Raw genomic sequence first — 566,648 nt, 5'->3', positions numbered from 1 at the left:
ATGGGGAGGAAAGTTACGATTTGCTGGAAAGGGGGCGGGGTCCCTTTTGAGAGCCTGAGCGGGCGACCTTACTGCCCTCCACTTCCCTCCCCTGCCCACCCCGGCCACCCCCTAACAAAAGTTATCTAGGCCAATATCTTGCCCTTTGAGGGATCACTCACTTCCTTTCGAGGCAGCTCTGGGTTCTTTCCATCCTAAAACCAGTCCCATAATCCATTGGAACCTCCCCACCCTCCCGCCCGCCTGCCCTGTTTGGCTTCTCATACGGGTGTCTGTCCCATTACAACTCTGTTTCTGCATCTTGTGCCGCATTCCTATCATTCAGAAAGAGAGAAAATGAGAGGGAGCAGGAATCTTGGATATCTAATTCAGGTCTCTGTAAACCGCGTCCCAGGGTGGAAAGATGGCCCCCACGTTCACGTACCTAATTAATGCAGAGCAGAGAGACAAACCCAGGTGTCAGTCCAGCTTCCCTTTTCACTGCCTCTCACTACTTCTTATGCCTTAGACTATCGGGTTGTACTTCCAACTCTCTTCTTCATACTAAGCACTGGACACTACTTACCTACCTGAAAAAAATCTAATCATGAGGGCTAGTCAACATCACCCGGGGCCAAGAAACTAAATGCTAAGAGGCCCAAGGACTAGATGCCCACTCTAATCTTCACTCTTCTACCTCCAGCTGCCTCTCCCCTTGCAAGAGATGATAGAGGTTGCCGGGATATTTAGAATTACCTAGAAGTGAGAGTGTGTAGGAAGAAGACAAGGGGATGAGTTTTCTCCTTGCTGATTGAATGGTGTAATTCTCAGACTGTCTGCTGGAACAGAGCCCAGGTGTCCCAGCAGACTTGAAGAGACTACTGAGGCAGTGGGAAAAGATACCAACTTTCTCCCCATTTATGGGTGACCCAAATCCAGAGAAACTCCATACCTAACCCCATAGGAATGTGGGAATGCTCTAGATTCCTCTAATTTGAAGACACCACAAGATTGAACATCAGACCTGAGAACTCCTCAACAGCTTCCTGCACCTGCAGACCAGGCTTCTGAACTCTGGGTCCAACTTGAGGATCTTGCCTCTTTCACCCAAAGAGAGTTAGAGGAAGAAGACAGAACCACCGTATCACCTCTTTCCACAGTACCTGAGCCATTTCCACTTTCATTTGAAACCTGGGATTCGGTCTTCTGGGCCTGTCTCAGGTTGAGAGGTCCTGGAGAGCCAACTGGAAAATCCTAAGTACACCAAAACTCCCTACTCTCCTCATCTCTGCTCCCATATACTTCCAACAAGTAATCAACCTAAATGCATGAATGGGAGTGTGTTAGAAATGAGGGGGGGGGGGGGGGGGGAAGATGACAATATCCATCATCTTACCAGGCAGAATATCTCCCTCTTAGATTTCAGTATTGAGTTCTACATAATGCCTAGGAATAGAAATATGAGGAAGATATGGTACTTGACCTCCTAAAGCTTAGCATCATAGAGGACTTCACATAAGCTGATCTCTTCAGTATGGTGGGTGGAGTAATAGAGAGTGTGTGTAACAGGGTTGTGGGAGCATGAAGCTAGACATCTAGCTATACAATGGGTATTTAAGGAACCCATTTTCTCTGAGAAAATCAGACCTGATTGGAGCTTAGGAAGATGAGTAGGAGTTGGCAAGATGAAGGCTGGGAATATGTTACTGTCCAAAGAAAGGCCAGAGGTGTGCAGGAAACCACTAGGAGATTGGAGATTTAGACAAGGTCAGGTCCAGGCAGCTCTTCCTGCCCATGGGTCCTGTCCCCATGCTTTAATAAAAACACCCTTTTGCACTGGGGTGGGGTGGGAGGGGGAGGCAGGGTCAGGTCCTGAAAGTCTTGTATGCCAAACTAGGGAGCTTAGCCTTTGTCTTAACAATCAGGAGCTATTGCAGAGTTTTAGAGACATGACTGGTCAGATTTATTTTAGGATCATACTGTATGATAAGGCCTAGGGCCCTCAGGGGCACCCAAGCAACCCAGCCTCACTCCACATGTTCTTTGGCACATCAGTCCTGTCCCTTGCAACTCCCTATCTAGCAAGCATCAAGGCCACATCTTGCCCACAGGATGAACCTGATATCACCCTGGGAGAAGCTAGCCCTCTCAAGCCTATGAGAACATAGCCTGGGCAAGCCAAGGGTGTAGACTAACAGGTGAACCACCCAGACCCTGACTTACAGTGAGAGCCTCCTTTAATTCTGAGGGGTAGACGGGAGTAGGCGGGTAGTAGATAAGTTTCTTGCCCAAGGACACTCGGTGGTGGTGGCAGGGTTAGAATGACACCTTGGTTTGCCTCATTCCAAACCCTGCTTTCTTAACGAAGCCACCTTACTTGGAGAAGAGGAGAGGTGGGGGGACAGGACAGGAGATAGCTGAGAAGAGGAAGAAAAGAAAGATGTAAAGAAAAATAGCACAGAGAAAGATAAATTAGTCTTTCAAAGGGGCAGAGGAGGGAGGAGAGGGACAAACAGCAAGAGCAAAGCAGCGGAGGAGAAAGGAGAGGAAAGAAAGGCAAGACATGGGAGTACTGGAGCAGAGACAAAAGCGCGGAGACAGACAGCGACAAGTGGAGAAAATCAGCGAAACTTGAGCGACAACCAAGCGCTGAAACCCGGTGGCCTCTCCCGGCCCGTGCGCCCTCCCACCTGGCGCCCCGGCTGCACTGTACAATTCCCCGGCACCACTGTACATTGCTCAGAGTAGCGGCCTGGCCCCACTTCGCCGCCGGCGGGCCCCGACTCCGCGGGGCCACCGGCCCCACTTTACTCTCGCCCGCTTGGCTCTGCCAAAATGTTCTGGCTCAGCGAGGTTTCAGCCACGTGGGGAAGGGCGTGGCCCAGATGCTGAGGAGTGCCTCCGATTGGCCAGGGGGCGGGCTTCTTGGCGGTGCGCCGGCCCGATCCCTCCCCCGAAGGCGGGGCCTGAAAATTCACAGCTGGAAAGGGTGGAGCCCGGGAGGCGCAGCTGGAAGGGGGCGGGGCCCGAAGCGCGAGGCTAGCAGCCGCGGGCTGGGGGCGCCCTGGGCTGCCATAAAGTGAATGGGAGCCGGCGGGGGGTGGCAGTCAGCCGCGAGGCTCACTCTCTCCCTCAGCGAGTCCGGGAGCGCCGGAGCCGAGCGGCGGTCCGGGCACAGGGGGGTGGCCCCCGCCCCGGCCGGGTGCCCGGCCCCTGGCCCCTGCCTGCCCTCCAGACTGCCGCCGCCGCCGCCGCCGCCGCCGCCGCCGCCGGGAGTCTGCCTGCTGCGGGACTCACTGTGAGTGCTTGACCATGCGGGGAGAGGGGCTCATGAGGCCGAGGGGCCACGGCCGAACTTCAGGATCCCTAGAACAGGACCTGGGTGGCTGAACTGGGGAACGGTGCCTGGGGAACGGGTCTAGACTGGGAGCGCGTACTGTAGACTCGGGGCCAGGACTTAGGAAAAGGGAAACTCAGCGTCAGGACTCGGGGGACAGAGAAGAGGGAGACTCGGGATCCGGAGGGAAGCCGGAGACAAGAAGCCCGGACCGGAGCTCCGCGAAGCAGGGAGTCGGGAAATCATTACCAGAAAGAGCCCTGGAATTCGGGGGCGCGGGGCAGGCGGTCAGGGAGCAAACAGGGTTGCCGAGGCCCTGGCCAGCGGGGGGAGCTGGAGGCGGCCGCGCAGCGTGGGGGCAGCTGACGGCTCCGGACGCCCCTCTCCCAGGGATCAGACTTGAGGGGCTGGGAGCAGGAGTGAGTCTGGTCGTACACGCTTCTCTTCCCAGCCACTTCGCAGTCGGGATAGGAGCCGTGTTGTGAGAGCCTGGCTGCGACTGGGTCAGATGGCCGCTGTGCGGGTGGCAGGGCCGAAGCTGGGCAGCCCGAACGACTAGCCGGCGGGTCTGGCGTGTCGGGCTTGGGGTGTCACGGCCCGGATGGGCTACGGCCCGGAGCCACATGGAATTGGACGGAATGTCCGCCGCGCGCGCGGCTCGGAACGGACAGAATGTCCGGGGAGGCGAGGTGGGTCTCTCCGGAGCAGGCACTGTGTCCGGCAGGGGCGGACAGAATGTCCCTGGCCGAGTGGCATGTCCATCTACCCGGCCGCGCCTTGCTCAGCTGCTGCATGTGCAGTGGGGTTCGCTGTGGTGGGTCGCCTCAAATCCCAGCTCACACTTCGCAAACTAGTTTCTGCCCCTAGGGGCTGCGGAGGCGGGGAGAGGGACAGGGAGCAGGGAGTGAGAGCAAAGTCCTGGCCTTGGAGTGGAGTGGCGTTGGGGGACCTTCCCTCTCCAACCCAGACTAGATCTGAGCATCATCCCCGCGCACTTCTAGAATCCAAATTTGAGGAGAGAAAGACAATGGTGGGATTGCTAGACCAGGAAAGGAAAAAATGAACCACAAAGGGCAATAGGAGGGTGAGGAGGAGTCGGCACAAGCCCCTCTGACAGCTTCAGTTCCCTCACAAACTCAGAGTCAACTCCTAATTCCAATACAGCTGACCAGACAGCCCCAGCTTCCTACCTGGGTGTCAGCAGGCTAAAGACTCCTTCCCTGCAAGGGGCAGAAGCCCAGGCCTGAAGAGAAAACTGCAGCCCTTTAGCAAAGCAAACTCTGTGGTTTTGTCTCCCTTTTGGCTCTCTCAGCCCCACCAATCCCAACAGCACCCTGGTGGCTGAGAGGAAGAAGGAAGGAATGCAGACTCTGGGGTCAACATGGGGCCTATATGGCCCTCCGAGTCTGGTGGGGAAGGATGTCTCAGGCCCACCCAACTGTCGCTTTTGTTTTATCTGCAGTTGGGGAAGGGCCTTAATTCCTTTGGACCCATACAGTGATCACCCACCCTGACCCCAACTCTTTAACCAGAGCCTAATTAAGCTAAAGGGAACAGAGAAGAGAGAACTTTCCCTGTCTGTGTAAGTCAGCAGAGCAAGCCATCTAGGGACTGAGTTTTCATGGGATAGGTGCAAAGCGATGTGTTTAGCAATGAGTAGCCTAAACAAGTGGGCCTCAACCTCTCTCACCCACCACCCATGAATGACATATAATATATACGCCCCACACTATCACCTTCATTCCTCAATTTTAAAGTTTGCTTATCACTGGCTAGACCATTGTTTCTCAACCTTTTTTTTTATCCCTTGCCCGCTTTTGATAAATATAAAGAAACACCCCAATTACTCCCACCATATTCTGATACCTTTTTCAGGGGCTTGTGCTCCCATCACCTGTGAAAAATCACTGAAAATATGGGTGAAATGAAAGGCATTTCATTTTCAAAGTCAGGAAAGGAATAGGGAAGGCATTAGAGATGGTTCCCTGAAGACCTTAGCCTAAAGTTCTGCATTTGCCAAAAAGGCCAAAAAGCAATACCATTATAATGAAGACGAGTGGAAACAAAAAAATAGAACTTTCTCCCATCCTTTCATAAAACCATGTAGTTGAGTGCATGCCTGGTCACTGGCTCTTATGGAGAATGTCATGGACCTAGAGAAGGATCAGAGAATGATTCACAGAATGGGGAGCAAGGGGCTGCTAGAGAGAGCAAACTTCAAAGTTTAGGCCTCTGGAAGGTGAAATAGGATGGAAATCCACAAATAATGAAAGGCCTAGATAAGCAGAAGATTTGTTTGCTCCCCAAATCCTGAAATGGGAGATGAGGGGGCCTCATAGAACCGGAGTGATGCAAGCTCAGGATGAATAGGAAAATGTTCCTTGGCACACAGTGGGCAGCAAACTTCCAAAGCTCATTTCCAGAAAGGAGGTAGAGGCAGGAAGTAGAAACGGAATCCTTCAGGGCTTGGGAGGATCAGTGCATGTCAGAGCCACAAATGGTTGCTGGAGCGGAGGGGGCAAGGCGTGGAAAGAACTCAGACTCTGGTTTTAGGAGAACTGGATTCAAATCTCTTCAATCTGTGTAACCTCGTACAAATTCATCTTAGAGGTGAAATGAGAATGCACATTCCTGACACTCAAGGTGGTTTCAAGAGTTCTATGAAATCATGTATTTGAAAGCCCTTTGCAAATGGAGAAGCACCACAGAAATAAGAAGCATTATTGCTATTATTATGCCCAAACTGTAGGTCCCCTGTAACCACAGAATCTTTGTTTGGAAGGATGGGGTCTCAAGTCCTAGAGCAGCCTGGTAGCATCTGATCCAGTCACAGGAAGATTCTCAATGACAGATGGAACACCCTATCCCAAGCTTCTGATGCCTGCCATTTACCCCTGCTCCTCTCCAAGAAGAGTCCTAGGGAGCTCCACAAATGCTTAACTCTTCCACTAATCTGATCCGATCCCTGCCTGCCTCCTCTTCAAGGCTGTGAATATGAGCCCAGGATCCAGATCCAGGAGGGCAGAGGGGAACAGGCTGGAACTGAGCTGGGGATAGGCATGAGAAAGGGACAGAGCCACCCAAATCTTTTTTTCTCCATTCATTCTAAATGATGAGTCCTAGAGGGTGGGGAGGAAGAAGGAAGCTAACCTGAAAGATCCATTAGGTCCTGAGCTTTGGGATCATCTGGAGTGTCTAGTCCATGGTCATGGACCAGGGACCCATGAGGAGAGTGATAGGGACAGAAAGGCAGTGGGGTAAGTGAGAGCTGCTTTCAAAACTCTCTCCACTCCTTTTCCATTGTCCTCCCTGGGGCCTTCTTTACACTTTAGTTAAGTGCCCCCCTTTCCCACCTTTCCCCTGCTCAATCCATTCTGTTCACCACAGCCAAATAAAGGTCTCAGAGATACTGCTCTTATGTCTCTCCCCTGCCTGCAAGCTTCCAGTGACTCCCATTGCTTGGAGCACTGCTTCTCAAAAGGGGGATGGGGGGAGAGGGCAGGACAGGAGTGGAAGGGGCATGACGCTGCAAGATAAACATGGCCCATCTTCCTGGTGTGTGATGTCACTTGAAGATGTCACGTGGAGATTTGGAGAGAAAACATTATTTTATATTAAGACAAATATAATTTAAGTATGGAACAGAATGCAAAATTTGCTTCAATTTTTACCATAAGGTTGGAGATCTCAAAGAAGTTCCATATTGGTGGCAGATGTTTGAGGTTGTGCTCCCAGTTTCCCAGAGTCATGTTCTCTGTTACTGGTCTTAGGGGTTTTTGATGGAAAAGCTGGAGATGCTCTAGCCTAGACTCTATCAAACCTGAAGCACCATCCCTTGTCCTTCATTGGAGTCCCCCCGACCTGTTTTTCTCTGATGATCTCCCGTGGCCCACACTGAGACCCTGGCCACATTAGGCTGCCTGTTGCCCTATGAACCTGCCAGCTCATTCCCAATCCTGCTGTGTTATTTAGAAGCCTCTGCTCCTTTACCTCCCCAGTTCCCAGCTCTGCCATGTGCTACCTTCTCTGAGCCCCAAAACCTGATACCTTACATGGGATTCCATCTCTTTGATCCCCCACAATGTGAATATTAGTCCCATTCAGCCTATCGTCGTCCATCCTGTTTGCTTCCCCAGACTGTACAGGCTCCTAGAAGTTAGGCTCTGTGCCTTACCATTCTTAGGGATTTGTCTTAGCACCTAACATTTGCTGAAGGAAAGAAGAAAGGGGAAGAGTGGGTGTGGGGGCCCATTTCTCTGATCCTTAACTTACCCCTTGATAAATTAACCACATCAAATCATTGCTGCCTCCACTTGAGTCTTAGGGTTTCTTCGTGGGGCTGTGAGACTCGTCTACAGCTGTCTTCGTTTGCTCCCATTTGCTCACCGCAGTTCGGCAAACCAGACGGTTTGGGCGTTCAGCATCCCTGATGAAGTTAAGGGCCTCACTTCAGATCCAGGTTTCTAGGTGGGCTCCATGCTAGTTAAGGGCCCTGGTTTATACTCTATTGCCAACCTGCTATTTGCTGAGCAGAGCCACAGCACCCCAACTCTATCCCCTCCATCTTCCTCTTCATTCAGTGGTTTTCTCCCATCTCAGTTCTAGGGTATACCTTCTGCTTAGGCATTATTATTTCAACTACTTGGGAGCTCTCTGGCTGTAGTCCTAGTTTCTCCCGTTGGCGTCAGGACAAAAGTGGGCACACATGGCATTTGCCTTCTTGCCATGAGCTTGGGTCTCTTGGAAGCCATGGCCTCCCTACTGTGAACTCTCTGGCCTGTGATGACCTCTGCTCTCCACCTTAATATACCTTGAATATTTTGGTCTTGCTGCAGTCCATGATAGGCTTCCTGTAATCCCATGTAGGCAGCCTGTACCTCAGAATCAGAGTGCGCCTGCAGGCCCTTTCTTCTTCCCTGGGCTAGGATTGTCACCCTGACCCCATGGAGCCTTGCCCGTGCATCCCCAGCAGGGTGTGTCAGGAAGGCTGGATGGGGGACAGGCAGCCCCTCCCAGAACTGGACTCAGCACCACCGTTAAATCCTGACTCTCTTTGGCCCTGCCTGGTATTTCCTACCAGCGTCAACCAATCCTGCAGCTTCCAGACTTACTGCTTGTCCCTGTCCACTGAGTGAGGCGAAGCCCCTGGCCTCAGTCCCAACTCCCCAGCTTCCTGACCTCCAACAGTTTGGGGGAGCTTAATCCTCAGCCAGCCTGTCTCCAGCTCAGACAACAGCTTGGCGCCCCCCGCCTCTGCCTGGCTAGCCCACCCAGCCACGAGTCAGCTACAGGCCTGTGCCCCCACCCTTTATCTCTCTGTTGCCTGCTTGACTGTGGTGTTCTTGCCTTTTCAGTTTCACAGGCAAGGCCCTTCTCAGCCTCATCACGCCCTTCCCACTGTTACTACCCCAGTCAAGAGCCTGAAAGCTTCCTTCTTTCTTTTACCAGTCCCTGATCCCCAAAGTACCTCTTAGCTTGGGTTAGTCTGTCCATTTTGTTGTTACCTTATTGACTGGGCCCTCCCTTATGTGTAGGGTAGGGTATTCACAATACACCTTTGCATTCCACTCTCAAATGCTGCATACTTACCTTTATTCAATAGAGAAATTCTTCACTGGGAGATTCAGGGTCTAGGAAGGTGAACTCAAGCAAGGGCAGATGTGAGGATGAGATCTTACCACTCTAGCCTCAGTGCCTTACTCAGTGCCCAGCTCATAGAGGTGCCAAATAAACATCTGTTCAATGAGTAAGGAGGGAGGGGAAAGCAACTGGGATAGAGTTTTACCCCCACTTATTTTTACATCAAGTTTTATTTTAACCCTATAACAATACTAGAGGTAGGTAGGGAAGGAATTATGTTTTCCCTTTTAGAGATGGAAAAAATATGTCCAGAGAGGTAAAGAACACATAGCTAGGAAGTTGGGGAGCCAGGACATGAACCCAGATCTTTGTCTCCAAACCTAATTTCTTCCGGCTATATCAAATCACTTTCCTAGGTGGGAGCTGGACAATTTCTGCCCCCTTCCCCCAAGCCATCCTCTTATTCAGACTTCTCCCCACCCAGCCAAACAGGCTCTCCCCCAGCAACCACTGAGTATAGAGCACTCCCCTGGCCCCTTTGGCCTCCTCCTCCCCCATAGAATCCTTAGTTCCTGGGACTGAGAGCTGAGGTTCAGAGGGGCCAGGAAGGGGGGAGGGTAACGGCTAGCTCCAAAACAGCCAAGGCAGCTGTCCCTGTCACAGAGAGAGGAGACTGTGTGACGGTGTGGGTCTGTCTGCCTGAATGTGGGAGCACATGTGTGGGAGAGTATGTGTTTGTATGCCTCTAGCTCCAAGTCCAAGTGCTTATTTTGTCTGAGTGGAGGCCCATGTGTGTCTGCATGTGTGTCTGTCTGTCTCTGGGAACACACAGCCTGAAGTCCACTTTCTCGGCCTCGTCTTTTACTTTGGCCCTTGTCTCTCCTCACCGTGCCTCCCTCTGCTGCAATAGAGGGTGAAACCAAGACACAGGTATGGAATGCTGGGGGAAGGGGAGTTTGGAATAGTGGAAGTCTGGAGCCAAAGCAGACTGGAAGGACAAATGGCACCGTGGGATTTAGCTTTCCCTTCAGGCGAACCCAGTTATCCCTCTTTTCCCAGTGGTGTTGCTCCCATGGCCTCCGGAGAAGTCAGGGGCATGGTTTGCATTTCGAGAGCATCTTGGATATGAAGTAAAAGGAGACTTCAGAACACCCCCTTTTCCAGCTCCCAGTTCTAAGCCTTTTGAGCTATTTGGGAAGAACTACCAGTCAAGGCTGCCAGAGGCCCCACCCAAGGGCATTTCCCTTCTATCAGACCATCACTGGGGCAGCCCCAAGCCTGATTCCTGACTGCAGATCTGGAAGGGGAGGTAAGCTGAGCACACCCACCCCGAACCTGACGTCTCTCCTTCCCCGGGTTCCCCTTTAGTCCTACCTCTCCAATCCTACGAAAAGGTCCAAGGTCTAGACCCCTCTGCCTGCGGACAGAATGGGGACTGCTTCTCAACCTCCTTCCTTGACCTCTGTCCCATGCCCAATCTCGCTTGAGAGGTGGGGGGGGGGCAGCTGTCATCTCTCAGCTGGTTGATGGGGGCATTACCATGTGCAAATAAAGGCTGCTGCCCATCTGTGCCTCCCTGAGAAAGGCTCCTAATAAATTCAGAGCAGCCAAGTGACACACATCTCAATCTAGGCTAATCCGCCACATTAATGCCACCTTGCACAGCCTGCATTAAGTCCTTGTTAATGGGGAGGCAGATGGACCCCTCCTACCCAGCTAGCTCTTCATCCTGCTCCTCTGTCCCTAGCCTTCTTCGGTTCTCCTCTGACTAAGAGGCATCCAGAGTTCTTGAACCTCACTAGTGCTCCTTTCTCCTCATCCCACCAGAGGGGACTTGGAAGAGCCAGCAGGAAAGAGGACCTTGCAGGGGAGACTTGGAGAGGAACCCAGGCAGTCTCCCGGGCAAAGTCAGGCGAGGTTTGGGATAGGCAGTAAGGGTGGGAATATGACCTTAAGAAGCCCACATCTACTGCTGAGGTGGGGAGTGCTGGTAGAGACTGGCATGAGTAGAACTGGTAAGGGTGTGATAGGTGTCCAGGTAGGCACAGAAGCAGACAAGGCAAGAATGCCCAGGGATTTTCAAACTTATTTCTGATCCTGGAACCCTTTCTTCAAATGCTATCTCTCTAGAAAGGATAAACAAAACAGGCAAAAGCAAGACTGCCCTAGTTGAAGCAGATTCAAGCCAGGCCAGGCTAGAGCTCTATCCCTGAGGCTAGTCCCAAGTTCCAGTCCCTGAGGGGGTTTGTAACACAATTTGAAAAAGCAAATGAAGAAAAAGCATTAGCTGAGGAGTTTCCCAGATCTGGTTCAGATCCCAGTTCCACCACGTATGAGCTCTGTGACCTTAGTGGTGGCTTCAAGTCTCAGTTTCCTCACTGGAACAAGGGTGATAATACTTAATATCGATGCATTCTTGTGAGAAGAGAGATAATGAAGTAAAGGCACATAGTAAGTACTCATAAATAATAGCAGTGATTTTCCTTGTGTGAGACATATTGGGCCTCATTCAGAATCAAACCTGTCCCACTGAAGAGTGAATAACAGAGGTTCAGGTAGTGCCTCATGTTAGCTGAGGGGCATGTATGAGTTTGTGGGGATACTGGACATACATGCGAAAGGGAACTGAAGTTTTTGAGGTTGTGGTATACAGTATGTGGTGTGCAATAGTGTAGTTTCCATTAACTTGATAAGTATCTATTGAACAGCAACTGTGCACCAGGCAGAGTTTTCGGTGCCCATCAGTGAACAAAACAGTTTGGTGTGCATATCTGTGCATGAAACTTCTGGGTATACACCTTCTCCCCCTTAGGCTAGTGTTTCCCCATTCTATCCTAGGGTACGCACACAAGAGTAGCTTATATCGGTGGCTGAGAAAGGGGACAGTGAACTTGAGGGGAAACACTACTGGGAACGGGATAACTGTGAGATGTTAGCCCCATCAACCTGGTCTGTGTCTTCTCTCCTTTCCAGAGTCCTCCCTCCATGGAGTTCGGCCTGCTCAGCGAGGCGGAGGCCCGGAGCCCGGCCCTCTCGCTGTCAGATGCGGGCACTCCCCACCCGCCACTCCCAGAACACGGCTGCAAGGGCCAAGAGCACAGCGGTGAGCGCACCCCCTACTGGGAGTAGGGGAGATAGCAGCTCAATCCCTCTTGCGGAGGCGAGGGGACCTGGGAGTGGAAGGCAGGGTGGGAGTGAAGGCTCGGTGGAGGAGGTCTGGGAGCCGCAGAGTTCGCGCAGGCCTGGGCGTCCAGTGACCTGCCCCCATCTCGGCCCCCAGACTCGGAGAAGGCCTCGGCTTCGCTGCCCGGAGGCTCCCCGGAAGACGGCTCCCTGAAGAAGAAGCAGCGGCGGCAGCGCACCCACTTCACCAGCCAGCAGCTACAGGAACTGGAGGCGACCTTCCAGAGGAACCGCTACCCCGACATGAGTACGCGCGAAGAGATCGCCGTGTGGACCAACCTCACTGAGGCCCGCGTGCGGGTAAGGTCCTCTCAGACCTGCAACCTTCCCGGCACCGCCCCCTCCCCCCCGCCCAGTCCCCGGCCCGGGCCTCCCTCTAGCCTGACGCTCAGCGAGTAGCCCTGGAGCCAGCAGCCTGTGCCTCTGCCCTGACTGCCCACCCTCGGCCCAATACCCAACGTGCGGAGACCTCCGCCTGCTGCCCCGCACCGCCTCCTTAGAACCAGCCTCTGGCCTCTGCTCTGACTCCACCCTGTCGCTCCAGGCCGCGCGTTTCTTCTCCTCCGGCACTGTCTCTCGTTCTCTTCTTCACCCCTCCTTGACCCCATCCTACAGGACCCTCCAGACCATGCCCCCCCTTACCCAATCTTGCCGGCCACAACTGTTCTCAGCCCCTTTACGCGGTGCGCTGCCCCTGCCCCCGGCCTGGCTGCCCAATCCCGTCTCTAACCACTTCCGTCTCATTTATCCTCCGCCTTGTCCTTGCCCGAACCCGGGTCTCGGGGACCTAGCCGCCAGCCGCGCTGACCCCGGGCCTCCGCCCGGCTGCTGCTCTGACAGTCTTTCTCGCATTCCCGCAGGTGTGGTTCAAGAACCGGCGCGCCAAGTGGCGGAAGCGCGAGCGCAGCCAGCAGGCGGAGCTATGCAAGGGCGGCTTCGCCGCGCCGCTCGGGGGGCTGGTGCCGCCCTACGAGGAGGTGTACCCCGGCTACTCGTACGGCAATTGGCCACCAAAGGCTCTCGGCCCGCCGCTCGCTGCCAAGACCTTCCCGTTCGCCTTCAACTCGGTCAATGTGGGGCCTCTGGCATCGCAGCCCGTCTTCTCGCCACCCAGCTCCATCGCCGCCTCCATGGTGCCCTCGGCCGCGGCCGCCCCGGGCACCGTGCCAGGGCCCGGGGCCCTGCAGGGCCTGGGCGGGGGGCCCCCCGGGCTGGCTCCGGCCGCAGTGTCCTCCGGGGCAGTATCCTGCCCTTACGCCTCGGCCGCCGCAGCCGCTGCTGCAGCCGCCTCCTCCCCCTACGTATATCGGGACCCGTGTAACTCGAGTCTGGCCAGCCTGAGGCTCAAGGCCAAACAACACGCCTCTTTCAGCTACCCCGCCGTGCCCGGGCCGCCCCCGGCCGCCAACCTCAGTCCGTGCCAGTACGCCGTGGAACGGCCCGTATGAATGGCCCGGTCCGTCGACCATCCCCGAAGGCGGGGTCGATAATTCACAGCCTCCCCGGACTGGGGTCGTCTAGACTGGCTTGCCCCTGCCCCGGGGTCTGAGAGGGGTGCTGGGGCAGCTGAGGGGTGGGGGGGAGGCGGCCGGCTCAGGAGACAGACTTCCCCCACCGCCGACCCTGAGGGGTGGACTGGACCCTACACACAGTCCGCGCCCCTGGGACTAAGGCCAGGAAAAGGGACCAGTTCCCCAGGGGCCAACTGACCCTTGGCCCACCCCGCCTTCTTCAGACTCCTCTCCTCATTTTCAAAGATTAATGAAATAAACGTGCGCGGACTGCCAAAGGCCTGATGATTCAGAGTTGCGATTCAGCCCCCTCCCCTCAAGCTCTCCCATTTCTAAAGGAGAGCTGGGTGTGCAGGAAAGAAGGGCCGGGGCTTCTAGGGCTTCAGTACCCCCTCAGCTCCCAACACCAGGATGGAAAAGCTGGGGGATTCCTGGACCCACGGAGCGCACCTGCATGCGCGTTTGTTGAGTGTGGCTTAGGGGCCAGCAACTTGGCTGGCGTTGGCCAAAGTTGGTGCTGCGGCGCCACCCGGTGGTCTCATGGCGGATAACTGGGAGGTCTGGTCTCCAACGCTTACTTGGCAGGAATCAATTCTGCAACTTAGGAAGCCTATGATCTTAGATAAGTTACTCCGCCTTTCTGCACCTGTTTCTCACTGTTCCTATGAGGAGCTTGGGCCTCTAATAGCAATAAAATTCTGCTCTGTGACAGATATTTATTAAGTGCCTACCAGGCCTAGGGTTCTTGAGTGTCTGTGTGTGAGCCTCTCATCCTTCCACACACCTTCTTAATCTCCTCACCCAGTGATCATCCTGCTTGCCAGCAGCCCTCTCCCATCACAGCAGTCCTCCTCTTCCCCCAAATCCCAAAGCCCCCAAAATCGTGTTGAAATCTTTAATTAAAAATAGAGCAAGAAGAAGATTTCTGGATAGAAATATAAATAACTCAGTTCTGGGGATCCTCTTCAGTCCTACCCCCAACCCAGGACCTGCTTGGCCTTCACATTAAAAATGGAAACATCAAAGTACTAGATTGCACCCCATCCCAGGGCTGACACTTCTTGTCTGACATAACTTCCTGCCACCTTGGGGCACACATCCCATGGGGAAAACCATGCAGGAAAGGCATCCTAATCATTCTCCCAAACCTAAGCTCAGCCCCTCAGTGCCTTGGTGGGGAGAGAGACGGGGGCTCCTTTTTCTCCAGCCCTTCACTGACTCTTGGTCTTGGCTTTGGACTTGGGCGTTATGTAGGTGTGGTGGAAGTAATGGGCAAAGAGAATGAAATAGGTCGTGTACAAAACGAGGGACCAGAAGAAGTGTTCCGTTGTAGTGTGGCATCCCTGTTCTTGTCTCCAGATGTAAGTTAGGATGCCGACAATGGTTCCCATAAACATCTGCAGGATCTGCAGGCTGGTGATGAGCTTGGGTAACCACGTGGGAGACTTCACTTTGGCAGCCCTCAGAGTGTAGTAGATGTACATGATGGCATGCACACCGTAGTTCATGGTCATGAACCAGCCGCCTGCAGCCACCTTGTTCTTGTATCCAAAGCTCGTGTACACTAGCACTGTGCTGTGGTGATACCAGTGTACAAAGATGAGTGGCCGCTTACGCAGGATGATGAAGGCCGTGTCTCCTGGGAGATGGGGAGTCATAGCTGGCATACCACCCAGTGCTGGAACCACCCTCCACACTGGCTGTAGGGGAATGGAGGGAATTCTCAGGGCATGGGGAGGGGTCTTTGTGGAAAATAATCTAAAGAGGGGCTTTGGTAAGAGGTGTTGTTAGGACCCAGGGGTGGGGGGAGGCACTCTCCATGTGATGGGGTGGGGGGCACTGAGGAGGGATGCAGTTGACCGGGCACCAGAGAGACAAAGCCTTGACACTCACCAAGTTCAATGACCTTGCTGAGAAGAAAGAGGCAGGACCAGAATTTGATTACGGAATTTTGGATGAAGACGGAGAAGCAAACAGTGTGCTTTAGGCTGCCCCTAAGTAGCACGGTCCCCATATAGCCCCACGTTCTCACTGCCCCCAGGATACTGAAATAGGAGAGAGGGAAAAGGTGTAAGGGTCATCCCCAGACACCAATTCACCCTTCCTCCTTGGCCTGGCAGATCACTGTCCCAAGCTCCACCACTTCTCCCCCACTTCCAATGAAATGGATCACAACTTCTGAGATCTGGGGCCAGGATCCAACCAGTAATCTAGAGGAGATGAGGGCTAGGGGAAGGACCAGGGAATGCTGGAGGACTGGACTGAAAGATGAGTTAGGGAATAGGGTTCTTGGGATGGGTAGGGATGGGTGACAGGATGGAGGAGATGGAAGGAGTTTCGGGGATGAAATATGGGAAGGAGGGGCTAGAGAAGTTATTGGAAGGTCTTGGGAGAGGGTGTTAGATGCTGAGAGTATTAGGAGCTGGGCAAATTCGTTAAAAGTACACAGACTCCATGAGCACAAGGGTTCTCATGAGATAGAACAGAAGCTATCAGTATGGGGCCTGGGGAAGAAGGAAAACAGGGTATAGGCACCTGGGCGGCTCAATCGGTTAAACATCTGACTTCTGCTCAGGTCATGATCTCACCGTTCGTGAGTTCAAGCCCTGCTTCAGGGTCTCCACTGACCATGCAGAAGATCCTCTCTCTCTGTCCCTCCCCTGCTGTCTCGCTGTCTCTCAAAAATAAATAAACATTTTAAAATGGAGAGAGAGAGGGAGAAGGAAAACAGGGTAATACGAGTGGGTGGGTGGGTGGAAGCCAGGGAGGGGGCTGGAGCTGAGAGAATGGGTTAGGGAGAGGGTTGGAGGGCAACTTAGGGAGTTGACTCAGTTGGGGTTTCTAGAAAGCTTTTAAGGATAAAATGAGGGTCTAGGGTCTACAGGATAGGCAGGGAGTGGAGGTGGGGGGGGGGGTGTCTTACCTGAAGATTGCAAGGCAGAAGGACCAAAGGATCAGAGGCCCCTGTAGGTTGAAGCCCTTCCGTGCCTTCATGTAGTTCTGCCCCACAAAGATGAGCAGCAGGTAGACCAGAGCTATGGGGAATGAGGTTGCCCTGGCAGGCAGAAGGCAGAGGGGATGGGCTTACAGGTGGGTGCTCGTTAGAGGAGTACCCACCCATCTCTTAAGGTGAGTGCTCTGGGTTGGAGTCACATCTCTGTCATTTATTGGCTGTGTGACATAGGAAAAACTATTTAGTTCTCTGAGCCTCAGTTTCCTTATTATAAAGGAGAAATAACACTCCTCTCCGGGCAGTGCTAAGGTATATAAAGTACCCAGCACAGGGCAAGGGCTGTGGCCAAGGTTTCTGTAGTTATCACTCTTTCGGTGGAATTGTGAATGGGTGATGGCTGCTGGCCCATGCCTAGAACAAACCCAGGACTCTGGTGCAAGAAGAATGTGGCAATAGTGTCTGCCTGGTTGGGTCATGGAAAATTAGCTGGAGCTCAAAATTAGCCCAAAAACACTTCTGAGGAGCTTCAGGGCAAAGCCAAAGAGCCTGGGGAAATCTTGCAAAAGCTCCCTGGCTGTGTCTCCTTCTCCACAGCAGGGACGATGTAGCATTGGGGGAACAACATGATAATTTGAAGGGCGGACTGCCTCTGGGCACCAGCACTATGCCTGCACGTGTGCACACATGGCCACAAAGGACAGAGGAGAGCCGTCTATAAGGTGGGTGGGAGTAGGAGTAGGAGTTCTGATTAACCCCCTTCCTCAGAGATCATTTCTCACTATACTCTGTCCCCTCAGTTTCTGCCTCCTACGTTTCTCACCCCATCCTCTTTCTTCCATTCTCCCTCCCGCCCTCCCTTTCTGTCTCTCTCTCCCTCTTTCTTTCTTCCAGATCTAATCTCTTTGAGGTACTAACCCTGCACTTGGACAACAGATATGAGCCATTACAGGGGAGTCCGATACCTTTGCTCTTTAAGAAAATCATTGCAGGCATTCAAGTGTCTCTTCCCTCACCCCCAACCCACCCCAAATAGCAGTCATCAAGGTAAGGACCTTGGCACGGCCCTTCTCCTTCTCCAGGTCTTACCAGTATTCCTCCAAAAAGGGCCTCATGTCCTGGAACAGCTCGAAGTTGTAAGGCTGGAACAGCTGGTCTATTTCGTCCGAGACATTCATAGCTGTGACCATTTCGTTCAGCAGACGTCCAAGTCCGGAGCTTCGGAAGCTAGGTGAGAGGCTAGGGGACAGAGGATGGAGCGATCTTGGGGCAGGACAAAATGCACGCCGGACTCAAGGAACTCCGCGGCAAGCGAGGAGCGTCAGATTCAGGGACGTGCGCCGCAATCAGCCAGCTTCCACTACAGCCACCACTGCAGTATATGAAGCGGATTGCAAAGCGGCGGGCGCAGGCGGCGCGAGGCCCCTCCCAGCGCCAGGCCGGTATCCAATCTTGACCAAGATATTCCCCCGGTCCCGCCCCTGGGCCGCAACCCGCTCCTGATTGGTTATCCTCAAGGGAGCCTCCCCTCCAGGTGTTCTCACGCCCCACCCCATATATGCCTGTCAAGGGCTCCCGCCACGCCCACTTTCCCACCCTTTTGTCCCACACCTCCATCCTCACCTGCTTGGTTTAGCCCCTGCGGCCTGGCCAGTATCTGGGCAGGCTAATCTCCCCCTGGCACTGCCAACCATAACTTTTGCCTCAGTTCTCTTCAATCCTGACCTACCTGGCAGTGAGGAGAGTGGAGGTGTCCTCAGCCTCTGGTGCATGCATTCAGGCATAAGGGTGTCAGTTTTCCACCTCCCTGAGACCATGGGAAACCCAAACCCCGAATGAGGATCAGTCCCCAATAGTCCCATCTACCCGCCTTCAGGTCTGTGGTTGTGGGCGGGAAGGAGACGGATGTTAGTTTTATTGTTGAGGTTGTTGATGTTGGTGTTTGGGGAGATGGTTGTTGAGGCTGTTGTGGTTTCTTTACAGTTTCCTGAATTCCCTAACTGCTCCAGCTTGAAACCCTGTAATAACCTTGAGAGGAAATGGGGTCACTCTCTGGGCTTCTGGGATTATTGTCTTCAGGCTTCCTGGAAGCCTTCTAGGGTTTATAGGAAGAAGACATGCAGTGCATCTCCCCACTGTCTTACTATTCTCTCCCAGAGTTTGTGTTTGTCTAATCAAATCTATTTTTTCCTTTACCTAGCACCAAATAAATAAATATTTTAAAAAATTTTTAACGTGGGGCGCCTGAGTGGCTCAGTTGGTTAAATGTCCAACTTCAGCTCAGGTCATGATCTTGCCATTCGTGAGTTCAATCCCGGTGTCAGGCTCTGTACTGACAGCTCGGAGCCTGGAGCCTGCTTTGGCTTCTGTGTGTCTCTCTCTATTGCTACCCCACTTGCACTCTCTCTCTCTCCCTCTCTCCCTCTCAAAAATAAATAAAGATTAACAAAAATCGTTTTAACGTTTATTTATTTAAATAGAGCATGAGCTGGGGAAGAACAGAGAGGGAGACAGAATCTGAAGCAGGCTTCAGGCTCTGAGCTTTCAGCACAGAGCCTGATGTAGGGCTCGAACCCACCAACCATGAGATCATGACCTGAGCTGAAGTTGGATGCTTAACTGACTGAGCCACCCAGGTGTCCCAAGAAATAAATATTTTAAAGCTTTTAGAGCCTTGCTTGTCTGTCCCTTATTTCTCTCTTAGGCTTTATGAAACTGAAGGAGAAATACAAGGCTTGAAGGCAGCTTGAGATAAGATGGTTATTTGCAAAACAAGAGCCAAGCGACATAAATATAAATATTTTACGTGGGGATATGGTTATAAATGGCTATGTGCAATAAAGCCCAAAGACACTAGAGCCTGAAGACCCAGGTAGGAATCCCAGCTCCACTTCTCTGAACCTCATCCACTCATCCAGGAAACCTGAAGACAATAATCCCAGAAGCCCAGAGGGTGACCCCATTTCCTCTCAAAGGTTATTACAGGGTTTCAAGCTGGAGCAGGAAAGAGTAGAGTGGGAAATCCTGCCAATGCTGTCTAAATGACCCTCAAATGCCTCCCTTTGTCTCTGTACTTCATCACCTCTCACCTGGTTGTCTTGCTCTACAGCCACTACCTTAGTCATGTTAACTGGTTGCACCACCTCCTTCTCTAATACAGTGATTCTTTCTCTGTATTGCATTAGATTTGGAAAAGAATTCCAAACCTGGCTGATCAGGAGATTACTAAATCCCAATCTCAGAGATTTAGACCCCGTGAGTGATCCCAGACCATACTTTGGTATATGTGCTGCCGAAGCGAGCACTCAGACCATACTTTGGAAACCATGCTGCGTTCCTGCTTCAAATCCTTCAGTGGCTCTTGACTGCTCCATATGTAGCCTGACACTCAGTGACTGGTACATGTTTGATGGATAAATGAATAAATGAAAGAATGAATATTATAAGAATAATACCATCTAGGTGGTACAAGACCTGAATTCAAATCTCAGCTCTACCATAAACTAGTCATGTGTTTTTAGACAAGTTATCTAACCTCTTTGAGACTCACATTCCTCATCCATAAAATACAGACAGTCATACTTGCCTGCCTACCTCACAAGGATGGGGGCAGTATACAAATCATATAATGTCAAGGAAAGGACATTGTGGATTAGACACATGGAAATGTCAGGGTGAATCATTTCAGAAGTTTACAAATTCATATAGCATATGTATACTCAGTTCTGAGTTTCTCTCAGATGAAGATATTTTGCATTGTCTTTCCCTGTGAAATTTAAAGATTTTATTTTTAAGTGATCTCTGCACCCAATGTGGGTTTCAGTTTACAACCCCGAGATTAAGAGTTGCACGCTCTACCGACTGAGCCAGCTAGGCAGCCCCTCCCTGTGAAGTTTAATGATGAAGCTTGGGGGAGAGATGTGCAGGAGAGGGGAAGAAGAAGTAAAACCTCCAGAAATTATTTGGTAGGGGAAACATTCCCTGACCCTTCGACTTGGTCTGGTACCACTACTATATATAAATTGTTCTCATAGCATGGTATTTCTTTCCTTCGAAGAGAGTTTATAATTACTTCATTATCTTTATGATTTCTTTTTTTAAAGATTTTTATTTTGGGGGCGCCTGGGTGGCGCAGTCGGTTAAGCGTCCGACTTCAGCCAGGTCACGATCTCGCGGTCCGTGGGTTCGAGTCCCGCGTCAGGCTCTGGGCTGATGGCTCGGAGCCTGGAGCCTGTTTCCGATTCTGTGTCTCCCTCTCTCTCTGGCCCTCCCCTGTTCATGCTCTGTCTCTCTCTGTCCCAAAAATAAATTTAAAAAACGTTGAAAAAAAATAAAAAATAAATAAAAAATAAAAAGATTTTTATTTTTAACTAATCTCTACACCCAGCGTGGGGCTCAAACTCACAACCGAGATCAAGAGTCGCATGATCCACTGACCGAGCCAATCAGGCGCCCCTCATGATGTCTTGGTGAATGCCTGTTGCCTGTTTCCCCTGCCAGTCCTTGAGCCCCATAAATACAAGGAATACATCTATTTTGCTTGACATTATTCTCCTAACACTGGGTACATACTAGATACTCTTATAATATTTGCTGCATGACTGACTGGATGGTGAAATCCTCAGCCTATAAAGCTGGGTGACACTCTTTGTTTCTCCAGGATAAACACACCAAGCTTATCCAATCTTTTACCTCTAGACCTCAGCTCTCTCATCTGTAAAATGAAGATAATGTCTACCTCAGAAGGATGTTTATGAGGATCAAATGAGATCACATGTGTTAAAGTACATTATACAAAGTTAAGTAAACATCAGTAATCATTATTTAAAAAGTAAATTTGTACAATTTTCTATTTCTTTTTAATAAAACTCAGCTAAACTTAAAAGGAAAGTCATGATCTGGTGATTGGTTGCACAACAATGTGAAATGTACTTAACACTACTGAATTGAACATTTAAAAATGGTTAAGACGGTAAATTTTATGTTACCTATATTTTACCACAATATTATAATTTTTTTATTTGAGAGAGAGACTATGAGCAGGGGAGAGGGGCAGAGGAGGAGAGAGAGAGAGAGAGAGAGAGAGAGAGAGAGAGAGAGAGAGAGAATCTCAAGCAGGCTTGAAGCTCAGCGTGGAGCCCGATGCAGGGCTCGATCCTATGACCCTGGGATCATGACTTGAGCCGAAACCAAGAGTCAGATGCTCAACTGACTGAGCCACCCAGGTGCTCCTATTTTTACCACAATTTTAGAACAATTTTAAAGAAAAACTACAAAATGGGAATCATTTTAAGAAGGCCAAATAAAGAGTTAATGTGCATACTACATAATAACTTATCTTTAATCCTATTTCTGGCCCTTGGTAAGTGGCTAAAGATATAGATAGGCTCATATTATGGACTCCACTGTCTCCAAATCCACCTCTCATTAGCTTCCAAAAAGATATTCCTAAAACACACGTTAGCTCCTGTCATTCCTCTTTAAGAACAAAAAAATCCTCAAGGCAGAGGTCAGAATCCTGAAGTTAGCCCTGACCCTTCCTTACCAGCCAGTGTCCCATCATCACTCAGCCTCAGAATTCCTCATTTCAGCTATTAGGGAAAAGTCACCACTCCATAACACAAGTACTATATTTTTATGTTTTTCAACCCCTTTACCTCTCTCCATATTGTTTCATCTCTCCAGACATCTTTTTCTCACCTGGACAGATCTTACTCTTTGTTGGCCTTAGCTCTAATGTCACTTGCCCTACAAAAGCCTAACCTATTTCAAACAGGGTCAACCCTTTGCTTCTTTGTTTTCCACCTACAGGACTTTGCCCAGACTGTCTGCCGGTATTGTGCTTCTAGCAATGGCATAAAGTTAGTTATGTATTTTCTATACTACCTGGCTTCCCCACCCTATCCCAAATGGTCATTTTTGTTAGATCGGGGAGCACACAGCACTTGGCACACAGACAGCACTCAAAATATGTCTGTTGCTTTGAATTGAATAGGCACATAAGAGGAAATACAAACAATAAACATTATATATATTATATATATTTAAACATTATTTATATATTTAGACATATATTTAAACATTATATATATATTTAAAGACTCAACTTCCTTAGTAATTATGGAAATGAAAATTAAAGACTGTATGTATAGTATGGTCCCAATTAACAGCCATTAAACTGAGTAAAAATTAAATACCTAACGCCAGTCAAAGCCTTGAGAAACAGATATATTCATACCTGGCTAGTGACCAGGTAAATTAACTTAATCCTCCTAGAAGCACACTTAGGTAACACTTAGCAAGAGTCAGCTGGGATGCTTTGACCCAGTCCTTCACCTAGAAATTTAAAACCCAGTGAAATAGGCCAAAAGAAAAAATCTATATGTACTAAAATACTTATGTCATTACGACTTAATAGAGAACTGGAACCCACTCATGGAAGATTAAATTATTAAACACTAACAATACAAAACAGTGCACCTACCAGAACATGGAGAAACACGAAACCGTGTTTGTAAAATAATGTAAAAGAAAACAATATTTAAAACTGTATCTATCCTATTACCTCAGTTATCTAAAAGTGATGTTCCTCAGGATTGAAGTTGAAAAGAAACACTAAAATGTGAAATCATTTTATGGGGCGGGTGAGATTACAGAAAAAAATTAGGAGTATTTTAAATTGTCTTTTATAATATTCTTTTAAAGCTTTTTTAAAATTTAGTTTGAGGGGCGCCTGGGTGGCGCAGTCGGTTAAGCGTCCGACTTCAGCCAGGTCATGATCTCGCGGTCCGGGAGTTCGAGCCCCGCGTCAGGCTCTGGGCTGATGGCTCAGAGCCTGGAGCCTGTTTCCAATTCTGTGTCTCCCTCTCTCTCTGCCCCTCCCCCGTTCATGCTCTGTCTCTCTCTGTCCCAAAAATAAATAAAAACATTGAAAAAAAATTAAAAAAAATACTTAAAAAAAAATAAAATAAAATTTAGTTTGAGAGAGAGAGAGAGAGAGAGAGAGAGAGAGCGAGCACAAGTAGGGTAGGGGCAGAGAGAGAAGGGAGAGAGAATTCCAAGCAGGCTCTACACTGTCAGCACGGAGCCCGATGTGGGGCTTAAACCCACAAACTGCAAGATTATGACCCGGGCCAAAACCAAGAGTCGGACGCTTAACCAGCTGAACCGCCCAGGTATTCCTGTCTTTCAAAATATTTTGAAATTGATGATCCAAGATTTTGGAATGCTACGTATCCAAGAAAAAGTTTTTAATGATGTAGGAAGCACTCTGGATAGGATGTAAAAATAATTTTAAATGTAAGAAATGAGACTAGGTATAGTATGATCTCAGATTTGTGGAGTGAAAACGTGGAAGAATGTAGATAGAATATTTGCAAACTTTCTCTAGAGAAAAAAATACAGAAGAAAACTATGCTGAGAACAAACATTGGAAGGAAATGCACCAAAATGCTAATAGTTTGTCTGGATGGTGGGATATGGATACTATCAACATTATTTTTATAATCAGTAAATGTTCAAAACTAATAATAAATGTATTGAAACTTCTCAGATTGAAGACTTTCTTTTCCATGTGTTCTATCACTACATTGGCTCTTCTGCTTCCACCTTCCCTCTCTCAGATCCTGCACATCCCTGTCAGGTTCATCTCCTTTCCCCCATATTTTTACTGCCTTGGTTTTGCTTCTATATTTCTTCCTGTGCCTTTGCTGGTTCTTCTTCCCATACTTCTCACCTCTTTCATGCTACTGTTTTCTGAAAGCCCTGTCCCTCTTCCTTGTTCCTTCTCACTGTGCACTCCCTTTCCTGGCTATCTAATTCTCTTTCATGACTTTACCTTTTACTTCCTTTTGGAAAAGTGCAAATTACTTATCTTTTATTGGGACCTCTCTTCTCTATTCTTGCTCACATTTCCAACTTCTCACTGAACTTCTCCCCCTGGCTGATCTGAGTTACAGACAGCTTACATTCAGGTGTAGAAACCCAGCTCACCTTCCTCCCAGACCTGTTCTTTTTGCTGACTTCCCTATTTCTATGAAAGTCACTACCACCAGGCTTCCAAGCTCCTCGGCAGGACAGGCTACATAATTTGCGGGGCCCAGTGCCAAATAAAAAACGTAAGGTGCCTTGTTCAAAAATTATGAAGACCTTCAATATGGTCACAGCACAACATGAAACCAAGTAAGTGTAGGGCACGTCTAAGCGTGGGACCCTGTGTGGTCGCACAGATTGCGCATCCATGAAGCCAGCCCTGTGCTCAGGCTTAACTCTGGGGGTCCATCTTTGACTCCCCTCTCTCCGTCATCTTGGTTTGGCTGACATGGTATATAGTGCATCCACTCACAGATATGAGAAATAATGGAAGAGAAATAAATTTTAATGGTGGGATGGGATGAGACAGAGATGAGTTCGGTTTGGGCCCTATGAATGCAAGGTGCCAGTGGAACATCTCAGGCTATCAATCTGCCTTCAACACTCAGGGTAGAGGACACTGAACTCCTCCTGGCTGTTGATGAAATTGGCCAGGGAGAGGTCAAGCAGGGCCTTTTAAATTGGGGTCCGTAGACCATTTACACTATAATCTCCAGCTTGTTAAAAATGAAGTCTCCTTGGCCTCACCCCAGCCTTCGGAATCTGAATATATTTGGAAGTAGGTAGGGCTTGGAAATTATAGTTTGAACAAGCTTCACAGGTGATTCTCTTCCTCATTAGAATTTGGGAACAATTAATGTGAGTCAGAAGATTGAAGAAGCTACAACCCCCCGTGGGGGAATATTAGTGTATAAGGTAGTGGCTTGCATAATTTTTTGACTGAGACACAAAAGGAGAAATATATGTTATGTTGTGACCCCGTACATACACATGTATTTGAAACATCTTTCGACACGTACATATCCTTACATGTACATGTGTGTCTGATATTTTTATCCCATTGTATTTCATTACTTAAAAATGCCCATCATGACCCAATAATAGTCTGCATCCTGTAATTTGAAAAACACTGGTTAAGGAGTTAACAGAGGGAGAGGGTGTTGCTAGGGTCCAGAAAAAACTCTCCACAGGTTCTTCAGAGTCTAAACTACATTTCAAAGTTTTTGAGAGCAAGCCTGCATCTGAGTGGTCTTTGAAGAACCCTCAGTTCTTCACTTGTGAACTGTTACTGGACAAATGAAGTCATGGAAGCCACGGCTGTGCCAAGAGCACACAAGAGTGACCCCTGCTGTCCATGCCACCAGACCAGGTTGTGAGGAAGCTCTGAGAGATGGGGCAGCAATAACCAGATGTTAGGTGAGTGATGGAAGTGGCTACAGAGAAGCTGCCCTGGCTTTGGCTGTGCTATCTGCTCACCAGTCCTGCTAAGGATTGTCTCTGTCTTCTGGGTAGCACCCGCCTTTCTTCTCAAGGCCTCCCCAATCCCAGCCTGTCCCATATCCAGCTGCTATCAACATCATCATCCTCTCTGACCAGGAGCCCAAGGAACTAGTCTCAGCCTAACAAAGAAAAAAAGAGCCCCTGACATCTAGGAGTCAGGCTGACATTTCCAGCTAGGCCTCAGTGTCGTTAGAAGTTGACCTGGTGCTCACACCTGGGCCACGTGATTCTGCTAAACATAAACAATCTCAGACTATGAACAGCCAAATCACTTTGAAACCATGATAGAGAGTAAACAAAGGTACTTCATAATTGTGCCTAAGCACAAAGTCAGGGTCACTGCAACCCACAAAACTCTGAACATCCCCCTCTCCCAGCTTATATGGGTGGCAGCTGCTTCTTAAACAATTACAGGTTGTTGTTTTTTTTAAGTTTATTTATTTTTGGGAGACAGAGACAGAGCACAAGCAGGGGAGGGGCAGAGAGAGAGGGAGACACAGAATCCAAAGCAGGCTCCAGGCTCCAAGCTATCAGCACAGAGCCGGAAGTGGGGCTCGAATCCATGAACTGTGAGATCATGACCTGAGCCGAAGTCAGCACTTAACCAACGGAGCCACCCAGGCGCCCCAACCAATTAGTTTTATTCTCACTCTGGTCTACCCTTCCTATCAATAAGATTCATAGAAGTGTCCTTGGTTTCAATCTACAACGAACCTCCATTCTTTGCCCCCACCCCTCCAAATCACCCAACAAATCCCAAGTTTTTTTCTTTTTTAATTTTTTAATGTTTATTTATTTTTGAGAGAGAGAGAGCGTGCGTGTGTGCAAGCAGGAGAGGAGTAGAGAAAGAGGGAGAGAGAGAGAGAGAGAATGAGAGAATCCCAAGCAGGCTCCAAGCCATCAGCGCAAAGCCCAATGCAAAGTTCAAACCCACGAACGGTGAGATCGTGACTTAAGCCAAAGTCGGACGCTCAACCAAATGAGCCACCCAGGTGCCCCTCATTTCTTTTTAGTGCAGAGTAGTATTACATGATAAAGAAATTGTTTATTCAATTGCCAGTTGATAGACATTTAGTTTGTTACAGTTTGTGGTTTTCATGAACAATGCTATTTTCATATCAGTCTTTGTGCAGGCAGCAAGGGAAAAAAAGTCCTTAACCTACAAGAGAGGACAGATCAGGTTTTCAACAGACCTATCCACAGAAACTTGGCAAGCCAGAAAGGAGTAGCAGGATATATTCAATGTGTTGAATCAGAAAAATATGCAGCCAATAATTCTCTATCCAGCAAGGCTGTCATTCAAAATAGAAGGAGAGATTAAAAGTTTCCCAGACAAAAATTAAAGGGGTTTGTGACCACTAAACCATCCCTGCAAGAAATTTTAAGGGGGACTCTCTGAGGGGAGAAAAGATGATAAATACGTACCTACATACATACATACATACATATATACATACATACCAAAAGCAACATAGCCTAGAAAAGACCAGAGAACACCACCAGAAACTCCAATCTACCGGCAACATAATAGCAATAAATTTGTATCTTTCACCACTCACTCTAAATGTCAATGGACTAAATGCTCCAATCAAAAGACATAAGGTAACAGAATGGATAAGAAAACAAGATCCATCTACATGCTGTTTACAAGAGACCCACTTTAGACCTAAAGACACCTTCAGATTGAAAGCAAGGGGTTGGAGGGGCGCCTGGGTGGCTCACTTGGTTGAGCGTCCGACTTCGGCTCAGGTCATGATCTCACGGTTCGGTTCATGAGTGCAAGTCCCCCCCCCCCCCCCCCCCCGCCACCACCCTGTCGGTCTCTATGCTAACAGCTCAGAGCCTGGAGCCTGCTTCGAATTCTGTGTCTCCCTCTCTTTCTGCCCCTTCCCCACTCATGCTCTCTCTCTCTTTCTCTCTTTCAAAAATAAATAAACATTAAAAAATATTTTTAAAAAAGAAAGAAAGTAAGGGGATGGAGGACCATCTATCATGCTAATGGTCAACAAAAGAAAGCCAGAGTAGCCAAACATATCAGACAATCTAGACTTTAAAATAAAGACTGTGGGGCGCCTGGGTGGCTTGGTCGGTTAAGCGTCCGACTTCGGCTCAGGTCACGATCTCACCGTCCGTGAGTTCGAGCCCTGCGTCGGGCTCTGTGCTGACAGCTCAGAGCCTGGAGCCTGTTTCAGATTCTGTGACTCCCTCTCTCTCTGCCCCTCCCCTGTTCATGCTCTGTCTCTCTCTGTCTCAAAAATAAATAAACGTTAAAAAAATAAAATAAAATAAAATAAAGACTGTAACAAGAGATGAAGAAGGGCATTATATCATAATTAAGGGGTCTATCCACCAAGAAGACCTAACAACTGTAAACATTTATGATCCAATGTGGAAGCACCCAAATATATAAATCAATTAATCACAAGCACAAAGAAACTCATTGGTAATAATACCATAAGAGTAGGGGACTTCAACACCTCACTTACAGCAATGGACAGATCATCTAATCAGAAAATCAACAAGGAAATAATGGCTTTGAATGACACACTGGACCAGATGGACTTAACAGATATATTCAGAACATTTCATCCTAAAGCAGAGGAATATACACTCTTCTCCAGTACACATGGAATGTTCTCCAGAATAGACCACATACTGGGACACAAATCAGCCCTCAACAAGTACAAAAAATCAAGATCATACCGTGCATATTTTCAGACCACAACACTATGAAACTCGAAATCATCCACAAGAAAAAAATTTGGAAAGGTAACAGATACTTGGAGACTAAAGAACATCCTACTAAAGAATGAATGGGCTAACCAAGAAGTTAAAGAGGAAATTAAAAAATACATGGAAGCCAATGAAAATGATAACACCACAGCTCAAAACCTCTGGGACGCAGCAAAGGCGGTCATAGGAGGAAAGTATATAGCAATCCAGGCCTTCCTAAAGAAGGAAGAAAGGTCTCAGATACACAACCTAACCTTACACCTTAAAGAGCTGGAAAAAGAACAGCAACTAAAACCCAAAACCAGCAGAAGACAGGAAATAATAAAGATTGAGCAGAAATTAATGCTATCGAAACCAAAAAGAAAAAAAAAAAAAAACCAGAACAGATCAATGAAACCAGAAGCTGGTTCTTTGAAAGAATTAACAAAATTGATAAACCAATAGCCAGTTTGATCAAAAAGAAAATGGAAAGTCTTTGCGCAGGCATATTTCCACACTTGTTCTTGGGTAAATACCTAAGAGTAGGATTGCCAGGTTATAAGATAAGTATATATTTAACTTTATAAGACACTGCCAAGCTTTCCCAAGTGTTCATACCATGTCACAATCTCACCTACAATGTATTAAAGTTCTAGTTTGCTTTATTCTTTTTATAATTTTTTAAAGCTTATTTATTTTGAGAGAGAGAGAGCACAAGCAGAGGAGGGGCAGAGAGAGAAGAGGGCTTTATTCTTTTTAACAGCCAAAATGTAATTGCTGGAGAAAAAGCAATAAAGCAAATGTAGAAAAATGTTAACAATTGGCAAATTTGGATAAAGAGTATATAGATGTTCATTTTACTATTCTTTCCATTTTTCTTTATTTTTTATTTTTCATTTTTAGAGAGAGAGTGCATGAGCAGGAGAGAGGGGCAGAGGGAGAGAGAATCTCAAACAGGCTCCACGCTCAGTGCAGAGCCTGACTTGGGGCTCAATCCCACAGCCCAGAGATCATGACCTGAGCTGAAAGCAAGAGGCAGATGCTCAAACTAGTCAGTCAGAGAAAGACAAATACCATATGACTTCACTCATATGAGGACTTTAAGATACAAAACAGATGAATGTAAGGGAAGGGAAGCAAAAATAATATAAAAACCGTGAGGGGGACAAAAACATAAAAGACTCTTAAATGTAGAGAACAAACAGAGGGTTACTGGAGGGGTTGTGGGAGGGGGGATGGGCTAAATGGGTAAGGGGCATTAAGGAATCTCCTCCTGAAATCATTGTTGCACTATATGCTAACTAACTTGGATGTAAATTTACAAAATACGTTAAATAAAAATTGTTTAAAAATGTAAAAGCGTACCTTCTTCATTAAGGCTGGCAGAGCTGGAGTCCCAGCTTTCCCATGAATTAGCTGTGTTATTTTGTGTCAGTTACACAATAATCTCTGGGCTTCAGTTTCCCCATTGATAAAACCAAGTTAGTAATGTACTTAATCCATAGGATTATAATGAGGATTAAATAAAATAATCCTTTAAAACAGAAAAAAAAAGTCAGATGCTCAATCAACTGACCCACCCAGGAACTCCCCCATTTTTCTTTAAATAAAGATTTTTTTTTTCAAAATAAAAAGCTGGGAGAAAGACTAAATTGGATATTATATGGAGCTGGATTGATTCTTAAATGTATCTGTCAGGGTAAATTTGTAAGGAGAGCAAGACAATTTTGAAAAAGAACACTAAAGGGGAATAGGTCCTACCAAATATCAAAACTACCTCTAAAGCTATGGTAATTTGAACATATTTTATTGTCATGCATAAAAACTTTTCAGATAAACTATACAGACAGTCTAGAAAAAGGTTCATGTGTCTGTGGATATCTAGTTTACAATAAAAGTGGCATTTTAAAATCAGAATGGGTTTGGGGCACCTGGGTGGCTCAGTCAGTTAAGTGACTGACTTTGGCTCAGGTCATGATCTCACATCTTTTGGGTTCGAGCCCTGCATTGGGCTCTGTGCTGACAGCTCAGAGCCTGGAGCATGCTACAGATTCTGTGTCTCCCTCTCTCTGCCCCTTCCCCACTTGCACTCTCTCTCTCTCTCAAAAATAAATAGACATTAAAAAAATTTTTTAAATCAAAATGGGTTAATATATGATGATGGGACTTGACTTTTTATTTAAAAAGTTGAGTCCTATTCCATCCCATTTACAAGTGTGAATTCAGGAAATACTAGAAGTAAATATATTAGAAAAATTATATGTGATTTTATTTTTTTTTTGAAGTTCATTTATTTTCAGAGAGAGAGAGAGAGACAGAGAGGGAGAGACTATCCCAAGCAGGCTCCACTCTGTCAGCACAGAGCCCAACTCGGGGCTTGATCCCACCAACCATGAGATCATGACCTGAGCTGAAGCCAAGAGTGGGTCATTTAACTGACTGAGTCACCCAGGCACTCCTGAGTCATATGTGATTTTATAAATAAATCCAGGGGTGGGGGACACCTGGGTGGCTCAGTTGGTTAAGTGTCCAACTTCAGCTCAGGTCATGATCTCACAGTTCATGGGTTCGAGCCCCTTGATGGACTCTGTGCTGACAGCTCAGAGCCTGGAGCCTGCTTCGGATTCTGTGTCTCTCCTTCTCTCTGCCCCTCCCCCAGTTGTGCTCTGTCTCTCTCTCTCAAAACTAAACATTTTCAAAAAATTGACTAATATATTAAAATCATAATCAGTTAATCAAATCAATCAATCTGGGGTAGGCATGACATTCCTAAGCAAGAAGTAAATCCAAAAGCAATAAAGAAAAGTATTGATGTATTTTGCTACATAAAATTTTTTTTTAATTATTTTTTTAAATTTTTTATTTTAGAAAGAGAGAGAGAGGGAGAGCAGGTACACTAGTGGGAAAGAGGGGCAGAGGGACAGAGAGAGAAAACCTTAAGAAGGCTCCACGCTCAGTGCAGAGCCAGATGTGAGGCTCGATCCCACCACTCTGGGACCTTGACCTGAGCTGAAATTAAGAGTTGGACATTCAACTGACTGAGCCACCCAGGTGTCCCCCCAAATTTAAAAATTCTTTAGAGTTAAAAATAACATAAGGGCAACGGGGTGGCTCAGTTGGTTGAGGCTCTGACTCTTGATTTCAGCTCAGGTCATGACCTCATGGTGGGTGGGATAGAGCCCCACATAAGCATCTCAGCATCTGACCACATGGAGCCTGCTTGGGATTCTCTCTCCCTCTCTCTGCTCCTCTGCCACCTGCACCCTCTCTCTCACTCTCTCTCCCAAAATAAACACACACACACACACACACACACACACACACACACACACACACACACATTTTTAAGTTTAAAAACAACATAAACAGTATATCTGTCCATGTGGGTACTCAGTAATTTGTCTTGCATAGTTTCCCATAGTATAGATTTTACAGATTGCATCCCCATAGTATCATTTAATATGATTTTCTTTACCTTGCATTTGCTTTATTATTTTTTAGAAGTTTATTTATTTTTGAGAGAGGGAGCAAGCACAAGTAGGGGAGGGACAGAGAGAGAGGGAGACACAGAATCTGAAGCAGGCTCCAGGCTCTGAGCTGTCAGCACAGAGCCCGACGCCAGGCTCAGACCCATGAACTGTGGGATCATGACCTGAACTGAAGCTGGATGCTCAACCGACTGAGCCACCCAGGCGCCCCTATCTTGCATTTGCTTTACATTGATAGTTACATCTAAAGCCTTGACCAGATTCAGATTTGATTTTTTTTAAAGCCAGACTACCAATGATGTTGCATACTTCTATCACAAGGAACATTATCTTCTTGTCTCTTTTTTTTTAAGTTTATATATTTATTTTGAGAGAGAGAGAATGAGTAGGGGTGGGGTAGAGAGAGAGGGGGACAGAGGATCCGAAGTGGGCTCTGTGCTGAGAGCATGATGTGGGGCTCTAACTCACAAACTGTGAGACCATGACCTGAGCTGAAGTCGGCCGCTCAACCAACTGAGCCACCAGATGCCTCTTGTCTCTCCCCCACTCTCTCTCTGTTTTTGCAGTGTTATCAGTTCTTTTTTTTTTTAATTTTTTTTTATTAAAAAAAATTTTTTTTAGGGATGCCCGGGTGACTCAGTCAGTTAAGCTCCAAATTTGGCTCAGGTCATGATCTCACAGTTTATGAGTTTGAGCCCCACATGGGGCTCTGTGCTGACAGCTCAGAACCTGGAGACAACTTCAGATTCTGTGTCTCCCTCTCTCTCTGCCCCTCCCCTGCTTACGCTCTCTTTCTCTCTCAAAAATAAATAAACATTAAAAAATATTTATTTTGGGGGCGCCTGGGTGGCTCAGTCGGTTAAGCAGCCGACTTCAGCTCAGGTCATGATCTCTCAGTCCGTGGGTTCGAGCCCCGCGTCGGGCTCTGTGCTGACAGCTCAGAGCCTGGAGCCTGTTTCGGATTCTGTGTCTCCCTCTCTCTGACCCTCCCCTGTTCATGTTCTGTCTCTCCCTGTCTCAAAAATAAATAAAACGTTAAAAAAATTTTATTTTTGATGGGGCACCTGGGGGGCTCAGTCGGTTAAGTGTCTGACTTCGGCTCAGGTCATGATCTCACAGTTTGTGAGTTCGAGCCCCATATCAGGCTCTGTGCTGACAGCTCAGAGCCTGGAGTCTGCTTCAGATTCTGTGTCTCCCTTTCTCTCTAACCCTCCCCCGCTGGCGCTCTCTCTCCAAAATAAATAAACATGAAAAAAAAATTTTTTAAGTATTATTTTTGAGACAGGGAGAGGGGCGCCTGGGTGGCGCAGTCGGTTAAGCGTCCGACTTCAGCCAGGTCACGATCTCGCGGTCCGGGAGATCGAGCCCCGCGTCAGGCTCTGGGCTGATGGCTCAGAGCCTGGAGCCTGTTTCCCATTCTGTGTCTCCCTCTCTCTCTGCCCTCCCCCGTTCATGCTCTGTCTCGCTCTGTCCCAAAAATAAATAAACGTTGAGAAAGGGAGAAAGAGAGTGAGTGGGGGAGGAGCAGAAAGAGAAGGAGACACAGAATCAAGACCAGGCTCCAGGCTGACAGCACAGAGCCCACACAGGGCTTGAACCCACAAACTCTGAAATCATGACCCGAGCCTAAGTCACTTAACCAACTGAACCACCCAGGTGCCCCTGCAATGTTATCAGTTCTTGATGGTCTTTTCTTAGATCCATTAATTCATTAGGGGTTACCAGCTGGTGATGTTTAATTTCTACTGTTTTAGTTTCTAGAAATTATTTCTACTCTGTTTATTACTTCTATTAGGAGAAACTTCTTTTTATCACCTATTCAGTTCACTGAGATTTTCAATTTATATAGGAAAAGCATAGCAAATGTTTTTTTTTCTTTTACCAGTTTTCAAAATAATGAGCTGATTTCCTACCAGTCTTCAAAGGTCACCAATAAAATGGGTTTTTTAGTATCATTATGAATAATGTATCTAATCCTATTTGATATTTCAATTCATTTGAGCTATTACTCTTAATGACGTTCAAATGGCACAACTTTTGGCCAGTGTGAGTTTATGTTGGCTTCTGAGTCCTATTGACACACAGTTGTCTTTGTTGACTTCTTTGCTCCCTGATATGACAAGATATTTTAAGCTCATCTTCTACAATTCCTGCCCAAAACTGGAATCAGCCGTCACCGAAGAGTCCAGTATATTTTTAACAAGAAATAATAATTAAAAACAATAATCTGGGTGCTTGTTGGTCCTGGATTTTTTCATGGGACTTAGGTCTTTTCAGGTGACAGAGCTAGAAAATATAATTTAAAAAAAAGATAAGAGATGCCTGGGTGGGTCATTGGTTAAGCGTCTGACTCTTGATCTCTTGACATCATCAATCTTACATAAGTATCTCCTTATTTTTATTTGAGAGAGAGAGAGAGAGAGAGAGAGAGAGAGACAGCATGGACTTGGGATAGAGGCAGAGGGAGAGAGAATCTCCCCTTTTTTCAGTAAAAGTTTTGAAAAAAGAAAACTTGGTCTTTTTACTTAATGCTTCATGAAACAGAGTTTTTAATTTTTTTTATTTTTATTTTATTTATTTCCACATTTATTTATAATTTAACTCCAAGTTAGTTAACATACAGTGTAATAATGTTTTCAGGACTGAAATTTAGTGATTAATCACTTACATATAACACCCAGTGCTCATCCCAGCAAGTGTCCTCGTTAATGCCCATCACCTATTTAGCCCATCCCCCCACCAAACATCCCTCCAGCAACACTCACTTTATTCTCTGTATTTAAGAGCCTCTTATGGTTTATCTTCCTCTTTGTTTTTATATTATTTTTGCTCCCCTTCCCTTATGTTCATCTGTTTTGGATCTTAAAAAAAATTTTTTTAACATTTATTTATTTTTGAGAGACAGAGAGAGACAGAGCATAAGCAGGGGAGGGGCAGAGAAAGGAGACACAGAATCCGAAGCAGGCTCCAGGCTCTGAGTAAACTGTCAGCACAGAGCCCAATGGGGGGCTCGAACCCCTGAACCGTGAGATCATGACCTGAGCCAAAGTCAGATGCTCAACCGACTGAGCCACCCAGGTGCCCTGTTTTGTATCTTAAAATCCACATGAGTGAAGTCATATGACATTTGTCTTTCTCTAACTGATTTATTTCACTAAGCATAATACACTCTAGTTCCATCCATGTTGTTGCAAATGGCAAGATTTCATTCTTTTTGAGCACTGAGTAATATTCCAGTGTGTGTGTGTGTGTGTGTGTGTGTGTGTGTGTGTGTGTGTGTGTGTGTTTGTGTACACACATCTTCTTATCCATTCATCAGTCAGTGGACATTTGGGCTCTTTCCATAATTTGGCTATTGTCGATAGTGCTGCTATAAACATTGGGGTGCATGTGCCCCTTTGAGTCAGCAATCCTGTATCCTTTGATCCAAAGTACTGAAATTGCTGAATTGTAGGGTAATTCTGTTTTTTTTTTTTTTAATTTTTAAATATTTACTCATTTTTGAGAGACAGACTGTGAGTGGGGCAGGGGCAGAGAGAGAGGGAGACACAGAATCTGAAGCAGGCTCCAGGCTCTGAGCTGTCAGCACAGAACCTGATTCAGGGCTTGAACCCATGAACCATGAGATCATGACCTGAGCTGAAGTCAGATGCTTAACTGACTCAGCCACCCAGGCGCCCCTCTATTTTTAATTTTTTGAGGAACCTCCATACTGTTTTCCAGAGTGGTTGGACTCTGATATGTGCTACAATATGAATAAACCTTGAAGACAGTGTTCTAAGTGAAATAAGCCAGTCACAAAAAGACAAATATTGTATGATTCCACCTATATGAGGTACCTAGAGTAGTGAAAATAATAGAGACAGAAGTTAGAATGGAGGTTGCCAGAGACTGGGGGTGAGGGTAGGGATGAGAAGTTACTGCTTAATGGGTATACAGTTTCAGTTTTATGAGATAAAGAGTTCTGGAGAACTCTTTATGAATGGAATTATGAATGGTAGTGATGGTTGCACAATATGAATGTCCTTAGTACCGCTGAACTGTACACTTAAAAATGGTTAAGATGGGGGCGCTTGGGTGGCTAGGTCAGTTAAGCGGCCAACTTCGGCTCAGGTCATGATCTCGCGGTCCGTGAGTTCGAGCCCCACGTTAGGCTCTGTGCTGACAGCTCAGAGTCTGGAGCCTGTTTCAGATTCTGTGTCTCCCTCTCTCTGATCCTCCCCCGTTCATGCTCTGTCTCTCTCTGTCTCAAAAATAAATAAACGTTAAAAAAATTTTTTTTTAAATGGTTAAGATGGTAAATCTCATCGTGTGTATTTTACAAGAAAAATTGGAAAAAAATATAGAGCAATACATAGAATAGTTATTAACATTTTATTAACATTTTGAAACACAAACACATTAGATCTTTTATAATAGGAAAAAATGAAAATTATTAATGAAAAAATGGAGAAATTAAGGCATTCCCAGATAAACAAAAGCTGAAGTTCTACAAGTAGAACTTCTTATCTACAAGTAGACAAAGAAATGCCTTATAAGAAATTTCAAACTGAAGGCCACCTGGGTGGCTCATTTGGTTAAGTGACCGGCTCTTGATTTTGGCTCAGGTCATGATCTCGTGGTTTGTGAGTTCAAGCCCCACATTGGCCTCTGTGCTGACAGTGCAGAGCCTGCTTGGAATTCTCTCTCTCCCACCCCTCTCTGCCCCTCCTGTGTGTGCCCCCTCTCTCTCTCAAAATAAGTAAAACAAACTTAAAAAAAAAAAAAAGAAATTTCAGACTGAAATAAAAGTACACTAGAAATCATACAGAGAAATAAAGAACAATAGTAATTGTAACTACATATAGGTAAATATAAAATTCAGTATTGTCTTTTTGATTTGTAACTTTTTTTTCCTAGACAATTTAAAAGACAAATGCATAAGACAATAATTATAAATCTATGTTAATGGGCACACAATGCATACCAATGTCAGCACAAAGCCTGCTTTGGATCCTCTCTCTCCCCCTCCCTCTGCCCATTCCCCTCTCGCTCTCTCTCTCTCTCTCTCTCAAAAAATAAATAAAAACAGTAAAATAATAACAATAATAATAAAGGCTTTAAAAAAAGAAAAACATTATGCTAAGTGAAAGAAGTAAAAAACAAAAGACTACATTAAATTTATATGAAATTCTATTTATTTGAGTCCTTTCTCTTTTTTCTTGATAAGTCTGGCTAGACGTTTATCAATTTTATTTATTTATTTATTTTTTTCAGAGAACCAGCTCCTGGCTTTACTGACCTGTTCTATTATGTTTTTAGCTTCTGTATCATTTCTTTCTGCCCTAATTTTATATGAAATTCTAAAACACACACACACACACAAAATCAGTGAAGAAAGTAGGTCAGTGGTTGCACAGAGCTAAGTGTTAGGTAAGGGGATTGATTACAGTGGGGTAAAGGTAACTTTTCATGGTGATGGAGCTATTTTATATCTTAGTTGTGGTGATAGTCAAATGACTATATACAATTGCCAAAACTTATTAAATTGCACAGTTAAAATGGATGAATCTTATTTTACAAAAATTATGCCAAATTTACAAATAAATGTGGGGAGAATCTAAAGACAAACCAAAAACCAGAAAAACAAACAAACAAAAAAAAACACAAAAAAGGTAAGAGTTAGGCAACTTAGTAAGAACTGAATAGCTCTCCAAGATCCAATACTAGTATTTGGTATGCTAGTATTTGTACAAGGGGGGAATGTCTGTCTGTGTCTGTAATTGCATTGAATACCTCTTGAAGTCTAAGGAAAGAATTATCAAGAGGGCTGTCTATGGGAAGGTGAACTGAGTGGTTAGCAGAAGTGGTGGGCCTTTTTACTTTTTTGGAATTTTTCCTGGGTGTATATATTACCTGGTGGAGAAATAAATAGCTAAAATAGAGGCACCTGGCTGGCTTACTAGGTAGAGCCTGTGACTCTTGATCTCAGAGTCATGAGCCCTGTGTTGAGTGTAGAGCTTACTTAAAAAACAAACAAACAGGGGCACTTGGGCGAATCAGTCAGTTAAGCGGCCGACTTCCAATCAGGTCATGATCTCACGGTTTGTGGGTTCGAGCCCCCTCTTGGGCTCTGTGCTGACAGCTCAGAGCCTGGAGCCTGCTTGGGATTCTGTGTCTCCCTCTCTCTCTGACCCTCCCCCACTCACACTCTGTCTCTGTCTCTCAAAAATAATAAATAAATGTTAAAAAAATTAAACAAACAAAAACAGGTATAAAAATAAACTGAATTTAGACTCAGAATTTTTTAGAGAGAAATATGACTATTTTTTTTAATGTTTATTTTGAGAGACAGAGACAGAAAGCGGGAAACACAGAATCTGAAGCAGGCTCTAGGCTCTAAATTGTCAGCACAGAGCCTGACACGGGGCTCAAACTCATGAGCTGTGAGATCATGACCTGAGCTGAAGTCGGATGCTCATCCGACTGAGCCACCTAGGCGCCCCAAAATATGACTATGTTTTAAAAACATAATTTATTGTCAAATTAGCTCACATACAGTGTATACAGTGTGCTCTTGGTTTTTGGAGTAGATTCCTGTGATTCATCACTTACATACAACACCCAGTGCTCATCCCAACAAGTGCGCTCCCCAAAGCCCATCACCCATTTCCCCTCCCCTGCCATCAACCCTCATCTGAAGTGGGTCATACCAGTTAAATGAGCATATTGATATTTTAAAAATACAATTGTAACAATAACAACAACTAACATTTACTGAGTCTTGCTTTGTGCCAGGCATTGGCTGAGAATTTAATGACAACTTGGAGCGCTTGGGTGGCTCCGTTGGTTAAGTGTCTGACTTCGGCTCAGGTCACAATCTCGAGGTTTGTGAGTTCAAGCCCAGTGTTGAGCTCTGTGCTGACTGCTCAGAGCCTGGAGCCTGCTTTGGATTCTGTGTCTCCCTCTCCCTCTGCCCCTTCCCCCGCTCATGCCCAGTCTCTCTCTCTCTTAAAAATACATAGACATTAAACAAATTTTTAAAAAAGAACTTAATGACAACTTGAGGCATACAGAGCTAAGTAATGTGTCTGAGATAATACAGCCAATAAGAAGCTTTGAATGTCTGAAGGATACCTGGATCCTTACACCATGGAAGAGAATAAGATGCAGTAAGTACGTGCTTCTTGTGGGAGCAAAGCAGGTATGACAAGAAAGAAAGTTTACTATACTGGTCCACAAAGGGCCTTGGTCTGAAAGGCTGAGCTGAAACAACTAGCATCCCTCAGAGGATGGGTCCAGTGGCTCAAGATCTAAGGGTCATGTTGTGGAAGTTACATCTCAATCATAATTCTCCATGTTGAATCAAAGATAAATAAGCCAGGCAGGCAGGACATTAAGGGTTTTCAGTATGAGCCAGGAAAATCTGAAGTGTGGGGGCAACACCTTGATCTCATATGCTTGACCACCTACCAGGGATATAGATCTCATGTGTGCCTTTCAGCATCTGGAAGAGCCAGGATGGATGAGAGGCATTCAGGGAAAAGAGGAAAGTGGGGAAATAGTTGGGGGGGGGGTATAAGTAGTGTAGGTTCTGTGACAGAGAAATCTCCCCCATGTCGTCCTATACATGGCTTCAGGGACAAAATGGACACAAGAGGACAACTACTGAAAGTAACAGGGTGTTGCTTGATTAACCTTGAGGTCTGGCTATCTCCAGATTGTTTGATTGGGAGCTTAAGCCATTGCAAGCCAGGGTCTGCCTCCTGACACTTCACCTAATTGATTGGACCTTTTCCTGGGATCATTTCCAAACCTGTATTTCCACTGCTTCTTTGAGACCTCACTTTTTTTATTCCTCTGTGGAAATCAACCAACACCCTCCAATTTCTCCCCTGCATATCCGAGAGGCTGGAAAAATGTCAGTTCTGTCCCCAAGACAGGGATACAGTACATTAGTACTATCTGGATTAGTGCATTGAGTAGCTACTTTCAAACACCTTAGAACTTGAGTCGATAGCTTGACTATTAGTTGGTATGAGCCTGAGTCTTGGGTGTTTTTTTCTAGACTGTGTCATCCTGCCTCCCCCAACTTATTAGAACTTTTCTGAGAGCCAGCACCATGTCTGTCCCACCATCCAAACTATCAAAACCTCAAGGTTCTACCTCCAAATATATTCATTTCTCTGTCTACTACATCCAACCTGATCTAAGGCAGGAAACTGATAACACACTCAAATCGGGCAATTCTAGGAAAGTTTAATAAAGGAACTATTAAACTAATAAACTGGTGTACAGAAATACAAGTGGTAGCCACTTTTTCCCTAAAAGAAATGGGAGAAGAAAGCCATTACTAGAATACAGAGACACACAGAGCTCTGTGGAGAGGGCTGACAGGAGCTGTGACCTGTCATCAATGGCTACTGGTGCCCACAGCAACATGCAGATGGGAATGCTCCCACCCTCTGATCTCTCGACAAGTTCAACCAGAAGCCAGAGAGCCTAGTAACCAGTTAATCAGTCAACATAGGTCCACTTCCTGGATTACAGAGTAGGATAGAGAAGAATAGAGTGAATCTGGAAGGGTAAACAGAACATCATCTTTTAACCTGGACTCCTGCAGTAATCCTAACCTGTAGCCTGATTTCTTCACAGGTGTCAAAGCAGTCTTTTTTTTTTTTTTTTAACGTGATGAAATATATGTAAGATTAAAACTGCCATTTTAACTTTTAAAGTTTAGTTCAGTGGCATTAGTTACATTAACAATGTTCTGTAACCATCACCATTACCTATTTCCAAAACTTTTTTATAACCGCAAACAGAAACTACACCCATTAAGCAATAATTTCCCATTCCTCTCACCCCTAAGCCCCTCATAACTTCGAATGTAATTTCCATCTCTGGGAATTCGCCGATGTCAGATATTTCATGTAAGTGGAATCATACAATATTTATCCTTTTATGTCTGGCTTCTTTCAATTAGCATAATGTTTATAGGTTTATCCATAGTATATCATGCATCAGAGCTTCGTTCTTTTCTATGGTTGATTAATATTATATTCCATTGTATGCATATACCACATTTTGTTTCTCCATTCATCTGTTGATGGGCACTTTAGCTGTTTCAACCTTCTGACTATTGTGGATAATGCTACAATGAACATTGGCATACATGTATTTGCTTAAGTCCCTATTTCCAATTATTCTGGGTATATATGTAAGAGTGAAATTTCTGAATCATATAGTAATTCTATGTTTAACTTTTTGAGGAACCCCAATGCAGACTTAAAAATATAGATTGATACCATCTCCCTCCTTAAAACCCTGTAATGCTTCTCCGTTTAAACTTATTATAAAGTGACAATAGGGGTACCTGTATGGCTCAGTCGGTTGAGCGTCCAACTTTGGCTCAGGTCATGATTTCCTGGTTTGTGGGTTCGAGCCCCAATCAAGTTCACTGCATCAGCACAGAGCCTGCTTCAAATCCTCTGACTCTCCCTTTCTCTGCCCCTCCCCTGCTCATGCTCTTTATCTCTCCCTCTCTCAAATATAAATAAACATTAAAAACATTATTAAAAAAATAAAGTTACAATAATCAAGGCAGTGTGGTACTGGCCTAAGGACAGACATAGAATAAATCGAGAGCCAGACATAAACCCATACATTCATGGGCAAGAGGAGGCATACTTCTGTCTGCCAGCTCTTTTCACTGACCTTTACTCCCCTAAGATTACCATTGATGAGGCCAGAGATGTCCTCTTCTGAATCTGAGAGTGTGACAGGGCACAGCAGCTGGCGGGGAGAAGAGAGAGGAGCTACTGATAAATAAAACCTGAACAATTTTGCTTAAAAAAATAGAAAAATATGAATCAATAAAAACAGATCCAAAAGTAACAATGGTGACGGAACCAAAGAAGGACATAAAAGCTGTGATTATAAAAACGCTAAGTTCAAAAAGGTAGGGGAAAACATGGCCACAATGATTTTAAAAAAGAAAGATATATCTGAAAGGGAAAATACACTGGATGGAATAAATGCAGATGCTGAAGAAAAGATTAGTAATCTGAAGAAACACAATAGAAATTAACCAAGATAAAGTACAAAGACAAAAAAGAATGAAAAGGTGAACAGAGCACCACTTTTGTATGGAATATTACACAGACTGGTATAGGTATAATATCCCATAAGGATCCCATAAGGAAAGAAGATGGGCGAGGAGAAGTTTAGAAAAAATATTTGAAGACAAAATGGCCAGAGAATCCAAATTTGCTGAAAGTTACAAACCTACAGATTCAAGAAACTCAATGAATCCTAAGTTTAATAAACCTAAGGAAAACCACACCAAGTCACTTTGTAATGAAAATCCTAAAACCAGTGATAAAGAGAAAATATTAAAAGCAGCCAGAAAAAAAAGACATATTACTTACAGGAAAAAACAACAACAGAATAACAATAAACTTCTTATCAGAAACTATGAAAACCAAAAGACAGAAGAAAAATATCTTTAGAGTACTGAAAGACAAAAATCTGTTACCTAAAATCTTCACCCAGCAAAATTATTATTTGAAGGTGAAGGCACAATTCCTTAAAATGTTAAATATAGAATAACCATATGACTCAGCAATTCCCTCTTTGGTATAAACTCCAAAGAACTGAAAACAGATTCAAATAGGTACTTCTAGGCACATAGCCTTTTGGCAATAGCCAAAAGGCCAAAACAACCCAAATATCCATCAACAGATGAATAGTAAACAAAATGTGCTATAAACATATAATGAGATATTATTCAGCCATACAAAGGAATAAAGTTCTTTCTCTTTTTTTTTGTAGTTTTTAAATTTTTTTTGTTTTTTTTTTTCTTTTTTAAGGAATGAGGTTCTGATACCTGCTACAACAGGGATGAACCTCGTAAACATTATGCTAAGTGGAAGAAGCCAGACACAAAAGGATAAATATTGTATGATTCCACTTACATGAAATACCTAAAATTGGCAAATTCATTGAGATACAAAGTTGATTAGAGGTTACTAAGGACCAAGAGCAGAGGGTAATGGAGAGTTATTGCTTAATAGGTAGAATTTCTGTTTGGGGTCATGAACAAGCTTTGGAGATAGTGGTGATGGTTGTAAAACCACTGTGAATATGATTCATGCCACTGAATTGTACACTTAAAACCGTTAAAATGGAATACTTTGTGTTATGTATATTTTACCACAGTAACAAAATGAAGGCAAAAGGAACTGTTTTTTTAGATAAACAAAAGATGAGAAAATTCATCACTCAATCTTGATGAAAGAGAAAATTCATGCTCTACAAGAAATGTTAAAGGAAGTTCTCCAGGGAGAAGGAAACGATACCATGTGGAAATTTGGACCTACACAACAGAATGTAGAGTGCCAGAAGTAGTAGATATACTGGTAAATGTAAAAGACATTTCTTTAATCTTTAATCTTTTCAAAAGACAATTGGCTCTAGAAAGCAAAACTGACAACAATGGGGTTTAGAGCACATGCAAAAGCAAAATGATGACCACAATAGGACAAAGGATGAGAGGGAAAAAATGAATATACGTGTCCGTACTGTTCTTCTACTACATATGTAGTGATGTCTATTAGTTGAAGGTAGAAGATAATTCCAGAGCAATAACTAAAGAAATAACGGTATAACTAATACACCAATAATGGAGACAAAATGGAATTATGAAAAATAGTCAATCCAAAGGAAAGCAGGGAGACAAGAACAAAGCAACAGAGGATATGGGACAATATGAATTTTTTTTTTTTTTTTTTTTTTTTTTTTTTTTTTTTTTTTTTAGAAAGAGAGAGAGTGCAAACAGGGAGAGGGGCAGAGGTCGGGGGGAGAGAGAGAGAGAGAGAGAGAGAGAAGAAGGGAGGGAGGGAGAGAATCTTAAGCAGGCCCCACGCTCAGCACGGATCACAATTTGGGGCTTGATCCCATGACCCTGGGATCATGACCTGAGCCGAAATCAAGAGTTCAACGCTCAACCTACTGAGCCACCTAGGCACTCCGTTTGGCTTTTTAGTTGTGCTTTCTTTTATTATACTTCTAGTGATTACTGCAGAGATTATAATATGCATCACTCACTACACAAGCTTATCTCTATTTCCCCTACTTTGATATTCAATCATAGCAGTTTGATGTATATCCTGCTACATCTTTTTTCCTTACTGTATTCATTTTAACAGCTGGGTCATATTCCATTGTATGTATATTATCTTAAGATTGTATTTTTAAGTAATCTCTGCACTCAACAAGAGGTTTGAACTTGAAACTCTGAAATCAAGAGTCACATGTTCAGGGTGCCTGGGAGGCTCAGTCAGTTAAGCATCTGACTCTTGATTTTTGGATCAGGTCATGATCTCACAGTTCATGAATTCGAGCCCTGCATCAGGCTCTGTGCTGGCAGGGCAGAGCCTGCTTGGGATTCTTTCTCTCTCTCCCTCTCTGTCTCTCCCTCCCCTGCTTGCGCTCTCTTTCTCTCTCTCAAAATAAATAAATAAACATCTAGAAAATTTTTAAAGAAAAAAAAAAGTCACATGTTCTACCGAGTGAGCCAGCCAGGAGCCCCTGCAATATTGCTGAAATAAACCACAATTCAAAAATTTTTGAAACATGACTTTTGGCATTTACTAAGACATCTGCATACAGAAAGAAGTGAGAGGAGCTTCTACCAGTTAGAATCCGGGTAGTATTTCACCTCAGTTCTTAACACATCGGTTTTATGGGTTCTCTTATACAGGAGTCAACTCAAGACCTGCTGCCTTCCCAATTTTTGCAGAAACCATTTTGGAATCTACAGGCAAAGAAGGCCCTTGTCCACACAAGTAAACAAATTTCAAAATATTGAAAAGGTTGTATCTACTTTGAAAATGGCAGGGGGTACTAATACTAATCAAGATAAAATATATGTTTGAAAAATGCTCCAAATACACATTTTGAAAACAAGTGGAGTCACAGTAAGCAAGGCAAAGTATACATCTGAAAGGAGATTCAAATATTTATTTGAAAACAAAGGGAGTAGTAGTCGTACCGTACTCAGAGTGTTTAACCTTTTGGATATGTGACTTAGAGTTCCTTTGATTAAGGAACTGGTAGATTTCCCTCACCAGAGACTGATATAGCCATAGGTTCCCCACCATCCACTTATGAGTCACATTTAGAACAACACTCAAATCTCCAAGCTTTGATTCCAGGATCTCCCTCTATTGTTATTTCTCTAAGGGTCCTAAGAGGTGGGGGTGGAGATATTTATTATTTTTTTTTAATTTTTTTTTCAACGTTTTTATTTATTTTGGGGACAGAGAGAGACAGAGCATGAACGGGGGAGGGGCAGAGAGAGAGGGAGACACAGAATCGGAAACAGGCTCCAGGCTCCGAGCCATCAGCCCAGAGCCTGATGCGGGGCTCGAACTCACAGACCGCGAGATCGTGACCTGGCTGAAGTTGGACGCCCAACCGACTGCGCCACCCAGGCGCCCCTGGAGATATTTATTATTGAGACCATCAGAACAGCTGCCAACAGCTCTGCAAGCCATCAGCTTTCATTTCTACTGTTATTGAGGTCTGCTGGCTATTGCTCTGCTGGCTGCTGTCACCCTGTTGCCCACATTGCTGCCAATTAATCATGATGGAGCTTAGGCTGCTGCTGACCTTTTCTTTTCTTCAGTGTCATGGCTGCCTGCCTGGCCACTACCTCAGCAGCTGCAGTTGCAGCCAACCATTAGTGCTCAAAGTTCTCTGGACAAAAGGATCGTTCCTCTTTCACAACCAGAGGGGATTCTCACAGCAGAGATGTCGAGCTCCTAAGACTCAGGTCATTCCTTGACACTATAGATCCCTCCTTCACTGAACAGACTTTCTGAGAGACTATCAGAAAGTGGTCAGGATTCCTGACCATCAGAGGCCCATAAAGTTTAAAAACACCAGTAAAGAGACATATCATCAAGGACATCTTGAATCATAAAATAAAAATACTATTATCTAGGGGCACCTGGGTGACTCAGTCAGTTGCATGTCCAACTCTTTTTTTTTTTTTTTTTTTTTAGCTTATTTATTTTAGAGAGACACAGAAATCAGGGGAGGGGCAGAGAGAGAAGGAACCCCAAACAGGCTCCACACTGCCAACACGGAATCTGACACAAGGCTCAAACTCACGAATCATGGGATCATGACCTGAGCCAAAATCAAGAGTTGGATGTTTAACCGACGGAATCACCAGGCACCCGTGAGTGTCCGACTCTCGATCTTGGCTCAGGTCATGATCCCAGGGTCATGGGATCAAGCCCCATGTCAGGCTTCACACTGAGCACGGAACCTGCTTGATTCTCTCTCTCCTTTTGCCCCTCTCCCCCACCTGCACTCTCTCTCTCTCTCTCTCTCTCTCTCTCTCTCTCAAAAAAAAAACAAAACTATTATCTATGTTTCCAGACTTTGTGGATATTCTGTATACAGACTAGAACAACTGCTCTCAACAAAATCCAGGTATGCTGTTTGGTCCAGCCCACTCCAGCAGATTCTAGCTAATGGTCTATCTTTCAAGGTTTCCAATGATTCTGACATTTTCAGAAACCCTTAGGCCATATAGTAGCACACATTTTTAATTCTATTTAAAAAAAAAATTTTTTTTAACGTTTATTTATTTTTGAGACAGAGAGAGACAGAGCATGAACAGGGGAGGGTCAGAGAGAGGGAGACACAATCCGAAACAGGCTCCAGGCTCTGAGCTGTCAGCACAGAGCCCGACACAGGGCTCGAACTCATGGACTGCGAGATCATGACCCCAGCCGAAGTCGGCCGCTCAACCTACTGAGCCACCCAGGCATCCCACACATTTTGAATTCTAAATATGGGCCAAGTTGCAGTTTTTGCCTCACATGGACTCCCAGGCCTCCTCCATACCTGTTTCAGTATCTGTCAATACATGACCCTTTAAAGTGCTATAGTATTGGGGTGCCTGGGTGGCTCAGTCGGTTAAGCGTCCAACTTCGGCTCAGGTCATGATCTTACAGTTGCTGAGTTCAGCCCCGCATAGGACTCTGCACTGACAGCTAGGAGCCTGGAGCCTGCTTCGGATTCTGTGTCTGCTTCTCTCTCTAACCCTCTCCCACTCGTGCTCTGTCTCTCTCTCTCAAAACTAAATAATAAACATTAAAAATTTTTAAAAAATTAAAAAATTAAAAAAATGAAGCGCTATAGTATTGTTGAGAGCTGGTCTGCAGTAAGCACACTCTAGGGGGCAGTGTTGTATCGCTACACTCCGGCCTCATAGTGTCTCCTCTTTAACCCAGCCAAAATATTATTGTATTATTATTATACACATAAGTAAACTAATACTAATTAACAATAAACATTGTTTTAAAGATTGGCTTGAAAACCCTTCAGAAGCATTAAACACTGGAAATGTTACAATGTGCCTTCCTATCCCTGTATAAAAAATAAAAATAAAAATAATACCAATGCTAAATTAAGTGTAAGAAATTCCAGCAAAGTTGATTTTTCTCGACGATTTACTCAATGCCATTTTAGAATACCAACTCTCAAGGGGTGTCCAACTGGCTCACTCAGCAGAGCATGCGGCTCTCGATCTCAGGGTTGTGGGTTCAAGCCCCATATTGGGTGTAGAGATTATTTAAAACAAAATCTTTTAAAAATGGAATACCAAATATCAAATTATTTCAAGAAATATTTTTTTTATTTTTCTACTCTTACTCTGTTGGTATGCTAAGTAAGTACTTAGTGTCCCCTCTGTCAGTGTTGACTCTTGTAAATGTATAATTTTCCACTTGTGTAATTCTCTAGAATACCTCTCCCTAAAAATAGAATTATTCAAAGGGCATAACATTTAAAATTTCAAAAAATATTGCCAAATTGTCCTCCTTGAGAAGTGCACCAATTTGGGGGCGCCTGGGTGGCTCAGTCAGTTAAGTGACCGACTTTGGCTCAGGTCATAATCTCACGGTTTGTGGGTTTGAGCCCCACGTCAGGCTCTATGCTGACAGCTCAGAGCTTGGAGCCTGCTTCAGACTCTGTGTCTCCCTCTCTCTCTGCCCCTCCCCTGCTTGTGCTGTCTCTCTCTCTCAAAACTAAATATTAAAAAAAAAAAAAAAAAGTGCACCAATTTGTACATTTACCAACGATACGTAAAAATGCCTATTTCCTCACTCCCTTACTGGATTTCATTAATCTTCTATGTCTTTGCCAAATATTAAACATGACCTCTGTCATATGTGTCAATTTATATTATTTAAGCATTAGTGTAGTTGACCTTCTTTCTATATTGGCTACTTTAACCTCATTTTCTGCAATCTATTCATGTCTTTTACCCAATTTTTTATAGGGTTATTTTCTTTTTAAGATGTCTTTGTGTAAAAGGGAAATTGCTCTTTGTCATATTTTGCACATATTCTTCTCATAGGTCTTCTTCTCTCTTTTGAGTTTTTCCCCCTAGAAAGATGTGCTACATTTTTCTGTAGTAAAATCTTTTTCCTTCTCATGGCTTATGGGTTCGCTTAGAAAGGTTTTTTGCCATTCTAATATTATGAAAAGTATTTCATGTTTTATATCTAAACCTTAGCTTCATCTGAGGTGGTTTTGAGGGGTGTTTTGGGGGGTAATCCTTTTTTTTTCTTTTTTGGGTGAAAGTGAGGTGGTCCTTCGTACTTCACTGGTAGTTCTGTAAGATGGTGCAGCCACTTTGAAAAACAGTCTGGCAGTTCCTCAGTATGTTAAACAGAGAGTTACGATATGACCCAGCAATCTCACTCCTAAGTATATTACCATGATGAACGAAAACTTAACAATCTGATATGATCCAGCTACAGCACATCACTGCATAAATTATGAGGAATTACAAGAAAAAGAAAATATTCATTATCTTAATTGTGGTAATGGTTTCACAGGTGTAAACATTTGTCAAACCTCATAAAATTTACACCTAAAATACATGCAGTTCAAGGTGCCTGGGTGGTTCAGTCAGTTGGGCATCCAACTTCGGCTCAGGTCATGATCTCATGGTTCATGAGTTTGAGCCCCACATCAGGCTCTATGCTGACAGCCAGGAGCCTGGAGCTTGCTTCTGACTCTTTTGTCTCCCTCTCCTTCTCTGCCCCTCCCCCACTTGTGCTCTGTCTCTGTCTCTCAAAAACAAATAAGCATTAAAAAATTTTTTTAAATATGTGCAGTTCATTTTATGTCAATTATACCTTAATAAAACTGTGGGGAAAAGATAACTATTTATTTTTTTTTAATTTTTTTTAACGTTTATTTATTTTTGAGACAGAGAGAGACAGAGCATGAACAGAGGAGGGTCAGAGAGAGAGGGAGACACAGAATCTGAAACGGGCTCCAGGCTCTGAGCTGTCAGCACAGAGCCCGACGTGGGGCTCGAACTCACGGACCGTGAGATCATGACCTGAACCGAAGTCGGACGTTTAACCGACTGAGCCACCCAGGCGCCCCAAAAGATAACTATTTAAAGCAAAGTGATAAGAATGTATTTTTGGTTTTATAATGTGTTGAAGTAAAATGTATGACAACAATAACAAAGAATGGAGTGTGAAAAATGGAAGGCTTTTATGTTACACATAAAGTGTTATACTGTTTAAGGTAGACAGTGATCAGTTAAAGATGCATACTATATTGCTAGAACAAACATAAAAGTACAATGCAGAGCTATAACAAATAAGCCAATAGTGGAAGATAAAATGGAATAACAAAAAGAAGAAAAACAGATGCAGAAAACAGAAAATACAGTCAAATAATAGATTTTAACCTAATAATTCCATTAAATACAAATGGTCTAAACACTTCAGTTAAAAGGCAGATATTATCAGACTAGATTTTAAAAAACAAGGCTATGCTGCTTTTGAGAAATCTACTTTAAATATAAAGACAGAAGTGAAAAGTAAAAGGATGGAAAGAGGTAATACTATTCAAATGCTAGTAAGAAAAAAGTTAGAATGGCTATACTGATATCAGAAAAAGCAGACTTCAGAACAAGCAATATTATCAAAGATAATGAGGCCTATTTCACAAACCATCTTAAATGTGTAGGTACCCAAGTAGTGAGCTTCAAAATACATGAAGAAAAAGCTAAGGGAACAGAAAAAAAAAAAAAAATAGACAAACCTATCATCACAGTTATTTTTTTTAAGTTTATTTATTTCTTTTGAGAGAGACAGAGTACAAGCAGGGGAAGGGCAGAGACAGAAGGACAGAGGATCTGAAGCAGGCTCTGTGCTAACAGCAGAGATCCCGATGTGGGGCTCAAATCATGAACTGCGAGATCATGACTTGTGCCAAAGTCAGATGATTAACTGATTGAACCACCCAGGTGCCCCTCAATAGTTATTTCAATATGCCTCTCTTGGTAATTTAACAAGTAGACAGTAAATCAGCAAAGATGTAGAAGACTTAAACAATCCTATCAACCAACTTTCCCTAGTTGACATTTATAGAACATTCCACTAACAACATCAAAATACACATTCTTTTCAAATGCACATGCAACAGTCACCAAGACAGACCATATGCTGGGCCATAACACAATCTCTATAAATATAGAAGGACTGAAAAATCAAAATCAGGTAAACTATACACCTAAACAAGGAAAACAAATAATAAAGCTCTTAGAAGATAATATAGAATATCTTTATTACCTCAGAATAAAGAAATTTTCTTGAACAAACAAAAAGCACTAATTTTAAAAGAAAATATTAATAAATGTATCAGTTAGAAGTCCAACAAGAACTGATGACACATTCATATTAAAATGGTCTGAGGAGGGGCGCCTGGGTGGCGCAGTCAGTTAGGCGTCCGACTTCAGCCAGGTCACCATCTCGCGGTCCGGGAGTTCGAGCCCCGCGTCAGGCTCTGGGCTGAAGGCTCAGAGCCTGGAGCCTGCTTCCGATTCTGTGTCTCCCTCTCTCTCTGCCCCTCCCCCGTTCATGCTCTGTCTCTCTCTGTCCCAAAAATAAATACACGTTGAAAAAAAAATTAAAAAAATAAAATGGTCTGAGGGGCACCTGGGTGGCTCAGTTAGTTGAGCGACCAACTCTTGATTTTGACTGGGGTCATGATCTCACAATTCATGAGACAAAGCCATGTGTTGGGCTCTGTACTGGCATCATGGAGCCTGCTTGGGATTCTCTCTCCCCTAGTTCTCTGCTCTCCCCCCACCTCAAAATAAATAAACACTTAAAAATAAAATAAAAAATAAAATAAAATAAAATAAATAAAATAAAATAAAAATAAAACAAAATGGTCTCAGAAAAGGTCCTTTATATTTAAAAAGATTACTTAAAGTAGTGTGGGTATAGGAGAATTTAAGACAGTGCTTTGACTGGGAGCTACAGGCAGCAGGATGTTACCACACTTGGGCAAAAGCAGTGAGCGTAAGGAGCAGATTCATGTTCCCTGAGGAAAAAGTATGCAGAAGAGACTGCCTAAAGGAAAGCAGTGATTTTTCATTTAGGACAAAGGAAGTTGGGGGTAGGAGAAATAAATACCTATTCTCATTTTCCACCTTCTTATGATATCCTGCTGGAACACTCCATTGGACCAAACTGAAACAGAAGCCAAAGGGCACAGAGCCCAATGATGTCGTTCCTAAAGGTCAACCTCCCCAGGCAGAGAGCCAGTGGAGAAAGGTGGAAAGTGTATATGGAGGGGCAGATGGAAGATTTTGATGAGTAAGAAAAAAAAGTAAGCTTTCTGTTAGACAAAAAATACAATAAAGAAAGTACAGCAAGACACAGAACTGGACAGGATAGCTACGCAGTATAAAAACAACAAAGGAATTGTATCCAAAATACACAAAGAACCTCTACAAATCAGAAAGAGACAGACAATGCAATTTTTTTTTTTTTTAAATACATGGAGTCTTTTTTTTTTTTTTTAATTTTTTTTCAACGTTTATTTATTTTTGGGACAGAGAGAGACAGAGCATGAACGGAGGAGGGGCAGAGAGAGAGGGAGACACAGAATCGGAAACAGGCTCCAGGCTCTGAGCCATCAGCCCAGAGCCTGACGCGGGGCTCGAACTCACGGACTGCAAGATCATGACCTGGCTGAAGTCGGACACTTAACCGACTGCGCCACCCAGGCGCCCCACAATGCAATTTTTAAAAATGGGCAAAAGACTTAAGCAGACACCTTCAGAAGAGGAAATCCAAACACTCAGGTGAATTCGAAAAGGTGTTCAACTTCATTAGTGGTCAGGAAAATCCAAATTAAAATTACAATAAGATAACATTCTATCCAGAAGCTGGGGCTGGGGCTTGATTTAATAACTTACCTAGAGGGGAGAACGTGGAACAAGAACACTCCTGAGCTGCTGGCAGTAGTGTAAATTAGTAAATATCTTTGGAAAACTGGCATTATCTAGAAGATTGAAGATGCACTTTACAACAGCACTTTCCCTTCTGGTTTTAAACTCAAGAGAACTCTCACACATGTACACCAGTAGACATTTATAAGACTGTTCAGAGCAGCACTGCATTGGATTGACAGGCAGCCTGAATGCCTGTCAATAAGTGAATAAACAAGTGAATTAATAAAGAAATGTAAGTATCCAGGGCACTATTATATACACATCAGTGAAATAAGCAAGTCACAGGAGAATAGAGTATGGTACATTTACATAGAAGTTTTAAGTGTGTAAAAAAGACTATATATTCTTTAGAGATTGATATATATCAATATATACCTCTGTGTCAGGCGTTAACCCTTTATTTGTTGGATTATGGGACAGTCTGGGAGAGGTAGTGTGTGTGTGTGTCCCTAGATAAGGATATATCGAGAGCTCTAGAGAGGTAGTGAGTTGCCCAAAGTGACCTGTGAGTCCAAGACAGGGAGGAGCTAGAATCTAGGACTCCACGGTCCTGCTCCAATGCCCTTCTTACCACATTGCTGTCTCAAAACTATTCATTGATGAGCTTCAATTTTGTATCCTCAGCCCTGACCTCTCCACCAAGCTCTAGTAGCATAAATTTTCACTGACTTCTCAACGTTTTTGCTTAGATGTGTCAAAAAAAAAAAAAAAAAAAAAAAAAAAAAAAAAAAAAAACACTTCAAATTAACATATCCCCAAATAAACTTTTCCATTTTTTCCTATCCCAATGAATAGTGCCACCATTCATCCAGTTCTTGGGAAAAAAATGTCTAAAGAGTCACTCTTAATACCTTGCTCTTCCTCACTGCTCCCCTACCCCCACCCCACCAACCAAGTTTTAATTTTTTTTTTTTAATTTATTTTTTAAATCATTCTCAAATCCACCTACCTCTATCCATATTCTTTCTACCACTTCAATTCAGGTGACCAAAATGATCTCTCACCTGGCCTACTGTAGTAGCCTAACTGATCTCAAAATATCCACTCCAGACCCCTTCAGTCTATTCTCACAGCAGGCAGATAAAGCTTTGCAGCATGCAAATCTGATCATGTCACCAGCCTATAACAACATTCAGTGATACAGACAGGATATTTAGTATCAACTGATTACTATACTGATAATTCTTTTAGATCCAGTAACAGAAATGCTTTTTTTGTTTGCTTTCTTTAAGGCTTTAAGCTTTGAGATACATATGTAAATTATTAATGGATGCAATTAAGGTCTTTTTTTTTTTTACTTCAAAACAATCTAATGGGAAGTGGTAAGGAAAGGTATGGGTTTGGGTATTAGAGATTCAAAAAGACCATGGATTGATAAGAGCTGAATGGGAAGATGGAGGTTTATTATACTATTCTCTCCACTTTGGTATTTGAAATTTTCCCTAATAAAAAGTTTTTATTTTCTTTTATTTTTATTTTCTGTAATATTTACTTATTTTTGAGAAAGAGAGAGTGTGCGCATGGGAGTGGGAGAGAAGCAGAGAGAGGAAGACAGGATCTGCAGTGGGCTCCACACTGACAGCAGAGAGCTGTGGGGCTTGAACTCATGAACGGTGAGATCGCGACCTGAGCTGAAGTCGAACGCTTAACCAACTGAGCCACCCAGGCTCCCCTCCCTAGTAAAAAAAAAAAAAAATTTAACACATACATATATACAACTGCTCCATAACTGAATATGTCCCCCTAAAATTCATATGTTGAAGTCCGATAGTATGAGGAGGCAGGGCCTTTGGGAAGTATGAGGAGGCAGGGCCTTTAGAGGAGGTCGTTGAGAGTGGAGCCTCCAAGATGGGATTAGTGTTCTTATAAGAAGACCAGAGAGCTTGTTCTCTCCCTCCCCACCATGAGAGGACACAGCAAAAAGCCATCTGCAAGCCAGGGAGAGAGCTCTCACGAGGAATCAAATACATCTTGATTTTGGTCTTCCCAGCCCAGAGAACTGTGAGAGACAAGTTTGTTGCTTAAGCAACCCAGTCTATGGTATTTTGTTACAGCAGCCAAGCTAAGACACATACTCTTCAATAGCTTCCTATTGTCTTCAGAATACAGACCAAAACCTTAAGTATGCCTTACAAAGGCTCTGCATGCTCTGATCCCCATGTACTTCTCTAGTCTCATCATCCACTCCTCTCCTCCTCATTCTGCATAGACCTTTCAGATTGGGGTCTCCATCATGCTCCCTCTCACCAAAAGGCCTTTACATATGCTATTCCCTTTATTGGAAAAAATATTCAGCCTTACTCATGCTACACTTCCACCTTCACCTAATTAATTCTCACCATCAAACCTTGACTGAAACATCACTTCCTCAGTAAAGATTTCTATTACTGTGTTGATACAGTTTATACCTCCTTATGTCAATCTAATTAATTGTTCTCCCTTTTACTCTCAAAAGCATCCCAGTTTAAATGATAAAGTACATGGTCACCCTACCTGTGAGGAAGTCCCACCACCGCATGGGTCAGCTGTCCGTTGCATGGTCTCATAGCTCTTTGCACACTGCCTTCATTTAGGTTTATATTTATACATTTACTTGTGATGATTAATATCTTTGCCCCTCATGAGCCTGGGTAACCTTTGGTCACTGGGACTGTGTCTTGTTTTTTTGTTCATTCGTGATCGTGTCCTCATCATCTCTCACACAGAATAATATATTATGTGCTTGGCACGTAGTAAGCACTCATAATTGCTGAATGGATGAATTTCTATGTCTGCAAGGTTAATTTATTGAAATATTCTGTACTCTACCCACCTTTCAACCCACTCACAAGGTGAAAGCCTGGCATTTGTTCTCCTCAATTCTGAGCTCCATAAGAGGATTGTGCTAGGAGAGAAGGAGAGACAGGGGAGACAGAAGAAGAGTGCCAGGGCATCTGAGTTCTCAGGCCTAGGAAGGACATAGGTCTGCAGTTTCCATAAGCAGTGGGGACCTGTAGCTAGCATCCCTTTTGAAAACCTGAGGGGAAGGCTGAGGGCTTCACAGTGGACATCAGAGTTCCTTTATAAGCCATGTTGCCTGCTGCTAGCTTTAAGGTTAACAGGTAATCTCTCATAGATAACCAGAACGGACTAGAGACCAGAGAGCCTCCCCTCCCCACTCTCCAGAACCAAAGGTCTTCAAATGAGGGCCTGTCTCATTAATTTCTGTATCCAAAGGTTGACAGCAGGTCCTGAGTCTGTTGAATATAACTGGAATAAGGATACCAAGCTTCAGCTAATCTAGTCCAGCAGCCAACAGTAGGCAAGAGCCCCATCTACTGGCCTCTTTAGTAGCTGCAGACAGTTTAAGCAGACTCTGCAGGGAGCAGGGGACGAGAGCTCAGGGATCTGTCGGAACTTGGCTTTCCTGGCAGTTGTGCTAGCGCCAGGAGCATTGCACTGAACTGTACCCATTCCCTAACATACATGGGTGGACCAAATAAAGTACTAACTCCTGATCTGGGTACAAAAAACCATTGCTGTTGAACCCTCCATCAGACTTAGCACTATCTACCCCCTACCTCCCACATACCCTACACTTGCTCCATCCTAAAGTCCCTCTTCTCCCACTAGAAAGATTTCTTCTTAGGACGCCTGGGTGGCTCAGTCAGCTTAGCGTCCAACTCTTGATTTCAACTCAGGTCATGATCTTGAGGTTCGTGGGATCAAGCCCCACATCGGGCTCCATGCGGACAGTGCAGAGTCTGCTTGGGGCTCTCTCTCTCTCTCTCTCCCTCTCCCCTGCTCACACTCTTTCTCTTTCAAGAATAAACCATAAAAAAAAATTCTTCTTTCTTACATGGCATGTGCCTTCCTTGCATCTGGCAAACTGCTACTCTCCTCAGAATCCTGGGCCAATGCCAGCAAAATCTTTCCTTGCTTGTCCCCTTTGGGGTGCTACTCTGGCCCTTGGTGACAGGACTCAGCATGGTGTGCAGAACTGTTCCTACATCCAACTTCCCCCATTAGACACTGAGCTCTAAAAGTATTCTATGGCTAGTAAAACATAGATACTCAAACAATGCTGAATACAGGTAGATATTCAGAAACACAGAGATCTGGATTCTTAATGTGCCACAAGTTGCAGTTTTATCAACCCTAAGCAAATCACCTGATACTCAGCTGTTTCCTAGTGGTTCTCAACTAGGGGAAATTTTGTTTCCCAGGGGACATCTGGCAATATCAGGACCATTTTTGGTTGTCCAAAGTGGGAGATGCTACTGACATTTAGTGGGTAGAAGCCAGGGATGTAGCTACACATACTACAAAGCACAGGATATTCCTTCACAACAAAGAATTATCTGGTCCAAAATGGTAAAGGTGCTGAAGCTGAAAAACCTTGATCTAACAAGGTTGGGTTGCAGTAAGGGTATAACCTGTAAAGCACAAACCTACAAGTTGTTGGAAAGTCTCCTACCTTTTGGCTATATGAAGTAAGTACACTGTAGAGGGGTGTAAACCATCATGTGTGTGATTCACTGAATTTATGGATTTCAGCAACAGCGACAGAACACATTAGCATTGGGTGGGAATTCTAGATCCCTCACAAAACTAAGGTTTCTAAGAAATAGGACCAATTCTGCATATCAATATTTGGCATCATGAATGAAGATACTAAACAGACAAACATCAAAGAACAAAAAAACATTGCCTGGATATAACCAATAACCTAAGAAATGATCCAAGACTTTGTTCAAATGGTATGTTGCACATCACAAAGACACCAAAGAATATCATTCCCCAAATATCCTTTTATTGTGCAAGTGGCAGTCACAGAGTCCTTACAATGTGCCAGGGACTGTGCTAGGTGCTTTAGTTAAATCCTCAGTCCTTACAACAGTCCTCTAGGGTCATCAGATGTTATAGATGAGATGAGAAAATACTCTCATTTTAAATATGAGAAAGTAGGGGCGCCTGGGTGGCTCAGTCAGTTGAGCGTCCGACTTCGGCCCAGGTCACGATCTCACAGTTTGTGGGTTCAAGCCCCACGTCGGGCTCTGTGCTGACAGCTTAGAGCCTGCAGCCTGCTTCGGATTCTGTGTCTCCCTCTCTCTCTGCCCCTCCCCAGCTCATGCTCGCACTCTGTCTCTGTCAAAAATAAACTTAAAAAAAAAAAAATTAAATATGAGAAAGTAGACTCAGAGAGGTTAAGCAGTCTTTCTTGTAAATGCTGTGTTAGACAATTTGCTAAACTGCCTCATTTGTGTAACACGTTAGCTGTACACACATACACACACACATCAGGTTGAGATTTGCACGGCCCTAAGGGGAAAGGAGGTCTACTAAGTTAAAAGAGCAAACAAGGCTAGGAAGGGTTGTATTTACAAAACGCAAAATAAATAAACCACAAATTTAAACAGTAAACAATAAGCTGGGGCACATGGCTGGCTCAGTCAGAAGAGCATGCAACTCCTGATCTCAGGGTCATGAGTTCAAGCCCCATGCTAGTATAGAAAATACTTAAATCAATAAAAACTTAAAAAAAAACCAATATACTTATAAATTATTCATCTATTTTAAGGAGAAAAATTAATGGATACATATTATATTATAAGATGAAAATACTTGAAAAAAATGTTTAATCTTTGATTAAGGGCCACTATCTTTAATATATCAAGGGCACTTACAAATCATTAAGAAAAAGATAAATAATCCAATTAAATCAGGAAACAGGGTTGGTCACACTTCATAGAAAAAAAATACAAATGACTGAATGTGTAAGACGAATGCAAAGTAAGTAATGGAACAAATAAATAAAATGTGGCATATACATATAATGAAATATCATGCAGCTTTGAAAAAAATCCTGTCATATGCTACAACATGGATAAACCTGGAGCACATTATACTAAGTGAAATAAGCCAGTCACAAAAAGAAAAATACTGAGGCACCTGGGTGGCTCAGTCGGTTGAATATCTAACTTCAGCTCAGGTCATGATCTCATGGTTCGTGAGTTCGAGCCCCAGGTCAGGCTCTGTGCTGACAGCTTAGAGCCTAGAACCTGCTTTAGATTCTGTGTTTTTGTTTCTCTCTGCCCGTCCCCTGCTCATGATCTGTTTCTCTCTCTCTCTCAAAGGTAAACACTTTTAAAATTTTTTTTAAAAAAAGAAAAAAAATACTGTATGATCCCACCCCTATGAATTATCTAAAGTAGTCAAAATCATAGAAGGTAGAAAAATGGTTACCAAAGGTTGCAAGAAATTAGTGTTTAATGGCTATAATTTCAGTTTTGCAAGATGAGTAAGTTCTAGACATCTGTTGCACAACAATATCAATATACTGAACACTACTAACTATTCACTTAAAAATGGTTAAGAGTGGAGGCACCTGGGTGGCTCAGTCAATGCGCATCCAACTTCAGCTCAGGTCACAGTCTCACAGCTTATGAGTTCGAGCCCCATGTCGGGCTCTGTGCTGATAGCTCAGAGCCTGGAGCCTGCTTCAGATTCCGTGTCTCCCTCTCCCTCTGCCCTTTCCCCACTTGTGCATTCTCTCTCCCTCCCTCTCTCTCAAGAATGAATAAACACTTAAAAAAGGTTAAGACTGGAGGCTAGCATTACCCTGATATCAAAACCAGACAAACACTACCAAAAAAAGGAAATTACAGGCTAATACCCCTGATGAACATAGATGTAAAAATCTTCAACAACATATCAGCAAACTGAATTCAGGAATACATTAAAAGGATCATATACCACGATCAATTGGGATTATTCCAGGATTGCAAAAATCATTCAATATCTGCAAAGCAATGAACATGATACAAATTAAAGAAATGAAGAATAAAAATCATACGATCATCTCCATAGATTCACAAAAATCATTTGAAAAAATTCAACATCAATTTATGATAAAAATTCTCCCCAAAGTGGGTAAAGTGGGAATATACCTAAAATAATAAAGGTCATATATGACAAATCAACAGCTAACATCATACTCAACGGTGAAAGGCTGAAAGTTTTTTCTCTAAGATCAGGAACTAGACAGTAATGTCCAGTCTTGCCACTTTTATTCAACATAGTACTGGAAGCCCAAGCTACAGCGATCAGAAAAGAAAACGATATAAAAGGCAACTATCATTAAGAAAAAATGGGGCGCGTGGGTGGCGCAGTCGGTTAAGCGTCCGACTTCAGCCAGGTCACGATCTCACGGTCCGTGAGTTCGAGCCCCGCGTCGGGCTCTGGGCTGATGGCTCGGAGCCTGGAGCCTGTTTCCGATTCTGTGTCTCCCTCTCTCTCTGCCCCTCCCCCGTTCATGCTCTGTCTCTCTCTGTCCCAAAAATAAATAAACGTTGAAAAAAAAATTAAAAAAAAAAAAAAAGTAAAACTGTCACTATTTGCAGATGATATGATATTATATATAGAAAATCCTGAAGCTATCCAAGAAACTATTGGAACTAATAACTGAATTCAGTAAGTTGTAGAATACAAAATTAATACACAGAAATCTGTTGTATGTCTATACACTAATAACCAACACCCAGACAGAGAATTAGAAAACAATCCCATTTACTACCAAAAAGAATAAACTACCCAGGAATAAATTTAATTGAGGAGGTGAAAGGTATGTACTCTGAAAACTGTAAGACATTGATGAAAGAAACTGAAGATAACACAAATAAATGGAAAGATATACCATCTCATGGACTGGAAGAATACTTAAAATGTCCACACTACACAAAGCAATCTACAGATTCCAAAGCAATCCCAAAACACCAACAACAGGTTGTAGAGATTATTTCTTAAAAAGTCTTTTAAAAAAACACATCGGCAGTTGGGTGGATCAGTCAGTTAAGCGTCCTACTTCAGCTCAGGTCATGCTCTCATGGTTCATGAGTTCAAGCCTGACATTCGAGCTCCGAGCTGACAGTGTGGAGCTTGCTTGGGATTCTCTCTCTATCCCTCTCTCTCTGGCCCCTCACTCACTCGCACCCACCCTCTCAAAAACGAAACACACACACACACACACACACACACCAATATTTTTCACAGAAATAGAACAAATAATAAATAATCCTGAGGCGCTTGGGTGGCTCAGTCGGTTAAGCATCTAACTTCGTCATGATTCAGGTCATGCTCTCATGGTTCGTGAGTTCAAGTCCCATGTCAGGTTCTGTGCTGACAGCTCAGAGCCTGGAGCCTACTTCAGATTCTTTGTCTTCCCTCTCTCTGCCCCTCCCCTGCTCATGCTCTTTCTCTGTCTCTCAAAAATGAATAAACGTTAGAAAAAAAAATTTTTTTTAAAGAACAATCCTAAAATTTGTATGAAACCACAAAAGACCCTGAGCAGCCAAAGCAATCTTGAAAAAGAAAAACAAAGTTTGGAAGTAACACACTCCCAGATTCCAAAGCTACAATAATCAAAATAGTACAGCACTGGCACGAAAACAAATACATAGATCAATGGAAGAGAACAGAGATCCCAGAAATAAACCCACATTTCTTTTTTTTTTTTTTTCAACGTTTATTTATTTTTGGGACAGAGAGAGACAGAGCATGAACGGGGGAGGGGCAGAGAGAGAGAGGGAGACACAGAATCGGAAACAGGCTCCAGGCTCTGAGCCATCAGCCCAGAGCCCGACGCGGGGCTCGAACTCACGGACCGTGAGATCGTGACCTGGCTGAAGTCGGACGCTTAACCGACTGCGCCACCCAGGCGCCCCTAAACCCACATTTCTATGACCAATTAGCCTATGACAAAGGAGATGAGAATAGAAAATGAGGAAGAGACAGTCTCTTCAATAAATGGTGCTGGGAAAACTGAACAGCTACAAGCAAAAGAATGAAACTGGGCCACTTTCTTATGCTATATACAAAAATAAACTCTTAGTGGATTAAAAACCTAAATGTAGGGGCACATGGGTGGTCAGTCGGTTAAGCATCTGACTTTGGCTCAGGTCATAATCTCATGGTTCGTGGGTTTGAGCCCCACATTGGGCTCTGTGCTGACAGCTCAGAGCCTGGAGCCTGCTTCAGATTCTGTGTCTCCCTCTCTCTCTGCCCCTCCCCTGCTTGCGCGCTCTCTCTCTCTCTCTCAAAAAAAAAAAAACATAAAAAACATTAAAAAAAAAAACCCACAAAACTAAATGTAAAACCTGAGACTATATAACTCCTGAAAGAAAACACAGGCAATAAATTCTTGGACTTTGGTTTTAACAATATAGATTTTTAAAAATGTTTTACATTTATTTATTTATTTTTGAGAGACAGAGCACAAGTGAGGGAGGGGCAGAGAGAGAGAGACAGACAGACAGACAGACAGACAGAATCCGAAGCAGGCTCCAGGCTCTGAGCTGTGAGCACAGAGCCCAACGCAGGGCTTGAACTCACAAACCGTGAGATCATGACCTGAGCCGAAGTTGGACGCTTAACCGATGGAGCCACCCAGGCGCCCCTGGTCTTAACAATATTTTTATGGGGGCCTGGTCTCCTCAGGCAAGGGCAACAAAAAGAAGGAAGGAAGGAAGAAGGAAGGAAGGAAGGAAGGAAGGAAGGAAGGAAGGAAGGAAGGAAGGAAGGAAAGAAAGGGGAGGGAGGGAAGGAAGGGAGAAAGAAAGAAAAGAAAGAAAGAGGGAAAGAGAGAGAAGGAGTGAGAGAGGGAGAAAGAAAGAGTGAGAGAGGGAGAAAGGAAGGAAGGAAGGGAGGGAGTGAGAGAGGGAGAAAGAAAGAAAGAAAGAAAGAAAGAAAGAAAGAAAGAAAGAAAGAAAGAAAGAAAGAAAGAAAAAGAAAGAAGACCTAAAAAACTTTTGCACAGCAAAGAAAACCATCAACAAAACAAAAAGGCAATCTACTGAATGGGAGAAGATATTTGCAAATGATAAGCTCAATAAGGCGTTAATATCTATTACATATAAAGAACTCATACAGCTCAACACCAAAAAAATCAAACAAATGGGCAGAGGACCTGAACAGATATTCTTTCAAAAAAGACATACAAAGGGCCAACAGACACATGAAGATGCTCAACACCACTCATCAGGGAAATGCAAATCAAAACCACAATGAGGGATCACTCCACACTTGTCCAAATGGCTAGTATCAAAAATAACAACTGTTGAGGCGCCTGGGTGGCTCAGTCAGTTAAGTGTGACTCTTGATTTAGGCTCAGATCATGATTTCATGGTTTGTGGGTTCCAGCCCCATGTTGGAGCTGTATGGAGCCTGCCTGAAATTCTGTCTCCCTCTCTCTCCCCTTCCCCTGTTCTATTACTCTCTCTCAAAAATAAATAAACATTAAAAAAAAAAAACAAAACTGTTGGCGAGGATATGGAGAAGAGGGCACCCTCATGTACTGTTGATGGGAAGGTAATTAATTGGTGTAGCCACTATGGAAAACAGCATGGAGGTTCCTCAAAATATTCAAAACAGAAATTCCAGGGGCACCTGGCTGGCTGTCAGAAGAGCATGCGGCTCTTGATCTCAGGGTCAGGAGTTTGAGTTCCACATTGGGTGGAAAGAAAGATCACTCAGAAATAAAAAAAAAAAATTTAAGTGGCACCTGAGTGTCTCAGTCAGTTAAATACCCAACTCTTGATCTTGGCTCAGGTCACAATCTCACGGTTTGTGAGTTTGAGCCCTGCATCAAGCTCTGAGCCAACAGCACGGAGCCTGCTTGGAATTTTCTCCCCCCTCTCTGCTCTTACCCCACTTGTGCATGCTCTCTCTCTCTCTCAAGGCAAATAGATAAACTTCAAAAAAAAAATTTTTTTTTTCATAAATCTGGGGCGCCTGGGTGGCTCAGTCAGTTAAGTGTCTGACTCTTGGTTTCGGCTCAGGTCATGATCTCACAGGTCTCACGGGTTCAAGCCCTGCATCGGGTTCTGTGCTAGCAGCACAGAGCCTGCTTGGGATTCTCTGTCTCCCTCTCTCTCTATCCCTTCTCCACTTGCTCTGTCTCTCTCAAAATAAAATAAGCTTAAAAAAAATAAATCCTAAAAAATAAAATCTAATATAGAAATTCCATTATGATCCAGCAATTCCACTTCTGGTATTTATGAAAAATAAACAAGAACACTAATTCAAAAGGATACATGCACCCCATGTTTACTGCAAAAGTTACAATAGCCAAGATAGGAAACAACCTAAGTGTTCGCTGACTAATGGATAAAGATGTAGCGTGTGTGTATATACACAATACATGTATATACACTCAGTTGTAAGAAAAGAATATGATCTTGCTATTTGCAACAACATGGATTGACCTAGAGGATATTATGCTAAGTGAAATAAGTCACAGAGAGAAAGACAAACACTGTATGATTTCACTCACATGTAGAATCTAAAAAACAAGCCACAAAACAGGAAGACTCAAAAATACAGGGAACACTGGTGGCTGCCAGTATGAAGAGGAGTGGGGAGATGGGTGAAATAGGAAGGGGATTAAGTGGTACAAGCTTCCAGTTACAAGAATGTGAAGTATAGCATAAGGAATATAGCCAATAATACTATAATAAATGTATGGTGACAAATGGTAACTAGAGTTGTGATCATTTCATAATGTATACAAATATAATGCATATAAACATCGAATCTCTATGTTGTACACCTGAAACTAATATTGTATGTTAACTATACTTCAATTAAAAAAAACAATTAAGGGGCACCCAAATGGCTCAGTTGGTTAAGCGTCTGGCTCTTGATTTCAGCTTGTCACGGTCTCGCAGTTTGTGGCATTGAGCCCTGTGCCCAGCTCAGCTCTGGAGTGAGCAGCCTGCTTGGGATTCTCTCTTCTGCCCCTCCTGTGTGTGCACATGCTCTCTCATAATAAATAAAAGCTTAAAATATATGTGTATATGTATATACATAAAATGTGTGTATACACACACACACACACACACACACACACACACACACACACACACACACACGTTATTCGTGTAGAGCAGCAGGTGCCATGGCTGGCCACAAATGTGGCAAGAAATCCCTGAAGCAGAAGAAGGTGCAGGAGATGGGAGGAAGATAAGGTTTGGAAGCAAAAACACAAAGAGAAGAAAACTTGAGCTAAAAATGCAAACTGTGGGGAAAGGCCTCCTGGCCATAGGTGGAATTAAGAAATGTGGCAAGAAGTAAGCTCTTCCTTGTGCCTGAGGCAATGGTGATCCTTAATTCCATTTCTGTCTTTCCTGTCATAGCATCTGTTGCTATCTATAGTTAGAATGAAGAGTTGTCTTAGATCCTGTTATACATTTAAGAATAAACTCTTGTAGGGGTGCCTGGGTGGCTCAGTCAATTGAGCCTTTGACTCTTGATTTCAACTCAGGTCACGATCCCAGGGTTGTGGGATCAAGCCCTGCAACCCTGTATCCAGCTCCACAATTAGCGTGGAGCTTGCTTAAGATTCTCTCTCCCACCCTCTCCCCTCTCCCTGGCTTGTGCACACTCTCTAAAATAGAATAAAATAGGGGCGCCTGGGGGGCTCAGTCGGTTAAATGTCCAAATTTGGCTCAGGTCATTATCTCATAGCTCGTGGGTTCAAGCCCCACATTGGGCTCTGTGCTGACAGCTGAAGAGCCTGGAGTATGCTTTGGGTTGTGTCTCCCTCTCTCTCTGCCCTCACTCTGCTCGGGCTCTTTCTCTTAAAAATAAAATAAACATTAAAAAAAATTTCTTTTTAATAGAATAAAATAAACTCTTGTAATATCCACTGTGTAGGGTCTCTGGCTGGCTCAGTCCATTGAGCATGTGGCTGTTGATCTTGGGGTCATGAATTCAAGTCCCACTTTGTGGATAGTTTACTTAAAAAAAAAAAAAAAAAAAAAAGGCACCTGGTGGCTCAGATGGTTAAGCATCTGACATTGGCTCAGATCATGATCTCCTCATGGTTCATGAGTTCAAGTCCCGCACTGGGTGAGCATGAACCCTCACTTCAGGTGAACACAGCCCTGCTTTGGGTAAACAAGAGCCCTACTTCGGTTGAGCCCTTCTCTCTCCCTCAAACAAACAAACAAAAACTACTGCGGGTCTATCTGTAACAAAAACTACTGCGGGTCGATCTGTAATAGCAAATTACTGAAAAAATCTAAACATCTACCAGTAAGTTACCGGTTTGAATAGCATTCTATTTCCATACAATGGAGTACCATGCAGTCATTAAAAATGAGCTGTTATGAAATGAACTCCAAAGTTATGAAACACTGCATATAGCAAGCTACCCCATTTGTGTAAGGGAAAAAATGAGTGGATGCACATAACAGTACATTCAGAGAAACTATGGAGAAGACACAGAATCAAGTCCCAAGAACTAGGGCTAAGAGGGAAATTTAAACTTCACTTTATGCTATTAGATATAACAAGCATATTTGAAAATGGATGCATGAGAGGAATGAAAAAATACCAATTCTTTTAAACAGCTTAGAGTAGTGGTTTTCAATCTCAGCCGCTCATTAGCATCACCTATGAGTTTTAAGGAATATTCTAACACCCAGGCCCCACCAGAAAGCACCAGGATCTCACTCAGCTAGCCTGGGATAAGCCCTTGAGTATCACTGTTAAAAGTCCCCAGATGATTCCAATTTTCAGCCACTGTTATGAAATCACGGATTTAGACCAGGAGTTAGCAAACTTTGTCCAGAGGACCAAATAGTAAATATCATAGGTTTTGTGGGCCATATAGTCACCCTCATATTCTTTCAAGCACTTATAAAATGTAAAAATCATTCTTAGCACCTAAACATTACCAAAAAAGGCCATGGGCTGAACTCACCCATAGGCCATTTTGCCAACCCCCTACTAGACTATGCATAGCCTGGGCTATTTTGCCTGGAAAAGGCACCATGACACAAGGTATGGACAAAAGTGAACAATAAAAGTCACTGCCAAGAAGGTTCTACAATGAAGTCACAAGTCTTCATTCCAGCCCTCTAACTGGCCCCCAAATTCTGGTTTGAGTAGGTGGGAGGGCTCTGGACTCAATAAAAAACTCCCAAGACACATTATAAACCAGCCAGTTTATTATTTTGTAGTAAGATGTATAACTTTTACCATGCAGACTGATGTACCTATGTCAGCATGAACAGTGTATGTTCTTCCTAGAGGCAGTTACAGGGAAAACCAAGTAATTATCAAGTTACTTGGCAAGTGTGGAATCCAAACAAGGGGAGGCTAAACTTAAAACCTACACCTCCCTCATCCACGAAGCTAGAGCACACTTTCCCACCAAAGGAACAGCTCAGACTCGTTTGCTGTTGTCTCTTTCCTCCCCATCCTGCTCTGGCTAATAAGCACGGTCATCTCCAACAGCTTTAGATAAGCTAGCTTGGCCTCGGGAGTCTTCTTTCTGCTCACTGGTTTTTATCATTCTCTCCACTGTTACTGACAGTTAAGGTTCCGAAAGGGGCACATCAATTGCTCCCATGTTCCAACTACAAGACACCATAATCTTGTTAGGATGCGTACCAACCAACCCCACCCCACGTAAGTCTTACCACCTAATATGCTTTATAAAGGTTCATCCTAGTTCCATTAGCACATACACAGGTTACCTATAAATTCACCTGACTAATGTAACCTAATTCCTACTGAAGACTGAGAATTTTAATTATAGCTTTTATTCTTTCGTTTCGATCAGATTTCCAACCATGTAGGAGTTAATGAAATCAATTTTGTGTCACCACTGTTACCAAGACAGAAATACCAACTGATGTGTACTTTTCAGATTAAATTAATGCCATTTTGTTCCGTAAAATGTAAAAACCAAGACGCACTCCTCAACTTAGTACTATTAAGGGTCATCAAAAAAAGCCTTTGAACAATAGAAAAGTTTTATGTTTTCAAATTGAAAAACTAAACATGTATTGCAAACATTAGGTAATGTTAAAATTACAGAAAACAAAATATTCAGACTAACCCCACAGCATTCACACTACAACAGAACGGTGTCTGCCAACAAAAGTGAATTTTACCCCAGAAAGTAGTTAAGTCCATGCTCGCTGAAAACATCAGTCCTAGACCCCATGAATGGGGATGAACTACACACTGCATGCTTACCAAACATATACACATTAATCATTCTTAACTGCCTCTTCCCAGAGCACTGAGGGGTAGGACGGATGAAATGTGGACCCGTGTACTCACACAGGCAGAATTCTTCAATTATAAAAACTCGTACATGTGACCCTCACTATGTTTTAGGCAATAGCTAAGATTTTATCTGTGGGAACCCACCTCTGAAAATCACAACAAAAATCTATAGGAAATGATTTAATATAAAATATACAAATTTCTCAGTATGAGGACTTCCACAGAACAGGGAGAAGGGAATGACAACAAAAAAAAAATTTTTTTTTTCTTAAAAAAAAAAACACTCCTCTTATGTTGTCCTTACTACTCAACACTCAAAAACAAATCTGTACAAAACTACGGACACAGAAAAGGACCAGAGAAGTTGTGACAATGCAAAGTCTTCGGACCTATTCTAAACTGCTGTCCTCACCAAGACCCTTCCTTAAGAGAGCTGATGGTTCCCAGGTCCACTGGGGAAAGCAAGTGGTCTCCAATCATCACCCTACTTCGCCACAAATGGCCCCAGGTCATTCGCTGTCAAACTTAATGGAATTGACCTGGACAGAGATGGAGCCTCCCCGGTAGCTGCCACGCTTCTTCTTGGTTTTTTCATGCCGAAACGATTTGCCTTTGGTGAACTTCAGAACCTGATTGGCTCGCTCCCCCCAGTCTCCAGCTGCACCCCGCTGGTAAGCAGAGAGAAGTGGTTAATACACAGAAGGACAATAACAAGGCCCTGTTACTTTCTTCTCTTTGCTCAAGGCAACCTGAACCCAGAGAGCTTCCCACCAACCTAAACCAAAATGCTGTCCTCTCTTCCACCCATTCCCCTCAAGAATAGCCAACACCTGCACCCCCCTCACCTTGGCATCAAAGGAGTTGTCTGCCACTCGAGCATCTACCTCGATTTCCTCCTCCCTGATCCTTCGGAATGGTGATGATGCCCTTTTTTCTCCCTGGAGAAAAAATGAAGTAAGAAACTAAACATGTTCTGTCATGTAACAGAAAAGCCCTCCTCAGCTACACATAGGAGCATTTAGGGCAGGCCAGGCAGAGAGTTGTGAAGATGATCCCAGATTTTTCTTTCTACTCTTTAAAAGCGGACTCCTGAGAAAGAAATAAGATAACTTACTTTCTTCCTTTTTGGAAACGTGTTGGGGGTCTGGGGCTTTATCTTCTTGGCTTGAGGAGTCTCTGCCTCCTTGGCAGCCTCATTCTGCTTCCGCTTCTTTCCTGAACCTACAAAACAGCCAGACTCAGGAGACCAGTTTCCTATTCCTCCTCCCAAGTTCCCACGCACTTAATGCATACAACTGGAAGCCTAATCGTAGGCCTCCTCTCCCTGTCCCATCCCCCAAAAGTATATCCCACCCAATTCTTTGGATATGGACCTGGCTTAGAAACTGCGGTTGTCTTTTTCTTTTCTTCTTCCTCATTGCTGTCCTTGTCTGCTTTTCCATTCTGGGTAGTCAGTGCAGAGGTCCCATTGGTCTTCAGCGCTTGTGGTCTTATATTGCCTTTGCCCTTAGGCTTCTCCTCTTCCTCCTCCTCCTCCTCACTGGAATCATCAGAGGAAGAGCTGCTACTCTCAGCCTTTGCTTTCTTTGTGGCGGCTGGCTTGGAAAAGACTACCACTCCCGCTGTCTTCTGTGGCTTCTTTTTAACTGGGGATTTTGATACCTTCTCTTCCTTCTCTTCCTCACTGCTAGAGCTGTCTGAATCAGAGCTGCTGTCCCTACCACCCTGAGAGGACTGTTTGGCAGCCGGAGATGGAGCTGCTTTGGCCATTGCCTTTGACTTGGGGGTGGCCACAGTCTTCTTCGTCTTCTCCTCTTCACTAGAACTGCTCTCCTCCTCACTGGAGCTGCTATCAGCCTTTCTGGTCAGAGGCTTCTGGACATTGCCTGCAGCTTGCTTGGGAGCTGTGGCTGATTTAGCTGCAGGTTGCTTGGGAGTGGCAGCTGGCTTACTTGGGAGATTCTTGGTGGTACCAGTTGACTTGGCAGAAGCTTCATTCTCAGAACTGTCAGAGTCTAGACAGAGAAGACAGAATAAAGTCAAATCGAAGGGAGCCCCTGGAGTCCCCACTGCCCTGATGGCCTCCATATGCTTCACCTGAGCTGTCTGAAGAGCTCTCTGATGCCTTCTTTGCTGGAGCTGGTTTAATGGTTGCTTTAGAGATGACTGTCTTAGCTGGGGGTTTCTTTTCTTCTTCAGAACTCGAATCTGGAGAGAACCTATGGCATTAGGCTGGGACCGGAGTCCCGACCCAATCAAAGGCAATAAAAAGAAGGATGCAAAGACCCACACAGCCCTGTTTGTCCTGCTTCAGCGAAAAGCAAAAGAGACAGAGGTATTTTTGTCTTCCATATTCCTCATGCAGCTTCCCAGACCCAGTCTCCACAGGTGGGGACTCACCAGACTCATCACTGCTGTCCTCACTGCTCTCTACAGGCTCTTTCTTCTCTGCAGCTTTCTTGGGAGCCTGGGTTCCCAGGGACTTCTTGGATAGGGCAGCAGAAGGTGGGGGGACTGAACTATAGGGACCTGTTTAAGAAAAACAGTGTCATGGTTTTAATGTACATATGATAATTCTTTGATTCTGCTCCCTTCTAGAAGTGGAGCTTAATTCCTCTTCCCTTGAGTGTGGGCTAAAATTAGTGAGTCATTTCTAACCAAAAGAATATGGCAGAGATGATGGCATATCGTTTCTGCATCTGGGTTGTAAAAAGCAATGCAGATTTCTCTGGGAGAAGAGAGCTGTCATGTCAAGCAGTTCTAAAGAGAGGTCCATGTGGTGACTGCAGAGATCCTCCTGCAGTTGGATCTGGTCACAGTCATGCAGCTTGAATCCCCATGTCCAGTTACCTGGTTTTTTCTTTATGGGTTTTTTCTGCTCCTCCTCCTCTTCACTTGAGGAGTCCTCGCTACTGGAACTCTTTTGGGTAGGGGTGGCTGTCACTGGAGCCTTGACCACAACTTGCTTTTTAGGTACAGTCTGCATTATACAGAGAAAGTCCGTTACCACAGGAAAATGCTGGTCCAACCAATCCTGCCAGGAAATGGAGAAACCCCCACCCCCGTGCCCAGTCCTCTGGTAGAAGTTATGGCCCAAACCTTCTTAGGTATGGCTGCTGCCTCCTCCTCCTCTGAGTCATCACTACTGCTGCTGCTGCTGCTGCTGCTCTTACTGCTGGCTGCTTTGCCATTGGCTATTTTAGGTGCCACCCGAGCTGGTGTACCTAAGAAGGGAAAAAAAAGCGTTAAGAAGTATCAAGCCTGGGGGCGCCTGGGTGGCTCAGTCGGTTGGGTGTCAGACTTCAGCTCAGGTCATGATCTCACAGTCCGTGAGTTCGAGCCCCACGTCAGGCTCTGTGCTGACAGCTCAGAGTCTGGAACCTGCTTCGGATTCTGTGTCTCCCTCTCTCTGCCCCTTCCCTCCTCATGCTATCTCAAAAATAAATAAAACCATTAAAAAAAAAGAAGAAGTATCAAGCCTGTAAGGGACCATAGAAACCTGTAGCTCAGAACTTAGGAGTCTACCAGTCCTCTTGCCTTTAGAGCAGGCATGAGGGGGACTGCTGTGGCTAACTATCAAAGGATGACTTTCCTGACTAATTTCAAGAATAAAACTATCTTTAAGATGATATAATGTAAATAATTCAAATATGCTCTATGAGATCTTTCATTCCAACTTCCATTCAGAGAAGCTCCTATAAATCATAACCTGTCACCATGAGAGAACTACAGAAGTTTAAACTCTCACATGCCCCATGGAGTGAATGCACAGGAGAAATAACGGTAGTGAAAAGGACAAAGGATAGAGATAGAAATGGTCATTACAGAATGGGATCTATGAGAACATAAATTGTCTATGAAATCGACAAGAATGGCAAATGGATACCATTCTTAAAAAGTTTTCCTTACTGTAAGCTATCTCTAATACCTAACTCCTAATTACGTAATCTTCACTTATTAATAAAAAGCTTCTTAAAAAAAAGACACTAATTTTATACCTAATTGTAAACTTTGTCAGAAATCTTGTTTTGTACTTGTTAAGCTGAACATAATTTTTGGATAATGTTTAAACATTACTTTTCATACTTGAAATAAACATTTATTTAAAAAAAAAAAAAAAAGACACTAATCAATACCTCTAGTTCAACAACCACTACCATTTCACTCCTGTGCTGAATGAACAATTTTGAAAACATGCTTATTTTTTTTTAAATGTTTTTTTTACGCTTATTTATTTTTGAGAATGACAGGGAGCGCAAGCGGGGAAGGGGAAGAGAGAGAGGAGGAACAGAAGATCTGAGGCTCATGCTGACAGCAGTGAGCCCAATGTGGGGCTCGAACTCATGAACCATGAGGTCATGACCTGAGCTGAAGTCGGACACTTAACCAACTGAGCCACTCAGGTGCCCCCTGAATAAGCAATTTTAATACCAGTCCCCACAGCAACCCCAGACTGGGCTTTTGGGAACAGTAATAGTACCTGATTTGGCTGAGGCTTTAGCTTGAGCCTTAGCTGCCACAGGTGTTGTCTTTGGCTTCTGGTTCTTTGGTGCCTCATCTTCTGAGCTTGAGTCTGAATCAGAATCAGAGCTCTTGGCCTTCTTAGGAGGAGCTTTGACTGCCTTGGGTTGGGGCTTAACTCCCTTCTGTGAGAAAACACACAATAAGGGGGAGAATCAGCAAACTTCTGGTACCCAAAGTACATCCTAAGGTAGAAACCATCCTAGACTATTTTTTAGGGGCTAACTAACAGAACAATAAAAGCAAGGGGAAGTTAAACAAGAAAGCATCTGGGAGTGGCTGGCTGGTTTAGTTGGTAGAGCATGCAACTCTTGATCTGAGGATCATGGGTTCGAGCACCATGTGTGGTACAGAGTTTACTTAGAGAAAGACAGAAACAGAAAAAAAAGACAGAAAGCAAGCAAGCATCTGAAAAGAGCACCAAACTCTTCATAAGAAACAAAAATATCAGCCCTGTCCCTGCCATTCCCTGCTGAGAGCTCCCAACACCTACCTACAAAACAGACTCTTACTCTTGGGAGTCTTAGTATCCCAGAGAAACCTAGTATCGCCTGGGAAGACAAAACGGGTTCCTCTAGATTAAGAGTACAATTTCAACCTCGCATATCCTTTCCAAACTTCATACTTCCCTCATCTCTCTCAAAGTCCTCAGATTTTCTTCTCCATGGTCATTTGTTACATACCACTGCCATCCCTTGGTTCCAAACTATAAGCCAGGATTTCAGGTTTTTTCTAATTCCTTAAGCAACCTCTTTCCTCCCCCAAGTTGCAAACCTGAACAGGCTTTTTCTTCTTGTCCTCCTCCTCCTCATCACTGGATTCTTCACTGCTGCTGCTCTCTGTTGCTTCAGCTGAAGCCTTTCCACCATGCTGAGGCAGACTGGCCCGCTTGGCAGGTACAACTGAACAAAAGCACAGACCCCAGTGAAAATCAGCCATGGGTACTGGCAGGCTACAAATCCCTTTCTGGGAACCACTAACCCCAACTACCTGCCCACCCTTACCAGCTTTCTTAGCTGGAGGCCCTTGGGTTTCTTCCTCCTCACTGCTGTCCTCACTGCTGTCACTGGATGAAGTCTTCTTCTTAGCCTTCTTAGTCACTGGTCCGTTTACCTGTAACTTCCGCTTTGGGGCCTTGGTGGACCTGCTGAAGTAGATGAGGCTAACCTTTGAGGGCTCAGGACCTTCTCACACCAAGGAACACAGCCCAACCCCTTGGGGGGAAAAATAGCCACAGTGGTACAGGGAAGACTTACTTGAGCCAGAAGCTGTAGATGTCCAAGAGGGAAGAGGCGTTGGCGTCCTGTTGGGTCTAGAGAAGAAAAAAGAAAGGTCAATAAGAAAATTTTATCCTGGTTGTTCTAGGGGAAATTAGATCTTATTTTATTCTCTCATTAAAAGTGGCCAGTTTTATATCTGCTACATTTGCTGTAAATGTTACACCTTTGGAAGACTTCTCCGACTTGCTTAAATTAAGAGAACAACAGCCTGTTTATGTACTCCCCCAATTTTTGACATCAAAAGCTTGGGTTACTCCTGTATATAGTTTTTGGCACCATCTATATCCAGTCAGTCCTATTTATCACAGTTTTTAAGAAAATGTGCATTCCCTTTATTTTAGCAATGCATTGCCTAGAAATGTATCCTTACCCATGAAACAAGAACACAAACATTAATACGAGAGAGTGTTTGCTGCAATGTGGTTTATAATACCAAATCACTGGAACCCAGCTTCCAAAACTGGTTAAAAAGCTAAGCTATATACTCAATACAAAATTCCATTCAGCTATTAATTACACTGATATAGATTATTAGTTGATGCAATAAAAAAAAACATAATGGCAGGACATTACAGTATCAGTAAGAGTATAGGCTCAGAATCAGACGAGTACAGGTATGAAACTCACCTCTATCTGTTACTACTGTGTGACTCTGAGCAGATTATTTAATCTTTCTGAGACTGTTTTCTTCACTATAACATGAAGATAATACTATACATCTTATTAAGTGGTTTAGAGAATTAGAGATAGCATAGGTAAAGGACTTAGTATCTGGAAACACCATGTAGCATTTAGTAAGCCATCCAACAAGGATTAGTTTTTGTCACATAAAAGAATCCTGATTCTCAAAGGCCCAACTCCACCCAGCCCCTTGTGGAAACACTTTCTGCAGCCTCCCTAACAGTCAATTCAAAAACTGTTCCAATATGAGGGGTGCCTGGGTGGCTCAGTCGGTTAAGCATCGGACTTCAGCTCAGGTCATGATCTCACAGTCTGTGAGTCCAAGCCCTGCATCGGGCTCTGTGCTGACAGCTCAAAGCCTGGAGCCTGCTTCAGATTCTTTGTCTTCCTCTCTCTCTGCCCCTCCCACACGCTCTCACACTCTCCCAAAAATAAACACTAAAAAAATAAAATAAAATAAAGTTTTTAAAAGTTCCAATATGAAAGCAGTTGTAGGAGATCACATGGCAGGCTGTCCCAGCTTAAAGAAGTCATTTCTAAAGCTGATTTGGTTCTGTTCTTGTGCAGCCTGATTCTGCCACAAAGAAACCTATCTTCTTAGTCAAAGGCTAAGAACACTATCAAAGACTACTACACTCTACTCTCATGTTTGCTCTTCTTGAAAGGGAGATTCCAAACCTTTCACCTCCCTAGCCACCTTCTCTTTACATGTGTTTAAAACATCCTTAATTAATATAACTATCATAACAGCTTTCACTCATTGATGCTTCCTGAGCATCAGGCACCTAGACTGTCACTTCATATTTATCATGTTACTAAAATTCACAAAAATCCTATAAAGTGGATGATGACATTCCCCATAGGAATAGAAACAGAATCAGAGAGACTGGGCAAGCTGCTCAGGTTATACATCCTAAAAAGTGACAGAGCCTGGTCCCAAATCTAAATGTGCCTGATTCCACAAGTCGAAGATCCAAGACCACTGCTTGCTAGGGCTTTGATGCTCAGTTCTGCTTCAATATACCTTAAAGCAGAACCATGCCTCTACTCTCATTTTGTTCTTTACTAACGAAAAATCCCATCCTTCATTTATATATAAAAGCAATTTTATCAGTGAGTCCCGGGTAAATTCTGAGAGTTATGGTCAAGTCACGCTTTGCATCAGCCAGCGTAAAACCCAAAGGAGAAACCAAGAGCCCCCAATGCCTCCGGTAGGACACCACGCTCCCTCCTCGCCGCACTCCGCCAGCCACGTGACCTGGGCCACGAGGATCCCACGCTGCTGTCGTTGCACCGCTCACCAGAAAAAAGCAACAAGACTCTGCGCTATCTACTGAGACCTCGTGGGAGACCAGGTGCGGAGACTCTAGGCTCTCGGCTCACCGCCAGGAGCTCAGCACAAAGGGTCCGCAGATACTGCACTGGCAGACCCCACAGACCTCCGTACCCGGAAACCTGAACCTGTCAGGGCCCGAAGCCCTGTGGTCATCCCACCCCAGCCTTTGCCCCAAGCCCGCACTCACAGCGCCTGTTGCCTTGGCGAATTTATTGGCCACCTCCGACAGCTGGTTATCGCGCAAAAAGCCGAGCACGAGCGGATACAGGTCGCTGGGAACCACGCGGCGCAAGCCGGCGTCCGCCATCCTCCGGGCAATACGCGTCACTACCGTTGCTGACGCGCACAACGCAGGAACTCGGGAACCCGGCGGAACGACGGCTGATCCGTTGTGACGTCATCGCGCGGCGCGGCGGCACAGCGGAAGGGGCGGGCACTCCCCACAGGGCAGTTCCGCCTCCACTTTGGAGGCAGGATCGAGGCGAAATCTGTAAGGTCTTTCCGGTGCCACAAGTGTCGCCATCTTGGTAAGGGCGGAGCCCTTCGTCCGCCACCTTGTGAAGGCGGAGCCCTGACGTCACGTGTCCCGCCCTCGGTAGTGGCGGGAAATCTCCAGCCTTCCCGCGCTCTGCTAGAGCCACTTTTTTTCAGAGCTGCGGTTTCCGGAGCCGCAGCTGGGATTCGCATTCCAGAGTGAGCCGGGAGGCTTGAGCGGTCCTTGGACTCTCTAGACTAGGGTCACAGGATCTCCCAATCACTACCGTTCGCACGGCCGGAGAATTCCCACCCTTCATCTTCCCTGTCTCCACTAAGCAGAAGAGGCCGTTAGATACCACCCCAGCCCCTGTGCTCCCACCTCAAATACAGAGGATCCTTCATTTTATCCATGGTAATAGAGGGACGATTCCCCAAAAATGCCCCTACCTCATGATTTGCCCATGAGACAACCCCTTCCTCTCTTACATATTCATTCAGCATTAGGTCAGCTCCATGAAATGTAAAGCCATTGCACCAACCCTGAGCAATACAGCAGCAGCAATCTCTTCAAATCTATAATCCTGGAAATAATCCTCCTACCTCCCGAGTCACAGTTCACACCTGAACTCTCCCTGTGGGAGAACTAGAAAACCCTCCCAAGTGTCTGTCATGATATTCAAAAATCAATGCCCAGGCCTGCCAAGTTAATTCCAAGTTTTATCACATTTCAGTTCACATTAGCAGACATCAATCCCTTTACCCACTACCCTCTGACTACTTCCCATTAATAAACCTTCTGAAGGGTAAGGACCCACTTTCTCAGGGGACCCATGTCTCCTTTGCTTTTCTCAAAATAGGCACTCTGCTAACAGATATAACTCCTACAACTCCCTCTTTCCCAGAGGTCTGTCCACATGCATGTGTTCTTCTGAGTACCTCTTGTGTACCAAGCGTGCTCAAGCTAAAATCGTACATGTACACAGAAGTTTCTGTTTAGAGATCCTTCATTTGAAACAACTGCAAACTTCCTCCAGGTTCTTGATGGTGAAATCCCTTCCTTGAGACTGCAGCATCAGCATCCCTTTGTTTGAAATGCAGAATCTCAGGCTCTACCCCAGAAGTCAGAATCTACATTCTGAAGAGATCCCTTTTAAAGTTTGAGAAACACTGCCCTAGAAGACTGATTTCACAGACAACACAACCTGAGGAGACAAGTATCAAGTCCAATAGGATTTTGCATCAAACCAAAGAGGGGTCCTAATGGAGGTAAGCACGTCCCTGATTGTATTCAGATTGGAAAAGTGAGTATGTCTGGCACTAGCACCATTGAAAGAAGCACAACAGCACTTGGAAATTGTTTGTAGTTCGTGTTTATTGGTCTGCATAGTGCCTTAGAACTTCCAAACACAGGGGAACCCCTCAGCCCCATCTTAACATAGGAATGAGTTAACTTGTTTCAATGCCTGTTATAAAAAAACAAATAACCCTTCAAAAATCTGATTTAACACATTTTTTATTTCACTTTTTTCCATTTCTTTATAAAACAGTCATCTCACTAGCAGCTCTCTCCCCTAAATTGGGGGAGGGGAGGGTGGAGGAGGTTGGACACCTCCAAAGAAAGAGGGAAGGGGGAGAAGGGCCCAGGGTTACCTCCTGAGGTTCTTCTGGGCCTGTTTCAACAATGTGTCAAAGTCAAGAGAATCAAATTTGCTCTTTACAGGAGCAGGGTCAAAGTCTTCCCGGTTGGAGTCTATAAAAATAGAGACAGACATCAAGGTCTCTGACAATACTTCCCAATCACAGGGTCCTCAAATGGCCAGCCTCCTCCCACCCCAATAATGGATGGAATAACATCAATCACCCTGGTTTTAAGTAAATAAGACTAAAGAGCCCCCATTTCTCCTCTCATCCCACTCCCTTTGTGTTCTTTGTGTGTCACATAGAGACAAGTCTACCTAGCTCCACTCTCAAAAGGTTGGAAACCCTTCTGGGGACAATATGAAGTACACCAAAGCCTCGGGGTCTCCTCCACTCACCAAGATCAGAATAGCTTCTCTTGCAGAACTGCCTGCGGCCCCCAAAGCAGAGATCAAAGGGCTGCTCATCTGCCTGCCTTAGCTTGTGGCCACTCTCGATGGCTGCAAATGCCTCTTCAGCATAGCGGTAAGTGACGAAGCCGTAGTTGTCACTGGTGAGGAAGGTGAGGCAGAGGCTGGGATGGCTATTTAGGCACTTGCCAAGGAGAAGAGATACTTCCCAGGGTAGAGAGAGACTCGGGTAGTTCTTCTTCCCCAAATGGCCAACCCTCTGACTAGGAGTGAAGGTGTCATCCTACATTGCCTAACACACCAGAGGAAGGAAGGGGGAAAGACAAAGCAGCATCAAGGTAGACAAATGGGGTGGAAAGGACATTCTGACCTATAGGTCCAACCTTACCCTTGGACACGGAAGTGGATAGTGCACTCCTCAATCTCTCCAAAAACAGAGAACCTCTGTTTCAATTCTGACCGAGTCATGCGGCCAGGTATCTTCCCAATGAAGACCACTCTTCTCTCCTCCTATTTTGAGACAAGGAAAATTGACACACCATGAGCCAAGGCCACTGCTGCAGAAGGCTCTCAAGCTCATGGCTCAGGGGCAAGCCCCATCCTCCCAGGACCTATTCCTCTACTCACTATTGCACGCTCCTTCTGCAACACTCTCTGCCTTTGGTAATGGTCATGTGAACGATAAGAGCTGTACCTGACATGAAAAGAAGGTGCCATCAGCCCTCCAGACATTAGACAACTCAGGTCTCAGAACTCTCAAATTTGGGATTTGCATCCCAGATACACAGACTCCCTGATCACACACTCACCTCCGCCTCCTGTCACTTCTCCGGCGGGGGGATGGGGAGCGGGACCGGCTTCGGGAACTGGATGACGAAGATGAGGAAGATGAGGAAGATGAGGAAGATGAGGAGGAGGACGAGGAAGAGCATCTTCGGGAACGTCCAGAAGAACTGCAACTGGATCTAGAGAATAAAGAGGCACGCAGGAATGCTGGGAGTGGTGCAGATATATTCTGCTTACCTCACCTTGGCCCCAACCTTGCCTCCCTGTCCGGAAGCTCAGGACCAAAGGCAAAGCAGGGGAAAAGAGATCTAGAAGAACTCCACAGATGACCAAACTGAGCCCTCATGAATTTTAGGCATTTTTGGAATGTTTTAGAGTGTTCTCACATAGATCATAGTTATTTTCAACTATGCAATTAACAACAAAAACGTTTAACAAGTCAAAGAAAAATAAATGGAGACTTGGGAATAAAGGGCTGGGCCCTAGGTCTAGCTGGGGATGCCAGGCCTGGGTCTCTGGGTTCCTGCTCCCCTAACATGTCTCATAGCAGTACTGTGACCAGGATGTAAAAAGGAGGTGACTTGCTAGACATGGAGTAGAGGTCATTTCTTAAGAGGTCATTCTGGCTCAGGGGCACCTGGGTGGCTCAGACGGTTAAGCGTCCCACTTCAGCCAGGTCATGATCTCACGGTTAGTGAGGCTGAGCGCCACATTGGGCTCTGTGCTGACAGCTCAGAGCCTGGAACCTGCTTTGGATTCTGTGTCTCCCTCTCTCTGCCCCTCCCCCACTCATGCTCTGTCTTGGCTCTCAGAAAATGAATAAACATTATAAAAATTTTTTTAAAGAAGAGATTATTCTGGTTTAAAAACAAAAAATTAGGGGCGCCTGGGTGGCGCAGTCGGTTAAGCGTCCGACTTCAGCCAGGTCACTATCTCGCGGTCCGTGAGTTCGAGCCCCGCGTCAGGCTCTGGGCTGATGGCTCGGAGCCTGGAGCCTGTTTCGGATTCTGTGTCTCCCTCTCTCTCTGCCCCTCCCCCGTTCATGCTCTGTCTCTCTCTGTCCCAAAAATAAATAAAAACATGGAAAAAAATTAAAAAAAAAAAAACAAAAATTATTCATGGATTAAGTAGGAAAATCTTGGTCTTTAACTGAGAAAAAGGTATTGCCAGAAAACATATGACGCCACAGTGACAACCAAAGGAACTGCCCAGACTCTTTCCTGGACAGATGATTAGAAGAGCTGCCATTAACAAGCTACTTATCCCACCTTCCAACATCTCACAAGAAAAGAGCAGAAGTGAGGACAGATAAAAGTATGTAAAGGATCAAACACGGGCGAGATGCAAGCCTAATGGTCTCCCCAAGGCAGGGGTCAAGGAAGCAGCAGACCTCGGTGATCCCCAAACTCAAACAGGGTATAGAAGCTAAATTCTCACAGCTTGCCTCCTTCAATAATCCAGGAAAGGGGGAGAAGACAAAAGCCAAGGACAGAAGTAGAAGACTTAATGCCTGAAAGCATCAAGCTCAATGTGCAAAAGCTTTCTAAGTAAACCAGAGGAGAGCCCATGGACTTCCTAAATGAAGAGGACCTAACAGGCCATCAGAGCTCACCTTCGCCACCTCTTGTGTGGGGGGGAGAGGGACCGGGACCGGGACCGGGATGAGGAAGACGACGATGAGGATGAGGAGGAAGATGCTTCGCTGGTCCGGTTGGACCCAGAGCTGATAGAACGGCTGCTGCGGCCACGGCAGCCCTGCCAGCCCCGGCTTGGGGGGCTGGCCGACCTGCAGGCTTTTCGGTAACAGCGCACCGACCGCTGCTTGGCTGAGGGCTCAGGGGGAGTCCTAGTGTTCATGTCATTCCGGCAAGGTGAGGCCTCAGGGGAGAGCAAGGCGGATGGGGCAAGGCAAGTTGCTGGGGCATCTGCCTGCTCACTGCTAGTCCTGTGATCAAGTGGCTCCTGGGAGGCAGCTGTGCGTGGGGGCAGGGGGGCGGCCAGGCCCAGGGACAAGACGGGTTTGATGGTGATGTCCTGATGGCGTTTGACGTTCCATCGGGAGCCCACCTCTGGAATGACTAAGGCAGGCGTCTTTTTGGGGGGAGTCCTGCTCCGGACACAATAGTCATGGTCCCCAGAGCCCACATGGACTGGACTAGGGCCATGGACCCCTTCTTGGAGGCAGGCTGCAGCTGGATGTTTGGCCTCTGTAACTCCTTCAGGCTTCAGGGTTCCCTCCTGGGCGGTGGACTTAGGAGATTTGGCTTTGGCCAGCAGTGAAACAGCAGCCAGGGGCTTCCATAATTGGTGGGGAGGGGTGGCTGGTGGGGTGAGCCCTGTGAGGGGAGGGAGGATGGAGATAGCAGGATGAGATCCGATTCTACACTTCCAGGGGCTCCAGAGACCCCCACCTCATGTCACAAAGTACACCAAAGGTCAACAGCCCAACTTATCCCACTATTGCAACTATTCCTTCCCCCAAGTTCCCCATCTTGGGGATCAAGCAATATAAACCCAGACAGCTAGCATCCTTCTGAACCCCTCAGCCTCTCACTGCCCAAACCTAGTTAGTGACCAGCTCCTATATGGTCTACCTCTCCATTCTTAGACCCAGCCCTCCCCCTACACTGCCTGGGCTGCATCTGCCTGGACTCCTGTAATCACCTTCCAATGATCTCCTGCCTGGGGCTTCATGCCCATCCACCTGTTTTCTACATTCCTGCTACAGGGAACACCCCATAACCAATTGCTTCTTCAATGCAAAGATAAAGTCCAAATAGCTTAACACGGCATTCAAAGTTCCCTTCATCTGACTTCCTACTTAACACTTCAGCTTTATCTCTTTATCTCTTTATCTCTTGCTTTAGTTCTGCCCACCACCCTCATCAGCCACTACACTCCAGTCAAACCAAACAACTCATAATTCCCCAAAACATACCAGGCTGGTTTCATTTCTTCAGTGCTCCAGCAGCTCCATCTCCCTAGAATGCCCCATCCCCTAAATCTAATTGGTATTAGTGATCTTCTCAAACCTCTGCCTCAGGGATAACACCAACTGTACATGACCCTCCCCTGACTGACCCATTTCAGATCCCACTATAAACCACAAAGGCTCCTTTAACATATGATCTCTGATACTCAACATGCTCGTTTATACATCTGCTCCCTGGACTGTGAGAACCTCAAGGATGAGGATCATATCTCTGTATTCCCAACAACTACACACACCCAGTGCAGGGCAGACTCTACAAACATTCGCTGCATAAACTAATCAAAGGCAGAATTCCCCACCCTGAACCCACCTGCCACGTTGGCCAGTTCTGGGGCTTGTAACCGGTCTAGGGGCCTCTTCTCCTGGGGAGTGTCAACGTTGCTGGCGGGGGAAAAGGGAAAGCCTGGTTCATTGCCTCCTCAACATCTTGTATATGTTTTCCTCATAAAGCAACGGGAGAGGGGTGTGTGCAGGGAAGAACAGGATACACAAACTGCCCCTATCGTTCTCCTCCAGCACAAATGCGATCTTACTGACTGAATGTAGTTTGGGTCTCAGCTCAGCTCTGTCCAATTCTAGGAGGCAGGCTGGCTATGACCTTAAATACCCCCCACCTCCTTTAAGCCAGGAGACTTGCCTGCCTAGCTCAAACCAACCCAAAATCAACATGGATGGGAATATGCTTGGCAGAACAGGATAGGGTACTATGAACATGAAAAATGAAAAAAGACCTCTCAGTGCTGGAAGACTGAGGAACAAGGAGGTCCAGGGTACTTCGTCCAAGGAGTCAGGAGAGCCCTAGCCACCACATCTTACCCCACTTGATCTTTTATCATCACTAGTGTTCAGCAAGCTTAACACTTGATAAAAGGAAGGAAAGAAATCCCCAAAGGCACAATTTGCCAGAAGACAAAAGGCAACTCCAGGACATTTGGAATCCCAGACTGGAATCAGCCAGAGGATGGTACACACCCTCCTACCTACCACCCAAGACAGTGCCCAGTAGTGATGAGCTGAGGAGGCGAGGGGGAAACAGGGAAAGACTCTAAAGCTGACTAAAAGCCCTGTAACAGAGGCATCCAGTTGACGGTCCTGAAGCACCGGCCGGCTGCTGACCAACAGCTGTAGGGTAACTCGCTCACATGTCTCCATACTCACCCTGAGTTTCCTACAGCCAAGCTGTCAGCAGGAGCCGGGGGAGGGCACTCCTTTTTGGCTGCAAAGAAACCAAATTAGTTAAAAGGCCAACCAGATGTTCCAGATTGAGGAGGCACAGAAGGGCTGGCTTTGAGACCCAAAGAAGAAAAATCCACTTTGTGTACATATTTCACTGGACTCTCCCCAGAGAGATCCATTCTCTTCTAGTAGGTACCCAGGTACTATTTTTAATCATGTTTCTGCTCAGAAATATCTGTTAACTTCCCAGTGAATCTGAGATAGAGTCCAAACTTCTAAGACTAGCGTTCAAGGTTCTATATGACCTAACTTCCCAGTCTTGGTCTATTCTGGTTCTACACTTATACCATATTACATTTTTCCTTGTATTGTAGATAACTTGTTACTAACTCAGGGGACATTTATGTAATTTTCCTCCCCTATTAGACCATAAGCTCCTTACGAACAGGACATAGTATCCTCCAGAGCACCTAGATCCTTGCTTTGTACTGAGTAAGCTCAGCTATCCACTGTCTTCGAAACATACAATCCTTATACTTCTGCCTTTATTCACTACACACGCATCCTGTATTTCAGAGCCCAGCCTAAGAGCCAGTTTTCTAGAAAAATGTCCCCAACCAACCCAACCCACCGGGACCTCCATATCCAACTACTCTTTATAATACTTGTCATGCTTACTGCCACCTGTCCCTGGTTTAGACTGTATTGTCCATGAACCTGGTCTTCCCCTTGCAATCAGATTGAAACTACTTCTCTGGGACTGAGACCGCCCCTCCACCATTCCCTTCCTTCCACCTAAGCAACTACAGGGCTGGGCCCAAATAAAGCATCAATAAAAAGGGGTTACAGCATAGCTACCTAGGTGCCCTCACCTTCAGATTTCTCAAACTGCTCCAGCAGACTGGACAGGTCCGATGCCTCAATTCCTGTGGAAGTACACAACACAGGATTGGAATCCAGCCCCTATCGACTGAGTGCCCAGGTCCTGGAATTCCCAAGTCATCTCCCAAGTCAATTCCCTTGATGCTGTCCCTAACCACTGTACTAAGCAAACCCAAGGCAGCAACACAAAGCAGAAATCAAACAAACCCAGAGCTCTGTCTCTCAAGAACCCTCCAAAAAAACAAAGAACCCTCCAAACAAATCTGACAAAGACCAGTCCCTATGAGAGTGGTTTATCGTGTTCTATGGAGGACACTCCCCATCCAACCCCCATGCCTTTCACATCAACTAAACCATGTGGCACTTACCAATCTCACTGATGAAAGCCTGTACCACGTCCTCAGGGCCTTGAGTCCGTGGGGTAGGCAGGAAGGAGAGTTTCCTTAGACGGGCTGGGTGGACAGCAGGCACCTTAGTTACAGTGCTCTGCTTTGGTGTGGGTGTAGGAACAACCTTGGTAACAGGAGAGGGGGGCTTCTCCCTGGGCCTTGTCTCCTGGATCTCAGGCTTTAGCCTCTCTGATGCAGGCTCCTCAACATCCACACTCTCAGCAGACAAACACGGTGGAGCCTTAATCTGGGGGCTTTGCATTGGGGAGGACACCTTAGGTTTCAGATAAGGAGACACAGGCACTGACTTGACTTCCACCTTGGTGGGCTCCACCTTGGTGGGCTCTATCTGCAAAGCTCCCTGGCCAGTTGACCCAAGACTGAGAGGAGGAGCCATTGGCACAGAAAGTACACTTTCAGGAGGGCCAGCTGGGATGCCACTGGGCTCCACCTTGGGTGGGGGAGCAGCTCTCCCAACAGATGCCAGAGGCAAAGGAGGTGGTGGCATAGAAGGCCAGAATGGAGGGTGTTGCAGCCCTGGGCCCCATCCCAAGGGCCCATAGGCACAGCTGGAGCTGTAAGGTGGGACTGGGGCTGGAGGGGGTACCCAAGGCACATTGCAAGTGGGGGGCACAGCATAGGTGCCAGGAGTACCAGATACTAGGGGCACTGTTGGTGGCGGGGGGAGGCATGGATAGCCAGAAGGGGACACAGGGGGATAACAAGGCCAGGGTGGCACAGGAGCATAATGAGTATAGGGATCAGGTGGCACTGGTCCCATAGACATTGGAAGACTGGGAGGCTGCAAGGGAGGTGGGGGCAGACTGGGGATCCCTTGCCCACCTGTAGGAAGGGGCATCATGGGAGTCATGCCTAGCCCACCTGGGGGAAAAGGCAAAGCAGTGGGCATTGTGGAGGGCATGGACTGCACAGTAGGAGGTGGAGGTCTTGCTGGTAGTGGCATCTCTTGGGATGGCACCTGTTCAGTGGGAGTTGAGGCCACAGGTTTGCTTGCAGGTGGCTCAGGACTAGGAGAAGCAGGGCTGGGACCCATAGGCACAAAGCAAGCCTCAGGAGGAACCTCAGGGCTTCTCTGCAGAGTTGTCTTCTTGGCTGGGGCTGGTGGGATAACAAGACAAGGGATGTCTGCCAGCCCCGTGGGGGTCTCTGGGAGACTAGGCCACTTCCCAGCTGGGGGCTGGGGACTCCTCTCTTCTGCATCTGCTTGGCGCTGCTGCCTTCGTCGCCGGTACTCTGATAGGCTAAGAGGCCGAGGTCTGGCTTCCTGGGTTGTGGCACTGGTACTACTTTCTACCTTCAAAGGACCCACAACCTCCCGGACTTCAGGGATGATGGCCTTTAGGGGGTCCAAGGACTCTGACTCCAGAAGTAACTGGGGAGCTGGACTCCCCTGGACTGAAGACACTGCACCACGTCTGGGATCAGATGGCCTAGATTTAACTAGCACAGGATCAACTGGAGCCAGGTCACTGGGAACAGAGTCAACTGGTGCTGAGTCGGCTGGGACAGGGTCACCTGGTGGCAAGTCATCTGAGATGGGAACAACCACTGTAGGGTCAATTTCTGCTGAGTCAGCCAGGACTGGGTCAGCTGGGAGAGGGTCAACCAGCTCTGAGTTGGCTGAAGCAAAGTCAACCAATGCAGGATCAACAGGTACAGGGTCAGCTTGAACAGGGTTAACTGCAGTGGGATCAGTTTCAACAGAGTCAAGTGGCATGGGGTCAGCTGGAGCAGAATCAACCAGTGAGAGAGGAGTTGGAACAGGGTTAGCGTGGATGCTGTCTACCAGGTTGGAATAAAGGTCTAGAGGATCTTCTTTAGCAGCACTAGCTTGTCCAGCACTACTCTCCAAGTTCCCAGAGCTAGGTTTCTCCAAGGCAGCTGCCCAGGCCCGAGCCCAAGCCCGGGGCTTCCCTCTACTACGGGGAGGTGCGACCTCTCTTTTAAGTTCCTCCTGAGGCAAATTTCCTGCCTGTGAAGTTATCTCTGTGGCCACAGTAGATTGCCCACGAGAAGATGACCTCAGCCTCCTGGCATAGCCTTCTGCACAGGCTGCTGGCTGCTCTTTGCTCTTCTTCCTCCTGCCCTTTCGAGCTCTCTGGGAACTCAGCATTGTGTTGGCTGGTGGGTTCTGAGACTCCTTGGGCATCATTGGTTCCATGACCTCCTTGGGCTCTAACAAGCAGACTGACTCCAGCTTTTCCTCTGACAACCCCTCTTTCTGAGGGCAGAGGTTTTCCTTGGGCACAGCAGCCTCTGTCTCTGACTCTAGTGTAGGCATGAGTAGCTTCAAAGCTGGACTGGCCTCTAGTGAGTCATCCAGAAGCACAGGCTGGGGTCCAGTAGGAATCTTCCGTACCACAACTGGGATCTCCAGGTCATTGCCAGCTGTGGCTGCCTGGCCCACAATCTCTAGCACCACACAATCCTCAGGCAGTGTCAAATCATCCGGCTGCTCCTGAAGCTCATCCTCGAGTGATGTCAGGTGGGTGAGGTTGGGCAAGCAGTATGGATGCATGGCCCGCACCAGCTCACTCAAGGAGGAGATGCTCTCGTCGCCAGCTGCCTGCACTGCCATCTCTGCTGCTGCTGTTTTATCTTCCTCCTCCGGGCAGGCCAGGTGCATAGGGAAGTCTGGAATACTGCTCACGGAGTTGTCGAGCTCCCCAGCAAGCATCTGGCCACTAAAGCTGGCCACCTCCTCCTCTTCTTCCCCATCGCTACGCTGCTGGGGAGGAGGGGATTGGCCCCAGCGGGCTCTTGATCTTGAGGGTCTCCAGCTAGGAAGCTTAGGGAAGGAAGTCTCTAAGAAGGAGGGTGGGGAGAAGTCCCAAGGGGGATCTGAGAGGGACATCTCAACCTGCAGAAGAGAAAAGAAGCTACAGATGTTTTCGCCAAGGATATATTTTTCCAGGCCTGTCCCCACATACTTCTCCCTCCTGGGAGTCTCCGAGGCTCCCTAGGTCAGGCTTACCCCACTCACTCTATTACTGCCTGTGCTGGGCCCCAGTGGGTCAACTGGGGTGATGAGGTCACGTTCTGGAGGTGTCCGGGAGAGGGTGAGCAGCTTGTGCAGCTGACAGGGAGAAAAAGACCTGAGATGAGTTTGTGCTTCACAACTATATAAGTAGGCCCATAGTCATGGTTCTAACATTTGCACCAACCACACTTCCCCTGGTCCCACACTCACAGAGGAGCCCTCCCGAGGTGACACAAGCAGTTCTGAGTCAGGAATGCTGTCAAACGGAGACAGGTTCTCGGAATCTGCATTGTCCAAGATCTCTGTCAGAGCTGTGAGCAGTGACACTTCATTCTGGTCCTCCAGAGATAACCTGCTCTGCTCCAGAAAGACAAAAGGAAGTTCCTACCATTATTCCTAATGGTCTACTGGCCACTCAGAATGACTGCAAGCCAAGAGAATCAGCCTCTCAGGCTCAGTTCAGCTCAATTTGCTAGAGTGCCAAGAGGCATGGGCTCTAATCTCATTCATTACCATCTCCCACCCCTCTAATGCCAACAGAGGCCTGTCAGAATTGATACTTAGGCTTATGTTTCACATACTCCTTCCACCCCTAGATGTGGGATGCTCAGCAGACAACCCTTGGCTAGGCTGGAATTGAACTCAAAACACAGATGGGAACCCCCCTGGACATGTAAGTTGGGGGCCCATGCAGGACTACAGTCCAAGCCTGCCAGGGCATGTTCACATGGGATATAATCTGGCAGCTTGTAGCCCAATTCTCCTGGAGAAATGAGAAACACACTTCAAGGACTCAGTTTGGGTAGCCAGGAGCCAAGATCCTGGGAAAGCAGAGCCACCGGGCCATAGCCTCCAATGCAAAGCTCCCACCTGAAGACCTCCAAACCCAGTCCCAGCTCACCTCCCCAAGGCTCCCAAAATCTTCAATGAGTGAGATGAGGGAGGCATCCATGTAGCTCTGCATGGTCCCCAGCAGTGTCTCATCCTGCAGTATCAGCTCCTCCATCTCCAGGTCCTTGTCCCTCAGACAGGGGCCAAGCCGAGACAGACTGACAAAACCAGAATCGTCCCCTTCCTCATGCAGCAGCACCTGAGGCAAACAGGACAGTCAGAAGGGTGTAAAGTCTGCAGAGCACGGGGCACCTAGGGCAGCTGAATGATATGCTCTGTAAACCAGGTGCCCAAGCTTCCACCAATGGCCCCAGACTCAGCAGGAGCCCCAACAAAGCCAAACCTCTGGACTTGCTGGGCAGAGAGAAGTACAACCCACGAAACAAAGCCCCAGTCAGGATGGCAGTGTTCATGGATCTTCTGGGAAAAAAAAAAAAAAAAAAAAAGTCTGGACTCCATCCAGAAACAGTTGGAGCCACTGAAGATCACTAAACCAGGGAGTAAAAACATCAGAAAGAACAAGATTTTTCAGAAGAGTCAAACAGTCTGAGGGGTACACCAAAAGAGTGGTGGTCAGCAAACAGGCAATTTCAGCTCCAACCACCTTCCCTTCTCCCTCTTCCCTCTCCTGCCTAGGCCTCTCTTCTCTGCTTAGCTCAAACCCTACCTTCTTCAAGATAACTCAGGCTTCCCCAATCCATGCTGATCTCTCCTCACACCCCTGAATTCATTCAGGTTTCTGTACCAGTGGCAATCACATCTTGTCCCCTCTCCACCCCATGATAGTCCTAGCATCATTAATAAAACTAAATTCTAAGTTCCTTTGGGGCAAAATAACCCTTTGTACGATACTAGCCTATATCCTTCTTTGATCTTGGAAGGGTTTAAACTGTTCTTATACTTCCTAATTATTCGTGATGCCTAGCACCATGTCTTATACACAGCTGTGATTCACACTTAATTCACACTTTTATTTTGAAGGCCCTACAGTGTGCCACTGAACCTCTCAATGGTAGTCCCAAAGGAAAAGTCTCCTCCCTACTCCTACCATGTGAGAGCATAAGAAGAGAAAGCTTGATTCCTTGAGTCAGTACATGGAAACGCCGCACCCCACTACTTGCCTGGGAACCAGCAACATCTTCAGCCTTGTCAGGCAGGGAGCCACCCGCCCAGGCCTGTCAAGAGTGTGGGTGTGGGCAGAGCCAGAAGTAGCTGGAATGGGACTGGCAAGGCCAGAGGCCAAAGCCAGGGGTATCTCCACTATAGGAAACAGATGATGGAAAGACTGAATAGAAACAAATACAAGCCTCCCTCCCCCACTCAGCAAAGGGAAACTCTGCACCTCTTTCAAGAGAAAACAAAAAACAAAAACACAGGTGTGACTATACCCTCTAAACCCACCCCCCTAACCAAGCTGAAGAGTTCAAATGCCCAGAGAGGAAAGGCTAGATACACTTTAGGAGACCAAGTCCAGAGAGGAAGTGAAAGGTGGCAGGTTTTAGGCACTAACTCCTCCCAGACCTTCACAATCCTATAATTACAACCAGCAGCTGAATAGCACCTGGCTCAGCAAACACTCCTCCTGGGTGAGCAAGGAGACTGCATCTCAACTTGCCCTGCCACCTACCTGACCCAGCCACCAGGCCAGAATCTTTAAGACAATGCCCAGCTCTGGGAACCACTCACCACCTCCATCAGGCAGGTACTGGAGCCCTAGTCAGAGACACCCCTCTCTTCACCTGACAGCACCTATCCCTCAATCCTCACACAGCACAGCTCCCAGATACCAAGATCATCTAGCAGAGAAACCCATCTGGCTCTCTCACATCCAGTCTTGTCCCTACAGGGTTCAAAAACAACTACAAGTTATTAAGAATACACATCTGATTACTTTGAGACTCTTCCTAAACCCTTCCAATAGCAGCTTACTGCTCTTAGCATTAGGTTTAGACTCCTTAATATGTCTTACAGGGGTCCTGATCTTCCCTACTAGGCTCTTCTCCAGTATGTCCTCTCTTACTACTGTGCCTCTCTCTCTATGCATCAGCCATACAGGTTTCTGTTTCTTTAATAAGCCATATTGAAGCCTCCCACTTCAAGGCCTTTCCATACTATTTCCTCTGATGAAAACTTCCCTCCCTCACCTCAACTTAAAATATCCCTTCCCAGACTTCACAATATAGATTACTACTGCTGGTTATATAATCCCAAATATGCTGCACTTTTCCTTTTGTGCCACTTATCATTTATTTATTGCCTATCACGATAAAACTGGACGATACTGGAGAACACGGACCATGTGTGGTTTTACCACAGCATCCCTTGTGTCTGAATACAGTATCTCAATAAATAGTTGGTTGACTAGCTTTCACATGCCCATCTTTTGGGGGGAGGACGTAAGGGAAGAGATATACATAATCTCTCCATGAGACCATCTCCAACCACCAATAACCATCTAATTTGGACTACAGCTGGATCGTGGATCCTTCCTGCCTCTCCTCCAAAAGGTGGGCAGCTCCCAAGCTACGTCCCCAGAATCATGGGCCCGAACTGGTCGGCTGGAACTGACATTACCTGGTAGCCTGCGGCCCAATTCCCACCTAAAACCAAAACAAAAAAACCCAAAAGCTTTCAAGGACTCAGCTTAATTGCTTAAGAGAGATAACCTTTCAGACTGAGTCCAGCCCACTGGCAACTTTTAAGAAGCCCTCTGCAGAGGAGTGTGATAACACTTTCTCAGTATGGAGAACTGAAGGCCAAGCCAATAGAATCTGACAGAAAGAAACCACCCTTGTCCAATAAATGTTCAACTAGTGGTGAATAGTTCTCAAATGGCCTCTAACTTTTCCCCATCCCCAGCAAAATTCCAAAGAGCCTTAAATACAGACCACCTCAATTTTTTGTGTGTCAATAAAAGAAACAGGCCTTAGCCGCCGCCTCAAAAGAGACGCTGGAGGAAAAGTGGGGGAAGGAGAAAGGATTCTCTTTACCTTACTTAGGCTTATCCCATGTATATGTTGACACTCCCCATGCCCCTTGTATCAGGAATGAAGCAGGTCCGAAAGCAACCAAAACGCCAGTGTCCATGACTCACAACCCACCACAAGCCGGTCAGACAGAAGCCGCCACAAGCTTACTTCACAGCCCTTCAACCTCAGCCTTCTACACTGCCCAACACACTCTAACATCCACAGGGAACTGACTCCCCGCACATCTGGAGAGTCCTTCACCAAAACTCCTCCAAGGCTCTGAGCAAAGTTTACTCTAGCAGCCCCTACCTTCCTTCCCAGCCAGGGGCCCCCCCAGCCCCGCCGGAGATGGCGGGACGGGCTGAGACACACCCAGTTCCCAGCAGTGCGGCTCCAACGCCGATACGAGATGCCGGGCAGCCTGGAGCGGGAGCCACGTGGACATCCCCTCCCCGCCCCCACGTGGACCCGAGGGCCACCCCCCCACCAGAAGCCCAACCCACGTGGGTGCCAGGGCCGCCTAGAGGGGGAGGGGAAGCCGACAAGTTCTCCCGGGAAAATTGCTCCCCCCCCCCAATCCCACGTGGCTCCGAAAAGGCATTGCGGCGCGGTGCTAGGGGCACCCCCACTCGGCATCCTTAGAGGAAGGTCTTAGTCCACGATTCCAAGTCCGAATCCCTGACCCCCACCACGGGCCGTTTCCAACACCCGACTATGCTCCTCCAGCATTCCGGAGGAATGGCCATGGGGACCCCGCCTCTGCCTGCATCCCTCCAGCAAACAGCCCAGGTCCATTCAGCCCAACCTGTCTTCCGCAGCCACCCGCATAGCCTCCCGAGCGCTTCCTCCCTTTCCTGTGGCGTCCACGTGTCATCGCCCGGCACACGCTGCTTTGCTGCCAGCCGCGGGCCGCCAGCCAGCCTCTCACCTGCTCCCCACCACTCACAGCGCCCACAGTCCCATACGGCGCTTGGCTTCGACTGCCCCAACTGCTGCCGCGCACTCCACCCCCGGGGTCTGGTCCGGGGCCCCCACTTGGTGACGGCGCGACTCCGTCTCTCCGTCCCCGGCGCGCCGCCATCTTGGCCCCTGAACACTCAGCGCAGCTCTGGTCGCCGGCACCGCCTCGCCCAGCAGATTGTGGGAAAGGAACTACAATTCCCGGAAGACACTGCAAGACTGCGGATCCCAAAAGGCCTTGCGGCAAGACCCACTCGCACCTGGGAAGAGGGCCCTGGCCTCGCAAGGGAGCCTGGGAGTAGTAGTTGCTTTAAGGGGAGCCCAGCGGCACGTGCTACAGGCATACTGTCATGCTTAATTTTGTGTTCCGCTGGGGGGAACCTAGTTGGGGAGCGCGAGGTAATAAGAGGAGAGTTACCATTTGCGCATCTCTTTATTGTCCTAATTTGTCCAACTGTCGGAACGCCCTCTTTATCTGACGTTCTATAATGCGGTACTTTCCTTTCCCCTTAGACCAAGTGGGCCTGTGTTTTGAAACAGCACCCTCTAGTGGGCACCCGCACTCCCGGAACTAACCACCTAATCTGCGCCACTCCTGCTAGTTTAATCTTTTTTTTTTTTTTTAATTTCTGGTTTCATTAGGAAATGAAATAATTAACACACATCACTGTATAACTTTAAGGCATATGCTATATGATTGTTTGATTTACATGTACTGTGATTACCACCATACGTTCAGCTAACCCATCTTCGTATATAGATAAAATAAAAAAAATTTCCCCTTGTGATGAGATTTCCTTTTTAACAACTTTCCTATATACCATACAGCAGTGTTAGTTATGTAATGTTGCATATTACATACCTACTACTAATAACTGGAAGTTTGTAGAGTTTAATCTTAAAACACCGCGTTCGAGGGATCTCTTTAGGGCTTCTCAGAAACCCACACTGGCACCTCATTGCCAAATGTATTTCCCGCTGCGGCACTTTGTCTTGCTGTCCTCCAAAGACAACTGGTGTTCTCCTACCTTTGTTTTTCTGTTTGGAATATTCGAACTTGGAAATATCTTTCATGCCCTCTTTTATCTAGGAAAGCTTTTTTGATCATTGCAATCAACCATGGTCCCTCTGTATATTTTCTACAGTCCACCACTATCACTGCTATTCATTCGTCATTTCAAAGATTTTTCTTATTGTTTTCTTTTTTAAAAAAAGTTTTCTACTCAAGTTGAAAAATAATTTCAAATAGTGCAAAACTATATATAAAATTATATTAAAAATTACACTTGGCAAATTCCAGTTCTGCTCCCCAGATTTGACCCTTGTTGCTTTTGGTGTGTATTCATCCACACTTTTTCTATGCATGTAAAAATATATATGGACACACACTGATCTTTTTTTGTTGTTGTTCAAAAATGTGACCCTTATGGGGCACTAGGGTGGATCCGTCGGTTGTGTCTGACTTTGGCTCAGGTCATGATCTCAGGATTCCTGAGTTTGAGCCCCATGTCAGCCTCTGTGCTGACAGCTCAGAGCCTGGAGCCTGCTTCGGATTCTGTGTCTCCCTTTCTCTCTGCCCCTCTGCCGCTTGCACTCTTCTCTCTCTCCCTCTCAAAAATAAATAAACATTAAAAAAAAAAAAGTGACATTTCTGGGAGCACCTGGGTAGCTTAGTCATTAAGCATCTGACTTCGACTCAGGTCATGATCTCACGGTTCCTGAGTTCAAGCCCCATATGGGCCTCCCTGGGGACAGTGCAGAGCCTGCTGGAGATTCCCTCTCTTTCCCTCTCCCTCCCTGCCCTGCCCCTGCTCATTCTCTCTCTCTCTCAAAAATAAATAAAAATAAACATTAAAATGGGAATGCAAGCTGGTGCAACCACTCTGGAAAACAGTACGGAGTTTCCTCAAAAAACTAAAAATAGAACTACCCTAGGACCCAGCAATTGCACTACTAGGCATTTATCCACGGGATACAGGTGTGCTGTTTTGAAGGGACACATGCACCCCCATGTTTATAGCAGCACTATCAACAATAGCCAAAGTATGGAAAGACAGAGAAAGACAAAAATCATATTACTTCACTCATGTGAGGACTTTAAGAGACAAAACAGATGAACATAAGGGAAGGGAAACAAAAATAATACAAAAACAGGGAGGAGGACAAAACAGAAGAGACTCATAAATATGGGGAACAAACGGGGTTACTGGAGGGGTTGTGGGAGGGGGGATGGGCTAAATGGGTAAGGGGCATTAAGGAATCTCCTCCTGAAATCATTGTTGCACTATATGCTAACTAACTTGGATGTAAATTTTTAAAAATAAAAAATAAAATTAAAAAAATAATAAACATTAAAAAAAAAAAGTGACCATTCCAGGGGCACCTGGCTGGCTCAGTCAGTAGAGCATATGACCCTTGGTCTCAGGGTTGAAAGTTTGAGCCCCACACTGGGTGTAGAGATTACTTAAAAATTAAAGAAAAAATCTCGGGGCACCTGGGTGGCCCAGTTGGTTAAACCTCTAACTTTGACACAGGTCATGATCTCAGGGTTCGTGGGTTCAAGCTCTGTGTAAGGCTCTGTGCTGACAGCTCAAAGCCTGGAGCCTGCTTTAGATTCTGTGTCTCCCTCTCTCTCTCCCCCTCCCCTGTTCACACTCTCTCTCACTCTCTCTCTCTCTCTCTGTCTCTCAAAAGTAAATAAACATTAAAAACAATTTTTTTAATTAAAGAATAAATCTTTACAAAAAATGTGACCATTCCATACATATGGTTCTACAACTTGCTTTTTTTCATATAACACTATAATAGTCTTTACTGAGATCTTACTTACTGATACTTTAGTAAGTATCCATTCTATTATATGACTATACTAATATTTAAGTTATTTCCAATTTTTTACTATTAAAAATTAATTTTTTTAAATTTAAATCTTAGTTAATGTACAGTGCAATATTGGTTTCAGGAGTAGAATTCAGTGATTCATCATTTACATACAACACCCAGAGCTCGTTACAAGTGCCCTCCTTTGTACCCATCACCCATGTAGCCCATCTCCCACCCACCTCCCTCCATCAACCCATAGTTTGTCCTCTATCATTAAGAGTCTCTTGTGGTTTAGGGCACTGGGGTGGTTCAGTTGGTTAAGCATCCAACTCTTGGTTTGGGCTCAGGTCATGATCTCACAGTTCATGGGATCGGGCCCTGAGATGGGCTCTGCACTGACAAGGGTGGAACCTGCTTAGGATTCTCTCTCTCTCTCTCTCTCTCTCTCTCTCTCTCTCTCTCTCTCTGCCTCTCCCCACTCGCACTCTCTCTTTCCCTCTCAAAATAAATAAACATTAAAAAAATCATTAAAAAAGAGTCTCTGGTGGTTTATTTCCCTCTCTTCCCTCACTTCCCAATGTTCATCTGTTTTGTTTCTTAAATGCCACATACGAGTGAAGTCATATGGTATTTGCCTTTCTCTGACTGACTTATTTCGCTTAGTATAATACATTCTAGCTTCATCCATGTCATTGCAAATGGCAACATTTGATTATTTTTAATGACTAATAATTATATATACATGTCTGTGTATATATATATGTGTGTGTGTGTGTGTGTGTGTCACATCTTCTTTATCCGTTCATCAGTCAATGGACTTTTGGAAAAACTGAATTACAGTGAACAGGTGTACCTGGGTGGCTCAGTCAGTTAAGCATCCGACTTCAGCTCAGGTCACGATCTCAAAGTTTGTGAGTTCAAGCCCCGCATTGGGCTCTCCACTGTCAGTGTGGAGCCCACTTCAGATCCTCTGTCCCACTGTCTCTCTGCCCCTCCCCTGCTTGCATGTGCTCTCTCTCTCTCTCACACACAAAAATAAATAATAAAACATTTTTTAAAAAGTTATAGTGAACATTCTGGTACATGTGCACATGTATCTTTGCACTTTTTTACACTCTTCCTATGGGATAGTTTCCTTGAAATAAGATTGCTGAATTAAAGGAGGTATACATTTGCAATTTCAGTGGATAATGCCAAACTGCCTTTTAGGAAGGCTGCATCAATATACATTCACACACACACACACACACACACACACACACACACACACACACAGTTCATGAGAGGGGAGGCTTCTGTTATAGGCTTTATTTTTTTTTAAGTTTATTTATTTATTTTGAGAGAGACAGAGAGAGAGAGGGAGAGAGAGAGAGAGAGATTGAGCATGAGTGGGGAGGGGCAGAGAGAGAGAGAGAGGGAGAGAAAGAGAATCCTAAGCAGGTTCTGAGCTGTCAACACAGAGCCCATTGTGGGGCTTGAACTCATGAACCGTGAGATCATGGCCTGGGCCCAAACCAAGAGTCAGACACTTAACCCACTGAGCCACCCAAGTGCCCTTCCCATATAGGCTTTAAAAGCCATAAATTCATGGGGTGCTGATTTTGGCTCAGGTCATGATCTCATGGTTTGTGAGTTTGAGCCCTACATGGGCTGTCTGCTGTAGGCACAGAGCTTACTTTGGATCCTCTGTCCCTCTTTTGCTCTGTCCCTCCCCCACAATCTCTCCCTCTCCCTCTCTCTCTCTCCCCCTTCCCTCCCTCAAAAATAAACATTTTTAAAAAGCCATAAACTCATAAACTGAATCTTTTCACATTTTTTTCATAAAATAGTCAAATGAGGGCAACAATAAATTTTATTTGCAATAAATCTGGGAATAACTTGCCTATAAGAAATTATTAACAACCAATACAGGATGGTACAATTCTTCCCCTATGGAAGAAACATATTCTAAGAGATGCCCTGCACATACTGGCCATTTGGGCTCTAATTATGGTTATTACTTTGGTGATTGGGCTTTGGGAAGAAGATTAATGTTAAAGCAGAAAGTTGTGCCATTTTTGCTTTCTTACCATCTAATGAAACAATCTATTCACATAAGTATGATGTCTGCATGGAATCTACTAAAAAAATAAGTATGTCTTTGGATCTCCAATGACACCTAGACAGACGTGTCATGGTTGATTCCTTGGCAGGTACATTTCTAAGAGCCATAAAAAACCTCAGGGGCACCTGGCTGGCTCTGTTGATAGGGCATACATAGGACCCTTGATCTTGGGGTTGTGTGCTCAACGAGCCCCATGCTGGAGGTATAGACAGTACTTCAAAAATTTTTGTTTATAAATTAAAAAAAAAAAAAAGGAAAACCTCAGAAACATAAGCCATCAAACTCTGGGCACCTCCAATCATGTATCCTTGCCTGACTCCATGCTCACCAAAGACTCACCTGGTAATAGTAACTGACTTCCCATATCATTTTCTACGTTGAGAAAGCGTGTGGATCAAGTGAGACAAAATGTCCAGTTTGCATGACGTATTTTTCAGTGAGAATTAACAAATCAGCACTCCGGTTTATTTATTATTGAGTGCCTACTATGTGCCAGGCACTGTTTTAGGCACTGGAGATACAGCAAGACAAAACAGACCAAATAAACAAAAACAAAAACCCTCCCTAGTGGTGCTCAAATTCTACTGGGGAGATAATCTGCAAGTAAATAAAGAATCAAAATAATATCGGCCATAAATGCTATCAGAAAATAAACAAGTTGAAGAGTGTAAACGGTAGTCGGAAACAATTTCATATGGTGTGAACAGGTAAGGCCTCCGAGGAGACGTTTGAAGTAAGACCAGAAGCACAGGGAGGACCTAGCAATTCAAAGAGTATATGTTGGGGCAGCTGGGTGGCTCAGTTAAGTGTCTAACTCTTAATTTTGGCTCAGATCATGATCTCACAGTTCTTGAGATCTAGCCCCACAATGGGCTCTGCGTTGAGCAAGGAGCCTACATGGGATTCTCTTCCCCGCCCCGCTGCCCCTCCCCTGCTTGCACTCTCTCTGTCTGTCTCAAAATAAATAAATAAACTTAGAAAAATAAATAAAAGCAAAGAGCAGCAAAAAGAACAGTCAATGCATAGGTTCTGAAGTGGAAATCCATTTGTTGTGTTCAAAAGGAAGACTAGTTTAACTAAAGTATTCCAGAGAAGAATGAGAGTAGTACCTAGAAAGTGTTTCATATGTATTTAATTTGTATGATTCAGTCTCCTGAAACTGATGTATCCTGATTCACTGCCTAAATTGGATCTCTAGGTCTGCAACATTGAAGACCAGACCTCGTATGATCAGAAACCCTCACATGGCTCCCAATAATCTCTACCTCTTATTATTCGCACTCTTATTAGCCCCACCCCCAAATCGTAGCAGGCAGGGTTTATCTATGTGACCAATAACACAAAGCAGACATGATGATATATCACCTCTGAGATTAGGTTACAAAAAGACTGAGGCTTTCAAGCCAGAGGCTCTTGTCTGTCTCCCTCTCTTTCTCTTTCTCTCATCTCTTACTCCAGTAAAACTAATGTGCCATGTTGTGCCTATGGAGAGCCCACATGGCAAAAAATTAAAGCTTCTGTCCAACAGCCGTCGAAGAACTGAGGCCTGCCAACAACCATCGCAGTGAACTTGGAAGCAGATTCTCCAGCCCCAGTCAAACCTTGCAGACTTGGACAACAGCTTAACTTATCTTGTGAGAACCCCTAAGTTGAAACACCAACTAAGCCACTTCTGTGTTCCTGACCCTCAGACACTGAGTGAAATAATAAAAGTCTATTGCCTTAAAATGTTAAACTTGAGGGTAACTTGTTACACAGCATTAGATAATTAATATACCTGGATTGCAGATATTCTGCTAGGGAGCCGCAACCCTTCAGGCACTATCTCTTTTAGCACTTAATTTTTAGTCCCCCAAACCCAGTTTTGAGGAATGGTTTACACTCTTTAGCTTGCTGTCACATATCACCTATCATCGAATCCTTGCAATATCCCCAGAAGAATTAGAAAAGCAAAGATTAGGGGCACTGAGGTGGCTCAGTTGGTTGAGCGTTGGACTTCAGCTCAGGTCACGATCTCACAGTTTGTGAGTTTGAGCCCCGCATCAGGCTCTGTGCTGACAGCTCAGAGCCTGGAGTCTGCATCAGATTCTGTGTGTGTGTGTCTCTCCCTGCCCCTTTCCTGCTTGTGCTCTCTCTCTCAAAAATAAATAAACATTGGGGCGCCTGGGTGGCTCAACCGGTTAGGCGGCCGACTTCGGCTCAGGTCATGATCTCACGGTCCGTGAGTTCAAGCCCCGCATTGGGCTCTGTGCTGACAGCTCTGAGCCTGGAGCCTGTTTCAGATTCTGTGTCTCCCTCTCTCTGACCCTCCCCCATTCATGCTCTGTCACTCTCTGTCTCAAAAATAAACAAACGTAAATAAATAAATAAACATTAAACAAAAAAATTAAGAAAAGCAAAGATTATTATCCCCCTTTCTACTGAGGAAGGAATTGAGGCTAAGGAAGCGTTGATTCATTTTCATAGAGACACACAGTGAGCAAATTATTGTTTTCTTTGGCTCATTGGTTCCATCACTGTACTAAGCAGTAGCTTATGGAAAGAGAAATGAATGAATAAGTTTCATCCACTTGGTGGGAATGCTCTGAAGGCCAGGGGCCCTTTTAGGGAAAAAAAAAAAAAATTATTCCCAAATACTGGCATGCATAAGAATCACCAGAGAAACTTCTTTAAAATGCAGGCTCTCGTAGGGGCACCTGGGTGGTTAAGCACAGAGCCTGATGTAGGGCCCCAACTCAAGAACCTCAAGATCATGACCTGAGCCAAAATTGAGAGTTGGGTGCTTAACTGACTGAACCACCAAAGTGCCTTAAGATTTTACTTTTAAGTAGTCTCTCTACACCCAAATTGACCTTATAATCCCCAAATCAAGAGTTGTATACTCTAATGACTGGGGCAGCTAGGCGCCCCTTCCTGAGAGTTTTTTGCACACTTTAAGAAACTCCTTTGGCAGAGAAAGAAGTGGTGGTTGTACATGGTGAGGGTGATAATGATGGTAAATGGAGAACAGGGAAAGGAGTCATGTGTTGGGGCAGGGAAAGGTAAATCCTGTCAAAATTCTTAAAGTTATAGGACACATAGTAGGTTCTAGGCACTCTGTTTTAGATGCTAGGGCTATAGTCATCAATAAGATATATATCATCTACCATCTCAGTGGAAAAAGAAAATTCATCCTTGAAATAGAGTGATGCCAATAATATTTGTGGATGTTTCAGGGGTAAAGAAATGTGGGAGAAAATAGAGTAGGCCGAGGTCTGTTAGAAATAAGCCCGTTGACCCAATCAAAGAAGGGACGCAGAGACTCAGAACACAGTGAAGGGGGGCTTTAATCAACATTCTTGCACGAGTGGGTGTCTGATGGACAGGCACATTCAGGGCAATTACAGCAGACAATTTATCTCCTAGCATGCAAGTCCTTTCCCTGGTTCCTCATTGGCTGAGTACTACAGAGGTTACAGCCTTACCCAGACGTCACCTATGCCCATGTAAGGCAAAAAGTAGTCTGACTGGAACAAATGTGCATTCCCTGAGGTCACACAGAGACTTTCAGTCCCTCCTCCTTTTGGCGCATGCTCATTGCAAAGCCCATGAGAATAAGCCAGGGAAATGGAGAGGGGAAGAAAAACTAGGCAGTGAAGTGTTTAAGGGTTTGGGACTCCATCGTGGGGGAGGGTGGTGGGGGGTTTCGTACGTATTTCCAACAGGTGGTAAACCTATTAATTAGACAGCACAGTTTTTATTTGGTTATTTCTGAAAATGAATCATCTCCTTTACTTCTCACCGGTCAAGGTCAGGAGAGGGACTTGCGTGGGACAGGTTCTAGGAGCCAGAAGCAGCAGAAGCCCACCTCTCTCTGGGAACAAGCTTACCCAGTTGCTTCTGCTGCTTGTCTCTCTGTGGGGCTCCTCTCCCCCTTTCCTCACCTCACCTCTCTCCTCAGTACCTCCTACTTCACTTCATCCCCTGTGTCTATAGTTCATCTTGCACTAATAACTGGTATTAAAAAAACACTGGAATGCTACTGAATTGTTCACTTTAAAATGATTAATTTGTATCATGTAATTTCACCTCAAAAAAAAAAAAAAAAAAAAAAAGCTAGGTGCTCGTATTCATCCATCCAAATCAGCTAAGCCTGCCATCCTCCAGGACATGTCATTAAATTAAAGACCTTCCACAGCTATAACTTCTCTTCCTATTTTTGCCTTCACCACAGTTCCCAAAGCTGCTCCAAAGATGTTCTCTCCTTCCCCAGGTCTGGTCCATACTAGAAGACAGGAGGAAGAGCACTAGGTTGAGTACTTGTTGACTGTGTGACCTTGCACAAGATACTTAACCTACCTAAGCTTGGTTCCTCAAGGACTTAAACCATTTACTTTAATCACTCATTCAAAAGCACTGAGATGATATTTCCTTAAAGAAAACAGGGCCACTAGATCAGCTGGGATGGGAGTGGGAGGGGTTCTTTCCCAGGGGAGGTGAAGCTAGAAACTGAGGTTTAAAGGAGGCATTAATTAATTAGTAGGCAAAGAAGAGGGAGAAGAGTGTTTTACAGACAAGTTCAAATTTATAAATCTGAATTTCAGTTTTCTTGCTCGTTCAATGGAGGTAATAACATCTTCCTCCAAAGGTCGTTATGAAAAGTAAATGAGATCTCAGGTTTGTGAAAAACTTAGCACGGTGCCTGTTACACTGTATGCTCAACAAATGCTGTTTTTGCTTCTTCCTTGACTTCCAACTTGCATTGTGTAATCTAGAAGGGAACCTCAGATTCAGAGGAGGCAAAGTCCCCTATAGGGTGGGTTGCAAGCCCCTTTGTCCACCCAAGTGATTGGTGATCACCTTGGAATCTGGTTAAGCTAGTTGTTTGGAATGAGTGGCCTCAGGGGTAAGTGGTCACAGGATTGGGGGAAGGCAACTTCATGGACAGTGGAGAATGAAAGGGGTCAAAGCAGACAGCCCCTCTTCTCCACACTAGCTCTAATCCTTCAGCCAATCCGGACCACTATTGACACTCTTGAAATAACAGATAACCTCATAGAAAGTAGGAAGGGGCTAACATATATTGAGAACTGACTACACGGCTGGCATGAGGCTAGGTGACTGGGCATACATGTCTAGTGATTCTCACCAAGCTGCAGGTACCAATTACAGAGGTTAAAGCCAGAGCTCAGAGTAGGGAAGTCAGTTGTCTCAGGTCATTTGCTCTGTAATTCAAATCTAGGTATCCCAAATTCCAGGCATGGGTTCTGTTGCTTTTGGTTCTCCTTAATCCTTCTAGTGCTGACCTCTGCCTGGGGGAATGTGAGGAGGAAGTGGACAGAGGCAGGGGATGCTGCCAAACAAAATACCTGTATAAGTATGGATGGCTTCAGTCAGGTCCCCCTGCAGCCCCTGAGGTAAGGGAATACACAGCGTGGATGAGAATGCTGGAGTTAAGAGTGTGGCTGTGCTCCCAGCTCCCTTGCCCCATCTTCTCCTAAGCATATGGAGGGGGTCCAAGCATCTCTGGGTAGGCTGTCTTTTCAATCCCCAGACTATGCATCTGTCCATTTCGTGCTCCCTCAGCAAAAGCAAAGATAGAGAGAAGGGGTCTCACACTTAAACCTTAAACCTTCACATCTTGACAGCTGGTCAAGCCAGCTGTGCAAACTTTGGGCAGGAGTGGGGGCCATCAAGCCCCCCCCCCCGCCCCCGCCAAGTAATGAAGAGGAGGGGGACCCCCTACCCAGTCTGGGCCAGATGCCCTAGAGAGGGGACACCAGCCCAGGTCCAGAGTGTCTGCTCCTTGGAGCCAACCTTGAAACTTAAGCTGGCAGCTGGGGACCCCCCAGAAGGGAGAGGGGCCAGCTCCTTCTTCCCGACAGCTCCCTTCCCCTCCCTCTTCCCTGCTAATAGGTATTTCCTGTTTATGAGGCAGCTAAGGCTGGGCTTTTGGGAAGGGATGGTGATGGAGGCTCTCCCCGCCCCCCTCTCCTTCCTAGGGCTGGGCTGGGGAGTCCTTGAGGAGTGCCTGAAGGTTGGGAGGCTCCTCCCTGGGGAAGGAGTGTTCCTTACATTGACCATCCAGATCATCTTTCCTCCTACCCCCTACCAACCCCGCAGCCCCTACGGGTAGGGGGCACTGGAGGGGTCTGCTTCCTGTTGTCTCCAGTCTCGAGGCCCTCAAAGGAGAGAAGCTTGCATGCGAGGGGGAGTTGGGGGAGGCCGAGACTGGATGGAAAAAGGGGGAAGGGAGGAGAGCGTTTTGACTGATGAGTCAGAGCCCGCAAGGGGGAAGGATGGCCTGCAGATTACCCCCTCCCCAGACCAACCTGACGGTCATTCCACTGCCCTCCTCCCCCCAGCAAAACGCAGATCTCAGCCCTAGGGCAGGGGAGGGCGGGGACCATACTTAATTAACCCTTTTGGTTCTAGTTCTAACTGGTTTAGCAGGCAAGGGAGGGGTGGTTAATTTAGGGAGGAGGTGAGTTGGGTTGCTACAGGAATTAGGATAGTGCTTTTCCCCGCCCAGGTTGGGGTGGGGGGCACATGATAAAGGCCCTCCGGAATAAGACGGTAATCTCAGCAGAGAGCTTGGGCGGGGGTCGGCAGTCCCTTTTCCCTCCCAGAGCGTGGCCGGGGTGGAGGGAGAGCTACACCTCAGGCCCACCCTGGCTCCGCCTCCCCCAGTCCCCAGCTCCCGCTCCCGCTCCGGCTCAGCTACGCTCCCAACTCGGAGGCACCCGGAGGACGGACACCGAGTGTGAGGCTTCGTCTCTCATTCCTCCCACCGCCCTCCCCCTCTGGGGTCTCTGCCTCCGTCTCCTTTTTTAAAAGCTGCGTCACATGCATGCCGTTCCCCGAACGCTCCCGGCCCCTTGCCGCCCGCCCGCCGCGCGGCGCACGCACGTCGTCGCTCGCTGCGCGCTCGCCCGGGTCACTTTGACACGGCTCTCCCCTCCCACTAGCAGGCAATTAGCATATTAATAAAGCCCAGCCCAGCCCGGCTGGGGCTGGAGAGCGGGCGCCTACGAGAGCTAGTGCGCGAGCGAACGCGGGAGGGAGAGGGGGGCGAGCGGCGGCGGCGTTGGCGGCGGGGAGGGCGGCGGGAGCGCACAGACACGCACACGCACACGCGCACACACGGACACACACTCCGGGGACGCACACCCGCGCGCGCACACGCAGAGGCAGCTCGCCTTCCTGCCTGGCTTCCTTCCTGTCTGCTCCGCGCCTGACAGGGCCCTCGCTGCAGCCAGGGGCCGCCCGCACCGGGCCGAGGCCGGGCCGGGCCGGCGGCGAGGGCAGCGGGGCCGCGGGCGGCGGCGGCGGCTCATGCCCGGCCTGTCCCCGAGCGGGGCGGGCACCGTGACTCGGCTGGGCCCCCAGCGGCGGGCGATGTGAAGATGTCAGTGGGCTGTGCCTGTCCTGGTGAGTGGGGCGCGCGGTCGCCCGGCCCCTCCCTCCCTAGCCCTCTCGGCAGATCCCTCACCCCTTGTTTGGCATGAACTTGTGTGGGGGGCGTCGGTGGCACGGCGGAGGTCGGGGGCTCTGAGGGGTATAGCGGGCCTTAGTCCGGGGGAGGGTTCTCCCCAACTGCAAATGCGCAGCAGCATAGAGGCAGGGGAGGGGGTGCTAGTGGAGGGGGGGAGAGAAAGAGAGCGAGAGAGTGTGAGTGTGTGTGTGTGTGTGTGTGTGTGTGTGTGTGTGTGTGTTTTGGTGGGGGAGGCTAATTGAGGAGGGGTTTGGGGGGCTGAAATTCCCAGAATTCCAGGGTGTTAGCCAATCAGAAGTGAGTTTGGACTTTTGACCCCCCCCCCTTAGGTCACCATAGAGTTTTGATTGGCTGGTTTGGGTTGCCCCCCCCTTCTTGCTGCCTATTCGCTTTTACATATCCTGTGATACCCCCCTCAGGGCTCTTTCTGAGGACTGTTTTTGGGAGGAGGGATTGGTTGGGGCCCATCTTGCTCCCCTCCAAATTTTCCTGCCTGTTGCCAGGGAAGGTTAGCCCTCCTGAGGGACGTGAGGTACTCTGGGGAGGGCGGGGGGGCTCAGATAATTGGGCCCTCAGGTCTGGCGTCTCCACCGTAGTGGGAGGGGGAAATGTGGCAGCTCCAGCAAGTTAGGAAATAAAGTGGTTTGTGGGAATTGAGTTGAGGGGAGCAGTACTTGACCTCAAAGTGAGAACTTGGGACAGGACTTAGGCCCAGATCCCCATCTCCCCAAAACGTTTACCAGCTCTTGCTAGTGACAGCCTGGGTCTGAGTTCTTTCCTGGGGAAGGAGAAGGTTGTACCTCACTGCCAGGAGAAAAGAGGGAGGCTATGTGACTGGAGAGGTGGTCTTCAGAGGGCCCCCAAACACTGTCTATCCCCATTCTCAGGACTCTGGGTTCTTGCATTATGTTCAGGACCCCCTCTTGTCCCAGGCTGGAGTTAGCTTTATTCTGAAAGTCAGGTGTTCCAGGATCTAGCCTGGTTTGGATCCTTTGCTTCTCCACATGCCTTTTCTCTGGGAGCCCCATACTCCACAACTGAACCCTTGCCACACACACACACACACACACATGCACGCGCGCACGCACACACACACGCACCCTGTCCCCAAGGGAAGCTGCCAGTGCGGAAGCTTCCTTGAAAATCATGTGACACAGGCCAAGCTGGGCTGGGCACACATTTAAAGTGCCTGCTGAGGCTGATGTTTAAGGGGCATGGGGCCCAGAGGTAGGGCTAGTAGAGTCTGAGGATCCTGGAGTATCTGGGTGTGGGAACCCCTGACTCCTGCTTGTAGAGGGTGGGGAGGGGAGGAAAGGGAAGAGCTTGCCAAGCTGGAATCCTGCCTGGCACCATCATTCCTTCTCATACCAGCTTGGTGTAGATGTTTGTATGTGTATTTTCTTTATAATTGCCCTATGCTGGGTACCCCTTCAGATCCTTCCATGCTCGGAGTCCTCCTCATGGCCTTCATCCTCCATCACCACACATAAACATAGCAGAAACTAAGGCTGTGAACAAGCTAGAGGCCTGAGTCTTAAATTTTGATTCTTAGTTCCTACAAATGGTGGGTAGGAGATGGGTATGGAAGGGTTGTCAGGTTGGAGGTACATAAGAGGTTGTTCCTGAAGTTGGGGCAGGGTGCCTGGGTCCAGTAGGAGAAAGGATAAAGTTTCTCCCTCATTTTCTTTGGGAGCAGCATGGGGACAGGAAGAGGACCCATGCACAGAGATGTGCGTGAGGAGGGACAGCTTCAATCAGTGCCTCAAAACACATGTTCCTTTTGTGTGTCTGGGTGGCGTGGCTAGAGGAGAGGGGGCAAAAGATGGTTAAGAGTGGGGTCTTTTTTCCTTAATATGAAGAAGTCTTATGGGTTAATGCCACTGAGAATGGATGGAGGTTAGACTTCAAGGAGAACCAAATGGGGAGGGGACTGAGAGTGGCCTGGGGGTGGGGAATGTTAGGAGTTGGAGTGAGGGAGGGGACCAGACTGGATGGATGGGTGGGAGCACATGGTTGAATACAAGGGCATCCTGGCAGCATGTACAGTACAGGCCCAAAGATCCACCCCCCAACTTGAGCAGGCCTGGGGTGGGGGCCGAGGCGCCCTGGCAGGCCGCCTGCCTGCTGCCTGCCTGCCTGTCTGAGTCTCTCCTTTGTGCTCTGCTGTCTCCCGGCTCCTCCTCCTCCCCCAGCCCAGCAGAGACAGCACATGCCCCACACATGTGACTGAAGGAAGCCAGAGCATACGCAGACCCACACACATGCACACACGGAAGGAAACACCACAAGATACACACACACACACACAGACACACACACACAGACACACACACATATATACCCCCAGCTCCCATAGTGCTCCTGGGGTAGGTAATAGCTCCTGAAGCTTTGGTCAGGAGCAGGGAGAACCTCTGCTAAGGGGCATCACCCAGGCACGGCAGGTTGCTGAGGGGACCAGGGCCTGTCTGGGGCAGCATGTGGCTCAGAAGGGTTAAGGCAGGGAGGAGTAGGGGGAGGGGAGGAGGCAGCAGTGGTGGCGGCTGGGAGCCAGGAGAGGAGGATGGCAGAGCGCCAGGCCAACGGGAGGCCGGGCACAGACAAAGGAAGGGGGGCAGGCACACTGGAGGCCTGGGTCAGGGAGCCCCAGGGGCCCGGGCAGGGGGCAGTGCTGGTACCTTATCCTGTGGGTTGGGGCAGGCTGCTGCCCTTCAGAGTTCCCACCTCCAGGAGGGGTACTCTTCCTCTTCGCTCTTTCATCACCTTTGTTATTCTTTGCTGCTCTGCTTTCTCCCCACTGCCCCCCCCATCCCCTCCCCTCCCTGCTCCACCAATTTTAGGGCCATCTAACTCAGACTTGCTTTCTTTAGTTGTACCTCTTCTGCTCCTGTGCAAATGGGGGAATTAAGTCAGAAATGAGAGAGGAGCAGCCTTGCTAGAAAAGGGGAACCAGAAGAAGGGCCCCGTTTTGAATGACGTGCCAGAGTCTTGATACATCTTGGTATTTAGGGGCCCTTCCTTCTGAAATTTGAGGAGACAAACTGGGGGTTCTGAGCTCTAGACTGGGGGCAGAAGCCCGAGCACACGCCCATCCCTCTTTCCCGTGTAGACAGTCATTTGGGGCCTGGAGTGGCCATTCCTTGGAGGGGGAAGGGAGTAGGAATGGTTGCAGTGCCCCAGGGCTGGGCTTGTATGAGTGGGGTTAGAAGTCCAGGGTTCCAGCTCAGGCCCTCCTGTCTCACTATAATCTGTTCGAGTGAGCATAATATTTGGCCCTGTATTCAGTAAGAATCTCTTGAGGTATGGCTTACGAATGAACTTTGGAAAGTTTAAAGGCCTGAAACAAACGACAGGAATTGTCCCGTAAGTGGAGGATAAGTGTAGTCATCCTAGAGTTGTGCTGTTAATTTGGGACTCAGTGGAATATTTCAGTTCCTGGTGGTTTCAATTCTGGGCAGAATGTTGCAGGGTCTGGCTGAATGTTATAGATTTCAGTATGTTTATGAAAGCTGGAGCATATCATATGGCTAGACTGTGATGGAGAATGGTGTGCAGGTTTCAGGGAGGGTGGTTTATGGGGTTAGTCTCTGGGTAACAAATGGCCAGGGTGTGCACATAATAGTCTGTCACAGGTTCTGGAGGTATAATGCAGTTTGGGTGTGTGTATTGGGGTCCAAGGGCATGTGTCACAGGTCCCAGTGTGTAAAGAAGTCAAAGTATGTCATAGGCTATGTGTGTGTCCTGGGTTTGGGTTTATCTTGCATTTGAGGTATGTCGCAGGTTGAAGTGTGTATTAGGGACTGATTTATGTAAAAGTAAAATGAGTTTTTTACGTGAGGAGAATGTCCACAGAGCCAGATGCAATATTATTGCACAACCAGTGTGTCTATCATGAGAAACCTTGTCATGGGCTGTGTGAATGTGGTTGGCGCGGCAAGGTGGGGCATAGGGAACAGAGACTCAAATTGCAAAGAAGTAGGAAGGCTGTATGGCTGCACCCCCTCGTGTGTTGTGTGCTGTGGTGTGTGTGTGTTTTCTTCTTCCTATGTGTCCGGGTAGTAGACCTGGACCACTACCCAGGTTTTGGAAACACCTCCTCTCTTGGGAATTCCCCCCCCCCCCCTTGCATTGGAGAACATGCTTTACTTCAGTAACCACATACCTTTTTTTTTCCCTGGGATGGTGGGAGGATTCAGCAGCAGACGAGGCCCTTTCTGGGGACCCTTGGATGGGCAAATTTGCCTTCCCCAGTTCTGACAGTGCCTCTTTCCCCTGCACCCACCCGACTCTTATGGTGGGGGTTAGGGAAGGGGGCTAGGAACTTAGCTGGGTTGAGGGCAGGGAGCCTGGAGTGCCCCCCTCCCTGCAATCACTGTTTACAGGTTGAAGCAGAGTGTGGCTCTGTCAAAAATAACCCCTTGGAGGTTTCCCCCAGCTGCTCTGGGATTTCACCAGGGGCTGAAGCCCAGGGTGGCAGCTCAGGCCAACCTTCAACCCCAGAGATCACAGGGGAGAGGAAGAGAGATTTGGGGGACATTGGGGAAGCAGTTTGAAGATACTGGGAGTCTCCAGGGAAGAGAGCACTCCTCTCCATCCCTGTCAGTGGCTCCAGCCCTCCTGCTCACCCCTGAGCACCAAGCTTGGGGCTGGGATGGGGGCATTTCAATTCCTGGCCCCACACACCTCCCCTCCATCCAGGTCTCTCCCCAGGCCCAATCTGTTCTGTCTCCATCTCTCCCTCCCATCTCTCTCGGTCTCTGTCTCTCTTTTGTTTTTCTCAGCAGTCCTGCCTGCCTGCCTCCGTCTCTCCCTCCCTCCCTCTCTCTCTCCCTCTTCCTCTTTCCTCGCAGGGAGGGGGCGGGGCCAGTGGGGGCAGCTCCACCCTCCGCCCGCCCTGGGGCCTCATTCTGAGAGAGGCTCGGAGAGCGGAGAGCGAGCGGGGAGGGAGGGCTAGAAAGGGAGAAAAGGCAGGGAGCCGGCGGGCGCTGCGTGTGTCTGTGCGTGTGCAAGTGTGAGTGAGTGTGAGTGCTGGGCCCTGTCTCTCCTGGTGCCCTGGCGGAGGGGCCTGGTGGCCTGGGGAGGGCGGGCGGGCTGCTTGGAGGCAGAGGCAGCGAGAGGCGGCGGCGGGGAGAGCCGAAGAGGAGGAGGAGGAGAGAGGAAAGAGCGGAGCAGCCATTGTTGAGGGAAACCTTGCAAACAAAGAAGGCTCCGGACTCCCCGCGGCCCCCCGCCCCCCAGGCCGGCCCCCTGGCCCCTAGCCCCCGGCCCAGTGGCCATTGTAACTTTCCCCCGGGGCTGTGGCCGCCGCGGGGCGGGCCGAGGCTGTGTGTGCGAGTCTTTGTGCGGCCCGCGGAGTGGAGCTCTCAGCCAGGCCTGCCTGTCCCACTTGGGACATGAGCGGCTGAAGTTGGCCCCCTCAGCCCTCACCCCTGCCAGGGCTCCGCTGGGCTTCCAGCCGCTCCCCGCACCTCTCTTGGCCCCCTCAGTTCTCCCAGGTAAGTCTGGGCACCGTGCAAGCCTGTTGGGGGTGGGCGGAAGATCCTGGGTCTGGCCCAGGCCTGGTATGCTAGCTGGGGCAGAGGTGCCCCAGCTCAGAGAGGCCAGGGCTCTCAGGCTTGCTGACCTGTGGTCAGCCCCCAAAGGAAGGGGGCCTGCCCTCAGGTCAGGCTGGTTACCATGGAAATGCTCAGCTGGAGGTGCCCCCCTCAGCCCCAGGATGCAGCTTCCATCCTGAGAAACTTTACTAGTTCTGTGCTCTTCCTCTCTTCTCCCTCCTCCTAAGGGCTCCCAGATTGCTTGGGGATGGGGGGGTGTATGTGTGACTCCGAGGCTGATGACACATCCCCTTCACCCCCACCCCCACCTTGCTCTCTCTACCCCTGTTGCTGGGGACAGGCAGTAACAGGGACAGATGGTCTGGGTGATGTTCCCTCCCCTTCTCTTCTCACTCCCAAGCCCTTGTGCTGGGGCTACTGGGAGTTGCTATGGCTCTGGAGAGATGCTGAGTTTGTGTCCATTCACTGGAGGTATAAATAGAGGCCTCAGAGCTTCAGGCTTTAGCTCTTCAGAGCTGTTCCCCAGCCCCAGGCAATGTTTGTCAGGTCTCTGGTGAGAGAAATTGAAGCTCTGAAACTTTTTTCAGAATCAGAGAGGAACCCAGGTGTGCTTCCTCCCTTCTGAGGGTCCTGAGCTGACACATTTCTTCAGATAGCCCTGAGACTGTGGGGGCAGGGCCAGTGATGCCTTTAGGGAAAGGATGGCTTCCTTAGGGGGCAAGGGCAAGGTCTGGTAATCTAGACTCTTGGGTTCATTGACTAGACCCAGCCTCTGGTAGACTTTGGGAGTTTGGGCTTCCTATGTGGCCTTAGTATACCTGTCTGTGGAGTGGGGAGACTTGGAGCTGGGTGGCACTGTCTCTTTCCTAAGGATACAGGCTCCTCATTCAGTCCAAACTGGCATGTGAAGGTTGTGTGTGCTGTGCTGGGAGCATGTGGATGTGGCCTGCGAGAGAGCATGAACGGGGCAAGGGCCTGTTGCAGCCACCCTGATCCTGCCTGGGGCTGCTGGGTTCCAGCTCTTGGTAGGCATGTTGGAACGAGCTGAGGGTGGAAGCCTGCTAGGCAGGATGAGGCACACGCGTGTGCAGGCACACACAAGCTTTGAGTCTTGGCACCTTCAGGAACTGTGTAGTGTAAGCCCCTCTGGGACCCTCCGTTTGCCCATATTGTGAGGAGGGGGCCCTGGAGAGATAATTAAATGATGTGTGTTGGCACAGGGTCTTCCTTTGTCTCTTTCCCCTAAGGAACAAAATAGATTTTGTATTTAATTTGGGGAGGGGGCTTAGATACGGCCAATATGGCTGCCCTTCCAAATGCAAACAAGTTTTGGGGTGGCTAGGAAGCACCTATGACTGGGTTTAGAACCTTTGGTGCTGTGTCTCAGTTTCCCTTCCTATCTGGTTGGGAGGGGGAAAATAGAATTGTAGGGGTGCCTGGCTCGTACCCAACTATGAATGTAATACTTCTAGTCAGGAAATAGTATACCAGGAACAGTGTGCTGCTCATCGAGGTGGAGAGGTGACACGTGCACATACACAGAGACACGTGAGCAGAGACCCCTGTCTAGTTACCACTTGCCTCCTAGACTAAGCCCCCTGGAGCCTAGATTTCCTCCTTCCGAGACCTAGGTTTGTAAGTAGAGTGGAATCCATTGGAGGCCTGTCTATCTCCCTCCCCCACTGCAAGTCTCAGAAGTGAGAGGAGGTTGAGGCTTTGGGTTTCTGGTTTGGAGACAATACTAGACCCATGGTAGCTGTGGGGGAGGGGGCTGGGCTGATAAGGGAGTGGCCGTTGGTGGGGGAGGCAGAAGGCCCAACTGGTTATCTGGTGGGAGGCACCCAGCAGGCACCCACTCCCCTTTATCTTTCTATCCCCTGCCCTCCTGAGACCCTGGGGGTGGAGGAGGGGCAGGGAGTTGGCAAAATCCCGGTTCCGGTTCCGTTCCCCAAGCTTGGTCTCCAGAGGGCATTAGAGGGGTGGAAATACTATAGGATATGGGAATCAGATCTGGGCTCAAGTCCTAGCTCTGCCAATTGCTACCTCTGTGATCTTGGCAAGTCCCCTCGAGCTTTCCGTTGCCTCATCTGTAAAATGGGGATTTTATAGTTGACCTTGCTACCTCACAAGGTTGTTGTGATGAGTGAACAATACTAGGTGGATGTAAAGGGAATTTATCAAAATTAAATTGTAATGTTTGGATATTCATTTATTCTATGGTGTTGACATTTCTTTGCTGCTTCAATTCTATCATCCAGGGCTCAGCACATGAAGAAATGGGGTCTTGGGTATTAGGGCTGAGTACTTCTAGTTTCATAATAAAATAAAATTGGAGGCAGATTTAGAAGCAGAGGTAGGTGTTCCATAGGGTAGTCCCCCTCCCCTAGTCCACCCACTCTGGGTGCTCTGGAACACCAGTCCCTTTCCACACAATCTAGTAGACTTCCAGGAAAGCTCCCTGGGACTCAGGGCACCACTTCTCTTTTTCCCTTCTAGGTTGTTCCTCAAAGTCATTCAAGCTGTACTCGCCGAAGGAGCCCCCGAACGGCAACGCCTTCCCTCCTTTCCATCCCGGCACCATGCTAGATCGGGATGTGGGGTGAGTCTTATCTACTTGCCATCCCTTCTCCAGATGGGATCCTGCCTGAAAGGGGGAGGGAGTGACACCCCCAATAATTCCTGTCTTCCACTCCCATTCTCATAGCCTCTTCCCTTACACAGCCCAACTCCCATGTACCCGCCTACATATCTGGAGCCCGGGATTGGGTAAGTGGAGTCCAGTGAGGAGGGAGGTGCTTTCCATTACATGGGGGAAGGCAGAAGTGGGGGTGGGGTGGAGTGGGGAGACCCTCTTTCTATTGACCTCCCTTCTTCACTTTTCCCAGGAGGCACACACCATATGGCAACCAAACTGACTACAGAATATTCGAGCTTAACAAACGGCTTCAAAACTGGACAGAGGTATGGCTAGGGGAAAGCGGCTGGGAAGGGGGAGGGCCATCTGGGAACCCCTGGGATGTCTTCTGACATACACACACAAACACCTTTCCCTGTGCTCCTTAGGAGTGTGACAATCTCTGGTGGGATGCTTTCACGACTGAGTTCTTTGAGGATGATGCCATGTTAACCATCACTTTCTGCCTGGAGGATGGACCAAAGAGATATAGTGAGTGGCCTTTGGGGGTCCTGCTGGTTCTGCTATGAGAGCATATACTACCTATGTCCTTCTAAGGACTGGGAGTAGGTATTTGTCTCCGGGGATCTGTCTTGGCAGTTATGGCATCTGCCTGACCCTCTTACAAGTCCTTCTGTTCTAATGAGTTTGTCCCATCTCTACAGCCATTGGCCGGACCTTGATCCCACGCTATTTCCGCAGCATCTTTGAAGGGGGTGCTACGGAACTGTACTATGTGCTTAAGCACCCCAAGGAGGCATTCCACAGCAACTTTGTGTCCCTTGACTGTGACCAAGGCAGCATGGTGACGCAGCATGGCAAACCCATGTTCACCCAGGTCAGCAACCCAGCTGGATGTGGAATACTGAAGCACCTGGGTTTGATTCCCCTCCTTTCTCCCAAAATGTACTCAGCTGTTCCCTAGGGAGGCAAAAGGGGAAGTGGCAAGACCAGAAGGGAGGGGCAGGCATGGTGCAACATCCATCAGATGCTTACTAAGTTTGTACATGACAGTTTTCTGGGCTGCAGGGGCACACCAGTGAATGAGAGCCTGCCCTCATAGAGTTTATAGCAGATGAGTGTATCACTAGCTACTTGGGAAGAGGACAAGGGTCTGTTAAGCATTTCCACTTTGTGTGTGTATGTGTGTAAGGGCCAGGGGTGTGACAGGTAGATGAGGGAATGGTCTTTATCAGTTATGCACCCAGATTTATGTGCAAGTGGCAGAAGTGTGTTCAGTGGGAGAGTTGTGAGCAAACGGGAGAGCAGGTATATTTTCAGGCACGTGGGGAGAGGGCAGAGATGTGACAAGCTTGTCTCCAGGTGTGTGTGGAGGGCCGGTTGTACCTAGAGTTCATGTTTGACGACATGATGCGGATAAAGACGTGGCACTTCAGCATCCGGCAGCACCGAGAGCTCATCCCCCGCAGCATCCTTGCCATGCATGTGAGTTGTGGGCAGGACCCAAAATGCAAGGGTGAGGGCAGGCAGTGGGAAGAATGGATGGAATAAGGTCTGCCATTTCCTGACAGTGACCTCAGACAGAGGGTTAGAGTATCTCCATCTGAAAAATGGGTTTCATAACAGCCCCTCTTCTCTCTCTGGAGTGTCATGAGGCTCAGTGATAGGGCAGGTGAGCAGATGCAACCCAGGTTCTAGTCTTTTTCTCCCCATCTAGGCCCAGGACCCCCAGATGTTGGATCAGCTCTCCAAAAATATCACCCGGTGTGGGTTGTCCAATTCCACTCTCAACTACCTCCGAGTGAGTCCTTGATCACCCAGTTTCTGCCCCATCCCATTTGGAGTCAGCTCCATGTCTCTCTCCTGACAAGCCACCTCCTCATCTCCCCCCAGCTCTGTGTGATACTCGAGCCCATGCAGGAGCTCATGTCCCGCCACAAGACCTACAGCCTCAGCCCCCGTGACTGCCTCAAGACCTGCCTTTTCCAGAAGTGGCAGCGCATGGTAGCACCCCCCGGTGAGTGCCTTGCACCTGCACCTGCTCTAACCAGGATCTGATGAAGCTCCCCAATGCTCTCTCTCTGTCTCCTCATGAAGCCCCTTTCTCACTCCTGGGTCTGCAAGATTGGGATCAGGGTAGGCTCAGGCTCCTTAGGAGCCAGAATGGGGAACAAGGGACCCAGGGCCTTGCCCTTCCTGAGTCTCCTTTTCCTTGGCACAGCGGAGCCCGCGCGGCAGCAGCCCAGCAAACGGCGGAAACGAAAGATGTCAGGGGGCAGCACCATGAGCTCGGGGGGTGGCAACACCAACAACAGCAACAGCAAGAAGAAAAGCCCAGCCAGCACCTTCGCCCTCTCCAGCCAGGTACCTGTAAGCATCTCGGCTTTCTTCTCTCTTCTGGGCTGCCCTACTGCTGACCCCTGACCCTTGACCCTGTCCCAGCCTGAGCTCACTAGCAGGCATAGAAGCAAAAACAGTTTTTCCTGGTGTAATGTGCCAGCATGAGCTGGCTCCTGTCACTGATGAGAGTCCTTGTCAGTCAAATGCCATGGTTGTGATCACAGACTCAGACAGAACATAGGACATAAAGGGACATAGACAGCCATGAGAACATTTGGGTGTTCAGGATAGACAGCTTAGGGGCACACATACCATCAGAGACCCACACACTCACACTGACAGAGGGACACATAAATTTGAATGTGTGCGAATCTAGAATACACATATGTACATGCACACGCTTTCCCCATTGGTGTTTTTCTTTTTTTTTTCTTTTAATCTGCTCCCTCCCTATTATATGTGGACAGAAGTTTAGGAGCCCCCTGAAGTTTGGGGGAGATGAACTAGGGAGCTAGGGGAGTAGATTGACTTCTAGAATCTAGTATGTGTGGGTCAAAGCCTGTGATGCTCTGCAGTCCTTCAGTGGGAAGGATTCCAGGGGCTGAGGGTGTCAGAGGATTTGGGGTTTTAAACTTGGGTATGAGAAGGGGTTGGGGGTGTTGAGTTTCCTGGGTGGGTATTGGGGCTCTGGGGGTATCTGCTGCCCTGGGCCGGGCGAGCCCCTGCCCCGATTATGTTTGGGGACCTCCGCCACTCTCAGGATGTGATGGTGGTGGGGGAGCCCACCCTGATGGGCGGGGAGTTCGGGGACGAGGACGAGAGGCTCATCACCCGGCTGGAGAACACCCAGTTTGACGCGGCCAACGGCATTGACGACGAGGACAGCTTTAACAACTCCCCCGCCCTGGGCGCCAACAGCCCCTGGAACAGCAAGCCTCCATCCAGCCAAGAAAGCAAATCGGAGAACCCCACGTCACAGGCCTCCCAGTAAAGGCCTTTCCATGGCCACCCAGCGCTCTGCCTGCCTGCCCCACCCCTCGCAGCCCCAGGGAGCAGAAGACAGAATGAAGAGACTGAGCATCTAAAATGGGCAGCCTCCATCCACCCACTTCAGGGAGGAACTGGACTCGCTGGGGGCAGGTGCCAAGATTTGCCCCCCAGTGGCCCTGGGCTGGGCCTGGCCTCTGCAGAGCCTTTTTGGGGGAAGGGGGTACTCATGTGGATGCCTACATGGACCCTGGGCCTCTGAGAAATGTCCTGATCACCCCCCAGGGCATTTGCATCCATCCTCACCCCAGGTTCTGGGTTCCCAATCCTCCTGACTTCACCCCCTTCAAGCCTGGGGTTGTTTATTCCACAGCCCTTAGGGACTTAAAATTATGGGGCTTGGTTGAGTGCCCCTTTCCTAAACCTTCCCCTAGGTGGCTGGTAGTAGAGGGGTGAACCTCTGGCTCCTCCCTGCAGCCACCTATCCCAGCTCCCAAGTTTTTTAAAAAATAATATTATTAAAAATGTAAGTTTAAAAAAAAAAGTCACACATGTACCCCCTCTTCCCCTTATTAAAAGTCCAGCTACCTCCCTACTCCAGGCAAATCCGGGGCTTAGGGCCCACGTGGAGGTGAGTGTGGGGTGTGGGGGGGTATGCATTAACATTTTATACAGTTTGAGAGCTTCAGACCAAGGAGATACTTTGCCATCTCTCTTCCCTTTTCCTCTGGGTGACTGGAGTTGGGGAAGGCATGCCTTGGGGTAGGGGGCCGTTGATGGCCTCACCTTTGTGACAACCCCCTGCTGTTGTCTCTGTCTTCCCATCTTCCAGGACTCTGGCCTGCCCTCCTAGTGCTTGTGACTCCCTCCCAGCCCCAACCCCCTCCCCCATGGTGTGTATATTCTTTACAAGTCCTCCACTAGAGCAGCTGTCTTGGATGGGGGGAAGGGAGGCTCCCTCCCTTAGGAAGTGTGGAGGGAAGGGAGCAACCTTGTTTGTTGCTGTTTTTTTGTTTTGTCTCAGTTGGGCAGGCATGGGATGGAGGGGGAGGGGCTCATCCACTCTCTCCAGCACTCTCTTTCCCCAACTCCTCAAACTGTGTATCTGGTCCTCCCCTGTCCTCCACAGAGGGGAAGGAGCCACTGAGGATGGCCCAGCTCTAAGCCCACCTGGGAGCAATAGACCTGTGTCCCCCAGCTGAAGTAAAGGTCTTCATCTCCAATATCCCTTCCATCCCTTTCCTCATAGAAGGGAGTGGGGAAGCAGCCAGGATCCTCAGCTCTATTTCACAGTTGGACACACGGATGCTCTGGGCCCAGGGTGAGGCCAGGAGCAGGGTCCCGTGGGTCTGGGCCCAGCTCTGTGGCTTCGCTGCCTTTTCCTGTGGCCAGTTCCAGAAGTGTTAGCACCACCTCTCTCTCCCCACTCTTCCTTCTGGATTCTCGGGTCCCCCACACCCAGTTTCCTTAACTCCAGCTGCCACTGTTGGAAGGGTATTGTGTCAGGAGCTGAGGGGTGGGGTGGGGAAGATGGATGTCCCACCCCAAATGTAATGCCTTTTTTTTTTTTTTTTTTTTTTTTTTTTTTTTTTTTTTTTTGGGCCATTTGAGTCATGTATGGTACCGATCAATAAAGAGACTTTTTGGTTTGAGAGTGTCTTGGTTGGTCATTGCTGCCTAATAAGCACTAAGTTCCAGGCAGTCTTTTCTCCCTCCTTCATGCAGTCCCTTAGGGACCATGACTGGTCCCTAAGACCAGTCATTGGAAAGGAGGTAGGAATTAAGCTTGTGGATCCCCCTTCAGTCTCATCTCACAATGCCCCTAACTCTTCCACCGTTGGTCCTCCTGTCCCAGGCTGGCCCTGTCTCCCTCAAAAGTTGGCTTTTCCACCCTCTGGGGCTGTTGTTCCTTGCCCCTAACTGTCCTGGCTGCCAGACAGGTGGCCCTGAGGCAGGGTTCCTGGGATAGAAGGCCTTGGATCAGGCTTTTGGAGGGGGAAGGGATCCTTGCAGAGGAGGGCGCTTGGGTTTGAGAAGATTTGGGTGGTTAGAATGACTGGGAGACTTGGTCCTATTTTTGATAGATTCCTGCCCCTATCCAGCCTCCAGCCTCCTGCTCCTATCGGGCCCAGCCCAGCTGAGCTGTCTGAACTAGGATTCCCTGGTGTTAGGTCTTGGGTGGGGAAGTAAGAGTAGCTTGATTGATTGTACCCTTGCTGACTTTGGGTGGGGACACAGGAGGATGCCTGAAAACGGTTGCTAGGAGGCAGCCGGAAGTTCCTTAGGTGGAAGGAAGAATAGGGTGCTTTCCAGATTCCTTTTCAGGTGTTTACTCCCCCCGCCCCAAGTCCCCTCCTCTCCCACCATTAAAGAAGATTGGCAAGATAGGGAAACCCTGCTGTGGATTGGGGACGGGATCTTAGAACCTACCAAATCCCCCTATCCAGACTCCTATTTTCATCCCAGGGAGGGGAATCGGGCCTTTCAGACTATTCCCCCACTAAATTCTCTGGATTTGAAGCAAGTCCTCATAGATGTGTACCTCTACCCTCACCTCCCCAGCTGGCAGGAAGAAACCAGAGGAAAGGACTATATGGCCCATTCCACCCCTCTCCAATCCATATGGTTACCTTGGCCCTGCCCTGCTGCCAGCCCAGCTCCTCATTGCCCATTGCCTTAGGACCCCAAAGGCTTGCATTTGTGCACATGCCCACTTCACTCCTCTGCAGGCCTGACCTGATGGAAGGACATTGACCAGCCAGCTGCTACCACCAACTTACCCTGGGAGTGCTAGGTAACACCTACCTGTGGTGTGTCTGCTTTTGTAACTAGGTGTACATCTGGCTTTCTTGCCTGAGTGTGTGCCAGGGTATGTATGTGACTAGGCTGGGAGAGGGCTTGGATATGGGTGTGTAAGGAAGCGTTGCATGTGTGAATATGTATGTCGGCTTGTCTATGCATTTGTTTGTGGGATGTGTCTTGGTGGATTCATTAATTCAGCTAATATTCATTGAGCCCTCTCTAGGTGCAAGGCCAAACTTTAGGTACTAGAGAGATGGTGCTGAACAAAGCAGAAAGGCGTGACTACTGGGTGTGAATGAGAGGCTACAAGGACATAAATAAGAATATGTTGTTGAATGTGTGGCTTGGCGGTATTGTGTTGGGTTATGGGGTTGCTGGGCCAGGAATTGTGTGACAAGGTTCATATCCTGTATGTGTGGCGTGTGTGGGTGTTTGTGTTTTGGAAGAGGCAGTGTTCTAGCGAAAAGGTAGATTGTCAGGCCTGACTCTGCCCTGCTTGGGGGAAGGGAGTGAGTCAGAGAGACAGGGGAACCCACTTTTTAAACTCAGGAAGCATAGTGGCCAGCGACTTCCTCTGGAGCCCCAGATCTGGCTCCTCCCTGTTTGCCTCAGCAGCCCCTCTGGGGAAGACCTTGGTCTGGAGGAATTGCTAGGGTTGGGGAAGGAAAAGGCCCTTTAAGGCCCAGGCTCAGGTCCCAGCATGATCCTGAAAAATTTGTTTCAGCCCAACTGTGTACTCCAGCCAGCCCCAATGCAGACACAGGCCCTCAACCCTGAGACCCCCTAGCTCAGCCTGAGCCCAGCTTCCTCCCCATGTTTCCTATTCTAACTCAATCCAACCTGACCTCCAGCCCCTTTGTTAGGAGTTCCAGCACAATCTCCAGTACCTCTTTTATACTCTTAGCCCAGTCCAGCCTGACCTCTAACCCCTTCCCCAAAGGTAAGATTCCAGCCCAGCCAGCCCTGTCTGGTTCCATCTAACCCCAGATCCCTTCCCATAAAGTGAAAAGCTCTTAAACTGTTCCCCTAGGGCCTTCCCTAACCTTTATTTCACAAAATAGGGCCTTATCTTAGGGACTGTAGAAGTTAAGGTGAGGGTACAGGATTGGAACTACAGCCTGGATGAAGAAGGGATGAGCAGGGAAAGCAGGCAAAGGAATTACAAAAAGTGCTGAGAATGGCCCAGGAGTGTTCTGGGCCAGGCTGAAAGGAAAGGGATATGTAAGAAGTTTTGATTCAGCAGCCCCCTAGTTCCAAGCTGAACTTCAGAGATGCTGGGTTTGACCACTGATGGTCCCAGCTCCCCAGTATCCAGAATATTTACAACTCTCTACTGTGTGGCCACAGCCTCATCTCTCAGGACTCAATTCTGAGGCTCCTCCCCACCTCCCAAGCCCACCCTGAGGTCTTTGACAAAGCAGAACAGGAAATGAGTGGAAGCCTACTCACCTGCAGTTCTTAGACTGGGGAGTGGGGGAAGCTGGATAGGAATGGAAGCTGCCCCACATCTCTAGGTTCCTGCTCCAGCCTTGGGAATGGTCCATTTTCCCACCAATTCCGGGACCCTTTTCCTGAAGTAGCCAAACCCTGGATTACTCCCCTCCCTGCTGCCCCACTGGCTCACTTCTGCAGGAGGAGAACCTAGAGACTGTCTCTGGAGAAAAGACCCCACAGAGAGGATTGAGGTAGAAGAATCTTTTCCCCATTGCTCCCAAACAAGTAAGTCTGTCTGGAGAAGGTAAGCATAATTTCTCCCCTTTCCCTTTAAAGATGTCAGATGCACAGAGTTAGATTAATCATGACTTTGGTTCATGACACATTCTTTTCATTTCTTCATGCACAAGACACATTTATTTATTTAGAACACTGTCCTCAAAACTCATCACACGAAAGTGAAGACCTTGGCAATAACTGAAATCTGTGGTCCATCTCCATCCCACTCCCCTCCCCTCCCTCCCATCATTCTGTCATTCTTTTATCCTTTTTATATATTTATCTTCACTATACGTACAGATTTCCCCACTATCTGAAAGTAGAGCATTCCTATGAAGCCTGTAACATGAAATGGTGTAAAGCAAAGAAGCAATTATCATTAATTTATATGGAAAACATTTTGAGCATTCCCAGACTCAGAAAATAAGACTCACACTCAAGCTTTTCTGATACCCCAGGACACATCTTGCTAAGGGACGCACAAAATAGAGATAAAGCACAAATGCTCAGACACAGTTCAAACCTGTGGAGGTTTGGTGCAGAGATGCTGAGTGTCGTTCCCAGGAACCGAGCTTCTTGGTGGGGCCACTCTTGTTGCTCTGGGTGTGTGTTGCCTCTGTAATGGCTTACTGCAAAACAAACGCTGAACTCTCTTTTTTCCTTTTTTCATAAAAGTGAAAATCTTCAGATTTTTTTCTGTTATTGAAAATAGGTCCTAATGTAGGTCTTTCATAAAAGCGAAGTGGTATAACATGAACTTTTTTTTTTAACATGAACTTTTGAAAATCGGGCAATACTTGTATTCCTAAAACTTTTTTTTTTAATGTTAGGTTTTTTTTTTAACTTATTATAAAGAAATACTGCTATATATAATTTTTGGCAGCTTATTATTTTTACATAGTATTATATTGTAAGGTTCCTATTATGTATTGCTGTGGTTCGTCTTGAGGTCTGTATAATATTCTATGGTAGGACTATACCACAGATCTTCATTCTTCTGTCACTGGACATTTGGGTTGTTTCTAGGATTTTACTATCATGAAGTAATACTATCATGAAGTATCATAGAAGTATTCATACTTCTATGAATGTTTTTGTTCCTATTTTCTTTTTTTTTTTTTAATTTTTTCTAATATTTATTCATTTTTCAGAGAGAGAGAGAGCACAAGCAGGGGAGGGGCAGAGAGAGAGGGAGACACAGAGTCTGAAACAGACTCCAGGCTCTGGGCTGTCAGCACAGAGCCCGACATGGGGCCTGAACCCACGAACCATGAGATTATGACCTGAGCTGAAGTCCAGATGCCCAACCAACTGAGCCACCCAGGTGCCCCTATTTTCTACTGTACATGTGAAGAGTTTTTCCTGGTTATATATTTAGATATGATCTCTGCAAACTCCTGTTTGCAACTCTGAAGCCCATGTCTGAGTGCTTTCACTATGGCAGAGGGTCTAAGGTTAACTTGGATTAAAGTTCAAGTATGTGTTGAGTACCTGCTATATAAACCACTTTGTCTATTTCTTCATTCAGCAGCCAAGATGCTGTTGAGCATCTACAACATGCCGGGAACTAGAGATAGAACAGTGAACAAGACAACTTAGCACACACAGTTGAGCGAGGAAACATTTTTTAAAAATTTTTTAGTATTTATTTTTTATTTTATTTTATTTTTTAATGTTTATTTATTTTTGAGACAGAGAGAGACAGAGCATGCATGGGGGAGGGGCAGAGAGAGAGGGAGACACAGAATCGAAGCAGGCTCCAGGCTCTGAGCCATCAGCCCAGAGCCTGACGTGGGGCTCGAACTCACAAACCATGAGATCGTGACCTGAGCTGAAGTCGGACGCTCAACCGACTGAGCCACCCTGGCGCCCCATTATTTATTTATTTTTGAGAGAGAGATTGACAGAGCATGAGCAGGGGAGAGGCAAAGAGAGAGAGGGAGACATAGAATCCGAAGCAGGCTCCAGGCTCTGAGCTGCCAGCGCAGAGGCTGACACGGGCCTCGAACTCACAAATCGCGAGATCATGACCTGAGCGAAGTCGGATGCTTAACCAACTGAACCACCCAAGCACCCCGAGTGAGGAAACATATTAAACAAAAGTTCACATATATATGCAGTTACAATTTATGATATAACTGAATAGAGCAGGATAAATACATAATAGGGAGGCCCGATTTAAACTGGTGTGTTAGGGAAGTCTTCTCCAAATTCTATCAGCTAATACACGAAGGACGAGGAAGACTTCACCAGGTGAAGAGCGTAGGGAAGAGGATTTCAGATAGAGGAAACAGGTTCTGATGCTGAAGGTGTTTGGCAGGTTGGAAGAATAGAACACCAGTGGGTTCTGAGTCTAGTTAGCAAGGGTAAATGGTCACAAGAGAGAGGCTAAGGCCATATGGGACAATACCGTGGTGTCCACGACAATGATGATGACGACAACGACGACGACGATGATAGCAGTTAACGTCCATTCTGTACCAGGTATTGTGAGAAATCCCTTCTATCAGTGATCTCATTAAAAGCTAACCACAATTCTGTGTTTAGGCACTGTTGTTATCTTCCATTAACAGGAGAACTCTAAGAGCCAGAAACTAAGGGGGAAAACTAAGGGCCAGGAGAAGCCAATGAACTTGCCCAAGATCATAGAGTCAGCAAGGATTTTGAATTTCATCTAAATGTAATGGGAAGTGAATGTAAATGTCAGTGAAGGTCAGTAAAGCAGGTCATAATTAAGACCTGGTCCCTGCCCTCCAGAAACTCCCAGAGCAGGGGAAAGTTAGACCTTGCCATAATATGAGTAAAAAGCCCACATCAGGGAGCAGCATTACAAACCTACAAAGTGCTATAAAGACCTATAAGGAGAGAAATTTGTTTTGACCTAAGAGATCTGGAAAGGCTTCTTGCTAAAGGCGAAATTGGTTGTGATTGTTGAAGGGAGGTGGACCCGTGGCAGGTGATTTTGGTGAGGACCTACAGACATTCTAAATTGAGGGAAGATACTGAAGCAGGAGGGTCTAGGGAGAAGACAACTAAGCAAGTTAAGAAGGTCTGTAGCAGCAAAGGAGGCACTGTGGCCGTTTCCAGTGTCAAGAAAGGGAATAGTGTGTACTTTGAGGGATGACAGAGAAGGCATCAGCAAGACTGCCCTCCAAGTCTTCTTAAATTGTAGAGAGTTTTGAATGACAGGCTGAGAAGTTTGACTTAATTTTATTGGAGTGGGAAGCCACCAACAGTTTTTGAGCAGAGAAGTGACCTAGTTAGATCTATTTTTTAAAAAGATTAGTTTTGGCATGGTGTATAGGACTAGAGAAGGGGAACCACTTAGGAGGCAATGAAGTCCATACAACTTAGAAACTTAGCTAGCAACTTAGAAAACCAAAACAAAAAGATCCCAACTTATCATAAAATTAAAGATTAAATAATTAAATGCAAGCAAATAAAATTAGAAGAAAATAGATGAAATGGTATTCATTAGCCTTCTAAGAGTATGTGTGGGGAGGATAAACTTGCAAGTTTAAATACCACAGAAATCAGAAAGGAAAAGAGTGAATTTCACTTCAATATAAAAAAGAAAAAACAAATGGACTCAAGAGTAATCAATTACAAATTTTTTAATTTATTAAAAAAAATTTTTTAATGTTTATTTTTGAGAGACACAGACAGAGCACAAGCGGGGGAGGGGCAGAGAGAGAAGGAGATGCAAAATCCCAAGCAGGCTCCAGGCTCTGAGCTGTCAGCACAGAGCCTGACATGGAGCTCAAACTCACAAGCTGTGAGATCATGACCTGAGCCAAAGTCGTACACTTAACTGACTGAGCCACCCAGGCGCCCCTGATTTATTTTTTTAAATAAACTCTACCACCAATATGGGGCTTGAACTCATGACCCCGAGACCAAGAGTCCAATGCTCCACTGACTGAGCCAGTCTGGCGTCCCAAGAGTGATCAATTTGACTACATACAGACTAAATTTACAACTTTGGTATGTGTGTGTATAAATAAAAAGCAAACTAGATTCCTTTCTCCCCCTCCTCCATGCAAAAAAAGCAGATACTCTGGAAAATCTATATTTATGCACTATTATACAAATTATACATATTTATGCATATTATGCAAACATGATGAGTTATAACTTTTTGTATAACTAATTAATGCAAAATAAGTTAAAGAAAAAGAGGCTTCTCAATAGATAAGTAGGTAAAGGACAATTTCAGAGGAGGAAGTATGAAGACTAAACCTCGTAGAAATATAGTAGAGACAGGATGCCTGGCTGAGTGGCTCGGTTGGTTGAGCATCCATTCTTGATTTTGGCTCAGGTCATGATCTCAGGGTCTTGGGATCCAGCCCTGTGTCAGTCTCCACACTGAGTATGGAGCCCGCTTAAGATTCTCTCTCTCTCTCTCTCTCTCTCTCTCTCTCTCTCTCTCTTTGGGACGCCTGGGTGGTTCAGTTAAGTGTCTAACTCTGGATTTTGGCTCAGGTCACAATCTCATGGTTTATAAGTTCGGGCTCTGCTCTGACAGTATGGAGTCTGCTTGGGATGCTCTCTCCCCCTCTCTCTCTGCCCTTCCCTCCCTCTCTCTCTCTCAAAATAAATAAATAAGCTTAAAAATAAATATAGTACGGGCACCTGGCTGGCCTAGTCAGAAGAGCATGTGACTCTTGATCTCCGGGTCATGAATTCAAGCGCCACATAGAGTGTAGAGATTACTTAAATAAGTAAAATTAAAAAAAAGAAGAAGAAATATAGCAATCAAATAACTGTGTATTAAAATAATATGGCTCTTTTTTGTCTATTAAACTAATGACGGTGTTTTTCCTGGTACATTAAAACAAAGTATATCTGTACCTGTATAGATATATATGTATATAACAGCTTTATTGAGACATAATTTAAAAATTTTTTTTCAATTTTTTTTTTACATTTATTTATTTTTGAGAGACAGAGAGACAGCACAAGTGGGGGAGGGGCAGAGAGAGAGAAGGAGACACAGAATCCGAAGCAGGCTCCAGGCTCTGAGCTGTCAGCACAGAGCCCAATGTGGGACTGGAACTCACAAATCATGAGATCATGACTTGAGCTGAAGTCGGACGCCTAACCAACTGAGCTGTCCAGGTGCCCCTAAAAATATTTTTAATGTTTATTTATTTTTGAGACAGCATGAGCGAGGGAGAAGCAGAGAGAGAGGGAGACACAGAATCTGAAGCAGGTTCCAGGCTCTGAGCTGTCAGCACAGAGCCAGACGCAGGGCTCGAACTCATCAACTGCAAGATCATGACCTGAGCTGAAGTCAGACACTTAACCAACTGAGCCACCCAGGCACCCTATTTTTTGTTTTTTAAATGTTTATTTATTTTTGAGAGAGAGAGAATATGCACAAGTGGGGGAGGTGCAGAGAGAGGGGGGCAGAGGATTTGAAGCAGGCTCCTCACTGACAGCAGAGAGCCCAACATGGGGTTCGAATTCACAAACTGTGAGATCATGACCTGAGCCGAAGTTGGACACTCAGCCAAATGAGCCACCCAGGCACCCCACAATTCACTGATTTAAAGTGTGTAATTCAGGGGCGCCTGGGTGGCTCAGTTGATTAAGTGTCCAACTCTTGATTTTGACTCAGGTCGTGATCTCATGGGTTCATGAGGTTGAGCCCCGCATTGGGCTCTGTGCTAACAGCCTGGAGCCTGCTTGCCATTCTCTCTCTCTCCCTCTCTCTCTGCCCCTCTCCTGCTCATGCTCTCTCGCTTTCAAAATAAATAAATAAACTTTAAAGTGTATAATTCAATGGATTTTAGTATATTCATAGTGTTGTACAACCAGCACCACAGCGATATTTTAAAACATCTTCATCACTCCAAAAAGAAAACCATACCCATTAGTAGTCACTCAACATATCCTGCCCACTATTCCAGCTGCAGGCAACTACTGATCTACTTTATGTCTTTATAAATTTGTCTATTCTGGACGTGTCGTATAAGTGAAATTATATAATATATAGTCTTTTGTGACTAGCCTTCATCACTTAGCATATTTTCAAGATTCACCCATATTGTAGCATGTACCAGAATTCCATTTCTTATTATTGCTGAGTAATATTCCATTGTATGGATATACTACATTTTATTTATCCATTTATCAGCTGATGGACATTTGGGTTGTTTTTACTTTTTGGCTACTATGAATAATGTTGCTGTGAACATCCGTGTACACATATTTGTGTAGACACATATTTTGATTTCTCTTGAGCGTATACCTAGGAGTGGAATTGCTGGGTCGTATGGTAAGTCTATGTTTAACCTTTGAGTACCTGCCAGATTGCTTTCCGAAGTGGCTGTGCCATTTTACATTCCCATCAGCAATGTATGAAAGCTCAAATTTCTCTATATTCTCCTCAACACTTGTTAATTTTGTCTTTTTAATTATAGCCATCCTGGAGTGTGCTCAGTGGTATCTTACTGTACTTTTGATTTGCATTTCCCTGGGTGACTGATGATGCATCTATCTATCTTGTCATTCTTGCTAGCCATAGGTACATCTTCTTTGGAGCAATATCTATTCATACCTTTTGCCCATTTTTAATTGAGTTGTTTTTCTATTATTGAGTTTTAAGAGTTCTTTATATAGTCTGGACACAAGTCTTTTTCAAGATATATGATTTACAAATATTTTCTCCCATTCTGGGGGTTGTCTTTTCACTTTTTTTTCTCAATATTTTTCTTTATTTTTGGGAGAGCACAAGCGTGGGGGACGGCAGACAGAGGGGGACAGAGGATCAGAAGCAGGCTCTGCGCTGACAGGCTGACAGCAGACAGCCAGACACGGGGCTCAAACTCATGAACTGCAAGATCATGATCTGAGCTGAAGTCAGATGCTCAACAGGCTGAGCCACCCAGGTGCCCCTCGCTTTTTTGAGGGTGTCTTTTGAAGCACAAGTTGTATACCTTGATGAAATCCAAAGGATCGTTTTTTGTTTACTGTTGCTTGTGTTTTTGGTGTGCTTGGTAAACTTTGTATTGAAGTATAACATACAGAAAAGTACACGTATCATACATGTACAATTTGACAATCTTCTCAAACTGTGCACACTCTGTAACCAGCGCTGAGAGCGAGAAGTAGAACATTACCAACACCCCAGAAGTCTTCCTCATGACCCTTCTCTTCCAAGGGTAACCACTGTACTGATTGTTAACCCCGTGACTGGTTTTGCCTGTTTTTAAAGTACATAAATGGGATCATACGAAAGAAGCAAAGATGTTCAACAGTCTTAATGCTGGGAAAGATGTGAAGAGACTAGAATATCATACACTTTGAGTGAGCTAATCTCCCAGAAAAGCAACTTGTGTTAATGTGCACATCATTTGACCCATTAATTCCATTTCTGGGAACCACAGCATCACTTGTAATACAGAAAATTGGGAAACTTCAGACAGTGATGGGTAGGAGAATGGCTTGGTTAACTCAGACATCCTAATAGTGGAATGCAACACAGCCATCAGAATTATGTTTACCAAGAGGTTAAAAGAATGTGAAAAAAAAAAAACCCACTTATGATAAATGTTAACTGAAAAAGTAGGATAAAAACTAGTGGCTATAATTATGTAAAAAGGCCTATGCCTTGGAAAAACTCATGGGAAGAATGTACAATGGTCGTAATAAGATGATTGGATTCTTTATTTAAAAAAATATTTTTTAATGTTTATTTATTTTGAGAGAGAGAGATAATCCCAAGCAGGTTCCGTGTTGTCAGCCACCCAGGCACCCCACATGAACCAGGAGATCATGACCTAAGCCAAAATCAAGAGTTAGATACTTAACTGACTGAGATACCCAGGCACCCCAAGATGATTGGATTCTAACTGAATTTTTCTTCTCTTTGCTATTTTCAAATTTCCTTTCATGTACTCATGCTACCTTTCTAACAACACTAACCACAAAAGAGACAGACTCCTGGTGGGAAGTAACAAAGACCTGATTAGAGCTGAATTAGGGCACCTGTGGTAGGACTGGGGCAAGAAGGAGGAGAATAGATACAGCGTGGCTGCTCACTAAATATGGGGAGTGATGAGTGGGAAGGATGGAAGGCAACTGTTGAGGTTTGGAGGAACTGAGAGGACACAGGTGTCAGGAAGTAAAACAGGGATCCTTGGAGTAAACACACCACAGTGGTTCAGAGCATGGGCTTTTGCTATAGATGCCGCTGTTTTGGATCCTTGCCCATCCACTTATAGGTAACCGAACTGAACAAGTTATTTAACCTCTTGGAGCCTGTTTCCTCATGTCTAAAATGGGCATCATAACAGCACCTCTTAGAGGATTGTTAGGGGGATGAATTGACAGAGAGTTTAGAAAATGCCTGGTACACAGTAAGCTTTCAATAAAGATGAGCCATTTGATATGCCCAGAAGTCTGGGAGATTGGGGGTGGGGATGGGTGGGTAGTGGCTAGGACTTCTCTGTCCCCATCACCCGTCAGATCAGACATAGTCCCTCCACTTTCCCTCTCCCAGCTAGCTCATTGCCAGGAGGTTGCCCTAGAGGATGCTTCGAGGCCCACAGAAGTGGGAATGGATGGGACCCTGAAATGGGACACGTGGGAGGACTGGAGTAGAGGATAGTAGAGTTGGGAACTAGGAAATTGTGAATTACATTGGATAGTCTAGCAACAAAGCAGCAGGGTTCTGGAGCACCCACTATCCCATGTCAGGGCATTAGGATGCTTTCTGGATGGTGTAAGGAAGGAGCACGGGGCAGACTGTCCCCTCTTTCCTCAACAGGTGCTGGCTAATTGGGTCCATTCTGCCTCATCACTCTGCCTCCTCCCCCACCTAGACCTAAACTTGCTGACAGCATAAAAAACAAGGACAGCCAGTGGGACATCTACAGGAAGATAAAGGGAGCTCTGGCCTCCAGAGGCCTCCCCTGCCACCGCCCTTCCCTGCCCTGCACACACAGGACGTAGGACTATGAGGAGCTACCCAGATGTCTGGCTGAAGGCTCAGACCACATTCCCTCCTATCTTTCTCCCAGGTCTTGAAATCTGAGGCTGGCTACATAACTGGGCCTGGCATTTGCCTTCCATCTCCAGTCTGCTGCTCTTCCTATCTGATTTCAGCTTGTCTGGCTGCTCTGTGAGTTCTGCAGGGCTGTTTGTTCTATCAGTCCAGTTCCCAGCACCACCTGCCTGCCTGCTTCCTGGTGGCCATGACCATACTCCTTTTGCTTGTTGCCCTTCCCTTACCCAGTGTCCACCTCTCCTATTCAAAAGCTGGTCCCTGAGGCCAGAAGCCACCTCTGGTCTCCTCAGAGAGATCCCATCCTAACCCGGGACTCTGCCATACCTTGTGCAATTTGCTCCTCGCTTTGACTATCTGGGCCTCATTCCTCCAAGAACCACCCACTTTCATTACCCAGAGCTCCCCAAACCCAACTCCTGCTCATACCCTGGTTCTTCTCATTTGCCCGTGACCCTTTTCCATTTTCCTTCATCCCTGACTCCCCATCTCCACCCTTCCCCTCCTAACTCCCTCACCTCCACCTATCTTCTACCCCATTCTCCTCTCCTGATTCTCTGAACCTCTCTGCATTATGACCTGGCCTTGAGTTTTTTTCCCCTTGTCCTCCTGCCTTATCTCCCCAGGGGCTAGAACATCTGCAGCTTCATAAGCAATAGGCAGCTGCATGAGGTCATTTCCTACGGTGGCTACTCCTTCAGAAATAACATGTAAAACCTTCCCTCCTCCCCAAGTCCATCCTCCAGACTCAACTCTCCCTCTCCCTCCACCCCTGGGAGTTTCCCTTGGTGTCCCAGACTCAGATCCCATCCCCATTCCAGAATCCCAGCCTCCTGGAGAGCCTCATCACACTCAGATTCCAGGCATCACAGTCACAGATGTAAGACCCCAGCCCATCCAATCTCATTTCTCTGTCCCTTTTCCCTAGGGATCATTTTTGGTTGGGGAAATGCTTTCCCTCAAACTTCTCCTTATTCTTGGTATCCTCATCTTACTCCTTTTACCTCCTAGGACATGGATATAAACACTTTCTATGGATGGGATCTCATCAGAAAAGTCCAATCCAACCTCCTAGGCAAAGTGGAGGCAGCCTGCAGTGGAACTAGGGGGGTTGAGGAGTTCTAGTAGTGTACTATCATCCTGTCGCCCCAAGACTTCAGGTCCTTGCTGGGGGATCAACATTAGATTGCCCTCCATGGTCATCTTCATTAAGTGTTTTTTTGTTTTATTTTGTTTTGTTTTGTTTTGTTTTGTTTTTCAACCCCACCAAGCAATTCTATGACACCAGCTGGGTGTCCTACAGTTCAACTCAATTCCGATGCCATCTCACTGAAGATAGTATCAGATCCCACAGATTAAGGGTTTGGTCCCACAAGACTGCCCCCCACTTCAGACACCAGGAAAAAGTCTAGGTGGTTAACCTGTGCTTCTGATGGACTGGCTATACTTAATGTATTTTATTTTATCTTAAAATAAGCTCTTCACCCAGCATGGGACTTGAACTCATAACCCTGAGATCAAGAGTTGTATGCTCTGTGGACTGAGCCAGCCAGGCCCTCCCATCCTTTTTTTTTTTTTTTTTTTTTAATACCTAGAAGACTAAATATAAATTGGATATTCCCATGATCCTCTCTCCAGTTTGACTAATTTGCTAGAGTGGCACACAGGAAACCAGTTTACTTACTAGATTACCAGTTTATTGCAAAGGATATTAAAGGATATGAATGAACAGCCAGATAAAGAGATACATAGGACAAAGTCCAGAATAGTCTGGAACACAAGAACTCTGTCCCTGTGGAGTTTGGAGTACATCACCTTCCTGGCACAAAGATGCATTCCAGTTCACCAAACTAAAAGTAATGGAGGCTTCATTACTGAAGTGTGATTGATTAAATCATTGGCTATTGGTGACTAATTCAACCTCCAGTTCCTCATCCTCCCCTAGTGGTGGTGGTGGTGGGGGGGAGGTGGGGGGGGAGACCGAAAGTGCCAACCTCCAGTCACTTGGCTGGTTCCCCTGGCAACCAGCCCTCAGCCTTAGGTACTTTCCAGAAGTCACCGCATTAACATAAACTCAGGTGTAGTTGAAAGAGGTTTGTTATGAATCTCAAGACACATTTACTGCTCTTTATCACTTAGGAAATTCCAAGAGTTTTAGGAGCTCTGTGCCAGAAATGGGGACAAAGACCAACTATATATTTCTTTTTATATATTAGATTATCAGAGCATCAAAAGCTGGTGCCGGAATCCTTGTTTGAGCTGATTGAAAATGAGAGGGATGGGTCTGGGAAGTGGCTGTGAGTGGGTGAGCGACCCAAAGCAGACTCAGGAAAAAGAGGGCCCACACTGGTGACAGTCAGGACACCCTAGCTGGAAGAACAAATGCTTGGGAGGGAGGCATAGCTATTAGGTTTGAATCTTGCTTTAACCACAATGGAGCTGCACCATGGGCTTTAACTGAGGGCCAGTACAGCTATGCGCCCTGAGCAGAGAGCCATTCCATTTTATTTTAAATTAATTAATTAAAAATGTTTTCATTTATTTTTGAAAGCACGCTTGAGTGGGGAAGGGGCAGAGAGACAGGGGGACAGAGGATCCAAAGTGGGTGCTGCCCTCACAGCAGTGAGCCCAATGAGGGGCTCACACTCACGAACTCATGAACTGTGAGATCATGACCTGAACTGAAGTTGGATGCTCAACCAACTGAGCCACCCAGGCACCCCGTGAGCCATTCCATTTTAAATAACTGGCAGGGCGAGAAGGAAGATGGCATCATACTAAGTGTGAGTTCATTGATTCAAGCATTTTCCACACAATATGGACCCTAAAAGCAAGCCAAATTCCAAATCTGGTGCTTAAGCTTTGAAGCAGCAATCGGTTCCAAACTAGCTGAGGGGGACTTACTGAGAGGTTGGCTTTATTTTACGGATGATTTAAGACATTTTCATGTTTTAACTATATTCAATTTTTGACCAATACATTGACTTTAGAAACTAACCCCTTTGTATGATACAATTCTGCTGTACTTTGTGAACTTTTCTCAGTCACTTAACCTCCAAGCCTCAGTTTCCTTCTGTGTAAAACAGAGTTAGAGAAACTGACCTTAGAGATCCCTGAGTTTCCTAACTATGAGTACCCTCCAAGTGCTATGTATAGAATTTACAATTTACAGTAGTTTTTGCCACATTCATTCTCTCTTTTAATCCTCAAAACTATCCTATAAGGCAGATACCATTACTTTTCCTATTTTGTGACTGAGGAAGTTGAGGCTCAGAGAGGTTATAAAAGTTATTTAGGGTTACACACACAGGCAATAGGTGGTGAAGGCAGGATTAAATCCCTGTGAGTCTCCACAAGGAGACTCCAGGGAATCTCCAGGTACACTTCAAACAGTTCAGAGTGCATGAAAGGGTAGAGGGATGCCACAAATCTGAGTGGGCAGGCAGGCTCTCTTGAAGGTCAGGTCTAATTAAAATGGAGGGATGTAATTTTACATGTACCTGTTTTGGTTTACATATCTCAATGCTCTTAGTCTTTTGTTCATACACCTTAGGGACTTCTTCCCCAAGTCCAAAGTTAAAATTCTGCTGCTAGGGCATTCCACTCATGGCTGGGGGATCCTATCCTGGAGCTGAATGGGGTTACCCACATCCCTGGGGGAAGAGGAAGGGCACTGGCCTAAAGCCTGCAGACCTGTCTCCTTTATAGTCCTGGGTCTTGCTTATTATCCAGGGATCCAGCTTGCCAGTTTGCAGCTTAGTTTTCTCATCTGTAATGTGGGCACCATAACCCCTGTCCTGTGGGCTTTAGATGTTAGGAACATGAGATGAAGTGACTGATAGGGAGGTCCTTTGACATGTGAAATGCTCTCCCATTGTGTGTGTGTGTGTGTGTGTGTGTGTGTGTGTGTGTGCGCGCACTGGGAAGGGTGGAAGTTATCCAAGGAGTCCCCAGGATTGTGGCCTCAGCTTGGCCTGGCAGAGCAGTGCCTTCCTGGGCGGAGGTCAAAGCCAGGTCCTTTTCCCACGGTCAACACCAAGGCCTGGTTCCTCTTTGTTGTTCCTGGCTCCTCTCCTAGCAACCAAAGTTTCAAAGAAGGTTCTGCAGAGCAATGGGGACCTTGTCTCTTAGCTTCCTAAGAAGAGGGACCGGTTGGACTAAGAGTTCAGATCCTGGGCAGCAGCATTAGACCACCTTGGGCAAGTGCAGGGAGCAGCTCTGCCAGCAAGTCAAGTTCATGGCCTAAGGCTTGACCTCAGCCTTAGCCTGGTGGGAGTCTCCTGCAATTATCTCCCTTTCTTGCTGTCATGACTCTGACACAAAAAGGATAGCCTCCACCCAAATTATACACCTCATCCTTAGGGAGACCTGATCTCATCCTTTGGATGTATATTAACTTTCTAGAGTTGCTGTAACAAATTAACTGTAAACTTTGTTTCTTAAAACAACAGGAATTTATTCTCTCACAGTTCTAGAGGCCAGAAGTTCAAAATCAAGGTGTCCACAGGGTTGGTTTGTTCTGGAGGCTCTAAGGGAGAATCTGTCCCATGCCTCTTTCCTAGCTTCTGGTGGCTGGGAACAATCCTTGGTGTCCTTTGGCTTGTAGACCTATTACTCTGATTTCCGCATTTGTCTTCACATAGGCTTCTCCTTCTCTATCTCTGTGGTTTCTCCTTTTCTGTCTTAGGAGCCTACTTCCTCTTGGATTTAGGGCCTATCCTGGCCTAGGATGACCTCTTTTTGAGATCCTTACCTTAATTACATCTGCAAGGACACTTATTCCAAATAAGATCACAGTCTGAGGTTCTCAATAGATGTATCTTTTGGGGACCAGGGTTCGACACAATGCAAGTGCCTCCAATTTAATTTCTCTGAAAGGAGAAATCTGTCTCTACTTTAAGAAGCTCCTTTATGATGGTAAATACCTTTAATTCCCAGCCTGGTCCCCACAGAGCCTTTAAATTGAAACAGGTGTACAAATGCTGGTGGGCAGGGAAGGGTCAGCATCAGCGGAATCCAGACCGCTGTTCTCTATAGAACAGAATGAAGGCATTGTGTCCAGTTCATGTCAGGATTTGGAGCGGGGAAGGCAGAGGAGTCTCGGCCTCAAAGGCTAGTGAGGCAAGCAGGGTGCCTGGTTCCAGTTTTGCCTACTCCCGTTTGTCTTCTGCTAGCTCCCAGATGTTAATGAATAACATTGTTAAACACTTTTTTGAAAATGAACCCCCATATGATCATAAAGTGGGACTGAGAGGTGTTTCACTATGCTAGGGAAGCCATCAGGGTGAAGCCCCCAGAAGGGTCCTTTTTTGAATCCTAAGCTAGCTCTCTAAGCTCTGTATTCTCTTTTCTTGCAAGGGCCTAACAATTCAGATTCATTCTCTCTCTCTCTCTCTCTCTCTCTCTCTCTCTCTCTCTCTCTCTCTCTCTCTCTCTCCTCTCTCTCAGGATTCTCTTCCTGAACCAGGAGCCATGCAAGGCTTGTTCATCCTTCATGCCCACTTTCTTCCCTCCTACAGGCTGGAAGAGCCTCAGCCTGCCAACTGTCTACCCATTCTCCAGGCTTATCACGCCTCTAGAGCGGACGCTGAGTGGGGCACCACACTCATTGCTTCCCCTGTTAACATCTCTCTAAAGACAATTGCACGGCATCTTCCTTCTAAATGTTGTATGGTTGATCCTGTGGGGAAAGAGACCCAATGCTACCAAGTTACCAGTCTGGGGAAGGTTTGAAACTTTCAGAAACCTGGAGAACTTCTCTAGCCCCGGTCCACAGAATGAAAGGGCAGCCAGCAGCCTGGCTCTGTCTCCTCTCCTCTTAGGTCGGCTTGAAGATATCGACCAGGGTAACCACTCAGTTTTCTCCTTACCTCTGAGATGGCTGAAACTGAGCATCTCCCAATTGTTATTCTCACCTCTGTTTCCTCAGTCTCATGCAGGAACAGCCCCCTTAGGGAAAGATTTTTAAAAGAGCCACTAAGCACAAGGGATCTCATTCTGAGGAGGTCCTAGTAGGGTCAACTCCTAATTCCCCCTTTCCTAGGATTAGTCACGTGGATTTGGAATCAGAGAAACTTGGAATACCGTTAGGGGGGCCACAGTTTCTCTGTAGCATCCCAGAAATAGTGGACAAGGAGGCACAGACATTGTGGCAGATGTGGAATGGGCTACCCCCACCCCACCCCCCCCACCCCCGGCTCCAGATCCTACTGTTGTAACACTACCCCATTTGTGAATACCCAGCTGGAGGATATTGGGACATCAACAGAGTTTATTATACAGAGGATTTACTGCATTCAATTTTGAAGAATTTCAGGGCGCTGGTGGAATCAGTGGGTTTGACCATCAGTATACACAAGCTTAAAATCCATGACTTTCAGAGACTGAGGAATGATGTGAGTGAGATATGTGAGGAACGGAAAGGGGTGGCCAGGGCTTGACAGGGTGGTGATGGAGAATAGAAGCTGGGGGACAGAGCTGGGAAGGACAGACTTAGGACTGAGAGTTGCTCTCCTTTTGCTATCTTGATGGCTCCTTGGCTGTCCCCACCCACATGACCCCTTGAGCTCTGCTTCCAAAATACTGTTCACAGGAGAAGAAATGGATTGACCACAGATTCTCTTCCTGGCTTTCGCTCACGCCGAGCACAGGAACCCTGTTTGAGTTAAGGGTCTGACTGCTGATAATTAAGCGGATGATGGACAAGACTAACAGGAACAACAAATATGGAATCAAGAGCCTACTCCTACCTTCAGTTAAACTTGTCATTAAAACAAAACATACAACCCCTCAAGGTCTCAGAAATATCTAGGGTCACCTGAGAAGGTGCTGCATTCTGCAAGGAAAAACTTTTATTGGAGAAACCACAAAATTCTAGGAAATCCAACCCATGTTTGCCACGCTGTCTGAGTGTCCTCTAGTTTGATCCCTTTTGGCCATATACTTCCAAACTTTCTACTTTGGAGCCATTCCATCTCCTCTTCTGAAGCAGCCCTTCCCTTATACCCTGTAAAGGCCACCTTATGTCCTTCCCTTTCCCAACATTTACATGGGAGACCTACTTGCTGGGGAACTCTCTAGGGCCTGATCAGTATAATAGATGGGGAAAGTGGGTCACTGATGTATCCTTTCTCCCTCTGCTAAGCTCCTCATAAATTTTGTATCTCACACTAACCCTCCACTATCCCTAAAGGGGTCATGAGAACAGTGAGCCAATCTAGGTAGTGATGAGTGGTCACTTGATTTGGACAATGGTCCCCTTTGGACAATGATTTCAGTTACATCCAGGTCAGTGTCCTGGGCCAAGGCCAGCACACTGACCTGGCTCTGGATCCTGTCTGCCCCTCTAACTCCTCTCAGCCTTTCATTCCTTTCCCCCACTGTAGCCTTCCAATCCCAGCATCAAGGCTCTGTCCACCTCTGCTGGGGAAACCCTGTCCTTTCATTTCAAGGCTCCAGGCTGCTCCTGGAGCCAGCATAGGGCTGTTTCTGGAGGCAACGTCCACTTCTCCCCATTTTTCCTCACTACAAACCAAAGATAATAGAGACTTTGGGATCACTTCATGTCACTTTGGAATCAGGTTGCTGAAGCCTGAAGACCTGAGACTTACGAAAGACCTGGGCAGTCTGCTCCTCCAGAACCTTCAGCTGGTGGGGGGGGGGGGGGGGCAGGATGAGGTGGGCCATCCTCATTGGAGAAGGTCACCCTCTCATTCCCCTTCCCTGGCTCATCCCAGCTCCTCCCTTTTTCCTTTATTTACCAGATAATGGAAAACTCAGAGATCAGACCTAGACCAGCTGTCTTGCTGGCTCTACACTTTGGTTATAATTCTGGCAAGAGGCTCCAAGAGACGCCCCTAACTGCCCCTTCCTCAATCCTCACACCATTCACACTGAGAGCTTCCTCTGCTCCCCGGAGTAAGTGCATTTCCCTGCCTCTCCCAGGCCTCTTTCCCCATTCACATCTGTCTGTCTCCTGGTCCAATCCCATCCTCCAGTCCCACCCTCTTGCTCATCTCTCTGACTGTCTCTCCTTATCTTTGTTCTTGCTCCAAAGCAGAGACTTCAGAGCCAGACCCAGGCCTTCCCTCTGGCAATTAGAGGAAAGCTGTTCCAAGACTTCTACCTACAACTGGTGAGTGACTCTGGCCGCTCAGCCATGATCTCACGGCCTGATTCAGCCACCTTCCCCGCCTGAATTTTGGTTACTGACAGAAATGGGGACCCATGGGGGTAACAATGTAAGTAAGCACAGTATGCAATTCACACCATCTATTAGCTATGCAATTGTGATTCTTGAAAAAGTTTTTATTTGGGGAGATTCACCTCCATTTCACATTTTGTGCATAAAGTAAAACTATCGATTCTGAATAAGGCCTGACATCTTATTCCTATATTTCAAATTCATATAAAATATAACCTTACTGTGCTTTCCCAGGAAACTCTGCTGTGTCTTCAACTTTCTCCCCAGTTGGACTAAATTATCCAGGTCAGGCTGGCAGTGTTCCAATCCTAGAGAGGAAGCATTCTGGCAACTCAGGACCTCTTCTGAATGATACTATCCTATTACAAGTCCAAGGTAGTCCTTTCTCCTTCCATGATTTTGCTCCCTGAATTCTACCCTGATCTTCTCGTCCTTCTCCTTCTTAATTTACCACCTCCAGAGGCTTCCTTAGTCCTTAGTCAATAAATGGGCAAGCGTGTGCATGTTTGAAGGTAATGAGGAGGAGATGGCGATGATAAGAGTAACCACCAGGGGGAGCCTGTGCCTAAGAAGACACTTGACTAGAGGCATAAGGGGGCCACTCAGGACTTTTCTTCCCTTTTTTCCAGAGCAGTAAAGCTGCCAGGCATTCCAGCTTGAGGGGCGGGGGATGGGGGGTGGGGGGGCTCCCTATGGACCTGGGGGTCCAGAGCTGCCCCCTTCTCACTCTCTGACTCCCTCTCTTTCCCTGACCACGCAGAGAATTGTGAACCAAATTCTGGTACATCTGCACATTTCCTAAGGACAAGTTCCCTGATGGCCATGTTCAATGTGGGAATTAATCCTCAGTTGTTTTTGTTTTGTTTTTTTTTACCTCACCCTACAACCCCCACTAGTCCCTGCCACCCATCCCTCCCTGAAAACCTCACTGACCCAGGCTTTCCCACTACCTTCCTTTCTTGGTTTAGGGATCAGGGGGCCCTGGGTAATACAGTGACATCCATTCCTTCCACCTTCACCCCAACTCCCAAGATAGGCCTGGTTCAGTGACTCCCCCCACCCCCACCTCACCCCGCCCTATTGCCCCAGGTAGTCTTATTCTTCCTTCAGATCCAGCTGACCTATTTCCATCAATTTCAGGTCTGGGTCAACCAAACAGTGAGTCTGGCCTAAGGGAAGAAGGGAAGAAAGTCAGAGAATCCCTAAAGCCTATAAACTAATCCCTTCTCACCCTAGGCCATAGGGACCAGTCAGTTCCTGCATCTATAATCAAAGTTACTATGCCCCTGGTACTGTGATGCATGCTGATGATACAAAAATACAAATAATTATGGTCTTGGCCTTCTAGGAACTTATATACTAATCAGGGAGACAAACAAATAACTAGGAAATCACAAGATAGTTTGATAAATGCTGTTTTAGAAGTATGTACCAAGAACTGTGGGGGAACAGGAGAAGGTGCAACTAAATCTATCAGGGGTAAGTAGAGAAGTCTTAGGAGATGGGGTGACATTCGAAGCATATGTTAAAGGGTTTAGGTGAGGCAGAGAAGAGAGTGAAAAACTTGGTAAGCACGAGACAGAGTGAAGGGGAATTTGGTGAGTTCAAGGAACTACAAATAGTTCAAAGCATAATATATTCTTCAGAGAGTGGGAGGAGGAAATGACTGGAGAGAAGGCTGGAAGGAGAGGCAGGGCCAGTTGTGAAGAAAGAGTTGTGTTTGGCCTTTACATTGAATATTGAGCTTGATTAGATTTGCTTGTTATAGTACTCTGGACAAGCAAGGTTAGATTTGAGGAGACAGGGACACCACCTTGAAACCCACTGTGTTTTTTTTTTTTTTTAATTTTAAGTTTATTTATTTATTTTGAGAGAGAGAGAGAGAGAGGTGGAGAGAGAGGGAAAGGTAGAATCCCAAGCAAGCTCCACGCTGTCAGTGCAGAGCCCAAAAACTCAGGGCTCGAACTCACCAATAGTAAGATTGTGACCTAAGCTGAAACCAAGAGTTGGACGCCTAACCAAGTGAGCCACCCAAGTGCCCCTGGAACCCACTGTTAACAGTCTCAGTGACAGGTGGCCAGGACCAGGCCTAGGGCTAGACTAGTATATGGGAGGAAAGCTGGAGTGGTTTGGACACTGGCTCACCCTAGACATGAGGTCCAATTTCCTACAGGTCACATGGAGAAGGAGGGGTGGGGCTCTGGTTTCTGGCTTTTGTTGGCTGGAGAAGACGATGGTCGCTCTAGTCCTGTGGTCCGTCATTGGTGGCATAGAACCTGTAGTCTGTGTTCAAACAGTGGATCCCCTGGTGAGGGAGGGGAGGTATGGGGCTGGGGCTGGGAATATGGGTAGGCAGTAGGGAGATGAACAAGGGATTGGTCCCCATACATAAACAGATAGAGGAGCCTGAGACTTTGCTTTCTTTCCTTTGCCCAGACTGCATTCTGGTCTTGCCTACCTTTACCTTCACCTTCAATCTTTCTAGGGGCTACTGCCAAGTGAATGTCAGAGATCTCCAAAGGTGAGGCATCCCTGTGGAAATGCTCCTACCCTTGGTTTAGGGTCCTATTCCTCACCTACCCAGGGACCTCAGGCCCTCCTGCCTCCTCCTGTCTAGGGGCTATGGACCTGGGACCTTGTCCACTGCTCAAAACCTTTAGCCCTAGAACTACCCTCTTTACCTAGATGCCCAAGATCAAAGACTTCACTCTTAGATCTCCCATTTCCCCAGGTCCCAACATCCTGTTCAGGGATCTTCTCTATCTCTGGCCCTAGAACACTCCCTACCCACCAAAGACCTCAGACTTGGGATCTCCATGTACCTATTCAGAGTCCTCTTACTCAGGAAGACCACACTGGGTCGTCTCTCTGATGACCTTCTCACACACTCCACCAGAACCCACACGATGATATCTACATCCCTAAGCTATTCTCCAAAGTCCTGACACATGGTTTGGGATCACTTGCCCCTCCTACACTGGAGGTAGGGCATAAACAAAGACAACAGCAAATAAGTGCCCAGTCTGTAAGAGCAGGTGAAATTTTCCATCTAAGCCTACTTTTCCCCTAGGAGTTTCCAGGCTGGGTAGTTCCCTACCTGAAGGCTCTTCTTGTGGGTGGCCCTGAGGAACTTCCTTGAGTCATACAACTCCAATGAAAAATCTGGTCCCCTTTTTCTGTCCATACCCCCAGGGGCCTACTAAGTATAATTCCTTCTCCTCTGAGCATGGATACCCAAGCCAAATCTTAAGCTGAGAAGAAACAACCATGAGTCAGCAGGATTGTGAATACAAAACAGATTCCCACTTTTGTCCATTTCCAGCTTCTCTCTGGGGATCCAGAATGGGTCCAGCTTCAAAACGTAGAAGAGGAGGAGGAGCCCCTCCCAAGCAGGAAGGGGCTGAAGTAGAGGCCAAGGATGACCAGTCCCCAGTTCTGGGCCTCTGGGAAGAGCAGTGGCTTAAGGGCCAGTAGCTTGAGTCCTGATGTTGGTAGACAACCTTGCTTGAGGGTTAGGACAAAGGCCATCCAAGTCCTTGGATGAGGCAAAGGTTTTATTCCTAGGCTTTAATGAGGCTGAGGAGCCATCTCAGGACTTGGCCATGCAGATGCGTCACCTCAGGACTTCCATGAAGCTGAAGAGTATCCGTAGCCCTGGATAAGCCTGAGGGGCTGACCCCTTCCCAGAGAGACTGGGGAACCGTCCTTAATCCCATATGAGCCTAAGAGCAGAATCTAAGCTGTAGGTCTCAGCTGAGGACAAAGCTGATGGCAGTCCTTACCTTGGTCCCAAGCCTTGGACAAGGGATGGCTGGGGGCCCAGGAATGATGGTGAGTAAGCACCCAGCACCCAGGGGCCTACCCTAAGCCCAGAACCAGGCTGAGGGGTCACTTGGGTTCAAGTGGGATTGGGGCAAAGACCTCTAGGGAGGTGGTTTTACTGACTAAATCCAGATAACAGATATCTGTGCTGGAGATGCTCTTGTTTCTCTGCTTAGGGAGTCAGCAGCAATGTGGGGCCCTCCAAGCAACCCCCCTTCAATGCCTCTTGTTACTAGGCCAAAGGGCTCTGCAGGTAACTCTTGTTGTCTGTGGCAAATCTTCCTCCCAACCAGGGGCTGCTCCAGGAATCCTGGGGGAGACAGGCATGGGCCCAGAGCCCATCACAGTTCCTACTTGGTTTCAGAAATCTTGGGGAAAGAAAGGGCACAGTTCTGCAGATCCCCGTCCTCACAACAGGTGAGAGAGCTAGCATTGAGCCAAAAATGAGAAGTGCATTCAAGCCCAAGCAGGTAGCAGCTACTGGATTGTATGGTGAGGTGATTCAAGTCTTAGAGTTGCTACTTTCTAGTTGACTGACCTTGGTCAAGTAATCTTTCTAAACCTTTATTTCTTCACTTGTAAAATGGGGTTACTATTGGTACTTTTCTGATGAGGTTATTAGAAGCATTAAATGAGGGACTTTTAAAATGTTTATTTATGTTGAGAGAGAGAGTGAAAGAGGGAGAAAGAAAGTGAGCAGGGGAGGGGCAGAGAGAGGGAGAGAGAGAATCCCAAGCAGGCTTCATGCTGTCAGTGCAGAGCCTGACCTGGGGCTCGATATCAGGAATTGTGAGACTATGACCTGGACTAAAATCAAGAGTCAGATGCTCAACTGACTGAGCCACCCAGATGCCCCAAATGAGGGACTTTTTAAAGACCAATAGAGTGCCTGGCATATATTAAGTACTCATAAATGTTAATTACTTCCATTAATGGAAGTGACCAGTTTAGCCAACAAATTCAAATTCAACCACTCCCTCCATTACCCACAGCCCTCAGCTATTCAAAAACATACAAACTGTGTGTATACTTCTAGAGTGTTTTCCAACACCAACAACAAATTCTCTGTGGACTCCAATTGGGTGTCCTACATGTCAATTCAATTCTGACACTAACTACCTGGAGTTAGCACAGAACCCACAGATTAAGGGCTTAGTCCCATAAGACTGCCCCCACTTCAAATGCCAGTTGCAAGTCACTGGTACTTTCCATGCTATAAATTGGTTTGACAATTTGCTAGAATGGCTCACAGAATTCAGGGCAATACTTTAATTATGTTTACTAGTTTATTACAAAGGATACAACTCAGGGGTGCCTGGATGGCTGAGTTGGTTAAGCATCTGACTTTGGCTCAGGTCACGATCTCACGTTTCATGGGTTCAAGCCCCATGTCCGGCTCTGTGCTAACAGCTCAGAGCCTGGAGCCTGCTTTGGATTCTGTGTCTCCCTTTGTCTCTGCCCCTCCCCCACTCATGCTCTGTCTCTGCCTCTCAAAAATAAATAAACATAAAAAAAAAAAAAAGAATAAAACCCCCCAAAACGCAAAGGATATAACTTAGGAATAGCCAGATGGAAGAGATGCATAGGGCAAAGTACAGGGTGGGAGTATGTGTGTGTGCAGCTCCCAAGCCCTCTCTGAGTAAGTCACCCTCCCAGCACCTTAATGTGCTTTACCAAATTTCCTCATTCAGGATTTTTATGGATTTCAATCTCTAGCCCCACTCCCCTCCCAGGATGTTGGGGATGGGGCTAAAAGTGCCAACCCTCTCATCACTTGGGTCTTTCAGGTGACCAGTCCCATCCTTAGGCTGGGTGTCCGTCCCCACCCTAAATTACCTCATTAGCATATATGCAGGTGTGATCTAAAAAGGCTCCTTATGAATAACAAAAGACTCCTATCACTTAGGAAATTCCAAGGGTCTTAGACGCTTAGACAATATTTAATACATATATATATTATGTATGTATTTTTTAATTGTTCCAGAAGAGAAGAGTATTATTGCACGCAGAACTCCCACCCTGGTCCCCGCCAACTCCTAGGCACCTTCCCGACTGCTGTGTCCTAGAAATAATTTTTAGCCTGTGTCAGTCACACAGAGGCCCTGTCCAGATGGTGCCCAGGCCTCCAAGACTGGGTGGTCTGATGTCTGGAGGGTAGTCATGGGTCCCCGAGGTGGGGTGGGGGGTGGAGTGCCCGGGTCGCATAGGATGTCCTCATAGAGGCTTAGAACCGGGCCCAAGGGCCGTCCTTGAGCCCCAGTCTGCTCCAGCAGGGCTCTGAGCAACCCCACAGTGAGAGGGGGCTCTGTCCCAGGCTTAGGGAATGGGGTGGGGGGCTCCAACTCATCTGGGAGGTGTGTCCGTATTAGAAGCAGGAGCTCTGCTGGAGTTAGGTCTGGTGGGCATAGGCGGCGAAGGTGGGGGAGATAAGCATCAAGTCGGCGGTGCCGGGCAAATTCGGCCAACAGCAGTTTGAAGATCTCGCTTCGAAGCAGGGGGCTGGAGGGGCCAAGGGCCAGGCCTGCCTCCAGGGCCCGCTGCCACTGCTCCTTTTGCACCAGCTGGCCCACAGCTTGGAGCACAGCTTTGGGCCGCCCACTGCCCAAGAGCAGCTCCAGCTCCAGGGCCTCAGACCTGGTCTCCTCCTCACCCAGTACTGCCAGGGCTCGGCGATACAGGGGCAACCCTGGGCCCCCTGCTCCCCAGCCCGGCCCACCCTGCTGCTGTGCCAACTCCACAAAGGGTGGCAGCCATCGAGGCTCCAGCCGGCAGAGGCACTGGCACAGGAGTTCAAAGACGGGCAGTATCCCATTGGGGGGTTCCTTTCCAGCTGAAGTACCCCCCAGTACCTTCTTCCACACATCAGGGGGAGCATGGGACCTCAGCCTGCCATTCCCATCTGGCTGGAGCTGCAGGGCCCTGAGGACTGCACCCCAGGCTGCTGTAGGAAGGGCTTGGAAAACAGTGTTGAGCTGGACCAGCTGGTCTCCCATCAACTCGGTCCTCAGCAAACGTGCCACTTCGTGCTCTGCCAGCTCAGTCCAGCCAGCCTCCTCATCATCCCCAGCCACCAGGTGGGCTTTGAGCTGATCTAAGGCCCGGTAATCTCGAAGCTCAGCCCTCAGTGTGGTCACTAGTGTAGATGGGGACACATGTCCCTGGAGAATGGAGGCCAGGGCCTGAGGCGCCCGGAATGTGCTGTTGTGTTTCAGTTCCTCTGGGGTAAGCTGGGCACCCCGTAGGCTCCGCCGCTGGTAGTACTCGCAGGCCTCCTCAAACACCAGGTCTTCAGCTGAAGGCACTTCAAGGCCCTGTGGGGCTTCCCAGCCTACTCGAAACAAACCCAAGGCTGAAAGCAAACGAAGACCCCCTCGGGTCTCCAACTCTTCCTCATCCTCCATGCCAGGGGCTGGGGGTGCCAGTAAATGTACTCGGTCTGTACTTAGGACCTTTCTCTCCAGCAGCTGCCCGCTGCCCATGTCCAGCAGTTCCAACGTGGAGCCCAGCACACAGGCCAGAGTACCATGAAATGTTCCCAGTGCTGCAGACCCTGCCAGGCCTACAGGTGCCTCCTGCAGCGTGCCTACAGTCCGGGTACCACCATGGGTCTGCACCAGGCTCACAGTGCCCCTGAAGTCAAGCAACAGCAGGCCCTGGGGAGTTGGGGCCCAGGTATGTACAGTCAATGGCTTCATGGGGGACAGCAGCCCAGGAAGGCCTCGGAGCAGTGTCCGGAAGTCCCATGTGTCCCCTCGTACGGGATTCAGGCTCTTACAGTGGGAGAGGCCAAGACATGGGGCAACCACCATCACCTTGCCCTTGCCTGGGCTCCAAGTGAGCAGAATATGACCCACACCAGGCCAGGTGGTGGCAGTGGGCACCAGGAAGAGGTCCTTGCGGGAGGCCAGCAGCCCAAAAGAGGGGCAGTGGTGCAGCAAGACATGTGTGCGGCCCAGGTTGGTGCCGCCCTCTCCGTTGGGCTCCAGGGTTCGGAAGCACACGCAATGGCTGAAAGCGGCAGGCGGTCCCAGCTGGCCCTCCGCGCCAGCCTGACGCTCCTCGCACCACACCAGGCGGCCTCGGAGCACCGCCACGGCCACCACACAGGCTCCACCGGCTGGACACAGCTCGGTACTCCTCAGCAGCCGCCAGCCAGGCCCCACCCCGGCGCCCCACACCTCGGCTAGGCCACTCTCCCACACCAGGACCAGCGCCGGTCGCGCCGGCCACGAAAGGAAGAAGGCGTCTAGCGGTGAGGGGTGGCCAGCGGGCCAGGCACGCTCCAGCTCCGCGTCGGAGCCACGCACCGCCACCAGCAGCTGTGGGCACGGCGCCCCCGGGGATCGGAGGAGCAGCAGGTGGCGGCCGTCTGGGCTGCAGCGGACTTTTACGGCTGGGTCCGCGGCCAGCAACTCCCGGAGCCGGGCCGCGCCGCTAAAGTGGCTGAGATCCGAAAGCTGGCGCAGAGTCCCCATACGCTTCATGGTGCCGCCGGTGCCGGAGCACGCCCGGGCCTGGCCGCCCCGTGGGGCGAGGCTCGGCGCTCGGTCCGGGTTCCCGGGGGAGACAGAGCCGGGCTGAGACTTCCGTCCCCCGTCGATGAGGTGGGCCGACGCCAGGCCTGAGAGGCGGCTCCACACCGCCCCACCAGGCTAACTCATGGCTCCGCCCCGTTCACGCCCCGGCGGCGCGACCCCGCCTGCCAGGGGAGGAGCCACGGGAGTCTCGCGGGAGGGGGGGGGAGGAAATGAGGCTCCCGAGCACCCAAGGGTCTCAGTGCGTCCGTCCTTGTCAGCCCTACGCAAGCTCGTTGAGTCGGGATGTAGGCCCAATGCCCCAGGCCCCAAGAAGCCAAGAGCCTTACTCAAGAATCTCCCAGTCTGAGCCCTGAAGTGAACATGTCATACTCCCAAGGCTTTTCTTCCCCCCCCCCCCGCCCAAGCCTCTCTCTCACCCCAACTCCTTAATTCAGTTAGTCATGAAATTTTTATTGAGCACCTACTAAGTGCCCAGCTGACTAGATAGCCTTGAACCAAACAAAACGCCAACCTCACGGAATTGACAATCTAGTGGAAAATAATAACAGTTTAATACTTCTATGGCACTTGCTGTGTAACTCCCCCACCAACCCCCACCCAGCAACAAGCCCCTAGCACAGAGAGGGAAAATGAAGCACAGACAGATTAAGGAAACTGACCAAGCTCTCACAGCTATTCACTGGGTGGAGGTAAAGGTGGGATTTCAACCACAAGCAATCTGAAACCTGAGTCCTTGCACCATACCTCTTTACTATATCAACAATTTATCACCCAAACTAAGAATTTGCTAAAAATCAAAATTAAAATGTACTTAAAAATTTTTTTTAATGTTTAATTTTGAGAGAGAGACCGAGCATGAGCGGGGGAGGGGCAGAGAGAGACACACACACACAGAATCCCAAGCAGGCTCCAGGCTCTGAGCTGTCAGCACAGAGTCGTAGGCGGGGCTCCACCTCACAAACCAGGTCATGAGATCATGACCTGAACTGAAGTTGGTCGCTTAATTGACCAAGCCACCCAGACGCCCCAAAACATACTTTAGAGGCACCGAGTGTATGTAATTTCTCTAGCAACACCTACACATTGATATGCAGGGGTCCTTTCCACCCCTGACTGCCTTCTCAGATGATGTGGTATTCCCCCTCCCTCCAAGTCCAGTCCCTCCTCATGAGTCTGCTTCTCCCTCCTTCCCCCAACAACTTCAGTGAGAATTTGCATCAGCCTCATTCTGTCCTCTTGCTCTCAGCATAGAAACACTCTCCAGTCTGCCCTGTCTTAGAACTCACTCTTTCATCCTCGTCTCCCCACTACCACTACCACAGTGGCTTCCTCTCCTTTCCCCTTCAATCAAGTTTCTTGCAAAGATCCTCTAGCATTTGCTGCCTCCACTCTCTCTCCTTCTATTCATTCCTCAAACCACTACTTATCTGAAGTAGATTTTCCTGATGTCTTCAAGGATATTTTTATTTCCTTTTCTAAGAAGCTTGACAACCTCTTTGATAGTCCCTCCTGTGATTTCCATGGCATCTTTCTCCTGTTATTTTCCTCTTTTTTAGATAGTACTTCATCAATAAATGTTGGTATTTAAACTTTATTATGGGCCTGATCTCTCTCTCTCTCTTTTTTCTCTCTCATTCTTTCTTTTTGTTGTCCTCTTCTTAGCCCATTCCTTTCTCATGGTTTGAACAATTACTACTAAGTTAATGGCTCAAAAACATTTATCTACCGTAGATATGTCTGCTGAGCTCCAGTAAAGGGTACCCACATGTCTACTAAATATCTCTGGTTGAATGTCTCACGGCATTTCAATCTCAACATGTCCTAAACATCACCTTCCTCCCCAATTTGTCCTCCTCCATTTGTTTCCAGTTGTCACAGGATTTATTTCATCTTTGTATCCTCACTTTTAGACATGAGCCTGGCACAGAGAAAGACTTCAATAGATGTTTGGTGAAGGAATGAATAAGCTTGAGTGGCCACATGTCTGTGTGTGTGATATCACTGAGGAAACTTTTGGCTAAGAGTTACAGAATAGTTACAGAAATAGGCCCTCTTAAGAAAAGTGAAATTTATTCGAACATAAGGGAGGAGAAGGCTTGGAAAATGACCAGGAAGCAAGATACTCTTTGAAGGCCGAGAAATAGGAAGCACGACTGTTTTTCAGCAGGAATCATCTGGCCAGGGTATACTTGTTATGAATAAATTTTGACCATCCCTTCATTTTTGCATCTTTTGGCCAAGAGTCAAAACCTTGGAGGCTGCACCTAGTGGTCAAAGTCAGGTCATATGAACTCACTTACTTTGGCTGCTCAAGGTCTGGTTTTCTACCAAGAATATACCCAAAGGAAGAGGCCCTCAGAATATGAGAGGAAGGGTTCAAGGCTGGATAATCAAAACAATATGACATAGGCCTTTTACTATCCCTGTTTTTCAGATAGGAAACAAAGGTTTATTTATTTATTTAACTATATTTATTTTTAGTAATTGCTACACTCAATGTAGGGTTTGAACTCACCACCCAAGATCAAGAGTCTCATGCTCTTCCGACTGAGCCAGCCAGGCACCCTGTAACTAAGGTTTAAAGAGCTCAAGTAATTGTCCAAAGACATACAGCAAATAGGTAGCAGTTTTAGGATTCATTCTCACAGTATTCCAGAGGTTGTGCTCTTACCTACTCAGTGTATGGCCTTCTAAACTTAACCCTTGTCTGAATCTGTATTTAATTAACTTCTTTGATATAGGCATGGACAGTGTGTTATGTTGCTTCACCTTTATACCCTCTCCTCTAAGACTTGGCCCCATCTTCACCTTCCCCAGGAAGCCTCCAGAGATTGACATGGAATTTTCCCTTCTCTGAATTTTCAGGGCATTTACAACTTGAGCCTTCCTAAGCCTGCCCTTGATAACTCACTGTCTGATTATTTTTTATTTATTTATTTATTTATTTATTTATTTATTTATTTATTTAAAATGCTTATTTTTGAGAGAGCACAAGCAGGAGAGGGGCAGAGAAAGAGGGAGAGAGAGAGAATCCCAAGCAGGTTCTGTGTTATCAGCAGGCAGCCCAAAGCAAGGCTTGATCCTGGGAACCTTGAGATCATGACATGAGCTGAAAGGAAGAGTCAGATGCTTAACCCACTGAGCCACCCAGGTGCCCCAGCAGCCTATCTTTTTTTTAAATTTTCCATTTTGTACAGAGAAAATTGAGACTCAGAGGAGTTACTTGCCCAGTTAACCCATGTTACTTTGAACACACTAGGCACAAAATACTGTTTGTTGAATGGATTTGTTTCCAATTTTTCATTTACAAACTTGCCATAAACATCTTGGAACATATATCTTTATTCCTATAAATGGAATTGCCGAGTTCAGAGTCCGCTGTATTTAGAAAGTGTGTATGTATATTTCTCCCATATTTGAAAATCTGCTATTGCAGCTTGTATCCAGTAGACTCTCAATAGATGTTTCTTTGGCTAATTTATTTCTCGCGGTGCATTTCGGGAGTTGTAGTCTTTGCGAAGATTGCTGGGAACCATGGTCTGAGCCAGGCTCAGGAAACGGGCGTGGACGTACCTATCACACAGCGGGCTTTAGGACCCGGCGGGGCACCGTGGGCCGGGGGAAGGGTCGGGGGAGGTCGGGAGCGCGTCCGTGAGCCGAGAGTAACAGCGGCGTCGGTGGCGTCGGGAGCGAGCGGGTCCGGGAGCGGCGCGGGTGGTGGAGGAGGAGCCCGGGGCTCGGTAAGCGGCGCCGGCCCGGGCCGGTCCCCGAACCTGACCAACCCCTGCAGCTCCTGTCGGACTAGGCCTTGGCCCCGAGGCGGCTCTGGGGGCGGGGCCTGCGCTCGCCTTGGGGACGAAGGTGGTGGCGGGTGGGAGGGGGAGGGCAGCTGCTGAGGCGGGCCGAGTTGGCGTGCGGCTAGGAGGCTGGGCCCGGGCGGCGGAGGGGGCTGGAAGCGGCTCGCTCCTCCAGCGGCTGGTCCCTCGGACCTTCCGGTGCCGGTCACGGCCCTCCCACTCCCTGCTGGGTCCTCCTAGCTGCCGAGATGCTGACCTTTGACCCGAGCGTGGGGCTGATCCTGCCGCCTCAAGCTGCCTCCAGAGCCTCTCCCACTCAGCTTGTCCCCACTCGAGGGAGGCCTTCTGCCCAGCCCAGCCTGGCCCTGGGATGAGGGCCCTTGGACAGGACCTCTGAGAAGGGTTAGAGGCAGGCCCGGTTGTCCTGGAAGGCCCCTCATCCTGCCCCTTTTTTCAGTGTCTGACGGGCTGCAGTCCACCTTACACCCAGAATCAATGAAGCGACCGTGTTTTCTCAGGGTTACTTGGTGCAAGCCTGGGAGATGAACCTGTTCCCAGGCAGGCGTGGGGAAGAAGTAAATAGAGGAAAAGAAGCAGGTTCTCTGAGGAAGGAGAGCTATCAGAAGCCAGGGAATGCTGCCTTTGGAGACTGGGGAAGTGCGAACTTGGGCCAGACTGAAAAGTGTTTCTGGATCATCAGACCTTCCCCGTTTCTTTCTCTCCAGAAAAAGTTTTGAGCTTAGTGAGGACGGTTTCTTTGCTATTCTGAGTTCCCAGTGACTTTGTAAACCAGGACAAGTATGGTTTGTGTTCCTGTCTTAAGCACAAGTTAATGGAATTATTTTGGGTGTGTCTTCAGCTGGATTTGTGTGCACAGTACTTTCCTAGGGGAAAGTTTTTGGGATATCAAGTCGATCAGTCTAGGGAAAGGTGGATCCTTCTTGTTAGGATTGTAAAGGGGGGGATTCCCACTCTTCTTAGTCAATTGGGAAGCGTTTATGACTTTTTTTTTTTTAAAGTAGGCTCCAGGCCCAGCTCAAAGCCAAAGCTGGGGCTTGAACTCAGGACCCTGAGATTGAGACCTGAGCTGAAATCAAGAGTCTGACCCTTAACTATCTGAGCCACCCAGGTGCCCCAAGACTATTTCATTGGATGTTTAGGCATTATAATTCACTCATTCGTTCAACATTTGTGTTAATAGAATTTTTAAAAACCCTTGAAAACTCAAAGCAGTTGTGACAGTTGGAATCTCACATAGAGTCAAGTTCAGAAATCATAAAACTTGGGGAAAACAGCCAATCACAAATTGGTCCAGGATATATGAAGGTGAACTGTTTATTCAACACACATTTATTGAGTAGATACTATGTAACTGGCCCTGTGGTTAGAAATAGGAGTATCTTTTCTCAAGGACATCAGAGAAACATTCATATGAAAATTATAGTGCACTGTTACATATCCATATGAAGAAATTTATACAGTGTGAGGGGAATATTGCCATTGTGTGGGAGAGTCAAGGATATTTTTGCAAGGAGGAGTTACTTTAGTTGGGTTTTGAAGGATGAGTAGGAGCTTGTACAAATAAGGTGTTCCAGTTCAAGAGCACAGCATGCACAAAGGCATGGTGAAAGTGTGAGGACAAGAAATAACATGATGTTTAAGTATTAGAAATTTGTCCTGGGGCGCCTGGGTGGCGCAGTCGGTTAAGCGTCCGACTTCAGCCAGGTCACGATCTCGCGGTCCGTGAGTTCGAGCCCCGCGTCGGGCTCTGGGCTGATGGCTCAGAGCCTGGAGCCTGTTTCCGATTCTGTGTCTCCCCCTCTCTCTGCCCGTCCCCCGTTCATGCTCTGTCTCTCTCTGTCCCAAAAATAAATAAACGTTGAAAAAAAAAATTTAAAGAAATTTGTCCTAAGCAGGATGTTTGGTGGGGAACTTGCCATGAGGTAAGACTGAAAGGAGAGTAGGGAGCCATTGGAGTTATTTATGTTAGGGAGTGACAGATGTATGAATTAAAGTAATGAGAAATGTGTCAGTGAACTAGTTACCTAGAGTCTGAATAAAGTGTGGCATTGGGAACGAAGAGGAGAGGTATGGATTTTACAAATATTTCTGAGATATGCAACATAACTTAGTGACTAGGGAGAGAGTAGGCTAAGGTTTGTAATTTGAGAGATTGGGTGAATGGGCATTTCACTGACCAGGATGTGGATTAGAAAAAGTAGAGCAAATTTTTAAGGGTTGGGGTGACTATGGAAACAGGTGTAGGGGGGATATCTGGTTTGTTGAGATCAAGTTGTTTGTGGGGTGTGCACACGGAAGTGTTAGGAGACAGCTGGAAGTAAGGAGGCCTGGCGAGCTTAATATCTTGGCCATAGCTCTCTGTAGGTGAGGCCATATATGAAAAAATCCTGGGGAAAATGATGTCTGTTTTGTTTGTTGATAAGGAAGAATTGGAATCTGCACTTCTTCCATTCAGCAGTGAGCTTCTCAAGGCAGGTACCATAACTTAGTAATTTTGGGTCCCCTTTTTGTCTCATACTTTACCTGTGCCATTATAAGGTCTTGATAAATGTTAGTTATTAAGCCAGCAAGAAATCCGTTTACTTAGCAAGGTTGCAGTTACCTGTTGGGTTTTTTTTTTAAATTTTTTTTTCAACGTTTATTTATTTTTGGGACAGAGAGAGACAGAGCATGAACGGGGGAGGGGCAGAGAGAGAGGGAGACACAGAATCGGAAACAGGCTCCAGGCTCTGAGCCATCAGCCCAGAGCCCGACGCGGGGCTCGAACTCCCAGACCGCGAGATCGTGACCTGGCTGAAGTCGGACGCTTAACCGACTGCGCCACCCAGGCGCCCCTACCTGTTGGGTTTTAAGAAGATTATGAGAGTCTGTCTTAGAATTTTCGTTTTATACTTAGGTGGTATTCATGAGGCTTGTATGGTTGAACAGGAAAGGAAATGAAGAAGATATGAGTGACGTGCTGCTTGAGGAGGTTCAGGGCTTGAACAGGAGATGGACAGTATTAATTTACAGGAGGCTCCAGCTCATTGAGAAGAGGTTCTTACAATGAATTCTCATTCTGGGAAATGTCAGAAAAATGTGATTTTCAGTCAAAGTTTCCCGAAAGCCTGTCAGTTTGGAGTTGGGTCCTCCTTATGAAGGTGCAAGCATGTTCCTTCTTGTATAAAATAATTTGAAAGGGAACCTGAGGTAGTCATGTTTATTTAAACCTCTTCATCTGTATTATTAGTTTGTGCAAGTAGGCAGACTCAGTAAATTCATTTGGGACCAGACTGAATTCTCTTCTGTGAAGCTACTTCACCTCTAGTGGATGCAGACAGTGGCTGATACCTAGAGTAAGGATTGGGAAATTCCTGTTTTTGCCATGTGCTGCTTAGTCTTAGGAAAGTCCCTGAATTACTTCCACTTTCCTTTTTCCTTTTCTATTCTTTTAAACATTTTTTAAAATGTTCACTTATTTTTGAGGGAGAGACAGGGTGCAAGTGGGTGAGGGGCAGAGAGAGAGGGAAACACAGAATCTGAAGCAGGCTCCAGGCTCTGAGCTGTCAGCACAGAGCCCGATGTGGGGCTCGAACTCCCAAACTGCAAGATCATGACCTGAGCCGAAGTCAGATGCTCAACTGACTGAGCCACCCAGGCGCCCCCACCCCTTTATGTATGTATGTATGTATGTATGTATGTATGTATGTATGTATGTATGTATTTATTTTTGAGAGAGAGAGAGAGAGCGCGCGCTTGAGAGAGCACGCATGAGCAGGGGAGGGGCAGGAGAGAGGGAGACACAATTTGAAGTAGGCTTCAGGCTCCGAACTGTCAGCATCGAGCCCAGTGCGGGGCTTGAACTCACCAACGGTGAGATCATGACCTGAGCCGAAGTTGGTCGCTTAACTGACTGAGCCACCCGGGCGCCCCTATTTCTACTTTCAAGTGTAAGCTAAACACCCATTCTGAGGTGAGCCCTGTAGAGCACATGCAAGATGTGAATGCTGCCCCATAGTGGCTCATGTACCTACTGAATCAGGCTGGTTCTTTCCTAGTAGAAAATAGGGATGATGCTTGTCAGACAATGTCCTGACTTGACTGACTTTTCTTGGATAAGGTGGGAGCGTTGATATTATGGATATCAGTTTGGAGTTTCCGCAGAACTTTAACTGAATCTGGATTTTGAGTATTCCGTTAGTCAACACCTGATTTTTTGCACTACTGGGATATTCTGCTAGGACAAAGGACTACCAGAGAAGGATTTAGTGTCTTTACCACTTTCTATAGCTGTTTTACTTTGGCAAGTGAAATCTTCATTGTCAAATTATGGTAATTAAGTACCTACTACAATAGTACCTATCTACTTTAAAGGATTAAATAAAGTATATTTAAAGCACTGAGAACAGTGCCAACTATATAGTCAGTATTCAGTAGTGTTATTTATCATATATCACCTTGATTGGAAGGCTGTGCTCTGAAAGATTTGGAGGAATGAGTGATGAGTTCCCTCCCCAGGACTTCATAGAAGAAAAGTGATAGCCTGAGGGGATGGTGGCCTATCCTTTAGCTCTCCATGAAGAAATTCAAAGAGGTGGCTTCATGAGTGCAGACCTCACTCTGTTTTTATTTTGGAGATAAGAGAGAGTGACTAGCACTAAAAATCCATTAAAATGGAAAGGCATTATATGCTTCAGAGACAGTCTGTGGGGTGGAATTGGGGGAACCAGTGTCCCATGCTATGAGAGAAGCTGTGGCGAGGAACCACGTGGAACAGTAGGATGTGAATCCAGCAAGTGAACTAAATCCTCGGTCCTTCAGAAAGAAAGAGGCATGTTAGGAACTGGTTTGAGAAGGTAAGGGTTGGAGTTTGGAAGTAGAAATCCTCTACATTTTCTTAAATGTTTATAGTGCTAGTATTTACCTTTAAGGAGTGTGGTATGCCTTTCGGAAGAATTTAGGGAGCAGATAACTTCTGCCTAAGGATTAGACACACACACATATACATACGCACACACACACACACATATACCCATGCTTCTGGAGAAATTGTGGACTTTTAGGAGAGCCAGGGCAGGAGACTATATTTCTGGTTTTATAAACATACTGCTTCTTGTGTATTGAGTGAATGGCCAGTGATCAGACAATGATAATATTTGACTCAGCTAACCACAGCTTCTGGGGAGACAAGATTTTTATCTCCTTCACTTGAAACATTTTAGATTACTGTAGTCAGTGTGTCTTGTAGTGATCTATCACAGATGGACAAACTGGGGCTGAGGTCCTAAGGGAGGGGATGCCATTGGTGAGTTAGTGTGGGGAGAATGAGCTGGGAGTAGGTGAGGGCTGCTCCAGTGCCTTTTCTAGAGGTGACAAGTTTTATTCATCCTCTCAGAATGGTCCTATGTTTAGATGTTCCTTTCAAAGCATTTGATGAGTTTCAACGCTTTGATGAGTACTTCTCAAACTTTAGTGAGTATCAGAATTACTTGGGATAAAGTTTTTCAACCTTGTTAACTTTCACATATTGAGCCAGATAATTCTTTGTTGTGAGGACTGTCCAGTGCATTGTAGAATGTTAGCTTTCCCCTACCTAGTAGATGATAGTAGTATCTCCTTTCCCAGTTGTGACAGACAAAAATGTTTCCAGTCATTAATTTCCCCTGGAAGGCAAAATTGCCACAGTTGAGAACCACTGACCTGGGGTGATTATTAAAAATGTAGACCCCTAGTGTCAACTGTACTAAAAAAAAAAAAAAAAAATCTAGACCCCTAGTCCTTATCTTGAAAAGTCTGTTTCAGTAGTGGGAAAAGGGAGCTTAGGGATCTACATTTTCAGGAGGCACCTCAGGAGGTTCTGAAACAAGTGATCACAGCTCAGTGGTAGCAAAGTATAATCGTTCCTAAGCTGAGAGCTGTATAGATTTATACTTGACTTGCTCTGCATTTCATCTTTCTGTCTTACCTTACTGTATCTTTCCGTTCATTATCAAATTTTGGTGGAGAATTATCCTTAGAGCACTGACTAAGCTCAATTAAAATTTTATCGGGGCGCCTGGGTGGCTCATTCAGTTACGTGTCCCAACTTCAGCTCAGGTCATGATCTTGCAGCTTGTGAGTTTGAGCCCCGAATTGAGCTCTGTGCTGACAGCTCAGAGCCTGGAGCCTGCTACCAATTCTGTGCCTCCCTCTTTCTCTCTCTGCCCCTTTCCCACTTGTGCTCGCTCGCTCGCTCTCTCTCTCTCTCTCTCTCTCTCAAAAATAAACATTAAAAAAGTTATTATCAATTAAATCTTTTTGTGGATATTACTGAGTTTCAGCTGTTTTTTTTTTTCTATTACCATATTGGATACATCTATCAACTTTACTAGACAGATTCCTTTCCAGTGTTTTCTTCCAAGTTTTTCTACCATTCCATTCATTTGTATGTCTTGTTCACTTTACCATTATCAATATTTATATACAATATTTATATATATATATATATGCATGTGTCAGACACATGCATATGTATCTTTTACTACTTACGGTGGCACTTCTACCCATTGGCAAACTAGAGTGTTGAAACTCAAGATATCTGGACATCCTAAAGTTTGTTCATTGAGAACTGGCCTGGAACCTCATCTCAGTTTCTCTGCAGATCCTCAGCTTTGTTTATATATAGGTTACACCACTTCTGCCCACTCTTCTGCCTTTTGAGAGACAGGGTAGCATAGTGTTTAAGAGCAGGGATTCTAACATGTGGCTGAGTTTGAGTCCCTACTCTCACACTGGCAGGTTTTTTTTTTTTGTTATTTTGTTTGTTTGTTTGTTTTTGTAACCATTTTATGCTTTAGTTTTCTTATGGTAAAGTTCCAGGATCATAGGTCTGTGAGGATAAAACCAATTAATGTATACAAAGTGCTTATAACAGTGCCTGGTGCATAGTAAATGTTAAGCAAATGTTAATGTTTTGGTTGTTATTTTTGATTAGTGTCCTGAGTGTGCAAGTTGAGGTCCCTGCTAGTTCTAGTGTTTTGCATGGGTGCTGTTAATTTTCATATACGTATGATCGCACAGACTTTTTAAAAAATTATTATATGTTTATTTTTAAAAAATATTTATTTTTTAAAGTTTTTTAAATTATTTTGAGAGAGAGAGAGAGAGAGAGAGTGCAAGTGCGTGGGGGAGGAGCAGAGAGAGAGAGAGAGAGAGAGAGAGAGAGAGTGCAAGTGCGTGGGGGAGGAGCAGAGAAAGAGAGAGAGAGAGAGAGTGCAAGTGCGTGGGGGAGGAGCAGAGAGAGAGAGAGAGAGAGAGAGAGAGAGAGAGAGAATCCAAGCAGGCTCTGTGCTGTCAGTGCAGAGCCTAATGTGGGGCTCCATCCCACAATTGTGAGATCATGACCTGAACTAAAGTCAAGAGTCGGGGGCATTTAACTGACTGAGCCAGCCAGGGGCCCCCAGACGGTTTTTGTTTTTGTTTTTTTTTTTTTTTTTAGCTCAAGGAATAGCTTATGTAATGGAAAGTGTACAACTTGATGATTTTCTTTCTTTTCTTTGTGTGACCTCCACTCTGATCAAGATAGAGCACATTTTCTGGGGCGCCTGGGTGGCGCAGTCGGTTGAGCGTCCGACTTCAGCCAGGTCACGATCTCGCGGTCCGTGAGTTCGAGCCCCGCGTCGGGCTCTGGGCTGATGGCTCAGAGCCTGGAGCCTGTTTCCGATTCTGTGTCTCCCTCTCTCTCTACCCCTCCCCCATTCATGCTCTGTCTCTCTCTGTCCCAAAAATAAATAAAAATGTTGAAAAAAAAAAAAAAGATAGAGCACATTTTCAGCACCTGAGTAGGCTTCCTTGTGCCACTTCCTCCCACTCATCTCCCCACCAGAGGTAACCACTGTTCTGACCTCTGTCACCATGGATTAATTTTGCTGTCTTTGAACTTCATATAAATAGAATCATTTGTTTGCACTCTTTTCTTTCAGAGGTTTTTATTCAACATCTGTGAAAGCGATCAATATTTTTTCAGTAATTTGTTCTTTTAAATTTCTGGGTAGTACCCTGTTCTACAAATAAATTATAATCTTCCCATTCTGCTGATGGACATTTGAATTCTTTTTTATGTATGGAAAAAACTCACAAAAACACAACATACCCACTTCAGAAACCTTTCAACATTTCAAAAAAGAAATGTTTATTATAATCTAGGCATTTTGGCTCTTCTGTTCCTCGAACACGCCAAGTATGTTCAAATCTTGGAGACTTTGCATTTGCCATTCCCTCTATGCCTTTCCCTCTAGCACTTTTGCCAAGACTTTCATGTGGCTGTTTCCTTCCTGTTATTTTGGTTCCAGCCCACATATTACTTGTCATAGAGGCCTTTAATCTCTCAGTCTAATGTAGTCCCCCTATATAGTTTGTCTTCAAGGTACTTATCACTTGTTTGTTATCTTTTCCCCACTCTAGAATGAAAACTCTGAAAGCAGAAATCTTGTCTGTCATGTTAACTTCTGTGTCCCTAGTGCTTGGTACCAAAAAGGTGCTCAACAGATATTTGTAGAATGAATGAATGCCTGATCTGTGCATATGTTTTTTCTTTCTAGAAGATGGGCACATTGGTTTTTATTCATTTTTTTTCTCCTTTCCTTTTTCCTTTTCTCTCTCCTTTTTCTTTTCTTATGTACTGGTTGAAATGTTGTAGGATGTTTACCTCAGCATCTACCTATAGGTGGTGTTTTGGAGCTTCACTCACCAGTGAAGAGAGGGTGATACTTGCTAACAGTCCATTACCAGTATGAACCTAGAACCCCAGTCCATTAAATTTGGAAGCCTATAGAGAACTGTTCCATGGCCTCCCCCCGGCCCCCGGGTTTATTGAACTGAGATATAATTGATATATTATTGAGATTATAATTAATATATAACATCGATATATAATTTTAAAGTGCACGATGTGATGATTGGATACACATATACATTGTGAAATGATTGCCATGATAAGGTTAATTAAAACATTCATGCATGAGGCACCTGGATGGCCCAGTCAGTTGAGCGTCTGACTTCAGCTCAGGTTATGATTTCATGGCTCGTGAGTTCGAGCACAGAGCCTGGAGCCTGCTTCAGTTCCTGTGTCTCCATCTCTCTCTGCCCCTCTGCTGCTGCTGTTGCTGCTGCTGCTGCTCTCTCTCTCTCTCTCAAAAGTAAATAAACATTAAAATTAAAAAAAAAAACACCATTCATCTATCATCTCACATAGGCATATTCATGTTGTTGCAAATGGCAGGATTTCCTTCCTTTTTTGTAGCTGAATGATACTCCATTTTATGTGTATACCACATTTTCTTTATCCATTCATTTATTGATAAGACTCTTAGGTTGTTTCCATAGCTTGACTATTGTGAATAATGCTGCAGTGAACATGGGGATGCCGGTATCTCTTTAATGAGATAGTGATTTCATTTCCTTTGGATATATACACAGAAGTGCGATTGCTGGATCATATCATAGTTTTATTTTTAATATTTTGAGGAACCTCTATACTGTTTTCTGTAGTGGCTGCACTGATTTACATTCCCAACACTGTACAGAGGTTCCCTTTTCTGAACACACTTGCCAGTGCTGCTTTTTACAGATTGGCAAATTGAAGCCCAGGGAAGGAAAGGAAATTAAAGTTCATAGAATGAGTGTAGAAGAATTGGGGCTAAAACTCAAGACGTTTTGCTGTTATTTAGTATTTTTTTAAACTTTTTTTTAATGTTTATTTTTGAGAGAGAGAGAGAGTGTGGCAGAATGGGAGTGGGGTAGAGTGCCTTTCTCTCAGGCAGAGAAAGAGGGAGACACGGAATCTGAAGCAGGCTCCAGGCTCCCAGCTGTCAGCACAGAGCCCGACGTGGGGCTCGAACTCACCAACTGCAAGATTATGACCAAGCCGAAGTCGGATGCCCATGCCCCAACCGACTGAGCCACCCAGGCGCCCCAAGCTGTTTTGCTTTTAGATTTTTTCCAGTTTTATTGAAAAATAACTGACATACATCAGTATAAAAGGCGTAACAGCATGATGGTTTAAAAAACAAATTTTTTTTTTAATCTTTATTTATTTTTGAAAGAGAGACGGAATGTGAGCAGGGGAGGAGCAGGGAGAGAGAGGGAGACACAGAATCCAAAGCAGGCTCCAGGCTCCGAGCTGTCAGTATAGAGCCCAACACGGGGCTCGAACTCATGAACTGTGAGATCATGACCTGAGCTGAAGTCAGACACTCAACCCTCAACCGACTGAGCCACCCAGGCACCCCTGTGGTTTTATTTACATATATTGTGAATTGATTACCTCGGGTTTCATTAGCCTCTGTCATCTCATGTAGATACAATACCAAGACTTTTGATAGATTAACTCTGGAAACTCTCTGGAAATTAGAGTGAATTTCTTTTAAATTAATTTTCTGCTACTAGAGTTGGCATGTATTGTGCTCAAGAAGACAGTAAAGTCAATGAATAACTAACTTGCTTAGTGTAACTAGCATTTCTTGTGTATTAGGCATTGGCAGAGTTTGGCTTTAGGTTTTAAAATCTTGATATTTGGTTGTTTTACCCTGAAGGGATATGAAATGATGTGCATTTAAGACAGTCGTGGCTGGATTGCCTTAAGATAGAATTCTTAAAAAGTTGTATGACTTGAGTCTTTCAGAGAGAAGTTGTTCTGTGGGTCATGGGATTGGCAGTCCCTGAGGTTTAGTAATAAAAGACTTCATTGATATACCATTTACTGTTGGGTTGGGGGATTTGAAACCATTCCTAAGTTTGATGGTAAGTGAAATTAGGATTGATATGTTGCCTTATTCTTTTTTATATTTTGCCTATTATATCTTATTTCTGAGAAACTGTGTTAAAGCCTAAGATGGCATTTCTGTGGGATTACAGTGGCTTTGCTGTATTTACTGCTTCGCCAGAAGGATTTAAAAGCCCGGATCAACAGAGGTCATAGTGTAGTCGCAGAATGCTTTTATTCCTTCCTCATGATGCCATAGCATTTTCTTTGTACTTTTACTCTGTTTCGCATGATTCGCCTAGTGCTGTGGGGTTATCATGTGTCTGATGTGTCTGTCTCTGCCAATCGATTGAAAGATCCTAGAGGATCAGCTCTGTAGTTTCATTTTTGTAACCCCATAGTGCCTAAATTAGTGTCTTAACCACATTTAGATTTTTTTTTTTTAAGTTTATTTTGAGAGAGAGAAAAAACGCGAGTCAGGGAGGGGCAGAGAGGGAGAGGGAGGGAGAATCCAAGACAGGCTCCACGCTGTTAGCACAGAGCTTGACGTGGAGCTTGAACCCATGAATGGTGAGATCTTGACCTGAGCTGAAGTTGGATGCTTAACCGACTGAGCCACCCACGTGCCCCTAGGTGTTTCTTATGTGTTTGTGGTATTTCAGTGATGCTGAGAGAATTATTCAATGATATGTCTAGTCCAGGGCCTTGTTTTACTTGTAAGGAAACTGGGAAACACAGTGACTTGCTCCATTTCATCTAGGTGGTTGGAACCTAGCGTTCCAGTCTCAGTTTTGCTGGTTGGTTGGTCCATAATGCCTTGCTGCTCCTTAGCTGCTACTGGTTTTCTACAAACAGGAGGCGTTTTCTACAAAAGGGAGAAAAACCCTGAGAAGACATAAATAAATTACACTCACATTACAGATGTGTTCTACCAGTCAGATATTTTACTTTCAAATTTAAGAGCAGAGGCTTAATTTCTGAAATCCGCCCCCCCCCCCCCCCAAACTTTGTAATACAGAGTTCTACACTTCTCTCAGTCCTCAACCCTAGGAGCAATTTTTTCTGTGTTCCATGGGTTAGAAGTGCTGGCAGGAGAAGGAGACTCTTGTCAGTTTCCAGTCACACTTCAGGCACCTTGGGTGGTAAATTCCAATTGTCTGTGATGGTGACAGAGAGTAATGAGACAAGGCTCTTGGCTGAATTCCCCCCCTGCTCCAAATGAGGAAGAGTGATGAAAAGAATTTAACTTCTTAGGAAATCTGGTACTTTGGATGGAATTGTTTTTCCCTCCTCTCCTATTCCCTTTTGCTTATTAGAAAGTATTGATTCTGAAATAGAGAAAGTGAGTTTATTAGATTTGGGGTGGACATTGATTAGCTGTAACCCAATTATAAATCCTCAGAGGGGCATGTTTGTAAACAGGTGCTTCTCACACCCAGAAACTAGTGGTTCCTGCTATTCCCGCTAATCAACTGGTTGAAGCTGAACACATGAAAGGTCTATATCTACTAAGTTTAGAATTGCATTGCTTTTGATTTATTTTAATAGGATCTTGCTGATTTCCAATTTATTTTCCCCCGATAAGGACATCTTCCTCTTGACAACCTATTTAAAAGACACAAGAATGTTTTGAACAGAGGCTGTATTTCATGCTTTAAGGTAAAGCCATGATCAATATAGTATAAATTGCCCCAAAGAATCTTCTCTCTCTTTTTTGGTTGTTGTTGTTGTTAGTTTTTTTTTTCCTTCAGTTTTCTCTGGACCATAGTGCTTATAAAAAAAAGGATAAGATGTGCCAAAGATGCTGGATATCTAGTTGGAGAAATTTTCTGTGCTTTGTGTTTTTTGTGCTCAAAGGTAAATCTCCTTTTTGGCTATATATATATTAGAGAAAGGCCATGTCTGAGATACAGTCTTTTAGGTGTTGGATGCATCTCTTCCTTAAATAAAATTTTGATTTTGATTTGAAACATAGCACGTATTTTCCAAAAGTCACTGAACAAAATTAATTTTGTTCTGCTGCTTTGGGTTTGTCTGGAAGTAAAATCAGCCTCCTTGCTACTGCCCACACTTGCCATTGGATGAGATTAAGTTTCACAACTAGAGCCTAGAATTTAAGAGAGAGACAGGAATTTTGTCAACAGTAGAAAGAATCTGGGAAGTGAGGGGAAATGTGTAAATCCACATGGAGACCTGTGGGATTTCAAGTTCTCCCTTGTAAAAACTTGAAATTCCTTTAAACAAGATGGGGAAATTGGGCGTGATTCATGGAATTGCTTCTATAAAAGAATTGAAAAATACTTTGAAGTTTGATCTGTAATAGTGTTATATATATAATTAGATTTGACAGAAGTAGATTGTTATATTTGGTTATTTTGAAATCAGATTTAATTTTTGTCCTTATAACTGCTATTTTCTGCCTTGGGTCTCTTTCCAGAGGAATTTCTGAAGACAGTCAAGTGCAGTGTGATTTATGAGGCAGTGAAGGCCAAGTACTTTGCAGTGCTGAGGACTTACTTACTTTGGGGAAATCAATGGAGCACATCAGTCTGCAGCACACTTCCTGCCTTAATGGTCCTGAGCTCAATCAATACTTGTAATTTAACTTCGCCATCAGTCTGTGGGCAATGTGTGCTTTGTAGCCTTCCTTCCATCAACCTCAGATATATGGCCAGATCTATTCTAGTTGGAGCTAGTTACACTTTCTTTCCTGGTTTTGGATCTGGTGTAAGCCTTGTCCACTGGCAGGTTTTAAAGATGTAAAATGTGTTTTGCTGTAGGCCAAGCAATGATTTAAGCCTTGAAATTACCTGGTCAGGGGATGGGGTGTTGGACAGATGCACAAGATCTATTACATGGTTTATCATTTTTTTCTTTTTCTTAGAAAAGTTCCCATTGAGAGCTTTTCAACAGACCATCCAGCATCTTGGAGAGCATTTGAGCACTGACTGTGGCTTTCTTTTCACAGATTCTCTAACCATGGCACAGGTGGAGAAAAGAGGGGGTTTGCTCCGGAAATCTTCAGCTTCCAAAAAACCACTGAAGGAAAAAGTGGTGCTGATGTATGATGAGATCTTCATGGTAAGGCCTGGAGCTCTGACAATTCTGCACAGATTGACTCCTTACTTTCTTGTACCAAAATGAGAAATAAGCTCACCTCTGCCTGCTACCTTCTAGTTCTTTAGAGGGAGAATGAGGGTGAGGATGAGAGTGAGCTCTCTCCTGGTGGAGATTATGATCATGTATTAATTTATATGTATTGTTGTTATGTTGTTCTTACAGATTGTTGCCATGAGCCGGGTAAAACAATTGAAAGGAGGGAGGAAACCTCGGGAACTTTTTTTTTCTGAATATCTTTTTTTTTTTTTTTAATGTTTATTTATTTTGAGAGAGAGAGTGTGTGAGTGGGGGAGGACCAGAGAGAGGGAGAGGGAGAATCCAAAGAAGGCTCCACGCTGTCAGTGTAGAGCCTGATGCGGGGCCTGAACCCACAAACCATGAGATCGTGACCTGAGCTGAAATCAAGAGTCAGACGCTTAACCGACTGAGCCACCTAGGCACCCATTTTTTCTGAATATCTTTAAGAAACTTGTCACCCGCATGACCCAACTTACGGACTCTTCTATCCTAAATATTCCTTGAAGTTCCTTTTGGTCCTAGAATTCTATGATTCTAAAAGATGAACTGTTCTTTCTCTCTCAAAATGAATAAACTTAAAAAAAAAAAGATGAATTGTTACATTTCATCTCAAGTACCTAGTGGATGGAACAATTGCTTAGTCTCTCTCATTGTCCAACTCTATAAGATAACTGATGAATTATTAGTGATTAGGTGGAAGATTTCTTTGGGTCTTCATAACTGCTGATTGACCATGATCCAAGCCTTTGTTTTAAAATTTACCCTGTCAGGGAAGGTGAGAGTAAATTAGATACTCTGCGGGGGTACTTACCTTCTGAAATTCTGATCATAGCTAGCATATGTAAAACAGAATAATACTTCTAAAAAGAGTTACTAAGTATTGAATTTTTACTATGTGCCTGGCATTATTCTAAGTGCATTACTAAGTTCATTATCTCTAATTCTGACAAGAATGCTGCAAGAGTGCTATGTTTTCACATATGCTATGTAAAAGAGCATTTCACAGATGAGGAAACTAGGGGTCACAGCTGGAAGGTGATGGAGCCATGGTTTGAACCCTAGTGTTTGACTCTAGGGCCCTTACTTGTTCAACTTTGTCACATGGCCCAGAATAAATAATGTGATCAAGTAAAACATCTAACTCTTGGGAAACCTTAGAGACAGTTTGATATGCACAAAATCAATACAGAATTACGCAGATCAGCACAGTATGGAGCAAATGAGTGGGTACTTGGGTCCTGTTAGAGCTCTCTCTATATGAAGTAGGGTTGGCATACATAGAATTGTTGATTGTGTGAGCTTTGAGTATGGGAAGTGCCAACACCATGAGTAGTCTGAGTTTCATATATAGATAGCAAAATGACATCACTGAAGTGTGAGAGGCAGTGTGTGACCCCTTCTAGGAGAAGGGGATGGAAAGAAATCACTAAATGAGAACCTTATGAGAATGCCAGAAATGTTGCTTCTCTGTGTCATTCTTAGTTAAAAGTCCAGAAGAGATTCCTAGTATGGTATTTTCTTAATAGATCAAGAGTTCGTAACTAATGAATATATTAGTTGGTAGTAATTTTAAAAGGTCAACTTATGGGTGATAGTGGGCAATTGATCTACTGGTTTTATGTCATTAGTTTTCCTTTAAAGTTGAGGTTCTCTTTTTCTTATTTTGCTCCTGAACCAGAAGCCTCGGACTCTTTAGAACTTCTGTTTGAAAATTATTGCTAAGAAATTTTGGGTTTTAGCACTATACTTTTGTTAACCTTTTGGACCAATTTGAATTGAGGAAGACCATATTACAAGCTCTGTACAGTGGACTAAATGCATACAGGAGGGCAAGTAGAAGCAGTCAGCACAAGATGTTGTAAAACCATGTGGTATTGCTGATGTGATTCAGGTTCTGGATCCTGTATGGGTGTAAGTAACTTAACTTTGTGGATCCTCTTTTCTAAAAGGAGGATACAGATAGTATCTACTATACCTGGCTCTCTGGGCCATTGTGTTTCATTTATGTGAAAGGGCTTTGCAGAACATACAGATGCGATAGGGACATCATAATGTGACTATCTTAATCAGTTGGTTAGGTTTACTTCTTGCTAGAAGAGAAAGATTTGGGGGGAGACTCTTTGAGCCATTATTTAACTTCTGGCACACAAATATATATCTATGCACAGTATCTTCCATTTGGGGGAAAAAAACCTCCAAAACTGTTGTTCCCTGTTATAGCAGTTTAGAATGACCAAGCATTTTCAAAGTTAATTTTGAAAGATAAGGTTGATTATGTGTAAGTGACCCTTTCAGATGTGTTCTTAATGCTTTGGTGTTAGCTGGGGACATTGAACTGCTTATTTTCTGATTTCAGACAGAGGACCCCAGTAAGTGCAGTCCACGATTTTGGGAGGAGCTCTTCCTTATGAAGGTAAACTTGATGGTATCTCTGGATTTTCCTACTAACGAAATTGCCTTCTCCTGTGTTCTACATGCGACACTAAAATGCACTCACATTAAATACAGTACACTGAAAATGTTACTAAAAATAATATCCCTGTTGTTCCCTTGGTAGGTGAATTTAGAGTACCTAGAAGGCAAGCTGGAATCTCTTGATGGTGAGGAGTTAATGAAGATCAAGGACAATATTAATTGCTTATTTCAACACTGTATCCAAGCTCTGGGAGAGGAACATCCAATTCGAGTTGTCAATGCACTACAGGTATATAGCTGGGTGACTGGGGAAGTCCTGTTTAATAGGGGAAAGGAGTTATAATACATCTGTTGGGACCTGAGGAACCTAAATTGCCCTTAGGTATGAAGTTTTTTTTTTTCCCCTTTAAATAATAAACATCTATGCCATGTTTGTTGAGTCAGCTTCCTGGCTAAACAAATTGACACTTATACTAGTCATCTTGTTCATTGTATGATTTGATCTAAAGCCAAGACAGATGGACAGAATTCTTGATTATTTGAGGAAAGGAAGAGATAGAGGGGAAACTATGAGGTAGGGATAGTTAGTCTAGCAAAAATCAGAAGAGATTTAAAAAAAAATTTTTTTTTAATTTTTGAGAGAGCGAGAGAGCATGAACGGGGGGGAGGGGCAGGGAGAGAGAGAGAGAGAGAGAGAGAGAGAGAATTTTAAGCAGGCTCCACACTCAGCACAGAGCCTGATGAGGGGCTTGACCTCATGACCCTGGGACCAAAATCATGACCTGAGCCAAAATCAAGAGTCGGACACTCAACCGACTGAGCCACCCAGGCACCCCCAGAAGAGATTATTCTTTTTTTTTTTTTTAATTTTTTTTTCAATGTTTTTATTTATTTTTGGGACAGAGAGAGACAGAGCATGAACGGGGGAGGGGCAGAGAGAGAGGGAGACACAGAATCGGAAACAGGCTCCAGGCTCTGAGCCATCAGCCCAGAGCCTGACGCGGGGCTCGAACTCACGGACCGCGAGATCGTGACCTGGTTGAAGTCGGACGCTTAACCGACTATGCCACCCAGGCGCCCCAAGAGATTATTCTTAAAACAGTATTTTCTCACTAGATCAGGAGTTCTTAATTTGAGGTTTCAGAGGGTCCTTGACTCCTGAAGTTATATGTAATATTTTAGGTGTATGTGGCTATTTTTTTCTGAAAAGAGAGCTTTCGTCAGATTCTCAAAAGGGTCTGTAACTCAGAAAACATTAAGAATCATTGTTCTTAATGCTAAGTCACATATTCATGGGAAAGATGCACTGAATAATTATTTCTTGAATGACTGTTATGTGCCAAGCATTGGGATAATGGGGATACATTACAGGTTTCTTTTTTTAAAAAAAATTTTGTTTTTCAACGTTTATTTATTTTTGGGACAGAGAGAGACAGAGCATGAACGGGGCAGGGGCAGAGAGAGAGGGAGACACAGAATCGGAAACACGCTCCAGGCTCTGAGCCATCAGCCCAGAGCCTGACGCGGGGCTCGAACTCACGGACCGCGAGATCGTGACCTGGCTGAAGTCGGACGCTTAACCGACTGCGCCACCCAGGCGCCCCACATTACAGGTTTCTTGAGAGCAAAGACTTTGTTAGTTTCATTCGGTACTTTGTTCCTAGTGTATAGTACAGTGCCTGGCAAGTAGGACTTTAGAAGTAAATTTTTATTGAATGAATCATGGGCAAAATTTCTAAGTTTATAGTCCAGTAACTCCGGTGCATCTTAGATCAGGCTGAGTAGCTAGGGCAGTGATTGACAAGCTTAGAATATGAAGAATCCATGACAACATGAAGGATTTTATTGGAAATTTTGATATTATTTTTTTATTTTAGAGAAAGAGAGCATGCGGGTGGAGGAGAGAGGCAGAGTGAGAGAAAGAGAATCTTAAGCAGTCTCCCTACTAAGCACAGAGCCCAATGTGGGGCTCAATCCCATGACCCTGGGATCATGACCTGAGCTGAAATCAAGAGTTGGACGCTCAACCAACTGAGACACCCAGGCACCCCTGGAACTTTTGATAGATTGGGTTTAAGTTTCTAACTTCCTAGTTGGGCAAATCACTTTGTGAGCCCCAGTTTTCTCATCTGTAGATTGTAGAAATTACCTGTTGAGCTGATGTCCCAGAAAGAAGGACCATGTTTACCTTGTAGTTGTGTTAACAAAGTTAACAGTAGATTCTGCATTTTGGGTATTGCAGTTGTAGGGGTTCACTGAAAGCTGAAATGAAAGTTGGAAATTGTACTTCCTATAATTGCAGTAGCTCACTATGGAGGCATGAATGGTAAACTGTTTTTAGTTCAGTGGAAGTAAATTAACATTAAGTCACTTGGTAACCCATAAAAATATGGTATATTATTAAAATGGCTGATACTTGTTGAGCTTTAAAAAGTTTCAGGCACTATTCTTAGAGCATTAATAAAGTTCCAGGGACTATTCCAAGTGTTTTAATTCTCATAGTTCTCACAACATCCCTATGAGATGGGTGCTATTATTGTCATTCCCATTTTATAGATGAGAAAACTGAGGCGCTGAAAAGTTAACTAACTTGTCCAGGTTTACACAGCTAGTCAGTAGTGAATGGAGATTATAATGAATTTAAGATTTTTTTTTCATGTTTATTTATTTATTTTGAAAGAGAGAGCAAGCGAGCGAGCACGAGCAGGGGAGTGGCAGAGAGAGAGAGAGAGAGGGAGAGAATCCCAAGCAGGCTTCACGCTGTCAGCGCAGAGCTCAACGTGGGGCTCGATCTCACGAACTGCAAGATCATGACCTGAGCCGAAATCAAGAGCCAGTCGCTCAACTGACAGAGCCTCCCAGGCGCCCCATGAATTTAAGATTTGAAGCAACTGGTTATCATATGGACCAAAATAACTTTTGTAGTTATTAAAAAATACTAAGAATTATAAACTAAAATGTAAATACGGTAATGAATTTTAAGTAAAGGAAAAAAGCTCCACCAATCCCATGACTCAAGCTCAAGAACTGTTGTTATTTTTGAATTCACCTTCCAGTCTTTGTCTGCAATGCAATTTTTGCAAAGAGGATGACTAAAAAACAACAACAAAAAAGATGGCAACAATTTCAAGTGCTGTTCCTCTTTTAATGTCTGGATTTTGCACGTAGTAAGACTCCGACTGTTTTGAAGCTTAGAGTGATAGAGCAATTGAATGTCAGCTGTGTAAGGAGGAGGTTCTGAGGTGGCAATGTGAGGCGACAGATCCAGTGCCCTTCACGTTTTGAGACTTCCTTTCTACAAAAGAATTCTTTCTCTAATCTCTGCAGACCTTGTGTGCACTCATTCGAGGAGTCCATCAAAAGAATAAATCTACCTCTGGGTTTGACATCATCAACATGCTGATGGGCTTTGACAAGGCAGAGTTGTGCATGAAGGTGAGGCGTAAGTTGTAGATGTGCTTGTGGATGGCTGCTTCTGACAGCTGTTTGCGGATACCATCTGCAGACAGTTAATGTACTAGAAGATTTGCACTCAGGTGGATAGAAATGGTTGAATTTGTTCTTGAATTTGGATATTTTTGTTTTACAAATTTGTTTATCTGAATAGAGGAAAATTTGAAATTCAAATTTGAAGTATCCTTCCCCTGCAGGATAAAGACTGAGCAGTTTATTTTATGATTTGTATCATGTGCTCATACGTTCTTAAAAACACTTATGAACTCAAATAATATATAACAAGGGTAATGTAATATACAGGGGTAACTTCAGTTCTAAACTTAAGTTTTCTTATTTACATAATGGCTTTACCAGAATTTTTATTTCTACTGTTTGACACTTTTAAAGTAATAGCTTTATTGATAGATAGTTCACATATACAATTCACCCTTTTAAAGTATGTAATTCAGTGGTTTTTTGTTTTAAGATTTTATATTTAAGTAATCTCTATATCCAACACCATGGGGCTCAAACTCACAACCCTGAGATCAAGAGTCACATGCTTTACCGACTGAGCCAGCCAGGCACCCCTCATTGAGTAGTTTTTAGTATATTCACTGTTAATTTTGGAACATTTTTATCACTCCAAAAAGAATACATGTTCCCATTAGCAGTCATTCTCCATTCCCCCTTCTCTCTAGCCCCTGGCAACTATTAATCTGCTTTATGTCTTTATTGGTTTACCTATTCTGGACATCTCATCTAAATGGAATCATACGTGGTCTTCTGTGTCTAGCTTCTTGCACTTAGCATAATGTTTTCAGGGTCCACCCGTGTTGTGGCATGTGTTAGTGCTTCATTCCTTTTAATGGCTGATACTTCATTTTATGAAAGTACCACATCAAATTTATTCATTCATCAGTTGATAGACATGTGGGATATTTCAGTATTTTGGCTATTATCAATAATGCTGCTGTGAACATTCATGAACAAGATTTTGTGTGGATGTATGTTTTCAATTCTCTTGGGTATATACATAGGAGGAGAATTGTTGGGTCATATGATAACTCTATGTTTAATATTTCAAGGAGCTTCCAAACTGTTTTCTAAAGTTAGTATACCATTTTACATTTCCATCAGCAGTGTATAAGCATTCCAGTTTTTCCACATCCTCGTCAACAATTGTTTTTGTCTCTCATATATATACGTGTATATGTATATGTATATATATATTTTTTGGGGGGGTAGAAATATTTATTCAAATCCTTTGCCCATTTCTAGATTGAGTTATTTGTTTTATATTGTTGAGTTGGAGTTCTTTATATATTTTGGATAGAAGTCCCTTATCAGATATCTGATTTGTAATGTTTGACACTATCTTGAGTGAATGTTGTTTATAATATGAACTTTGAAGAACTAGTCTTCTGTCATTCTCTGAATTTGAAATAATCTATGTGACAAAGAATCCTTATAGCGATCAGATTATTTTTTACAAGTTATGAATATGTAGTTGTAAGTACATGAAGACTTAGTACTTGGAGTCAGTTTTCCAAGCCTCTACTGCTCCTATGTATATATCATGGTAAAATCTCAGATCTCGCTCTCATTCTTGTAGTTCTCACTATTGTCTATATGCTGCTGATTACTAAGTCTCTATTGTTAGTCTTAACATCCCCTCATGAGGCTCAGAGTTGTATACTCTGTAAGCAGTTGCTGAATTTACCCACTCATACATCCCTAAAGTACCTCTTGCTTGACATCTACAAAATGGAACTCCTTATTTTCCCTTCATCTGTTCTTCCTCATTCATTCCCTGTTAGAATGGGCTCTCCTGTCATCTCAGTCACCCAAGCCAAAAGCTGGAGTCATCCTTGACTCTTCCTCTCATCTTTCATATCCAGATGATCACCATGTTCATCTAATTTTGCCTCAGTTCATATTTTTCATACCTGTCTTTGCTTTTTTCCCCCTACTGCCAGTGTCCCCATTATCTCTCACCAGAACCATTTCAGTGATGCCTTCATTCATTCTTTTGACAAATGTTGGTTAGGCTCCAATGTGCCAGGCACACGGGATACACAGGCAAATAAGACATGGCAGCTTCTTCAGAAAATTGCTAGATTAGTTCTCATTTGTCTCCCTCCCTTCAGGCTTACCATCTTTAAACCTGTCATCCACACTGATACCACAGTGATGTATTTTACACTCAAATCTCTGCTGCTTAAAACCCTTCATTAGTTTCCCATCAATAACAGGATAAAGACCAAACTCCCTAGTTAGCTTTATATAGCTTTCATGACCTGCTCCCTATTTATTTCTCTAGTCTCTCTCACCACTGTGTTTCCCTCTGTACTTTCATAATAATAAACTACTTGTGTTCCAACTCCACACCCAGGGCCGTTTCATTCCTCATGTGTCTTTGATCATGCTATTGCCTGTCTAGAATTCTTTTCCTCATCAAGTTTTAATTAACTCCTACTGATTTTCCAAAATATAACCCACCCCTTAGGAGTCTTGGAATAGGTGACTTCTGAGATAATTCCCCTTTTCCATGTATATTTCTGTCATAGTAACCATTCAATTAAAACTGCTTATTTTTCTCTTCCAGTAGACTAAAAATGCCTTGAGAGCAGAGGCCATTATCTAATTTTTCTTCTTGAATTCTTTGAAAGCACAATATTTAGCATATAGTAGACCTTCACCATATATTTGTTGAATTGAAGTAACTAATTTTGAACTTTCACTTGAGCTTTCAGCATGCTAAATCCTATTCTTCATTCATTCTCCTCCTTTATTTAATGTAAAATATTTCTTTTCTTATTCCTTCTGTTGTAGTGTGTGAGGGTTTCATCTTTTGATTACATTGGGTCTGAGAGCTGGTTGTTAGTACAAGTGATATACTCCAGTCACATTGTCTAGTAGAATCGACCAAGGTGGACACAGCTAGTTTTGTTGGATAGTGTATACGGCCAGTGATGGCTAGTAGCGATATTGTCTCTTTGTTGTTTATTCAGCGTGCCTCCATCAAATGATATATTTTATCAGATAGTGAAACTTATCTATAGTTATTTGACCATTATTAATCTTTTTTAACCATTATTGGTCTTTAACCACTTTTTTTAACCACTTATTTTTTCCTAATGTAATTGAATTAATTTAATTGAATTAGTTTATCGTTTTTAATTTATTATTCAACCACTGTTATTAGCCTTTAAAAAATTTACTTCTATTAAACATTTACAAAATTTTTTAGATTATTTTTGAGAGAGAGAGAGAGAGAGAGAGAGAGAGAGAGAGAGATAGATAGATAGCATGCAGGCAGGAGAGGGGCAGAGAAAGAGAGGGAGATAGAATCCGAAGCAGGCTCTAGGCTCTGAGCTGTCAGCACAGAGCCCAACACAGGGCTCAAACCCATCTACCATGAGATCATGACCTGAGCCAAAGCTGGATGCTTAACCACTGAGCCACTCAGGCACCCTTACTTCATTCTATTCTAAAGGTCATGAGAATGATAGGTTGCAAACATTCATTTGATGAAGTAGTGAATTCTTTATTATTCTGTGCTGTTGTTCTAAAGCATTTTTCCCCAAATAGCTACGCTTTGAAGTCTTACTTTTCTTTGTCTGATCTTGCAAGGGCTAGGCCTGAAGGAGTGATATGGTTGCTTCATTGAATGTTGTACACATTACCCTGTGTAACATAAACCCAGAGTTGGACAGAGACACAGTAGAGACGTTACTTGGTATGTTTTAATACTTAATGGATCTCTTTCTCAGAACTTGATGGAGAGTTTGGATTCATTGCTTTGTGCAGAAGGTTCTGAAAGTCTGAAGAGTTTATGTCTGAAACTTCTCCTTTGCTTAGTGACCGTAAGTGACCCATTTATATGTTTCTCTATCAAGGGTATTACAGTAGGAGCAAGCTTATTTGAATGCTTGAGCCCAAAGTTAGAAAGGAAAAGAGGAAAAAAAAATTCTCTGCTGGGGCATCATATCACTCCATTGCATGTGAATGTGTAGAAGGAAGTTAGATGAATGGGCTTTCACTTCCTGGAAGCTGCTCTTCGCAACCATTGGCATTTTTAGCCTATGGGATAGATGATATTTCTCACTTTAGAGGTACTACCCCTGCAGAATTCTTGTCTTCTGAATTGTCAGATTTGCTCTTCTCATCAGGTCTCATTTGGAAACAGTTTTTGTGATTCTCAATAGTTATTTGTTCTGATTTTGACATAACTGGAAGCTGGCCCGTACCTTCTAGTGGGAGGAGGGCGGGGTGTTGTTCATTTACTTCAAGTAATTCCTTTTCCCTGCCATCACTCAAAGTCTTCTGGATCATAAACTTCTTTCTGTGCATTTGAGGAATGAAACCCCCCCAAAACTGAAGTAAATGCTTAAGTGAGGGTGTGAGAGAAACAGTACATTCAGAGATTCGGGAAGTTTTAATTTGCTCATTTCTTACCCTTCTCGTGTCTGACTATTAAGGCTCTGGCAGCTTCAGAGGTGCTTATTAAAAGTCTACTAAGTATCTAGTAGAATGTTTTAACATTTCTGATTCTCTTAGATAGTGGGGGAGGAGTTATACTTGAGATAGTAGAGTGCCTCAGTAATAGCCTTTTAAAAAAATATTTATTTATCTTAGAGAGAGAGAGAGAGAGAGAGAGAGAGAGAACCAATGTGGGAGGGGCAGAGGGAGGGGAGGACAGAGGATCTGAAACGGGCTCTGTGCTGACAGCAGCGAGCAATGTGGAGCTTGAACCCCTGAATCATAAGATCATGACCTGAGCCAAAGTCAGATGCTTAACCGACTGAGCCACGCAGGCGCCCCTAAAAAGCCTTTTATTGCATTTAGGTGACAGATAACATCAGCCAGAACACTATCCTAGAGTATGTGATGATCAACAGCATATTTGAAGCAATTTTACAGGTAGGTCATTTCCCCCATTCTCTCTTTCTCTTTTGGGTAAACCGCCTCCTCAAATCTTCTCTGTCAGCATTCCTAGGAACTAGGAGTTAGCACTCATGCATTTCTGGTTCATGTTACAGATACTCTCCCACCCCCCAAGTCGCAGGGAGCATGGGTATGATGCTGTTGTCCTCTTGGCTTTGTTGGTGAATTACAGAAAATATGAGGTGAGTGGGCCCCTTAATGGACACTTATAATCTTTCTATAATCTTCCTAAGTGTGGCCACTCCTAGAGGACTTTAACATAGAAGACATGTTCTTGGTAAATGGTATATAGATTAACTTTGATTAACCAAATTCTAAAACTTCTATATTAAATGCTTGGGGCAGAGGGTATAGCCATTTAAAGGAATCCCGTGGTACAACTTCTAATAAAGTGAGTGAATATCCCTTAATGTAGTGGTTCCCAAACCTAGTTTATCATTGGAATCACCTAGGAACTTTTCAAAAAGAAGAAATTTCTGGGCTTTACTCTGGACACACTGAATCCAAATCTCTTGGAGGTAGGAACTGGGAATCTGTTGTTGTTGTTGTTGTTCGTGGTGGTGGTGGTTGTTTTTTATTCTCCTGTTGAGTATGATGATTAGCCAGGATTGGGAACCACTGACCTAACACATCTGTTTTGAAAGATTGGACTTTTGTGTGTTGGATTTCCTTAATGCGGACCACTTGTGTATGTTGGTCTGGGAACTCTTTTTGATTTTAATGGAGAATTGAAGACAGAGCCTTACTCATGTCAGTTCTGGAATTCTCTTTGTTCCTGAGCTAATCAGGGACAGATTTACAAGTTTTTGAGATGAAGAGCAGAACTCAGAGATTTGTATTTGATTTTATACCTCTACTTGATTCTTCTTAAAAGGGAGAACACACAGAAAAGGAAGGTGGGGCTCACGGAAGACCAGGGGCCTCACTGGGGATTGCTTTGGAGGGATAGGGAGCATTTGGCACTGGGCTCTGGACACTAAGGGTTGAACCCAGAATCCAGGAGCTGCCTTGAGGTAACCTGACTTTCTTCACTTAGCGAGTAGCATTGCTATGAGAAATGAGCCAGCTGGAGGGAGGCTTTTCGTTTGTGAGCTTCTGGATCCTCAGTCAATGATTTTCTTTTAAGATTTCTTTTCTTGTAATTTAATTTTTAAAAATGTTAATTTTTAATTTATTCTTAATGTTTATTTTTGAGAGGGAGAGAGAGATAGAGCACAAATCGGGGAGAGGCAGAGAGAGAGAGGGAGACACAGAATCTGAAGCAGGCTCCAGGCCCTGAGCTATCAGCACAGAGCCCAACACGCGGCTCAAATCCACGGACCACGAGATCATGACTTGAGCCGAAGTCGGATGCCCAACTGACTGAGCCACCCAGGTGCCCCTTAAATGTTTGTTTATTTTTGAGAGAGAGAGTGTATGTACGGGAGAAGGGGAGAGGGGCAGAAGAGAGAGAATCCTAAGCAGGCTTCATGCTCAGTTCAGCACGGAGACTGAGGTGGGGCTTGATCCTCATGATTGGGAGATCATGATCTGAGCCGAAATCAAGAGTCAGACACTTAACTGACTGAGCCACCCAGGCGCCCTTAAAATTTTTTATTTTTAAGTAGTCTCTACCCCAGCGTGGGGCTCAAACTCATACCACTGAGATCAAGAGTCACATGCTTCATCAACTGAGCCAGCCATGTGCCCCACTTAGTGATTTCTGAGATGGTTCTTAGTCAAGTCAAGAGTGATGGGTAACAAAATCTGGAGCTTATTCTTATAAGGAGAAGTATGGAAGAAGGGGAGGCTGTGAGAAAGGAATACTTAAAGAGGGACTGGAATATGTGGAGCAATGTTACTGTGTTAGGGATCCCAGGAGTTGATTGCTTTAATTTTCTTGGAGTAGCTTACAAATGGTGTGTGGAGCTACTAATAAATATGTAATGTATCACCAACACCTGTTTTACTGGTGATCTGGAGGGGTTGGCATGGTAGCCATTTTGATCTCTGTCATGTGTAAAAGCCACTGTGGCCTTATTACAATAGCAAGAGAAGTAACTGAGGAAAAATGCTGGAGATAGTTAATGAAAGTTGAGTTGTACGTTATAGGAAAGCGCCCTCATCAGTAATGAATATTTTCTGAACATTCTGCTGGATGCAGGCCAATCTGAGGCAATGGCTTGGTTTCTCTAAATGTGAACTGAACCCTGGTTCAGCCCAGTAGGGCTCTTTGAAATGTCAGCCTGAAAAATTAGACAGGGACAAGGAACTAGAGAAAATCATATTTCTGGAGTGAGGTATGCATCTCTAGTCTGTCAGAAGCCTCAGAAGAATTAGTATAGTAGGCAAGGGCAAGCTAGTGGGCATAATTTATCTGGGCTTTGCAGCTTTTGATAGAAGTCACTCATCAGAAACCATTAAGGAAACCTAGTGACCATGGAGCAGGAAGGTTTTTGACAGGCACATGAGGAATTCCAGATGAACATAGCAAAACCAAAAGCTGGTAAAATTTTATGCAAACTAGTATGAGAGGATGCATGCTGGGGAGGACAGATTCTAGCTACCACCACAATCCATCCCATGATGGATAGGGAAAGTTGCAACCTTTTAGCAAGGTGCAGAGGGCTCCAGGGAGACTGGGCACCCACCTAAACGCAGAGAAGGCAGATAAGGTTGTTGGACTTAAGGAATGGAAGTGATGGAAAAGACATCATGTAGTAAATGTAAATAATTCTTCGTCACCTGAATTAGTGCATTCCATTTTTGTTATTTCATCTAAGGGGATAGAAGAGATTCCTCCCCCTCCCCCCCCCCCCCCCGCAAAAGCCAATGAAAAATGATGGGTATGGTTTAGATCAAATGAAGGCAGAATCCTATTAGAGTGATCCTGTATAGGCTCACAGAGTTTGTAATTCTGTCTTGTGGATGAGAAGTAGATTGCTTTCAGTTTAGAAAACGTGACCAGCACAACAGGCATACAGTGTTAAGGAAAATCAGTATCTGGTAGAATAGAAATTTTCACAGCATTAAGATCCTGGCCTTCTCGGTTTGCCCAGTCTCCTGTAATGACGTGACTCATTCCCCAGTTGGACATGATGTTTCCCAGAAATTACAGACTTGTTTATTGTCCAGTTACAAATTGATCCTTCTCGTTTTCTTTTTTTTCTTAAAGAGTTTTCCTTCAAACATGATAAAAATGTTGAAGAAGCAAATACATAGTTACCGATCATGTAGCCCTCACCGTATGCTAGATACTATGCTAAGGATTTTACATGTCTTAATTCATTTTTAAGTCTTATGGCAACCCTGAGAAAGAAAATATTGTCCCCATTTTGAAGATGAGGAAGTTGAGCTTGGGTTAATAAAGGTGCCTAACTTGTCACAATTAGTAAGTAGAGGAGCTAGAACCCAAACCTTTGCTTTTAGCCACCTTCCCTTTTCCTCAACTGCTAAAGATAGGTTGTTCTTGGTAATCAGATGATCTTTATCATTACCTAAAACTGGACTTTTGGGACGGTGGGTGACAAGGACGTTTTAAAGATTATGCCAAGAAGCAGTGGCCTGCTCCTTCTAGTGGTGTTCTCTTCATTGTGGCATCTCTAAGTCAGCCTACTGCCAATTTCTTTTCCAAGGACCCACTTGCATTGGACCTTGTCTGACATCTGCAGCATCAGCAGGATTTGACTACTGGTTATAGGAAGCAGTGTAGAGAGCCTTCCTCTTTCAGATCAAGTGGCAAATGGAGTGGATTTTACCTCCTTGGGTTTTGTTGTAGAAAACATTGCAAACATTTGGGCTCTTAAGAAAGTAAAGTTGTCTCTTTTTCTATTCCCAGTTGACATTCAAAAGATACCCTCAGAAACTTGATTAAATAAAGTCTATGTGGGGGGTTTCCCAGATTCTCAGTGATGAGTTTTCTTGGGTGCTGTAGAAACTACCAATATTGTTCTTTGCTTCCCTTGGGTTAAAATTGGTGGCTGATCTAGGTGAGGTCTTTCCTTACATCCCTTGTGTGGGATGTTTTTAAGGTGAGCAGGTCATTGGTTTTCATCCCACTGGTAGGATATGGCCCAACTGCATAATGAGTTTAAATATATGTCCATTTCTATATGCTGCCCAGCTGAGATTGGGTCTGGGAAAACTCAAGAAATCTTCCAATGTTGTAAGTGATGGGACAATCATTAAATCCCAGTGTTCTGACCAGATTGTAGTTTGGGTAATTACATCTTTTTTTTTCAGTTCCCCTGCAGTGTTATTTGGGTATCAGATCCATAAATGGCCTCTCTGGCTGTTAAGCAGCTGCCACTTTCCACCCCCAAGGTGGCTTTGTTTTACGGGTGGGTGAATCAGTCCTTGCATATAGTTTGTGGAATGGTTAGGGAGCCTTTGGGATGAGACTGTAAGTTAACAACTTATACATCTGTGCCTTATGGCAAAGAAGCTTTTATGTTCCCCCAAGACTGCTGTCCCTCTGGACTCAGATTATTGGTAGGATAGGACAAAATGAGTTTTGTGGAGTGTTCACTTCTTAGAAATAAATAAGATGGAAAGATGGGAGAAGTGGCAGACACAGGCCTGGACCGATCCAGCCTAGAGGAAAATGCAAGTAGAACAGAACTGGTGTGTGTGTGTGTGTGTGTGTGTGTGTGTGTGTGTGTGTGGTGGTTGCCCATGCACACTGAGAGATTTACTGGAAATGGGGGGAGTCAGTTGGCAGAATGGGTTTGATCTGGGTATTAGGAACATCACTATAGAGAGAGGGCCTTATAGAACCATTTTTGTTAACACTTTGTTAAATAACTAATGGGTTATTAACTAAGTCAACTCACCTTGAATCTCTTCTCTTATTTAACAGTCTGTGAATCCTTATATCGTGAAGCTGTCTATCGTGGATGATGAGGCTACGCTCAATGTGAGTATGTAGATCCTTGTATGTTGTTTTAAGTACTTATGTTTGTTTAAGTACTTGATATTTAGAACAGAGAGCAGAGAGCTATTGTGTTAATTTCATCTGGCTGTAAAGAGGGAATTGGTCTTTTCCTTTTAGAGCATCAGTGTGACTATTTTATTGTCTTTAATCTTGTCATCATGGAAGGAAGGTGTGAAGAGACGTTTGTTTGCTAATCATGATGAAATGGTTGGTTATGTTTCATGTTACAGTGTGCTGAGGTTGATGATCCTATAGAGTCAGTAAGTTACATTCCCAAGAATAAGAAGGCTTAGATGATATATCAAATCACCACGATGTATATACTTTAGATATCTTACAATTTTGTATGTCAGTAAAGATAAAATAAAAAAAAAAGACACGGTGAGGCTTAGAAGACTAACTGATGGGAGATCCCTTCTTGTAGAACTGGCTAGATGGCATTTGCAGCCCAACTTGGTGAAGCTGAAGCATGGAGGATGGTCTCTGTATCTGTTACATATGTCCTTGAAAGTTTGGGATCGAATATCTGATCTCTGACTAAGGGAGGAAGAAGATGACCAGGTGTCAGGCATATTGCCCTCTTCATTCTTCTAATTTATCTTATGAAAAAAAAAGCACACATGATTCATCCCATGGCCTTACTTGATCTTTGTGTCATGCTTATTAGCGGGTTCTAAAGGGAAAGTGGATAAGAAGATGGATGCATCTTCCTGGTACCTTCCTGTTTTCCTGTGGCCTGAAAGAGAGTGGCTTGTCTCTAAGCGCCTTCATTTAGCGTGAGACTCATTGTCGCTCTTACTGTGACTGTTTTAGAGACATGAGAGCTTTTTGTTTGAAGATTCTAACTTTGTCTTATCTTTTGAGGTGAAAATGATCCCAGTGAAATTGTCAGTGATCTGGGCTGGTCTGTTTTGTGCCCCTACCCCCTTGTTACTCTATTAAAGTAACATTAAGATAGTTAGATCAGGAAAATCTGGACCCCAGGACTGTATTTAGTGTTTTCCCTGGCCTGGCATCACCACCAGCCCCTTATTTCACCTGTGCTATCCTTTTTCTTTCTAGGGAATGGGACTTGTGATTGCCCAGGCTTTATCTGAGTATAATAGGTAAGTCCACTGTTCCAGAAGGGAAGGGTCTAATTTTCGTTTGAATTGGTTGAGTAGAAAACAGGTTTGCTCCAGTGCTTGGGTGAATTTCCCTTACCTATCCTAGAAGAGTATTCTTAGATTTAGCTTCTGGTAGACATATTTGCTCTAAGCTCAGCTTGATGGCCTTAGCAAAGGTTGTTTGTTTGTTTCTTCCTTCCTTCCTTCCTTCCTTCCTTCCTTCCTTCCTTCCTTCCTTCCTTCCTTTTTCTTTCTTTCTTTTCTTTTCTTTTCTTTTCTTTTCTTTTCTTTTCTTTTCTTTTCTTTTCTTTTCTTTCTTTTCCTTCCTTCCTTCCTTCCTTCCTTCCTTCCTTCCTTCCTTCCTTCCTTCCTTCTCTCCTTCTCTCTCTCTTTCCCTCCCTCCCTCCCTCCCTCCCTCCCTCCCTCCCTTCCTCCCTTCCTCCCTTCCTTCCTTCCTTCTTTCCTTCTCTCTTTCTCTCTTTCTCTTTCCCTCCCTCCCTCCCTCCCTCCCTCCCTCCCTTCCTTCCTTCCTTCCTTCCTTCCTTCCTTCCTTCCTTCCTTCCTTCCTTCCTTCCTTCTTTTTGAGAGACAGAGCATGAGCAAGGGAGGGGCAGAGTGGGAAAGAGAGAGAATCCCAAGCAGGCTCTGCACTTCAGTCCAGAGCCTGACATGGGGCTCAAACTCACAAACCATGAGATCGTGACCTGAGTTGAGACCCAACACTCAGACGCTTAACTGACGAACCATTCAGGTGCCCCAGCAGGAGTTGTTTCTAATACCAGGGGGAAAGTAGCCACCAGGTTAGTGTCATCTTTTATTTAAGCAATTAGACACATTTTTTTTTTTTTTTTTTTTTGCAACCTTTGGTATTTTATTGCAGGGTATTTTAACTTGTTTTCCAGCCACAAGCAGGCTCTTCCATTTAGCGCGATGTATCATACAAGTCATTTTCTATGTAAAAAAGGTTACGAAGCACCACTTTTTTGTACACTTAAAAAATAAATAAAAGGAGAAAACATATTGAATTAGCTCTAGTTTGGTGGATACTTCTTTTTCATCAGGAATCACCCGCAGCTTCCCAGAGTCCCTGTCTTTTCTGAGGGCTCTCTTCATTGATGCTTGTTTTCCCTTTTGCTTTGGATGAAGAAGGATCTGGTATTCAGTGAATGGAAACCAGAAGTGTTCCTAATCCTGGCAAGGGCCAGGCAGTATCTTTCTTGTTCCTCTCCAGACTTTGCTCACACACAATTGGATGTGGAATTTCAAATCTGCCCCATCTCCACAAATAGTTTAGCTCACAGATTTCCCTCCTCTTCCTTCAAAAACAAACAAGATTTTCACTCTACAGCCTTAAAGTAATTTCACTGTTACACTTTTCAAGTAATAGTCTGTTTGGGAAATAACTGGATCAGCCATATGTTAGAGCAGTTTCACACGTTTGCAGCTTGCTTTCTGCCTCTCTCCCAAAGTAGCCAGGCATTTTGATACATTCCGCCTCAAGAGCAGAGGCATGCATGCCTCTTAGCTTGCAGGGGAGACTGGAGTGGCTACATTGTCATAATGCTTCTGTTTGCTGGAGTCACTGAATTCAAAGAGTGCCCTGCCCTGATTATCTAGAATGCCAAGGATGGAGACCTACTTGATAAATAATACTAAAGTTGAATTTAGTTATTTTTGTTCAGGCAATATAAAGACAAGGAAGAAGAACACCAGAGTGGTTTTTTCTCTGCTTTAACAAATATGGTAAGTCCAACTTGTTTTTTCTGTCTTGCTCAGGAGTCTTAAGGCATCTGCAGGGGTAGACAAATCTGTACTTAGAAGTTCAAATGTTTGAGATGATGGCATGATGAGGGGAGAGTGGCTCAGAGCAGAGTTTTGAATGTTTATCTTTGAGAGAGAGAGAGAGAGGGAGAGAGAGAGGGCGGGTGCAAGCAGGGGGAGGGGCAGAAAAAGGAAAGAGAGAGAGAATCTTAAGCAGGCTCTAAGCTGTCAGTGAGAAGCCTGTTGTGGGGCTTTATCCCATGAACCATGACATCATGACCTTAGTGGAAATCAAGAGTTGGACGCTTAACCAACTGAGCCACCCAGAAGTCCCAAAGAACAGATATTTTTGAGAGCTGTATCTCTTTTATTGATTCCTAAATCCAAGTGAGATAAGGAAAGGAGAGCTCCGATTGCTCTGGGATTGATTTTTTTCAAATTAATTAATTCAGTTTTATAAAAGCTAAAAAAGGGTACACATTAAGCCAGACTTTTGCTTCCTGAAGAGCTGGCTATGTTTGAGGACTGACCCTACAGAATATTGAATAGGAAAGTTTAGACCTGAGCCCAGCCCCGAGTGCCCCTTGGCTGTCTGCTGTGGCCACTTGAGCCCTCATAGCTGGTCCTGGAGTTGAGGGATTGATGCAGTGGATTTGACCCACTTATCTAAAGATTTAATGGACTGAGAGGTCCATAGTTTAGGAAAGTTACTGGTCCATTTTGCAAGACTTCTGAATAAGGTTTCTCAACCTTGGCACCATAGTCATTTTGGGCCAGGTAACCTGGGACTAATATTTTTTAATTTAATTTAATTTAATTTAATTTAATTTATTTATTTTATTTTATTTTATTTTATTTTATTTTATTTTATTTTATTTTATTTTATTTTATTTTATTTTATTTTATTTTTTTATTTATTTTTTAATTTACATCCGAGTTAGCATATAGTGCAACAGTGATTTCAGGAGTGGATTCCTTAATGCCCCTTACCCATGTAGCCCATCCCCTCTCCCACAACCCCTACAGCAACCCTCTGTTCTCCGTATTTAAGAGTCTCTTATGTTTTTGTCCCCCTCCCTGTTTTTATATTATTTTTGCTTCCCTTCCCTTATGTTCATCTGTTTTGTATCTTAAAGTACTCATGTGAGTGAAGTCATATGATATTTGTCTTTCTCTGACTGACTAATTTTGCTTAGCATAATACCCTCTAGTTCTATCCACATAATTGCGAATGGCTGGGACTAATTTTGTTTTTAAATTTTTTTTTTTTTACATTTATTTATTTATTTATTTTTGAGAGACAGAATGAGACTTATAGCACAAGGCGGGGGAGGGGGCAGAGAGAGAAGGAGACACAGAATCTGAAGCAGGCTCCAGGCTCCGAGCAAGTGCTCAGCACGGAGCCTGACACGGGGCTCAAATCCACGAACCATGAGATCATGACCTGAGCCGAAGTTGGTCACTTAACCTACTGAGCCACCCAGGTGCTCCTGCTGGGACTAATTTTTAAGAGATAAATCTCGCAGGTCTTAGAATCTAGGCAGATTTAGAAAGTCTTTCTTCTTGGACATTAGTATTCAAGTGATCAGCTGCAGGGCAAGACAGTTTTTGAGTTCACTGCAAAAAATAATCATCCATCTATCCCCGAAAAGGCAGCTTTTTCCCCTCAATGCCTGTCATCTTCCCTTCTTCTTTCTTAGAGTCTGCTCTCAGAAAAGGATCTGATAAGCTCTTTAACTCTGAAGCATAAGTGAATAGTTTCTCAGAGGTCAGAGCAATATGAGCACTGTGTTGGTATTTGGTTAAATGAATTGGATATAATTATACTGCTCCCAGGGATCCTGGCCTTTTAGCCAGGAAGGAAAAGTTTTGTATGCAACAAAGGAAGTTTGAGCTGCATAGTTTGGGAGCATCAGTAGGCAGATGGAAAAGTATTTTTAGAGGGATGGGCATCTTTCTCAGTGCCTCTGATATCACACGTATTGGAGATAGCCTACTCCATTTACTTCTTTGGCTGCCCTGCCTACAACACAGACTAAAGATTTTATGATCTGAAAGTGGGTCTCACATAGACATTTCTGGTCTGAAACCCAGATATTCCTCCAAAGATGGCTCTATGTTGGATGAAATCAGTGTGCTTTCTGTGGTGTTCTTTATAAGTTAGTTTCTGACTTCAAATAAGCAACTTTTGGGAAAGATGCAGAGTGACAAGGAGGTCTAGGTTACCATTTACTTGCTGTCAGCGGTTACTGAACTTACACATTGAAGAGGAGAGCTGGACCAAAGTCCTGATTGTTCTGTTTAAGGCCCCTTAAGGAAAGACAATTTAGTGGAGTTCTTGTGATTCTTTGAAGATCTTTAAAGTGGGCTGGTTTTCGTCTGTAGGATGGGTGGGCCAGTTCCCTGTTCCCTCAGGCTGCAAGCAGCTTGTCCTTTCACTGATTTAAAGGCTTCTCCGGCACAGAGCCCCTTTCACATTTCCCTCCTATAAATCTGCAATTCCTCTTTCCTTCCACAGGTGGGCAGCATGTTCATAGCAGATGCCCATGAGAAAATCTCAGTACAGTAAGTGGCTGACATTTCTTGTGCGGTGACTTGAACTCTAGTGTGGGCTATCTGGCTGGATAAGAGTGTGAAACGTTACCTCTTGTTAATCTTTTATGGATTCAAACTTTTATGGTGATTTATCAGATGTTTCTTGGGTTGTAAACAATAATGGACCCTTAGAAACCACTCCTTTGGACATGTCTGTTGAGCCCTAAGAAGCTGAAAAATGGTTCTCAGCTGTCTCTGGAATGAAATGAAGGGGGGCTAGGTGTCTGAGCCAGTTAAGGACTTAACTGAATTGGGGTAGAAAAATGAGAAGGAAAGTAGGGAATGAAGTGACTAAGAACTAGTCCTAAGGAATTAAAATTAAAGCCCTGACTCCTTGCCTATATACCCTTTACATAAACCCAACAAGGAAATAAAGGGAACATTAGAAACTCAAAGGGATTGATAATGAGGAACTTGGGTGAAATTTTATCTTGTTGGTCATAGTGTTTTAACTCTTCCACTATAAGAGCCTCTCCAGTTTGTTCTCTTTGTTTTCTTTCTTTAGAACCAATGAGGCCATCCTTCTGGCACTTTATGAAGCTGTTCATTTAAATCGCAACTTCATCACAGTGTTAGCCCAGGTTGGTTATATTAAAAACTCCAATCCTTCTTCTCCCTGAATTTCATACAGATTCACTCCATTGAAAAGCCTCGCTGGCTCTGCCCGTTTAACCCCTGCTTTATATTGGTAAGTGGTAGTAACAAAGAGTTGCATTAGTTGCCTCTGTATCGGGTTGTCCTCAATTATGTATGTTTCCATCTAGTGCTGAAGCGGGTCTGATAGTATGCAAAGTCAATGGTTTTGACCAGTCTACTAATTCATTTGACCAGTTTACTGATTCTGTTAACCCAGACAAGTTGAGATTACTTCATTTTGCTCACTGGCAATTCCCATATGGATTTTCATGTCAGGCTTTCTGCTTCCTAAACCACTGTGGAATTGCAACTAGAGATAAAAGAGGCCAAGTCACTTGTCTTATTATTTCACCAATTTCCCGAGTACAAGAGTAAAAAGTATCGTATCTAGCATAAGGCTAGCTGTTAGGAGAAAAAATGGTCTATGCGTATCGAAAGCAGGAAGTCACAGGATCCTGAGTGCTAGGTCACTTCCTAGCTTGGGATGTCTTCGGTAGTTGGTAGAGAGGGACTAAAACAGGCCAGGAGCTCAAGTGCTGGCCATGAAAGCTGTCTTTAAAAATTGATAAAGTGTTTGTATCTTAGAGTCAGAATGTTTAAAATATGTATGCAGGTTTCTTTTAAAAGAACGTTTGTTTATGTTTATGCTTTTTTCTGTCTCAAAGGGCAGATGTGTATGGATGGAATCACTGATGGAGTTTTATTTAACAACAACAACAAAATGAGGCCATGCTTAAAAAGTAGTGTGCTGGTTTAGGCTCTGCCTATGAGGACACTTATTATTTATCAAGACTGAGAACATGAGAGATTTTATCCACCATTCTCATTATGTTTATCTGCTGTCTGGTGTCTGTCACTGATGTTAAAGGAGGGATGAGGAAGGTGAAAGGCTGGAAAAGCTGTTGGGGAGGAGAAGGGAATAGCTGCCCCTCAGCTTAATTCTCAAGAGCTAATGTGACAGAGGTGGCTAAGGAAGGTCAGGGACAGAGGAGTCATCTGTTTGGGTCCCAGTGGATGTCTCCCCCATGTCTCTGCTTCCACACTGTACACTCTTATTGGTTGTGGAACAGGGAGACTGCTGTCTGCTAGCTCTTTTTATAACACCTCTTATCCACTTGCTTCGCCTGTACTTACTCGTCAACTGTGTGGTCATCAAGACAGTCTATGTATGTGTTTTAGGTTGATCTGATGAGAGGAGTCCTTTCCCAGGTTCAGTTAGGACTGTAGATGCCCTCTTTTTGGTAGAATAATCTCAGGTATTTGTTTACCCCAGTTTTTTATTTGCATGGTTCTGCAGAAAACTTATGTAATGGGAACTTAGTTGCTTAAAGAAAACTTGCCCACAGAGCTTCTTATTAGAATTTAGCAAGCATCAACAGGAATCACGTTCTCACGGGAACTCAATGCAGAAGCGGTCCCTCCTCAGTGAGCATTCCATCTAATTATGACGCCAGGAATACCAGAAAGACTGTTGTGGGGAGGCTACTCAGAACTAGGTTATGTCTTTTCTTACCTGCTTCTGTTCTCTTTCAGAGTCATCCAGAGATGGGCTTGGTGACAACCCCTGTCAGTCCTGCTCCGACAACCCCAGCCACACCACTTGGGACCACACCACCCTCCTCTGATGGTAAACGCACCACCTCATGTTTTCTTGATTAATACGATCTTGAATCTTTCAGGGTGAGTGTAGCTGTGTTGAACAAAGAACACGGTTGTTAATTCTTTCACTTAAGAAATTGTCTGAGGTGATATCCTTTAGGACTTCTGAAGCTCCAATGGGAATTTTGGAAAAGACAGTCAGGTGCTTTTCTCCGTGTTAGAAGCCTGTCCTCAGGAAATGGTTGTAGAATCATGGAGTGCTAGATCTGAAAGGGACCTCTGAGGTCAGTGATGCCTGTCTTGCCAAACTCTCAGGATACTTGTGAGGCTCTGATGAGATACTTTATGAAGGTCTCTCTGAAATAAATGTAAGATAGTAATGTTATCTCATGTTACCATTGGTCAAATGAGGGAATTGAGGCCAGAGAAATAAATGGTTCACCTACTGTTAGTGAGAGTTGAGACTAAGATCCAGGACATGGGTCAGGGCAGGGACCATGTCTGTTTTGTTCACTATTGTCTGACCAGTGTAGTGCCTGGCATGGTCACTACGTAGTAAATATTAGTTGAATACATGCATGAGAAAGTGAACCCTAAGATATTACATACTGATATGTGTCTGCCAGCACTCACAGGGGGAAAATATCAAGTTTTGAGTGTATTATAATTGGAATTTGGTGGGTATTTAAGACTTCTACCCCTAACCCCCCCCACCCCCCACCCCACGCATGCACACAAATTTCCACTTTATAAATTTTATGGCTGGAACTTAAGAAAAAAGTAGCAGGAAAGAAGTTACGAATTTTGCCCAATAAGCTTTGTTGTCACCTGAGTGTGTTTGATAGAGTACATTAACCTAAAAATAATCTTTGTGTAATACTTGATGTTTTACCTGAAATGTTTACTGAATTTTGGGTAAAGAAATATAGGAAATCCAACTTTGATCCTTTCTCTGTGCCTCTCTACTGTCTGTACGAGAAATGATCTTGTTTGATCTGCCTTTTCTCCTTGAAATTTTCATATAGCACCTGTGGCAGTAGCATTTCAAGGTAGTAAAAGTGGTGTTGGTACAGAAGAGTGTCAGGAAGGTGCCATTCGTACTCAGGTCTATGGTAGCAAGTTGGATCTGTTTGGCACTGAAAGCCAAATTCCAAAATATCTTAGTGAGAAGGAGCAAGTAGTAAGGATTGCTTACTTGTCTTTGCTTTTTCAGGTCACTGAATAATCCAATGGAAATACTGTTCTTTCTCTTTAAGGACGAAGCCTGCCTGGTTACCATGGATATCAAAAGCCATATATATATATATATATATATATATATATATATATATCCATATATCTGAATTCCATGTGATGTTGGGGTTTGGATGCTTCAGAGAACTGCCTTTCAAACTGTTCATTGTGAACATTCCACCCACACACTTGATTATGCAATGGCAGGATTTGTGCTTACTTACCTACAACCAGTTGAGCTTTTATTTTTTCTAGTGGGAAGATGGAGTCAGCCCACTTTCAAATGACTGTCTCCCTTGTCAGAGGCTGCTGGGAAGAATTATGAAGCCAAAGATCAAGGAATAACTCTTCCTTAAGAAGGGGATTTTAATTTATGAGGGATTTTATTCTATTTCTTCTATTTTGTCCTTTTTCCTCTCTCCTAACTCATTTCCTATCTATAGGGATCCTAAGCGTTATAACCTTGTTTCCAGGTTTTTGTCTTTAATTATGTATAGTGGTGCTCAGTGGCCCAGTTATATTTAAAGGTATGTCACTGAAGCCATTATTTTTAAAAGCCAGGAGTTTAGATGTAACATTTGTTCCCAGCTCAGACTTGACATTTGACAACTCAGCCTTGGCATGAGAGGACTTTCTGGTAAACTAAAAATACATATACTTCTATATTTCTGCATATTACATAAGACATTTTTCCAGTTACTGCTGTGTGTGAGTGGGGAAAAAAGTCCCACTTACCAGTTAGATTCCTCTTTGTATTGGACAAAGGAATGATTATGGGCTCTGAGCTTCAAAATAGGCTTGTAGTAGTAGTCTCAGGTCATTAACCCATAACGTGAATTAAGACCTTTTAGTATTTGAACATAAAAATATATTTGTCTTTTATTAGTTTTGGGAAGCTGAACTGTGGGAAAACAGCCAAGGATTGGACATGCTAATTTCTTCTCATAAGGCTTTCTGTTGTGCTTGTTGTGTGTTATGGAACCATTATATGCAAATGTTTCCCATTGTTAATAAATGTTCTCAGCATACATCATAATAACTCCAGAAGGATCCACTATGGTTGTGAATACATATTATGAGTAATATCCCAAACTCAGCTGAGTCTTCACAGTGAAAATACTGCAGAAAGCTATAGATTTTCTAGCTTGTCTGACCCATCATGAGCCTCCTTTTGCTTTTATATTATGTCTTAGTGTAAAAACAGTTAACAAGATGTCTAAGTCTAATTTAAAGTCTTAGAAACTTGATATATCTGCATTAAGACTGTTCTGGGGCCATCTGACTGGCTCAGTTGATAGAGCATGAGACTCTTGATCTCAGGGTTGTGAGTTCAAGCCCCACATTGGATGTGGAGCCTACTTTAAAAAAAAAAAACAAAAACAAAAACAGAAAGACGATTCTGTGTGGGTTAGCCCTGGTTTGGTCCCTCATTGTTCATTACAACTGTGGCTCAGAGAGTGGGGACAAGGGGTAATTTCTCTTGGAAATAAGTAGCTGGGTGTATAAAACTCAGTTTCCAGGCTTTCCCAATCAATAGTGTCCACCTGTTTTCAGTATTTCGGTATTCTTTTTCAGGTTCCGTTTCGGGGGGCCGGGGCAGGGGAAGAGATTAAGGAGTAGAATTTGCATGTAATTCTGTCTTAACTTTTTTCCCTTCCATCTTGGGTATTTCTAGCCTAAAGTCTTATTCTTAAAACTGAGCAAGATTTCTCCTTATTAGGAATGAATTGTCATTTATTTTAAGCAGGAGACTCATCAAAGCAAGGCTCATTTATATTCAATACAGATCTTTCCCTTAGGTACAAATCAGAGTGCCTTTAAGAAGGGCCCTGAACACTTTTGGGTTACTTGACGCTAAAAGCAGAATCAAAAGACCCTTTTTAGGATGTTGGGAGAAAAGCACTGTTCCCGGAGACCTGCTCTCCTATATTACAGGAAAGGTATTGGTCTTGGGACCAATCATGGGAGTAGGAAGGGCTCTAGAGGCCTAGGAACAGTAGCTAAGGGTTTAATGCGAAGCACTTGGTCCTCCCTCTTTCGTGGAAAAAGTTTATTTGGTGATTTTTTGTCTGCTGGCAAATTGGCTATGTAAGTAGAAGTCTTAGAATATGTTATAGGCTAAATACATTTCATCTGTTCTATTCCAGTTATAAGTTCTGTGGAACTCCCACTGGATGCAGATGTACAGACCAGTAATCTACTCATAACCTTCTTAAAGTACAGCTCGATTGTCATGCAGGACACCAAAGGTAAGGCAGGCTACTTCGGGGGCTCAGGAAGCAGGAGGTGTGGCAGGCAGCTACTTAGCTAGAATCAAGGAGCAGCATTAATACTTTGAAACTTTAGATGAACTGTTGGGGCCTCCTGTACAGGGTGATGGTCCTGATTACTGGAAAACAGTGATTTCTCACTGCCAGATGGCAATTAGGTGGTGTTGGGAAAACCTGGAGCTGGAGGGGGAGTACTTCAAAAATAGAACAGGAAAAAAAAAATTGGTCTTTACAAAAACTAGCAAGTGATTTTAGCAGATTTTGGTAAGTAGATGCAAAGTCTATTGTGTGGGAAGGGGAGGGATTAGCATGCATCAGGGACTTCCCTTTTGAGGACAAGAATTGGAAGCATCAGCTTGTGGTGAGAATTCGTGGACTATTGTACTGAGTACCGTAGGAAGAGGTGAGATTGAGAAGGACAGTGTTCCTTAACACTTAAAACAGAAGTGTCCTTACCCATCTAGAGATGTAGAGTGGAAGCAGGAGGGGAGTGGCTGTAGGAAAAGTTTGAGTTTGTTGTCTCTGGTCTCCTGTTCTTCATCTGTTACATTTATAGTCTTTTAACTGGTAGTAGGGAAGGGTAATAGTTGGGCTAGGCGTGAGAGGGGATTGGGAGGAAACCCAGCAGATTCTATCCAGTATGTATCTCAGTCCGCTCTGAGCGGAGCAGCAGAGATGGTTGGTGGGCCTCTGAGACTCAGCGGGTGAGATCTGGCAGGCCAGGATAACAAGACTTTTGTGTATTTATGTTTCCTGGGGCCCTGGCTTCTCCTTTGTGGAGGGAGATAACCTCTTCCTTCCTCTAGAAATGTCATAGCAACCACAGAAAAGACTGTATAGATGGGACCCTGCAAATGAACTTGTAGCTTTGCTTGCTATGTAACAGTGAACTGAGGCCCGTGGAACTTACTTTCAGCTCTAATGATTTTATAAACTTCTTTGTCCTGGTCACTTTGTCGTACATAAAATAGAAGGCAAAGTTGAGGGCAGATTAATGGTAGCATCGTGGTCTCAGGCTGTCTCTCTGAACTCAGGCTGGGATTGGTCTTTGCCAACAGTCAGCCTAAATATGGCAAGGGGCAGTGTTAGGTATGATGGAGAATTAACGTCAAACATGGCTCCTGTGAGACTGAGGGAGTGAGGAACAGAAGAAAAAAAATGTCTCCTGTGCTACATTGGCCCAGCTCTTGCTATCTGTTAATCCCCTGACCTTCTGTATGCCCTGACTGATAGGATCTCATTATGATTTTAGGAGCAATAGAAGCAACTTTGTCTTGGCGCTGCTCTGTCCCCCTATCCAGATATTAGCTCTTTCTTCTTTATTGTATATTATTTGATACCTATAAAAAGATACTTCTTATATGTATGAATATTAAATTATGAGGCTTATAGTAAGCATAACAAATAGCACAAGTTATGAAGCATAATAAAACAAACATATATAAACCTGCTACTCAACCTGAAGAAATCATGCTTTTGAAGCTACCTGTGTGTCCTCTACCCAGTTGTTCCTCTCCTCTCCATTCTCCAAAATTTTATCATTCCTTTGATTCAGCTCTGCTTTCAAAGCCTTTTTCTCCTGAGGTTCTTCTAATTTGGGGTATTGTTACCTTGAAGGAGTATCTGATTAATCTTAAAAATAGACGTTAGGCGGGGCATGCCAGGGTGGCTCAGTCAGTTGAGCATCCAACTCTTGATTTCGGCTCAGGTCATGATCCCAGGGTTGTGGGATCGAGCCCCACCTTGGGGTCTGCACTGGGCATGGAGCCTGCTTAAGATTCTGTCTCTTCCTCTGCCCCTCCCAATCGCCCTCTGCCCCCTGCCACCTTCCTTTGCCTCTCCCCTGCTTGTGCACGTGTGCTCTTGCTCTCTAAGATAAAAATAGACAGTAGGCAAAAATATTAAAAATATATATGTATATCTAAAATGTATATGTGTATAGATGTATATCTATGCAGACTTTAAAGTGATTCACCAAAATTTTACCAGTTAGGACAAATGGGTGGGGTGATTAAACTTGTTTTTTGTTGTCCTTTTTTTGTGCTTTTCTGAGTTAAAAAAGTTTATAATGAAATATGCCTTCGTTTTGTATTCAGAAACACTTTTTTTTTTTTCTTAAGTGGAGAGATAGCTGCAGGCTTTTTTTACAGGAGTTGCTTATCAGCTTTTGAGGAAAGGGAGGATAGTGCCAGAGAAATTGCAGATAAGTAGAAGAGTCTCATGAATCTAGTTTTGCACAGGCGGGGGCATTTCTCTTCTGGCTGCCTAGGAACTCTGATGTAAGCTCTGGGGAATGTCAGGTAAGTATTATTACTGTATTTGCATTGTCTATGAGAAGCGATGAATGTATTTCTGGACTACAACCCCCATTATGCCTTCTAATTGTCAAGTTTTAGTTGATTTTATCTTTGAGGCAGTAGCAGGTTAATGTCAGGGTGAGTTCTCTTAGCTCATTTCTATAGCATTGTAATCTGTTAATAGATCTTCTCTCGGAATGGACTTCAATCCGGGTCCTGTTAAAGCTAATTTGAAACATCATAAACCATTTGTCCTTTTTGGATATTCTGGCATGAACCCTCTTTTTGCTTCCATTTCACCTCCTCACCCACAAAGATCTTGGAAAGTAAATAAGCTTTCATGGTTCTGGTAATTGGCAGTGATGGAGTAGCTCTTTCTTGGTCATTTGTGTGGGCCTAGAGCCCTGCTGTTGAGGTTACCTTCTTTTTTATTTTTATTTTTATTTTTATTTTTATTTTTAATTTATTTTTTTAACGTTTATTTATTTTTGAGATAGGGAGAGACAGAGCATGAACGGGGGAGGGTCAGAGAGAGAGGGAGACACAGAATCTGAAACAGGCTCCAGGCTCTGAGCTGTCAGCACAGAGCCTGACGCGGGGCTTGAACTCACGGACCGTGAGATCATGACCTGAGCCGAAGTTGGACGCTAAACCGACCGAGCCACCCAGGCGCCCCGGTTACCTTCTTTTTTAATAACTAGAATGTGGGTCCTGGGAGACCAGGGACCTTTGTTTAGTTCAGTGCTGTACCTGTAATGCCTAGCACAGTGCCTGCCACATAGTAGGTACTAAGTAAATATTTGTAGAATGAATAACTTTGGCAGAAGGAAAGAAAAGTGATGAAGAGTTCACAGCTTTTCTGGTCATAAATAGTGTCCACAGTACAAGGAAAGGCATGGGGTGGACCCTGTTCTTCAAGTAATTTGTTTCTGATAACACTGCCAGTTTGCTATGTACAGTTATAAAACCTTTCCAGATTTTGTGGGAGGTGGATATAGATGGTGGTGCTTCTAGCTGGTAGGTGGGAGGGGTGGGGAAAGGACCTGACTATTTAGAAGCAAAGGGTTGATATGGAAACAAAGGGCATGGCCCTAATGTGGGCCATGACAGTAGGAACCATTATATTAAGTAGATGGCTCTCAGGAAGGTGGTTAGTGGTCCATCAGACTGCCAGAATGTTTTAGAAAAAAAATCTTCTGGGGGAATTCTTTTGCCAAGTAGAAAAGCAAGAATTAACGCAAGTAGAGCCTTGATTTTCATTCAGGAATTTTGTGAAAGAGGGGGAAAGTAGAAATGTTCATTTTGATGATACATATCTTTTTCTGTATAGAAACATGGTTTGGATGATATGGAGAGAAGGGTTTATTTTTTCTTTACAGATGAGCACCGACTTCACAGTGGCAAACTCTGTTTGATTATACTTACGTGTATTGCAGAGGTAGGTGCTGCTAGCCTTCTGATAGTAGCCCATCTCTTACAGGGTGCTTTTTTCTGCCCTTTTCTTGTTCCTGACTTTTAGGTTCCTAAAGCTTGGGAGGGAAACTCTTTCCTCTTTGTTTGTCTCCCTACATTCCTCCCACTAGAATGTAAGCTCTGAGGGGCGCCTGGGTTGCTCAGTCGGTTAAGCCTCTAACTCTTGGTTTCGGCTCAGGTCACGATCTCACGTTTTTTGAGTTTGAGCCCCATGTCAGGCTCTGTGCTGGCAGTGCAGAGCCTGCTTGGGATCCTCTCTCTCTCCCCCTTTCTTTCTGTCACTTCTCTCCTCGGGCTCTCTCTCTCTCTCTCTCTCTCACTCACTCACTCAAAATAAATAAAGTTAAAAAAAAAAGAATGTAAACTCTGATACCAAGTACTTTGTCTCCTTCACCAGTGTGTTCTCAGTATTCTCAGCATCTAGCATGTAATAGAGGCTCAATTAGTATTTACTGGATTAATTAATAATGAGTAGTGTTATAACTTCGATAATTTCAGACTAGAAGATGTAAGCTCTTAAGAGTTTTTTTTTAATGTTTATTCATTTTTGAGAGAGAGAGTGAGTGAGCGAACATGAGTGGGGGAGGGGCAGAGAGCGATGGAGACGCAGAAACCAAAGCAGGCTCCAGGCTCTGAGCTGTCAACATAAAGCCCCATGTGGGGCTCGAACTGATGAACCTGTGAGAAGTTGGACACTTAACCAACTGAGCCACCCAGGTGCCCCCCCTTTTTAAAAATTTTTTTAATGTTTATTCATTTTTGACAGAGCATGAGTGGGGGAGGGGCAGAGAGAGAAGGAGAGCGAGCTCTTAAAGAGTTTTAAATAACAGACTTAAGCCTCTGTAGAAAAAATGATAATGCCCCTTTGAAGCTGCCCATGTTGGGTTTTTTGCATTTAGCAAAATGAAAAAAGGAGCCCAGGGTGCCTCGGTGGCTCAGTTGGTTAAGCGTTCGACTCTTGCTTCGGCTCAAGTCATGATCTCATGATTCGTGAGTTCGAGCCCCACGTCTAGCTCTGAGCTGACAATGAGGAGCCTGCTTGGGATCCTCTCTCTCTGCCCACCCCACTCTCCCCACCACTTGCTCTCTCTCTCAAAATAAAACACTTAAAAAAAAAAGAATGGAGCTCAAGTTTCCTGTGGGGAGTTGGTGGAGAGAAAAGCCAAAGAGAGGAATTAGAACCTGAGTAAAGTTGGGCTGATTGCAGTTTGGTGAAGAACAAGAACCCAAGGGTGAAAATAAAAGGTGCTTTATAAGGAGGCTCTCTTGGTTGGATTAATTAGGCCTGAACTCACCCTGCATCTTGGTGGCAACAAAGGTGTAAAAAAAAAAACCACAGGACCCAAATGGTTTCACTTAGGGTGATCCCTGGTTATGGGCAGGACTTGAGTCAGTTTAGAGCTAAATTTTCTCTTCAGTTTCCTCCTTTACTATTCCTTATTTTCATCTTTTCTCTCTTAAGAAAAATAGTAAAGGTGGTCCACATGGAGTAAAGATCTTGCTCAGTTTTTCCCTTTTTATATTCTCTGTGAAAAGGTGACCTACTTTTCACCAGGTTATGGGTTGCTGGTTATAGAAGAGCTGCTTGTTATTATTATTATTTTTTTTAGGTTTTATTTATTTAAGTAATCTTGGGGTACCTGGGTGGCTTAGTCGGACGAGCATGTCCGACTCTTGATTCCGGCTCAAGTCATGATCCCAGGTCTTGAAATTGAGCCCTGAGTTGGGCTCCATGCTGAGTGTGGAGCTTGCTTAAGATTCTCTTTCTCTCTGTCTCTCTCTCTTCCTATGCCCCCTTCCCTGCCTTGTGCTCTTTCTCTCTCAGTCTCTCCATCCAGCATGAGGCTGGAACTCATGACCCAAGATCAAGAGTCGCATGTTCTTCTGACTGAGCCAGCCAGGTGCCGCTACAAGAGCTACTTATTAGCAGTGGGCTGGTTGTAATTGCTTTTCAGAAATCTTTCTATCTTTAAAGGAGTTGTTTTTCACAAATTGTAACAGTTCTTAGTAATTGGAGTCTGTCAGATCTTCAAAAACAGTGTTGGGAAAGGGCCAAGGGATATTTATTACAATGCACGGGTGAGAAGTTTTTGATTTTCTGTCAGTCTTGAGCAAGGCCAGAGATAGACAGGGTCTTCCCTACTGCCTTGCTGCCAGCATAGCAGTTTTCTCCTGTTGTGCCAAGCCCATTCCCAGTGGAGTACAGACCTTTCTTCCTAATCGTGGCTCCTCATGTGGAGTCTGCACATGTATCCTGCAGCCCTGATGAAAACCTTCAAGCTGTCACAAATAGAGCAGGCTCCTTGGGCAGATGGAAAGGAAGAGAAAATAAGAAAACAGATTCCTCTCAGCACTCGCCTCAAGTCCCTGTGCCTTAATTTTTATTGTTTGTAATTTGCTGAGAGATTTTTGACCAGTTAGAGACACACTGTGGAATTATATCTAAGTAAAGTCTCCTGGCTTAAGTAGAGTTTGACATTAAGATTCTAGGCTCATCTCATTAGCTCTTCAACTGGTCCTTGAAAGTAGTAGTTCTTGAAGTCCAAGGATTTATAGCAAGTGTGATAGATTGTAAACTGAGTTTCCTAAATATAGCTCTCATTCCTTACTTTTTCTCCTTATTTCTATTTTTTAAGGATCAGTATGCCAATGCATTTTTGCATGACGACAATATGAACTTTCGAGTAAACTTACATAGAATGGTAGGTGTGATTTTGTTTCTTGTTTTTCTTAGAGGAAATTTTTGGTGTGTTGGCAGGATTTGGGAGGATGAAATTGATCCTACTTAGAACAAATGTGGGTGGAATGTTGTACTAAAGAACTTTTGCTTAACTGCTGTTCAACAGGCCCATGCCTGTTGTTGGATTTTTTTTTTTTTTTTTTTTGCATGTCATGGAGCTCTTTCTTACTCAAGAGAGGATGAAAAGATCCACAACCATATTCTCATGGCAATGATTTTAGAATGTATCAGTAGAAGTATCAGAAACCAGTAGATTTCCACAAGGAGATGGGTCTAAGCCTTTCATTTGCAAAATGCCCTGTGACCTTTGATAGTTAAGACCACATGCTGCTTTATTTATCTGAGAGGTGGGGGAAATTGAATTTGGAAGATCAGGGAATTTCTTAGAACTTGGAGATATGTTTAAAAATATCATGTTGAGGTTTACATTTCAAACTTAACTTTTGTTTTTTGCAACTGCTACTGTTGCTGCCTCTACACAGTTACCTGCTCCTTTTCTTTTTCTTAATTATTTTATCAAAGAAAAGATACCAGTATGTCTCTTTTGTTCTTAGTAATGTCCCTTGTATAGATAAAATCAAGGTAAAAACAACAGCTTTCCCATTGTAGTATGCTCCAGTGTCCATTGAGGCTGTTGTCTTGCTGTGAATTGTGTTTTTGTCACAGGCCTGCATTGATAACTGAGAAGCATTTATAAGTCCTCCCTGCCCCACCCCACCCCCATCACTAGAAAAAGAAAGAAAAGGTAGCATGTCAGCAGAGTGATTTTATTTGCATGAAGAACATGATGATGAGCCATTGGATGTCAGTTCATGTGTCCACTAATTTCATTTCTTTTTTGTGTGCAGCCTATGAGACACAGGAAGAAGGCAGCAGACAAGAACCTTCCCTGCCGTCCCTTAGTATGTGCAGTACTGGGTGAGTCTTATCAAAATTGGCATTTTCCTGAGCCAGTGACGGATTTTCATGATTAAGAGGAGGGATAGATCCTGGTTGATGTGCTTCTCCCTCAAAGAAGTTACTAGTTACGTTTCTTCTCTGGTGTAAGAAACCATGTTTATTGTTCAGTTTGGTAAAACAACTCCGGTGACTAGATTGCTCAATTAAAGCGTTCTCTTGTTCAAAGAGAAAGATCTTTCCAGGGAGATAAATGGGTAAGTCTAAGCCTGGTACATGATTTAAATTTGTAAAATGTTTTATTCCTGATCAAGATTTCAAATTCTTCACTCTCTTCTTGGTTCATATTGATGTGTCAGCTGGCCAGGAGGCTTGAGGTTCAAGGTTCAGCTATACAAAAATTTCCTTTGAGTAAATTAAGCTGAGATGAGGCTGACAGAGCTGACAGTAGGGGGTTGTAACTTAGGGAATTTTGTCTGCCCAGAATTCTGCATTTTCCTCAGGGGAATGATATGAACTCTTAATCCCATTTCACTTGGATTTTCAGCCCTAGTTCCTAAATCTACCTGATTTTAGAAACAGTAATTAAGACTATATAATAAGCCTCCATTGACCCAAAGCCCCACAGACCATTTCAGTCAATATCTGTCAAACTGAGCGTGATTGTGAGATGAGATAGACTGACATCTCTTTAAAGTGGAGTCTCGAGTTGTACAAATGCGATCCATAATTTCTTCTCTACTTGCCTCATTGCTCGGTTCTCAGAATATGATTTCCCTCTGGCATTTTGCTTTAGTGCCGTGGTACAAAATATCTGTGCAGTGAAATCTCTTGTGTACGTGAATTTATTGGCAGGTCAAGGTATCCTTCTGGAAGTAGGAGAGTGAGCTAATTGTTACTTTACAAGTGGCAGGTAGTGCAAGTGTTGTGAAAAGTGCCTTATATAAAATAAATTTCAGTGTATGTGAATAAAGACGTGGTTAGCGGTTGCCATTCAGCATGAGAGCAAGGTATACTCAGGTTTTTTTTCCCAACTCAAAGGCATGGAATGCATTTCATTCTGATTCATCTAATTGTTATCCTTTTCCCATTCAGACCTGATGGTAGAGTTTATTGTAACACACATGATGAAGGAGTTTCCTATGGATCTGTATGTGTAAGTATCATGGTTTGCTTAATGTGTACAAATCTATTTTATAGAATTGAGTGATAGGAAATTTATAGTCACATTTCTATATACTTTGCTTCAGGAAAAACACACTTGTGTATGAGTGTCAGGGAGCATTTTATGGCCTGGATTTATACATCTTTCCAGAAGGGAGAAACTGTACAAACCACAGTTTGGATTCTGCACATATCTTCATTATCCCTTTAGGCACACTGCATGGAGAACAAGGTTGATGCACTGAAGTAGTGATCATGGGTGGCTCCTGTAATCCAAAGATACAGAATACCAGCAGGCCACTTAGTCATCCCTAGGCATTGGCGTGAAAGTAGTCAGAAGTAGTTAGGATGTAGGAAAAGGCCAGAGAGATAGAGCTTCTTAGCCTACATTGTCCTCAGCAGCCTAGTCAGAACCATGTTAGCTAGGTAAATTACGCATGTAGTGTCCTGGTTGGGAGATTCCTGCCTCCTGAGATCAGATTGTTTATCCCATTTCTTTAAACCAACACAACTAGAGGCAACTGAAAATCATCCTATTTTAATAAAGTTTAAGCCTTTAGGCTTTCTCTCTCATTTGATGTTTCTTCATTCTTCTTTAGTGCCCAAGAACAGCTGTGCTACATTAGTGTGATCCCAAATATGTATATTATCTTTTTTCCTTAAAAAGTATCTAAATTGAGGGGTGCCTGGGTGGCTCAGTTGGTTAAGTGACTGACTTCGGCTCAGGTCATAATCTCACGGTTCATGAGTTCGAGCCCTGCGTTGGGCTCTGTGCTGACAGCTCAGAGCCTGAAGCCTGCTTCAGATTCTGTGTTTCCCTCTTCTCTCTGCCCCTCTCTTGCTCGTGCTTTTTCTCTTTTAAAAAGTAAATAAACATTAAAAAAAAAAAATCTAAATTGAGTCTGACAACAGAATCAGTACTTCCATTTTTTTCAGGAGGAGAGTTGTTTCGTGAACAGCAAGGTCAGTGTACCTCACTCCAGTGCCAGGCCTGGGATCTAGGAGGTATAAAGGATTTTACTCTGAATAGAGTAGCCCTCCAGCTCTTTAGACCGTGGGTCATGTCATATAGCCTTGGCTTCTTAGGTCTAAATTAATGCTACAAATTTCGCGTTTAGGTTAAGTAGGTTGCAGTTTGCATTTTTCTATTTGCATTTTCTTTTGAAAATGAGGAAAGAAAGTGAGCCTGATTCTTTATTTTAATTGAAAGACCATGGAAGCTGCTTTTTTTTTTTTTTTAATGCTGATTAGATTAGTGTTTGGCTCATTTTAGGTGTATCTCTGAACCTTAGTACCTTAGGGGTCAGATTTATTATACTACAACTTTATTTGTTACTTGATTATCTCATGTTCTAGTTTTAGGATATGCTATTTACTTTGTAGTTTATTATTATAGTTGTTGTTTTCTCATTTTCCAGGTAAGGAAACTTAGACTCCAGAGATGGAGTGCTTTGCTCAGGGTTATTCTGTTAGTAAGCACCACTGCCTTTTCCTGAAGCCAGCTTTTCTTACTGTAAATTCTAGGCTATTGCTATCCCTTCTCTGGTGTATTAGTTACCATTGCTGTGTACAAATGACCCCAAACCTAGTGGTTTAAAACAAATATTTGTTATCTCAGTATCTGTGGCTCAGGAATCCAGGAGCAGCTTAGCTGGGTAGTTTTGGCATAAGGTTTCTTACAAGGCTGCAAAGTGTTAGCTGGGCCTGTAGACATCCAAGACTCTAATGGGGCTTGAGAATTTGCTTCCAAGCTCACTTACATGGTTGGTGGCAAACCTCAGTTCCTTGCCATGTGGCCCTCTCAATAGGGTTGCTTGCCATGGCAGTTGGCCTCCCCCAACGCTAGTAATCCAAGAGAGAAGAGTCTAGGATGGAAGCCATAGTGTCTTTTATAACCTGATCTCAAATGACCCACCATTTCTATTGGGCACATAGACCAACTCTTTTACAGTGTGGGAAGGGACTACACAAGGATATGAATATGCCAGGAGGTGGGGACCACTGGGGCCATCTTGCAGGCCGACTACCATAGTCACACACCCAGTAAGTTGCATCACCAGGATTCAGACTCCAGTCTCTCCGACCCCAGAGACTGTACTCTTAACTACTACTGCGATAAGTGACAAAGGAAAGATTTGTACAGGGTGACTAATGCTGACTGGGGCATCAGAGAAGATAACAGAGAAGATTGCATTTGACCTGAGTCATGAAGAAACAGTGGGAGTTTTCTATGTGGAGGAGTCAGGGAGGGACACACCAAGCAGGGTACCAGCATGTTCAGAGGCTTGAAAGTGTGGCATGTTTGGAGAGTAGAAAGTAATTCAGGATGATTAGAGTGTAGAGTGCATGGAGGAAGCATAGGAGAGTAGAAAGATGGCTGCCTAAGTGGCTGATGGTGGACAGTTGAAAGTGGGATGACATAAGATTGGGTGTTCAGTATGTAGAATTACAGGTATGTAGCTGTCTACCCAAATCCTCACATCCCAGCCAATGACCCTGGTCTACATAAATATTTTAATTCCCTCCCTGCCCGCCTCCCCCCCCCCCCCCCCCCCCCCCGCCCCCATTTCTAACTTTTTTGGTATTGCCTTGCTTTCTCAGTTGCTTTTTTCACCTGTTCCCTAATTGAATGTCCTGAGGTTAGGGAAGATGGAGGAGATAATGAGGCATCAAGCTGACAGCGGCTGGGCAGAAGGTCACACCCTCAGGCTGAATCCACTTTCTTCATTACTACCCGTGGGCATATTTCCAGATCTCCCCACCCCCTCCTCCAGCCCTCTTCCCAGCTTTTGGCATTTGGAGCATCAAGTCCTTTTTAGGTGAACTTCTCTGCTCCCAGCTGGGCATCAGGCCAGGTTGCTGTTCTCACTTCTCATTATGTACTGCTTTTCAGCATCGTACAGCAGAGTGAGAAATTGAAAGCAAAATGAATTTCTACCATTTCAGATAAGTTTATAATCCTCCTGGTAAAATATGAAGAAATAGAGAGTGTGGAAAGCCTTAATACTCCAAACCAGAATCTGGGTCAAAAATGAAACAATTTCACATCTGTGTATGAATGCTGTAGGTGAAGTAATAATGGAGAAAGGTACTTATAAAAAAGGAGAGAGAGAGAGAGAGAAAAGGCAAGTCTTGCCTGGAGCAGTAGGAGGTGGGGAAACTTAACCAATTAATTTCATTCCTGACTGTATTTCTTGATTCTTGCTGCCACCCCCACTGCTGCCACAGGATTTGGGAGGGAGGAGAAGTAGTCTCTGAGGAGAATATGTTTCCTTTAAGCTTCTCTTACATGCAGGACTTTCTCAGTAAGAGATTCTCAAACCTGGGGGGAGGCTCTGGAAGAAAGTAGAGACGTCAGTGGACCCCACAAGAAGACTTCAGGCTAGAGTGGAACTGTCTCATGTTGAAACAGGAAACAAAATGCCCCAGAGAAGCAGTACATTTAGAGTAATTCAGCCAGTATTTTTAAGGCTGTAACAGTTGTGAAAATTTTCATTCTGCTTGGTAAATAGTGTAAGTTATTGAGACCACCAGGCTGGTGTTGTCACCTGTTGGGTGGCTGCAGAAGCAGGAGCAGAGCTCAGGAACAGTGTCATAGCCTTTGAACCAGAGGGTGGTGGCAGAAGTGGGGGCACAGGTAGTATCTCCCTGCTGCTCTGCAGGGGCTCCACGTTGGGTGGCATTGTGAACAGAGCCGAGGTTCAGGCTGTCCAGATCCCGGGCCATGTGAGAGGTGCTGGTGTGCAGGAATGTACTGTGCATGGTTGGTCCTTTCTCTGGCTGATTAATATTCCATTGTATGGATGTGTGACATCATTTTATTTATCCATTCATCAGTGGATAGACATTTGTGTTGTTTATATCTTTGGCTATTATGAATAATGCTACCACCAACATTCACTTACAAATTTTGTTTTTAAATGTTTATTTTGAGAGAGAGCATGTGCGTGTGCACACAAGCAGGTGAGGAGCAGAGAGAGAGAGAGAGAGAGAGAGAGAGAGAGAGAGAGAGAGAAGAGAATCCCAAGCAGACTCCACGCTCAGCACAGATCCTGACATAGGGCTCAATTCCACGACTGTGAGATCATGACCTGAGCTGAAATCAAGAGTTGGATGCTTAACCGACTGAGCCACCAAGTCAGCACTGCCCATCTTTCTTATTAGGGGCGTTATTATTTTTTCTTATCAATTTGTATAGACATACACATTAAGCATAGTAATGCTTTGGTATCTTTTGCTACAAGTATAATTTCCCATACGGTTTGGCTTTAATGTAATTTAAAAAATCACACAAGGTATTCATTTTTAGGAAGTAAATTTCATGAGTATTCAACTTTGTACTTTCCTCCATGGCTTTTTATGCTTTCAAAACCGTCCCCCAGTCAGAGATGAAAAAACATTTTTTGTTAGGTTTATAATGTTTATTTAAAAAAAAATGTTTTTTAACGTTTATTTATTTATTATTGAGAGACAGAGAGACACAGAGCGTGAGCAGGGGAGGGGTAGAGACGGGGGAGACACAGAATCTGAAGCAGGCTCCAGGCTCTGAGCTGTCAGCACAGAACCCGACGCTGGGCTCGAACTCACAAACTGCTAGATCATGACCTGAGCCAAAGTCGGTCGCTCAACCAATTGAGCCACCCAGGCGCCCCTAGGTTTATAATGTTTAAAAATGTCTTTCCTATTTGCTGCCTATTTGGAGGTACTCCCCCAAACATATATGTTATTGTGATGTGAGTAATATTGAATATTCCAGTGATGTAGAATTGTATCATCCAGTAGAAGTTTTAGTGATGATAGAAAAGTTCTGTATATTTGTGCTGTCCAGTGTTGTTGCCGCCAGCCTCATGTGGCTGTTGAGTGTTTGATAATGTGGTTAGTGCAAGTGAAGAATGAATTTTTAATTTAACTTTTAATGTAAATACAATTTAAGTTAATTATGAATTAAGCCAAAATTTAATTTAAAATTTAAAAACAAATTAAAATACTTCTGAAGACTTAAGGTCTTTAATTTTTTATTTTTGTATCCTGTGTTTGCAACATCAAACGGAGTGGTCTAATTCTGCTTCACTGATAAATGCTTTCCTCTGGGGAAAGATAACTTAAGGGAATGGTATCCATAATGCCTAATGAATGGCTGACCTATATGTGATTATAGCCCCCTTTTCCTAATGATAAAGGGAGTTAGCACAAGCACTGTGTGCGGGTGGCTGGGGGAGAACAGTTTAAAAGCTAAAGTGTCTTTCTTTGACATGGTACAAATTCATATCCAGCGTCTTTAGTGGCCTTAGCAAAGCTGTCTTGCCAAAGTAAAGGGTATCTGCGGTGAGTTGCATCAGACTCTTAGGCTTATCCCAGTTTTCCTCTGTTACAGACGCTGCATTCAGGTAGTACATAAACTACTTTGCTACCAGAAGAAGTGTAGAGTACGCCTGCATTACACCTGGCGGGAACTCTGGTCAGGTAACTTTCTATTCTGAATTCATCTTCTTTCTCTATATTTTTTATGAGCCTCTAGGGCTAGGCACAGATGAATTTTTTTTTTTAACTTTTTAGTTTGTTTAGGATGCTTCTAATCGAGACCTGGGAATGCCACATATCTGTTCCATACTTTCTCTCAAATTCCTTCTCCCCCATATTTTTTTTTATTAGCCAGTAGAAACAATTGAATATATCTGAGTTCTAATGATTCTTGCTTTGAGTAAGAGTGAGGTAGGAGGAGTCCGTACAAACTTGGATTCTCCCCCCATTCCATGTGGTAGCAGCATATGGACTATAGGGAGTCTTCTGTGTTTCCTCAAGATGAGTAATCTCAGGAGGAATGTCATAGGGAGAGGGGGCGGGGAGGGGGTGGAGAGATGGGGGGAATCCTGTTCTTTGTGTTACATCTGGCGTTATTACTGTTTACAGACAGTGTCATTTGTACCACTCCCCCTGTGCCAGAGACAAAAACAGCAAATTACAGTGTTTACTTTTGTCTTTGTATCCATTTGGTAGCCCAGTAAAGTCACAGCCACCCCTGCTGGCGGGAAGTGGTCCTTCTCTAAGGGTACAATTAATGCTGGCTTGCCACCCCTTTCTTTTGTGTAACTAAATTGGAGGTTTCAGGAAAGCAGAGGAGACATGCTCCCCGAGGCATTTGCTTGCTGATAGGTCCTGTGACTTTTGTGACCTGATGGTACAATAAAGTCTTTTTCAGATGATTACAGTGGATGAATGGTTGCCCCACCCATGAGAGCTTCTCTGTATTCTCAACAGAGGAGGGTGTGTTAGTGTCAGAGCCTTTATGAGAAACAGGCCAGTAACTCCACCCCCTCCCATGGAATTCATCTCACTTGTTGTGACACATGGTTTCCTCCCAACCCAATTTGGCTTTCTAAATTTAGTCCTCTATAATGGGAAGTAGAGATCTTTAATTAATGGATTAGCAAGTTCTTTGCAGTTATTGCCAATGGTGGTGAAGGGTGAACAGGAGAAAAACACTAAGTGGCAATAGTGGCATTTTCGTATTTTAGGAGAAAGGAGTATGATTGTGTGAAAGTTTGAGATTGAGGGAATATCAGACGGTCTAAAGAGATCAAAAGAGATTGAAATGACTAAAAGGCGGTAGAATCTCCTGGGTAGAAACCATTCTTTTTAATATACAGGAGTATGGTGGTTGCCTATAGGATAGTTATATGACTGTTAGGTTCTAAAAAGTTAGGTTTAAAGAGAAAACACAAAAATGATACAAATCTATGGATGTTGGTACAGTTGTAGGACTTACAACGAGTACAAATGGCTTATGTCTGTAACTGGGGTTAAATTAACCATTGTAACATTAACGAGTTGGTGGCAGTAGTTTTTGCCTGCTTTTGATTCTTTCCTGGTTTGATTTTCTCTTTTTCTGCTTTATTTTTTATCCTAGCCGTCCTGTCTCTGGTCCTTGGGATCTCTCTGGCTTTTCTTCCATCCTCATCACCTGTGGTCCTCTTCCTCATTGTTCGTTGCATTGCCTTTTCCATGTTGCCTTTTACTGTTCACCCTAGTCTGTCTCCCTGGGGCCCGGGGCCTTCCATTACTCTCTTTCCTCCACCTTGTATCCTGTCCTTTGTGCCACTGCTGTCATACATTCTACTTGTACAGATGTTGTAAACCCCAAAATACATTGCCATCCTCTTTGTTTAAAGAGGCAGTTATCAGGGCACCTGTGTGGCTCAGTCGGTTAAACGTCTGACTCTTAGTTTTGGCTCTGGCTCAAGTCATGATCTCATAGTTCGTGGGTCCGAGCCCGCATCAGGCTCTGTGCTGACACTGTGGAGCCTGATTGAGATACCCTGTCTCCCTCTCTCTGTGCCCTTCCCCCACTTGACTGTGCACTCTTTCTCTCAAAAGTAAATAAACAAACATTAAAAAAAGAGGCAGCTATCTTTTCAAGAAATTAAAAATGTCTTTTATACTTATCTTTTCTTGACCTTAGCATTTCCCCATTCTGGCTAGGAAATTGTGAGGCAGGAGACCACTTTTATTCTGTGTTGGTCAGTGACTTTAAGTCTTTGAGTACTTTGTCACGTGCAGCTCTGGTCCGAATTATGTGCTATCCCTGGACTGATTGATTGGCATTCTGTGGTCCTTGATAGGTTCAGAGGAGATGTTTATGAGGGTCATTGTAGTAATGCTTGGACGACTTCTTGTTCCTGAGGCCTAGGCACTTGTACTAGAGTTCTCTGCCAAATGAGGTTGGGTCCTTTTCCTATAGAGACTGGGTGAGCCTCCTGGAACCCTGGCTCCGTGTGTTCGTACACAGAGTGTACAGTGAGATGGAGAGCAGCAGGTGTTAAGGAAAGTTGCAAAATACTACACTAAATCTGAGGCATCAGAGCCCATAATAATGTATAATATTGCAATCAGTGAATATAAATGTGGCTGTGGTGGATCCACCCACTCCTTGGCTGGCAGTACCCCTCATATGTTGGTATGCCCATGCTTTACTCTTTCTTTGCCTTCTAGGTTTAGGTATTTGCTAGAGATGTTTGAACCTCACGCTGGAAAATATGCTGATGTGTATAGATGCTTGACATACATGTGCTGCAAACTTTAATTGAATTTTATTTGTAAGTAAAACTGATAAGACATGTTGTTAGATTGGACACACAGAAGCCGTTGGGTGTCTCGGAAGCAGTTGGCTAGGGCCCAAATGCCTTTTGTCGTTTGGAATGTGGGTGTGTAGTATCACTGTGCTTAAAATGGTGATTTTATCCCTATGCTGTTTGACTATAGTCAGTTGCTCTTTGTTATTGGGGAGGTGGCCAGAGGTCCCCTTCCAGATACCCATATGGAATTCCTAGGCTTGGTCTTGTTGACAAGAAGGCAGCTGTATTAGTTGGGGGTTTGATCCTGCCTGATATGTTGGTTTTGCATATATAAGCCCTGACCTACTCCGTGCTGCCATTATCTATTTATATGGTGCCTGTCACCATGGTATTTGAGTATGTGGGGAAATATATTTAGGCTAACTTCAAATAGAATAGGGAAAGGGATAAGTCCTGCCTCTCTCATTGCCCTCTTTTTAGCAATCACTATTTTTCCCTAAGTTACGGAAAGTTCAACAGCTCTTCCTTCTCTGACCTCTAGACTGCCTAGATCTCCTATTTTAGGTAAAAGATTAGGTCTTAAATCTATTCTCTGTAGGGATAGAAAACTAGGTTTTATGATCAGATTCTAGGAGATAGGTCTTTACCTTTGAGAATATAATGAAAAATGATCTTTGTGTCCAGAAAAATGCCCATTTGTACATATGTATTTTGCATATAATTTTAGAGAATTCATGGCCCCCCTGAAGCCATCCATGATCCTTTGCTAAGAATCTCTGTCTTGGGGTGCCTGAGTAGCTCAGTCAGTTAAGCAGCAGACTCTTGGTCATGATCTCACAGTTTGTGAGTGCGAGCCCTGCCTTGGGCTCTGCTTGGGATTCTCCCTCTCTCTCTGTCTCCCTACTCCCCCCCACCCCCAGCCGCTAGCACACTCCCTTTTCTCTCTCTCTCAAAATAAACAAACATTAAAAAAAAAAAAATCGAATCTCGGTCTTAATTTTAGGTTGCATGGCCTCCTAATTAATTCCGTTTTCATAGAACATCTTACTATCTGGTTTAATATTTTTCATTTACCGATCATACTGTATTCCTCCTGGGAACTTTACCTTTACAATCTCCTCTCTGAACTTCTTAGGCTAAAGAGCACATTGGTCACTATGTCTTAGTTTCTGTGTCTTCCTACAGCACTTTGGGTTTCTATTTTAGCATACTGTATTGTTTTGCTGTGTTTGCATAAGTCTGTATAATGATTTATTTAAATATCTTTCTTTCCTCTTAAAGTTCCTATAGTGCAAGGCCTGTGTTTTTATCATTGCTTTATCCTGAGCACACTACTTGGCTTATAATAGGCGTTCAGAAAACGTTTGAATGAATAAATAAATGGGTAAGTGGACATGTGGAATTTCCATAATTGATGAATCAACATTCTCTTAAAGTAGCATGGTGTTATGTCTCTGCCTGAAAACAACAACAACAATGATAACAATAATAGAACCCAGTAGGATGTTTGTTGTCATGTTTCTGTTGAGCTGATTTCATCACCTTTTTATTTGAATTGTTGATGTGACAGGGAGTGGTGGGTGATTTCACTTTCCTTTGTCTGTTTCTTCCTTACCTACAGATACATGGATTGCTTTTAACTAAGTAAAAATGGAAACTTTGTTGGTTTCTAAGCCATTAACCAAAGAATGAGCAGAATGTTTAGAGAGAAGCATGCAGTTGTTAGAGAGGAAAAGACCTGAACAAAGCTTCATGGGTGGAGTCAGCTTTTTTCACTTCCTCTGCAGGCAGACAGGGCAATGGGGAGGCAGTCTGCATTTAAACAGTGTAGCTTTCCATAGTCCTAAAACATGGGTCGATTTAAAGGCAGATTTATACTGACATTTTATACTCGACATTTATCTATGGATCACAGTCCTTCTTACCCTTTCACTTTGCCACATCCCTGGTGATGTCATTATTTTTATCACCATTTGTTGGGGAAGGGAGTGGAGGTGTAGAAGGGTAAGTGCCTTGCTAAGGATCATGGAACCAGATACTAAGCAGAGTCATGATTAGAACTTAGAGTTCCTGACTCCTATGCTCAGACGCAGATCACTAGGCAACATTTGCCTCCCTGCAGGAAGAAAGGCCCCTAAAGCCCCCAAAACAATCTGTTCAGCTTCACTGTGCTAAATAGCATCCAGAGCATTCACAGCTTTGTGAAAAAGAGAGAAATTGTACATGGCCTGACCTTTTAGATACCTACTGGGAGATATGGAAAACCCAGAGAGTGTCACAGCTTTGTGGATCCAGCTGGCTTTCTCATCGCTGGCAGAAGCCTGTGACTTCATGGTTAGGTATACCTTGAGACTGGGAATTGAGAGGCTTTTGTTGGAAGCTTGTTATATTGTAGGTGTTGTCATACAGGACTGAAAATTTTCAAGAGAAAGACTGACCTGAGCCTTAGGTAGATCTGTGCATTCTTGTATAAGTATAACTTTGACAGCTTGTCAGCCCTTCCTGATTTGGGGAAACTATCCTTTGAACTTTTAATTATCAGCTTTTTTTTTTCTTGTTTAGTTTCTTTTTTAAACTTTCAATTTAAAAAAATTTTTAATTTTGATATAATTATAGAGTCAGGAAGTTGCAAAAATAGTATAGCGAGTTCTCGCACCCTTCACCCAGCTTCCTCCAATGGTGACATCTTATATAACTCTACAATATTGCCTCTTTTAGATTTGAAGAAGGTGTAGGGAGGAGGGAAGGACAAGCAGTAAACAGCTAGAGTAGATGGGAAGAGGAATTTTGGCAGCTGCTGTTGCTATTTTGTTTTTAAAATTGCTTTTTAAATTGTTCTTCCTCTTTCCCCCAAATTTTCTCTGATGTAGGAGAAGATGTTACAAGATGTATTCTAGGCTTGATGTGCCTAATTAAGAGTGTTCTAGCTTCCATGTGCAAAAAGATGGAGGCTTCTTTCTTCTGTGGATAATCAATTCCTCTTAGAATGTTTTAATACAGGGTCATTAGAACGCATTTTTCTGTTTCCATAATTTGGTTACGAAAGATTCTGTACAGCAGCGTAGAAAGCCCCAGGACTGAAAAAGAATGCCAGGAAACTCTTTTTTTCCTTCAAATCACCACATTTGGCTAAATCTGAAATTTATACTATTTTGACTCTTTCTTTCATCCCCTCAGAAACTTGGCAGAAGCAAAAGATAAGAATTTCTAACAGGTTTAGCCTGTTAGAGGGAGAAAAAGATTCCCACCAGAAAGCCCCTAAAAAGAGTGAGAAATCTCTGTTCTTTTCTCTGCACATGAAGTCACTTCCTATCCAGAGAAATGTCAACTCTTACAGGCCCATTAGCATCTTGTCAACTAAAAGAGACAGAGGAAGGAGTAGCTGTGCTTTTGTTGCCTTGCCTGTACTAGTTCTAAAGGAACATATCATTTGGTTTCATGAGGTGCCATTGTTTCTAGAACTCCAGTGAGCAGGATAGGTCTGTGACTGGTTTCTGTCATTTTGGCAGGTAAAGTTCTTGGTTCCACATCACATGCCCCCACTGAGACACGGTCTCACTGACTATTAGATTTCTTAAAGGGTGATGATTTTGGCTACCTTTCAGCTAGGCAGTGCTGGAAAAAATAAGCAGGTGGTATAGGGCCCTAGAAGGCAGTGGCTTCTGAGCAAGGTTACAGGCGGCTGCACAGGAATGAGGTAGATGGGATCCTGCATTTCCCAGAGTCTGAGTTCCATCTGGGAACTTTCACCTAAGGGCTCATTTTCATGGTAAAGAAGAGGGTGTGTGGTAACTGGAAGAATTGCAGTGTCCCCAAGTAAATGGAGACTTGGAGATAGTTGAGAACCTTATTTTCCCTTCTAAGCAGACTACGCACTTCAACAGCAAGGAAAATATAAGATAGAACCTAATTTCCACTTCCAGAAAAGATTTGTAGGGGTGCCTGGCTGGCTTAGTCAGAAGAGCATGCCACTCTTGATCTCGGGGTCACAAGTGTGGAGATCTCGGGGTCATGAGTGTAGAGCTTACTTAAATAAAAGTTTAAAAAAATGATAAAGAGAGGATTTGTTCTTTTTTCCAGTTCATCTGGAGGACTGTGGAGTCTTCAGCTGTGCAGCCTATTGATGTACTTTTTTTTTCTTATTGTGGTAAAGTCACATAATGCTTACCATCTTAACTTTTTAAATGTACAGTTCAGTGATGCTAAATGTTCACATTGTTGTGCAGCCATCACCACCATCTATTCCCATAACTCTTTTCATCTTGTAAAACGAAAACTCTATGCCTATTAGACCAGAACTCTCCATTCTTTCCTTTGCCAGCCCCTGGCAACCAGCGTTCTACTTTCTGTCTTTATGATTTTGATTACACTAAGCACCCCAACTAAGTGAAATCCTACAGTGTTTGTCTTTTTGTGAGTGGCTTATTTCACTTACTATAATGTCCTCAGGTTTAAGGAATCAGATTCTCCCTCAGACTTGGCATTTTTGGTTGTTACTATTTTTGTTTATTATTTTTATTTTTATTTTTGTAGGTTGCTTCTGCCCAGGATCAGCCCGAGTATAAACGTTATGTCTTCTTCACTCTCTTCTGAGACTTTTCTTGGGCATGTGCAGTCACTTTTTAATTTTCCCTGTATATGCAGTTGTTTTACTTTTTTAAGTTTATTTATTTATTTTGAGAGAGTGAGCGAGAGAGAGCATAAGCGGGGGAGGAGCAGGGAGAGAGGGAGTGAGAGAATCCCAGTCAGGCTACATGCTGAGCCTGATATGGGGCTCAGTCCCCTGAACCAAACCGTGAGATCATGACCTGAGCTGAAATCAAGAGTTGGACACTCAACTGACTGAGTCCCCCATGTGCCCCTATGTGATTGTTTTTGAATGTTCTAGTCTTTAATGTCTGGCTCCCAAAAGGAGAAAGACAAAGAAATGAAGGTGGAGAAAAAAGGGGCACTTGGCCCTTTAAATCTTGTGGATGTAGTTTATCTGCATGGGACAGGGCTTGCCCATCAGTGAGGGGAGGTACAACAATAATGGCTGCCTGCTTTCTCTGCATCTCTGTAATCAGAAACAACAATCAGCTATCAGAGCACAGATCCCCAGTATTTGGAGGACAGGGTCCTTTTTGCCCACCTTAGCTCCTATAGACTGCTGCAGGACCAAGTGCATAGCTGCTTGCCACATGGCTGGTGGGGAGCAAGTGGGGGATGGACAGTTGCTTCTGTGCTAAGAGCTCAGATTGCCCAAAATTAACCAAAACTTACCATCCAGGTCTTCCCCAGAAGTTGCCAACTTCTACCAGACTTCAGAGTTCCACAGTAGTTAACATCAGACAAATTCTGCTACTGCAGTTACTGTCTAGGTAGGGAGAGAGTTTCCTGGTACTTTCTACTGTGCTGTCTTCCCAGAGTCCTCCCACTGGATATACTAACTTTTGTGTTCTGTTCACCTGGAGAGGCTCATAATGCACAACCAAAGCCATTTCATTCTCTTGTTTGATTCATTGGTCTCTTTTAGTGAGGTGCTTGGGTTTGCAGCCAGACAGATGCCAATATTCTGAGAGGCCACCTGGTGTATCTTAAAATTATTCTGTTGGTAGGTATTGGCTTCTAAGTCCTTCCGGTGCCACTTTGCTCATTGACAGTGAGCCTGCTGATTCTTGGCAGTGTCCTTGGGTAATCGGTGATTTTGTCCAGAGATGGTGGAATTGGCTAAAGTTTATAGTGCCTCTGGGGTTTTGGAGGCATTGGCTTGTTACACTAGTGCTATTTCTAGCCTGTCCTTGGAGTTCCTCTGCCTTTCTTCTAAGCAAGTGAGATGCTAATATTGCTCTTTTATCAGTCACTGTGAAATTACCCATTTCCCCAAAGGAACCTGGTTTGATTTGGATCTGTGGAGTCTCATCCTAACTCCAGGCCAGGCCAGAAAATAAGGGCCTCGTTGAGTCTTGTCTTTGCTTTCTATCTCTTTTTTTTTTCATAGTATGTTTAAGCTATTCAAATGGGCAGAGAGCTCTCTGACCTGATTCTTTTGAGACATTTATTTGTACTCTGCTAGAGGCTCTCTGTCTCCTTCCTGTTTTTAATATTATTTAAATCTCATTCACTTGGTTTTGTGATTAAACCTCTCCTCTGCTTCTCTGAGGCAGGCATATGAGCTACCACTTAATTGTGTCTTCCTGTAGTTGGCTTGTTCTCTGCACCTGGTTTACCTTAATGTGGGGGACAGGTTGTAGTCCTGGAGAAGTTCCCGTATCCATTATTCATTCTACTCTTCTACATGACAACACAGTTTGCTGCTACTCTCTCCTTGAATTCAAAGCAGTTTAGGGAAAAATCTGGGCAAGTCCTCATTATGTGGGGTACATTAATGTTAGGAGCAGCTCTGCAAACCAGGTTCCTTGTGGGGTGGGAGAGGCCTGTGTGCAGTGGCAGGATTCTCCGGTGGATAGTCCCAGAACCTGTACACTCTCCTATATTCCACATGTGTCCCATACAGAAGTCAGAACTTCAGTGCACTGTTGCCATACTTGATGCACAAGACTCCCCAAGGGAGGGAGCTTGGGCCAAAACTAAGTGTGAGACTGACAGGCCCCTCTAGTAGAGTTAAAAGAGGCAGCAGTTGCAGCCAATTTGTAGTTCCTGAAAAAGAGCCCAGAAACAAAGTTTTCAAAGTGCCTGGTGGAAAAGACTTTCCAATGAAGAAACAAGTGTGTATGGAGCACCCATTTCCCTACAGCTAAAACATATAGGATGTGTAATATAATACCTCAAGTATTTCACTGACATAACTTCTCTATTTTTCCACTCTGTGTAGGTTAAGAGTTTTTGGAGCCAGGTATCTGGATCCTCCTTTTGTAGTGTTAGCAAAGATTAGGAGTCTAATCCAGGATTCCTGAGGATTTCCTAGAATATTATTGGTACTTAAGTGCATTGGTAGCTTTGATTGTGAACTTTGATCATTATTCTGGAGACTGCCATAGTGTTATCTTGAAGGCTACTCAGGATTCATTTTGACTTGTCATTCCTGCCCAAGAGTCCATGGTTCTCTGTTGATTGTGTATATTTGGCTCTTTTTCTTTAACCCATCAAAGAGGAAACATCTTTGCATGCTTGGCTGGGTACTCCATACTATATATATGTATTGTGATGTAAAGTGTAGCTGGTCCCTTATGCTGAGTACATAGAAAGTTTTGATGGGTGTTTGTAGGGCTCATGCTTGTGTTGGTGGAAAGAAAAACATTGACCTTTTATTTGCTTTTAATTAGTAAAACATACATAACATAAAATTTACCATTTTCAAGTGTATGATTCAGTGGCATTAAGTACATTCACATCATTGTTGCAAACATCTCCACCTTCCATCTCCAGAATTTTTTTCATCTTCCCAAACTGAAACTCTCTGTACCCATTAAATAATAACTCTGTATTTCTCCCTCCCCCACTCCTGGCAACCACCATTCTACCTTCTGTCTCCGTAAATTGCCCAACCTGGGTACCTCATATAAATTGAATCATTTAGTATTTATCTTTTTGTGACTGACTTTTTTCACTTTGCATTCAAAAGCTGTGCCCTTCTGTTTTGTGGGGATGAGCAGCCATTGCTCTTCAAATGGGCAAAACTATTTACACAGTGTTGAGTTATTATAACGTGGGCCCTTCTTCTTTGGAAATATCTTAGACTAAGGGTCAAGTCTTTGGTAAGGAAGAGTGGTGTAGTCTCTTCTCCCCCTTCAAAAACTATTTATTTAAAAAATGGAAACATGGGGGCACCTGGGTGACTCAGTTGGTTGAGTATCTGACTCTTGGTTTCAGCTCAGGTCATGATCTCATGGTTCACGGGTTCAAGCCCCATGTTGGGCTCTGCGCTGACAGCACGGAGCCTGCTTGGGATTCTGTCTTCCTCTCTTTCTGCCCCTCCCCTGCTGTCCCTCTCTCTCTCAAAATAAATAAATAAAAACCTTAAAAAGATGGAAACATGATAAACTAAAAGGTTAGATTTTTTTTAAGTACATCCTTCCCCTCTTATCTCCACAATGACTACAACATGTACTTGATACCAAACTCTTACAAAGACTAATTAACAACGCTATGTTTATACAACCAACCCCTCATCTTTTATAGTTATCTTAACTCTTCTCTCTATGTACTGCTACTTCTGTGACTGTCTGTGGAACAGTTTGGCTGGTCATGTGCCCAGACGACACCAAGTAGACAAGTGGATAGATATAAAGGGCAGTTTTCTAAAAATATGTGTATGTGTGTGAAGAGTGGTGAACCAGGAGCCAGCCAGCATGAGCTCTGTGCTACTTATGTGTTGGCACTGAGATCCCGAGTGCCAGTTCTCTACTGTCCTTGAACCTGTCCCTGGCTGACATCAAGCTATTCTCTTCTTTGGTCTGCAGTTAAATCCTGTGCATAACTCTATACCATAACAGCTTATGAATAAGCCTGGCTGCTAATTATTTATACCAGTGTTTTTGTTTTGTTTCTGTTCTGATTTTGCATAAAGAAAGGGGATCTTGGCTCCCTTTAAAATCCAGATCCAATCACATTCCATGTTCAGTATTTAATTTTAAAGGGGGCAGAGCTGAGTGAGGAGTGAGGGGTATAGGCACAGTTTTAGTTGACAGTTAGTGATGTTTCTCCCTTTCCTCTCTCTCTTTCTCCTTCCCCTTCCGTCCCCCTGCATGCTGGCTTCCTTCCTTCTTTCCGTCTTTCCGTTTCTTTCTTTCTTTCTTTCTTTCTTTCTTTCTTTCTTTCTTTCTTTCTTTCTTTCTTTCTTTCTTTCTTTCTTTCTTTTTCAAGATACTACAAAGGAAGCAGAAACAGAGAAGAGGGGATAGAGGTGTGTGAGAGGTGAGCTGTAGAGAACAATGAGAGCAGATACAGAGGTCCTGCTAAGGCGTTTGATGCTGAGAGAAGCTGCTTGGGAGTCTTAGTGTTGCAAATGGACAGTAGAGAGGTAATAATGAGGTATTAAACACCTGCACTCTAATAAGTAGCTCAGGACCAAGAGAAAAAGTGGACCAAAAATGTGAAAATAACCTGGAATAGCGAGTAGGTAGAGAAAGTTATAAACTAGAGTCTAGAGAAGTGTTGGGAACAGTGTAGTCAGCAAATCTAAGCACACCATTTATAGGTAAGTGTCTTTTCCTTTAACATAAAACTCCATTTGGAGTCTATTTAATCCACCTTTATTTAATTTTAATGGAATGGCAGAAAGAACACTAAACCGCAGACCAGGTTTTAGTCCCAGCTTAGTCACCAGCTCTTTGGGGTGGGTGGGGAGGGGAGGAAGTGTTTTCTTATCCAAAAACAAGGGAACTGGATTCATGATCTCCAGGGTCCTTTCTAGTTCCCAAAAATCAACTATATTGAAAGCTCACAGGGGCGCCTGGGCGGCTCAGTCGGTTAAGCGTCCAACTTCAGCTCAGGTCATGATCCCACAGTCTGTGAGTTCGAGCCCCACGTCAGGCTCTGGGCTGACAGCTTGGGAGTCTGGAGCCTGCTTCAGATTCTGTGTCTCCCTCTCTCTCTGCCCCTCCCCTGCTCATGCTCTGTCTCTCTCTGTCTCAAAAATAAATAAAAACATTAAAAAAAAAAAAAAAGAAACCTCACAGACTTAGAACTCCCACCACATCAGGTCAGAGGATAGCACACCATGTGTGTGTTGTAGGGGACACCACACAGTTGACAGAGTGAGTGCAAAGTCAGGGCGATGATGAAGGAGAAAGAAAGCGCTATTCCACGGGAGGTTGGGGCATCCCCTCTTGAGGAATTGTGGTCCCTGATGTCAGAGATTTGTGGGAGCCAATTTTAAGGTTGCTTTGTTCATTTTCTCTGCCTATTAAATTTCCTCTAGAGAATGACTACTTCCAGGTGAGAAGACCCTGGCCTTTTTGGGATGTGGGGCCAGGTCGGGGTCTGCTTGAATTATCAGGGGTAGAATGCGGGTTCTCCCTGGTGCCGACAGTATCGCCGTGCTGGATTCTCCTTCTCAGTGCTGTTTGGCTCCACTGATGTCTGTGGTAGTTGGGAGACAGGGTGCCTCTTGGTCTGTGGCAGAATTGCTCTCTTCCTCCCCTTGTATTTATCACTTTGTCATCCCTGGCTCTGAATCCCAGAGATCAAGACTAGCTATAGTCCAGCAGAGAAGCAATAAATCATTGTTCCCACTTCCTTTTCTCCAGGTTTTCTGCCCCTTAATTACCACATAACCACTGCTGAGGCTGCATCTTTTTGCTGTGTTGTTGGGGACAAAAGTCCTCGTTGATTGGATGTGTGCAAAAGCTGCTTTGTTTCTCTCCAACCATTATGTTTTGTAGAGTGCCAGGTGCTCTACCCATCCTTTTCTCTTGTCTCTTGTGAATTTATAGAGTCTGATTGTCAGGTGATTTATCCATTAACAGGGCTTGTCCGAGCTCTGGGGGTAGGGAGTGGTGTGGGCAATCCTTAAATAATTCAGCAAGGTGATCTTCATTGAAGATAGATGTTTGGGCTAGCTTAGTCATTTTTATGTGGATTTCAGCTAGCCCCCTTCATTCTCTGAGCTCCTGGTAGGAGTTAAGCAGGTTGTGTGATCTAGAATGGGCTCCTATGGAGCTTTTTTTGGGTCTAGTCCAACAGATTGCTTGTTAACAGACAACATCAAAAGGGCCACCTGCCTATCATTTGCCTTTCCATTATGAAATCTCCGAGAACTGGAGTCAGTGTAAGGGTGAAGAGTTCATAAATGAGGATGCCTATCACCTTCATCTCTAGCAAGGCTTTTTTGCTATTTGAGGGGAAGATTCAGGCTTTAGAAACAGAACGTAGACAGGCTCTTGTACTTTTCCTTGCCTGCTGTTTCTTTACTGTACCTGTGATTTCAGAGGTTGAGAGTAAGGGGTGTTGTGTGGCAGGTGGCAAGTGTCTGGAGAGTCTTACTCCTACTCATCATTGCCTGCTGTTTCAAATCAAAGCTAACATCTTTTCTCGAGGGGTAGTAAACTTCACACAAAGCTCAGACAGCATGGGAGAATGGACTTCTTTGCTGGCAAAGAAGCAGGTATGGTCTTAGAAAAGGAGAGGTCAAGCCTTTTTTTATATCTGTGGGAGTAGAGAGGCTTGAGGGGGAGAAGACAGAAGGACCGCCGATTGCTTGCAGCTGCTGAGCTCCTTCTGTAAGGTTTCCCATCAAGTAGGGGGAGGTAGGTACAGGGACAGTAGTCATGATGGGCACAGAAGTAGGATTTATTTCGTGGTTACAGGTGAAAAAGTACAAGGCGACTGGTGATTTATGCTTAATATTTATTTGCAAAAATGTCTTTATACCTACGTGTTAAGCTAGAGACTTAACAATCAGTCTTTTAGCTGAGGTTGCTTGGGTTTTAATCCTCATTAAGAATTACCAGACAGAAAGGGGACCTTTTCGGTAAATGTTGTCATGGTTGAGAGAGGACAGAGCGAGTTGTACTTTTGTTTGAATAGTTAAGGGCTTTTTTTTTTTCTCTTCATGAGCTATTTTCCTGTCTAGAGCTGAAGTCCAATATCGTTGGCATTTCTGGTGACCGGTTAGAATTGAAAGATGTCCCTCTTAACCATGGTGTTTGAAACAAACGTATAACTAAAACTTAGTGACGTGACATGCTAGCCACGTAGGGTGAGAGGGGGATCTTCATTTTAACCTATAAATTGAGCAAATGTGGTAAGTAAATCTGGAATACTAAGATGTCCTTTTTATAGTCAGATTTGCAAGCTTACTTGCTATTTAAGAAGTTGCACGAAGAGGTGGGACTGTGGGTATCTTTGAGACATGGCAGCTCCAGAGCAGAGTACGCACTGCGGTGGCCAGAGTCACAGCAGGACAGGCCTTTAGAAAGTTTCCTTCCCTTTGAGTTTTAGTTGAAAGGAGGGCAACCAAAACTGTAACCAATGGAGGCATTATACTTCCAGAACAATCTCCAGGAGAAGTATTGCAAGCAACAGTGGTAGCTGTTAGATCCGGCTCTAAAGGGAAGGCTGGAGAGATTCAACTAGTTAGAGATCCAACTAGGAAGTTGGAGACCAAGTTCTTTCAGAATGTGGAGGCACTAAAGTAGTTCTAGATGACAAGGATTATTTCTTATTTAGAGATGGTAACGTTCTTGGAAAGTATGTAGACTGAAAAAAATCATTTTTGAAACGGCATCAAGTGAAGCTGCCATTACAGTAAAGTTGTTAAATATTTCATCATGTAAATAATTTTCATGTTTCTGTTTTATAATAAATTAATGGTATCCAAAAAAAAAAAGTGGCACAAAGAAGTAGATTTTTAGAAACTTCTATGGGCAGATAATCAGATATGTGCTTGGGAAGATCAGTGCTTGCTTCAAATATATCTCCCTTACCTGCTTTTATTTATTTCATTAAAGTTTATTTATTTATTTTGAGAGAGTATGTGTGTATGAGCAGGTGAGGGGCAGAGAGAGGAGAGAGAAAATGAAAAGCAGGCTCTATGCTGTCAGCATAGAGCCTGACATGGGGTTTGATCTCATGAATCATGAGATCATGACCTGAACAGAAACTGAGATTCAGATGCTTAACCAACTGAGCCACCCAAGCACCCCTACCTTACCTGTTTTTAAAAAGTTCTTGGTAGCTGTGACTTACTCATTCTAGACCTATTTGGATTTCTTAGAATTAAGTGTATTTTCATTGCTTTCATTTAACTTTATTGATTATTCTTTGAATAGCTTGTTGATTTTTTTTTTTTAAGCCTTGATAAATTTGCTGAAGTTCCTTATGTCAAATGAGACCGTACTTTTGGCCAAACACAACATTTTTACATTAGCCCTTATGGTGAGTAACAAAAAATATTTCTTAAGGGGAATGGGAGATACGGGCTTCTAGTTATGGAAAGATTAAGTCATGGAGATAAAAGGTACAGTATAGGGAATATAGTCGTTGGTGTTGTAATAGTGTTACATGGTGACAGGTGGTCACTACACTTGCAGTGAGCACAGCACAACATATAGACTTGTTGAATCCCTGTATTATACACCTGAAACTAATGTAATGTGTGTCAACTGTACTTAAATTAAAAAAATTTTTTTTTCCTTTTTTCTGAAGCCACATCCTAAAATCGAGATGGGCCAGTTTGAAATAGGAGCTGGTATTATGGGGACTGAGCCACTGGCAGAGCCAGGCCTTTATTTTCCTTTTGGGTTAGACTTTCTAGACTGGTGCTCCCCACTCTTCCCACTCTCACCTATGTCTTTGGAAAACTTGAGACTCTTTTTCATGAGAGTATATTGTCTGGCAGGGGCAGGTATGGGTCAGTCTCTGTGAACCTTGGTCCCAGTTGAGAGACTACTAGACTGCTGTAGTCTCTGTGTTGGTACAGAGCAAAGCCTGGAGAGGTGTCCCAGCCAGATGAGTGGTTCCATCATGGCTGTACTTGGTTTCAGAGGAACATTACATATTCCTGTTTATCAGACTAGTTATTTGGGGTAGAAGGAGGGCATTGTGCCTTTTGACTATCTTTTTAGGATATTATCCAGTGTGTTCATAAATGTTTAACATGTGGGTGGGGAGGAAGCCCTGATTTTTGTAGCATTTGTGGATTTCTATGGTAAAACTACTCTCACCACGGCCAATTTCAAGCTAACTGTGTGACATTGTTGAATGCAGAGTTGGGGAGATGATCAATGATACACCATTCTATGATAGTCCTACCACACAGGTATAAGAATTGTAAATGAACCTCAAGAACATAATACTAAAAGATAGAAAGTAATTAGGAAGTTGTGAGTTTGAGTATTACCTTCATTTTAATATAATTTATTGAAATGTAAGTTTATATGTTAATTTTTAATAATGGCTTTGTTAAACAACCAGCTCACAAAATTTCTGAAAATGTAACAGTCAGTTCTTGTTCTTACGAGCCAGTAAGAACTGACTACAGCATATTACTGATAATACCATTCTGGTCTTCGTAGCTTGATGCCTGTGTATGGGCTTTTGCTTCTTTTTTAGATTGTGAACCTGTTTAATATGTTTATCACATACGGTGACACATTCCTGCCCACTCCCAGCAGCTATGATGAACTCTACTACGAGATTATCCGCATGCACCAGAGCTTTGACAACCTCTACTCTATGGGTAAGCTGTCTTTTCTTTTTGTTCTCCTCTCTCTGTCAGCTGTGGTTTTTGGCATGTAAGGGGGAAAAAAAACTATCAAAGATTTTCTTCTGGTTGCTTGGTGCCCTGCTTGGCATAGAAATACAGAAGTCTTCTCTTCTCAGTAAATAGGAAGTTGTATGTGCAGTTCTTTGCTTTTAGGCACTCAAAGCTGATTGCAGTAGAAAGCTGGTTAGCAGCCCTGTAGCCCTTATGTTTATGAGAGAGAGAGAGGGAGAGAGAATAGGGAGGCCTGTGGATTTAGTGACTGTTAGTGAGATGGGAGTGAAAGAGTGGGTGGAAATTGACAGCATAAATAGAAGAGCTTGAATCCCAAAGGAACATTGTGTGATTTGAGAAGGTACAGGATTTTAAAGAGTTTTAATGTACCTATGTATTTTTAGCATAACATACAAGAGGAAGTGGGCATTAGATAAAAATCGCTCTTGCAAACCTTTTGGTGATTGGCTCAATGAAAATTTACTCTGCGGCCATAGTAAATATAACTTATTTCTGAAAGGACTTGTATCCCTGTCAATTTGAGTGAAGAGTCTAGTCAGACCTACCTGGAGTTGGAAAGGTTAGGAAAGGTTTCTATAGATTACACAGAAGCAGAAAGCCCTTCACTAAAGCTATTTAAAAAAAACCCCAAAAACCTAATTTACTAGCTTTATTAAGGTAGAATTGATATATAATAAACTGCACGTGTTGAAAGTATACAATATTTGATGAGTTTTGACATACATATATGTACCTGAAGCTATCACTACAATCAAGATAATGAGCATATCTGGGGCACCTGGATGGCTCAGGCAGTTAAGCTTCCAACTTTGGCTCAGGTCATGATCTTGCGGTTCATGAGTTTGAGCCCTGCATCGGGCCCTGTGCTGACAGCTCAGAGCCTGGAGCCTGCTTTATATTCTGTGTCTCCCTTTTTCTCTGCCCCTTCCCCTCTTGCACTCTATGTCTGTCTCTCTCTCAAAAAATGAATAAACATTAAAAAAAAAAAGAAAGGAAAAAACAAGATAATGAACATATCTGTCATTTACCAAAAGTTTCCCTATATCCCTGTATGTCCCTCCTGCCACCTCTTACCACCCTTATCCCTTGCTTTCTGTCTCTGCAACCACCGATCTGCTTCCTGTCACTACAGATTGGTTTGCTTTATCCCTTTTGTTGAGACTATTATCTTGAGAAAACTAGAGGGGATTTGGAACAAGTACTAGGAGAAAGAGTAGAAGCAAACAGTAGAAAAGAAGGATTGCCCAGGAGGAGCAAAATTTTTTGTAATATATTTTATTTTTTAGAGCAGTAGAGGAAAACTTTTGAGAGGCGTGTATAGCTTTGCTGTGATGTCTTTGGCAGTGGAAGTAAGGCCTTGTATCAGTTGGATGTTTTCAACTGCAAGTATCAAAAACTGACTTAAACTACCTTAAACAATAGGAAGATTATTTCACCTGGCAAGAATTCTAAGGAATGACAACTCCAGAAAGGTGTGATCCATTGCTCAGTGTTTGCAAGGACCAGGTGTTTTCTGTTTCTCCAATCTTATTCTCAGAATAACAGCTTTAGCATCAGGTCAGTTCCCCTGAGGATAGCAAGTTCCAGTTGTCACATCAAGACACATGGTCTTTTTTTTTTTTTAGGAGCTATTAAGTGTTCTATGAGAACCCTCTAGCAGACTTCCTATTGTCAAATGTGCTCAGTGTTCCTTGTGGGGTTTGTGTCCGCCCAGCTTTATCTATATCCTTGTTTTCAAGAATTTGGAATTTTCTGAGGGTGAAAAGCTACCCCAGAGGTCTTAGCAACCATTAATAGATGAATAAAGATGTCTTTCAGTGAGGAAAGGAAGGAGAGTTGGAGTGGGGGAAATATTTTATAGAAGCCTGACATACCTACTCAGCTGGGCCATGTGCACAGTCAAATGAGGTAAGCCTTTGTAGCTACAGCAACAAGGTAAGAGGAGATATCTGGGCATGCTCACATCTGACAAGGGAATTAAAATGTTAATCAGGTGAGCGCAAATAGGAAAATGAGAAATTTCACTAAATGAAATACAACAAACAGAGCATGTTTCAGTGCTTTCCATTTTATGTAAAGTATTATGAAAAAAAATTTAGTTTTTTAAGTCAGGTTTTTAAAGGTATACTTCCATATATAGTAAAATGCACCCTTTTTAATGTATAGTTCTGACTTTTGACAACTGTGTGGAAGTATAATTATCACAAAAAAATGAAGAAGTGAAAGAGTGTCATCATCCCAGAAAGTTCTCTTGTGCTCTTGTGAGGTCAGCTCCTTCACTCATCCTAAACCTGTAGTAGCCACTAACCTGTTCCCTGACCCCAGAGTTTTGTGGGGTTTTTTGTTTTTTTTTCATAGTTTTGCTCTTTCAAAAAAACCCCAAAGATGAGGTCATATAGTCTTTTGTGTTTGGCTTCTTTTACACAGTAATTCATTTGAAATTCATCTATGTTGATGCATATATCAGTAGTTTATTCCTTTTTATCATAGAATAAATCCCATTGTAAGACTATGCCAGCTTGATTTATCCATTTCTAGGTTGAAGGACATTGAGAGGTTCCAGATTTTAGCGATTATGAATAAAGCTCCTATAAACATTATTGTACAGGGTTTTATATGAACACAAGCTTTTATTTCACTTGGTGACATACCTCTGAATGGATTTTTGGCTATCATGGTTAAGTATATGTTTCTTTTTTTTTTTATTTTATTTTTTAATTTTTTTTTTTTAATTTTTTTTTTCAACATTTATTTAGTTTTTTGGGAGAGAGAGAGAGACAGAGCATGAACGGGGGAGGGGCAGAGAGAGAGGGAGACACAGAATCGGAAACAGGCTCCAGGCTCTGAGCCATCAGCCCAGAGCCCGACGCGGGGCTCGAACTCACGGACCGTGAGATCATGACCTGGCTGAAGTCGGACGCTTAACCGACTGCGCCACCCAGGCGCCCCTTCTTTTTTTTTTTAAATGGGGTGCTCAACCCAGTTGGTTGGGCATCCTGACTTTTTTTTTTTTTTAATTTTTTAATGTTTATTTGTTTTTGAGAGAGAGACAGAGTGCAAGCAGGGGAGGGGCATAGAGAGGGAGACACAGAATCCGAAGTAGGCTCCAGACTCTGAGCTGTCAGCACAGAGCCCAACACAGGGCTCGCTCACGAGCAGTGAGATCATGACCTGAGCTGAAGTTGGACGCTCCACCGACTGAGCCACCCAGGCCCCAAGTATATGTTTCTTATAAAGAAAACACCAAACTGTTTTCCAAAGAGATGACCTATTTTACATTCCCCTCAGCAATATGCAAGAGTTACAGTCGTTCCATATCCTAATCAGTACTGGTTTGTCTGTTTGGTTGGTTGTTTTTGGCTTCTTACAGGTGTGTGGCAATATCTCTTTATGGTTTTAATTTGCATTTCCCTAATGAATAATGAGGTTGATCATCTTTCCTGTTTCTTTTTGCCATATTCTTTAGTTTTGAAGATCTTTTGTCCATTTAAAAAAACATTGCATACCCATGTTCATAGCAGCACTAGTCACTATAGCCAAGAGATAAAAGCAACCCAGACATCCATTAATGGATGAATGGATAAATAAAATGTGGCATATACATTTAATGGAATACTGTGCGCCCTTAAAAAGGAAAGAAATCTCTTACATTCTACAGTGTGGATGAGCATTGAGAACATCATGCTAAGTGAAACCAGCCAGTCACAAAAGGACAATACTGTATGCTCCCATTTATGTGAGATATCTAAGGTAGTCAAAATTCATAGATACAGAAAGTAGAGGGGCACCTGGGTGGCTCAGTCGGTTGAGCATCTGACTCTGGATCTAGGCTCAGGTCATGATCTCACGATTCGTGGGTTCAAGCCCCACATTGGGCTCTGTGCTGACAGCACAGAGCCTGCTTGAAATTCTCTCTCTCTCCCTCTCTCTACCCTTCTTCCTCCCACGTTCTTTCTCTGTGTTTCAAAATAAATAAGTAAACTTGAAAAAAAAAAAAAGAATGGTGGTTACCAAGGGATGGGGGAGGGTGCAAAAGGAGTTGTTTAATAGGTATAGAGCTTCAGTTCTTCAAGATAAAAAGGTTCTGGAGACCTGTTTTGTAACAATGTAAGTATACTTAACACTATTGAACAATACATTTAAAAATGGTTAAGATGGTAAGTTTTATGATATGTGTTTTCTTAACACACACACACACACACACACACACACACACACACACACACTAAACCCTAGACTTTATTTGGATTCTAATTTTTCCTCTAATGTCCCTTTTGCATTCCAGGATTCCATCCATGTTACATTTAGTCCTAATGTCTCTTTAGTCTCTTCTTGTCTGATAGTTTCTTGGTGTTTCCTTGTTTTTCGTGACCTTGACGGTTTTGAGGAGAATCTTCCTCAGTTTAGGTTTGTCTCATGATTTACTCAGGGTTGGACTGGGGTTCTAGGTTTTGAGGAAGAATGCCACAAAGTCAGAGTGGTCTTTTCATTACATTTGGGTGTATATTATCAACATGACTTATCACTGGTGATATTAACCTTTATCACTTGGTTAGGGTAGTGTTTGCAAAGTTTCTCTGGTGCATAGTTGTGGTTTTTCCTCCCTTTCTGTACTCTTTTCTTTGGAAGCAAGTCAGTAAATGCAGTTAGCACTACAGTTGGTATTAGCTGTGGGGACGTTAAGCTCCACCTCCTTGAGGGGAGAGAGTATCTCCATAAATTATTTAGAGTTCTTTAAAAAAATTTTTTTTAATGTTTTTTTATTTTTGAGAGAGGGAGAGAGTGCAAGTGGGGAAGGGGTAGAGAGAGAGGGAGACCCAGAATCTGAAGCAGGCTCCAGGCTCTGAGCTGTCAGCACAGAACCCGAAGCCAGGCTCAAACTCGTGAACCATGAGATTGTGACCTGGGCCGAAGTCGAATGCTTAACCGACTCAGCCACCTAGGCGCCCCTAGAGTTCTTCTATAAGGAGAATTGGTTGTTGTTTTATTTTTGAGATGTGAGATTTCTTTGTATATTTTGCCTACTAGTCCTTTATCACTTATGTGGGTTTTATTTATTTATTAAAAAAAATTTTTATATATAATTTATTGTCAAATTAGTTAACATACATTGTATGTATACAATGTGCTCTTGCCTTCAGGAGTACATTCCCATGATTCATCACTTGCATAAAACACCCAGTGCTCATCCCAACAAGTGCCCTCCTCAATGCCCATCACCCATTTGCCCTGCCCCCCCCCAACTCCCTTCCACCCTCAGTTTGTTCTCTGTATTTAAAAGTCTCCTATGGTTTGCATCCCTCTCTGTTTGTAACTATATATATTTTTTTCTTTCCTTTCCCCCATGGTCTTTGTTAAGTTTCTCAACTTCTGCATATGAGGGAAAACATATGATACCTGTCTTTCTCTGGCTGAATTATTTCACTTAGCATAATACCCTCCAGTTCCATCCACATTGCAAATGGCAAGATTTCATTCTTTTTCATTGCCAAGTAGTATTCCTGTGTGTGTGTGTGTGTGTGTGTGTGTGTGTGTGTGTGTGTGTGTGTGTTTGTGTATCACATCTCCTTATTCATTTACCAGTTGCTGGACGCTTGGTCTCTCTCCATAATTTGACTATTGTTGATAGTGCTGCTGTAAACCTCGGGGTATATGTGCCCCTTTGAATTAGCACTCCTGTATCCTTTGGATAAATTCCTATTAGTGCTATTGCTGGGTCATAGGGTAATTCAGTCTTTAATTTTTTGAGGAACCTCCACACTGTTTTCCAGAGTGGCTGTACCAGTTGCATTCCCACCAGCAATGCAAGAGGGTTTCCCTTTCTTCATATCCTTGCCAATATCTGTTGTTCCTGAGTTGTTAATTTTAGCCACTCTGACTGGTGTGAGGTGGTATCTCAATGTAGTTTTGATGTATATTTCCCTGATGATGAGCGGTGTTGAGCATCTTTTCATGTGTCTGTTAGCCATTTGGATGTCTTCTTTGGAAGAATATCTATTCATATCTTCTGCCCATTTCTTCACTGGATTATTCATTTTTCAGGTGTTGAGTTTGGTAAGTTCTTTATAGATTTTTGATACTAACCCTTTATCAGATATGTCATTTGCAAATATCTTCTTCCTTTCTGTCGGTTGCCTTTTAGTTTTGTTGACTGTTTCCTTTGCTGTGCAGAAGCTTTTTATCTTGATGAGGTCCCAATAGTTCATTTTTGCTTTTATTTCCCTTGCTTTTGGAAACATGTCAAGTAAGAAATTGCTGCAGCCGAAGTCAAAGAAGTTTTTGCCTTTTTTCTCCTCTAGGATTTTGATGGCTTCCTTTCTTACGTTTAGGTCTTTCATCCATTTTGAGTTTATTTTTGTGTATGATGTAAGAAAGTGGTCCAGATTCATTTTTCTGCTTGTCCAGTTTTCCCAATACCTTTTGGTGAAGAGATTGTCTTTTTTCCATTGGATATTCTTTCCTGCTTTGTCAAAGATTAGTTGGCCATACGTTTGTAGGTCCATTTCTGGGTTCCCTATTCTGTTCTATTGATCTATCTATCTGTTTTTGTGCCAGTACCATACTGTCTTGATGATTACAGCTTTGTAGTACAGCTTGAAGTCTGGAATTGTGATGCTTCCAGATTGTGTTTTCTTTTTCAGGACTGCTTTGGCTATTTGGCGTCTTTTCTGGTTCCATACAAATTTTAGGATTGTTTGTTCTAGCTCTGTGAAGAATGCTGGTGTTATTTTGATAGGGATTTCATTGAATATGTATCTTGCTTTGGGTAGTATCAACATTTTAGCAATATTTGTTCTTCCAATCAATACTGCCTATATTTTCTTTTAGGAGTTTTATGGTTTTGGGTGTTCCATTTTGGTCTTGAATCCATTTTGAGTTTATTGTGTATGGTGTAAGGAAATGGTCCAGTTTCTTTCTTCCTTCCTTCCTTCCTTCCTTCCTTCCTTCCTTCCTCCCTCCCTCCCTCCCTCCCTCCCTCCCTCCCTCCCTCTCTTCCTCCCTCCCTCCCTCCCTCCCTCCCTCCCTCCCTCCCTCCCTCCCTTCCTTCCTTCCTTCCTTCCTTCCTTCCTTCCTTCCTTCCTTCCTTCCTTCCTTCTTTTTGCATTTAGCTATCCAGTTTTCCGAACACCGTTTATTAAAGAGACTGTCTCTTCTCCATTGTATATTTTGCCTCCATTGTCATAGATTAATTGACCATATAGACGTCAATTTATTTCTGAGTTCTCTACTCTGTTTCATTGATCTGTGTCTCTGTTTTGTGCTAGTACCATGCTGTTTTGGTCACTGTAGCTTTGTAGTAAAAGTTGAAATCTGGGGGGCAGGATATCTCCAGGTTTGCTCTTCTTTCTCAAGATTGCTTTGGCTATTCAGGGTCTTTAGTGGTTCCATACAAATTTTATGATTATTTGTTCTATTTCTGTGAAAAATGCTGTTGGTATTTGGATAGGGATTGCATTGAATCTGTAGATGGCTTTGGGTAGTATGGACATTTTAATAGATTTAATTCTTCCAGTCCATGAGCATGGTATATCTTTCCATTTAATTGTGTCCTCTTCAGTTTCTTTCATCAGTGTCTTAGAGTTCTTAGAGTACAGGTCTTTTACCTCCTAAGTTAAATTTATTCCTAGGTATTTTATTCTTTTTGATGCAATTGTAAATGAGATTGTTTTCTTAATTTCTGTTTCTGATTGTTAGTTATTAGTGTATGAAAACACAGCATATTTCTGTATATTAATTTTGTATCTTGCTACTGTACTGAACTTATGTATTGGTTCTAGTAGTTTTTTGGTGGAGTCTTTAGTGTTTCTGTATATAGTATCATGTCTCTGCAAATAGTGATAGGTTTACTTCTTCCTTCCCAATTTAGATGCCTCTTCTGTATTTTTTAAATATGCCATTAATCTCAGTAATCTTAGTTCATTTTTTCCAGTGTAGTTTGCATTCCACAAGGTTTATTTCTTCCTTAAAAGTTCTGTTTGGACTTCTTTTTAATATGTCCATTACTTTCCTCATTGTATTTGTATTTTCCTCAATTTTCCTGAGAATATGGAGCATATTTACAATAGTTGTTTTAATGTCCTTTTCTGCTAATTCTGCTATTTTTCTTCATGTTTAGATCTATTTCTGTTAACTGATTTTTCTCTTTATGGTTTATGTTTTTCTGTTTCTTTGAATGCCCGGTCATTTTAAAATTGGATTTTGAACATTGTGATTTTAATGTTATGAGTGCTAGATTTTGTGACATATTTTTATATAATGTTAACCTTTGTTTTAGAATGGGCTTGTTTTGGGGCGCCTGAATGGCTCAGTCAGTTAAGCGTGCGACCTCAGCTCAGGTCATGATCTCGTGGTTCATGGGTTTGAGCCCTGCGTCGGCCTCTGCGCTGACATCTTGGAGCCTGGAGCTTGCTTCAGATTCTGTGTCTCCCTCTTTCTCTTGACCCTCCCCCACTCATGCTCTGTCTCTCTCCATCTCTCAAAAATGAATAAACGTTAAAAAAAATTTAGAGTGGGGTTGCGTTATGTGGAATCAGTTTTATCCTTTTAGGTTTGCATTTAAGGGTTGTCAGGGGAGGTTGAGAGCAATCTTTCATATGGACTAATTTGGCTCCATTACTAATGCAGTACTCATCTGCAGATTCTGTCTGACAACCCATGTATGAGTGGTGGTAAGACAAATTATTTTATTTGTGGTACCCTCCATGAGCTTTACAATTTCTTTTTCTTTCCACTGGTTCTTTGTGCCCAGCCTTGAGTATTTTCCTCTTCCATGTATGTGGATCAATATTCAGTTAAAGGTGTAAGAGGACCCTTCTGTAGACCTCCAGAGCTCTCTGTCAAACTCCCTCTTCTATAGTACTCTCACCCACAAATTCTAGGTGTCTTGGCCTCTCCAAATGTTGATCTCTATGTCCTCAGCTTGGCATGACTTATGGATTCTGTTTAGGTTCCTCCTCCCTGCTCCATAGGCTAGAAAACTTCTTCATGCAGGAAGCTGGGGTAATAGTGGGGCTCACCTTGTTGTTTTTTTTTTTTTTTTTCTTCAGGGATCACAGTTCTGTATGCCTGTTGTCCAGTGTCTGGTGATTGTTGTTTCATATATTTCATCTACTGTTCTGTTATTTAAGGTAGGAGGGTAGATTATGTCTTGTTCTCCTGTCATGCTAGAAGAGGAAGGCTCACTGAAACATTTTTGATAAAAGCACACACTTAATATTCCTATGATAATTTTCTGCAGTGAAGTCCACTGAATAGGAAGGCCCTCCACAGGAGCTGCTCTGAACCGTGAATGAATGATACCATATTTTGAACTTTTTTTTTTATTAAAAAAGATTATTACAAATACTTAAGAAAAAGCAAGATGGAAAAACTAAAAACTTTTACAATCTCTTTTTTCTACTACTACCATTGTTTTCATAGTTACGTATTAGCCTACATGTATGCATAGTTTTACATAGTTGTAATCATGTTATCCTTCTATTTTGTTTTTTAAAACTATATGTCATAAAATATTTTCCTTAGTTTGTAATTCTCTTAAGTCTTTCTCTCTTTTTTTTGTATAGTGTGGGTTTAGTTTATTTATTCTTTTCATGGAAATTATGGTTGTTTCCAGTTTTTACTATTACTTAACGTCTCTTTTTAAAATGGCTGTGTAATATGTTATTTTTGTGAACCATAATTTACAACATAAATGATTACCTTAGCTTGAGGCTTTTAGGGCATTTTGAAATAATTTTGTGTTTAAATTTGGTAACCTAGAAAAGAATATAAAAGCCTATGGCATTTCCAAAGGAAATGCATTGATGATGTCATCTGGCGCTTGTTCACTAAGGAACAGAGCTGACAGAATGTTACAGAGAAATAATCCATGTACAGAGTTAAATACCTCTCTGAAATAAAGAGCGGAAGATTCAGCTCAGTTCCATATATGTTTTGGGCCCCACCATCAGAGAATCTATGATCTAGTAGAGGATCTCGTGAAAAACAAAGCTATCTCATTAGTTCCACAGTTGAGTTGGAAAAGATACGTCTGACTTGCTGAAACAGTTGTGTTCATTACATGAATAAATTTGCATGTACACTGGGTGAAACTGGATTTCAGACTGAGGAGCTTTAACTTGGAACTATACCAACTTCCCCTGCACTAAATCTTGTAAATTAGAAAATCAGTGTTCTGATAATATGTTTTATTAAGGCTTCCATATTCTCTTTCATAAAATTGCATGAATTTATAAAAAAATGAGGTATTGCTGGAACAGATGCAGAGCAGCAAGATGAGTTTCCTTTCCCTGCCACAGCCATAGGCCTTCCCTCTGATAGAGCTGCTGCTCTCCTTGCTGGAATCTTGGGCAGGAGTAGGTAGTGATGGTACTCAGGTATCAAGTTCCTGTGCTGGGGCGCCTGGGTGGCTCAGTTGGTTGAGCATCTGACGAGCTCAGGTCATGATCTCATGATTCGTGAGTCTGAGCCCTGCATCGGTCTTGCTGAAGCACACAGTCTGCTTTGGATCTTCTGTCCCCCCTTCTCTGCCCCTCCCCCACTTGTGCTCTGTCTCTCAAAAATAAATAAATCTTTAAAAAAAAAAAAACCAAAGTTCCTGGGCAAATTGATTACATATTTCTTAATGTTTGTTAGGCTCCTCTTTCCTTCTTTTGGGAAAATCTCAGATATATTCATTCATTTGTTTGGGAGGCAGTTTATTTAAATAATAATACTAATACTTATAACATTTACTATGTGCCAGGCACTGATCTAAGGCTTTATATATATTAACTTATTTAATTTTCACAATAATCCTTCCCTGTAAGTATTGCTATAATTGTCTCATAAATGGCAGGGGCTGGAACTGGACTTTTGACAGTTAGCTTCAGGGTTAATACTCATAACCACTCACTATACACACATGCCCTAGAGTCATACCCTCCAGGTTTGAACTCTAGCTTGGTTACATACGAGTGAATGTACTTAGATCAATTGGCTCCTCTGAGTCTCCGTTTTCCTCATCTCTTTGCTATATTGCATATAACCTAAGTTGGTTCACTTCTTGACACATAGTAAACTTTAGCTCTTATTAGCTATTCCTTCATTAAACACATGTACGTGGAGTGCCCACCATGTGCTTGCTCTTTCGAGGTGCAGTTGTGCTGGTTTGTCTCTTTTCTAAAATTATATCAGTACTGTACTGTATGGTCCTGAAGTTTAGCATGATAGAGGATGTTCTATAGTTCCATCGTCTTTCCTCCTATTGGTAAGTGTGGAAAAGAGATAGAATCTGGTCAGAAAGGGAAGAACATTCCTGTTGATTCATGTTGCAGGTCACACAGTTAAATCAGAAGAGCTAAGACAGGTTACGTCTTTTTTTTTTTTTAATTTTTTTTTGAAGGTTTATTTATTTTTGAGAGAGAGAGAGAGAGAGCATGAGCAGTGGAGGGTCAGAGAGAGTTCTGGCTCCAGGCTCTGAGCTGTCAACACAGAGCCCAACGTGGGGCTTGAACTCCTGAACGGTGAGATCATGACCTGAGCTGAAGTCAGACACTTAACCAACTGAGCCACCCAGGCGCCCCAAACAGGTTACTCCTTGTTTGAAACATGACCATCCTCTATCTAGCAAGATTATTTGTTCTGTTTGACCCAGCTTAGACCTTTGGGAGAAAGATATGTATGGAGCAGGAGGGGATACTTAATCAGCCAGCCACTTCCATTGAATCAGCCCCAGCAAATACAGAAATGATAACTGTGGCAGCCAGGTTAGCTTCATATTACCACCTTGGTGTATATTTTAAACGAATGTAAAAACCAAGTATGGAAACCTGTTAGTAGGGAGTAGATGGAGGGGAACCCAGTGTAGAAGAGGAGTATTCTGATAGAAAGTGAAAAAAATTTAGAGAAGAAAAAAATCCTGGTGAAGATAGTTGAGAATAAGCCCTTATATTTTTCTCTGAGATGAGGATGTTTTAATCAGAACCTTGGTATAGGCTCCGTTTGGTTATTCTAATAGTATTCTTCTGAGATGTGTCTTTATCCCTCATATTTGTATTTTGTACCAGGAATCTGACAGATCTTTGTTCTTTTCTTCCTTACAGTTCTGAGGCTTTCTACCAATGCAGGCCAATGGAAAGAAGCAGCTAGCAAGGTGACGCATGCATTGGTTAATATCAGGTAAGGAATGAGAATTTACCCCTCTCAGAGCTCCTTGGCTCATCTTGAGGTTTATTGTACCTTTCTGAGTGGAGTGTGTTGAACACCACTGCTATTTTAAACCCTGATGCCTGTAGGAGTAGAAGAAATGTCGTACTTGATCAAGAAAAGCAGGAATGCGTGAGACTTTCATATTGTCATATTGAAATAACTCACAGTGCTGTACTATGAATTTTCTTACCAAGAGACGGTTGCAAGCCCTTTTCAAGCATCGCTGTTGCCAAAGTGTTTTCTGTGTATAGGCCATTTTCTCTGAAAAATTTTTTCTGCCATCCTCCGTGAGTTCAGTGAATGACTCATGGGGATCTGGAACTTTGACGTTTTGCTTTACATGGCTCTTTCTATTTGTGGTAAACAGAGGCAAATGGAGCTCATGGGGCTAAGTTATTTTAGTTTCCTTATGAAACAGCAAGGCAATTACAGAGTGCTATATGTATTGGATAAAGTTGATTCAGGCATGGAGTTTGGTTTAGGGTCTTGAGGAAATACCACATACTCATAGGAGTGAGCTGTTTGTAAATGGAGAGAATGTGCTTTCAGTATCATGAAATCTCAAGCTCACTTTCCTTACATTCCTCACTCCCTTTGTGCCTATCATTTCCCATTTTCTCAACATTTATTAAATTGTTCTTGCAAACAATTGAAAAATTAACACTGAGTAGAAGAGGCAAACCCAACAGATGGGGAAACTTGATTTAGCTCCAGATGTAAGCCTTGCCAGACATTCCCAGCAATAGTAATGCACGTCTACAACTTGGTATAAATTCTTATATGTGACAGAGCTGGGATTTAGTGTTTATTTCTGTATCTTTCTTTTCTTTTCTTTTTTCCTCTCTCTCTCTTTCCCTTTTTTAAAGGTAAAATGTCTCTTAGTGATTTACAGCAGTATTTGGCACGTCTGGGAACAAAAGGAAAAGTGTGAAATGTGTGTGTTGGGAGAGCTGGAATGAGGGGGCATGGGGGTGAGATGTGCTAACAAGATTGCACTGAAGGTTGATCTGCCTTACCTGACCCCAGAGACATTTTGCCGCAAACACAGTTTTATAAATCTCACAAATGCATATCCGTACCTAGCAAATAAACCAGATACTGTAGTGAGGGCTTATGATAAATGTGATTTTCTGTAAGAATCAGGAATTACAAACTGTCTTCTCCCAAATATCCCTTTGTGACCCAAGGGCAGTATGACAAATGTGGGTGTTTGAAAGAAGCTCCAGATTCTGGGCTAGAGTATGAAGTTCATACCAGTATAATTTATGTTGTGTTTATTTATTCATGTATTTACTTAGGCTTTCCAGGAAGCTCCTTTTCATCTGGGACCTGTTTCCTTGATCACATTCCTTTATGCTTGCTTTATCTTCTACTTTGTTGCTTTCCCTTTCAGTGGCTTCTGGCTTGGCCACTGTCCTTATTCTTCCCAAGGGCCGTCAAATAGCTGATTGAAGCTTTTGGCCTGTGCTTTTCTGAATAGCCCAGAAAGCATTGGGCTGAACTTTGAGCAGATGCCTATAACCATGACCTCTTTCTTTTCTTTGCAAGTGTCTGTCAGGCCTATACCTTGACTTTCATTCCTCACATTTCCTTGATGAACTTGCTGCAGAGAATAGTTACATCATTTTCACTGTTGCTAATGAATTTCACTTGGGAGTATATGTCAGAAGTATCAAGGATCCAGTCATTTTTCTCAAGAGAATACAGGAAAAATGCGTTTGGATGTCACTTATCACTAAGGCCAGATTAGGGCAAAATACTGGTGATGCTAAGCCAGCTAAAGTTTACTTTTTTTTCTTTCTGACATTTATTTTCACTTACCAAGTGCTAAACTTTGTGCTCTTTTATATACTGTCTTCTTCTTCGATATTCAAACTCTAAAGAGTATATTACAAACTTTTAAAAATACACTTTTTCCAATGAGGAAACTGAGTCTCAAAGATATTGTGAATTGCAGAAAGTCCCACAGTTGTTATTTGGCAAAGCTGAGAATCATAGGTCCTTTAACTCCCAAGTCCAGGACTCAGGGCTCTTTCTTCTGGAAGTTCTTTATGTTTAAGAAATCTCTGCACCCAACTTGGGGCTCAATCTCCCAATCCTGAGATCAAGAGCCATACACTCCACCAACAGAGCCGGCCTGGCGCTCCAGGGCTCTTTCTTCTGTACGGTAATGGTCCTATAGAGTTGCCATGGAGGTAAACAGAAAACTCAGTATGATGTATTGAAAGGAGCGTGGAAATTTGAATTAGAGAAACTGGATTTAAAATTTTTGTGGCTACCACTTAATGTGTGACCTTGAGCAAGCTACTTATCTTCTCTGGACCTCTTTCTACTATCTGCAAAATGGAGGTCACGTTTCACAGGGAAATAGTTGTGAGAATTATATAATGTATGTGAGAGCACTTTGTCAACTCTTAAGATACTGGCCATTTCACTTAGCATAATATATTTAAGATTCTTCTCCGTTGTAGCAAGTGTCAGAATTTCCTTCCTTTTTAAGGCTGAATAATATTCCAGTTGCATGTATATGCCACATTTTGTTTATCCATTCATCCACTGATGAAATCCCAAGTGGGTTGCTTCCACCTTTTAGTTGTTTGTACATGGGTGTACAGTCCCTCCAGTCCCTGCTTTCACTTCTTCTGGGAATATATTTAGGGGTGGAATTGGTGGATCATGTGATAATTCTGTGTTTAATTTTTTGAGGAATTGCATACTGTTTTTAGGTCTAGCATTTTGAGCCTTCCTTAGAATGTTTCCTAAGTATGTCTTCATTTGTCCCTTGTATAAAAAGTTAAGATGTTAACAACCTTAAAAGATGTTTTGCTTTTTTTGTGTGTGGGCAGACTTTTTTTTTGAGTTTATTATTATTATTTTTTAATGTTTATTTTTTACAGAGAGAGAGAGAGTGAGACAGAGCATGAGCGGGGGAGGGGCAGAGAGACAGGGAGACTCAGAATTGGAAGCAGGCTCCAGGCTCCGAGCTGTCAGCACAGAGCCCAATCTGGGGCTCGAACTCACAGACTGCGAGATCATGACCTGAGCCGAAGTCGGACTCTTAACCGACTGAGCCACCCAGGCGCCCCTTAAGTTTATTTTTTTAAGAGAGAGCATGTGCATGGACGTCTGCATGCAAGTGAGGGAGGGGTAGAGAGAGAGGGAGAAAGAATCCCAAGCAGGCTCCGTGCTATCAGCATGGAGCCCAACACGTGTCAGAAAATTGGCCCCTTGGGTCTCCCAGGGATACTGTGGGATGTTTAACTATTGGCCACCAAGTTTATTATCAAGGGTATATAAAGGCTTAGCAGTAAAACTATGATAGTGTGTAACATTTACTTCTGTTGTCATAAAGATTGTTTGTGCTGATCCCATACCTGGAAGGGATTTCTAAGGAAGAGTGAATGAACTCTTAGCCACCTCTCCTGTAGTATGTTCTTTGATAACCAGGGGAAGGGTTTGGGCTGCATGTGAAATTTTCAGACATCTAACAGTTGAGAGGGTCTCAAACAGGTTTGGCGGTTGATGACAACTACAAGTTATGTCTTTGAGATCTTCTGGAATGCAATACATCTAACAGCAACATTAACATAGTATCTTACCAGCAGGTGAAAAGCAAGGCTGCAGACTTTTCTGTTCTTTGGAGTTTAGATTGTGACAGTGAAAATTAAAATTGCCTCCACATGCTTGGAGGCCTAAATTTGCTCAAGTGTCAGTCTGTTTGCTTTTCACTTGTCTTTCGTGGCTTAGTCATGCTAGTTCTTTAATTGTCAGAGTTATTTGTGTTTAAACAATTTGTCTCTCTCTTCCTGTTTGATCCTTCAGAGAGATTCTTAAAATGCAGCTGCTTAGAAACTGCTATTTTTTGAATTGAATTATAGTTGACATACAATGTTATATCAGTTTCAGGTATACGACATAGTGATTTGACAGTTCTGTTCATGGTGCAGGGCTCACCATGATAAGTGTAGTTACCGTCTGTTACCATACAAAGCTATTCTAGTATTATTGATTGTATTGCCTGTGCTGTACTTTTCATCCTCGTGACTTACTTATTTTATAACTGGACATTTGTACCTCTTAATCTCCTTCACCTATACCATCAATCCCCCAACCCCACCCATCTGGCAACCACCAGTGTGTTGTCTGTATTTATTAGTCTGTTTTTGTTTTTTTGCTTTTTGGTTTTGTTTTTTAGATTTCATATGTAAATGAAATCATATGGTATTTGTCTTTCTCTGACTTATTTCACTTAGCATAATATCCTCTAGGTTCATCTATGTTGTTGCCAATGACAAGATTTCATTCTTTTTTATGGCTGAGTAATATTCCATTGTGTGAGAGTGTATTTGTATATACACCACAAATTTATCCCTTTATCTCTTGAAGGACACTTGGGTTGCTTCTGTATCTTGGCCAACGTAAATAATGCTGCAGGAAACATAGGAGTGCATATATCTTTTCAAATTAGTATTTTTGAGAAACTACTGATTTTATTAGAACACCTGAGGTCATTAACATACAGAGCCCTGTGTTTGTTCCTTTCCATGGGCAGGTTGTTCTTTGCTTTGCCTCAAGAAAATAAAATATTATTGCTCCATCTTTAAAATACCACTTTGAAAAGAAAATCCACTTTGTATAATTGTTACTTCAAATGCCTTCACGCATCAGCTGGGCCACAAAGGAAAAATACTCTGAGGGGCCACGTACAGGACTGGAAGGAAGGCATTGGGAAGTTCTGCTTGGAGACACCTATGCTAAGTATTTCCTGCCACCACTTAGCAGATTACCCCAGTGAGGTCATATACTTTAGGATGAGGTCTGCTGACTATTAACCTAATTAGCCAAAAGAGAAAAAGAAAAATGTGAGACTAAAATCTGACCTTCATCTAACCAACTTTCAAGGTAAGTAATTTGAAGCCCTTTAATGAATCTATTCAAGTTAACATCTTAATGCTTTTCACTTAATTAGCATTTTATTAGCACCAAGTTCACAATCCTATTCTCTGGTTGCTCACAGAAATAGTGGTTGAATCACTGCAAATAGGTTTTTCTTCTGATCTGTAATTTTCTTAAGGTGGATAAAGTTTTAACTCTATGATTAATATATTAAAATTTTCTTTTATTTGGAATGCATTAACCTAAAGTTTAGTTTTTCTTTGATGATGACCTTTTATCCATTAGGCTTCCAGGACTGGCAAGAATGACTTTTTATTTTTTATTTTTTAATGTTTATTTATTTTTGAGACAGAGACAGACAGAGCATGAATGGGGGAGGGTCAGAGAGAGAGGGAGACACAGGATCTGAAGCAGGCTCCAGGCTCTGAGCTGCCAGCACAGAGCCCGACGCGGGGCTCGAACTCAAGAACCGTGAGATCATGACCTGAACTGAAGTCGGAGGCTCAACCGACTGAGCCACCCAGGCACCCCAAGAATGACTTTTTAGATATTACTGTGGTTAGTAACAAGCTTGGGGTTTGGAATGAGAATTTATTGCATTTCTTTGTAAGTCTCATAATTGTTCACCTTGTGAGTTTGCCTCTCGTCCCTCTGTTTGCTCCATGATCTTTTTGTTTCAATGCTGAAGCCGTCCTCCCCCTACTTCCTGCTTATGTGCTTATGTAGCTGTTTTCCTTCACCCTAAAAAATGTTCCCTCCAAAAAAAAAAAAAAAAAAAAAAGGAGGAGGAGGAGGAAAGCTTTAAATGTACACTCTGCTAGGGAGGCTAGGGAACAAGAATAGCTCTTAGCAGTCTCTAGATAGGGGGGTTCATTGAGCATAACACCCTTTGGAGCAGGCTGCATATAGAATTCTGAATGTCATGGGAAAAAAGCCCTCAGGCAGTAATCAGGGAGAGCACATTCACTGTTGATGTCCAGAGTTAGGGTTGGAAAGGGAATGTAAGGTCTCGCTCAGCCAGGCAGAGTCCCCCCAAATCCTCTTGCCCATGACCCTGTTTGAGCTACAGAATTTGCCTTAGTCACAGTTCTTTTATCAGAAAGGGTACTGATGAGTTGAGGGGAAGAACGGTTTGACACAAAGCACTTCAGCTGAAGGATGCAAGTTAGTCTAATGAAAAGTATATATGGACCGAAGCAATCAAATGATAGGAGCAGAGGCACTGGGCTGATGACTCTTGAGTAGCAAGAAGTACATGAAAATAAGCTTCTAGTCCAGTTGTCTGCTCAGAAGTGGCAGACCGGCAGGCTTACATTATCGCCTGGGTTAGAATTTATCAGTAATGACCTTTCTTGTGTTAATCAGACCCTGCTGATCCCCCATTACAGAGAATGAAAAGCATTATGCAGATTAAAACAAAGCACCAAAATGAGGCTGCTATAATATCGTTTCCCCAGTGACTGGGAGTATTACATATTATTCTAATAGTTGCTGTTCCCTAATCTCTTAAGACTACAGCTAGAAATAAAAAACCCAACACTGAATCCCATGTGGTTAATCATCTGTTTTGCCCTAACTTGGTTTGTGTTGCCAAGTGAGGTTTTGCATTAGGTCATAGCTGGGCTTGGTGAACTGCAATGCAGTAAGGAAGTCTTTGTTGAGCAGATTCAGATATTTGTAACGAAATATTAAGATTACTGTTTGGGGCTGCTGTGATTTTAGGTAAGTGCGACTTTAGTGTATCAAACCCCTCCTTACCTCAATCTGAAATTTCTTTGGGGTCTTTTTCCACTTTGCCTTTTTAAAGGAAAATTTCAAGAAAATATACATAACATAAAATTTACCATTTTAACTATTTTTAAGTCTATGTTTCTGTGGCATTAAGTAAGCCCACATTGTTGTGCAACCATCACTATGAGCCATCTCTTTCATATTCTTCAATTGAAACTGAAACAGTAACTCGTTCCCTCCTCCCCTCAGCCCCTGGCAGTCACCATTCTGCTTTCTGTGTCTATGAGTTTGACTACTATAGGAACTTTATGTAAGAGAAATTAAGCAATATTTGCGCTTTTATAACCAACTTATTTTACTTAGCATAATGTCCTCAAGGTTCTGTGTTGTGTTATGTATCAGAATATCCTTTTTTCCTTTTTTTTCTTAAGTTATCTCTGTACTCAATGTGGGGCTCAAACTCAAAACCCTAAGATCAAGAGTCACATGCTCCACTGACTGAGCCAGCCAGAAGCTCCTCCTTCCTATTTTTTTTAAAGACTGAATAATATTCCATTGTATGTATACTACATTTTATTTACCCACTTATCCATCGATGCACCCTTTGCTTCTACTCTTTGGCCATTGTGAATAATGCTTTTATGAACATTGGTGTACAATTATTTGAGAACCTGCTTTTTCTTCTTTTTTTAGTGTTTAGGTTTATTTTATTGTTTTTAAAGTTTATTTACTTATTTTGAAAGAGAGAGCAGGGGAGGGGCAGGGAGAGAGAGAGAATCCCAAGCAGGTTCCATGCTGTCAGCACAGAGCTTTACACAGGGCTTGAACTCACAAACTGTGAGACCATGAAATCAAGAGTCCGAGGCTTTAACTGACTAAGCCTACCAGGTGCCCTAGCTTTTTCTTCTTTTCTTCTACCCAGAAGTAGAATTACTGATCTATGGTAATTTAATTTTGGGGGGAATCACCATAACGCTTTTCTACAGTAGCTGCACCATTTTACATTCCCACCAACAATGCCTAAGAGTTCCAATTTCTCCGTATCATCACCAACCCTTATTGTTTTCTATTATTATTATTATTATTATTTTTTTAATATTTATTGGGTACCTGGGTGGCTTAGCCCGTTAGACATCTGACCCTTGATTTCATCTTGGCTCAGGCCATGATCTCATGGTTCATGGGTTTGGGCCCCACTTTAGGCTCTTCGCTGGCAGTGGATCCTGATTGGGTTCTGTCGCTCCCTCTCTCTGCCCCTCCCTCTTGTATGCGTGTGCGTGTGTGTGTGTGTGCGCGCGCGCTCTCTCAGAATAAATCAACTTAAAAAAATTGATTTATTTTGTGCGAGAGTGTGCGTGTGCACACATGCACCCATGCACACACATGTTGGGGGAGGGGTAGAGAGGGGGGAGAGGGAGAGTGGGTGAGTGAACAAGGGAGCATGAAATGGGGAGGGACGGGAGGGAGAGGAGACTGTCAGTCTGTCCCTTCTGTGGGGCCCAGTGTGGGGCTGAATTCCACAAATCCTGAGATCATGACCTGAGCTGAAATCAAGAGTTGAATGCTTAATCAACTGAGCAATGCAGATGCTCGTGTATTTTTTTTTTAATGTTTGTTTGTTTTTGAGAGAGAGAGAGAGACAGAGACTGAGTGTAAGTGGGCAAGGGTCAGAGAGAGAGGGAGACACAGAATCCAAAGCAGGCTCCAGGCTCTGAGCTGTCAGCATAGAGCCCGACGCTGGGCTCAAACACACAAACTGTGGGATCATGACCTGAGCTGAAGTCAGGGCTTAATCGACTGAGCCACCCAGGAACCCTGGCCCTCTATTTTTTGATAATAGCTTTCCTAATGGATGTGAAGTAGTATTGAATTGCAGTTTTGGCTTGCATTTCCCTAATGACTAGTAGTATTGGTGATCTTTACATGTGCTTATAGGCTATTTGTCTATCTTCTTTGGAGAAATGTCTATTCCTATCCTTTACCAATTTTTAAATTGGGTTGTTTGGGTTTTTTGTTGTTGAGTTTTAGGAATTCTTTATATATTCTGGATACCAATCTCTTACGAGGTATATGATTTGCAAATATTTTTTTCCCATGGATTGCCTTTTCATTCTGTTGATCATGTCCTTTGATGCACAAAAGTTTTTAATTTTGATGAAGTCCAGCTGATCGTTTTTTTCTTTTGTTGACCATGCTTTTGGTGTTATATCCAAGCAATCATAGCTAATTCAAGTCCTGCAGCTTTCCCATGTTTCCTTCTAAGAGTTTTATAGTTTTAGCTGTTACATTTAGGTCTTTGATGCATTTTGAGGGAAGTTTTGTATATGGTGCAAGGTAAGGGTCCAACTTCATTTTTTTGCATGTGGGTATGGAGTCTACCCAGCACCCACTTTGCTTTTTTGATATAACACAGTTATGATTTCTTAATTTGAATCAGGCTGAATTAACTTGTAAGCACAGAAATGGAGACTCCACATTTTTTTCTGTATGCATCTGTTGTGTTTTGTGTTTTAGGTTTGCTCATTCCTCTGCTTGTTTAGAGATGGCATAACATAGTGATTAAGAGCAGGGTCTCTTAAGAGTTAAGTTGTCTGAGTTTGAGTCTAATTTCTACCACTTACTTTGGACAAATTCTTTAACCACTCTTTGCTTTTCCTTATGGAATGGGGGTCATTGTTGAGATGATTAAATGACAATATATGTAAAGCACTTGAAATAGTGCCTAGCATACCATCAGTGCTACATAAGTGTTCATTGTTATCATCTTCTTAAAAAGTTGTTCTTAAGGTGCAAGTCTGGAGGTCTTACCAACCTTGGTTCTAATGATCTGCATGGGACTTCATTCTAGACAAGCAACCCCCTTCCATATCCAACTGTATTCATTTCTCTTGGCTTTACTCATGTGGACTTAGAAGGGACCAGAAATATAGAATGATACCATTTATAACCTGACATCAGGGGCCCCATTGGAACTTAGGTTGTCAGTCTGTATCTTGGCATCATCATTGGGAAAATAGTTTGGACAGGGAGAGTTTATGTTTTCCCTCACTTCCAGCCCTTTGAGGAGATATTTGACCAAGAAACTTTGGCTTTACTATTTTAACACTTCCTTCTTCCCATTAATGTGGTTAAAGAGAATGTGCCTAAAAGGAATATGCTTATAACTGCAAAGATACTAATCAATGTGTTCTAATGTCTGATTGGAGGGATTATAGATATTTTAATTTTTTCTTTCATTTTAATTTATTAAAAACATTTGGCTGTGGATTTTTTTTAGATGCCCTTTATTTGTAAGTTGACAAAATTCCCTTCTATTCCTACTTTATTGAGTGGTTGTTTTTTTGTGTTTTTTTTTTTGTCATAAAAAGGTATTGGGTTTTGTCAGATGCTTTTTCTGTGTCTATTGAGATGATTTGTTTCTTATTCTATTGATACAACTATATACATTGATTTTCACATGTTAAACCAGCCTTGCATTCCTGGGATAAAGTCCACTTGGTTAAGGTGTATAATTCTTTTTATATGTTGTTGGATTCAGATTGCTAGTATTTGCTGCATTTTTGTACCCACATTCGTCAGAGAGATTGTTCTGTAGTTCTCTTTCCTTGTGGTCTTTGTTTGGTTTTGACACCAGGGTAATGGTGACCTCATAGAATGAGTTGGGGAAATGGTCCCTCTCTTCAGTTTTTTTTAGAAGACTTTAAAGGATTTAGAGATTCTTTAAATCTTTGGTATAGTTCATCCATGAAGCCATCAGAGCCTGGACTTGTATTCACAGGTAGTGTTTTAAAAATAGTAATTAAATCTTTTTGCTTGTTTTATAGGTATGTTCAGATTGCCTGTTTCTTTTTGAGTTAGTTTCAATAATTTTGGGTTTTTTTCTTGTTTTTTGAAAAATATTTTAATGTTTATTTATTGATTTTGAGAGAGAGAGAAAGAGTTGAGCAGGAGAGGAGCAGAGAGAGAATCCTGTGCAGATTCTGCAGTGTCAGCACAGAGCCCAATGTGGGTTTCAAACTCACAAACTGTGACATGACCTGAGTGGAAATCAAGAGTCAGTTCTTTAACTGACTGAGCCACCCAGGCGCCCCTAGTTTCCGTATTTGTGTCTTCCTAAGAATTTGTCCATTTCATCTAAGTTGTCTAATTTATTGGCATACAGTTGTTTATAATGGTACTTTATAATACTTTAGTGTTTCTGTAAGGTGAGTAGTAATATTCTTTCATTTCTGATTCTAGGAATTTGAATTTCTTCTCTTTTATCAGTCTAACTAAAAGGTTTGTCACTTTTGTTGATCTTTTCAAAGAACCAGCTTTTGGTTTTATTGGTTTTCTTTTTTGTTTTTCTATTCCTTATTTCATTAATTTCTACTCTTTATTATTTTCTTCCTTCTGCTTATTTTAGGCTTAAACGTCATAAAAAAAAAACCCTCAATGTTACATTAGTTTCAGGTGTACAGTATAATGATTGACAAGTCTATACAACACGTCTATATGTCATGCTCAAATTTTACATGGTAGAAATAATATAGGGTGGGGATGCCTGGGTAGCTCAGTTGGTTAAGCATCTGACTCTTGATTTCAGCTTGGGTTATGAACTCAGGGTCATAGGATTGAGCTCCCCATTGACCTCTGTGCTGAGTGTGGAGCCTGCTTGAGACTCTCTCTCTCCATACCTCTCTGCCTTTGCCTCATGTTCTCTCTCTCTCTCAAAATAAATAAATTAAAAAAAAATAATACAAGGTATATTCTCTGACCACAATAGAATGAAATTAAAAATTAACCACAAAAAGAAATTTGATCAGAGAATATATCTTGTATTATTTCTGTCATTTTAAATATTTGAGGTTTATTTTATGGCCTAGCGTATTATCTATCCTAGAAAATGTTCCATATGTCCTTGAGGAAAATATCTATTCTGCTGTTGTTGAGTGTACTCTTTTCTAGATGTCTGTTAGGTTTAACTGATTTTTAGTGGTGGTCAAGTTTTCTGTTTCTTTGTTGATCTTCTGCCTAGTTGTTCTAGCCATTATTAAGGAATGGGTATTAAAGTCTCCCAATTTTTATTAGGTTTTTATTTTATTTTATTTATAACTAACACATAACATTATTTACTTCACTGAAAGCCTTATGGTACATACCACGTTTAATAGAATTGACCTCAGTTTTGTTCACACTGACTCCAGTGAGTTGTATTTGGGTTTTCTGTGCTTGAGACTGCTTGATTTCTGCTGTTGCTGTTGGTTTGTTTTCTTTCAGAATCAAGGTGGGTACTTTCATATAAAATCTTATTTTTAGTTCCTTCTCTGGCAATTCTTTTCTCAATTTTTAGCCTTGCATAATTATACTTAAAATGGAACCAGCTTCCTAAAGCCACCAAGATAAATCTTCCTTCCTACTCCAACATCACATGATCTTCTAATTCTACTAAAATGCCCAAGGCCAGCCACAGAAGATCCTAATGAACCATACAATATTGAATCCCGTGCACAGGGAATGTTTTCCACATCTAAAATTCCTAGGAGCTTAAAGGGCTTCCGCTTTGCTGGTTTGCCAGGCGGTGGTGTGGCGGCCATGGGCTCTAGTACCCAATTTTTATTGTTGAATTGCCTCAGCTTTTATTTCTGTCATGACATACCTTTTTTCATTCTTTTTCTTTCAACCTATTTGTATCTTTGAATCTAAAAATGTGTCTCTGGTGGATAGCATATAGTTGGATCTTGTTTACTTTAGTCTGACAGTCTCTGCCTTTTGATTGGGTTATTTATTCCACTCACATTTAGTGTTGTTGTTGATATAATTGAACTATGTCTGCCATTTCATTTCTAGTTTGCTGTGTGTTTCATGAATTTGTGTTCCTCTGTACCTTTATTTTTATTTTTTTAAATGTTTGTTTGTATTTGAGGGGGAGAGAGAGAGAGAGAGAGAGAGAGAGGGGGGAGGGGCAGAGAGAGAGGGAAACACAGAATCTGAATCAGGCTCCAGGCTCTGAGCTGTCAGCTGTCAGCACAGAGCCTGACGCAGGACTCCATCTCACGAGCTGTGAGATCATGACCAGAGCCAAAGTCCAGCGCTTAACTGACTGAGCCACCCAGGTGCCCCCAATTTTTTTTTTAATTAAAAAAAACTTTTATTTTAGAGAGAGCATGAGTGGGGGAGGGGCGGGGGGGAGAGAGAGAGAGAAAGAGAAAGAGAGAAAGAGAGAGAGGAAGAGAGGAAGAGAGGAAGAGAGAAAGAAAGAAAGAAAGAGAGAAAGAGAGAGAGAGAGAGAGAGAGAGAAAGAAAGAAAGAAAGAAAGAAAGAAAGAAAGAAAGAAAGAAAGAAAGAAAGAAAGAAAGAAAGAAAGAAAAAGAAAGAAAGAAAGAGAGAGAATTCTAAGCAGGCTCCATCCCATGGCCCTAGGATTATGATCTGAGCCAAAATTAAGAGTTGGACACTCAACAAACTGAGCCACCCAGGTGCCTTTTCTCTGCACCTTCTTAACTGCCTTCTTTTGCATTAAGTAAATATTTTTCAATGTAGCACTTTGATTTCTTTAATGATTTTTTTTCACTGTTTCTTTTAGTTACTTCGCTAGTGGTTGCTGTAGGGTTTACCATATACATAAACATCTTAACTTATTGGAATCACAAACTGTTTAGATTATACTAAATTCCAGTGAGATACAGAAACATAACTCTTCTGTAGCTCTAAATAACATACACATGCAACACTCACTTCAGTGAACTTTATTTGCCAAAAGCACACTAAAAAGGAGAATTTCATGTATTTCCTGAGGAAGTAAGGATGCATTAGAAACAGGACCCTAATTTTATTTACTTTATCATGTCTGGAGCTAAGACTAGGTGAGAATGGGGAAATAGTCTGTTTAGAGTTTAGATACATTTTGTTAAGAGATTCTGTCACAGGTGGGTGTTAAACACAGCATTCTAGATCCTGCTCCATTCTTCAGTGAGCTGATAGCCTACGGCTCAAAATATATTGAGCTCATTGTCTCTTGATGCTTGCATGTTGAGCTTTGTAACAAATAAAGAGTATGGTGCAAAAGGAATAGCACTAATTGGTAAATGTAATTTTGAGAGAAGGACACAGTAGTTTGATGTGGAATGGATGAAGGTGTGTTCATTTATGTCTGGAGTCAGTGTTGATTTGTGGAAAATCATCTTGTCCTGTGCTCCATCTTTTGCATTTCATTTTCTCTCACCAAAGTAGGGGCTGCTAATTGTGGCCTGTTTTTATTCACTCAGATAAGGGACTATTTCTGGCATATGACTCCTAGGAGAAAAGAAGCCAACCTTGAGCTCAGCCCTCTGTCCTGAATCAAGCTCTTGGACTGTAAAACAGGACCTCCTTAGTGGGCCCCAGGTGCATGTTCTGAGAGTGTCAATTGAGGCCTCCCAGGTGTGGGGCCTCAACTTTTGTCAACACTGGGTTTTATAGGAATGTGAATAGCCAACTTAAGGAACCTTGTAAATGGTGAGTTAGTTGGAAGAGATCTTATACATATCTGGTGACCTTATTTTGAATGCTCTTTTGGAAAACAATTAGTCTTTTTGCTTGTTAATTACATTGATGTTTTTCTCTTTCTTTTTTTTCTTCTTTTTTAAAAAAGTTTATTTATTTTGAGAGAGAGAGAGAGAGAGAGAGAGAGAGAGAGAAGGGTAGAGAAAGGGAGAGACAGAATCCCAAGCAGGCTTTGTTTGCTCTATTAGCGCAGAGCTTGACATGGGGCTTGAACCCACAAACCTTGAGATCATGACCTGAGCTGAGATTGAAAACTGGATTCTTAACAGATGAGCCACCCAGGCGCCACGATATTTTCCTTCCTTCCTTCCTTCCTTCCTTCCTTCCTTCCTTCCTTCCTTCCTTCCTTCCTTCCTTCCTTCATGTTTATTTAATTTTGAGAGAGAGAGACAGAGAGTGCGAGCTGCAGAGTGGCAGAGAGGGAAGGAGACAGAGGAACCAAAGCACGTTCCATACTGTCAGCACAGAGCCTGACGTGGGGCTCAAACCCACAAACTATGAGATCATGACCTAGCTGAAGTTGGATGCTTAACTGACTGAGCCACCCAGGTGACCCTATTTTTCTCTTTCTTAATAAATTATGGCAAGTACTTAACTTGAACATTTTGGAGGTGGTTTGGAGGGACTGTTTTTGTGACTGAGCCAGTGATACTAGAGTAGCTGTTTCTGGGTGACTAGAGGTAATTAAGAGTCCTGGGCCTTGAGGTAAGTTGAAAGGGCTTGATTCTGAGCAGACAGTTGTAGGTGAAATTGGCAGTTTCTTCCAGAGTGTTCTAGCCCTTGGTCCCAGGTGTGTGAGTGAATGGCCCCCACGTGGTAGGAGAACAAATTCTCTCCTCTTTTTAGGTCCACAGTCCTTCAACATTCTGTTTCTCTAAATGTGTATATACACAGCAAAGTCCTGTTGTTTGCGCTTGTGCCACCGGTAATTAATTGGATCTCCTTTCCTATAATTCTGTGGTGTGGTAAATTAACTTTAGGTTTTCAAACTTAGCATTAACTTTTTTATGGCTCTCGGAGGTGAGCCATCTGACATATGTCCTTTATTCTGCTAGTCTTTTAATTTTTTTTTTCAACGTTTATTTATTTTTGGGACAGAGAGAGACAGAGCATGAATGGGGGAGGGGAGAGAGAGGGAGACACAGAATCGGAAACAGGCTCCAGGCTCTGAGCCATCAGCCCACAGCCCGACGCGGGGCTCGAACTCACGGACCGCGAGATCGTGACCTGGCTGAAGTCGGCCGCTTAACCGACTGCGCCACCCAGGCGCCCCGATTCTGCTAGTCTTTTAATCAGCAGATCCTACCCTGTGCCTTTTCCAGTTTCTTATTACGTAAGCATCAAAAACCTGGGAAGAGAGAGATTCAGAGAGAAAAAGAATGAGTAAGCGAAAGGGTGGTATATTTGTGTGAGATAGACTTGAGATCCTTTCTTTAGAAGCCTCTGGTCTTAGGAACATTTCTTTATTCTTCTGTTGCTGTCACTGCTTCCTTGTCTTTACATCTGTTTCTAAATGCTAGGAGTTGAGAACCAGAGGGGCAGTCAAGATGACCTAGAATTACTGCTGTTTTAGTAGGTCAGGAAGAAAGGTATTTCCAGTTGATTCATTAGATAATTGGGTCAGAGGGTTGGGAAGGGGCTAGAGTCTATAGCAGTCCAAAGCCTATCTGTCACTCCTGGGCCTTTGCTCTTTCCCAGCCAGCTCTTCTCCTTCTCTGGCTCTCTGGAGATGGCCTGCTTCTGCTGGTACAACTGTCCTTGGTCCTTTAGGGATGTGCTGCTCCCTAATTGTCATTGATCCCAAGGTAAGACAAAAAGTTTCATTTTCACTTGAGAAAAGGTTGATTTTTTTTTTCTTCTTGAAAAGGAACTCTCACTAGGTAGGAAGTATAGACACTTAATCATGACTTAGTTCACAAATGCTGGGGTTTTTAAAATTTTTTTTTAATGTTTTTATTTATTTTTGAGAGAGAGAAAGACAGAATACTAGTGAGGGAGGGACAGAGAGAGAGGGAGACACAGAATCCAAAGCAAACTCCAGACTCTGAGCTGTCAGCACAGAGCCCAACGCAGGGTTTGAACTCATGAACCGTGAGATCATGACCTGGGCCGAAGTCAGATGTTTGACTGAGCCACCCAGGTGCTCCTCACAAATGTTGGTTTCTAATTGTAACTTCTATAAATCCTAGCCACAAATGGGATCAATAGGCATAATTTAGATCCTTAATTCCTTTCCTTTTTCCATCCAACATCTAGGGCACTTAAAAAAGTCTTTTAAAATTGTGGGCAGTTCTTTATCTTATCCCTTAATTTTCTCTCTCCATTTTTCTTTCCGAAAAATTGGGCTGGAACTCTGGTCATATAACTCAGATATTCTAACTCCGTAGAACACAGTAGATTGTTAATCTGTTAGTGGGTTCTAGAACCTATTACAATTGGGTAACAATATATCATCCTGGTCAGCCAACAGGCTTCTCTTCAGTAGGTGAAATTTTAGTTTTCTTTGGATTATTGTGAACAAAAAGAGGAGTGTTTTGGGCTCCGTAGGAGCGTGATCACTCTAATTAAATTCTCAGATTTATACCAGATACCGCATACCATACTTCGTCTTTTCTATGGGACTTTGATCTTACAGATTAGCGGTGCCAGGATCACAGAACCTTAAAAGCTAAAAGAACTGAAGAGGCCATCTACTCTGGTCTGCTTCCCAAAGCAGAAATCTCACTTATTGGGGTCACAGCCTGCCTCTCCTTGAATACTTAGTGAAAATAGTGCTTAATACTTTAGGATATAGACTATTCAGTTTTTTAAATAATGAGAATCATAGGGCATCTGGCTGGCTCAGTTGGTGGAGCATGTGACTTGTGATCTTGGGGTTGTAAGTTCGAGTCCAACTTTGGGTGTAGAGATCACTTAAAAAAACAAAATCTTTGTAAAAACGATGAGAATCTTTTCCTCATGTTGGAATCTTCCTCTTTATAACCTGAACCTTTAGATGTAACACCAAAAAATGTACTCTGTCTTCTATATATTAACTTCTTCAAAGGGCTAAGATGTATACTACTGCCTTTTTGTACTATCCTTTCTTCCTTCAGTTGTTATTCATTTGTCATGGTTTTTAAAATATCTGGCATACTGTGATTGTCCTTTAGATATATATTAAAAAATTTTTTTTTTACATTTATTTATCTTTTGAGAGACATAGAGCACAAGTTGGGGAGGGGCAGAGAGAGAAGGAGACACAGAATCCAAAGCTGGCTCCAGGCTCTGAGCTGTCAGCACAGAGCCCGACGCGGGGCTCAAACTCACAAACCGTGAGATCATGACCTGAGCCGAAGTCGGACGCTTAACCGACTGACTGAGCCACCCAGGCGCCCCGATAGTGAAAATCTTAAACAGGCTCCACGCTCATCTCAGACAGTGAGATCATGACCTGAGCCGAAATCAAGAGTTGGACATTTAACCAACTGAGCCACCCAGGCACCCCTGAACTTTTCTTTAACCTAAATGAAACTCTTTATCCTTACTATATTGTTTTAACTTTATTTATTTTGAGAGAGCGAGAGCAAGCAGGGAAGGGGCAGAGAGAGAGAGACAATCCCAAGCAGGCTCTCTGCTGTCAGCACAGAGCCCGACACAGGGCTGAGCCCACGAACCACAAGATCATGACCTGAGCCAAAATCAGGAGTCAGACACTTAATCAGCTGAGCCACCCAGGCGCTCCACTCTTTATCCTTATTAAATATATCTTGTTCATTGCAGCTCATCATTCTAGTTTATCAGGATATTTTTTGAGTCCTGATGATGTCATTCTGTGTATTGGTTTTCTTTTGCAGCTTTGTATCATCAGCACATTTGATAACTATGCCTTCTAAATTTTTGTCCAGATGCTTTGATCTAATCCTGACTCTGCTACTGATTTGGTGGATGATTTGGGAATATTTTCTCTCCTTTTTGGGTTTTGGCTTGCTGCTATTATATAAAATGGCCTCAAAAACTGGGGGAAAAAAAAAACCCTCCTTAAGAATCAACTGCAAAGCTCTTTGTAAAGAATAAATTTGTGAAGAAAAAACTGTGGGTGGGGAATCATCAGCCAGGGCCAGACTAGAAAAATAAAATCCTTTTATAGAAAAATCAGAGACAACAATCTTCATAGAATGGTTCAAGTCTTCCTCTGTCCTCCTACTCTCCCAAAACCCCAAGAGGGAATTTACCAGTTGAAATAAATTAAAAAATAATAACATAAAAAAGAAAAAAAAAGAAGGAAAAAAGATTGTTGCAAGTGTTAGTTCTTATTATATTGAGAAATTAAAACCTAACAGAGAACATTGAAGAGGCGGTTTGGAGTGAGGGTAGGTGGGAGAGCTTTACTGAGAAAGAAGATGCTCTTTACTGTTTTCTCTTTTAATTAGTAGTAAGCTTGGTGGTCACAGTAAAGGCTCTTCTGAGTTGGGGTCCATAGGGAGAGAAGGAAACTCACTGCTGCCTGCTATTTCTCCTCTAAACAAGCCTTGCCTTGTGCATTGCCTTTCCCCTGGGTTCTTAAAGAAGGTGTGTGATCATCTAAAACTGAAACTGAGGCAGCGTTTTAAGCAGGCAATTAATGACATGGTAAGAATTTTTAGCTTCAGTACATTAATTGTTAAATGAATTGTGTCTGCATTTTACTGTCATTTTACTGTGATATCAGCCTAATTACATGTATAGTGTTACAGAGTGGAAGATAATAATAAGCAGAATTATGCACTCAGTGATCAGACTTCGGGAATTTCTAACACTGAAGAAAGATTTTCTTCTTAAACTGTCTCTTGCTGTTCTTTTTATGTGTAGGTTTTGATTAATTTTACCTCGATTATGCATTTCTCCCTGGGGCCCAGATATTGTGCATGCTCTAGCAAAGTGGGCTTCTATTGTAAGAGGTTTAATGAGATTTTTTGTTCTAATTGGTTTCCATATAATTTCTTTTAAAACCAATAACATGTGAGGGGGATGTCAAACACAGGGTGCAATAATGTATTTTCACTGCCCTGAACACCAAAAAACATTAATTTCTCTCTCATTTGACATTATTTTCATATAATGAAAATTCTCGATCTCAAGGAAGTTCCAGAGACAGTGGTTCTCATTGATCTCCCCTTTCCTTTATTCATGTTGGTGACATCCCTGAAAAGGCAGCAGGGTTGCTTACCTGTAGTTGGAACTCAGTCTGGGTAGAAGGGAGTGAAAGATTCCTGACTAGGGTTTTGACTGTGCATCATCTTTCTTATGGGATAATTTTCTAATTGGGATTCAGATAGGGATGGATTAAAGACCGTTCCTTTGCCCATTTAATCGGAATTGATTTCCTACTTGAAAAATGTGAACTATTTGATAAGTTCTAAAAAGTACTATATTAATGTGTATTTGTAATAAAGCTTGATCCTAAAATGAATATCTGTGAGCCACTCACGCTAATCAATAGAATGTTACCAACTCACTGAAAACCTTTCTATTTTAATTATACATATAGTAAAATGTGCAAAATCGTAGGTGTGTAATTGGACAGCTTTTTACGTATGTATATACCTCTGTAATACCATCCAGTTCAAGACCTAGAGCCTTCCCATTGCTCCAGAAAGTGCCTCATGACTCTCCTTTTCCCCAGAATTGTGCACTTTTCTGACTTCTTTCACCATAAATTAGTTTTTCCTGTTTTTGAATTTCATGTAAACAGAATCATATAGAAAATCCTCTTTTGTGACTCTCTTCTCACACTCAATAAGTTTTTGAAATTCATCCACTTTGTTGTGCATATTATTTCATTCCTTTTTTAAAAATATAAACATTTTTATTATTTTTTTCAGTTTTATTTATTGAAGTAATCTCTGCACCCAACATAGGGCTCAAACTCACAACCCCGAGATCAAGAGTCGCTTGCTCAAGCCAGCCAGGGCCCCCCAAATTTAAACAGTTTTGAACTCTGGTAAAAAAAAGATATAAAATTTACAATCTTAAGTGTTTTTAGGTATACAGTTTAGTAGCATTAAGTGTTTTCACATTGTTCTACAATAGATCTCTAAGGCTTTTTTCATCTACTCTATACCCATTTAAAAAACAGCCCCCCCCCATTTCCCCTCCTCCATGTCCCTGGCAACCACCATTCTACTTTGTTTCTATGAATTTGACTACTTTAGATATCTCATATATGTGGAATCAACACAGTATTTGTCTTTTTGTGCCTGATTTATTTCACTTAGCATAATGACCTCAAAGTTCATTCATGTTGGATCATATGAAAGGATTCTCTTCCTTTTTAAAGCTAAATAACATTCCATTGTATGTATAAACTGCATTCTGTTTATTTATCTGTTGGTGGACATTTGGGTTGTTTCCACATTTTGGCTGTTATGAATAATGCTGCTATGAACATGGGTGTGCAAAGATCTAGTATATGTAGTTCATTCCTTTTTATTGCTGAGTAGTATTTTATTTTGTAAATATAACACAGTTTATTCTCCCCATTTCTTTATCAGTTGGATTCTCTAACCTTCTAGTCTTACTTGTTATCTTCTGTGCTTCTTTCTTTCTCTTGCTCTTTCCTGTGTTCATTCCCTTCACTGGCTCCCTTAATACCTGCAGAATAAAATTTAATCTCTGTAGCATGGCATACAGTTCCATTCTGTTTAAAAAAATGTTTTTAAGTTTATTTATTTTTGAGAGTGAGAGAGCAAGCAAGCACAAGGGGGGGGGGCAGAGAGAGAGAGAGAGAGAGAAAATCCAAAGCGGGCTCCAGGCTTTGAGCTGTCAGCACAGAACCCACGAACTGCAAGAGCATGACCTGAGCTGAAGTCAATGCTCAATTGACTGAGCCACCCAGGCACCCCATAGTTCCATTCTTTTTTTTTTTTTTTAATTTTTTTTAACGTTTATTTATTTTGGAGACAGAGAGAGACAGAGCATGAACAGGGGAGGGTCAGAGAGAGGGGGAGACACAGAATCCGAAACAGGCTCCAGGCTCCGAGCTGTCAGCACAGAGCCCGACGCGGGGCTCGAACTCACAGACCGTGAGATCATGACCTGAGCCAAAGTCAGCCGCTTAACCAACTGAGCCACCCAGGTGCCCCCATAGTTCCATTCTTAATATGCTTTCTGGATTCTGTGTCTTCACCACAGCTATGCCAGACCACATAGAGTTCTCTGGACAAAACAATGACACTTATAGTTGTCTGGACAGTTTCCTACTCCAGACCCTACACACACACACACACACACACACACACACACACACACACACACACGTTTCCTCCCTGCCTTAGATGTCCTTCCCCAGCTTGTCAGCTTACCTCCTGAAATAGTACATGTTGATCATTGCTTTTAGAGCCAGGTCTATCCATCCTACAGTAATAACTATTTGTGTATCTTTTTTACTAGGCTGTGAGCTCTTTGAAGGCAGGCAGCATCCATGTCTAACTCCATAACACAGTGCCTGTGTTCATTGAATATCTGTTGAACATAGATCTATAAACAGAGTTCTGCTCTTTTAGACAAGTGGGTATTCAGGATACTGGCTGGGCCTGATGTGGAATGGGCTGGGAATAATATTAATTCCTTTACTGTTGGGCTGATGAATATTAATTCATTTACTGTTGGGAGGGAACCCATAGAACAATCCAGAGACCACATTTCAGAGAATCACTGAACAAAAGTGCCAGTCAGACTCTCCAAAAGAGAAATGGACTGAAGGCCAGAGTGAAAGAGTTCAGAAACAGGTCATAGGTGCAAGCCAGGGATAATAGAGCAAAAAGGTTTGGAGAGGAGGGTAAGGATTAAAATCTAGAGGAAAATGCCCTAGGCCAAATAGGGTGTCTACAACAGCTTTTCTCAAGTTGTGAGCATAGTCAGGGTGAAGTGTGAAAAGCATGACTTTCTCTGTACAGTTGAATAAGTGTTGAATGTTTCATGGGATCCATCATTGGAGGTCAAGCAGGTCAGTAAAGAGAAAACCATTTTGATACAGCCAGCAGATGCCTGGGACTCTGTCACGTGCTTTAACTTATAGGAGTGTGCTTAAAAAAAGAGAGAGAGAAAGAGAGCCCTTCAAGACTAGTAAATAAAGAAAAAAAAAAGCTAGAAATGGGAATATTAAGGGAAAGACTTAAAGTGCCGTGAGCTTCCTTTGCAAAGAAAAGGGCAGTTCTTCTGGTCTCAAATATGGCCAAGCAGAGAGGGTGGCTGGGAAGGAGGAGATAAGAAGATGACTTTCTTATACCTTCTTAGCTAGCGTATATCACTTTGTCTTTGAAAATTGAAGGCATTCAGAATTATCAGCCTGTTGGCATTCTTCAGACTGGTGAAGTTGGGGCCTAGGGAAAATGGGTCATTGTTTAAAGAAGGAATGAAGAAAGGAGGGAGAGGAGAGAAGGATGGAGTAAAGGTTTCTTTGAGCTAAGTTTCACTGCAGTGATACGTGCATCCCCTTCTACCCTTTGCTTATTCTGAAATCAGAAGCTCTCTTTGCCCCTGTTGTCAATTATTGAGGATCTTTTCCTTGGGTTTTGGTAATATCTGTGACCCACAATGGTCACTCCTAGTGCTGTTTTCTTTTCATGAGTCATTTAGCAATTATTTATGGATTTCACTAAACTGACCTAGATTTAGAACTCTTCTGGTTAAGACCTCCATGCCTATTGACATGTACCTCAGCCCCATAACCCTTGGCTCTTTGGGTGTTCAAGGGACTGTAATTTGATTTGAAAAGCTCGGTGTTCTTTTTCTTCAGAAATCAGTGTTCTACTAAGGCTGACAATTCATTGTCTCCTGGATAATTTTGAGTCAGGATAACAAATTAGAGTTTGGGATGCATTACAGATGATAAATGCGACTTCCTTAAAGGGAAATCCATTTGTTTTGCTTAGTGTTTCTGTGATTAATTACTTGCCAGATTAAATTGCTCCATAAAAATGCATAGTATTTTATTCGATTGCTCTTCATGGTGATTAATTAGGCCATACTGTTGCTTTGTATGTTAATTATGCTGACATTTTTTTTTTCCTCTTCTCTAGTTTAATTAATACAGCATATACTTGAAAGATTGTTTTTGGGATGGGATACTATCTTAGGAAGAACGAAGCCCTGTGTAGCTTTTAGGCTGGTATTAAAGAGTAAGACCTCAAATTTTGTGTGCTCTCTACCGATCCTTGTCTGTATCTGTGACTTGCAGAAAGTGCACTGACTGCAAACGAGTCAGGAAGAGCTCTGCTTGGTTTCCCTGTAATTATTAAAGGTGATATACTGAAGATTCTTGGCTCAATTGAAAAGTGATTAAGAATATAGAGGAGAAGCTACTGATGCAATGTGTGGTGTAAAACAAGTGTAAAGCTAAATGCTAGTGTGTGGGGGTAGAAAGAGTTTGTTCCCTAGGCTGCTGCAGGGGGCCAGTGAGGAAATCAGGCATATTTAACATTTTTATTAATGATCCAGGGCTGAAAGTATAAACACTGTTAATGAAGTTTGTAAGTGATCCTGATTTGGAGATATTTCCTGCACCCAGGAGGGCGGAGAAATGATATAGATGGACCCGGAAGAGAAGCATCACAGTTATTCTATTGGGAAAATGCATCTCTGCTTTGTAGAAATGACATGCATAGAACCAGGCAGGTTTTTTTTTTTTTAAGTTTTATTTATTTTGAGAGAGAGAAAGCGTGGGCAATGCACATGAACTAGTGGGGAGGCGGGGCAGAGAGAGAGGAGGGGAGAGAGAATCCCAAGCAGCCTCTGCTCTGTTGCTGTCACTGCAGAGCCCGATGCAGGCTGTGTCTCATGAACCGTGAGATCATGACCTGAGCCAAAATCAAGAGCTGAGCCACTCGGGTGCCCCCAGGGAGATGTTTTCAAAAGTAGATCTTCCAGCAGTCCACTCCCAGGTACTTACCCAAGTGAAATGAAAACTTGGATTGAACACATGTTTGCAGTGGCTTTATCCACACATTCTCTGGACACTGGAAATGACCCAAATGACCCTCTACTAGGGATTAAATAAATAAACTTGTCTACCCATATAATGAAATACTACTTAGCAATAAAAAGGAAAGAACTACTGATACATACAGCAACGTGTATGAATTCAGTTGCTTTATACAGTATGAAAGAAACTTGACTCAAAAGGCTACATAGCAGAGCCCTGGCTGGCGCAGTGAGTGGAGCTTGGGACTCTGGATCTCAGGGTTGAGCCTGAGATCATTTGAGCCCCATATTGGGTGTAGAGATTAGTTGAAAGTAAAATCTTAAAAAAAGAAAAAAAGTCTACATAGTGTATGATTCCATATATATGACTTTCTGGAAATGGCAAAATTGTAGGGACAAAATTCATATCAGCCAGGGGCTAGGGTTGGGACCAAGGGCACAGAGGAACTTTTTGGGTGATGAAATTGTTCTGTATCTTGATTGTGGTGTTTGATTACATGACTGTATGCATTTTTCAAGACTTGTAGATCAGACATTAAAAAGGGTAAATTTTACTGTATGCAAATTATACCTTAGTTTAAAAGTTAGAAAAAAAAAAAAAGGGCACCTGGGTGGCTTAGTCGGTTAAGTGTAGGACTTCAACTCAGGTCATGATCTTGCAGTTCAGGCTCAGAGCCTGGAGCCTGCAGCCTGCCTGCTTCAGATTCCGTGTCTCCCTCTCTCTCTTCCCTCTCCCCCGCTCATGCTTGCTCTCTCTCTGTCTCTCTGTCTCTCTCTCAAAAGTAGATAAATATTTAAAAAAATTGTTTTTAATTAGAAAAAAGATGTCTTCACAAGGAAGGGTAGGAAACTTAGCTTTTGACCATTGCTGCCATACTTTTCATGTGGCAACTTATTGAAAACAATTTGAGTAACAGGAGCTACAATTAGAGGACTTGGATTTTCTTCATGTTGCTTCCAAATTCCAAGAGTTTTTATTCATTTTTGAGTGGAAGCAGAGGGAGGATGGGTTGTGGTGGTTTTCCTTGGATGTTAGCATAATTAAACATGTGCCCTGATAAGATTGTTTTGAAAAAGAAATCATAGATAAGGAGCTCTTGGACCTTGTTGATAGCCATGAGACATAGACAAGAGGATCATTTGCCCAATTTATGAGTTGAATCCAATTATTTGAGGTTGTGTGGATTTAGTTTTAGGTTTTGTTTACTTGCTCTGTCTGGGCCCTCCCACTGTGGAATTGTTATTAGACCTACATAGTGCCCAGAGATATTTCTGTCCCAGAGCTAATCTCCGAGACAACTTCCACGCCTCTCTGCTTTTGGACTGGAGCAAGAAGCTTTGTCATGCTATGAGTTTTGTAAAGCAGGTTTGTACAATGTCAGGGACCCAGGGATAGGTGAACCACAAATGCTGAGCCATTGCTGATAATTGCTATGCCTCTTTCCTCTCTTTCCCCCATGTCTCCAGTGATCTGAACTGTGTTTATCGTGCTTGCTTCTCATGTCCAACTTGGAGCACCTCCCTGAATGCCAGACTATTTGATCATCTATTCACTGTCCCTAAAAATAGTCCATTGGGGGAAATTATATAGTGGCAGAAATTATATGGTGGTAGACTTATTGCGCTACTTATAGCAGTAATACTCAGTACAGCTATGTGGCTGCAGCTTAGTGTGCTAATGTTGAGTTTGATAAGTTCTTTATAGGTTTTGGATACTAACCCTTTATCTGACATGTTGTTTGCAAATTTGGATACTAACCCTTTATCTGATATGTCTCCCATTCCATTGGTTGCCTTTTAGTTTTGCTGATTGTTTCCTTTGCTGAAGCTTTTTATTTTGATGAGGTCCCAATAGTTCATTTTTGCTTTTGTTTCCCTTACCTCTGGAGATGTGTTAAGTAAGCAGTTGCTGCGGCCAAGGTCAAAGAGGTTTTTGCCTGCGTTCTCCTTGAAGATTTTGATGGCTTCCTGTCTTACATTTAGGTCTTTCATCCATTTTGAGTTTATTTTTGTGTATGGTGTAAGAAAGTGGTCCAGGTTCATCTTCCTCCATGTTGTGCAGTTTTCCCAGCACCACTTGCTGAAGACACTGTCTTTATTCCATTGGATATTCTTTCCTGCTTTGTCAAAGATTAGTTAGCCATATGTTTGTGGGTCCATTTCTGGGTTCTCTATTCTGTTCCATTGATCTGAGTGTCTGTTTTTGTGCCAGTACCATACTGTCTTGATGATTATAGCTTTGTAATACAGCTTGAAGTCTGGTGTAGCGATCATACTTAATGGTGAAAGACTGAATGCTTTTTGCCTAAGATTAGGAACCAAGTGGGGATGTCTGCTCTCACCACCTCTATTCATCATTGTGTTGGAGGTTCTAGCCAAAAAAAGAAACATAAGGCATTTAGATTGGAAAGAAAGAGATAAATTGTCTTCACTCTCCAGCCACATGTCTGTCCAAGTAGAAAACCTGATAGACTTTACAAAAAGCTGCTAGAAGGGGCACCTGGGTGGCTCAGGCAGCTAAGCGTCCAACTTCAGCTCACATCATGATCTCACGGTTCATGGGTTCGAGCCCCACATCGGGCTTTGTGCTAATAGCTGAGAGCCTGGAGCCTTCTTTGGATTCTGTGTCTCCTCTCCCTCTCTCTCTGCCCCTCTTCCACTCATGCTCTGTCTCTCATAAATAAACGTTAAAAAAAAAAAACAACAAAAAAACACCTGCTAAAATGAGTGAGTTTAGTGAGGTTGTTTTCCCTTGGTAGTAAATTCCAGAGATGATGCTCAGTTCAGTTTTTTTTTTTTTAACATTTTCTTTTCTTTTCTTTTTTTTTTTTTTAATGTTTATTTATTTTTGAGAGAGAGCAGCAGAGAGCAAGAGAGACAGAGAATCCAAAGCAGGCTCCGTGCTGTTTGCACAGAGCCCAGTACAGCGCTTGAACTCCCGAACCCAACGAACCATGAGATCATGACCTGAGCCAAAGTCGGACGCTTAACTGACTAAGCCACCCAGGTGCCCCTCAGTTCAGTTTTAATTCTTCCTGTTAGTATCAGCAGCAATCTATCAAATACATCATTTCTTTATTCACTAAAGACTAAACATTTTGAAGGGAATTTCAACCTTTAGTGTTTTTAATTTTCCAGGACCCCATTATTATAATGATTTTTTTTAAATTTAAATTCCAGTTAGTTAACATATAGTGTGATACTGGTTTCAGGAGTAGAATTTAGTGATTCATCACTTACATGTAACACCCAGTGCTCATCCCAACAAGTACCCTCCTTAATGCCCATTAACCATTTAGCCCATCCCCCTACCCATCTCCCCTCCAGCAACCTCAGTTTGTTCTCTATATTTAAGAGTCTCTTATGGTTTGCCTCTCTCTCTGTTTTTATCTTCTTTTTCCTTCACCAGATATCATATGATATTTGTCTTTCTCTGACTGATTTATTTCACTTAGCACAATACACTCTGGTTCCATCTATGTTGTTGCAGATTGCAAGACTTCATTCTTTTTGATCACTGAGTAATATTCCAGTGTGTGTGTGTGTGTGTGTGTGTGTGTGTGTGTGTGTGTGTGTGTGTATACCATATCGTCTTTTTTAAAGTAATTTATTTTTAAATTTACATCCAAGTTAGCATACAGTGCACCAGTGATTTCAGTAGTAGATTCAGTGATTCATCCCCTATGTATAACACGCAGTGCTCATCCCAACAAGTGTCTTCCTTAATGCCCTTTACCCATTTAGCTCATCCCCCCTCTTGCAACCCCTCCAGCAACCCTCTGTTTGTTCTCTATATTTAAGAGTCTCTTATGTTTTGTCTTCCTCCCTGTTTTTATATTATTTTTGCTTCCTTTCCCTTATGTTCATCTGTTTTGTATCTTAGCTTCCTAAGTGAAGTCATATGATACTTGTTTTTCTCTGATTAATTTTGCTTAGCATCATACTCTTTAGTTCCATCCACATAGTTGCATATGTCAAGATTTCATTCTTTTTGATTGCTGAGTAATACTCATTGTGTATAGATACCACATCTTCTTTATCCATTCATCTGTCAATGGACATTTGGGCTCTTTTCATACTTTGGCTATTGTCGTTAATGCTGCTGTAAACATTGGAGTGCATGTGCCCCTTCAAAACTGCACATCTGTATCCCTTGGATAAATACCTAGTAGTTCAGTTGCTGGGTCATAGGGTAGTTCTATTTTTAATTTTTTGAGGAACCTCCATACTGTTTTCCAGAGTGGCTGCACCAGTTTGCATTCCCACCAGCAGTGCAAAAGAGATCCTCTTTCTCCACATCCTCACCAACATCTGTTAAGCTATATCTTCTTTATCCATTCATCAGTCAATGGAATCTGGGCTCTTTCATAATTTGGCTATTTTTGATAACACTGCTATAAACATTGGGGCGCATGTTACCCCTCCAATCAACATTTTTGTATCCTTTGGATAAATGCCTAGTACTGCAATTATTGGGTCATAGGGTAGTTCCATTTTTAATTTTTTGAGGAACCTCCATACTGTTTTCCAGAGCGGCTGCACCAGTTTGCATTCCCTGTAATGATTAAAAAAAAATTTTTTTTTTTAACATTTATTTATTTTTGAGAGACAGCATGAGCAGGGGAGGGGCAGAGAGAGAAGGAGACAGAATCTGAAGCAGGCTCCAGGCTCTGGGCAAGCTGTCAGCACAGAGCCTGACTCAGGGCTAGAACCCACAAACCATGAGATCATGACCTGAGCCGAAGTTGGTTGCTCAACCGACTGAGCCACCCAGGTGCCCATCATCCCTGTAACGATTTTTTACATTGAAGTATAGACCACAGAAAGAGCCAATAGACCAGTAAGATGGGAAACATTTGCAGCAAGGTCTACACAGCTTGTCCAGTATATTATAAGCTGTGTATAGCTTTATTTTCGAACAGGTGAAATTAATTTTAATAATGTTTACCCAGCATACCCCAAAATTATTGTTGCAACCTATAATTAATATAAAAAATGGTTACTGGGGGGCACCTGGGTGGCGCAGTCGGTTAAGCGTCCGACTTCAGCCAGGTCACGATCTCGCGGTCCGTGAGTTCGAGCCCCGCGTTGGGCTCTGGGCTGATGGCTCAGAGCCTGGAGCCTGTTTCCGATTCTGTGTCTCCCTCTCTTTCTGCCCCTCCCCCGTTCATGCTCTGTCTCTCTCTGTCTCAAAAATAAATAAACGTTAAAAAAAAATTTTTTTTTAAAAAAAGGTTACTGAGATATTTCGTTCTCTCAGTATATTTTATATATTTAAAGTCTTTGAAGTTAGGTAGATATTTTACACTTACACATTTCAATTTAGATGATATATTTTCATTGGAAATATTTGATCTATATTTAGATTTCATAGAATTTACATTTGAAAAAGTAAGAGTCATATACCCAAGTTGTTCCATACATACCTAAAAGTTTTCCAATAACTGTATTGAGTACCTAAAAATCATTCCCCTTTAACATTTGCATCCACATTGATAAATCTGGTTCATCTTTTTTAGAATTTATTTAACTTCTAAGCTACATCTGTCCAGATTAAGGAAACTTGCTAACTCTGTGTTAATATCAAAATCAAAGAGGTATGGCATAAATAGTTAAGGAAATTGTACATTTATCAGTATCAACAAAGCATTTTCCAAAATTTTCTTGTAGTGTGTGAAGCTAGTTAGTGCTGTCAGTTACAATTAGAATCCACTCCGTATAGAGGTACCTGGGTGGCTCAGTCAGTTAAGGATCCTAGTCTTTGTTTTGGTTCAGGTGATGGTCTCATGGTTCGTGGCTCCATGCTGAAAGCGTGGGGCCTGCTTGGGATTCTTTCTCCCTCTCTCTCTGCCCCTTCCCCACTTGCATGTGCATGCATGCATGCATGTCCTCTCTCTCTCTCAAAATAAATAAATAAACTTAAAAAAAATCCATATTGATTCACATTAGAAAAATGTGTTAATGATATTATGGAAAGCTTCAATTTTAACGTAAATACCTGGCCAGGTAGGTCACACAATAAGCTTTTCCTTTTCTTGAAGTTTCAATTTTAACTCATTAATTAAAAGAAAAGTTTTGGGGGCACCTGAGTGGCTTAGTTGGTTAGGCGTCTGACTTTAGCTCAGGTCATAATCTCATGGTTCATGGGTTCAAGCCCTGCACGGGGCTCTGTGCTGACAGCTGGGAGCCTGGAGCCTGCTTTGGAATCTGTCTCTCTCTCTCTCTGCCCCTCCTCCACTTACGCTCTGTCTCTCTTTGTCTCTCAAAAATGAATAAACGTTAAAATTTTTTTTTTTTTTTAGTTTTTAATTATTGAATACTTGAAGGCATTCCTTTAGGAAGATTTTGAGTTGAAAAAAAGCAGTATAGTAAATTTTTTGTAAACCTCACCTGAACCTGAGCACTGGCAAAGAATTCGTGATCATTACATTGTCTTTAAATTCTCTCAGCTGTTCCATAAACTGGTAATGTTCATAGTTTTTGCAGGTATATACTAAATGATTTTAGTACTGTATCCATGACATTTACAGAATCTGGTTTAGAAAACTGCACACATATTTTTAATTTGTACCATACAGTAGAATGAAGCAGAGGGGAAATTTCAGTTTTGTTTAAAAATGACAGTAGGGGCACCTGCATGGCTCAGTTGATTGAATGTCTGACTCTCGATTTCAACTCAGGTCATGATCTCGTGGTGGTACGATAGAGCCCAGAATCAGGCTCTGCACTGGCAGTGTGGAACCTGCTTGGGATTTTCTCTCTCTCTCTCTCTCTCTCTCTCTCTCTCTCTCTCTCTCTCTCTCTCTCTCTCTCTTTCTCTCTCTCTCTCTCTCTCTCTCTCTCTCTCTCTCTCTCTCTCTCTCTGCCTCTGCACCTTCCCTGCTCACATTCTATAAATAAATAAACAGACAAACTTTTTTAAAAAAAAAAGACCATAAGTGCTGGACCATATAGCTGGAGCACCATACATGTGATAGAATTTTTTTTTAATATAGTCAGATTTGGGGTGCCTGCCTGGCTTAGTCGGTGGAGCATGTGACTCTTGATCTCAGGGTTGTAGGTTTGAGCCCCATGTTTGGTGTAAAGATTACTTTAAAAATCTTAAAAAAAAAATTTTAGTCCAATTCTTCATTGACAGATGTAGAAGATAAAAAATATCGATGACATGAGTTCAGGTTTTCAGTCTGCAAATTGACAAAATTTCTTTGTATGTTTGCAAGTCTTTTGAGACAAAGTATACCCAGAGTATTAATTGAGCAATATCATCCAAATCTAAAGAAAAGTACTTGTATTTGTTTTTCTTGTTAATACTTGTCATTTACATTTGAATCACCTGACCCTTGATATCATTAGAAATGCCTTATATGCTACAGGCAAATTGATGATTTAATTTGAAGATCTTTCACTTTTTATAAAGTGGTTCTTTTTTTAGTCTTTTCCTCATAATTTTCTGAGAGAATATCCATAGCTGAAATAGTAATTTCTTTACCATACTTCCATCTAAAAAATGGTACAGTGACCAAAAATACAAGCTCAGATCCTATTAAAAATCATTAAATTTTTTTGTTGGATATTTATCTATTTATTTAAGATGTTTATTTATTTCTGAGAGAGAGAGTGAGAGTGGGGAGAGGCAGAAAGAGAGGGAGACAGTATCTGAAGTGGGCTCTGCACTGACAGCAGAGAGCCTGACATGGGACTCAAACCCACAAAACATGAGATCGTGACCTAAGTCAAAGTCCGACACCTAACCGACTAAGCCACCCAGGTGCCCCTTTTGTTGGAAATTTTGATTTCAGACAACCTATTTTGTTGATTCATTAGTTATTGCATGTATATGTATGTATGTATATATATATATATATATATATATATATATATATACACACACATATATATGTATACACACACACACGTGTGTGTGTGTGTGTGTGTGTATGTATGTATGTATGGTTTTTTTTAAGATTTTATTTTATTTTATTCTTTATTTTTTTCAATATCTGAAGTTTATTGTTTAAAGCAGTCTTTCCACCCAACATGGGGCTTGAACTCACAACCCTTAGATCAAGAGTCACATGCTCTACCAACTGAGCCATCCAGGAGCCCCTATTCATTCATTTTTACTGTTCTAATGTTAAGAAATTTCTTACTCACTTTATATACATTTGCCAACATTTCTTAATAGTGTTTCCTTCATTATCTTGAAAAGGGTTTTTACACAACAAACAGGTTTTTCATTTTGCCTTGCTGAAGCAAATTGCATTTGCTGTTGATCATGAAACTAGCAATATACCTTTTTCCAGTCTCTCTCTCTTTTTTTTTAGTGTTCCAATACAGTACTGTCATTTGTATCTCCACTCAATTCTGAATCAGTAGTATGCCTTCACTTTATTTTATTATTTTATTTTATTTATTTTTTAAAACTGTTCATTTATTTTGAGAAAGAGAGAGTGTGAACAGGGGCGGGGCAGAGAGAGGAGGAAAGCGAGAATCCCAAGCAGGCTCCACACTGCCAGCCCAGAGCCTGACATGGGGCTCCAACCCACAAACTGTGAGATCATGACCTGAGCTGAAATCCAGAGTCTGTTGCTTAATCGACTAAGGCAGGCACCCCGCCTTCGTTTTAAACTTAAAAATCTATTCCTGTTTACTTCTTAAAACTAGAAATATAATCTAATTATAATTTCAAAAAGATAAATATATTACTCTAATTGCCAATTCTGATTTTATGGTATCACTGTAACTCAGTGGTTCTCAACTGTTATGATTTTGCCTTCCATGGGATATTTGGCATGTTTTAGTATTCACAACTTGGGGAAGTAGGGGAGTACTTACTAGTGTCTGGTAGGTAGAGACCGGACATGCTGCTCAACATTCTACAATGCTCAGGACAGTCCCCCACAACAAATTACCCAGCCCCAAATATCAGTAGTGCTTAGGTAAAGGAGCTCTGCTGTAACTCATGCTGTCTGCATAAAGTAAATAAATACATTACATTGTGAAATCCATACATAGTAAGTCATTTGAACTGAATCAATCCATTGACATCAACCAGATTGGTAATGTGGTTTTTTTTTAAACTGTTTTTATTGTTATTATTTTTTAGAGAAAGAGTGCAGAGCATGTGTGCACACAAGTGAGCAGGGAAGGGGCAGAGGGAAAGGGAGAGAGAAAATCTCAAGCATGCTACATGGCCAGTGCAGAGCCTGGTGTGGGGCTTGATCCCACGACCATGAGATCATGACCTGAGCCGAAATCAGGAGTCAGACACTTAACTAACTGGGCCACCCAAGCACCCTGTTAATGTAGTGCTAGTACATTATTTGTAGTACTAGAAACAGCACACATGCACTGTAATAACAGCAATAATATTTTATACAATACAGTGGTTAAAGTGAAATGTAGTCCTTCCTAAACAACGTTGTATTTAATGGAATAATATTTTATCCTGCTTTAGTTTTTTTTTTCCTTTTAAATTAATTAAAATAAAAATTCAGTTCCTCAGTTGCATTAACCACATTTCAAGTACTAAATAGCTACATGTGAATCTTCGAGAACAGTTCTAGACATGATGGGTTGACTAACACTCATCCTCAGGCTGTAGGGCAAGGAGTGGGGACACTTGACTCCTTACTCACCTTAGGGTTTGAAATGTATGTGGCATTTTAACCTGGCTTCTGTAGCCACTCTGTAGCTCTACTTTCTTTGTAAAAATAGACCAACATTGAACATTGTTTTATTAGAATATAACTCCAGGTTTTCAATCCTGCATTTTCCAAGGTCAGTTATTGCTGAAAAACAAGGCTGATACTAGTGGTATAACAGATTGCCAACTGTTCCTGTATCCTTTAGATGAAACTACTGGTCCACAACTATTATCCCATTTCCTGAGCTTCTATTTACACTTTGTGAAATCAGGCAGAGAATGAAGTATTCATCATAACTTCTTACTAAATACTTCCTTCTTGCTTGAAAAGCACTTCCCCGGGGCGCCTGGGTGGCGCAGTCGGTTAAGCGTCCGACTTCAGCCAGGTCACGATCTCGCGGTCCGTGAGTTCGAGCCCTGCGTCAGGCTCTGGGCTGATGGCTCGGAGCCTGGAGCGTGTTTCCGATTCTGTGTCTCCCTCTCTCTCTGCCCCTCCCCCGTTCATGCTCTGTCTCTCTCTGTCCCAAAAATAAATAAACGTTGAAAAAAAAAAAAAAAGAAAAAAAAAAGCACTTCCCCATAGATCGGGAAGAGCAAGGAGTTCAAAACAGAGCAAATTATAGAAATGCTCAAGTGTATCTGAGTAGGATACACTCAAAGGAGCTAAACCTTTTCTTCTTTGTCAAACAGGATGTCAGGTTGTCTCCCCTTTGGTAATAACATTTAAAGCACAGCTTGGTAGCTCTTTGAGGTCTAATGTTATGAAGCTGTCTTCTTTCATCCCTGCTTGTTCTACCTTAAGCTGAAGGGTTTAGTCTAGACAGGTGGAAATTCAGATATAGAATTAATTTAAGGGGAGGGTACCTACCTTGTATCATGGGGCATATAAATTGACTTTTTTTCCTGGAATAGAGAAACCAGTGTTAAGTAGTAGAGAAAGTGCTGTTCTCTTTATTTATTTATTTTTTTTCTTAACCTTTTTGAGCCTGGATATCTGATTTATGGTAGCTCCCTGGGTAAACAAGCTTCATAGTTTTTACTACCAGCATGGTCTTGCCTCTTGAACTTCATACCCTACCCAGAGATTTCACAAATACCTCAAACTTGACATTCCAAAGAATATGCCTTATTGCCTTCCCTCCACAATTTAAGAGCCATCTCCTACATTTATCATCTCAATGGTATCATCATCTGGTCATTTGCCTAAAGTAAAAATCTTGGGTGCCTGGGTGGCTTAGTCAGTTAAGCGTCCCACTGCAGCTCAGGTCATGATCTCATGGTTTGTGAGTTCGAGCCCTGCGTCGGGCTCTGTGCTGATAGCTTGGAGCCTGTAGCTTGCTTCAGATTCTGTGTCTCCCTCTCTCTCTCTGACCCTGCCCCGCTCACGCTCTGTCTCTCTCTTAAAAATAAACATTAAAAAATTTTTTAAGTAAAAATATTAAGTTTGCTTTAGTGTCTTCTCTCTCCTTCACCCGGTCAGTAGGTTCTTTCACCTTTACCTCCTAAATATTTCTCAAGTAAATTCTTCTCCATTTATACAACCACCATTTTAGTTCAAGTCCTCATAACAAGAGCATCCTAACTATTCTCTCTGCTCCTAGTCTTTCCCTCATAGCAGCCACTATTCATTTTATTCATTCAGTAGACTTCAATTTCAGAAGTGTGTGTCTTGACACTGCTCTTGGGAGTGTATATTGGTACCATCACTTTGAAGGCAGTTTGATAATATCTGGTAAAGTCCAACTTACCCAAACCTTATGACACAGTAATTTCATTCCTAGATATTGTTCCTTGAGGAACTTTCCCAAATGATCTCAAGGGTATATAAATAAAAACACTTATTATTTTGTTTTGAGAAAGAGCTTGAGCAGGGGAGGGGAGGGAGAGGGAAAGAGACCGTTTCAAGCAGGCTCCATGCCCAGCACGGAGCCCAACGTGGGGCTCGATCTCACCACTGTGAGATCATGGTCTGAGCCAAAATCCAGAGTCAGACGTTTAACTGACTGAACCCGACTCAGGCTCCCCTATTAAGTACTATTTTAATACCATGAAAATTGGGAGCCACCTACATTTCATTTCCATCAACAGAATGGATTGTGGTATATTTACACAATTAAATATTATACAACACTGAGAATGGATTAGAGCTTCCCAAAGGAATAAAAATCTCAAATATAATATTGAATAAAAAAGTAAATTGCAGCATGTATGATAATATGCACATAATGTTTAAAAACACAAAAAAAATGTTATTTAGAGACACATTCATATTTAGTAAAAGAGTAAAGCAGTGTATAAGAATGATAAGTACCAAAATCAGCTGAGTGTTTACCTCTGGCAAGAGAGAGACCATATACAATGAAGAAGAGGTACATGGAAGTTTTGAAAAGTAATTATAATGCTTTTTAAGTTGGATATAGGGTACACAAACATTCACTATATTCTTTTCTGCACCTTTTTAAATATCTGAAATATTTTATTAGAAAAAATCACCAGATTAAAAAAAATTTTTTAATGTTTATTTATTTTTGAAGGAGAGAGAGACAGAGTCTGGGGGGGGGGCAGCGGGCAGAGAGAGAGGGAGACACAGAATCTGAAGCAGGCTGCAGGCTCTGAGCTGTCAGCACAGAGTCTGACGTAGGACTTGAACTTAATGAACCGTGAGATCACGACCTGAGCCGAAGTCTGATGCTTAACCAACTAAGCCACCCGGATGCCTATGAAAAATCACCAGATTTTATATCTTATGTGATTCCCCATCATTGATAGGGATCAGATCATGTCCAAACTCCTTCACATGACACCTTGATCCTAGCCTACCTTTCTGGCTCTGTTTACTATCACTGTCCCATGTATCTTAAGATCTGGCCAAATTAGACATAGTCACAGAGTCTCAAATTTCATACCTCTGTGCCTTTGCACAGTGCCTATGCTTTTACCTAGAATGTCTTCCCATTCTTCTTTTTATCTAACAAAATCTTATTTATGCTTCAAAACTAAGCCTAGATGTCACCTTCCTTGAAAGCTTCCGGATTCTTTGAGGCCGAATGATTCATACCTGCATTGCCACAGGACTTTGTACATTTATTTCTCAGAGCAGTTATCACACTGTGGTAAGGCCGTTTACATGTATGTCCATCACTAGATGGTGAGCTCCTAAGACAGAGACCATGCTTTTCTTCTATAATCTCTGCCCCTAGGCAAAGTACAGTATGGTACAATAAATACTGGTTGAGTGAGTGAAGGGATGCCTGGAATGAATGGTTCCATCTTCCAAGGACTTATATTGCCACCATTGTCTCCCAGAATTATCAGCTGACCTGAGGGTCCTAAGCTAGGAAGTGGATATTGAGATGCCTAAGAAGTGCTTATAAGGCTGTCCCTCTGATTGTGCTCCCCAGTTGCATCTGTGTAGCCCCGTTATAAAAGCCTGCTTCAGATCCTAATAGACAACAGGAAATACAGTCTTACCAGCCCCTGAACTGACCTGGTATAGCCAGGAAGTATGTTTTGAATTGTTGCCAAGAGAGATGGACCCCTTTCTCAATGATGAGCTGAATTGTTTATCCCAACACCATAGAATTTACTGACTTCTAGTTCCCTCCAGGGTAACAATAGGACAGCCAAAAGGTTTTAATTATATGAAATGGGGCTTTGAGACAACTAAAGCCACTTTGAAATGAATTATTGATAGCATTATGCATTGTTTTTCTTCCTTTTTTTTTAAGTAACAAGTCAAGGCAATTAATGCTATTTTTATGTTGCAGATTCACTGAATTTTAAAGATGATTTTAAGGATGCCTTAAAAAATCCTCTCACTGACTGAGTGATGGGCTGCTGTTCTTTATGTAAAACAGAGGACCTGCTGAAGGAATCTGTGTGTTCTGATGCTGTTTCACATGCCACTGTTTTAGGTGTTTGGATGCCTGCTGCCCTTGGCAGTAAGGTGTTTTTTCAAGCTCTTCATAAGGCTAAAAGTTCTCTTGTGTGTTTCTTACAGAGGACCTTCCCAAATGTATATTAATGTCTTATAAGCCAAAAGAGAGCTGAGGAAGCTGCTATAATTAACAGGCAGCTGCAAAGCAGAGCCATTTAGTCCCTTCAGTATGGTTTGGTGGAGATGAGAGAATAGAGGCTTCAGTGTGGCTTTAAGTGAAGCAGCTGCATCACCAGCTGGAGACTGACACCCTGTCGAGGGTGGGCACACGCAGCTGAGATCCATTCACTCCCACGTGACACTGAAAGGCCTGCCTTCAGCTTAGTTGCTTTGTGTTTACATTTAATTTAGTGAAGAGGAGGTACAGAGCCTGCCATAGCCCATTGCCATGAGCGTCTTTGAGTCAGCACTGAGCAAAAACCGTGCAAACAGGACCCTGGCAGGCAAAGGTCTCATGACTTTCACAAAGATATCCTGCTGGAAAAGATTTAAAACATGGCCCTAGGAAAAGAATCTATAACTTTTCTCTTTGGTGTACTGGAAAAAATTGGCTGGATATTTTTTGAATGCATGAACGTAATGCAACTTATCTAGTACGGTTTCTCTAGTCTGATTTAGTAAAAATTGGGTATGAGTCTCTGATCCTATAAGAAAATGTACCAGGATCTTCTCACCTTTACCTGCCTGATTAAATTAATATTTCAAGGCTCCCTTCATGCACCATCTCCTTTAAGATGCCTTTCCTAAGCCCCCAAGTTGGGCAGAATATCCCTCCTTAGTGCTCCCATGAGACATTTTGTTTGCTCTTTGTCTGTCTAGCCCTTAGCACATTGTAATTAAATTATCTGTCTGTAGTATGTGTCTTCCCACTAGTCCGTAAATCCCTTGCTCTCTGGAATCAAATTTCATTCACCTCCCCCACTGCCTAGCATAGCATCTGCATGTAGTGGTTATTTAACTGTTTGTCAAACAAACTGAACTACTGAGTCACAGACTATGCTAGCAGACCCTTAGCTTCAGATACTGTAGACTTTTCTTCTAGGGACAGAGTGGTCCTTCACTATGTGGGAAAGCAGTCAGTTTGACAGCTAAGGGAAGAGTAAATAGAATTTTCTTTCTAAAATGGTACATGTATGGGGTACCTGAATGGCTCAGTTCATTGAGTGTGTGACTCTTGATTTTGGCTCAGGCCATGGTCTCATGGTTCATGAGTTTGAGCCCTGCATAGGGCTCTGTGCTGACAGTGCAGAGCCTGCTTGGGATTCTGTCTCACTCCCTCTCTCTCTGCCTCCTGCCCCCCCCCCCCGCCAAGATAAATAAATAAACTTTAAAGAAAAAAGTAATAAAAATTAAAAAATAAAATGTTGCGTATAAGGTAAACAAAATTCTCATCACTTTTAAAAAAAATTTTTTGTGACATTAATTTACTTTTTGAGAGACACAGACACAGAGTGTGAGCAGAGGAGGGGCAGAGAGAGAGAGGGAGACACAGAATCCGAGGCACGCTCCAGGCTTCGAGCTGTCAGCACAGAGTCCGATGCGGGGCCCGAGCCCACAAAATGTGAGGTCATGACCTGAGCTGAAGTTGGAGGCTTAACCGACTGAGCCACCCAGGTGCCCCTCTAATCACTTTCAAACTAAAATTCTCCTTTTGGTAGCGTCACCTTTTCAGGAGGGGAAAAATCTTAGCACTATTTCTGGTGTATTAGAGAGAAAGCAGCTAATAACTTCTTTGTGAACATAAAACAATTATACCCAGCCTCCTGTAGAGACAATCTGCCAGAGCCAACCGCCTCACCCTCTCCACGCGGGCTTCATTTTCTTACTCTGGAATTTCATAGACTCTCCCCCAAAGACCGTCAACTCATTGCACTATTATGATGAATGTTTGGAGCTGGCTCTCACCCTGGCTCTCACTGCTTTACTAGCTATTACTGGAGGTGCTGTCAAAGAATCAGGCCCCAAATTTATCCTCCCATTAAGTCCTCTCCTGGGTAGCGCTGCTTGGGTCTGGGTAGTAGTCCTCTAGTCTCCCCTCCTCCTCCTGCCTCCCACTGCCTTTGAATGTAAGGAAGCCACAGGCCCTGTTGCAAAGAGCTGTGGTAGAAAGTAAGGTTGCAAATAATTTTTTACCACAGCTCTTTGTTTGCTCTTGTCCTGGCCTAGAGAGAAGCTCAAACCTGGGAGTGCCTGCTCAGGTGCTTTGAGATCTCCATCAATTTCAGTTCAAGCCCATTACATCTCGTTTCCTCAGTTGGCTGGTCATACCTGTCTCCCAGCAATGTCTTTCAGACCTCCTCTCCATAATGAATTAGAGATTTATTGGTTTCTGAACACAGGAGCCTTACCTACTTAGCTGTCCACTCTTATCCACTCCTTTTGAGTGACAGACACATGGCCTTTGATGAGTTTTGAAAATGTTATATGGTTTTTGAATTTGTCCTCACAGGTACTTTTAGGAGCCTTCTTCCCATGAGGTTTCTGTTGAAGAGAAGCTATCTGGGTCTCTGACATAGGAGGCTTCATTTAGTCAGCTTGGGGGCTTTCGTTTTGACTCTCACAATTATTTGCAGAAAGAAATAGGGCTAAAAGATGTACCAGGTGCCATTTGTAAATCTTAGGATAATTGGTAAATACTCATTTCCTCTAGCAAACAGTGAATTTTGTTCAGTAACAGATCCTGATTAGGTTGTTGAGAAAATCTGGCTCTTTACCTATGCAGTTAACTCAGAGTAAAGCTGATTTTAAGGCTGCCGTTAACATTGCAAAAGCAGTGTTCCTTAGTAGCATTCCTTTTCCTTTCCTGTGGAGAAAGTATTTTGCAGTGACATTTTAACTTTTTCTCTTTTCATTGAGAGAGATACTGTCAACTTCACTTAAGAAGAACGGCTGAATACTTTGAGCAGCTTGTTTATTCTTCTCTTCTTGATTTATTAAACGATCTCATTCTCCTTACCTTACAACCGGACTGCTACCCAGCTCCCTTGCTTTCTCTCATACCTGTCCTCTCTCTCAGGGCTTCTCTCTTGAGCCAGTCCCATCTCCTGCCCCGACTCTTCACACCCCTGCTTCTTAATGGGAAACCACTTGCGCTAGGGCCTCTCCGAAGGCAACTTAAGTCACTGCCAGAGCCAGTGAAAGCAGCCTGCTTTTTCAGCCAAGAAAGGCAAAGCTCTCCTTCACAGTGGGCAGGCAAACAGACAGGGCCAAGTAACATGGTGTTTCAGTGGTTAGCACCTGCAGGCTCAGAGCTGACAGTGCACCGTAATAAGATTCATCTCTGTTCACTTAACTGATGTGGGCTTTATGGTAAATGTTCGCTTGCTTAATTACTTTGGCAGACTTGCTGATTGCCTTTCCTGAGGAGTTCTAAAAGGTCCCCCTGGGATGGAACATAAACCTCTTTCCATGTCTTTTAATTTCATTCTTTACTTGGAGTACTTGAAAACCAGTATGTGATCCATATGGCCACCATCCCCTCTCTCCTGTGCACAAACATCAGGACCACTCCTTTCTAGTATGGTGTCCATATGGCCCACACTGGACCACTCAGAAATCTTGACAGCCTTCTTCCTCCTCTGTCCGCATGAGATCCCCGATCCTCCTTCCCCATCACTGAGGTCTATGCACGACTCTTCTAACTTAGTTAGGGTTCCATGTGTGTCTTTTTCTCTAATTAGTATGGGATCCACAGAAAATTTCCCTCTCTCTTCTGTCTAGCATGTGATCCACGAAAACAGTTTCCCTCTGTTTTTTGATGTAATAGGAAAAGAAGCTTAAGTTAGTCAATTGCTGATTTTTTTTTTCTTTGTCTTCCTGCTCCCTCCTCCCCTGTGCTTAAAATTTAAAAGTTAAATATCTTTTGAGGCACCTGGCTGGCTCAGTGGGTGGAGCATGTGACTCGATCTCAGAGTCGTGAGTTTAGGCCCCATGTTGGGTGTAGAGATTAGTTAAAAATAAAATCTTTAAAAGGAAAAGTTAAATATCTTGTAATTGATTAATTGGGCTAATGGAAATGATGTGTAATTAAAATATTTCAGGTTTTTGGCTCATGCCTGGTTTTTAAAAGTTCTTGAGTCACGTTCAAGGGATTGGAACTTTCACCGTTAATTAACATTAGATCACTTCTTGGAGTTTTAAGCTGATTCCCACTGCCTCAGAAACCTTCCCAGGTACATATTAGGATTTTCTTATGTCCTGAAGTGAGATAGAAAATCTAATAGACTCTTTCACATGGCCTATTTTGTTTCCTTATATTTACTAGATGTTTCTGAGAATGTAGAGGGGCCTTGCCTCTCAACATAGGAAATCCAGGGCTAAAGGATTTGTAACTTCTATCAAGGTTTGCATTCTGTATCCCCAGGAACTCTGCCAGCAACTCCTGGCCTGCAGCTAGAGACAGTATAAAGGAATATGAAGCACAGAGTAACGGGATCTGAGCAGAGATTAGCTAATCTTGTAGGTGTTCTATCCCTCAGAAAGTTTTGGAGCCTCTGTTCATTTATTGAGAGAAAGGTTTAATAAACAGTAGACATTCCTAAAGGGAATGGATTAAGTGATGTCTTTTATGGAAATGTAGATGGTTCATTTTGCTTTTGTGGTTCCTTCAACTCCTGTGGTTCGTTCTTCTCCATTTACATTCGTTGTGATTGTAGAAACTGGAAAAATGTCAGGCTGGTATCTAAAGCAGGAAAGAATTCCATTCCTCTCTTACAACAGAGCTAGAGGAGATAATTTAGCCAAAGTGTACAGCCCATGGCATCTTACTTGGCTTAAATCTATGGTTTGGGGCCACAGTAAGTAGAAATTAGCTCATTTTTCAAGCAAAGTAGCTATAACCAATTGCTTAATTTCCAGCAGGTGATGAGGTGGAAATCTACATTGGGTAAAGTCATGCATCAAGGTAGAAAGCCCAAACTGCCAAAATGCATAGTCATGCACACAGCTTCAGAAAATGAGGCAGCTGCCCCTCAGGCCACGTGCACATACATTTCATACACATTAACTCTTTCTTGTTTCCCTCCAGTTAATGAATTGTGAATGTTCACTTGTTCAGTGCAGAGGCTGGATGAAAATGTAGTCCAGTAGGTGAATAACTTACCTTGTATGTCACTTGTTTTTCACCTAGAAATCAAGAGAAATGTTGACCCAAATCATTCCCTAAGTTGAAATATCAGGATTACTATGCTGTAGTCAATGATACACATTTCTTGTTCCACTCCCTTCGACTAATAAACTTGTGTACACAAATAAGTTCTCCTTAGTAATTAAGAGGGCCAGTTCACGTAGTTGGATCACTGGGTAAAGTAAGCAACTCGGTGCAGTGACCAGTAGTAGCTCATCCTTCTTGGTGGTTGCCAAAATGCCTTCTTTGGCAAGGTTGAAATGAACCCACGTTTGTGTCTCTGGTCCTGAAAAGAATGGCCCCAGGAACAGCGGTATAAGAAAGGGGATAGACATGAAAGGGTTAAAGCCTAGTACATAGGAGATGAGTTAAAGGAACACTCTAAAGGGTCAGTTGCTGAAGTTTAGACTATATAGTTTCAAAGTGAAAAGGTTAGCAGGTATTCTTACTTTAGATTTTATTTTGCTTAATGTTAATCAGCAGAGTCTCTGAGGCTTGTAATGCACTGCTGTTAACAGGCATCAAGGGAAATTGAGTTTTTTTGTTGCTGTTGAACGGGATGGGCTGAAGATTCGTTGACTCCATGAAGAAGGAAGCTTATTACTGCATGAAATGGGAGTATGGGAGACAATTCTGAAGGTGAAAAGAAATGATAGTTTAAAATTAAATATCTCGGGGTGCCTGGCTGGCTCAGTTGGAGGAGTGTATGACACTTGATCTCAGGGTTGTGAGTTCGAGCCCCACCTTGGGTAGGGATTACTTAAAAATAAATAAACTTAAAAAAAATTAAATAACTCAACCTCAGATGAACTATTTTATCTGCTGCCTCATACTATTCAGTCCTACCTTTACCCCTTCTCAGAAGCCAGCCTTTTACCTATACGAAGATTTCCCAGGTAGAAGCAATTATAAATACAGTTTTCTTGTCTTTAATCCCAGATATCTGAGAATATGCTCTGTAGTATAGATCACTGGACTGCTCTTTTAGGTCTAGGTAAGGGGAAGCTACTTGTGGGGGGAAAAAAAAAGTTCCCTTTAGGTCAGGCTAGATGTTATATAGGAAAACACAGAGGAAAACTTTGGAAAGGAAATCCAACCAAATGGAGAAACTGGTACTAGAGAATATGGTCTCTTGCTCAAGGTCATACAACCTAGAAGTGGAAGAACCAGGATGTTTAACTTGGGTCTACTGCCTCTAAAGCCTTGCTTTTCATTTTATATATACCATGTTGTTCATAGAAGCAGTGGTATTTTAACTGGGCCATCAAGGGAAAAATAAGACTTACGCTTTTTAGGCGTAAAGAAAAATAGCATTCCCTGTGAAGAAAACCATGTAAGTAAAAGCATGACATCCAGATGTACATGTTTAGCAAGCATTTGAAAATACAAGACTATAGTTCTTATGATGTTGAGGCTTGAGATCCAAATTTATTTTTATCAGGCTTCAGATATGCACCCATGTTCAGACTCTTTAATATATATCTAGTAGCCTTATAGGAATAATTTTAGAGTGAAACTTCTAAGAATATTCTCAGTGTGTACCATCTTGAGTATACCAGTTATGTTTCCTCCTTCCTTGGAATGAGAGCTACGGAAACTTTTCCTCTAAGCAACCTTTGTCTGTTTTTCTCCTTTCTGCTTGAAGGATTTACATAGCAGCTTTTAGAGCTAGGCTGCTTGCTTCAAATATCTCAGTAAGGAAACAGTCACCATGTTCTGGGCTTCTGGTTGAAACTATTGTTTCGTAAAAGACCCTCAGATGCTGTGGGAGATAGCTGGGATTGTGAGAATTTGCATCTTTGGAGGATTTGCTTTAGATTCCCTCTGGATATGAGAAAGAATTTACATTTTCTCTTAAGCTACATTGCCTTCATGGTTAAGGTAACATTCCTGTGCATTTCTTGAGTAAGCTGGGCATTAACTATGTGTCTCAGCCATCATCCACCCAGTACTAGGGAAAAGAAAGCTGCTTTGCAGAGTCATGAGTCAGAGAGAATAAGTTAAAAATGGAGCAAGAAATCCCTAGCCAGTTTGTGGCTCAGCCTTGCTGTTCCATCTGTCCGCTTCCTTTTGCTTCAGTTTGTATGTGACCCCTGTCTTTGACAGTCAGAAGTTGGCAATTGCATTAGAGGGTGGCCCAGATTCTTGCCTTTAAAGGTGCTTTGAGTGCAGAGCTATCTCTCTCTGGCTGACTTTAGCAATTTCCCATTACTATGACACTGTCTCTTTTGCCTTTCCTCTTTGGGACTTCCTAATTCAGTGGCATTAGGAGACCCAGTAACAGAGTATAACACACTCCCCTGCTCCTTTCCTACTCCGCTACCCCAGACAAAAACCTAGGCTTACTTTCAGAAGATATTAGATTACTTTAATAAGGATTGCCAGAAAGCTTTTCTCTGACCTCCCGGTATGATTTAAGAGGAAGAGAAAGCTTTACTGTCTTCAGTGATGACTTTTGTTCCTTCTTTGAAGGATAGCTGTTCATGTCCAAGTCACCTTTTCTCTTGGGATGGGCATAAAACATTGTTATTGTTATTTTCATGCTTTTTGAGAGTAGCTGGTGATCACAGACCTCCTTACTTGTGGTAAGACTGAACAAAAACCTTCTTAGACTTTGATTTATTCATTCACTTTTAAAAATTGAATCTCCCAGTACACCAGGCATTTTGCTAAAGTTTGGAAATATAGTGGCGAGTAACATAAATTTGGTCCCTGCTCTCATAGAGCATTTAGTTCCAGTTTGAATAAAGCTGGGGGTTTGGTTAGAAATTATATTCCCTTTCCCCACAAAGTTCTACTTCCAGATTTCTTTCCCTTTCCTTGGGCCTTATTTCTTTAAATCTTCTTCCTAGTCCTGGATGGATGGCTGTCTCTGAGTAATGTGGGCAGCTCCAGCCATTAAAAAAAAAAAAAAAAAAAAGTGTTCAAGAGTGTTGAGAATAAGAGAGTCTTCCTTCTTCCCTACCAGTCTACCCCCAAAGTTTTATTCCAGGGAATTTTTTGTTCAGTAGCCAAAAGTTGACATCATTTGCCAGATGCAGGCCTTTTAATCTAAAGTTATCGAGGGGTGCCTGGGTGGCTCAATCAGTTGAGCATCCAACTTCTGCTCAGATCATCTCATGGTTCGTGAGTTCAAGCCCTGTGTCGGGCTTTGTGCTGACGGCTCAGAGCCTGGAGCCTACTTCAGATTCTGTGTCTCCCTCCCTCTCTCTGCCCCCCTCCTCCTCCCTCTCTCTGTCAAAAATAAATAAACATTTAAAACTTAAGAATAAAATAAAGATCTCAGGCATATTACCAGGAGTTGAACTCTTCTTATCTCTCAGGAGAGTTGGTCCTCTCTTGCACATGTGACTTCCACTGCCAGTCTCACTCACATCTCTGCTACTTCATGTGGCACTGCACCCACCACAGAGCCTTCTACAGAAGTTCCTCAAACTCTCTCTGCTTTGTAATGTGCAAACTAGTCAGTGACTCAGTGAGCTCCTTTTCCTCCTGCCACCAGCACTAGTGTATGTGAGCTCTAGGAAAGTTATCTTGGTGAGTGAAACACCTTGGGATCTGTGAATTCTGTGTAGACTTGGTTCCTGGGGAAAGCGGCTTACTTAAGAACTGCTGGAGTCAAGGTGGCCTTAATCTTAAAAACAACTTTATTCATATGTTTTAAAACTCACCCATTTAACATATACGACTCATTATTTTAAAATTTATCATCAGTTTGTACAGCTATCCCTACAATCTAATTTTAGAATATTTTGTTCCTACCACAAAGGTACTCCATACCCATTAGCAGACAGCCCCCATTCTTCCTCTAACCCTACCCTCAGCCCAGAATAACCACTAATTTATTTTCTGTCTTCATAAACTTGCCTCTTCTGTACCTTTCCTATAAATGGAATCATACAGGGGTACCTGGGTGGCTCAGTTGGTTAGACATCCGACTCTTGCTCTTGGCTCAGGTCATGATCTTGTGGTTGTAAGATCAAGCCCTGAATCAGGCTCTGTGCTGGCAGCACAGAGCCTGCTTGGGGTTCTCTCTCTCCCTCTCTCTCTGCCCCTCCCCTGCTCGCGTGCATGCACTCTCTCTGTCTCAAAATAAATGAATAAGCTTTGAATGAAAAATATTAAAAAGAAAAAAAAGGAATCCTACAATATGTGGCCTTTTGTGTCTGGCTTCTTTCATTTAACATAATGTTTCTAAGGTTAGTCCATGTTGTAGCATTGATCAGTACTTCATTCCTTCTTATGGCTGAATAATATTCTATTACAGCTATACCACATTTTGTTTATCTATTCTTCAGTTAATGGACATCTGGGTTGTTTCTGTGTTTTGGCTATTATGAATAATGCTACTGTGAACATTTGTGTACAAATTTTTGTGTAGACATAATGTCTTCATTCTTTTCAGTATAGAGAATGGGTCATATGGTAATTCTATGCATTAATATTTGAGGAACTGCCAAACCACTAAAGTAGCTGTACCATTTTACAATCCCACCGGCAGTATATGAGAGTTCTAATTTTTTCATGTCCTTGCCAACACTCCTTACTGGTTTTTTGATTATTGCCATTTTAGTTGGTGTGAAATGGTATTTCATTGAGGTTTCTTGCCAGATGTATGATTTGCCAATATTTTCTCCCATCCTATGAGTTGTCTTTTCACTTTCTTGATGGTTTCATGTATGGCACAAAAATTTTTAAACTTGAGCTAGTTTTTCTTTTTTCACTTCCACTTTTGGTATCCTAAGAAATCGTTGCTTAACCCAAGGTCACAAAGATTTATGTGTTCTTCTAAGGTTTTTATAGTTTTTAGATCATACATTTAGATCTGTGATCCTTTCTATGTTAATTTTTGTATTTGGTGTGGAGTTGGGGGCCAACTTCAGTCTTTTGCATGTAGATATCCAGTTTTGCTAGCACTATTTCTTGAATAGACTATTCTTTTCCCATTTGTCTTGCCACTATGTCAAAGGGACATCTTTTTTGGTCATCTTTGTCATATGTTAATTTTTCATAATGGCTATGCTTTCTCATTATTTGCCCACTCAAACCTTCCTCTTCATGCTCCTTTTCTTCCTTTCAAGTCCTCTTTTCTAAAATACTTTTCAGCATATGGGGCGCCTGGGTGACTTAGTTGGTTAAGCGTCCGACTTCGGCTCAGGTCATGATCTCACTGTCCGTGAGTTCAAACCCCGCGTTGACAGCTCAGAGCCTGGAGCCTGCTTCAGATTCTGTGTCTCCCTCTCTCCCTGACCCTCCCCCATTCATGCTCAGCCTCTCTCTGTCTCAAAAATAAATAAACATTAAAACAATTTTTTTAAATACTTTTCAGCATAAAAACTTTTAGCTGGCATAAGATTGGTTTTGTTTAAATACCTGAAAGGCTGTGATTAGATGAAAATCAATCTCAAGATGCAAATGAAAGGAAAAATGAACATCTCTTTCTTGGCCATGTATGGCCTAACCTACTATTTTTTCAGACACTGTATGTCTTCAGTCTGTGTGTGCCTTCTCTATGGTACAGGCCACTCAGACACCCCTGAAAAGATCTTTCTTTATTGAAGTCTGTGTTTCTCACTTAGTAAAGGCTAAAGGGCCCAGCTCACTCTGCCTGGGAAACTGGTAACCCATGTAGCTACATGTGTGGCTTTTGTGACTGGAACTTTGTCACACAGGAACCTCAGGATCCTCTTCTAGAAGAGAAGGAAATAATAACCCACAATATGAAGGCTTCAGAGAGAGGAAGTAACCTGCAGAATGAGAAGCAGACTTTATCTACTCTACTACTTTGCTAAAGATTGACTCTGCTTGGAGTCTGCTTTGCCCGAATGCCAGGGTCCAGTGGAGAGTAGAATATCCACGTACAGTCTTCTCAATGGCCATAACAAAATATCATAGACCAGATAGCTTAAAAAGCAGATGTTTGTTTTCTCACAGTTCTGGAGGCCAAAAGTACCAGATCAAGGTTCCGCAAGGGTCAGTTTCTGGTGAGGACTTTTTTCCTGGTTTGCTCCCAGCTGCTTTCTGCCTTGTGCCTTTTACATGGTGGAGGGAGGCAGAGAGGGAAGAAGAAGGAGACAGAGAGAAATTGCCATATCTTCTTTCTGGAACACTCAAATTTTAGACTTAAGCATTAGACAATTGCTATCTGTTAGGTTTTGGTCAGTAAAATGAGAAAGCTACTGTTAGAATGTATCAGAAGACTCCCCCCCCCCCCCCCCGCCACCTCCCCACCAAAAAATGTTCAGAGGAGGTAGTATTAAATCCCTTTGGAGATGATACTGGTGGGAAGGGAAGCCTAAAGAAAAGAGAGGCTCCTCACTTATAAATGTAGTACCTCATCTTTCTCCCACTGAGAGCTGCTCAGGCATAAATCCTATTCTAGGACCTGGCCAGGTGGGGCAGTGTGGAATCACAATCCAGGTGAGCCCTAGTAGGCTGCAAACTTGCTGGGGAAGGAGAAGCTAAGTATTTCAGTTACTGCAGAGGCATGTGTCACTCAGTGTGGGCGGACTTAGCCTGGTTTCAGTGTTTTGTCATCTCTTTGCTATCTCAGAAGAAATTTCCATTTCAGCAGTATGAAGTCCTGAGAACTTTAATAGGAAGTTTCCAAGCCCTCTCTGAAATTCCTTGCTAAAGAGCCTGGAAAGAGAACAGCCAGTGTCAGAGTATTTTTCTTACCTCTTAGGCTTAGTGCCCTGCCCCTGGCATCTCCAGTAGATCAGATTAGTACTCAGATTTTACAGGTAACTGTCTCAAAGAGACAGCAAGAAAAGTAAAGCAGAGATATGTACTCTATGCCCTTTGTGGTTTACTGGCTTGGAGACTGCTAACTGAATTTACACTGTTCCACCTGTCAGGTTTTTTGTTTGTTTCTTTTTTAAGTTTTTATTTATTTATTTTGAGAGAGAGAGAGAGTGAGTGAGCGAGACAGGGGCAGAGAGAGAATCCCAAGCAGGCTCCATGCTGTCAGTGCAGAACCTGATGTGGCACTCAACTCATGAACCATGAGATCATGGCCTGAGCCGAAGTCAGGCACTTAACTGGTTGAGCCACCCAGGTTCCCCTTCTCTCAGGTTTCTAAATAGTCCCTCCCCATGCCTGGTGAGAGGCTTCAATTGCCTGCTGAGATCTGAGGCTCTGGGATGGCAGTGTCATGGGGAGGTTGGAGGATGATCTTATCCTCATTCCAACTTTCCAAAGTGGCATATCTGTCATACCCTCAGGATGAGTTTGCTCAGACAATATCAGCACATATGCCCTGATGATATAGACCATGCATAGACCCAGCTGACACTTGACGGGTATAACTTTGGGAAGGGAAGGAAATAAGTATACATTTTGAGAATGCCTTCCAGGTTTTTCGTTTCTCTCCCTCATTCCCTTTCTCTTCCCTTCCTCCCACTTCCCCTCTATCCCTTTCCTCCCCTGTCTTCTTCTTCCTTCTCTCCCTTTCTCCTTTCTCTTTTCCTTCTTTTCTTTTTCCTTACTTTCTTTCCTAGTGAGAGAATTCCTTAGGTAGAAAGGGAACAGAATTACAGCATCCCCATCAGTTTCATTCCCAGGGATTATTTCATTGTCCAGACCTTACCAGCTTCATTGGGTTGCCAACTGGGCCCCCATGGCTGCTACTCTCCCACCCAGACGGACACTAGAATACTTTGGAGTTCTCTGTTCTCCAAACCTAGGCAGATTTTTTTAAACATTTTTTCAAAAAAATTTTACTGAGAAATTTAAGGAAAACCTGAAGAAAAAAAAAAGACCACTATAAAACCGTGAAATGAATGTATTTACAGAATTCAAATTCTTTTTCCTAAAATAACTGAGATTTAACAGTAGATTGATTTGGTGACCGTGTTTTATTTTCTTAATCCTAGCTCTTGGATGCTAGACCCTATGATCACACTCTACACTGGATTAACTTTAACTTGGTACTGCTGCTAGGTTTGGTGGGATTCTCAATTCTTCTCTAAACCTCCTCCCTTGTCTTCTCATTGCATTTAGGCTCCTGGTTTTCCTTTTCTGCTCCTGGACTGTTGTCATCCCTGCCAATATCCTCAAAATTTCACCTTCTGGATGAGAAAATTATTTGACCCCTACTTGGTCCAAATTCTTTCCCACTTTGTATTTAGACCAAGCTACAACCTTAACTTGCACATAACATCTCTACCCTTTTTGGTAGTCTCTGGAAAAACAAGTTACCAGAATTTTACTCTGTTCCTGACCCATTACTGTCCTGTTTGATGTATTCATTCATTGAATATTTATTGAGTACCAGCTGTGTGCCAGGCACTGTGGTAGATGTTTGACATTGCTTTATTATATAAATGTTGCAAGAATCCTCTTAAGATTTAGTCACTCTTTCGACAAACATTTATTTTATGCCTACAATGTACTATTCCTGGGTACTGTACTAAGTGCTAAGGTAGGTGTTATTCCCACTTTTTTTCCTCTGAGACATATAGCATCCCAAAAACCCAAAATAACAAATGGCCAAACCATGATTTTTTTTATTTAAGCTTTGGCTTATACTTTCATTACCCATATTAGATTAAATGGTTCAAGAATTTTATACTATCAGTAAATTATATTAAAAGAATATATTGATTTCAATTGTGCTACCATACATTCACATGCATGTGCAGGTGCACATGCACACAAATTATAATAAAGTTTTTCTTTTGGAATAATTTTAGAATTATAGAAAAAGTACAAAGATAATACATAGAGTTCTTACATGCTCCTTAACCAGGTTTCCTGCATCTTCCATTACCATGGTACATTTATTCAACACTAAGAAACTGGCAATGGTACATTACTGTTAACTAAGCTCCGTATTTTATTTGGATTTCACCAGTTTATCCATTAATGTTCTCTTTCTGTTCCAGGGTCCAGTTTAGGGTATCATGTTGCATTTAGTTGTCATGTCTTCTCAAGATCCTCTGGTCTGTGACAATTCGTCAAGTATAGTTTTTCATGACCTTGACAGTCTTTTTTTTTTTTTTTTTAATTATTTTTTTCAACGTTTATTTATTTTTGGGACAGAGAGAGACAGAGCATGAACGGGGGTGGGGCAGAGAGAGAGGGAGACACAGAATCGGAAACAGGCTCCAGGCTCTGAGCCATCAGCCCAGAGCCTGACGCGGGGCTCGAACTCACGGACGGCGAGATCGTGACCTGGCTGAAGTCGGACGCTTAACCGACTGCGCCACCCAGGCGCCCCATGACCTTGACAGTCTTAAGGAGTACTGGCCAGGTATTCTGTAGAATGCCCCCAGCCTGGTTTTGTCTCATGTTTTTCTCATGATTAGATTGAGGTTATGGATTTTGGAAGTATATAACAGAAACAAAGTGCCCTTCTCAAAAGATCATACCAAAGGTTACGTGAATACCAGATTCATGCCACATGAATGTTCACTGTCTTCACTTGGCTAATAATACAGTATTTTCCAAGATTCTTTACTGTAAAGTTACCATTTTCCTCTCTTACTACTCTATTTTATTCTTTGGAAATAAGTCACTAAGTCTAGCCTACTCTCAGTGGGAATGGGAACCTAACTCCAACTCCTAAAGGGGAGAGTATCCACACATACTATTTGAAATTGTTCTGTTAGAAAGATTTGTCTCGGGTCATGATCCCAGGGTTGTGGGATCGAACCCTGTGTCGGGCTCTATGCTAAGTGTGGAGCCTGCTTAAGATTCTCTCTCTGTGTCTCTCTCCCTCCCCCTCTTCTCCTGCCCCTCTCCCCTGCTCAGGCTCTCTCTCTAAAAAAAAAGAAGAAAGAAAGATTCATCTCTTCCCATTTATTTAATCATTTTTGTATCAATTTGGAATTATGCTAAACTCTGATCTGAAACCTGTGCTTTTTCTGCCATACGAGATAAGAAGTGACAAGGACCTGTATATACACCGAAGTATTGGTTTCATGGAACTTTATTTATTTCAGATGGCAGACTTTTTTTTTTTTTTTCTTTAAGAGAGAGCACTCATGGGGGAGAGAGGGGCAGGGGGAGAGAATCTTAAGCAAACTCCATGCTCAGTGTGGAGCCCCATATGGGGCCCCAATGTGGGTCATAATCCCACGACCCTGGGATCATGACTTGAGCTGAAATCAAGAGTCGGACACTCAACTGACTAAGCCTCCCAGGCGCCCCCAGATTTCAGAGATTTTTAAGAACTATATTTGATAAGACTTGGTGACCTTAAATGTGAGGGTGATAGAAAGGAAGTGTTTGAAAATGACACTCAGATTTTGAATGGCTGGAAATAACATTGTGGTTTGAAATTATTAACTAACAAGTATGAAGGTTGGTTCTAGGCTTTGATAAAGCTCAGCTTCTTCAGAGACTGTATTTAGCCTACATGTTGGTCCAGCTTTACCAAGTGCCCTGTTCTCCTAAGTCAGAGCAGAGAAAACTACTTTTCTTTCTGACTGAAACATCAGGGCCCCCTAGTGGAGAGCCCCCTGGGTCTTGTTTCTTGCCTGAAGGAGGCTTGGTTTTGTTTTTTGTTTGGTTATGAGATTTTCCCCCTGGTTCGTTTGCAGAACAGAGACACTTGATTCTCCTCTTTATCTAATAAATTGTAAACACTTCTCATTTCAGAGTTATCCGTTCCCCACCATGTGACCTCATGGTCAATAAAAAGATAGTTACTCTCTGACAATCACTCCCATGTACTCACACTCTAAACCAGAGGGTACTTGGTACTTATTTTTAACTTATTTATCTGCTTCTTCCATCTGATGCCATATTAATGTTAATTCTTTTTTTCAGGGCCATCATCAATCACTTTAACCCCAAAATTGAATCCTATGCTGCTGTGAATCACATATCCCAACTGTCAGAGGAGCAGGTAAGCCACAACCCTCCCCAGAGTTGGTGGCAGGGATCAAGCAGTTGTCCTCTCTTTGATAGCAGAGGTATTCTGTGACTGAGCATCTGGTGGCAGGAGCCAGGCTGCTAAGAGCAATTAGTAAGGGATTTGTTGATAGTACTTTAAATAGAGTGCTGGCTTCTGCTTTTGTGCCATGTAAGGGGTTCATTAATTGTATAGAAGATATGTAGGTGAAAATTCGGTGAATTATTATTCTGGAGTGGGTGATAGGCATTTCTTTTTTTAATTTTAGGCAGAGAGTCATTTTTATTTTTAAAAATAAGAAATGAGAACTTAGAAATGGATAAAACTGCCAATTAGAAAAACCCTGAGTTCAGCTTAATTTGATGCTATTTGGCTTGTTAAAATATGAGCCCTCATTGGGGCAGATTTTCCTTAGTAATTGAGTTCTATTTGCCTTGAGCAGTTATTTCTGAGCAGGTTTTTCTGTGGTGTGGACTGAGTTGGAGATGCAGATAGCATTATGTGTTTGTTTTCTTTGAGTCTGGCCTGATTTCCCCTTCTCCCTAAGTGCCTGCACTCGGCTCTGCATTATATAAAAGTACAGATGGGGCTTTAGCGTGGCATGGGATTGAACTTGATGTTTCAGAATGAGACTCTTGAGTTCTGTTTTTAAAAGCACCAACTGAGACATCCCATTTACACAATCTCCTTTCTTTCCTACCTGACTCCCCAGCTGGAGGGCCGGGGTAGTCATGAGTTGAGAGTAAAGGTGTAAGTTCGAGACCAATAAAATATGCTCTCCCTTTTTTGCCAGTATATCGGTGAAACCCTTCTCTGAATCTTTTGCTAGCAGAGCCAACCAGCAGTGGTATGAGCGAGTGTTCCAGTGTTCCTAAAAGCTATTCAGCCAGCTCAGTGAGGCACCAGGCAAGCCTTTTCCCTAACAGGCCTCTCAGTATTCTCACCAGTGGCTCTTTCCTCAGCCAGATGGATAGGACTCTATTAGTCTGTTGTTCCCTTTGACATATTTGTTCTCTTTTGTGAGGCCAGCTGTGAGGATCCATCCTCTTATTTAAACTGCTTTTGTAAATAGCTTTCATTTTCTTTTTTTCCCAAGTCCTGTTCTTTGATGCCACTGCTTTCTGTGAGGTACTTCAAGATGCTACCTTTTCCCTGTTGGACCAGTTCAGATTGGTTTCACTATATCATTTTTATGCAAAAGAATTCAACATCCTGAGTTTTGTATAATAAGAGAAAGGGTGACTTTCCTACCACAGTGAGCTCTGGTTAGTCTAAAAGCTTTAAAAAAAAAAAAAAAAAGAAAAGAAAAAAGGAAGGCACATTTTCCCTGTCAGCCACGTGCAGTATTCATTCCCCAGCAGCTTGGGAAGGTCAGGCTGAAATCTTTCTACAGCAGTAGCAGCCACAGACCAATAATAAAAATCCATTCTGGCGCACGAGGCAATCTGGAAAAGGATGATTAGCAAGCACGTGTCCTCACCCTCCTCCAACTTCTCTCAAAGTTAAATGAAGTGATGAAAGTGCCTCTCAGAAAGAGTCCACAAGCCAGAGATGAGGTGATTTCTGTGGGGAGGGAGAGTACACAGTCCTATTCAAGAATGGAGAAGAGATAACGGCTCTGAAAGATTTACTTAGTGAGCAAGTAATTACATGCCTGCCGTTTGCAAGGTGTGGTGCTGGGTAGTGAGGATCCATGGTGAATAATCTAAGTGTAGTCCTTGCTGTCACAGAGTTTTGTACACTAGCTCTCTTAGCAATCCTTTTCACTTTGGGAGTGGGGGAAGGGTGTTGCTATTCTAGGACCCTTTTCAAAACTGCCCTTAAAATAGTTGTTGCTTCTCTTCCCTCGCTGACTTTGAAGGGCTCTAAATGGCAGCATTAGGGTGCACTTGCTTTTATTCTTAGCACTATCAGATTAGAAGTATTTGACCGCCTTGTTAATCTCCAACATGTGTTGAAGCACTTCTCCCCCTCCACTTCTGAACATAAATGGCTACTATCACTTAATGTTAAGTGTATTCACAGCTTCCCAAAGAGCTGGCTATGGGATCCATTTGGGCCCTGTAGTTGTTAGCAGCAAACTAAGTAGAGAGAAAAAAAGCAGGAACTTAATCCCCAAGTAGATTCTAAAGCACTCCTAGGGGCCACCTGGGTGGCTCAGTCGGTTGGGCGACTGACTTCAGCTCAGGTCGTCATCTCATGGTTTGTGAGTTCGAGCCCCACGTCAGGCTCTGTGCTGGCAGCTCAGAGCCTGGAGCCTGCTTCAGATTCTGTCTCTCCCTCTCTCTCTTCTTCTCCCCCCTTGTGTTCTATCAAAAATAAATAAACATTAAGTAAGTAAGTAAATAAATAAATAAAGTACCCCTAAAAAAAAAAAAGAAACCCTGAAGACTATGGATAGGTGTTAACTGGAATTTATAGCACTTAGTAAGACAGCAGACAAGAGAAGGCTCTTTGCTAGATCTGCCTGCCCAGCCTGCCATTTTCTTCTGGCAAGAGATTTGTGAATTTTTGAGTTCCGACAGCACCCAGACACATTCCAGCCTCTGTTTGAGGCCTTTCAAAGTGATATTTGTAAATTCGTTATTGCTTACTGAACAAAGCCCATTCTCTTACACTGGAGCTTCTTTTCAGATTTCCAGAAGATACATGACATTTTTCTGTTACTTCTCATTGGCTTCATGGAGGGCCAAGCTTTTTAATCAGTCAGTACCCTCAGTGTGACAGAATAGTTGCTCATTATCTAGTGTAATAAACTGCATGCATTGTTATAACTTTATACACATGTCACATTTGTCCAGGGTTGATGGTGAACCTTATTCATTTTGACTCCTTTTTGTGTATATGATAAAATATACGTAAAATTTACCATTTTAACCATTTTTAAGTGTAGAGTTCAGTGGCACTAAGTACATTCACATCTTTGTGCAGCCATCACCACCATCCACCTCCAGAACTTTTTCATCATTTCATACTGAAACCCCATGCCCGTTAAACACCATCTGCCCGTTTCTCCTCCCCCCACCCCTGTAACCACTGTTTTACTTTCTCTCTATATATATGTCCTTTTTTTTTTTTTTAATATCTGTTTATTTCTGGGAGAGCTCAAATGCGGAAAGAGTAGAGAGAGGGGGACAGGGGATCCAAAGCGGGTTCTGCGCTGACAGGCTGACAGTAGTGAGCCCAATGTGGAGCTCAGACTCAGACCATGAGATCATGACCTGAGCCGAAGTAAGACACTCAACCAACTGAGCCACCCAGGTGCCCCGGTTTTTTTTTTCTTAAAGAGGGTCCATTTTGGGGTGTCTGGCTGGCTCAGTTGGTGGAATGTGTGACTCTTGATCTTGGGGATTATAGGTTCGAGCCCCAAGTGTAGAGATTACTTTTAAAAGTTTTTTTTTTTTTAATTAAATCTTTAAAAAAAAAAAAAAGTCCATCTTTCTTGAAATTCTTAACCAGTCTTTGACACCTCCCCACCGCCCTCCAAATTTTAAGAATCACTGGCATAGTTCCTTTAGTAGTAAGTACCTTATACTTTCCTTGTTCCTGATGCCATCAGACCTTTGAAAATGCCCATTGAGGATCTTGAGCGCTTTTTAAGCTATTCAGTATTTGTTTTGGTTTACAAATGCTGTGACATATTGATTTTTATATCAGCTCTGATTTCCTAATAGACGAGAGGAAGGACTTCATGGTAGGATTTTACAGAAGATTCTCTAGAGCTCTGAATATCTAGAGTACATAGTCAAAATTTAGGATTCAAGTCAAAACCTTCTCTGAGTGCCTGATTCCTTAAGCTTTTAGTCACATTCATGACCGATTTTGTGACTTTGAAATATCCCATGGGAAGGCAAATAAATGGTTGGCCCACCCTTGCTTTCTTCAGCCTTCATTCACCTATCAGTATTTTAGCATTTAACACCTGCTCTGTGCTTCAGATTATGCTAGGCATTTGAGGAATAGAGAAGTATGATAAAGGGCCTTTGTTCTCAAAGGATGGAATAAGTTCAAGAGATGGCTTAACACAGCTTATCGATAGCTGACAGTACTAGCAGTGGGATCTGTGAACTCCTGTTAGAGGAAGACCTTTGCAGGTTGTGGTGGTCAGGAAAGGCCATATGGAGGAGAGAAGAATTGAGTTGAGCCTTGAAAGAGCAGGGATAGGAATTGGGTCAATAGAGAGGCATAGATTGTAAAATGTACTCAAAGCGAGGACCTGAAAAGGACAGAAAGAAAGGAGAAGAGTACCAGAGTTTCTGTAACCCTTGTCCTTGGATCACAGGATATCCAGAGGCTGGATGACTTAGAAATACAATTCTGTCATTTCAGTTGTCATCACAGACCCCATAACCCACAATGTACTGACTCTCCTCCCTGACCTAATTGTACTGCCTTTGATTCAATTCATAAGTGTTAATCAAAGGCCTAGTATGAGCCAGCCTCAGTGCTAGGCATGTGATAAGGCCTAATGAGCAAACCAAGCTTTTAAAAAAAAATGGTAAAAAGTACATAACAAAATTTACCATCTTAACCATTTAAGTGTACAGTACACCAGTGTTGATATGTGTGCATCATTGCACTGTTGATCTCTAGAACTTTTTCATCTTGCAAAACGAAACCCCTATCCATTGAACAACTTCCTTTCCCACCTCCTCCTCACCCCTGGCAACCACTATTCTACTTTGTTTTTCCGAGTGGGCAAACCTTTCTTGAAGCTGGTGTTCCTTTCATCCAAGTGGCTGAGGAGACTACCAGACATTTCTCTACAGGGAGGCTTAGCAATTTTCCAGGAGGATAAGCAAGGTGGTCTGTTGGCATCCCCATATGTCACAGGACCATAGGACAACGTAACCAGATTCTTAAGTTTTCTACTTTCGGAATTTTATGGAGTTTTACCTCCCATTATCTCTTTAAGTCTCCACTCTCACTGTGGGCTTTGGATTTTGGACTCAGAGGAGGCACGAATAATATTGTATATTGCAAGAGGTATCTTTAAAAGTATCGTGACAAAGCAAAGAATATAATTTATTTATAGGATTAGATTAAAGTAAATTAGAGAAAAGAGATGCTTCACATCTGAAGGTTACACTGGAAGCTAGTATACCTATTAGTAATCTTTCTAAACCTTTTTGATTTTCTCCTGATCCTAAGATAAGAGCCACTACAAATAAATGCTAGGCATTGAGAAATCCTAGTGAAATCTTGGGGTGCCGGCGGGGGCTCAGTCGGTTGAGCATCGACCTTGGCTCAGGTCATGATCTCACGGTTTATGTATGAGCCAGCTCTAGCACATTACTAGTTGTTGAGGAGCATTGGGAGAGGCAGGGTGTAAAGTTGTGAGGCAGGACTTTCTGAGCAGGGAGTGAGTGTAGCTCACTTTCCCCATGAGAGCCACCGATAGAAAGTTCTCCCTGGGACAGTTGAGATCTCTGAATATTCCACTCTGAGAGTCCCTGTGATGTTTTTTCATCTTAGAGTAGGGTCTTAACCACCATGGAAAGCAGCCTTGACAGAGACACCTGCTGGAGACCTAAGGTTTAGGATTCCTATGATGATAGCCATGACTCAGATTCCTGTTGTTTTTCCACAACAGCCTGTAGTTTTGCACTGCCTCTCTATAACCCTGAGTGATGGTTGCTGTGTGAACTCTTATTGAGTGCAAACATGGGACACAGCATTGGCTGTCAGAGACCCTGCCTTCCTTGTTGCCTTTGCTTAGACTCCAGCTGAATGTTGACCTGTTTGGCAGAAAAAAAGTTCAATATGAGTTGTTTGTTAACTGGATTCACTAAAACAGGAAAGACAGAGTCAGTGGAAGAAGGATTTTCTTACAAGCTGCTTAACCTCGGAAATCAACTTTATGTTATATAGGGCATCTTAAGAAGGTCCAGATAAGAGGATAAGCTGATGATGTGCTGCCAGGATGGCCGTGGTCTCACTTGGACCAGGAGGTGGGCTTCACTGCCAGAGAAAGGGGAGACAGTATCTTGGATTTTAAGAGGACACAAATAGATAAAGGGAAAGGAAAAGCTAGTAGTTCTTGAGCTGGGCACTTTTATATAGGTTACTTGCTTCATTGTTGTATCAACTATTTGGGATAGGTACAGCTATCTTATAGATGAGGATGCTAATGAGGCTAAGTAATTTGTCCATGGTCACACAGCTGTTAGTGCAAAGCCATAATGTGAACATAAGTCTGTCTGACACTGAAGTCTGAGCTCCTTCCACTTCATCAGGCCAAGGCATGTGTGACAGCTTGAGCTTGCCAGGTATTCTGAAGGAAGGTGGAGGGAGAAGCAGAGACAGTGCAGATAATAGGGCTCATTCCTGGGGGGGTGGGAAAAGGCCCTGGTTTGGGAAGAGACCGTTCAGTTGAGGAAAGAAAGTACTGAACAGGGGCCTGGAGAGTTTGCCTGTCAGCCAGACAGAAATGCCTGAGTTGAGGCTTCTGGCACAGTATGATAACTTTATAAATGAGGAAAGACTCTCTTTATTCCATCAAGCATGTCAGCAAAGTTACTGTGAGAAATAAAGCTTTTCCAGAGACCAAAGGCGACTTAAAAAAAATAAAAAGATTTTTTTGTAATAGACAATATATTTATATGGGTCAAAATCTAAAAGCATACTGAATTTTAATTGTTTTTAAAGTAGTAGTTCCATTTTGTTAAAACAACAACAAAACAAAGACTCTCAAAATTAATGTCCCACAGCCAAGCTAGATGGATGCAGAGGTCACTGGTGAAGAGCTCAGCTTATTATTCATCTCTGCCACTGACAGCATTTTCTCCAATTAAATATGAATTGTGGAATGTGCATTGCATGAACTTCTGGTCTTCCTCAGTCAGGCTTCACTGCCACTGAAGCTTCATTGGCAGCGAATAGAGGAATAGTGTTGGAGCTTGTAGGAATTGCAGTATTTGTCGGCTTTTCCAGAGGTTACAGGGGACAGCAGCCCTTGCTTTCTTGGTTTAATCTGAGAAGGATCCTTTATTCCAATTATTAAATGAGAGTGTACAAGTAAGACTTTCCCCTTTGGTTTGTTTTTTGGTCACCTCTTTCCTCCCAAATAGATCTTCCGGGAACTTTTATTTCCACTGCAACCCTTTCCTCAGGAGGTAGCTCAAAACTCTATAAGGTGTGCTAGAAAGAGCACGGTTTGCCACTGTGGTAACATCAGAGGCCCCAAGTGTTGCCATGCAAACTTACCTCTTCTAAGTTGTGCTAATGGGAAATGTTTTTGCTGGGTACCATAACAGTACTTTGACTTTTCGCAGTGATAACTGCACAAAGGAGGTTGCAGTCTTAAAAATGACCCACTCAACTAGAAGGGAAACTGGATAGCTCACAACTAGGATTTCTGGTAAATAATTCTGTCTTTTAGGGAGGGATAGATCCGTGAGTCCTGGCAGGTAGGCAGAGACCCCATGTCACAGTGCTCGTGAGTTAGGAGCAGAGATGATGTTTTCTCTCTCCCTCCGTGATATGTTTCCAAAGAAAGACACCTCAGGTGGGGAGGACAGAGACACTTGCCTCTTGGGTTGACTGGGGAGGAGTGGCCTGCCTATAATAAGCCACAGAGAAGGAGAACGCCTGATGCAATATTTGTGTGTCATGATTCCCCCACCTTCATTTCCTTGGCTGCCTCTTAGTGTGATTGCGTGCCTTGCTTGTGGAGGGAAAGGGCCTGGGCACTGGGCACACTGGATCTGTAATTAGTGCAAAGAAAAGCGTCACAAGGGCTGTCTAGGGCTTCAGCCAAATAAAGTCAGGGAGGTGGGGGCAACTGCCCAGGGAAATTAAAGAAAGTCACTGTCACCACTCCTTTAACCAGCTGATGGCCTCTCACTAATCACCACTGTGAGGTTCATTATCTGATCCACCTTGCTGAAGGGCAGAGCCAGTCTGTCAGATCAATAAATCTCAGGGTAGTGGAAGGCCCTTTGGTAGCAGGCTTGAAAGACATGGACGGACTGGGAGAATTGGCCAACTTATATTGGTTTTGAAATTGAGTTTAATCCTGAAGTATAGGAGATGAAAATAGAAAAAAAAGGGAGAAACTTTTATGTATTATATGCAAGATAGCTGTATAGAGGAAACAGTTACCTTTTAAAAGGCATCATCTTTTTTAGCCTAAGAGATTTGTTCACCTTTTGGATCCTTGTTTCCAAACAATTATATTGGATAATTGTGCCCTGGAGAGATATCCAGGTTATCCTGGATAGAAAGTCACTGTAAGCACACAGTAGAGGGAGAAGTGCTCACTCAATAGAGTCTGTGATTTTTGTTACCAGGCTGTTATTTGTTCTAGTTCCTGGGCTGTTGGCTTGTTTTCTTTTTTTCAGCCACTTTGAGCTAAAGTGTTTTAAAAAACAACCAATCCTTGCCTCTCAAGGAAACCCTCAAGAACCTCCTTTGGTCTAAGAATTCTCTGATTTGAGTGTCTTTGGTTAGAGCAATAAGACAAGGAATATGTGCCCTAGCCTCAAGTTCCCCAGAGTAATTTCCTTCGGTGCAACAAGTATAGAAGTATCTGCTATGTGCCAAGCCAGGGGCTATAAAAATGCAAAGATTGTGCCTGCCTTGAAGACTTCACAGTGTAAGAATCAGCATCACTACTTCTTGGTTAGACCTTTGCCTGTGTAGACCTCACTCAGCTGATGTATGTGGCATGCTTGCAGCAGCCCCACTTGACCCTGTATAAACCTAAGGACAGATAAAACCTCCCTGGTCTCCTTGTACCCTAGAGAAATATTGCCTCAGAAATCCATAAATGGTTGGCCAGTGACCCTTATTTAGAATGAGTTTCCACAAGGAGAGCCATGATCATTTCATATCTTTATCCTTGCCTCAGTTTCACTAAAAAGGCAAAAATCAGAACCTTCATTAGATTGGTAAAGACAGGAAGGACCCTATAAACCCCCAAGCTTGGCAAATTATTGAGTTTGTCAGAAGGTCCAGGTAAGTACAGCCACTTATAAAAACCTCATGTAGCTAGTGTCCACTTGAAAAGTATTCCAGACACTGTTGATTGCCACCCAGAGCCCATCTGTCTGTCTGTCTGTCTGTCTGTCTGTCTGTCTATCTGTCTATGCTTTTTATTTTGTAGGGGGGAAGAGCATAGAGAAGGGGCAGAAAGAGGGAGAGAGAAAATCCTAGGCAAACTCCACATACAGCACAGAGCCCGACACAGGGCCCCTGAAATCATGACTTGAGCCAAAATCAAGAGTCAGAAATCAAGAGTTGAAATCAAGCCACACAGGTGCCCTTGCCCAGAGTCCATTGAATTTGTCAGGGAGGATTTCAAGGAGTGGAGGAGTGGAAAGGAGGAGCACAATGAGGAGAATCCTTGGCATTGTCAAAATACTGAGAATTCCTAACTTAGTTACTTGCCATCAGTCTGAATCATTCTTGCCCCAACCAAAAATGGAATAGTAATACCAAAAAAAGACATAAGCTTACTGCCATAGTTGTACATCTTTTTTTTTTTAATTAAAAATTTTTAAGAGAAAGAGAGCATACAAATGGGAGAGAAGGGCAGAAGAGGGAGAGAGAGAGAGGGAGAATCTTAAGCAGGCTCCACCCTCAGTGTGGAGCCTGATGTGGGGCTCGATCCCACAACCCTAGGATCATGACCTGAGCTGAAGTCAAGAGTTGGGCCCTCAACCAACTGAGCCACCCAGGTGCCCCCATCTTTTTTGTTTTTAATCTAGTCATGATTGACTGAATTTTTAAAAACTTTATTGAGGTATACTTGACATAATATATATCATGCAAATACATATATCCACTATCCACCCCACCCCCACCCCCACAACATGTAGAACATTTCCATCCCTGCAAAAAGTTCTCCTTTGTGGTCAGTCTTAACCATGAATCTGGGCCCTAATCAACCACCAGTGTCTTTTCTGTGTGCTCTTTTGTGTCTGAGATTCATCTATATTATGACACTCTTAGGTATTTACTGAAAGAGAAATGAAAATATGTCCACTCAAAGACTTGTACACAAGTGTTTATAGTAGCATTATTCATAATATCTAAAAACTAGAAACAACCTAAATGTCCATTAGCAACTGAATAGATTAAAAAAATGTGATACATCCATATAATGGAGTATTACTCCTCCATAAAACAGAATAAAGTACTGATACATGCTGCAATATGGATGACTCTTGAAAACATATGCTAAGTGAAAGAAGCCACACACAAAGACCCAAAGGATTCCATTTATTTGAAATGTCCAGAATAGACACATCTATAAAGACAGAAAATACATTAGTGGTTACCCATGGCTAGGGTTGGGATACAGAATGGGGAATGGCTGCTAATGGGTACAAGGTTTTTTGAAGGGCTGATGAAAATGTTCTAAGTTTAGATCATAGTGATAGTTGTACAACCATGTGAATACACTAAAAGTATTAAGGGGCGCCTGGGTGACTCAGTCGTTTGATTATCCGACTTCAGCTCAGGTCATGATCTCGCTGTTCGTGAGTTCGAGCCCTGTGTTGGGCTCTGTGCTCACAGCTCAGAGCCTGGAGCCTGCTTTGGATTCTGTGTCTCCCTCTCTCTCTGCCCCTCCCCTGCTCATGCCCTGTCTCTATCTCTCTCTCAAAAATAAATAAACATTAAAAAAAATTTTAAGCATTGAATTGTATACTTTAAATGAGTTAATTTTAGGGGCACCTGGGTGGCTCAGTAGGCTAAGCGTCCGACTTCAGCTCAGGTCATGATCTCGCGGTCCGTGAGTTCGAGCCCCACGTCGGGCTCTGTGCTGACCGCTCAGAGCCTGGAGCCTGTTTTGGATTCTGTGTCTCCCTCTCTCTCTGACGCTCCCCTGTTCATGCTCTGTCTCTCTCTGTCTCAAAAAAAAATAAACGTTAAAAAAAAAATTAAAATAAATAAATAAATAAATAAATAAATAAATAAATAAATAAATAAGTGAGTTAATTTTATGGTATATAAATTATATCTCAATAAAGATCTTTTTTTAAAAATGCCAAACTGTTTTCAAAAATGTACCATTTTTCATTCCAACTGACAATGAGTAAGAGTTTTAGCCACTCCATATATTTGTCACACTTGGAATTGTCTTTTTAATTTTACTTATTCTATGGGTATGCAGTGTTCTTATTATACTACATACATTACAATTTAAAAAATTAGTATTGTGTTTTGCCTTGTCACATGCAAGATGTGTCACATCCAAAATGGGTCACCAGCAGCTCTCCTAGAGCCATTTGAGGAAATTTGGCCAGGGTTCTCTTTCTGTTCAAACCCACATGGTCTGATCCAGAAACACAGCCTCGATGTGTGCCGGCTGTATTTTCATCAGTGCACAAAGGATATAGGTTTCATTAAGTTGGATTAAGTGAACTTCCTTGAATGGGTCATCCAAGATACCTACCTGTTGGTGGATATCTAAGAGACCTAGCTTAATGCTAACTCATTTTACATAAGATAACAATACTTCAGTTATGGTTCTTTAAAAAAATAAATAACTTACTATCAATTTTATTTTGCATTATGACAAGTGATGTTGAGCAGTTGTCATTTGCTTACTGGCCATTATATATCTTTTGTGAAGTGTCCAGACTATTTGCTTATTTTAAAAATCGGTGGGTGCCTCAGTGGCCCAGTTAGTTAAAGTGTCAGACTCTTGATTTTGGCTCAAGTCACGATCCCACACGGTTAGTGAGATCGAGCCTGCCCAGTGTGAGTCTGTGCACTGACGGCACAGAGCCTGCTTGGGATTCTCTCCCCCTCTCCATCCTTCCCCCACGGTGCACACACTCTCTTTCTCAAAATAAATAAATACTTGAATTTGAAAATCCGTTCATTTGTGTGTGTGTTATTTAAGAGTTTTTGTGTATTCTGGATGCAGGTTCTTTGTCATATATATTTATTGTGAATATTTTCTCCTAGTCTATGGCTTGCCTTTTGCATTGTCTTAATGATGTTTTTTAAAGTCCAGACATTTTAATGAAGACCTATCTATATCTATTTAGTTAGTTAGTACTTACTTAAAGTTTCTTTATTTTGAGAGAGAGAGAGAATGAGAGAGCAAACACAAGCAGGAGAGTGGCAGGGAGAGAGGGAGAAAGAGAATCCCAAGCACTGGGATCCACACTGTGAGCCCAGAGCCTGATGTGGGGCTCACACACGCCAAGTGTGAGATCGTGACCTGAGCCAAAATCAAGAGTTGGATGCTTAACTTACTGAGCCACCCAGGCTCCCCTAATAACAACTAATTTTAATTTAATTCAACACTCATGAAGATAAATTTATTAATCTTTTTGTAATGATTTGTGCTTCTGTGTTTTATTTAGTAAATCTTTGCCTACTCCTAGCTGTGAAATTTTTCACCTATATTTTCCTCTGTAAGTTTTATACTTCTAGCTTTCACATTTAGTTCCACGATCCATTTCACGTTATTTTTTTAAAAAATAATCTCTGTGTTCAATGTGGGGCTCAAACTCAAGACCCCAAGATTAAGAGTCACATGCTCTACTGACTGAGACAGCCAGGCACTCCTCTGCCTTTTTTTTACATTGATTCTTTTATATGGTGTGTGATGAGTAAATGTTCATTCTACCCCCTCCACCCCCTACCTCACATATCCAGTTGTTCCACCCTTGTTGTTGAAAAGACTGTTCTCTCTCCTATTGAAGTGCCTTGGCACATTTGTAAAAAATCAATTGACCATATATATGTGGGTTCTGTTCCTTTGGTCTGCATGTCTAAATTTATGCCCTATATTGTTTAGATTATTGTAAGTCTGTAGTAAATCTTAAAGTCGGGTAATATTAGTCCTTTAATTTTGTTCTTTTTAAAACTTGTTTTGTGCTTGCTTTGGCAGCACACATGCTAAAATTGGAACGATACAGAGAAGATTAGCACAGCCCCTCCGCAAAGATGACACGCAAATTCAGGACGCATTCAATATTTTTACTAGAAAAAAAGTTGTTTTGGATATTCTAGGGTCCTTTGCCCTTCCATTTAAAGATGAGCTTGTCGGGGCGCCTGGGTGGCTCAGTCGGTTGAGTGTCTGACATGACATGGTCATGATCTCACAGCTCGTGAGTTCGAGCCCCGCGTCGGGCTCTGTGCTGGCAGCTCAGAGCCTGGAGCCTGCTTCGAATTCTGTGTCTCCCTCTCTCTCTGCTCCTCCCCGGCTCATGCTCTGTCTCTCTCTCCTTCAAAAATAAAAACATTAAAAAAAAAAAAAAAAAGATGAGCTTGTCCATTTCTACAGAAAAAGCCTGCTAAAATTTTGATTGGAATTGCATTGACTCTAGAACCCCAAGATCAAGAGTTGTATTCTCTACCACCTGCCAGCCAGGCGCCCCTGGATTTTCTCTTTATTCTGATATAGAATTACAGTGATTGATTTTTAATACTAACTTAACCTTACATTCCTGGGATAAACCCCTCTTGATCATGATAATAGTATTTATTTTATGTGTTACAGAATTTGAATTGCTAATATTCTGTAGATTATTTTTGCATCAGTGTTTATGAGGGATGTTAGTTCCATAGTTTTCTTGTGATGTCTTTGTCTGGTTTTAATACTAGAGTAATGTTACCCTATAAAATAAGTTGGGGTGTAGCAGGATTCTCTCACAGAGTTGTGACACTGAGGCTTTTCTTTCCAGGAAGTAACTTTATTCCTGCTGCCACTGCTCAGTTGGGTTCCTACCTGAAGAACTGAGCCCCGAATGTCACGTGGCATAGTTTTTAATGTATTTTTCACTTTTCTTAATGTATTTTTTACTTTTTTATCTCCCATATATGGTAACATACGATTAAGTGGTCTCATGTTACAAGGTCATGTTTGTGTTATCATGGGATGTTATCATGTTTGCATATAACCAGGTTGCCTTGAGGTTTTTTTTTTTCCTTTTCCTTTTCTTTTTTTTCAATAGGGAGGAGACCCTACCACAGGAGCATATTCCTTCCTTTCTCTATTTTTATTTTATTTTATTTTATTTTATTTTATTTTATTTTATTTTATTTTATTTTATTTTATTTTATTTTATTTTATTTTATTTATTTTCATTTTATTTTTATTTTATTTTATTTTATTTTATTTTGTTTTACTTTATTTTATTTTATTTTTTCTTTCTCCATTTTTTAAAAAAGAGTTTGTGTAGGGAAAAAAAAGTTTATGCAGGATTGGTATTATTTCTTGCTTAATGATTAATAGAATTAACCATTGAGGGCATCCAGGCCTAGAGTTTTCCTTGTGAAGAATTTTTTTTAATTAAAAAAATTTTTTTTTAATGTTTATTCAATTTTTGAGAGTGAGAGAGACAGAGTGCAAGTTGGGGAGGGGCAGAGAGAGAGAGGGAGACACAGAATCTGAAGCAAACTTCAGGCTCAAGCTGTCAGCATAGAGACCATTGTGGGGCTCGAACTCCCGAACCATGAGATCATGACCTGAGCTAAAGTTCAGTGCCCCAAGTGCCCCAAGAATGTTTTTGTTAAGTTTATTTATTTATTTTGAGAAAGAGAGCAGGGGAGGGGCAGAGAGAGAGGGAGAGAGAGAGAATCCCAAGCAGGTTCCACGCTGTCAGCACAGACCCCGATGTGGAGCTCCACCCTATGAACCAAGAGACCATGACCTGAGCCGAAGTTAAGAGTCAGATGTTCAACTGACTGAGCCACCCTAGGCACCCCTGTGAGAAGAATTTTTTACCTAAAATTTTATTATGAAAAATTTCAAATATACAGTAAAGATGAAAAATTACATAGCAAATACTGATAAAACCACCTAGATTCTGTCATTTACCATATTTTTTCACATATCTGATCCATAGGATGGCGCTCCATCAATCTATTTTATTTTTTTATGCGTTTCAAAGTAAAATTGCATATATCAGTATACTTCTGTGGGAAGCATTTTAATTAATTCAGCTTTTTTAATAGACTTAGGAATAGTCAAGTCTCCTACTTGTTCTTGGGCCAGTTTTAGTAATTTGTGTCTTCAGGAATATGGATTGTTAAATTTATTGGTAAAATTTGTTCATGTATATCCTTTTTTTTTTAATGTTTATTTTATTTATTTTTGAGAGAGACAGTGAGAGCATCCAAGTGGGGAAGGAGCAGAGAGAGGGAGACAGAGAATACCGAGCAGGCTCCATGTTGTCAGTGCAGAGCCCCATGTGGGGCTGAAACTCCTGAACCATGAGTTCATGACCCAAGCTGAGATTAAGAGTCAATGCTTAATAAATAAAAAAAAAAAAAAAAAAAAAAAGAGTCAATGCTTAACCACCTGAGCCACCCAGGCGCCCCTATCCTTTTTTCTTTTAAATGCCTGTAAGATTTATCATTCATGATGAATAATGTGTATGTTTCCTCTCTTATTCCTGACCAGTCTGGCTGTAGGTTTATCAATTTTATTAATCTTTCCAGAGAATTAGGTTTTAGTTTCATTCATTTTCTGTTATTTTTGTGTTTTCTGTTTCTTTGATTTATATGATTATCTTTGTTATTTCCTTCTGTTTGCTTTGGTTTAATTTGCTCTTCTTTTTCTAATTTCTTAAGGTAGAAACTTAGATAACTAATTTTAATTCTTTTTTTTTTCTAAGTTTATTTATTTTGAGAGGTAGTGTAAGCGGGGAGGGACAGAGAGAGGGAGAAACCCATGCAGGCTCCTCACCGACAGTGCACAGACCATGCAGGGCTTGAGCTCATGAAACTGTGAGATCGTGACATGAGCTGAAACCAAGAGTCAGATGCTTAACCAACTGAGCCACCCAGGCACTCATCTTATTTTCTAATATAAAAATTTAGTGCTATAAATTTCCCCTCTGTTAGCAACATCCTACAAATTTTGGTTAGTTGTGTTTTCATTTTCATTCACTTCACAGTATTTTCTCATATCTTTAGTGATATTTAGAAATATGTTGTTTTGGGAGACCTAGGTGGCTCAGTTGGTTGAGCCTCTGACTTCAGCTCAGTCATGATCTTGCAGTTCATGAGTTCGAGCCCTGTATCATGCTCCATGCTGACAATGTGGAGTCTGCTTGGGTTTCTCTGTCACCTTCTCTCTCTGCCCCTCCTCCACTCATGCCGTCTCTCTCTCAAAACAAATAAAAATAAATTAAATTAAAAAATAGAAATGTGTTGTTTTGTTTCTATTATTTGGGGATTTTTTTTTTTAATGTTCTTTTATTTTTGATAGAGAGAGAGAGAGAGACAGGGCACAAGAGCCGGGAAGGGGCAGAGAAGGGAGGGAGACAGAGGATCCAAAATGGGTTCTGCACTGACAGCAGAGTCTGATGCAGGACTCAAACTCACAAACTGTGAGATTATGACCTGAGCCAAAGTCAGACACTTAACCAACTGAGCCACCCAGGTACCCCTATTTGGGGATTTTTTTTTTTAATTAAAAAAATTTTTTGTTAATGTTTATTTATTTTTGAGACAGGGACAGATTGTGAGCTGGGAGGGGCAGAGAGAGAGGGAGACACAGAATCTGAAACAGGCTCCAGGCTCCAAGGCATCAGCACAGAGTCCAACATGGGGCCAAACTCACAAACCATAAGATCGTGACCTGTGACCTGAGCCGAAATGGGACGCTTAACCGACTGAGCTACAGCTACTCAGGCGCCCCAGGGGATTTTTTTCTTTTTAATGTTTATTTATTTTTTAGAGAGAGAGACAGAGAGCCAGTGGGGGAGGGACAGAGAGAAAGGGTAACAGAGGATCCAAAATGGGTTCTGTGCTGACAGCAGAGAGCCTGATGCGGGGTTTGAACTTGCAAACTGGGAGATCATGACCTGAGCCGAAGTCGGATGCTTAACTCACTGAACCACCCAGGTGCCCCTGGGGATGGTTTTTTTTTTTTTTTTTTAATTTTTATTTATTTTGAGAGAGAGAGAAAGAGAGAGCACACATGCACACGAGTAGGGAAAGGGCAGAGAGACAGAGAAAATCCCAAGCAGGCTCCATGCTCAGTGGGGAGCCAGATTTGGTGCTCTATCTCATGGCCTTGAGATCACAACCTGAACCATAATAACCAAGAGTCGGTCCCTTAACCGACTGAGCTACCCAGGTTCCCCTTGGGGATTTTCCAGATAAATTTCTGTTACTGATTTCTTATTTTTAATATACTTTTTTTAATGTTTATTTTTGAGAGACAGACAGCGTGAGTGGGGCAGGGTTAGAGAGGGAGGGAGACAGAATCTGAAACAGTCTCCAGCCTCTGAGCTGTCATCACAGAGCCAGATGCAGGGCTCAAACTGACTGACTTCAAGATTATGACCTGAGCCAAAGTTGGTTGCTCAACCCACTGAGCCCCCCGGGTGCCCCTCTGTTATTAATTTCTTACTTAATTCTTTGGTAGACAGAAAATATACTCCATGTGATTGATTTCAGTCCTTCTAAATTTATTGAGATTTGTTTTATGGTCTAGCATATGCTCTATGTTGTTGAATGTTCCTGTGTGCATTTTTTTATTTTTGAGAGAGATTGTGCACATGTCGGGGAGAGGGGCAGAGGGAGAGAGAGAGAGAGAGAGAGAGAGAGAGAGAGAGAGAGAGAGAGAGAGAGAGAATGAATCTTAAGCAGTCTCTATATTCAGCACAGAGCCAGATTCGGGGCTTGATCTCACAACCCTGGAATCATGACTTGAGCTGAAATCAAGAGTTAGGTACTCAACCGACTGAGCCACTCAGGCTCCCCAATTCTGTGTGCATTTTAAAAGAATGTATACTTTGCTGTTATTGAATAGAATGTTCTATAAATGACTTTAGGTCAGTTTGGTTGGTAATGTTTAAATCTTCTGTCCTCACTGATTTTCAGTCTAATCGTTTTATCAGTTATGAGGAGTATTGAAACTTACAGCTGTAATAGTAGACTTTTCTATTTCTTCCTTTAGTTCTGTCAGTTATGCTTCATCCAGAATTTTGAAACTGTCTTATTAGGTATATATATCTATACCTATATCTATATCTATCTATCTATCTATCTATCTATCTATCTATCTATATATATCTGTAATTAACTGACCCCTTTATCATTACAAAATTTCTCTCTTTACTCCTGATAATATTCCTTGTTTTGAAGTCTCCTTTTTCACATGTTAATATAGCAATTCTACTTTAATTAGTGTCTTCAGAAGCATATTTTTGTCTATCTTTTCACTTTCAGCCTATCTGTGTCTTTATATTTTAGGTGAATTTATTTTATTTTATTTTAAGTTTATTATTTTAAGAGAGATCAAGAATCCCAGCCAGGCCCTGAACTGAGGGTGCGGAGCCTGATGTGGGGCTTGAACTCATGGAACTGTGAGATCATGACCTGAGCTGAACTTAGGTGAATTTCTTTTATTTAAAAAAAATTTTTTTTAAGTTTCTTTATTTTTGAGAGAGAGAGAGAGAGAAAGAGAGAGACAAGAGAGAGAGGGAAACAGAGTGTGAGTGGCAGAGGGGCAGAGAGAGAGGGAGACACAGAATCCAAAGCAGGCTCCGGGCTCTGAGCTGTTAGCACAGAGCCTGACACGGGGCTTGAACTCATGAACTGGAGATCATGACCTGAGCTAAAGTTGGATGCTTAACTGACTGAACCACCCAGGTGCCTCTAGGTAAATTTCTTTTAGACAACCCATAGTTGGGTCTTAATTTTGTGTCTAGTCTGACAATCTTTGTCTTTTAATTGAAGTGTTACACTTAATTTATATGTCAATATAGCTATGTTAAAATCTCCTGTATTGGTTTTTTTTTCTTCTTTTTCTCCCACCTGTTCTTTATTCATTTTTTTATGTTCTGCCTTCTTTTGGATTAACTGGATATCTTTTAGTATTACATTTTATGTCCACTATTGACTTTTTTAGCTATACCTCTTCATTTTATTTTTTTAGTGGTTGCTTTTTAACCTATCACAATTTACCTTCAAAATAATGTCCTATGATTTCATGTAACATGTAATAACCTTGCAATCATGTATTTCTATTTGTCCCCTCCTGTCCTTTGTACTAGTGTTGTCATACATTTTTCTTCTAGGTTTTATACATTTCACAATACATTGCTATTATTATTTAAGAAAAAAAATTTTTAACGTTAATTTATTTTTGAGAGACAGAGAGAAACAAGGGAGGGGCAGAGAGAGAGGGAGACACAGAGTCCGAAGCAGGCTTCAGGCTCCAAGCTGTCAGCATAGAACCCAACCTGGGGCTCGAACTTACAGACCACAAGTTCATGACCTGAACTGAAGTCGGATGCGTACTAAGACACCCAGGTGCCCCTATTATTATTTTTATTTAAACAAGAGAAGAAAACCCAAGTTTAACGGTGGACATTAGGTATATGGGGGAGCCCACACAGACATGGAAATTCCCACATTACTATTATTTTTTGCTTTAAAGAGTCAGTTATCTTTTTCCTCATTTTTTTAATGTTTATTTATTTTTGAGGCAGAGAGAGACAGAACATGAATGGGGGAGGGTCAGAGAGAGGGAGACACAGAATCTGAAGCAGGCTCCAGGCTCTGAGATGTCAGCACAGAGCCCAATGCGGGGCTCGAACTCACAGACCGTGAGATTCATGACCAGAGCTGAAGTCGGACGCTCAGCTGATGGAGCCACCCAGGCGCCCCTCTTTTTCCTCATTTTTAAATGCAGATAAAAATATTTTATGTTTATCAATGTGTTTACCATTCCTTCATTCCTATTTATAGATCCAGATAATGTAATTTTCCTTCTGCCAAAAGGACTTCTTTTAACATCTCTTGTAGTGCAGGACTGTTGGCAATATATTCCCTCATATTGTTTGCTTGAAAAGGTCTTTATTTCACCCTCATTTCTGAAGGATGTGTTCTGGATATAGCATTCTAGGTTAACAGTAAATTTTGGGGAGGCACAGATAGCATTTTATTGTTTTCTGGTTTGTATAGGGTTTCTGTTAAGAAATGTGAATTCTTTTTTTTTTCTTCTGTATCTATTTCCCCCCCTCTGCCTGCTTTTAATATTCTCTCACACGAATTTTCAGTGGTTTTATTATGGTGTGCATTATATCTTCCATTTTGCTCCTTATTATGTTTGTGGATGTTCTAAAATACTTGAACATATTTATAATAGCCCTTTAAATGTCCTTGTTTTTAATTCTGGTATCTCATTTCTGGGTCTGTTTATTTTGGCTATGAGTCACATTTTCCTGTTTTTTTTTACATTTCTGGCAATTTTTTATTGGATACTGGGCATTGTGAATGTTAGGTAGTTGAGTGCTAGATTTTGTTGTCTTTATTAAACAGTGTTGGACTTTGTTCAGGAAGACAGGTAAATTCTTTCTGGAATAGAATGATCCACTTGAAACTTCCTTTTTTTTTGGTCATGATCTCCATCTACCCTGCCTCCCCAGTTTTATTGAGATACAATTGCCGTGCACTACCTATAAGTTTTAAGGTTATAGCATAATGACATGACTTACATATATTATGAAATGATTACCACAATAAGTTTAGTCAACATCCATCTCATATAGGTACCTAAGAAAGGGCAAAAATGTTTTTTTTCCTTGTGACGAGAACTCTTAGGATTCACTCTTAACAACTTTCAAATATGCCATACAGCCATGTCAACTATAGTCAACATATTGTACATTACATCACCGGTACTTATTTTATAACTGGAAGTTTGTACCTTTTGACCAAACTCATACATGGAACTTCTTTTTAATCTTCCTTTGAATAGGTTCAGAATAGCCTTTACTCCAGGGCTAGTTTAGTTCTACTGAGGTGTGACTGCTCTGGGGTCTCCCTGAATGCCCTAGGTGTTCCACAGGTGCTTTTCATTCTGGTCGGTCAAAATTCAAACACCTCTCAGTGGTGCAAGCTTACGGATTCTCAGTCTTTTTTTATTCTGATCTGATTAAATTTTACCCTATACACGTGATCCTTAGTACTAGCAACAGATTCAGTAGGAACACTATGCAAATTTCTGAAGCTCTTTTCTTTGCCTCATTGCCTGTTCTGGTAGTCCGCCTGCAAGTTCTAGTCGCCTCTTCCTCCTGAAATCCAGTGTGTCTGTTTAGCCTAGCAAGACCTTCATGCTCACCTTAATCTCTCCACATACCTGTCCTACACTTCCTGTTATCCAGTGTCTGAAGAGTTATATCTTTCACAGTTCTCAGTTACTCCATTGTAACTGGAAGTGGAAGTCCTGAACTACTTTTAAAAATTACAATATACCTAGAGTTACTCGGCTGATTTTTTAAAATTTCACTCACTTTTCAGAGAACCTTCCCTTGCATTAACTATTCATATATATTGCCCCATTTTACTTCATTCTTCTCCTTCCTCCTCTGTCAGTCACTGGAGGGGAGAGTCTTGAATAGATATTGGAAACAATATATATAGTAAGCATTTTAATATTATTTTTAATACAATACACTAAAAGTTATCTCTTCCCTTTCCCCATTTTTCCCTTCTATTCTTGGGCCCAGATCCCAGCCTTACACTGATCATTTACACAGGCTCACCCTCAAATCTCTGAAAACAGCATGGAGAATTGAAACATGAAGCTCTTGTGTAGCTGGTATTTTGTCCTTTTAACTGGGTGCTTGATCACTCTGTTCCTTTTTGGCCATGTTTAGATGGACAAGCTTTGTCTTGTATAAGAAGAGGTTAAGCAGGCAGTGTCTGAAGGAAGTAAACCCTCCTCTCTGGGTACCAGTTAGTCTTGGAGCCCCTGAACCTAATTGTTTCTTCTCATCTTCTGAGGTGCAAATCTCTTAGTTACTGTATGCAAAGAAGTGCCAAAAATAACTCAGCAAGACTTTGAACCTGGCTATTCAAAGATCACAGTGTGTATCTGCCTAGATTGTTTTGGACAGTTATCTAATGAGTACCCTGCACAGTTGAGCTGAATTTGTGCAGTTGAAATCCATTGCTAAATTGAACACACCTCGAAAGGACATTCTAGAATGGATCAAACCTGATTTCTGAGAAATTGAAATTGTAGATTGTATGATTGGGAAGTAAAGTGACACTCTTTCCTACCCTTTTAACCTTTGGCCCATCTTTTGTGCAGGACTTATTTTCTCAGCATCAAGGTTGAACCTGAGCAGTCTGTCCCTCATGTGATGGGACCTGACGGAGCCTAAGCTGTCAGTGCCAGTCACAGACCTATCAGAGCTAATGGCCCTTGCTGCGGCTGCTGTCTCAGGGGCCCTACTACACTGGTGGACAATTTTGTACTTAGAATTAACTGGTGGCAGTGATATAAAGTGGAGGAAGTGGTGGACAAAATAGAAGAGATCTTGGATAACTTATTTTCCCTCTTTTAAAAGGTGTGACATTGTTTCAACCGGGCCACTCAATCTCTGCTCAGATATGTAGCTGATTCCAAATGACACTTAGCACTGCTGGCTCCACCCAGTATGCGCTTATGTCTGTGGATGTGTCCTTCCACTGTGGTTTATCTTGAGTCCCCATTTTGCTTATTAGCTCCTTAAAGGCAGGACTCGGCTCTGAGGGCTTTAGAAACCCTATGCGAATACTGCAGAATACTGAGAAGAGCGCTGGGTGTACTGTGATGGCCTGACTCTAATCTTACCATGTGACCTTGAGAAATTCCTTTCCTTTTTGGTTGGGCCTGAGTGCTACTAAATTAGTCCACAGGCGTGTTGAATGTTTCACTGCTTCTTAGGACTCTGTTAGGCATTGTGGAAAATCTATAATGTAACCCTGGGTCTCTTCCTCCAGGGTGCTAAGAATTCTGCTGTGACACAGTTTCCATAAGAAATCAGTGGTGGTAGTAGCATGTTTGCTTCTCCAAGAGAGGGCCTGCCACCCTACCTGTCTGCACCTACTAATGCATGAACTCTAAAGCGGTGTGTTCTTTCCACCATAGGAAATCCCTCTTTGAGGAGCCTGTAGAAGACACATCCCTTCCAGAAAGCGGGGGAGGAAAGAGTTTGCTAATTTATGGCAAGCCTTGGAATTTCAGGTTCTAAAAAGCAGTTATTTGTGGAGTTACATTAAAATGAAAGAGAATAATAATAATGAACCACTCTCTGTGTATCAAGAAGTATGCTTGGTGCTTTGTATCTGTTGCCTTATTCAATCTGCACAACTAGCTCTCTCTAAAGAACATTATTATAACTCGCATTTTACAGTTGAGGAAACTGAAACTCACCCAGCTCTACCCTGCTAGTAAGTGGTAGACCTAGGATGAGTCCAGGCAGGCTGACTCCAGAGCCATACTCTTTTAAATTAACATACAGTGTTATGTTAGTTTCAGGTGTATGATATAGTGATCCAACAATTCCATACATTACTCAGTGCTCATCAAGATAATACACTCGTTGGGGCGCCTGGGTGGCTCAGTTGGTTAAGTGCCTGACTTCGGCTTAGGTCACGATCTTGTGGTTTGTGGGTTCAAGCCCTGCGTCGGGCTCTGTGCTGCTGACAGCTCAGAGCCTGGAGCCTGTTTCAGATTCTGTGTCTCCCTCTCTTTCTGCCTCTCCCCCGCTCATGCTCTGGCTCTCTCTCTCTCTCAAAAATAAACATTTAAATATGGCAATAATAAATAATAATAAAAAGATAAGTGCACTCTTTAATCTCCTTCACCTGTTTCACCCATCCACCACCTCCCCTTTGGTAAACACTAGTTTGTTCTCTCTAGTTAAGAGTCTGTTTTGTGGTTTGTCGCTTTTCTTTTTCTGTGGTTTCTTGTTTTGTTTCTTAAATTCCACATATGAGTGAAATAGAGCCATACTTCTAACTATGTTATTTTAAAAATTATTAGCTGTTGGTTGAAACTCTTTTTCAGGGCCTAAGCACAACTAGATCCAGTAGTGACCCACCAAGGTCTTTATTTGGAGAACATCTATGCAGTGCTTCTTGCTTAGCTAGCCTTGATTTTGAAGACTAAATGTGGATTATGGAGGAGGAAGAATTGTCTTTTTGCTTCTTTATTATCAGAATTCCACTTCCATGCAGTCCAACACCTGAGCAGAGCACCGCTTAACTGTAAGAGTGCCTCTGTGGGTTGTCCTTACACTGGTGAAATTGCAAGGTTAGGGACAGACTTTTATTGCTTCTGGGAGAAGAGAGTGTTGTCCCTCATTGGGAGACATGTCATCATTTCTGGGGAAAGTCTGGTTTGGAGAAAGTAGGGGAAGGATGGGAGGCTAGATTAGCTCCTTCCAGAGAAAAATGAAGGATGTGAACTCCAATTTCTTTTCAGTCTCTTGCCAAAATTTACAGAGCATTACAGCCCTATGACAAATTCAGAAAAGGGAGTTAGGCAATGCCTTGAGTCAGTCATTCTCATTTTTCGAGGAAAGGGTATCTTCCGTTGAGTTTGAGGAAATTTACTGAGTAGAAGGAGAAAGGTTTCAGCCTGCCTGGGTGAGAAGTACTGTGTTTGACAGTGTTGTTCTTCCATAGACAATGAGAGGGAGAGCTCAGTCTGCATCTATCATAAAAATTGCCTACAGGGGGGCCTGGGTGGCTCAGTTGGTTAGGTGCCCAACTCTTGATTTTAGCTCAGGTCATGATCTCACAATTGGTTGTGGGATCGAGTCCCCCTCTCCCCACCCCATCGGGCTCAGTGCTGAGCGTGGAGCCTACTTGGGATTCTCTCTCTCTGCCCTTCCCCTGCTAGTGCGAGCACATGCATGTGTTCTCTCTCTCTCTCTCTCTCTCTCTCTCTCTCTCTCTCTCTCTCTCAAAATAAATAAATAAAATTAAAAGAAAAAACTGTCTGCAGCTACTTGGCAGTTGCTCTCCGCTCTAGCAGCCCATTTGCCGCTGAGTGTTGTTGAAGACCTACTCTGCTCAGCACCATTTCTTTAGAGATAAGACATTACAGTGGAGCAGGGAACAGTTTAGAGAGGTGGCATGGAGAGCAAACCTTTTTATTCAGACCTTCTTGGTTCTCTGAGCACCAAGATAGGTTTGTCCCAAGTCTGGAGCCATTGTGAAGGATGAACTTCATTTCCCAGTGGCTTGTGGTTCTTTCATTACTTCTCCATCATCAGCTCATATAATAAGCAGTACCTGGTCAATTCCCTCTAACCGATGGGAGAGAGAAGCAAAGGCAATATGCAGGCTTATGGGTGGTGATGCTCATGTTTGTGGCTTCAGAGCTTGGATCTCTCAAGCTGTCTTTTCCTGCTTTGTGGGGGAAAAAAAATGGAGACAAAAAAAATCATATTCTCTAGTGAATAAACATCTGAAATAGAGGAAATGGCCAGAGTCCAGTGGGAGAGATAGATGGAGATTATCATGAAAATCCTCTAAAAAGTCTTTATCATCTTTCGTCCTTATAATTACTTTATCTGTTTTAAATCATCCAGAGATTAATTATCACCCAGAGATTAATTTTCCTATGATTAGGGGGTTCGGCAGGGTTAAAGCAGAAGACATGGAAGTGGGAACAGAGTGGTTACAGTCTCAGAGAATGGAAGGTTGGCCTTGAGGTATGAGTATTCATTGTAGAGTGTATTCTGGGATGCCTGGCTGGCTCAGTCAGTGGAGCCTGCAACTCTTGATCTTGGGGTCATGAGTTCAACACCCATGTTGGATATAGAGTTTACTTTAAAAAAAAAAAAAGTCACACAGTAGGAGGCATTCATCTCCAGCCACCCCAAGCCTGGAGACCACCTGACGGCTGCTGCCAAAGAAGCCCAGTGAAAAGGCCCCTGGGTAATCCAACTCTTGATTTTGGCTCAGGTCATAATCTCATGGTTTGTGAATTTGAGTCCTGCATTGGGCTCCACTCTGTCAGCTTGGGATTCTTTCTCTCTCTCTCTTCCCCTCCCCTGCTTGTGCACGTGCTCTCTCTCTCTCAAAATAAATAGATAAACTTTACAAAAAATAATAAAGACGTCCAGTTGAAGATTAAAGACCTTTGTATTTCAAGCTTCTCAATGAGTACTAAGTAATTAAAATAGCAACCAAATCTCGATTTTGCTGATAATGAGTTTGGAGTGGTCTGTACAGTTTTGGTGGTGGTTGACACCCAACTACAACAAGGCTGAGCAGGATCTTTGGCTTCTATTGGTGGAAATTGACATGCCCTGGAGCCCTGAGGGACCTGGTAATAATGAAAATTTAAACATCAAGCCAAGCTTTTCTCCAGGTCACAGCTCTCCACAGATCATGCTTCCCACTTCTTAGGAGTGAGCTTTGAATTCCTTGAATGCTCTCTGAAAGATTAAGTTTAGCCTGTAAACTAAGGAATGTGCCTCAGGTTAAACTAGCCTGCCAATACAGGAAGAACATTGGATTGGGAGTCAGAAAATTCTGTTGTCTAATCCCTGCTTTGTGTTTTTGGATAACTTACAATCTTTCTCGACATCTGTTTCTTCATCTGTGAAATGAGGGCCATGGATTAGGTAGGTGATTTCAAAGGTTCCTTCCAGAACTGTTATTTCTATGGTTCTGTCACCATGGTAACATTGGCAAAAAGAGGTAAGGTTGCCTTCCATATCACTATTCTTACATATTAATGATGATGCCAGACCTCCCAGCTGCCCTTCAGCCACCGCATTCATCTTATTTAAATACATCAAGTATTTTTTCTTTTTTTTAATTTTTTTTCAAGTTTATTTATTTTGAGAGAGAGAGAGCGTGCACACACATACATGAGAGTACAAGCAGTAGAGGGGCAGAGAGAGAGAGAGAGAGAGAGAGAGAGAGAGAGAGAGAATCCCAAGCAGCTTTGTGCTGTGAGCACAGAGCAGGGCTTGATCCTACTAACCATGAGATCATGACCTGAGCTGAGATCAGGAGTCTGACGCTTAACTGACTGAGCCACCCAGATACCCCTACATCAAGTATTTTCTATTTCCATTTCTTGTTTTGTTTCCGTCTCAATAGCCTTCATTCTTCTATTGGTGAGATCCTATCATTTATATTTTTGTGTTTATTTTATATATTATCTCTAATCTTCATAATATTCTAAGAAAATAGTATGATGATGACTATTTTAAGATGAAGAACCTAAAGCTTAGGTCAAGGTCCTATAAGTACTAAATGATGATGCCAAGATTTGACCCTAGGTTTCTATAATTCTGTAGCCTCTTTCTTCAACAAAACAAAACAAAACAAAACAAAACACCTTTTTTTTTTTTAAGCTTATTTATTTTGAGAGAGAGCATGGGAGGGGCAGAGAGAGAGGGAGAGAGAATCCCAAGCAGTCTCCACACTGTCAGAGCAAAGCCCTGTGCAGGGCTGAAACTCAACAAATGGTGAGATCATGACCTGAGCCGAAATCGAGCATCGGATACTTACCTGACTGAGCCACCCAGGCACCCTTCTGTAGCCTCTTTCTGTTATATCCCACTGCAATCTTGATAGGTTCCATGTTTATTTCCTATTCTATAAAAAGTCTCTAAGTTTCTCTATTTGGAGAGAATAGTTTCTCTGTTCTCTATTTGTGGTTTCATCCTCATTTGGCAGCCTGGCTTTAGGGAAGGCCTGCATGTTGCCCTGGCTGGAAGTGGGCTGGTGGCAGCCTTACATACTCTCCCCAAATAGGTTATACTGTAGATGTCAGTTCAAATTGAGAAAGCAGTGAATACAATACAAGTTTGCTGTCAGGTCATATCCTATTACTTAGTTGTCTGCTAATTCTCCTTCTGGGAATTCAGTCCATCAGAGATTTGAGACTAAGCAATTTTTCAGGCACAAGGCAAAGCCCTCTGACATCTAGATAGGATAGCCATTTGCAAGAACTTTTCCATTGGTGATTTTCCTTTGCTGCTGTCTTTAGGCCAGAAGTTATTTCCCATTTCAAAGGCTCTGCTAAAAATATGGGGCACAGGCTACTGAATAGTCTTTAGGGAATGCCTATTGTACATGCTTGGAGACGGGTGTGTATGTATGTCTAAAACCTCATCAATTTTGAACTAACTTTGTGCACTGGGATCTCTCTCCTTCCTGATCCTGATATGGCCAAGAGCTTCACAACCTGTGTTATGCAAAACTGGCCTCTGTGGGCATCTCTGCTCAGTTTTTCTTTAATATAACCTGTATCCCCTTGCACCACACCAGGACTGTTAAGCAGTGGATACTGGACATGCTCTGACTTTTGGCTGATACATTACCTGTTACACTCAGGATAGTGGGGTCATTATGGAAAGCCTGCTTCATATGGAATAGAGAAATTAGGTTTCTTCTTCACCAGAATCTGAATAAAGATGTGCAAGGCCCTAGCTCCTGGTTTATGGTTAGCACTATCTGGGGATAAGAACTACCAAATGCCTATTGTCACCAGAAATAACTTTTCATTGTAAAATTAGTAAGCACTTACTGACTATTCCTTATGTGCAAGACACTGGACAGTCATCTCATGTCATCCGTATATGAGCTTTATACAGTTATAGTATAGATAGGATAAGAAAACTGAGGCTCAAAGAGATTAAGTGATGTGTATCAGTTTACATAGCTTGCTAGTGGTTGATCTGGGACCAAAATGTCTCTCCAACCTTAAAGCCTATGTCAGGTGCTTTTCCTCCAGAGACTCCAGGGGAGGGGTTTAGGTTCACACCCCAGTCCCCAATCTGTTCTTCTCTCACCTGAGGCAAAGTGTTTCAAGGCAAAGAAGAGGGCGTAGAATCTTTGAAACTGAGGCCGTTTGTGTCTTCCACTTAAATCCAGAAGATGTTCCTTTGTGGTGAAGAATTATTTATGCACATAGGCTCTTTGGGTTAGTTCAAAATAGGTAAGTACTTCCTGGGCTGTGAAGACAGTTATTCTGGAGTCCCAGGAGCTGTCTAGGTAGCTGTATAGCTACTGGGATGACAGTGTTTCTATCAGTTGTTATGTTACTTTCAGGAATCAAAATGTTTATTCCATGTCCTTTTAGGAAGGTGAGTTCAAATTCTATTTTATAGAGATGGGTTGAGGCTCATTAGGTAAATTGAGATCCATAGTAAGAGTGAGATTCCCAGTTCAGTTCTCTTTCTGTTAGGTTCCTTGCCAGCACCCAGGCTTCTGTCTACTGAGGGCCATATGTGGGGTGTAAGGACTCCTTAGAGAACATGTGGCTTATCAGTGCTTTTCTGACTTTGAACCTGCCTGGAGCTAAAGTGGTGGACATGGTTCTAGGAAGCCCACAAGCCCAGCAGCTGATGAAAGAAAGTGGGCTTGCACTTGGGAAATAGACTGTTACCTGATGGACTGGGGAGAGACCTCAGCCTAGGAGGTACCTTTGGAATGGCCAGGAGCCAGAGACTGAAGCTGCAAATTGTAAAACCTAAGGTCTTTAGACAGAAGCAGTCTGGGAGATTGTCTTCTGCCTCATTGCTGCCCTCTGCTGCGTCCCAGGCCAGTGTGGAGTGTGAGGCCCAAATGGGACATGTTCCTAATGTCTGAAGCTCCAGAAAGCGAAGTCACAGAATAGGAAGTAGCCCTAATGTTCCAAAGTCCCAAATGGACTGGAGTCCAGACTTGAACTTAGAATATCTTCTTCTCTTGGAAATCTAAGAGAGGTGATGAGGGCAGGAGATGGCAGAGGCTCGGTGAACTGAAGGGCAGCTTGCCTTGAATAAAAAAGAAAGAAAGGAAGTAAGGTCTGGACAAGAGGAGAGCTGAGATCATGCACGGAGTCCATCCAGGCCTTTGGTTTCCTTCCAAGGAGCTGATAGCTCCAAGGCCTTCTCTGTTTTGCCTTCCTTTAAGAAACAGAACTGAATTCTTCTGCCAAAAGCCAACTTTGTTGGGAATGAAAAATATCTGTTTTTAGACCTTCCACTTGGCCATGGCAAGGGGAGAAAGCCCAGGGATCAAGGCAGCATTGCCTGAGGCCTGAGGCTCTCAGGATGTAGCATCTCTGACAGGCTGCACCTTCTCAAAATTCGCTTTAGCATAGTATTTGTCTTACCTGATACCCCTTAGGGAAGACTGAGCCCAGGATACTGGATCATAGGCATTGCTGAGGCTGCCCAGAGTTCAGGGTTAGAGAAAGCATGTAATACTCTGTTCCGCCTGGTTTCTGGGGGCCCAGTTCCATCTTGGAGTTTTGCTTTTTACGGGGTTTTGAGCCATTCACTTCTGAGCCAAGACCTTGTCTATAGATATTTTTGCTACAAGCACAGCCCACATGCATGAGAGGGCTGGATTACTTTGTGAGTGACAGCCATTGCTGAGTACTGGTCCTCCTGCTAACAGAGCTGATAAATGGAATTAGAAGCAAAGGAGCCAGCCCCTACTAGGGTATGTGGGACACAGCCAGGCAGAGTGACCTTGAGGAGCTGGGTGTCTGGAGGGAAGGACACTGAGCCTGGAGCCTAGGCTAGACGTTTGCCCTAGCTGTCCCTCCCCCCACCAAACTTGAGGACACAAGCCCTCCTTGTGTTCTCCATCTGTACTCTCCCCTCAGAATTTGTTGGCAGGCAGAAGTGTTTTCTACCAAGTGACATGTGCCCTGGCACAAGATTGAATTGGTGAGAACTGCCCAGAGGCACTTTTGTCCCCCTCAGGAGGCCATCCTCAGTCCCTCTGACCAGTCCTGATTCTAGCTTATTCTCTTCACCCTGCCCTACCTTCTGTTAGAATTAATTCTTGGGGCACCAGCGTGGCTCAGTTGGTTAAGCATCCGACTTTTGATCTAAGCTCAGGTCATGATCTCACTGTTTGGGAGATCAAGCCCCAAGTTGGGCTCTGTGTAGACAACACAGAGCCTGCTTAGGATTCTCTCTCTCTCTCTGTCTCTCTCTCTGTCTCTCTCTCAAAATAGATAGATAGATAGATACATAGATAGATAGATAGATAGATAGATAGATAGATAGATAGATACATAGATAGATAGATAGATAGATAGATAGATAGATAGATAGATAGATAGATAGATAGATAGATAGAATTAAGCCTCACTCATTCCTCCCAAGCTCCTTACTGAGCTGGGAGCTCTTCATGATGTCATAGACTTCTGTCAGGTCAAGTTGCAAAATAGCTACCACCCAGATTACCACAGTGAACAGTCATTCCATCTCCTGGTCTCTCATTTCTGCCCAGCTCCTTTCTAACTTAAATGGTGTACCCTTCCCCCTGGTTGTCCTTGGCTTTGATTCATGGTCTTATCAACTGAAGTCCTACCAGAACTTCCTTTGGAAGCACTGAGATCCAAGGTTCCTGGAGTCCGTGGAGGTCTGAATCCACCCCACCCCCATAGAAAGTAAGAGAAAGGGGAGAGACCCCTCATCAGAACAAAACATGCGCTTAGCTCTAGCTTAGTCAAGAAAGTGTCCCCTACATCACAAGGCTGGGAGGCCCAAAAGTTCGATCCAGGCAGTGGATAGGAAGACAGTTGGCACTGAGAGATGAAAACAAGCGGCAGATGGTGCTGAGGAACATCCCGGGACTGAAGAAATGTGGTTCCCAGAAAGGGAAAAGGAAGGAGATATTGGCAAAATCTTACTCAGCAACTGTGACAGCCTAGCCAAAGAAAGCTGCAGGATATGGCTGAGAACACATTTATGGTTTGGGGATGTTGCTGAGCTCAGACACTCACTCTTCTGTCACCTCTTCTCGTGCTCTTTTACCATACCCAGAGTAAACAGCCCTGGTGTCCAGGCTGGACGGGTCAGGAAAAGCCAGGAATAGAAGAGGTTAGAAAATGGTCCCAGAAACCTGAGGAATTGCTCTGTGACCAGGCTTTTTTTCTGGGTGATAAGTAGTAAGCATGGTCTCTTGGAGGTGTCACCCCAGCTTGAATCCAACCCAGCAGGGCAGCAAGAGGGGCCTGGGGACCAAGTGACCTAGGGTTTGAATGGCCTAAGCCCTGCCTGGCCTTTGACCTCCTGCAGGTGCTGGAGGTAGTACGAGCCAACTATGACACACTCACACTGAAGCTGCAGGATGGCCTGGACCAGTATGAGCGCTATTCGGAGCAGCACAAGGAAGCTGCCTTCTTCAAGGAGCTGGTGAGTCTGCCCCGCCTCCACCTCTGCCTGTGTCTCCTGAGGGCCCTTTCCCAGCCGGTGCGTTGTACTGTGCAGGTGGGCATCTAAGGAAACAACCACAGTTTGCCAAAGGCTGATGAAATAAGACTTGAGGAGTCTGCTGGGATTGGGTGTGCGAATTGTCTCCTGAAGCAGCCCAGGACCAGGCAGTGAGAGAAGATATTCCCCAGGGTACTGGTGCCAGGCGGGGAAGTGTGAGAAGCCTGAGGCAGCATTGCCCATCTCTCTTCTGCAGCCATGGAGACGGCCCTTGCACAGCTCCAGCTGGGCCTGGGGTTTGACGTGTGTTCCCAGTGGCAGCTCTGGCTCATTACCCCGTATCCTGTCTTCCAGCAGCTAATGAGAGTCATTGATTCTTCTCCTCCTTATGCAATCACTTCTTCCTAAATTCCTAACTGGCTCCTGGTCTGAGTGCCCTCCCGATCTAGTTCTCCAGTCTTCACTCCTCACCCCACACCCCCCTTTCCCATCACTCAGCCTCCTGCAGCCCCTACCCCTGGCCACCTGGAGTCAGTGAGCATTTGCTCTGCCTCCTACTAGTCTCCCAGTCAGCCCTGCCACAGAACTGGGCTCTCCCCGTTGATGGTCTGTCTGCTGCCCCGTGCTTAGAGCTGCTCTCAGGAAGAGCGAAGCCTGCCAATCTCAATCCTGCCGCCCCCCCCCCCCCCCAGCCCCTCCAGCCTGGGTGTACATGAATGTCGTGGCTGCGAGTTGAGACCAGAGCATACTTCCTTCCCATAGCCTCAGCCCTCCCACTGCTGGGACAGAACTCACCTCAGCCCAGCTTTTACTTCCCTATGCCAAGTTTATGATGAAGGTGCTGGGTTGTAGATTATCTGTCTTATGCTGAACACAGCCCTGCTCTGACCCTGACATGAGATTCCTGAGATTTTGGACTTCCCCAGGGTGAGGGAGATCTGCTCTGGAAGTGAGTGAGTTGGGAGCAGGAAAACAATTGATATGAAGAGATAGCAGAGTCGAGTATGTTTATGGGGTCAAGTATATTTATGGCAAGTCTTTAAGTTGTTGTGGGGGGATTACTGGGGGCCCAGACTTCACAAAGAGAGTAAGTAATTGGAGAGGAAAAGATTGTGGAGGAGTTAGGGGATCTCTCTTGGTACTAGCCTCTACCTGACTCAGTTCTCCTTATATCTCTACCTCTAGCACCAGGGAGCAAAGAGGGTCTGGTTGGGCTTGGAGGTAATGAGCTTGAGCCGCCCGCTGTTTGCCGTGCTGCCCTTGCCTCCGCCTCCTGCCTGATGACTTCATTATGTTTCCCATAGCTAAGCAGAAATTGAAGGAAAGCTCCCTGGTCTTTGGGGCCCAGGATAGATACACATGCTTTTTCTCCTCCTTCTCCCACTTTGTCTCTTAAACAACATTCACTTCTGTTGCCCATGAACAGCACTCCTTCCAGAGTGTGCTGGATTCCTCCCAGAACCCAGTCAGAGTAGAGAGTTTGGCCCTTTGACCCCTTCTCCACAGTCCTTTCCCCCACTGACAGAGGCAACACTTCCTGCAAGGCTCTCCATCTATTGGGAGAAAGCATGAAGGGAGTAGTGGGGACACAACAGGGATATGCCCCAGACTTCCCTTTAAAGCAGGGGGCTTCTCTGTGGTATGGAAAGAGTTCTGGACTCAGAGTTGAGAAACCTGGGTCCTGCTTCCAAGCCTGGGACTCGCAAGCTGTATGACCTGCTCCTCTTCGTTGGCCTCTGGATCGTACTCCTGCCCTCTGTGCCAGACAGGGGCTGTGTCTCCAGGTGTTCTTTCCAACCCAGGAAAGTAGATAAATACAGAGAGAGAGTGAGGAGATCAGAAATGCATTCCCTGGCCTCATTTTCTCCTCCTCTTTCAGACCACTGACCAGACCGGTCTCCCACTGCATGGCTGAGGCAAGGACAAAGGCCTGCCCTCACCCTCCTTCCCTGTCTGTGCTTACTTCTGCCTCTTCAGGTGCCCACATGTACTCTTCTCACATCTGCCTCTCAGCCCTGCTTTTCTTCCGCTTATCAGCTTATCACTGAACTATTTGCTCACTTGCCTGCAGGGATGATAGCTGTTAAGGGTTCATTTCCTAAGAGAGAAACTTCTAGCGTTGCATCTCGGCCTTGTCCCTCAGGCACTGCCCTCTGTTGTTTGTAACCAACTCTCTCCTTGTTTTCTCTCTGCCTGTGCCCTCTTACCTTCCCCCACCCTTTCCCAGGTTCGATCCATTAGCACCAACGTCAGGAGAAATCTGGCCTTCCACACACTCAGCCAGGAAGTCCTGCTCAAGGAGTTCTCCACTATCTCCTGAGGCCACAGGAATCTGAGCAGCTGCTGACTGCCCTTACCCATGAGGCTCCCGGGCTGGAGGGGGACTGAGGGGAGAGGGGCCGTCCCCTAGGTTGGAGAATTACACAGATACCGAGTTCTCTCGGTGAAGGCCACGCTTCAGTGGAGCTTGGACAGCAGGGGCCAGGAGGGGCAAACCAGGGATAATCAAATCTTATTTGGGGAGGGACTGGGGGGACACAGGGAGAAGCCTTCAAGAATGTGGGGACTTCCAGCATGGGCTCCCTGGACACTCCCTCACATTTTCAATTGAGATTACAAGTTGTGGCTGCTGACTGATTTTCAGGGGTTGTTGGGGCAAGTCTTAGGGTGAGGCCAGCATCCTGAGGATCAGTGGCTGTCCGAGGCTTCTGAAAACAGACTAATTCTCAGATGTAGATGGAGCCAGTTCTGCTTTCTTTGGGCCTGGAACTGAGCTGAGCTTGAAGTCTGTGTCCCCTGCCCCTGATGGTGCACTGTCCAGTCGTGAGGACCCTTAGCTCAGCTCAAGGTAGGGTGGGAATTGAGGACCTTTTTCTACCTTCTCCATCTGGGAGACTGGAGATTAGAATCTGCCCAATGCCCTGCTGTCCAGCCACCACTTTCTGGATTTGATTCTTGGCACCAAGAGTGCCTGTTAGCTTTCCCCTGCCTTCCAACCCGTTGACTCCTCAGCACTATAGGGTCACAACCTGAGCTTTTAATTTTCAATCTGGTTTAAACTGTCTTTAGGGTGTGTGTGTGAAATAAACATTGACAGGTTTTCTGGAGCCCTCAGGTGCCTACTTTGCTGGTTCCCTTTCCAGCAGCCTCCCCACCTCCCCAGTCACCTTCTCCTCTGGGAGCCTCTCCTGCCTCTGCTGAGCTCCCCTCCACGTGTTCCGCCCCCTCACACGGCTGTTGTTTATATCCAGCCTGCCTAAGAATTTCCTCTAGGGAGGAATCTGTTCCTGCTGTGGTCTGGTGCCTGGAAGGGAGAGAACTTGCTGGGGGGCAGGGTGCCCTCCATCTGAAAGGGGCCAGGTGTGCATCATGGAGAGGCCATTCTGTCTATTCTGGGCGGAGCCACAGGCCAGTCTCCTGGCCTTTGGGAAGTTGGCCCATGGTTCCTCCTCTGGACAGACTCCATGGAACTTCTGTAGGCTTTCCCTACCCCACAGCTGCCTTCAAAGTAGCTGCTGGTCTGAGATTCCCCTCCCCCCCCCCCTCCCACCTTCTAAAGCACTTTCTAAAGCTCTCAGGCTGGCAGGACACAAGCACCATAAGAAGACTCTGGGAGTAAGGGCATGAAACCAGCAGTGAGAGCAGGTCTGGGACCTCCCTGGCTGCTATTCCACTTAGCTTCAAATCTCTTTAGGATACTTGCCTTCCCTGGGCACAGAGTTCTGGCTCCAACATTGAGCAGATGTGCACTAGTTCCAGAGGATCCACCAGCATGCTGCCATGTATAGATGCAGATTCCTAAGAGATCAGGGGCTGGGTCATCTGATCACTAGATGGGTAGCTCAGCCTGGGGCATTTAGTGTTCTCCACAGTGATAAACCCCAGAGGAGCTGGAGCTGGAAGCTGGTAGCGAGTTGGAGTTATTAAAAATTGATTTGTATGGGAGTCTTTTTAGTGTCTTTTGTTTGTTTTTTTTCATCTCTGTTAACTCAGAACTCATTTCCCAAAGACGGGGTTAAGGTGATCTCCCAGGTGCTGCTCCCATTTGGCTAGGGGATCCTTACCTATCCTCACTCTCCTCCTAAGTCTCCTGGCTCTAGTAGAAGCCACTTATGTTCAGACAGGTGTAGCCTCCCTTGCCTTCACTGCTTATGGATTCCTTGCCTATGAAATGAACAAGGGCATGAAGCAGTAGTGAAGGACTCCTTGCCTTCCATTGTAGAAGCCCATCTCTTGGCCCATTTACATATACCTGTTCTAAGAACTCCAAATGGGAATCCCATCATCTCCTAGAATTCAACCACAAAAGGAGCTGCCCATGTCTGTCCATGCCCCAGCAGCTATGCTGTGTCCTCCGGAGGACCCTCCGGAGCAGGAGAGAGCTAGAAGCAGGGCATTGCTCCCAAAGACCATCCTTCTTTTAGCTGCTTATCCCCCTCTCACGCCTGAACTCCTACCACAATTCCTGCTGAGTTAATTGAATCAAGTGCTTGGAAATTAAATCCGATTGAAGACATTAAACGTGCTGGGGTCACTTTAGCTGAAGCTTTCAGTCTCAGTAGGTCATCCCTCCAGAGGAGCCATTGGGCAGAGAGGAGGATACACGGGACACTGCCACCACACCACCCAGACCCACTAGACACTGTCCCTTCTTCCTTTTGGTGGGTTGGGGGCTCTTGGGCTAGGAGTCCAGTAACGAGCCTGGAAAAGGTCAAATAGGCTTAGTCACTCAGTTCCTGGAAGCTGGAGGCAGCCCAGCTCTGTGATGGCCCCCGGCTTCAGAAAAGGAGCTTATCCTTCTAAGGGAAGGAAGCCTAATAACAAAGGCATTTCTTACCCATGCTGTATCCTCACCTGGGTCCCCACACCCTTCAGTCACTCTTCAGATCTGGAAAACAGAAGGACTCTAGGACAGGGCAGGTGACAAGAGAAGGGCAGCAAAGTTGAAGGGGGGGGGGGGAGGAACAAAAGAACCAGAAAAGTCTTGAAAAACCGGCCTGTTTTCCTGTTCTTTCCAGTGGGCCAATGGGGGTCATTAGATCCAGAAGAAGGCACCCTCACAGTGAATGGGGCCCAGAGACAGGGTTCTGCAGTGGGTGAGGGTTGGGGTCTTTATGTGAAACCTTTAACCTGAGATGAGCCTGATAGAGGCTGGGTTGACCTTTGCTGTTCGTTCGTCCCTAACCCCCTCCGAGCAAAGCGGGCACTGGCAGGGGTCCACAGAGACCCATACATGGGAGGAGAACATAAAAAATAGGGGCTGACGTGGAGACTGACCCAGACAGGGCACTTACAGACTTCCCCTGGCCCGTACTGATGGTGGGGGAAAGAGTGCCTGAAGGTTGGAGCAGGGGTTTCCTCACAGCGGGGCCTTTCGGGCCCTGCTCCATCTTCCACCATCAGGACCCACAGCTCCAGGTTTAGGGGGTAATGTTGCTGGAGAACCAGTCTCCCTCCCCGCCCTTCCCAGCTCACCCTTTCACCGGGATCCTCCCCCAAGCTGCTAAGAGGAGGGGGCGGGGGTAGGGGGAGCCAATCCCGGCAGCGCCAAAGGGGGGAGGCGGCGGTGACAGCCGCGGGGAGGGGGCGGGAGGAGAGAGGCGGCTTGGCTCCAGCTCTGTGCTTAGCTCGGCTCTGCCTCCGGCTCTGCGCTCACCTACTGCCCAAGCCTCCCGCTCCTGCCCCAGGACCCCAGGCGGGACCCCAGCCCATTCCAGACTCAGCCCCAGCCCAGGCAGCGTGCAACGCCGCCAGGGGGCGCCGTGTGAGCACCCTATCTTGGCTACCCGGCGCCCCCTCCCACGGCCCAAGCGGGACGGGACGGGGGCGCCGGGGGCCATGCGGGGCCAGGGCCGCAAGGAGAGTTTGTCCGATTCCCGAGACCTGGACGGATCCTATGACCAGCTCACAGGTGAGTCAGGGACTCAGGGGTTGCAGGAGGGAGGGTAGATTCCAACCCCAGACCCTATCTGACCCTGGCCAGGCCCTTGCTCACACTCTGCCCCATTCCCAGGCACCCTCCAGGCTGTTCTGGGCAGCAGGACACTGGGGGTTCAAAGCCTTGGGTCCCCTGGGCGTTGGGGGGGGGGACTAGCGGGCAGGTGGGGAGAAGCAGCAGGTGTGGGCGTGTGTGACACAAAGCTAGGAGAGTGTCTGGAGTGGGAGGTGTTACGTGCGTGAGCGCCTGTCATTCTTTGTGTGTGTCTGTGTGTGTATATGTGTGTGCCTGCACGCACGGTCTCCTTCAGCTGGTTGCCATGTGCCCTAGGCTTGGTGACAGGGTGAGTGTGATTTTGTTGGCTGTGCGATTGTATGATCTTATCAGATGTTTGAGTGACGTTGTGTTAGGACCCTGTATAAATGAAGTTGTTTTGACCATGTGCCTCTGTTTTATGTGCAATTCTGTGCTTGGAGTGTGCGATTGTGTGAGACTATCAGAATGGTCAGGACTTCACTTCATGGTGTATGTCTCTTTGTAAGACTTATGACTCTGAACCTCCTGGGGCAAGCATTTGTTAAAGTAGATTGTATTGTGCTTTGTGATTGTGAGACTATGCACATTATATTTGGCCTTTTGTGCTGATTGTGTACTTTCATGTGGCAATATCTGCGAGTGTCTATGATGTGTCTTACCCTTGCTGCCTCTCTGGGTTCCCGGTGCAGAAGGAAGCCTTTACTGCCCACCACTTTCCCCCCAATTTTTTCACAAACTGACCAGGTGGACCCAAGGAGAGACTTCAGTGTCCAGCTGCCCAGCCTGGCTCCCAGGAACAGCACCTGGCCCTTGAGGGGAGGCTTTGGTTAGGGTTTGGTCACCGCCCTGCCCCCTGCAAAAGTACTCAGATCATTCTTTGAACTGAAGCTCTTTAAACCTTCAACAACCCTCCCAGAACTTCACCCAGTCTTGAAGGAAAACACCCCCTCTTGCTTCCACTCCAGACCCAGAGTTAGAAGCTCTTGACCTGGAAGATGCCGTGTAGCCTCCCCAAACCACTTTGCTGCCCAGGCATGCTCTCTCTCCCACAGTGGGGAGTACATCTGTGCCCGCACATATTCCTGGGTTTGGTAGGCAGACCCACGTGTTTGTGTGGGGGCCTGTGTCACCTTGTGTACATTTCCATGTGTGTGTGTGTTTTCTGTCTCATTGTGCAGCCTGCCCAGGAACTCCAACAGTGAAAGGGAGGAGGGAGACTGTCTCCTTGTCAGAAACAAGCTGGGGAGGTGGAAGGAGCCCATGATCCTTGTCTGTCCAGAGGGGAGTGAGGTTAACACTTGGGGGTGGGAAAGAGAACTAGGATCTAATGCCTTGAGAAAGTGTCTCCTCTACTCATTGACCCTGGAGAAATCCTAGTTCCTATGCTGAGACTCCTAGAAGGGAGGGCCCTTCCTCTCAAGTAGGCTCCAGGTGTGCCCTAGATGTGGCTCAGCCTGGGATGGAATCCAAAGGTCCAGCTCTGCTTTGAACGGTGTTCTCACCAACTCAGGATCCTTGCTAGTAGTAAGGCCCCAGGGCACTCATTAGCATCACATTAGTCAGTGTTTGCTTCTGCTTTAATTGATTCTCTCTTTTAGTGGAATCATCCCCTCCCCACTTGGCTATTTAAATCAGAGATTGAGTGAAGGTGGGGAAGCACTTGTATTGGAAGGTGCAGGAATGGGCTTTCTATTACTTTTGGTCTCTGGGTCTTAGTTTTCTCATCTCTAAAATGGAGAATACTACTTCCTGCCTGCCTACCTCCCGAGGAAAAATAGGTCAAATGTTGACAAGCTTCAAGAATGGTGTTCTTCAGCAGCAGCAACCTCGATCTAGAGAGCTCCACACAGGACTTGGAAAATAGAAACAGCACTACCAGGAGATCCCCTTTCAGAGGAGGGCTTGTCTTACAGCAAGAGACAAGAGGCTGGGACGCTCTGAAACGCGTGAGGGGAAGCCAAAAGGGGAGTCGTTGTCCGCGGTGCTGAAGAGCGGTCGGGGCGGAGGTACCATGGGGCCACCCTTGTGCCCAAAGTTCCTTCCCTGTGCAGTCGGGATTCCTGGGATGGACATGGGGGTAGTCTTTGGCTCCTATCTTTCTGGTCCATCAGGCTGACAGAGAAGGAGTCTTTAAGTCATACCTCAGGGCATCCTGGGTACCCCCGATCACTTTTCTTCCCCACTCCCCCGGACTCAAAAGCTGGGGGAGATTTTTGGGGGTGGGGAGAATTTGAGCCCCAAGCCGACCCAGATCTACCCCCTGTGGTCTTCCAAGCCTGGCAGGTGTGTTTGGAAGTGCAGCGTGGTGCGAAAAGGCAGCAATCCGTGGCAGTCCTGTCCAAGCCGGAGGCAAAGGAAGGACTGGGGACAGTGAGGAGACAGCTGGAATCTGGCCAAGGCCTGAACTCGGGTCCCTCTGGCCATAAAATATCTTTCCCAAGTCTAGGGCGCCCTCGTGTGGTCTTAGAGCAGCCATGCTTGCGTAGTTGATTCCGAAAGGGGATGTCGCGGCCAAATCTAGTGGCAAAATTTGCACGGAGTTCGAACGTGACTTTTGTCTCATAAATGTAGAATTTTCAGCCAAAAAGACAGGATCCCAGTCGGAGGAGTGGAACTAAGTCTCTTCTGTAGGCTGTCCCGGTGGTTTGAAGGCGTCAGTGGGTCCTGGAAGGGTTTATTTTGGTTACAACCCGATGGAGATGAGTCCTGGAAAGGGTCAGGGCTGAGACTGAGGGGAGGGGAGCTTCTCCTTCATGCATTTGGCTGGCAACCAACATATGATGGTAGAATCTGGGAACCCACTGGAGCAAGACAAAGGGACACAAAACAGAAAGTTATGAGAGAAAGGGATTCGGAGCCGCCTCTTCTTTGCCATCCCAATACGCGGTCCAGTTCCTCCTCCTTCCTCCAGCTCTCTCTCCCATTGGTCCAGGAAGTATGGAAGTGTGGGAAGTTGCCATGACAACTATGTCCTCTTACTTCCCCCCCACCCCCCCACTTGCTTCTCAGTGCCAAATTGGTAGGAGGAGGTTGCTACCGGCAGAGAAGAAAGGGCTGAAGAGGGGCAGTAAAGTATCAGGTTCATTATCCCCTTCCCCATCTCCTTTTTCAAAGCCTGTGGGTGCCTCCCCTCCCCACCAGAATATCAGAAAACATTCCCGGTGATGGCTGTGAGGACTCCTCCCATTCCAACCCCCCACCCCCACCCCCGCCCCGCCCTGCCCAGTCTAGAAACTTTGAGGACGGGAGCTTCAGATGGTGGGGATAGGGGAAGTTCCCCTCCTGCGGCCCGGAGGAAACAGGAAGCAGAAGAAGACTCCGTTGTCCGAGATTCTGGTTCTGGTCCTGCGGGTCCGGCCCTCCCGCGCCGCCCACGCAGGGCCCACTCGGGTGGAGGCGGAGACCTGACTGCCCCGGGCCTTGGGGGAGGAGCTTGGCCAGTGCACTCTCAGCCGAACCATGAACCGATGCCCCCGCAGGTGCCGGAGCCCGTTGGGGCAAGCAGCACGATCCCTCTACCAGCTAGTGACTGGGTCGCTGTCGCCAGGTATGAGGAAGGGAGGAAGGGCCTGGACCCTTCAAAAAAAGTGAGTGAAGTGGGATAAGAGCCTTACAGAGGTGGGGAAGGGAAGGGCCCTTCACAGAGATGGAGGGAGCTGGATCCCTCAATGGAAAGCGTTTAAAGGGCAAGATCCCTGACAAAGTAGAGCTAGGAATAGAGTCTCCTACAGAGAAGGTGGAAGATAGGGGTCTTCAAAGAGGAAAGGGTAGGGGGCATCATGGTCCTTCACGATGGTGGAGGATGAGGCAGGACTTCTCACTGAGGGCAGAGGAGGGGGCCTCAAGCAAGTGGATGTAAAGGGATAAAAGGAGGAAACTTGCAGGGGAGCAGGGAAAGAGCTTATTGAATTGCTTAATTTAATGGGATCTTAAGATGACTGGGGTCAGCGTCCAAAAGGAAAAAATGCCGAGGTGGGACTGGACCAACATGAACTCAGCTAGTGAGTTCATGAATGATGGGATGAGTAGACTTGTGTGGCATAAGGACTGTATGTCACCGTTTTGTCTATCCCTGGGAGTTTGTATGAACCGGGTTATACATTACTGGGGTTGTGACTCCTGGAACTGTGCATGCTTGGGGTTGCATATCACTGGGATTCTATGACACTGAAATGGCATGTGCCTGGGGTTCTACGCTTTAGAGTTGGGTAGGGGGTTCCTGAGTCACACTAAGTTAGTTGTATAGTCTTCACAAGCTTGTACCTTGGTGTGGGATGTGTGGAGTTTATGACATGTGGATTGTGAATATCGTATCATGCATGGCACTGCTGAGATTTACACACACTTCCACTTGAGTTTCCTTAAGGCTGCCTGGGCAAGGCCCACAGAACCTCGCATCACCTCACTACCTGGCCTGGAGAGACCAAAACAGCCTCGCCCCATGGCATTCTGGGATCTGTAGTTCTCTGGCTCTCTCCATGGTATCCTCTTGAGCCCCTGGAGTATAGGCTGGCCTCTCCTTGCCATGTGTTCCCAGGAAGGCAGGGAGATGGGGCTAAGCCAGAGTCATGCTTGGAAGTCTCTTGGGGAGCCTGTGTCCCTTAAGCCCCCTTCTTGGACCTGTCTCCAGTGACAGATGGCTGGAGCCCGGCAGGACCAGCTCTCAATCATAGCAGGCATGACTTCCAGGCCCCAAAATAGCCCCAAGGCCTAGGGAAGTCATTAATCACCTAGTGCAACTGGGGGCTGCTGTGTCTTCTGGCGGGGCTGGGGATGGAGTGAAGCTGGGGGACCAAGAGAAGAGCTCTGCGGTCTTCACTGGCTGGGGTCTTCACTGGGGGATCATGGACAGATGAAAGTGGGACAGCTACATAGGGTGTGTCCCCTCATAAAGCAGTATTATTCCAGGTTCCAAGGGTTAGAGACAGACAACTAAATGATAGGAGTATCTCTGCAGTGAGGTTTGAGGGATTTAGGGAGGGCCTAGCTAATGTTTTAAGATAGTGTACCTTTGAGCCCTCACTCTGCCTAAAGTGCTTCCATTAAGACTTCACTCCCTTGGGTGAAGAGCTAAGTGACACCAGGATGCTTAGGGAGGACAGATCTGGACGAGTCTCTCATAGGGCCCCGGGACTTGAGAGGTTGCTGAGTGGGGAGAAGGGAGAGCCTGGAAAACAACTCACTGTTTCCCTTTTACAGACCCTCCCACCAGAGGCCTGTTAGGACCTTGAGTCCCTGTGAGGCTGAGTCAAGGTCTCTGAAGGTTGAGGGTGGGGATGAGAGAGAGAAGAGGAGGGTCTAGAGACAGGGCAATTGGGTGCAAGGTTGTCAGTCTCTCCATCTGTGAATCAGCATCAGAGAGCCAGAGATGTGGCTGTGCTGCCTCTTTCCTTCCAGATAGTTTGGCTTGGTGTTCAAGGCTCCATGGAATCTGACCATTGGTCTTATCACTTATGGTTCCCCCGGCACTAACTAAGCTACAGTCATCCAAGGTTCCTTGGCATCCCCACACGCATTGGAAGGACAGACTGGTAGATCATTGGTCCTGGTTCAAGTCTTGATCCATCCTTCACCTTCTGTTTTATCTCGGGAAAATTATTTCCCTGAGCCTCAATTCTTTCATCTGCAAAATGGGCATATTGCTACTCACTCTGACCATGTCAGTGTAAACACAGGAGTAATATTTTCATTTTTCATTTTTATTATGAGGCCTAAGTGAGACAATATACATAAAGTATCCAGGACACAAAATGTGCTCACTAAATGTTGACCCCTTTGTTAGGGTAGACTGTTGACATTTCGCCATCTTTTTTTTTTTTTTTTTGTGAGACAGAACATAAGCAGGGGACGGGCGGGGGTGGGACAGAGAATTTGAAGTGGGCTCTATGCTGACAGCAGCAAGCCCAATGTGGGGCTCAAACTCATGAGAGATCATGACCTGAGCCGAAGTTGGACACTCAACCAACTAAGCCACCCGGGTACCCTGCCATCTTTTAAGAACCAGCTCAAAAAATAACCTCTCCAAGTTTTTCCTGGCCTTCCAGTTAGAGAGCTTTTACAGTTAAATGAGCTTTTTGTTTGTTTTGTCATTAGGGAAATGCATTTTACACTTGATCTTAGCCAAAAGGCCAAGAAGCGATTGGGAAATGCATTTTAAAGTTTATTTTTGAGACAGACAGAGACAGCATGAGTGGGAGAGGGGCAGAGAGAGAGAGAGAGAGAGAGGGAGAGAGAGAGAGAGAGAGAGAAAGAGAGAGAGAGAGAGAGAGAGAGAGAGAGAGAGAGAGAGAGAGAATCCCAAGCGGGCTCCACACAGTCAGCATAGAGCTCAATGCAGGGCTTGAACTCACAAAACTGTGATATCATGACCTGAGCCAAAACCAAGAGTTGGATGCTTAACCAAATGAGCCACCCAGGTGCTCCTAAATGAGCTTTTATAGCTCATTTCATGGCCTGCCTGTAACAGTTCCTACCACATAGTAAGCACATAAATATTTTATGAATGAATAGAAGCCTTAAGGTTCTCTTAGTGGGCTTTCTCTCCCTGCCCAATAGAAGCCCCTGTTTAGTTCACCTTTGTTCCACAAGCACCAGATCAGAGCCTGTCATTCAATTTATGTAAGTCCAGTTTTAAGACTGAGCCACCCAGGCGCTCCTATATAAATCCAATTTTTAAACTCTTTGCCCTTTAGGAGCTTGGAATCTAGTTGAGGAAACAGGACTGATCCAGAAAGATCTGGGTTCAAATATGCAACCTCTCATCTTAGCTAGGTGACCTCAAGCAAATCCCTTTCTCTCAAATCCCTTTATTTGGGCCTCCTTTACCTCATCAATGAAATGGGCACAATACTATTCACTCCACCTACTTCATGGAGTTGTCATGAGAAGCCATCAAGATAACAATGTTTGTGGAAATGCTTTGTTAATTGAGAGCTGTAGAAACGTAAGGGGCGCAGGAGATGTCATGTTGTTAATAATGGTAGAAAACACTTCCACAGTTACTCTGTGCCAGGAATTATTCTAACAGCTTCCCATGTATTAATTCATTTACTCCTTCCAGCAACCATATGAGGTGGGAAACAGAGGCACATAGAGGTTAAGAACTTGCCCAGTTAATTGTAACTGACAAATCCGGGATTTGAACCCAGGGAATCTGGCACCCTGGCCCGATGCTATGCTGTCTCCTTTCACTTTTCCCATTTAATAACATTACAGAATTAGGTGCTAAGTTTTGAGGGCCCAACAGTGAGTTCACTAGAAATTCTGCTGAGGCCTGGAAGTCCTGTTAGGTGAGAACTATAGAACAGAAGGAGAACAGAAAGGAGGGCGTTCATAACAGGGGCAAAGGTACAGAAATGGCACCTAGTTTGATGTGTTTGGGGGACAGTGAAGAGGCCAAAATGGTTGGAAAGGGTATCTGCTGATGAGGGTAGAGGGAATTAAATGCCAGATGTGGAATTTGGACCGTAATAGGGAGATATTTGCTGGTTTCATCTGTTTATCTGTAACTTCTAGGGTATGAGAAACCAAAAGCAGTCCCCAAGTTGACTTCTTCCTGGAGGGGGGGGTGGAGCGGCAAGCAGAGGACCAAGCCTGCCAGTGGCACACCCTTCTTCCCTTCCTTTCCACACCTTCCCAGGTTGTTGTGGGGTGGGGTAAGGGTTAGGGAAGGGTTAGATACGAGTAAGATGGATGCCTGACCCCCAGTGGTGGCCATGGGGAACTGCAGAGCAGTGATCCTCAAATGAAGTGGCAGGGACAGCCTGACAGGGGGACTCCTACACCACTATTGGGCTGAGACACGTTCATCCCAGAGCTGGACAAAGGAGAGGGCTCCCTCTGGAGTCAGTCTCCCTAAACGAGGCCTCCTGAGTGGGCAAGCTGTCTATCAAGAGCCAGCGTAGTGTGATGGTTTAGAGCACAGGCTCAGGGTCAGACTGGGTTAAAACTAACACTCTGACACTTACTGATCTTGGTGATTTTCTTAACCTCCTTTTGCCTTAGTTTCACTCCCTGTAATGTGGGGATAATGGTACTTCCTTCATAGGTTTACTGTGAAAATTAAATATGTTCATGTCTGGGGTCACCTGGCTCGCTCAGTCAGTGGAGCGTGTGACTCTTGATCTCTGGGTTATAGGTTCGAGCCCCACGTTGGGTGTAGATACTACTTAAAAAATAAAATCTTAAAAACTGTGACCATGTCTGTAAGCACATAGCATATTATCTAGCACACAGTGAGTGCTCAATCAATGTCAGCCAGCTGTGGCAGTAGTTGTCTTCTGGTTCACTGGCTCTGCAGGCCTCTCCCCACCCCTACACATGTGCACACCCACACCCACACACAGACACACAGCCAGCAGCAGCAGCAGCAACAGCAGCAATGGGAAGGAGCTGGGCAGATGGGGGAGGGGCTCCAGGAATGCTCTAGGGGGTGAGGGTGGATGGCTCCCTTGGAGGATTCAGATTTCCCTCCTACTCTCCATCATTCTTCTCCATCAGCCCAGTAACAGTTCAGGAGCAGGCAAGGCTTTGGCAGACCCTGGCTGAGAGGAAGGGAGGAGCTCAGTCTCTCCTCTTCCAAAGAACTTGAATCTGTGGATCCCAAAGGCAGCCACAATAAGTCCCCTCCCCAGAGGGTCATGATAAGGCTAAGCAGCCTTTTTCCTGCCCCGGCTATTGGACCTAATCCTCCCTCCCTTGGGCCTCAGTTTCCCTGTCCGTGGGCTGTGGAAAGAGAGTGCTTCCCGCCTCACTGTCTCTATGACAACCGCGATCGATGTTGGTGGTGTCCTCCTGACTGGGGAGGTCACTGCCTTCTCCCGGCTTATATTCTCATACAGCTCCGTGCAGATACAATTATGCAATCACCGTAGACCCATACTCCTAATTATAGGACACAGCTATACTACCAGTCTTCAGACCTCTATCCCGCAGCCCTGCTGAAACCCATACACTTCATGCCCCCCACACACTCAGACATACGCCAGTGCACTCACACACACATACTATAGACACCCAGGTCACTTACTCCCATACACAAGACACACCCCTAATAGACACATACGCAATCATGTGCAAACCACACACAAAGACACACATAAGAGGAGAAACACATACTCTCTATATAGTCAGACACGGGAATACACACAAGAAAATGCCCAGACACTTATAATTTCTGACTCATATATCTATTCCTTATACACGTGTAGCTCATAGTCTTTCTCTCTCTCTCTCTCTCTCTCTCTCTCTCTCTCTCTCTCTCTTTCACACACACACACACACACACACACACACACACACACACACACACACTGCCCTTCCCTGCCCTCTCCCTAAGCACAGCTCCTCCCTCTACCCCCTCCCTTTGGCACAGAGTAGCCACAAGGTGTCTGGGGGAAGCTGTCCTCAGGGACAGAGGCAGGTCGCTGCCTTCCTCTTACGGCCTGGCCTGTTTTGTCCCATATCCTTCACGCCAAAGGCTCCTGAGGAGATGCCGGTCTGTAGGCTGAAGTGGCCCCGCGAAGAGGAAAAGGCTGTGACTGGGAGGCTTGCGGGGCAGAGGCGGGGTGAGGGGGCGGGAGAGGGAGGAGATCCCGGGAGGGGAGGGGGAGGGAGGCTGCAGGCGGTCCTCTGACTCCGGCCCGGGGAGCCTGAGGGGGAGGTGGTGTGAGGAGGGCTTCCAGTGTGTCTGACCCTCAGCTGGTGGGGGCCATGCCCCAGGCCCACCATGAACCTGGAAGGGCTGGAGATGGTTGCTGTGCTCGTGGTCCTCGCTCTGTTTGTCAAGGTCCTGGAGCAGTTTGGCCTTTTCGAGCCTGTCTCCTTGGAAGGTAACCCAGGTGTCTGGGCGTGTCTGGGCTGCTGGCCTGAGCGGCACTGGGGAGGGGCTTACTCTGATTTTATGACTGGGGTCAGGGGTGAGCATGTTAGTGATGGGACAGGGCATCCAGGGGAGGTGAGGAGGGGTGCTTGGGGGACAGGACATCTGAGAGAGGTAAAGAGGGAAATTCAAGGAGTGGGTGGGGGGAAGAGTGTCTGAGGGAGGTGAGGAGGGGATCTGGGGGCTGGATGTCTGAGGGAAGTGAAGAGAGAGGGCCGGGGGCTTGGGTGTTTTTGGGGGGGGGAGGTGAGAGGAGCACAGCATGGGAGGACTAAGGTATGGAGATGAGGGGAATCCATTCGGAGCATGAGGAGAGGTCTGGAGACAGGCAGGGCTATCTAGAGTAGAGGAAGGAGGTTCGAGGGATCCTGAGGTAACATCAGACTTCTGGGGTATCCCTTTGGGGCCAGGGACCCACAATGGCCCTGAAGATGCGTGTGACTCTCCACACCTCCATCCTTGCAGGTGTAGGTTACAGAGTGTAGTGTATGTGGACTCTGTGTGAGAGATACAGGGGGTGTGACTGTGTGTTCCTCTATGTGAAAGAGGATAAAGTGTGTGACTGTATGAGCCTTTGCATGTGACAAGGATGTGATTTAATGTGTAGAGGGACCGGGTGTGTGGCTTTGTGAGATGTGGATATGACTGCCTGAGGGGGGCTGGTTGTGCAGTTGGGCCTCTTTGGGTACTGGATTGTGTGTGTGGCTGTTCCCAGAGTTCCCTGAGAAAATACCAGCTCCATAGTCAAGGCTTGGGATGGGGGTGGGTTCTGGAGGGGTAGGAGTGGGAACACTGGGAATGAGACATTTATAATCAGCTCTGGCAGGAGGGTGAGGGGTGGAACAGATCAGGGACCTTGCTTCCCAAGCCCCCTTGCCACTCCCAGTTTCTCTCAGGATCTTCAAGGCCTAGGCATTGGGAATTCTCCACCCCACCCCAAAGTCTAGTGGGGAGAATGATATTGGAGGTAGAGAGGAGAGCAGGTTCTGCCTCCTCCTCTTCACACCAATAACTGTGCAGCTCTATAGCATGGCTGTTCTCCAGTTCCACAAGGGACAGGAAAGTAGGCAAGAACCATGATAGGAGGGCTATAGGGTAGACACCAGGGAGAACTGCAAAGATGTGAAGAGAACTGGAAACGTGGAAGGGCCAATGAATTGCCTACTCAGGGGTTCAGTAAGAGCAGGAAACCCCTAACCCACCCTCCATGCTTTGCTACATTTATCGGAGTGGAGTGGGGAGCAGGGGCTCATCCAATCCTGAAAAGATGAAGTCAGTTTGGCTCTGACTTGCCATCCATCCCCTTTAGACTATTTGATGGGAAGAGGGTCATCCAGGAAACCCAGGTGTCCTGTAGGCTGAAGGCAGAGGAGAATGATTCCTGGGAGGACCAGGGAGGGAAGTGGATGTGTGAACAGCTGGAGGTTGGGAGAGGCGGGGGTGGGGGTGGTGTCGTGTCCCCCCCCCCCCGCCCCCACCTCCCCGCCCTTCCCAGTCCAGCTGCGACTACACCACCGGAGGCCCCAGGCACAATCCGGCTTCGGGAAACCAAAGTCCGGGCTAATGGAGCCCTGGGCGGGGGGCCAGGCCGCCATCGATCCCGACTCGGCCCACCCTCCTACCTCTCCCTCCCGTCTCCCTCCTACCTCTCCATAGCTCTGAGGGGGAGGGGGAGAAAGGACGTATTGGAGGGGAAGGCATGGACTTCAATTACCCTCTGGGAGCAGAGCCTTTTCCTGAAGGGCGGAGCCTGCCTGAGGGGAGGCGGGACCTGCGTGGGACGTCGGGTGCCCTAGGAACCTACAACCCAAGGAAATTGGGCCCCTCCAGGAATGGACTGAGGCCAGCTGCAAGCAGTGTGCTAGGTGTCTGTGAGCTCTGGCTCTGGAGTCTGGAGGTGGGTGCAGCCAGGAGACAGGCACAAGAACGTGGAGTCTCTCCCTAGGGTGCAATTAGCACTGTAGGACAGGGGTGTAAATAAGGGGAAGTGAGAGGAACTGTGGTCATCGGCTCTGGATAGCCCCACATTACACCAAAATGCTCATCTGGAAGGTCTGTTATTGCTTCAAAGTTTGCTATCATGTCACCTTTAAAGAGCAAGCCATACGAAAGGACTGGGAGGGGACACACTTTTAGAGTGGGTGAGTTAGCTGATGAGAAACTCTGTTCCCCTGACAGGGAGATTCTAAGTGCCCTGAGATGAGGGGTTATAGGAAGGAAAGGTAGGCAGAACAAACATGGGTTCTATTGGTGAGGTGCAGTCTTAGGTATCTGGGGTGCCATGGGTACCTAAGTCACAATATATGATTATATGTCCTGGTGACCTTGATATGTGTCATGTTATAGTGGCACAGTGTTTGTAGTGTCCTTAACACACCATGTCATGCTGTCCCATGTATTCTTGTATGGTTTGTTCATGCTGCATGGAAAACGGCCAATGTGGGTCTTCATATGTATGTGTCATGTTTTTCCTAGGCCACATCTGTATATGTTTGTATTAAGGAGTACTGTGTCAAAGTGTGTGTGTGTGTGTGTGTGTGTGTGTGTGTACCTGTGTGTGTGTGCATGTGTTGGGGCCTGCTTAATTAGGCCATTGTGGGGGGGTGCCTGGCTGGCTCAGTTGAAAAAGTGTGTGACCCTTGATCTCGGGGTTGTGAATTCAAGCCCCATATTGGGTATAGAGATTAAATAAATAAAACTTTAAAAAATTAGGCCATTGGTTTTGAGTGTGTTCCTGGGTATCAAGCTGTCGCTGTATGGCCCTCCATCACTGTGATTTATCATTCTGTGTGTCACTATACACATTTGTCACTGTGTGTGTGAGAGAGAGAGACAGAGACAGGTGTTCCTACTTAGGCAGTCCTTGGGTTGGACATCACCCTCAGAGGTCCAGCTATAGCACTGGAGCCAAGGGCACTGGGTCAGCAGGCACCAAGGCCAATGCCATCTCCCCCTCGGTGGCCTCACGGTCCCCGGCTGTGTCCCATTATGCAAGGTGTCTGAGTGGACTTTATATGCCTGTGAACCCCACTGGGCTTCCCTAACCCAGCCCCAGCTACTCTCACCATTCTCCTCCTCCGGTCCTCTCCCAACACCCGCTTCCCGTCAGGTTGATTTGTGATGGTGGGGAGGGGATCGGAGGGACAGTGGGGGTTAATGTGCCTTCCTGGGGTCTTCTCTCTTCCCAGGCCACCCTCCAGGGCCCACTAAAAAAGCGCTGAAGCAGCGGTTCCTCAAGCTGCTGCCTTGCTGCGGGCCCCAAGCCCTGCCCTCAGTCAGTGAAAGCAAGTGCCTCTCCTGTGCTTCCGGGGGCGGGTTGTTTGTGTTGGGGTGTGACCTGTGTGACCGGCTCGGGCCAGCTAGTGTGAGTGTGTGTGTGGGCGTGACCAATGTGGCTTGGGGGTGGGGGTGGGCGCTGGTTGGCCCGAGTGTGAGGAGGGTGTAGCTATAGAACCCGGAGCCTGTGGAATGTGTGGGCGTGGCCAGTTTTGGGGGCGGGGCCCAAGTGCCTGTGGGCCACACTGGTCAGCAAAAACGAGTGAGCCCCGGGTGTTTGGGCGTGGCCAGTGTGGCAGGGCTGAGACCTGAGACTGTGTGGGTATGGCCAATGTGGCCGGGCGAAACCAGACTGCTGCGAGGTCTGTCGTGGCTTAACTAGGTTGGTATCTGCGGCTGTGGCCGCCCACCCTGCCCTGGGCATGTTTTGGGCCTCGCGATGCAAGTTTCCCTTGCCCTGACTGGATGGATGCAGGTGCAGAGGATGGAGCCCGCCTTCCTCCAGGTGCCAGGATACTTGGGCTTTCTAGTCCCAGCCTGGTCCCCAGTTGAGTGGCCTCGCTTTCTCTCCAGGCCTGTTTCCTCAGTTGGGCCTTGCCCGTCTCAAGGGATCATACTGAATTTTGCAAGCCACAGAGGCCCACTTTGTAGTTACATTTTGAGAGTGTCATTGTGTTTGATTCCACATGGGGCTAGCTTCAGGAAAAGGACAGGCGTGAGTCCTCCAAGCATATGTGTGTAGGGTCTGTTTCGTGTGTGTTTGTGCTTGTTCGTTATGTGTGCCACTGTGCACGGGGCTGGGGTGTGTGCACTGTAACACGCAGGTCTGTGAGATTTGCTGTTGAGTGTGAGGGGCGAGGTGTGTGTCTGCAGTTGGCCGGGTCTTCCACTTTCTCGGTGACAGTTCGCTCCCTTCAGCATTAGCAGTCCCAGCCTCCCTCCGCCCCCACAGACCCCGCCCGCTGGACCCAGGTGACTTACTGTCCTGGTGGGGGCGGTGGAGGGTGCCTTGGAGAGCGTGGGGTGGGGGCACTTGCCTGGGGACTGGATGTTGGGAGCTGGGGCAGGACTGAGATGGGGCCAGGGATGTGGCCTTCGCTAAGGTTTACTGGGAGCAGGGTAGGGGTGGGGTCTGGATGGGCTTGGCTGGGGCTGGGCGGGGCATGGCTGGAGCATGGCTGGGATAGGTGGGGCTTGGCTGGAGAAAAGGATCTGGGCGGGGCAAGTGTGGGGCTCCACGGATCTGAGTGGGTCAGGGAAGGTCCGGAGCCTGGACCTTCAGACGCTTCCTCTTGAACCCTTTTTTTCTACTCTTCCCTTTCTGGGACGAAGATGGGGCTGGGGGGCCTTCTCCTTCAACCAGGGATCGAGGGCCCAGGGCAGCGATGAGTCGGACCCCTGGCTGTGGGGCCAGGCCTGCCCATGGGCCCGGACAACTGATAGACTTGGAAGCTGACCAGCGTCTTCTCTCCTTGCCTTGATGTCCTCGGACCGGGGTCCAAGGGAACTGGAAGGCTGGTCTCTGGCATTGGAGATGGGGAGGATGGTTTTGAAACGGGGTCCTGGAGGCTGGGCCTGAGGCGCGGCTGTCCCCTCCCCCCTCGTCCCCTCCCACCCCCCCGCAGACAGCGTGGAGGATGAGTTTGAATTGTCCACCGTGTGTCACCGGCCAGAGGGTCTGGAGCAGCTGCAGGAGCAAACCAAGTTCACACGCAAGGAGTTGCAGGTCCTGTACCGGGGGTTCAAGAATGTGAGTACAGTGGGGCGCCTGGGTGGCGCAGTCGGTTAAGCGTCCGACTTCAGCCAGGTCACGATCTCGCGGTCCGGGAGTTCGAGCCCCGCGTCAGGCTCTGGGCTGATGGCTCAGAGCCTGGAGCCTGTTTCCGATTCTGTGTCTCCCTCTCTCTCTGACCCTCCCCCGTTCATGCTCTGTCTCTCTCTGTCCCAAAAATAAATAAACGTTGAAAAAAAAAATTAAAAAAAAAAAAAAAAAAAGAATGTGAGTACAGAGCCAGGCCAGACAGGGCGAGGGGTGGGACAAGGGGGCGGGGCCTATCCGAAACTTCCCCGGAAGGATTGGCCTGGATGCTTATAGGGGTAAGAGAAGGAAGGGGAGGCGGAGCGGCCCCTCGTCCCCGCTGACCAAACTTGTAGCAGGAAGCTCTAGCAGATTAGAGACGAGGCGGAGCCTGTAGACTGGCCGTCCGGTTAGTTCTGTTTTTTTAAACTTGTGCACTGAAGAGAAGTCTTGCCATCCTTAAGAGAACTACATAGTGAGCTCCCTGGAGACAGGAAGATTTTCCTTCTCTGGGAGTCTCTGGCATAGAGTAGGTGGTGGTGAGTGGAAGGGGGTTTTGTTTCTGCTCTCAGTCTGGTTTCTAACCCCCCTTCCGCCCCCCAGGAATGTCCCAGCGGAATTGTCAACGAGGAGAACTTCAAGCAGATTTACTCTCAGTTCTTTCCTCAAGGAGGTGAGGGGACAAGGCCTGAGAGGAAGCAGCTGTCCATCTCTAGGCTGAGTTGGGGAGAGGGTTCTGGAGGGGCTGGGAATGCCAAATGATAAAGAGGGGTGTAGGGTAGGAAGTCCTCTCCTGTCTGAAAGCCAAACTTACCCACGCTTACCCTACAGACTCCAGCACATATGCCACTTTCCTCTTCAATGCCTTTGACACCAACCATGATGGCTCTGTCAGTTTCGAGGTGAGCTGGAGGAGGTGGGTCAGGGAGGCCTGTTTCCTGGAGCATCAGGGCCAAGATCCACAGGCCAAACCCAGAGAGGGGATTGGGTTAAGGGTATCTGAAGAACCAGTTCCCTCCTCTCTCCTTCCCAGGACTTCGTGGCTGGTTTGTCGGTGATTCTTCGGGGAACCATAGATGACAGGCTAAACTGGGCCTTCAATCTGTATGACCTCAACAAGGATGGCTGCATCACCAAGGAGGTGTGGGGAGACTGAAGAGTTGGAGAGCTTCTATGTGTGAGGGGAGGTTCAAAGAGCCCTTAGGAGGAGAATGTGACCCACACGTGCATCACCAGCAAGGGGTGAGGTCTGCCCTAGGCTCTAGTCTTCCTGGTTCGGAGGCTGGAGGCTCTGAGGAGGGATCCTTTTCTCTCTTGCCTAACAGGAAATGCTTGATATCATGAAATCCATCTATGATATGATGGGCAAGTATACGTATCCTGCGCTCCGAGAGGAGGCCCCAAGGGAGCATGTGGAGAGCTTCTTCCAGGTGCCTGGGACTGGGTAGGCTGGAGGGTCCTGGAGTCAAGGGAAGGAGGCAAGGTCCCAGCAGAGAACTTACCTGAGTTCTGCCTGCCTCTCTCCTGTCATCCCTTCTCTTCTCTCTGACTATCTTTTTGCAGAAGATGGACAGGAACAAGGATGGCGTGGTGACCATTGAGGAATTCATTGAGTCCTGCCAGAAGGTACAAGTCCCTGCGCTCCATACTTCCCTGGTCTGGACTCAGGGTCCAATTCAGTGATGTGGGAGAAAGCTCCTTTGGGCAGATTATCATCTCCCTAACTTGCCCACACTCCTGGGTCCTATTCCTTCACAACTCAGGGAAGCCTGCCCCTCTCTTACAAGTCTCTCTGGGTGTCTCCTTCCTTGCTGCCTCTGTCTCTGAATGTTCCCATTTCAGAATGAATGTCCCTCTCTGTGTCTCTGATAAGCTCTTTTTATTTCTCTCTCTCTCCAATCTGCTTCTCTCACATCATGGCTACAGGACGAGAACATCATGAGGTCCATGCAACTCTTTGACAATGTCATCTAGCTCCCCAGGAGAGGGGGTCAGTTGTCCTGGGGGGACCATGCTCTAGCTCTAGTCCAGGTGGAACTCACCCTTCTCTTCCCAGGTCTGTCCTCATTCTAGCCCTGCCCTGGGGGCTGTAGGAATCCAAGAGCCCGGGGATTCAGTGGTCCAGACTGCTGGAGCTAAAGGGGCCAGGGAGTGGGCAGAGTGTACCTGTGGAGTGTTCCCAACTCCCAACAGCTCCCACCCCCTTCCTGCCTAACACTCAGTGCTGAGGGTGCCCCTGCTAATAGGAAATAAGTGGTTCTCCACCTTCCATCCCTACTCTAGAAACTACAACACTAGACAAAATGTCTCCTGCTATGGTGCTTCCCCTATCTCTGATCTCATATGCATTTCCTCTAAGATTTCCTTCTCAGAGAGGCTACTCTGTCAATGGCACTGACTAGCCTGTTAGACCAGGGCCTTTGAGAGCCTTGTAGAGGGGGACAAGAATGTAAAGGCAGAAATCTTAGGCCTGAGCTGGGTGTTTAGGTCACAGGTGGCTGGGATAGAGTGCAGAAAGGCCTGGAGATTGTAACACCTCAGGCATGCCAGACTATAGGTCTAAGCTCCATAGGTCTGCCACCCCAGGCTATCATAACATGAGTTTCTAGGCTCTCCAGAAGACTCTGTCTCCTAGGAAATGCCCCAGAAATTTCCATACTCTCCTCAGTATCCCAGGAGAGCTTAGGATCTTGATGTCTGGCTCATCCCTGGAATTCCTTCCTTTCCTTCCTTCCTGTTTGTGTGGGTGGTAGCAGCAGCAGGGGAATATGGGTGGGAGACGTCCCAGCTGATACCTGCCAAAGTTTCAGCCTACCCTCTCTGATGGCTGCCACTTAAGTTTTTATTTGCCATTTATTCTAGACTTGGAGGCATGGAGTGAGTCAGTGGATGCCTTAGAAGAAAGGGGAAGGAGGGAGGCATGTATAACATCTGAAACCAGTGTGGGGGCATTCACTAGAATCTTTGGTCTACTACCCAGGCTCTATCGTAACCCCCCACATAACCTCCTCAGTTCCTACTTAGGGTGTCCTCTTGTTCTATTCAGTCTACCCAGAGATGCCCCTGAACACACCTAGAAGGCAGGGACCACTCTTGCCATGCTGCCACCCTTTAATATACTTGCTCGTTCCATTTAGCTCACTCTCCCAGTCAGTCAGGATCTGAGGGTTAGGGCCCTAAGGGGGGCCCCTTTCCCATCAGAACACTGTTGACTGCTTTGCATTTTTGGCTCCTCTGTATATTTTGTAAAATAAAAAATATACCAGATCCAATAAAACACAATGGCTATGCACAGGCTGCTGTCTCTGCCTTTTTGTCCCTCCCACTCCACACATACCTCACAACCCTAACCCCTGCACCTGTAGTCTTTTAGGTCCCAAAGAAAGTACCTCTCTTTCCCATAGTATGGCCAACCCTTGGCAGAAAATTGAGATACAGGTTCTGGAAGTGTTGGAAACCCACCTGACCTCAGAGAGGTCCCCATGTGAATCTCTCTCCCATCTCCTTAGAGGAGACAAGAGACAGGATATTAATGTCGTGAAGACTATGCCAAGCCAGCTGTCTTTTGGCTGGACATCCTTACAAGTGGAATCAAGAATTTCTAATTTACAGGGGTGCCTGGGTGCCTCAGTCAGTTAAGCATCTGACTTTTGATTTTGGCTCAAGTCATGATCTTGGGGTTCGTGAGATCGAACCCCATGTTGGGCTCTGTGCTGACAGTGCAGAGGCTGCTTGGGATTCTCTCTCTCCCTGTCCCTCTCCTGCTTACGCTCTCTCTCTCTCAAAATAAATAAACTGAAAAAAAAAAAAGAATTTCTAATTTACAGACATCTTAGTTAATCTCAAAATGACTTTTCTTTTAAATTTTTTATTTTTTAAACATTTTAAAGTTTTTATTTATTTTGAGAGAGAGAGAGAGAGAGAGAATGAGCGAGCAGGGGAGAGGCAGAGAGAGAGGGAGAGAGAGAATCCCAAGCAGGCTCTGGACTGTCAGTGTGGAGCTTGATGTGGGGCTGGATCCCACAAACTGTGAGATCATGACCTGAGATGAAATCAAGAGTCGGATACTTAACTGACTGAGCCACCTAGGTGCCCGTCAGTGTGCTTTCTTTTGGGGGGGGGGGGGGTTCCCTTTAGTTTCTAATGAAAGTTCCTTTGTGTAAACATCCTAACCTTGCCTCCAATATGGACATATGTTTGTGTTTATACTCCAGCCAAGAATGATGAGGGACCATATGGGGTGGACCCAGGTCACCATGGAGCAAGTGACACAAAGGGAGTAGAGACTTCTTGTGTGGAATGGTGGTCTCGCTCTCTTTCTGGAGAGGGGCCACCAGTGGTAGGTTCCACCTATCCTTTCGCTGGGGCACCAGTATGTGGTGACTAAGCTTCACCTTCCATAGAAGGGGGATCAGGCCTTCCTTCACTGTACACATGGACAAGGTAAAGGGAGGAATATGGTGTTCAGGAAAGGGAAACTTACTTCCAGAATCCCATCATCTTGTCATCTGTGTTTCCTGCTCACATTCTCCCTCAACTATTTGCTTCATAAGTCCTTGGATTTCTTTGGGTCACAGCCCCTCCAAAAGATCTGATAAAAGTTGTGGGCCTACTTCCAGAAGAAAAAAAAAAAAACATGTACACTTTTCCACACATTTTTGTATCCCTGAAGTCCGACCATGGACCTGAAGTTAAGAACCTATGCTCTAGCTTTCCATTATACAGGAAAGGAAAAAGGCCCAAAGAGGGGAGAGGACATGCTCAAGGTCACCTAGTGAGTTTATAGGAGGATTGAGACTAGACCCAGTCTCCCAAGTCTCTGTCCAGGGTGGCTTTGGGATATAGTAAAGCTTTGGAATATAGTAAAGATTTGGATGCTATCCATATCACACACAGTCTAAACAAAGCGACACTGTGACAGGCTCTTATGGGACCCTACACTTTTCCTTCATGGCACTTCTCAGTTTGTTACCATATATTTATTTGAGTGATTATTTGTCTTATTTGATACAAACTCCTGAGGGCTCTTTGAGAGCCTGGACTAGGTTTTCTTGCCCCACTGATGATCCTATCCTTGAGGCCTAGCATATAATAGGTATTCAACAATTGTGTAAATGATTGTATGATTGGATGAATGAGTATGGTGAGTGTGTGTATATATCTCGCTTAGGTATAGAGATGGTCTCTACGTTTTAGGGTAGATTCAAGTGTCTTTTAAAAAATTTTTTTAATGTTTTATTTTTTATATTTGAGAGACAGAGACAGAGAGCGAGTAGGGGAGGGGCAGAGAGACAGAGACGGAATCTGAAGCAGGCTCCAGGGTCCGAGTTGTCAGCACAGAGCTTGATGCCAGCCTTGAACTCACGAACCATGAGATCATGACTTGAGCCGACGTCAGACACTTAACCGACTGAGACATCCAGGTGCCCCAGGTAGATTCAAGTTTAAAGGAAGCTGAAGTCTGTGGTTGAGTGAGGTGAGAAGTGTCCCAGAGCCAAGACACATAAATGGGTTCAGAAAAAAAAATCAGTAGGTTGGCAGTCTGATCTTTTTTTTCCTGGCCGCTGGTTGGATTCTGAATGTTGTCAACTGCTCCATCTCAAAACACTCCTTTCATGGGGCGCCTGGGTGGTTCAGTTGGTTAAAAGTCTGACTTCTGGCTCAGGTCATGATCTTGTGGTTTGTGTGTTTGAGTCCCACACCGGGCTCTGTGCTGACAGCTCAGATCCTGGAGCCTGCTTTGGATTCTGTGTGTGTCTCTCTCTCTGTCCCTCCCCCACTCATGCTCTCTCTCTGTCTCAAGAATAAATAATAAATAAATAAATAAAAACCCACTTCTTTCATGCCTTCCAGTGTTTCATACTCTCCTGATCTTCCTCTTACCTTTTTGGCCACTGCTTCTTAGCACTCTCTTACAAACTCATCCTTCTCAACTGGAATTCTAAACGTTGAGCCCCATAGCTCAGACCTGACTCTCTTCTCCAAATCACATCCAGTCCCATGGCTTTAAAGGCCATTTATATGCAGATAACTCCTAAGTTTATATCCCCAGAATTCTCTTCTGAGCTTCAAGATCCGTATCTTCAACTGCCTACATGACATATCCATATGGACCTGTAATGATCAAACTTAACATGTTCAAAATAGAACTTTGATTCATGTTTTCTCAGTCTCCCCCAGCTCAATAAATGACGCCATCTACCTAGTTGCTCAGGTTAAAATTTAGTAGTCTTGGGGCACCTGGGTGGCTCGGTTGGTTAAGCATCTGACTTTGGCTCAGGTTGTGATCTCACGGTTCGTATTTGAGCCCCGCGTCGAGCTGTGTGCTGACAGCTCAGAGCCTGGAGCCTGCTGTGGATTCTCTGTGTATGTCTCTCTCTGTCCCTCCCCTGCTCACACTCTGTCTCTCTATCTTGCTCAAAAATAAACATCAAAAATATTTTAAGAAGTAATAAAATTTAGTAGTCTTCATTTCTTCCTCTTCCTCTACTCCTTTATTTTTTTATTTTTAAAAAGTAATCTCTATGTCCAACATGGCACTCGAACTCTCAGAACTCCCAGGCTCTACCAACTGGGGCAGCTGCCCCCTCCCTCTATTCTACTGCCACCACCAAAGATGTACCACAGCTCTACGTTTCCACGGCTATTCCCTAGGCCAAGCCACTATCATGATTCACTCATAGATTGCTACTTATTCTTCTGTCTGGAGTAGCCTTTCCTTGCTGTGGTTACTCTATCACATCATTAGATTTCCTCCCTTTATAGCACTTATTACAAATTGAGTCCCTGTGTATGTACTGAATTTGCTATTGTGTCTTTCTCTAACCAGAATTTAAACTGAGTGCAGAATTTAAACTGAGAATTTAAAATGAATGAATGTATCTCATTCATTCCAGAGGTATTTACCATAGGCCTACGAACCTCTGGTTCCTGTTGTAGGTACTAGAGGGTAGAGGTGTGTAGCAAGAACTTCCCTTCAAATTTGAGAGGTGCAGATCTGGAAAGTGGATCTTCCCTGGGCCGTGGACCCCAGAGTCAGAACAGTAGATGAAACTGTGGCTGACTTGATAGCAGTTGCCACCGCCATGAGGCAAAGGGGAAAGTGTCATGAGACCAAGGGCTGGGGTCAGGTGGAATGATAACCCCAGATCCTCCTAGGATATCTAAGAAAATGTTTGCCTGTAACCCCCATCTCAATGCTCTAGGACTAAAAAGAAGAGGGACTATGAGAGCTAAGTTGGGCTACCGCTGAAGGAGTTGAATATGAGACCAAAATGTAAAACGGACGATCCTAAGTAAGTCTTCATGATCTCATTTCACACACTTCGCAAGCTGAGACAGATCTCTCAACCGTCGTAAATGTAAACAGCGCCTACTGACAGTGCTACAGGGAACTCTGAGCACAAACAACAGCAAGAGGACCTAAGCCCATCTAGGGCTCAGGGAAGGATTCCTTAAGGAAATGATATTTATGTTAAGGCCCAAGGGATCTCATTTCTCCCTTAAACACAGTTCACATTCTCCATTCCCAAAGATGCCAGGCCTTTTCAACCCTTGCTACACTTGTACTCTGTTCCACAAGCCTGGAGTGCTCTCTTTCTTTGCTTCTCCCCTACTCGAGCTCCTACTCATCCTTTACGTTCCAGCTCAAAAAGCGAAACCATGGCTGCCACCTCTCTCCAAAGGAGGATTAAGTCAGTCCCTCCTCTGGGGTCCTGTAACATTTGGGCACACCGTGCGGGCATTGTGTATGTACTTGCTTGTCTCCATCGCCATACTGTGAGCTCATAGTGACCCAAGAGCCCAGCAAGTGGCAAGCTCAATTAGTGTCTGCTGAACGAAGGAATGAACGAAAGACTTAATTTTTAAAGGGATTAGCGCCAAGCTGGGGGTTGGGGAAAATGATTCAAGGCAGAGGGGTGAGCTGAGCTCCTTGGAATGTTATCTTCACAGAACCGATCCTGGGTCAGGGTGATGTAATGAGCCAACCTATTAGAAGAATCTCAATAGAAAATAGGTCAGTTTCTTCGTATCTCTTTAAGAACTAGAGGCTTCGTTCCCGCGCTTGCGCATTGAAAGAGTAAACACCTCTCTTTTTCATCCCCCTTCCCCATTGCCTCAACCGGTTGCAGCCTCCTCCCATACTCCCCTTCTTCAGAAGGGGTAATGGTCCGTTCCAGGGCGCCTGCCTTGTCCTAGAGGGTGGTGAGCACAAATGGTACATTCCATCGCCCTCATTATCTCCCGCTTTTCGCTTCTCCTCTGTTCTATTTCCCCCTATCGAATGAAGCGCAATAGGCTGGCCCAAAAGAAGGCGGGGGAGTCGGGCTGAGGGGACCGGTCTGAGCCGGTCTCCGGCGCAGGCGCAGTGCGGATAAACAGGAAGCGGGCGGTAGAAGCAGCGGTGGTGGAGACCTAGGGGCTTTGAGGGGGAACAGCGGAAGAGCTAAGATTATCGGGAAGCAGCAGAAGCTAACTGCGACCAAGAAAAGGAGGTTTGGCTATCTGCCTCCAGAGAACGAGAGGTCGCGGCCTCGCCCTCCGCTTGGGCTTCCGGCTCCCCAGCTTAGGCTGAGGCAGCGGCTGACAAAGGGCTCGCGCCGGTGCCGCCGCCCTTCTCATCCGGGCATTCGGGTCCCTGCGGAAGGGAGGGGGAAGGGCAGAGGGGGAGGGGAAGGAGCACGAAGGGCGCGCGCTTGGAGCCGAGGCCCTTTCCAGGGCTCCGGGCCGGCGGCCCAACGGACGGAGGCCGAGGAGGACCTGCAGAGGTGGCGGCGGCCGGGGGCAGGAGGATGGTGCAGAAGGAGAGCCAGGCGGCGCTGGAGGAGCGGGAGAGCGAGCTGAACTCCAACCCTGCTGCTTCCGCGGGGGCATCGTTGGAGCCGCCAGCAGCTCCGGCCCCCGGAGAAGACAACCCGGCCGGGGCCGGGGGAGCAGCGGTGGCTGGGGCGGCAGGAGGAGCTCGGAGGTTCCTATGTGGCGTAGTGGAAGGTGAGCGCTCTGGCGCGGGCTGGGCGAGAACGTCCTCCTTCCCGTTCCGTCCCAGTAACATTCTCTGCTCGTGTGCGGGATACTTTAGGAGGCTCTAAAAAGGTGTCACTCTTTGGGCCCTGAAACTTGATCCTGTTTTGGAGAGGGGAGAGGCGAGATGGTGGGCAAGTCTTCTCTCACGTTGTTATGCAGCGTTGAATTCCCCTCTGGCTATTAACATGCCTGACCCCACCCGCCTTGGGCTGGAGCCAGGCCTGGCTCCTGCGGAGGCGGTAGTAAGGAGCCTAGTGTTCGGCTCTGAGTTACAAGCCTTTGTACCTTGGGATCTTGTTCCGTAGGGTGGTCTATGTTCAAATGGAAAAACGTGTATAGTCCTGCTGTCCTCACCTGTGGGGGGGAAAAATAACATCCACACGGATGTGCTTGTTGTACTCCGGGAGCGAAGAGAAGCACAGTGGAGCTATGATTTTACAAATTCCCGTTTGCTTAGATTTTTTTTTTTTTTTTTTTTTGTAGTCAGTCCCTGCCCCCCACCCTTTGAAGATTCTCTTGCAGCCTACAAAATTGTCCTTTGCCAGCTGCTGTGCTTTGGCTCTAGGAGATGAAGCTTTGACTTAGATAGTATCAGGGGTACAGAATTTTAATTTAGGAGCTGCAGAAGAGGTTTAAAATGTTTTTTTGACTTTCTCACTTCCCATTTAAAAAGAATGCAGGATTTATTTAATTATTTAATTTGATTATTTATTTTTGTCGTTGGGGAAAATGACCTGGAGATTGTATCGCAGTTTATGAATATAGTGAATATTCGGCCAAGTATTCTGTGGAAGCATGAGTCAGTTGCCTTATTGCTGTTTCCTTGAGTACAGCATATATTTTAATTTTCTGAAGTCTTTTGGCCTACTTAGAGTTTCCTAGTTGTTTGCTTTATTAGTTCTTTCCTGTATGTAATGGGATGCATGGGAGTAACACTGTATAAGAATTAGTTGTTACAAAAGACCAAAAAGGTATGGAGAAGTAGAAAGGTTTTCCCTAGACGTTGAGAGCTTCAGCTTTTCTATTGTTGTCAGCCTACAAAGAGTGTTTATTTGAAGGGTGGGTCGTGGTTGTGGTATTTTAGATAAATTAATTGGAGGAGAAAACAGACTACTATGTAGCTACTGTAAGGAGTGAAACAGTTCTGCAGAGTTAAAGGTCTTGTAGAATTTGGGGGGAAGACAGAATGGAAAGCTACTTATGTATTTGGAGTCCATGTTTGTGGAAACATGATTGCTCTGTGTGACTTAATCTGTTGGTGTATTTAATTGGGCTTGTTTGCGTGCATGGAGATTCTAGAAGAAGTCTATTTTGTCATCAGGGATCTTTGGGTGGAGGGTTGAAGAGTGCTGGAGGATATAGAAATTTTAGAGCTAGACGAGAGTGAGGCTAAAGAAATTTTGTCTATTACATCTTCAGTAATTATGGAGAAAAGCTTGTGGTTTAAGTTGGTTTGTTTTTTCAGAATAGTATTGAAAGGGAACTACTCAGAGAATAGAGTTGTCTGTTATCTATTGTTCCTCCTCCCTCCATATCTCTCGGTATTTTTTTGGTGACTGAGCACCTGATTTTTTTTTAAGTACTCCTAAGTTGGTATTCCTAAAATGAATGAAAAAAGGAAATAACGTAGGGATTGGCAGGATTCCTTTTTAAAAATTTTCTTTCCCTCACAAATCTTTGTTGGTTGTAACTTGCATAATAGCACTGCTTCCTCTTTGTGGTGCCAGTTAACCAAAACTATGAACCTGACTCAGAGCAAAGTTAGGGCTTCTGAAGACAAAAACGTTTCTTTTATATATTGAAGCAACTCTAAAGGAGTGTTTAATGCCTATTCCTTGGAGAGAAAAATGATAATGCTAAATGTTGTAGGAAAGCAGTAAAGACGGATAAAATTTACCTAATGTTAAAATTTTTTTTTAATTCTTTAAATGTTTATTTGAGAGAGAAAGCGTGCGTGGGGGAGGGGCAGAGCAAGGAGGAGACACACAATCTGAAGCAGGCTTCAGGCTCTGAGCTGTCAGCACAGGGTGGTTTGAAACCACGAACCAGGACATCATGACCTGAGCCAGAGTCTGACGCTTAACCCACTAAGCCATCCAAGTGCCCCTAAATTACTTGTAAGAAGGTAACTGAATTATTGATGGAAAGTGCTGCAGTTTCATACATAGTATGCAATGAATTTTTGTTTTGTTGTCTTTGTCCATGTTTGCTGTGCAGAGTAACCATCGTGTCTAGAGACGAGTTTAATACGTTACAGAATTGTCAGTTTTAGGTAGTCTTAAGTAGACTGCGTGTTTTTTCTGCGTGTGTGTGTGAGAGAGAATAGCATTTTATGTTCATAATATGTTAACCATCTTCATGGTACTCCTGAGGGGCTGTTCTTCTCTTTTTTTTTTTTTAATTTTTTTAAATGTTTATTTTTGAGACAGAGACAGAGCATGAGCAGGGGAGGGGCAGAGAGAGAGGGAGACACAGAATCCGAAGCAGCTCCAGGCTCTGAGCTGTCAGCACAGAGCCTGACGCGGGGCTCGAACTCACAGACCGCGAGATCATGACCTGAGCCACCCAGGCGCCCCTGTCCTTCTCTTTTGCAGGTGATTAGACCGAGACGGGTGGAAAATAAAGGTTAGGCAAGCTATAAGGTGTGATTCGCACACAGTGGAGCTGCAAGTACCAGTTTGGTGCTTATATCAGGACTGAAGTCATTCCTCTGCTGGTTTGTTTCCTGCATTATGCACTACTAGTGATTTACCTCCCTTCTGGGACAGTGGAGCAAGTCACATTCTTGCATTTCCAGTTGTTCAAACCTTTGCTCTGGAATTGAGACTCCTCAAGAGTTTCCTTTTTGGGCCAGTTCCACTGTTGAGTTTGCTGTGAATATAGTTTAAGGCATTTTTGGTCCCTTTTATTGTATCAGGAACTTTAAAAAAAAATAAGGCGATCATAAAATTGGTTCAATCAGATTCTTTCCTAATTCTGTTCCTGTTTTTTTCCCTACTTTTTTTTAAAATCTCCCACTCTAAAGGCAGTTCAATTCCTCTCTCAAGTAGTAATTGTTATTATTAGTGGTTTGGGATTACTTTGCTTCCCCTTCCTCTATTGTAAGATTGAGATCTTTTAAAAAGTTAGGTTTAGGGGTACCTGGGTAGCTCAGTCTGCTCAGGTCATGATCTCAGGGTTTGGTTGGTGAGTTTGAGCCCAGTGCAGGCACTGTACTGACAGCTCGGAGCCTGGAACCTGCTTGGGATCCTCAGTCTCCCTTTCTCTCTGCCTCTGTCTCTCAAAAATAAACATTGAAAAAAAAAAAAAGAAAGAAAGAAAGTTAGGTTTAGGGGTACCTGGCCGGCCCAGTCAGAGCATCTGACTCTTGATCTCTGGGTCATAAGTTCCAGCATGGCATTGGGTGTGGCGATTATTTTTAAAAAGTTTTTTTAAAGTTAGGTTTTGAGATGCCTGTCTCCCTCTTTCTGTGCCCCTCCTCTGCTCATGTTCTGTCTCTCTCAAAAATAAACATTAAAAATTTTTTTTTAAATATTGCATAAGTAATAAGTGTTAATGGTAGAAAAATAAGAAAATTTACCTAAATAAAAGGGGAATAAAAGTCATTTTCTTTTAAAAAAAATTTTTTTTTTTCCAACGTTTATTTTTGGGACAGAGAGAGACAGAGCATGAACGGGGGAGGGGCAGAGAGAGAGGGAGACACAGAATCGGAAACAGGCTCCAGGCTCCGAGCCATCAGCCCAGAGCCTGACGCGGGGCTCGAACTCCTGGACCGCGAGATCATGACCTGGCTGAAGTTGGACGCTTAACCGACTGTGCCACCCAGGCGCCCCTAAAAGTCATTTTCTAATATCACTATCCAGAGACACCTTAATGAGTTTTTTTTTTTCCCAAAGACATCTTAATATTTTACTAAATATCCTTTGGATATATTGTACACAATTTTTTTCAGAATGGGATTATATTTTGTAATCTGCTTTTGTCAATAAATTGTTTACCACATTTTGAAACTTGAAAATAATTTCATTCTTACTTTGAATCTAGGATTTTATGGAAGACCTTGGGTTATGGAACAGAGAAAAGAACTCTTTAGAAGGTAAATTTTTTACTTGTGAAGTAGTCTCAAAACTATCAATATTTCCTTTTATTTGAAGATAAACTAACACTGAATAGGCCATATGAATTTTGATGATTTCTCAGTTGCAGAAGTTATTTGACCTTGGTCTTTTACCTTTCCTTCACCTAGGCCAGGGGTTTTCAAAGTTTCTGGGGAAGCTGAATAGGTTTTGGGCTTTATCTGTGTCATTCAGAGCTATTGTTTTTATTTAAGACTTTAATTTGTTGGCATTCCTTATAATATTTAATTTTTTACAATTCCGCTAGATTACAAAAAGGTTAAAAGCTGTTGTCCCAGAATATTACTAGCTTTTTAAGAGATGGAGATGCTCCAAGGAAAGGAAAAATTTGGGATTTACAGCCTTTACATGTTGCCTATTTATACATATGTAATTTTCTTTCCCCTTAAGGCTCCAGAAATGGGAATTAAATACATACTTGTATGCCCCAAAAGATGACTACAAACATAGGATGTTTTGGCGAGAGATGTATTCAGTGGAAGAAGCTGGTAATCTTTTTCTTTTTAATCCATAAATTCAGAATATGGGAAGAAAAGAGCTGTAATGTACATTATAAGAATTTTATTAAATATTTCATTTTCTCTTTGTAGGTCGTTTCCATTTTTATTATCTGGTAAATTCTGTGTGAGTTAGTGTAGATTGAAAGAAGTACTCATGTTGGTGTGATTCATGGTTATGGCAGTCTGACTCCCACCTGTTCTGTAATCATAAATTATACTGTTTAACTTCTGTCAGTGGTCTAAACAGTGGGCCATTGAACAAAGAGGTACTAAAGCAGGACTAGGCCTGGGGCAGGGCAAGTGAGATGCCTGCCTTGGGTACAAAGTTTAAGTAAGGGACTCCAAAAAAAATCAGTGATGAAGATAAATAGTATCTTATGCAAGTTTTAAACCAAGATTAATGCAAAAAAAAAAAAAAATCCATGAGCAAGATACCAAAATTTTAAGTAAAGACAGGATCAGTATTACTGGTCCTTTTGCTTCAGACTCAAGAATGGCTTGGTCTTGATCACTTGATTACTTGGTTTTGTCTTTATTTAAAATAAAGACCTCACCCTAGTCTAGGCTTATACTGAAGTGAAAAGCCATCACAAACTATCCTTGTTATGTGTGTTCTTAATGTTAAGTTAAATACATAAATACATAGTAAATACATAGTAAATACATAGTGAATAGAGTAGGACATAACAGAACCTCCTTATAAATTAGACAAGTGGTGCTTTTCTTTGGGGACTTACAAACGGGGAAACATTTCATACTTGGAATTAAAATGGTACACATACGTAGCTAATAAGATAACTTGGTTATAGAGTGCAGCCAAAACACTGAAAGCAGAAAGTTTTCTTAAATTACAAAGAAGCAATTAAAATGTATCCCATCTCCATCTAGTGTTTTTGTTTACTACTCTATATAATTTAAGTGTGTGTTCAACCTAATTATTTTTTGGGTGCTGGTAATGAAATTTTATGTGATCAATAATCAAAATATAGTCAAATGACTATCTTGAGATACCACTGAAAGTTATGTAAAGATAGGTCTACTGGTGTATAGAATAGAATTTAGTTTTACTTAGGAAAATTGTCACATTTTTAAAACTTCAGATTTGTAATGAGTATTTTCTGTAGTTATAAAGACAAGGATTGTTAAGGCTGTCACTTAACCCTGGTTGTTAAGAACACATTTTTCTTCCAAATTATAAAGTAGTTATATGTAGATTTTTTTATATAAGAATTGCAGTTCAGAGACTGCAAAAAATAAAAACCATACATCTCAAACAATGTAGGAAATAAAAATGGCTTATGTTCAGTAAGAGAAGTAATGCTTAATTCAGTATTTCTGAGAAATGGCAATGAAAGAAAGAGAATGCTTTATTGATTTTAGGGTGACATTAAGCCACATGAGGTTTGTGGCATTTTGTATGACTTATCACATTGGACATGACCAACATGTAAAATTTCAGGGATTTTTCCTTTCTTGACCTATCGTAAATTGGAGAAAATGACCTCTTGTCTTTAGTTGAAAGGTGAAGGTTCTTTTAGTTTTCTGTGCTGCATTCTAAAAACGTGGACTCTCTTCTTCAGAGCAACTTATGACACTCATCTCTGCTGCACGAGAATATGAGATAGAGTTCATCTATGCTATCTCACCTGGATTGGATATTACTTTTTCTAACCCCAAGGAAGTATCTACATTGAAACGCAAACTGGACCAGGTAGCTTTACTTTTTCATTATTTCCCCCTGATTCGGTATACTGGAAACAAAGTTTTCTGAGTTGCTTTTAGTGATGTTAAAAGGACACCAAATTTATACTTCTTTGCTTCTGTACAATTTTTTTACCTTCATGCTTTTGATAGAGGATGTTTTCTAACATGAGTCAAGAGAGCTTTACTGGAGGTATCAGTGCTTCTCAGACTTTGGTTTGCATAAGAACTGCTATAGAAGAAATGCTTAGAAGTGATGCTTAAAAAGTTGCTAATAGGGTTCATTTCCAGAGATTCTTAAACTGACTTGGGGTGGAAATACAGACTTGGGAGTGGGGACTTACTTTAGAATTCAGGTTGTCCAGGGGTGCCCGGGTGCCTGAGGTCATGATCTCACAGTTGTGAGATTGAGCCCTGAGTCAGGCTCCGCAGTTGGCCTAATCCTTCTTAAGATTCTCTCTCTCTCTTTCCCTCCGTCCCTCCCCTGTGCATGTGATACCGCTCTTTCCCTTTCTTTCTCAAAAAAAAGAAAAAAAAAATTAAAAAAAATTCAGGTTGTCCAGAATCGCATTTTGAGAAGCTCTGTATATTATTGGGTACTTGACTGAATTTGTGATTGAGGTTAATAGAAACAGGGTGTTACCTGTTAGATGTAAGTGCCTTTACATGTAATATGTTAATATGGACAAGAGGTATAATCCAGTCTCCATATGGTTGACTGGTTTCCAAAGATCAGAAGGAAAACAGACTAGGTAAACAAGTAAGCTATTGGTAAGCCTGATTGGAATCTAAATTCTGCATAACATAAAAGCCGCACATTTTTTCTGGTAAAGTAAATTTGCTGATACATAATACATATATATGTTTGCGTGTTTCTTTAGGCAAAGGTTTATATTATTGATGGCATTAAGATGGTAAAAAATTTAATAAGGAGGTTTAATTTCCATGAATATGCTTTTTAAGAGGTTATCTCCCTATCTGATCAAATACCATGTTCCTTCTGATTCATGGACTAGTTAGGTTTATGTGCAGAGATTAATTAGGATCAGTGTGTCTTTGGGACTAGAACAAGCCTAGGTTTTTCATCTCTTGAGTTCACTTACTATTTCTGTTTTTCTGTCTGTCTGGTCTTCTATAATCAGCAGCCAGGGAGGTAGGGATAGGCCATATCGTTGAAGGTTTTTTGGAACATACTGCATTCAAACTCAAATGAAAAATGGGTTCCAACTTGTCTAGCTGTTTAACATAGAAAATGTAAAAAAAATTGGGGTGGCTTTGAACATTCTACTAAGAAAAATGTTTGACTTTTAGATAGAGCTGTTAAGTGTCTACATTAATATTTTTAATCCTATTTTTTATGTAAGCTCTGTGCCCAGTGTGGAGCTTGAAGTCATGACCCTGAGATCAAGAGTTGCATGTTTTACGGACTGATCCAGCCAGGTGTTTATTTACTTAAAAACAGCTGCTAAATCATCTTTTTTTCCCCCCCCGCTTTCCCTAGGTTTCTCAGTTTGGGTGCAGGTCATTTGCCTTGCTTTTTGATGATATTGACCATAATATGTGTGCAGCAGACAAAGAGGTATTCAGTTCTTTTGCTCATGCCCAGGTCTCCATTACAAATGAAATTTATCAATACCTAGGAGAGCCAGAAACTTTCCTCTTCTGTCCCACAGGTATTGTATATAATAGCTTTATATTTAACTAGACTTCTTGAAATACATCATTTTCAAAGAAATATATACGGCCTTTATTGTGTTGTCCCCTCTCCCTTTGGTGTATAAAAGTAGGAATTCTTTTTCTAGAAGACATTTCTCAAGGTCCTACACTTGAGAAATTTTAGGGACTAATAAATGGCAACTGAACAGGCAAAAGATTTCATGTATTTTTTAGTACTGGAAGTGTATGAACTTTACATTTTCAGGATTAAAGGAAGGATAGTATTATCAAATGTAAAACTAGAAAACAAATTACCATTGCTTTTAACTTAGTCACTTCTCATTTCCTCCTACTTGTTCCTTTTTTCTGCCTATGCATATCTGTATCTTTTTTCACTCCTCCTACTTCCATCTGGGCTCTTCTGGAATTCCAGGACTCAGCATAGAAAACTAGGGGCGCCTGGGTGGCGCAGTCGGTAAGCGCCCGACTTCAGCCAGGTCACGATCTCGCGGTCCGTGAGTTCGAGCCCCGTGTCCGCCTCTGGGCTGATGGCTCAGAGCCTGGAGCCTGTTTCCGATTCTGTGTCTCCTTCTCTCTCTGCCCCTCCCCCGTTCATGCTCTGTCTCTCTCTGTCCCAAAAATAAATAAATGTTGAAAAAAAAAAAAAAAAAAAAAAAAGAAAACTTGCTAAATAACGCCCCCCCCCCCCCCCCCCGCCCCACTTTTCCTCTCTCACCTTGCCTCCCTGGTTCCTTCCATTGATAATGTATTAGCCTCTCTTAGTTGCCTCTCAAAATTAGGCTTATAAGGAATTTCCCCTTGACTTCTTTTTCAGAAAGAGATAAATAAATTTGTTCTAAGAAATTTTGTCTGAATTATTTAACTTTGTGTATATGTCTGAGAATCCTGTGAGCCATGAACCTTATCTCAGAGGTCTGATATAACAGGCGTACTCAAATAATGTTTAATAAGATTATATTGGGAATTACTTAATTCATTGCAAATTACTATTTGTTATTTTTTAATGTTTTCTTAAATGTTTACTTATTGTTTTAAATTTAAAATTATGCTTTATTATTATTATTTTTTAATTTACATCAAGTTAGTTAGCATATTGTGCAAATAATGATTTCAGGAGTAGAATCCGGTGATTCATCCCCTACATATAACACCCAGTACTCATTCCAACAAGTGTCTTCCTTAATGCCCCTTGCCCATTTAGCCCATCTCCCTACCTACAATGCTTCCAGCAACCCTCAGTTTGTTCTCTGTATTTAAGAATCTCTTATGTTTTGTCCCCCTCCCTGTTTTTGTATTATTTTTGCTTCCCTTCCCTTATATTCATCTGTTTCGTATCTTAAATTCCACATATGAGTGAAGTCATACGGTATTTTTCTCTAATTTCGCTTAGCATAATACATTCTAGTTCCATCCACGTTGTTGCAAATGGTAAGGTTTCATTTTTGATTGCCGAGTAATACTCCATTGTATGTATGTATGTATGTATGTATGTTTCTGTATGCCACTTTATCCATTCATCTGTTGATGGACATTTGGGCTCTTTCTATACTTTGGCTGTTAATAGCGCTGCTATAAACATTGGGGTGCATGTTCCCCTTTGAAACAGCACATCTGTATCCTTTGGATAAATACCTAGTAGTGTAATTGCTGAGTTGTAGGGTAGTTATATTTTTAATTTTGGGGGGAACCTCCATACTGTATTCCAGAGTGGCTGCACCAGTTTGCATTCCCACCAGCAGTGCAAAAGGGTTCCTCTTTCTCCGCATCCTCACCAACATCTGTTGTTGCCTAAGTTAATTTTAGCCATTCTGACAGGTGTGAAGTGCTATCTCATTGTGGTTTTGATTTCTGTTTCCCTGATAATGAGTGGTGGTGAGCATTTTTTTCAAGTGTCTGTTTATCTGGGTGTCGTCTTTGGAAGAGTGTCTATTCATGTCTTTTGCCCATTTCTTCTTCACTGGATTGTTTGTTTTTTGGGTGTTGAGTTTGTTAAGTTCTTTATAGAGTTTGGATACTAACTCTTTATTTGATACGTCATTTGCAAATATCTTTTCCCATTCCATTGGTTCCCTTTTAGTTTTGCTGATTGTTTTCTTTGCAGTGCAGAAGCTGCAAATTACTATTTAGTTGCAGTTGAGTCTTAATAACATGGCGTATAATACTGCATTTTGTCTGTTATGATATTGTCAATTCATTTTGTTTGGCCTCTAATTGTAAGAGAAATGTAGCCAATTCAAAGTATGTAGAAAATACTAAACATTCTAATTATTTCTTTAGTAAACTTGTATTTCTAATGACTGTAGGATAATAAGGATTGATATGTATTATTGGGGGAAGAGTATCAGATTTTATGAATTGATTCTTATTTTTCTTTATTTTTAATTGATTCTTTAATGAACTATCCACTTGAGTTTAATTCCTTTGAGATACGACTTGGAAGTTCTTTATCATTTGTATGAAAAGAATTTAGAATTGGTAGACATTTTTTCCCCCCATTTAAAAACTCGTGACCATTTCACTCCTAACTATTTTACTTAATTTTCCTTTTTACATTCAGAATATTGTGGCACTTTCTGTTACCCAAATGTGTCTCAGTCTCCTTATTTAAGGACTGTGGGTGAAAAGCTTCTCCCTGGAATTGAGGTGCTTTGGACAGGTAAGTCTTTAAGATTTATACAGTAAAACTTTAGTTAACTAGAACTTAGAAATTGGTTTTTCTGGTTAATTGGATACTTTTTGAAAACAACTTTAACCAGAAAACTTTGTTGTTAAAATTCCCCTTTATGAAGTATACATTCTTCATTTAGTATAAAAAACATCTTTAAGGATTTTGCAGTGAATCTAAGTATCAGTTGCTGATAAATAATAGATGTGTAGGGAACTGGGCTAAAGAGTATTGATCTCAGCCATAGGGGGAGAGTGTTTTATAAAATGAAAGCTATCCTGCCGAATTGACAGTTATTAATCAACAAGCTGTATTATAATGGAAAAAGAAATTGTTTACATGAAATTTTTTTTTATGTTTATTTATTTTTGAGACACAGAGGTGAGCAGGGGAGGGACAGAGAGAGAGAGACAGAGACAGAATCTGAAGCAGACTCCAGGCTCTGAGCTGTCAGCACAGAGTCCGGTGTGGGGCTGGAACTCCTGAACCTTGAGATCATGACCTGAGTCAAAGTTGGATGCTTAACTAACTGAGCCCCTCGGGCACCTCAACAATTTGTTCCTTATAACATATCAGTTTGAGGAAGCCTGCCCAAACCTTAAATATCCATATCTTTTTACTACTAATTCCATTTCTAGAAATCTGACCTGAGGAAATATTGGGGAGGGGTTGGGTAAAACTGAACACTCAAAAAGACATGTTGCTGTGTTACTTTGAAAAGAAAAATTGTCAGAAAGTACATAAATGACAAAATACAATAAAAAATTGAATTCAGTATATTTTGAAGAATCATGTTTGAGAGTCTTTTAACAAATGGTTGTCATTATTTCTAGGTCCGAAAGTTGTTTCTAAAGAAATTCCAGTGGAGTCTATTGAAGAGGTTTCTAAGATTATTAAGAGAGCTCCAGTAATCTGGGATAACATTCATGCTAATGATTATGATCAGAAGAGACTATTTCTGGGCCCATACAAAGGAAGATCCACAGAACTCATCCCACGGTTAAAAGGAGTCCTTACTAATCCAAATTGTGAATTTGAAGCCAACTATGTTGCTATCCACACCCTTGCCACTTGGTACAAATCAAACATGAATGGAGTGAGAAAAGATGTAGTGATGAGTAAGTAGACTGCTTAATCCTTGACCTTGCGGGGAGACCTGGGGTTAACTAGAGCTATTGTCAAGTGCAGGTTTGTCATCATAATTTAAGAGATTTTTTGAAGTATGTTGTTTAGTCCTATGAGTGAGGTGTATATGTGAGAGAAGGAGGGATCAGAGGGCTGAGTGGCTTTGGACAAACTACTTAATAACTTCTTGGCCTCAGTTCTTTGCTCCCCCCAACCCCCCCCCCCCCCCAGTTCTTTACTTTTAAAATGTGACTTTGAAATCGGAGCACTAGACAAAGTAGTTTTTTAGTGTTCCTGTTATTCCTGGAATTATTCCCAATCAATTTATGTTTCCTGGTGATTTTTATTAAATGGGGTATTTTAGATCACTAGCTGTTACCTGAATTACTTCATATATCATTTAGATTTCAGCTTATATTAATGGAACATATTCTGTGTTGTCATTTTAGACATTGGCTTACTGATTTTTTATTCATGAAAAATTCCCAGTTGAGTTTCTAAGTAAGAATGCTGGCTAGTTGTTTATTCATTATATTTAAACACTTAGTAAGATTTGGCAAGTGCACCTTCCTGGCACTAAAGATGCAAAGAATAAAGTAGTCCCCGCTTTTGAAAAACATGGTCTGGTTTTGGATAAAGCATATAGGTGACTGTGCTGTTGTTTGATAAATGCTGAGGAAATTGTTTACAAAGTGCTGTGGGAACACAGAGGAGGGAATGATTATTTCTGCTAAGCAAAAGTGCTAAGAAACCATTTCCTAGAGGAGAGGATACTTACGAGTATCACAGTATGAGTAGAGGTGCCGGGCATGAAAGGGTTGGTGGACGAGAGATAAAAGCGCTGGACATTGAAAATTTGAAGTTATCTGAATTTGGGCTCATTTGGGGGTATGGGAATGTCACATCATGGTACTTGGGTATGGTATGTAGTCATATAGTTGTGTTCTCTTTCTCAGTTCTGTACTCCTTCCAGTTCTGTTTATTGGATTAATGCCTCCCTTTAAGGCTCTATCATTGTGGACCATCCCCTTGAATTAAAAAAAAAAACAACAAAATATAGTCTCAGTTCCCTCTGGGTACGTGGCATCTACCTCCTACCGCTTTTAAGGCAGAGCATGAAGCACATTGAGTGATAGCCAAACTGGGCCATGTGCAGGGAAATATGAAGGAAAGCTAAGAGTAGAAGGTTTTGGATACTAAGCCAGAGTTCAGACTTCATTTTCTCTAACACTATGCTGGTTTAGAGTTTCATTATGTGCTTATTTATTATCTGTGCTTAATATGTGGGTTCTCTATTGGTTTTTCTCTTTCCCCCTCAATATACTTACTAATTTGCTTGTATGTTTTCGTAATGATTTTCCCATTAATTTATAAGCCCCTCAAGGGTAGGGAATGTTATCTTTATGGAAATCATATGCCTTTAACTTCACATTCCCAACGATTGGCACTCTGAACATTTATGACTGACTTTTCCAGTGATTCTAAAATTAGTGGCTTTAAAAATTTTTTATTTTCAAAATTTATTTATTTGATTTTTTTTAGAGAGAGAATGCAAATGGGGGAGAGGGGCGGAGGGAGAGAGAGAGAATGATGCATCTTAAGCAGACTCCATGCTCAGTGCAAAGCCTGAGGCTGGGCTCGATCCCACGACCCTGGGATCGTGATTGGAGCTGAAATCGAGTCAGATCCTCAACCAACTGAGCCACCCAGAAGCCCCTGAAATTAGTGTTTTGTAGTTCATTTGCGATTTTACATTAAGCAATGCATTTACAATTTTTTTGGGGGGGGGTATTTATTTTCAGAGAGGGAGCGTGTGATGTCAGAGGGTCAGAGAGAGAGAGAGAGAGAGAATATCCCAAGTAGGCTCCACACTGTCAGTGCAGAGCCCGATGTAGGGCTTGAACTCAGGAACCATGAGATGATGACCTGAGCCGAAGTCTAGACCCTTAACCGACTGAGCCACCCAGGTGCCCCTACATTTAGCAATGCATTTAGATGACTTACAGGTGAAGTGGTTCAGTTAAGGGTCTTGGTTGTGTTTGCGTTTTTATGTTTAAGGTTTGTTCATGTTCCTGCTCCTTGTTTCTCTAGTTGTACTGTAACAACTGGTGTTTTGCATTTGTTCCTCTCACTTGTCAGGAGGCTTTTGTAATCAAAACTGTTTTTGTGTTTCTGTTTTTTTTTTGTTTTTTTTTTTTGCAGCTGACAGTGAAGACAGTACTGTATCGATCCAGATAAAGTTAGAAAATGAAGGCAGTGATGAAGATATTGAAACTGATGTGCTCTATAGTCCACAGATGGCTCTAAAGTTAGCTTTAACAGAGTGGTTGCAGGAGTTTGGTGTACCTCATCAGTATAGCAGTGAGTTTGGCCCTTTGTTATAAGGGGGTTTGGGTCACATGGTTGAATGGTAAAGAACATTTTGATGTTCCTACCGTAGGCCCGCAAAACAAAGTAAAATTTGGGAAGGGATCTAGAGAAATAAGGTTTTTAAAATCTTAACTTTTGGTCTGAGGTAGCTTTTATGATGGAATGCTAATTTGTTTTAAAAATGGTTTTTTTGGAATAATTATTTTTACATCTAGATCTTCAGAAGAGAAGATAATACATGTTGGCATATTTAGGGGATGTTTATCATTTGTTTCTTTTCTCTTCCCTCCCTACCTCCCTGGGGTTTAGAGGGATTGCACTTTTCTCAGGGCTTAATATTTGGAATCTCAAATTGAGGTTAGAGATACAGTAAGAAAACATTTCTCTAGATCTGATTTGTTCTGTTTCTAATTCTGATTATCTTTGTGGCAATTTGTTTTTGTAGGTAGGCAAGTTGCACACAGTGGAGCTAAAGCAAGTGTAGTTGATGGGACTCCCTTAGTTGCAGCACCCTCTTTAAATGCCACAACTGTAGTCACAACAGTTTATCAGGAGCCCATTATGAGCCAGGGAGCAGCCTTGAGTGGTGAACCTACAGCTCTGACCAAGGAAGAAGAAAAGAAACAGCCAGATGAGGAACCCATGGACATGGTAGTAGAAAAACAAGAAGAAACAGACCACAAGAATGACAATCAAATACTCACTGAAATTGTTGAAGCTAAAATGGCTGAGGAATTGAAACCAATGGACACAGATAAAGAGAGCATAGCTGAATCAAAATCCCCAGAGATGTCTATGCAGGAAGATTGCATTAGTGATATTGCCCCCATGCAGACTGATGAACAGACAAACAAGGAACAGTTTGTGCCAGGTCCCAATGAAAAGCCTCTGTATACTGTGGAACCAGTGACTTTGGAGGATTTGCAGTTGCTTGCTGACCTGTTCTACCTTCCTTATGAGCATGGACCCAAAGGAGCGCAGATGTTACGGGAATTCCAGTGGCTTCGAGCAAATAGCAGTGTTGTCAGTGTCAATTGCAAAGGAAAAGACTCTGAAAAAGTGAGTATGCTTGATTTATATCTGCTTCTCTAGCCTGGGTGCATCCCCATGCTGATGATATGACATCTTAAATGAATATATTGGTAACTAGCAGAAAATGGACCACATCTTAGAATATGCTTTGAAAGTGGTTTTGGATTCCGGTACATAGAGTTCCATAGTTTGACCTTATAGTGAAAAATGAAGGAAAGGCACAGTTGATTATTTCAGAAATACTTGTCAGTTTGGGGAGACACAGACTGTTACTGCTTGTCTAAAGAGTTTAAGCCCACATTTGCAACTATGTGGATGGAACTGGAGGGTATTATGCTAAGTGAAATTAGTCAGAGAAAGACAAAAGTCGTATGACTTCACTCATGAGGACTTTAAGAGACAAAACAGATGAACATAAGGGAAGGGAAACAAAAATAATATAAAAACAGGGAGGAGGGCAAAACAGAAGAGACTCATAAATATGGAGGACAAACAGGGTTACTGGAGGGGTTGTGGGGGGGGGGGATGGGCTAAATGGGTAAGGAGCATTAAGGAATCTACTCCTGAAATAATTGTTTCACTATATGCTACCTAATTTGGATGTAAATTTAAAAAAATAAATAAATAAATAAATAAAATAAAGAGTTTAAGCCCAGTGATCCTTTAATGTTTAGGATAAATTTCAGGGACCTGAAAATATAAGCAGTTTATTTTGTTATGCTTGCAGTTTTTGAGTCATATTTTTATCGATCCTCAATAGATTGAAGAATGGCGGTCACGAGCAGCCAAGTTTGAGGAGATGTGTGGACTGGTGATGGGAATGTTCACTCGACTCTCCAATTGTGCCAACAGGACAATCCTTTATGACATGTACTCCTATGTTTGGGATATCAAGAGTATAATGTCTATGGTGAAGTCTTTTGTACAGTGGTTAGGTAGGTACACCAGGAATAATCTCTTTTCCTCAGATATATTGTCCCTTAAAAATGAAGAAAAAAAAAGATTATCCCACAGGGAGAAAAATATTTAGGGAATTGGTGAAATCCCAACTGTGTTTAAATTCTTTGCTTAGATTTCTTTCAAAGGTACAGCCGTTGTTGGCTGACTTGAGGTGCAAGTCTCAGTAAATACATCAAGCACATTGATTTTTCTCCCTTGGGCTAATTCAACATAAATATCTTGAAAATGTGTTAGAAAGTACTGACTTTAACTTGCTCTGACTGAATGCTTCCTGGATGGAATCCTGTATACCACTTTTATCCGATTTGGAGATGAGACACTATGAATTGTGACTGTGTAAGCTCTCTGCTGCTTGCTGGGTCTTGATAACGTTAATGCTGTGTTTAACAGAACAATTGCTGAAATGACCTAAAGGGCCTGGCAAGAGGAAGCCATCCTCCCAGCCCTGTGCGCATGCGAGCTTTAGTGATAAGGCTATTCTGGTGCTACTTGGTATTATTTCACATGGCTTTTTCTTTATTCCTCTACCAAGTAATTGGTTTTAGCAGGGGATGAAAATTGCAATCCCTTAAAAACTCCTTCATTAAATTAACTTATGTATGTTTCTTTTGAAAATTGATTTTTTTGGAAAATCTCAAACTTGGTAAAAAGCACCAGCATGGCCAAGTTTCTCCAGGGACCTCATTTCATTTCCAGGTTTTCAATCCAGCTATAAGGAATATGTAATGGATGTACATACAGCACACAGCAGGCAGCAAGGCTGACTGACATGTCATAGTTTTCATAGTAGTCACAAACACTGTGATGGGTTACCTGGTCTTGTTTGTGAAATAGATATGTGAAATACCGTGAGCTGAGATTAAGGAGTAGTAACAGTGAGATTTCTCACTTTCTGCCTACATACTTTTGGACTCTTAAATATTAATGATAGCTTTCCTGGGACACAGCTAATTATCAGCCAAATGTAGAGTCTCTGTTAATTTGAAAATGTAGAACTTTGGGTTTCTGTATATATATGTATAGCCCAACAGATAGAAGAATTTTTTTTATGTTTATTTTGAGAGCAAGCATGTACGCACTTGTGTGCACAAGGACAGGAGACAGGCAGAGAGAGAGGGAGAGAGAAAATCCTAAGCAGGCTCTGCACTGTCAGCACGCAGCCCAATGTGCAGGGCTCGAACTCATGAACGTGAGATCATGACCTGAGCTGAAACCAAGAGTTGGACCCTTAACTGACTGAGCCATCCAGGCACCCCTAGAAGAGAGAATTTTGACCTATTGTTAAAAGGCTCCAAGACACCTCTTTTCTGTGATAGATATCTGCCTTTAGGCTCAGGAAATATCTCTACATTGGTTATTGGATGACAGCATTTGCTTTCCAGGCTTCTGGCCAAGGGGTTATAATTTCTCATAGGGATTTAAATCTTAAGTTTCCAACCTGAAATCTGGTTTCTTGGGCTTGGGAAAGTATCATTTAAAACATTTGATACTCCTCTTGTAATTCAAGAATTATTAAAAATTTAATTTTTGATTATGTACAGTATTTGTTTACTCTCAGATTTTACTTCTGTACTGTGCAATTATAGGAGCAGCTTTCCCAAATTGTGTAGGTAGCTATTGTACATCTCAAGTTCAGAGCATCTTAGAAATTTTAAATAATTATCTTGGCATGCACATAGCTTTACAAAAAGCTCACGACAAGTAGAGTATTTTCATGGATCTGTAGTGATATCAGGGAGTTACTGCTTAGAGCCCTTTGTTTTCCTCCTCTCTCCAGTCCAGCTGGCATTCAGTCCTTTAAAGAATGTGGCTATGCAGTACTTTTGATTACTAACGACTTCTATTATCTTCTTCCCCATTGTGTACAGATGGGAGAATCCTCAGCACAAGTGTCTACTACTATTGGATGGACAGCGGCAGATGTTCACAGCGCGTCATGATTAATTAGTTTAAGTTGAAAGGTCTATCTGTGAGGTAGCTCAGTTTTAAGGGCAGTAGGCATGAACTGAAGTCACGTTTGCGCAGCGACTGAGGCATTAACCATGTTTTCATTTATACAGCTCTTCGTACATGCAGCTTTTTATTGTAATAGTTGGAAGTGCTAGTTATGTTGTAGTCTCAAAGTGGGGGGTAGGGGAAATTGGCTGATCTTAAAGTTTGAGAGTATAGTTTTTTCCTGCAGTGTAAATTTACACTGAGCTATGGAATGGGGCAGGTTCTCTTAGCCTAAATTTTGACCCTATTTCATATTTATTTTACAAATCTACATATTATGTATGTTTTCTTAAAATACCCCTACCCCTAAAAAATGACAAACTTGGATATAATCTCTTAATGGGCCTGAATTGTGAACAAAAAAATTGGTTTGCTTTGGGACTGTCTGACTAGCACACTATATATTGTACTGATGAGACTGTTAACTTGAACAGGAGGTAGAATGCTGTCTTCCAATGGAAAAGAACTATATTGCGCTGCTTTATCTTGTCAGAAGACTAGGCAGGTGATATTGATTTGGCCTCCAAATATTTGCTTTAACTATTTCTTGTTAGCTTCCTTTATTGCCTCTGAAGTTGGTTACGTGGTGATCTTAATGCTGACTTCTGGACCTCAAACCCTGTTACTCCATGCCTGTGTTCAGTGCACTGCAAAAATTATAATCGTCAATCAGAGGAGCCAGATACTACCATACTTTTAAGAAAAGTATGTCTTAGCTGTGGATAAATTAGGAGCATCAGTTGACTCTCCTTAGTGCTCAGAATTTGTCCGACTACCGTTACTATTAGCCAAGTCTAAATTGGATCGTCCTTGTTAGAAAAAATAAAGTTTTCATTGTGTTTTGATGTCAACTTACTGAACAATTTCTTTTGTTTATTCCGTTGACCTTAGTTTTCTGACAAGATTAATCCTCCCCTTCCCCTTTTTCCCTTCCTGTACCCTTCCTCATAATGTAAAATGTGACTTCAGACAGGTTTAATTCCTTCATGGGCTGTGATAATAAAATGTCTCATTCATTTCACTTTCATAATTACTGTGATTTTACTACAGAGCAAACAGCTGGCTTGATTTTTATAGCTGTATCTAGGGAATATTACAGATTTGACCCAGACAAACTTGAGACTGGCTTTTCTTCCAGTAATTAAAGAGTAGAACTCTTAAAGTGATTATTCATGAATCAGAGGAAAAAACATCAGTATTGAAATTCTATCACAAATTTAAAAAAACTATTATCACAGCCTTGTCCTGAAACCCTGGATTATTATTGTTAGAGAGTTATTTCCACAAAGTGTTTGTTAGTTTGTTGGACGTTTGAGACCCCAGGAAATCCCCTTTCTCGTAACGTTCTCCGCTTGGATCTGATCTCAACAGGGTGTCGTAGTCATTCTTCAGCACAGTTCTTAATTGGAGACCAAGAACCCTGGGCCTTTAGAGGTGGTCTAGCAGGAGAGTTCCAGGTATCAATATGAATTCACAACTGAATTGACATTTTCTTTGTTTTATGAGAAACCTTATGTTGCGCATCAGATGGCTGGAAGGATTGGTCTGCCGAAGGCTTTCTAGTCCCAAATTCAATTTAGTTACATAGCTGGATTTTAAATCAAATTTTCCTCCTCTTTCACAGTAATTTCTGAAGGAGATGCTGCCAATTCCCCCCGCGCCTGCGAAGCGCAGCGGCTCTAGGTATACACTTCACATTGTTTCTTTGCAGGTCGCACACCATTTTAATCTGCGCCCGCAATGCACAATGCGCGCATGCTTGTCTGCCAGTGGAAACTCCATGAGCAAAAAGGATGAATAATTATGCAAGTGAATGGTGAAAGGGCTTTTGGATACTTTCCCGATTATTTTACAAATAAAACTTATATTTGAAAGAACAGTCTGTTAATGAAAATTTGAACAAAATAAGAAACTTTTTTGGATTGGAATTTGTTCATGGACTTTTCAGGTGCTCTACTTTTCTCCCCCCAACAGGTGCTCTGCTGCGCACAGCAAACTGAAGCGCATTGCTTTGGGGATAAAGCGTCTCCTGGACAGATAACCCTCTTCAGACCAAACCTCTCCTCCTGACATTCTGTTCTGCCATCTTTTAGTACAGAGATGGTCTATATGAGATTGGTTTTAAAAAAGTAGATTTGTGATACTGGAATAGATTTTTTATTTTTTATTTATTTTTTTACTATAAGTTTAAATCCCCATTAATATGCCACTAAAGCTATGTAACTCCGTTTGGGTAATTTCTATTCAGAAGCACCCCCTTTCCCCAGCAAAGAGGTGTTTGTTTTAGTAAAGCATAGTACACCCCTCTTCTTTAGGTCTGCCTGCAGTAGCCAGTTAATGTTAAGTTGGTAATCTGCAGTGCACACCCATTTAAAGAAATGGATCTCTTCCCAACACTAATCCATCTCCTTTTGTTTCTTCCCACAGCGTTTGCTGCCAATTGATGGGGCAAATGATCTCTTTTTTCAACCACCCCCACTGACTCCTACCTCCAAAGTTTATACTATCAGACCATATTTTCCTAAAGATGAGGTAATTGTCTACCTACCAACTTGGTATATGGTTATGGTGCTCACAAGTTTCCTTTGAACTCCCTTGTTAAGAGAATCTGTTCGGTACTTTCAAATAGGAACTTTAGGTGGAGAAAGTTAACTGAAACATTGAACACGTGAGGGTTAATGTTTAAGGGAGAATCTAATAAGGAGGTTAGACTCATAAACATTTTGAGCTAAGTCCCTTAAGTAAGTCCTCCTTTATGAAAATCAGCTGAAAGGTATTAGGGTGTGTCCAAGTGGTATGGTCCTTGGCTGATTTTCTCTAATATATTAGTATTTTATAATTCCCAGTTGTGAAGTATCTACCGGCTGTTGACAGTCAGCTACAGGAAACAGGAAGCCTGTTTAAAGACCATTAACACGTTTAAAAATTTTTGGATGTATACAAAACTGAGAGGCTCAGCAGCATAGTTTGCAGCATTTTGAATCTACTTCTTAACTGCCTAAAACCATCTCCTTTGAAACAATTCTCAGTGTTTACTATACCATGCTGTTTTCTACTGATTTTACAAGTATGATTCAATGAATAAATATTAAAGCAGAGGGGATATTTATGACAGGCCAGGCATTTTGTTACTGAAGTCCAGTCTGACTCACTGAGCCCTATTGTTAATTTCTGTTGCGATTTGTCTTGATGTGTTGCTTAACTAGATTATATTTTCAGGCTTCCGTGTACAAGATTTGCAGAGAAATGTATGACGATGGAGTGGGTTTACCTTTTCAAAGTCAGCCTGACCTTATTGGAGACAAGTATGTGATGAAGTGTTTGGATTTGTTGGATTTGGGAATAACATTTCATAGCCACGTTCATCAGGTTAAGGGGAGGTGATGACTAGAAATAAAGTTTTCTAGAAATTCCACTTTAGTTACAATTAAATGTGAATATTTACATGTGTGTATTTTTTGTTTTTTTTCTTACACCGAATGTAGTTTCTGTAGGTTGCCATTCAAGTACGTTAAGGCCTTAACGTCACTGAAGTCTAAAATTTGGGGTTAAAAACTCATTCTACCCTCTTTTCTTCTGAGCAGGTTAGTAGGAGGGCTGCTTTCCCTTAGCCTGGATTACTGTTTTGTCCTAGAAGACGAAGATGGCATATGTGGTTATGCCTTGGGCACTGTAGATGTGACCCCCTTCATTAAAAAATGTAAAATTTCCTGGATCCCCTTCATGCAGGAGAAGTATACCAAGCCAAATGGTGACAAAGAACTCTCCGAGGCTGAGGTAATAGCAGGTTTAGAATTATACTACAGTAGTTTTAAAGTACTTACTAAGGTAAAGTAAGCAGAGATATCTTAAAATTTCAGTACTTTCAATAGGCGCTTGGGTGGCTCAGTCAGTTGAGTGTCCAGCTCTTGATTTCAGCTCAGGTCATGGTCCCAAAGTTGTGGGATCCAGCCCCTTGTCAGGGTCCACACTGAGTATGGAGCCTGCTTAAGATTCTCTCTATCCCTCTGTTCCTCCTCCAGTTTTGTATGTGCGTGCTCTCTCATGCTGTCAAAAAAATGTCATTGCTTTCTAAATTCTCTACAGAAAAGAATTCTTACTTTTTTTTTTTTTTTTAATTTTTCAGTTTTATTTATTTTGAGAGACAGCACAAGTGGGAGCGGGGCAGAGGGAAGGAGAGACAGAATCCCAAGCAGGTTCTGTGCTATCCGCAGAGCCCTGTGTGAGGCTCGAACTCCCGAACTGTGAGATCGTGACCTGAGCCGAGATCGAGTCAAATGCTTAACTGACTATGCCACCCAGGCGCACCCCTTTTATTAGTTATTCTTTTTTTTTTTTTTTTTGATGTTTATTTTTGAAAGAGAGAGTGAGTGTGAGCAGGGGAGGGACAGAGAGAGAGGGAGACACAGAATCTGAAGCAGGCTCCAGGCTCTGAGCTGTCAGCACAAAGCCCAGTGCAGGACTTGAACTCACGAGCCGTGGCCAAAGTTGGACGTTTAACCAACTGAGCTACCCAGGCACCATTCTTAAGTGTGACATATTCCGTTGTTTCCTCAGCATTAGGAGTTTTTTTTTTTTTATTTGGAAACATTGTTATAATACTTCTTAAGTAAAAACAGAATATAGACAACTAAAGAACCTTTTTTTTTTTTCCTACCCTGTTGTGAAGTACCCAAACTTAAATGGTCTCTTCTTTGGGTACTCAGGGCAAGTTAATTAAAATCTTTCATTTGCTTGGTTGTAGGGGGCTCACTTGCCTTCTCAGTAATGTATTTCTCATTGTAATAAAAAAAAAAAAAAATAGAGGTGAGCTGCCCTGAGAGTCTATTTGCAGATAGGAGTACTTCTTGTCATATGTCTGCCCTGTCCCAACTTCAGTGAATTTTTCGTATATAATTTATGATTATTTTGATCTATGCATCAGCATATGCATTTTATTTTAGCATATGCATTTAAAAAAACAGTTCCTTCTTGATAATGTTTATGCCCAATAAATACTTGTAGAGATATATTTGGACTCTTCCATTTGTGACATGGCTTTTTTCTTCCATGTTGTTCCTTTTAGCCTTTTCTGAAATTCTTCTCTTTCCCATACCAGTTTACTTATATTCTCTCTAGAGTTTATTCCTATTTTTTACCTTCTCCTCTAGCCAGATGGCTGTGTAATAAGAGGCTGATGTGGAGTAGCCTCACTTACTTGTAATTACATAGATATTAACTACAGTGTGCTGGTGATTGAGCTGTTGATGCATTACTGTTTTATATTTGACAATTACAGTTTTCAGCATAGGAACATACAAAGAATGACCAGTGGGTCTACTGTAACCTCTTTTACATTCACATTTTTGTGTAAGCAATACAAACTTAAATTTTTTTTTAAATTTTGAATATTTTTAGATTTAACAAAGATAATACAAAATTCCTCTATTACCCCTCACCCATTTTTTACATTTGTCCAAGTCTTAAGAAACCAGCTTTGCCGCAGTACTATAAACTCCACACTTTATTCACTTGTTTTTCCATTAATGTCCTTTTCTGTTCCAGGATCGAATTCAGAATACCACATTACATTCAGACAAATGGTTTTAAAATTTTTTTTTTTTTTCCAACATTTATTTATTTTTGGGACAGAGAGAGACAGAGCATGAACGGGGGAGGGGCAGAGAGAGAGGGAGACACAGACTCAGAAACAGGCTCCAGGCTCTGAGCCATCAGCCCAGAGCCTGACGCGGGGCTCGAACTCACAGACCGCGAGATCGTGACCTGGCTGAAGTCGGACGCTTAACCGACTGCGCCACCCAGGCGCCCCCAGACAAATGGTTTTAAAAGTGAAAATGCTTCGGCTAGAATTATAAGCTAATTAATTCTTTATGTGATAAGTACATAATGACTGGAAGAGTTACTGAATGTTGCTTTCCTTTTCCTATTGCTGGTTTCTGTAGTTGGGATATAGATGTATAATGAGTTACTGAAAATCAAGAGATTCTTTCAAATTTTTACAGAAAATAATGTTGAGTTTCCATGAAGAGCAGGAAGTGTTGCCAGAAACTTTCCTTGCCAACTTCCCTTCTCTGATAAAGATGGATATTCATAAAAAAGTAACTGACCCGAGTGTAGCCAAAAGCATGATGGCTTGCCTCCTCTCTTCACTGAAGGCTAATGGTGAGTACATATTCGTGTAGTTGCTGGTGTTTGGGCTAGGTGGAGACAGGACAGAAAGAAATGAATTACACTGAACTCGCATTCCCTTCCTCGCCATGTATGGTTTGGCTTCTGAATAATTAGTGGTATAAGAATTGCATGTATATTAATCATTGGAAAATGTTGATCTTTTATACTATGAATGCTTATTTTGAGCCCCATTTAAATGAGAAGTGAATACATGAGCTTAAATTTATTTTGCCAGGAGACTCACTGTGATAATTGGAAATTAAATGAACCCTCAAAAGAAGCTTCATTTAGGAATACACAGTTGATGGGCTCCTGGGTGGCTCTGTCAGTTAAGCGTCCAACTCTTGATCTCAGCTCAGGTCTTGATCCTAGGATTGTGAATTCAAGCCCAGTGCTGGGCTCCGCACTGGGTATGAAGCCTACTTTAAAAAAAAAAAAAAAAAAAAAGAATGCAGAGTTGCCTTTTTTTAAAAGTTTATTTTGAGAGAGCATACAAGTGAGAGCGGGTTAGGGGTAGAGAGAGGGAGAGAGGATCCCAAGCAGGCTCTGTACTCTCAGTGTGGAGACCAACCTGGGGCTGTATGTCAAAAACTGAGATTATCACCTGAGCTGAAATAGAGTTGGACGCTTTACCGACTAAGCCACACAGGTGCCCCAAGTTGACAAATTGTTTTGAGTGTTGTCTAAACTCAGCCTACAGAAATAATTTTGCTTTATATTCGTGGTATGAAAATTTTTTCTGTAAATGTCTAGGTAATAAATACACTCCAGTGGCCACATACAGATTTTAATTACATATTCTTTTTTAAATTAAGTCCCATACATTAATTTTTTTTGAAAAAAATTTTTAGAGAGAGTGTGAGTAGGGGAGGAGCGGTGGGGGGGGGGGGGGGTGAGACACAGAATCCAAAGCAGGCTCCAGGCTCTGAGGTATCAGCACAGACCCCCATGCGGGGCTCAAACCCACGAACTGTGAGATCGTGACCTGAGCCGAAGTCAGACACACTCAGCTGACTGAGCCACCCAGTGCCCCCCACCATACATTAATTTTTTTAATGTTTATTTATTTAGAGGGAGAGTGCAAGCATGGGGGTGGGGCAGAGAGAGAGGGAGAGAGAATCCAAAGCAGTATCCGTGTTGTCAGCACAGAGCTTGACTCAGGGCTTGAACTCCGAAACAGATCATGACCTGAGCTCAGATCAAGAGCCAGATGCTCAACCGACTGAGTCACCCAGGTGCTCCTAATTTTTTTAGGGTAAGCTCTATGCCCATTGTGGGGCTTAAACTAATGACCCTAAGATCAAGAGTCGCATGCTGTACGTAGTGAGCCAACCAGTTGCTCCTACATACTTTTTTTTTTTTTACACAGCCTTTAAAAAATGTAAAAAACTATTTTTAGCCCTTGTACGGTACAAAAATGAGCAGCTTGTTTGAGACCTCTTTAGAGGGTTGTTGTTACTTGGGAGTGCACTTAACTGTTACATCTTTGTATCATTTGAGTCAGTGGTATTCCTCTTGTGGAATAATTTAAACAACTCTTTGAAGATAGTATAATTCTTAGTGTTGTGCTTAGAACTGAATCATGCAGGTATAGGAGGTATGTCTTAGAATGTACAACATATTCTGGTTATATTGGCTTGTGACATAAACTGGAATGGCCTTTGCCCTGTGGGCTCTTCAAAGGTACTTTGTATTAAAACATTAAACAGAGGTATTTTTTGCATTGAGGTTTCTTACATCCTCTTCCCCAAAAGATTTTCTGGGGAAGAGTTTCACTGAATTTTTTTTTATTTGCCAGTAATATTTTATTTTTATTTTTATTATTTTATTATTTATTATAATAATTATTTTTATTTATTTTTTAATTTAATTTTTTTATTTTTTAAAATTTACATCCAAATTAGGTAGCATATAATGAAACAATGATTTCAGGAGTAGATACCCATTTAGCCCATCCCCCCTCCCACAACACCTCCAGTATCCCGAAGTTTGTTCTCCATATTTATGAGTCTCTTTTGTTTTGTCCCCCTCCCTGTTTTTATATTATTTTTGTTTCCCTTCCCTTATGTTCATCTGTTTTGTCTCTTAAAGTCCTTATATGAGTGAAGTCATATGATTTTTGTCTTTCTCTGACTGGCTAATTTCACTTAGCATAATACCCTCCAGTTCCATCCACGTAGTTGCAAATGGCTTCACTGAGTTTTTTTAATGGAGGTATTTTTGAGAATTAAGAACTGTATATATTTAAGGTGTACAGTTTGATGATTTGAAATAATTGTAATTACCACATTCAAGCTAGTTAACATATCCGTCATTTAATATAGTTGCCGCTGCAGTATTCAGTATTGATGAATACTAATATTCATTGAATATTCATAAGAATTTTAAAAATTGTGGTATGAAATTTAGGGACTGGTATAGATAAGCTCCTACTGTCACCTATTTGAAATATATTAAAGATTCATGACAACTCCTATCCATAATTCCAGTTGACATTTACATTTTGAATATTTGTTTTATTTCTAGGCTCCCGGGGGGCTTTCTGTGAAGTGAGACCAGATGATAAAAGAATTCTGGAATTTTACAGCAAGTTAGGCTGTTTTGAAATTGCAAAAATGGAAGGATTTCCAAAGGATGTGGTTATACTTGGTCGGAGCCTGTGAAATTTGTTGGCACTATGAACTGTCCGAAAGTCTCTGAACTTCACTTGGTCGGTGGTGGTTGGGGTCTTCATACAGTTCAGCCTCTGGAATGGCAAAATTAATCAGCCAATTTGGATTGGAAACGAAGACTATGTAAAACTCACCCATCACACTTTGAGATTACTCACTGGTTGGAAGGTTGTATTGATGCAAATCCTGTCTGAAACAGATGTGGGCCTCCTTTGTGGGGCTTGTGTTAGGTGCCAAGACCTCTTACATGGGCTTATAGGGAGGGGGTCTTCAATAAATGTAGTCAGCACTGTGTTCTGCATCCAGCGTGGTTGCATTTCTCACCTAAGAGTAATTAGAATCATTTGTCATCCTCCTTGATTTATTGGAAGAAAAATGTCTTTCATTCTTTGGAGATATGGCAGAGATGAGAAAGATTTAGTGGGTTTCAGAGGCTTCAGGGTAGAGATTCCAAGTGGGATGGTTGTGGCATAGTTTAAGCTGAGTAAATGATTTTAATTTGGGGCAGTTTTTCTGCTCTTTGTAAAGCCATGGCCAGTTGTCTCTTGTAGTGACCATTGGTTCAGGCATGTTGTGCTTTGTAGGGACAAATGTGCATTTGTTTGTGGCAAAAGCCTAAAAATGGCAGACTTGTAAATTTTTTTGTATATAAACTAGCTGTAACCTGAGTATCCTTTGTGTTCACTGTTTTTGTAATTTTTTTCCTTTTGAAAATGAAAGGGTGTGTGGTTCAGGATGGCACTTTGAATAATGTAAATCAGTGGAAGATGGATTTTCTTTACTTTGGCTTTTTTTTTTTTTTTAAAGAAGTTTTATTGTTTTTAAAGTGCCTCCCACCTAGGGCTAGGCCATGACCACTTTGGGTATGAGAGTCTAATTTCATGGGACTCAGTCTTGCAAAGTGCAGTCACTTCTGGAAATTAACCTCAATGCAGGTCAGCATGTGAAATGTTAGTTTTGACATCAAGTAGGGTTCAGGGACTTACTGGTCCCATTTGCCCGGAGATCAGTTGTCCTTTAATTTCAAGATCTGTTACAACTGGTTTTATTCAATCAGAGTCTTTAATTGCATGTTTGTATCTAATTTTTTTAAAAAAATGAGCACACTTTAACCAATGACTTAAGGTTACCCTTTTCTTTTTCCTTTAACCAGATTCTGAAAGCTTCATGTATTTTAATTTAGATTTGGTGTTTTTAGGGGTTCTGAGCATGAGGTTAACAGGTAATCTCTGCAGGATTCATTTTTTTCATCATGGATTCCTAACAGTATTTTGTTATCTTGCTTCCCTGCAGTTTTGTTATCAGCTGTTTTACTTTGAGCTGAGGTGGGAGGGGCAAGGAAAAGGCATCTTCCTTCAGGAAGAAATTCCATCAGTTTGGGCTTTGAATCTTAAAGCATTGTGCCTAGTGGTACCTAGTGACTTTGAACCAGGGCCTGTGAGTGGGCACTGAGTTGGTAAGATGAATGGAGAGGAGGAAGGAGGCCTCTTTATTTTCAGGGTAGAAACCTTTAACTGATAGAAGACCTAAGAAGGCTAAGGGGAAGGGAAGAGCTCTACAAGATGCTGTATAAAACAGTTTAAGGTCACTTGGTTTTCTCTTTAAGTACATTTTGTACTCTAGTGGACAATTCTAGCATTTATTTGGAGGATTTCAGTGTCAATCTATGGAATCAGGATTTTTAGCAAGCTTGCTTGTGGTTTTATCTTGGCTTATAATAATCATTTTGGCTGGTCTGGTCACAGATGCTAACCATGAAACAGATGTCCAGGCCTGTACCTTCATCATTCTAGGATGGTAAAGTGCTATGCTCTCTTCTATGGTTATGAATATTTATTAAGGTTGGAATGACATTTCATTGATTGTTCAGATCACAGCTCAGTTCCTGTAGAAAACGAACTGTAAAACTATCTGAAGACCATGCAAGAGGCAAAATAAAACTTGAAGTGAATGTGTGTGGTGGTGTACTGTGTAAACCTACTTCCTGTTTCTGCTCTGTACCTTTTCTCATGCCTTTCATGTCTCACAAGCATCTTCCGTAGCTGTTCACGTTGGGGGATGCACCTTCCTATTCCCGTCTCCAGTAAAAGACTTCCTTCCAGATTTTCTTCATGGCAAGGTAAAAAAGGAAGACTAGTTCTTGGCCAAGCCACCCTCCTCCCACAGTTATATCCTGGGTGGGAGTTAGGGCCCCTAGTTTGAATGCGTTCCCTCCCATCTAGTAGGATAAGGAACACACTTTGCCTGATTGGTCAAAAGGTGAGAGGTGGGGGTGGGGGAGTTGCCCAAATTATGGGACATACTACTCTTAAGGTGGAAGGGTGTTCTGGGCTGCAATTATAGGCTTCAAAGTACGTTTGCCAGAAATAGCCGCTAGCTGCACATTGAAGCTAAAACATCCTTTCCTAGCAAGCGCCCGCCTCCAACCAGCATATTAAGCTCAATAAAGAGAAGCCTTCTAGATAGTGAACTTCTCTGGTCGTTAAGAGCAGGAAGCATAGCCGCATATTGGAAAGAGGGCCGAGTGGTTCCATGGTTCCAGTAGAAAATAAACCCATGGGCAAAAAGTCTTCCTTCAGGAGCCTCGGCTCTCTTGGAGGAAAGGCAAGGCAAGTAGCGTATTTCCTTTGCTTTTATGAGGAAAACGCTGCCTTGAAACTCGCCTTTACTAGGGGAATTGGAAAGGTTTCTGTTTTTGTATCTATTCTCCCTTTGACGAAAACTTGCCCTGGATTGGGGGAGTGGAGACAGCAGAGGGTGCGAGGAGCTAGAGAAAATGGAGGCAGGAGCCGCCTTCAGAGAGCCGTGGTCATGGAAGTGCGGAAGGACATTAACATTAAGAAATCCATGCTTCTCTGACCCTTCCATGCAGTCCCGACACACAGGTTTGACCAGAGGCCCCCGGCCCCCGGGGGAGAAAGCCCTAGGTCCGGTCGCGCCTCGTCCTCCTCTCTCAAGTGCCAGCGGCTCCTTTAATGGGCGGGGCCGGAACGCGCTGCGAGTCCCTCGCTTTATACGTGTCGGGGGGCGGAGCTTCCAGACGGCCCTAGCAGCATGGCCGCCGGCGCCGCCGCCGCTTTAGCGTTCCTGAGTCAGGAGAGCCGAGTCCGGGCCGGGGGGGTCGGGGGTCTGCGGGTCCCGGCTCCGGTCACTATGGACAGTTTTTTCTTCGGTATTGAGGAAAGGAGGGGATGAGGGTGGTGTTAGGGCGGTCAGGGGCAGAACAGGAATGCAGATGAGTACACTACGTGGGTTGAGGCGGAGGGGGCCCCGTGCGCGGCAGACCAAGCGGGAGGGGGTGGCGCGACCGCTGTCCCAGATGTGCCGGGCGGAGCCCAGGACAGAGCGCCCCTGGTGTTCCTGAGAAGTGGGTGCGTAAATGGCCGGTCACACCATGGCTGCACGTGACAGAGGTTTGGTGGAACGCCCCCCACGCACACTCAGGCACGTTCACACTGTTCCCTCTTCCAGGCTGTGAGCTCTCCGGCCACACCCGCTCTTTCACCTTCAAGGTAGAGGAAGAGGATGAATCGGAGCATGTGCTGGCGTTGACCATGGTGAGGGGCGGGGAAAGGTGGTGGTGGTGAATCGCTGGACCTGAGCAGGCAACTCGGGGGGCCTCCAACCGCCCCCCCCCCCCATCCCTTTACTGGGAGTTCCCTCCTCTGCCTAACTCCCACATGGGCAGCTTTCCTGCCTGAGTGATCCAGGGACCACTGGGGTGGGGCAAATTATAGGGTCGATGCCTCCACAAGGATTGTGGTGTCAATCCTTGCTTGGGGAGACCCCAGGGTTCTGTGTACTCTTCCCAGCTCTGCCTCACCGAGGGGGCCAAAGATGAGTGTAATGTGGTAGAAGTCGTGGCCAGGAATCATGACCATCAGGAGATTGCAGTCCCTGTGGCCAATCTCAAGTTGTCCTGCCAACCCATGGTGAGTTCTCAGGCATATGTTGAGGTGGTGGTGGCGGTGCTGGTGGTGGTGGTAGTGATAGTGTGGTTGTTAGGAATTGAGGACCCAAGGACACAAGATGGGATGGGCCAGGCCTTCATCCTTGTCTTTCTTCCAGCTCAGTTTGGATGACTTCCAGCTCCAGCCACCTGTAACCTTCCGCCTGAAGTCAGGTTCTGGCCCTGTGCGCATCACTGGGAGGCACCAGATTGGTGAGAGTCTTCTCCTTTGTCTAGTGGGTTCTGCCATCGAGTTTCTCTTCCCCACCACCGCCCTCTACACTCCTGCCCCATCCTATCCTTATCTCCTAGTGGAGCTTCCATACAGACTATGTGTGATGTATCCTCCACTTTTTGTCCTACTTAAGCCTACCTCCTGCATGAAACCTGTCTCAGCTTCTCCACCTGCACTAACGTGGTCTTCTTTGGCTCTTTGTCATCTCTCATTTAGTATCTGAGGTTCTTCCCACCTAGACCATAAGCTCTGGGAGATCAGGATCCCTGGCACCACAGGGCATGTGGCATGAAGGGGGTCTGGCTTTAACCTCCTCCTCTTTTACTGCTTATGTATCCACCAGTTACTATAAGCAATGACGTTTCTGAGGAAGAAGAGAGTGAAGAAGGGAGTGAGGAGGAGGAAGCTGAGTTGTGCCCCATCCTACCTGCCAAGAAGCAGAGGGGCAGGCCCTAGCCTTGGTGAGTGGGGAGAGGGGTGTCCAGCAAGGTCTGGGATGGGGCAGGAGGAGCACGTGAACACGGCCTTGATGCTGACCCCTTGTTTGCTCTCCCTCAGGTCAGCTAGCTGCCTGCTACGTGTGCCATGCACTATGTTCCTGTACAAGTTTCAAGAAATTTAAATGTGTCTTCTCCGTTGAAGAGGAGGGATGGATGGGTGGGTGGGTGGGGTCTTGGGCTGGTGCTTGGAGAGAGGGTGGTCCTATTCTTCATAAGGGCCCTGGTGTTTCTCTAATCTTATGCCATATCTGGGGCTTCCCTTTTCTCCAGGAGTGGGAGGAACTCTGAACTTCACTCCTGACCCTCTCTCCCCACTTGCCTGTGAGATTGGAGGTCAGCATCTGAAGCTCAGGACTACACATTTTTAATACTTTTTACATTTTTGGATAAAGGCTGTAATAAAGTGATGTGGAGGTTTTTTTGCAACTCATTTGTGTGGCTTCTTTACCTGCTGGGTTGACATTCCCCTAGAGGCCACCAGGTGGCACTGTGGCAGCACCGAGGGTGGCCCTGGGCCTGGGGAGGGTGAGGAAATGTGGGATCCTGCTATCCCTAGGACCCCAGGGGCCAGGCAAGGCCTGGGCCCCAACTGCCTTACTAAAAGAGGACCTCCCAACACCAAGCCCATTCTCAGTCCCTACAGGTGGGGGAGGGCCATCCCAGGAGGTTATCAGCATCCAAACAAGGGGCCTGGGCCTCTGTCAGCACTCAGGCTGATGGGCAGGGGGCAGATAAAGGGGCTTAAGCAGTCCAAGGAATGTGCATCCCTAGCCCCATGAGGGGGCTCAGGCCCTGAGAGGGCCTGTGAGGGGAAAGGCAGAGGCTAGTCTTTGCTCCTCCTTCCAGTCTTGCAGGCTGTCTCTGAGCGGGTCTGGGCCCTTAGAAACCTGATTCCAGGGGCCAGATGGAGGGGACTGGCCAGATTGGGTGACAGGGAAACCAGAATCCGGGTGGCCTGGCATATGGGGGCAGAGAGGGTCCCCTGGGATTCAACCTCCTGGGCTAAGGGGTTCCTGACCCCCAGCACACCGCCTGGTGTGGGGAATCTCTGGTGCCTGTAATCAGGTGTTCTGGGGTGTGGGTGCTGCTATGCCAGGAAGAGAAAGGGAAGTACCTGGTGTGAGCATTAGTGTGTATGTGACCAACTCTGAGGTCAGCAGTTCAGCAGCTGTGTTGATGTGGGAGGGGGGCAGTATTTCAATGTCCCACAAACAAACAAACAAACAAACAAACAAAAGGTTAACTCCTGAGACAGCCTGGGGCCAGACATGCTGAGGATGGACAGAGTACAGTGCCTGGTGGGATGGTGGGGCCAGGCCCACTCCCTCCCACACTGGCTGCTGGGCAAATGAGTGAACAAGTGGGAGGGATCTCTAGATAACCCGAAGGGGCTGGTATTGGGGCAGGTAAGGTAAACTTTGGAGAGAGTGTCCCACAACACGGAAAAGCATCCCTGCTTCAACACATCCTTGGAGTAGGTTTCCCCACCCCTCCTGGTGAGAAGCTGAGGTTCAAGCTCTAACCTCCCTTTTTCTTCAAGTTAAGGATAAAAGAAGATGATTTCTCTCTGGGTTGCAGTGGTCAGGGTCGTAGACCCCTTTCTCCTCTCCAGGACGACTGAGGTGCTTCCATCAGGAACCAGCGTAGCGTGGTGGGGGAAGTCAGGCTCGAGACCATTCACCTTTCTGTGGTCGTGAGGGAGGGGGAATGCAGCTGGCGCCCTCTGGTGGGTGAGGTTGAAACCACCTGTGGCCGTGCGGCTCCCCACGCCGCCTCGCAGGGGGCTAGGTGAGTGGTCTGGGCCGCCTAAGTTTAGGCAGAAAGCGAGGAGTAAGTCACTGAGGCTGACTTCACTCGTTCTTTGATTCGCTAGAAGAGGTCCTGTTAGAGCCCTTCCCTTCCTCCTCTCGCCTATAACCTCCAGAGTCCTCAGCATGTGATTGGTTGGAGACTCAGGAGACCGGCTGAGCGCAGAGAAGTCATCTCTGGGGGAAGCCTCCCCAGTCAACCCCTCTACCCCCTGCGCGTGGCCCCGTCCCGATATTTACCCCCTGCGAAGCTAGTGAGCGCTCATTGTAAGCCTTGACTGTTTCCTGCGTGGGTCTCCGTGCAGCCCAGGCCGGCGCCTAGCACGCTCCTGCCCGCAGTGGGGACCCAATCCACACCTTCCCCCTTCTTCCAGGAGTTTCCTGGCCCAAAAGGGCGCCCCGCGGACAGAGTTGGGGGTTGTTTTTTCTCCCTCCCCGCTCCCGCCTCTCCTCGATGCCCCTTCTGCCAGCTCAGCGCACAGTAGGAGCACTGCCAATTCACTTTGGCCTCGGAGCGCCGAGGGATGAAGGCGTACATCCGCGGTTTGCAGACCACTGGAGGATGGGCAGCCTTGTTATTTAGGGTGCGAGGGGAGACGACTCCCTGGCGGGGTCCGAAGTGCTTAACGCAGTCTCTGCGATTTGCATTTGAACAGTCGGTGGAGAGTCCGCGGCGCTTTGAACGCCGGGCGCAGGAGGCGCGAGTAGGAGCAAACTTCAATCCAGGCAGCCCGCGCCGGCTGGTGTGGATTTGAGGGGCCCAGGGTGGGCCTGGGGCGAGGGATGCGTTTGGAAAGAGGCTGAAGGTGTGTGTTTGGGTCCCCGCGAGGGCGTGTTTGCGGAGAGGGGCTGTTTGTGTTGGCAAGGAGTGTGTGTTTGTGTTTGCAGGAGGCGAGGGTGTGTGTGTGTGTGTGTGTGTGTGTGTGTGTGTGTGTTTGTGTTTGCGGAGTGTGGGGGCGGCCAGGAAAGGTGGCCCGGCTGTCACTCAGCGATCAGGTTGACAGGCGCTCCCTCATCAGGGCCAAGGAGCTCTGATTGCAGATTCGAGGAAACAAAATAGCAATTGTAATTACGGGGCTTTGATAAGATAAAGGAAGGAGCGAGCTGGCCGGGAAGCGAGCAAGCGAGTGAGGGAGGGACAGAGCGGCCTGCTGGGGCCCCGGCAGAATATTTGCATCTGTCACTCAAAGGGCTGATGGAGCAGTACCTGGCACCCAATGTGAGGGTGTCCCCATCTGCTCCCCTTCCCACCCCTGCCCCAAGCCATAGACTTTTGGGGAGATGCGAAGAATCTCCCAAACTGATGAGCGTTCTAGTTTGGGAGAAAGTTGTCCAAATGCAAAGGAATTCTTTCCTATAGAGAGGCCCCTTGATAGAGGTTAAAGTGTAGTACTAAAACCTTGACCTCCCACTTTAAGGTCCTAGGATGCCCATCTTCTCTGGGGGAGGGAGGAGAGTGAGCTAAGATCATTGAAGTTCAGCTCAAGGCCTTCAGAACCTTCTGGGAGCTCCGGAACCAGAGTTGGATCCTGAGTCAGATACTCTGGCCTCTATCCAGAGAAGGGCAGGTGCCCAGAGTGACTCTGGTTGTGGCTCCAAGACTATGCACACTAAGGGTGGGCTGGACTGCCATGACCCCTGCCTGAGTGCTGCTCCATGCTGTTCTCATCAGACTATTTTCAGAGGGCTGGGTCCCTGGTAGGGAGAAGGCCCTTCCCACCCTCTGCTCTCCATCTCTCCATTCACTTGTTCATTCATGCGTGTGCGCACGCGCACACACACACCCCATTTTCAAGGGCCTACTGTGTGCAGGGCATGAAGTTAAAATGGTGAGCATCCCTCCTGTTTGAAGCAGTGCATCTGGGGAGGTAGACACTCAGCAAGTGGCCTGCAGGGCTCTAAGGCAGAAGAGCATAGTAAGGAAAAGGGCTGGTTTGGGCTGTCACCTGTCTCCCTTCTAATGGGCTCACCTCTTAGTTGAGAGGAGACAGTGCCAGTCCAGCCTTTAGCAAATACAAGTGCTCAATAAATAGTGGTGATTATAATCTGTTGGGGGGGGGGCGGGTAGTGGGGAGAGAAAAGCAAGTCTTCCTGGGGAAGCCACTCATGAGCTGAGGTCTAAATGCTCGGCCAGTTTCTTCATTATTCATTCATCAAATACCAACTGCAGAACAACCTTGCCCAGCTCTGTGCCATGAGCTGCAAGTTCTGGTCTAAAAGACATGATCCTTGCACACACACATGGAGGTCTGTGTGTGCAAGAACTGGCAGAGTGAGCAGACTCCTGGAGGTGGGTAACACGTAGGCTCAAGGAGTCTCCTTCTCTGAGGGAGGATGAGGTCTTGGGACAAGTACTCTGTTTTCCTATCTATGCATTGCTCAGTGTTATTATGGCTGGGAAGTGGGAAAAGGTGGGGCACAGGGACAGGTGGGGCACAGAGAAAGGGGAGGTAGGTAGAACTTGGCTGTGCTGCGTACTGCTTCTGGCCTAATGGCTTCCTGGCACCACCCCAACCCCTCCAGTCCAACCCCAAGGACATAAGGCGGGGGCAGTGGGGCAGGGGAGGTCATAGGTGGATGCAGCAGCTGCGTAGGGCATCAGTGGTTCCACCTGCTCCTCAGAAGTATCTGTCCCAGGGCATCTCTGCCCACCCAAGCTGCTCCTAAGGAAGCACCATGGCTCAGGGGTTCCAGAAGCCCCTTGGGGGAAGCAATGAGGGTCTGGGAGAAGCTTAGACGAGTCCCTACCTCCTTTGGTTTCCCCTGTCCCTGCACCGAGCCCCTCACATTTGACACAAAACACCAGTCCATGTCTAGTACACAGTAGGTGTGTAAATGTCTAAGTGCACAAATAATGAGACCTTGAGAGGGAAAGGCTAGGCGGCCTGGATCTTAGTCTCTTCCCCAGGCAAAGCTGGGGACAGAAGTTATTTTTGCCCCCCTCTGCCTGCGGCTCTGGGAGAGCAGCAGCAACTATGGGTCCTTCCAGGGATCTCTGGGCTCCTCTCCCACATAGGTGGCTACTTCAGGCTAGTGTATGTGGGACGGAGGCAGGGGTGATGGTGATAATGGGGGAGGGGACTCTTCTCGCTCTCAGGGTCTTCTTGGAGACCGGACGAGACAGGAGAGACCAGAAACCGGCAGGAAGGGTTACTCAGCAGAAAGCTGGTGGGGAGGTCGGGTCGCCGTCGCACACGCACGCACTACCCGAGAGCCAAGCGCACAGCCATTCACTCCCACGTCAGAGGCCACTTCCAGGGGGCACACGTGGACGAAGCACACAGTAGGTGGCTCGGAGACCTGCCGCCTAGACTGAGGCGTAAAGCCAACGGGGCTCACCGTGGAGACCCGGCACTTTCCCACCCCGGCGCACCCCGCGGTCCGGGAAACCCCAGCCCGAGGCGTCCCCCATCCCCACGGGTCCACACCCCCAGGGCGCGCGAGGGGGTCAGGCCCGGGATGGGGGGAGGCGCCCCCCGCCGGTCGCCCCCGCCCCTCCCGCGGTCCCCAGACCCCTCCCCTAGCCCAGACCCCCAATCCCAGACCCGCCGGCCGCCCCGCCCCGGTCCGCCCCGCCCCCGCCCCGGGCTGCGTCCGGGCCCCAGCTCCCAGCCGGGGGCTGCGGGCTCCGGCCGCCCGCCCCGCGCTCCCCCCTCGCGCCCGGTGCGGCGCCCCCCGCCCTCACCCCTCCCCCTCCCTTCCCACCTACCCACCCACCCTGCCGGCCCGTTACCCTCCCGCCCGCTCCGGCTCCTGAGCAGCCAGCGGCCACCGGCTCCGGCAGCGGCGGCAGAGCGACTCGGCGCGGCGCGGCACGGCGTGGCGCGGCGAGCTCGACATTCCACGGGACCCGCAGAGCCGCGGCCGGACCGCCGCCCGCCTCCCGCGCCCCAGCCTTGGTCGGCCGCCGCCGCCCTCGGCTCGTCCCTCGCGGCCGCCCGCGGGCCGGCGTGATCCCGCCGGGGCTCTCGGTGCTCCCCGGGCCGCGCGCCATGGGCAGCCCCCGCTCGGCGCTGAGCTGCCTGTGAGTACGGCCGCCGCCCCCGCGTCCCCGCCCGGCCCGCGCCGCCGCGCCCTCTCCGCTCACCCCGCGCCCTCTCTCTCTCCCGCCCGCTTTTGTCTCCCACAGGCTGTTGCACTTGCTGGTTCTCTGCCTCCAAGCCCAGGTAAGGCGCACTGAGCGGCGGCGGGGCCCGGGCGGGCCGGCGGGGGCCGCCGATTGGCAAGTTCGGGCAGGGGCCCTTGGACCGAGCCTGCGGCCAGCGCTGCAGGGCTGGAAGGAACCTTAGAAACCCAGCCCCGAACTTCCCCGAGGAGGGAGCTAGGGAACAGAGAGGGAGCGCCCTGCCTCAGGTCACACAGCTAGTGTGCAGTGAGACTCGAACGCAAGGTTTCGGAGTCCAGCGCCGTCTCCGGTGCATTCTAGCCAGGTTGGGGTGGATGGGGGGAACTCTAGGGCCAGCCACACCTGGCTGCCGAGTAAGGGGGGAGCTGGGGCCCGGGAGCGTTCGTTGTCAGAAGTCCCGGTGACTGCCGCAGGGACTCTTCCGCGGCTCTCTGGGGACACTTGTGGCGGGTCTGGCCGAAAGATCAGGTGCCTAGGCTCTCTGCGCTTTCAACATTTGTTCCGTAAATTTGTCTTTATAAATGTCAGGGGTCGGGCAGCGCTGCCTCCCTACTTACAAGCGCCCTGCTTTTCTAGGAAGGCGGGGTGGGGGGGGGGGCGGGGTGAGGGGGGCTGCGCTGGGCAGGGAGCTTGCTTCCCTGTGCGGAGCTGGCCGGGAGTCCCAGGGTGTTTCCCAACAGGTAGGTCCAGATCTTTCCGGGCTCGTCGATGTTAGGCTGAGGCTGCCCTATTTTCCTGGGTGGGGTGTCGTGGCCTGAGCTGGCATGTTGGGGGGATCCCCCAGCCCCTGCCGGCTGCCTGGGGCAGTGGAGGGGCGTGCAGGGCGATGGGGGCCACTTGGGCCCCTGGGCAGAGTAGCATTATAATGGCGTGTTGTGTATTTTTCAATTTCCTAAAGGTAACTGTTCAGTCCTCACCTAATTTTACACAGCATGTGAGGGAGCAGAGCCTGGTGACGGATCAGCTCAGCCGCCGCCTTATCCGGACCTACCAGCTCTACAGCCGCACCAGCGGGAAGCACGTGCAGGTCCTGGCCAACAAGCGCATCAACGCCATGGCAGAGGACGGGGACCCCTTCGGTAAGGCCACCGGCACTCGGCAGGGTAAAGGTAGCTTGTAGAACATACCCCCCCTTTCCCTGGCTGGCCTGCTGTGACTAGACCTGCCAGCCCCATCTGCACCGGCAGGAGGCTTGTAGGCTCCCCAGCTCAGAAGGGAAGGAGTTAAGGCCAAAAAAAAAAAAAAAAAAAAAAAAAAAGCATCTTGGGGTCAGCTGGAGAAAAGAGGGCCAGGGAAGGGACCTCGGGGAGTACTTGGCCCACAGGTGCCCCTTTCCTGCCCAGCAGATGAATGAATCCAGGAGTCTCCCTTTCCACCTCCCCCATTCACACACCCCTCCCCAGCTGCAGGTGGAGGCAGAGGGTTCAGCGGGAGGGGGCCTCAGGTTTAAGGGAAGCTCTTGAAAGAGGATATGTCGCCAGGGCCCACAAAAGGAGAGAGTTGGGAAAGAGAAGGGAGCAAAACCCCCCCAAAACTTACAACTTGGAGGGGTATGCCGTGAACCTTTAAATATTTTGATCAGGAGGGCCAATGGCACATGGGGACTAGGCTTGGGAAGGGGCCGTCTCCACTCCACTGACCCAGGAACCCAGGTGGTGGTCAGAGCTGGGCTCCTGGCTGTCCGTGGGGTGGTGAGTCCAGGGAGCTACTGCGGGTCAGAGAGACTGAGGACTGATTGATTTCTAAAACATTCAATATTCCTGCCTTGAAACAAGGCCAATTTCTAGAGTGCTGGATGTACCAAGAGAAAAGCAAGCCCTCTGGGCGGCTGGTGTTGTTTTTAGAGAGCGATTATTGTGAGTTTAAAAACCTTTAAATAATGACCAAGTTAAACAAGCATGAAAGGAGAGGGGAAGACTCTATTAAAATGTAATAAAAAGGTGAGGCATTTTAAGAGCTAAGAAGAAAAATGAAGAATGATATAAAACAGAAAAAGAACGAGCCTTTTTTCAGATGTGGAGTTTGAAAGGAGTTGCAAGTCTGTAAATGTTAAAAAAGAGGTTCAAGATTGTTCTCTATGAATCTCTGGAGAGACCCCCGCGTCTGGCAGAGCGATTAAAACTCTTCTTACTTTCACCTTTTTTAACATTTCCTGAATACTTTCTCCTCTTCTCGAGCCAGTTTGGGGGATCGAGTATGTCTCACTGCATTTTTTCTGCATCGACGTAGCTGACTTCCCTTCAAAGCTGGAGAAGGAGACATAATTTTCCCGGGATAAATCTGTCACTGGGGTGGAAGAATAGGTTTGAAAATGTTAAGCTTTCCAAAAGCCCGGTCGGGAAAGCCGCTGTAAACTTGCAGCCCCAGCTCCCCAGATCCGTCCAGGAAGGGGAGTGGGGGCTCTCCGTGGTGGGGGTGGGGGGCGGCCTGCCCGGTGGCCGAGCTCCCCCGCTGCGCTGGCAGGGCCAGCCTGCCGTCCCTTTGTCCCTCTGTCCCTCCGAACTGGCTGCTTGCTTCTCCTCTCAGCTTCCAAGGAAAGGGAACGAATGCTTAGCTCCTCCTGGGTTTGCTCCACTGGAGCAAATGGTCCAGCATCCTTGGGTTTGGGGGACGGAAGAAGAGGCTAAGCTGGCCGTGGGTGAACTCATCTCCAGACATCAGAAGTCTCATGCCCACTTCTGTCCTTACAAATGTAGGAAGATTTCCAGGTTCCCTGGTCCCTGCCTGCCAGGCAGGGGTGGGAACTGGAGGGCCCAAGAGCAGAGAGGCTTAGGGTGTATAGCCAGTACAGTATGAGTCTGGGGGAGAATAGCAGAGAGGTCCTAGTTGCTTCCTTATGGGTCCCAGGAAGGAACCGAGGGATTGTTCCATCCCTGTCTGCCCCATTTGGCCAGAGTCCTCTTGCCCCTTCTCCAGCCAGTGTCCTTCCTGGCCCTTAACAGCAGCCACTCCTTGCTCTGGAAGGCAGATCAGGAGAGGGATGAGCAGACCGGCTGGGTCCAAGAGGAGGTGGGTGGGAGGGGAGGTGACAGCTGCATTTCCCTGGCTGACTTGGAGCCAGACTGGGGAGTTGGCCACTGGGTCCCCGCTCTGTGCTTATGCGAAGGGGTGGGGTAGTCACAGGCTGGGCAATGAGGGCTGCCTCACTGACCTCTAGTCCGTTTAGTTTTGAGGACAAAAAAGGTGCTGCCTTGTTAGGGCAGGCTGGGAGGCAGCTCTGGGAGTCCCAGAACTGCCTTCTCAAGCAGGGAAAATTCTGGGCTCCGCAGTAGAGAGGATAGGAGACCCAGCCTCTTCTGTACTATCCCCAGCAGCTAAGTCAGCCCTCATTCCCTTCTTGGGGACAGCCTCAAAGGGAGGAGTTACACAAAGAGTGGACAGGGACCAGGACTTCTGTGGCAAGTTGGCTGTCTAAGGGGAGGGGGCAGGGGAAGAAGGCACAGAATTCAGCTCCCTGTCTCAGGGCTTTCCAGACGGAGAGGCAAGCATGCCTGCTTTTCTCCCCTCCTCACCCGCAGTAAGTGTTTGGTCACTGGGGTGAGAAGCCCAGCTGTGATGGAGGTTGAAAGAGAAAAGACTATTTGAGTCATTGATTTCTGGACACTGGGGCTCGGGACAGTGGTGACTGGGAAGCGTGGAGAAGAGCAGAATCCTCCCAGCTGGAGTCTGAGGTTCTGGGAGAGCAGCTGGCTATGTATGGGCCGTGTGTGTAGGGAGAGCGGTCATCTTCTCAGCAGAGCAGGGGTGGGGTGAGGGGGTCGTGAAGGCTGTGAGTTAGAACCTGAGGGGCCAGAAACAGGAGAGATGCTTTAATGTTTGGCCTCCCAGCTGATGTCACTGTTGTACCCCCAGAAGTTTGTAGTGATATGTGAGGCATGGACACATAATATTTTGACTTTGAAGGATCCCTCGAGATCTGTGAGTAGAGTGGAGCTCTAGTCATGAAGCCTTGACATAAAAGTCAATACTATCGGGTTCTAAAAGAGAGTCTTTTCAGTTTGATGGCCCCAAGATCTCTCTGCAGAACCGTTTGTACTCCATGATCTTATCCACCCCCTTATGTAAATCCAAGTGAGGGGCCTGGGGCCCAGAAAGGAGACTTGATCTTTCGCAAAGTTGCACAGCATATTGGCAGCTGGGCTGGGCCCGGAGCCCACATCTTGGGTACCGGCTCTTGGAGCAGTTGCTGGGGGGATGTGACAGGTCTGTGGGTCAGCTGGGGTGACGATGTGGTACAGGGGGGGTCAGGGAGCTTCCAATAACCATCCCCCCACCTTCCCTGACAGCAAAGCTCATTGTGGAGACAGATACCTTTGGCAGCCGGGTTCGAGTCCGAGGAGCTGAGACAGGCCTCTACATCTGCATGAATAAGAAGGGGAAGCTGATTGCCAAGGTGAGGCCCCAGAAGGAAGGGAGGGCCCCCCAGGGCCTGGGGAGTAGCTGGGCTGGCAGAGCCAGATCCCAACAAGGTGGGCAGAGAGACCCAGGGCCACCTTGGGGTTACCTAATGATTGGGGGGGGGGAGGTGAGAGAGAAGGAAACTGCTTGAGAGATGAAAAGCTATAAAGGCAAAGGAGGAAGAAGGAAGGCTAGGGTAGGGGCTGGCGGGGGGGTTGGTAAATTCCATATATCTTTTTAACAAATCGCCAAATTGCTTTGCTATTATGTCCAATTACATGGTACCAGCATTTGGAATGTTCAGTAAGCCGCAGGCCCAGCCCCTCGGCCTAGCTCTGAAATGGCCCCATTAGTCACGGCTCTTCTCCAGCCTCGAGTTCCCTGCTTCCTGGGCTTCTGGGGATTGGGGCTCCGAGTCTCCCCGCAGGTCTCCCCTCCCCCATGGGGTGGCTGCCCTGGGGCCCCTGGGGTCCTGAGGGGCTGAGGGGGGGCAGCTGGGGAAACTGGTGCCAGTAGCTCGGCCAGACTGGTGGGCAGGAGGCCAGGGCAGGCAGGGTCTGGGCCCCCTCTCTGCCCCTCTGTGCTGGGGCCCAGCCCCTCCGGAGACAACCATGTGTCACTGCTGCCCAGGAGGACAGGAAGTTGCCGGGTGGGCTGCGGCTTGTGAGGGATTAGAGAGCGGGTGCCCGGGCGGGGGTGGGGCTGCAGCTCGTGCCCACCCTGCCATCTGCTGGGGTGCCCACCTGCTGTCTGGGGCCGCCTGCCCTCTGCCTCTGCTGGGGGGGAGCTCCGGCCAGAGCCCAGTAACGCCGCGTCTGCCCCCTCCCCACCCCCCACCTGCAGAGCAACGGCAAGGGCAAGGATTGTGTCTTCACGGAGATCGTGCTGGAGAACAACTACACGGCCCTGCAGAACGCCAAGTACGAAGGCTGGTACATGGCCTTCACCCGCAAGGGCCGGCCGCGCAAGGGCTCCAAGACGCGGCAGCACCAGCGCGAGGTCCACTTCATGAAGCGGCTGCCCCGAGGCCACCACACCACGGAGCAGAGCCTGCGCTTCGAGTTCCTCAACTACCCGCCGTTCACGCGCAGCCTGCGCGGCAGCCAGAGGACTTGGGCCCCCGAGCCCCGGTAGGCGCCGCCGGCCCCTCCCCGCCGCCGGCGCGGAGCGGCTCGTCCTGCGCGATGCACAGAGAACCTCCGGCGAGGTCTGCGCTGCTGAAGGCTGGGGAGGAGCTGGGGGAGCCCCGGGTGCTAGCTGTTGATAATTGTTTGCTGTTGGGCTTTTTGTTGTTGTTTTCTTTTGTTTTGTTTTGTTTTGTTTTTTTTAAACAAAAGAGAGGCTCTATTTTTGTATTCCACTTGGCTGTGGTGTCTGTCTTCTTAACTTTCAGGAAGGCCCGGGCAGCGGCCTAGACTGGGATTGTGGCGGGGGTTCACCCAGAGTGGGGGGGCTCTTCTAGCCCAGCAGAGGTGCTCCTGAACCCCAGCACCTGTAGGACTAGCTGGCCAGGCGGCCGGTGACTCTGCCTCACCCCTTAGGTGTGGGGAGGGAGGGGAGGGTGGGGACCTAGGGCAGGTCTTTTAAGGGTGGTGTCAGTGGGGGGGTGGGGTGGATGTGTGTTAGTGTTATTAAATGACTGGAATATTTATTTAACTTGGGTATTAAAAACGTGTGCTGGAGAGTAAGTCCTGCCAGTGGTCGGCTTCCACCCCCTCCCCCAGCTGCCCTGGCAGATGAGAGATGAGGCAAATCAGGCCCCAGTTCTGACTGTAGCTTCCTTCCAGCCTGACTTAGGTCCCGCGCCCGCATCATTGTCACAGAGGTGCTCTCCGGATAGGACAGAAGCAGGGAAAGGGGCAAGAAGAGGCACTTGCTTAGCAGCTGGTCCTGGGAGCTCTCGTACATGGACCTCCTAGCTCTTAACAGGAGTCACTACCATCACTTCCCCCGCCACCTCTGGGGCAGAAATGATGGCTCTGCTAGGACCAGAACTGCGTTCATGGATTCCGTGAGTTGTTAAAAAGTGCCTCTGTGTGTGTGCCGAGGTCTGTGTGGGAGACAGGTTGGAGATGCCAGAGCTGGCTCTTTCTGAGGAGCAGGCTCCAGAGAATGAAAGAAAAGAGCAGTTGCCAGGGCCCAAGGTGAAGGGTACGTTGGAGGGGAGACCACCAAGACTGGTGTTGACAGTCACAACGTGGAGCAAGTGTTGACTTTTGAGGATTCTGGTTCGAGAGCTGAGAGCAGAAGGTGCTGAGCTCAGGTGCTGCCAAAGGGCCCGGAGACCACGGTCGTGGGAGGAGCGCAGACCCTGGAGAGATGGGGCCTAGGGGGAGAGGAACTGGGCCGGACCGGAGGGGAAAATTCGTGGGGGGAGAGCAGGATGCAGACTCTGGCCTGGAGGACCGGGCAGCAGCTCATAGGTCGGGAGGACTGGCCTGAGAGGGAGGACAGCTGTGGAAGGAGGAGGACCAGGCCGTGCCATGGCAGTGGCAGAGCAGGTCATGGTGGGGACACGGGGGCTGGCCTGCAGCGGGCGGAGAGGTGTGTGCGTGTGTGGACTTGTGAGATGGGCTTCATGCCACATCGAGGGAGAGTCCAAGCCCAGAGGCGGCAGGTCTCCTGAGAGCAGAGCTCACCCAGTCTTCTTCATAACTGAGGCCTCCCATTCTGGCTGTTTCTGCTGCCTTCTTTGACACTGTCCTCGGACTGGTCCCACGGTCTAGTCATTGGCCCAATCCAGAAGCCTCTGCCCTCTGGGCCTCTGTTCCTTGGCACTTCTGTTGGGTGGGGGGAGGGCACCCCAAGGCTTCCTAACCACGTGGGCCTCTTGGAGTTGAAGCTGCAAGTTCCAGTGCCAGGCCATCCAGGTGGACCAGGAGTTCGAGGGCCTTGGGGTAGAGAGGTTGGGGAGGCCCTGGGCTCTGTCCGTGCCACCTTGTCTGGCTTGCTATGGGGGCGAGAGGCTCTGGAGAGAGTAGGTGTCTTCTGGCGCATAGACACCTGGGATGTGGGAGGGGCTCTAGACATCTCTCTTCCTGCTCCCCCAGTTCTTAGTGCCTCCTCCTCTGCTCCATCCCCTCCCCTCCCCCTTTAATTAATTCTGGGTGAGCAGCCTGGCTTTATTGTGCAAGGAACTAGGGTCTCACTGTGGGAAAAGTCACACCTTCTGAGCAGCTTCTGATGCCATGCAAATGAAGAGACCGTCCAGGAAACGCTTTCATCTGCACGGCCGCCTGTCCAGCCCCCAGCCCAGTAATTGCCCACATTTCATTTGTTTGAGAGCAATTCCTGGGGGAAGCCATAGGGTAGGAGGGAGTCTGGGGTGGGGGTGGGATGTCAGGCTCTCCCTGCCTGGGATCCTGGCCACCAAGTAGGGCCAGGCTGGGCCAAGGCTGGTCACTGGCTAGGCCAAAGCCACTCCTGAAGCCCCCAGGCTGGGGATGCCCGAGTGCTCCAGGGTGTTAGGTGAAGTGTGCCGTGGTTGCTGGAGGGAGAAGAGGTGAGCTGTCCAGAGAGCCAGACCTGCCTTACAGAGAGGCGAGAGATGACTGGGGGTGGGGGATGGAGGGGTGTAGAGGTGGACAGGAGGTGGGGATATGCTCCTTGAGGCTTCCTGGGCCTTTGGGAAGGGGTTGACTTCCAGCAGGAGCCGGGGCCAGGGACCCATGGGAGTGGAGCCCAGAGTGGTGCGGCTAGGCTGGGCTGGAGCACCCACCACCTTGTTTATCTTTGCCCTGCTGCCTCCACAGAGCCCTCGCTAATGGGGTTTTACAGCCCACTCAAGCTGCAACTGGCCAAGAATCAATCATTACCGGCACTTAGTGGTTTGATAGTTAACAGCCTGAACTGAAGCCAAACTGGTTGTTAACTGTGATAACAACTGATTTCAAGGGGTTATTGCCGGCCCAATATGCTCAGTCCATTTATTTCGGGGAAAACAAGCAGGGAGCTGTTGCAAGGCCCAGAAAAGGGAGGAGAACTGGGCTCTTCTCGGCCAAAAGGTCTGCTGCTCTTAGAGTGGGTGCTGGCTGTGAGGGCCCTGGGGCCTGCCTGAGGTCTGCACGAGGCTTGACCTCCCAGGACTCACTCAGGACCTGTGTACAGGCCCAGGTGACCCACACGGAAGGCCCTCTCCAGTCCTTTCTCCTTAGTTCTTACCTCATCCCGATCCCTCCTCTCCTTTTTTTTTTTTTTTTTTTTAATAGCAGTACTGTCCATGAGACCCTCACAGGGACCAACTCCCCGTGAGGAGGAGGCAAGCCTAGTGGGCAGGCCTCCACTTGTCCCCACCCAGCAGGTGGGGCTGGACTCGCTCACCCATTTCTCTCTTACCTGAGCCTCCCAGAACCCTGCCAACTCCAAACCAGAACCTTACCTTTCATTTCAAGGTCAGTGAAGACTCCACCCAAGCCTGGATGAGAAAGCATGAGTGAGGGCTCTCTCCTCGGGGTTCTGTCCAACCCTACCTTCTCCTCCAGTCTCATGGCCAAGCATCATTCTAGAATGCTGCCACAGTAAAGGACCTCAGGAGTTCCCCCATCATCTATAGACAGACAACATAGGGCCCGAAAACCACATAACAAGGGTCAAAACCAGTACTAGAAACCAGGTATCAATTTCCAGACCCAGGCTGCCTCTTGAGGATTGTAGGTCTTTTCCTAATTCCATTCATTCATTCATTCATTCATTCATTCGATATTTATTCAGTGTCTATTGGGGGCTAGGCTCCATTGTGGGTAGAGGGACAAGCAGGAGAGGAGACAAAAGCCCCTGTCCTTAAGGAGCTCATATTCTAGCAGGGTAGGGGGACAGAGCAAAGAGTATATAGTATAGGAGACACTGAGAGCCATATGGGGGAAAATGCAGAGAAGGAAATGAGTGTGAAAGGTAGGGTAGGGGAGTAGCAATTTTAAATAGGGTGCTCAGAGAAGGCCTCATTCAAATCTTAATGTTTGAGCAGACACCTGACCAAGGTAAGGCATTCAGGCACTGGGGAGGTGGGGGAGGGGCCATCCAGGCGCCATCCGGGTGGAGGGAACAGCAGGTGCAAATATTTCTGCATTAGGGGAGGAGGAAAGAGGCCAGTGAAGTTGGGGCAAAGTAGGGAGGATACGGGTGTGTGTGCTGGGGAGGGGGCATGGAGAAGGCTAGAAGCTGAGGTGAGGCCAGAGAAATGGAAGGGGTGGTCGTGGAGGGCCGATGACCACATGGGGCCGTTGAAAAGACTTTAGTTCTGATTCTGAATGAGCCAGCAGACCATCGCGGGGGTGGGGGGTGGTTTGAGCAATAGGGTGACAGGCTCTGAATGAAGTTTTAACAAGATGACATTGCAGCTATGCAGAGGACAGACAGCTCGGGGGCAAGGGAGACCAGTTATGAAGTCACCGCAGTAATTTAGGTGAGAGAGGATAGCGGACTGGAGGCAGGGAGAAGGGATTGGGATTTGGGGCAGTTTTTGCAAGTGGGGATGACAAGATTTGCTGATGGGTTTGAACGTGGTGAGAGAGATGGGTTGAGGGGTTTCCAGGGTTTCTGGTCTGAACCACTGAAAGGATGGAGGGGCCATTTGCTGACACAGAGAAGATTCCAGAAGGGGCAGATTTTGAGGGGAAGAGCAGTTTGGTTTTGGATATGTTACACCTCTGCTGACTAAGTAAACACTCAAATGGAGATGAGTCTGGAGAGCGGGGGAGACGTCTAGTGTGAAGATACAACTTTGGGAGTATTCAGCACCCAGGTGTTTTTTAAAGCAGGAGATGGAATGGGTTCCTCCGGGGGGTGAGCAGAGCTAGAGAAGAGAGGAGCCCCAAGCCTGACCCTGGCACACTCCAAACATGGAGAGGGCAGGGGGTGGGGCGAGTCAGCCGAGGAGATCGAGCATGTGTGGCCCATGAGGCTGGTGGGAGGAAAACCAATACGGTGTGGTGTCCTGATGATATAGCACAAAGATAATGTCTGGGCCCGAAGCTTTAAGTGCCCTACCCCCGACCGACCCCCGGGCCGAGAGCGAGTAGCCAACAGTAGGGTGGTTTCACCTGGGAATCTTCTGGGCTCTTCTGTCAGCCTCCCCCTGCCTCTCATCCTGCTGCCTTTACTCCAGAACCTAACTCAACTCCAGTCCGCCTACCCTTTGACTTCTCTACCCGACCACCCTGCTCTAAGCCGTCACTAGCTCTTGTCTGACTTATGGGAATCAGCCCCTAACTGCTCTCCCTGGTTCCTCTCGTATCCCCTGACTATGCTTTCTGTGCTCAGCAGCCAGAATTTCCAAAACACAAATCTGATCGTGTTACTCCACCTTATCTAGAGTTGAACTCAGACTCCTTTCCATGGCCCGCACAGTCCCCTGCACGCTCTGGCCCCCTGCTGCCTATATAACCTTAGGGCTTAACCACTTTCCCTCTTCTCCGTGGCACTTGGGCCACACCTCCTTCCAGCTTTTCAAGCGAGCCACGCTCTCATCTGCCCCAGAGCCTTTGCACATGTTGTTCCCTCTGCTTGCAGTGCCTTTCCTCTAGATCTTGCAGGGCTGAGTGCTCGTTCTGTAGATCTCTGCTGTCACTCTCTGCTTTATTTATTACCCTTATCACTATCTGATATTATCTTTTTAAATAAGTTTTTATGTATTTATGTATGTATGTATTTAGAGAGAACACTAGCAGGGGAGGGACAGAGAGAGAGGGAGAGGGAGAGAGAGAATCCCAAATAGGCTCCTCGCTGTCAGTGTGGAGCCCGATGAGAAACTCAATCTCACGAACCGTGAGATCATGACCTGAGCCAAAATCAAGAGTCAGACACTTAGCCGACTGAGCCACCCGGGTGCCCCTGATATTATCTTGTTTTTCATATACTTGCTTTTGTTCTGTCTGTCCCTCCCAAGAGAGCAGAGACTTTGAATTGCTTACTATCCAGTGCCAGAACCAGTGCCTGGCACGTCGTGGCTTTTTGGTAAATGTTGGTGGAAGCGATCAACTGATAGAATGAGAGCCGACTGAGGGGCTATTGAGTGGACACGGAAGGTTGGGGGTCCTCTGCATCCAGAGCTGAGTCAGTCTTGAAATGCCTGAAGGTCGGGGAGACTTGAGGATGGTCCTATGACAGATGATCCTCGGAGCTCATCCTGACATGCACAGTCTTATTAAAAGGAGGTCCAAGGCTGTCTGAGCCAGGCTCACTCCCAATTTTCTCAAGCTGCAGTACCTGTTTCCAAAGCCTGGACAAATGAGCATCTAAGCAGGGCCTGTTGGGATGGACATATCAGAACCTCCCCCAAATTCTGCTTCCTTCCCTGCCACTGACTTTCCACAGCAACCAGGGGACTTCAAAGGAGAGTGAAGGGGAATTAAGAGCCAGAGAGCAGAGAAGAGAGGAGGAGTAAGTGGTAGCAAGACAGATGGGGAGCTGGCAGGAACTCCGGAGGACCCCCAAGTCCCATGGAACTGTGGAGGGTGGTGCCAGTAAGGTCCTTTTGGTTGCCCTGCTTCCCCAGCTGGATCTCTTGCTGACCCTCAAGAACTAACTGTCCATCTGGGCAGGCCGCAGAGCTGACCCTCATGCGTGGGCTCCTCCTACTGGCTGGCAAATGCTAAGAAGGGCTCGGGCTCAGTCCTGCAGTCCGTCACTGCCCCCCCGCCCCAACCCAAACCCCGCCAACCTCACCCCCTGCAACCCCTCTCTCAGTGAAGCAAGCTCAGGCCGCTGAATCAGTCTGGGAGCTGTGTTTCTTCTCCCTTCCTTCCTTGGCGGTGGTTGGAGGGAGCACGTGGTGAAGAGGAGAGTCAGGCATTCTCTTATGCCAACCAAGGTCTGAAGCTTTGGCACTGGGGGATTAAGGCCCCCAGTCGTGAAGAATCAGCTGGGCTCTAGTTTGGGGCCTGGCTGGAGGTACTCAGAACAGGGGGCCAGAACTGGATTCTGCTTTGAGGAGGCAAAGAGGAGCCTGGACAGGGCTCTCCGTGGTTTGCAGCCTTCCACTACCTTGGGTCCAGAGAACCAGAAAATGCCTGGGCCCGGGGCCTGGGAGTGGCAGAATGGCAAGCCCTCGAGGAGCCGGGGCACCAGGCCCTGAGACCAAAGCCAACTGCCTGGAGGACCAGCCAGTGACTTTCAAGAGTGGGAGTGGCCAGGGCCAACACCGAATTCCAGCTGTCCCTGTCTGCCCACAGGCACACAGCTTCCAAACACTTGGGCTCAAAACCTCTGCCTTCTTGGCCTCCTCCTTGTTTCCAGTCTCCGACATTTAACATTTCAACTTGACAAACATCACCAACTCTTGCTAAATCTTTCCTCACAGGGCAATTCCCCCTGTCCCATCACAACCTATGCTGGGTTACTGCACGCCCTCCTGCCTCACTGTCCTGCCTAGTCTCTCCCTGGGCTTTCTGCGCACCCTCCCCTCCCTGCCTCCCGCAGCTCTCAGGAATGAAGAACAAGCCCATAAAACATTCATCATGGGTAATACACCATGTAGGACCTGCCCGATCTCAGTTCCGATAGGAGAGGCTGGGTCAGTAGGATGCTGGGTCTTTGGCTTCCGAGGGTTTGGGCTGACTTCTCCATCTTGGGCTCAAGTTCCAGCCCCTTCCATTAAGCCAGGCCTGATACTCTGTGGTGGGGGTGGGGGTGGGGGTTCTGGGTAGAGGTGCTAGCATCCCTGGGGACGGAGAGGTGGCTTCGAAGGGTGCTCCTAAGTGAGGCATGACCGGTAGCTGGAAGACGAGATGAGCTGTGACCAAAAGCCAGAGGTTTGTGCTGAGAGGGACAAGGGGAACAGGGACAGAGCCTAAGCGTTCGGTTAAGACAGGATTGTGCGCCGGTGTGAGGAAGGGAGGGAACAGCATCCGGGGCAGGTCTCTGTGTGGGGGCACTTCCATCACACCTGGGGGGCAGGTAGAGAGAAGGGAAAAGGAATCTTCTCTTACTCTCCCAACACCCCTGGAATTTGTTCTGACACTGATGTGCCCATCCCCCCCCCTCCCAGCCAGGCCTAACCAAATCGGAGAAGGAATTCAGAAAAATGGCTACAGCAGCAGCAACCAGAAATCAGATGCGGCGGCTCAGTGTGACGTTAGGAGTCAGGGCTTTGGAGTCAGACAGAACTAATCCTGAATCCTGGCTCTGGTGCTCCCTAACTGTGTAAACTGTAAGTCACCTCACTTCTCTAAGCCTCAACTTCCTCACCTGCAAAATGGGCCACATACTCCCCTTTACAGAGTTGTCATGCGGGTGAGGGTTTACGGAGCCGGTGAGCTGTCTAGCAGATTGCCTTAACTACGGTTCCTAACGAGTGGTGGCTACTGTGGGGAGGGACTCTGGGAAAAGGGTTGGGCCGGGGGAGTGAGGTCCCCGAAAGCCTGGGTTTGTCCAGTGATGTCATCCAGGAGGCACCATGAGGACAGGAGAAAGGCAGAGTCTCCAGGGAGGCTATTTTCCTGGGAAAACATCTCTAGCGACTCAAAGGCGCAAGGTAGCCAGGAAGCCCGAGATGAGGGGCAAGGCCCTTCATGCACAGAAGGCCTAACCTTGTCTGCTCCCGCTCACTTATCCAGGTGGACATGCCAGCCAAAGGCCTGAGCCCCTGAAGGCCTGGGATTGCTGAGAGGGGAGGTGTGGTGGTGTCCCGCAAGGGGGATGGTCCTCCAGCTCGGTCCTAGAGGCCAGTGTGTGTCTTGACCACCCTGCTGCCGAGACCCGGCCTTGCCTCCCCTCTCCCAACCCCCAAAGCAGGGGCTGGGGAGACAGCTGTCTGCACTGTCTGGAGTTGGAAGAATGGAAGGAAGGAGGAGCAGAGAGAACGGGGAGAATCGATATTCGAGGCTTCACCTCTTTCCTCCCAGCCAATGCCAAGCCTTTCCTCTCCCGCGGGCCTTGCACTGATTCGTGCCAAGCTTCCCGGGCACCCACTCTGTGCCAGCCATCGAAGCAAGTATTATGAAGCAACGGTGAGCAAGTCAGATAGACTCCCGAGTCCTGAAGCTTCCTTTCCAGTGCAGATGGCCACGGTTCGCCCGTCACTGCTGATGAAGGGTGGGAAAGGCTGAAGCAGAGGAGGAGCACGGGGTGTGTGAGGAAAGAGAGGTCCGGGCCGAGGGGGGCACACTGCTCAGACGTGAGGCCATGCTGGCTTAGAGGCAGCCGGGTGGGAGCAGGGACCCTGGGCTGCTCCCGGTGGAGTTCAGCTCAGCTCAGTCCCGACTCGGTTCAGTGCACACTGAGGGCAGAGTTGCTGGAGATGAAGGGGTAGACGAGGCAAGGTCCCGCCTTCAGGCCGCACCCCTTGCCTTGGAGTTCACAGACGAGTAAACCCCCTGCCGCCATACCGCGTGGCGTGGGCAATGCGTGGGTTAGCGCCGCGTACCCCGCTTGGCTGGATCATGAAAGCGACCCCGGAGAAGACGAATCAAGAGGAGCAGCTGTGGCATCCTCAGGGAAATTCTTCTTCCCTGAACCTTCATTTCCTCATCTAGAAGGTAAAAGGTTCGAACCAGATTATTTGTTTCAGGGGGAAAAAAAAAAAAAGTTGAGCAGCAGAACCTAATTTCCTGAGGAAACCCTGCGTAGAAGTCTATTTCATAAACTAGACGTAGACAATATTTGCTTGGGTCAGCGCAGGGATTGGCATCCTCTCAATTTCGTCCTCCGAGTCTGACCTTTCGACTGGGGCAGGTGGGGAAGGCGCTGGAGGGTCTGAGTCCCTCAGGGTTCTCTCAGGCACCCAGGGGACGATGCTGGCAGGGACCCCCCAGAGAGGCAGGGCTGGGTGGGCTGCAGGCCTGCTGTCCAGGGCCGCCCCCTGGGCCCCGCCGCGGGGGAAGGTGCCTCCAAGAGGAGCGGCGAAACCCACTCCCTCCTCAGAGCACCTGGACCAGCGAGGCTGTTCCCACAGCCTCTCAGAGAGGCTCCCGTCTCTTCCTGCACTGACCACTCACACCCAGGGATTATCCCAACCAGAAACTTCCATTCGGAACAAAGCTCCCAGGAATGAAACCCGAGCTACCACTGAGAGGCTCCCAGGCTAACTGGGAAGCGGCTGGGAAAGGGAGGGAAAACTTGCAAAGCAGTGGGAGCCTCAGGGAGGCCGTGAAACCTGAAGACAAACGACCAGCCAGCGGACTGGTGCTCTGGAGCTGCCACTGCCCTTCTGCAGAACCAGAGGTCAGGGCTGAGCCGAGTGGGAAAGCGAGGGGGAAGTGCACCCCCAGGCTGCGCGAGGGGAGAGTAATTGGTGCACCTGTGGCTAGGGCCAATATCCCCTGCGAGGCCCTCAGGGCTGGCCTGCAGTCACTCAAGCTGCCCCTCCCTTCCCCTCTTCCCCCCACCCCCTCCCAGCTGCTTCCACTTACTCCAGTGGGCCGCCGGATGGGTCCGCCACAGGGCTGCCAGCACACCCAAGGCACGGGAGGGTCATAGCCACGGTTACCATTTGTCAAGCACCCAGCAGGTGCCAGGCGGGCCGCATATGTTATTTCTAAGCCTCGCGACAGCCCTGCAAGGTGGGCGCTACTGGCCCCATTTCACAGATGGGGAGAGTCGGGCTAAAAACATAAGCAATTTGCTCCAAGTGATAGAGCTGTTTAGTGGTTGACCTAGGATCTGAGCCCAGGGCTTTTGGACTCTGAAGTCTTAGAGCAACCTCTGCCACACCACACTCCGCAGTCATGAACTTCCTCATCAGAGCCCAAGAACCCTAGTTATTTCAAAAATAAACTCTTCTTCAGGTCATGGTCCGAGACAAAGGAAGTGCTGTGAGTCGTCCTCTCTCTAGCTTGGATCCCGTGACCATGTGAAAGTGATTCGCTTCTCTGGGGTTGACGCCTCCTCATTTGTAAAATAGGACGCATAAGAGTGCCTACTTAGAGGTGGGGGGGGGGCCAAGGGTAACACATACAAAGTATTTAGAAAGTGCTGGGCACAGAGGAAGCGCTCAATAAATGCTATTATTGTTATTCGAAGAAGTCCTTGTCCCCTTTGCCTAGACAGCCCTGAGGAACAAGCCTTGCACCAGGCCGGGTGGATTCTCTGAAGCCCAACCCCCTCCCTCCAGGTTAGAAGGCACCTCAGGTATTCTGGGAGCCAACAGGGAAACGTCTGTTCCTACCTCCCAGCTCCACGACCTCCAGTGGGGGAGCCCCCAGGTCTTCCACGCAAATAAGCCGCTTAGCTGAGCTACTCCTACGAGTCTGCCCTGGTGTGGTTCTGAAGGCTGACTTCGAGTCCCAATCCAGCAGAACGCTCCGTTTCGGAGAATCCTTGGAAGTAAGCCAACCTAGGCCAAGGTAAGGCAGTTGGGCTGAGTCCCAGAGTCTGGGACATTGTTTAGGTGTGGGACCCCTGTGATCCTGCGGAGTGGGAGGCAGCTTTGGACTCCGAGAAGGAGTACCTTTGCCATGCTAAGGCCAGGAGCTTAGCCAGAGGCTGACGACTATCCCCCTGACGACTTCCCTGACGACTATCCCCTGGGGCCGGCACCCGGGGCACCGAGGACTGGTTCTTCCCCGAAGGTAGAGGGAGACCCTTGCTGGTTCCTGCTCAATTCCTCAACACCTGGGCATCTCAAGGCCTGGCTTCTGGCTGCCATTAGTGACTGGGGCTCAGGCTAAGACGTCAACTTTTGTGATGCCGATGCTCGAGGCTGTGCAGTCAGCAGAAGGTGGCAACTGAGAACGGCTGGTGGGCTGTGTAGATGGTACCTTCTGGCTTGGGCACCGACTCTAGGGGCTTAAAAATGATTCTCTCCACTGCCATGTACCAAGCCCTGGGCTCCACTCCACTTCTCATTCACAGAGAGAGCAGTGGTTTTGTTCCTGTTCCCAGGGAGTTTACACTCTCGTAAGAGAAACTATATATACAAATGACGGTTGGATGTCAAATAGGCAACTACAAATGGGTGTGCTTTCCAATTTTATTCCAAGTATTCAGTGCGGTTGAGTCTGATAGCATCATTACCTTTTAAACGTAAGAAAATCAAGGCATAAAGGCAATATCAATATCGATTCTGAGTCCATACTCATAAATGTTTTAAGCTAAGTGCTTCAGTATCAAGACCACAGTGTGTATGTGTGTGTGTGTGTGTGTGTGTGTGTGTGTGCATGTGTGTGTGTCTGTAGTATGTTCACGTAAGTATTCTTTAGTGAGTGCTTTATGTTTCAGGCACTGTGTTTACATACTTTATTTCAATTATTCCTTCTATCGACCTAACGACTCTCTGGCGTTCATTCCAGATTTACAGAGGAGGACATGAGGGTTCGGCAGGGTAAAAGAATGTCTCTGAGCCACACAGCTGGCACATGGCTGAGCCAGGATTGGAAGCCAGATCTGTAGACTCTAGTCTTTCCACTCTGCAAAGCACACCCATGACTAATAATGCAGAACAGAATGAAATGGAAAAAGTGAACTAAACAGGTACCAGCATGGTGCTAGGGAATTTCTAAGAGGGAAGAGTTCCCACCTGGTGGGAGGGAGGAAGCCCTGAGGAACAGAGACCCCCTGGCCCAAGGTCACACGGCCGGCACTCGGCACTCGTCAGGAGTTAGAGGGAACATTCCAGTGTCTAGACTCCAAGGTCAGTACCCGTTTTGAATACTGCCGACAACAAAAACTTTGAGGGGAATTCACCTCAGTCCTGTTCTGCTAAAGAAAAGAATTCTCTTTTTTGCGAGCCCCTCAGAACCTGTGTGAAATTTGGCTGAAGTCAAATCTCGTAGAAGAGCGGAGGGAAACAGGCCTGTCTCCTGGGGCCAGAGCAGCAGCCATACCTCCCGCCTTTCTGGTGGGTCAGGATCACCTTCCCTGCCCCAAAGATTGGGACTCATTTTGCACTCTTTCCACTACAGAGCAGCCAGAACAAAAATTTCTAAACCAAGCCAAAGACTGTTTCGAGTCACCTGCATGCTAAAAAGTCCCCACTCTTGCCCGATGGCCACTGGCTAAAATTCAAATTCCTCAGCCAGGCACAGGAGGCCCTTCCCAATTTGGCCACAAGTTCCCAAGCTTCTCTCCTTCCACGTTGGTGGGAGAATCTAGCAATAACAGATCTTTTTACCGTTTCTCAAATACTTCATGCCCTTCCATGCATTTGCCTTTTCGCATACTGTTTACCTAGGCGAACTCCTACATACCCTTCAAAACCTGGAATTGTCTCTTCCCCATTGTGTCTCCCGGGCAATCCTGCGTGGTGTGGTCTCATACATTATTCTGTGTATAACACTGTTATAACTACTTATTGAGGATGGTAATTCTTCATGTGGTTTTGGAATATACTAGGTGCTTCATTAGTTTTGGTGAATAAATGAATGAATGAATGAAGTCCCATCTGCTTGCCTTAGTGCTCGGTCTTGCCATTATGGGGCAGACAAGAGGGCAGCAGGCATGCTCTGAGGATACTTGACCAACAATCTCCAGAGTTTGGGACCCTTTGAAGACCAGAGGCGGTGTTAGAAAGGACAGTAATAACACTAGCTGGCGTTATTGAGTGTTCACTATCTACCAGGGACCGTGCGAAGTCCTTGATATGCCTCATGTCATTTCACCCTCATGACACTACGCTGCGGTAGCTGTTATCCCTGTGAGGATCTTATCCCCTAAATGAGTGGTTATTCTCATTTTACAGCCGGAGAAACTGAAGGACCATTCTCCTTCCAGTTACGTAGCCAGGATTTAAATCCAGATCTGCTGGCCTTTAAAACCCAAGTTCTTAACTTTGAAGCTTTTCCGCCTCTGACCCCTCCAGGTGTGAACTTCTACTGTATTAAGGGGAACCGACTCCCATTGTTCCTCCTGCCTAGTGAGAAACACCACTGGAATGTGGGTTCTGAGCTGCATGGCATAGGGACTGGGGTTACACAGACGGCTGTAAGGGATCAGAAGTTCCAGCCCGATGTTTGTGCCGAGACTATGACACGCACCCTTGGGGGGGTCACTAATCATTTACTTATGACTGCTCCCGCTACTGGCCGAGGCTGACAGCTAAAGCAAAAAATTAGAAAACAAAACAAAACAAAAAACCGATTTAGGATTGATTGGAGTTTCCCTCTTCAAGTTATAGGCACTTTGTTAGAAAAATAAAACCCCCTGATGGAAGCCCGAAAGGACTTCACTTCGAGGACTGAACGTGGGTTCTAGTCTGGCTTTTGTTACTAACCAGCTGTGTGACCTTGGTCAAGGGGTTTAACCTTATAAGCCCTCATGAGTGGGCAGAAAAATGGGCAAGAAACACAATGTACTTAGGAAGGAAAGATCCAGTGACAGCCAGAGAGTGGGAGTCTGAGCTGGAGTACAGGTCACCCATGGGAAAGAAGCTCCAGACCCCTAATGGTGGTACCCCAATGTGTGCTGGACGTGAGAGACCACTGAACGGCGGGGACCATGGTGAATGGGGGAGGAAAACCAAAGACAAAGAAGACATTCCTCTTTCCTCCAGTGGGGTCAGAAGTAGGCCCCATCACAGTCCGTCTGGAAAGCCAAGCAGTGGGTGGGCATCTAGAAAATCCCAGCTTCAGGAAGGGCTAACTTTCGCCTTCTTTGGGCCTCCTGGTACCCAGTACATTCTTCTATCTCAAATGCACTTCCTTTGACTTGAATGTCGCCCTTTTCAGTAGAAAGTGACCTCCTGGAGGGAAAGAAATTTGACTTCTTCATCTATGTTCCTCAGCCCCTATCCTGACTGCCTGGCGTCATAGGTACCACGTAGCTGATTAGTGAATGAACGGATGAATGGATAAATCTCAGGTGAGGAGGAAGAGGTGCGATGTCACCGAGCAAACTTTTAAAGCTCATTACAAAAGAGGAGGTACATTCAAGAACAAATAGAATCTCAAATGGCTTGGGGGATTTAGGAGCTGAGAACACAAGTCCGCGTGGTTCCTGGAGCCACTAGTGGCCGCAGAATTCTTGCCTGGGTAGAATCTAGGCCATATGTCCCTGTTAAAAAAAAAAAAAAATTTAATGTTTATTTATTTTTGAGAGAGAGCAAGAGTGAGAGAGAGCAGGGAAGGGGCAGAGAGAGAGGGAGACAGAGGATCTGCAGCAGACTCTGTACTGACAGTAGTGAGTCCGGTGTGGGGCTCGAACTCACAAACCATGAGATTATGACTTGAGCTGATGATGTCGGATGCTTAACCGACTGAGCCACCCAGGCGCCCGTATATGTCCTTGTTTATACACATTTCCCAGAGTAATTATTAATACCTCAAAAGTGTCTTGATCCTGGCTTGGATGACAAACTTCCTTTTTTAGGTGGTATTTTCCCCTTCTTTTTTCTTTTTTGTTGAGATTCACACACCACAAAAATTTCCCCTTTAAAGTGTACAATTCAGTGGTTTTCAGTATATTGACAAAGTTGTGCAATCATCACCACTATCTAATTCCAGAACATTTTCATCATCCCCGTTAGCAGTCACTCTCCGTACCGTCCCTCCTCCCAGACCCTGGAAACTACTAATCTCCTTTCCCCATGGATTTACCTTTTCTAGACGTTTCACATGTCTGGATTCATATGCTATGTGGTCTTTTGTGTCAGCTTCTTTTACTTAGCATAATGTTTTCAAGGTGCATCCATGTTGTTACACGAATTAGTACTTGGGCGATAAATTATTTGGTCACCATACATATAGCTGTTAATATTGTAGCTATTGCACCGTGGATGTTCCCTGGGGGCCAAAGAGGAACTGAGGTGGAGGAGCCAGGCTAAGATTCTCTTGCTGGAGGAGACGTTCGTTTGACTCAAGGCAAAGAAACACCGACGGGGGACAAGGCAGAGACTGAACCTCATTTAGGATTTTAGATTCTTGAGTTGGCATTTTCATTGGCTTTGAGGTCCTTGATTCCCTGATAGTAGTCACAGAGAAACGGTAACAGTCTAATCTGTTGCCAGCTTTTTGGACAAAAGCGGAACTTAATGAATTAAAAGGTGAACCAGGGGAGAAATGAACAACAGGCCCCAGATTGGCGTGCTTGCTCAGCCCCTGGGTGACCGCAAACCGGGCCCTCCATTTCTAGTGTCTATAAAATGATTGCAGCGACAATAAGGAAAACCCCAAAGCTATTAGGTTTTAAGACATTTCCCAGAATCTTCTGGTGTTTTCAGGGCTGTTCTGTAGATGTATAATGCTAAGATGCACACACTCAGGACAGGCTGGGCCTGTGGAAAGGTATATATAGCTCACAACTGCGCATGGTTTTGAGTACTCCTGCCATCTGGGTGGCTGATGTGCTAAACAGGCCAGAATGGTTTGGGTATCCCTCATAGTGTTTTAATGGCACAGGGTTAAAGCTGAGGGAATGCTATGGATGTTTCTTCGGAGACATATCTACCTGTCTCATTTCTTCTAATGCACTGAGTTTCTAGGGCCAATGGCCAATTTTAATACAATTCTGTCCCTCCTGCAATACCCAACTCAAGACCCTACACGTGTAGGGACCCCATGTGTACTAGAAGGAAAGGAAGGGAAAACTAAGCAGGTAACGTTTGTTAGCGTGTGGAAGTATTCCCTCATCTTTGGGGGACCAATGGGCAATCTGCCCAAGATTTGGGGGTCAAGGTGAGGGGCCCCATAGTTCCACCTGAGATGCCAATCTGAAACCACCTCGAGGGGCCACTAGTCTACATACCAGGAGGCAAGCCCCGGAGCAGCAGGGGCTGAGAGTTGGCAGAGGTGGGGAGGATGTCCTCAGGGGAAAACTGAGGAGGGCAGGGCATGCTAGCCAGGCCTGCTGCGCTGAAAGCAGCAGACGGGTAATTTCCAAATGACCATTTCAAAGGAAGGTTGAATTTCTCCAAGATAAGAGGGAGAGCAGAGAGCATGCCTATATCTCTAACCCCCTGAGCTTGCGGCCGTGATAACAGCTGTGGGGTTGGAAACCTAATGCTGATGAAAGAGTTAAAGAGTGGCTGCGGGCAGCTATCGGTGACACCGCTAGGAATTGAGCATGCTCCTGGAGCGCGGCTGGGGACTGGTGTTACTCCATGAATAGAGGCCACTCTCAGGGAGTTTTTCCTGGAACAGAATGGGGTCAGGGAGCCGCTTGGGGAACAATGGTTGCCACCGACTAGCTGAATTTCTTACAATCACACACCATACCCCCTGATCAAATAGCTCCTTTGTCCGGCTGATATAAAAACATGTCATACAATGATGATTTGGAAGAATGACACGGGTTTGCCTTTCACAGAGATCAGAAGGGCTTGTTGTGCAGCAGGGGGAAAAACATCAGAGTCAAGGAAAACCCGGAGAATAAAAGGAGCAAATGGAAACAGACAGCAACAATAAGAAAGGGCTGGGTTGCTCGAAAGGCAGACAAGGGCTTGGTTACCAGCAGGGAGACCAGGCACTCAGGCAGCTCCAGGGAAGGAAGAGCCCACTGGCTGCGCGTAGCCAGCTTCACAGCGCCCCCTTGAAACTCTTGGGAAACTCAAAGAATTCAAGAAACACAACTTGGAGGAAGGGGCCGTCCAAGGTGGCTGGTGAATGCAGAGGGACCTGAGAGGTTATCCTGCCATGCCATTATTTTACAGATGGGGGGAACAGATCTGGGGAGGGATGGTGGCTTCGCCATTTCCTCGGGTTGTCTGGACCCAGGGCTGGTCACACAGCTGCTTCTCCTGTTTCCCTGACTGTGAAGATGGAAATACAGGAGCTTCTCAGGCATCCTCTGTTCAGGGAGTGGAAGAGAGGAGCTTTAGGGATTGAACTGGGACTCCTGCCTGAACCAATGGTCCCTTATATCATGGAACTCATGCAAGGCACTGCATTTCTTTGTGACTCTGTTTCCCTGTCTATAAAATGAGGGTGCTCTTGAAGTCAGCCCGCCATTAGTTCAGCCATTATTTGTTAAATGCCTTCTGTGCATTTCACTCTAGATGAGGGCACTAGAGAGAGAAGGAATGGAATGGAGAACCTCATTAAAAGATAAGCCGCAGTCACTGGACCTGGTTAGGCAAATGCTGTCTAGATAGACTGTGTGGACACCAAACACTGCCTCTCAGCTGAGACCTGTAATTGAGGTGGGCAGGTTTCCTGTCTGTTTCAGGTAGGTCAGCCTGAGACTTTGTTGTTCAAAGAGAGAAGGCTCATATAGCAAAGATTCCTGCAGCTCCCAGCCATCAAGTAGGTTTACAAAGAAAATGACAATTGTCAATGTCACTAATTAACATTCATCTTTAGTGCAGCAACTGTAAGTGGATCTGAAGCCTTTATATTAGATTTCTCTAGAACTATGTGGAGTTAAAAAGCAGGAGTATTTTGTGTTAATATATTCTCTTTCATTCCCAGATCCTGAAATCCTTTACCAACAGATAGCTAGTTCTCAATGCTACTCCTGTGGAGAATGTGGCAAGTGCCACTCTCCCCATTCCCCAGCTGGGAGGCCTGGGTCACAGAAGGATTCTGACCCCTGCAGTGGGGGATGGAAACCAAGATTGTCACCCTCTCATTCACTGTTCCGGCTTTGGACTACAGAGCAAGGCACTGGAAAGCAAAACTTGAGGCTAAAGCAACAGTAGACCTGGTATACCTCTATTACAGAAAAACAGAGATGCTCTTTTGAATTTTAAAAATTCATTGGATTTGTTTAAATAGATAATACACATACATGGTTCTTCAGAAGGCACAAAAGAGTAAGTCTCGCCCCAATGCACACCATTCCTTATCCTGGAGAAGACCGGTTACCAGGTTCTTAAGAGCTGTTCTATGTACTTATAAACATATACATAAAATATTTTTCCTTTATCACATATTAGGTATATATTATATATATATAATATATAACACTGCAATACAGTATATATATATATATATATATATATATATATATATATATACACTGCACATACAGTGTAAAAATGAATATGAAATTAACAGATAATCAGATAATGATTCATTAACAGATAATGATCATTGGGAGGGCTAGAGGAATGCAAAGGTTGTCACAGGGTCCGTGGGAGAATGCTCAGCCCTCTCAAGCCGAGCTGCTGGCTTTCTGGGCCCTACTTTGGAAAAAGCTACGCATAAGACCAGAGTCGGGTGCATGAATTCCTCTGAGCTTCTTAAAGAAAACTACCCCAAAATGTGGGGACTTGTGGTCTCACAGTGATTTTTCCATGTGAAAAAAAAAAAAAAGGGAAAGTTAGCTCAAGTTAAAAAATAAAAGGTCAGGGGCATCCATCCCCAGAGTGTTCTCCTAGCCGAGTCTCCTCCCTCAGGGAGGAACGGGGAGCCCTTTCATGTGATGCGTTCCATGTGGGTTTCAGAGCTAATATTTTGAGTGCTCATTGTGTATCAGGCTCTTAAACAGTGATAAGCACTTTTTACAAGTTATGTCGCTCAATTCTCATCACTTTATCATCTCCATTGTACCTCTGAGGAAATGGAGGTTTAACTAATAAATGGCAGAGCTAAAACGACTTGACCTTAAGTCTGTGTTCTACCTTCCAACTTACTCCCATGGGTTCTTACCAATGTCTGTACCTGAAGAATCAAATCAAAGCCAAACTCCTCAGCTGGGATTTGAAGACCCTCTACCATCTGCACAGAGTCCTTTCCTCAGTTTCTCTCTTCTCACTCCTTGTCATGTACTGCTTGCTTGAGTCACACCAGATCACTCGCTGTTACCAGGTCTTGTATGTATCCAGGCCTTCCCTCAGGCCATTCCCTCCACATGGAATCTTCTCTCCGCTCTGCCTGGCAAACTGCCAGTGTGAGTTTTCTAAAACTCAATCTGTCTTACTTCACTGTTTAAAACCTCTCTGTGTCTCCTCACCACCTAATGTGATCAAGACCAAGTATCTTAACTTCAAACAGAGGATCTTCCTATTCTGGGTCCCACTGATCTCCAGGCTCCCTTCCCCCACTTCCACTTCCTACTTAATGCTCCACGCCCGGGATCTGCTTATAGTTCCCTAAACATTTTGGGCACTCTGTTTCAGGTCTTTGCATAGGAGATATTCTTCCCACCTTCTCCTTTACTTGGCTAATTCCTACTTGTCCTTCTGATCATTGCTTGGGCTACACCTCCTCAGAGGTCCTTTTTCCTCTCCTTCCAGGAAATCTGTCCCCTCCCCCACCCCAGTATATACGTTTTAACGTCTATTTATTTTTGGGACAGAGAGAGACAGAGCATGAACGGGGGGAGGGGCAGAGAGAGAGGGAGACACAGAATCAGAAACAGGCTCCAGGCTCTGAGCCATCAGCCCAGAGCCCGACGCGGGGCTCGAACTCACGGACCGCGAGATCGTGACCTGGCTGAAGTCGGACGCTTAACCGACTGCGCCACCCAGGCGCCCCCCAGTATATACGTTTTAAAATATCTTTCTCTATACTGAGCACCTCAAGGTCACTGACCAAATTAATGTCTGGTTCCTCAGAGCCTCGCACGGGGCCCGGCACCCATGCTGTCTCAAGAAATAAGTGATGAATGGGAGAACTGGTGAATGGATGGATGGAAAAGCTAGAATTTAGAGTCCCTGAGTGGGGCCTAGGTACGCAGTCTGACCTTAGACCCTTCCTTTTTTGCCAGCTGCTGCCTGATAGTCTTGCACTTACTCCTATTATTTGGAACCTCTTCACTGCAACGTGACCTTGTTTATGTGAGTTTACCTCTTTGAGACTCAGTTTCCTCAAATGTAACATAAGAAGGTAGGAGCATATGATCCCTACTGTCCCTTCCAGATCAAATGTTATGTGAATCCATGCTGTTTGCAGAGAAGGAATTTTCCAAGCACTGTGTGCCTGTGTGTGGGGAGACTACCAATGCTGCGGGTGGTTGCGAGAGATTTTCAGAGACTAGCTGAACTCTTTAATCGGGGGTTGGCAAACTATGGCCCATGGGCTGAATCTCTTTCACTGCCTGATTTTGTAGGGCTCACAAACTAAGAATGTTTTTTTACGTTTTCAAGTGACTGGGGAAAAAAATAAAGAGAAGAAGAATATTTTATGACATGTGAAAGGTACGTGGGATTCAAATTTCAGCATCCATAAATTAAGTTGCGTTGGAATACAGCTTTGCTTGTTTGTTTACGCGTTGTCCTTAGCTGTTTTCATCCTACAGCAGCAGAGTCGAGTAGTTGCTACAGAGATTGTATGGCCCTCAAGTCTGAAAATATTTACCATCTGGCCTTTTACAGAAAACATTTGCCAACCCCTGTGCTGATTCAAGAACTCTCAGTGGCTATCCACTAATCTATAACAGCTCTGTCCAATAGAAATATAATGGGAGTCGCATATGTAATTTAAAATTTTCTAGTAGCCAAGTTATTTTGCTTGATTTTTTATTATTACCTTTTTCTACTTGAGAGAGAGCATGGGTGCATGTTCAAGTAGGGGAGAGGGGAAGAGGGGGAGAGAGAGAGAATCCCAAGCAGGCTCCATGCTCGACAACACTGGGCTCATGACCTGAGCCAAAATCAAGAGTTGCATGCTCAACTGACTGAGCTGCCTAGGTGCCCCTAACAAAGTTATTTTAGACAGTAAGACTAATAATTTATTTAACCCAATATAAAAAATATTCTCATTTCAACATGCGATCAATAGAAAAGTTAATGAAATTTTACATTCCTTTTCTTCATACTAAGTTTTCAAAATCTGGTGTGTATTTTCTACCCACAGTACATCTCAATTTGGACTAGCCACATTTTAAGTGCTCAGTAGCTGCATATGGCTAGTGGCTACTCTAATAGTTTAGAGCTATATGATCATGTTTAAACTCTGACATGAAGTTCTAGGCCCTGTGTTCTTTGGTCTTAGTTTTACTCTTCACTACTTCCTTAAATGCCAGCCACACAGATCCATTCTATGCCCCTTAAGTTAGACACAATCTTTTTCACCTCTGTTTCTTTGCTCACTCCTTCCTTCCTTCCCTTCTTCCCAGCTTCCTTCTCTCCCTGCCTCCCTCTCTCCCTCACCTCCCTTTCTTTCCTTCTTTCTTTCACAACTTTATTGAGGTATAATTCACATTCTACACAATTCATCGAAAATGTACAATTCAATAGTTTTCAGTGTATTCTGAGTTGTGCACCATCACCACAATCAATTTTGGAACATTTTATCTCCCTAAAAAGAAACTCCATTCCCTTTAGCAGTCGTCCTCAGCCCCCAAAATGCTCCCCCAGCCCCCCAAAACCACTGATCTGTTTTCTGTCTCTGAATTTTGCTGGAGGTTTTATACAAATGGAATTACACAATGTATAGTATTTTGTGACTGGCTTCTTTCACTTAACATAATGTTTTCAAAGTTCATCCTTGTTGTAGCATGTAACAGTGCTTCATTCCTTTTTATTGCTGAGTAATATTCCATCGTTCCTACCTCTGTGCTACGTTCCCTTCCTCCAAGACCTTCCCTTCAAGAGATTGAACCCCAGAGCACCAACAAAAACCCATGAAGGGAAAGAAAAACCTGCCCTTATTAGTTTACAATGTTTAAAACTTTTTTTAAAAAACATTTACTTATTTTTGAGAGACAGAGAGAGAAAGAGCATGAGCAGGGAAGGGGCAGAGAGAGAAAGGGAGACACAGAATCCAAAGGAAGCTCCCGGCTCTGAGCTGTCAGCACAGAGCCCAACGTGGGGCTTGAACTTACAAACCATGAGATCATGACCTGAGCTGAAGTCGGACGCTTAACCGACTAAGCCACCTAGGCACCCCTTAGTCTAAAATGTTTAAGATCAAACACAGGATATGTTCAGATTAAACAAAAATTAATGTTTTTATTTATTTTTGAGGGAGAGAGAGAGGCAGAGACAGAGCACGAGCAGGGGAGAGGCAGAGAGAGAGAGAGAGAGAGAGAGAGAGAGAGGAGAGAGAGAGAGACATTCTGCAGGCTTTGAGCTATCAGCACAGACGTGGGGCTGGAACTCATGAACTATTAGATCATGACCTGAGCTGAAGTTGGATGCTTAACTGACTGAGCCACCCAGGCACCCCAGATCTGTTCAGATCTTTAAAGGAAAAAAGGAGATAAAGACTTTTTGAAATCATTACCTTAGTAACAAAATCTCTCCCTCTCTCTCTCTCTTTTTTTAACCAAAAACCCCACAAACCACAACATGGTCTGAAGGGTAAATTTCAGATCAAACTGTTGATGACTCTTGAATAGTATACTGGGTGAGCCCATTCGGTGCACTAATAACGAACATGGCAACCCAGCTGCAGCTTAGAGACCCTCACAGCACAGGTCAGAAGGAGTCTGACCTCACTTCCAACTTGCCTCCATCAGAGTCTCTTGCTGAGTTGACTAGCCAGTTGCCAGGTCAATAGGCAAGCATCCCCAGGCTCCACGCTTTCACAGCAAGAGAAAACAAAGCATAAATACCTACCAAACTCCAACCCTTGTTCCTTCAGCTTTTAGGATTATGCTCCAGGTGATTTTGACTCTTCCAGGACCACCTTCATCCCCTCCCCGCCTTCCTCTGGCTTAAGCCCATGCTCAGTCATGGTTCCATCTTTTCTTCTTCTCTCCTTCCCTGTTGCTGCCCCTTCACCCTTCTCTTTCCTCCTCACATCCCATCCCTTAAAATTTTTTTTTTAATCTTTATTTATTTTTGAGAGAGAGAGAGAGAGAGAGAGAGAGAGAGAGAGAGAGACAGAGTGACAGCAGTGGAGGAACAGAGAGAGAGGGAGATGCAGAATCCAAAGCAGGCTCCAGGCTCCAAGCTGTCAGCACAGAGACAGATGCGGGGCTCGATCCCACGAACCTTGAGATCATGACCTCAGCCGAAGTCTGACCCTTAACCGACTGAGCCACCCAGGTGCCCCAACCCCATCCCTTTTTCGTCTCTTCTCCTTTTTTCTCCCTCCCATTTGCAAACTCTTCACTTCTTTTCCATATCAGCCCTCTCCTTCCCTCACCTCCCTGCGCTTTTCCTCTTCCCGTCTTTTCTCTCATGGTGTCCTGTGTTAAGTGCGTGCAGTTGGAGCGTCCTTGGGCTCTTCTCACAGCAGACAGCCAAGGATCTAGGAGTCAGATCTGAGGATGAAATTCAGCTCCATCACTTAACGACCGTGGCACTAGGAGCTGGGTGACTAGGCCTCCCTTACAGGATTAAACGTTAAGTAATCACTCCTATCCTTTTCAATTGCGCACTGGAGAGGAGAGTAGGAGACCCCTGCCCCCAGGTCACCGAAGCACCCGTCACCTCTGTGATCTTTCCTTCATACCTTCCCCTCCTCCCCGCGCTCCAAGACGCATCCTTCCTCTCTACTTGCAGAGGCTGCCTCTATGCTGTCGCCCTGTCTTTGCTCACCTCCCACCCTTTTCCCAGCTCTACTCTTCTCCTGTTCCCTTCTGATTTTCCCAACTCTTTTCCGGCCTCGCCTCAAGCAAGAGCCTCACTGCGCAGGCTCTGCCGGCACCGCGCCCAGTGCTGCCGCGTGCCCCTCAGGGTCCAGGAGCCTCCTAGCAATAGAAAGACCGGGCTCACCGGAACGCCTTCTGATTGGTCGGGCCTCTCGGGATTCCCTAGCGCCATCGCCTGTTTTCGCGCAGGCGCGCGCCCGTACCCTGGCACCGCCTTTTGAGGCCTGGAGCCGGTACTGTGCGATGTGGGTGAGCTCCGTTTGTTTTAAAACTTCTCCTACTCCTTCTCCTCTTCGTTAAGGTTTCCGTGTTATTCTAGTCACTGGTGCTTGCTAAAGAAACTTGAAAGTACATAAAAGTGAAAACAGGCATTTTCTTCCATTGCCATGCTGCTGCTCCCTGATCTCCGTGTCTGGGTGGGAATGTGAGCTACGCATGCGTGATTGTTAAAAGGATGGAATCCTGCTGTAACGGTAATAGAAGTGATGACGATAGATAAAATGTGTTGATGTTTCCTATGTGTGCCATGCTAAGTGCTGCTTACACTTTTCTACTACCATTATTCTCAATTACAGGTGAGAAACTGGCCTTACAACAAGGCTAAGTAATTTGCCCTAGATCTTGCAGTTAATAAAGAAGTAGTAGAGCCAGGATTTGAATCCAAGTTTGACTCCAGGGCTCTGGGCAGCCTCTCCCCTGTGTGGGGTGGTTTTTACACGCAGTGTTGGGCACCTGGCTGGCTCAGTCGGTTAAGCGTCCAACTCTTGGTTTGGGTTCAGGTATGGGTTCGGGTAATGATCTCTCGGTTCATGAGTTCGAGCCTTGCATGGGGCTTTGTGCTGTCAGCAAGGAGCTTGCTTGGGAATCTCTCTCTCTCCCTCTACCCCTCCCCACCACAAAATAAATAAATAAACTTTACATGCAGTGTCTATTCTCCCTCTGACTTGGGAACAGTTGCTCTAGATGTTAACTCTCCTATTATGGCCTCTGTGCGAAGTCCCCTGTTGGGATATTTAGGAGAAGGGAGATGCCAAGTGAGGACTGGGTTAACTCACTTGGAAAAGGCCCATCAGGCCTGATGGAGAGCCAGATATCCTAACCTGTCCCCAGGAATACCAAGGGCTGGACCACAAGTGGCTATCCCTGAGGGTGAGCAGTTCTCCCTGGGAAATAGTGACCTTGTAGCCACAGCTGCAAATGCCTCAAAATAATAACAGTGACTATCTAAAGGGCATGGGATAGATGCCAGGCAATTTATAGACATTATTTCAGGCAGCCCTCACACTAACTCTGCAAGGTGGGTGAAATGATTGCCCCAAATCGGAGTGGTTAGGATTCAAACCCAGGTGTGTCTTATGTTAGAATATGTGATGTTTCCATCATGCCCTTTGCGTTTCTGTAAAAATGTAACAGTCACTAAGAGTGAGCCTCTGTTAGGTGCCAGGTACTCAAGCTGGGATTTGTCCATTAGTATCTCACTGAGTCTGTATAGTAATCCTTTCAGAAAGTTAAGATGATTTCCGTCTACAGATGAGGAAGCTGAAGTTCAGCAAAGTTCCATAACTTACTCAAGATTATATAGCCTGTTGGAAGGAGAAACAATATTCACACCCTGATTGATTCATTCCTAAACTTATGCCCGCCTCCCACCCCCACCCCCCCCCCCCCTGCTTGCTGCACCATTCCAGGGCAGAGTTTTTATCTGAATTGAGGATTCAGGCAAGAGCTGGGCTCAGACTGGGCAGGTACTTGTTTAGGGAACAGGTGAGAGCTCAGATCTGTCTGAAATTTCTTCAGGGCCCCAGGTTCTTCCTGTGACACTCACTATGGGATGAACTAGAGCAAGGCCATGAGAGGAGACAGCCGTTCCTCTTTCTGGGAGGGGGTCACAAAGAAACTGAGATGTTTCCACTGTTGTGCTTTAGTCCCCTGGTCCTGTGCATTTAGTCCTGCTGTACCTTTGGTTCTCTTGATTTTGTTTAAAAATTTTTAAGTTTATTTATTTATTTTGAGAGAGAGAGAGTGAAAGCAGGAGAGGGACAGAGAGAGAGAGAGAGAGAGAGAGAGAGAGAGAGAGAGAGAGGATTCCAAGCAGGCTCAGCACCACCAGCTCAGAGCCTGATGTGGGGCTCGATCTCATGAACTGTGACATCATGGCCTGAGCTGAGATCAAGATTTGGATGCTCAAATGACTGAGCCACCCAGGTGCCCCTCTCTTGATTTTGTTTAAATGAAAAATATCCCATGTCAGAGATGCACAGGTTTGGAAAGAACTTTGAAGGAGAGTTATCAGTACAACCTTCCATCTGATGCTCCTCTACGCCCCAGTTTCTTCCTCTGTCTCTCAGGATTTCACAAGGCGTTGGGTAGGAGAGGTAAAATAATGGAGGTGGTAACATCGAAACCGGGATGAATAGTTTTTGGTTCTGAGCGAGTGAGCTAGCTATCTATCTATCTATCTATCTATCTATCTATCTATCTATTTATTTTTAAGAAGGCTCCATGCCCAGCATGGAGCCCAGTGTGGGGCCTGAACTCACAACCCTGAGATCAAGACCCAAGCTGAGATCAAGCGTCAGATGCTTAACTGAATGAGCCACTCAGGCACCCCAGTTCTAAGCACTTTAAATCAGCAATTTTCAAAGCATGGCCTGGGGACCTCTGTGAGTCCCCAAGATCCTTTCAGGGGTCAAACTATTTTCATAATAATATTATACTAAGATACTGTTTTTTTCACTCTCATTCTCTCACACATATATAGTGGAATTTTCCAGAAGCTACAGAATGTGAAGCTTCTGGAAAAGCTTCATTCATTGCATTCAGGTTGTTGCATTTATTGCTACAGATTGAATGAAGAAGCAAATATGAGAATCATGTCACCTATGAAGCCAGAAATAAGATTTGCTACAATTCAAAACAACCTACTCCTCTTTGTAATTCGTCTTTCCCTCTACCCCATCCCCAGGCAAACGCTGGTCTGCTTTCTATCACCATAGATGGGTTTGCATTTTCTATAATTTTATGTACAGGGATTCATACAGTAGGTGCTCTTTCTTTCACTCTGCAGAGTGGTTTTGAGATTCATCCATGTTATCGTGTTGGGGATGAGATCTGAACTCTGGTCCTGGCACTTATTAAGTGCATGACTTTGGGGACATTACTTGTCTCTTCTTTTTTATTTAAAAAAAGTTTTTTTAATGTTTATTTATTTTTGAGAGAGAGAGAGAGACAGAGAGAGATTGAGAGATGGAGACATGGAATCCGAAGCAGGCTCCAGGTTCTGAGCTGTCAGCACAGAGCCTGACCTGGGGCTCAAACCCACGGACTGTGAGATCATGACCTGAGCCAAAGTCGGACACTTAACTGACTAAGCCACCCAGGCGCCCCTTGTCTCTGCTTCAGAGAGGAAACAGTAAATAACTCCTATCTTACGTAGTTGGGAAGATAAAATGAGTCGATATAAGTAAATAAAATACTTAGCTCAGTTCCTGGTACTTACTGGGCGCTTGATAAATAGTAGTTATTTTTTAATATAAGTTTGAGATAGGAATTAAGCAGGGTAACTAGTACAGCATGGGGATGGGGAGAATCTTGTTTAGACTAATTTGATTCATAGCTCAGGTTTAACTATTTGTTAAATGTTTCTCACTTGCACACCCCGAACCTTTGCACATGCCAACCTAACCAGGAAATTTTTCTTCAGTGAGGGCTGGGGACATGGAAACTTGTAGCTTTGAAAGTCCTGCCAATTTGGAGTTACCCTGTTGGAAAAAAACAAAATCCCACTAGGCAGCTTTGAAAATGGAAAAGGTGTATTCTTTCTTCATCCTCGTTGATTCCAAGTCCAACTGGCCAGGTTTACTCAAACTCGGAATGCAAACTCCATGTCTGGGATGGGGTGGACTTCAGAAGGTTCTTGGCCAGAGGAAGAGGGAGATTGAGGTTTTCTGTGTGACTCGTTGCAGCTGAGCCTGGGGTGGGACAGAAGCCATCAAACTGAGGCATTTCTCCGAGAATCCGTGCGGGATTCCCTGCTTCTCTGCCTTTCTAAGCGCTGAGGGCCATGGAGACCCGTTATAATCATGTTGTGTTTGCTACTGGCAACCGAAGCTTCTGGTATCCTCATGCGGTGGGGAGGTAACTGCGTTTTCCTAAGCCTGAAGACACAGTCTCAGAGGAAAAGAACACAAAGAGGACAAGAGAAGAGAGAAGGAGAGAGGAGGAAGGGCGAGAGAGCTTTGAATTGATCGCTGTCTGTTCAGGTCTAGCTGGAAAACACAATGAAGTGAAAAGACTTCTTGGTTGGTGTGCTTTTCTTCATTTTTTTTTCCCAGGGTTTGGAGTGGGGAGGGAGGGATGGGAAACCAGAAAGGAAGAGGTGGAGGATTGGCGGGGCCCCGAGCAGAAGCAGCACGGCCCCTCGGGGCTGGGGAGGGGAAAGTAACTTGGGGATTCTGGGACCCTCTTGGGTCACCCCCTTGCTGGCCAATCCCTTCCTTCCACACGAGACCGTGGCTCATGCTGCCAGTAGTGCATTTGGAACGAGGAAAAGCCAAGTAGCTGAAGCCTGCCTATCCATCCCTGCCCTAGAAAAAAAAAAAAAACACCACGTAATTTTTCTTCCAGTTGAGTGTGGGATGGTGTCGATGTTGGTTTTATTTTTTTCCAGTATGGAGGATGGGCAAACTTTCATTGCGTTCTTACTTTGGGCTCAGCACCATTCTACGTGCTTTATAGGCGTTATCTCAACGAATTCTTCCAACAGCTTTGAGAGGTGTGGGTCCTATTATCGTCTCCATTTTACAGAGTGAGCAACTTCCGTTGCTTAGAAAGGGAACTGGTAAGCGGCAGAAGCAGGCTTGGTCCACAGGTCTGCTGAACGCGGCGCCTGCACCCTCAAGTAGTGCACTGTGTGTAGATTCAGTCCCTGAGGTAGCTCACAGGTTACTGTTACTTGGAGGGAAGAAGACTGGATCTGGGAAGGAGGGAGGTAGACAGTCATGTGTGAGAGCAGCTACAACACGATGTGTGACGGGCCATACTAGCAAGTTGGAGGCCACGGAAGAGAATGCTTATACCTGCTACAGGCCTGGGAGGATGGGCTTAAGTCTTTTTACTTCATCTTTTTTTTTTTCTTTTTTAACGTGACTTTTTTTTTTTTTAAATCCAAGTTAGTTAACGTGTAGTGTTAAGGTGACTTTTTAAAACGTCAAAAGCTCAAGCTACAGAGCCTGCTGCCTGGCCTCACACTGAGCTCTGCCACTTACTAAGCGCCGCGACTGTGGCTAAGTTACTTGCCCTCTCTGAGACTCGAGTTCTTTATCTGTAACATGAGGATACATTCATTCGACAAACGTTTCCTGAGAACCGTTTTGTGTCAGGCCGTGTTCTAGGCAATAGAGATATTGGTGAATAAGATAGACGTGGCCCTATACTCTCAGAGCTTCCATTCCAGTGGGGATGAGAGTTGTACCTACCTCACGGAGCTGATGAGTCTGTAACATCCAGCTCTTCACTCCTACCTTTTCTTACCTCAACTCAAGCTGCGTTTGCTCCGTTTCTAGAGAAGTCTTCCCTGACCTACCTGACCAGCTCAGTTTCCCTGGGACCGTGGACCCATCCTTTGTAACGCTTAGCATCATTGTAAGTTGTTTGATTCTTTGACCAAAGTCTATAAATTCTTTGAGGGCAGGCACAATGTCTGGTTTCTTGTTTTATTTTGTTTTTTACTCAGCAGTCACTGGTTCATATTAGGCTTTCATCAAATACTTGTGAATGAGTAACTGAAATGAGATAATGCATGTAAAGGACTTGGTGTGGCCTTGGCACAGTCAGCGCTCAATGAAATACTATCTTCTGTTATAACTTGACATTTATCCTTCTTGATTCGAAAACTGAAATAAGCCCCACTCACACCTACCAGCCTTTGACATCTACTGCTGTGTAATGGACTCTGCTGTGCTGGTCGATACTTAACTGCCATTGCCCCTTTCTTTCTTGTTGGCAGACCCTGGATGTTGTGTGATTGTTTACCCTTCCCCCCAGACTAATAAGTGGCACAACTAGGATTTGAATCTAAGCAGTGGGCTCCATAGACTAAGCTTTTAACTTAAAAAAGGTCAGAGACTGGTAAATATTTGCAAATCATATATCTGATAAGGTGTTACTATCTGACATATATAAAGAACTTCTGTAACTTCTACAACTCAATAGCAATAAAAAACGACCCAGTAAAAAACTGGGGAAAGGACTTGAATAGACAGCTTTCCAAAGATCTGCAAATGGCCAATAAACACATGAAAGATGCTCAATGTTACTAATTGTTAGGGAAAAGCAAATCAAAACCACAGTAGGATACTACCTTACAACTCTTAGGATGGATACTATATAAAAACACCTAAAACCCCCCAAACGAGGAAATAACAAGTGTTGGTGTGGACGTGAAGAAAGTGGAGCCCTTGTGCGTTGTGGGTGGGAATGCAAAATGGTGCAGCTAACGTGGAAAACAGTATGGCAGTTCCTCAAAAAAAAAAAAAAAAAAAAAAAAGACTTACCATTTGATCCAACAATTCTCCTTCTGGGTATATACCCATAAGAATTGGATCCAGGGTCTCAAGAAGATATTTATACACCCACGTTCATAGCAGCATTATTTGCAATAGCCAAAAGATGGAAGAACCAAATGTGGTATATACTTTTAATGGAATGTTGTTAGCCTTAAAAACGAAGGGAATTCTGGGGCGCCTGGGTGGCTCAGTCGGTTAAACGGCTGACTTTGGCTCAGGTCGTGATCTCGCACTCCGTGAGTTCGAGCCCCGCGTCGGGCTCTGGGCTGACAGCTCGGAGCCTGGAGCCTGTTTCAGATTCTGTATCTCCCTCTCTCTGACCCTCCCCCGTTCATGCTCTGTCTCTCTCTGTCTCAAAAATAAATAAACGTTAAAAAAAAAAAAAAAAAGGAAGGGAATTCTGACACATGCTACAATGTGGATGAACCTTGAGGACATTATGCTGAGTGAAGTAAGCCAAACACAGAAGGACAAACATTGTATGACTCCACTTATATGAGATATCTAGAGTAGTCAAATACATAGAGACAGAAGAAATTAGAATGCTGATTGCCAGGGGCTGGGGGAAAGAAGAATGGGGAGTTATTTCTTAATAGGTATAGAGTTTCAGTTTTGTAAGATGAAGAGTTAAGTGGATGGATGGTGGTATTGGTATCACAACAATGAGAATGAATTTAATGCCACTCTCTGTACAATTGAAAATGGTGAAGATGGGGGCGCCTGGGTGGCGCAGTCGGTTAAGCATCCGACTTCGGCCAGGTCACGATCTCGCGGTCCGTGAGTTCCAGCCCCATGTCGGGCTCTGGGCTGATGGCTCAGAGCCTGGAGCCTGTTTCCGATTCTGTGTCTCCCTCTCTCTCTGCCCCTCCCCCGTTCATGCTCTGTCTCTCTCTGTCCCAAAAATAAAAATGTTGAAAAAAAAATTAAAAAAAAAAAAAAGAAAATGGTGAAGATGGTCAATTTTATGTTATGTGTGTTCTACCACAATTTTTAAAAACTTGATGATCAACACTTTTTTTTCAGTTCAAAAATGTCACAAGTTAGTATGGAATTATATTTTAATATAGCTAGCATATGTATGTATATATGTATGTAAAGTCACATATTAAAAATAAAAGTAAAAAGGACTTTATTAATCTCGTCATCCCAGGCCTGCAGGCCCACCAGTCATGACCGATCTCATTGGTCTTACTGGTGACTTGTATATCTGTGGATATGTGGTCTGATTCTGGCCAGTGGGATATGAGGGCATGTCTGCTGGTGGGCTTTTGAGAAGTTTCTTCATTGATAAAAAGGAGATGCACAGGAGGGTAGATGCACAATGATGACATCACTGAATTTTAAATTAAACAACCCTGGGCCCTCCTTCCTCCAGACTTCTTATAGGAGATTATAAAGGTTCTTTATTGCTCAAGCCATTTTGAGTTGGCATGTGGCCAAAGACATCCTAACAGATACAGAATATCATAAAATCAGGACTAGGCCTCTCTGGCCCTCGGAGTGCTTTTCCTCTGTGAAGCTTCCCCAAGTCAGAGTGAGTGCTTTTCCTCTGTGAAGCTTCCCCAAGTCAGAGTAAATTGTATTTTCCTCTCCCAAGAAAGCACTGTTGTGTTGACCACAACAAGTCTACAGGATTCCCAGTTTGAGGCTGGGAGTTTGTGGCAGCTGTGGCGGCATACCATTCCAATCTCCCTTCAAAGAAGAACTTGCCATGTGGTTGCCCTTCTGGGCCACGCCTATGCTCTTCATAGGCAACCCTTGCTAATGACTGAACGTGGTGGGGGTGCCGGGGCCTGGCCATTTCTGCCCATGTAGGACTCCTCTTAACCAGCAATCTTTCCTCCAGAATCTTTTCTTGCCCAATCTGGCTTCTCTTTTATCCTTCCAGGCTTTACCACCATCCCCACCCCCTCAGCTGGCTTGCACACCTCACTGTGTCTCAGCACCCACTTCCTGGAGGACCCAACTGACACAGAGTTGAATATAATAATTACTCCTTTTGAGGGATTTGTGCAGCCTGGTCTGAAAATAGTAGGCCTGCTTGTTCCTTCTTGTCGTTCTATATCGTTCTAAACATATTCCTAGTACCTTGAATAATAGACCAGCAGACACTCAGCAATTGGGCAAATGTTAAGTGCCTATTCATGCTTGCACTGTCCCGGAGGCCTTGCATTCTTTATCTCATTTAATCCTCAAGGAAGTCCTAGGAGATGGGCATAAGTAGCCTTATTTAGCAGATGAATAAAACCGAGTCTTGAAGTGTTCGGTGATGCATCCAAGGTCACTTTATTTGGATCTGGTTGTCACCCCCGCAGAGAGCACTGCTTTCCTGTCTAAAATACCTCCCCACTTCCATTGTTCTCTACTCCTCTGCCCCACTTTACCGCTCTTGACTTTACCAGTTTATGTGTTTATTGTCTGTCTGTCTCTCTGAAAGGGAACCTTCCCAGGGCAGTGGTCCTGTCTTACTTACTGCTGTATCCTCAGAACGGAGAACAGTGTCTGGCTCTGAGCAGTGTTCAGCTAGTCATCGAATGGATGCATGAGGGAAACTAAGCTCATCTTTAGGTCATGTTTATATTCAGTGTTTTAAATAAGAATGCACCCCATTTGAATAATACTATGGTTTATGAAGTGTTTCCACTGCTCTCTCCTTTGGTCCTCACGGAAGTCTTTGAGGTAGGACTGACACTGTTGTTCCTTTTGCAGGGTCTTCTCATGCATGGTAGTTAAATAATTATATAATTATTTTATGACTGGCTCCCCTGCTAGCTGAGGCTCCATGAGGACAGGGCCTTGCTGTGCCTGTCTATGTCATATGCCTCTGTGCCTGACGCACTGTGGTGCTCATTATATACATATGTGAATATGAATATGCATGTGTGTATATATATATATATATATATATATATATATACATATATATGTCTAAAATTTCCACTCAATAGATGGGGCAATCAAAACCCTGTGTTCACAATCCTAGGTTGTGGGCCGGAAAACTTTTTTGTTTGTTACCCACAGTGGGAAATTTAGTGTTCATCATGACCCCAGGAAACACACATCCACACAAATATGCAATAGTGCCTATACTTAGTGTAGACTAAGCACTGATATTTTTCTCCTCTATTCAACTTGACTTCATTAGAAAATGTGTAGTTCCTACATTTATTTCATAGATAATGCACTTGATCTTAGCTAAAAGGCTGAGAAGTGATTCCCATTGATTTCATGACCAACTAATGTCTGAACAACCTTGGCCTAAGTGATTTGCTCAAGGTCACCTGGCTAGCAGAGTGGTAGGATCACGAAATAATCCAGTATTCTTGCACCTACTCTACTCTGGTGGATTTCTTGCCCCTTGTGTCTGTTTTGATAACCAAAGAACAAATTTGTTCTTCTACTTGTCAGCCACAATTAAGGCAATGCCAGTCTCACCATCTGTAGGCATTTCAATTTAGTTCGTCCAGATACCTTGGCTCTCTGCAATGCAGCTGTCCAGGAGGTTCTTCCTAGAAACTCTAAAGGGAAAGATTTAGCCCTAATGGGTGGCACCCCTATACTTGCTGGAATTCTCATCCAAATTACACCAAACATTAACATATGGACAAAGGCACATGGCATATTAAATGATTTACTGGGGTCAAAGATCAAGTCAATGGCAGGTCTATAGTTAACCCGCCACACATCCTCAGAATCTGCTGGCCGACACGAGGAAGCCTGGGCTAGGCAGGGCGGTCGGCCTGGACCTGGTCAGCCGTCAGCCAGTTAATCTACAACGGCACCTTCTTTTCCTACCAGAGGGAGGTTTGACTTGAACTCCTGGGAGACCTGCCTTCTTGGAATCTAGATTTCTCTGCTTCAGAGTCTAGTTTAGCTGGTGTTGGACGCAGAAGCCTAGAGAAAGCTGAAACTTGTTTATTTGTTCTTTTATTCCTGGATTTATAATTTGACCTAATATACTGTATGTCTGTACATGTGTTGATCTCAAAAAATGTTTGAGCTTGCCTGCTTCTCAGGCCATGTTGGCAGGCAGCTGTTAAAGCCATCAGCGATGTTTGCTTCCAGTTACAAAAGAAAACATTCTCTATTTGGGGTTATGTTGTTGTTTTTTTTCTTTCCTGATTTAAAAGGGGAAATATGTTTCCCAGTAGAGATGTGGGGCTGCCCCACCCCCTTCCAGAGCTAAGAACAACTAAGAAACCTTTTCGGCACACCTGGTTCACCATCTTTCTAATATTCATGCTCTTTTTCTCTCCCCGTGGAAGAATTCTTAGGGGATTTGGTTTGAAATTATTTGAGCAACTGGGCAGGTTTCTTGCCCTTCCTTGTGGGGATAGAGTTTATGGTTCAACATCTCCCTCAAACTCTGGTGTGTTTTTAGCTACGCAAGAGTCAGGTTATGTCTCACTATCAGGTGCGGCGATTGCTGCTGACGGGACCAAGAAAACATGCGTCATTCTAACCTCTGCCCAGAACCTTTGAAGGAATGCAAAAACCCTGACCTTGCTTTGGAGAGACCATCTGGGGAAGACTTCATTTCCCCAAATATATATGAGATTGAGAGTTCCTCTGGGTGGGAAGTAGGGAAAACCATATGGCAAATGTGGGGCTTGCATATGCAAATATTTGTTTCAGAGAAAATGATTTAACGTGGTAAGTACACTCCTGAAAGACTGTCCTGTACCCTGGGGAAGCGCACGGAAGGAGTTGGAGGTAAAGAGGAACGAAGAACAGAGAAGCCAGACGACAGCTGGGAAACTGGACCCAAGGCAATGAGACTTGCTCAGGGTTGTAGATGCCTTTGGAAGTGGCAGACCAAAGCTCAGTAACCAGCTGGAAGCAAGAGCGGTGGGGAGGTTTGAAAATGAGGAATGGAAACCTCTGGGGAAAGTGTGGCTGCCTAAACGAAAGAGGCTTCGAGGAAAAAAAAAAAAAAAGAACCCAACAAACAACAGTGCCTCAGAGGAATCCGGCAATGGTCAGAATCACAGGACAGCTTGGACTTCAAGCTGAAGGTGACATCTGGGCCACTACATGGAAGGTCTCAGGAACCCCAGGACTTCTGACTAAAGGACATAGTCAAGTTGAAACTGCTTATCGCCTGAACACATGACTCTGAGAAAGAAGACTTTGGAATGGTATCTTTTTCAAAATTTCAGATTCCAGTTGTTTATTGCTGGGCTATGCAAGCAATTGACTTTTGTATACTGACCTTCTCACACAGACTCTCTTTCCATTTATCTAGGCCTTTTATTTCTTTCATTGGTGTTGTATAGTTTTCTAGATGTAGACCCTGTTCATGATTGGTTAAATTTATAGCTGGTATTTGGTTTTTTTGGATGCTATTGTAAATGTTTTTTTTAACATTTCAAATCTGAATTGCTCATTGCTGGTCTTCAGGAGAGCACAAGAAACTAGAATTTATCTTCTTAACTTCCATTTTGAGCTTGTTCCCAAAGACACTCTGAGTGAGGGAAGGCTGGGGCAGGATGGGTCAGTAATCACAGCTGTCCCCTCCCCACCTCCCCCCTCTTCCTCACTCTATAAATATTTGTTTATTCATTTGAATAGCAGCTAGGGAGGGAGGAGGTGCTGTTGAGGAACAAGGGACAATGTCTAAGTCTCAAGGTTAAGATCTTTGGAGGAGCAGTGTTTGAACTCTTAGTGTTTGAGACAGAATGGTGGGTGTGGGAAAACCGGTGGCTACAGCAGTGTGAGAAAGGGAGAGAGGGCTTCACCAAGCTATGTGAGTAAAGATGAAGGCATATTATGCCTGGGGTCCCATGTGACAGTCTACCAGAGAGCATGTGAATTGAGATCTAACTCCTGCTTTTGGCCCAGAGTAATTAGAGCATAATCAAGCCATTGCTGTGCTCATGTCCATGCCAGTGTTTATCTCAGAAAACAAGATGGAGAATGTGAACAGTCCCTGTAAAACTAGGGGTTTGTTGAGGATGTGAGTCTTACTGGTTGGGAGAAAGTGGGGCTCGTGGTGGAAACTGAGTTGAGAAAAACATGAGAAGACTCTCTAGTCACCCCTCCTCTTTGTATCCCCGAGTGCCTAGCAAGGTACATGGAGAATGGTTCTCAATCAATGTATATTGAACAATTCTGGAGGCAGCTCAGCCAATTGACTTTAGTGCCCAAGTGTCCAAGGTGGGACAAGGAAGAAAGAGGAACTTGCTGAAAGAGTTTAAGCAACTATTACCAACAGAATCTGTAACAGTTAAGTCAAGATTTATGTGGCTTCCAGGGTTTTTGTTTTGTTTTGTTTTTACTGGGGTAACAGGTAGATTAACACTCTAGACGCTAAGTTGTTGCTTACTCAGTGACAGAGGTAGCTGAGAGACACGGATCTGCTTTGGGTTGCAGGTGAACCACAGATGGTTCATATCTTCCCTAAATCTAAAGAATGTCCGCTGAGCTGTCAGCCAATGAGATGCATAACTGGGGACGCTGCTGGTGTGCTGGAGGACCGTGTAGCGCTAGGATCTCTTAGCATCGCTTCTAATCAGGATCACCTATGATGTCCTGGAGCTGTTGTTAACGAGTTGTGCCCTTTGCTGGAGGAGCCCTAATTCATGGAGGGTGACTGCAGGAACTTCTGGGAGCCAGAGCCAAGGCCTTGGAGCAGAAGCCCTGAGCCTTGAGGGGTGTGGGCAGAAGGTCACTTAAGAAGATCAGAAGGATAGTGAGGGAACCATTTCAAAGAGAGATGCTCTGAGTTGCCATTAATTAAGGTATAGTGGAAAAGATGCCTTCCCATCAAAGCCCAGCTTTCCTTCTGGGTCCCAAGGAAATAATTTACACAGGTTCTTACCTGGAACCTTTCACTGAGAACTGGCATATCATGTGCATTTCTTCCATGCCTCTGCAAACAATAAAGAAGTTAGCCAAGAACACCACCATTTTTTTCTTAGGCAAGGGCCTAAAATTCCATGATAATACTATTTCACAGAGGGACCAATATTCATTAACAGTTAAATATGGAGAGATGGCGTTGCCTGGGTGGCTCATTCAGTTGAACATCTGACTCTTGGTTTTGGTTCAGGTCATGATCTCACAGTTGTTATATTGAGCCCCATGTCAGGCTCTGCGCTGGCAGCATGGAGACTGCCTGGGATTCTCTCTCTCTCTCTCTCTCTCTCTCTCTCTCTCTCTCTCTCTCTCTCTCCCTCTCTCTCTCTCTCTCCCTCTCTCTCTCTCCTTCTCTCTCTGTGCCTCTTCCCCACTCGTGTGTGTGTGCGCGTGTGTGTGCTCTCTCTCAAAATAAATAAATAAACTTAAGCAAAATAAGTATACAGAGAGGTTTTATTATGTGAGGCCAAGAGCATGAGCTTTGCAATCAGTAGATCTGTGTTTAGTTTTAGTTTTGCCATACACTAGCTTTGTGGCTTTGGGACAAACCGCTTGACCTCTCTGAATCTCTAAGACATAGGGATAATAATAACAAGAATATCCATTCTGTTGACTTTATAGGCTAATGTTGTATGCAAGGAAGTGCTCTACATTAATTATGATTATTATTGGGGCAAAATTGGAATCTGTGCTCCCTGAAAATTGGGTCAGGGGAGAATCCATTTAGAAGGACTGACACGGACATACTGATACAGGCAGGTCATGAAGGTCAGGGGAAGTGAAAAGGGTCAGTCAACAAATATTTATTTACCATCTACTCTGTGTAAAACGTTCTTGATGCAGAGGGAGAAAAGTGGGGTAGGGAGGAAGGGGTGGGCAGTAGGCATGGTTTTTGTCCTTTGACAGGCTATCTGGAGAAGAAGGACATGGTGAGAAGTGGGGCCAATACCAGCCAGTCTAGACTACTGCCAATTGAATAGTCTAGCTGGAGAGTGCTAAGGATTTTCAGGGGAGAGCTTTTGAGGGGGCCAAAACATGAGTTTGTTTTGATGACTGGGTGGGATTCATATGAGCGGGAATTTTTCTAGAAAGAGAACAGGTAGGAGCAAAAGCTCAGAGACCAGGAAAAACAAGACATTCATGTCACCTATCAAACACTCACTACACACTCTGCATTGTATGAACTTCTTTTACATGCTGTTGTCCAATTTAACATATACACGATCATACAGCAAATGAGGCTTTGTCCTCCCCATTTTGCAGATGAGAAACTGAGGCTCAACAAGGTCAAGTATTTCACCCAAGGTCACCTACTAAAGAAATGGCTGAGCCAGCGTTCAAATCCAGATTGTCTCACTCTTTTTTTTTTTAACGTTTACTCATTTTTTTGAGAGAGAGAGAGAGAGAGAGAGAGAGAGAGAGAGAGAGAGAAACAGAGTGTGAGTAGGGGAGGAGCAGAGAGAGAGGGAGACACAGAATCTGAAGCAGACTCCAGGCTCTGAGCTGTCAGCACAGAGCATGACGCAGGGCTTGAACCCATGAACCGCCAGATCATGACCTGAGCTGAACTCGGATCCTTAACTGACTGAGCCACCCAGGCGCCCCCAGATTGTCTCACTTCTAAGTCCAAAGGTCTTTTCACATGGTGAACCACTTGGGGTAGCAAATAGTCAGTCTGGGTGGAATGGAAGAATTCGTGCTGGGGCAATAAGGATGGAGAGAGGTCCTGGGAAACCAGAGTATTGAGTGCCAGGCAAAGAGCTTTAGATTGACTACAAAGCCTATGGGTGGCAGAGGTCTCTGAGTAGCAGAGTGACATAACTGAAGTTTGCCCAAGGCTCTGGGGGCCTAGGCTGTGCCAACTACTAACTGGGCGGTTCAGGAGGGAGAAAGCTACCACCTTGTCATGCATTCCTGGGTGATTCCTCCTCTTGAACTTACTTTCTCCGTTGTGTTAGTCCTGGGTACTCTTAAACACTTCTGCAATTGCCACCCCAGAGAGAGCATCATATTTCAGTAAGGAGCAGAGTCAAAGAGATTCAGATCGGTCCTGGGTCCAGTAGTGGACTCCAGTGATGAAAGTGCTCACACACAGACTCTTGTAGCACCCGAGTACCACTGAGCCAAGCCTTCCAAGTGAGAGGCTTCTACATTCTTTTTCTAAGCAGAAGGTTTCGGTGTAGGTCAATGGTGAAAGGCGAATTGCTGGAGGGCTAACAGACAATACCCACTCTTTACATTGTGTGAGCGAATTTCTCAACTGATTAAGTAGTAGTTTGCTTGGGGTCTTTAAGTGTGTAGCAGTGTGGCAATTCTTTCTGTCCTCCAATCCCTCTTTTTAATTGAATTTTAAATTGGATGTTGATCTTCAAAGCTTAAAAAAGTATATGCTCTATGACTGTTAGGAATTTATAAGCAACTTTAAAACAAAGTCAAGAATGTGAATATGGAGCACTCTCTATAATACCAAAAACTTGGAAACACTTCAGTTTCCAGGAATAGGGAATTGGTTGAGTAAATTAAGGTACATCTTACTCAGTGGAAGGCTATGCAGGCATTAAAATGATATTGTTGAAGGATATTTAATGGTATAGGAAAATGTCAGGGTTATATTAAGCTACAGTTGAGGCCAGCTGTTAATTTTTAAAAGTACATAATCACTTCACACCTATTAGGATGGCTATGATTAACAAACAAATAAACAAACAAACCAGAAAACAAACGTTGGTGAGATGTGGAGGAATTGGAACCCTAATGCACTGCTGGTGGGAATACAAAATGGTGCAGCCAAATGTGGGAAACAGTACGGAGGCCTCTCCAAAAATTAAATATAGAATTACCATTTGATCCCGCAATCCCACTTTTGGGTATATACACGAAAGAACTGAAAGCAGGGACTCACACAGCTATTTGTACACAAGTGTTTATGGCAGCATTGTTTGTAATAGCCAAAAGGTGGAAATAAACTAAGTGTCCACTGATGGCTGAATGAATAAACAAAATGTGCTGTATACATACAGTGGAAATTTCCAGCCTTTAAAAGAAATGAAATTCTGACCTATGCTACAACACAGATGAACCTTGAAGACGTTATATGCTAAGTGAAATAAACCAGATACAAAAGGACAGATACTGTATGGTTCCACTTATATGAGGGACCTGAGTAGTCAATACATAGTGACAGAAAGTAGAACAGTGGTGGCCAGAGGCTGGGGGAGGGGGAAATGGGGACAGAGTTCCAGTTTGGGAGATGGAAAAGTTCTGGAGATGGATGGTGGTGATGATTGCACAACAATTTGAATGTAGTCAACGGCATTGAACTGCACACTTAAAAATGGTTAAGATAATAAATTTTACCGTATGTATATAGTACCACAATAAAACAATTTTTAGAAAATTATATATACAAAAGACTATATGGAAGGCTGGGTAGCAGATTAAAGGTGATTTTATTTATTTTCTTTTTAGTTATTTTCTATTTGGTTTTTAAAATCATTTAAAAATTATTTTTAAGTACATGAGGATTACATACATACATCTTCTTGTAAAAAAGTAAAATATACAGATATAGTTAAAGTCCCCTTAGATCACCTCCCTCAATCCCATATGTACATGTACCTGACGTGTATATAGGATTGTTTCATACATATCATTTTTGTAATATAATTTGTCAACTTTTGTTTTCACTCACCATTATTCGTAGATATGTTTCCATGTCATTCCTTTCCAGTTTCACTTTTTTATTTTTTATTTTGACTTTTAATAATTTTATATTTACTTATTTTTAATTTAATTTTTCATTTTTTTAAATAACTTGGATTTTTTAAAGTTTATTTACTTTGAGAGAGAGAGAGAGAGAGTGCTAGGGAAGGGAATAAAGACAGAGGGAGACAGAGAATCTCAAGCAGGCTCTGTGCTGTCAGCACAGAGCCCGATGTGGGGCTCGAATTCATGAACCGTGACATCATGACTTGAATTGAAACCAAGAGCTGGAGACTTAACCGACTGAGCCACCCAGGCGCCCCATTTATTTTTTTTCTTTTAGAGAGAGCACACACATGAGCTGGGAAGAGGGGCAGAATGTGTGTGTGTGGGGAGAGTGAGAGAGAGAGAGATTGAGAGAGAGAGAGAGAGAGAGAGAGAGAGAGAGAATGAATGAGAATCCCAAGCAAGCTTCATGCTCAGTGTGGAGCCTGATGCGGGGCTAAGTCCCACAACCCTGAGACCATGACCTGAGCGAAAATCAAGAGTTGGATGCTTAACTGACTGAGCCACCCAGGTGCCCCCAGTTTCACACTTTTAAGTGATTAGATATTATTCCAGAGATGGGCATGTTGTAGTTTACTTAGCTGGTTGCCTATTGATGGACATTTAGGTTGTTTAATTGCAGTTTTTTGCTATTATAAGCAATTTCGGTAAACACAATTTATGTCTTTTTAATTGATTCTAATAAAGTGTGTTACATTTATAAAGAGAAAGAGTATTTTAAAATATTAAAAATATCTGTTGTTTTAATTTGAGCTGGAACGAAGGCAGTGACTTTAATTCAGTGTGTGTCCCCATCTTCCTAGAGGCCAGAGTGGCTGGCCCAAGACACATATATGCTCTTTCACTGTTAATGTGTTGGGAAACTTGGCCTCCATTATTTTTTTCTCACAAAATTCAGAATAGTATAAATCCATGAGCTCCCCAACTTTCAGGATCCATGTGAAAACCATTGTGACCAACGGCTGCTACAGATAAGCACTGAACTACATCTAAAACCTCAAAGCAGAGGAACTGAGGCTCGGGGACAGACTCTTCAGCCCACAGAGGGGAGGAAGTGATGCTAGATATGGCCACCCCTGTAGCACATCAGAATTCTCCAATGGAACTGAGATCATTTGATTCCTTGGATGTGCAACCATATTAGCTCCTGTAACCACCGGATCTTCAACTCCTACCCTTATACTTGGGATGCTGGAGACGATGGGATCGATGAGGAAATCAGCAGTTGCCAGCACCCTTCACTTAGCACCTTGTCATCTTTAACTGAAGTTGCAACTGAGTGTAAAATAAGTAAAGTTCTTGCATTTGCTAAAATAAGTTACAATGAAAAGACTCTCCAGTTAAAAAAAAAAAAAAAGGAAAAGAAAAAAACCTCCCCTCCCTTTAGTCTCCCCTCCAGTCTCTAATCTCATCTGTGAAAAAGAACTGTACTTTACTGTCCACAAAACAGTTCATTTTCAAAGTGAGAGAAGAATTGCTCTGTGAGGAGAGCCATCAGTAACTGGGGTTCATGAATTCCTGCTTGTTTATAGAAAGCAGTGGCTGAGGATAGACACTTTGAAACCACCTGTGAAAGAATTAAAGACCAAGGGGGGCAAAACCCCCATCACAAACAGAATCTCACTGATCAAGTGTGAAAGAAAAGGAAGAAAGAAAAAGCCAAGTAGATCTTTGCAGGCAACCACTAGATGGACACAGAATTCAAAAACATTCTTTAGTGAGATCAAGGATGGCAGGCTTTGAAGCCTGGAGGGCTGGCGAGTCTCAGCACCGGCCTGGCCGTGGCAATCCCCGCACCGACGCGCCCACAGTCTTGCACTTGCTGGAGTAAAGCATTTAAATTGGAACAATGTCAAATTTCACAGCTATCTTATGTCCAGTGACCTTACGGGACCCCGAGGGAAAGACAGATAAAAAATGATTGTTCTCAACACGTTCCTGAAAGCGAAGAAGTCACACAGGCAACCTTGAGAAACAACTTTTCAAAATGAAAACACCCACAAACTCTTGCTTGCGGGGTGGCAAGCAAATTGTGCTTATTTATCTATTCATTTATTTATTCTCTTTACTGAGGACTCACAGTGTGTCACCCTCTTTACAGAACACCTGCAGAGATCAAGTTCCATCACCATGGCACGTAAATTTGGGAGGATGATGTTATTGTGGGAAAAGAGAAGATAACAACTCTTCTGAATTATTTAATCAATCTGGAACAGGTTTTATTGTTGTTGTAAAGGAAGTGAGACATAAGTTGTGTCTGACCAAGAAAACGAAAAAAACAGAAGAGGACAAAGATGAGATCTCAAACCTCTGCTGTGTGTTTAGGTAACAATTTCAATGACTGTTCACATCCCCTAACTATGCCTAAGTGAATCATCTTAGCTTAATGGGATTTTTTCCCTTTAAAAGAAATAAATGTTATAGATGTTGCTAAAATTTTCTTTAACCACGACCCCCAATCTCATTTCCCACCTTCCTTCCCAGAGGCAGCCACCAGCATGAGTTTAAGATTGATAATTCTGTTCTCTTTTTTGTACTTTTCTATACATACATATGCTCCCTCAAGAGTTAAGATACTGTTTTTTGTGTTAACTTTTCTCATGAATGGCATCATACTGTATGTATTGCTTCGAATTTATTTATTTTGCAATTGCACTCAACTTTACGTTTTCCCCACCTATCCAGATATGTGTGTCATTCCTTCTGGGGGCTTAATGTTTTAAAGGAAGAAAGCAAAGAGGAAGAAAAGTTTATTCACACTGGAACAGTTACATGTACCTATATGTTTCTGCCTGTCTCTGATTAGGAGACCAAAGTCAGGAGACTTCTTGGAGGAAGGGTGGCCTAAATTCAGTTTTTAGAATAGATCAAAAAAATGCTACATGACAAAGAATGTCACAGGGCATTTTAGAGATACCCTTTAAAATAATTTCCTAAACTAGTAATTGTGAGGTTTACTGCATGATTATTATCTTTCCTTCACTATTTGGAATATAGGTCCTATTATTATTATTATTTTGGTTTGGTTTGTGTTTTTCACATTTTGGCTAGATGGAGATTTCACTGGGAAAGTAGGTTTTCCAAGGGATGCTATACTAATCAGGTCAAGATTTGCTAAAACCAGACAACTCCAGAAACTCTACAAAACACTATCGTTTAAATCCAACAGGTGGATACACGTACCAATTACAAATGAAAGAATCTTTGATCACCGGAGTCGTTGGTGTGTGCTGAGTAAAATCCATCCCAAATCCAAATATATTTGTAGTGTGAGATGAAGATGTGGAGGTCACGAGTGAGCACTGCTTATGTTAGTAGTTTTAATTTTACCCTGTCGGAGCCCCTGTGTACAAAATTTGAGAAAGCAAGACCTTGATTTGCTCAGGTTTCCCCGAGGAGGGGCTGCAGAATCCTTGAAGCATGATTTGAAAAAGATGGATAAGATATTCCACCCAAAATTCAACATCACCTTTAATCTTGCCCTCTCCTCCTCTAATCCCTAGGTAATGTTTTGTGCTTCTTTTGCAGGAAAGCAATTTTGTTAATCACTTTAGCACCAATTCTTGCATCCCTGGCAATACTCAGAACTGCCTCCATCCAAGTCTTTGATGTGGGAAAGAAACACACACACTCTTTCACATGTAATCTGAAAACAATTCACCTCTTGCCAATGAATGCACAGCACTCCACTTTAATAGAGAGCAAGTTCTGTGGAGGTTTCTAATCCTTTCTGCCAAAGAAGAGAAGAGAGAGAATCACTCAGGTAGCCCAACCTCATTCAGGAGTTAAAATCACTTGGAATGTTTTGTGGTGTGTTGGGGGCTTTTTAAAAAATATCACTTGCTGAAGATTACGGCTCTCAGGGGAAATCAAAACAACTCAAGATCAAAAAAAATAAATAAAAAATAAAAATAAAAAAAGAGTCCCCATCCCCAACTCAAACAGGATATTCTTCTCAACTCAGATAACTCTTGATCTAAGTGTATTACAAGAAACCTGCTTTAATCCCTCAAAGCAATGGTGTTATAGATAAGTAGCGGTAACTGAGGTGGCTTAAATTCCAGAAATGTACAAAAGATTTGGTTGGAAACAAAACTAAAGAAGAAAGCAAGCTCAATCTGCATTGCTGTGACTTAAGAGGTAAATTTAGGGCAGTAAAAATGCAAAGAATGACCCGTAAAAAAGAAATAGCCATAAAGTCCAGAATTGTCCTAATGGTCCCACAGGCTGCTTTCAGCATGTGTCTGAATGTGTGTGTGCTTTAGGGGTGTGTTTGTGGAAGTATTTTAAGAAAGTGAAATTGTTTTACTGATTTCAGGATCTGACAGAGTTCATTTGAAAATTTCTTTATACATTTTACTGTGATATTACAACATTCTGAAACTGTATTTCACAAATGATTTTCTTTCTCTTTATATTTTCTTTCTCTTTATATTTTTGGTTGAACTCCAGTATTTTCTTCCTATTTAGTCCCTTTTCCTTGACGTATCACTGCTCACTTAAATGCAATGGGATGGACTTTATGGTTTTTCCTTCTGTCAGTAATTAACCATATTTTCACAGTCTGGGTATTCGTTTTGATCTATCTTCTGACATCCAGTGAACAGATTGCACATTCCCCCTCCCGCTTGTCAGCTATAGCTCTCTATTGCAAAATAATGGCAATTTCTTTCATTATGGCCTCTCCCATTTGCCCAAAACATGTTTGAAAATGCTCTTTCACTTTTTTAAGAGTGCCCCTTTTTTAGAGGTAAAGCTTGTTGTTTGATAGATGATACATACAAATAGTTAAGAGTTAAAAATTCAAAAGGTATAAAATAGCATGGCACCCAGTTCCCCTTCTTAGAAGCAGACCTTGGTGCTAGGTTTTTGTGTATCTCTCCAGAGATCTTTGGCGTGTATCTCTCCAGAGATCTTTGGCGTACAAAAGTCAAAGCACACACATGTAGTTTCCCCTGCAAATGGCAACGTATGATATACACTCTTCTGTGGCTTGCTTTTCCCCTTAATGTATATTAGAGATCGTTCTATAGCAGTGCGCATGGTCTTCCTCATTCTTTCTCACAGTTGCTTAGTATCCTATTCTACAGGTGTTCCATGGTTTATTTAAACAGTTTGGAATACATCTGTTCCAAACGCTTCTATTCTCTAATCGTGGCTTCTTTCCTCACAGGTTGTGTCTGTGACTCTATCCTAGGTACCGTAAATAAGTGACTGAATTGTAACCCGGAGGGCTCTTGAACAAGTTTTAAAATTTTGTTTTCTAAACATTTAAAAACTGAAACAATTACCCAAAGGGATGTGGGTTTATAGTTTTCAAAAAAACAAACAGACAAACAAGCAGAATTATGGCAGTTATGTGGTGCCAAGACTTTGAATTATTTTTTGAATTATTTCCTCTCAGTCTCATCATGGATCCCGCCTGGACTGTGTCGTGACCTACCTGCTTAAAAATTTAAAATTCCATTTTTCATTGACTTTCCTATATGGGTTAACGTAGGATTCTGTATTGAGAATTTCCTTCCAGCAGCTGGTATTAACTTTAATTCCCTTAACCTATGAAATATTATTAAACATTTTCTTATATACTTTTAATTGAAAACCAATTTGACATGCTATCTCATACATGACTTCAGGGAAATTGGAACTTCTAGTTGACCTCAGTTCTTTGGGGAGGGCAAAGCAAGCTATGGGGCCTGACTGTTGCGACTCCTTTCCTATTGTTGAGTCGTCTAAGAGATGAAGATCTTGGGAGGTTATAGATTAGATCCCCTGGGTTGTGCCACGCCTCCACTGAGACTGGTCATGCTGACGGCATGCGTGAGAACCTGGGCATATTGGGGCCTCTGTGGCATTTGGAGTCTCATGCCCTTGTCAAGTGAGGATTTGAACTCTTAGCTCTGCCTTGCCGGAGCTGATATCCCTGTGAGTATTGTTTGCTTCTACTGCCCGACCTCGTTCAATTTCAGTTTTTTTCATCTGTCCATTTGGTTCCTAATTTATGAGCTTCTATTGCACATGTAAAGTTTAGCCTCTCTTTGCTCGCTGTTTCACCGGCAGACTCCTCTGGCAGAAAGCCTGTCATCTGTTGTAAAGGAGAGCTGGTGTTGACTCGAAGCAACAGAGTTGGTGGTCTAGTAGCCATTGTCCTGTGTTAGGAGCAGGTGGTCTCACTAAGCTCCATGTGTTTGGAAACTTCTCTGACCAGTGCTTGTGCCGCTCAAGGAAGAAGAGCTCAATCTGTACTCCTTGTTTCCAGGTCAATCTACTGAACCTGGGAAAATCCCCAGGGGCTAGCTTGGCCCTCTTCCTGCTTTTCTCGCCATGGTGGATTTTAAATGTAGGGGATTTTCCTCATTCATCTCTGCGTTTGTGTTTGAAACAGCTGCTATAGAAAGGAGAAAAGGCACATTATATAGAATACATAATTTTTAAGAAGCAGTGACACAGGTTTTCAAAGGAGAACAGTACGATTTTGGTACAAAGGTCATAACTGCTGTTTAGTAGCATATGAGTATGGGTGTGTATATACGCATTTTTTTTTTTTTACTAAAGTAAAAGCCAAAAAAATTAAAGAAGACCTATCCTTATTCCATTCACATCCAAACTTTGTTCATATTTAGCAACTGAACACAACCCACCATCTGTTCAAAATAATGCAATTGAATGGTACTCCAGAAAAGTTACTTTTTGTGTTTTTCTCATTTTTAACAGACCCCAAACCTAGGACAAGGTAAATAAATTATATCCTGTGGTTTCACTCAGGGTAATGAATGTCTCAGATGAAAAAATTTGCTTGATGTTAGGTGTTCTTAAATAGAAATAATTATAGAATCAGATATAAGAATTTTATTTTATTTTAACTTTTCTTTAAAATTTAAAAAAAATGTTTATTTATTTTTGAGAGACAGAGAGACAGAGCATGAACAGGCAAGGGGCAGAGGAGAGGGAGACACAGAATCCGAAGCAGGCTCCAGGCCCCACGCGGGGCTCAAACTCACAGACCGTGAGATCATGACCTGAGTCGAAGTCAGACTGAGCCACCCAGGTGCCCCAAGAATTTTATATTTGACCTGGCACTTTCTTCTAGAAGTACTGAAGATACTTAAGTTAATTTTTTTCTAGAGCTTAACTATCACTCTTTTACTGGAAGAGAACTCCTAAGATCATGTTTGTATGTATTCTATCTTAATGATGACCTTATTTTTATTTGTCTGTGTATGTTTGTATGCATATGTGTTTGTAAGTATATATTTATTTAAAAAAATCCCTAGTTGATCATGAAAATTTCACAAGATTTTTGTGGTTTCCTTCATCTTCAAGGTTTATATCTTCCATCTTCCACTTTTGCCAAATGAGTCTTCCTGCTGACAGAGATCAGAAAAATCACAAGTTCTGATGCCATGTGGCAACACAGGAGTTTATCTTATCCTAATGCTGATGGTATATTCTCTATTTCATTCTAAGTATCTTTGAACATCACCTATTGACATGAAGAAGGCTATCTCAGACAAACTAATGGTAGCATGACTTAACTGGCAAATCTGAAAATCTGTTTTCTCTTCTCCATAGTTATGTTTTATATTTGTATCCTGCTAAGCCCTTTACTTACTCTTCAACCCGCCACTGACACGGAGTCCTTACATTTTATATATATCTGTGTAGATTTATATTTTACTTATTTTATTATTTAAACAGTTTAAAAAATTTTTCTTTTTATTTTTTTATTTTATTTATTTTTTTTTTAATTTTTTTTTCAACGTTTATTTATTTTTGGGACAGAGAGAGACAGAGCATGAACGGGGGAGGGGCAGAGAGAGAGGGAGACACAGAATTGGAAACAGGCTCCAGGCTCTGAGCCATCAGCCCAGAGCCTGACGCGGGGCTCGAACTCACGGACCGTGAGATCGTGACCTGGCTGAAGTTGGACGCTTAACCGACTGTGCCACCCAGGCGCCCCCAAAATTTTTCTTTTTAAATCTTTATTTATTTTTGAGAGAGAGAGACAGAGCACGAGGGGGGAGGAACAGAGAGAGAGGGAGACACAGAATCTGAAGCAGGCTCCAGGCTCTGAGCTGTCAGCCCGGAGGCTGATGTGGGGTTTGATCTCATGAACAGAGAGTTCACGACCTGAGCCGAAGTTGGATGCTTAACCCACTGAACCACTCAGGTGCCCCTTATTTATTAAATTTGAGAGAGAGAGGGAGGGCGTGTGAGTGGGAGAGAGGGGCAGAGGGAAGGGGGGGGGGAGAGAGAGAGAGAGAGAGAGAGAGAGAGAGAGAGAGAGAGAGAGAGAGAATCTTAAGCAGGCTCTATCCTCAATGTGGAGCCCCACAGGGCTCCATCTCATGACCCTGGGATCATGACCTGAGCTGAAATCAAGGGTTGGACACTCAACCAATTGAGCCACCCAGGTGCCCCCTACATTCTATATATTTCAATTCATATATATCATTTCTATAAAAATTGGTGCTTGCCAATGTCTATTTTCTCGCAATGTAAAGTCAGGACAGTATCTTGGAATGACATCTTTTCTTCTGGAAAATGAATCCTGGTACAGCTATTAATTTGGGTGACTAGAGGTTTTTGTTTGAGATAACCTATGGGACATTAGTTTTTCTTTTTTTTTTTTTAAACAAAGTTTATTTATTTTGAGAGAGGGAGAGCATGCAAGCAGGGAAGGGGCAGAGAGAGAGGTGGGGGGGGCATCCCAAGTAGGCTCTGATGTCAGTGCAGAGCCCTGCACGGGGCTTGAACTCCCAAACTGTGAGATCATGACCTAAGCAAAAATGAAGAGTCAGATGCTTAACCAAGTGAGCCACCTAGGCGCCCCTAGTTTTTCTTTTTCTTTCTCTTTCTTTCTTTCTTTCTTTCTTTCTTTCTTTCTTTCTTTCTTTCTTTCTTTCTTTCTTTCTTTCGCATTTCTGGTGACAGGATAGCATTTCCTATCACGAGTCTCTATAATTCAGGAAACACACTGCCTTCACATGCATTATGATTTTTGCAAAGATTTTCTGTAAGAGTCACAAAAGGCTAAAATGAACTAAAAAAAAAAAACACCCGTTTTATATTGTAGAACAGACTTAGATTTACAGAAAAATTGTGATGCCAGTAGAGAGAGTTCCCGTATGTTCCCATTATCAACATCTTACAGTAGTGTTATGCATTTGTAACAATTAATGGGCTGATCAGAATTCCTTAGTTTTTATCTAATGTCCTCTTTTTTTTTGTCTCCAGGATAGCACATTACATCTAGTTGTCATGTCTCCTTTGGCTCCTCCTGGCTGTGACAATCTCTCGGACATCCCTTATTTTTGATGGTCTTGACATTTTTGAGGAGCACTGGTCAGGTATTTTGTAGAACGTCTGTCAATTGGAATTTGTCTGATTTTTTTTTTCATTATTAGACTGGGATTATAGGTTTTGGGGAGGAAGGCCATAGAGGTAAAGTACCATTTTCATCAAGATATATCAAGGGTAACTACTATCAACATGACTGATCACTGTTGATGTTGACCTTGATCACCTGGCTGAAATAGTGTTTGTCAGCTTTCTCCACTGTAAAGTTACTCTCCCTTGCCTTTCCATATTGTACTCTTTAGAAGGAATCCCTATGTGCAGCCCTCACTTTAGGAGTGGGTGTGGGTTAGAGTTATGCTTTGCCTTGGTGAAGGTGAAGTATAACACAAATTATTAGGAATTCTTCTGCATGAGTGATGTGTAAAATGAACTTTAGTATTAAAATGAACTAATATTAAAATATTAAAATGGAGGCGCCTGGGTGGCTCAGTAGGTTAAGCATCTAACTTCCGCTGAGGTCATGATCTCGCAGTTTCTGAGTTCAAGCCTTGTGTCGGGCTCTGTGCTGACAGCTCAGTGCCTGGACCCTGCTTTGGATTCTGTGTCTCTCTCTTTCTTTTTTTTTTTTTTTAATTTTTTTTTCAACGTTTATTTATTTTTGGGACAGAGAGAGACAGAGCATGAACGGGGGAGGGGCAGAGAGAGAGGGAGACACAGAATCGGAAACAGGCTCCAGGCTCTGAGCCATCAGCCCAGAGCCCGACGCGGGGCTCGAACTCCCGGACCGCGAGATCGTGACCTGGCTGAAGTCGGACGCTCAACCGACTGCGCCACCCAGGCGCCCCTGTGTCTCTCTCTTTCTACCCTTCTCTCACTCACTTACTCACTCACTCACTCTCTCTCAAAACTAAGTAAACATTAAAAAAATTTCTAAAAATATCAAATGAACTAATTTAATTATTTCTTACATTTAGGTATAAACTAGGATTTTTAAAAAACTGATTATTTCTATAATACATGTTCACTGCAGAAAACTTAGAAGATGCAGAAAAGTGTAAAGCAACGGCAAAAAGAACTATCCATGATTCTGCCTCTCATAGGCATCCATTTCTAACATTTGGTCATATTTCCTTCTGTTTTTTTTTTTTTCCATAAAGTAACTATTTAAAAAATGTTTTTAAATGTTTATTTATTTTTGAAGGAGAGAGAGACAAAGCATGAGCAGGGGAGGGGCAGAGAGAGAGGGGGACGCAGATTCCGAAATGGGCTCCAGGCTCTGAGCTGTCAGCACAGAGCCCAATGTGAGGCTTGAACTCACGAACCTCAAGATCATGACCTGAGCCGGAGTCGGATGCTTAACCGACTGGCGCCCCTATTTTTAAACAGTGCTTTAAATTGTTTCATATGAAATAAAAACATTTTATCTTTGAATATGACAAAGGCAGTGGATTCATAAAAAAAAACAGAAGATCTTGGTGGTATGTCTAACATGATAGCAGAATACAAACCTACCAACATGATATATGATTCCTGAAAACAAAACTTTAGGCTCCACTCTTCTATTTATGAGATGTTCACATGTTTCTAGATATAGTATTCACTGTTGGGCCTCTTTTTTCTAATACTCTAATTTGTCCTTTTACTTGTACATGATACACATTTTTAAGTGGGATAAATAAAGTTTAATGAAACTTAGGTGGCTAGTTAAAAACTCTGGCAATAATCTAGGCTTCAAATCCCCAACTTTCTTTTTGCACGATGTGTTTGGACTCATGACAATGTGATTGTTCTTTTTTTTTTTTTTTAATTTTTTTTTCAACGTTTTTAATTTTATTTTTGGGACAGAGAGAGACAGAGCATGAACGGGGGAGGGGCAGAGAGAGAGGGAGACACAGAATCGGAAACAGGCTCCGGGCTCCGAGCCATCAGCTCAGAGCCCGACGCGGGGCTCGAACTCACGGACCGCGAGATCGTGACCTGGCTGAAGTCGGACGCTCAACCGACTGCGCCACCCAGGCGCCCCTGTGATTGTTCTTTTTGAGAGACTTTGTTGATTTTGTAAAGGTGATATGTGCTTCTTATTAAAAAATCAAGAACTACAAAAAAGTACAAAGTAAAATCCAAAGATTCTATTACCTAGAAATAACCATTATTTTTCCAAAAAACTTTTTGACACATAATGTTACCTTAATTTTGGGTGTACAACATACCGATTTGACTTCTTTGTACGTTGTGCTGTGCTCACACAATTGTTGCTACCATCTGTCATCATACAGCGCTATTCCAATGTCATTGGCTATATTCTCTATGCTGTGCCTTTTATTCCTGTGACTTACTCACCGCATTCCTGTGTCTCCCACTCTCCTTCACCCATTTTGCCCAACTCCCTCCCCAACCCCCTCTGGCAACTATCAGTTTGTTCTCTGTATTTATAGGTCTGATTCTACTTTTTGTTTATTCATTTGTTTTTCAGATTTCAGAGTGAAATCATATGGTATTTGTCTCCCTCAGTCTTATTTCACTTAGCATAATACCCTCTAGGTCCACCCATGGTGTTGCAAATGGTATCATCTCATCCTTTTTTATGACTACATAATATTCCTCTGTGTGTGTGTGTGTACATACACCACATCTTCCTTATTCCTTCATCTATTGATGGACACTCAGGTTGTTTCCATATCTTGGCTACTGTAAATAATGGTGAAATAAACATAGGGATACATATATCTTTTCAAATTAGTGTTTTATTTCCTTTGGGTAAATACCCAGTAGTGGAATTACTAGATCATATGGCATAGAAATAACCATTATTAACATCACTTCACAAAATCTGTTTGCAAATTTACAAATAAGGATAAATTTACAAAAAAGGCTCCTGTAATATATGCCATACATACATCATTACTTATATTTAACAGAAGAAAATGAAGCAAATTATTAAGCTTTGGTTAAATGTTCTTTTTGCAGGATAGATTAGTTCCTACAAATCCCTTTGAAGTTTTGCAAAAAGACTATGAATATCACTAAGAGGTTGTTGGTCCACATAGTTAACTCTTAAAAAATAACTGAGGGGTGCCTGGGTGGCTCAGTTGGTTAAGCATCCTACTCTTGATTTTGGCTCAGGTGATGATCTCACAGTTTTGTGGGTTCATGCCCCACATCAGGCTCTATGCTGACCCTGCAGAGCCTGCTTGAGATTCTCTCTCTCTGCCCCTCCACTTCTTGTGCTCTCTCTCTCAAAATAAATAAACTTAAAACAATTATTTAAATAAAAAAAATAATGAAGATATGAAAGGAGCTACTTTAATGCTTAGAAGCAGTTTTTACTTAGAAACCAGAACTGCTTGATGGTCAGAGGTAAAGTATAATATTATTAAGTGTGTCTTTATCAGTTGCAAGGGATCTTAGAGGACCCTGAATTCAATGCCTTATGTCATTTTCTGCTGTGTATGGCATAGGCATGGTTCAGAGTATAGCTTTGGGGGTAGACTGGCACTTAGGAACCATGTGACCACAGGCCTCAGTCTCATCTCCTGCAAAAAACTGGGTTCACAGCATCTTCCTCATGTGACTGTTGATAGGAATAAGACAATACACGGAAAGCTCTTATAATAGTGCTTGATAGTGTTTAATAAATATAAGCTCTTATTATACAGGAATAATGGTGAGCATCTGAGCCAGTGTTTGACATTGAAAACTGTCATTCACAAAATAATCTCTTTCTAATTCATCTCAGATTAATTTCCCTGTTAAATTTGCCCACTCCTAAAGTTAAAGATTGGGGCTCTGAGTGCTTCACCAGTGGGTACATGGGCTCCTGTCTGAAACTGCTACCTATGTGTATGAGAATGGACTGAACACACAATTCTAGTGTTTTTACAAACCTAAGCATACGTTATGTTCTACCTATCACAGCAATAATTGCTACTCTGCACGTCACTTACATGGACATACACACAGAGATTTATATCTTAAAAATCCTCTTTATTTTTTTTTATTTTTTAGAGAGAGCGAGAGAGCAAGAGCGAGAGAGAGAGAGCATGCACACATAGGGGCACAGAGAGAGAGAGACAGAGACAGAGAGAGAGAGAGAATCCCAAATAGGCTCCACACTCATTTACTTTCATTATAAACCCATCTTTCAGCTATAGTTGATTTTTTAAAAAGTATTCAGTACCCCCCGCACCACCCCAAAATTTTGAGAGTAAAACATCTAGCTACCTCTCTGAGCTAAGTCTATAGTTTTTTGTTTTTTTGTTTCTTGTTTTTTTATGCTCAGGATTTTAGGGGTACACATTACCACCACGTAACAGATTATGTGCCCATTTCCCATTTTGGCTTTGCCTTTCTCCATACTGAGTAACTTTGGCTTTTATGTATGTATGTATGTATGTATGTATGATAAATCATTACACCATAAATTCCAGTTCAAACAGCTCACTTGATCTCTAGCTTGGATGTGAAAGAGGGTGACTTAATGTTTTTAAGTGATAGTTTAATTTCTCCATCAATAAAGGTAACATAGGGTGAAGAGTAAGTTACGTTTGTGTGAGGGTGGATTTTAACACTGACTTATGTTGGGTTAATGAAATAATTTTTTGCGCCTTTAATACTCCCATAAAAACTAGGTCATGTGGAAAAACTCTCAGCTTTACAGAAGAATGGTTAAAAAATAGTTAAAGAGTAAGAAGTTACAAACACGTCTAACACAATTCTGAACACAAAATGTAGGAACCATATGCTGTATTCATCTGGGTCTTCCTTCCACAGTGGCTCACAGTACACAAATGTAGCAAAATCAATAAATGTTGAGTTGATGTCATTACCTCAATTTGCAGCATTCCTACCTCAATAGCCTTCTAACCTGTGAATAAATAAATTTCTCTATAATGATCTTTAAGAGATGGTCTAAATTCCTTAGTTGTACTGAAACGTCATATCAAATATTTCTTTTATGAAGTAAACCACTGGTTGGAGTTTGGGAATCTTTTCAACACAAAGCCTTTGTTGTATTTTTTTTTTTTTTTGTAAGGGTATTTTTTTGTAACAGGATTTGACCTGTAACTATTATTGAGAATTTTCTTAGAGGAGTTCAAAGCATTTTACAGGGATCATCTCATTTATCCCTCGAAAGTAAGGCAGAGGCATTATCTCCACTATAAACTGAGAACACTAAAAGGCCAAGATAGGTGGGGTTTTTTGTTGTTGTTTTGCTAAGATCAAAAAGTAATTCTAGGGCAGAGCCAGATTCCGGTCTGACCTTGTTACATGATGCTTCTGCAGCACCATAATGCAATGTAGTAGCTTTCCTAGGTCTCCCTTGGCTATCCTAGGTATTGAATAATTGAATGATTTCTCATTCATTCTTGCTCCCTGAAAATGGGTCTTAAGACGTAAATACAAAATGAAACAGGATTTGGGGTACAGGATATACAGGGATAGTCATCTTCCTCCCTCCCAAATCTTGGCGGCCTAGCCCAGTGCTGTGCTATAGAAAAACAATTGGGGGGGGGGTGCACTTGGGTGGCTCGGTTGGTTAAGCCTCCATCTTCGGCTAAGGTCATGATCTCATAGTTTGTGGGTTCGAGCCCCCTCTGTGTGGACAACTCAGAGCCTGGAGCCTGTTTCGGATTCTGTGTCTCCCTCTTACTCTGCTCTCCCCCTGCTCCTGCTCTGCCTCTCTCTCCTTCAAAAATAAATAAACATTAAAAAAAAAAATTAAAAAAAGAAGAAAGAAAAACAATTGGGGCCACAAATGCAAGTCACATGAATAATTTTAAGTTACCTGGGGCGCCTGGGTGGCAGTCGGTTAAGCGTCCGACTTCAGCCAGGTCACGATCTCGCGGTCAGTGAGTTTGAGCCCCGCGTCGGGCTCTGGGCTGATGGCTCAGAGCCTGGAGCCTGTTTCCGATTCTGTGTCTCCCTCTCTCTCTGCCCCTCCCCCGTTCATGCTCTGTCTCTCTCTGTCCCAAAAATAAATAAACGTTGAAAAAAAAAAATTTAAGTTACCTAGTAGTTACATTAAAATACATTTTATTTACCCAATGTGTCCAAAATGTCATCAGTTCAACATGTAATATAAAAGTATCGAGATAATTCATTCTTGTTCTCCTAGAAGTCTTCAAAATCTGGTGTCTATTTCATACACCACACCTCAATTTGGACTAGCCACATTTTAAATGCCCAATAGCCACACGTGACTAGCGTGGGTCATGTCAGAGAGCATTTCTAGACTTTAGTTGGTTTTTCTTAGCTCTCCCTTCAGATTGGTGCCCTTGTGAATGGAATTCACCCACAAGAGTGGGTGGTGTGGGGGAAGGACTCCTGGGTGACCTTGGCAGAATCCACTTGCACTTTTGCCGTGACTAGTAAGAAGCCCTAGCTTTGCCATTTCCTGATAACATGGCTGGGGAGTTATGGACTCAGGATCTAAAATCCCAACTCACTGTCAGGACCCGGTTCCTACCCTGCAGGAGGACCAGGGCTAAGGAAAGTGCCAAGTTCCAGGGCTACGGTTTCACGGGGCAGGGGCAGTGGCAGGTGGCCTGTGGAAAGGAGGCGTCGCTCAAGGAAGAGGATGGCTCCCAGGGAGGGGAGGCCACCCAAACGGATGCTTCTTGAGGGCAGAGCCTCCAAACAGGCAGGTTCATGGAAGGCGGAAGCTCTTCTTGGGGCCTTCGCTGGCCCTTGGAGGGCCTCACATGCCATACGAGTGGATGCATGTGATTCCACCCAGCGCTCTCGGCGGCTAGGCCGATGGGGGAGGGGGTCTGCTCCCCGGGCCGGCCCGCACCCCGCAGCGGCTCCACGGGCCGCGGGTGTGAGGGGCGGGTCCAGGCCTCGGCCCGCGCCGCCCCCATGTGACCCGGTCCGACATGGTGTCGCCTCCTCCCGGGGCGGCTGCGGCGGCGGCTCCGGCTCGGCTCTGCGTCGGGCCGGGCCCGCGGCCGCTCATGGGCAGCCAGGGCCATCCGGGGCCGCCCGGGAACTGCGGGCCCGGCGAGGGCGAGGGCGGGGAGGCGAGGAAACTGCAGGAAGGGAGGGTCGCGAGGGGGAAGCGAAGGAAGGGGAAGGGGAAGGGAAAAGCGGGAGCGGGGCAAGGCGGAAGAGGAAGCGGGGCGGAAGGGAATCCCGGGCCGCAGAAGGCGAAGGAGGCTGCGGGGCTGGGGGCCGAGGCGGGAGCTAGCGCAGGCCCGGGGGAGGAAGGAGAGGGCTGCGGAAGCGTGGAGGAAAGGGAGAGAAGGATCGTACGCAGAGATGCGGGCAGCGCAGGGGCGGGGAAGGAGGCCAGAGGAAGAGGTGATGGCAAGAAGGAGGAATGGAGGGTCAGGCCTGGGCGGCGGGAGGACGCCAGGCCGGGGAGAGCACAGGGACGAGGGGCTCAGGCTTGGGGCTGCATCGCGGGGGCTGGGGCGGCGGGGGAGGCCATGGCGGCGGCGACCGAGGAGGAGGCGGCGGCCCGGGAGCCGGCCGGCCGCCCCGCTGCGGGGCCCGCGCTCTTGCGCCTGCCGGAGGAGCTGCTGCTGCTCATCTGCTCCTACCTGGACATGCGGGCCCTCGGCCGCCTGGCGCAGGTGTGCCGCTGGCTGCGGCGCTTCACCAGCTGCGACCTGCTCTGGCGCCGGATAGCCCGGGCCTCGCTCAACTCCGGCTTCACGCGGCTCGGCACCGACCTGTAAGCGCCCGCTCGCCCGCCCGCTCCCCGCCCCGGGCCGGCCGGCGTCCCGGGAAAGGGCGGGGCGCCGCGGCCTGGTCGGCCGGGGCTGTGTCGCACCCCGAACGCCGCCCGAGGCCCGGACCCGGCCTGTGCCCGGACCCCTCCCCAAGAGCCCCTCTCCTGTCGGAGGCCCCCATCCGAGAAGCCTCCTGTGAGCATCCCTCAGTCGGCACCCTCCCTGGGCGGCTTCTCACAATTAGCCCGTCTTAAGCACTGCCTTCAGCTTGTAATCGTGTCTTCCCTCGCAGAGGGTGACTGTCCTGGTTCCTCAGCTCCCCACGAGCCAGGCTGGCCTGAGGCTTCGCACGCCTCCTCTGGTCCAGGTGTAGGACCCATGTCCGCCATGTGGTCTGTCAGAACGTTTTTGTGGACGGACGTTGATCCGCTCACCCTCTTCTGAAGGTTGTTGGGCTGCAGGGCTCGGATGGAATCGAATGTGGAGAAAAGGGCTCAGACCTGAAAAGGCCCCTGCTCCAAGTGTCACCCATAGTTGGTTATGGCTTGATACAGGCAGAACACACAAAAAGGAGTGCCTGCTTATGGCAGGGGACTGGATTAGGTGTAGGTGGTATACGAAGGTTTGTTTGGTATTGCATTTTGACCTGTTTTGGGTGGGATCTGAGACCTGTGCATGGAAAACTTTGAACCACCTGAGCTATTAAGTAGGAAGGGAAGAAAATATATAGCATTGGGTGAGTAAAAGCTTTCAGACTGCACCTAACTGCATCCAGTATGGGTTTCCAAAACGGTAATTATGAAACAGTATAACAACATTAAAGAAAGTTTTTTAAAACATAAAGAGCTATAATACCACCACCTTAGACAACTACTCATGATTTAAAATGACTTTTCAGTTGCATAACCCCCCACCCATCCCTCAGTTGCTGTCTTACTGATCCTGACAAAATAGGTGCATAATAAATGTTTGTGGACTCTACCAAAACGGAGATTAAAAACATTCCTCTAATATTAAACTTTCATGATGTGTCCAGCTTTTTGCTATTATAGATAATGAATAAAGCATTTTTGGGTGATAGCTTTACTGACATATGTTACATACCATACATATGTCGCTCAAGATTGGCTTCATGGATCAAAGGTTATGGTTTGTAAAATTGTACCAAGTTACAGCGGCACCAGCAAAGAAGGATTAACCAATTTCATGTGAAAATTTAAAAACTCTGCTATTTTAGTGGGCATACGATGGTGTCTCAAAGTTTTGTTGTTTTATGATTTTGCTTTTTTTTTTTTTAACCACTGACCCCAATAAATATTTTCCCATGTGTTTGTTTCACCTGTGAGATTGTCTGTACCTAGTCTTTGCCCATTTATTATTGGGGTCTTGATGTTTTTCTCATAAATTTGGAATCCTGTGGGTCATAGATCCTAGGCTCTCATCTGTCATCTTTGATGCAAATATTTTCCCCAGTCCTTTTTACTTTACCGTCTTAGTGTATAGAAGTTTTACACTTCAGTATATCAGAATCTTTCAGTCTTTTGTGATTTTTTCTTCTTCTTTTACCCCAAAGCTGAGAAATTTACAATTTTTCCACAGACCAGATAAATCATTTTGATATTCTGCTGGCTTTCTTATAATTTGATTTTTAAAAATAGTTAACACTTCCACCAATATCAGTTTTGTTTAGGGGCAAGGGTGAATTCAACTTTTTTTTTTTCCTCCCGAAACAACTGCCTAGTTGTTACTATACTTTTTGTTAAATAATTCTCCTTCCCTTTGTTTTAGAAAGCTTATGTTGCCAATTATTAAGTGTGTGTGTGTGTGTGTGTATGTATGTACATCTGAACTCCATTTTATTCCACAGATATATTTTTCCATCTCATACTATTGTAATATTGTTGCTTTTTGGTAGAGTCTCATATCTGTTAAGGTTATATTATCCTTGTTGGATTTTTAAAAACTTGTTTGTTTGTTTATTTATTTTAAGAGAGAGAGAGAGAGAGAAAGAGCACTCAGGGCAGGGGCAGAGAGGGAGAGAGAATCCCTAGCAGGCTCCATGCTGTCAGCACAGAGCCTGATGTGGGGCTCAAACTCACCAACTGTGAGATCATGACCTGAGCTGAAATCAAGAGTCAGACACTTAACTGAAATAGCCACCCAGGCACCCCTCCTTGTTGGATTTTTTTTTTTTAATGTGTGTCATGTCTCCACTCCCAGCCAACTCCCCAGCAAAAAAATTCTGTGCCTCTTCAAAAGTTTCTGTGGTTTTCAATGTAAAGTTCCTATATATCTATTGTTAAATTTATTCCTAAGTATTCTTAAATGTGTTATGCATTTTTTTTTTTTTTTTTTTGGTGAATGCAGTCTCTTTTCCAGTATGTTTTCCAACTGGGTATTATTAATGATGTATAAGATTACTATAATCTCTTGTAAATTTTGAACCTGATCATTTTGCTTAACTTTTATTCTAGTATGATTTTGTCTGGTTATCCAGTTGTCAAATTGGTTATCTAGTATGATGATAATGATTCTTTGGGATTTTTTGGCATGTGGTCTTGTAGCTTTGTTTCTTTTTTTTTTTTATTTTTATTTTTTCAACGTTTTTATTTATTTTTGGGACAGAGAGAGACAGAGCATGAACGGGGGAGGGGCAGGGAGAGAGGGAGACACAGAATCGGAAACAGGCTCCAGGCTCTGAGCCATCAGCCCAGAGCCTGACGCGGGGCTCGAACCCACGGACCGCGAGATTGTGACCTGGCTGAAGTCGGACGCTTAACCGACTGCGCCACCCAGGTGCCCCTGTAGCTTTGTTTCTTATAAGAAAAATTCTTTCGGCGCACCTGGGTGGCTCAGTCAGTTAAGTGTCCGCCTTTGGCTCAGATCATGATCTCACTGTTCGTAGGTTTGGGCCCTGTGTCAGGCTCTGGGCTGACAGCCTGGAGCCTGCTTCAGATTCTGTGTCTCCCTCTCTCTCTGCCCCTCCCCTTCTCGCTCTCTCTCTCTCAAAAATAAATAAACATTTAAAAATATTTAAAAAAAAAAGAAGAATTCTCTCAAAAAAATTATCAGTTGACCTTTAAGGGAACCCAAGCCAGCTAAGGCAAAGCTTAGCTTTCTTTCCTTAGAGAGATTAAATGAATGAATGAAAGGATTGATGTTCAGTTTTCCTTCTTTTTCAAATGGTCTAAAGAGAGATTATGAGAATGAGTGTCCGTTTGTAAGCACTAACAACAAAATGAAATGAGTTTGTAGTATAAATTGCTTTGAGACTGTCAAGTAATATGGCTTTATTATTTATTAGCCATGTGTGTTTTGATTTCTTGCCTGTGTCCTGGGATGAGGTATCTCCGCCATTCTAGGGAAGTTGTTTTACCACAGACTTGATAAAGAGCAGGGTCACCGCTCGTGTTTTCTGAGTTGAGGGAAGAAGTTATGCGGGTTACAGCAGGTGGAGAGAATGTTTGCCAGTGTGGTCTGTTTCTGGACAGCTGCAGAGGCGTGATAAGCCACCAAGAGAGGTGGTTGTCATCCCTGGAGGGAGACAGCACACAGCCCAGTCCTCGTAGGGCATCAGGGAGCCTGGGCCCAAAGTATAAAGAGACTATGGCTGCTTGGATAGTGGCAGGACTAGAGTTGATGGTTTGGGCTAATTAACTGCAGACTGGACAGTGGGATATTTTTATGAGCACAACACGAAACTTCATTTTCTCACACGTTACACAAACTCACCGGCCTGAGTTTTATCATCTCGAAGAACAGGAATGGCCTACCCAGTAAAATGAGGCTTAAACGTACTCATGTGTAAGCACGAGCAGTGTTCGGCACACAGTAGGCACTCGAGAAATTGTCGTAAAATGGAACTTTTTACTTGCCTGGTTTCTCCTCTCATCAGTCTGTATATAGCAAAAGTGGAGATGGTTTGAATTGGCGGTGCTGCTTACAGACAGGAGGTGGGGGGAAACACACACACACACACACACACACACACACACACACACACACAGAGCTTAGTTTCTGTCACCTGTCCGGAATGTTTTTGGAAGCATGACAGCACAACCTGTGGGCCTAGGGTCTGCACTCCCTGCTGGAGAGCCTCTTGATGGTCAGAAACACAAACTGCTAAGGTTTACTGACCTTCCGGCCCAGGGCAAGTCCCATTCAGTTTGGCTGTTCCTAACCTGATCATAGCTTTGTTGAGTAAGATGAACTGCTTTGGTTCCTTGTGATTTGTTAATGGTCTTATACTTGTGCTTGAAGGCATTCTGGTCACTTTAAAACCACAAACAAATAATTTGCTTCCCTTTAGGCCTCTTGCCCAAACAGTGAACATGGGTAGGGATCCTGAGCTTTTTAAAAAAAAGTGAGCACAAAGACAGTTTGAGTCAGTCATCTGGTTTAAAATCAGTTTCGTTTGAAGGTTTTATGAAGCCTGGGGGAATAGAAAGATCCTCAATATAAAAATAAAGGAAATGTTTCATATAGGAATCTTTTAAATTTTCCCTGAAGAGTAGGAGGAAAACTAACTTAGTTTAGTCTTCACGAACAAAACAGTGAAATTTAACCCTGTCAGTTTATAGTGAAGGTTGAAAGCAAGAAGTAGACAGACTATATGACAGGTGGACGAGCAGAGGTACTGTCTGCAAGTTCGAATAGTGAAAATGTTAACGAGCCGAGAACAGAAAGAATAAAATATACCTGTGTATGTACATCTGTGGGGGTTTTAAAAATACTTTTGCCAATCTTAATTCCTCCCAAATTAAGTCCAGTATGTTTTCAAACTTGAATTTCATTTTAAATATCCTTTGAGCAATGCCTGGGTGCTCTCTTGCATTTGCTTGTGGTAGAATTGCCTAGAATGAACAATAGGTGTTTAGGAAGTGAGGCTCTGAGGCGTTTGCCCTGGCATGTATATTCATTCCTCAGCCAGGGTCTTGCAGGCTTGGAGCTCTTTGAGGCTGGGGAACGGGGTATCTATTTCAGTGATGATTAACGTCCAGAGTGGGGAGATGGACACAGATAAGCAGAGTGTGTTTGTTTGTTTTAAAATGATTGCACCTAAGAGCATTTTTTTGGCCCAGAAAGCATAAAGTTTCCTTTCCTAACTCTGACCTGGAGAAGGCATTGCTGCCTGGTTACATTTAAGGTCTAAACAGTGATTTTCAGAAAACAATTAGCAACTTAAAGTAGCTTAGGCTTTCTCCTTCACCTTTCTGCCTTGCCTAGGAAGGGGCGTCCCTTACTTGTTCTCTAGTTGACTGAAAAGTTTCATAGGTGGATGTATTTAACTGTAGTTTTGAAAAGGCCTTATTTTTGATGGTTTTGTTGAGTCAATAAAAGTCGAGTTCAGTTTACGTGCTTTTTAAAATAAATAAAACAATACACCTGTGGAAGCAGGCCTAGTACAGTTAGCATCTCCAAATGCAAACTGGAAGAATGGAAGGTCTTTTCCTCCAAGACCTTGAGAATATAGAGCTGCTTGTATCCTTTACAGTCTTGTAAAACTGGAATAGTAGGGGATGAATTTTCTAGCATTCAAGGCAGAAACACGGAGAAACCCAAAGTCTTCACCGTTTCTAAGATGAGCAATTCCTATTGGAATGCGATCTCAGAAAATATTTCAATACACCATACTTTGAATTTTCTGTGTCTGGTACCTTCACCTTAGGTAAAGGTTGTGAGCTGCTGAAATCAAACTGACAGTGAGGTTACTGAGGAAGCGTACAGGTCTTTGAAAAAAAATATTTTGGAGTGTTTGGTGTAAAATTACCTTTGTGTGACAACCTTAACTCTGGGTTGACCCTGGCATTGGATTAGTTCTGTTTACGAGTCATAACGATAGAACAGGGAGTATTTAGGCAGACTCTTCTTAAGACCAGTACATTTTGAAAATTTAAGGTGAGGTCAACTGTTTGAAAAAATGAGGACAAAGCCAAGTATTGAATTTTCAGTGAAAATTGGCATATCCTTCACTTTGATCCACAGGAACACATTTTTGCTAAGTTCCAGAATTTATCTCAGGTGCATCAACCATCAGGTGAGGTTGAGAATCCAAAGATTTGGTTGTCCTTTCTGTTCAGCAGTCTTGTTTAGATTTGAACAGGATTCAGATGGAACTCTGAAACAAGGTGGTTGTACTAATTAAGAATATGTTCATGAATCCTGAATCATGTGAACGTCGGAGCTGTATCTAAAGCGGAGGATGAGACTATCTGGAGAAAGAATTTACCTCTTGTTAGCGTTTAGCTGCCTTGTCTCAACTTTGAGTCAGTTCTTCATTATATCCAAACCATCCACATTGCCCTCCCTGGAAGTCTGGGCCACCCAATGGGCCTGCCCCTCTTTAGCCCACAATTAATTGCCAGTACATTCTTTCTTCTTCTCCTTCTTTTTTGGTATTTGACATGAGCTCAAATTGCTGAGAAAGGTGACAACTGTGAAATGAAGACAGGGCTTAGAGACACCTTAAAAAATACATGCAAAGGCCACTAAATGACAAGAGCAGACTGCCAGGCTCTTTCAAAACATCACCACGTCTGTTGACTTTCCATTCCTTGTCTGCAGCACAAAATTGGAGGTCAAAGAATCATAGGAGTTAGAGATGGAAAAGACATTTGGGGTCAGCCAGTTCATCCCTCCGCCTTCTTCTGCCCCTGATTCCAAATCATTCCTTACATTATATTTTCTCCTCCAGCTCTTGTACAGTTTTCACGGTCTTCACTCAACCCCGGCTGTCACCTTTGGGGAATGATGCTGGAGGCTCCATCCAGTTTCTCCTCGGCAGAGAGAGATATTGCCTCTGCCCCCAGTTGACATTCATGAACTTCTTTGTTGGTGGTCTCAGCTGAGAGGCCGAAGACTAACTGGAAGTCTCTCTGCTGCCTGGTGTTGGGGCTTTTCTAACAGAACCGAAGCACATTTAGTGTGTGATGATGTTGGGGTAGGGCAAAAGGGCTGGGATACAGTGTAGTCATTGCTGAATTTGTTCCTAGACTTTTGTTTTGCAAGGCTCTTGACCTGAAAGGAGGTGTGTGTGTGTGTGTGTGTGTGTGTGTGTGTGTGTGTACAAGGCATGTGGTATTGGGGAGGTGAACAGAGACAAGGAAATTACACCGAATTGGAATTTGGTAAAAATCCAAACTTGGAAATTGGTGGGTTAAGCAAACAAATAAAGGATACTAGTCCTGTGAAGTAGAGAATTATTTCAAGAAAATGCCTGTTAGGGAAGAAACAGAGTGGTGGCTGACTGTAGAAGTTTCAGCTTATAGTCAAGTTGAAGGGAGCAGATGGGTGGAAGCAAGTATTTTTGACTAGGGGACACTGTGGCGTTTGGGGTCTCGGCTTTAAGAAAGTAGAGGAAGAGAGGTCTTATGTTCACTGGCTGCATGGTTTGGCAGGGGGAATGGTCATTTTTAGAGGCAGCTTAGGAAGGTTACCCCCCGCTCCCCATCTTGTTCTAGCAGCTGTTGGGAGCAGTCCGAAGGGGGTATTATATTTCTTCTGGTAACTCTGCCAAGAATGAGAGGAAATCCACAATCTGTGGGCTTTTTGGGGGGAATGGGGATGGGGTGGCAGGTGATGGGACAGGGAAATTAAATTGTTTTATAGTAAATATGTTGAGATACTTTTCCTCAAAACTTTTTCACCAAAAAGAATGGTATTTCCCCCTGTTCACTAGCTCGTAATGGGTTCTTTCCCTGCAGAGAAAGGGAAATAGTCCTCTTCTAGTACATCTTTTTCTTTCTTTCCTGTAGCTCCAGCTTTGACCTCCCATGTTGCTTTGAATTATTTTTTTTCAGGAAGTCCATAATTGAAAAGGTGGGTCGAGAGTCAGATACGGGTGCTGTGTGTGCATTAAGAGGGGCCTCTGTCTAGAAGTGAGTTACTAAAGAAGAACCTCTCATTTATCCATTATCTTGGCTGTAGTTGGACTTTATCATAATGGCCTAGAAACTAGAGATGTAAAAACTTGCTGGGTGGCGTCTGGTTCATGTTCTTTCCATCCCTTCATCCAGGCTGGAAGGGCACCAGGGATTTTCAAGCCTGGCTACTTGGGCTGGGAACCTGTTTTAGTGATTAATATGGAACACAGTTGCAAGATTAAAAACAATAAAAAACAACCCCGAGAAGCAGAGCAGTGTAATTATTCCTTACATTTCAGATGGAGAGCCCAGGGAAAAGTCATTCTCAAGGTATGAGAACAAAGTCCACTTGTGAAGCTGCTAGTGCCTAATTCATGACTCACTGAGAGGACGGCCTGTTCACAAAAAATAGTGGCATCTTTCTTGCTGTTGTTTTTTCTCAGAAACTGCTAGGTCAGCCTTTCTGAAAGTTGTGCTGCGGGATTCTTGAAAAACTGATTCTGTGATGACATGAGTGCAGGAAATGCTGTGCTCCACATCCCTTCTCTTAGGGGTTCACAGTGCCCACTGGTAAATTAAAGGCACTGAGAAGTCCTGTGATAGAGAGACCTGTTTAATTTTGTTTCGGTCAGTGTTGTCTAAAGCATCTTGATCATAAAATTTAACTACCTGCTTAATATCTCTTAACATCTTGGAGAGCATACGTGGTCAAATACAGAACTTGACCAATAGTAGGAGGAAATGAATGTGAGTGTGAACACATTCCTAAATCCTCTGCTCAGGGTTATGAATTAGTGTTATGCCTAGTGCTTCTAAAACTTCTTTGGACAGCTTTGACATGTGGTACCACATTAAGGTAATTTATCTGCTCAAGTTCCTTCCTTCAAGCCTCTCTAGCATAAGAATTTGGGGGCTCTGGTTGCATTCCTGAAGGTGTGGTATATTATACATTTTACGAAGGGCCTTTGGAGCTAGAAGGTAGCATGTCCAGGCTCCTGAAAAGCTACGGGTATTGTTGAGAGTGTGACCTACCAAAGGGAGAATTGTACTTTTGAGAACTAACGTAAGCAATGCCTAAGCAGTATCTATCAGAATACCAATCACGCTAGGCCCAGGGTTCTCCCCTTTTGTGTCCAAGACATTTGTATGCTGTGAGAATTTTTGGTAGTACGTTAAAGGATTAAAAGGTAATTTTTTTTATAAAACAAGTTTTAGAAAGTTGAAAAACCTGTGCATTTACTTATTTACCATCTGGTGTGTTACTGTTTGAGTGAACTGTTTACTGCCCTGACCTTGTTCTCTTATATCCTTTGAGGTGAAGTTCATATACGTTCCTCCAAACACACAGTCTTCATCTTATTTGCAGCAGATGGGGTCATGGGCCACATTGTGGCTCAGTGGTTGGTCTGACAGCAATCTTCATGAAAGTGTGGATCTTTCGTTGAATGAAAGTGAATTCTATAAATTAAAGTTTGATAGCACAGTTATTCAGGGTTGCTGGTGTACCACTGCTCTGCAGTATGCTGGTTGGGATGTACCTTTAGAAGTGCTAAGAGGTTAAGACTTGATCCTGTAGAATTTATGACCGTATTGGCCAAACAAGACATACAGCTGAAAAAAAGTTAACAGTGCCTCAGTTTAGCGTATTGGGGGTTCAGTCTGGGGGTTCACACAAGGGGGAGAGGACAGTTTCCAGGACTCAGGGAAGTAGAGGTGTAAGCTGGTGCCCAGAAGAAGGAGGCAAGCGTTTGGCAGGGACAAGGTAGGCTGGTGCCGGCAATATAGGAGAAGGTGTGGGTGTAGGAACGAAGGTAGAAGAGATGGACTTGGCTGGAGTTCACTTGCATGGTGTGGGACAATGGGAGGTGAGGTTGAATGAGTAAGGTGAGTTGGCATTTGGAGGCCTTTCAAGGGACTGGTGGGGTCTGCTCTTTGCTTTCCTCGTGCATGGTCCCGTCCTCATTGTAGGGAACAATCTCACTCCACCCTGGGTGTCGGGGCTGTTCCCCTGTTTCCTGGCCAGAAGGGTAACCGATTTAATACAATATGATGATTTTTCTTTGATTTTTTAAAAATCTTAATGATAGACCTCTGTTTTTGAGGCCATTGGAGGATTTAGTCTAACGCAAGTATTAATGAAGAGCTAGAAGTTTCTTGTCTTGGGCTGTTTAAATTCTTGTACACTGCCAGATGTACTACCACCCTTGCCCCCAGTGTTAGCGTGCTATCCTGGGTGTTACCATTTTAAAGGGACCCCTCAGGAGTCTTGGCAGTGGATTAACTGCCCCCTCCCCAGCTGTGATCTGTTGGCAAGACTGTAACAAGTGATGTTTGTACAACCAAAGATGATATACTGTGGCTTAAGAAGAATAAAGTGGACTATGTTTTTAGAGAGAAAGAAAAAGAGAAAGAACGAACGAAAGAAAGAAAGAAAGAAAGAAAGAGAGAGAGACTTGTATATTAAAGCCAAATTCTTAGTATTGGTAGAAGAACTTGTAGGTATAGGCCATACAGCAGGCAAAAAATCTTCCTGGAAAGCAAAATCAAATAAATCAAGAGACAGTGTTAAAAGTGCAAGCCCCAAGCATCATTTTGCACAGCCCTGTCTCCCCTCCTGAGCCCAGTGCACCCCGAGATGGCCTTGCTCTACATTTGTGGACAGGTCCCCTTCTCTCCCCAATTCCCAAATCAGCAGGTAGTTGTGCTTACGGAAGCCGTGCCAGTCATGAGGGCCGCAGCATCCGTGGCGTCTCAAAGGGAACCAAACTGCAGGATGGGGCAGGGAGGGAAACTGAGTTGTGATCCAGGAGTTTACTGATCTTCGAGACCGTGCAGGTTTAAGACCTCTCTGATATCCCCACACTTCCCCCTCCCTCACCCCAAGGCATTTTTATTCAGACTAGGTTTATTTATTTGCTTTGAGTTTGGGGTGTGAAGGAGGAGAGGTGAGATGAAAGTGGACTCCAGATAACTGCCTAGATTAATTTCTGTCCCTCTGGACTCAACTTGTTGCCAAGATTTTAAGGGGCCTGATAGCTTACCATGGGTGCATGTTGTGTTGTTTTTGTTTAAAATAGGTCATGAGCCCAGGAATGCAGTCAAACTATAATGGTGCCTGCCGGAAAGCTGAGAGGGAGGGGGCCCAAGTGGGAAGTGAGCCTGAGGCAAGAGAAGGAGGGCTGGGAAAATGGAAGTTCCACCAGGCCCACAGGCCGGTTAGAGATTCCCCTGAGTGTTAACAGCCCCGTGAGAGGTTTATTTACAGGGCACTAATCGTTTTGGGGGGAGCACCCCCACTTTACACTAGCAAGTGTGTTGGAGAAACAGCCAACCAGAGAGCACTTCAAAGAGGGGAACAAGGGTCCTTCTAGAATTCCAAGGGGCACCTGCTCTTGTCTTCTCAGGCACATCTGCTGCCTAGTTCCGCCGACCCCTTTGACTGGACTGTGACAGGTCCCACAGGGAGGGAGGGGTACCTGTTTTCAGAGGAAGATTTTTTTTTATTCCTTCTGATTTCTCAGGTGCTAATAAGAATATACATATGATCCTGCCACCAGCTAGGGAAACTAACCATCAAAGATGATGGAATGGACAAAAGGGTTGAAACAGCTGAGTTGTTAAGTGGCTTTCAACAAAGTGGTACTCTTTCTCAAGTCAAAGCCAAAAGGAGTGGCTTAAAAAAGTCAAAATTTGATTTGAAGGGCCAGAGCCAAGTACTGTGATTATGGCTTTCGTTGTGGGAGAGGACATCTGCACCTGCCGTTTGGTAGCAGCTTCTAAAGTTCAACTTTGAAAGTTTCTTGCTGCTGTGATCAGGCCCCCAGGGCAGTGCTTTGACCCTTAGTAAAGTGTCACTAAATGGTAGTTAAGTGACTAGAGAGAGAAGTGTTGTCCTTAACCCAGTTCAGGAAATATGTTGATTCTTTCCTCCTTGCCTCCTTCCTGCTATGATCCAGAATATTCAATTTTTGGTTTCACTTCCACGTATTAGATTAGACCTAACTCAAGAGGAGAGGTTAACTACAAAGGATGTCTTCTTTTATATCTGGGAGGGATTTGCAGATAAGATTTGACAGGGAATCTAATCTTTCTCGTTAAGAGTTAAGTTCTTTTGGTCCATCCTATTAACTGTCTTTTACTTTCCTTAGTTCTTCATCCACCTGGTGGTGTGGGTTTCTCTCTAGCCATGTGAAACCAGGGACTGAATTCACCCAATGGACAAATTCAGTAATACATTTTAGCTTTAACGTGTGTATACCCAAACCCTAATCATTCAGCCTGAAAGAGGACTAATGTTTGATATTAGAAGAACAATTTCTAATAGTTGTAATTAAATTATTTAGAAGAAAAAGAAATGATTATTGAATTAGCTTCAGGGAAGACACCATTAATCGATATTAACTACTACGTATACTTATATTTAAAGAATTGACCAACTGTACTTTGTTTTAGTTGTCATTTTAAAACCACAATTGTAAAAAAAATAAATAAAACAACAGTTGTAAGAAATACTATCCTCATTTCTTGGGGGAAGATATTGACCATTAGAGAAGTTAGGTAACCAGAATTTTATAATTAGTAGCAGGCAGAACTGGGATTTAGATCTTAGTTTCCTAAGTGTGCCTTTTGAGCTTTTCCCACAACTTCATTTATTCTACTCTTTAGTTGAAGGTAAATTGAGAGACCTAACTATCAACAATTATGTGAGAGACAGATACAGAAATATAGTATGTGATATATATATATATATGTGAGATATATATATGTGATATATATATGTGAGATATATATATATATATGTATATATATATATATATCACTCCAAAGTACCATCTGTTTACCTCTTCTGACATGTTGTTTATAGAGACATAATTTTCTGTAGTGTCTCTTCACCTCTACCTTTATAAATTTGACTTAGCTTTAAAATTACCATTGCTTGCTATAGTCATTTCCAAAATGTTTTGCAGTCCCCACATTTGTCATTTCTAGTGGCAATATATTCCATTGCATTAGTATACTGGTCTCCCCCACAGACAAACATTTGGGCTATTTCCAGGTTTTAGCTCAAATATATAGCCACAACTATAAATATCTTTGTAAAAATATATTTTTCTTTTGAGTTATTTCTTTGTGATTTAGTGCTCAAAGCGGGAATGCTGGGTCAGAAGCTGTCATTTAACAATTTTTCTTGACAGAATTCCTTTCTGAAAGACTGTACCAGTGTGCTACTAGCAATATATAACCAAACCCAAACCTTTCTATCAAACCAAAGCCAGTTTCTGGTTTTTCCACATAATAATAAATGTGCGGTGGCACTTTAATAATTAGTTTAATATGCGTATATGTGTTAATGTTGTGGGATGTTTCCCCAGTGTTTCGTCACATGGACACCATGTGATTGTTCTTACCTGCTGTTGGGTGTGGATGACAGGGTATTAGAGACAGGATGTAATTTCAGTAAATCTCTATCTGCCCCTTAAAAGTTTTAGAGGTACAACTTGTACCTATAGTATTAATTGTTAATATTCCCATTCTCTGTTGTTTTCATTTTAAACTCTTTAACCTTCTGCTCAGCATGTATGTATGTATGTATGTATGTATGTATGTATGTATGTATTTTTTAACATTTATTCATTTTTGAGAGACAGAGAGACAGAGCATGAGTGGGGGAGGGGCAGAGAGAGAACGGGGGGAGACAGAATCCGAAGCAGGCTCCGGGTTCTGAACTGTTGGCACAGAGCCTGACGCCGGGCTTGAACTCACAAACTGCCAGATCATGACCTGAGCTGAAGTCGGATGCTTAACTAACTGAGCCACCCAGGCACCCCAGTGTTTATTTTTTTAAGTTTATTTATTTATTTTGAGAGAATGAGGGAGGGAGGGAGAGAGAGAGAGAGAGAGAAAAGAGAGAGAGAAAGAGAATGTGCGCGAGGGAGGGGCAGAGAGAGGGAGAGAGAGAATCCCAAGCAGGCTCTGGGCTGTCAGACGCTCACAAATGATGAGATCATGACCTGAGCCAAAATCAAGAGTCAGACGCTTAACCCACTGAGCCACCCAGGTGCCCCACTTGGGATAGTATTTAAAATTTAAACACTTTAGGGGCGCCTGGGTGGCCCAGTTGGTTAAGCTTCCAAGTTCGCTCAGGTCATGATGTCACAGTTCTTGGGTTCAAGCCCCTCATCATGAGGCTCTGAGCTGACATCTGAGAGCCTGGAGCCTGCTTCGGATTCTCTCTCTCTCTCTCTCTCTCTCTCTCTCTCTCTCTCTCTGCCCCTCCTCTGTTCACGCTCTGTCTCTCTCTCAAAAAATAATAAGTAAATAATAAAATAAGTAAATACAAATAAAATTTAAACACTTTAAAATCTTCCAGTTAAAAAACTTTTATTTTTTATTAAATTTTTTTTTAATGTTTATTCTTGAGAGAGAGAGAGAGAGAGTGCGCGTGAGCAAGGGAGGGGCAGAGAGAGAGAGGGAGACACAGAATCCGAAGCAGGCTTCAGACTCTGAGCTGTCAGCACAGAGCCTGATGTGGGGCTGGAACCCATGAATGGTGAGATCATGACCTGAGCCAAAGTTGGAAGTTTAATTGACTGAGCCACCCAGGAGCCCTGAAAAGCTATTTTAAATTCACTTTCATTTTGCAAGGATTTATTATATTATTTATGAGATGTAAGAATCTAAATCAGTTTTTTTAATCTATGGATTTCCAGTTTTATCACCAGCATTATTATTTTAATGGGTATTTTCTTGTTCACCAAAATATTACATTGTAGAAAAATTGGAAAATATGTAAAAACGCAAAGAAAATAAAACACCCGAAGTTGGCTACTCACAGTTAACTATTTTAGAGTATGTACTTCCCATGTTCTTTCTAGGCATGTATATTCCTCCTCCTTCTTTCTCATAAGGTTGGGAACATGGTATACAAACCCAATAGCACTGATGAAGTAGAGATTTCTTTCCTTACTTTAAAACTTTACTTTGTTATATATTGGTTTATATCAGTTTGGGTCATTTCTGGCTTTCTATATTTAAATTGCAGTTTCAGCCAGTTTGCTTATTGCTTATTTCCAATGTCGTCTTTTTTTTTCCCCCCGATGTCTTCTAATTGGATAGAATACAGGAAGTACAATTGCTTTATCAACAAATGCTTATTGATACTTACTATGCATAAAGCATTAGGTAAATGAAAACAGTTCCTGGCACATCATAAACACCACATTAAATATTTGTTAAATAAATTATCTTTGGAATTATGATCCAGAGATTGAAACATTCTAAATCATTTTTTAAATAGTGTTCAATGGGATTAACTAAACTGTATTTACTATGTTGAAAGATTTTCCATAGTAAGGTCTGAAATAAAAATATCGGGGCACCTGGGTGGCTCAGTAGTTTGGGTGTCTGACTCTTGGTTTGGGCTCAGGTCATGGTCTCACAGTTCCTCTGTTCGAGCCCCATGTTGGGCTCTACGCTGGCAGCGTGGAGCCTGCTTGGGGTTCTCACACCTAAATAGAGATATAAGGACATTTATAACAGCAGTATTTAAAATAGCTAAAGTCTGGAAGCCCTTTAAATGTGAATCAGTAAAGGACTGGTCAAATGATGATTGAGTTACACAATAGAATTCTATGCAGCTGTTAAAGAGAATGAGATAGATCTTGATGTATTGATATGGAATGCTTCCTGAGATGTATTGTTAAGTGAAGAAAGCAATGAGTAAAATAGTGTACTATTTTTTTAAATTAAAAACTGGGTATATGTATAAATACATACCAATATAAATGCATCTACAGTATCTATCAGTCTATTGGCATTTTTTTTTTACCCTGTGGATGTATCATTTTGTTAATCAAAAACAATTAGTTTATACAAATGAACAAATGAGATGAGATCAGGAGGTAGAGTATTATTTATCTAGAAACGGATTAGGTATCTTTTTCTGCCTGCCAAAACCATCCTTTTTAATCTGTATTTGTCATAATCTTGTAAGCAGGACTTCACGGCTGCCTTTTGGTAAAGGGTAGTCAGTGTGAAGGCACAGCAGAGACGGGAGGAAATGCATGTTTCTCTCTTCTTTTCTCCATAGACCTGGTAGTTACCACTCCGTGTCCCAAGCAGTGTGCCCTGTACTGTCCAGTGGAGTAGGCCAAGGAAACACAGGGGAGCTGTGGGGGCCTAAAATGAAATTTTCTTTTAAAAAAATGCTTGTTTGTTTAGAGAGTGAGGGAGGGGCAGAAAGAGAGAGAGAGAGAGAGAGAGAGAGAGAGTCCCAAACAGGCTGCATGCTGCCAGTGCAGAGCCCCACATAGGGCTTGATCCCACGAACCATGAGATCATGACCTGAACTGAAATCAAGAGTCAGACACTTAAGCGACTGAGCTACCCAGGCGCCCCCTAAAATGAAATTTTCAAATTCTTGCCCACAATTTCAGAATTCTGTCCCAAAGTGTACTTTCAGAGTGGCTTTGAGCTCTTCTCCCTACCCCTCTACCACTCCAACCCAGTCACAGACTACACCATTCCTACGCTAGTGTGCTCTCGTATTCCTTACTGCTCTATTTTCCTCACCCAGAAAGTACTACTGACACCCCCAACATTTTCTTAAATGAAAAATTTAAAACAGCAAAGTTGAATGAATTATTCCACAGACACTTATATGCCCACGACCTAGATTCCACAATTCATTCCACAAATACATTTTAGTGTATTTGTGCTATCATGCATTTCAAAGTGAGTTGCAGATATCAGTACATTCCACCTGTGAACACTACAGTATGCATGCATACAATTGACTGGTATATATATTAGTTTATGGGTTTATATACAGGGGCTCCTGGGTGGCTCAGTCGGTTAAGCGTTTGACTTCGGGTCAGGTCATGGTCTCATGTTTCGTAAGTTCAAGTTCCTCATCGGGCTCCATGCTGACAGTGCAGAGCGTGATGGTGCGGAGCCTGCTTGGATTCTCTCTTTTCCTCTCTCTCTGCCACTCCCCTGTTCACGTGCTCTCTTTCTCTCTCTCTCAAAATAAATAAATAAACTTAATATTATATACAGCAAAATGCTCAAACTTTAATCTTAAGTGTATCATTTGGGGCATTTTTTTTCCCATTTGATGCATTTTTCGACAAATGCATATACACCTGTGTAACCCAAATCCCTTTAAGATTTAGACACAGAATGTTGCTCCAGAAAGTTTCTACATGTTTCTTCCCAGTCAGTCCCCTTCCCAGTGGTAGGATTCCCAGTGGTAATCACTATTCTGATTCTTCCACCATAGATTAGTTATCCTTCTTAATAATGCTTCACAATATCCTTCACATAATATTAATCCTTCTCAATATCCTTCACATGAATGGAATCATACAACATGAACTCTTTTGTGTAAGGTTGCTTTCATTCAGCTTTTGAGATTCACCCACATTACTGTGTATATCAATAGTACTTTCCTTTTTATTGCTGAGTAGCATTCCATTGTATGAATATACATCATGGGGTGTTTGGCCATTCTTCTGATGGCTGCCTGGGCTGTTTTCAACTTTGGGCTCTTACTACTAAAGTTCCTGTGAACATTCTTGTGCAAGTCTTTTTGTGGGTGTATGCTTTCTCCTGGGTATTTGCTAGGTGATAGAGTAGGTATATGTTTGGATTTATAATAAACTGTCATTTTTCCATGATGGCTCTACCATTTTGCTTTGCCACCAAGATTGTAGGAGAGTTCCTTACTGGCCTTCGAAAAATATATATGCATATATATATATATATATATATATATATATATATTTATGTGTGTGTGTGTATAATTATATATACATATTTAAATGCATATACAATATATACATATACATATGTATACAGTTATACATACGTATTTATAATTTCTTAGTATTTTCTGGATATAAGCCCTTTGTCAGATATATATTTTGTGAACATTTTCCCCAGAACGTGGTGTGTATATTCATTGTGGTAAGCAAAAATTTTAAATTTTGATAAAGTCTTATTCATTAGAGTTTTCTTGTATGCTATTGCTTTCTGTGTCTTAAGAGACCTTTTCCCAGGCCCCAAGTTGCAGAAATATCTTGATATATTTTCCTCTATCAGCTTTATAGTTTTAGATTTCATGTTTAAATCTATTTTGAATTAGTTTTTCTGTATGGTGTGAGGTAGGAGTCAGAGTTTACTTTTTTCCTTATGGATAGCCAGTAGTTCCAGCACTGTTATCCTTTCTCCATTAGATCGCTTTGGCATCACTATAGACACTGTAAAGGACTGGCTCTTCTCCTTGGCTTTCTTGGTTATCCCAGTGTGGAGAGAGAAAAGTTAATTCTTTCTCATGTCCTAACCCTGTCACTTATATCTAGATATATTCCAGATACTCCCAAGTTCTACCTCATAAGCCTATGGAATTTTCTCTGGTTGGCAATGAGTGGTAGTGACTGGATTATCTGTTCTGTGTGCACACAGGATGGCCAATGTCCCAGTGAAGGAACGGGTGAAGGTGTCTCAGAACTGGAGGTTGGGGCGCTGCCGAGAGGGGATTCTGCTGAAGTGGAGATGCAGGTAAGTAGCCTCTTGATTCTTTTTTTTTTTAATTTAATGTTTATTCATGTTTAAAAGAGAGAGTGTGAGTGGGGGAAGGGCGGGGGGGGGGCGGGGACAGAGGATCCAAAGTGGGCTCTGCGCTGACAGCAGAGAGCCTGATGCAGGGCTCGAACTCATGACCTGTGAGATCATGACCTGAGCCAAAGTCAGATGCTCAACCGAGTGAGCCACCCAGGTACTCCTTGACTCTTTCAAAGCTACCTGGGACAGAAAAGCATGCTGGGAAGTAAAATATCTGGTCTTAGCTAGAGTGTAAATGTGCCTGTCTTGGGTGGTGGGGCACTGGTGATCCTTTAAACATCACAAAGGAGGCATCAGAGGGACAATTTTTTTCACATTGGTAAAAATTGCCATCAAATGTGCTTTATTTAAACAAATTCCACACGTTTATGACTATAAAAATAACAAATGTTTATTGTAGAGATTTGAAAAAATAGAAAAGTTTAAAGAAGAAAATAAAACTTACGTATAATGCAACCACTCAGAGGTAACCCCTATTAACTTACCTCATCAAAAGAGTTAAATGAAGCCAGTATTTCAACCCATCTTGTTTTATAATTATTTTTCTTTATTTTTTTTATTAAAAAAATTTTTTTTTCAAACGTTTATTTATTTTTGGGACAGAGAGAGATAGAGCATGAACGGGGGAGGGGCAGAGAGAGAGGGAGACACAGAATCGGAAACAGGCTCCAGGCTCTGAGCCATCAGCCCAGAGCCCGACGCAGGGCTCGAACTCACGGACTGCGAGATAGTGACCTGGCTGAAGTCGGACGCTTAACCGACTGCGCCACCCAGGCGCCCCTAATTATTTTTCTTTAAATCTACTCTATAGAGTTATGCTTCACTCCTGGTGTCTGTTAGCCCTCTCCCCTACTTTATTAAGAAGGCAAAATAGGATCTAAAGGCTTGGCTGTAGATGTTACGGGAGATAGAACTCAGAACTGCTAGGAAATTTAGACAGTGGCTTTGGACTGCTAATGCCACAAATCTTATGCTTCATTGATGCTACATTATTTCATAGTTATCATCTGACTCCCTGTCAAGCAAGTGCTCCTCAATGATTGGTCGGAATGGTTAAGGAGCATCGTGGTTCCTCATTCCAGGTTGACCTGTGCTTGTGCTGAGAGATACTGATGGGCTTCTTCATCTGATGACCCCTTCTCTCTTGCTTGTGTCCAGTTCCTGCTGTTTTCATGGCTGGTGGTGGCTGCGGGGTACTGGTCATGGTGGTGACTGTAGAGAAACTACTAGGGAGAAAGACAGATTTTTATGATGAAAAACTGTACTCTCTGCTTCCCGCTTTTGCCTTTTAATATCAGAAAGTAGAGTTTATTTCTCTATCAAGGTTTTGTCCCTGACGTCTTTTTTGGGGCTGGTTTCAAAGCAGTTTGGCAAATAAACACACAAAGCCGTTACCAGGCTGCCCCGGATTCTCCACCGTTCACCTGGCATGAACCTGGTTTCTTGTCCTCGGCAAATGGCTGTTTACCAGATGGCTCTAAACACATGCATTCCAACCCCTTCTGTTTGCTCCCCACTTGAGTGTGCCACAAACTCGTGCAAGGGGATGTTGAAGGGGGAAGTGCATAATGAGTGAGAATGTAGGCATCGCTACCTACTCAACACATGTTCTATATAATATATGCACACACTTGTAAAAACCTCCTGAGCAGAAACTCAGCTACTACAAAGTCCAAGCTGCATTTAATGGCCCGTCAAGTCAATTTGCAGAACTTTTCCACATTCCCATGACGCTTGTATTAAGGAGTCTGGGGAAGAAACACAGCCCAGTTTGCTCAGACTGGCTTGGCAGTGGGAGATGGTGTCTCTGTAAATGGGGATGAATCAGCCATCCCTACGCCTTGCTTGGGACCTGGTAGTTCCAGAACTCCTCCAAAGAGTAGGACAGGCTGCTGGGATGTCTGCCTTGGGGAAGGGGCTTAGTCCCCACCAGAGAGCCTGGGGTCTGGCAGAGTCTTCTTTCTTCTTGAGGTTCACTCTGTGCCATGGGACTGGCCTGTGGCTTCTAAGCTTTCTTCCTTTTGCTGGATTGTGGAGGGAATCTTTAACTACTTGTGGATTTCTCTTATCTGCTGCCTGGGAGAGCTGACTATTTCTCCATAACCCCCGAACTGTAGCAGACTGCTGCGAAGCCGTTTTTCCATTGCCCCACTTACCCTCTAATACCGAAACGTAGATATCCCCTGTGTGGAGCTGGATATGTAACCAGTACATTAGCATCCTTTCCTAAATGGCTTTATTCCTTTCACTTATAAATGGCCCCTTTGCTCTAGCGGGATAAGGGAATGGGGCTTCTCAGGGCTCACTCTTCTCTTTTCTCCATCTGCTCTGTTGGGAAAGAGGTATGTATGGGAGTCTTGGAACCTCGAAACTTCTCACTTAACACTTCAAATCAGTGAGGATGTGTAATGAAAGAAAATCACTTTCTCTGGGTAGAAGATTTGTTTTTGACCCTGTCCATGCCCCAGTCATTATAGTCGCTGAGCTCTGCCTACCCAAAAGAAATCTAAGTTGCCAGTAATTCAGGTCTTAAGCATTTTCCCATTAAAAGTGATATTTAATTGGTCGTTTAATTCTGACTCTGTTTTAGAAAGTCCAGAGAAGATTAGGTTACTACAAAGCTCAGTCTCTCTAGTTGTCCGAGGGTAGCCTACGGGGAGGTAATTTTAAAGGAGAGGAGGGGGGTAAAGTGCAGGTTATTCTCTCTATGTTGAGAATCGGTCAGCCTCTCTAAAGATTGGAGTCAACTTTTCATGCTGTATCTTGATGATCTTTAAATTGTGTTTTATATCTCTGCAGTCAGATGCCCTGGATGCAGCTAGAAGGTGATTCTCTGTACATATCCCAGGCTAATTTCATCCTGGCCTATCAGTTCCGCCCAGATGGTGCCAGCTTGAACCGTCGGCCCCTGGGAGTCTTTGCTGGGCATGATGAGGACGTTTGCCACTTTGTGCTGGCCAACTCGCATATTATCAGTGCAGGAGGGTAAGTGCCGCAGAGTTCTCCTCCTTCTTCCTTAGCATTCTTCAGGGAACTTCTGCCTGCCTGCCTCTCACTTTTCTGTCTCAACTCCAAAGGGATGAGGAGGGAGACCATAAGAAGAGGGAGTGTTGTTGTTTTGTTTTTTTTGTTTTTTTTCCATTTGAAGCAGAGAGATTTACCAAAGGCACTTAATAGGGTTAGCCAGAGAAGGAAAACAGGAAGAGCCTTTAATGAAAAGTGAAGCTGGTTTTGATACTCTCGAGGGGGAAATTTGTTTTGTCTCTCAGCTCTGTTCAGCCCCAAGTGTACTGAGGAAGTAAAGTTATCTCGAAGCTCAGCACCTTATTTTGAGCTGAGTTGCCTAAAACTTAGCAGATTTGGACATCACTAGAGACTCGGGCTGCTTCCGTAGCTTTGTTCTCTTCCGACAGAGAGAATAATTGGCTATTGGGGATGGGCTCCTTATTTCTCTCCTAGAGATGGGAAGATTGGTGTTCATAAGATTCATAGCACCTTCACTGTCAAGTACTCGGCTCATGAACAGGAGGTGAACTGTGTGGATTGCAGAGGGGGCATCATCGTGAGCGGCTCCAGGGACAGGACGGCCAAGGTGAGTGGTGTCCCCCTTAGGTACTGTTATTCCCTCCTGTCTATAGGGAGTGGGGTGGGAGAGGGTGGATAGGGCCTTGAGTCTTGGGATTGGCTGAGGGCATTGGGTGGGGGCAGCAGGGGGACAACACGATAAAGGACTCACTTATGTGCCTCTGGCATGCGGCTGGCCATGCCAGGCTACATCCCTGCCAGCTGGCCTGAGAAAGGAGTGGACAGTGGCTGGGAAGCTTGCCACTCACTTGAAATGTGGCGTGAACTCAAAAACAGAGGGCCTGGCCAGCTTTTCCTCCCTGAGCTGAATTTCCTCAAGTTTGTGGGTTGAGTTCTGACCCCAATATTTTATTTTAAAATCTCCCTTCTTTTGCTTGCTTTCTGTTTAGGGAGGTTAATTTTTCACCACCTTGTTTATAAGCAATCAGGCTGATAATTAAAATGTGTTTTTACTGCTTCTCTGGAGAGTGATGTGGTCAGTAAGCAGTAGAAAGATGAGGAGAGAAAGGCGTTTTTGGTGCGTCATTGCCAAACTGCCTGGTCTACGGTCAGACATCTGCCAAGGCAAAACAGAATGAGGTTGAGAAGTAGTGTGACCTCTGCTTTATGGACTCCACTCACCCACGTTTGGGTCAAACAGGCCTCCACCCATGACACAGAGAAGAACTTCTGTCTCCATCCCTGTGTCCCGCAGCCCCAGGCAGGGCCCGCACACGCCTGGTCCTTTGGGGCTGCTGTGGGAACTCTGCTGACAATTAAGCTGAGGTGCAGGAGGCCTGGTAGTATCTTACTCGCCTGTTTCCTCTCAGCATCTGGAGATCATAGCACCAACAGGAGCAAAATGCCTGTTCGTGTCAGCAAACGGGCCTCTGAGACACCTAGGGAGGGTCTCAGGAGAGGGCAGTGGCACTTTTTATTCACTAGCTTTTCTGACTCCACGTACCCTCTGGTCATTACTCCTTCCTATCAACATGCCACCAATTGATATAAAAAGAAGGGCTACGTATGTTCCTTTCTATTCACGGAAGCTTCTCCTCCCTTGGCTATTTTCTTCCTAACACTTTGCATTCTGTCAGAGAGACATGCACACCAGCACAGGAAGCCTGAGAAAAATCCAGAAAACCTTTGAACCAACTCGGAAACTGAAGTTCCTATTGCCTGTTTCCCATTCCGTCCACCCTATCCTTACTTCAGGGTTCTGATTGGTCGCTGTCGTTTTGCCATTCCTCGAAAAGACACTGGCCTTAACTTGCTGTACTCCTCAGAAATAAACTTGCATAAAAATCTTTTTGGCACATGTGGCCTAAATATTCCCATCTCCTGGCATCTTCCTGTCATGGCTTCGAGCTTCCCCTGGCTCCTCCTTCTCAGTGACGTCTCTTCTAGTCTCTTCTCTGTGGTCTGATACCCAGAGCAGCATAAACTAAGCTTTATGACCACAGGTAGCAATTCAGGGGGATGGGCTGCTATTCTAGTCAGGGGACAGCATCTTTGTTTGGGATATTGGATTTGTTTCATGTTTGAAGTACTAACGCAACCCCATTTAGTGGGTTCGATTTTTTTTAAGCGTTAAAACAGGTACTTTCTAAATGCTAAAATTGTCACTGCAGCACATCGTATTCCTTTTGAGGATTTCTTTTAAGACCGTGACAGAATTCTCCCCCCGGGTTCTTCACCTCCAGAAAACTGGTCGGCTATCTACGGGCTCCCTGGTGACTTCTGGGCCCGCTCATCTTTTCAGACCTCTGGATGCTGCTTCTGTTCCCACTATGTGGCTGTCTTTGCCTCTAGCCGCCTTCGTCTTCCTGACCCATTTCCACACTACCCACAGCCAGTCTTTTCTAGCCAGGTTTCCATGGCTTTTCGGTGGCTTCTGCAGTTCTGTAGCTGCTTCTAATATGCCCAAACCTATGCGAGAACTTAGGCAAACTCATGTTTGCCTGTAAAGATCTATAGCCTGTTTGTTGGGAGTTCCCCCAAATAGCTACTGTGTTTTAGGAAAGAGATTGTTTTATTGGGGTGAAAGGAACTAAAACATTTTCTTCGTAAGACTTCTGAGTTCTGAGTTAGCCATTGCTCAGATTCTGCCTCTCCCTGCCCCTCCCTGCCCCTCCCCGCCCCTGCCAACCCTACTTTCAAGCTTATTGAGACTCTGTTTGGATTGCCCCTCTGGGCTTTAGTGAGGCCAGCCCCATCCTGAGATGTGATAGGAATGTAGGAATATTCTTCGTGGGCCTGGGCTGGTTCTGACCATTCTTTCATTGCCTCCTTATTTCTCTGTTCTTTCATTCATTCTTTTAAGTGCCAACTGTATGCAAGGCTTAGTGTACAAGGCAGTAGGGTTTTTCAAAGGTAAGGAAGAGACTGCCCCTCTTTTTAAGGGGAGCTGAAACATGCGTGCAGTGGCTGTGAAGCTGAGCGCAAGTGGCCAGGACTGTCAAGTGTAAGCCTCTAGGGCCAGAGGGTTCAGGGGTGGAGAGATCACATCTGCCTTGAAAGGGGAGAATTTATGAAGGAGGGAACATTTGAACTTGGGTTTGTTTTTTCTTTTTCTTCTTTTAGTTATTTTTCAACGCATAGGTTTGCTTGTTTGTTTTGTAACTGTATACACTGTAACCAGGCACAATGCTAAGCCCTTTACATTTGTTCATTTTCTCCTTTTATCCTTTAGGTTAATTTTATCCCTACATAATTATGCTTGTAATATATTGTGGATAGCCAATATACCCTACTGTATCTATTTTATAAAGTTTCCTATTATTATTACAAATTATTTGTGTCATCTTTAATGGCTTAATAAGTAATAAGAACCACCATTGTTGGGTGCCTAATACCTTCCAAACACTGTGCTATTACTGTGCCAGGTGCTTTATACATATCTTGACATTTCTGTAGCCCTCAAAAGATAGGTATTATTTCCCATTCTACACACGAGGAAACTGGGGCTACGAAGTCCTGAAATATCCCTAAGATCAGAGAGGATAAGTAACAACTGGGTTCAAACCCAAATGGGTCTGATTCCAAAGCCCATGCGTGCTCTTTCTGCAACCATAGGCTGCAGGGAATATTTTTACCACATAGGCTTCTCTTTGTTTTAGAATTATTTTCTTAGGATAGAATCTCAGCAAGAGAATTACTGAGTGTAAGGCTTCGGTCATTTTAAGGGTCCTGATACATATTGTCAACTGCTTCTTAAAAGGACTATGTAAATGCCCACCTCCACTGAGATATGTCTTTTCCAGGGAAGGGTTTGTTTTGGATTTGACCACTGAGGGTGAAAGTGTGATCAGCATATTGTTGTCAACTCCTGTCCCTCAGGCATCATGACACTCGGGTTTGTGGCTTTCCCAACATCCGCTCAGAATTGGCAACATGCCTCCCGGAGGCCAGGAACCTTGTTCTGTGGTTTGTACGGTGTTGGAATTCACCAGCCCGTCCCGGGGGAGGGGGTGGCACTGGTGAGTCCAGGACTGGAGTTGTCCCCATAGATGTTGTAATCAGAGTCCTTAGTGTCTCCTCACCTTCCAACCCACCTCCTGGGGAGTTCGCATCTGAGGAAAGGCAAACCACTCTTCCAGGCCTGGACTATCTGAAAGAAGACAGTAGAAACGCCTCTAGTTACTAGCAAAGGGGCCTGATTGTAGATCCAGAAGAGTAAGCCAGAATCATGGCACTCCAGGAAAGTCGTGGTATTCACTTTTGTTTTCTGCCCCTCCTTGTTCAGAATCTTCTTAAGTTTATTTTCTTTTCCCTGTGTTGGAAGTGTATACCTTTTATACATACACAAGATCGAAAACACTTTCTCCTTTTATGGGGAAGACATGTCATGTGACCCCAAGAAGGCAAGACCACCCCCACTCCATCACCTGCCCCTTAAATTCAAGGAATGTTTCCTGAAAGTTCTTCCATCTAAGGTCCTGACTGGCTTTTGTGTGTTCCCCTTATAGCACGGCAGGGACCTTGAGAGGTCATTGATCCATCTGGCTGCCCCAGGATCCCTCCTTGGCTGCTGTCTGGGACAGCCCTGTACATTTGAGGCTTCCTTTCTGTTTGGTTAGAGGCTTATTTCCCTGACTGTGTCATCTAGGGTTGGGTGAGGTGAGGGGGGCCTTGTGCTTAATGGGAGATTTCTAAATGCACTGGCTGCTGAGAGGGCTCCCTGAGTGTTGATTAGAGTTAAGCCCGGAGTGGCTGCTAATGTACATTCCTGACTGATAGGGACCAGATAATGTGCTCCAAGCAATATTTTTAACCTGTAGGAGATATGGAAGCTTAAAAGAGTTAAGCTTTTCTGCTACTTTTGGTGACACTAGGTGCTAAATTCCCTGCCGACATGAATAGCACTGGATCCTGGGCATTATCAACAAACAAACAAGAACATACCACCTTCGTGCCTTGAAGCCTCTCTTCTTCCTCCGTTCTCCCCTTCTCTTGTGTCTTCCTTTCTGCTCCTCTCTCTTAATTCTGCTGTAATTCTGTCTTTGTTCCCCCATACTGTGCCTTGATCATCCTCCTTCTCCCTACCTCCCAAAGGAAAATCTGGGTGAGAGATAGGAAAGAGGAAAACCCACCAGCACGAGGAGGTGGTTGAGAGAGGCAAGCCGCACCTGCTCACCCGGCTTCGTCACGTCTCAGCTGGAGTGTGGAGCTCCTGATTCCCTGCTATAAAATTGGGTGGTGAAGAGAGCTCTCAAGTGGATGTTGAGGAGGGCGGTTCTGCCTGGGAGTCAGGTAGGCGAGCCGGAGGCTGGGGAAGCCCCTCGGCTCATACGTTGAGCTCTGTGTCTGCAGGACAGAGAGGATTCTCCACTTCCCCACCGCCCTGGGGATGCTCACCCCACGTCCCAATCCCAGGCGATGCTGACGAGAGCATCTCTTCTGCTGTTTCCAGGTATGGCCTTTGGCATCAGGCCGGCTGGGGCAGTGCTTACACACCATCCAGACCGAAGACCGAGTCTGGTCCATTGCTATCAGCCCATTACTCAGGTAAGGGAGACGTTTTTGGATATGGTTTTGTCCTGTATAATAATGCTTTTATTTTATGAGGTTGGGTGGGCTAGAAAGCTCGTCCACCTGTATATTCCAGGTTGCTTTAAGCGTCTCTCCTGGAGATTTTGAAAATCCTCCAGAGACCTAAGGTGTGTGGCTCACATATATGTGTCAGGTGGAGACAACATCCCAGGGGCTAACTTCCTGGGCGTCTACCCCAGAAACGGTGAAGGAAAAGATACTGTTAAAATGTAACTGACTCCAGTTGTTACAAGAGTGCCCCTTCTGGAGCATATGCTCTCTGGAGTCGCTTCCAAAGCAGAGGCCTGTTAGCACTCCTGGGAAGTGACCACACCGGCCAACCTGCTCTCACAACCCACATCTGTGGTTTGTTCCCCTTGGAGAATGTCTTCTAGAGTATCGCTTACAGAGCTGAGTCATCCGGAGAGGCGTGGGGCCCATGTCCAATTGGGCCCTCATCCAGAGACATGTATGCGGGGTAGATTGAGCATCATAGCAGACATGCCAAATTTTTGGTGGTAGCCTTACCTTCCCCCTTGGCCTGTCTGTATTTCTGTGGCTTCACCTCTAAGTGAGTGAGCTTTGCATCCTGACTTCTGCTTTCCAGGCTTTCTTGAACCAAGGCTCTCCTCCCCAGCAGGGTACATAGACTCTCTCCTGCACCTGCTCCGTCAGACGGTTTGTTTTTCTAGGGTCTTCCCCCTCACTGCCTTCGTCCCTCACTCCCCACCTAACGAGCAGTGGGAAAGCTGGGGGGCTGCCACTCTTCTGCCCTGGGTTTAAGTCTGTCACTCGTTTTATGAGAGAGTGGGTTCCCCACCTTGCTCAGCCCCCTTCAGCCTCCTTCTCCCTACTCCACGGAGCCTGCACCCCTCCTCCTGCCCCCTTCTGCAACTCCCTTTCAAATTTTTTTTCTTTCTAAAGAATTAGAGCCGATTAGCCACGTCATTAATTCTTCAATTTGACGGCTGATATAGCAGGACCTGAAACACACTGCTGACCCCAGAGAATGGAGACCCCGTTCCTTAGCATATTGACGATGAGAGAAGTTAATTAAAATTCCACAGAGCGGAGGTGTCGGCTAACCTATAAACCTGTCGCTGTTCAGAACAAATCATTCTAGCAATCCTAGGAAAGCGGGAAGGCAAGACCAGCAGGGAGTAGAGAGGCCTAAGTGTGTGGGAGCGGAGGGCGGAGAACAGAGCCGTTGAACACCGTCCTCTCCCCAGTTTCTTTCCACTGCTGCCCGTTTGAAAGCCAGTTGGTCAGGCTTGGGGGCCTGTGGGCTGGGTATGTGTGAGGACTGAAGGGACCTGTGGGAGGTGGCAGATGGGCTGGTGACTGTCCTGTGGACTTCTGCTGGCTTTGGACTAGGGAGAGCTGGGGTGGGGCCGGTGGTAGAGGGGAAACCCTTCAGGGCTGGAGATTTAGGCCAAAGAACACGGCCAGGCCCTCTCAGCACCCCATCCCTTAGTCCTCTACTCCGGCCACCTCTCTGGAATGTGGTAGGCTACCCTTTCACAGTAGAGCACGTGTTGAAGCACGTGTTCACTTTAACAGTTGAAGATCGTGTCTGTGAAAGAGGTTGAGGACAGAGTCTAGCCTGTCATTAAGAAGCATTTTCGAATACAGTAAACGGAGTTTTGTTTTGGCCACAACCTGCAGACTGGCTTTGAGGAAGGACTTAGCTTTCTGACAGTACTAGCATTAATCTACCACAGCCCGCACTACTAGCTGCTGCTGAGCATTCGCCATTCGCCCTGTGCCAGGACCTTTGCCGAGTCCTTGATATGCTTCATCTTCAGTGAAAACCTGGGTCTTTTGTTTTCTCATTCTCCTTCAGAGGCTTCTTGTCCTCTTGGTGTCCTGCCTTGGCCCTAGGGTGACGCTCACTCACTACTGACTGGACCATCGTTGTTTGAGATGACCTCTTCCCCAGCTTGACTCTTTGAAAATAGTTTGCACTTGGGGCTCTGTCTTTACTAGAGGGCCATGGTATATGCTGCTGTTCTCTCTACTCCATTTTCTTTTACCTTGAAAAGTACTGGGATAGGGATGTTTCATCCTATTATTAGATCCATTTCTTCTCCCTGCGTCCATGAGTTTGAACCTTTCAATGAGCTCATCCATTTTCCCAGTCTGGGGAGACACTGCCTCCTAGCCTCGGGGTCTGTGCTGGAACACTGGGGTTCTGCTTTCCCACCACCAGCAGGGTAGCCTCGGGAAGCCATGCCCTTCTCTGAACCTGTTTCCCCAACTATTAAATGAGAATACAGTTCCCTTTATAGGCTTTACTAGATTATTGTGAAGATGACCTGAAATAATGAGTAAGAAAATGCTCTGCAAAGCCAGAAGGGCTATCTCCTTATGGCAACCAGAATCTCTCCTCTTGGGGATAGCCTTTGTTTCAAGGCTTTAGTTGCTGTTTCTCACATCTCCAGCTTTGCCGGGGGCTTCTCCTGGCCCTCCTGGAGTTCCCCTCCTCCTCAGCAGTCTTCTTGAGGTAGGAACTCTGCAGGAATCTCTTTCCTTCCCCCCCCCCCCCATAGTGTTTCTGTCCTCGCTGTCTTCTCTTCCCCTCCCTGCCACCTTCTCTGTTGAGTATGGTCGTTGGTATGTATGAGTATGGTCGCAAGTGTGGCCACTAATAGGATGTGACCATGAACTTCTCACGAAGAACATGAGTGGAGGTGGTCAGCAGCTGTCCTCTAGGTCAGGTGTCCCTGGGTTACCCGACGACTTCCCAGTCTCTCACTGCTCCCTTGTACCTCTCTCTAGAAGACACCTGAATGGTTAGGAGACCCGCCGCATCCCTTTTCTCAATCTCTTTGTTCTGTTGAAAACCATTTGTGAGAGCTTTGCGTCGTATTTATCTAGGTGCTGGGGCTGGCTGCCTTCTTTCCTTATGTGTGTGCTTAGACACTTGTAGCAGGAAGCAGGAAACCTCAAGCCTCCGGCTTTATTTGAGGTGCTCCTGCTGGGAGAAAGCAGGTATTCCGTCCCATGTCCACATGTCACCTTTCCTTCCTTCCATGACCTTGAGTTCTTGATCCATAAACAGCCATGGAGGGTGATATTTAATACCAGATATGTGCTTAGAGCTGTGTTTAGGTGCTCAAAACCACAGAAGGAAAACCAGTAGTCTCCACAGGAGGGTGGCAGACAAGGACCTTTTTCTCTACCTCTTGTGTGCCCTCCTACCCGTCTTCTTGCCCTGACGCCAATAATCCTGTTTTTAAGATTCCTGACTTACAGGTGAAGCCCTCCTGTAGCGGAGGCCCAGCCTGGAGCTTTTGATGAGTGAGAGAAGGGCTGTGGGAGGCTCACCTGCGGTGGGAGGGTATATGTCTGGGTATGACTGCGGATCTCACAAACAACCTCCCCAGGTCACGTTGGATGCTGAGCACTTTTCCATGAGTAACACAGAAACGCAGAGTTTTAAAAATGTGCAATAAGTTTTGTTGCCACTTAAAAATTATTTCCAAAAGGAAACTATTTCCAGCTGAATAAAGTTGGCAAACACTCAAGAGTGAGGAAATACAGAACTGTTGAAGACTCCATTTCCTTCCCTCTGACTTTCTATCCCTTCCTTCCTTCTTTCCTTCCTTCCTCACTCCCTGTGTAATGACTGAACTTGGCATGTGGAAGCTCCTGTGAGGATCCTACTCCGTGGCGGGGTGGGGGGTGGGGGTGAGATGGGCGTGTTGCTGTAATGGCTCCCAGCTGATACTAAGTGCTCAAAACTCAGCCATCTCCGGTTGAGGGGGAAGGGGGTACCACCACCACCACGCCCCTCCCCCGCAGAGGGAGCAATTGAGGCCCAGGGAAGGCGGACTCAGGGCACACGTGGCATGGGGCAGAAGAGGTGGCAGTTGGTGCTCAGGCCCCCAGCCTGTGGCCCGTACTGTGGTGCGGAGGGATGGCCACAAGGCAGGCCCCAGGTCGCTGCTGTGCCTTCATCCACCGGCACGGTGGACGGAAGTTGTGGCCCTTGAAAGGCTCTTGGGGCCTGAAGAACATTCGCTCTTCCTCGAGGCCCGAGTCGAGGTGGAAGGGTGGGGGAAGGCCCTACGTCCTCGAGGCCTGGGCTCAATCAGGCAGCCGTGAGTGCTTGTACCATCCCAGGAGTGTGAGCGCTCGTCGAACTTCGGTTTGCACAGCGGGGGTGGGACCCTAGTGGTGAAATGAATCGGGAGACCCACTTGTCCTGTTTGCCTGCTAGGGGAAGAGTAAGGAGCCCACAGCTCCCCCTTCCTCTGCAGACACCATCTTTATTGCCCTCCAGGAGAAAGGAGGTGTTGCGCAGAATCCTTTCCCCATCTCCCAACAACACTTGCTATCGTGTGAGTGAGTGTGGTCAGGAAGGCTTCCCAGGACACTTGGGTTTTAATCCCTTCTCTCGTGTTTCTGTCATTGGGGAAATATATGAGTGGTATAGGTGTAGAAAATTGACTTTGCTGTGTTATTAAATATACAATATAATTTTGTGTAACTTTGCTCACTGTGGTGGCCTGTTTGTTTTTTGGGGGAATAGTCCAAGTCTGCATGAAATGTACCGATTCAAATTTGTAAAGTGAGTTGAGGCCTCTGGGGGGTTTTGATGGAGGAGCGGCCCCCTCTTGCTTCATTTCTCCCAGAGGTGAGGCAGAGTCTGGAAGGAAAGCAATCACTGTGTACTGTTCGGGGAGAGGGTGGGTTTCTGGGGAGAGCAGGGTGTTTGTTCCAGTGGCTACAGGGTTTACTGTGTGTTGTGTGTGTGGTAAACGCATATTCACCAGCCTGTTGAAATACACCTTTCTTTAGTGAAAAGTAATTGCGTCTGGCGTTTTCTCTGACCGAGAGGTTTGAAAGATTGGAAAAAGAGACAGCCAACTTTCAGTTTGGATTCTTTTGGTTGCCAGTGGCTCAGCAATCCTTTGGCCCTAGACTTCATAACAGAGCTTTTAGGGGAAGATGAGTCTAAAGTAAAGGTTGTCTCTCTGAATTTTGCCTTTTCTGGTTGGCGATGGAGAGCTGGGTTGTGAAGAGGATTCCTAATCTTGATAACCTGAAGAAAGACTCTGATGGCTGGCTGACTGTCGTGCTTGACGTCGTGGCTTGGCCTGTGGCCGACTTGATCTTTCCATCCTGCCTTCCCAGGACCGGGGCAGGGGGAAGCTTCCTCTGGGGCCTGTCTAGGAAAAAGAGACCTTCCCTAAGCAAGGAACGGCTCCGTGTCCTCCTTTGCCAGGCTCGGAGCACACAAGAGGGAGCCTCCTGCATGTGGTGGTCCTGGATGAGGGAGTCAGAGGCACAAAGACACCAGGGAGGGGCCAGGGGCTGGCTGGAAGAGGAGGTGTGACACCTGGAGAAAGGAGGAAGCTCTGGGTAATCCTAGATGGGTCCCCTGGTCCAGCCTGAAATGACTGTAAGTTGGAAAAGGATCAGTGTGGGGATCCAGTTGAATCGGAGTCTAGTCCTGCTGAATCTCTAGGGTGGCGGGTGCCGCACAGAGTTCGCCGCCCGTGCCGAGCCAAGCCTCTCTGGCGGGTGCGAGTGTATCCATCAGTAGCAAAGACGAGATGCCACAGGGGTGGGTTTCACTTCCTCAAGACCCTGGATTTCTGCCACTACCCAGGGCAGGACGGGCACAGGGAGGCTCATGTGCTGAGCTGCTGGCCTGAGACCAGCAACCCAACCAGCCCTGGCTGGCCCGGGACCCGTGTGTGGGAGCCACTGCTTCCCTGGCCAGCAAGGTTGGCTCAGTTGTCAAGAGCTGACTTAAATAAAACACCACAAATAGAAACAGAGGCTACTGCAGAAGATGGGATACTGCAGGTGCAGAGTCGTGCATTGAGACCCTACCTGTCCTGACAGGGATACATTTCTGTCCCTCAGTCTCTGTTAACTTCTTTGTTTCTCCATCTCTCTGTCTCTCTGTCTCTCTCTCTCTCTCTCTCTCTCTCTCTCTCTCTCTGTCTACATACCTAAGCACTGTTATGTGCTGGACCCTGGGGAAGCGACAGTGAACTAGACAGCACTGTGTGACCTCAGCTGGGGGCACAGCACATCGGAGGGGCAGGTCTTCCTCCCTTTCTCCCGCTGCCTGCCCCTCCTGGCTTGGGTCCCCGCCTGCACCGCTGTTTCTTCTAGTCCTCCCTCATCAGGAAGAGACCACGTCCTCTCCCTGCCTCAGCCACAGCTGACTTCTCCGGGCTGTGCGCGCAGCGTGCCTGTGTTTTTTCCGCCTTTGATCACTGTTCTGCCAACAGATAATTTAGCAATCACATCCCAAGGTGGAAGCACGGAGTTAATGTTAAAATTAGTTGTTTTTTTTTTTTTAATACTCTTTAAACTTTAGTGGGTGATGAGGCAGAGAGGGAGGCGGGAGGGTGAAGGGGAGCCATAAATTCTGTAGCTGGTGTAGCTGTTCTCTGAGCAGCCGGGAAGCCTCTGATGTCTCCACAGCACTTTCATTAACATTTAAATTAAGGGTTTGTTTTCCAGTCTGTTTTATAGGCTGGGACCTTTCATGGCCTGTCACATGCACCCCCTCCTCCTCCGTCCCCCCCCCTCCCTGCGAGTGTGTAATTGTAGCCACTGCTCTATCCTAACTGGGCTGCAGCCGGAGTTCAAAGGGAATTCCTGGAGATGGAGCTCTGGAGGAACAAGGTGTAACAGTCAGGATGTGGGTGTTCCTTCTGAGCTGAAGGTGCTGTGGAGGAGCTCTTTCTCCTCTGGTCTGACCTGGGTGCTGTGGAGGAGCTCTTTCTCCTCTGGTCTGACCTGGGTGCTGTGGAGGAGCTCTTTCTCCTCTGGTCTGACCTGGGCTTTCTTCTGCTCTTTCAAGGGACACACTTCAATCTGACCCTGACCCCTCCTTCCCCTTCCTTCCCTGGGGCCACAGGGTGTGTGGGAAAGGGTGCACCCATAAGTGCTTTCTCCTTCTATCACAAGTTAGGGCCTGGGACAGATGGTTCTAAGATACAGATCTTCATGCTTATCTTCCTCCTTTTGATGTGTGTGTGTGTGTGTGTGTGTGTGTGCGCGGGCGCGCATGCCCACGCGTCCAGAATACTTCCTCCTCAGAGAAGCAACAATATAAAAGAGATTGCCATCTGAGAAGAATTTATAATAGGGCCCTTTGCTCCTAAAAAGTGCATTCTAGCACAGACGGATACCGTATGTAGTTGTCAGCTCTGAGTGTACACATTTGAAATAGCTTACTGATTTAGGAGACCGTCTGAGACCTGTTCTCCAAGGTTTTGGCATTCAGAGGAAGGAGGCTCTTCTACACCCTCAACGGAGTGAGTTTTTTTCTTAATTTTTTTTTAATGTTATTTTTGAGAGAGAAGGAGACAGAGTGTGAGCGGGGGAGGGGCAGAGACAGAGAGGGAGACACAGAATCCGAAGCAGGCTCCAGGCTCTGAGCTGTCCGCACAGAGCCCGTTGTGGGGCTCGAACCCACAAACTGTGAGATCATGACCCGAGCTGAAGTCAATGCTTAACTGACTGAGCCACCCAGGTGCGGCCAGAGTGAGTGGTTTCTAAGCTTCCTTTCATACTGGTATATCTGGCAGCATTTGGGGGTGTTTTGAAAAGACATCCCTGCTCTGGTCTCTGTCCTCCCTATCAGCATCCTGTTGATGTGTAGATGATGAGAATGTGTCCCAAACACCCCAAAGCATCTCCTTAGTTCATAGCTGCTGCTTGCCAGCTGGAGTCCCTCTCTAGACAGTGTCAAGAGGGGCATTGGGTGTCTTTCCTTCTGTTCAGAGGCTGAGAATCCTCTTTCCCTTGGAGCCCTGACCTTATTGCTTGAGTCGCCGTATCTTTGCTCCTTCCTTCATGAATCCACTCAAACCATCCGTGACTTATTTGCAGGATTCAAGATAGTTGAGTGTCTTGTCCTCCTGTTCCAGGTAACCTCGTCAACAGGTGGACACCCTCATGCCTGGAGTCCTGCCCAAGAGGAGTGCGGGAGGAGCAGGGGCGACCCCTGTGCAGGTGCTGCTGGGCTCAGATTGCAGGCTGGTGTCCGGGCCCCGCCTGGTGGTGATTAATCTGGGACACGGGCCGGCAGAGGCCCAGCCAGGGCAGCTTTGGTCCCTCACTGTGAAGACCTTTGGCTCGGACACTGAACTGATCTCTGTAGCCTGCTTCGGCTTGAGTTTGATCTGTCAAGGCTAAAGAGGAACCTGATGGTGGGGCGGAAACTTCCAGCCCTGTCTGACTTATGGCACTGATCCGTTCCAATGGCCCTGTCATGATAATACTCGTATATTTAAGAAGATTTCCCCACCTGTTAGCTGTAACACTCAGATCAGTCAAAAGAGGCACCTTCATGAAATCTCTGTGCTTTTAGTTTCTTAGGCCAATGGTACTTACACTTGTAAGCAGATTAGGGGGTGGGGTAGGGTTTGTACTGGGCCCAGGTGAAAAAGGCATTGATGGGATGTGGCCGGATCAGTAGCATAATGTATGTTTGTGTACTGGGGGAGGAGGGTCATGTCAGGGGGAAGGATCACCCCATCCTCCTGTAAGTAGGTGGCTCTCAGGCCATTTGGGGCAGATTTTGGTATTCAGTTTGGAGTCAAGTCTTAAGTTCCTTGTTTTCCTTTTCATTTTAAACCACATTTTTTGAAAAGGTGTCCCTCTCTCCCTCACCACCTTTCCATCTACCAGAGTCCTGGTTCCTGGGCTCTCCAGCTGGGAGTCCACAGTATCCGCTGTATTTCCTTCTTTCTCCGAGTTTAGGACAGTCCCACATGGCCCTACTTGGTCGTGGGATTAAGACCCACCCGAGAACAGGATTTCTGCTGCTCATGACCGTTTTTGTGTGTCAGTTCCTTTATTCTAGTACTTCCATTGGGGGGTTGGGAGCTGGGGACCTAAGAACTGGGACGTTTTCCTCACACCATCAGAAAAAGAAGAGACCCCGACATATATGGCAGCAGTGGAATATGTTGCCACCACTGATCTGAGGAACGGCCTGTAAAGATGCTTAGAAGGCCTGTGTTGACTCTGACTCTATATTTGCTGTGCTGACTAGAGCTTTTACATATGACAACACTAACGGATGCTTTATGCCTCAGCAAGCCAACCGATATATTCGGCTCTTCCTTCAGATGGACACTGAGGGAACTTTGGCAGTGTGGACTCGACATCGAATCCTTGCGTCTCTCTAGCGGTTTCTTGAACAGGATTCTCTCCAAGTTTCAGATTGTGAACTTTTGGGGTTTTCTTCCCTGTCTTGTGTAAGAGTGCTATGCCTGTGTGCTACCGATGAAACCCCCACGCCCCTGGGGTGCCCTGTTAAGCTGACTCCTCAAGATCCTTGCCCTCTTTCCCACTTGTTAATGCTCCTTTTTCTGACCAGGGCACTTTCGTAAGGGGTAGTTTGTGACCTGGTCTGTGGTACCTTGTCGGATTGGCTTGGCTCAGACCGAAGGTGCTGGCAAGAGAGGGAAAAGTGGAGGAAGGAGGAGGGAGGTGGGAGGGGAGTATGTGCATGAAGAAGCCATGGTAATTGCAAAGGGAATATTAGTCCAAAAGCTGCTGGCCCAGGAAATTGCTTTCTGCAGAAGCTCTCCTTTTTCATAGTTTCCAATGCAAATTTAAAACCTGAATGGTGCACAAAAAAAGTACAGGGGGGGCAGATGGAGTGCCAGTTGGATGTGATAACATCCAAAATCTTGAGCAGAGTCTTAATTGCAAAAGAGAATCTCAAGTCAGGAGAGAGAAACTTGCAGGAGATTAAAATAATTATAAATCCTATTTTGCTATGACCCGCTCCCCTCCCCAAACAGGTACACATACATATATCCTTTCCACGTTCTTGTGTTCAGACTCATCTGTTCTTGCTCAGCTTATGCTGCTGTCTCCAACTCTGCTCCTTCCTACAGCCAAGTCCTAATCCAGCTTTTAGAGCAATGGTCATGGTGGTCATGGTATAGTATCTGGTTTTCACAGCAGGTTGGAAACAGCAGCTCCATCTAAAGTTGGTGCACTTGAGACAACGTGCACACTGTTCCTGGGGACTGGAGCCGTGGAAATGTGCGGGCTGAAGAACACGCATCGTGAAGGCAGGAGCTTGCTTACTTTGAGAAGGCGTTAAAGCCAAGGCTCTTCAGCTTCTGCTTTCTCTGGCCCTCTTCACACTGTGAGTACACTTGACGAAGTATAACGTGGGGTCCCTGGGGTTAGTAAGCTTGATGAAGTATAATGTGCGGTCACTGGGCCTTTTTTCTCTCTTGATTTCCTATGCTTCATCTGTCCCATCTAGAGAGGTGTGGCTTTCTGCTGCTAGGCTGGAGACACTTAATGTCTAGTTGCCTCTGGATACTTTGGCAATGGTGGAGGTGGGGATAGGCAGGGAATGAGCATGACTTTCATTATGCTGGCAGAGCAATTAATTGGTCAGGTGGGAAGCTTCAGACTGGCTTTTTTCTAGGAGCTGAGCTAGACCAGAAGTCACAAAGAGAGGCCAGAGGCAAGAGCTTTTCAAGTACAAATATGCCCCAGTAGTAGAGACACTGTGCAACTTTGAGGTTGCTTCCCCTCCTTTCTGTGTGGCTCTCTTGCACATGTTACAAATACTGGCTGAACAGATAGGGAAGGAAAAGTTGAGCTCTGTTGGGTAAAGTGAAATGTACCCTTTCTGCTGTGGCCACCATGAGTGCTCCTCTGTCCCTTCTTCATTGATTTTGAAAGAGAGATTAGCTTGTCTTGCCCTGGGTCAGTCCTGTGGTACCTGGGCAAAACTCTGGAGTCTCAGGAGCACAGTCCCCCTATAGGATGCTTCTAGATTTAATCAGCCACCGCTTAGCACGTGCTCCTCACCCTGAACTTGCTGCACCGTAGCCTTCAGAGGCTATGGAGAGGATCCAGCTCAGAGCATGTGACCTCCTGTCTATTTCCTGAGGACTCTCATGCAGGTGCTTCTTTTCCTCCTGTTAACTTTCTGCCTGTTGCGGTCATATCTTTAGCTGTCCTGGCCAAGGCTGGGCCCCTTCTTACTTAGGCTTAAATAGGAGATCAAGTGAGGGATTGGGCTAGGGTCCTATGGTGAATGACCCAAGAGAAGGGTCAGCTGGACATGGGTGAGATCTGTTACATATGGCCAAGAGAGAGGGACACATGAGTTAATGTGTTTGAAACACCCTACTTTCCCAGCCAGCTTGAATCTCCTTAATATCCAGGGTGAGCTGTGGTTGAGAATAAAAATAAAAAATTAACAGGAAAAAAAAATACAGATTATTCAAAGGATTCTTCCACTTGTTAGAGGTCTGTGGCCAGGAAAATCCTTTGCAGGCGGGTAAGGGTGGATCCAGGAATAAGAGGGAAAGTTAGAGTTTTAAAACTTCATTAGTTTGGCAGTGACTGCCCAAATAAAACCATGAAAACCTTTTGACACACAAATTCCACATCTAGGAATTTATCCTAAGGCAACAGCCAGACAAGTGTGCAAGATGCATGTGTAAAGACTAACATTAAGGACACATAAATGTCCATTAATAGGGGTCTGGTTAAGTATCTTACGGTACATTCACTCAATAGAAGACCACGTAGCCATTGAAAGGATGATATAGATATGTTTATTGACCCCAAAAGATGTCATGACCTATTATTAAATGAAAACAAGGTCACAAAATAATATAATAGTTATTTGACTAGGTCTTCAGACTAATTTCTTATGTAATGGATTTGTGCTGACATTTTTTTCTGGCATTTAAGTTTTTTATAATGAGCAAAAACGTAAAGTGCATTTAAATGTCAATTTCAGTATCCGGCATCTATAGACAGAATCTTTTTTTTTTCTTTATATAGTTATTTAAATTAAGGGTGCATAGACCTACATTTAGTTTTTTATTTTAAACAGCCATATTGGGGCACCTGGGTAGCTCAGTCGGTTAAGCATACGACTTCAACTCGGGTCATGATGTCGTGGTTCGTGGGTTCGAGCCCTGCATCGGGCTCTGTGCTGACAGCTCAGAGCCTGGAGCCTGCTTTGGATTCTATGTCTCCCTCTCTGTCTGCCCCTTCCCCACTTGTGTGCACAGGTGCACGCTCTCTCTCAAATTAATACAGCTTTTTTCTTGAAAGTTTTAAGTATAATTTACATGCCATAAAATTTGTCCATTTTAACATCCAATCGAAGTATACAATTCCATGATTTTGGTCAATATACAGAGTTGTACACCCATCACCACAGTTCAGGTTAGAATATTTCCATCACCCTGCAAAGATCCTTCTTTACATTTGCAGCATTAAACATGGTTTCATGCTTGGGACCTTTTGTGGGGAAAGAAGCTAAAATATTGGAATTTAAAAAAAAGTAGTATATCAGAACTGTTTTTCTGTGTAATGCACATCTCTGAGTGCCTGCCTTATGGATGTTTCGAGAATGCTGCTGTGTGCAAGGTCACATGGGAAGCATGAAGCCCAAGAGACCTTTTTTTTACTACCCAGGAGCTTATAGTCCAGTAGGGACAACAGCGCGTGTACTCAGACAACAATTTATTCCTGGGTACATGCAGTGTGAGTGCCATCATCTGCCAGGATTATTAACAGGAAATTGGGGAAAGCAGTAGTAGTCTTCTAGTTGAACTAGGGGAGCTTTCTGGGTGGCATGGAATTTGAAGTGGGACTTAAGGGTGGCTCTGTTTACACTGCAGAGGGGAACTTGAGGCACCGGACTAGTGGAGCAAAGGGAGGGTAAGGAATGGGGAAGCTCAGTGTAAGCTTGGGGGTTCAGAGCAGACCAATCTGGCTGGCTGGCTGGCTTGGGGCTTGTAAAGGAGTGGTGGGCAGTGAGTCTGGAGGGGACATTTGGGGTGCGGTTTGGGGGGCTTTGAGGAGCAGTCTGACTTTAACCTGAAGACGGAAGGTCACCCTTGGAAGACTTGTGACCAGATGAAAGCAGTTACAGGATTAATGTGGTTGAACGGTACATAGGATTCTTTGGATGGGGAGAGACTGACGCTCTTTGGATACTTTTCCAGGAGTATGGTTTGTAAGCGATGAGTCTGGGCTCGAAGGGAGAGTAGGAAGACAGCCTTGGATTTAGGAAGAGCTCAGTGGTCACAACTGCACGTGGTGGAGAGGGAAGGGACCCACATGAGTTCCTCTCTGAGCCTGCCTGATAAATGAAGGCCTGTTTTGTTTTTTTAATTTTTAATGTTTATTTTTGAGAGACAGAGACAGAGCATGAGCAGGGGAGGGGCAGAGAGAGAGGGAGACACAGAATCCGAAGCAGGCTCCAGGCTCTGAGCTGTCAGCACAGAGCCCGATGGGGCTTGAACTCACAAACTGTCAGATCATGACCTGAGCTGAAGTCAGACACCTAACCGACCGAGCCACCCAGGTGCCCCAGGAAGGCCTGGTTTTGACCAAACTGAGTTCTGTCTTAGACATGTGGGTCTGAGGCAGTAATGGGACAAGTCAGGTAGCTGTGACCAGCGACAGCCAGGGATGGTGGCCTTGGAGCTCAGACATGGGCTGGAGACGTGGAAGGCATCAGCATGGAGACAACAGCTGAAATACCACGAGGGATTAGCACCAAAGGAAAGCTCAGAAATCAAGACAGCTGGGCCAGGAGAAACCAAGAGGCCAAAGGTACCATCAGAGAGGCAGGAAAAGTAGGAGCTGAGAGAGAGTCGCGCATTCGGTAAAAGTGGGTGGTGGACAACTTACGTACATTAATTGATCCTCCCCATTTGATGTGGTAGACAAGATACGTAGGATAAAAGTGCACAGCCTTGATATTGATGCACAGAGATTTGCAAGCATTTTCTTTTCCTTGCTGGATTGAAGCACTTTGTACTTTTCAAAGCACGGTAAATACCAAGTTTTGTTTTCTCTCAAGTTCTATCCTCTGGCTCTTGTTCTGTTCTCTGTTGTTCTACCCCATGGATGTTTTCCGTGAGGGTGGCCTACTGTGGGTTTGGTAATTTTCCCCTCAGCTCACAGAACCACCCAGCCCCAGTTGGGTTTTGGAGGGTCAGCAGCCGAGCTAGAGGACCTAAGTGACAAAGTGAGGGGGTGTCCTTTCTGGTTTTCTCCCATGTTGTTTGCTCCATGTATAATGGTGTTCAGGGCAGAGAGAGAGGCCGATTGAGGAGACAGTAAGAAGCCAGCCGACTACTTTGCCATTTGGAGCAATCTGGCATCAGGGCCGCCGGGGCTGCCCAGGTTCTGGGCTTGCTTGGGCCACTCTGCCTGTCTGAAATCTTTTTCTTTCAAGGGAATTAAATAGAAACTTTCAAATCCTCCTCAGGTTCTTTGGGGGTAGTAATTCCATGGGGCTTGTCATTTGTGTTTGAAGCTAGTGGTGAGGAGGGCGGAGTGAGGAGAAGCGAGGGGGTGGAGATGGGAAGCAGAGAAGGAATCAGAGAGAGAAGTTTTATTGAGGGAGAGTTTGCTGGGTTTATGGGAGGGAATCTCTCCCCTCCTCCCCATTCGGATTTGAAAGGGCCGGTGAATCTTTGATTAGGTGCAGGTCAAAAGAATTTACACATTGTGACCTTAATAACTAGAGGTGATTGGCAGGCGGGCTGTGGGGAGGGGGCCGCGGGTCCCTTTCATCTCACTTAGCACAGAGGAGAGACAATGGGCCCGCCGATTTTCCTTGTTGTCCCTTGTTTGAAAAGGTCTGGTGTCTCTACTAGGTACCTGTGACACGGGGGTCTTGATTGGGGTCTCATAAAGGCCCCTGTCAGTATGTCCAAAGGCCAAGAGTACAAAAGCAAGCAGTGGGTGGGGGTCTCAGCTGACCACTGAAGAAGGGAGGGGAGGGCCTGGGAGGCAGTGGAGGGAGAAGCAACCCCCGAGGGGAGCCCTTATAGAAGGAGGGGAGGAGGGGGGCAGAGAAGGGCCATTTTTGTCCCTAACTCATCAAGCACATCTGCAGAATTGTCCAGGCTGCTGCCTCCCGGTTTCAAAAGAAAAAAATGATCGTTTGATAAACCGTCCCTGATTCACCACTTTCTCACAAGGGTGGGAGACCCAGCCCTGACCTCTGTATGATTTCACATCAGGACCAGGCTTTCTTTCCCCCACCCCCAAATTGCTAGAGAAACTTTGAAATGTATCCTGTGGCTTTCTCTCTCCCTTCTTCAAGCCCCCCACCCCCATTTCCCACCCTCTCCACCCCACTGGCCTCTGTTTTCTCCCTGGGCGCTCCGGAGTGTAGGCGAGTAATTAGTCCCCTCTTTCTGGGGCACAATGAAGCCAGGGTGTTTGGCGGGCCCCTTCCCACCGCTCACAGAGCCGGGGGCCTGGGGGGAAGGACCAGGTGGCATGTGCAGTGTGTTCCAGGCCTGTACAATCGCTGGGGCACAGGGCCGGGGGCTCAGGGACTAGTGTGCTCCTGCTTCTCGAAGGAATGTGCAGAGGCGCATGCATTAATGGTCCCCACACAATGCTCGCTTTTTTTTTTTTTTTTTTTTCTAGGCAGAGGCATCTTCCCTGTGAAAAGGTTGCCGGGCTTCGGAGCCCAGGCGGGAGCTTTGGCCACCGTGATGGCGTTATTTCCCACCCTGCGCTTAGTGGCTTGGAGCTAACATGGGAGACCAACAGGCCGCGTCTCCCGAGAGCCCGATCTTTGTATCTGATGTGTGCTCCCCCTCTGCCCTGTCAGTTTTGTGTGTTCACGGAGTGTTGATTTTAATGCGGGCCTGTGTCGGGCCGAGAGGCCAGGCTGGGGGGGGGGCCGCAGGTCTTTGTCTTGCAGGGGCTCTTCTTCTTGGAGGGTCTTCGGCCCTGGAGGCAAGTGGCAGATTTGAGAGGTAGGGTGAGATGCCAACTCTAGCTGGCAGAGGGTCCCCCCATCCATGCGTCTGTCACAGACCACCGTGGGGTGCCTAGAAAACAAGAGCACCTTGGGATGTCTGGGCACACGCTTGCTCCCCCCCCCGCCCCTTGAGGGGGGCAGTTAGTTCTACCATGTAGGGCTGCCAGCTTGAAACGAGTTACACCCCCCTTGTGACTGAGTCTGGCAGAAGCACAGACTGTGAGCCTTGGGGAGTCAGGGCGGGGCCCTGTCTGCAGGGGTCTGGGGAGGTGGGGGCAGGCAGGGGGCACGCTGGGAGAGCACAAGTCTGCCGTGGACGACTCCCTAGCGATTGATAAGGGTCAGGAGCGAACAGGACCAGCCAGAAAAGAGGCAAAGCGTCTGGGGGAACATCTGCAAATCTCAAATGTTCCTCTCCAGCACTGGAGGGAGGAGTCCCGAGAACCTTGGGACAGGATGGGAGGCATTTTCCCCAGTGAGGAGAACTGGGGCCCCTCATAGGTGCAACCACTGGGGGCTGTCTGACAGGATGTCTTCTGTCTTTACCATTCACCTCACTGCATCAGGGGTTGGGGGAAAGGGTCTTTACCCGTTCTGAGCTCCTGGTCTTGCTGAGAGGCAAGATGCGTACACATGCCTCTGGGAGAGGAGGCTCTGGGAGCATCAGCCTTGATGTGGCCTGCTCTCCTTCTGGGGAAGGGGAAGCGCAGGGGTACCTCTGAGTCGGGGAGCCAGTGACGGAGGACATGCCCCGCCATGGCCAGCCCATGGCCCTGGCATCTGATGTGGCGCTAGAGGCCTTCCACTGAGGAATTGGGGTTTTTAGAAAGGGACTGTGTCCTCACTTTCCATGCAGATCAGAAGGCAGAGATGTGGGCTGGCCCCTGAGATGAGGTGGCCCTGGGGAGGCCTCCCGCCCAGGTTCCCTGAGCACAGCGTCTCCTCTGTGCTGCTGTTGGCGCCCTTCAGACTGTCCCGGGGACTGGTGCCAGTGCCACTGCCAGACCTGACGAGGGGAAAGAAGCTGGAACTCCAAGGCCTTCGAGGGGCCTGAGTCCCAGAGGGGCCACCAGTAAGGGGCAGCTCCTACTTTGGGCCACCATGTGGCAGAGAACATTTCTTTCATGGAGAAATAGGCCCTCCCGGCAATACCCACCCCTTCCTTTTTCCTTTTACTGTTCTTTCCCTTTAACTTTTCCAAACGCTGTTTCTCCGCTCCCTTCTCTTCCATTTTGTGGACAGCTCCTAAAGAGCCTAAAAGAGACAGAGCTGATGTGAATGGGTGTGATAACGGAGGGAAGGGGTGTCAGGGATGGTCAGGCTGGGACTCCAAGGCTGTAGGAAATACCATCCCCTCTCCCTGCCTCCCCAGGCTTTCCTGCCAGTGCCTGGCCAGGAGGGTACAACAGATCATAACCTTTAAACGCAAACTCGATGGAGGAAAGAGGTAGAAACACGGAAACAAATTAGATCTATCTATAGGGGGTGTTCAGCTGGAGAAAATGAGCATTTCTTACTAACTGGAGTGCAGGGCATTTCATTATGAAGCTTCATTACAAGAGGGGGACGAGTGCAGTAGGCCTCTCTGGGGATCCCCAGGCGGCTTTTCTCCCTTTAAAAGTATAATTGGGTTGAGGTTGGGGGAAGAGGCAGGAATTGCTCTTGGTGACTTCGTGGAGTACCCAGGGATTTAAAGCCAAGTTTGGCGCAAGGTAGAAGGGAGAGGTAGATGGCAGGAAGGTGCTTAGAGGCCTCCCTCATTCTGTGACCGTAAAGAAGTGAAAAGGCCCTGGTAGAACTGACTGAGAAATTTGGAATGATCAGAAAAATGTTGATTAGAAATCCTGCCTTCCTGGGAGACCTGATACTTGACTATTTTAACTTTTGAATTAGAAGTCCAGAACAGTGGAATTCTGATGCGGTGGTCTTACACCGCTGTTTCCAGGATGCGCAAGACTGTCCCCTTTGCTGCCAGGGAAGGGCTGGGGCAGGCTGGCCTTTCACTGGGCCTGGTGGAGTGCATGTGCGTCTGTCCAGGCAGAAGGCAGCTGGTTCTGTCCACGGGGGATTACCTGACTCCGTCAGGTGAGCTTGGCTTTGCAGTTCTGACGCCTTTTCCCTGCTGCTGCCCCTGCTGCCCCAGGGCTCCTGTCCAGAGGATGATCCATCCCGAAAGAACCCCGGTCTGGACTACTGGCTCAAAGAAGTGACTAGTCTAGGTTTTGCCTCGTCACTTAGATTATCTTGTGTTCAGTGTTCTCAGGGAAGCTGAGAGAAGATCCCATTTTGTCACGGGAGTTTTCTCCTTGGCTGGCGTACCAAGAGCAGAAGTACAAAAATCTCATTTATCGTGACTGCATGAAAGGCCTGGAGGTTTCGCTTTCTCCCAAACCATCCTTTGCTTTTGCCACGAGTCTCTGTTTAGCTCGGCTTCCCTGAGGTTCCTGGCACTTGAGTACATAACCTGTTTTCCTGGAACTGATAGACCTAATTCCTAACGGAGGCCCGATCCTTTCATTCAGAGGCTTGGGACCTCTCTGCCTTTCGGGTGAACCTGAGACTTTGGAGCTCGCTGAGCACCTGTAGGAGGTGCTATTTCCCTCTCCTGCCCCCCCCCCTTCTGCCCCTCCCACAGAGGGAAAGGTATCCCTCTGTGCACTTTCCACTTCCCAAAAAGGAGGAGAAGGGATGATTGGAGGAAGCGGTTGGCACCTTGTCGCCATTAGCTGAGTGAGAGGTAGCCAGCGCTGATTTTTTTTATTGGCAGGCACAACTCTGTGCCCTTGCGTTCCCAGCTCTGTGTGTGTCTGTCACCTGTCTCTGAGTCTGTGTGTCTGAAAGGGTGTGTCAGGATGGCAGGCAGATTCCTTGGTCTCTGGGTGTGTTTCCTGGCCACGCGAGAACAACCTCTCCTGAAGTGATACCTGTGGGATCCTCTGCCTTTTGCTCTCATTGCTTTTTGTTGATGTCACTGCTTCTCCTGGGACCCCATCGCCTCAAAAAGGCACCTCAGCGTAAGTGATTCTTATGTGGATTCTTAAAGCCACTGGCTTCCTCTGTTTTCTTTCCCCTGGAGCCTGGAGGAGGGGCTGGGAGGGTCAGTGAGTTTCTGGCAGTCACCTTGTATCCTGAAGCTCCATCCTCCCTCTAGCTTATCTTTTGCCCAGGCTTCTTGAAGTTCTTCTGTGAATTCTCCTCCTATTGGTGGCAGCGAGCAAGGAAATGCTTTCTGGAAGGAGCCGTGTGCTTCTCAAGCATGTCACAGCAGGTGGTTGTGGGCACATGGGGGAACGCAGAACCTGCACAGAGAAGGCGGCGGGAGCTGTCCGCTTGGCAGAGGGCCGAGGCCTGGGCAGTTGCAGCCGACCGGAGGCTTCTGAGCAGTTTATCATCAGGGTGGAAACTCCTTGGCTTTTCAATGGAGGGAGCGGAATGCTGGGTGGGGGTGGGTGGGGGGAGGCTGGTTTTCTCTAGAGACCTTTGACTTGAGGGTATTTCCAGTCAGCAGCTAACAGGGTTCGGTACTTGGCACAGGCACAGTGTAGCAATGAAAGCCTCAAGTGAGGGGGCCACCCAGCCAGTCATTTAGGAGCCCACACTACTGTCAACTGTGTCTGCAAACTTGTGATGCTGCCTTTCATTCTTCTAGAAGATTGGTATCCCATCCCAAGTGGCTTAGTGAGAAAGACCGGAAACTTCTAATCAAAGCAGCTTCTTGGTATCCTAATGTTTTTCCCAAAAGAAAAATCCATGCTTTTTATAGTTTGTGATTCCAAAAATGCATGACAAAAACACACCACCAGAAAATCCCTGTCTCAAAGCAAGCAGTAGGGGTGTGGCGTGAGTGGGTTGGGCTAAACCTGAGGAAGTAGGTGGGCTGTGAAGGCAGCTGCTTCGGGAAGGGCTCCCGGGGCCGGTGTCTCCTGAGAGGCGAGGTGAAAACCTCTCCTAGGCCAGACAGCCATGAGAATAGTCCTTCCCCTCACGCTCTAAGGTGGCTGGGCCAGGGAAGGTCTAGAGTCCGTGTTCGGAGGCCCAGTGGAAGGGAGCTAACAGAGGCCGAATGACCTGTCGGTGAGACTCCAATCCTAGAGATAACAAGGAAACGGGTTACGGTCACTGGCATCTCCTGCACACACTGTAGGGGCCTTGCCTAAGCCTGTGGCCAGGAGGGTGTGATTCTTGGGAACGAGTGGGTTCTGGCAGCCCCTGGTGTCAGGCCTCTGTTTGAAAGCCATGCATGTTTGTGACTGGCAGGACAGCATGGCTCTGTGTGGACCCAGGGGGTTTTGTGGTGGGACTGAGGCCACACTGTACCTCCTCCCTAAGCACCCCCAACCAAGAGGTAAAAAACGCCCCTCGAGACCTCTTGGGACCCAACGCTAGATCCACTGGGACTCGAAGTCTCAGAAGAGGGATGATAATGCTAGGTGTGGTGGGATCGCTGTCGGCTGTTAACGATCTGAATCTTGGGTTTGAAATTAATTGGATTGCAGAAGCAACTTCCTTTTATTATTTTTTCAAACCAACTAAATACCCCAAAACCAAAATTTAAAACCCCCGAACCTTTCATCCTTTTCCCTTTCCCTGTGGCTTTATTTGCTGGGTAGTGAAAAGTGCTTTCCCCAGCCTCCTTTGGGTTGCTATGCTGAACAAAGTGAGAAACCCGGGGAAGGAGGAAGCTGGTGCCAAAAGGGCTGGCCGCTGCCTCCCCAGCTCTGCGTCCCCTGGCCTGCCCCAGCCGCCTCACCGTCTGGGCCGCAGCCCAGGCAAGCAAAGGCGCCTTGACCAACAACAAGCCCCAGCTTTGTTGCGCCTGTGGGGGAACTGCTTTCTGGAGCCCAGGGATCTCCTCTGAGAGCCACCTGTGCCTCCCAGCCTCCTGCCTGGCCTGGGCCTTCTGGCACAGGGGCCCCCGCATTCCAGCCAGCAGGCTGATGGTAGAATGAGGGGCGGGAGAGGATGAAGGGGACTGTGGTCAGTTTGAGGGGGCACAAATTCCAGTCTGTCCCTTTAGGGTTCCTGGTTGGCTCAAGATCTCCTGTGGCCCTGGCCAGGTTAAATTTGTCCTGTCTGTCATCAGTACTGACAGCAACTTTCTGAAGTAGTCTGCAGAATAGGGATAGGGAATCCACGGTCTCTCGTCTTACCTAGTTCTTGGTGCTTTGGGAGGGGAGTGACGGAGTTTCCCCTTACAGGCCATTTCTTGTTCAGGAGTCCTTAGTGCACTCTCTTGCCCAGCCAGTGATGATAATGATGCCAGCTAAATGTGCTGGACACTTTAAATTTTTTTTTTTTCAATGTTTGTTTATTTTTGGGACAGAGAGAGACAGAGCATGAACGGGGGAGGGGCAGAGAGAGAGGGAGACACAGACTCGGAAACAGGCTCCAGGCTCTGAGCCATCAGCCCAGAGCCCGACGCGGGGCTCGAACCCACGGACCGCGAGATCGTGACCTGGCTGAAGTCGGACGCTTAACCGACTGCGCCACCCAGGCACCCCAGTGCTGGACACTTTATAGCTCATTGAACCCCCCAGACTGTTACTATCACCAGCGTCAGTTTACAAAGAAGGAAACGAGGCCCAAGAGAGCTTAATTAACATGCCCAAGTCAAGTCTGGTAATCGAGGCAATCAGGGTTTGAGCCCTGGCATCAGATTCCAGAGTTCATACTTTTGTTTAAGACAGTTTATTTGTTTTTGAGAGAGAGAGGGAATGTGAGCGGGCGAGGGGCAGAGAGAAGACGGGGAGAGAGAGAGAATCCTAAGTAGGCTCCGCACTGTCCATAGAGCCTGACAAGGGGCTCGATCTCACGAACCATGAGATCATGACCTGAGGTAATATCAGGAGACTGACACTCAACCAACAGAGCCACCCAAGCGCTCCCAGAGCTCATGACTTTTAACTACTGTGCTACACTGTCTGCCTTCGCAGCCCGTGGGGATCTCACTCACATTTGGAATTAGAACTTGTTGATGGTCTTGAATTGCTTCTAATTTTTTTTTGTAATGTTAATTGAAGACCTCACTCTCTGGCCAGACCTTAAGCTGCCTAACGGCAGGCAGGCCCGTGTGAGTTGTTTTTCCTGAACACCCTGGCACCTGTGGCACAGGGCTGGCTTAGGTGCCTTCAGGTGCTTGTTGAAGGAACGAGGCTTCCTGTTGCTGCCTCCAGTTCAGGAATTGCCCAAGCGAGGGATTGTTTGATGAAAGGGCCGGTGAGTCCCAGAGCAAGAGCTCCCCTCTGTGGGGAGAGGGGGGCCCATGTAGGTGGGGCACAGGACGGGGGAACGTGCAGGAGAAGATGGCAAGACAGAATCGAGGCCAGATGTGGCTGGGGCCAAGCCAGCTGTTCTGAGCAACAAGGTCGCTTGTCCCCTGCTGTTGGTCTGGACTGCTCCCAGAGGGAAGAGGCTCTTTGAGGAGTGGTGGGGTGTAATGGGAAGGTCTGCGTTCATGTCTCTGAACTCTGGGTGTTTGGACTAACCACCCTTTACTTTGTAGACTCTTCTGTAGAGAATCACTTTGAACCTTTGCTGCAGGGCCTGAGGGTGGGAATACTAGTTCCTACCAGCCCAGGCCAGTGGAGGAGCAGGGTGACCATAGCATGACACTGTAATAGCACTGGGGGCTAGATCTTGATGTGGGATAAACACGCACAACATCTGACCCGACCATACCCTATAAGCCATCTGCTAAACTGTCCCAACTGCCCCCAGCTGTGGCTGCCCCTGAATAGAGTTCACCTGGGCTCTCAGACTCCATTATGTATGGCGACGGTGGTCAATGCCGGCATGCTCTGCATTGGGAGTGCAGCCGGGAGGCAGGGCTGCACAGAAAGGTGTGTGCTGTGGGTGGTTCAGCCTCGTTCGTCTTCACCGGTCCCGGGTCCCACTGGGTTGCAGTATTAGTAGTGGAGTAGAGTCCTGGAGAGGATCTGCTTCTGGGGTGTGCAGGCAGGGCTCTGAAGGTCTGAGTCCAAGGCAGAACGTTTAGAGGCTACAGGGACAGGGCTCCCCCGATCCCCTACTTCTTCTTAAATGAATAGCCCTCCCACCCGCTGCCCCATTTCCTGTTTTATAAATCTATCAGAGATGCTACTTCACACGTTTTCTGTTGCTTTTTTAAAAAAGGTAGCAAACCTTGTTCTGTTCCCTCCCCTCCTTTTACAGACAAGAAATGTGAGGTCCCGGGAGGTTGCAGGCTTGCTGGAGGTGAGCCGGCCTGTGAGCAGCCAAGCTGGCACTGAACGCTGGCCTCCCGCGTCCCAGCTCCTGGACCTTCCCACGTGCCACAGCGATGCCTGCCTTGGTGCCTGCCCTGGCCTGTGTTCTGGGCATTCTCACCTGGCAACAGCCTCACCTCCTCATTGTCTCTCTCACCCAGGCACAGCTCCTCTGTCAACCAGCCTTTCTGTTTCTGGTTCTCATTTTTTCACTCTTTCAAGAACTGCTTCTTTCTCTCCTGGCTCCGGATCAAGGCTCTCTGAAGGGCTGGTCATGAGAGGCCTGCAGGCCTTGCTGCTGCTGGCCGGGTGGTCATTTCCACTGCTGGAGCCCACATTTCTGGCCTTGGGACACCTCAGCGCTGACCCCAGATAAGCCCTGGGCTGCCTTCATTTTGTGCCTCTCTAGCCTCAAAGCCAGCCCCAAGCAGAGGGGCTGTGCTTCCTCTGCTTAGCTGGGTGGTAGGGGCTGCTGTGGCAGCACCAATAGACCTAAGTGTCTGAGGAGCCATGAGTCCCCCTGTCTTGGCCCCAGGAGAGTCTCTTTCCCTAAAGCTCCCCTACTCAGAGGTGTCCATGAAGGCCCAAACTGAAATGTGAGCTCCAGCCCCGGGCCCTTTGGAGACAGACAGACAGACACAGCACTGTAGCCCTCCGGCCTTCCTCATTCCTGCCCAGCTCAGTCTACCACCCTTTCCCTGTTCTTTGCGTCATAAACACAGGTCCTTGGTGCTAGGTAAAGGCCAACAGTATCGTCTTGCTTGCCTCCACCTCCTAGAAAGCTATCTGGGGCCACTGGCTCTGACTGGAAGACTCAGATTGGGTAGGTGATGGTGTAGGTCCCTCATCCAGGCCCCAGTCCCAGCTGCCCCCACCAGCTCTGGTCTAGCTCACCATGGGGCCCGATTCAGAGGCCTCTTTTGTTTGACTTGCACAGAGCAGCCTGGCTCACCATTCCCACATGCCGAAGTTTCCCTACCATTCACTGGGAAGGCTGAAAAGCCCTCAGCTAATTGCGTTGGGCTGAAAATTACCACTTCCCTGTGTTCCCCTGCTGCTGAGGACATTTGTGTCACTGCTGTATTTAGGGGGAACAAAGGCCCCCTGTGGGGAGAGCCCAGGTACGAATGTGGGATGGGGGGAGTAATTGCAGTCTCTCCAGGTGAAAGCCCCTGTTAAACTTCAGTAAGTCAATTAGGCTTTGGGGTGGGGGGAGGGCAGAGACCCCCATGATAAACTGTTCCCACCAAGCAATTAAAGAAAATCATTTTAGCTTTGAGGAGAGAAACTGCTTATTAGAAATTTTGTGGGACCCCCCCTTCCCTATCCCTGCCCCCACCTTGGGATGAAACAACAAAACGCCTTCCTCAATAGAAGTGTCTCTCCTCCTCCTACTCATTGTGTGGCCTGAAAGCGCTTACCGTGGGAGGGCAGAGGGAGGAACACAGGCCAAAGGGGGGAGAAAAATGGCAGGGGCTTAACACCTGGGCTGGCTAAAAATCACAACTGCCCCACAAGACTGGGTAGAGACTCCTGCAGGCACAGTGCTTACCCAGGTTGTGTGGCGGGGTATAGTGTGTGGGACAGGAATGTGTCCATGGACCTGCTCTCCTGTCCTCGTCAGGAGTGGAAACATCCAGTAGTGGCAGTGGGGGGATCTGTGTATGTGTGTGGCACCGTGGGTGCCCCCTTACCAAAGGGAGCAAACACAGGCTGCGTGTGTGCATGTGTGTGCTTACGTGTTCCTTCTCAGCAAAGGGTGGCAAGGCTAAGACAACCCAGCTGGGCATGCACCTCTTCCCAAGGCTGTGACTGGGCCCACGTTCTCTCTCCTCCCAGGAGCCAAATACCAGCACCTGGGAGTTGAGCCATAGCATAGCTTTCCACCCTGGACAGTAGGCAACTGAGGGCTGAATGGCTAGCAGCCATCTGCTGGCCCTGGGCTAGGGATGGGCTGGGGGGAGTGATGGATAGACATGCTAATCACCGTGTTCTTCCCCGTGTTGCTTGGGTGGGGGCCGGGAGAGGTGTGGAGACTCAGCAGGAAAGAAATCAGTGGCTTGGCACGTGCTTTCTTGGTATCTAACTTGGCTGATGTAGCTTATGGCGGAAGTCTCCAGTTGGCAACCTCCCCCACCCCCGATTTCTGATGAGAAACACAAGGTAGAAAGACCAGGTGATCTCATCTGGGGAAGATGGTGGGGAGGGCGGTAGACTTTTGAAGTTGATAATTTGGTGATTTACAGGTGCGGATACACGTGTGTAGCCACAGATCGCAGGTAGCATAGGTACCACACGCTGCCCTGCCCCACATCTTGGTACTTCAAGGAGGGCCTGGTGGCGCTGATGGTGGGCATGGCATGGAGTCAGGTACTGCCCTGGCTTCGGCGCTTCCCTGTGGCTCATGATTATTATTATTGGAACATGATTCCAATGTTCCAAAGAGGTGAAATTAAACATCGTGGGGTTGACTTTTCCCAGAAAACAAATATGCCAAGTTATTTGCCTACCAAGGGGCCTTAGGAGGTAGAATTTGGTGCCTACAGGCTGGCAGTGGGGAGGTGAGGGCTGTTGACAAAGTCCTGAGCGGGAGCGTGGAGGTGAGCTTTTATGGAGAACAAGGGCTCGTTAGATTTTGGGGGTCTTGGGGAGGGTGTGGAAGAGCTCGGAGAGCAGAAGGAATGGGGGGCTGCTCACTGTGATGGGCTCCACATGGTGGCTGCCTGTAAGGAGATGCATCTTCAGAGGAACATGAAGCTCAAATACACGCCCTGTTTCGCTGCAGGTTTTTTGTATGTATGTATAGGTATGTACAAGCCCACACACAGGTGTCTATTTACATAATCTATAGTGATGTGTTTGTAGAGCTTTTACATAACCGATGATCTCGTTTATTATTTTATGCTCCAGAATGTGGTTTTCCGTGATTGGGCCTTGGTTTCTTCATACCTAGTTTCCGATTTATGACTTTACATGGCTTTCTGACCTAGGTCCAGGTTCATTAAAGAGTGTGAGGTTTTTGGGGGACTTTTTGAGGTATGCATGCCGTTGTTTTATTTCTGGTCTTAGCTTTTGAAGAAAAAGAAACTTTTGCCCGCTACGTGTGCATTTCCCGCTTGGCTCCTCCACTGTTTTGTGTGTCACTCAAAGGGGTCCAGCAGTGGGATATTTGAGTTTGCTCATCTGGCTGGAGTTTTTTCCACTGGGTTTGGGGGCCGTTAGTTTTGAGTCGGGGTGGGGGGGGGAATGATAAAAGGAGCTGCAGCAAAGGGGTTGCTTGGGGTTATAAAGTTTTACGTGTGTGTGTGTATTTTCAAATGTTTAATTCTGAAAACTCTCAAACACAAAGAGAAAATAGTAGAATTAACTTCCACGTCCTTATCTCCATCTTACCAATTGTTCTGGGTGCTTCTTTAATTCAGGTCAGATGGGTGCTGGGATCACATCTCTAAATGGCCACCCCGAGGGAGCTGGCACTCCAGGGGTCCCAGGCGCTGTCCCGTCAGAGGTGTCTTCTGGCCGAACTTGTGCTCTCCTTGGATAATCCAGTCCCTCAAGCACACCTTTATTATCTGTTTTGTTTTTTTGTTTGGTTTTTAGTAAGTTCTACGTACCACATGGGGTTTGAACTCATGACCCGGAGGTCAAGAGCAGCAGGCTCTATTTGACTGAGCCAGCCAGGCACCCTTATTATGTGCCCTTGTCCGGCCTGCCTCCCTCCCCGTTGCTGGGAGGGGGAGAGTAGATTTTTTTCCCTGGCCCTCTCCTCGGACCTTGGGGGAAGAGAGTGCTTCAGCCCCTGCTGAAGTTGCTGGCTAGCCTGTGCTGCCCTGTTCCATCTGCTCTCCTCGTAGACACACCAGCTCTTGATTCGCGGCTGAGGTGTCCTCAGCCAGGCCTCAAGGTGTCCAGTAGGTGCCTGGCAAAGCCTGTTGCGCATCCGTCGGTGAAGAGCATTCAAATGGGGAAGAAGCTGGCAGCTACGGAACAGAGGCTCTGGTGGGGTCAGGACCGATTGGTTGTAAGCAACAGAAATCAAATCCACACTAACTTGAATAAAACTGGGAATGTTTGGTTCATGAAATCCAAGGGTAAGGCTGAACAGCCAAGCCCCAGGGGAGCACAGATACAGGGGGCTCAGGAGTAGCTAGACCCAGGGGCCACAGTGCTGCCAGAACTTTATCCTTTTGGGGTGCTTGGCTTTGTTTCTTCCCGGACTTCCACTCCTTTCTTCTCCCTAGCTTACCAGCTTATTCTGGAGGCTGCCAAGAGCCCCTGAATTTAACGACTCCTAGTTTAAGTTCATGGTGAGTGACTGGCTTCCAAAAATCCCAGCTCAGACTCCTTGGCCCAGCTTGGGTTAGTTGCCCACCCCTTGATCCGTTAAGGGTGGCTGAGGAGGGAGAGTGTGTAAGAACATGGGAAGTCGCTCAGGAATCATACGTGTGGAAGGAGGTTGTAGGGCTGACAAACAATAGGTGTCTACTATTTTCATAAAGGCCAAACTATGCTGTGACATCCAGCCCCGAAGTGTCTGTGTGAATGGCATCAGTATGTGGGTAGTGACTGAGCTCACAGCCTTGGCTACCGGCTCTTAAAGTCAGAATATGGAGAGAACTGTCAAACTGGAGCCTCTTACCTCCTCTTCCTCACATTATTACTGGTCTTCTGATGAGCGATTCCTCCTTTCTAGCTGTTAATGGTGTCCTCACAAAAACCACTTTCCTAAAGTGACCTGCACAGGAGGAAGGACCCGGCTACAGACACATGAGGTTGGACACATGAACAGTGAGCGGCTCAGCCAATGGGGCAGAGAGATTCTAGAGCCAGGTCCTGGGATGGCACAGGCCTGACCTGGCCAAGCCTCCTCCAGGCAGAAACAACTAGCAGGAGGCCCGAATGACCCTCAAGGAGTACAGTTTACCTCACGGAATAGAATGGAAGACAGACTCCTGCCTCTTCCCTCCTTAGTGCCATTGTCAAGAGGGCAGGGAATCTTGGGGAGGAGCAAAGTTCAGGTCAACATGCCTGGTGCTGCTAGCTAATCTGGGAACAGGGAGGTTCCTTGGAACTTCACTTTCCTGGAAAGGCCTGTAGTGGAAGTCTTGCAGGAAGGGACCTTGGTACCCTTACTTTTCTACTGTCTCTCGCTCTGATTATTCTACCTCCCCCCATAATGTAAGCCTCAGTCTGTATGGCAAAAGAGAGGACTCTGGGGCCCTTGTCTCCTGTCACGGGGAAGGAATGGACATGAGTCACTGGTTGGCTTTGCACACCAAGGTCTGCTCCTGGCCCTCCTCTGTAAGGGAGCCCTTCTTTCTTGAGGGAGAGTCTCTGCCTGCTGTGCACACAGACACCTCGTCCTCTCCTCTCCTCTTGTCATGAGTCCTACTTCTGAAGCCTTGCTGTGCATAATTTATGATGCATAGCAGGCCCTACTGACCCGTCGATCTGCATGACACCCCCTTCCTTCTCCTCAACTCCACCCACCCCTGCCCGGTAGCCTTCAGGGTAATGGCGGAACGTGCCACAGCAATCAGACAAGGTTGAGGAGTTTAGAGTTTCACTTCTTCTCCTATCTTGTATTTATTTATTTATTTATTTATTTATTTATTTATTTATTTGAGTGGGGGAGGGGCAGAGAGAGAGGGAACAGAGGATCCAAAGCAGGCTCTGAGCTCAGCACAGAGCCCGATGCAGGGCTTGAACCCATGAACTGCAAGATCATGACCTGAGCCGAAGTCAGAAACTCAGCTGACTGAGCCACCCAAGTGCCCCACTCCTGTCTTGTTTTGATGAAAGGCAAGAGGTCCAGGGATGTGGTTGGTGGCAGTGAATCCACAGGTCGACATTAACACCCTCTGCCTCTCTGGTTTTAGTTTGCTGGATGTCACTGTGGGACTCTTTCATTGGTGGGTCATTAGGGCCTCTCTTTAAGCCTTGCTAGAGTTATGAGGCCACTGGATGAGGAAAGGCCACGCGGTCCTGTGGTGGGTTGTGTGTATGGGCTCCCCTGACCTTTGTTTCATCAGAAAGAACCTGAGAAGGTCTTAATTGTGCTTTGATGTTTGTCACATGAAAAAGACTGCCTCCCATTCGTGCTTGTGGAACATTGAGCATAAAAATAAGATCCACGTCAGTTTCTTAGGGACTCCATTGCTGGGCCTAAATATGACAGTGGGTTGGGGATAGAAGGTCTTAGGATCATAGGTCACATAGGTTTCTCTTTGACCTGACCTTCTCTTCTTCTCTGTTGGTGTTACAAACACTTAATGCGCCTGCCAATATCTGGATCAACTCTGAGTTTCAAGGGCCTTCTATGGCTTGTTAATGTGGGTATGTTTAGAAAGAATCAGATTTTAAAATAAACATGTTGAGTTTATGTCCGGCGTATCTGTGCAGTCTCTGGGCAAGCTCTGCTCTCCTGTCTGTGGAGCCCCTGTTCATCCTAATGGTTCTCATCGTCCTCCCACCTCATGCCCCTCTTCAAATGCCAGCCACTCACGTTCCTCAGCAAACCCGAACAAACACCAGATCTGGTCTGGCCTCAGTCTCCCCCATGATCACCAGACCATGTGGGCCACCCATGTCCAGAAGAAGGCATTAGCAGCCTGGTAGCCCAGGCCTTGGGCCTAACCACTACCTTGATGCCAAAACGGGCCGCCTAAAAGGAAAAAGTGATATGTTTTGAAATTGGACATCTGTTGTGTGCTTGAGGCTTAGCTGGTCATAGCAGCAACAGTTATTTGAGTACCCGCTCCATGCAGGGCACTGCTGGGGGGTCAGCCATGGCCTTGGCCTCTGATGGGCCCCCAGTGGAGTACAGAAGCTTGTCATTGACTTCTTTATAGAGAGAGTGGTCAGGATGCAGGAGTTTAGAGGAAAGGTTCTATAAGAGCAGGGGTGAAATTATGAAATTCTCATAGGCAAACTGTTCCCAGGCCTTAACTGCTCAGAAGGCCTCCAGGTGAAAGGTCTGGGTCAGAGGGTGCCAGCCAGGTCCGGGATGGGGCCAAGAGACACTGACTGCAGTTTGTGGCAAATGCGGAGTTGCTCAGAATTCAGTGTGCCACCGATAGACCTCCCATCTTCCAGGCAACTTGAAAATGAATATTCTTACTACCATCTTCCTTTTAATTCCTCATTTTCTCTTTTGTTTTGTTTTTACATAAGTAATAGAGAAATATGTTCCGGTTGTAAAAAGTTCAAACACTAAAATACATAAAACATAAAATAAAAAGTCCCCTTCGGTTTCCAGCAGCCCATTCCCCCCCCCCCAACTCCTTTTTATAGGAAGTGTGGTATGTGTCACTCCACATCTTTTATTTAAAGCAAATAGATCATATAATTTAATGGTATATGTATGTATGTGTGTATGGACACACGCACACGCACATCGAGTTTTACTTTGTTTTGGGCTCATCATGCATTTGTTCTACAACTTGAATTCTTCCTCTGTCCATGTGGTTCACCGGGCCTTTGCTGGGAGAACACACAACTTTAGCACATTGCCACGGCCGCATTCTAGTTCACACTAATATGCGTGCCCCATAGCACATCCTGCTATTGATGGACGCTTGGGTGGTTCCTCGTGGTTTGTTATTATAAACAATGCCTGAGACAACACCTGTGTACTTGCCTGTTTGTGCACATGGTTAGGGGTTTTTCTAGGAAAGATCTTCAGAAAGACTTGCTGGATTGAGGGGTAAGTGCATGTAAAAGTTCTTAGATGCCGTCAAATTGCCCTCCAGTTAGGACAGTGTTGGTATATAGATACCCACGAATGATGGGTACAAGTACCTATTTCCTCTTAGACTTGTCTGTAATAGGTAAGAAGAGGTTTTTGTTGTTGTTTTAAAATTTTTTTTAATGTTTATTTATTTTTGAGACAGAGAGAGACAGAGCATGAACGGGGGAGGGTCAGAGAGAGAGGGAGACACAGAATCTGAAACAGGCTCCAGGCTCTGAGTGGTCAGCACACAGCCCGACACGGAGCTCAAACTCACGGACCGCGAGATCATGACCTGAGCCGAAGTTGGCCGCTTAACCGACTGAGCCACCCAGGCGCCCCATGTTGTTGTTGTTTTTAAAGAAAATTTTTGCTTCTCTCTTGGGTAAAAAATTACCTCATTTGGGTAGTGGTTATAGAAGAGTGACTATAGTATGAGCTGGACTCGGGCCCACCTGGCTGGGGTCAAGTTATGAGCCCCCCACATGCTAGTAGTGTGACCCTGGTGCATCATGGATCCCCTCTGTTCTTTAATTTTCTCACCTGTGAAAGGGGACTGGTACTGGTAGTTCTTACCTCATAGTAACTGTGAAAAAAACTTTTTCAAAAAGACACTTTTTCTTATGGAAAATTTCAAAATATACAGAAGTACAATAATTTCCAACTCTTGGCCACTCTTGCTTCTTCAGTACTCCCCACACTCTCCCTTCCTTAGTTTTCTGAAGCAAACATCAAGCATAGAAATACATATTTCGATGTGTATTCTGAAAGATAGTGATGCTTTAAAAATTTAATTACTATTATTTTATCTGGAAAACTATCATCAAATACACAGGAATGTTTTAAGGGTTAAATGAACAAATATATACATATAATGTGTTTGGAACAGTACCCGGTCCTCAGTGAATGGCAGGAAGTGCTAAGTGTATGTAGCAACGTTCGTCGTTGGTCTAACTCGTAATTCTTTGGTTACTCGGAGGTTTAACATTATGTCATGTTTTCTTGGCCATGTGTATTTTTTCCATAAATAATTTCTTAAAGATTTTTGCTCATTAATCTACCTGTTCTGGTGATTTATAAGATTTCTTTATATGTTCTGGGTATGAACATTTTGATTGTTATGAATACTTGGTAATTCCTTTCAGCTGATGTTTACAGCATCTTCTGTTGTGTGGATGTTTGGTTGTTTGGGGAGGAGTTCTGTCATCTTTACCTTTACGGTTTCATCTGAAGAATGTCTTTCCCACTCCAAGATGGTAAAAGTATCTTCCTGCCTTTCCTTGTGATACTTCTATGGTCTTTCATGTAGTTTTGAAAAATGTTTATCTCCTTCATCCGAGTGGAATTGAGGTCTGCTCTGAGGTAGTGCTCTAGGTTTTTTTTTTGTTGTTGTTATTTTTAATGTTTATTTATTTTTGAGAGAGAGAAAGCATGTGTAAGAGCAGGGGACAGATAGAGAGAGGGAGAGGGAGAGAGAGAATCCCAAGCAGGCTCTATGCTATCAGCACGAAGCCCAAGGTGGGACTCGATTTCCTGAACTGTGAGATTATGACCTGAGCAGAAATCAAGAGTTGGACGCATCTCCAACTGAACCAGCCGGGTGCCCCGAGTTTAGTATTGTTTCCAAACGTGTATCCTGTGGTGTCTCTACCCTTTAATGACTGGTTCACACTTAATCTGCTGCCTTTAAAAGTCACGTTTAGGATTTTCTAATTCCTTACGAATATATAGGTATGGCTTTGGATTCTTTATTCTAATCCATTGATCTATTTGTTCTAGCACAAACATCATACCGCAGCTTTAGAGTACGTTTGGTACCTGGTAGAACAACTTTCTTCTTGGGGCGCCTGGCTGGCTCAGTCAGTGGCTCATGCGACTCTTGATCTCAGGGTTGTGGGTCTGAGCCCCGCATTGAGTGTAGAGGTTACTTAAGAATAAAATCTTTTTAAAAACCCCCAAACTTCTGTTGTTCTTGTAAACATATTTCTTGGTTATTCTTGTACATTTCCACTTCCAGATGAATTTTAGAATCAATTGATTAAAAAATCTTGTTTGGATGGGACTATAGTGAATTTATGGATTAATTAAGGGAGAAGTAACAGTTTTATAATCTTGACACTTCCTATCCAGGAACACCGTAGATCTTTCTACTTTATTTAGCAATTCTATGTCCTTTAGTAAACCTTGATAGTTTTGTTTTGTTTTTGTTTTTTCATATGGGCCTGTCTTGCCTTTCGTTGGTGGTGTTTTTTGTTAGGTTTATCCTTGGCTATTTTACGGTTTTCTGATTTTTGTGTGAATGGATTTCTGGTTACATTTTGGTTGGTGATGGCTGGTATGTAATAATAGCGAACATCTGTAAACATTGTAATGTTTACAACAAGTCTATGCCTAGGTATCTTAATCATTTCTATTTAAAAATTTTTTTTAACATTTTTGTTTATTTCTGAGAGATAGAAACAGAGTGTGAGTGGGAAAGGGGCAGAGAGAGAGGGAGACACAGAATCCAAAGCAGGCTCCAGGCTCTGAGCTGTCAGCACAGAGCCTGACACGGGGCTCGAACCCACAAACTGTGAGATCATGACCTGAGTCGAAGTTGGACGCTTAACCAACTGAGCCACCCAGGCGCCCCTAATTGTTTCTGTTTTACAGAGAAAGAAACTGGGTTTTAGAGAGTAAAATAATATCCAAGATCACATACTAATGAGGTGGTAGAACCAGGACCCCTAAGGCCGCACTCCATTTCCCTATTGCACAGGGCATGCTAACCCCAGTATTCGTTGTGATAACTTAAAAAAATTTTTTTTAAATGTTTGTCTATTTTTGAAAGAGTCAGAGTGCAAGTGGGGGAGGTGCAGAGAGAGAGGGAGACACAGAATCTGAAGCAGGATCCAGGCTTTGAGCTGTCAGCACAGAGCCTGGCGCGGGGCTCGAACTCATGACCTGTGAGATCATGACCTGAGCCGAAGTCAGACACTTAACCAACTGAGCCGCCCAGGCACCCTCATTGTGATAACTTTTAGTTCAGTCTTTTGGATTTTCTCAGACAGTTATATTGTCTCCAAATAATGGCCGTCTTGATCTCTTCTTTTCCAATGCCTCTTGTCAGACACACAGCGGTGTATTATGTCGTTGTTTCTCAGTAAGTCTGACCCAGCCGACTTTTCCTTTCGCGCTGGAGCACATTGCCGTTTCTTCCTCTCACGATCAGATGGGGCAGCTCTTGTGTTTAGAGGCCGTGCAGATGGAAAGTAGAGCATAGAAGCTCTTCTCCCCGCAGCCCCCAGCACATCTTGTTAAACTCAGATTGTACAGTGAGTTCTTGTTTTTGGTATCCTTAATTTTTCCTCTGTCGTTAATTCTGTCCTTCCATTGTTCGTGTTCCTAAATCTACTTGTTGAGTGGAGTGAGTTCCTTTTCTGTCACCTGGGCCAGGATCATACATCCTTGGTCAGACTGAGCTTTTACCATTGGCGGCAAGTTTTTGAATAAAATTGAATATGAAAGATGGGAGGCATTTCCCAGCTGTTGGACTGCACTCATCCATGGCGCAGCGGCAAACTTGCTTTGTTGGAGTTTGTTAGAGTGGCAGTGGGAGTGTGAACACTGGAGCCCAGCCTCTGGGTGCTCTGTCTAGAACCTGACCTTCTAGGTGGCCACTGGCACCATCCTGTCCCGATGCACGTGAGCTCAGAGAGGTTTGGTGTGTGTGTGTGTGTGTGTGTGTGTGTGTGTGACTGAGGGGGGTGTTCCAGGCCTCTGCCAGCTGTGGGAGTCAGGAGTTGGTCTTGCTCCCTGTTCACCAGTACCTAGTTGGGATAAAGAGGCCAGGGGAGGCCCTCACTTCTGATCTGGGCTTCCTGACTAACCTTGGGCTACTGGTCAGTCCCAAAGCTTCAGTCCGAGGTGTGTCAGGGCCACCGTGGCTGACACCTGCTCTAGCAGGAGGCTCACTGTTGGGTCCACCTGTTCTTGGCCATGGGTCTGTAGACAGGAGTGTCTGGTTATGTTGTGTTTTCCCCTAAAAGGCATAAATAATGTTTTTCCCTGTAAAAAGTGGCACCTGCTTATTAAAGAAGATTGGAAAATAAAATTTTTTGCAGAGAGCCCAGCGTGGTGGGGGCTCGATCCCACGACCCTGGGATCGTGACCTGAGCCAAAACCAAGAGTCTGATGCTCAACGAACTGAGCCATCCAGGCACCCCTGAAAAATCAAATTTAAAAGAAAGAATTGCTAATTACTGCCCAGACATAATCACTTTCAGTGTCTTAGTATGTTTCTTTCCACACTTTCCTTTTCTATGTCCAGGCTTTCAAAAAATAGTTGTACGAGGCTGTTTGTTCTCGACTTTTTTTCTTCTAATAATATCCTAAGACTGTTGCTTGTACTTTGGGAGCATTATTTTAGATGACTGTGTAATATTCCATTAAGTCGATGAGCCATCATTTATTTAACATATTTTTGGTCTTGACCCCTTGAAGGCCTCCTTTCTTTGTTAACCCATTTTGGTTCAGTCATCCATGAAGCTGGCTAAAGTTCTTTTGAATTTATATTTTCTGTCTGCACCATTTCTTTGAGGTGACGGTATGCCAGTTGCTCTGTGAAATGGATCTTCTTTTTCTTTGCTTTAAACTTCACTCCTTCAAGCTTAGGCTAGGCGCCTCGGTCTCCTTATCCTTTGGTTCGATGAACAACGTTGTATTTCCCTTCCCCTCCCCGACCGTGCAGCTTTAGTTTGGGGCACGCCCCAGCCTTCATGGGCAGGCGCTGCCGTGGATGGTAGGCCCCACAGAGGGCTCCTGCTCCGTCACTGATGTGACCCTCAGCTTTCTGGTCTGCATTCAGGAGGACGTGTCCCCAACTGCAGTGTGGGATGTTTGCTGGAGAGAAAACAAGATTTCTTGGCCTCTTTTTTTTTTTCCTTCCCAGACACATATATTTCCCTTCCCCTTGGGTGGCCTGGGGTGCCCTGTGGGCTGGACCTTGGGAACTGGCTGCCTTATACTTTCACCTACCCCAGCCTGTGTCTGTCCCCTTCCCGACTTCTGTTGACCTCCTGTTCCCACCCCACTGGTCCCTCCCTCACCATGCTGTCCCTGCACTACTGCTCCTGGCCTCCCCTCAGCGAGTGAGTTTGTGTGACCTTCGCACTGCATTCAAGCTTCGGGACTTAGCCGCCGTAATGATGTCAGTGGCACAGGTTAGCAGATGGCGGCCGCAGCAATGAGACCTGACATGTTCTAATGACTCCCTCCTTTCCACCCTTGCCGGCCAAGCCGGTGGAGGGGCAGGGGTTTCCTTGAGGCATTTTAGGAGGGGGCCGAGGGAAATCGGGGGCCCCCAGGTGCCGATGAGGCCTGTGACCTTTGCTGCTATAATATCAGTGTTTCACAAGCAGGGCGGTTCGGGAGCCCACTTGCAGCCCATCAAAAATTGATTTAATTGCAATTTTTCCTCCAATTAGGAGCAGTGGAGCCTGACTAATTGGAGTAATAGAGAGTAATAAGGCTCAGATAAAAAGCCTTCCTCGGCGGCCTTTGTATCTCGTGTCAGTGCCTGTCAGAGGTCAGAGAGCTTGCATATTCTATTAGGCAGCCCGGCCTTCATTTGTACAAATTAGTTTACCCAACAGTAATTAAAATGCCAATGCGGGTTGAAGAGAACTGAATACACTTGATGGGCATGTTGGTGAATGATGTGACAGCTCTGGTGGCCTCCCTTGCCAAAGTGTGTCAGCCCCGGCTCGGAGGCGGCTGGGGCCTGGGCCAGCTGGGTGGCTCCAGGCCAGCCGCGGGGCACAGCTGCTAAGCACGCCACTTGTGCTGCCTCCGCAGAGCCACTCAGACTCTCCTTTCTTCTCCCGGGTGGGGCCATTTGTTCGGTTGTCCATTTGTTCACTCAACAAGGGTTGGAGTTTTCAGTGTGTGTCAGGCACCGTACGAGGTGCTGGGGAGAGAACGTACTGGGCAAGGCTAGGTTCAAATTCCAGCCCTACTAGTTCTCCCTGTGGGAGCCAGAGCAGGGTGCCTCAGTTTTCCCATCTGTAAAATAGGGAAAGTGGTACCTGTGCAGAGTTCCAATGATTAGATGGGATGATGTTTGTGAAACCCTTCCTCAGAACCTGGCACATAGTAAGTGTTCAATAAATGACTGATGTAATTAAGAGGGCCTGAATGAAGGTAGAGGCAGCAGGACTCTATTTTTCACCTTGCTCGTGCCTGAATAATTTTCCTTCCTCCCTTTCTCCTCTCATCTTTTTCTTGTTATTTTCTGTTCCTCAACTTGAGCACCTGAACCCCTAATTCTCCTGGCGTCTCTCTCTGATGTGGGACTCCCACGTCTGCTTCTTGGGCCTGATGATGATCTCTGTGGTGCCAGGTTTGCTTGAGCTCAGACCAGGGGGCCAGGAAGGTAGGTTGGGAACCTGGACAAGGTCTGGGGCAAGATGAGAAATTGGAGAGGGCTAGCTTCTGATCAGGGCTTTCTCATCCAAAAAGAGCAGAGTTTATAGAGTCAGAATGCCTCTTAGACCCTCAAGTTGAGAGCATGGGTGTGTACTTGTGCAAGAGGGTGTGTGTGTGTGTGTGTGTGTGTGTGTGTGTGTGTGTGTGTGTGTTGATATTAATTTGTAGGTACTGTTGGTACTTCTCATCTATTTTCTGGTTGTGGTGCTTATGAGGGATTCCACTGCCAACCAACGATGTATGACTGTGTCGTGTGTCATTCAGTCCAGTGATTTGGGAATTATTTCTTTAAGAAGCAGAGGGGTAGGGCGCCTGGGTGGCGCAGTCGGTTAAGCGTCCGACTTCAGCCAGGTCACGATCTCGCGGTCCTTGAGTTCGAGCCCCGCGTCGGGCTCTGGGCTGATGGCTCAGAGCCTGGAGCCTGTTTCCGATTCTGTGTCTCCCTCTCTCTCTGCCCCTCCCCCATTCATGCTCTGTCTCTCTCTGTCCCAAAAATAAATAAAAACGTTGAAAAAAAGAAAAAAAAATTTAAGAAGCAGAGGGACCCCCTTCATAGCCCACATGATTAGCTTCCCCAGCCTGGTTGGCTGTGAGCTTGGAAGGCCCTTGCAGTCTGGTGCCACAGACTTGTACCAAGTACCTCTTTCGGGCCAGGTGCTGTGCTGGGCACCAGAGGACACAGGAGTCCCCAGATGGTCCATGATCTCAAAGAGAAGATGGGGAAATAACCCCCCAAATGCCCCTTTTCCCGAGGACAAGATCAAGTATGGTAGGGACCTGGAGGAAGGGTGGTCATGTCACCTGAGGAGCCAGCAGCTTCTGCCTCTGTCTATTCACAGGTTTGCCGTCCCTGTCCCTAGGATACCCCCGAGAAAGAGAGGGAGTGAGGGCAAAAGCCATTTGCATTTTCTTTTCTTTCTGGGGAGAGCTGGCTTTTTCAATGACCGCAGACTCTAAGCGGAGATTGTAGCAAAGACCTTTTAATGGGTCAGACTCTGAGTCATCACTTCAGAGGCGCCCCTGGCAGGGTGGTACGCGTGTTCGCCGAGGGCATCTCCGAGCATTCCAGGAGACCCTTTGGCCTGCGTGGCACAGGGCCCGGCACAGGGAGGGCATGGGGAGATCTGGTGCAGGACGACGGCGGGCTGGCACGCGTGGCGCGGGATGGCACTACGTGTGGGCGAGACGGCGTGGTGGAGGCCGAGCTCGTGGGGGCGGGAGGCCTCCTGGGGTGCACATCCCCCACCCCACCGGCCTCCATTTGGAGCACCTTTTCTGGTGGGGCTCCCAGGAAGCGGGCGAGTATGCCGAAGGAGTTCCTGAAAACTCGTAGAAGTTTGGCCGTCACTTCATTTCCCTTTCTGTGCAGTGGGAATAATCGCTTCTATTGGGAACTTGCTGTGTCATGTGAGGCATCCTTTGGGTGTCCCGGGACAGTGAGTTCCATCTCCTCCCACCCCTGCACCAGGTGTGTCCTGCATTCGGGCAGGCCTTTTAATCTTCTGACCTTGAACGTGGCTGGTCTGTGGCTCTTGCCTTCTGCTTTCTGAAGTCCACGGGAGCTGAGAGGTGAGGTGGGGAGCAAGTGTGGCCGCGTATAGGGAGGAACAGTGCGAGGTGTGCGGTGCTGTGCCCGCAGCCAGCTTCACCCCGAGTCCTGGCAGTCCCCACGGTCGGGGTGTGCGTCCTGGTGTGTGTGCCCAGCAGGACCTGGCTCCAAAGCTGCTTGACCGTTGCTTACAGGGTCCGTACTGAGTGTTCAATTTGATTATTCTCTTAGGTCCTCGTACGTGCTGGGGGGGCGGGGGGGGGGTGTCTCTCTCCTTCCCCCTCCCCCTCCCTGCACTGCATAGTTGGGCAAGGGAAGGGGGCAGCTTTTGGAAAGAAACGTTTCTGGGCGTCGTGTCCAGACAATCATGAAAGGCCTTCGTGGGGTACGAAGGTGAGAGGCAGTCCTCCTGGTGGGAGATAGACCCGGCTGGTGACAGGGGGGCAGGAATGGAGGACGGGAGTCCCAGGAGCAGGTGTTGGCAGCCCCGCCCCAGCCTTCTGGGAGGTGCTCCAGATGCTTCCTCCCATCTCCCTCCCTCTCGACTTACTTGCTCACTGAGTCACACCTGTGGCCCCTCCGAGGCCTCCTTGAGAGATGTCTGCGTCCGTGCGGGCACGCCTCACCTGGCCCGCGCTCCTCGAAAGTCTGAAGAGCCCAATTGCCTGCTTGAATGCTTTCCAAGTGGCTATTATGTTTCCAACCCAAGGTAATTGGCTTTACCAGTTATTAATGGATTACCCTCGAGAGAAAAATGTTGAGGGGAGAGAGGTGAGGACAGCACCTCCTGGCTTTGTAGCTTGGGGCTTCAGTGTCCAGTGGCCGCTTTCCAGGCTGGGAGTCACTTGGGGCACGATGGAGTGGCTGTTTTGGCACACCATTCCGGGTGAGCGGTTGCTGGCCCTCTAGTGGGTCGAGAGGAGGCTGGGATGATGGAGCATGTCCCTAAGAAACTCTTGGCTTGAGGCATGGAAGCCCCAGGGTGGCTCGTGTGGGCTTTTTAATCAGCCTGGAGTCAAAAAGCAGACACCTGCTCTGCCATTTCTATTGTAAATCGGTGGGTCGGCCAACGCCTGCCCCGACCTCTCCCCCATCGGCGACCGGCAGGCTGCCTCCCGCAGCCAAAGCCCCTGGCTTCTTCAGAGCCCTCTCTACAGAAATCTGTCCCCCCACTGACCCGCTTGGGACGAGAGAGCCACAGGTGCTGGGCAGGGCCAGGGAGGATGGGCTGCTGCCCCACACTGCTAAGGTGTCATTAATCTGTCTGCTCCCCCCACCCCCCAGCTCCAGACATGTAGGGACCTGCCCTTCCCTGCCCCAGGGCTCCCGAGTGACACAATCATTTTTGACTCTCTTGCTCATGGTTAGGTTTTTTTAGCCAGGCTTCCTGCAGGCTTCCCTCCCTCACCCCCACCCGCAAGTCCCCCACAAAGGTGGGGTCTGGCACGTAGGTCCCAGTTCCAGTCCCGGTGCTCCGGCCGGCCTGGCTCACCGTGCGGAACCTGCCCGCCAGCCTGGGGCCTCCACCTAAAATGAAACTCTGCAGACGGCACGTGTTGAACTTTCTAGGGGTTTAAGAGATCCTCTGGGAAATGGGGTGTGTCCTTGTCCTCTAAACTGCCTGCCTGCCCGCCGTCCCACTCCACGGCAGCCCCAGCAGCCCGGGCCTCCACTCTCTCTGCACCCTCACATCCCAGCACGTTACCCATCTCGTCTTCTCACGTGTAACTCGCTTTTGATGGTTCCCTCTGGTCAGTGTGGTGCCATCGTACCCGCCCTGCGCTTGCACATTACAGGTGCCCCCAGCTCTTAAAACTGTCAGTCGTGCCCCCCACCGCCCTTACCTCTGACCAGGGCATCCCCTTCCGGCACCCAGCAGCCTGTTCCCAGGAGACCATTTCTGCAGCCCGGCAAGCGTGCTCTGTCTTGACCTGAGGGCTGCACGTCTGGAGAAGTGCTTTCCTGGTGGGCAGAGACCACGAGACCCTTCTGAGTGGCGAGCTCAGCCGTCCTGAAACCTGGGGGCCCCTGGGAGGTCGTAGCCCTCAGCGCTCTTCCGGTCGTCTCCCTGCGGCCTCGGCCTCGGCCTCTCCGATGGCCCCGCGGCCATTTCTCTCATCCTGTCTCACCTCCGTGATCCCCCTTCTGCCACAGGCTCTGACAAGCCAGCCCTGACTCCACTCTCCTTTTGTTTGGCAGCTCTTTTGTGACAGGGACGGCCTGTTGTGGGCACTTCTCACCCCTAAGAATCTGGGACCTCAACAGGTAAGAGATTCCTGAGCCACCACGGCTTCCTATGGGGTGCGGCTAGAGCAGCCAGGGAGGCAAAGCAGAGAGCTGGCTGGGCCAGCCCGGGCTCCAGTGGGCCACCGAGTGGTCCAGGGGGAGGCTGGGAAGAACCCAGCGGCCCGACTCACTGGCAGCCTGCAAGGTGCGTGCTCTCTCCTGGCGTCGTTAGAGTTAGCCTGAGGAGACTGTTGGAAGTAATTTCTAATAGGTCAGTAATTCCACTTAGAAATCAGGGTAACGACAATTTGGATTTACGATACTTTTTCTCTGAGGAGTGCCCGATTATGTGGCTACATAAAATCCCATCTATCCTTGGAGATGATTTTTCTAAAATAAAGAACTTTGGGAAGCGGCCTACAGAGCCATAAAAAGAATTACACAGAACAGTTAAAATACACCCAGGTTTTATTCACAACTCTCTGCCTTGGTAAGCTTGACACGTTCCCATCAGATTGTCTGCCATTCTGTTGGATTTTTTTAAGCTTTTTATTTTGAAATAGAGATTCATAGGAAGTTCCAAAAATAGGACAGCAAGGTACCTGTGTTACGTTAGATAATATAATAAATATAAATTTGATATCAATTATTTATAAGTAATTTCTATATTATATTATGTTATATTATATTATATTATAATCAGAACCAGGAAATTGACATTGGTATAATCCACAGACCTTTATTCAGATTGTACTCATTTCTCTGTGTGTGTGTGTGTGTGTGTGTGGTTCTTTGCCATTTTATCCCATGTGTAGATTCACGTAACTACTACAACAGTTAGGATACAGAACTGGCGGATTCCCCACTTGCCCACGTACAGCCACACCATCTTCCTCCCCTGCCCTCTTAACCTCCCTCGTCTCTAACCTCTCGCAGCCACTTACGTGTTTTCCACCTCTTTACTTCTGGCAGCTTGGAGGTGTTATATAAGTGGAATACCTTTTGTGATTTGGTCCCCACCCCCGTTAACCCAGCATAGTTCTCATGAGAGCCATAGCACTCGTCCTATGTATCAATGGCGCCTTCCTTTTTATTGCTCAGTAGTATTCCCTGGTGTGGACGCCCCAAAGTTCTCTCCCACTGAACAGCATTCACCCACTGAAGGACATTTGGGTTATGTTCAATTTTTTGACTATTGCAAATTAAGCTCTCGTGAACATTTGCATATAATCTTTTGTGTGGACACATGTTTTCATTTCTCTGGGATAAATGCCCCAGAGTCCAAGTGCCAGGTCATTTGGTAAGTGTGTGTTTAATTTTTTACCTGTCAAACTATTGTGAATATCTTTACCATTTTATAATCCAACTCCAGGGTATGAGAGATGTAGTTTCTTCCCATCCTTGACAGCATTTGGAATTGCCGCTCTTTCTTGTCTTAGCTATTCTAAGAGGTGTGGTATCTCGTGGCTTTAATTTGAATTTCCGTAAGAGCCAATGACATCTTTTCGTGTGTGTATTTGCCTTCTGTATGTTCTCTTTGGTGGAATCTCTGCTCATGTCTTTTGGCGATTTTCTAATTGAACAGTTTGCTTTTTCACTGGTGAGTTTGGGGAGTTCTTTATATATTCTAGAAATGAATCCTTTGTCAGATATGTGGTTTGCCTCTATCTTTAAGTCTGGAGCTTGTCTTTTTATCCTCTTAACAGGATAAAAGACCAAAGTTTTACATTTTGATGGCGTCCAAATTGTTTTTTTTTTTTGTCAATTGTGCTTGTGGGGTCACGTCTAAGACCGTCTGCACCTGGCCCCAGGTCCCGTGCTCTGGTTCAGCACCGTGATCTACAGCAGCAGCGAGGATGTTCTCTTCTTGTCTGTCTCCTGCCTCAGTGACTCCAGCATGTCTCCTTTCCTCTCTGTATCCCCAGGAAAGTGGTACCCATCTTTTTGCCCCCTGAAAAATCCATTGTATTGTCACTCTTCCCAAAAGATTTTTTCTTTAACACGTGAGCTGTTTTAGTTAAATATGGTTTTTTCTACAACATTCTCTTAACGGTCATCCAACCACAGGGATAGGAAACTCGCAACTCTCCCAGACACCACATTACATCTTTGGAGAGCCCTGAGAGTTATCACACCTGTCCTTCATCGAGAGTTGACCTGCTTCCAGGGGCTATGATTCTAGGCAAGAAGCAAGTTGAACCTTGCCTCCGAAGACAGGGCTTCAAATATCTGAAAACTTTGGTCCTGTTTCTCCAGTGTCTTCTCTTTATCAGGCCGAAAGTCTGAGGCCCTTCTGCTGTTGCTTATACACATAGTACATCAGTTAGGGTGCTTTTGGCTGGAAGTATTGAGGGCCTACTTCAAAGTGGCTCCAACAATAAAGAGATTATTATTATCGTAAGTGACAAGGAGTCCCCAGGAGCTGGAAGCTTCGCTGGTTCCAGGATTGACGGGTGCAGTAGCTCAGCGAGAGGCTGAGGGCCCATCTTCTCAGCTTTCCGCTTTGCCCCCTCTGTCAACGTGGGTTTTGCCCTTATGCTCAGGCTTGTTCACAAAAGCTCTACCTGCTCATGAGGCAAAATACCCAGAGGGAGAAAGGAAGGAAGAAGACTTGTCCCTGCCTGGGTCTCTTTTTAAGATGGGGAGTCCTTTTATAGGAGCCCCCAAGCAGACTCCTCATATTGAGTGAGCCAAGAGCGTATTCCTTTGCTCACCCTGAACCAAACCGTGGCAAGGGAAATGGAATGACCAGTCAAGATTGACCTGGGTCTGGGGAAGAACCCAGCTTCCCCCACGTGCATAGTGGCAAGGAGGATGGGAGCGGTGGGCACAGAATCAGATTTGGGGGGGGTCAGCAAGAAAGTAAGTGAGGAATAGCTGGGAGGGTGACCCTACTGTGTGGGTCTCACACTCGTTTTAGGACCATTCTCACCTGAAAGTTTCTTGCATTTATCTGGTTGGATCCCTCTTGAAATGGGATGTTCGTAACTGAGTACTGAACGTGCCGGGTGTGAGATGATGAGTGGCAGGCGCTATCCCCTCCTTATTCTAGATCTTTTGCTTTTGTTAGTGTAGCTGATGGTCACATCATACTGTTGTCGGCACAGCTCAGCTAAAACTTCCAAGGGATCCTTTGTCCTGTAGCCTCTGGGACATTGGAGCGCCTGCAGTCTGTGAATGTCGTTCCGTGACTCCCCTGCCAAACTCCTGCCACCGCAAACTTCTTGCTTCTGTGTGGGGCTGAGGCCAAGGAACCCCTCCTCTGGTGTGTGATGGGAGGCTGTGAGGAGCTACGGAGGGCACACAGGCTGTGTGGTCAGACAGACTTGGGTTCTCGAACTAACTCTGCCGCTTCTTAGCTCTGTGATATGGGTGGGGGGCGCTCTGGGCCTCGGTTTCCACATCTGTAAATGAGATTTAATGATCTGTACTTAACAGAACTAGTATGAAACCAATTGTTTTATACAAGAGCCCATACGGTGCCTGTCCCCCTCCCTTTCTTTTTCCTCCCCTGCGGCTGCCTTCCATAGTAGTACCTTAGAGTGTATAGATGCTCAGCTTTTTAATTCTCCAAATAACTGTGGCCTTGTGACCACTGGGGGCGGAGTGGTCCTGCTGACCTCATGGCCTAGAGAAGGCCCATGACAGGAAGTAAGGCTGCAGGTCACAAGATAGGTGTTTCTGCCGAAAAGTCCGTTTTCGTCCTGTAGCCGGACCTCGTGCCTGGCGACCTCACTGGCTTGCGCTCGGGGTGGCGAACGGGCCGGGGGTGGGGTGGGCGCACCACCGTGGCCCGGCTTTGTGTCAAAAGCCGAGTAACCTTTGCGGGCCTCTTCTGCCTGGGGTTTCCTTGGTGGGGCTACTCCTGGGCACAGATTTATGGCCGGGATGTAGTTCTAAGCCACCAACTCCTTGAACGGCCCTCTCTTATGAAATCCCTAGTCGTCACTAACCCCAAACACTGGGTCTTTACAGAACCCGGGAAGAACCCGAGTGATCACAGGCACAGGACGGCTGCGGCCGGGATTCTGACCGGAGCCAGATGAGAAGCTGCCACCGCATCCCCTGGACAGCCTGTGGCAGGGCCCCCCTGGGCACCATGTGGCTTTGCCTTCTCACTGGCGCGCAGACGCCCCTCCTCACCACTGAGAGGAGCCGGCCGTGTTTCCATAGCCTTCTGGTTCCCAGGGGAGCCCGGAGGACTGAGTGGTGCGGGGCTCGGAGGAGAGATGCCCCGGTGGAGGCATCTGCTTTTGGTGGGAGGAAGTGGATGGACAGGGTGACTGTCTGTAGCTGTCTTTCCCAGAGAAGCCCAAGCAGATAATAAAGCCATGTAGAAAATAGGATTAAGGTAATGAACAGGCAGGACAGAGTTTGATCTTTCAATAACGCCAAAGCCTGACTGACAGGCCAATCTGGAAGGTGGGGCAGCACCGCCCGCAGGACTAGGTGGCGGGGCGCTGTGCGGGGCTGGGGGGGATTCTTTGCTTTTAACCTGTCACCACTGAAACCTGAGGAGCACCGGGATTTTCTCTTTTATGTGTGTGCTGTGACTTGGGCGGGGGAAGGAGTGCTCCGAGCATCCCCCCTCTGGGGCCGCCCTCAGGATGATGGCGGGGGCTGGGACACAGCTGGGAGGTGGAGGCGCCCTGCTCCGCACGTCTGCTTCCTGCTGCCTCTCAGGTCCCCGCTATCCGGGAGCTTAGGCTGCTTCCCACAGTGCCTGGGGACCCCTTCAGAGTTACCCGGGCTCCCTCAGCCCTTCCTTTCATCAAGACCCCTCTGGACTCTGTTCTCCCTACGAGTTAGGGAGGGGGAGGTGCGGGCTGGAGCACACGGGCTCGAGGGCAGCCATGGCATACAGCCATCGTCTAGACGGCAAGGAGCTGGACCGTCCCTCTCCTTTCTTCTCTGCCTTTCTTTCTCCTGGAGTTGGGAACCGTGGGCCGGGCCCAAGGACAGGGAATTTCTCACCTGTCTAAACCAGGCAGAGAGAAAGATGGAGTTCTTGACCCAACTTGGAGGTGCCAGAGTGTTCCTGCTTCCAAGGGTAGGTGGTCTTTGGGCCCGGGTGCCGGCTCCAGGGGCTCCATCTTGACAGATAGTGTCAACAGCCAATCCCTGAAGTAACCTTCGCTAGGCCCTGGTGATCCCATCAAGGCCTGAGGTACTAGGCCAAAGCCGTCCTGTTTCTGAGCCTGGTACTCTTTGCGTGCATTTGAGCAGAAACCTCGGCTAGGTCCCGGGGAAGGTGTTGTCTGTGCGGGGCGTACCTCACAGCTGCCGAGAGGCCTGGGAGGTCTGCCTGACCTGACATCTTCTACACCCCTCCTCTCTAGGCTTGTTCTTGCTATAGGCTGTATGTTTCTGCCAAGGGCATCTGAGCTGGGTCTAGCACCAGGATGGAGAGGCCCGTGATCCCAGACCTGGACATATCCTAGTGGGTCCAGCTATAGTCCTGAGCCAGCTTCAGGACCACCGGGCAGGGAAGGGGCTAGGGGTGGGCTCTGGACCTGGCTATGCCTAGGGTGCTGAGGGTTCGAGTCCTCAGCTAGGCTCTGTGCTGCCCTGTATGCATGTGATCGTGCGTGTGCCCCTGCGCGCATCCCTTATCTCTCCTTCTGGCCAGGGTCCTCCCTGGTTCCCTGTTCCTCCTCCGTTTCTATCCTAAACCCCCGAACATCCTCTCTCTCACCAAAGGTAGGGCAGGTAGGCTTCTCACACATTCTGACAGGGGCCCTCTATCTTCCCCTGGAGCCTTTGCTCTGGCTGCCATGGTGCCCGGATTACCTACCCCCTCTCTGTCCTGCCTACTCTTCCGTGTAAACAGCACCTCTGCCACAAAGCCCTCCCTGATCCTAGCTCCTGTGGCTGGAGTTGGTAACCCTTCAAGCGCTCCTAGGGCCGCCCTGTCGGTCACCATGTGCCAGGAACTCCTCTTAGGACCCCAGGCTGAGCACAGGAGATGCGCATCAGAGCATCTAGTGGCATTTAGAATGGGGAGGGGGGCCTGGCTGCAGCCCTTTCTAGCCGTCTGCAGAAGGCACCGGTGTCCTGAGCACAGACTGGGCCACTCTGAGGGCACCAGTAGTGCCCATCTGGCCCAGGTGTGGCTTTGTCTCTGCCCCTGCCTCCACCTCCACCCCCGGGGGAGGGGGTAGGTGGCCCTCAGTCAGGGTGATTACGGGAACTGCCCTCTTTAAAGTACCTGCCTTCTCCTTTGAAAGTATTACTGACAGATTTTTTCATTTTCTTTTTTCTTTACCTCTTTAAGGAACCCTGTAATTTCTTTCTTTCTTTTCTTTCTCCCCCCTTTCCTTTTTCTTTCTTGTCCCCCTGTCCCCCTGAACTCTTTGAAATTGGCTCTCTGCCTGCTGACACCAAACTGATACTTTGCGTTTCACTTCTCCTTATCCCTTTATGGCAACAGATGTTGAAATTTTGTATCCTTTTATCTGCCCGGCTGCCCCTTCCTGTAATTACGGTCCCCTTGTTAGCAGTACAAAGTGGGCTGCCCGGCTGCCTGGCCTTTGAGCCATTGTGTCTGAACACGTGTGTGCGGGTGGGCGCCGGGGGCTGTGCACGCGCACACACATGCACGCGAGCGGCTGTGTGCTCCGGCAGGGCCCTTCCCTCTCACCTGATGGGCCTGAGGCAGGCGAAGCATCCGTGGGCTTCTCCTGGTCTCTGCCACCCTGTGGTTACATTTGGGACCTATGTGCCTCCTCCATTCCCGGTCTCCCCACCTGAGCGCTGGACGAGGACAGCGCCTCCCTGCCCCTCCCTAGAGCTCAGACCAGCTGAGCAGTACGCACCCGAAGGCCACCATGGTCTGGAAGCCAGATCCTGGGCATATCGGAGTGCCTGCCAGGTGAAAACACAGGCCGGGTGCCCCGGCTCTACCCTGGCCCTTCGCCTCGGCCCTCCTGCTGCTCCTGTCACTCACTGAGGAATCACTCCGTACCACAGGCTGAAATGTTCTCTTATCTGTCCTTTTATAAAACTTTCATTTCTCCTCTGGAACTGACTCAGTCACCCCTCATACTGATAGCTGGATACATGACAGACTCCCTCCTTCACTGGGTGGAAAACTCCTTGAGAACAGGGATCGTTCCTTCAAAGTTGGATCTGACATGTCCCCGTAGTTCCTGCTTGGCACAATGCCTTGTATACAGAAGGAGCTCATTAAATGGCTGTTGCTCAAAGAAAGGAAGAGAGAGGGGAGGGTGGGAAGGAGGAAAAGCCTCCCGTTCTCTGAGTGACCGTGTTCAGCCCAGCTTCTACCTTCAGGCCCTCTGTCCCCATGGGAGCCGAGATGTGGGAAGGTGGACTGTCACTCTCCCATCCTTTCCCTCCCCTGACAGCCACTGTTGCATTTTTGGGGCCGCACACCCGGGGCAGATGTAGGAACGAGAACCCCCAGGATCTCCAGGGAACATCCCCAGGTACCCAGTGTGTTAACGGTGGCTGTAAAATGGTGTGGGGGTCACAGGCATTCTTAGGTGCAGGCTGGGAGGTGGATGGATACAGCTTCTCATATCTCAAGGCCCTTTAGCACAGGGCTCTCTGTGGGCTGTGGTTTGTGTTGGGAGCACAGGCAGGGAGGGAGGCAGGTGGAGGATGGGACGAGAGGACTCTGGCTCAGCAGGGCCCAGACTAAGGGGGGGTGGGGGTGGGGGCTCTCCCTGTTGGGACATCGGGGCCTTCAGGGTCAGCATCTACCTCCAGTGAGCTGTCCCTACAAAGATGGTGGTGGAGGGGTCAGGGTCTTACTAAATTGCCTTCTGTCAGGAAGCTCCTCCCTTAGGCCCCTTCTTCCCTCTAGACAGAATCTCAGTGCAGCATGGTGGGTTGGGCCAGGGAGCCCTGGTTTCCTCACCTGATCACCCCCTTCAAGGGTCTCTGGGATGAGGCCACCCTCTGCTTGCTCCTTCTGCCCAGGCACTCGGGGGGGCTCCCAGGGAATGCTGCACACAGCCTGGCCTCAGGGCCATGTCTCCTTCCGGCTGTCCGCCCCAGGCCTGCCCTCCTTCTTAGGCTCACAGGGGTGGCCCCATCTGTCTTTATCTTTCCCTGGGTGGAGAGAGAATTGCTGGAGTCGGGCTCGGGGGAGGCTGGGGTGTGGAGCCCCCCACCCCAGCGGCTCCTGGAGGCCCAGGCTTTGTGCGCAGGAGTTGGAAGGGAATGGACTTTTTGTCTGGCCCTCTGGAGTGACAGAGCCGGCCCTTGCTCCTGTCTTGGCCCAGGGCTCTGAGGGGCAGTCCTGTTCCCACACAAATTGTTTGATAGCCAAGGCTCTGCACCCCCCTCCCGCCCCCCACCGTGAGAGGCCGAGAAGCATTCTTGACATTCTTTCCAGAGAAAAGGGGTGAAACGTCTGAATTTGGGGGTCACCATGTTATACAAATTGCAATCTAATCGTTTTTTACAAGAACACACTTGCAGTAAGAAAAGGAGCCCAAGAGGAGGGGCTGAGGAGACAGACAGCTTGTTTTGTCCCCCTTTCCCCCAAAGTTTGGGGCTATTGTCAGGCTGATCTTGCTCCCTTCACAGGCGCTGTTGAGCTAGAGTTTTCTAGTTAAATTGGTCTTAGGGTGGGGGCCACGAAGGGCCCACGGTGCCATTTCTGTTTGTTTTCCCGAATCAAAGCCCCAGCAGGGCTCCTATGGCACTGCTGGGCTGCTATTTGAAGAGACGGGCCATTTCCCAGAGCCTGGTGTGTCAGTTTATGCTCTGAACTTAACCTCACGGGCACTGCACAACAGTCTTGAGGGTCCCAGGCCCAGAGGCAAAAGAAATTGTATCTTTTTATTGGGCCATTTAAAGTGTGTGTGGCCATTTCAGAGAATCAGAGAACAGCGCAGCAGCAGAAACTCCTCCGTCCCTGGCCAGGCTGGGCTGGCCGACTAGGGGCTTTCGGGACTTGTCCCGGCCTCCAGGGGTTGGTGCTCACTCTGGCCCTGGCGTCTCCTCGAGAAAGCAGGGTTCTGTGTTTACTGCAGACACCGGCATGATGCTTTCCAGTGGTGGCTTGAATGCTGGGGCAGGGGGCCCAGGGTGGCAATCTGAACTGGGTATTGATTGCCCTGATGTTTCTGGTCCTGATCCTGCTGACCCTGCCCGGCCCATGGATGCCCACCTTTCTTTCCTTCTAAACCCTGGGACCAGGGGTAGGCAGGCAGAGCCACGCTGGGCTTCAGACCCCCAGCCCCCACTGCCTTTCATCTTCTGTTTCAAACAAACATGAAATTACTTCTACAGATTAAAGGGGAGAGCTCCTCAGTCATTCCTGAAGGCCTCACTAATGGAAGGGGCAGGGCCCCCAAATCTGGAAGGAGGGAGAACTGTGGAGCAAAACAGCCCCCACCCGGTGTGTACAAATGTCCAGAAGTACCTTCAAAAGAGAGGTGCAGGGGTGGGAGGGCTCTGGCCTGCCCAGGGTGGGTAAATCCTAGCTGGTGGCCCATCTGGGAAGGCAGGCCCTTCCTGGGAGCCAAGGTCAGTGATCCATACGAGACTGGGATCTTTGGGCAGTGGCTTTCTGCCTGATCCCTCTCAGGGTTCCCCAACACAGAGGCTGATGTAGTCCAGACCCTAAGCGGAAGACCTCCCTGAGGAGGCTGGGGGCAAGGGTTCTGACTGCCACAGTGCCCTTTGCTGGAGGTCCCCTCGCTGCCCAGGGCCCAAGGGGCAAGGCAAACCGGGCAGAAAGGAACCCCCAGCCTCCTCCTTTGTTTGTTCAGCCTCTAGGGAAGATGGTGGCTCCACTGAGGAGAAGGGAGGTTGAGGGTCAGAGTCCATGTGAGCCGAGAGGCCTGGAGCTGAAGTCCGCTTTCACACACATGGCTGACAGCGTCTGCCTCAGCCCTTTGGTGAACACTGCTTGTGAGACCACGACGTCCGTCTCCCCCCCCCCCCCCCAGGGCCTCTTACCTGGGTGTCCCTGGGAAGTGCTCAGGGCCTTGTTTCTCTTGTCATGCATGCAAGGGAGCCTAGCATCTCTTGGGTGAAACTGAGGGATAGGGCCTGGAGGGTGCCCCTCTTCTTCATTCCCCTCTGTCGTTCGGCAGAAACTCACTGCTTCTACCCGTTCCCTAGCCACAGGGATTAGCGGGTGCACTTGATGTTGAGGGGTGGTTGCTAGGGCCAGAAGGCCCCCCTACATGGTTGCTAGGGGTCTGGCATCAGGGCGAGGGGTCTGCCCACTGCCGCGGTCACGGAGGGAATTACACAGTCACAAAGAAATTGTTCTTCTCGGTAATCTGCTCTCGGCCACCGGGAGGGGCGAGGGTGGGGGAGCATGCTGGAGCCCAGCAGGCTGGGGGCTGTGATCACACAGGCGTGCTAGCCGCGGGCTGGGGGCCAGCCGGGCCAGGAACACCAGGGACCAGCCCGCTAAGCTGCTTTCTCAGCGATTTCTCTCCCCAGACACAAAGGTGTTTACTTGTTTTAACATCTCCGGGGACTCCCCTTCTCCCTTTGTGTGGTCTTTATCCCCAATGAGGTTTGAGCCCCAGATTACAGGCGGGAATTAAGGCATTGGACTCAGGCAGCTCAGAACCGCCTGACCTGCAGGATCAAGAAGTATAAAGTAACCGAGTGTGTGTGTGCACGGAAGGGGGGCCGGCCCCTCAGCCAGGCCCATTCTTCCTCCTGAGGAGCGGCAGCCAGGCAGCGAGCAGGTGTGATCAGGGGCTGCTGGGCTGAGGCCTTTAGCTGGGGGAGGGGCAGGCACTGGGACTGGGGTGACAGTGGGCGCCCCAGGCATTTCCTCCCTTGGCCCTTCCCTAAGGCAGCCTGATTTTAGCTCAGGAGGGAGAGCTGCATTTCCTCAGGGACTGATGCCACTGGGTTAAAAGCAGATGTGGGGGCTAAGGGGAGGGGACGGCCGCTCATCCTCTACCCTCTGCTCTCTCCCCAGTGGGCAGCTCATGATGCACCTGGGCAGTGACTTCCCCCCAGGAGCTGGGGTGTTGGATGTCATGTATGAGTCCCCTTCCACACTTCTGTCCTGTGGCTATGACACCTACGTTCGCTACTGGGACCTCCGAGCCAGCGTCCGGTGAGTGTCTAGGCAGGAGGTGGGACACAGTCCCGGCCCTCCCTCTGGGTGAGCCCCCAGGAGAAGGGACAGGTGGAGGCCAGTAGGAGCAGCCAGCAAGGTCAGATCAAGCTGAGACTCCTAGCTTGGCAGCCCTGGCCTGGGAGACCCTAACCTACAGGCCATGATTAAGAGCCTGGGAGTCATCAGCGTTCTCCCTGCCTTAGTTACCTGCTGCCCAAGTCCTGGGATGATGAGGGCATGATCTGGCCTGGGGACCTGTACAGAGGAGGCTTTCCCCCATTAAGTCTATTTTTCAAAAAAGTTTGCTGATTCAGCTTCTGCCTCCCAGCCAGAATGGATTTCTAAGACCCTTGGGGAACTGGGGGTAGAGGGCACCCCTGCGCTTCCCTCTGACTGCCTCTTCCCGGACAGAAAGTGCGTCATGGAGTGGGAGGAACCCCACGACAGCACCCTGTACTGCCTGCAGACAGATGGGAACCACCTGCTGGCTACCGGTTCCTCCTACTACGGTGTCGTGCGGCTGTGGGACCGGCGCCAGCGGGCCTGCCTACACGTAAGAGCACTGCCCAGCATTTGTTCCAGGATGCCAGGACTCCCTGTTAGGGGCTGTGCCTGGGAACCTTGGGGTAGGGCTCTCCCTCTCTCCGCCTCGGGACGCGCTTGCCATTCCTGTACCTTCCCTCCCTGCAGGCCTTCCCCTTGACCTCAACCCCGCTCAGCAGTCCCGTGTACTGCCTGCGCTTCACCACCAAGCATCTCTATGCTGCGCTGTCTTACAACCTCCACGTCCTGGACTTTCAAAACCCGTGACAGGGCCACCCCAGCCTGTGGGGCAGGGAAGCCAGCTACTCAGGGACCTCTCCTGCCTGGAGGGTGCAGTGATACCTCCTCCCCCGCCGTGCCTGTGCTCCTAGACCTATCTTGGGTGACGTAAGGTAAAGGCTGCCGACTCTCAGAAATTTGGCATTACCTCCCAGGACCTAGCTGGAGAGCAGGGATCTGCTGCTTTGAGAGAATGGCTGAACCCGGCCGGCCCTTGCTTCTCTGGTGGCCAGAGCAAGGATCTGGCCTGGATGGGCCCCCCCGTGCCCCTCGCCCTTTCTTAGAGCCATGACAGCTCTGAGGGAGGTGAGGTGCTCCAGCTGGTCCCTTTCTGCCCCTTCGTCGGAAGGAGGGGTGAGGCTGCCACTATCCTGCTCTGGCACTGGCCCCCACCTCCTCACTCAGGCCCCTCCCCTTGACTGAGCTCTTGGGGCTCAGTCCTGGGACACTGTGGCCTGGTCCCACTTTGAAACTGAAGAGGGTTGAGTGAGTGCTGAGCCAGCCCAATTGCAGGCTGGCTGCTGGGACATGCTCCAATGTTCATTTTTGTAAAAATAAAGCTTGATTGGTCACAGATCTGGTTCCTCTCTGGCTGGGGGGTCCTGGGAAGCCCCAAAAGAGGGAAGAACACATTCAAACTTAGGGATGGGCATGCTGGGGAAAGGGAAGACCTGTCTCGTGGCTCGTTTCTTTCCTTCAGGAAAACCCCTCAGTACTACTCACCCCTTTGGCCCCAGTGGTGGGGAGGATGTCACCTGTCGGGTATGGCTAGGGGACAGCAGAAGGGCTGTGGGGGAGCTAAACTACCACCCATCAGCACCCTATTCCAACACACCCACTCTTTGCACTGCTACAACCCTCATTCTGGCCTGTTTCCAAGGTTACTGTATTTTAAAACTTCTCCCTCACTCACCCTTACCTTAGGGAACTCATCTGGGCCACTTCTGCAAGCTAAGGTGGCACAGGGTCTCTTCCAGCCCAGTCTTCCTCTGAGCCCAGCAGCACCGAGCGGGCATCTTCCCCAACCTGTTTGCGTCAACTCTGAGCTTCCCCCACCTCTGCTCCATCTAAGACTCATGCCTCCCTTTACGCGAAAGGCTTTTAATGTTGGAGGTCCCTAAGGATAGAAGAGAAGGGAATGTCATCGCCAGCACCCTTCTTGGTGACAGGAGCATGGAGAGGTGGACAAGAGGGCAGTCTACCCGCAATGACTCAGAATGACTTTACTTAGGAGATAAGACCACGATGTGGGGTCTAAGAGCGCCCCAAGGCCCAGTTCTCACAGAGGCTGGATAGCTCCTGCAAGGAGCTTTCTTGCACCAGAAAGGCCCAAGCCTCAAAGTCTCATGGGCCAACGGGAAAAGTCTCACCCCCTCCATGCCCCCGAGGTGTAGGCTTGGGGGGAGCTGCTACTGGGTCTTACAGTCCCCATCACTGCTGTGGGCTGTCTTCACTTTCTTTAGCTCCTTCTGAAGCTCCGCCTCAGCCACCAGGATCTCCTTTGGCTTCTGGTACTGTGGACGGAACATAATTCAGTCACATCCCCCCTCGGGGTTGGGGGGACCTGCTCTGATGCCTTTATTTGAAAATGAGGAAACTGATGCCTATAGGGTTGAAGGCTTTGTTCAAGGTCACGTGGCTGGAGAGGAGCCTATCACCAAAACCCCACCCAGTCCTGTGATTTCCACCCCTCCACATCACCCTCTCTCCTCTTCCAGCTATGATTTACAAGCTCAGACCCTCCCTGAGCGCCCCCACCCCACTCTCCCCACACTGAAGTAGAGGTGCCTGTACTCTAACAAGCACACTCCAGGGGTTGGGATGGAACGGGGGGGCCCCTATGGGAAGGGAAGTGGGCAGGGAAAAAAAGGATGCAGGGGCCAAGAAGTCTGAGTGAATCTTACAGAGATGATCAGCGTGCAGTTGGCATGAGCAAAGCTCAGCGAGGACTCATCCAGAGGTAGCTGGTGTCTGTCTAGGTCAGGAATGGAGAACTTCTTGTAGTACCTGTGGAAACACCAAGAGGTCACGGGCACATCTGGCAAGGTGACCCCCAACAACTGGGCAGCAGGCACCTCTGGCGCAGTTTCTACACAGTTCTTCCACAGAGCCACAGAGGAAGGAGGGAAGCCAGTCAGGACACCGGTATGTTAGAGCTTAGTGGCCCTAGACAGAAAAGAATGAAAGGCCTCTGGCCAGGCCAGCAGCTTAAAAGCAGGACCCGTCATGGTTCCTTGATTGGACCAGGGATTAGAGTCACCCATGCTTCAGGCTCAGGACTCCCAAACATACGAAGAAGCCTCCTATAATACACAGTTCGGGCAGGGCAGGCCAGGCCTCCTCTGCACCCCAAGAACATGGGAACATGTATGGTAACAAGGGACAGAATAAGTATATCTAGAGATGTGGCCCAAAGCTGGGGACCAACAGTTGCCATTCACATGGGACTTCCACTGAGAGCCTCAGCTACTTTTTCTTCTTTTGGGGTCTTGAAGGCCCTGCTGGCCTGACTCTAAGAGAGAAGTATATTGACAAGGAGACATCGAAGAGGACAAATCATGTGACTCATCTCAGAAGCTGGATCTCTGGCACTTGGACTACTTTGCTGGCCCTGAGACCCCCCTCCTCCGTTTTCACACACGGTCCCTATCATCTGCAGGTGTCAGCCCAGAGATTAATGATCCCTTTCAGTAAAAACAAACAAAACCAAAAAACCCAGAGAACAACATCTAGCCCATAATGTGTACAACTGGACTTTGTTTTACAGGAAATTTGACCTTCTTTACTGAAGAGGAAACTCGGGCTCAGAAGGGTGAACTGTCTGGCCTGGCTTCACAGCCAGTGGTCAGTGGAGTCAGGATTAAAGTTCCTCCCTCCTGCATGGGTGCTTATTACACCAGAGCACCTCATCACTAGTAACAGGCCTGTGTGGCCTTTTCCTCAATGGAAGTGCAGCCGAGACCCCGGCAGTGGCTGTCATACCCGTCGCCCAGGCATCACTGCTGCTGCAGTGGCCGTGTGGGCCGGGAAAGGCAGTGCTGCCCGCAGGTACAGACAAACAAGTGAGGGGCCTGGAGAGGATGGGGCTTTTAATACTTCCGAGGGGCCTGGCCCTTGTGGTGACAGCTACCCCGAGTCCACTTCAAAAGCCCCGATGCCCCAGGGACTCAGAGAGTTGACATCAATGCGGCACTTCTGTCCTGCTCTCCTGCCCAAATCCCTCAGAGTTTAGCCGAGGCTCTGGGGGCCGGGGTGGGGGGCCCTCCTCCCAGGTCCTCTGCTCCCGCCAAGGTGCTGGGACCCACGGCAGGAAAAGAATGTTTACTTAACGGCTGACAGTTCAAAAGGAGTGGGGGCTGGGGGATCCTAATGGCACCACAGGTTTGCTTTATTTTCCAAAGCTCTGCCCCAGGGAAAGGCGATCCATCTGCCTGCAAACTGGGGTGGAATGCTGCCTCATCCTCTGCCTAGCCAGCCCGGGCTGAGGGCTCTTCCTGGGGCCCTTGGGCTGGCCAGCAAAGGTGGCAGACACTGATAATAGGGAGGAGTCAAAGGTTAAACAGCAGAGATTAGATGAACACAAAGGCTTGTTAGGAAGTGTTAACATCTTCCCTGCAAATATACACAAGAAACAGAACTGGGGGAGCAGCAGCCCAAGCACACGCGGGGCCTGTATAATGCCTTACTGTGCAGGGCACAGGGACATCCTTTCTGCCCACCTGTCCTGTGCCAGGGGGGGCCGGGGACAGAGGGGCACATTCCCCAGGCTGGGACATCGAGACTGAAAAAAGAAACCCAGGCAGCTTGGCCTCAATGGTGACAATGACAAGATCAAAGGAAACTTGAGGTGCGTGGCTTGCCTCCTCTCTGTCTACCCCCCCCTCCCCCCCACCTTTCACCATGAGGCCAGGGCATGGAGGCAGAGAGGTTTGGAGGCTCAGCTTGGTCTTGAGTCTATTCTAGTGCATTTAGTTTACTGGCTGAGGTTACACAGCTTTCCACAGAGGCCCCTGCCGGGCAGTGTTCAAGGAGGTTCAGGGCTTCCGCTTTCTTTCCTCGGGGCAGCCCGCCCCCCTCTCACCCCCATTCCTGGCCTTGGGGGTTTGCCTTGAAAGGAACCACACTTGACTTTCTCATCAGTACCTGGACTAGAGAGGGACCCACTGTGCTTCTGGAAGTCAGAATGCTCAGCCTCAGGCAGCCCTAGGGAGGGAGCAAACATGTCTCAGGCATCAACTGTGCTCCAGGCCTTAAGCTGTGAGCTGGGGATTTGAGGAGGAAAAAGAAAGAAGGCCCTATCCCTGCCTGAAAGCTAAACCCTTACAGCACAGGGGTTCCTGGGGTTTCGGAGGACACACGACACTCCCTGTTCAGATCTCCCATTACTGTTTTCAGTCTCAGTCACACGATGAAAAGTGACATTTGTAAATGCTTATTCTGGGCCAGAATAAGCCCAGATACACACTGCTCTATACACACTGAATCCTCAAAACAACTCTCTCAGGCTGATCGCTTTTATTATGCTCTTTTACAGAAGAGAAAACTGAGATACGGACAGTTAGGTATCTTGCCAGAGTCACAAAACTGGTACACGAAGAAGCCCTTATTACAAGCGATGATTCCCCAAACCTCCTGACCCTCCCTCTCTCCACATCCTCTCCTCAAAGACACAGACCCCCTGGGCTAGGTTCCTCGCTCTGTCCAAGGATGGACTCCTCTGGGCCCCAACCACCCTGCAGGTCCTCTGGGCACTGTAACACAGTAGCTCCCCTTTCTGAATGTCAAAAGTGTTCCAAAGACACGGGGAAGCAAAGGCCCTCACGATAGCGCCTGGTCCCAGCCTGTGACCCTAGGCAGGCCCCTTAACTTCTGGGCCCTACTTTCTTCCTGAAAATTCCTTCCTCAAATAAAGGAGCTGAATGAACTTTAGTCACTGAACCAGATGAACTTTAAGTCACTGTCAAAGGACAAGAACAGGACAACTCTACCTCTCTCAACCCTGAGCTGAAAGGATGGCTCCTTTGGCTATTTCAGAAATGACCTATGGTACCCCACCACTCTCCTGCTGTATCCCTTTCCCAATTTCCAGTCCTTTCCCAACCTATTCTCCCTTGCAGGGAACTGAGAGAGGGCACCAGATGCCAGGCCTTTAGGAAGAGACTCTGAAGAGAGGCGGAAAGTAGAAGCAGGCTTTGCTGTGAACAGTCATACGGGCCGTGCCCACAGGCACACAGGCTTCGCCAGGGTGGCCCACAGGAGCCTCAAGCCAGTCCAGCCCTTAGAAAATCAGCAGGCAAACCTTCCTTCTTTCTTAAACATCACAGCTCCAGGCAAACCAGTCATCCCTGCCTGAAGCAGCCCTTCCTAGACTCACGATGCACATTCGCCTTACTAAGGCTGTCGGAAGTCCTACCAAAGAGAAACTTGTTTGATTCAGTTTCCTGAATTTATTTGACCATGGAATCCCTTTTTTTCTAGTGACGCCTATTAACACCTCCCACCGTGTTAGCATCACCAATGTCCAATCAGCCAAGTCCCAATTCCCAAAGAATTGCTGAAGACATGCTTCGGGCTGGCCACTGTGCTGGAAGTTTGTCTACATATGATTTCATCAAATTGCCCAAGCAATCTGTGAGGCAGGTAGGAGTATTCTCCTGTGATACATGAGAAAACCTTGCCCAAAATACTATAGTTAGTACGTGGCAGAGACCAGATTTAAGCCAATGTTTTCCCACTCCAGTGCCCTAGTTCATTACACTTATAGCTGCCAGCTTCTAGGCTGAGGCTAAGAATCTTCTTTCTGCATAAACACTCTTATCAGGAATAGGCGGTGCCACACTGGGATTCTGGAAAAGCACTTTCTTTCTTCCTTGATTCACCCCTCACTAATACCTGAGGCCAAGGACATGATATACTGGAATCAATTCTTTCCAGAAAAGTGGCCAACCCAGTACTTCAGGGACAAGGCAGGTATGGACAAAGGAACTCTGATTTTTAGTAGGAACTACATTCCTGAGTATTAGAACTGGGGCAGGCACAGAACCAGCAGGAGAAAGAAGGCAGCAAATCAGAGAGAAATGCCACAGTGTGGTGGAAACTGCAGATGCCTGGGTGGGCATCCAGACAGTCACCAACTTTCCCTTTGCAAGTCAGTTCATCATGCTGACTTTATAGACGCAGTGATATAATTATTAACGTATAACACAAGAATAAAAATATGTATCCTGCCCAACACCAGATGGTGTGATGATCAAAAAAAAGACTTTTTAAAATTATCTCTTTTTAAAAATTTATTTATTTTTGAGAGAGAGAGAGAGAGAGACAGAGAAAGAGATCAAGAGTGGGGGAGGGCAGAGATAGAGGGAGACAGAGAATCCCAAGCAGTTTCCGCACAGTCACTGCAGAGCTCGATGAGGGACTCAAACCCAAGAACCATGAGATCAGACCTGAGCCGAAATCAAGCTTAACCAACTGAGCCACCCAGGAGCCCCAGAAAACTTATTTTTAAAGTATCCTGAAAAAGCTGAGAGTATCCTGCTCAAAAGAATAGCCACTGAGTCCAATCAGTGGTAGTAAAGATATAAGACACATTACTGCTCCTGGTAGATGAAAATGCCACTAGACTCAAGAAAGAGCCAGTTAAAGATTTAGCAGCCTTTCTCTCCTACCTCGGGCAGAAGGACCTGAGGAAGACTAGTCCGAACCAGGCAGGGCAACTGGACCAGAGGCTCAGTGCGGGCTCCCAAGTGGGCACTCACGTACTTCTCTCCCCAACCCCTGCCCCTCTCGGGGCACTACTCCCATCCCACCTGGCCTCACCCATCAGTTCAGAAATGTCTCCCCACTGCCTTGAGCGCAGGAGCGGGCTTCTAGCCATGTTGCTCCTGGCCAACAGCGCCACCTATGGCTGGATCTGTGTAGCAGATGGGACCCAGCGGAACTGCCCGCAGATGAATTTTTTGGTGAGCTAGCTAGCCTCTCCTCTCTCACTCCCGGGTAATCACATTTCTGCCTGATATCTGTATTCGACAGTGACCTCTGGGGGACAAAAGGGAGGCAGCAGCCAGCTCCACAAACTGCTAGGCTGCAGATTCAAGTGCTATCAGAAGCACTTTTGTTCCCAGTTTGGACCCAGGGCCCCTTACGCCAGGGAATGCTTGCTGAAGCACGGAGTTTGTTTTCCTAAAGGCAATTTCTCTGTTGTCTGAAATTGCTAAATTCCACTTTAGGCACCGACTCCCGTTAATGATGAGAACAATAACGGGAACAAACTGCCTTTTATCTGAGGGCTTCAAAGTGCTTTATAAACGCAAACCCTTATTATTATGACTTTATATTTATAGACAAGGCCCACTGCAGGGGCTGCTGGCTGCATGTAGAGCAATAATCTTGAAATTAATTCATTCATCTCCACCCCTTCCCCATCCCCTTAACCCTGCCACAGTGAGAGGGTATGGGGGTCAGAAGCGGAGGGCAGACCCACGGCTGCACTGGGGGAGCCTGGGAGCTTTGCTAGTTCCCCATGGGCCTTACAGACCTGAGGGAGATGGGAGGGGAGGTTGGCACCACACCACCTGAGGAGAAGGACAAAGAGCTGGGATTATGCATGTGAAGCAGTGGATGGATGGATGGTGGCACCAGTGGCCTAAGCTTAGCCACCCATGAGGCGTGCTGGGTGGCTTCACAGTCTGTGGACCAGTAACTCCTAAAACCCTCCAATTTAATGCCCCAAATGTATTTCGTGGGAGTTGTTCCTATACTGCAATCCCTCTGGACCAGGGCAAGACCAACCCATTACAGGGCCCTGCTCCTGTGACCACTCAGAGCTCTGGAAATCTAAACAGCATCAATGCATTTCCAAGATGGTCAACCCAGAAGCAGCCCTGCCTGAATCAAATCTCCTTCTTGGCCACCTTCTGTCCCCTCAACCCCACATTTTGCCTACCCGCCCCCCACCCTCCCACCAGAACACACTGAGAAAAACAAAGGGAAGTTGAGTACCCCTTCTAAAACAGAATATAAGAGACTTCCAGGAGGCCAAAGTACCTGCCTACTGCCTCTCAATCCCGTGAGGGATAAGGTGTGCTGCCCCAGACTAGTCCTTTGAAGTCCTGTAACTGCCACCTCAGATGGGTGTGCCTTCCAAGCCATGGCTCCCTGATAGCCCCGACAGTGATGTCTGTCACCAGGCCAAGTGCACCAAGGATTGGATCCAGCCAGGACGTCAAGGTTGATAATCTTATAGCAGAACCACCTAAGATCACAAGTTAACAGCCAGGTGATTCCCTCACCCCCTCCTCAACCCCAGTACGTGCCAGGTACCGGGCCAGACATTTTTTGCTCAAATTTCCCTGCCCTGATGGAGCCGATTACTTTATTTGAGCTGCTCCTGCAGAAAGGAAGCCCTTCAGCTTTCAGCACCGTCAGGGCTTCAGTGCAGCCCTCCTCCCTCCCTCAGAGCTGGAAGAGGAGGCTGCTCTCCCTCTGGGGTAGGGAGCAGTCGGAGCCCTAACCCAAGGTCAAACCCCTCCCCACCTCGTGCTCATACACAAGGCAGGCTCCTGAGGCCACTTACTTTTTGTTGGTGGTTCTGACAACGATGCAGCGCTCTTTGTGGTCCACACAGACGCTGTAGACATCCTTAGGGTAGGGGAGGTTTCGAATCCGCCACTGGAAATTCATCTTGGTGTCCTTGCGCATGAAGATGGGCTGCACAAGACAAATCCAACTTAAAGACGGCTCTTGGAGAGGGTGGGAAGGGATGGCTCCCTGCTCTACCCAGGACACACAACAGGAGACCCTCCTCTCCTCTCCATAGCTCCCTTCTGATGCTGCCACTGTGTGACATTCCAGGCCTGGAGCCCTCTTCCTGGGATGACCAAACCAAAACCCTTTGGGACTTCATTCAAGCAAACACTTCTAGAGGGCTGCGTCCAGGTGGGTACACTGGAGACAAGAAGGTGAAGACGTGGTGTTTGCCTTCAAGAGCCAGCAGCCCACTCCCACCCCAGCCTCCCCAAGACACCTGACAGATAGACATACATTGGCATTGTTTTCCTTGATGAATTCAGGCCCCAGGCTCCCTGCTCCTGGGAGTGCTGGCTCTCCCACCTCAATCTGCCACTGGCCCAGGGCTCCCAGGGCACTTTTCACACGCCACTTTCTCACTGAGGAGAGAAGGAAGCAATGGGATTACAGGGAAGGAAGGGACCGCTCTTACCCGCTGAATCGCTGACCTCATATTAGATAACTGGTAGAGGATAAAAGTGGGCATGACAGGCCTTTACACCAGCTTTGCACATCCAGGCAGGACCTCCCAACTACTCAGTAGAGCATGTCAGCTTTGGATAACTTGGAAAGCCCCCATCATGGATACCCAAACTAAAGGGATTGAAACAAAGCTCTGAAAGGAGCTAAGTGAAGTTAAGAATCCTCCAGGTGTGATTTCAAGTAAGGGAGGGATGTGCAGGTTAAGAAAAGAGTAGCTACTGGTAACGGGGAACATTTGGATCCCAAGAAGTGTGAGTTGAGACGTACTTTTTCCCTCTACAAATGTGCAAAGGAAAAATTAAGAGGGTGAAAGCTCACAGATTTGTCTCCTGATTCAGAAAGTCCAATATAGAAATTCACTCATTTCAGGTATACCTGGCTTACAACAACAGCCCAAGTTGTATTTAAACAAAATTTTAGGCACGTGCCATATTTTAAATGCATTATTTACAGAAGATCTAATGTGAAATCTTTTGGAGAGCAGGATCACCCTTTTATAATGCAATCAATCATTTCTATTTTACCTTGTTTCACAACCCACATATTTACATAAGTGTTTTTTTTTTTTTTTCAAGTAAGGCGCATACGGTATGGAAATCATAAGTGAAAAGACTAGCTTGGTGGACATTACCTGAAGCCCCCTGCCAGGACTTTCAGGAAGCCCACTCATCCATGTCGTCATGGTGTAGCCCCTGAGCCCATCCCTGCAGGGGTGCCTTCCCGAGCTCTAGCGCAGGGGCTCCTTCCCCTTCCTGCTGCACCGGGGTCCTTGGCCAGCTTAAGTGGCGCTAAAGGCCAGCAGGCTTCCTGAAGCGTCGTATGGAGCTAAACAACTCAAAAAGTCCCTGGTTTTCTGCCGAAGTTACTCCTGTCCGCTCCTGTTTCTGGACTGGGGGGTGGTGAGACCTGCCGTCTTGATTCTCAGGATGGGTTTGAGACCTTTTGAGCGGCCGTGCCAAACCCAAACACCCTCCCTGCTCCAAGTAAGGCACGCAAGCTGAACACAAAAGTGTGCTGTAAAATTAGAATTTTCCCTTGAATATGTGCTTTTATAAGGTCTGCTGCATTCTGCAGTGTGATTTTATTACGTCTTAGGGCCAAAAATTCTCCCTAGAAACACATTTCCAAGTTTATAATGAAAATTAATAAGGAAGAGTAAAACTTGGAAATATGCTTTATAGGCAACTTTTTTTTTTTTTTTTTTTTTTTTCCCCCACAAATACTTCTACTCTCTTAAGTGAATGGGCTGTGACCGGGAGTGTATCCAAATCTATTCATGTAATACATCGCTTAACTGGAAGCCAGCCTTCTGGCTGTCTCACCGTTTTCTTTCTTTCTTTTTTTTTTAAAGACACCTTGGGATTAAATTCTTTGCTAGAATGTAGAAGAAGGTCTTCCTACTCATTCCTTTATGAGACAAGAGCCAATAAACAGTTTTGGTGGAGTCCTTGTTATTTTCCCCATGTACATGGGCATGAATGCACGTGTGCAAATACACACTTTGTCTCATCTTTCTTGTCCTGTCTTTGTTCCTGAACTCAAGGACAGTTCCTGCGGCAACAGAGGACTGTTTCCACCTGCTGTCACTCTGATTTGATTATATGTTAAACTCAAACTAGTGTGTGCAAGGTAGCAGCTCCCTGGGATGCTGTCCTATCTTCCCAGCTGAGCCAGGGCCAGTCCTTGGAAAGGAGACTGTCAATGACCCTACAGGGTCTGATAGGGAATAGATGAAGGAGGCAGTGCCTGGGGGCTTTTTCCTAAATCAGCAGGAAGCAGGCTGATGTCCTAGACTGCTGAAAGGGAGCCCCATCTTTCAGGTGGGCTGGAAAGTAGAGGTCCTAAAGGCCTCTTTCCCCAAAGCTCCAAGCTTTGGCCCGCTTCCAATATGGATAATTACATTCCCCTTTCCTAAATACTCCCTGCAGCTTAAACTGGATGCAGGATTCTTCTTTTCTGCCCTAAAACACTGCAACATTGCTCTGTGGCTATTAAACAGCTGCCACGTCCCATCCCTGAGGAGGCTGAAGGGAATCGAGTGGGTCATTTATAAAGCCGGTGAAGTGCTTGGGGATGAAAGTGCTCAATATCCTCCAAATGCAGCCTGGGGTGGTTAGGCTGGCGGTCAAATACCAAAGCAGATTAAGCCGGTAATCCAAATGTAATCGCTGGGGGATGGCCTGCCCTTCAGCCTCTGCCCCCCTGGACATGCTGTGTTCTTCTGGGGCTGGTTTGATGTTCCGATCATTGTTATGGGGCCCTTCAGGTTTTTCCCCTATGACTACATACAGCACGCATTGTGCGGGGTGGGAATGAATAGCATTGAGAGGGTTGAAAAAAATATGACACTACTATGCTTATTAACACCGACTGGAAGAACTCTATCCTACACAGATGCGCTATTGGCAAATTACTTTCTGCATTCTTCTAACAGAAAACCAGTTTATCCAATTATCAAATTTGTATAGTTAGCTGGAAAAATGGAAACAATTCCCATTTATGGCTATAATAACCCTGTCCATATTTTACTTCATAGAGTGCTCAAGCTGATGTTAGTTCAGGCCCTGAGATTGTTTATACTTAAAAATGAATAATAAACAGTATTTTGCAGCTGGCAGGGGTAAGGTGGAGTGGTTGGAGATGGATAAGAAAAGGATCGGCTGTTCAAAAAGGGCCCAGTGGTTTGAATGGGGTGTTCCTGTCTGTCCATCTCTGTTCTGCTCCTACCAGCCCCTACTCCGGTCATTCCGGGGAAAACAAAATTTAGTAAGAAGAATAGAAAGCAGGATTAAACATCCTCAACTCCCAATACTATGTTATTGTGGATTAAAGCATGGGCTCTTAACCAGGCAGACTCAGGCTTAAATCCTAACCCAGAAACTAACCAGCTACGGAATTCTGAGCAAGGTGCTTAACCTCTTAGAGGCTCCGTTTTTTTTCTGACTGTAAAAGAGGACAACAGCGCACACCTCATCAGGTGGTCATGAGGATGATTCAGTGAGATAACTCACGTAAAGCACTTAGCACGGTGTCCAATAAAAGTTATGGTATTAATACCATTATTAGGTCAACTTCAGCCAAACAATGTTCTCCTCTCAATCTCCATTTCTGCTTCTAAGAAAAAAGGAGTTTGTAGGCCACTGTCTATTCCCTACCCGCCAAGAGGAGAAGTGACAGGTTAACGTGGGATGCTACAGATGAAGGCACCTAAACTTGTTTTTCATTTTAACTTCACGTCCAAGCACAACTAAGAGGCCTGGGGTTATTTGTTTGCCTGTTTTTATGGCCACAGCAGCTACAGCTGTTTTATTTGCTCTGAGTAGCAGAGAGAGGTGGTGCCGGGGGCTGGGGGAGAGTAACTCCAGCTAGTCTCTGGCCTGGCAATGGTGGTGGTTAGCCCACGTGACCTCTGCTTTCATAAGCTCGCCCCTGTTAGGCATTCCAAGGCTGTCACCCCCTGGGAGCGCTATAAATTACAATGCATTGTAAGGATATTACTACTGTATTGGTTTCCACCAAATCAGTGTCATATGCTAAACACATCAAGATTTTTAATAGCACCAGACTAAACCAATTGGGACTGGAGCCCAAGCAGCTCATAATAAGGAGGGATCAACACTTCACTCTGTGACTGAACATGCGCAGGACACACATTTTAAGACTGGAGACTAAGAAAATGCAAACCAGTGTAATCCATGTTGTCGGTTCTCAACATTTATGAGCTGTCAGAAAAAGGGAAAACGAAATTCCCTTGTCGATACTACCTGTCGATCAGGCCCAGGAAGAAATTAAAGTCAAGAAAATAACCCAACCCATGATTCCATCACTGGTCTTAGCATTTCAGGTGGAACTTAATAAAGAGACCAACTCCCTCTGCTGACAGCCTCAGGCCCTGGGTCAAAGAAGCAGCTACCTAGCTCTGGGAAGTCAGTTAATGCTGATGTGCATACCTGGGCACAGAGGATGAACAAATCAAATACTTCCCAGAAATCTGAGCTGGAGCCCCTATTCGTGAGCCTAGTCTTAGAGGAAAAGAGTTGCAGGAGTGAAAACAACAATGCTGCAAAATCCCCATTTCTACTCCCAACCCCTTTTGATCCAGGCATTCTCCAAGGTAAGGGTCAGATTTCACAGTGCCACCTCTGTGGCCACATGAGTAGCTGCTGCCTCTGATGCTGGCTTGCTCCTGATGTGGCTTCAGAAAACAAACAAGCAAAACAACTACAGTTAAAGCCTGCCCTTACCTCTACTCACTCAGCCTATAAAAGGCTCACTTCCGGCTCTGTCTTCCCTATATAGTTCTCACTGACAGTTTCCCTACAGGAGACTTATGCTCTCATTTGTCTGGGGGTCAGGTGGAGTTTACTAGTCCAGCAGACACCCACTCCACCTCTGGTGTCCAGCCCTGACATCACATCATTCTCAGGAACAATCTTGCCTCAGGTTGGAAGTGTTTACCTGTGCTAGGTCACCCCAAGTGTTCCTGAGGGCCCACTGGGAGCCCTTGTCACTTACCAAGTAGTTCGCCTGACTTCTCATCGTATTCTTCGGCCATTTCCTTTCCATCTGGGAACAAATAGTGCACCTTCCTTCTCCCTATGCACAAAGTAGAGAGAGTCGCTTACCCCCAAGCCGCTTCTTGCCTTGCACCTTGCACATCGAGGGATCTACCCGGGAAACACCAAGAGCCTTGGGCTTGGACATGAGAAACCCTTCCAGAGCTCCATGAACTCCTTGCCAACCACTGCTCACCATTACTTTAAGACATGTATGGGGATGTATTTCCTTTCCGCGGCTTTCTCTGAACGTGTCTTTGCTCTGCTGTTCCCTCTACCAGCAAAGTTCCATCCTTCTGTTGAACTCCTCAGCCTTCAAAATCCAACTCAAATGTCACTCCACTGGGAAGTCTTCAGCCACCTTGGCAAAATGCATCACTTCCTTATTTGTTTGTGCCTCCCTAGTATTCTATTCATATTCATAGTGGAGCATTTATCACATAGTATACTTTTTAAAAAAAGCATCCTGTCTCCCCAGGAACAGTGCCACATTTATCTTTTTCTCCTCAGTTCTTAAAACCAAGCCTATGTGGGGGCGCCTGGGTGGCTCAGTTGGTTAAGCATCTAACTTTGGCTCAGGTCATGATCTCGTGGTTCACGAGTTCGAGCCCCGCATCGGGCTCTGTGCTGTCGGCTTGGAGCCTGGAGCCTTCTTCAGATTCTGTATCTCCTTCTCTCTCTGACCCTCCCCTGTTCACACTCTGTCTCTCTCTCTCCCTCAAAATAAATAAACATTAAAAAAAATAAAAACAAACAAACAAAAAAAACCAAGCCTATGTGCTCAGAATATTTAAGTGGGTTTCCTGACCAAGCACTCCTTCTAGCCATGCCATTGCTCTGCCTTCTACACATCTCTAGGCCATTCCTAGCACACAGCCACATAATGTTAGTCCTTATATGTTTTCTTCATGGTATTTACCTTGGTTATGATTTACATTTGTGTGATTCTTTGATTACTGCCTGTCTCTATCAGATAGGTTTCATCCCTCTTGCCTATGGTTTCCCTAACATCAAGCATAGTACCTGGGATATACCAGGAGCTCAACTAAATATTAATTGAAAGAATAAATGAACACTGATTCAACTTTCATTGAAAGAATGCAAGAATCCATGGGTGCCTGGGTGGCTAAGTCGGTTAAGCATCCAACTTCAGCTCAGGTCATGATCTCGAGGTTCATGAATTTGAGCCCCACGTGAGGGCTCTCTGCTGTCAGCAGGGAGCCCACTTCAGATCCTCTGTCTCCTTCTCTCTCTGCCCCTCTCCCACTCACATTCTCATTCTCTCTCTCAAAATAAACAAACATTAAAAAAAAAAAAGAATTCAAGAATCCAGGAGAGTCTCCTAGCCCAACTCTTCCACCTATATAATAGTCATAAGCTGATAGAAGTAGGTTCCTTAGTGAGCCTAATAACAGGGGACAGGTACCCAACCTACACTTGATGAATAGGAGCCCCAGGGACCTTGAGCAGCTAAAGGAGTCACTCTCTGATCTACCAAGGCTTTTCCCATGTAATTCACTCCTCTGGACACAGTTCCCTTAAGTCACTCCTAGCTTGTATTCTGGGGAAACTCACCCCCAAATTTGCAAAGCCTCTTAGCATGCCCCTAGGTTATAGTGCCCTCAATCATCTGGATGGCTCATAGAGCTGGAAAGGGTTTTCCTGTCAGGAGTGGGGTACAAGGTGCTGCCTGTGAGTAGCTGAGGGTGTGGCCTGACCCTCTTCTCCCCCTGGAGTTCATCTTGAGTCCAGGCAGGGTGCAGTGCTTACTAGTGGCTGGCACTTTACATGTTTCATCGCATTTGATTCTCACAGTGACCCTATGTGCCCCCACTATGTGTTTCATAAATGAGGAAAATTGAGGCATAAGGGTCATACACCTTGTCCAATCTCATAAAGCTGTGAAATGACAGACCTGGACCTAAGCTCATTTGAGGCCAAAATCCATGCTCTAATAACATACTAGGAAAATGCGCATAGCTTTAAATATTTGTAAGGTTGAACACTGTTCCAAGGGTTTATTGGTCGTTTCTAGTGAATTACCTGTTTAGGTCTTAGCTTATTTTATTTGGGTATTCATCTTTTTTTACTGATCTGATTGAACTTTATATTAACCCTGAATCATATATGTTGCAAATATTCTGTTTCAATTGCTTTTTAACTTTGTTTAAAAATTTTTTTTAACATTTATTTATTTTTGAGACAGAGAGAGACAGAGCATGAACAGGGGAGGGGCAGAGAGAGAGGGAGACACAGAATCGGAAGCAGGCTCCAGGCTCTGAGCCATCAGCCCAGAGCCCGACGCAGGGCTCGCACTCACAGACCGCAAGATCGTGACCTGAGCTGAAGTCGGACGCTCAACCGACCGAGCCACCCAGGCGCCCCTTAACTTTGTTTAAAGTGGGTGTTCCCAGGGGCGCCTGGGTGGCTTGGTCGGTTAAGCGTCCAACTTCGGCTCAGGTCATGATCTCATGGTCCGTGGGTTCGAGCCCCGCATCGGGCTCTGTGCTGACAAGCTCAGAGCCTGGAGCCAGTTTCAGGTTCTGTGTCTCCCTCTCTCTCTGCTCCTCCCCTGTTCATGCTCTGTCTCAAAAATAAATAAACGTTAAAAAAATTAAAAAAAAAATAAAGTGGGTGTTCCCAAACGATTGTTTAATTTTTATTATAGTCAACTATTTTTTTCCTTTCTGGTTACTACCCAGGAGTTGTGCTTAGAATATCCTCCCTTACCCAAAGATTATATAATTATCTGTACTTTCTTGTGATGCTAACAAAAAAACAAAATCCTAGATGATGAAATATTTGTTTAGATACTATCCTGTGACCAAAGGAACTGAAAGCAGATACTCAAACAAGTATTTGTATACCCATGTTCACAGTAGTAATATTCACAATAGCTAAGCAAGCGGAAACAACAAGTGGAAGTGGAATGGGGGAATTGGTTTTTGACAGGAACAGAGTTTCAGTTGAAGAAAATGAAAAAGTTCTAAAGATGGATGGATGGATGACTGTACCATAACATGAATATACTTCATGCCACAGAACTGCATCCTTAAACATGGTTAAAATGGTAAAAGCTATGTTATCTGTTTATTTTTTTTGAGACATAGAGAGACACACACACAGCATGGGGGGGGGGGGTAAGGGCAGAGAGAGAGAGGGAGACACAGAATCTGAAGCAGCCTCCAGGCTCTGAGCCATCAGCACAGAGCCCAACCGGGGGGCTCGAACCCACAAACCGTGAGATCATGACTTAAGCCGAAGTTGGACGCTTCACCAACTGAGCCACCCGGGCGCCCCATATCTAGTTTTTAAAATAAGACCAAAACCACTGCTGTATGAAATAATGTCCAAAATCTTTAGCTCGGCATAGGAGATCTATCACAACATACTCCAATTTATCTAAATTCCCTCTTCATGCCCCACCATTTCTCCTCACTGCTCCTTAAGAGCACTTTTATTCACCCTTACAGCCTGGCACCTGACAAGGTGTGTGTGTGTGTGTGGGGGGGGGGGGGGTTGTTCTGACTGGGTGAGTGCTTCGGCCTCCCTGAATGTTTTGTCATTCCCGTATTAATGAGGCGTATACTCTCACACTGCCACACCTTTCTTTACATGTGAGTCATTCCTCCTGGTACAGCCATCCCCTCTTCTCCACTTAGCAAACACATATTAATTCTTTAGGACGTATTAACATCACCTCTTCTGTCAGGTCTTCTTTCAAAGAAACGATCATTCCCCCCTTTGTGCTCTCATAGCACTTTTATAAAGATTCCAACTTCTATTTAACACACACTCTCATTTATTTACGTTTTTTCCCCTCTCTGCTCTAGTACATACCTCAGCACATAGTAAAAGCCTCCCTAAATGCTGCGTGAATGAACGAGCAAATGAGCAGGTGATGTTAATTTACATGCTTCCCTGATTGGCCTCTGCCTACAGATGTGCGCCTCTACTGGTATCCTAAAAGCTACAAAGATTCAGATCTAATTCATTCTGGCTGCCAAGTGGGTCCAGGAAAGGGCTCTGAAGCACTGGGGGTCCTATATCCGCCAATCCTAGGGTAAGAGAAAGTCAAGACTCCATACCCCTATGCCCACCTTTTCCAGGCACAGTCCTGGGGCCCTCGCTCTGTTTTCCCTACAGAAAAAACATTAAGAAGTTCACTTACAAACATATTACAGCTGAAAAGGACCTCAGAGGTAGCCCATCCAGCTCATTTTAGATAAGGAAAACGAGGTCCAAGCAAGTAAATAGGCTGTGATTTAACGGCAGAGAGGTAACTAGATCCTAGGTCTCCCGCCTCTTCCTGACGCCAGGCTGCGTTCAGTAACAGAACCCGCGCTGACTGGACGGGGTGGGGAGGGCTAGGGCTGGTCTAAAACACTCTTGGATTTCAGCTTCCTCTTCTACAAAATGGGGTGGAAAATTAACAGCCTCTCGGGCAGCTGCAGGGAGCAAATGCCATAACGAATGTGAAGGAACTTATTAGTAACAGAATTCAGAGCTGGGCGAAGTGGTGTAGAGGAAACTAGGAGGCGTCCAGAGACGCGTGTTCCAGTCACGTCATCTCTTTGGGCCTCAGTTTCCTCATCTGCCAATGAGGGACTGGGCCTGTCTGGCGGCCGCGGCCCTTCCAGCTCGACCGTCCCAGGCTCTGAGGCCCTTCGCGGAGGTGCCAGCGCGGAGGGCTGGACCCTGGGGGAAAAGGACTAGGGAGCTCGTGAGGGGTCTCGAGTTACCGTCCTGCAGCAGCGCCGTCTTCTCGGCGGTCCGGAGACTCTCCAACCAACCGGTTACCGCCATCTTCCCCGCGCCCAGCCAAGCGCCCCGGCCGCTGCCATGGCAACCATTCCGCCTACGGTCACTTCCGGCTGACCCGGAAGATGTTCTGAGCATTTACCCCTCCCCCCCACCCCCTCCGGCCCCCGACTTCCCACCCACCACGCCCTTCGTCCGCTCTCATTGGCTGCCCTGGTAAGTGGTTTACTCCAGCCCACCCGCGGGGCCTGAAGTTGACCCCACCTGGGACCGAATCACTGCAATGGGCAGGGGTCCTTAGGTCAGGGTGCGGACACTCCAGCCCTCCTCTGGCCTCCAGCTGGGAGTGCCTGGCGCGCGCCAGCTGCGCTCGCGGCGGGTGCCCCACAGCTGCCTGTCGTCTCCACCCCCAGCTGTGAGGCCGCGGCTCCTCTAGTCTCGGAAGGCGCCCCACACCTGCTGCTGCCTTGCCCTGTCTCCCCGCACCTGCGGGGCTGAGCACCCCCGTGACGGGAGGTCCGCGACCAGGGCAGGTGTAGGGCGTTCCCCCGCCTCCCTAACACCCTGCTCTCCCAGGGTTTCCTATGCGGGTCTGTGATGGGGTAGAGAAAGATCATGTGGGGTTTATATGCAGATTCCCCCCAGTCCGTCAATCCTCTTGGGAGCCCAAGTAAAGATGTAGCTCCATTTCCTAGCCTAGCATCTCCTGTTGGTAGAGCCCTTTCAAAGTGGGATGCAGCAGGGCAGACACTGCGCTGAATCTTTAGAGCAACCCCTCCGAGGAATATCATTTTGTACCACTCAGAAGTTCCTTAATAGTCCCATCCTTCCCTTTATTTTCCCTAGTACTCTGACATTGAAAGGCTGGTGAGTGCTAGGCTAAACTGCTAAAGTTCAGTTGGGTTTGAGATACCCCAAGGAACTGGGCTACTACTGCCCCCAAACCCTGGTCATTAGAGACACCACCTCCATAGGCAAAGGGTTGGGTAACCTCAATTCTGGGTTTCCACGTGATAGTTGCCCTGATCAAATCTAAAACCTAAAGGCCAGGATCCGGCCATCCCTCAATGGACCCCAGGGGCATCTTGAAGGCATTTCCCAAGCGGAAGAAAATTCACGCCGATCCATCATCAAAAGCACTTGCAAAGATTCCCAAGCAAGAAGATGGAGAAGCAGGAGGTGAGCAGACTCACCCTCAGAACCCTCATGTACTTGAACCCTTAGGATTCCTATGTTGCTCATGTCTAGACTCAGATATTAGAGCTGATTCTGCCCACCCACGGACTACAGGTTGGTTTGTATCTCCCTTGCACAAGGCTTGGGCCCCAGTCTTTAACAGGCCACTTGCTCTATTAATAGTAGGTGTCTATTAATACTTGTTGAAAGAATAAATAAATGAAGTGATATATAGGATACCTACAATGTGCTAGACACTGTTCTAGATTACATGAGGGAACAGGACATATCAAAATCCTTGCCCCTTACATCAAGTGATGGTCCGTGGGAAAATTAACTGTATGTTTGTGGCAGAATTCCCCAGAAGGCTGGCTGTCTAGATGGAAGAAAAATGATTGTTTGGGGGCACAGGACTGTAAAAGGTTCATTCGGATCATATCTGACAGTTATGACATATATGACAGTTATCATATCTGACAATAGGCATCTGGATGTCCCTTACACAGAATGGCTGAGCTCCCTGCGGGCCCATGTTGTGCCCAGTGGCATTGGGCGAGCCCGGGCAGAGCTCTTTGAGAAGCAGATTATCCAGCACGGTGGCCAGATATGCACTGCCCAGGCCCCAGGCGTCACTCACATTGTGGTGGATGAAGGCATGGACTGTGAGCGAGCCCTCCGCCTCCTTCGACTGCCCCGGCTGCCCCAGGGCGCTCAGCTGGTGAAGTCCACCTGGCTAAGCCTGTGCCTGCAGGAGAGGAGGCTGGTGGACACGGCAGGATTCAGCATCTATATCCCTAACAGGTGGGTTGGCTCCAGTCTTTCCTCAGTGTTTTCTGGCAGCATCCTGAGCTCTCCTCTTGGGCTATTCAAAATAACTTTCATTGTCTTAATCGGACACATTAGAAAACCAAGATCTCAAAGTAGAGTATTAGGAGCAGAGGTAGGGCCAGACCTTTGGGATCTTAACTTGCCATCACCATCCCTGCAGGTACCCGGACCAACCACACGTCAGCAAGGCAGACCAAGACTTTTCTGCTCCTCCTGGAGCCCATGAGGCTCTGCTCAGGACAGCCCTCTCTCCTCCCTCTCCTCCCACGAGGCCTGTGTCTCCTCCCCAGAGGGCAGAAGAGGCCCTGAGCACCCAAGCCCAGGTCAGGAGCCTCCCAGCCCTCACAGCTCCCTTCCCCTGGGAACTAGGTCACAGAAACAGGCAGGGCCTGGTGGTGGTTCAGAAAGTCCTAGACCCCTGAAAGAGGAAGGACCTCTTTCTTATGAGGCCATTTGGCTCTTCCCAACATCCACCATGTCTGCATTTGGCCAGGCCACATCTACCACATACCACTGGGAATTCTAGGACTGGGCACTGGGGGAAGCCAGGTGGAACATGGCCCCACACTTAAGGAGGTGCAGGTCTGACTCATCCCTGGGTCTGACTAGGAGGCTCAGCCCCCACCTTTGAGGAGCTCTTTGGGGGGGCGTGAACTTATTGTCTCATCTCTTTCCCCCTCAAGCCTGGCTCTGATGATGAAACCAGTGATGGGGAAGAGAACCAGGTTAGCGCAGCTGATCTGGAAGCCCTTATCAGTGGCCACTACCCCACACCCCTTGAGGGAGATGATGAACCAAGCCCAGCCCCTGAGGGCCTGGATAAGTGGGTCTGTGCACAGCCTTCGAGCCAGAAGACAACTAACCACAACCCCCACATCACAGAGAAGCTGGAAGTGCTGGCCAAAGCCTACAATGTTCAGGGAGACAAGTGGAGGGCCCTGGGCTATGCCAAGGCCATCAATGCCCTCAAGAGCTTCCACAAGCCTGTCACCTCCTACCAGGTACCCGGGGGCCAGTGCAGGGTATGCGGGGAGATGGGGGGCCTTCTGTTTACTGGCCAGAGGTTGATGGTGGCACCAGTCACAAGGGGGATTGGGTGGAATGCTTAAGATTTTATGATGTCTGAGACTTCCACAAAAGAAAATGGGGATATTGATGAAAGCAGATTGACAAAATCTTGATAATTACAGAAGTTGCTGACAGGTACTTGGGGCTCATTGTACTGTTCTATTTTGGAATTTTTTCCATAGTAAATAGCTTTTAAAAAGTTTAGACTCCGGAGGCCAACAGACCAGAGTTTGAATTCTGGTTCCCATCATTCGCTGTGTGATTCCAGGCAAGTTACTTAAACCCTTAGATCAAGGAAAAGGAACTAAGTAAGAAGAGTGAGAAACTCAGGTGTTCCCATGAGGACCAAATGAGATGCTCGCTGTCGTGCAGTAAGGCCCGACACGCAGTCAGACCTCAGTAAATGTCTGCCCTCACTGTTGCGAGGGCAATGGTGACTGGGATCGTCACTACTGCCTTTTCTCTACTTCCTGTGCTCGCCTCCATCCCTCTGAGAACCAAAAGACAAGTTTCCCAGCCCATTCTATCCTAACTTCTCATCTTCAGTTGTGCCCACGCTTTACACAGCCATCAGTTGCCAACTAGCCAGGTTGGCCTTCACTCAGATACCTGCTGAAGGAGTCTGCTAGCCTACCACTGGCTCTGCACCTGCCGTCTTCTCATTCTTCTTTTCTACCTCTGCCTCCTCTTCCCCAGGAAGCCTTCAGTATCCCCGGGATTGGAAAGCGGATGGCCGAGAAAATCGTAGAGATCCTGGAAAGCGGGCATCTGCGGAAGCTGGACCATATCAGTGAGAGCGTGCCTGTCTTGGAGCTCTTCTCCAACATCTGGGGAGCTGGAGCTAAGACTGCCCAGATGTGGTACCAGCAGGTACCTGTCCCTGCACCTACTTCAGTTTTGCTCTTTCTCAGAGGTCCTGCCCCACAGTTCTCATACCCTGTACTCTGATGGGAATGAACCCAGACTATAGTGAGACCACTTTTCAAGGGGATTAGGTCTCCCGGCTTCCAGAACTGCCCTGTTGCTTGGTAGCCTTGAGGCATTAATCTGTTGTGTAGGCAGAGATAAGAAGTATGTTTCTCTGTCTCCCAGACCAGCAAGGGCCTTCCTGAGAAGACCAGGACTCAGGGCTGAGTATCCAGATCAATGGTTCCCCGATCTGGCCATGCCCGGAATCCCCCAGACCGATGGATTCGTGAACCATTATTTTAGGGTTGTGGGAGGGCTGGATTGGGGTGTGTCTCCCGTGCTCCCTACCTTTCTTGAGTCCCACTGATTAGAGACCCGACCACTCCTGGGGTTGGTCCTACCTCAAACCTTCCTTGGAGTTTGGGGGTGATGGTAGCCTTGTGTATGTGCTCACTCACTGCCCCTCCATTGGTCCTGGCTGCTCACAGCCTCCTCATCTGGCTTCTTTTTTCCAGGGTTTCCGGACCCTAGAAGACATCCGCAGCCAGGCCTCCCTGACTACCCAGCAGACCATTGGCCTGAAGCATTATGATGACTTTCTGGAACGCATACCCAGGGAGGAGGCTGCAGAGATTGAACAGACAGTAAGCAGGTGCCCCAGAGCAGTGAGGAGCCTTGCTATAAGCTCATGGCCTGGCTCAAAGTCAGGAACACCTGATCCCTCAGCCGGGAAGTCAGAAGAAGCTGTGGAACAGCAGAGGTTGGGACCAGTGAGGAAAGAGCAAGTTGAGACTGAAGCTGGAGGGGAGGGTGGCTTTGGTAGGGAAGGGCTGCAACACCAGGTCTCTGGATTAGGGTAGAGTGAACATGGGCAGAGATGCTAGAGTGATGTTAGGACTGGGTTAACGTTTGGGCTGGATTAGAGGTGGAATATGGTCAGAACTACTTGAGGATATTGGGGTTTGAACTGGGCCAGGTCTGGGTCAGGGCAGAGGTACTTAATGTTTTTTGATTTACAAACTTTTCTGAGAACCCGATGAAAACTATAGACTCTTTTCTCTCCAAAATTTGTACAAATGTACAAAGTTGTTTTTTTTTTTATCTCTTTCCAGAGGTAAGGGCCTTCTGAAGGCTCCCCCACCCACCCCCCCACCAACCTGAGACTGGTTCAGGGTGTGGGTTAAAGTTGGTGTAGAAGCACAGTGCCAGTACAGTTAGGTTTGGGGTTAGAGAAAAGCTAGGTTGAGTTAAGGTTAGGCCCGAATTAAGAGTAGGGTTTTCTTAACATTGGATGCTTTTAGTTAAGATTTGTCATTGTCCTAGAAATAAGATTTGGCCAACATTAGGGTTTGGTTTAGCGTTGGATTAGAGAGTAAATTCGTATAAAACCTAGATTAGAGAGAGACTAGGGTGTATTTAGGATTAGATATATCATTTGTTCAGTCAGCTTCAGGATTATGGGGTGGTTGCTGTGGGCAAGGTTTGCTACTTTGGAGTCAGATTCTGATCAGGTAGGACTCTGTGGAGACCCTGGCCCAGTTTAGTTAAAATTAGCCTCCAGCTCCACTCCAGGCCACTAGGCCACGGGACTATGAGACTGGCGCAAGATAGATGGACAGGCCCTTTTGTCCACCCATCACCAGACCTTGGTGCTAGTAATGACGCCGTCACTCAGCCACGGTGTCCAGGCACAGAGAATGTCCCAGTGAGCTTCCAGCCCCCAACCCATTCGAACAGCAGTGGCTTCCCACCTGGCCTGCTCCCCCCACTTAAGGGCTCCAGCTTTAGGAGTTTTTGATGGGATTACTCATCCTAGGTCTCCTCCCATCCTCTTGGGAGGCTCAAGAAGGGACTGAGAGGATTAGCAGAGCCATGCCTGTCAGGAGAATTGAGGTGTCCTGGCTGGAGTATCCAGGGCCCCAGAAATCTCAGTGTCCTGGGGTAGAGGCGTGGAGGTCATCTGCATATGAAAGGCTTCAGTGTCTCTGGGGTGGAGGCTAATGGGCTTTTTCCTCTCAGTGAGGGTTGATCCTTCAGCTGACAGCCCCGTCTTGATTCCCTCTGCACCGAGCCCATTCCTCCAAGTAAGGGTGTGAGTATTGGCTCAGAATTGCCTCCCTCTTTGCTTTCTTTCTTTTTCTTTACTATAGGTGAGGTTGCATTTCTAGGCTCCATTTCCCCCCAGGCCTCAGCCTGGGGCACCCCACTAGCCACCTGATGAAGCCTCAAGCCCCAACTCACACTCTGCTCTAAGCTCCAAATCCATACCAGGCCTTGGAGGGCTTCCAGGCACCTGACCCTTTGTCCTAAGCAGACATACCCAGGCATAGGGTTTGGGGCTGAGGCCAAGAGAAGGGTGTCTCTCTGCTTTTAAAGAGCTCCAGGAGGAAAGATCAGTGTCTTTCCTCAGAATCAGAGCATACACCTCTTAGATCCCTCTTCAGGCCGCCTCTGGTGGTATGAGCACGAGGTTTTCTCTTCTGTCCTAGGGAAGCTGGAGAACTGCCATTCCGCAGGGTAGATCTCTGACATCTCCTCCTTTAGTCTTTCCCTCAGGCTCCTGTGATGCGACCAGGGATTGGTTCGGGGCATAAGCCGGAAGTGTGGGCTCCTGGGTCGGGGAAGGCTCTTGTGCTGTCAAGGGGGACGAACTCCTTGCAGGGCTTGAGGCCCACAGGCCCTCCCCCCTGCCCCTCTGCTCTTTCTCAGGTCCGGGAATCAGCTCAGGCCTTCACCCCTGGGCTGCTGTGTGTGGCATGTGGTTCTTACCGACGCGGGAAGGCAACTTGTGGCGATGTGGATGTGCTGCTTACTCACCCGGATGGCCGGTCTCACCAGGGCGTCTTCAATCGCCTCCTTGACAGCCTTCGGCAGCAAGGTATAAGCTCCATCTCTGGGTGAGCAGGTTGGCTCCAGGCAGGGCAGGGCGAGGCTAGCCGACCCCCAGGAGGGAGGGCCTCAGAGTTGCAAGCTCTCGGCAGGAAGCAGGGGAAGGTGGCTTCATGAGAGTGCCACCTCTCCCTTGTGGCCAGAGCCAGTTCAGGGCAGAGATGAAACAGTCCACCACCCCTCCACTTAGTAATAGGTCCTCAATACTGCCCGCAGGTTAATTGCTTGATCTCACCTTTCTGTGACACTGCAGGGGCCATGGGGAGGAATGGCCATGCGTGTTTTAAGGAGGCAGGTGCAGAGAGGGCAAGGTTGCCCAGCAAAGAAATTCACCCGCAGGGAATGGAGGAACCAGGGATGAACAGGAGAGACCTGGGAGGACGGGGCAGCCCAAGCCTGGCTCCCTGCCCTCCCAGCAGCCTTCCCGTGTTGCGCCAGGGTTCCTGACGGATGACCTGGTGAGCCAGGAGGAGAACGGCCAGCAGCAGAAGTACTTGGGTGTGTGCCAGCTCCCAGGGCCGGGGCGGCGGCACCGACGACTGGACATCATCGTTGTGCCCTACAGCGAGTTTGCCTGCGCCCTGCTCTACTTCACTGGCTCTGCCCACTTCAACCGCTCCATGAGGGCTCTGGCCAAGACCAAGAGCATGAGCTTGTCGGAGCATGCCCTCAGCACCGCTGTGGTCCGGGACAGCCGAGGCCGCAAGGTGGGGCCTGGCCGAGTGCTGCCCACTCCCACTGAGAAGGATGTCTTCAGGCTCTTAGGCCTACCCTACCGAGAGCCAGCCGAGCGGGACTGGTGACCCGCGGCTGGGGGGAAGGGGGACTGCCCCACCTGGCCATCCAGTGCTTGTCTCCAGCCTTAGTGGGCTGAACCTCACTACGTCAACAGCCTGGGCCTGAGGGAAAGGGCCAGCCTGGCTCCCACGTTCTGTCCAGCCCTCTCCTCAACAAGAGCAGACTGCTGGCCTTCTGCCTCACCACTGCCTCTGGTGGAGTTCTGGACACGCCCCCCTCCCCCCCCCCCCCCCCCCCCCCCCGCCTCATTGTAAGCAAGAACAGCTGCTGGTGTGAAGCCAGTTTCCTGTGCTGAAGGCCCAGACACCCCCACTTCCCTGCCCAAGGAGGGTCTCTCTGCTGGGGGCAGGATGGGGGCTGCAGGGGAGGGGCAAGCAGCTGTAGCTGAGCATCACCTAAGACCCTTTGGAGCAAGAGAACAAGCCGTTTCACATGTCCTCCCTCCCCCTAGCCCGCTTCCTGTGCAGCTGGAGGTGTGGGGACGGGGTGACCAGGCTTGGGGAGGATAGCATTTGAAGGCCCAGGGGTCCAGTAAAGTGCACTTGACATTCAGCCTGCTTGGTGTCTGTGAACTGCTGCAGTCCCTGCCTGCCTTCAACCCGGGCAGGGATGGAGATGGGAGCCAAATGGGAGCCCAGAAAGGCAAGTTAACTGCTCTCCAGAAGGGCTGACTTAAGTCCACTCCTGAGCTCAGAAGGGGGGGCAGAGATGGACGGGTAAAAGGGAGAATTCATGGAGTCAGGCATTAGGAGTGCCTGTCTCCGCGTTAGCATCTCTTGTGGGCCCTGCCCTAGAACAGGCTATCAGGACGTAAACAAAGGTGACAAGACTTACTAGGAACTGGTGACTTGTGCTACCAGCAGTGCTGAGGCAGTCAGACGAGGTTGCGTGGAGGGGAGGGGAAGGCTGGCAGGGAAATAGCCTGCCTGTTTGGGGAAAACTAAAGAGCCTACTCTAGAGACGATGCTGTATGCCAAGACTGGTGGAGGACTGGGAGTTGGGCTAAGGGGCTCAGTTTGATAGAGGGGATAGGAGCAAGTCCAGCTGGTGGGACCAGGATGGCACTTGGAGGTTGGACCTCGCAGGATGGAGAGTTTAGTGAGGGGAGTGGTGGGGTGGGGAAGAAGGTTTGGACATACCAACTATGAAGAATAATGTGCACAGGGCTGGAGGAGGTGGCTGTGTTGGGAGGAGCAGCAAGGGGCCTGGAGAGGCCTCCTGGCATGGGGGGTTTGGAAACTGAAGAGATGGGCGCAAGCCTGAGTGTGCTGGCTGGGAGGCAGGGCTGGGGGGCAGGTACTAAGTCCTGTGTCTCTGTCAGTAACTTGCAGGGTCTCAGAGCTGGCCTTTGTTGGCCTGATTTCGGTCAGGGGATGCCAGCATCCCGGCATAAGGATCCCGACTCTAGTTCAGAACTCAAGTCCAAGCCCTGGGGCCCCACCTGCACGGGGCATGCTGGGGAAGGAATCTAAAGCTCATGGAGTCTGGGAACCTTTTTCACAGCGTAGTACCAACCAGAGACAGCCACGTCAAAGGCCTAGAAGCCTCTGTGAGGGGTGAGTCCCTCGGAGCTTCTATTCCCAGGGAGGTGTGGCTGACTGGGGCCCGGAATGAATACGCCAGGCAAATTCCTGGCCCCTTAGGCTGCTTCTGGACCCTGCTTGCAAGCTCTGCCAGGTCTACTCTGAACCAGGCCCCCAATGTCTGCCATCATTCCCAGCAAGGGTCAGAGCTGGCAGAAACCCAAAGCCGGGAGTGTCCAGGTCCAAATGTGGAAGTTGCTTCTCTCCTTTTGCTTCCCACATAAATGCCCTGGCATCCTGTCCGGGCCCACAGTAATAGGGCCTCCAGGGCTGCAAGAGGGAACCAGTGGGTCACCGGGTGACTTGGCCAATTAACCACTTCCCATACACAGAAAGTCCCCAGAACTACAGAGAAGGATAGTGCTGCCTTCTGTGTCTGAAAACAGGGACCTGGCCCCTCAACCTCCTCCCAAGAGATTCAGAATTCCAAAGATTACCTTCAAACCAAGTCAACTCCTTGTGCCACCTCCTGGCAAGGACAACAGGAAATTGGGAAAGAAAGGAGAGCACCCACACCCTCCAGAGAAACCCATTCTGGAGGTGGTATCCTCTTGGCCACTCAGTCTGACACAGGAGCCTGGGATAAAAGCTGAGGGATGTGTTTCTATCTGGAGAAAGGCTGCTCAGTTTGGAGGAGGGGCTGGTTTTCCGAGTCCAAGCTAAGCAAAAAGTGTATTAGAAGGATCCCCAGGTACTTCAGAGCCTGAACTTGGTTTCTGGGTAGGCTTGCAGCCCAGTGCCCCATTCTGCCGGAAAGGGAGACTGAATTTTGGGGCCCCGGTGGGAACTGGCATCCTGTCTAGCAACTGAGCACCCCAAAACTACCACCCAATCACCATCTGGTCCCAAGGAGGAGGAGAAGGGCCCACAAGCCTGCTTCTCACCCCTATCCCAGCTGTCGTCACTCTGTCTCAGAGCCAGAGTTGTCCCTGGCCAGATCACATGTACAGTAGGCAGAATAACGGTCCCCCAAAGATGTCTACATCCTAAAACTTAGAACCTGTGAGTATGTTATCTTACTTGGCAAAAGACATTGCAGATATGATTAAAGTTAAAGATTTTGAGAAGAGATGATCCTGTGGGCCCAATCTAATTATGAGTCCTTAGCAGAAAACCTACACAGAGAGATGTAACAACAGAAGGAAGGTCAGAGAGATGTGATGTTTCCGACTTTGAAGATAGAGGGGCACTCATCAAAGGATGTGGGCAGCCTCTAGACACTGGAAGAGGTGAGAAGACAGAGTCTACTCTACTCTAGAGCCTCCATAATGGAACACAGACCTGGAAACACCTCAACTTTATTCTGGTGAGACCTGCCTCAGACTCCTTAACAGGAGTGCTGTGTGGTGATAACTGTGTTGTTCAAAGTCACTGAGTGTGTGGTGATTTGTTACTGCAACAATATAGAGAGTCAGTAGACTGGACATGTCCTGGCCTCTCCCTTTCTAGTGAGTGGAAGGACCTGCTGTGAGGCACAGGAGGCCCCTGCAAGCGCAGCTGGGGTGTGGGGAAGGGTGGGAGCCTCACATGCCTGGAGGTGGGGAGGGTCAGATGGCAGGCAAAGCCCTGGGCCCCAGCCCTCTCCAATTGGCTGCCACCTGCTCAGTGTGGGCCTTCCTTAATTTCCGTTTCCCTCTGACATTTTGTGCCCAAGATACAGATCTCTCTGGGCTGCTCTGTCCCAGCCCCACCACGCTGGGAGCCCGATCTTTTCCCAGGGCCTGGGTGGGATGACATTGGCCTTGGTCCCAGACTTGCACTGAAAGTGGAACAAGATAAGGCCAAATTCTCCTCCTGGGTTCTGGATGCTCATGGCGGGGGGGTGGGTGGGTGGGGGGTGTGGGGGGGTGGGGAGGGGTGCAGGTGTGGGCACAGGGCCAAGAGCCTCCTGGCCTGAAGTGGACATGACAAGGTGGGCAAGTCCAGCCATGTCCTACCCTCCAGGTATCAAGGGCTGGGAATGGAGAACCCAGGCCCTTTGTTTTGCTTCTCCAGGATAGTTATGGGATTCCTGTCCCTTTAAATGGGATGGGCTGCCTTTTGCCAGGACTAGGGACCAGAACATGGAGAAGACACTGGCTTCACTCCCTTTCTTCACTCCAACAGGAGAGCCCCTTTCAGCCCCTCCCACCATCTCAGAGATGAGCCTCACATGGAAGCTATAGCTGTTGGGGCACGGGCTGCTACCCAGACTCTGCAGACACTCGGGAGCTACTCTAAGCCTTGGGCTCAGCCCCAAGACCTTTAGCCCCATGTCCATTCTGCCCTTCATTCCAGGCACCAGCCAGCTACTTTTCCAGAACCCATGAGCCACTGGGCAGCCCTGCTTCTGAGCCCTGGAACAGGGGGGTCCTCAGGGCCGAAGACCCAAAGCTGACCTGGACTCTGGGCCAGGCTTCATCCCCATTGTCTGAACCGGGGCCTCGACAAGCCCCGGGGGAACACACTGGGGGTCAGTGCAGAAGCTGAGCCCCAGGCTGTTTGACTCCATGTTCATTCGCCTGAGTGTCTAATGTGCATTCTGGACCCATGTTTGTGTACTACGAGTTCGGGATTTTGTATCTGTATGTGTGTGGGCAGCCCCACGTGTGTGTGGGTGTGCGCAGTGATGTAGACCTTCCTCCCTAGCACGTCCCTGTGTTGTCAAGGGCTCAGGCAGGGCCTGGGGGCTGGAAGGGCGGTCCGCGGAGTCCCCTGTAGTGCCCGGCAGGGACTGCAGAACGTGATGGGGCCCTGGCTGGCTCTGGACTCTGGGTCCTCGTGTCCGTGGAGGCGGCCGCAGGGCGGGCCGCCTGCGTCAGCCTTGAGCGGCCATCAATAGCGCGCGGTTAATTAATTTGATGGGAACAGCAGGGACCGCCGTTTGCATTTAGTGAAGTTCCAGGAACTTCCAACCTCATCTTCATAATTGGCCTCATAAATTGTAAGAAAGAGAGAGATCAGCAAAGCGGGAGGGAGGAGGGGCTGCCCGTCCGTCCTTATTTAATTTTATTGCTGAAATTCATCTTTTTAGCCTCCTCCGGAATCGGCTCTCCCTGCCGGATTTGCCTAATCATGATAAATTAATATTCATTTCCCCGCCTCTCACCCAGCTCCCGCGCTTGGATGGAGTTGAGCAGGGCTCCTTCCAGCCCCGTGGCCAGGCCTTGGTGGGAGCCTGAGGGGGTGGGGACCCCCGAAAAGAAAGCAGAAAAGAAAGCGCAGCCTGGGGAGGGGGGGAGGAGAGCCTGGGAGAAGAGGTGCCTCTGTTAGCGTGGGGACGTGGGAGGGGGAGATTCAGGGTGATTGACTGGGACTCTCAGATGAGGGGCTCCTGAGGCCCCCTGCTGGTTCCTGCGCAGGAACAGCCCAGAGTGCCCAGGGTGTGTATGAAGATCGACTCCCCCCTGCGAGGTAGGGTTAGGTGGGAGGGGCCGGAAGACTCTGAGAGGCCCCTTTGGAGACCCAGAGGCCTGGAAGAGGGAAGACAGGATGGATTTGGGAGATGGATTTTGAAGGCTAGCTCCAGTTGAGAGGTGGAGGGAGGAGAAGGCTCCGCTGCCCGTCTGACCTGGCCTTGGCCCCACACCCCTGCTGACTAGGTGCCGGCCACCTTGCCCTGGGCAGACTCCAGTGGGACCCGGCCTCTGGTCTCTGACCAGCAGAAGTGGTGCCTCCACTTCCCTACAGCCTAGGCCGGCTGGGCAGCTGGCCCTCTGAAACTGGGTACCTTGGCTGGGCCGTGTGATTGCCCCAGCTACTGCTCTCCCTCGGTGAGGCCCTTTCCCAAACCCTGCAGCAGGGCTGCCCGGAGGGGAATGCAGGCCTGCTCTTCTCAGTGGGGCCCTGGGAGGGCTTTAGATTGTATTCAGCTCCTTGCCCTATTGTACAGTTGAGGAAACTGAGAAGCAGAGATGGGTGGTGACTAGCCCAGGGTGTCACTCGGAAGTCAGCGGGGTTGGGACCAGGAGTGAGGGATGCTTTCACCCCCCCTGGAGGCTGGGTGTGGTGGGCAGGATTCTAAGGAAGACCTCAGTGACCTTTACCCTCTCCCTTTTGAGGGTGGGTGGAGCCTTCAATTATGACGAGGTATTATTCCCCGTGGTAATATTACCTTATATGGCAAAAGGGAGATGATCTGGGTGAGCCTTGGCTAAGCCCATGAGACCTTTAAAAGCAGAGTTTTCTCTGGCTAGTAGAAAGGGGCAGTCAAAGAGAGTCCAAGCATGAGGAGTCAACACACCTTTGCTGGCTCTGAAGATGGAGGGGGCTGCGTGCAAGGACCAGGGAGAGTCGTGGAGAAACTTAGAGTAGCCTTTAGCTGACAGCCAGCAAGGAAAGGGGACCTTAGTCCTATAACCACAAGGCACTGAATTCTGCCAACAGTGAGAATGAGCATAGAAGCTGATCTCCCCCCGGGGCACCTGGGTGGCTCAGTCTGTTGGCATCCGACTTCAGCTCAGGTCACGATCTCATGGTTCATGGGTTCGAGCCCCACGTGGGGTTCTGTGCTGACAGCTCAGAGCCTGGAGCCTGTTATGGATTCTGTGTCTCCCTCTCTCTCTGCTCCTCCCCTGCTCACCCTCTATCTCTCCCTGTATCAAAAATCAAGGAACATTAAAAAAAAAAAATTAAAAAAAAAAAGAAGCTGATCTTCCCCAGAGCTTCCAGGTGAGGACTCGGCCTGGGCCAACACCTTGATTTGGGCTGTGTGGGACTGGAAGCAGGAAATTCAGCTGAGTCTTCCTGGACTTCCAGCCTAAAGAGCTGAGTCCATTAATGGATTTTGTTTTTAGGGGCTAAATTTGTGAAATTCTGTTATGCAGCAATAGAAAGCTAATACACAGACTTAGGGGAAGGGTGTCTTAGGAGACTCCTATGATGGGAAGGAGGGAGATAAAGTTGGAAGAGGTCTGGGTCTCTATCCCAATGCCATTTCTCTCCCCCCATGTTCCCACATATCAACACTTGACTGGAGCTGCTCCCCAGCTGCCAAAGTCATCACGTCTCCCTATTGCTTTACCTGGGATCCAACCCTTGCAAACATTTAAATTTGTGACTCTTGCAAGGTGGAGCCTGAACCCCAGGGTTATGAGGAGCAGGGATTCACCTCTCATAGCAAAGGGTCCTTGACAGGAGGAACTTCTATGGAATTTGCTCAGGCAAAGCCTTCCAAGATGTGGGTAGGGGCAGGCTAATTCAGTGCAATTGCAGACAGAGATTCCCTTCCCATCCCAGAGTTTTTTGGTTTTGTTTTTAATGTTTATTTATTTTGATAAAGAGAGAGAGAGACAGAGTGTGAGTGGGGGAGGAGCAGAGAGGCTCCTCTGCTCCTCGGTTTCCTGAGCTCCTTTCTGGGAGTGGCTGTAGCTGGATCTCACTGGGCTTTCTAATCTCTCTCTCTCTCTCTCTCTCTCTCTCTCTCTCTCTCTCTCTCCCTCCCTCCCTCTCTCTCTCTCCTTCTCCCACGTATCTAAAGCAAAGAGACCCAAGTTTTCAGTATGTGGAGGGTTCCTAATACTGATGCTGACAGTCATAGCCCATGGCCCTGAAACCTGGAGTTCTGAATCAGCAAATGCCCACTTGCCCTGAGGTGGGAGCTCCTGACCTCTAACCTCCAGAACCAGTGGTATGGGGGACATAGACTCTAAGCTCTAACCCTGCTAGAAGCAGGGGTTCTGGCTCTATAGCTCACGTATATCCCTATACATTCGTGACACGTGGTCCCCACACATGTCCATGCACATACCTGATCTCTACCTGTCAGCCCCACACATGCCTGATTTGATTCCACATGGGCTCCACACAGGGCTTGTGGGTGCCTAGACTGGCCTGAGACACCACCTTCCCCCAGCTCCAGATTTCCCCTGAGAAATCCTCTCTCATCACCGTGACTTTGGACTCAATGGACTTTGGACTTTGGGAGCACTTTGGGGCCAGTTTGACAAGGGCCTCTGGTCAGGCCACCCTACCTACCTGCTAGACCACACACCCATTGGAAAGGAATCACCCCCCTGGCCTGTTCCTCTTCCCCTCAAGCTGCCTAATGGGGAGAAAGCCTGGGACCCTTAGTGTCTGACCTGAGGAGAGAAGGCCTCAGAGGCCATGCCCTTCTTCTCCCTGACGGAGAACAGTCCTGGAGCGCTGGGCAGCTCGTTTCTCACCTAAGGGGCCAAGGACTGCAGCCCCCACCTCAGAGCTTCTGAGAGCCAAGGTTCGCCACCCCCACCTTGAGGGCCTTCCTAGCCTTCCACCACCCAAGTGCATACCGAAGCTGCAGAATCAAGTAAAGGAGGAAGGCTCCAGGAAGATGCCCTAGAGAAGCCCTACTTGCTGCCCAATCTATACTATGCAACTATGCAGCTTCAGTTTTTACTGTGAAGTACAGACTCAGACCACAGATGTCCCTCCAGAGCCTGGCTCCATAGGCAAGAGGAAAGCTCTCTTCTCCATGTTTCAAGTTCTATCTTTCTGGACCTCACTCCCTCTACCCGATAGGAACAGACTATCAAGCCTCTCTGGGATCTGGAAAGGGAAGGGCTGCTCCGACGCACAGGGATGGCGAGACACAGGAATGCTCCAGGGGTCATCTTCAGGGACAGGGGGGTCGCCAAAACTGGGTATCATGAGGGCGGAGCCTTGGGGTGGGCTGGGCCGCTACTGCCAGGTGTATAGGGGGGAGGGATGGGACAGGTATTGAGGTCGACGGGCGCACTTCCCGGAATAGACCAGCAGAGGGCGCGCGAGGACCGACGAAGAGGACGGGCGAAGCGGCCCTGCGGTGTGCGAAGGCCGGGATGGGGTGTGGCAGAGAGTGCGCCAGGTACGGGGAGGAACCGCCTAGTGGAGCTTCTCTCCCAGGTCGGGGAAGGGGAGTAGGAGGTTGGGGCTGGAAGGGTCCGGAATGCGCTGCCGCTACGCAGCCCCTCCCTCCTCCTCCAGAGGATGCCTTGGGGGATGTGGCTTAGTGCCCCTCCATGGGTGGGTAGACCCTCCCCATCACCCGGCAGGGAGCAGGATCCTGCACTGGTTACCTTAATGTGGTATGCTGGGGACCCTTTTCCCAGACTCACCTCTGGTCCGGATTCTGTGCCTCAGTTTCCCCCTGGATGAGTTCTGTCCTTGCTACTGGAAGCTATAAACTGGGAGACCAGGTGGGGTGAGACGACCAGTAAGAGGGAACCAGTACCCTCCCCTTCCCTCCCCAACCTTGTAGCTGAGCTTTGAGAGGAAATAGAAAAAGAGGAGAGGAGAAAAGAGCGATGGAGGGAGAGGTGACGCTGGGGAAAGCAAATGGAAGGGGCGAGTGGAGGGAGGGGGAGGAGGGTGGCTAGGGTGGGTAGGAAGAGGGGCCTAACCTCTCAGCGGAAGCTCTCCCAGCTCTTGGGCAATCTGTGACTCCTCTGGGCTGTGCTGGGGGCCGAGCTCTCCGCTGCATCCCGGAACCTTCGCTCTGCCTGTAGGCCCCCTCCAGCCGCCATGATTTATAGCTGGGCCAGGCCTAGCGACCTTGGACGGATAACTAATGACGGGTCAATAACGCTACAGAAAACGTGAACTGGTAAGGGAGGAGGGACGAGGCCCATTAGCCGTCATTTTCTCTCTAATCCTGGTGCCTCTCACTGCAGTCTCCTCGCTGGGGTTTTCCCCAGGGCCTCTTGATGGGTCTGAAAGGTGACAGTTAACACAGCTGAAACAGGAAAAGGGGAGGAGGGACCTCAACGTACTAGAGAGACCCAAAATGGGTCATATGAGGGTGAAGGAGACAGGTGCCCTGTCCGGGAAATACTTCCCACTCCCCCTATTCTGTAGACAGGAGTAGGTCACATGTTGGGAAGCTAAAGTTAGCAGGTCAGTTCCTGTCAGGCAGAAGGCAGGGCACCTGCCTTTCTCTTCCAGGGAGAGAAATAGGGAGAAAGTGCAGAAAATAGGGAGGGAGTGCCCTCTACTCCACCACCTCCACCTAGCTCCCTCCCTTGGCCCATATCTCTGGAGATGTCCTCTGTCTCCCCTCACTCCAAGCTACCCAAAGGGAGGGTGTTTACTTCAGTCCTGGGGACACCTCATATTCGGCCTGTGTCCCTGCTTGCAGGTGGGCTGGGGAAGCAGGGGCCCGTCCGTGTCTCAATTCCTCGGTCATCTGGTTCCTTTTTTTTTTTTTTAATTTTTTATACATTTATTTATTTCTGATAGAGAGACAGAGCACAAGTGGGGGAGGGGCAGAGAGGAGACACAGAATCAGAAGCAGGCTCCAGGCTTCGAGCTGTCAGCACAGAGCCCAACTCGGGGCTCGAACTCACAAACCGCGAAATCATACCTGAGCCGAAGTCGAACGCTTAACTGAGCCACCCAGGCACCACATCTGGTTCCTATTGATAGTGGACCAAAGCCTTCTTCTCCCAGTCTGGCCACTCCCCTCCTCCTATTTGAGGTCACCTGGGTCATCCTCTGGGTCCC

General features: G+C 45.5%; 14 protein-coding genes, 9 long non-coding RNA genes, 1 other non-coding gene and 3 pseudogenes across 64 annotated transcripts; 14 read left to right on the top strand and 13 right to left on the bottom strand.

Moving 5' to 3' along the window:
• The first annotated feature begins 2,986 nt into the window (after nucleotides 1–2,986).
• On the top strand, nucleotides 2,987–13,871 carry PITX3 (paired like homeodomain 3). Of its 4 annotated transcripts, none has more exons than XM_011287448.4 (5): nucleotides 2,988–3,277; nucleotides 9,956–10,205; nucleotides 11,870–11,999; nucleotides 12,177–12,379; nucleotides 12,940–13,871. In XM_011287448.4, the coding sequence occupies exons 3-5, from the start codon at nucleotides 11,882–11,884 to the stop codon at nucleotides 13,525–13,527; spliced, it is 909 nt and encodes a 302-aa protein (XP_011285750.2). In that variant the 5' UTR covers nucleotides 2,988–3,277; nucleotides 9,956–10,205; nucleotides 11,870–11,881; the 3' UTR covers nucleotides 13,528–13,871. The 4 variants fall into 4 exon arrangements, with proteins under 4 accessions (XP_011285751.2, XP_011285750.2, XP_044896540.1 ...); XM_045040605.1 differs by lacking the exon at nucleotides 2,988–3,277 and adding an exon at nucleotides 4,095–9,826; XM_011287449.4 differs by lacking the exon at nucleotides 9,956–10,205 and having other exon boundaries at nucleotides 2,987–3,277.
• Nucleotides 13,872–14,471: 600 nt separating this feature from the next.
• On the bottom strand, nucleotides 14,472–17,956 carry ELOVL3 (ELOVL fatty acid elongase 3). Its single transcript, XM_003994357.5, has 4 exons — nucleotides 17,630–17,956; nucleotides 16,514–16,645; nucleotides 15,484–15,635; nucleotides 14,472–15,229 (listed from the first exon to the last, which is right to left on the bottom strand). Exons 1-4 carry the CDS (start codon nucleotides 17,728–17,730, stop codon nucleotides 14,802–14,804), a joined length of 813 nt encoding a protein of 270 aa, XP_003994406.1. The 5' UTR covers nucleotides 17,731–17,956; the 3' UTR covers nucleotides 14,472–14,801.
• A 48,451-nt stretch (nucleotides 17,957–66,407) lies between these two features.
• NOLC1 (nucleolar and coiled-body phosphoprotein 1) lies at nucleotides 66,408–75,723 on the bottom strand. Of its 2 annotated transcripts, none has more exons than XM_006938120.5 (13): nucleotides 75,504–75,723; nucleotides 73,276–73,331; nucleotides 73,024–73,166; nucleotides 72,794–72,921; nucleotides 71,979–72,144; nucleotides 70,598–70,722; nucleotides 70,349–70,478; nucleotides 69,899–70,027; nucleotides 69,596–69,706; nucleotides 68,872–69,513; nucleotides 68,613–68,719; nucleotides 68,344–68,436; nucleotides 66,408–68,166 (listed from the first exon to the last, which is right to left on the bottom strand). In XM_006938120.5, exons 1-13 carry the CDS (start codon nucleotides 75,621–75,623, stop codon nucleotides 68,008–68,010), a joined length of 2,109 nt encoding a protein of 702 aa, XP_006938182.3. In that variant the 5' UTR covers nucleotides 75,624–75,723; the 3' UTR covers nucleotides 66,408–68,007. The 2 variants fall into 2 exon arrangements, with proteins under 2 accessions (XP_006938182.3, XP_006938183.3); XM_006938121.5 differs by having other exon boundaries at nucleotides 73,024–73,163; nucleotides 75,504–75,702.
• On the top strand, nucleotides 75,713–77,872 carry LOC123380893. The gene is made up of 3 exons (XR_006587260.1): nucleotides 75,713–75,843; nucleotides 76,828–77,059; nucleotides 77,737–77,872. It is a non-coding gene; the product is annotated as an uncharacterized LOC123380893 (long non-coding RNA).
• PPRC1 (PPARG related coactivator 1) lies at nucleotides 77,289–92,067 on the bottom strand. 6 transcript variants are annotated; one of them, XM_003994354.6, is made up of 14 exons: nucleotides 91,856–92,066; nucleotides 87,969–88,157; nucleotides 87,278–87,424; nucleotides 87,062–87,163; nucleotides 84,046–86,947; nucleotides 83,668–83,721; nucleotides 82,778–82,835; nucleotides 81,930–82,000; nucleotides 80,240–80,963; nucleotides 78,651–78,806; nucleotides 78,469–78,535; nucleotides 78,230–78,351; nucleotides 77,830–77,981; nucleotides 77,289–77,543 (listed from the first exon to the last, which is right to left on the bottom strand). In XM_003994354.6, exons 1-14 carry the CDS (start codon nucleotides 92,006–92,008, stop codon nucleotides 77,440–77,442), a joined length of 5,001 nt encoding a protein of 1,666 aa, XP_003994403.3. In that variant the 5' UTR covers nucleotides 92,009–92,066; the 3' UTR covers nucleotides 77,289–77,439. The 6 variants fall into 6 exon arrangements, with proteins under 6 accessions (XP_003994403.3, XP_019669307.3, XP_044896536.1 ...); XM_019813748.3 differs by having other exon boundaries at nucleotides 91,874–92,066; XM_045040601.1 differs by lacking the exon at nucleotides 91,856–92,066 and adding an exon at nucleotides 91,237–91,811.
• An 11,913-nt stretch (nucleotides 92,068–103,980) lies between these two features.
• On the top strand, nucleotides 103,981–117,456 carry LDB1 (LIM domain binding 1). 6 transcript variants are annotated; one of them, XM_023240855.2, is made up of 11 exons: nucleotides 103,982–104,224; nucleotides 112,337–112,439; nucleotides 112,562–112,606; nucleotides 112,726–112,801; nucleotides 112,904–113,006; nucleotides 113,180–113,352; nucleotides 113,838–113,960; nucleotides 114,193–114,276; nucleotides 114,369–114,492; nucleotides 114,697–114,839; nucleotides 115,576–117,456. In XM_023240855.2, exons 1-11 carry the CDS (start codon nucleotides 104,200–104,202, stop codon nucleotides 115,804–115,806), a joined length of 1,230 nt encoding a protein of 409 aa, XP_023096623.1. In that variant the 5' UTR covers nucleotides 103,982–104,199; the 3' UTR covers nucleotides 115,807–117,456. The 6 variants fall into 6 exon arrangements, with proteins under 6 accessions (XP_044896535.1, XP_023096623.1, XP_023096621.1 ...); XM_023240853.2 differs by having other exon boundaries at nucleotides 114,697–114,845; XM_023240854.2 differs by having other exon boundaries at nucleotides 104,192–104,224; nucleotides 112,545–112,606; nucleotides 114,697–114,845.
• Nucleotides 117,457–131,959: 14,503 nt separating this feature from the next.
• On the top strand, nucleotides 131,960–138,018 carry LOC123380891. The gene is made up of 3 exons (XR_006587259.1): nucleotides 131,960–133,596; nucleotides 137,091–137,244; nucleotides 137,384–138,018. It is a non-coding gene; the product is annotated as an uncharacterized LOC123380891 (long non-coding RNA).
• Nucleotides 138,019–143,306: 5,288 nt separating this feature from the next.
• Nucleotides 143,307–146,030, bottom strand: HPS6 (HPS6 biogenesis of lysosomal organelles complex 2 subunit 3). The gene has a single exon (XM_003994352.6). It carries the CDS (start codon nucleotides 145,834–145,836, stop codon nucleotides 143,428–143,430), a length of 2,409 nt encoding a protein of 802 aa, XP_003994401.2. The 5' UTR covers nucleotides 145,837–146,030; the 3' UTR covers nucleotides 143,307–143,427.
• Nucleotides 146,031–149,479: 3,449 nt separating this feature from the next.
• On the top strand, nucleotides 149,480–322,964 carry ARMH3 (armadillo like helical domain containing 3). 3 transcript variants are annotated; one of them, XM_003994351.6, is made up of 26 exons: nucleotides 149,480–149,630; nucleotides 163,397–163,509; nucleotides 165,923–165,979; nucleotides 166,124–166,270; nucleotides 169,309–169,416; nucleotides 173,193–173,285; nucleotides 174,268–174,342; nucleotides 174,462–174,548; nucleotides 179,204–179,260; nucleotides 180,341–180,384; nucleotides 182,067–182,127; nucleotides 184,664–184,710; nucleotides 185,246–185,321; nucleotides 186,910–187,003; nucleotides 190,356–190,457; nucleotides 194,155–194,213; nucleotides 196,885–196,950; nucleotides 197,837–197,906; nucleotides 198,981–199,041; nucleotides 204,424–204,512; nucleotides 219,858–219,940; nucleotides 221,117–221,243; nucleotides 233,366–233,441; nucleotides 287,046–287,124; nucleotides 318,885–319,001; nucleotides 321,247–322,964. In XM_003994351.6, exons 2-26 carry the CDS (start codon nucleotides 163,408–163,410, stop codon nucleotides 321,337–321,339), a joined length of 2,070 nt encoding a protein of 689 aa, XP_003994400.1. In that variant the 5' UTR covers nucleotides 149,480–149,630; nucleotides 163,397–163,407; the 3' UTR covers nucleotides 321,340–322,964. The 3 variants fall into 3 exon arrangements, with proteins under 3 accessions (XP_003994400.1, XP_044896531.1, XP_044896532.1); XM_045040596.1 differs by lacking the exons at nucleotides 149,480–149,630; nucleotides 318,885–319,001; nucleotides 321,247–322,964 and adding an exon at nucleotides 309,977–310,132; XM_045040597.1 differs by lacking the exons at nucleotides 149,480–149,630; nucleotides 287,046–287,124; nucleotides 318,885–319,001; nucleotides 321,247–322,964 and adding an exon at nucleotides 230,330–230,410 and having other exon boundaries at nucleotides 233,366–233,446.
• LOC102902474 lies at nucleotides 218,141–219,392 on the top strand (annotated as a pseudogene).
• Nucleotides 245,494–245,674, bottom strand: LOC123380890 (annotated as a pseudogene).
• LOC109492659 lies at nucleotides 298,061–298,830 on the top strand (annotated as a pseudogene).
• LOC111557142 lies at nucleotides 299,968–300,074 on the top strand. Its single transcript, XR_002737001.2, has one exon. It is a non-coding gene; the product is annotated as a U6 spliceosomal RNA (small nuclear RNA).
• Nucleotides 311,972–313,504, bottom strand: LOC109492660. The gene is made up of 2 exons (XR_002146610.2): nucleotides 313,418–313,504; nucleotides 311,972–312,246 (listed from the first exon to the last, which is right to left on the bottom strand). It is a non-coding gene; the product is annotated as an uncharacterized LOC109492660 (long non-coding RNA).
• Nucleotides 322,965–324,587: 1,623 nt separating the features above from the next.
• KCNIP2 (potassium voltage-gated channel interacting protein 2) lies at nucleotides 324,588–343,239 on the top strand. Of its 8 annotated transcripts, none has more exons than XM_006938113.5 (10): nucleotides 324,588–324,930; nucleotides 338,062–338,157; nucleotides 339,068–339,121; nucleotides 339,775–339,899; nucleotides 340,551–340,620; nucleotides 340,779–340,849; nucleotides 340,981–341,088; nucleotides 341,273–341,377; nucleotides 341,511–341,573; nucleotides 342,810–343,239. In XM_006938113.5, the coding sequence occupies exons 1-10, from the start codon at nucleotides 324,858–324,860 to the stop codon at nucleotides 342,843–342,845; spliced, it is 801 nt and encodes a 266-aa protein (XP_006938175.1). In that variant the 5' UTR covers nucleotides 324,588–324,857; the 3' UTR covers nucleotides 342,846–343,239. The 8 variants fall into 8 exon arrangements, with proteins under 8 accessions (XP_006938175.1, XP_003994395.1, XP_019669304.1 ...); XM_003994346.6 differs by having other exon boundaries at nucleotides 341,874–343,239; XM_019813745.3 differs by having other exon boundaries at nucleotides 341,273–341,391.
• Nucleotides 343,240–348,303: 5,064 nt separating this feature from the next.
• On the top strand, nucleotides 348,304–377,926 carry OGA (O-GlcNAcase). Its single transcript, XM_003994344.6, has 16 exons — nucleotides 348,304–348,938; nucleotides 353,016–353,067; nucleotides 353,498–353,595; nucleotides 355,188–355,318; nucleotides 356,810–356,981; nucleotides 359,543–359,641; nucleotides 360,484–360,768; nucleotides 362,978–363,136; nucleotides 363,591–364,204; nucleotides 364,938–365,112; nucleotides 368,504–368,589; nucleotides 369,560–369,664; nucleotides 370,352–370,437; nucleotides 370,717–370,909; nucleotides 373,135–373,294; nucleotides 375,830–377,926. The coding sequence occupies exons 1-16, from the start codon at nucleotides 348,740–348,742 to the stop codon at nucleotides 375,964–375,966; spliced, it is 2,751 nt and encodes a 916-aa protein (XP_003994393.3). The 5' UTR covers nucleotides 348,304–348,739; the 3' UTR covers nucleotides 375,967–377,926.
• A 1,059-nt stretch (nucleotides 377,927–378,985) lies between these two features.
• On the top strand, nucleotides 378,986–381,085 carry NPM3 (nucleophosmin/nucleoplasmin 3). Its single transcript, XM_003994343.5, has 6 exons — nucleotides 378,986–379,147; nucleotides 379,447–379,532; nucleotides 379,788–379,907; nucleotides 380,044–380,137; nucleotides 380,503–380,620; nucleotides 380,718–381,085. The coding sequence occupies exons 1-5, from the start codon at nucleotides 379,030–379,032 to the stop codon at nucleotides 380,613–380,615; spliced, it is 531 nt and encodes a 176-aa protein (XP_003994392.2). The 5' UTR covers nucleotides 378,986–379,029; the 3' UTR covers nucleotides 380,616–380,620; nucleotides 380,718–381,085.
• Nucleotides 381,086–386,412: 5,327 nt separating this feature from the next.
• FGF8 (fibroblast growth factor 8) lies at nucleotides 386,413–392,351 on the top strand. Of its 2 annotated transcripts, none has more exons than XM_023240313.2 (5): nucleotides 386,413–386,491; nucleotides 386,597–386,633; nucleotides 387,525–387,672; nucleotides 390,880–390,986; nucleotides 391,835–392,351. In XM_023240313.2, the coding sequence occupies exons 1-5, from the start codon at nucleotides 386,460–386,462 to the stop codon at nucleotides 392,123–392,125; spliced, it is 615 nt and encodes a 204-aa protein (XP_023096081.1). In that variant the 5' UTR covers nucleotides 386,413–386,459; the 3' UTR covers nucleotides 392,126–392,351. The 2 variants fall into 2 exon arrangements, with proteins under 2 accessions (XP_023096081.1, XP_023096080.1); XM_023240312.2 differs by having other exon boundaries at nucleotides 386,424–386,491; nucleotides 387,492–387,672.
• On the bottom strand, nucleotides 388,893–391,870 carry LOC111556956. Its single transcript, XR_006587258.1, has 3 exons — nucleotides 391,735–391,870; nucleotides 390,905–390,952; nucleotides 388,893–390,374 (listed from the first exon to the last, which is right to left on the bottom strand). It is a non-coding gene; the product is annotated as an uncharacterized LOC111556956 (long non-coding RNA).
• A 14,406-nt stretch (nucleotides 392,352–406,757) lies between the features above and the next one.
• On the bottom strand, nucleotides 406,758–416,701 carry LOC123380888. The gene is made up of 3 exons (XR_006587256.1): nucleotides 416,403–416,701; nucleotides 415,831–415,948; nucleotides 406,758–406,912 (listed from the first exon to the last, which is right to left on the bottom strand). It is a non-coding gene; the product is annotated as an uncharacterized LOC123380888 (long non-coding RNA).
• Nucleotides 416,702–435,506: 18,805 nt separating this feature from the next.
• Nucleotides 435,507–450,450, bottom strand: LOC109492656. Its single transcript, XR_002736907.2, has 2 exons — nucleotides 450,312–450,450; nucleotides 435,507–439,858 (listed from the first exon to the last, which is right to left on the bottom strand). It is a non-coding gene; the product is annotated as an uncharacterized LOC109492656 (long non-coding RNA).
• FBXW4 (F-box and WD repeat domain containing 4) lies at nucleotides 442,721–530,948 on the top strand. 15 transcript variants are annotated; one of them, XM_045040594.1, is made up of 9 exons: nucleotides 442,721–442,820; nucleotides 468,770–468,865; nucleotides 471,728–471,913; nucleotides 472,388–472,520; nucleotides 477,405–477,499; nucleotides 518,461–518,526; nucleotides 529,409–529,549; nucleotides 529,964–530,105; nucleotides 530,243–530,948. In XM_045040594.1, the coding sequence occupies exons 2-9, from the start codon at nucleotides 468,771–468,773 to the stop codon at nucleotides 530,360–530,362; spliced, it is 978 nt and encodes a 325-aa protein (XP_044896529.1). In that variant the 5' UTR covers nucleotides 442,721–442,820; nucleotide 468,770; the 3' UTR covers nucleotides 530,363–530,948. The 15 variants fall into 15 exon arrangements, 10 of the variants coding, with proteins under 10 accessions (XP_044896529.1, XP_044896523.1, XP_044896528.1 ...); XR_006587253.1 differs by lacking the exons at nucleotides 442,721–442,820; nucleotides 477,405–477,499; nucleotides 530,243–530,948 and adding exons at nucleotides 449,510–450,445; nucleotides 525,852–525,932; nucleotides 527,749–527,857 and having other exon boundaries at nucleotides 529,964–530,102; XR_006587250.1 differs by lacking the exons at nucleotides 442,721–442,820; nucleotides 529,964–530,105; nucleotides 530,243–530,948 and adding exons at nucleotides 449,512–450,445; nucleotides 527,749–527,857; nucleotides 528,231–529,169.
• LOC123380889 lies at nucleotides 445,497–448,615 on the bottom strand. The gene is made up of 2 exons (XR_006587257.1): nucleotides 448,556–448,615; nucleotides 445,497–447,634 (listed from the first exon to the last, which is right to left on the bottom strand). It is a non-coding gene; the product is annotated as an uncharacterized LOC123380889 (long non-coding RNA).
• Nucleotides 518,938–528,238, bottom strand: LOC123380887. The gene is made up of 2 exons (XR_006587255.1): nucleotides 526,367–528,238; nucleotides 518,938–521,891 (listed from the first exon to the last, which is right to left on the bottom strand). It is a non-coding gene; the product is annotated as an uncharacterized LOC123380887 (long non-coding RNA).
• Nucleotides 530,949–531,582: 634 nt separating the features above from the next.
• Nucleotides 531,583–544,240, bottom strand: DPCD (deleted in primary ciliary dyskinesia homolog (mouse)). The gene is made up of 4 exons (XM_045040595.1): nucleotides 544,160–544,240; nucleotides 538,950–539,083; nucleotides 532,279–532,381; nucleotides 531,583–531,888 (listed from the first exon to the last, which is right to left on the bottom strand). Exons 1-4 carry the CDS (start codon nucleotides 544,208–544,210, stop codon nucleotides 531,784–531,786), a joined length of 393 nt encoding a protein of 130 aa, XP_044896530.1. The 5' UTR covers nucleotides 544,211–544,240; the 3' UTR covers nucleotides 531,583–531,783.
• A 3,577-nt stretch (nucleotides 544,241–547,817) lies between these two features.
• On the top strand, nucleotides 547,818–557,181 carry POLL (DNA polymerase lambda). 3 transcript variants are annotated; one of them, XM_045040587.1, is made up of 9 exons: nucleotides 547,818–548,263; nucleotides 550,007–550,140; nucleotides 550,644–550,938; nucleotides 551,126–551,288; nucleotides 551,649–551,966; nucleotides 552,730–552,903; nucleotides 553,458–553,586; nucleotides 555,652–555,820; nucleotides 556,270–557,181. In XM_045040587.1, the coding sequence occupies exons 2-9, from the start codon at nucleotides 550,029–550,031 to the stop codon at nucleotides 556,632–556,634; spliced, it is 1,725 nt and encodes a 574-aa protein (XP_044896522.1). In that variant the 5' UTR covers nucleotides 547,818–548,263; nucleotides 550,007–550,028; the 3' UTR covers nucleotides 556,635–557,181. The 3 variants fall into 3 exon arrangements, with proteins under 3 accessions (XP_044896522.1, XP_011285755.2, XP_011285756.1); XM_011287453.4 differs by lacking the exon at nucleotides 547,818–548,263 and adding an exon at nucleotides 548,391–549,177; XM_011287454.4 differs by lacking the exon at nucleotides 547,818–548,263 and adding an exon at nucleotides 549,129–549,177 and having other exon boundaries at nucleotides 549,979–550,140.
• A 5,700-nt stretch (nucleotides 557,182–562,881) lies between these two features.
• LOC123380886 lies at nucleotides 562,882–566,373 on the bottom strand. The gene is made up of 3 exons (XR_006587248.1): nucleotides 566,237–566,373; nucleotides 565,550–565,858; nucleotides 562,882–565,333 (listed from the first exon to the last, which is right to left on the bottom strand). It is a non-coding gene; the product is annotated as an uncharacterized LOC123380886 (long non-coding RNA).
• Between the last annotated feature and the right edge of the window lie 275 nt (nucleotides 566,374–566,648).

Source organism: Felis catus, chromosome D2 (genome assembly GCF_018350175.1).
Source record: "Felis catus isolate Fca126 chromosome D2, F.catus_Fca126_mat1.0, whole genome shotgun sequence".
Lineage (NCBI taxonomy): Eukaryota > Metazoa > Chordata > Mammalia > Carnivora > Felidae > Felis > Felis catus.
The sequence above is the reverse complement of the archived record's forward strand: the minus strand, read 5'-3'. Positions and strand labels throughout refer to the sequence as shown.

What these genes read in the sequence shown, in the direction of transcription:
- PITX3 (XM_011287449.4), top strand. Translation starts at nt 11,882, where the DNA reads ATGGAGTTCGGCCTGCTCAGCGAGGCGGAGGCCCGGAGCCCGGCCCTC. An exon ending in CAAGGGCCAAGAGCACAGCG is followed by an intron (nt 12,000 to 12,176) that starts GTGAGCGCACCC and finishes CTCGGCCCCCAG; the next exon opens with ACTCGGAGAAGGCCTCGGCT. An exon ending in TCACTGAGGCCCGCGTGCGG is followed by an intron (nt 12,380 to 12,939) that starts GTAAGGTCCTCT and finishes GCATTCCCGCAG; the next exon opens with GTGTGGTTCAAGAACCGGCG.
- ELOVL3 (XM_003994357.5), bottom strand. Translation starts at nt 17,730, where the DNA reads ATGGTCACAGCTATGAATGTCTCGGACGAAATAGACCAGCTGTTCCAG. An exon ending in CCCTTTTTGGAGGAATACTG is followed by an intron (nt 16,646 to 17,629) that starts GTAAGACCTGGA and finishes TCTGCCTGCCAG; the next exon opens with GGCAACCTCATTCCCCATAG. An exon ending in CAGCAAGGTCATTGAACTTG is followed by an intron (nt 15,230 to 15,483) that starts GTGAGTGTCAAG and finishes CCCATCTCCCAG; the next exon opens with GAGACACGGCCTTCATCATC.
- NOLC1 (XM_006938120.5), bottom strand. Translation starts at nt 75,623, where the DNA reads ATGGCGGACGCCGGCTTGCGCCGCGTGGTTCCCAGCGACCTGTATCCG. An exon ending in TCGCCAAGGCAACAGGCGCT is followed by an intron (nt 73,332 to 75,503) that starts GTGAGTGCGGGC and finishes TTTCTTCTCTAG; the next exon opens with ACCCAACAGGACGCCAACGC. An exon ending in CGTTTCCAAAAAGGAAGAAA is followed by an intron (nt 68,437 to 68,612) that starts GTAAGTTATCTT and finishes TTTTTTCTCCAG; the next exon opens with GGAGAAAAAAGGGCATCATC.
- PPRC1 (XM_045040601.1), bottom strand. Translation starts at nt 91,563, where the DNA reads ATGCCGAGTGGGGGTGCCCCTAGCACCGCGCCGCAATGCCTTTTCGGA. An exon ending in CCACACAAGAGGTGGCGAAG is followed by an intron (nt 78,807 to 80,239) that starts GTGAGCTCTGAT and finishes TTTATTCTCTAG; the next exon opens with ATCCAGTTGCAGTTCTTCTG. An exon ending in ATCCACTTCCGTGTCCAAGG is followed by an intron (nt 77,982 to 78,229) that starts GTAAGGTTGGAC and finishes CTTCCTCACCAG; the next exon opens with TGACAACTACGGCTTCGTCA.
- LDB1 (XM_023240853.2), top strand. Translation starts at nt 104,200, where the DNA reads ATGTCAGTGGGCTGTGCCTGTCCTG. An exon ending in GGCTTCAAAACTGGACAGAG is followed by an intron (nt 112,802 to 112,903) that starts GTATGGCTAGGG and finishes TGTGCTCCTTAG; the next exon opens with GAGTGTGACAATCTCTGGTG. An exon ending in GCAAACCCATGTTCACCCAG is followed by an intron (nt 113,353 to 113,837) that starts GTCAGCAACCCA and finishes GCTTGTCTCCAG; the next exon opens with GTGTGTGTGGAGGGCCGGTT.
- HPS6 (XM_003994352.6), bottom strand. Translation starts at nt 145,836, where the DNA reads ATGAAGCGTATGGGGACTCTGCGCCAGCTTTCGGATCTCAGCCACTTT.
- ARMH3 (XM_003994351.6), top strand. Translation starts at nt 163,408, where the DNA reads ATGGCACAGGTGGAGAAAAGAGGGGGTTTGCTCCGGAAATCTTCAGCT. An exon ending in AGGAGCTCTTCCTTATGAAG is followed by an intron (nt 165,980 to 166,123) that starts GTAAACTTGATG and finishes TTCCCTTGGTAG; the next exon opens with GTGAATTTAGAGTACCTAGA. An exon ending in GAGTAAACTTACATAGAATG is followed by an intron (nt 196,951 to 197,836) that starts GTAGGTGTGATT and finishes TTTTGTGTGCAG; the next exon opens with CCTATGAGACACAGGAAGAA.
- KCNIP2 (XM_003994346.6), top strand. Translation starts at nt 324,858, where the DNA reads ATGCGGGGCCAGGGCCGCAAGGAGAGTTTGTCCGATTCCCGAGACCTG. An exon ending in ACCCCGCCCGCTGGACCCAG is followed by an intron (nt 339,122 to 339,774) that starts GTGACTTACTGT and finishes ACCCCCCCGCAG; the next exon opens with ACAGCGTGGAGGATGAGTTT. An exon ending in TCATTGAGTCCTGCCAGAAG is followed by an intron (nt 341,574 to 341,873) that starts GTACAAGTCCCT and finishes TCATGGCTACAG; the next exon opens with GACGAGAACATCATGAGGTC.
- OGA (XM_003994344.6), top strand. Translation starts at nt 348,740, where the DNA reads ATGGTGCAGAAGGAGAGCCAGGCGGCGCTGGAGGAGCGGGAGAGCGAG. An exon ending in AATTGAGGTGCTTTGGACAG is followed by an intron (nt 359,642 to 360,483) that starts GTAAGTCTTTAA and finishes CATTATTTCTAG; the next exon opens with GTCCGAAAGTTGTTTCTAAA. An exon ending in AAGGAAAAGACTCTGAAAAA is followed by an intron (nt 364,205 to 364,937) that starts GTGAGTATGCTT and finishes GATCCTCAATAG; the next exon opens with ATTGAAGAATGGCGGTCACG.
- NPM3 (XM_003994343.5), top strand. Translation starts at nt 379,030, where the DNA reads ATGGCCGCCGGCGCCGCCGCCGCTTTAGCGTTCCTGAGTCAGGAGAGC. An exon ending in ATGTGCTGGCGTTGACCATG is followed by an intron (nt 379,533 to 379,787) that starts GTGAGGGGCGGG and finishes TACTCTTCCCAG; the next exon opens with CTCTGCCTCACCGAGGGGGC. An exon ending in AGTTGTCCTGCCAACCCATG is followed by an intron (nt 379,908 to 380,043) that starts GTGAGTTCTCAG and finishes TCTTTCTTCCAG; the next exon opens with CTCAGTTTGGATGACTTCCA.
- FGF8 (XM_023240312.2), top strand. Translation starts at nt 386,460, where the DNA reads ATGGGCAGCCCCCGCTCGGCGCTGAGCTGCCT. An exon ending in CGCTCGGCGCTGAGCTGCCT is followed by an intron (nt 386,492 to 386,596) that starts GTGAGTACGGCC and finishes TGTCTCCCACAG; the next exon opens with GCTGTTGCACTTGCTGGTTC. An exon ending in AGGGGAAGCTGATTGCCAAG is followed by an intron (nt 390,987 to 391,834) that starts GTGAGGCCCCAG and finishes CCCCACCTGCAG; the next exon opens with AGCAACGGCAAGGGCAAGGA.
- FBXW4 (XM_023240850.2), top strand. Translation starts at nt 449,646, where the DNA reads ATGGTGTCGCCTCCTCCCGGGGCGGCTGCGGCGGCGGCTCCGGCTCGG. An exon ending in CCAGGGACAGGACGGCCAAG is followed by an intron (nt 472,521 to 477,404) that starts GTGAGTGGTGTC and finishes TGCTGTTTCCAG; the next exon opens with GTATGGCCTTTGGCATCAGG. An exon ending in GCTATCAGCCCATTACTCAG is followed by an intron (nt 477,500 to 518,460) that starts GTAAGGGAGACG and finishes TTTGTTTGGCAG; the next exon opens with CTCTTTTGTGACAGGGACGG.
- DPCD (XM_045040595.1), bottom strand. Translation starts at nt 544,210, where the DNA reads ATGGAAAGGAAATGGCCGAAGAATACGATGAGAAGTCAGGCGAACTAC. An exon ending in GTCAGAACCACCAACAAAAA is followed by an intron (nt 532,382 to 538,949) that starts GTAAGTGGCCTC and finishes GTGTTTCCACAG; the next exon opens with GTACTACAAGAAGTTCTCCA. An exon ending in ACTGCACGCTGATCATCTCT is followed by an intron (nt 531,889 to 532,278) that starts GTAAGATTCACT and finishes TTCCGTCCACAG; the next exon opens with TACCAGAAGCCAAAGGAGAT.
- POLL (XM_011287453.4), top strand. Translation starts at nt 548,801, where the DNA reads ATGAGGGACTGGGCCTGTCTGGCGGCCGCGGCCCTTCCAGCTCGACCG. An exon ending in CGCTCTCATTGGCTGCCCTG is followed by an intron (nt 549,178 to 550,006) that starts GTAAGTGGTTTA and finishes TAAAACCTAAAG; the next exon opens with GCCAGGATCCGGCCATCCCT. An exon ending in AGCATCTATATCCCTAACAG is followed by an intron (nt 550,939 to 551,125) that starts GTGGGTTGGCTC and finishes CCATCCCTGCAG; the next exon opens with GTACCCGGACCAACCACACG.